The sequence below is a fragment of the Ostrinia nubilalis genome, chromosome 5 (assembly GCF_963855985.1).
Source record: "Ostrinia nubilalis chromosome 5, ilOstNubi1.1, whole genome shotgun sequence".
NCBI lineage: Eukaryota > Metazoa > Arthropoda > Insecta > Lepidoptera > Crambidae > Ostrinia > Ostrinia nubilalis.
Window position 1 is genome coordinate 4698846 of NC_087092.1, and position 576716 is coordinate 5275561.

A 576716-nucleotide genomic window follows, 5' to 3' on the forward strand; every position below is an offset into this window, starting at 1 on the left:
TTTGTATGGATGTTTGTACTCTTTCACACTAAAACTATTGAAAGGATTTCGATGAAACCTTCCAGAGTTCCAGTACGATTGTTTATACACCAGTAGGCCTAGGATATGCGCGATAAGCGTTTATCAAGCTATTTTATCGATTTTACGTGATAAGCCCATACATTGATTTGTCGTCAGATCGATAAGATTTTATCACGGCGCGCATCCTAGCCCGGCTGAACAATTAGGCTAAATAACGATCTGTAACAAACTGAATTGCACGCGGGTAAAGCCGCATTCTAAAGCCAGTCATCCTTAAAGATAGATGTGTCAGTTATTTCCTAACTGAAATGCAAAATAATACTCCAATAGGTACATAATGTTTGTCGTTTGATAAGGCATATGACGCTAGTACCAATACTAATAGCTATTTATTCCATGAGTAACAGTTTCGCAACCCCGTCCCGACATTATCATATCAGGAATTAAGCTGCGCGGTCGCAGTGATTGGCGATCTATGCCGGTAGTAGTAGGGTGTGGTGGGTCACGAAGTTACGTGGCACTCGCGGAGTTAACTCCGTAAGCGGAGGCGTAGTGCTGCCAATGTGTTGGCAATTGGTACTTGTATTGAGTATTATGGGGAGAAAAGTATCTTTGTGTTCATTAGAATAAAATAAGTATCATAGAGGGAGAATGTTAGCTAGGTACGTTCTTTCCATTAAAAAGACCCGAAGACTACAATGAAAAATTATATCAGGAGCTTTTTATTTAGTTGTTCTTTATGGGCTTCCCAAGAAGAATTTAGTAAGATAATTAATTACGATAAGTACGAACGAACTCTACCATCATCGACCAAATTCATACGACACCCAAGTTAGGTAGAACAAATCCTATTACCAATATAATCTACAAACTTAGTAAAATTGTTTGAGAAAATGATTTACTTACTTGACTTAAGGTCCTATGTCCCCTAGATGGGGCAGAGGGCGTCCACAACAGTCCTCCATCGCGTTCGGTCTTGAGCTGCGCGTTTGATCTTGCTCCAGGTCTTGCCAATTTTCTTCGCCTCGTCTGCTTGAGAAAATACTTGAGTTCTTATTTAGGGTCACGCATGGGCGCAGTGCACGTCGACCCATTGGGATCTTTTGTGCTTAAATACTTGAGTTAATAATTATCCTTTTTGATTTCTGGAATTGGCATGATTTTATAATGGAAAAAATAGTTTTTCAAAAACACGCTTTAACTACCATGCTTCAAAAACTTGCATATTAATGCTAAATTAATTAATTTGTATTTGATTTTATTTAGACTAGTTATTAGTACTAATACGTGCCCAACACTAGCTACCCTTGAGCACGCGCACGCCTCGTTGTCCGGTATCTTGGTGAAAGGAAACAAATGATTTAGATTATAAGTTTATTTATGCAGTTATACGTTCTAATTTAACCGGTAATTGGCTCAGTCCATGCAAATCGAGTTGTTGGTTAGGTAGGCTGATAGTGGTGCAAGAAAACGTAGAGAGAAGAAATTAAAAATGCATGTACGAGTTGGTAAGGCTTCAGTATCATTATTTTTTGTAGGAAATTAATCTATTAGGAAATTAGAATCAATACTTTAATGATAAAGAAGTGCCATACGAATTTGTGTCAAAAATATGCTTTTTGAAACACACTACCTAACTTTAACCTCAACTATAACGTAATAAGCGGTGTTTTTTTATATGGAGTTTGACCGATTTTTGACATTTGTAACAGTCAAAGTAAGATGGTGCAACCCAGCCTAAGTATCGGCAAACATCTTGATGATGTTGTGCTTCATAAAAACACGTTACTCAAACAGAACTAAATATCTAAAAAGTTTGGGAGTTCATTTCTACAGATCAATACTTTAAAAGATTGACTCTACCTACAGGTATGTAGATAAATAAACAATAAATAAATAAATATCTTTGGACAATCTCACACAGCGCCATCTAGCCCCAAAGTAAGCAATTAATATGCTTGTGTTATGGGTGCTAGCTTAACGGATATACCTATTACTTATATACTTTTTTTTAATACATACATATTATACATAGTAACACCCAGACCCGTCACAGAAATTAAAATTCATCATTTCAATTTCTGCCCGGCCGGGAATCGAACCCGGGACCTCTCGGCATAGTAGTCCGTTCTGAACCACTACACCAAACGGTCGTCACGTAGTAGTAGATGAACTTTAATCTTAGAATAATATAGCCCTTTAAATCAAAATGTCATTCTATGGCCAGACTCTCGTCACATTCTAAAGGTCTCATTGTGGGGTCGTAACTCTTTGAATCAGCTTGCGCCGGCGCAGCCCAGCCCAGTGCTAACAACAGCTCGTTGCATTACTACGGATGTGGGTGTGACACGTTAATTTAACAGACCTGTTAAATCTAGGATCAAAAGGGTTTTATGCTAATGTTGAGTTGGTAAATGAAGCTTGAATTTAGACGTGGAGATTTCGTCATTTGTTTTTTCAAATTGCCTTGAATGTGCATGAAAAGTTTTAAAATACCTAAAGGAAACTTTGTAGTTCAATAGTAACTAAGCTTAATTGCAGTAATGTGGGATAGTACTAGACTTTGATTGGTAAACCTTTACGAGGCTTATTACAAAAAAGTTAAACCCGGGGTAATCACTGGTTTAAAATAAAATTTCCAGTACTAAATGACAATTTAAAGTAGAGTTTAACTTTTTGTAAAAGGAGGTAAATGTAGCAACAGTCGACTTAAATTTCACTCCAATCTATACTAATATTATAAAGCTGAAGAGTTTGTTTGTTTGTTTGTTTACTTGAACGCGCTAATCTCAGGAACTAGCTATACCGGTCCGATTTGATAAATTATTTCAGTGTTAGATAGCCCATTTATCGAGGAAGGCTATAGGCTATATACCTACCATCACGCTACGAGTAATAGGTGCAGAGCAAAAATGATTTTCACGTGTACGAAGTCGCGGGCACTGCTATAGTTATAATATTGCAAATTAACCTTAACAACATAAATATTGGTCACTTATCCCCACAATCGGGTAAAGCAACCTGTCACAAGCCGCCGTAGACCGTAACTCAGCAAGCATTGTGCGGGCGCAGCGCCGCTGAATACTAACGATCAAGCATGCGCGTGACACGGGCGTTTTGAATGTCACAGAGATTTCGTTACGTGGTCTGAAAACATTATTTGTTATAATAATGATAGTCAGTTTTTTGGTGACTTGACCTTATTATTTGTACTAAGTTAAAGGATATGTGAAGCTTTCTTTAATCAATATTACCTATTATCTTTGGTCATTTTTTTCACTGCACCTTATAGTCCCAATCTAAACAAAGCGTGTACTATGAATAACAAATAACGAATTAAAATATACTTTTTTTTTAAACATAGAAAATATAAACCGCTAGGTAGGTATATGTGTATAAACACAAACATTTGTGTCAGGTGGCCATCGTGTCGTACCCCGAGATTCTTGCAATTATTAGTACCCACTATAATCACCCAATACAAGCGTTATAGGTACTTGTAGATAAGTACTGGTCATAATTTTCATTTACCTGAGACTAACAAGATGGATTATAAATGCAGAAAACGCCGTAGCTTGTGCACTTAATATAATGGACCGCAATTATGAAACATAGAGCTGATTTCAAAACTGGTAGATAATTGCGTGATTAATTTACATGTCTAGATTTATAATAGGCAGTTCCCTTATAGCTTGGCTAAGATAAAACTGCTGATAAAAACTTTTAAGTCAACTTTTCAGTTTGAAACGCAAGTACGAGTAACATTATTACTATTAAGCAATTCAATTGTATCGGTATTTGTGTTTTCAGCAACTTTACACAAATTAGTAATAGACTGGCAGGTCAACTTAATTGATGAATAAGTTTCAATTTAAAACGTTACATTGGCATTTTGTGAGAGTTTAGATAAGCTGATGACTATACTTACAATACATACTTAGTTGGTTTCAAAATAATACAGTGTCTGTACAGAAATTTTAATTACTTGACCATGAATACCCTCACGCTGTGGGCAATATCATCATCTTAATTATAATCTTACGGTGACCGCCTTAACACACCGAGCAGCTGGTCACTGGACTACAAAATGCAATAACGATAATTTGCCATTGGCAACACAAAATAATGGTAATTCACCTCTGGCAATACTGTCAGGTGCAGAAAATGGCGATAGCGCGGTAATGCGAAAGCGAAAATGTTTAAAGGGTCATTCTAGCGTCGGGCCGTTGATTACGGCTGGCTTGCTCTCGTTTTAGATCTAGAGTCAGCAAAATCAGCATCAAAGATATCTTTTTTGATGCTCAGTCAGCGATACATATGACAAATTACAAAATAGGTACCTACGTAATGCCTACATAGCATAATTTATGTTATTTTTTAAATATTCTTCAGCTCTATCAATGACAAAGAAAAAGATTTCTAAAGATTCTCTATAATTTTATTCTATTTTATTTTGCTAAAATTAATAACTTACATCACCTTAATATTATAAACAGAGTTTTACTGCCACTTAAATAGTGTTTATAAAATGTCTGTACTCAAATTGTAATGATAATGTGTCAGTCATTTCTTCACACTCATGAATTTTAAAGTATTTTATTCAGTTGATGTGTAAAACGGCCTCGTATCGAAATATTTTACGTGCTTGTTAACTACAAAGTGGATGTTATGTGTAAATGCACCTCATAAAACGAGAAGAAATTTTAGTTCTTGATATAAAAAATATTGTTACGTTCAACAATTCATCGGTAAATAAAATGTAAATAGAATACAAAGATAGGTTTTCGTTCCCACGCGTAAAATACTGTAGTAGTATTAAAATACATACTACGGGAACTTTATTGCTTCCAGGATTTAAATTTTACTAGTCATTTTTACTCAAAATCATTGTCATCAAAACAGTAATAAAAATAACATAAAAATAAGAACTGATACACATTTACCCCTTTTTATGGAAACATTACAAGATGACGATTAAATATTATTATTTACAATTTTTTAATAATGTCTAGCTCTAACTATGTATTTTTACGTGTCACTTACATTATACGAGTTACTAATATAATTTTTTAAGAATTGGATGCAAGCTAAAAGTTGAATGTAAAATATGGCCGTGAAACGATGTCGTCGATATCCATTATCCACTAGTTGTTACATAATGGTTCTAATATTGAATTACCTTGGGATACAGCTGTAAGATATCAATTTTAAAATTGTAGTCTTACCTCACAATCGCCGCCTTTGAAATTGAAATTTCGCAATCTTTGGGCCGCAAGCTACAATCACAGAAAGCTCTACTTTGTGCAGCAACGCGCATCAAACTATACGGTTTCGTCGCAAAATAGCACTTACTCCCTCGACATAAGATACCACATTGCTAAGCTTGATGGACTTGTGCATGCAAACGCGAATTTCACGCAACCTAGGCGTGGTCCATTACTCACTACACTCGTCCAATTAAGACCGCTATCGAACGACAAGCCGTTTTCAAACTGGATTAAGGAAGCAGTTTAATTAACCGTGACTACAAAATTGCGGGTATCAGTACTGCTTTCATTAAAGTGTAGACCGACACCATGTTATGCTACAATTTTAATCTTGGCATTTTTTAAATTCGCATAGTTTTATTTGTTGTCGATTTCTGTACGTATTGTATTTCAAAAATACGCCTCCAGCTGTCACTTAGTCAAGTTCTACGATTCCAATTAGCCAAAATACTGGTATCAAGCTTCATAAAATTAAATATCAATCGCTGTTAAATATCAAATTTGCCTAATTTATGCTACGAGTTTTATTATAAAATTTCTCACAGTCATGTGTTACGACTACAAATGGCTGTCAAATTATTTCTCATCAATAAATCTAATAAATTGCCGAAACTGCTTAATAAATATTCGGCTATAAATAATCAAGAATTTTGCAAGAAATCTCATGTCGCCCGCTGGGAATTATCATGTTCTCTAATAACATAAATAGATTTAATTGCCCATGACAAATGGTATGCAAATTAATACCTACATAGTTTCAATTTGCATAGATGCCGATAACGCTTGTTTACTTAAGGATAATATCAGTCAATCTGTACCAATGATAAAGCATTATTTATGCATATTTCACTAACTTCAACTAATGCGACGATTTTTACCAACGTCAAATTTTGTTGAAAACTAGCAGTGCCGGTAACTTCGTACGAGTAAAAATTATGATTTTTTCCGTTTTTGCATAATTTTTCATTGATTTTCCGCCCCTATTGGTCGTAACGTCACATTACATAGCATAAAATCTTCCTCGATAAATGGACTATCCACCACAAAAATTAAGAATTGTTTAGTTCGAACCAGAAGCTCCTGTAATTAGCGCGTGGATAGAGATACTATAGAATTACAGGTTTGTAAGAAGTTTGGTTACAGGATTGCATCATGTTCCTTATTCCTTTAAGCATAGGTAACGTATCAAACAAGTTTATATTTAGTTATTAGATATTCTCTAGGAAAATATCTATTTACGGGATAAACATGAGACGCACTCAATCCGCTTATATGCAAAGCCTTGTATGTGAATAAGCAGACATCTTTTCTCTCCTGAATATCTTATGGGATAGAATATTTTATCCTTCAGTAGATTGTGAGGCATTCTTTCCTGCATTATAAGAAAAATTTTGCTGGCGTTAAGAGTCGCCTCTCGATCTAAATATTTTTAAAATAACTTGAAAAAAAGCGAAAGGTCGTGGGTTCGATTCTCACCTTAGGCAGTTCGATTTTTTCAGGTTATTTTAAAAATATTTATTGCAAGCAAGCAATATGATGTACACTCAGCGTCAAATGGTTCGTGACACCCAAAGTGGCCTAAACTGTTTGGCTACATAATAATAATAATATAATATTTTAATTTGTGAGAATAGTTGGAAATAACATAAGTGATACCTTTTACCTCTAGCTCTACCTCTAGCCTGTTTACAATAAACACTTAAAGCAAATCAATATTTTTTTTTGTTCGTATTTAGATTGTGTGCATTAATTCATATTAAAGCATGTTAATTTGTTAGTTTACATCGATATTTATTTAAAAATTAATCGATACTAGATACTACATAGATTCCCCCGAATCCTCCACTTCTCTAAAAAATAAATTCCGAAATGGTAACCATAGACAACAGCAGCACATCAAGCAGAAGACTGCGACCTCTTATGCCAGTTGTTATAAGAGCGAAAATGTAAAGTCTGAAAAATGTAAGTCCTCATGCATTACGTAACTGGATCTTGTAAATCTGCAGTTTTATGCTGGATTTCTATATTCAATCTTAATCCAAATTGGACGGATTTGGATTGTCAACTGTCAAATTTTAAACTGTTTTTGGCCAAAATATCTACGGTTTTTGATGTTTTTACATTTTTATATTGTTTATAAGACTATTTAAACAATATTAAAGTGTAAATGCATCGAACATTTTGGAAATATAATCTGAAACTGAATTCAATTTGACAGTTGTAATCCGGATTTGGACAAGGATTGAATATAGGAATCGGGCGTTAAACTACTTACCCGGTTATCTGCGGTAATAGCCGCGGAAATTATACAATGCGTTAGTTTTAACGCGACACGAGCCGAAGGCGCTTGGGTAGGGCTCGGCAACCTTTGAAAGACAACTTTCATTGCAAAATAGCGTCTACTAACAAAAGATGCCACAGTGATTAGTTTGATGCGACGTCGTTTGTACCGAAATTGTAATTTTTTGATATTTCTACATTTTGTAGAGCCAGAAACTAGAACCTTTGGTAATTTAACACCTTTGGAAATTTTCTAGTTTTTGTAGAGCCTAAAACTAGGACCTTTGGTAATTATGTGGTGAGCAAAAGCTAGAACCTTTGGTAATTATTTGGTGACTCACAGGTTTTAACGACGTCACCAACTCTGAGGATTTTTTATTTATAAGTATGGGTTTTGAAACAAAAATATTACATTTTCCAGCCGAACTGATGAGCTGTAACTTTTCATCGAAAAAGCCGCATCCGAGCCACTGGTTGCCGATCCCTGCTCTAGGAAAATGCTTTGAAGATTAAAGCTGGTATAAAGGAATCCTGTTTAAGATTTTAAAAAGATTTATCTATTTTATTTTCTTGCCCGCGGCTTTGTTAACAGAAAGAATATTGTCCATATCATGTTCAATTGAGTTGACGCTGTTTTGCATTAAAAATATAGTCAGTGGGTCTAGACAAAGTGCAAATTACAATCGCAAAACAGTCGAAAAGTGGTCGAAAAGCCCCTTTTTTGTATGGAGTTTTGACAGATTCGATTTTCGATTCGATCAAAAAGTGCGTTTTGTCTAGGGGGGCAGATGTAGGTACGAGTATCTATTGACACTATCGAAAACCCATAGAGAAATGTATCTTTTTTTCAGCCATTTACCTCACAAATGCCTACTATACTCGTATGAATAATTCAGCATTTCTTAATTTTAATTGTTGTTAAATTACAACTTAACCATAAAATCTAGAGTCAACTCTTAAAACCATTCGACAATGCCAGGTTTCTTTTTTTACTAGACCTTATTGTTATAAAATTAGAGTTGAATTTCCAAAAGCAACACGCTAAATAATACGCCATCTCAAAGCGTTTAATAGCGCAATAGAATCAAATGACCGTCACTTACTCCAGTAAACGTTTCACCTTAACATTGTTCATTGAACAAAAAACTCCAAAGCTCATTGAGACGCACAATAGTCTCGATATCTGACCCTCGATCTTTGTCCTTATCCGTCACGTATTGATTTAATAAACAGAGACGGCGATATTCAATTGGTTATTTTATTATGCCTTTCCAGCGTTCAAAAACCACAGAACTTGCCCGTTTGAGTCTCTTTCATTTAAACTTTTTATCGGTGACCGCATCTTTGAAAGTTTCCCTATAAAACCACTAATAGCCGGTGCGGTGCAGTAGTGTTGTAACGATAGTCCGCTATCGATAGACTATCGATTAAAGGCAAAAATAAATAGGCAAGAACTGTCAGAGAAAAAACTTCCGTTAGAGTCAATTGTTTTGGTAAAAAATGCCATTAGAAATCTCAATACTGTCGATAGTATCGAAGTATTTCCGTTATCCATGGTCTTGCATAAAGTGCTCTATCGATGTGTGCCCATGGTGATGCTGTCGGTAGCACAGTACTTATTATTATTCTGTGGTAGCACTTACAGGATAAATATTTACTACCCTGTACTGCATCTCACTTAACATCAGGTGTGATTACAGTCCTTTAAATACCTGCCTTGTTCTGCATAAGAAAGCTATCGATATCCTGAATATTTTTCGCAGTCGACTATCGATACTGAAAATCTCGATGGTTCCGCAACCCTACGGTGCGGTTCTAAAGTTGGGTTATTCGCTCAGCATTACTGTTGGTGCGATTCGGTTGATGTGGTTCTTCGTTAGGTACGACGAAATTATGTTTATGGTTGCCAATATAGCAGCGCTCTTTATGATTCATATCAGCCAGAATTCAACGCAATTTTGACCAAGTTTTCAAACGACTTCAAAAAAGGAGTAACTTCTCATTTCGAGTTTTAGTAGAACAGCACCTGCACAGTGGTTTTAGTTGGCTTTTGCTTTAATAGTAACTCTTACTCAAAAAAAGAAAATTATCAATTCTGCACGCTTTCTAAAATTATCTCATTATTTTGTTGACACAATAATATCAATCAAATTCTAGTAAATTCTAGTAAACCTACTCTTAACACAAGAAGAAGAGTATATTGAACTTAGCAATAAGGGTTAAAAATGGATTGTAGTATAAGTTTAAAAATTATAAATAAAGATGTTGCTTTCTCTACGTATAAAATCTTCATTGCTTTCTTCCGCACTCTAATATTATGATAATAAACTTACACAGTATAATAATATCACTTTAGAGCAATTTACAACCATTAACCTTTCCAAAGTTGCTCAAACACACTTTTAATGAGTAATCAAAGATAAGAATGCTAAACAGAATTCTTAGGGAATAACAGTGCTGGCAAGTGTAGATAACTACGCCGTGTGGGGCCGGACATATTGGATGTTTACTTAACCTGCCGCCTTCGATCAACTAAACAGAAGGGTACCGCACACTTAGCCACTGATTGTTACTAGTACAGTTACAGAACACTGATAAACGTGGCCAATCGTTTTTAAATAGGACTCTTTATTAGAGAGCGTTTAGATTTATTGGCAAAGAGGTAAAATAGGCTCTCTCTGTCTCTCTCACTCAACATACCTACAGAAAGATGCCGCACACAAACCATTGGTAATGAGGAACACTGGCTTATAGAAGATTCTTTGCTAGGACTGTGTTTTGGGAATAGAAAACTCTCTTAATATAGAGAGGAATGCCGCATACTAAGCCATTGGTAAGTAACAGAACACTGAAGTGGACTATGGAATTTGTTATTAGGAGCATTTTAAATCAGTGGTCAGCATTTTATAACATTTATTTTGGTCCTTTAACTTTTGTGTATAGTCCTAGTGATTGTAATACTTACGAATTTTATTCGCATCACAAGCATTATTTCACAGGCAAAAGCGCCGTCGTATTTTTTTCCAGTCATTCCCAAAAAATTGTTTGAATATTTTGATCCACTCCTAGCCACTCGCTTTGACGTGGCAGCGACTAGTTAGTTGCTTTGCTGTGGCTACTACGAGTGGCTCAGTGTGCGGTTATCTGTTTGAAAACCAGTGCACTACTTTACATAAACCAGATAGTAGAGGACTCAACAATGTGGATCTAGGTGTGGGCATTGTTACACGAACGGCAATAAATGCTCTGGGATTGGCAATTTGTGTTGTCGTGTCTTAACACGGTACCTACTCTAAAGTGCGATATATAAAATTAAACTACATTTTAGCTTTAAAGATTGCGTAGGTTTTCAGTATAATGTCGTTTAAAGATTTCGTTCGGATCGTAGGTACCTAATTTAGAATCTACTTCGTTTATTAAAAGGCGTACCTACCTAAACAAGGGACAAAAATGTAGTAGGTAAAATAACCCAAAATTTTGTAAATGATCGATATTATGTATTATTAGGTTTTGGTACATTCAGCAAACTTATATGTTATTCAATGATTGGATGTACTGACTTACAACGAAGCTAGTATAAAATTAAAACATAATTAATCACCTACCGCAATATCGAAATTGAATTAAATCCTCCTTTCTTTGATTCAATTAAATTTCTCATACAATAACGTCATTGTTTATAGCATTCGACGTACATGGAGGTAAGAAATAAAATTAATTTCAAATTCAATAGCAACAATTAATCAGTTGATACCACGCTGGGTCGGGTAATGATAACTGATGATGAAAGCGACGAATTAGTACGTTCCATCATTAAGATCATTAAAGCTAATGTGAAAGGCAAGAATTGTTAACAATGAGTAATGGCGTACAATGATTTGAACAAGCAATGTTTCCATGGGGTTCGGTGTATTTTGTGATTCGTGTGTCCATTTCAAGAGAGCTGTTTGTTTTGGACTTCGTTTGTTGATACTTTTAGCATTTGAGATCGATTTCACAATCACATGTGCGCTGAAATAAATAGGGAACAAATGGTTCTCGAATGGGTTCTTATTCTAAGGTAAGGTTAGGTAAGGTTGTAATAGCGTGGTAGTGAAATCCTAGACGACTATTTTATATTTTCCAGCTCATTCAGATAATACCTATCCCTTTTTCATGAACGCCACTGAAGCCACTGCCCTTACATTGGGTTGTTTGGAAGAGATCGTTTTTTAGCGGTAAGACTACCCAAATTGTTTTATTTCAACTTGTGTTTCCGTCCACAATGATGACAGGTGCTAATACAGTACCAACTTTTCGATTACAGTGCCCCGATTACGCTAATTTTTAACGTCTCCAATACAGACGCGCTTCTTCGATTTCTTCGATTCTGCGACACGGATTTGTCAAAACAGTTGACGTCCGGGCACGTTGAAGATGAAAATGTTTAGCGTAATCGGGGCCCTGGATGAGCAAGAAGTAGCATTTTCTATAAAGTGATATAAAAATGTACAGTACTACAGGAAACAAGAGGAAAATGTCAATGCCCCGCTCTACAACACGCTTAGCTTTACGTCTATTTATCCGACTGCACCATAAGGAGGGTTATTTATCTCCCATTTTCAAACTCCAGCAAACTATCAGTTAAAGCATCTTATCATGAACGATGTTGCCTGATTTTAGAGTAAACTAGGTTCCGAGTTTAAGCTAAGTGTGTACTCGTACTTAGTTCCGACGGATCATGCAGCATACTGTTTCGGAGAGCTAGCGGAAAACTAACTTGGTACAGAACCATCGTTATAATGTAAATAAGTATTCTGCAGTTCAAAATGTAGAAACTTAAAGTACCTAAGTTTCTCTCAACTTATGTGCTTGCAAAGTAGACTACACCGTTTTGACAAGTGTTTTTATTTTGTCGTTAATGTCATCGGAGTGAAGATTATATTATTGTGTAGGCATGTAGATAAGAATATAAAATACCTAACTACCTATATAAAAAATATATTCAAGCAAAAGTTGCTTCTTCTTCTTCGTCGCTACACTCTTGCCAGAGTGGTCGTGGTCGTCACACCCGGCCCGGTGGCAAGCAAAAATAGATAGAGGTTACATGGGGATCCTCCTACTAGGTGGACCGACGATCTGGTGAAGGTCGCGGGAAAAGCCTGGATGCGGGCAGCGCAGGACCGTGCATTGTGGAAAACCTTGGAGGAGGCCTTTGTCCAGCAGTGGATGTCATTTGGCTGAAACGAACGAACGAACGAACGAACATGGGGATACGAGTAGCAGCTATAATTAAGTAGAAGTTAAATATACTTAGTTAAATATACTGCGTGTTTAAATAAATTAAATAAACGACGAAATAATTACGGAAGCGTTTAGTTCACCACCGACAGGTGTGGTGTCAGCCATTGATTGGCATCTACAACGTTGTATCTCTCGAACCAAGCCTTACCATTCCAATTGACATACCCATAAAATATATACCTCAGTTATTTAAGACTCAGCCGCTTCTCCTACGGTTTCCAATTACTAATTTATGTCTAATTACGTTTCCATGTAACTCTATAAATTATGACAACATAATGACCGTGAAAATGGAATAAACACCGTTTTATATGTCTTAAATGACGCTTAGTCTTAAGTTACTTTGTCTAATAGGCAATTAAGTTCTCCTCACACGATTTAGTGTGGCCACGTCAAATACTGTGAAATAATGCTTGTGGGCGTCAGACATTCGGAGATATTTCTTAATAATGTATTAGTATAGTTAAACGTCTCATTATAATGCGATTTTCTTTTATAGTCTTATTTATATGTAGTACATAAGATTTTTATTGAATTAAATTTTATGAAGAACCTATTTATTCATAAGTTTTTTTTTTCACCGAAGAGTAAGTATAGAATTATTGTGGTTGAATCATGAAATATACCACAAGAAGAAGGCGATAAAGACATTGTATGTCAGACGTACACACCTACTAAAGCTAGTCAGCTAGTTAGGCTGACTTTCACCAACTGTGGAAAACCTTGGGGGAGGCCTTTGTCCAGCAGTGGACGTCATTTGACTGAAACGAACGAACGAACGAACTTTAGCTTTAACAAACGTCAAAAATTTGTCAAACTCTATACAAAAAGCACCGGTTATTGTCATAGTTACCGTTAAAGTTAGTTGGTGCAACTCAGCCTTAGCGTTTTGAAAAAGATCGCTTACAAAAATCATTATGAAACAAATCGGAGTTGCGGATGTAAAAAATAATACACATTTATATTTAACTCCTGTGTTTTGTTTTTGTTTTTCCCTACACAATTACAGGATTATCATTAAAATGCCTGCGGTTTAATGAAAACGAAACATCGCTACACAGCCTGGCCAAACCGCACTGGGGCAATTACGCACAAATCGAGGGTAGAGCGAGTGCGGCGGAACAAACTCCATGATCGGTGGGTACTTTTAATCAGAAGCTCGATTAAAATTACCCACCAATTGTGGGTAGCCACATTTTCTTTTTTTTCTGCAGGTAGGTGATTATGTATCATATTTCATGCCTACTTTTCTAAAGCTGTCAATATACAATTCTTCCATTCTGTTCACCCACTAAAATATGTATTTATTTAGCTATTTATCTATAGAATTTGAAAGCTTTATTAGAAAACTTGTTTCTTGGAATTATTGGTTAGGCGGTTAACAACTTATCCAATTAATTGCGTGAAATCAAATAAATCATCACAAGTTTGGGATTGATGTAAAAGTCCCTTAAGAATGCTCTATAATTTAATTAAGGCCTATTCATATCATATTCAAATACATCTACAACACTCATCACTATCATCTTTCAGCGAATACATGACGTCAAGTCATGATTAAATAATATTACCAAGCGCTTATGAATCAGGCATTAATTTGCTAGCGATTTTGTAACGTTCGCTTAAATTAGACTAAGTATACAGAGTATAGAGCGCTTTAATTTAATCGCAAATGATAAATCTATACGGTCTTTCATTAGAGCACGAATGAATTGAACGTTTCGGCGTTGCTAAAGTGTATTTAATGAAAATTAATTCCGCTTCTCAAATTCGAAATTCCACGAAATGCCACAATTCAAAGTGCCACTGCAATGCTTTAATTGAAGGCATTATTCCTCCAGTAATTTATGTAAGTACGTGATGCTGAATGGCCGCAAGGGCCTGTAGATATAACGTTTGTGACAGATACGATTTAGTGATCGCTATGTCCCAGTTACACAAAACAGTAGATAACGAATGTTACATTGTCTAATGGGCTAGTGGTTTCACGTTCTAATACATTTAAAACTGATAGTATCTGGACTTAAAAACACAATTTTATAGTACTTACACACTTCGACGTTTCGGCTGTGTTCTACAGACGTCGTTAAGTAGACTCTATCTGAGTTTTCTAGCTGAATTTAATACTCTAAACTCTACCTAGAGTATGACTCAATGTGGAAACCCAGATAGAAGAAGTATATTTTGTCCAGCAGTGGACGTCTTTCGGTTAAGAAGAATCAAGCTTCTAATATGCCGTTGAAACAGTGATATTTATCTGTATATTTTAATTTAACATCAGTGTACCTACCATGAGTTTACGTTAGGTGTGCTCGCTTGCGAGTACGTCAAAAATCTCTATGAAGATTTTGTTTCTTGAAAGTAGCCGCTAGGGGCGCTGCAGAATATGTCATACAAATTAATGTCATTTTTTTGCGCAGTCGCTAGCGAGCTCACCTAACGTAAACTCATGGTAAGCCTACAGGCTAATAATCTCTAACATAAAAAGACACCTAATAAATTCACAGTAATTAAAATACGACCTAGTAACAAATTATGGTTTCATAAACACAACCATAGTTACATTCACCAATCACAACCAATCTACTTTAACGGTTACACTGTTCATTTAAACCACAAATGATACCATTAACAGTAATAGATCGTTGATAACTAAATTAATCTTTTCCGTCTCAGTGGTTATCCGCAGTCGCTTTAGTGGGGCATTAAGCTCAATAAGGGAACAGCGTATTGTCATTAATCAAGTACTCTATTTCCAGGGTATTGGGTTTAATTTTGAACGTCAAAGATTGAAGACCAAAAACTATAAAAGCGTGGCCATAAAGGAACAGTATTAAGAACCCCATGATTTCGGTCTTGTCATTTCCTGCGTGTAAACGCTAAAGGGATTGAGGGTGTTAAACCTGAGTTAAACTTAAACTCAAAAATGAAAGATCGGTGTCAATTAAGTGTAGTTTTTATCCCACATGTAGTATGTGGGATAAAAACTGGGAAGGAGTAATGTTTATCAGCCTAATTAATACGCGTAGACCGATTTTCATGATTTTTTTAGTCCTTAATCTTGCGAGTTTCATCAGATACATGACAGCAGTCAAAACTCTATATGGGGACTTTCAGACCTTTTTGAAACAGTGTTTTTTAATATATTGTTTGCGGGCTACAATTTATTACATTATAGTTATTTCCGTACCGCGCGGGAATAACTTGACATGTCATTTTTGCGTACTTTTCAGGGGAGCGATTTTAAAGTTTAGAGTTCCCTGGTAAATCGGAATTAATGATAATTGATATTTTTATGATTGAAATAAGCTAATTTGATGCATATATTCTTTCGATTGGCGTAAGAATTTGATTAAATTATCTTCTTAATCTATTAAAAAAAAGACTTGTCAAGTTGTGTACCGACGACTTGTCAAGTTATTCACCAAAGAAAATCAAATGTTTAAGGTGTAAAAATTGGATTTAAGTTAATTATTTTGAATGTAGTTTAAGTAAAAAAACAAAACATAAAAATAGAACATATTTTTATCACTTTTGCAATGAAAAATAGTAACAAATTTATTAGAAAAATCAAATATAATCGCAGATTATGATCGCTTTTGATCAGGTAATTAAAAAAATTGTACGTTTACTTAAAATTAAAAAAAAGACAAATAAAAGAACAAAAGCCATGCTTCATAACAAGCACAATTAATTTTAATTATTTTAAGCTTACCATTAAGCTTAAAATAATTAAAATTAGCCGGATACATTTTTGCGTAAGGTCGACACGCCCTTTCGCGTCCACCGTCCAGTTCACGTCCAAATAACGGATCACTCTAGAACGAAAGCTATTGCTATGATTACCTGAATGTATGACACGTAAACCCACATTAAAAAAATCTTATAGCATACTACCGTTTTTGCCAAAAATAAATCCCACTGAGCAGGTGCGCGTTTCAAGGTAAGTTTTTAATATATTTAGGTCTAGTTTGGGATTTACCGCAGTCTATAAGCCTTAACCATGAACCATACAATACGGATAATGATATCGGTGATTGTACTTTATTAAATGACACTTAAAATAATGTGGATGCGAATTTACTACAATGCAATTTCCACTTTGCGTCAGAAGTGATCGCGGTCTGGTCTAACTGGGTCTAAGATATTAAAATATACAAAACAATGCATGTTTTATATCATGTAAAATGTTATTTACATGACGTATCCAACACAAAGATTTTTTCAGTACTTAGGCCTTTTCCTGGACGCTAATACATGTGATAGCCAATTTGCGTCCACATTATCACGACTATTTTTCTAAATACAGACGTTGTAAATAATATTAAAAAGCAAACTGTGTCTAGAGAGGATACCATATTGCAAATATATTGAAGCCATACTATTGAAATTTCTAAAAATGAAATAAACTAAAATTGTATGCTTATAATTATTAAGTGTGATACCTAAATATTTTGAATATCAATTAGTAAGATTTTATTTATATTTTTTTATTTCCATGCTGTTATTAATTATTAGTGATTTTGAATGCATTTTTTCTATAATATTTTATTAATATTACAAAGATAATATTAAAACTTCTAATGGTTTAGAGCAAGTTTAATACTATACTTATAAAGACTAAAGGGAGCATAATGACAACAATTTTTCGTTCAAAATGATTACGAAAAATTGTATATTATTTTTATTCCTCAAATCTACCAACTCACTAAATGGACGAGATCTGGCGTATCGACCCTACTTACTTTTACCTCATCATTATTCCTAAATAATGTCATTGAAGTCAAATAGACTATAAAAATAAAATTATCCGGAACTTAAAATTGACCTAAAAGTTTATTATTAGATTTTTTACTTAAATTCTGTTGTCAAACGAAATATTAGTCTGTTATGAAAAAACATTAGTAGATAGTACCTACCTATTGACTAAACTTATCCTTCTTCTTTCAACATGCTATTTAAACGTTAATTTAGTTTTAAACTATTGAAATAGTAATAAAAGTAATAATTAACGCTTAAATATATTAAAAAAATATTTTCAGGGGTTGGTAAGTAAAAAATATTTAAAGGCGCTCGAAATCCTGACAATGTTATATTTTAACAACTGCTAATGACACATATAAAAATATGATTATACGAAGGTAATAGCTGGATAACTCCAAATATCCAAACTCTTGACTGCGTGCATAACAAGACAACTGCACATATCATGGATGTGTTTAGTACTCAGAGGGGATCATAACTTGATAACTGTTTTTGTCAAATTAAAAACGAAAATCCATAAATGTATTAATAAGTCGAGATATTAATAAATACATGTTCTGACATACATTGATAAATCGAAATATAAATGTTTGTAAGAATAATATTAATTGGATATATCGTTATGTCAAATATTTATTGCCTAAATTAGAGATATTTACTTATGTACAAGAGCTGTATTTCAAGTATTTTTGGGTATTTCGACTTGAGTTTTTTATACCAGTAGGGTATAAGGTAGAGGAAGCGCTTAAGCTAATAAAAAAAAAAGTGCAGGTCGAGATGTCAAGTTATTCCCGCGCGGTACGGATTTATTCATTGATAGTAGTCATCATTTTAGCAAACAAAAGTCTACTCGTACTGCTGAAGTTAAACCTTCCCCAAGGAACATACACACATTTGAAATTCTATTCGCGCTATTACACAATTTTTACTCCGAAAAGCTTGCCTATTAGTACACTTGGAAGTCTTTGGGCGTTTCCAAAGTACCCTCATTACAATTCCCACAATAGCTCATCTTGGAACTCATTAGAATCTTAATTATTGCCCCACATCGGCTGTAAGACAAAGACGGCAATTGTATAGATGCTATCGCAGTCCCAATTGAGTTTTAATCAAGACAATGATTTGCGAAATTCGTAGAGCGAATGTGAACACTGGGATAGTTAAATTAGAACAGCCATCGAAGTTTGAGTTCTCTAGACTGATACAAACTTAAGATACAGATCTTACGTAGGTAGCTAAAATTAGTTTCAGTTGCCATTGTAATACAATGCTTCGACCACAAAGTCATATTCTAATTTAAATATGCACATTATTTCGTTGCTTTTGGCTGAATAAAATCCACTTCTGACCTGACGTTATTGCACTAAGGGTGGATTCGACCAAACAAGAGTAAATATTATTCTCAGAATAAATCGTCATTTATTCGACATTTTGACTCATATTTCCCATACTGAAACTGTCAATGTGCCAGTCATACCAAGAGTTATTCTCGGTAAAAGTTTGGTCGAATCGGGCCTAAGTGTAAGTGTAATACATGCAAAACTATATTACAAATGAAATAACCTAGATTTCTTCTTCAAAATGAATGAATGAAACTTCTTTGAGCTATGGATAAAGACAAAATGAGTCGTGCACAGTCACAACTCTTTAGAGACGTCCTTTATGTAATTGAATTAACAAAGACTTAGGAGTAGATGGTATTTACCATCTTGATCCACATTATATTGAAAATGTAAAGAGCCAAGTCATTTCATTATTACTTGAGCTTTTGTTTATAATGATCGAACTTTTTTTAAATAATACCGGCCGATGGGGCAGCAAGATTCTGGAGTGAAGGTCACGTAACGAAAAAGTCAGCATGGGACATCCACCCACAAGGTGAACCGACGACCTCATAAAGGTAGCAGGAAGGCGCTGGATGCAGGCCGCTACTTACCAACCGCGCGATATGGAAATCATTGGGGGAGACCTATGTTCAGCAGTGGACGTCCTGTGGCTGAAATGATGATTGTACGTAACAAATTACTCGTAATAAGCTAAGCAAGTTTGTTTTTCGACTTATGCCGAACAAGACTTACTTTGCTTAGAAAAGATGTTTTTGCATACAATGGGTATGATTCGTTAGTTCTCAGGGGATCTCTCTCTTGTTTATCTTTAGGATCCTTAATTCATAGTAATCATAGATCAGATAAACCTCTCTGTCTCTAGAGAACTCCCTTGCAGAATAGTGAGAAATGTCGAGTCATTAACCGCATGTGCTGCATTTCACTTAAATATACCTCTTGTGTACAGCGACAGCATATCAAGCTAAATATAGTGTCTTATGTACTTTTGATAAGAGCTATATTGCAACAAAAATAAACTCTGATTTTCTGTAACAAAGAGGTTATTCCCACGCCAGGCAAGTGTGACCATCGGCTGGGCGATCGCAGAAAATAATGAATATTAATTAGAGACATTGAATATAATATGCCTTATTGTTACTGGGAATAGGCGTCATAAATTGAACATGGAAACACGCTAACAAGCACGTTTGAATTTATGTCTGTCGACTCGTAATAAAGTGGCCCTTCTCTGTATTCGCCAGAGGGCAAGGACCGACTAGATGAGTTCACATTAATAATTAAAAATTTAAAAGTCACCGTTGTAGGTATGTACAATTACATACCAACAAACTCATACTGTGACCTTTTCACCTTGGAGTATTTGTAGATAAAAGCAGAAAAATATTGAAGCAGAATTACTTAGAGTAAACTTAGCTTGGGTTGCACCATCTGACTTTAACTTTAACAAACGTCAAAAATCTGTCAAACTCCATACAAAAGGCACCAGCTATCACATAGTTACCGTTAAAATTAGGTGGTGCAACTCAGCCTTAGTCTCTGCCGTAAAAGCTAAAATTTAACTCTATAATTTAACATCCTATTTCCCTTAAACTTATACACTTAAAAACTCATACTTTAACTAGGTATAAATAACTCAGCTTACCTTATGAGAAAACTTTTTAATTATTATTCAGTTCGCGCATCAGTTTTTTGCTCACATGCAGACTTCTAAATTTCTCATCCTCTTTTTTCCCCCAACAAACATTTGGCAAGTACCGAGAAGAAACGCCGCAACAAACCCAGAAGCATGGTAATTTATCCTCATGGGATCTTAAAACTCAAAAAGAGTAGTTAAACACAACAGCAGTGTAGTAGAGAAAATATTGGCTCTACACTCAAAAAACCATCAAACCAATCGACCGTTTTTCAAGCTGTTTAAAATATGTTTATCTTTACATATTTAAGTGGGATGGAGTTTGTGGTTAACCGAGTAAATAGACGGGCTTTATTAAATATATGCTTTTCCGGTTAAAAACGCTCGCGCCTTGATATAATTTTGTTACGGATCTATCGCGCATCACTATGAAAATTTTAAAATCTGGTTTTTAAAAGTTGTAATTTAATTTGATTGAAAGTTAACATGTTTTTTGAAATTTTACGTCACTCTATTTTTGTCCACTTGATTTTAGAGTGCAAATCGTGTACAATAAGTGTACATTGTAAAAGGTGCAAATTTTCAAGCAAATAAATGGATTTTGATTTGATTTGATTTGTGATATAAGTAGTACTTATTGCATTTAAATGTTTCATTTCTTTTTTCACGTGTGACATGCATTTTAGTGTTATGATAGAAATTTTAGCTATAAGACCGTTTTGTATTTTATCGATAGCTTTGAAAATCGTTAAAATGTAAATGGGCCTAAGCATTGGATATCGGTTTTTGTGTCATAAAAGATATTAAAGCCTTAAAGCATGGAAACAGGCGAGAGCGATAGCGAGAGCTTCTTCCATGGCATAGGTATTTTTGTGAAACGAATAAATTAGTAATGTCGATTTAAGAGTTACAAAATTAACAATAATTTTTGCGGCAAAAGGTTGTATATTTTTATTTATTCTACTAAGATTATATAAGCTGAAGAGTTTGTTTATTTATTTGAACTCGCTAATCTCAGGAACTACCGGTCCATTTTGAAAAAATATTATTTTTGTTTTAGATAGCCCATTTATTCAAGAAGGCTTTCAGATATTTAACATCACACTACAGCCAATACGGGCGGAGCAGTAAGGATAAATGTTGAAAAAACGGGAAATATTATTATAAATATTTTCACGCTTACGAAGTCGCGGGCACAGCTAGTTTTTACTAAAGAATAATCTTCTTAAAGTGTCTGTTATGCATGTTAACAAATATTTTTTCATTTATAGTGGTAAAGTAGATCATTGTCAATCGCTTTCTTCTTATACAGTGCACACACCCTTACAAAAGCACGACTACCGCCCACTCGTGCGGACATCAGCCGAAGTCACGCCTTCGCTCCTATAAATTAGCATATTTAGCTAGATTTCTCAGCTTTTTACTATTGTCACCTATTAACGGACGATATTTTATAGTCATACGGCGCCCATTGTGGAATTTGAGATATCATAATAGGTGCGACAGTGAGCATCGACCTTAACTGTTGACAAATTGGCTGAGAATGTGACTAGTTTTGGAATATTGGTACTTAATTTACATTTAAATTGTCATTTTAGCTTGAGTTAGGTTTTGGGATAAAAAAGAGATTATTAGGTGGTAACAAATATACCTACACATTATAGATGTCTTACCGGATTTTGAAACGTTTCCACTAAGCACATAGCCTAAACTAAATATTTTCAATCATCATCATCTAACCTCCATTGCAAAAGGACGATCCTCTCTAATGAGGCAAATGGAGGATTTGGTCCACCTTGGTCGCCTTTGACAACATTCTCGGGAAGAGTGGGAGTGGTCTTATTCAACTCTGCGGGAAACACGCGACTATCTCACCATTTCTGGATTTTTCAAGACGTTTTCTTTCATCAACACAGCTAATAAGCTCTTAGCTTAAAGCCTCTCCTCTCTTAGTCATAATCCTACTCATACTATCAAAAGTCGATTCAAAATCTCTGCCTCACAAAATACGAAAAGCCTATAACATAACATCAAATGCCCCATAGCAATATACAAGAATCTATTAACAATGCCTCAAACTTCTTCACCAAATGCCATTCAAACTACCAAAACATATCAACAGCGCCCGTTCCGGGCAATTTGATTCGTACGTCCATCACAAAGGCGAATAAAAAGTTAATGAATAGACCAAACGTCTTGCCGCTAGAGGGCACAACGTATTGAAATCTTATCCAAGCTCTCATAGTGTGTAATTTACTGGATTTATGATCGAACTATGAGCATGCGCGTAATAACACATAATTGTCATTCAGAGGCCACTATATCTCAGACATAGTAACTTTATGTCAGCGTTCTATATGTTAATAATTAACTACGGATGTACGGATCACCCGCAAATGATCGATCATTATTCAAAGTGAATGATACAAAAGTCCGTGTCATTAAAAATAACACGGCTGCATCCCACGCGAGCGATCACGGCTGCTGAAATATTAAGCTTTCATCTAGGTAATTGTTAACGTTAAATTACAATTAAGTTTAATTTCTGATGCATCATTACATCAGATTAAAAGTTTTAATGGGTTTATTGTTTTTTTAATATTTATGTTTAATCACTTAATGGTTTTTATTAATTAACTATCGTAATAATTCAAGTATGTTTGTTGACTTAATATTCTAACATTAAATAAAATGTTTCGAATCTCTATCCTCGTTTCTGTTTTTATTACGAAGTAAGCTTGCAATTTCATTACTTTCATATCAAGAAAGTGGTAGCAGCTAATTTAATTTGCATAAAACATACATACAAAAGCATTTTTGATCATTTGATTTGTAATTATTAAAGCAAATTAAACCACAAACATTATTTCGTTGTAGCGCAGTATTTCATAACTATAATTATTTTTTATTTAAACAACTTACTTATTATTTAACTACTACTACTACAACTTACTTAACTTAATTATTTTGTAGAAAGCTGAAAAATTCATTTATATAAAACAATGCTGTATGAGCGTCAATTTTTCATCCAAAGCGGCGACCAAAAGGCAACATTCCACTTCCAACCTCCCAATATTGCTCTGAACTTCGATTTTGAGATTTCAATTTGGTGCATTCCATCATTTTTTTTTATTCGGATCTTATTGGAATTCGTTCGTTCGACAGTTTATTAAATTCGGCGAATTCTGTTACAGCTACAACGTAGAATAGTGTGTGTTCGTCTTGGACTAAGGTATTCGTTGTATCTGATCCTGAAAACTGTCCAGTGGAGTCCCGCAATAATTATTTTTAAAATTTTTAGTAGGGGAACCTGTTGAACCTTGGACAGAGTTGTACCTAAAACAATTGTATATATTTTTTAAATTATGCGGTTTTATGAAAAGTTGTCTAGGGTATTACATACGTTATTTGTCAACATTAACGTGAAGTTAGCTAAGATTCGCCGACGCCGTGCAAGTACAAGAAAAAATGGTAATTTAATATTTTACACTGACGCAGTAAGATTTTGGAGGTTTACTTCATGTCAATTTATGAAAAATGTTGCATGTTTGACAAAACGGTTATAGTTAGAACATAATCTTTATATATCTAGCTACTGGACGATATGAGTTTCATATCTTAAGCTCAAATGGAAGTGGGTTTATTATGCTTATTAAGTGAAGTAGTCGTAATGTTGTACCTTGACCACCCAACTAGCGATGTACCTTGGTCACTGATTTTCATTACGTTTTAATGAGAATTTTATTATAATAACAAAAACATATTATACTGTTATAGAAACAATGCCCCGAAGACCTCAAAATAGCAATTTAAAATCTGTTTTCGTATTATTTTTTTTTAATTTCTAATGTTTTTTAAATTTACGTTTAATGTATCTTCATATGACTTTTTTAACTGTATTTTTGTTGATAAAGCGGTTTTAATGGATATTTTGCTAGAATTTATGTTAAATGATAAGAAATAAAAAAAACTAGATTGCAAGTTAAAGCCACTCCAGCGCGTATTTTGTCCTACACGACATAACATATCAACATTCAACAAAATTTTCTAGAAAAAATGTTGAATATTGTTATATTTTTGTTGACTGTGTAAGGCTAAACATGGACTGGAGAGCCGGCTTAAACTTAAGTGATTTGTTGCCAAAAAAATGTGAAAAATAATTAGTACAAAAAATATGGATTAGGATCCTTTTTAAAAATTACTTTTACTTAGATATTGTTGCTAATAACTGTAATAATTGGCATTTCAAATAATAATTTAACAGAAAATTAACAAATTGAAGCGAATATAAGCATTTATTTCAATTTAAATAGGTACAACGTACACGGTCCAAGGTACATCTGGTTTGTTGTACCTAGGACAGTTTTCCCTTTTTTTTTCTAGCAGCTAGTATGCCCAAATTTTTAAAACTATACACAATTTTATGAATGAATTATGTAGTTAAATAAATGATCTTTAAATATAACTGCACTAGACAAGTTTAACTATCACCATTATTTTTCAAAAAATCAAAATTCGAAAAACTGGCCTAAGTACAACAGGTTCCCCTACCTATTCAGAGATTCGTTGTGAATTTTACCTAAGGCCTTAAAAAGCGATGAGCATATCTTTAGTGTGTTCATAATTTTGCCGCAGCACATTCTAAGCAAGTCACAAGGTGGACCGACGACCTCATAAAGGTAGCGGGAAGGCGCTGTATGCAGGCCGCCACCAATCAGCCATTGTGGAAATCATTGGGGGAGGCCTATGTTCAGCAGTGGACGTCCTATGGCTGAAATAATGATGATGATGATAATGACATTCATTCTAAGCAGGTGACTTCATTAGGCCTCCCCAACTCTACTTCACAACGTGAAGGAGAGCGTAGACCAAATCCTCCATTTGCAACTGGTTCATTCTTCTACAATGGCGACTAAAATATCCTGATGATGATGACCTTAATTTTACTTAAATAAGAAAAGGTCATTTAAAATGTAGCTTGAACCAAATAATTCAAGAAAGGTCTTTGTTGTCTGGAAGATCTGAAAAACGATTCCTACGCGTACAATACCAACACGTTTAACCATCCCAAAACGACTCAGAAATTAAATACTGCACTGCAGATTGCGATAAAGTGCACCAGTAGAAACAGTCGTCCATAAATCATGCGTTGAGCGCAGCTGCGAGCCCTGGGCTGCGCGCGCGCCGTTTATTCACGTGTATAGGCGGGGCCGCTCACGACGGGGCCCCTGGCGGCTACCATTCCATGGTTACTGGTAATCTGCAGATAAAGGGTTAAGACACAGCAAGTATGCAGTGCACTTTGTAACGTTGCCGTTTGCTGTTTTTCACAAATTGATATTTCTTCTCGATATTTAGATTTAGGATACCACTAGCGACATCTATTGGCGTGATTTAGAATTAATTTGCAATAGATGGCGCTTTTTGCTCAGTTAATTGAAATATATTTTATTGAAACATTTCCTAATGTTTTTATATTGATTATTCTATTTTTTAAATAGAATATTTTCAGTGTTCTGGAAATTGTTTTCATCATGGTTTTTATTAGTGTTTGCTTTTTATCTAAGCGGCGAAACGAAACGTCTTGCGATGTCAATGACTCGCGGCTGTCAGTTGAGCTGTCAAATCACTTTGGAATTTTGGTCGATCTTGCGCAACCGCAATTTTATTATTTTCGGGAATGTAATTCCTTGTATTTCAAATCGGGTGATGCAAAATGCATCCACGATAATTTCTTGATGAATAAATAAAAATAACACACATGAGGTAAGTTCCCGTCGGAGAATTTATTTATTTTTCGTGATTGATATTTTTCGTATTCCAGTACGTGGTATTTCATGTCGATGGGTGCCTGGAACAAAGCCGCAATAGCCATAGCAGCAGTTTTCCGATTAAGTGATTTTAGTAAACTGCGGGTCCCTATACAACTTTTGAATTTTTTTCAGAATTTTATCTTTGAAACTGCCTGATTTACCAAAATCACTATGGATATTGAATCGTTATTCCCATTCACCATTTAAAATTTGTTGACCGGAATAATCGTGCCATATACAATGTTAAAACTTTTATTTAAATCTTCTACAAGCAAACGGCTATTACTGTATCCTTCAGATCAGTGCCTGAGGCTGCAATACACTATTGCTGTTTGATTAATTGCACACTTTTTACCGGAATAAAACCACAATGGACTCTTACGGAACCGACTTTCAATGTATGAAGCGGCAATATGTATTTCTACCTTTTTTAAAGTATATTCTAAGCGCTATAACCTTATGCACATTCAATGTTACTCCAGAAAAAATAACGCATCGTTTGATATACAAACCGTTTTGATACGCCTCGTAGTTTAGAATTAATTATTCAAAATTGACACTAAATCTCTTCTCCTGTAAAATTGTGTTTTGTCGATTGCGGCTTTGTTCCAGGCACCCATCGATGTGATCGTTTCTTTCAGAAATTCCCTAAATCCTATTCGGATGAGGGTATTGGGTTGCTGAAGACTGCGAGTGAAGTTCGAATTAGCGAGCGGTCTTTGTATTTGTTTCCCATTGCGGGTTTTTTCATAACCTAATGCCACGTTCCACATGTGGTGCTGACACTCGTATTTTTCGTTTCAGATGCGGGATTTCATATTTTACATTATTTTATAGACATTTCATATTCGAGATATTTCAATATTTCATATTGATTTCTTATCATTTCGTATAAATTATTTCTCCTTTCTAAACTGCTGATCTCTTCGCATTTCCTCCTTGTCATCAAACCTCTGTCTCTGCAAGAGTGTGAACGCTTTCCTGCCGAGGAGATGCAAGAGCTATATCTGGCACTGTGCGCTTGAGGCCGTGGAGGACGCTGCTTGTATCCTAAAAGTGTGCGAGACCCGTTGGACCCCGGAAGAAGAGAGGAACGTTCAGGGTAACGGCTTATAACCGCATGGCTTCCAAGGTACCCACTTTTCCATCCTTCAAGTAGGAGTCCTTCCGACCTGACATCGCGCAGTTATCTTAACTAGTAGAGTCTTTTAATATTTAGGCTGAGTTTTAAGAAATGGCAATGCCAGATTTTGTATGGAAAGTGGCGTCTTTTTTTTTTCGCGCGGCCATCGACCAAACTTTGTTTTTTGATTACAAAATAGTGTAATAAACCAATCTTACTATGGCATGTATACCTCTAAACTCAGTCTGAACTGAGTTACGAGCAATAGAAGTTTGATTATTTTCATACTAGATTTGCTTTTTGTGCGCAAGTTTTGTAAGAAATTGCAACAAAATATTGCGCTATTTTTTATTGCGCTGATTCTGCTCCATACTGATGTCTGGAGCCTTTAATGGATGATATTGTTTGTTTACACATACAATCTCACTATTTTGTTGCAATTTCTTACAAAACTTTGCGCGCAAAAAGCAAATCTAGTATGAAAATCATCAAACTTCTAATGCTCGTAACTCAGTTCAGACTGAGTTTAGAGGTATACATGTCATAGTAAGTTTGGTTTATTACACTATTTTGTAATCAAAAAACAAAGTTTGGTCGATGGCCGCGCGAAAAAAAAAGACGCCAATTTCCGGCATTGTCTTTTGTAGTGGCAATAATATTCACCAAACCGAACCTAATTAACGACCCTGAATCCCTTGAGATTGGCACTATCTATTACAGTAGTTATAATATCTTAATTGTTAACTGTATAAGAGTTTACTAGATAAAATAAATTGTGTCAATTGAGAGGGAGCTGTTTTATTTACATTTTTTTAATCTCATACAAGTAACGGTAACTTTTATAAATTTCTGCAAGCCAGACAACCTCTTTTCACGTACAGACAACTCACCATCTTCTCAGTCTGCACCGGTGGCGGTTCAATTCCAGTCACCAAGCCGCCAGGAAAAAATCCAACCTTGCACACTTTTAGGATACAAGCAGCGTCCTCCACGGCCTCAAGCGCACAGTGCCAGATATAGCTCTTGCATCTCCTCGGCAGGAAAGCGTTCACACTCTTGCAGAGACAGAGGTTTGATGACAAGGAGGAAATGCGAAGAGATCAGCAGTTTAGAAAGGAGAAATAATTTATACGAAATGATAAGAAATCAATATGAAATATTGAAATATCTCGAATATGAAATGTCTATAAAATAATGTAAAATATGAAATCCCGCATCTGAAACGAAAAATACGAGTGTCAGCATCACATGTGGAACGTGGCATTAGGTTATGAAAAAACCCGCAATGGGAAACAAATACTTACAAAGACCGCTCGCTAATTCGAACTTCACTCGCAGTCTTCAGCAACCCAATACCCTCATCCGAATAGGATTTAGGGAATTTCTGAAAGAAACGATCACATGAAATACCACGTACTGTAATACGAAAAATATCAATCACGAAAAATAAATAAATTCTCCGACGGGAACTTACCTCATGTGTGTTATTTTTATTTATTCATCAAGAAATTATCGTGGATGCATTTTGCATCACCCGATTTGAAATACAAGGAATTACATTCCCGAAAATAATAAAATTGCGGTTGCGCAAGATCGACCAAAATTCCAAAGTGATTTGACAGCTCAACTGACAGCCGCGAGTCATTGACATCGCAAGACGTTTCGTTTCGCCGCTTAGATAAAAAGCAAACACTAATAAAAACCATGATGAAAACAATTTCCAGAACACTGAAAATATTCTATTTAAAAAATAGAATAATCAATATAAAAACATTAGGAAATGTTTCAATAAAATATATTTCAATTAACTGAGCAAAATTAAATATTGATAGCACATTAGAACTTCTGAAGATTAAACTCGAGAGTATAATTTTTTGCTCTTGACAACATTTTTTTCCGATTTATTAACCCTTTGGTATATGGTGTGAGCCGTGAATGGTATGAAAAATAAGACAGCATCCTCAGGCTTTATCAATCTTTAGTCAGCACTAGCTCAGCGAAAGGATGAAGTTATGCCATGATGTATTGTTAATTACTGATATGATTTTTTACAAAACATTTTTCTAGAACACCAAATTCTCATTCTTAAATAGACAATCATGAATGGAAGAATAAATGAATAGACGTATTTTCATGTAGGTACCTACTCTTTTCTTTTACAGACAGACATGGGTGCAGTAAACATGCGTTACATTAAACGCCATCAGTAAACAAATCACCCTCGAACATCAGCAGCGAGCTTTATGACCTTGTACATTGAATATAACAACTAAATTCCCTTATCATTGAATGGGGCAGACGACGCGCAGTATAATAAAAAGACAAACGGAGGTTGTTCAAGGAAATATTGTCCATCTTACTGTATCTTACGGCACAGAATGGCGCGTAATCTTGTTATAGGTCGCTCCAGCCATCTGCTCAGTTACTGGACGAATCTGGGAGAAAAAGCTTTTAGCAAGCTGCGGCTGCTTTGCTTTATTCTTTAAATTTTAATACAACGAGCACTGGTTGAAAGTTTGCAAAATACTTGAGAAAAGAACGCAAAAATGCTTCATTTCGGTGAGCTATTTCAACGTCGCATGCTCGTCAATTTGTTTATATCTTATTAATCAATCACTACCACGTTCCACATCACATTTTAATCAAGAACACATCGATTGCACGTCCGATTTTAACTCTGTTATTTTAACAGTCGTTTTTATTAATGAAGAACGACAGTCTAAACGAGCGAGCGAGCCCCCCGCCGGCGGGTCGGAGGTCAGATCAACTCGCTAATCGATACAATAATCGCTCTTATTTCATCCGACACCAGATTTATGATCAGTCAAAAGCACGGCCCGCCAATTAATATCGATACGAACATCAAAGTCGGTTACACGGGCTCGAGAATCTAAAATGATCGATGCGGACGCGAGTAATCTCTCGGAACCAAATTAAGTTTGGATTTATCGGATATTTCGGGACGGGAGTCATTACGATTCGATCCGATGGTGCAAGGGTCACGTGGGTGGTGGATATCGATTCTTATTTAATAAGAACGCTCTATCTAATCACTTAATGGCCTGAAGATTGATGAGCCCGGCAGGACAATAACGTTATTATTTTATTTGTTCAAAGAATGGAGAAGGGAGATGGGAAATGGAGCGTAAATAAAAGTTTGTCTTTGTCGAGATAATTTCTTTCAGCGAATCGCTAACCCGACTTGTTCGGCTGTAAAAAATAAGGTATATCATGAAATTGCAAAGGAAATTTCGTTTTCGAAGTTTGTGCTCAGCAACATATTTTACGATTCAGTTATTTTTACGGGTGATTAATTGATAAATCATTTCCCAAAAAACTTTTTATTTAAACTACGTACGTTGACGTACTATCACGTACGTACTTTTCACATCATTCCATCAAAAAAAAAAAAAAAAAAAAAAACAAATTGTCAAGGTGAGAAACAAAAGTAAATTACATTTCCTTCAAACATGGACTCAAACTCACCATAGGATAAGAGTAAAACACGTACAAAGGTAGACTACTACAATTTTTTAGCAACATAATACCTACAGGTGATGCTGGCCGAAAATAAAATTCGAAAAATAGTAAAAAGAAATAAAAATTAATACAGAAAAATAAAAGGCTTTTTAGCAAAACAGCACTAAGGTACTATTATGATGCTGGCTGAAAATTGAATTCGAAAAAATGTAAAAAGAAAAAAAGAGAATCGAGTATGTGTGTAACTATTCTTTACTTAAGAGCGTTGTAGCAAAAAGTTGGCGTTCGAATTTTAGGTTTTTATTGCTTGACGTCGCGTAGTGAGTGCGCAAACTGCATTTATCTGTACAATTTCAACGCTGCGTCGACTAAACGATCTTAATCCGTAGTTGTATCGTACCTAAGACAGTACATCATACATAATAATAAAGAAATAATGTATAATTTACCTATTTGATTTTTTGTCAGATCAGACTTTTAGCAAAATCAAGTTACGTAATTAATGTATTTTTTACACTAGTAAATCAAGTTTTTAATCTTTAAATTGAGTAAAGTAATAAGTTGATGGGTTTGAAAGAATTTATGTTTTATTTTATTCTTTTTACAGCATCAAAAGCTTGTTTATGAAAAATATTTACTATTTAAATTTTACGTTTGACTTTTTAGTTTTTATGATGCGGGATGGAAAAATTAAAATTTATTCTGATTTTGTGCCGTTTCCGCACATAAATATGGATAGGTTAAATAAATAGAATGAAATGTATGAAAACGAGCGTGCCATTTTTTAAACGTTATCTATAATATCTGTGTCCATCAAAGAGCTCGTAACTAAACATCGTAAGCGCCATTCAAATTATTATCTAAAAGTTAATAATAAATAAGTATTTAGTTTTTGTAAATCTAAACAAGTCAGGAAATCAAAGAGGTAAATACTGATATCATTGTGATATTATAGAATTTATTATTATAAACCACGGTCGTATAATGCTAAAAAATCAGAGGTAACTTTAAGATTTTTATCCATAGAGCAAAATTTATCTAATCGTGTTTTTAAACAGTTATCCCATTAGGTACACATGCGTTCTGTAATACAAACCCATCAAAAACAATACTTTTTAAAAAACCAAGTCTCACTACTCAGTTGTTCTACGGTAAAAAGTTGTGAGATCCATGTAATACCAAGTCCAGTCCAGGAAATCATTAACGTTTTACATAAATATATTGACTTGGCCATCGCATGAAAACACGTGTAAATTAAATTATTTAGTGCGAAATGAAACGAAATTTTGCATGCCTGTGTAGACATGCAAAATTTCAGCTCAATGGGAAAACGGGAAGTAAGTAAATTTTAAGTTGCAAGATTTTACAACTCCAGATGTCAAAGAAAATAAAAGCTTGTAGATAGCTTTACAAAGAAAAGAAAGATTTATGAAGAAAATAAAAAGTGCTGTCTACGATACATTTGTTAGGCCTTGTTGCACCGTCTTACTTTAACATTGACATCAAAATTTTGGATGTCAAAAATCTGTCTAACATAAAACACCGGTTATTGTCAGTTAGGGTCAAAGTTAGGTGGTGCATCTCAGCCTTAGTGTATTTTAATTAAATTTAACACTAGAAGTGCCGAAGATTACGACCCCCCTAAAAGCGCCGCTGGGTCAATTTTGTCCCAGCATGTATTTTGTAACATTTTTTAATTTCAGGCATGAATATTATGGTTAAAACTATTTGTAGTATCCTTAAAAAAGGTTTATCTATGTAGTTAAATCAATAATGTACTTATTTCTTTAAAAATATAAATGTATTCAATTTTAATTTTGAATGATTAAAAGTCATATATTTTTGGTTTTATTTAAAAATAGTCACATATTACGTGGTGTTATACTGTATTAAAATAATGAAATTACTACTTTAACTAGTCATTATTATTTTTAAAGAAAAAATAAATATCTTACAAATACTAGTGCATATTTTGCATAAAGGTTTTTTGTATGATTTTTTGTCTCTCTGGTGTACTATGTGTTTAGGAATTTCTATAGGTATGGTTATTTTTCTGTTATCTGTACACAAAAAATGAAGTTTTTTACCAATTACAATGAAAAGTATGTACGTTTAATCTTCAAAATTTTATAAGTCACACATTTTAAAAATGTATCAAATCATACAATGTATGAACTGGCTTATGTATAGAAGCCACCTTCCTACTAATATTATAAATGTTAAAGTTAACAAATATTGATGAATTGAAGGATGGATGGACTGATGAATGGATAGGAAGGATGCATGGGTGGATATGGGCACTTCTTCGAAATCGCATTCTTCGGCTGATTCATATGGACAAATTTCAAATTCAATTTTAGGTTTGTAACATAGACTCAAATGAAAATATGTACACCCAATAACATATATTTGGATAAGGGACTCGTTTTTGTAAAGTAGTTTTCAAGATATCGACGTTCAAATATTTTGTGCCCATATGAATCAGAATTTGTTACATATTAATCAAAAATAGAAATAAAAATTATGATATTTTATGTACAATTGGCTCTAAATTAAGAAAATAATCATATTATAACAAAACAATGATCTGTTGTTATGAAAAAATGCAACGATTCCACAATAATTCGTGAAAAAACATTTTTTTGAAACTTTAGTATACATCCATAACATTTTGTCATCATCATAATCATTTCAACTGAACATAAGCCTCTTCCAATGATTTCCATAATGACCGGTTGGTAGCGGCCTGCATCCTGCGCCTTCCTGTGGGAGGACGTTCTACACTGAGCTTTCCGGCACGTAGCTTCCACTCCAGAAACGTGCTATCCCATCGGCCATAATTTCTGTATACTATGTGTCCTGCCCATTATCACTTCAGCTTGCTAAAACATCGGACTATGCCACCATGCGACTTTAGATCGTGTACGGATCTCCTCATTTCAGATTCGATTGCATAAAAAAAACCAAGCACAGTCCACTCCATAGTACACTATGCAACTTTGTGGTTCGTAAGCCTACAGTGAGAGGCCGCTTTTCAGTACAATTTGTCATCACTGATAAACACACACTGGATGTAGACTTTCATCTTATGGCACTAAGGTATTTTAGATGACTCTACCGAGCTGTATCACTTATCCAAGCTATTGTTGTTAAGACGTCCACCTACAAGGTGGAGAAGGTGAGATGAGCTTATAGAGGTTGTGGCAATGGCAATCAGTTAATCTCGAAATCATTGGAGGCCTATGCTCAGCAGTATATTATTATGTGCTATGGACGCCATAAGTGTAGCTGAAATAATAATAAAAATAAATAAATCGTTGGGCAATTTCATACAGCACCATTTAGCTACAAAATAAGCAACAAATATGCTTGTGTTATGGTTACTAGCTTAACGGATATACTATTTATTTACTGTTTAAACACAAATTATTCTTAGCATAAAAATGATAATTTTTTTTTATTCATAACAAGACCGCAATCGCACCTAGTCTTAAGTGAGATGCAGTCTAGGATGTCATTCTTAGTCAAAAAACCCTTTTTTGGTGCTTGAAAGACCAAAAACTACTTTATTTTATGATTCATATAGGGCCCTGACCATATGAATCACGCACAGATAAATCAGTTTTTTGCCTAAAATCGAGCAAAACTCGTCATACATACAGACTACAGTGTTGTCATTTTTCTACATGAATCTATAACCCAAAAGCATCACAAGAAAGACAGATTAGATTTTTAATGCAATAATGTAATTTTATAAAGTAGGCATTGTAATCAGCATGCCACCTGAACCAAGCACAGATGAATCAAGTATTTGCCTTCGTCACACCGGGTTCTAAGCCAACCAGCTCCACGTCTGCCTTCTAGCTCATCCGTTGCAAGATGGGGTTGCCTCCACGCCAGAAACCAGACTTTGATGATTAAAACCTGACCAGTTATTGTCAAGAACAGCTCACGCCATATGAATCAGTATTTTATGCCGGACACTGCTTATTTATTTTTTTGCGAACAAACTAATGTAATTAAAATTATGACACATTTTTTTTGTAGAAGGACAACTCATTAGCTTTCGAAATAATTTTAATTTATATTGATATATCAAATGGAAAATGCTACATCAACCATTTTGTTCCGGAAAATGGCTAACGGACACACCATATGAATCAGAGAATCACACTTCAAATATTTTTATTTTGTATAAAGACAACAATTATGTCAAAAATTTAATTTGCGCCAGATAGGGCTATAGCTAAGCTATACGAAAAAAAATATTGCATGCCATTTTGTTAGTTGGTTACAGAACTATACCCAAAGACATCGAAAATTTTGCCTCCGAAGAAATACCCATATATGCCTGGAACTTGAACTAAGTGAGTATGGATTCATGGTTAGATCGATGGATGTTTTTTCACTCTTTTACGCAAAAAAATACTAAGCCGATCTTAATAAAACTTTGCAGTTTTATTATTAATACTTCAGAATAACATAATATAGGCTATAATTTAGAATAATATTCAGTTATTTCGTCAAAAAGCAACGATAAGTGTCAAGAAATTAGGTCTTTCTATGATAAACATAATTTCTCACGGGTGAAGTCACAGGCAAAAACTAGTACAATAAATTTACATTTCTGCATTGTCACGAGTCACCTAAATTCTCCTCACCTCTCCACTTTCGTATCTCCTCGAAAAAAGGACTCTTCATCGAATTATTGTTGTAAATACCAGGGTGGGACAAAATTGACCCAGTGGCGCTTCTAGGTAAAACCGATTTTTTAAATTTTTCTATTAATGTTATATTATCAAAAACATAAAAAAAAATATAAAATTCAATAAATCAGAAAAAGTCAAAAAAATTCATGGACTCGTTGAAAAATAAAAAAGTTAGAGACGATCAAACTCGCGAGTGGGACAAAAATGGGACGGCGGCCTTTCTAGTGTTAATACAAATAAGGATGACGAAAATAATCGATAATTGATCTCACACGAATATTTCTTATAGTAGGTATACAAGATGTCGAACAAATGGTTACTTACTGAAAAAGTGCTTCATGAGACCTAGCAAACGGCATCAATAATATGTTTAAGAACGAACTGAATCTATTCAAAAAACCTAGATTTCCAGCTTTCATACATTTAATACAGTTACAAACAAACACGAAATCAATGGTTTCTGAGAATTCTGAGTGCCTTAATGCCGTCCCCTTTATCTGTTTATTTAGTATTTATTAATAAGTATCTCTTGATGATATTATAGCAAGTTAAACCTAAAATCATGTTTTCCGTAAATAATTTAAATAAGAATGCAATTTACGAGTTTGTTGTTTGATTATTATATATTACTCAATTAAAAATTTAAATTTAAAAAATTAACACTTCTAATATGGTAGGTATGGCTGGCGGCATACATTTAGTATGAAATTCGGAAACATTGAATTTTCGCATAGATCCAATTTATTCTATAACCTATTTATTGTTATTGTTTTAAAGAGCTCGTGAAGCACTTACAGGAACAGTAAACAGTTTCTCGATATCTTGTATAATTAAAAATCAAGTGAAATCACTTATCGTTTCCACCCTGTACCTATACTTTTAAAAATAAACTCATTTTATACGTTCATTTGTATAAGTATCTACAATACAAATACCTAACCAACTTAGTTGACGTTTTATAAAACTATTTAATTTTGTCTAAGTGGCATCGAGCGACCGCTGGTGGATTTGCCATTTACCTGACCTACCCCTTTATTACTAAACGTTTAATATCAGATGAATAGTTACGCACCAATTTCTTTCATTCAGTCGTCAGTAATTGAACTTTCGGAAAAACATGACGAAGCGTTGTGTGACCATACAGACGCTATTCAACTTTTATTAGTAAGGAAGAGTATATTTTATGTTGGTAGAAACACAATAGCATAGACTAATGTTTTGACACCCTGTTAAAATTTTTATTAGTAATTTATTTTTTCCTGACCAAACAGATACCATAATAATATCTTTTATCTATTCTACCCATATTCTGTAAGTAAAATAATAAAAAGTTTGAAAAGAAAGAAATTACAAGTCCGATTTACCTAAACAAATAAATTAAAAATACTTGCGGATCAAAAGTACTCAATCATACTACAATTTACGAAAAAATCACGCGTGACGCATATACGTCAGTGGGCAGTCAACTGACATAGACCCGGCGTCTACGAGTGCCAAAGCACGACTGATTTATGCCATTTGATGCACCCGATTTTATAGTATTTTCAAATTAATTTTTCATTTGAAGATTGAAGATAGATATTTTTTCTTTTTCACACAATAATAGTACTATGTTTCTTCTTAAGTATAAAGTAGTTTATGTTGCCAAATGACTTTTAGATTATGAGATGTGACCTGTTTTCTTGCAGTAATTTTCTCGAATTTTGACTATCTTAGACATGATAAAAATGCATTTTAATGAATTAAACATCAAAATTTTCTCAATACACTTTCTTCTTCAGGGTATGCTTATTCTAATGAATACATTCTATCTTCTCACTTAGAAATAAATTTGTTGTAATATTAGTTCAAAGTTGTGCCTTCGCGAGTTACATGGAAATCGGGCTTTCGAAATTCGCTGTTTTCGTAGGCAAAAATCCAATTTGAACGATATTTTGTCAATAGACATTCCGTAAAAACGTATGATAATTACGATGATATAAGTCAAAAGAAGCTATAACAATAAATTATATGACTAAAATCATTTCGAAATCTGCCAAATTCTCGATTTCTGCATGAAAAATGTGACAACGCTCTTAATTTATTTCATGTCTTGCTTTAATCCTATCAAATTGCGAGGCTTTTATGTGTCTATTGCTGGCTTACGATAGATTTAGTTAATAAATTGAATAGGCTTATTTTCACGTACTTATTAGGCGATGTCTTTATTTTCAGGCCTTCAGATAATCTCAAATACATGAGTCAATGCTTCCATAAAAGTTACAAGTAGTTTGTGAAGATGAAAAGGTATTTTATGTAGAAGGTTTGTACGATAATACTGCCGATGTTGATGAAGCACATTAGGCTGTATGTACAGCCTTATTTGGTTTGCCTATCTAATAATAGTCTTGGCTACTTAAAATATCAAAATCTACTACGAGCTTTGAACTTATCTTATTAATTTCCTCACCATCTTTATGTAAAATATTTTAATAGGCGCTATTTTCCAACGAAAATGTACTTTATTCAGTGTTGCCGACGGTAGGTACTTACTTACATACAAACTTGTTAAGACGTCAACATTTCTTTAATCAAACAATTTTATTATTATCAGTATGAATCCTTATTCAAGAAACTACACTCAGTATTTAAATGTATTAAAATCTCCGATATATTAAGCATTTAAACAGTCGATAGCAACATCCATACTGCCCACATGAACGTTAAATATGAATTGTAAAAAGCTCAACCGAGTAATTTGATCAATTCCCGTCGTTTTAAAGTTCACGAGTTATATCGATACTTACAAATTTGTCGACGTTTATAGTCATTGTGGCGTAGAATTACCTCAGTAGAGATAGAGTTAACACACGTCGGGACCACCGGCTTAACTTGATTGGTATGTATAAACCGATCTCTGTTTTAGCGACCGGGCAGACTTTTAGTCGGCCGATAGTTTGGTCAGTTTCTAATTTTGATGAGGAATCAGCCGATAAGAAATTGGTTTTATATGAGGAACCAATAGCAAGTCGGTGTAATGTGCGCACTGTCATAAATGCACATGTAACAGCCCGAGCAAACTATTGACCAACAAAAAGTCTGTAGTCTGTGGTGTGTTACGCTTTCAATTTTAACTTTCAGAAAACTAGCAAAATAAAACAATGTTGGTTCTATAGTGGTAAATATAAAAGTGCAATAAGCTCTACAACTAGTCTATGCTGCAAAATCTCTATAGTTGTCATGATTTTTCAAAAAAAATGCTAAAATATTTACTTATCTAAAAATAATTCAACTTACTCTACTCAATACTATTCGATTATAAATGGTAAAATTGTACCTTTTTAACACACATCGTCTGTCTACTTCGTTCTTGTCTTTCTACCTCTCTTGGCTGCATAGTCTATCCACACAGTTTTCAACAGCAAAATATCATCGAGGCTATATTTAAAAAAAACAGTGTTTACGTACTCAAGTTCCAGATTATCTATCAAACTGTAGTTTCAATAAAAAAGTACCTGAATTAAGGTCGTCCACAATTTCAGGATTGCTTATTAATAAGTGTTTGAAACTTAATCGGCTCAAAGTATCGACAGAAGTGTGCGCGGCTGTAAGCGTTTAGCGCAAGCCTCAACCAACTTCGGTCGGTTTATTTTTAACTACAGTTCTCCTTCAGGGATTAATAAGGGTTTCGTAGTTAGCATTTAATAAGCCCGTGCTAGATGTTACAAGACTTTAGGATATATATTTCAGTAAGAAATTATTGTTACTTAAACTAAAATTGAGTTAAATATGCTATCTTTTTAGTTCATTAATATCCATTAACTAAAAGAAGCTACAGACGACGTCATTTCAGTCTAAGCATTGTAGCGTCTTGGACAGTTATATTAGAAGCGATTTTGCTATATTTATGGTACGTCAATTGCTCTATGTATAGTTAAAATTTTAGTAATTACCTATTTATCAAATTATAATCAAACAATCAACTAAGTATGCATCAATTTCCACGCCATGCCATATCTGTTTGAACACAAGTCTACAAGCTTTCGTCATAACCAAAAGATATTACCCATTTTACTGTCAGTTGTCAATTTCCCACTTCGCACTCCTTATCAAGTAACTTATGGCAAATTGTACGCAATATCCTTACAACCATTCGTAATTACAGGATAAACCTCCATCTAACAATTTGGGTACATTCAGCGGCAGCGTTTATCAACCGTAGTACAGTCGCGCATACTGCAATACTTCGGACATGTCTCGAGGCGGGATGACAACTCCATAGAACGACTGGTCGTCCAGGGCAAAGTCGAAGGAACCCGATCGCGTGGCAGGTCACCAATGCGCTGGACCGACCAAGTGAAAGCAGCAGTAGGAGACGGCTTATGTGACTGCACCAGAAAGTCTGCCAATAGAGAGAGATGGAGGGAGATCGTGCGGAGAGTTGTATCCGCCTCTACAACCGATGTAAACAACGCCTCAACGTGACCACGACCGCTCTGCCAAGAGCGTAACGACTAAGAAGAAGAAGAAGCGGTAGCAATAGAGTTGGCTCTCCCTCTTTAGTGTGTAATTCTGGTATTAATGACAAAGATAGGTAGAGATAAGATCTCACAATCTTAGTAGTAGTTAAACATCGACTACTAGACTTTCTTAATGTCCTAAGAGTTGTAACAATTGAGTTAAATCAGACTAGTGTCTGACCAAAACTGCTATAGACAGACATTAGACATCTGCTTAGGCCTGAACCTGACCTCCGAAGCAAATAACGTTACTTATTTTTCGCATAGTTAGGTTGATTCAAGCCTGCAATGTCTGCACCCCATACTTACTGACACGTGGAAAAAAAACCCAGAACCTCTCATACAATAGAGCACTGCATCACAGAAGCGACAAATAATAGCATTTAATTGATGGATACTATTCAGTAATTTGGTCCCGTCTGAAAACCAAAATAAGGGCCTCTAAAACAAATCTCACTCTTTCAGCATTGGACCACAGAGGCGTCAAATTAGACCCGATTAACGGGTAATAGCTCCCCTGTCCCATTAGATGTCAAGCGTTACCCTCTATTACCGGTATAAAACATCCGGGCACTCTACGCGTCTGAATTACGGGTTGCACCGTCGCATAGCGCTTTGGTGTTTAGATGTGATTACTCGAGCGCGTGATCAGATATTCGCAGCTTCAATGTACCTATTGTCCAATATAGTTTTAATCATGACTATAATACTGATGAATATTGCTTCATATCGCGTCATCTTAAGAACAATATATTAAAGCAACTATACTATAAATTCATATTGCTTTATTGCGAACAGCTTTCTTGATGTGATAATGATTCACTGGATGATGGAAAGGAATGGACTAACCATTTTGTTATTTAATTTTCCGTAAAACAGATTTACATTAAAGGAGAACTTCTACTTATTGTAATCTTCTAATAATACTAGCGGCCGCCCGCGACTTCGTACGCGTGGATCCTGTTTTACCCCCTTTTCCCGAATTTTCTTTGCTATAAACCTCACGGAGCCCGAGACCTTTCCAACGAATGCAAAACCGTGGAAATCGGTTCGTGCGTTCTGGAGTTATAGCGTCAGGGAGGAAAACCCGACTTATTTATTAACAGTATCTTCTTATTAATATATCTAGAAAATAGTCTCCCAACGCTGTGAGGTAAAGGATTCTACAATTATGTACATAGGCATTGCTCTATATTTCAATACATCCACGAGGGCTGTGACATATTACCACCTGTTTCCTTGACATCGTGCTTGATGTTAGACATAGTTACCTAACCCTGTGATTAAATTTCCGAAGATTTAATAAATAAATTACTGCATTGTTATAATCATTTATAATACAGATCCTATAATAAAATATTTACGAGTTTTACATAAAATACACATGAAAGGGACTCCTAACTAATGTAACTCCATCTCTATGGTAAGGTTTAAGGTTTATTTTGTTAGCTTAATGAAAGAGAAGTCGCCCTGTTAGCAAAATTATCTTGGTCCTAGATCTTTTGGCAGCAGAACTATAATTCTATTCTCAATTTCAATGCATGCTCTCAATCTTGATAGAGATGACACGTTTTTTCCAAAAAATATATGTATATGTATATTGTATTGTACCTATATCTGTAATTAAAATTTATGAAATAAACAAACCATATCGAAACAGCAATATTCCCTCAACTAATTCCAGCATTTCACACCGACTGAAAATTACATAGAAAAGTCGATTCCATTCCGTTGCTTCAACATTCAAAGAAAAAGGGCGACTTTCAATACGGCATTGCGAATTTAATTTTCCTTGTTCCAGGATCTTAGCGATGTGACGGACGGAGGTTAAGCAGGTGGAAGTATTGGACTTCTATAGAACCACAGCATATCAAACTATACATTTTTCTTGTAAATAGGGACTCTATTTCAACTACATAAGATCCTAGTGCTAAACTTGACGTGCTGTTGGTACAAGATAGCTTTGAGCAGGGCTCGGAAATATTGATGCCATTATATTAAGTGACTACGAAGGAGATCGATGGACTTAATATTTTATTCTGCATTTCAATACTGGGACTAAGCTGATTGAGTTAGTGAGACCTTACATTTTTCTTTAGGTATTTTATGGTATTTTACACTTTTAGCACTGTCTGTCTGCCAAAGCCACGATGACCCAAACTTCATGTTTGGCCATGGTTCTTAGCTATGTTAGGAGCATGCGTTGACAAACTTTCTGCCTTTATAAAATAACGTAGGTCTGGCGTTCACTAGCTCTTAGTATATTAGATACTTTAAAAAATATATTTTTCTGTAGAGAAACTCTCTCTACAGAAAATAATGTATTAAGGCCATATTTTGTCGAGCCGATCTTTTTCTTATTACGCATGTAATTAATATAGTGCATTTATATAGTATGGATGACCATTAACAATACTTTTACGATTTTGCCAAGAATAAACCCCATGTTTTAAATTACTTATTTCCGATCTAAATAAAATAAAAAAAACGATAATAAGCTCTTCTGATTACTAATTAAAATTACTTAAAGTAGGGTGATTGCTATAGTAATTGGCCTGTACATAGTTATTGGCCACCTTGGCTAAAATAAAAATAAACAAGCATATGTACGTTATTAAGAGTGGAAAAGAGACACAAATACTTTCTCTGAGCAATACGCTGTCCAATGTAGTATGTCAGAGTAAGAACAGATGGCACTCTAAACAGCAGAAGCTTTCTTTCGACAACGAGTCGTCCGAGTAGCCGCATGCTTGTCAAAATTTTAAGGTAAATATTTATGAATATTGTTCGTAATTTAATTGTTTTTGCTTGTTATAGTAATTTTACTGTTTTTTTGTAAAGAGATAAATGGTAGCTTATGTAGATAGATTAAGTTACTTTGTTTTAAAATAAAATAACTTTAAAATTAGACCGGCCAATAACTATACCACGTTTCAATTTATTTCAGTTATTGGCCATAGGTGGCCAATAATTAAATTTTACTTTTATTGTATTTTTATTCAAGATTAAGTTAATTTAACCCTTAAATATTTCCTATTAAAATACTAACGTCCTAACCTATTAGGATCAGTAATTAGCCGGGGGGCCAATTACTGACACTTATGCACGGCCAATAACTATTTTTATTGATTTACTTTACCTAGATTGTTACAAGATGCCGTAGGTAACACAGTATACTAAGGTTGGTATAAGTAGTTGGAACAGAAACACTTAATCAGTTTAAAAAAATAAAACAAATAATACCTGAAATGCAAAACAATGATTTTTTTTAAATTCTCTATCGTTTGTGGGACTATATTATAAGCAAAATGGATTGGAAGCGGAAGTTACGGATGAACCTGAACCTATAAGTCGGGAGAAAGAATCAACATTTAGTGAAATAGGAGAACTTCAAACTAGAGATAAAGAAAGAGAGACAAAAGACCCTAAAACTCGGCGTTTACCCGTGGTCCCCCCAACATGTCCCCCTGGTGGGTCCACGGGTAATTTTTTTTACCCGTTGTCCCACCGTTCTGAACAGTTTTTGCCAGTGGGTCTACGGGTAATTTATTTTAACCATAGTCCCACCGCACAGTGGTAAACGTTGCATGTCACCTAGGTATAATTATAAAAAAATCTTTAATTATTAATTAACCATAGATTTATAAGACTTATAAGTACATACTCGTATACATGGATGATTGTGTGATACTTTCATTATAATACTTAGTGGTATTACTGCTTTCAAAACGTGAATTAGAACTGGCCCCATAGCAGACATTTTCCTACATCTAAAGGCCTTTTGAAATATATATTGGTTATAGCTATTGGAGCGGGTACCACTTTCCATACATTTGTGCCCATCATCCTTTACTTTCAATTTTATTCCAAGAAGAAAATTTATTTTATTTTATTTTATTTCCAATTATTTTTTAATTAAACTTGATGTAAAAAAGAATAGACTTTCTATTTTATTTTATCGATTTTTGTGACATGCAACGTTTACCACTGTGCGGTGGGACTATGGTTAAAATAAATTACCCGTAGACCCACTGGCAAAAACTGTTCAGAACGGTGGGACAACGGGTAAAAAAAATTACCCGTGGACCCACCAGGGGGACATGTTGGGGGGACCACGGGTAAACGCCGCTAAAACTGGGACCCAAGAAGATGAGATAGTACTTGTAGACGAACGAGAACGACGAGATGAACCGTTACCGTAACCAGAATATCAGAGGATTCTGGAAGAAAAAGCTAAAGAAAAAGAAATCCTCGAGAAAGAAAAAAGGTAACGGAAAATTGAAAGAGAACATAAAAGAGAGGACAGAAAACTGAAAGCTGAAGAAAAGAAAACTGCTAAAATAAAAAAAGTAAGAATAATGTATCTGTATCCAATCCCTATCCAAACCCTATCGGTTTTCTACAGGCTACACTTCGGAGAATGTGCGAAAGAAATACACGAATTAATTCCACCAGCCCCCTTCCATCATCGGGGAACCAGACGCAGGTTAGCGTACCATCCCTATATTGTTGACATTTCACCAGCTCGCACTAAGCGTTTCGATGACTCTTTTATAATGCGAACAGCTAGGGACTGGAATTCGTTGCCTGCTGCTGTCTTTCCCGAAAACTATAATCCGGGCCTCTTCAAGGCGAGAGTGAATAAGCACTTACAGGGCAGATATGTACCATCCTAGACTGCATCCCACTTAACATCAGGTGCGATTGTGGTCAAATACCTGCCTTTTTATGCATAAAAAAATAAATAATCAAATCTGTAATATTTGCAAAAAGCTTATAAAAAATAGACTTTTAGTATGCTCTGAGTGTCACCGTGTCTTTCATAAATCTTGTGCAACAGCATATTCCTGAAGAAGAAGGAGACAGTTATCTTTGTCACAATTGTTACAATGTAACTGAATGTACTGACGATGATGAGATAGATGAAGAAATCGATAAGAGCGATACTGATGACGAATTCTTAGCTAATCTTAAGGAAAGACAAAATGAGTTAGGATTACAAAGCGTGAAGTTTCAGTGATTTTTATGGGTTTTTTTCGGTGGCTAATAACTGTACTTATAGGAGCCAATTACTGTGATTTTGGGGCCAATAGCTAAATTTAATGTGATCTCTGATATTTTTAAAATTATTATTGTAATTCTTATCGTATAACACCAAATAGGTACTAGCTTAAATAGCAGCAATATTGTTTTCTCATAATAAAATATAAAAAGTAAACAAAAGTCGAGTTTTTGTTACATTTTACACAAGTTAACTTACACAACGCTCTTAAAGGGCCAATAACTGTAGCAATCACCCTAGTTGTCTTCAAAAGGGTTCTCATTAAAAAAATATAATAAACCTTGTTTTCATTTACAATAGCTGTAAGAATAACCAATTTAATAACCATACTGATTAATAAATTCACAATTAACATTCTTATTCGCCCTGTCATAATAGATACAGTCGGTAGCACATTTCATTACATTTTAGGTGCAAAAATCATACTTATTACAATACAGTAAGGTATAGTGATTAATTTGATGTGTCTGACTCTGTTCATACCGATGGAAAATATGGTCGCCATAAAATTAATCTCGCAGCGGCTTTCCAAACAAAAAGAGTTTTTTTCAATCGTCGATTTTACGACTATTTTATTACGTTCACAGAATAAAAACTACTTCGTGATCATAAAACTATGGGAATATGAGATAATATTTCAAACTTATATTGGTGATTACGAAATCAATTAGATATTTTAATAACTCATCACTAATTGGTCAACATTAATTTGATAAGTTAAGAGGAGTTGTGGGCGTTTCGGGATGAACCAGTTGGTAAAACTAAGTTATTGCATTACGAACTAGAAATTAGTTAACTAAGTTTTAAGATACACCCACATCATCAATATAAGTGGGTGATTCTTGCTATTTTGGACAATGACTGTGACAAGTTTTTCGATCACCGGGCTCGAACCCACAAAAGCACAAAATGTCGTTGTAGTGCAAATACGCGATGCTAATAATCACTCTTATTTTAAATGTTTTTTAAATCTTTTATCGACATCGCAAGTTCAAAGAGTAATAAAATAGTAAAGAAAATGGAAAAACCTTAGAAATAATTGTATTTATGTATTTAATTTGACGCTATCTCAATACTGAGCAAAACAACTGAGAAACTTCTAATACTAAAAAGTTGCTTGGTCAAGCAACTTCGTATTTGCCTCGTCTGGGGCAAACACATTCTGTTTCTCTAGATAACGCACAGTGATCCTCAAAGCTGCTCCAAATTCAATCAACTTTAAACCTTATTCCAGTAACCTAAAGAATCATTATGTCTTCACGTGTTTACTGAGGTGTTCGTATTGAACAAAGGTGCTAAAACATAAAACAAACCCGTCCGTTATCTACAGTGACATAACTTTTGTTTTTCCTTTTTTATCTGTGCCTTTCGCGTTTTGTTCAACACAGTTTTATTGGGGTCCCGAGGACAGACCAATGAACCTCAAACAATTACCCGTGAAAATAGCCGTCTGTTACGTGAATCCAAGTTCTAATTTTAAAATTCCAGCAAAAAGGATTCGACCTAAAAGCACAGATAACGTCATTTTGAGGCTTACCTTTTTTGAGCAGACTAATAAGTTTTAATATCGCTTGTTATTTTATCAGAATAACCCAGGTTGTTAGTAAGATTGAATCCACTTTAATCAGCTGAATTAAGCATAAATTTATTTATTGGCTCAGGCTTATGTTAGTGCAAAGTAGAGTGGTTTATGGGAAATCATAAAAGCTGTGTTTCTGCAGCAAATAATGTATTGTATAAATGGAAAATATTATTAAAAATTTTTAGACATTATTAAATTCTTCAAATATATTAAAAAGAGTCCAAGCCTGCCGTGACAAATGAATTTCTACGTCGTATTTTTCAATTTCAGCTACCCAGGTCGCAACAGAAAGTGGTGTAAGTCAAAATTGGCAATTTATCCTGCGAGCGAACCGGGCTAGATAATGCTACCGGAATAACTCCCATAAATTGAGTTACTCTACTGCCCCAGTCGGCCGATCAGTGAGTTTTCGTCCTGTTTTGTACAACGTTGTATGTACTAGTTTCGACAGTTTCCTTTGAACGTTACGACTTTTGTAGTGGAAAACGACAGGTAATTTCCCGTTTCTGTTTCAGACTCGGAGAGAGATTCGTTGGACCATTATGAACAATGTGAGCACATTACCTTAATACAGTTTTTGTTTTAGGAATATTGTTTGATGTATTTGTTGGAAGAATTTTACTTATTAGATAAAGAGAAAAACGCACGAAGTTCTATGTTGAACTATGTATTTGTGAAAATACTGATATAGAAAAAGAAGTGACCGATCCTTATTTTTGTGGTGAACTGATTCTAACAAAATAAGTATAATACGAAGTGCAGTTGTGACGACATTCATGTTCTTATTCAAAGTAAACATTATTAAAAGGGAACGTTTTAATTTTAAACTTTTACTTTTACAATTTAACATACCAAACATGGCATTCACATACATATTCAAAAATGCTATGAATTATCTTGTCCTGAATAAATTACGAGGACAACTCAGCTTCATAATCACCAGCTGTAAAGTTGATTAAAATTAATAAGAAGCCAAGTAACAAAAGACCTTATTGTTTGTTATTTAAGGAGAAAACTGCTCTGGTTTCGCACTAAAAGTGTTCGGTTAGTATGAAGTATGTTCCAGAAGTTACAGAAGTAACAAATGCTCATGCAGAGAGCTCACTGAATGATTGGTTACTGTTTACTTACACAAAAAAATTACTTGTGAACTGTGTCTTAACCTATAACCAAATAACAAAATAGTTTGAATAATTTACACAACATTTTGTTCCTCATTACCAAGTAAGTACCTAGTTAATAATAACCTCCAGTTCACTAGTCACTTTTTTGTGTAAGCAGTATCCAAACCATTTTTTTAGTGTTCTTGCAAACCGAATTTGTAAAGATAATACTTAAAAATTGGTTTCATCTAGTCGTATATGACGTTAATTCAGAGTGCATCTAATTCTGAAACCTTTTCCCTTTGATATTAAGTAGAAGCTTTTTCTGTACTCTCGGTCCCGTTAAAGAGCTTCAACTATTTCCTGTGCAAAGATCTTGTAGAGCTGCCAATCGGTAGTGATTACTGGAGTTAATCAGCTAATGCTTAGGGTGCGTTTCCATTACAGTAGATAGAGGTCTTTGTGTACGTTAATAAGTTGTACTTGGTTTTTATATAACAAGTCCTACATCTTTTCATTTATTACTATCTTTTTCTGTCTGCATCCAGCTTCATATCCATGACAAGGATACGCTGGGTGGGTGACCCTTTATTCGGTAAGTCCAAATATTAATTTCTTTGTAAAGTTTTGAAAGTATCGTATTCTATATTTTTTTACTGATTGATATTCTCTATCTCTTACTCTCTCTAATTTAATTAGTCTCTTGGTTTATACGTACATTTTAGTTAACTTGCATAGTACTGAACAGTACCTAAGCATAATAATATTCTACGTTACCATTTCGAAATCCTCGTCATATCCAATAACTACGCCCTCAGTGGCACGTGTGCAAGTTTTTTATTTTCTTTACTACAATCGAAAAAGTCACAGCAGCGATTGTATAGACGACAGCATATCAGACTATAAATTTTTGTTGCAAAATAACATGTATTCCAACTACATAAGAACCTACAGTGTTCAGCCTGTCGTGCTTTCGTCTGTACATCGACTAAGCGCTAACTGTGACACGCGTTCTACATATTAAACTGAAAGTCAAAGGACGATGGTACGGATGCAATCAACGATTCGACGTTCGTAACATTGCTGCAAGCGCTGAAATAGCGCTGGCCTCCAATATCATCGAGGTAGATTCAAATGGGATTTAAATTACTTTGTTTAGAACTAGAAATAAGCTGATTAGATACATAACTCTTCCTTCTTCAGACAGCCGTAAATCTAGGAGCTTATAGCACAAAGTTAAACGTGAGTTGAGCACTTGTTTAACGTCTGTGTAAGTTTATTGTAATAACATCACTAGAGTTCAAATATTTTACAGAACATTAAAGAGACTTTAAGCATGCAGTGATTTAAGTAAGTAAATTAGTACTAGAGTGTAAATTATAGAGATAGGTATGAAAAAGTACGATTACCTATTGCTAATTTATTATTGGGAACTAAAAAAACTCATCCAGATTGAAATATGTCGGTTGACAGGGAAGTTTGGATTAGGATTGATTAAATATCACCACAGTCACAGTGTTATTATGAAAATTAGAATAAATATTACTTTTTTTTGTTCGTAGCAAACTTAGAATAAAATATAACTTCATATTCGTAGCATCTTGTTTCATCTTACCAATTACGGCCAATCATTTTGATCGAACTTGACAAATAAGCCCTCGTCTACCCTTATTCCGATTTATTTGTGTCAATTGGAACCTACGACAACCGATAACAAGCGAGTAACTCGAGTGTCATGACAGGCTTTGGTGCGACATTTCTTGTGGAAAATATGTACCTTTGCTTCAATGTCAGTACACATATTGACAAGGTGAGAAGGAGGAGAGGCTTTGAACTTTGAAAAATCTTCTAGCCTTTTCTAAGAAATGATAAGTGTAGAATTTTTGGTCAGTGAAAAGGAACAAAACTTAGGATAAATCGGATAGAAGTACTTAGTTTCCTGTGAAGTAGCTAGAAAATAATCTCTAAGTAATTATGGTTCTATGTCAATAAAGTACCTATGAAATAACGGTAAATATTCTGAATGCTTAATTCCTGTATTCCAATAGGTAATAATTAATAGATCTTTAATAATAATATGTTTTTGTTTCAAATTTGACTTTTATTTGGCTTTTATTTTTTTTTTAAAAGAATCAAAAATTCTACTGAAAAAGAATCGGTAAACGTTCTCAATTTGCAATCGAAGTATGCTAATGTGTGCCCTAATCCATTCCACATTCGAATGGTAACAGATACATCAGCTGTCGATCATCTGACCAATTTGGCGGAACAAAACCTCAATCCCCTGAAACCCGACGCCGATGCTAATCAGACATACGAACTGTGTCAAAGAGCAGCGTCCATTCACCAATACAACCTTTGAGCACGTGGACATAAAGACCAATTTAGTGTGACGCTTGACGTTGTACGAGTACAGTACCTAAAGCACGAAAAACTTTCGTATACGAATCGCCGTCGAAAGATTTAGTAAGAATTTTAAACTGCGCCTCTACTGTCGTAACGAGAACTAAAAACAATAGCACGAACAAATGTGACATTTTTTTTCGTATCGAGATCGAATAGTAAACATGAGAAATGGTAGGTAGCACAAATCGTGATCGTCACGTTATCGTTGAATTCGAAGGCTTAGTATCGAATTTTGTTTCACCGTCAATGTTGTAGTAAGAAGGTTGAATACGCAAACAATGGCTGAGTTACACCATCTTACTTTAACAAACGTCAAAAATCTGACCAATTCCATATAAAAAATACTGGTTATCATTATAGTTATGGTTCAAGTCAGGTGGTGCAACTCAGCCTTAAAGTTTTTCGTGCTAAAGGTATAAAAAAGAATAGATCACTCCACATACGCACTGTGTCAGCGAGCAGCGTATTTCACCAATCCAGCCTCTATAGCTCTTTGACATAAATACCAATTTAGCGTGACAGTAGAGAGGAGAATAGTCCCGCATCGGACGTCAGTCGGTGGGAACACGGGACACGTGGGTCCCTCGTGTGAACGAGATGCAGGAAGGCGCATTGTTTAGAATAACCCTTGCATGTGGGCTCGTAGTTATGCGGTTAATAAACTGTACAATGGTTTACTACTTTTTTATCCAAAATAAACATTCACTGGTGTTTTAAAATCTTACAGCCCGTAGTTAATTTTCGTCAGAGGAATATAATTAAAACAGAATAAAATCCTTCTGTAGCATAGCATGGAGCTGTCTACTGATTAAAACAAATTGTTTTTAAATCAAACTTTTCTTGTACTAATTTTCTGAAGGTAGGTATAACATGCATGTGCAATTTATACAATGTAATATCATCCAGTCTAATTTACTCAACGATGCTAAATTACAATCCATACACAGACAGACGGTCTGTGTATGGATCTCTCTCTGAAGCTAAAGTCTGTAAATCAACAATCCTTACTAAAACGTTAGAAAGTGTAAGTTCTTGTTTCCTTCTCTACATTTGAACTCTCCCTTCATCTACAGTGATTTTTTTTTAAAGAAAAACTGATACCTAACTCGTCAATAACTGTCCCACTTTTCAGTCTGACTCTATCAGTTAAACATTAAACTCCGTTAAGTATATCACTTAACTATTACACGCCTGTCGTAAAGATACAGCGGTTAGCTCCGCCCGTGCGCTGCATCACATGCTTCCTGGCAGCAAAATACGCCGTTACGATAAAATAGCACTCGATAAATACCAGCCGTAAGTATCGAATACCACACAGCACTAGAGTATGCCATAATACTTATCATCGAAGTGGAAATGTTTTTCATGGAACAGCAGAGCAGTTTCTTCAACTATTTAGAGCATCAACGTTACAGAAAAACTTAAGCTCTGAAAATAAAAACAACTTTGCCAATGAAAATCTGGTGGAAAAAAAAAGGTAAAAGAAAGTATAAATTGTCACTTACAAAAGTTATTACTTTCATAAATATTTATTTTCTTTGAACAATAGTAACTACGTCAGCATTAATTTCTAAGAGCTAAAAGAAATCATTCGTGGTACAATGCATTCATTTTATTTAACAGAAGAAAATCTGCGTAGAAAAGTGTCTGGTAAATCTACAAAACTTAAAAGGGAACATAAATAATTCCGCACAAAACAAAGCAATAAACCGTTTTCCCCAGGCCAGTTGTTTCATATTTTTCTTTTCTTCCCTTTTTTAGTAAACTTCCACAATATTTCAGGACTGAAACTGGTTGAAACTTAGTTAATTTGTGCTAACGCGTTCGGGGAACTTCCACTGTTCCAATTATTGTCGCTACTTGAGAAATACCCGATCGGAAACTTGGCAGAAACATTAATGTTATTAGAATTTGAACGTTCTGATCTGAACGGAGCGATAGGCGCGATGGAACAACTTAAAGAACGTGATATTGTTTAAGGCTGAAATTTCGCTGAATTTTCAGCAACTATTTGATCAAATAGTTTTAATTCATGCAAAGTTATAATTTTGGCACAGTCAGCGTCAAATATTTCGTCGTCAACACGTCTTTGTTACAATAAGGTTGTGCTGACAACTTTTTGGCCACTTTGGGTGTTACGAACTATTTGACGCTAACTGTACGTCTATGGCTGAACTATACCGTGATTCGTGTGCTATTCTCGTGGAACTCTAAGGCTGAGTTGCACCACCTAACTTTGACCGTAACTTTGACGATAACCGGTGTTTTTGTATGGAGTTTGACAGATTTTTGACGTTTGTCAAAGTAAAAGTAAGATGGTGCAACCCAGACTGAGTGGTCCCATGAGACCGCGGTTACAAAACACTTCAAGGGCTACACTCTATAATCACTTAAACAGTTTCTAAATAACTGTAATAGCTAGCAAAACCAAATTATAACCATTTCAAACATGTATTAAACACAACCAAAGTTTAAAAAATAATACTTACACTAAACATTAACCCTTAACTGGTATCGTGGGGGCCGCGCGGCCCCCACGCATGACGTTTTCTTTGATTTCTATGAAGCTACGCATCGTGGGCAGCCAAAATTTTTGGTATTCTCATTTCGGCGCTACTCGCATCTGGTGCAGGCGTTTCAGCACTGTATCATTCACCAGGACGAAGATATGCACGTGTTGGGGTCCGCGCGGCCCCCACAATACCAGTTACGTTAGTTTTTTTTTCATGGCAATTTTTATTTGTTTTTTATTTTCTTGCAGTATTGATGGCTTATTAGTGATAAAACAATACAAGATACCTAGAACGAAGTTTTTGATTCCAAATTAGTGATTAGTAGCATGTCAGAAGAAGGATATAGTGATAATAAAATTATAGGTCATTGTGAAGAGCCAATAACCAATATTTGGTCGATAATGAGGATATTGATTCTGATTTTCAAGTTTTTTCTTCAGAGAGTGAAAATGAAGATGTTGTAGGACCTAGTCAATCCAGCTACTATAAAAAAATAAATACAAGTGGTCTGAAAATCCACCAGCACCTGCTAATGTTTGTCAACACAATATTTATGTATTTATTTTTATAAAATGCTTTTTATTTTTGTTTAACATTACATTAAAACTCTATTTATTATTAAGTTCACATTATTATGGATTAATTAAAATAATAATATTTTTGATTATAACTTTCTGAACGTAGGTTTCATAGATATTTGTAACGTTAAAAAAATATTACGTAAAAAGTTGTTGCTATTATGTAATGTCTTGAAGTATATAAGTAAGAAGATTAATTACAATAAAAACTAAATGATTACATAGAAAAAGCCTGATATATATCATTTATGAGCATTTGTTCAAGTATATAGGTAAAACATGCTTGCTAGAAGCAAACATAGTATGGGGGCCGCGCGGCCCCCACGATACCAGTTACGTATGTCCAATTTACGATACCAGTTAAGGGTTAAATACATTACTCGTACATATTATTATTTTGCAGCATCCCAGCTTGCTACGGGATTATTAACAATTAATTCAAAGTTAATTGCACAAGAAGTTTATTTTAATAATATTTCGAATGTAAAACAAAAGGATGCTTTCCCCGGATGGATTCGGTATTGGCAATGGACATCGATACAATCTTAATTCTCCTTCGCCTTATGGCACGCATACGATATTATGAATTCCAAAGTATTTTTATTAAAATATTATTATGATGTAGCATTCTTGCATCTTGTACGCGGTTCCGATTCTGAGATATTAATTTTGCTTAAATAAACGCATGTTTTATTAAAACCTTCGTAAAACTTTACAAAGATTTTAAAATATGACATGCGTTTGTTTGGGGTTCATGGGCTAGAACATTTTAAAGTGTAAAAGTAATTTTATTGTGATTTTCCTTGTAATAATCAACGGTATAACGAACAAAGAAAAAGATAATAAAAATAGTTTATGACAAAAATGCAGTGAAAATAAGAAAAAAAAAATAATTGGCCACAACTCAAGTAATAAGCTGACATATTTTATCAGTATCGTTTTCTTCTTCCCATTTCAGGAGGCTGTCCTCTTTTTCGTTGTTTTCAATAGTATGTAGTTTAAAATAGCACTGCTAATCTGCAATACTAATGTCTACTCTGAGAATCGGACCCTCAGTTTGCTTTACAAGACAAAGTATCGGTTTTTGTTTTTGTCAAACATTTTGAGGAGCCAATTTGGATTGAATGCTATCAGATAAGTGCTTTCTGCAGACGAAGCTCTTTAATGGGTACTTATATTTTTCTTATGCAATAACACTTTTCGTTTTAGCGAATCATATTTTAACATTCGGTATTAATCAGTCTAAAATTATGTAAACGTAAAGGTCATTAATAAATCTTTATTCCCTTTATTTTAGATGTCACAAAACATTGATTAGGTACAAGAACAAACAAGCTACTTGAACACTACAATAATTCAAGCATTTATTATCAAGAAAGTATATTTTATTATTCGGCATGTGACGATGCACAGCATCTGGTGAGAGAGATACGTCTACTTCCGGTGTAGTTTTTTACCATTTTATACCTTAAATGACGTCATTTCCGCAATTATTTAATAGGAATTGATTTGACTTACTTCCGTTTGCCGCCATTTTAGTCACCTGGGGGCGAGCTTGCTCGGAGTTCTTCATAGCGTCTTTAACTTCCAAACTAGCAACATCGTAAGCAGAAACTCTGCTCAGATTTTTACTGAAATAATTTATTTCTCAACGTTCTTATACTAAGTTTAAAATTAAAAAGTGCAATTGACCGCTCGTGTGTGACCGCGAACGACATGTACGTGATGGTGGTTGGCGCCAAAGGGGACGAGTGTCTTCCGGACGACGAGCGGGTGTACCCGGAGCGTCGGATATCGGAGAAACTCGGACCCCGGCGAGATTCAAAACGGATGAAACGAGGTACGTGGGATTCTAATAGTTTTAACACTCTTTTCGATCAAATGAGCATTCTCGCGAATCTCGATATTGTATAAATAGATTGAATAACGTACCCACAACCATCTTATACAATTTTAACGGCGGCCCCGTCGGCCCCAATCGCAAACATTACCAATCAAAATACGTTGTTAGTATCACCACAATCGAACGATAACTCTTTCTGGTACGAGTTTCTTAATAAATACCCCTTTAAAAAGACTCACTATGCTCATAAAATGAACCTACAAATGCTTTACCACATCAACAAAGCACTTTAAACTACAACTATTAGTAGACTGGGCGGCCACCCCCAACACTGAGCCAGCTTACAGCTTGAATTATTAAATTCTAATGTTTTTTGCAATTCAAGAAGCTTAATAAGTATGACAAAATGTGCTGAGTGCATCGAACATGTATACCTCTATTTTGCAACAAACGTGACATGCAATAAACGTTTTTGAATTTGAATATGTCACGAGCGTATCCTGGCTAAAATTCCTAATAAGCATTGTGCGAGGAGCACCCTCCCAGTGCTGTATTTTTGTTCGGAAAAATCACCCTGTGCTCGTACTGGTGATATCTAAAAAATAATCCGACCTTGGTTCTCTAGCCGGTCACTTCAAGCAAAATCAAAACATAATAATATCTTTATTTGCTTAGACTGATTAAATTAGTTCTTACAAATCGTCAAATACTAATAAGTAAGTAACCTTTACCTACACATCTTATTATCTTTAAAGCAAATAAAGCAAATACATAAACCTCAAAATAACTCCCTTCGATTTAGAACAAAAAGCCAAGGATTCCAAATCAGTCCCTTCAGGTCCCCTTGACGACCAATAAATCAATAATTATAAAATTCATTAGAAATGAAGGGCAGGGCAGCGTAATAAGAACAACAAAGTCAAATGACCATCCACTCAGCAAATTCTATGGAAGCTGCCTTTGAACGTATCTTGGGCATTGGCAGGCGTCATCATTCTGCGGAGGTCAACTTGTTACCTGACAATGGTTCCAGGGATGCGTCTGCCATTCACCTCCAAGCCGGTGCTTGCCCCTGCAACGCCGTGCTTTATTCAGCGTCTTAACACTCTTTGACTGTCTAGCGCTGACCAAATAAGAATAGCAAAGTCAAGTGACTTTCCACTCAGCAAATTCTACGGAGGCTGCCTTTGAGCGTATCTTAGGCAGTGGCAGGCGTCATCAGACTGCGGAGGTCAACCTGTTACCTGACAATGGTTCCAGGGATGCGTCTGCCATTCACCTCCAAGCCGGTGCTTGCCCCTGCAACGCCGTGCTTTATTCAGCGTCTTAACACTCTTTGACTGTCTAGCGCTGACCAAATAAGAATAGCAAAGTCAAGTGACTTTCCATTCACCTCCAAGCCGGTGCTTGTCCCTGCAACGCCGTGCTTTATTCAGCGTTTTAACACTCTTGACTGTCTAACGCTGACCAAATAAACCAAAATCCTGTTAAAACAGGTGCTGAAATTACCAGATAAGGCACCGCTCAGCATGAGCCTGCCCCCCACAATATTCCTTCTCAAGAAGGACAGACCAAACAACCTATTCTATTAAACGTCCTAATCAGTACATACAATTATGTAAGTATTGATCCGATCTGAAGTAGTTGAATGCTAAATTCTAAATCTGGATGCAGATACCGATCACAGAGACACCGCCGGCCTCTCTTCGCATGTCTTGTCAAGGTACCCTAAAATTATCAATCTCTCGTTCTCTACTGCATACCGAAAAACATTGATACAATCACAAACTACTTACTAAACCTCGTCACCTTTGACAAACCAGACGAGACAGCAACTACTAGAACGGAAGGTTTGTGTGTAACATTTTATCTTCTGGAACACTTTAAACCTTGTCAATTACGTGAACTCAGGTTCAACAAGTCGTCATCTCTAAGGGTTTTGTCGGTAAATACGAAATCTATACGACTCAACAAGTGCCTATAATGGTAAGCTTGATCTCCAGTGAGGGCTCATCACAACTCGACCCCACACAACCGATCCAATACACAAGACTCCAGCTCAGCATCTCTTAACAACCATCTGGATGTCTACAAAATATCAGAAATCATAATCAGCGATGGGGGATTTCTCATTCTTTCACTCATTTCATGTGCGTTCACTAATTTGGCTATCGGACAATCAAAGCATAGCCTATACTCGAAACTAAGGGAGGAAGGGGCACATTTAGAGCCTCTATTGGAACTATCTCTCAAACTTTTCAACTTGAAAAACATCACCTCCTTCCGGTTCAGTCGGGAAAAATAGCTCTGACAGCGCAAAATATTATCTCCCAGGTCAATTCAATCAAATTTATCTGACGATCTAGCTAGGTCGATTTACGGGAAAAACAACCTACTTAGTGGCATCTCCTGGGTTCAGATCCAAAGGTAAATATTCCAAAAAGTTCGGGAAACTGGATATCCAGAGACCCCACAGAGATTCACCAGAAGCCTTTGCAACGACTTCAGCCAGGGTGGCTACGGTGGTAAACTAGGCTAAATCTTTGCTGTCCCGTTTCTCACCACGGCAAAAGGTACCTGCTTAGCACCTCGAAGTGACCTTTCTGGCTTTTCTTAGCAGGGCTCGAGGCCGACCCTCAAAATACAGAATCTCCACCATGTTCTTACCACATGGTGACCTCCACGTCAGGATCAGGTAACATGTAATTTTTTAGAATGTTGAGTTGGGGGTAATAAGGTATCGTTCCTAAAACATACCTGGCATAAATCCACTTTAAAAACTTATAAAATAACCTGGCCTTGGTGGTTAAACTAATGGCCTAAGGCCTAAGGAAAACAGTCGTAGCTATATACTTACCTCTTGAAGCTCGACAGCAAGATTTATTTGCTAGATTAAATCGTTTATCTACTCTTCTACTACCTTTATGCTCTGTGGGTCTAGACAAAATTCACTTTAAAATCGCAAACCAGTCGAAGGATGGTCGATTAGCCTTCTTTTTTCTATATGAAGTTATAACGTATCCAATTTTCGATTCGATCAAAAAGTGCTACTTGTCTAGGGGGGCTGGTATTACTAATCTAAAACTATATTAAAGATAACTTTAATTTTCTTACTAAGCATAAAGGCTTACCAATTTCACTTCCTGATAAAGGCCTTAAACCCAACAGTAGGTATCTAAAATGTGATCTTTACGAGGCTTCTCGCAGACTAGCTTATGTATATTTTTCTCCTACCATCTACATCAGCTGCTGACATGACAAAACATAGTCTCACCTGAATAATTTCAAGATTAAGTTAATAAACCTTGACCTACGAGTATGTTCGGCACCGTTACGGCATCATACAAACAACTGGGAAAAATGACAGCAAATCCCAAAAAACAACATAGGTACGCCCTTGTTACGGTTGCGTAAGTTACTGGAATCAGGCGAGCAGAGGCGAACAGCGGAATATAATAACACACTATTTATTTATTATTTCAACACCATGTGATACTAGGAATCTACATGGATAAAAACAGTATAAAAGTTGTTGGATATAAAACCTCTCCTGGCATTGTTGACTTCGTTGTGGCATCTTTAATTTGGGTTAATATTTAGCTATAGATGAAATTATTTGATGAGATATTGGCGCAGGCAGAGCTTAAATAGCAATATTATAAGGCAGACACTTTTATTAACTGATCTACGACCGATACGCCAAATAACATATTATTTAATTAATAACTTTCAATTAACAGATCTAAAGCATGTTGGATGCTCTTCAATCACATCGTACGCCTGTAATATAAACTTATGTTGATGACTCGCATGAATCTCACTGCCATGCGGGCAAATTATATCAATACACACTCAATCTGCATTTTAATGAGGAAAGAATTTCTGAATTCAGTTCAGTAGCTTTCCAGTTTATTCATTTCAAACATACAAAAGTACAAACCCTCCTACTTTGTGATATTAGTGCTGCTCTCACTGGGCATTTAGAACAAAACATGTTAATACCCTGAAATTAATCATGTTCTAATCTAGTTCTGTTACAGAAACTCGAAAACTTTCATCACATAGCGCCATTGGTCACCAGGAGCTAATAAACAAGTCTCTCACCAGATGCTGTGCATCGTCACATGCCGAATAATAGTACAAGTTTTACAAAACAATAAAACTTGTATTATTGAGCAGAGACGATGCACAGCATCCCAAGAAGGCCTCCTGGTGAGCTCTCTATGAAGAACTCCGAGCAAGCTCGCCCCCAGGTGACTAAAATGGCGGCAAACGGAAGTAAGTCAAATCAATTCCTATTAAATAATTGCGGAAATGACGTCATTTAAGGTATAAAATGGTAAAAAACTACACCGGAAGTAGACGTATCTCTCTCACCAGATGCTGTGCATCGTCTCTGCTCAATAATACAAGTTTTATTGTTTTGTAAAACTTGTACTATTATAAACAAAACTCTTAGGCTGGGTTGCACCGACTAACTTTAACTTTTACAAACGTCAAAAATCTGTCAAAATCCATACAAAAAACACCGTTTATCGTTATAGTTACGGTCAAAGTTAGCTGGAGCAACTCAGCCTTAGAAGCAAAAGTTCCACATAGATGTTAAAATCCTTACTGAATTAACTTAAATCTCCTAACACTTTTTTCATCTGCCAAAAAAATGTTTGTATAGCCTGGAAAAGGTCGCAAAAAGTATAAATAGCAGGCATGTGACACTCGTAAATAAGGTCACAGGCGTAAACATTTGCGCAGGCGCCACATGGGCGTTAATCACGGCATTCTAAACTGGATCTATACCGCAAAGCTGCGCGTGAGCATTCTTTGGCGCGTCCTTCGAGAGCAGATGGCCTAAATGAGTGTTCGTTATAACGCCTTGACACTAATAGTAGATCAGCCAGATAGATGACAGGATCAGAAAGAATATTTGAATTTAAATGAAGGAAAAACAAGAACAAAATTCTACAAAAGCCTTGTATGGCAAAAATAGTAAACGAACACTAGAATTTTAAAAAATTTAACATTAGATTTATGTTTAGGTACACATTCCGAGTCCGATTAAGATTTAAAAGAATGTCACTAGTGTAAAAATCTTGTAAACATTTTAAAACTTCTTCAATGGTGTTGGTAGAGCTAACTCCCTATTGAAAAGGAATTCAAGCAAGGACTGATCAGCTCCACACTTATTTGCAAGCAACAGAATCTGTGCCATTTCTGTTGCAAAGCGAATCATCGATATCCAGTACAATGCTTAATCACGTGAACCCACATAGGCAGCTGCATCACGATATGGTTATCTCGCACGTTAACGGTATTGCATTTCGATTGCAGGACGAGGTCAATGACCGATATCCACCGCACTGCATTCAAATCTACCTCTATTCTGATAAAACCTTTTAATCATCAAGAGGATACTGTCCTATTCGATTAGTATTAGTGCGAAAGAGATAGAATTCAAACGTGTTGTTAGCTGCCAGAATTGGGGCCCGCTCGCGTGTTTGCGGTGTTTTCTTATCAACAACGTAGATCAAGTCGAACGGGGAACTTTGCTATCGCTAGACAGTTCCGAGTTTCGATATCGATTGCGAAGTTTACAGGTGTTAACGGCGATTTACCTGGGTAGCGCCCAATAAAGCTTTGAAGTCGACAGCACAAAGTAGAGACAAACAAATATACAGGGTGTCCCAAAAACAATGGATAACCTTACAACTGTAATTGTCGATTGGCCTCCTCAAGATCTCAATAATATCAAAATTTTAACTATAGTAAAAATATCACAGGTTTATAGATTTTCATTTTTATTCTAAGAAAATTGCCATTTGTAATTAGGGTTTCTCATGCATTGAACAAACTAGTTCCAAGTATTTAAAAAAATGTAAATGAAGAAAAGGAAAATTTAATTCGTAATCTCGCATCGCAATCGCATGTAACAATTTTCTAAAAATACAAAAAACTTAAATATCTCGAAAAATATGTCGTTTTTACCTGGTCAAAATTTATAGAGAGACCATAGTGCGGCGTATCGATAGTTACAAGGTTATCCATTGTTTTTGGGAAATCCTGTACATATACTTATATGGTCAAAAAGCATCTTTTACCCACAACTACTAACATGCCACAGTATTTAGCTTGATGTACCGTCGCCTCTACTACGCTGTATTTGCATTGAGGATACTAGCTTTGACGTAATTAGCCTGTGAGGCTTACCAGGATTCATTAACTAAGATCAGTCCCTAATTCTATGTCATTACACAATAGCTATTTACTCAGTCAATTTATGCTTTATTGTTGTAGCTATAATAGCCTATTTGAATAAATTACGAGTGTGTTTGTTTATACGTAATATTGATGACGGCATGTAAAAATAGGCTCGTTGCATTATTCTAGGTTTTGTACATTTTTAATCCACATTTCCAAAACTTTAAAAATAACCAACAAATTAAACGTCATGTTGGATTTAAGTAAAAAATTGCCCATTTTCTGCCCACGTTAACCCATTCGCAACCCACTCGCCACCAAACGAAAAAGTAGGTGTCAAATCTTTAGACCCGAATTACGTGCTCTAAAATTCCGACAGATCTATAAGACCGAAGGGTCGGCCGTACAAATAAATTTATTGCCCATCCATTGGCATTAAATTCCTAGATTATACGCTGATGAGATTTGATACCGCGTCATTTACATCCAAATGTGCTAATGTCGAGGCAACACCTATTTAATGCTCCCCTAATTTATGAGATTAGAACGTATTAATGGAAGGGCACAACCTCAACGTCGAAGACGTTTATGGAAGGCGAAAGGATCTTATAACTTAATCCTGTTCACACTTCTTTAGACGTTCTATACTTTGAATATCTAATCGAGATTTTGAAGCTCGGTATGTAATATTTTTACATTACATTATACATAGTAAATAAGCCTAGAAGTAGCTTTGTTTGTCATTCGTCATCCGCATGACACTGAAGGGAAGACGATAAGCTCGAGGCAACCCTCCAATTTTCTCCTGATTAATTTCGATACTGGTCTCATGACAGCTCATCTCGAGGAAGCCGGAACAAACTTATCCTTCACTGGTTGGACATATTGGGGCTCAAGCTGATACTGCTGCATACAAGTTGCCACTTCTAAGATGAACGACGTAAAAACGGGTGATAACGAAAAGGCCGAAACGTTGAAAAAAACTATAAACAGATAGAACCACACAAGACAAGAATAGAAAAAAAAGAAATATACAAAAGAAACGGCACAGTTTAGGCGATCTAGACTATAATTATTTCTAAGCTTCAGCTTTACATGTATTTTATTTACATTTTGACTATTTGTAATATTTCTATCATATACAAAGTCTTGAAAAACATATCCCAATTTGCAGCCACCATTGCACAAGTAAACATCCAATTTTACTTTATGAGTCCAAATCCTCATTCATACATTTGATGTCGTTCAAATCTCGTCACCGAATTCGTCACGTAAAGTGAATCCCTTTCGGAAAATCTCTTAATAATGAAAATGGATGTTTCAGTTGAACTTCTCTGGATCGATTTGGATTTATCAATGCGCCGAATTTTAGCCAATTTTGATTCAGGATTTGAAATTGGAATAAGTTATAGCATTCTAAATTCAGGTCTAAATTATTAAGGGTGGATTCGACCAAACAAGAGTAAATATTAATCTCAGAATAAATCGTCAGTTTTCACATATTTCCCATACTGAAACTGTCAATGTGCCAGTTATACCAGGAGTTATTTTCGGATAAAAGTTAAGCTATGTACGAGTATACTTCTAAAAAGTTCTTAATTTAGGGGTATTATTATTATGTTGACTGTCATAAAATAGAGAGGCTGGCTGACAAGAATGACTGAGTTTCTTGCGCTGAGTTTTTTTCAACACTGGTCCATTTTATTGTCCCGAAGCAGTGGTAGGGTTAAACTTATACTGGGACGTGTTACAGCGCTTAAAAGCCTTTATTTTATTTTTTTCAAAATAAATGACTTTTTGACATAAATTGTAGTTCCAACCCTAACAATAAACTCAGGAATTTATCATCCTCTTTGATATTAGTACAGATAGAGTTGGGTGCTCGATTCTGAATTTTTAACGAGTGCAACTCGACACATCCCTAGAAAGTTTTTGCAGTCTACGTGCGTTCGGGCAAATCGTTCAAGCGTCATTGCTGGGAAACGTGTGGCGAATTCAGATCTGTGTGCTGACAGGAATTTGACAGGCTACAGGGATACGTTTGACAGGACTTTTAATGGATGGTGCATTTTGAAAGATTTTCGGGTGCAATTTGTTGAAGCTAGTAAGAGTAGAGAGAGTTCACTTCTCTGGTGAAATGGTTTTTAGGATAACTATGTTTTTCAACCTATAAAGCTCTATTCTCTATTTGATCAATTGTACTTTAGAAAAACTTTAGTTTTAGTCAGTCAGTGCCTAATTAGGCACAAATTAAAGTTTAATAAATTATACCTTGATGTGAGTAGACGAAATTATACCCCTAATAATGAATTATGAGGAAAAATTTTAGAACATTTCAGAATATCAATTGCCTTATTCCTACCCCTACATAAGCGCCCAAGATTATACCTAGTAGGTATGAATATGTATGTTGAAAAGTAATATTGAATACATCCAAAGCTTACGAAACTCCAACTTTTCACTCCGTCGTTATTGAGACAAAATTATCAATTTCATCGCCATCCATCAACTTTCTTCTATGAGCCGACGAAATTCGACGCTTTCGTATCTCCTCTGGTAATGAGTTGAGTAGATACTGGGTAGGTTTTAGGAGAATATTTGAAAGGAAACAGGGAATAATCAGCATTTTGAAAGTAATTTTCAATGACAGCGACGTAATAAAAAGTATTAAAGAACAAGAATACCTATGCTAATGAATTTTTTCATGTTCTGTTTTTTACTTGGCTTTAGGATATGGGTAGTTCTACAAATCAGGGAATTTTACGGGGCTCAACTTGCAGCTCCTTAAATTACCAATTAATAGTTTTCGTTTTAGGGTATTAATAAAGTTTAACTCACATAGTACTTGGTCACTGAATTTCAACACGTTTTAATAAAAACATCCCAGACAAAAATGGCTTCAAATGGGAAAAATTCTCATTTCCCTGTGGGGTGACATTCCAGAATTCATGATGTAAATCACAATAAAAAATATATAATAATATAATCAGTCAAAAATAACATTGTATTGAAAGTAACCATTAGTGTATCTTTCATTTAACCTATATAAATTATGTTTGAATTCCCTATTTACATATTTTTTTGATTGCTGAACAAAGGCGACACGAATTAAATATCACTTCCCTGCCACCTATAAACACGTTAAAATCTGTAACAAAACAAAGGGTAAGCCACGTTTTCGTTCTTATGTATTTAAGTATGCAGTTAAGTTCGCCTAGTGAAACGTTTATTTCGCCCAAATCGTCAGTCAGTTAGACGCAGCTACGCTGTTATCATCGTCTGTCGTGTCTGGGCCAGACAATTTCTCACTCATCTGTTACGTATTTATAACAGTATTTTATATTATTTTAGGGCAATTATGAAACAATATTGTCAAACTCGCTTGCGTCCATTGACTGATAATATTAAATTTGATATGAAGTTTATATAATTCATGATTTTGACAAAATACATCAAAAATCTCACTTCCCTGTGTATCATTTCCCTGGGTTTACGAAGAAAATGGAAAAGTTAGTATAGACTAACCAGCAAAACTTACTGCCATATAAAGGCATTTTACAAATACACTAAGTGCAGGCAAATGCATACACTCCATTGAAACTGGATACTCCATTTTGACTTGCTTGACTCTATATAAACTTTTAGATGTTTTTGCAGTAACGTGTGCGAGCACTTCCAAATAGGCATCGTAAAATATTCTTCCATGAAATCAAATATTGATGACGCTTAAACTGAATCTGAAACTGAGACCAGTAATGCCTGCAACACCAGTATTTTAATTCATCAGACTTGGTTGACCTTACGAGTGTACTGGGACTGAATGAACATTGATGATCCTGATGGAATGCTGGAGATGCGGAAAATAGATACTAACGAATTGTTTCCAGTCGAAGAAAAGCGTCGAGGAAAGAAGAGGAAGATAATAGAAGGAGATACAAATAGTAGGGAAAAGTCAAAGAGATCAGGTGACGGAAAATGAAGCAACCTAAATGAGTTCCATGTTCAATTGATAGTGGACCTTTATGATGCACATAAAAGTATTTTTTATTATTTTTAGAATAAAGACTATAAACTCAAATGTATCTTTCAGTTAAATTTTCACTATCCTGTATATATTCTCACTTCCCTGTCCATCGAAAATAGAAAAACCGCTATAAAATCAATATTTATCATAATTTTGTCTGGCCCGTTAAAAATTGGATATGTTGTAGTATATTCTCGGTCTTTAGTCTCTGTTTATACTGATTAATAACAAAAACTGGAGATTCATTTTATGGTCCTAAATAATTCCACCGTGAGTAGAACTACCCATATTCGGTTACATTTAAATTCAGCTTACATATTAAATGATCGATTAACGAAATGAAACGTGAGCGAGTTCCAAACAATATTTTACAGTAAACGCCCCAAATGTAAATCCTAAGCTACTTTGGAACCATTTGTTACATAAATCAGTTTACACATTTCATTATTTTTAAATTAATTAATCCCCCAGGCTACTGCCTGCCTACGCGCCGAAATTTAATGAAAGTGTTTAATAACAATACCAGCCCAGTTGCTTTTGTAATATGATATTAAAGGCGCCGAGATTAACCTCCGGTAACCGCACTTGCCCCATTCTAGCGTTTCATTTGAAACAAGTTGATATTATGAAAGAAGGTTTCCGTCGACTAGGAATTGAAACTTGGTTTAATTAGTGCGAAAAGTAGTTGTTACTTTTTAGGAAAAATAAATTTCAATTTTGCGCAGTTGACGCCGAAGTAAAAAAGTTCACTCTACTTTTTTATACGATATCTCATACTCCTGTTTTATATTCATTCTTTTAAACATTTTGCTTGTTAGGTGTCAATTTATTTTGCAAATAAACGTAGATTTTTCTATTTGGTACAATTTGAAAGACTCTTAATTTTGCTGAGCCTTTTCTTAGTTTGTTTCTTACAAACAATCCTGAAAATAAATTTAACAATATGACTTACATCTACTCCGTCGTGTGACTTGCAATCTGATATCTCTTTGATATCTGGAATGAGACCAAAGCAAAACATTTCAATTCATCCAGCGGGGCTCATGCCGTATTGTAAATCATCCAGCTACGTGATTTCGAGAATCTCAAAAAATGCTGCGCAATAAACAAAAAACGCTCGTCCCTACGGGTCGGTCGGCTACAAAAATTGTGGCACGAGACACATTGACCGTTCCATTTTGTCGTTTTATTGCCGAGAGTAAAGCGCCCGATCATTTCGTTACGCCAAAACAAATCCTTAAACTTTGAACGTATTGGAAAATGGGATCTAACGTTAAGGGGATAAGGGTAGAACTGTGTGCGTCGGAGCCGATTTAAGTTTGATGTCTCTTTGGAGATAGTGCAAGGTGATTGGATCTTTGTTTCTTGCGGTTTGGGTCTTTATTTGTTTGTTTTTTTGTGAAGTAGTTTTTACCTTCATTGGTAGTTTGGTGTAGATAGGCGCAAAGCGCACCCGCGAGCTGTCACGCGCCGCGCATTGTCGACCGCCGGCAAAAACGGTGCACCGACAAAAAGATGATTCGTCTCTAGAAGACACGTACTTTATTATGTGTATCCTATTGTGTGAGCAGCGATGTCCCGCTCCAGTCGCGCTGGATGATGAATCTTTTTATTGACAGTTCTTTGAATGGTCCGAATAAATGCGCAACAATTTTGAAATCTTATCAAAATAACCTTTTTTAAACGCTTTGATTGTGTAAACTTAGACGACATAGATTTTTTATATAACTTATTGATAATGAAGTTGCTCATTGAAAGACGTAGGTAAGTACCTAACTAAATTAACTTTTCCAACGTGTAGCGAAGAATACAACGTTTTATTTGCGCTAGAAAAGCCAAAGAAAAGTTTCAGATTAAATACAAAGGAGTTCCTTAATCACATCAAAGCTACTAAGCGTGCTAAATACCGCTGTGCTACTAATAAATAAGAATATCTTTTTTGGCCTTCTAAAGCTAATGAAAATAACGGAGTGGAGTTTCAAAGGAACCTTTTTAATAAAGGTCTTCGTAATTGACGCACCTTAAACAAACCCCTTTAACTTGTTACCTGTTTATATTTAATTTACAAAGGTTATTCTGTTTCAGTTTAAGTTTCGGAAATATCTTTTATGGTCCTCGTTTCCCTACCTAAAACTGAAGTGCATTTGAAATAACATATGAAGAATAGAAAAAAATATTCTTGTTAAATGCCTTCATAAACCTAAACATTTTATCCATAAAAAAACTCCCAGATTAACAAAAATGATAATAATCTCGAAATATCATTTTATCGATATTCGGTAATAAATACATTAGAAATAAAGCTATCAATTTTATAAGAGTGATAATTAAATATTAATAGAGAAATGATGTTCACCCTGCCCACTGCTACTGTGCTATCATCTGTAGATAGAGTCTAAGCCACAATAGGGCAAGAAGAAGTGAGTTCTCTTCATTGAGTTTGACCCTTTTGTACCCGTTGCACCACCGGCCTGCACCACTGGTGGTGCAACGGGTACAAAAGGGAGTTTGACGTAGTCATCAAATGTAAGGAACAGTCAGATTGTCAAAAGAATTACTGTAATGTAAATCGTCTCGTGCGTCCATACGCACTACGATCTACATTACAGTAAAAAGCATTCAACATTACAGTACATTACAGTACATTTCAGCACATTACAGTACATAACAGTACATTACAGTACATTACAGTACATTACAGTAAAAAGCATTCAACATTACAGTACATTACAGTACATTTCAGCACATTACAGTACATAACAGTACATTACAGTACATTACAGTACATTACAGTAAAAAGTAATCAACACACCACCGTTGTTTTGTTGAAAGCTTTTTAACCATTTTCCAAATACAGTATTTTCTTCTTCTCTACTTTGATTTTCACGACAATATTAGAGAAGAAGTTTTCCGAGCTACTACTCTGCAAGTTCCCACAATGAATAACGTACTCGTAATATTAAAATCAGTGAATGAAAATGGCTAATGCTTGGTAGAGTCCAAAATGGCAGAACTACTTTTTGTTTAAACATGAGCTTGTGCCTAATTGGTAACAAAATTGTCGTAGTTTAATGAGTTGCTAGTTGACTATTTGCTGATTAACACAGTACCTGCCACAAATTTGACATTTCATGAAACTTAAACGATAAACATTTTGAAACGCATTTGGGAAATTAAGTGTGAGCCTTCCACGTTTCATTCCATTATGTCTAAATACACAACGGTATTTTTATAGCGCCATCTTGGTAGTTTCAGATTAATGTAATTAACGCCTACGATTCTAACGTGGGTGGATGCGTTTGTCCGGTTTATGGGTTAAAATAAAATTGACTGTAATTTGAGTTGCGACTTTAAACCATTTATGAGTGAATGGTGAACAATTTGTAATAAACTATAACTATAAACTTTAAATTACGCTATACGCTTTTTGTAACAAAATGATTGAACCATAAAAAGTGCTTCAAAACACATGAAAATATCTACCATTAATTTTTAGAGTAGACATTAGGTACAAACACAATGACTCGTATTAATTGAGCGTGCAAAACTTTCAATCTTATTACATTTTTATTGGTCCCAAAGTGAAGAAGGTAAAAGACTCTATTAAGTCCTAAAAAATATTAATTTGGACAACTATTTGCATTTAAAATTTCTAAAAAAAAACATTTCATCAATTTTTTATCTCACATTGACACTCAGATAATTAATTAATGATTAAAAAGGCAACTTTAACATTTAATTGAATCAGTCCGTTTCAGTAAAGAGCTAAAACACTCGCCTATAACTGATATCATTTGAAGTTACGGCGTTCATTAAAATTCTTATAATGATTTTAACGTATTTTTAAAAGCACGAAATTGGAATGGTCCGGCCGGTTCTGGACCTAATTAAGAAAGCAATTTGCAAGTTATTTATGGCCTATAAAATAATACAGACTCGCTTATTGGCTGGTCAGGTGGGCAACCTGCGGTTTAAATGGGATCCATGTTCGCAGCTTCTGATGCTATCTATAAGTATTCGTGATTACGTCTGTGAATATACGAGGCTGGGAGGGATATCTGATAATTAAATAGTGATGTCTCGAGAAAATTGGTTGCGTGGTCGCGTCATATTGGTGTGGTTGCGAAAAATTACACACTCATGTGATTAATGCAAGGTATTTGCAAGATCGGCTGGTGAGGGTTGTATTTTTCCCCCTTTTCCTTATTATTATTATTCTTATGGTGCTGAAAAATGTTAATTGTCTTTTTTCTTGTTCTGTTCTTATAACCTTCCGTTTGCTCATGGACTTACAAGTACTAGACTACTATAAAGAAGAAATCTAAGCTATTAAAATACGATAATTTTATCAATTCCTTATTATAACTGCGCAACAGAAACAATCTTTCTCAATATTATTTTTTATAATGCTCATAACACAGATATCACTCTACATATAAGTTGGCCGTATCATAGCCGCTACAGTTACTAAATTGATATTGGATACTATTGTTCTTGCTCTCAGCATTAAGTGGGAGTATCAAATCTACGAGCGTATAGATAATCATCTGACCGTCTCAACATTGCAAGCTCAGCTATAATTACAGCATAAATCCAACACTATAATAAATCCGAGCCATACCTACGCGACACCATATCTAGACTAAGAGATAGTGTACGCCAGACCTACGTTATTTTATAAAAGCTGAAAGTTTGTCAGCGCATTCAACCAACATAGGTAACAACGTTGGTGCATCATGGTCATCGTGACTTTGCCAGCTACCCTAAAATGATTTCTGACAAGAGGTTGGAACGGTCAAAAATGTCTCACTGAAGTGGAAACAACTTGTAATTATGGCCCAAATATTATATGTATAAAACATCTACTTTTATGGTGTAACGTAAGCCTAACTTTTACGGTATATTCATTACACTGTAATTCTACTTACGTACCTACTAATGAATATACCTACTTACCTACCTATATTGGGAGCATACGCTGGCAAACTTTCAGCTTTTATAAAATAAGGTCTGGCGTTTACTAGCTCTTAGTCTAAACGTATTGACGGTTCAATGCGAATAGATTTCAACAGTAATATATTATCAGCTATACGAAACAATAGGACCACTGAAACAATGAGAAATTATTATACTTACAATGTATTGTATGACACTCTACCATTATAAAACAATATAAGCTAGCTGAGATCAGAAAGCGGATTGAGACATGCCACGTCATGTCGATGAAAAGTTTATCGATATAAAAGCCTCTAGATAATTTAAAGTTTTGACTTCGTGATCGCTTCGCTAAGATAGAAAAAGTTGACGAAGATAACTTTGGCGAAAAAATTGTGAAAACAATGTTAGGTATATTATTATCTAACACATAGTTCAGCTTTACGTTTCAGTCAAGATTTCTTTGTTGTGCTTAAGCTTTGGTTATGCTCTACGCACTTAATAATACTAAGTACTTATAATAAAATTAACCTACTTTTAGTGATGACCTTTAGCAATGTGATGTGGTATCACATCAGGTAAGGAACAGCTTTTAAAATCTGAAATGTTTCGTCGAACAACAAGGAAAGCAAATTCATTCATAAAATATCAAGATATTTATATTAACCTGTGCACTGATCTTACGTTCATTATACAGTGTGAGTCACGTTAAAGTGTACATATGAAAATAGATGAAACTAGACCTATTTTTATCGACAAAAAAGAGGTCAAAAAATTTTTGATATATATATTTTTTTTTTTTTTTATAGAATTTATTTTCTTCCAATTACTTATTGCAAAGAAAACGTAATAACTTTTAAACTAAGCGGTATATCCTGATAAAATAAAAATCAGTAATAATGCTTAATAACAGGCGATACTAAAAAAATACATAAAATACACAAAAAAGGCCAACAAATAATAAAAAATGATACTTTTTGAAAAAAAACTGCTTTTAAATTCGTGTTTTTTTGGTTATTTGATAAATTTTTCCAAAAAATGCCCCTATAACCGGTGGTTTTTATTACTTCGTATTATTCTGTATCGTATTACCTTCGTAAAACCAAAAATCGCATGTCTCTATCACAACGTTTGCAATGATCGTTTTTTGTCGATAAAAATAGGTCTAGTTTCATCTATTTTCATATGTACACTTTAACGTGACTCACACTGTATAGAGCCGAACCTGTCGATAACCTGGTACATCACTCGGAACAAGATCGCAAATGATTTATTGGATTCCTGTGGCACCACAATGGTATCGACAGGCGCCGACGCTATCATTGAATATTTCATGATCTTGTCTGACCCAACTTTCACCGAGGTGATAATAGACAGTAAACAATTGCTGCTTCTTGTGTGGGTTTTAGCTAGACAGATTGACAATAGATGTTGGTAGTTGGATATGTAACCGTCGCAAAACATTGTTGTTGTTTTTTTCCCGGTTAATAAAAGTATTCTTTAATCCATGCCTTTAACAGTTTTATTAACAAATCCTATTTAATTTCCTCTCAAATTTTCGCAATAGGGACGTTAATGAGTTGTCAAAACCCGACTCTACTATTACTCGTAGATTGTGTAGTAAGGAAAAGGGGTAACTTCCTAACTCAGTTGCTTTAATTCATTATTACAATTTTATCTGGACTTTCAGAACTAGAATGACATGATCCTTTAAAAAAGTGCCTTGGAATTATGAGCTACCCAATATAAATGCCTAACTTTAACTTTTTTGTAACTTTTTATCTAGTAATGGTGCTTGTCCCATCTCTATTAAAGCACAGATTGATAATATAAACAATAGAGTCAATCCTAAAATAGATTTGTTAATCTGTTACGTCCATAAATCTCTGCTGACAGTCGTATTGCGGCCAAAGCTGGCTCCGGAAGTTATCAGCCACGCGACTGATAAATTTAATTTCAATGTGATTTGTGAGAAACAATTTGAGATTTGTTTATTCTTAAAAAATAATTGACGTGAATCTTAAAGTAGATTTATTTCTACACCTTATCTAATGTAGCACTAGATGGTTTGTTCAAACATACCTCACAGGCTTAAGTTTGCAATTTTTATTTTTATTAGCTTGTAATAAGTTCTCTTCTAGGTTTCCCGCGTCGGAAAGTATTTTTAACGCGAAGTAGAGCTACATTGTTTGTATTTTGTCTTTTTATGTAAAACAAAAAATTTTCCTCTTCTTTATAAAGTAATTTCTACTTCCTGTATCAACATGAAATGGAAATATCTTTTCCTTGCTAGCTGTCATTCAAAAATATAATTATTGGTCACGTCGGAGATTCGACTCTGAGAAAACTTGACCACAGAAATGTAGAGAAATAACTAAACGAAAACAGAGAGTACTAAAAAAAGATAAGATTAAAAAATAAGATGTTTCTTTATTGATAGAAGCGATGAAAGGTTTTTACGAGCCCATAATTCACGTCAAACACATAAAACCTGTGAAGTATATAATTTAAAGTTGACACGTAATGTCTGAACGTGTCCGTAGTAACTAAAGTTTTTAATTAAATTAACTAGACCTTTGTGATATCATTTTTATCTTACAATAAATTAAATTCCCAGCCTTTTGGGTTTTATAATAAAAGCAATTTACTGTCTTTTTATTTAAGTACTCTGTATGAATAATTGAAACTTAATTTTTATTTAAACTCACGTTTCTTAGGTACATAATTTTATTTACAGTTATACATTGTACTCTATTATTATGTATTTATTAGGACATAATTATGTACAGCTCTTTGCTTGTATTTTGTGTTTGTTCTAAATAAAATATGAATGTTAAAATTTACACACTTTGATATTATAACAACTTCTCTGAATTCTGGCATACCTACTCGTACCTATCATAAATACATTTTGTTCATTTACGTAGGTACGCTATAAAATATGCACCATTCATTTGAATTAATAAAATTCCAGAACATTCTCCACATATTTGGAATATAAGCATTTGAATAGTGGAATACCTTCATGCTAATCAGGGCCAAATTATCAATGCATTTTGATGGGTCCGCTACTGGGCACCGGCCTGATTCGAATACCATAAACTTTGTATGATGGTATCTGTAATTCTGTATAATACAGTTAAGAACAGCAAGCCCGTCTTTGAATATGCATACACTTCAGTCAGAGTATCCCTGGGGTCTTGAGACTGCTCTAGTAATGTCTGTAATTACATTAAATTAAAGTTTAAAATATAGGGACACATCAAGTGTGAAAAGAAAAATAAATTATATATTTATTAAAGGACTCTTCCTCTTAACATTCTACTCCTTATTCCTCATCTCGTCAGGCATTAACGGGAAATCTAACGTGACCGCTGTGCCATCAGAATCTTAAATTCAGATAAGTGTAAGTATGATGAACATGAAAAATGCATACAAAACAATGGCAAACCCCCATGGTCGTCTCAGTAAAAAAAAAACAGTTTGGGAAGCCTTGAGTTGGATGATGTGATGCCTATGTCAAAACAACTCTAGCAGTTCTTCTGACTGCTCCCACATTGTGACAGGTCTTCGTCAGATATTATCAGATGGACAGGGACGAGTCGGCGCAATCGGCAGCTAGCCAAGGAATGTACGTCTACAGTCTTTAATGTTTATCGACAGAGTGACGTTTAACGAAAAGCAATTTGAGGCATTCGACAGTGCTGAAGTGATGGCACATAAACTGACTTACTCGTAAATCCGATTGATTGGTATTTTTGATAACTTTGAATTTTTGGTAAACCCACACCTACACTAACATTGGGAAGTAGAATAATAGTAGGTACAGTCAGCTTCGAATAGTTCGTGACACCCAAAGTACCTAGCTAAAAAGTTCGCAACGCGTCTTTGTTACATTTGGAATAAGGTTGTGTTGTCAACTTTTTGGCCACTTTGAGTGTCACGAACTACATATTTGACGCTGGCTGTACAATATCATGACCTAAAAATTACACATAGGAGATGTCCTTGCAATTTCACCCAAGGCTAGAGTCCTTAATTAATAATAGACTTAGGATAGGAGTCCAATCATTTAAGTATATTTAAAGCATTCTTCTTTCATATAAATTACACACAAAGCAGGCAGTAAGTCGAAGTAAATAAAACAAGACAAAATGAAACAGATGATGTAAAACGCTGAAATCATTGTAGGAAACCTATGTTCAGCAGTGAACGTCCTGTAGCTAAAATGATGATAATAAGACAAATAAAATGAGTAGCATAAAAATAAGTAAGTACGCCTTAAACAGAAATAAGTACGTAATTCAACGGTGAGTACGAAACCACGTCCAATAATTACTTTTTTTTCCAAAAGTAATATGACTTATCACAATAATCAATTTGCCGGTTTATAGCTGTCCATTTGTTTAATGGTTCGGTATAGACGAAGTAGCAGCTAAATGTTATCAGCGGTTGTCAATCTGTGAATGTCTAACGTAACCACTTGAAGTGAAGAGGATGGGTGCCACAGAGATGCATCTTGCTACCTTCAAAAGCACATCGCGTCAGAACGATTCTAATGGCTCCCATTAAAAATTATTATCTCTCATTATATTAATTATCGTTTTCTCGTTAAAACATTTTAGCCACATGGCTTGGTCATTTCGTTACTACATGACCTATTGAAAAGAAAGTAATGAACATTGAATAAAATTCACCCTACTTATACTAAATTCGCCCATGATTGTGACGATAGCGAAACGGTGGGCGTGACTAAGGCGTAGAGTTTGTTTAGGTACAGTTAAAATCTTGACTCTACACGAGATCTGATAACTTTTTCACAATGCAAGCCATTATGTTCTCATCTTAGTAAGTAATAATATGTACTAACTTAAATTACATGAAAATGTTTTTGGTGGGATCGATACTATTATTCTGATTAAAGTAAGCCCAATTGATCTTTACAACCGTGGTTGCTCTTGTCTTAAAGACGTTTCAAGTCGAAAGTTTGTGGCGTAATTACATTGCGGCTGTAAAATTACTGTAGCTTTTAATATACGCCATACCGTTTGTAACACGGAATTGGAACTAAGAGATCAAATGGTACGATTGCTCCCGAGACTAATGTATCGGACAGAATAAATGTTTTGACGCGGCATTGCTTTGTTGCTTTTTGTACATAGATGTCACAGATTTATTCAACGATAAAAAGTAATAAACGAGTAGAACTGAGATGAATTCCACCTTCAGGAAATTAAATGCGTCATTTAGAAAGTATCTACCTACACTTATATTTGTTAAAAGTCTTTTTGCTGATGTCTCTGATAAAAGATTAGTTTTATTTGTATCTCGACGTTTTTTAAAGATGAAAACTTATTTCTACTGTGGAGGATATAGGAGTAACAAAGGATTACTTTAAACACGGTATTTATAAAATGTACTAAACTTAACTATGTATTAGGGCTAGGCAAATATTTGCCAAAATCTGATGTTCATCGACAAAGTAAGAGGTATACATTACTGCCATACTAGGTAGGTACTGGATCAATAAAATATAATATAAAATTCTTATCGCTCTACAGGTAACAAACAACAAGCTCTTTCCCACCTAAAACTCCTTAGCGTTTTAATTCACCGCAACACCACCGCATAACAGCACAACTCAATTACTTACAGGCAAGATAAGGGCTAAGAAAACACAAGGGTGGCCCGAGTTAGATGTTATTGACTCGGGCGCGCGGACCAATCGTGCGCGGCGCACGCGCAGGTGTGTGGAAGCGCAGGAGTCGAGCAAAAAATGTTAAGCGGACCGCTTATAAATAGCTCCAACGATGCATGTTACCCTTTCAAGAGCCTCGTCCAACAAGCAAAATAAACAATTACAATTTTCGTTTTTGTACAGGTGAAATAACATGTTTTTTGGCCAAATGACTCAATTTTCTTGTTAAGCTTATTTTTGGGAGACAGTGTTGCAATAAATTATTTGTTTTCTTTATCAAACCGTCAAAAGTAGGAGCTAGAATATAGTGCATTATGGAAATGATTAGCTGTATCCCTCTGTATTTTTATCCAGCTACTACTAGCAATCTTCTGTTATCTGCTTCTCGAGGTCGTAGGTCCGTTGAGCAAACAACATCTTAAATTAAAAACTAGACAGCACCACCGTTTACAGGTATTACCAGGCCTGTTCATCTCCGCGAGTTCACATCGAAAACAAAACACGCACGATAGCCCACCTACAGGAGGCGATTCGACAAGGCGTCACATACGAGATACGAGCGAGCATTGACACACGCACGCGTACTCTTGTATTATGGAAAAAAATAAAAAAATACTGTGTAAAAAATACTGTGCAGTATTTAACTGCCTAAATAATAATAAAAACACACAATGTACTTTTTTTAAGTTGCCTGAAGACACTGAGAGCTAAATAAGTGGTTATTATTATTCATGATAATTCATGCAAATTCATGTATTTCTTCCGACATTTTCCGCGATTTGGCACTTCACGTCACACATTAGTTTGCCGAAGCTCGCCGAGCCAGCTATTGTCAATTATTATAGGTGTCAAACAGGATAGGGTCTTTGCGCTGGTTTTCGTCCAACTATCGGAGTTGCCAACTTTGTGATCTTAAAATACCCTTACATAAATGTATCATATTATTTTATGTCGTTCGAGTGCTCATAAGAAAACAACATGGCCGCAATATAGGCAATCAGCTGACAGGTATTTGTGTGTGTGTGTGTGCGTGTAGTTGTCAGCTGATTGCCTATAAATATGTTGTTTTCTTAAATCTTGTATGTAGGTACCTACTCGGCACAAGTCAGGTAGTTAGTGACGTCACATGAAAATGTTGCCAGAATGAGTACTGACCAAACATTATCAATTTTTTTTTTTATACATCACCAGGGGTAAGTTAGAAAGAGATAAACAGCTGTTTGTCATTAATTTGTCGAATTTTTGTATAGATCTATATTTCCTCTCCACTATTACCTCCATGTCACAAAAGGCGATACGTTGTTGATCCCTTTCCGAGTTGATTTGCCTGCTATATGACCTGAGCTATGCTTTAAAAAAATGACCCTTAGTCATCTAAGATTTAATTTTGTATGAAGAAGTTTAATAAACACTTAAAATTGTGTTTATAATGCTATCAATTAGACATACGTGCCAAAAACTTTTCCTGTCAGCACGTTTTTTTTCTAGCGCGATGATTTCTGCAATGTACCGGTGACCGGTGTATGGCCGCGCATTTACGTAATTTTTTGGAACTCACTACTTTTTAAATTACATTTTCATTTAGGTAGAACTGTTGCTTAGGCATTATAGATTGCAACAAAACTAGCGCGGGATGGCTACTGCCTTCTGTGAATACAATACTTTGTATTCAAATTTTACGCATGTGTTTATGGCAGCTCAGTGAAATGGACGAAAACCGAAGTTAGATAGAAAACCAGCACAATGACCCTACTTTCAAAAATTAATATTGCGATTTTATAAATCACTTAAACAACTTTATATTAATTTGCGGTACGAAGTACGCCGGGACAGCTCGTAAAACAAATTCATTATTTACATATTACTAATTTATCAACTTTGTTCATTGTTAGTTCATTAGTTGTTCGTGTTTCGTTTGGGTTAGACCAAGAGCCGAATGCAAAAAATAAATGTTACTTAATTATATTAATCCTACAAAAAACGGACGGACGTGTGCAAGTCTAATAGCCATAAACTTGGTTAACTCATTTTAAAAAGTGCACAAAAACGTTCTATGTTTTCATTTCGTATGCGATGCTACTTAGGTATAGTAGATTTTTTAATTTTATGTTTGAAAGCTTTTCAGCGTATTTTTTTTAATAATGAATGTGGAAGGGTTCTCGGTCAATGTACACATTTTTAAATCTGTCGAATGAGCTATGTTGCTTTAAAAGTGAACCTTGATAATATATTTTCAAAAATAAAAATTCTAACCTAGAGTAACTTAGAATGCTTAAATGTAATGGAATATGATTTCAAGGTCAAATATATAATTTATTTAAAACCTTACCTCCACAAACTCCGTGCTCTTGTTTTCCGGTAGAATATTTGTTAAAATTGATTACCAGGCTACGCATATACGCAACAATAAAATTCAATAACAGATGTTTTAAAGATTCTAAAAAAGAAATAAAAAAATATCTAAAAATTAGATTAGATTATAAAAAAATCTGCTTACAAGATCTCGTTCAAACCAATTTTCGTTGGAAGTTTTCATGATGTACAATGTATGTACATACATATAAAATGATGTTAGAAACCTTAATATTATCATTTTTAAAGACCTATCCATAGATACCCCACACGTATGGGTTTAATGAAAACCAAAATGTATTGCTTTTTTCTATATTAATTTGTGTGAAAATCTTAATGCTGTTCACAGAATACATCTACATACCAAGTTTCATCAGTATTTTTCTTATAGTTTCGGAAAAAAATGGCTGTTTCATACGGACGGACAGACAGACTATATGACGTATCTATAAGGGTTCCGTTTTTGCCATTTGGCTACGGAACCCTAAATACCGTATCAAAATCTGTTGCATAGTTTTAAAGATCTAAGCATACATAGGGACAGACAGACAGGAAAGCGACTTTTTTTTATAATTATTACGTAGTGATGATGGGCATATAGACCAAATAAAGACATTTTGATTTAAGGGGGGGACATCGTAAGAGCCATTCACATTTTTATCAGAAAGTTAATAAATTAATATATTTAGGTTTTTGAAATCTAAAACAGCCAGGAAATCAAAGAGGCAAACATGATACCTTTGTGATTTTATAGGAATTTTATTGTAAAACACGGTCATATTAAACTTTTATTAAAAAATCCAGAGGTAACTAAATGTTTTTTTTGAGAAAAATTTTTTCTAATCGTGTTTTCGAAAATATCATCCCATCACACATACGTTCTGTAATACATAATATTGAAAACAGTGCGAAATATCGTCAATTGCAGTTTTCACATACTAAGGGCCCATAATGAAATTAGTATAATGTTTGTTTATGTAATAAAATTGGGTTTGAAATACCTACTGAATTGAATTTTTATTTCTTACTAGCTTTTTGGCTTCGCCCACGTGAAATAAATTGTCACAGTTGTGTGTTATAAAATATTTAGGTGCTAGCTCTTACACTATATGACTGGCGGCCGCATGTAGCTGCGCGTTGCCGCGAAGAGCAGTGAATGCAAGTGTGGTGCGCTAGATGGCGACACAGTAGCTTCTTGTAGCAGTCAGCCCTATGGCATCAAGACAGTACCGATCACTGACGTATGTCAACAAAACGGTGCTCGACTCTTAGACAAGCTAAATTACACCATATTGTTGATGACATTGAGCATACATTTTTTTGAATACCTTCGCGAAGAAAAACTTCTGTACGTAGTACTTATTATTATTCTGTGGTATTACCGAACTACTACTGCCTCCTAACCTAGGAAAATATTTGGACTATGTCCAATATTATAGCTAATTTATCCTAAAGGTTCTGTACCTATTATTTACTCGAGCAGGACTAAGGTTAGACCAGACCAACGCGTGCAGCCGGCGTGCACGATGACGATGGCGATGGCGACCAGACAGCGTGTATGAATTTGTAGCGATGTGTTCACATCAACGCGTTCTGTCATTGGTCGCGGCGATCTATGCAGCGTCTGCACGCAGCGATCAGCGATCATCGCGACATTTGTCACTGTGACGTTTCTGTTTTTTAAAATCGATGTAATAAATAGTAAGTAGGATCTGTTAAAAAGTTTTTACACAATTAAAAATGAATTAATCATAACAAACCACTAGTCTGACCTACTTGAATAATAAAAAAGGTTTTAGAATAAAGTATCAATATCAGAATTTATTTTTATGTAATAAAAAAATTATTCTAGTTTTCTCGAGAACCTGCTTCTTCAACTTCATAAATAAAATTGGGATATTTAATATCTGCAGAACAAAATAATTGAGAATGTACATGTCTGCAGCTTTCTCAAAGGCCCTAGAGCAATTCTAAGTATGCCATAAATAAAAACCTAACTAGAGTCATCAAACGTCTCAGTCATTAATTTAGAGCCACTAGAAATACCTAGTTGACCAAAACTGATGTCTTTTTGTATTTTTGAGTTATTATTAAAGACAAAAAGGATATTTGGACTATTATGTACCTACTCTGTAGTTTGGGTGCATAATGTAATTCCTTTGCCTTAAGAAAAGTAAATGTCAAGATGACTGTTGCACCAAAAATGAAAATTGATTTTGATAGATGTTTTGTTGAGTTCTGTGTAGTTTTGTGCGATTTAACGATAAGAACGACAATGGTAAAAGGAAATGGGGGCAAATTTTTTCCCTCAAGGAAAAAGATGAATTGGTTATAATCTTACTTGCCCACAAGGATACTGTACGAGCACGTCAGCATCGACCGCGACTAGCCGACTGGCCCATGAACCCTGAACGAACGTGCACCGTAGGCACTCTACACCGACGGCACATTGGACTGGACACATTGTGTACATTATGTAAATCTTGTATATAGCAATAGCATAACAGTAATAAACCAGATATCAACCGTCCGTGTTGTGTTTCATTTCCCCCTACTGAGGCCAAGAAAGCCTTAGTGCAGTCCTCCTTCCTATCAAACCTTTCTTTAAATCTAATTAAAAGGCCTTTGTTAGGGCTCTAGGGACTACAAACGAAGCGAGCAATATAGCTTGGTTATGAGTAACCAATACCTACTACCTATACCGCATGTAGGTAATCCTGTCTCACTCTATATATTATAATATAATGGCCGCCTGAATAAACTTGAGTGTAAAAAAGTGTTTCCACTGTCTCAATTGCATGAAAAGCTTCAAACAAATCATTTAATTCAGTTTCCATTTTGCCGAATATAGGCGTGGTGATTGACAATAAGCGAAAGTGACAGTTGTGGTGACAGTGACAATCTGCACGCGCAGTGATCGCCATCGCGGTCGCGGCAGTGTGAAACAACTTTTGCACGCGCAGTGGTCGCCATCGCCATCGCCATCGCTGCACGCGTTGGTTTGTCCGAACCTGACTGCAATGCTTACACAGGAAAGATACTTATTGAGAGCAAATTTCCTAAACCAGATGGCAAATAAAAAGACGGCGGCTTTCTCACGAGCTCTCTGCGGATGTGCCGATTCGCTCCAACACTGCAATTAAGAATAATTATCAGCAATTGACTTTTTGCGTTAGAAGAACATTCGATCACAAATGAACAATAATTACGACCACTGATAATCACGCACCGCGAAGCTAATGGGTGTCATTTGGGAATAGTACAAATAAAAGACCCATAGATTTCTATGGACGTACGCTTTAAAATCTTAAAGATAGATAATGGCTCAAAATAGACAACGAAATGGATAACAATTTGGACACGCATTTCAATATTGAAGATGAAACAAAATCGATAATATAACGTCACTAGACTAGACTCCAATGTTGATACAACATTAGATCCTCCAGCTACATCAACACCTTTCACTCATCTTCAAAACATAATTTTAAAGGTGGTGTTGATAGTTTCCCACACTTCCGTGATGAGCCAGGCTTCTGGCCGTATGCAATTTAATAAGTCGCCATAATGACCGTTTTTATTGAATTCGTGACCGGTGATAATCACCGTGACTGATTTGGAGGTGATGATGTCCCATGACCACACACGGTTTGACGCAGATGATGTTAATAAATTCAATTCCGTCAGAATCGACCTAAATACATAGGAGATAAGAAAGGAAAAAGTCCAGAGTTTCTAAACGTAAATAAGCACACAATACATCCTCAACACAAATTGAATGTGTAATATAAACTCCCACAAAACAGATTAGAATCCTCCATCGCAAACTCCCAACACAATTTCCTAGCAGGGTATTCCCACAGGTTGTGCAAATAAGAAGCAAAGGCGCTTGCATAAAAAATCAAGTGTCTTCAAGACTCCGGCCTCTTTAGTGGCGGCGCGGGGGACAATATAACTCAAAACGGTAGCGCAGCACGCTGACACCGTGTTTCCCCTAGCCCTAATCCAACTACTTACTCCATTGTCCTGTAAAAACCTCATCTCCCATCATCCCGAAACACGCCTTATCATTAAGACGCCATGATCCAAATTCACTCAACCAAGTCAAGCTCCAAATTATCTCTCTATTTAAGCGGAACTTAAATTGTAATTTCACGTTGCTCAGCGATTTGAAATCTTGCTGACCAGGGATACAGTTTGTTTTTGTTTGGACCCCTTTAACGACAGGTGATCTTATTTTTTGGGTAAAAATGTGCCGACACCCTGCTGCATTTAAATATAATGATACAATGAAAAGGTTAAATTTGTCGCTGTGCTTACGGGATTTCGGCTTTCCCCATTTTCGTTTTATTTTGGTTAAAAGGCAGTGACGTGACGCGCTGTTGGGTACGTGATGAAAATAAACGTTCCGACGTCGCTATAAACAAAGGTAGGCGCCGGACCATTGCAAACAAAGCAATTCTCTAGATTAAAAAATAGATGGACGATGCTGTTGTTCACGTATAAGATTTATTAGACGTGCTCCGACAACTTTGTAATCTGGACAAATGAAAGATTCTTCTAACAACTATGCTATTCAATAACAACTCTATGATACTTGCTTTTTAATACCTAAACCTAATATCAATGCAGTGCCTAACACTTATAATGTTCTGAGCAAACTTTAAACATCAATGACGCCGTGCGTCGAATATTTATGACATTATTATGATATCAGTCTCATCAAAGATATTCATTTCAGTATTAGCACGTACACCTACGGCCTCTGTGTCAATGCACCTCGACCTGGGTGTCCTTCTAACTCGTGTCTAGACTTCACGCCCTTCAGACAACTTCTAGCTTGCACTCTCGAATTTGATAATCGGGCAGTTATAACCCAGTCGAGCTAAGTGCGCACCTTGCTGGAAGCTGGAATGCGACTCTCCCTCGCATTCACCTGTACATCTCCCCGCGTTCGCCCCGTTCGTACCAGAGCGTCGATGTGACGTTACGGCAGCCAGATGCGCAGTTAACTCAACGTTGTAGCTCGCAATCCGTCGCATTTGACAATCGGGCAGTTACTACTAAAAACCGTAGCTTTCTCCGTAAACGAAACAATCAGGAAGAGAAAGAGCAGTTCCAGCATTTCGCAAACACGGTATGCAAAGCGTGGGAACCCTCCACTGTTATTGGAGTTCCCTTACAAGTGATTCACGGTAGTTTTGCGGTGTACAATGACAGGAACCATCTAGTTCGTTCCGACGATTTGTCACGCCATGTATGCGTTGTAAGGGGCAGAACACATTGTGCTGTGCAAATTCATCATATCATTGTATTGCACTTTTTTTTAAATAATGGTGCTTAATGCGTTTCTGAAATTGTCAGTGACATTGTCAAAGCATTAGTTAAAAAAGTATTTCCCGGATTTAGAACTTAGAAAACGTAAAATAAGTAAATTACAGGCGCTTAAAAAGTTACGCGCTCTAAGTCAGATTTGACCACGTCAAACGAACACCTAGATAATTTTATTGCAAAAATATTACATGAATAGAAATTAAGTTAAAACTGAGTTTTTGAGACTCCAGCCGCAAAAAGGCGCATCGAGAGAAACGAAGTTGCAATATTAAGCCAATTTATTAATCAAAATGCTGGTCACACCTTGCGGCCAGTGTGTAGTGGTCTTAACATCGTTGTTCGCCTAACCCCAGACGTTTTTGTCTCATCATTGTCCCGCACAATGGAGGTGAACCGTAAACAGGGGGAATAAGTTGCCCGTGAAATCGGAGAATTTGAGACATTAGAAGATTAGGACGTACGGAGATGGCGAAAGCGGAACGTTTTAGCCCTAATGGATCCAATTCAATTTGCGTTTTGCCACTTTAGAGTAAGTAAAATTCTACTTAATATCTAAATTAGTAATTACTTTTGTTTCAGAGGTCCTCGATTCGATTCCTAGTTAACAACAGCTAACAGCAGCAGCTAGTTAGAGACAGCTCCAACAGCCTCTTGGCGGCGATAGGGAGTCTCTATTGCTGTCCTATCCTGAGACACTGGAACAGCGTCCATGTCGGCTCGAGACCTGCTCGAGTAAATATGAAGTAGGTTATATATTTTTTTCCATTCCATTCTCTCTGTTTTAATCACTAACACTAGCTTATAAGTACTTCTGTACCTACTAATCCACTATGGAAAGAAATTTCTGAAATAAACATTTATTTATTTATTTAACAATTGTGCCATTACAATGCAGGTTCAAAAATAATGTGCGCCAATAGGCATGTCTCCGGCCTCATGAAGTTACAAATTGCTTGTGATAGCAGCTAATGTGACCTTTTCTAATGGGAATTCATCAAATCAATAGATAGGCATTTAATTCTTTTTTTCATTCCATCGGTCATCAAAGTCATACTCATAATGTCCTACACATTGAGACTCAGCACTAAAACAAATTGTAATGATACCCATCGCCACCATTTTCAAAAGTGTTATTGTCATGTTTATCCATTTCCAGCCATTAAGCAATAATTATATTAATAACTTAACTGTATTCAGATCACTCAATCGATACATATCGATATCATGACGCGAATCGGAAACAATACCCTTTCACCATTATTAAGGCCGTAATAGATGGAATGTCTTTCAAGCTGTATCAGATGCCCCGGATCTACCGATTTGATACATTAGGCACGTGTGTCGAAAAGTTTTTGAATTGACCAGCATAATTTGAGCCGTAATCCGACTTTTAATTGGTATTATCAAAACAGGGCATGAGCTTATTTTATACTGTGAATAAACTCGGATGTTAGGGATGACCGAATAAGTATCGATTTTTCGGCGATACATTTTGACTTTAAGTAAACTGAAAAGTGTACTGCAATCCGAACCTTGCTTGAGAAGGTAGTGAGATAAATTTTGTTCAATAGAGTGTGTTTTTAAAGATTTATAAGTATCAAAGGGTAACTCAAGGAACGTATCTCCACACGTACTGTAATACTAACTTTATGCAACCCATAATACTAATGCAAAAAAAATACAAGTAAGCAAAGCTACCCACAGAAAAACTTTATTGAATAGGTACTAACTTTTCATAAATAAGTAGAGACGTAGAGGGCGTTGTGGTGGTGTCACCTGCAATCGTAATTTGACATTGACTGGTCATAAGCTATATCGAGTTTACTGATAAAGAATATCGACATCGATACTACCGCATCAATCGATATGATGAATCTCTATTTTAATGTCTACACTGACTATGATGCAACGCGTGCGCACCAATGTGATACAGGGCTTAGTTGTCCAAACAAACGTTTTGATTTCGTGTGGGTGTGTCGGGACACCCGCTCTGTCCCGACGGGAGCAAACAAAACTTCGAGCATAAACAAAGGCCGGTATTAACGGGTAAACACATTTGGACACTTGGGTTCTGCTGATGGGTCAGTAGAAATTGTGAAATTGACTGACACGGCTTTTATTCAAAACAATGTAACTACATGATTATCTCTAGCATATTGGTAAGAGAGAATAAGATGTTATTCCCCAAAAGGGATTTACTAGATTGTAAGCCAATTTATCATCATAATTTCACCCACAAGACTTCCACTGCTGTACATAGGTCACCCCGAATAAGTAATTTCCAGATTAGCCGGTAGTACCTATTACGTTATCTGTGCTTTGATAAAGTTAAAATGGCCATGAATATTAGATCGAATGAACGAGGAAAACTTACAACGCTAATCCTAAGCCATTCTGGAAAAAAAAGCAGGAAAACGCTGATAATGAAAACGAAGTTCATCCAACTAATTAAACAACCAACCAATGTGTGAAATGGAAGGTTAAAATGTAGACTGATAACCGTAAAAAATCCTGCAAAAGATTTGTTGACATTACCTCAATAATTGGGGTGCCACTTAAGGAACACACCTGTGCCCGCACGGTGACGCGCGTCATATTTTTTGCAGAACCCATTTTTGGGGAGCCCATTTCGGAACAGTTGTTTAGTCAATGGCACAGAAAATTTCACGTCACTTTGTTCAAAGTACGAGTAATAAATATAATGTAGTACTAAATGAGAATTGTCTCTAGATTCGAGTACCTACCTACTAATTAATGGTCTTCTTGAGTTATACAGCAGCACGCTAATAATTAAAAGTCAGTTTTGTTTTTAAGCCTAAACCAATGACACCATTTTGACAAATCTTTTTATTGGATAAAATTGCCAAATATATGGGTTTCTTCACTCTGTACATGATAAAATCATTGCTTCATTCTTTTGAGTGGTCTCCCTCAATTTTAAAAAGTTAAGTAAGTATTTCTTAAATCTCTAAGAAACTCTTAACTACACTCGTACGCTCAAGGTCGATCTCATTGATAAACTCAATAGCTGTTCGCGTCTGTTTTCCATTACTGGTACCCAAAGTAAGACTAAAAGGGGTGCTGTAGAAAAAGATGACCGTGGGAAATCACATACTGGCGCCACGTCAAGGGTAAGATGGACCAGATGTTGGTACAATCCTTTGCATTCAGATATGAGCATTTCCATTTAGAGTATCTTAAAGCTTACCACTTTTGTGTAGTAATTAATTATAAATGATCCAATTATGTAACTGTGTAACAGTACAGTATAATTTCAACCAGAGAAATCAAATTATATGTTGGATTGAATACACCTACTCGTATGGGCTATGACAGCCGCCTACAGGTTTGCGAAACGTAAAATTATTATGGTAGTTTTCTCTATTAAATTAGCCAAGTAGCACACTAGACTACGCAAAATCTATTGTATAATGACCCCTGTAACGTAAGCTATAATATGTTACAAAGTAAGTCATTTAATTAATGGATGGTCACTTTCTCTAACTCCATCTATTTACCTGCCCTGTAATTAGTCCTCAATCCCAATTATTACATAAAATCAATAACACGATGCAGTCTTGTTCCATTATTTATTCAGTGCATTTATTTCTGATGCTAGTTCTAGGACACTATTGATTCTAGTCGTTTTTCAAGGCATTGGACGTTGAAGGTCTGCCTAACCGGTAGCGCAGGTTGCATTCAAGTTTTAACCTGTATTTATTTTCTAGATAGCACATTATTAGGTCTAGTTTTTAATTCCAGTTTAATAAAGGGAATTTCATTTATGACTGATGCATATTTATTTTTCGAACTTTGCCGTTCCTCGCAAAAGTGCAGTAGTTATGCGGTGTTCCATTAACGTAACGAGATAAAAAGTTGATAAGTTTTGGCGTATGTGGAAAAATATGCTTGTTAATGTGTTGTATTTATATTTAGGTGATGTTTGTTGACTCTACCATGAATATTGGAACACAAATAATAACAATAGTGTCATTAAAAAGAATATTAAGCTTACACAATTTAATGTGACATTTGGGATTTGCATAAATACCAGATATAAATATAACATTTTCCTTTCTCAAATCGTATGGTTTGATTCAATTAAAATTCCGTCTCCGTCGTCGGCTCCAAAACAAAAAGGGTGGAGCAAATATTTTAAGAATGTTTCAGTAAAGTATCAAAATCTATGGGAACATCGTTCGGAATGCCTTAATTAAATTAATGGCTCGCGATTTTGATAAAGCAAATAAAAACGCCGATATATTCTGACGTTAATGAGAATATATTGCCATCGCTTTGATACTCTCTGTAGCGACCGAATCCGAACACTAAAATGTTTAATTGATTGTTAAAGTTTCGGCGTAGAGATAATCAGCGGTTTTGATTTTATCAACGCCGACTTAAGAGCTAAAGTCGTAAGATAAATACTCACAATACCTAAATGGGCGTACGAACTCATTAGATTGCCAAAGCTGTATTTTTTGTTATAAATTAATAACCGAGAAATGCTATTAGCGATCTTTTTATCCACGTGAAGTTGTCAGATAAAAACGTGAGCAATACCAAGTTTGGCGCGCAATCTCGTTAGTTTGGCTAATCAATCTTTATTTAAAACAATTCCATTGTCAGTAACGGTTATGCAGTTCTTTTAATTTCATTGTCTCCTGTTGATAGTCCCACCCACAGATTAAAGCAAAAGCAGTAGCACATTTGATCCTAAGATTATAATGAATCGAGTATGACTGTGCAAGTGAGAGTAGAAACACGTCATCACATTACGTTTATCGAAATCTTGAAAGAAAACTTGTAACATATTCGTAACATTTATTTAGGTACAGCTATCTTTTTTTTACTAAAATATACTCACAAGCGAAAAACCAGTCTAAGAATTACATAAAAGCATACAAAAAATACATTCTAGCAGAACTGTTTAACAGGTCCCACCCGTTACAATAACAAAAGGGATTATTCAGGGAGCAAGAACGCCGAAGTTTCCTCGGAGCTGTCACCACCAGCGCTGGCGGCCACTCCGCCTAATTACGTAACTGCAGATACAAAGATATTTCAGATTCAGCTCGGGTCCAATGCAAAGTGCTGATAGTGTTAGCGAGACATTAGCAGCCGCCTTGTTACGGCTGGCCCGTCGCCAGGGAGTTTTAACGGACCGCTTCATTCTGAGTTACATCAGTCTTGCATGCAGCCGTGATCTGTAGAAACTTGGAGGTAAGTATGAGGATGATGAAAATTTTTGATAATGTAATTTTATTTTGTTTTTGGGACATCTAGAAGTATGTGAAATTATAACTACGAGTATATACATTATCTGTTACGTGTACACAGTGAAACGCTTTCGTAGATTAGGGATCATTTTAGAGTCTTTTAGATTTACATCGAACGTGTACCATCGATTAAGTTCAAGATCATAAAAACTAACTAGGATTGATTCGAATTGACCTTATTAAATTATTATAAGAAATATTTTCCCGTGAAAACATTCTTAAATCTATGCTTGAATTCGACTCTACATATTTAAATAACCGGCCATAATTATTTAACAAAAAATACCCATAATCATGGACGCCAACCCAAACTCATTCCTCTTCCAAAGTAATGCGCTGATGCAAAACGAATGCAAATGCTAACAAGTCGCATAAAAAGGCATTGTTTATTAACCAGACGGCATTGATGCTACAGAACTAATACGAAACGAAAACTAATCCGCTTCTTCTTCTTACCACTTCATTCCTAATTCGTTTCTTGTTCCAATCCAATATCAAATAACAAATTAGTGTTGAGTTCTTGTTGCTACTTGCTACCGATCTTGTTTTGAGTGAAGAGTCATAAACTTGACAGGTTTTATTAAGTTTTTATAGGCTTCCATAAAGAGCTTCGAATTATTAATAATGAACCGTTGCATTAGAACTAAGGATGATTTGTAATTAAACATGTTTTGGTTATGATTACTTGTGGAGATAAGTTTAATAGCGTACGTATTTATGTTATAAAACAAAGCATGCCACAAATTAGAAATTAAAGATTTTATAGCGACTCCTAAGTTTTCGTTGTTTAGCTACTATCTAATAAAACTATGATTATTAATTATATTATTTTCTAATTTTAATTGCCCATGAACAAAATTCAACAGCATTGTGGAAATCATTGGGGGAGGCCTATATTCATGTTCAGCATTGGACATCTTATGACTGAAATGATGATGATGATGAACAAAATTAGCTTTTAAGCCATTTAAGTACAATTATAAAAACAGCATCTTAAGAACAAAGAACGACTTTTTTTCGTTCTTTTAACACTTCTAATGGTGCCAAAAAGTTTCATCGCATTGAAAGTGTCAGTAGTAATTGTAGTACCCAATCGAGTTCACAATTAACCCGTTCGTCGCCCTCAGCTAGTCAGCAATTAAAAATTTCGCATCCAGTTTGGGCATGAGCAATCCCACAGCAATCCCTGTATTAAGAGCAATTGGCCTGATAGGCTCAATTGGATACGGTTTATTAGTTAAGACGCTTCATATAGGTCGTGTGACGATGACGGGATTGTATGTTTTGGGAAGTCACTCCTCTGGTTAAGAAAAAACCTATTGTAAATATTATAAAAAATCATGCCAGTTAAGGGTTAAGCCGTGTTTGTGTTAGGAGCACTATATTATACCGAGATGACTTGTAGGGAGGATTAGATCCAAGTAGAATTATGAGTGTTAGTACGAATTTTATACTGTCTCAAGTTTAAATTATTATTTTTGTATTGGAATGGGATTGCGATCCTTTGTAAATTTTAGGTTAAAGAGAAAGATAAATAATCCTAAGCTATTATTTATTACACACTAAATTGGGTTTTCATGGCATTTAATAATTGAGCAGGTACCTAAGTGGTATCAAACATTTACTACTTACTTTACCTCCCAACCCTATGCAGTTGAAGTAGCCTGTAGCAGTTGCTAGAAAGTTCTACATTTCATTTAGAAAGGACGCTATATATCAATAAGTTCGACCACCGGACCGGCGAAGCTGGAAATGTTGTGGGGACAGTTTCACTCCGGATCGAGATAAAATTTGCATTTGCGTGCCCGAGTCGGCGGGGCACGCTGATTTAAATAGGGCGCACTGACTTCTATCGGGATTGGGGCAAGGGAAAGGCGATAGCGTCGGCTAATTGTTTTTATCATCATCATCATTTCAGCCATAGGACGTCCACTGCTGAACATAGGCCTCCCCCAATGATTTCCACAATGGCCGGTTGGTGGCGCCTACCTTTATGAGGTCGTCGGTCCACGTTGTGGGTGGCGTCCTACGCTGCGCTTTCTGGTACGTGGCCTCCACTCCAGAACCTTGCTGCCCCATCGGCCGTCAATTTTGCCCACTATATGCCCTGCCCATTGCCACTTCAGCTTTCTTTTGGAATGTTGTGGGGACAGTTTTACTCCAGATCGAGTGTTTTGGGGACAGTTTCACTCCCTATCAATGTACTTAAAATTAACATTTGCGTGCCCGTATCTGCGGGAGTTCTAAAAACGCTGCACATTTTCAATCGAGCCACCGCAAACTGAATCTTATGACTCAGACCATACCCAACACTGTAACAGCTGCTCAACCTCTCGCTATCAACCACCTTTCTAATGCTAATAGAAACTCGGACAGCACCGGACCAAACAATAGATGTAAACGATAACTGGCAACACGGGCAAAGATCATGGTGTTGCCAATATATTTGCATAAGAGACACAAAAGGGTTTATTGTAGAGACAGCACATCAGATTTTGTTGCAAAGTAACTTTTATTAGTGACTGTTTAAGATACCACATCGTTTGCCTTGAAGTATCGTGGTCTGTGCCTCATTTTGTATACAGGTTGGAATTTTGTAATGCCACCTGGAGGAAAAGTACTCTTAATACTGTAGATAGAAAATTTTTCTGAAAGAAAACATTATTTTTAAAAAGAAAGAGAATTGTATTCAAAGATTTTCGATTTTTTTTCGAAAATTCCCTACCATACCATACAATTTTCTGTACCTACATAATTAAAATAATTTAAGATTTCATGGTTTTCCTTTCATTTGTTTTATCAAAGTTTGTTAGAGAGATTTCATCCTTATACCTAACCCTAACGATCGATGTAATAAAAATACAGGGTGTAATTTTTAACAGATTTTAGTTGGTTCGATTCCCGGGTGTGGCAAGCAATTTTTTGGAAATCTTTGAATGCAGTTCTATTACTTTTCAAAAATAAAGGAATGTTGTCTTTGAGAAAAGTTTTCTATCTACAATATTAAGAGTACTTTCCCTCCAGGTGGCATTACAAAATTCCACCCTGTATAGTACGATTATTAAGTACCCAAATATCATATTAACCCGTGAAACCCTACTCTAAACGGGTTATTATTATAATTATTATTGGTTTCCATTGTATTTCGATTCCCTGTTAAGTACTTGAAGTAGGCCTCATATTCCTTTATGATAAGTATGTACATAATTGTCAGTGTCATCTAAAAATATCGGGAATAGGATGAAATGGACGAAAATATTTCAACTGCACCACGATTTTGAATAAACTGATTTTCATCAATAAAATAATGTCTGCCAGGTACGTAGGTGCTTCCGTTTCTCATAATACACTGCACACCTCTGCTATAGAGGCAAAAAAATCACAGACATGTTCAAATAAAACGGTCATTGCTTTACTAATTTACATAAAATGGCGACTACCTATAATATCCTGTATTGATATTCAATACATCAATTAAATCGCAAAATTAATCAGTCGTAAACAAAAAGTACAAGTGAGTAATATAATTAAGGAAGTCATATTTTATGTTGAACTTGATTTAATCATAATCAAACCAGTTCATGGCAAATTGATGGTAATGTGAAAGTGTTTGTCGTCGGGTTTAATTAACTAGATAATATAAACAACTCTAGTAAAGTATTCCCTGTTGGAAACAGGAAACTTTAAAGTCAATTATAAAAACAACTCTCACTTATTCTATTTATTAAGACAATAATAATTATAAAGCTCACTGCCTAGGAAATGTACGCAATTCGAAAATTAGGTCCTAAGTATATCTAAAAAAAACATTAAGTAATGGGTTAGCAGCAGCATGGTTTGTACGAGGATAATATTTTAACTTGTTTCTTGTAAGTATTTTAATACCATTGGAAAGTTAATTTTAATTTATATCGTAGTAAGTGTATCAAGGTATAGTATTTATAAAATTTTGATTGTTGAGACACAATCATTTTTAAAATTCCATGTAGGTAACACATTCATCTACAGTATTTTAAAACTAAAAGTTCATTTTTATTACGTTATCAAAAGAAGATACCTAGTGACCAAGCTGTAAAACGATAAGGCTGAGGCTTAAATTGGGGGCGCCATATTGACCATTAAGCTTTCCAGATAGCTGTTGTGAAAATATCTTGACCTGCGAACCTGCGATCGAATTTTCTTGACTGTCATGCCACCATGGCGTTTTGTTATACTAATTCGTAAGCAATTTCTGTGTGAATAGACGATAGAATATTGTTGAAAATATCACTACATTACAAGAGCAACACATTGTATCATTTTGCCGATCCTATATGAAAGAATATACCAATTTATATTGTAACTACCATACACAAACACAAGGTTTGGTCGGCACTTACTCTCCCGCTGTTTTAATTAGACCCCCGTCGCCATAAATCATCCATAATCGAACTTATAACTGCAGCTCTACAAACAAACTATTCCTTCCGGTACACCCTGCTTGCGGTCGATGAAGCTGTTTTGTCAGTTGTACAGTCATTGACAGCAGGACAGTCTAAATAACTTAAGATTTTTTATTTTTTTTATTTATTTCGTTCGTTTCAGCCAAACGCGCCTTTGTCCATTTCTGGACAAAGTCCTCCCCCAAGAATTTCCACAACGATCGGTCCTGCGACCTTTACCAGATCGTAGGTCCATCTAGCTTTTTCTTTTAGGGAATGAATTATTAAATTATTTTAAAATAGTAATTTTTTTAAACTTACAGCTAAATTCTTACAACCCTAAGAGCCACGAGCTAACAGATCTACGTAATAGAGAGTAATCATAAGAATTCGTGTACATTTAACTAAGAACGAAATTTCATATTTAAAAGCTTATATGTTAATAATTTATTGTTAACGAGCACGTTTATTTCACAAAAGGACAAAAGTCCTTAAAATTGTTTGAAAATAAAACTTACTAGCTGCAGGCGTAGTTTTGAATTAAATCTATAAAATAATTTTACATTTATCGATTTACAAGACCAATTTCGATTTTTAATAACTCTGAAAGTAAATGTAGAGCATATTTTAATTTTACTACGCCGTGTCCCCAGGCGATGGCTTAGTTTTTTGTGCCGGTCTACTGGCGAGGTTTTAATATCCTGTACAGAATATTTATTATGGTAATTATACAATTTCTTTAATAGTGCTATTAATTACGTTACGCATGAGATATTTTAGCCGGTCTTAAAATTAAAAATAGGATAAGTTAAGTTGAAGGTAAGAGTTTTATTTGGTGGTGGTGAAAATAAATAGACTAGAGTAAAGATGATTAAATTCATACTCGTATTTTATAACAAAATGTCGATAATGTAAAAAAATCAAAACTATGAGAAAAAACTACATATAGGTCCTCATTTTGTTTTCATAAAAAGTTATTTAAACAAATGAACCCACACGATCTACTTTAATATCGCTACCACATTAACTAATAGTGTCGTAATATTTATCTTATCAAAGTAAATGGCCAACTATATTTAAGCGAGATCATTAATAACCAGCCGACCAACACGTAAGGGATAAACGATATAAACGTGTGGACATTCTTTTTTTATGAAATTTATTAACCTTACTATATTAAAAAATATTTATTAATTGTAATTGTAAAAGTTGCTTTCGGTCACACATACTTGTATTATGTTTAGCCAACTACTTATAATTATTGCTACGAAAAAATTGTGTCGGCGTCTATAAAATTATATAATGTAGAGAAAAAACTTTACCAGTCTTTTGGATACAGTCTCTTACGAGAGGTAGGTATTGATTTATCAATTATTTATTAACTGAAATACATTTTGAAATATAATGTTCCTAATTAAAAATTAGGCTAGAAACAACAATACAATATTGTCTAAAGGACTCTACACAGCAAGCCCGCGACAGCATTTTTTCATTCAGCATTAGTTTAATAATACATTTATTATTAAACACTCTACATAAAATATTGTTTTAATTTCTAAATGCATATCCCATTAAAATGTACCAACACCCGTTCAATTCATTAACAAAAACTGTGATAACTGATTGTGTATATAAACCGCTGAAAATTCATTTTCCTGTAAGTAGTATATCATATACCACATTGCACACTCACAGTGCAAAATGTGGTTACCACATATTTTGTTTTTATCTGTCCTGCTGGCGGTCCACGGAAAATGTGGTAAGTTTTTAAAATTATTTTTACAATGCAGATTGCGCTAATTGTTTAAAAAATAAATCATCACATACACTAAAAATATTAGCTGTGACATGCGTTTATGCACACGTGGTGTCATATTTTAATGTCAAATTTTTCTCTTAAAAAATACACCGTGTTACTTTGCATTCTTGCCATATTCACAGGGATAAGAGTAGGGAACAATACCTATTATTTAAGATAAACAAGAGACTCCCATAAAGAAAGTACACTAAGATTTTAGTAAATTTGGTTTTTCAGTACAAATTGGAATAAACCAATTTTGTCTCGCACGTTCTACAGGTGCAAGTGGAATAAACCTAGTGGGCGTGGCCTAGTTCTTAATAATCTGATGTTTTATGGCTCTGGGTACCAGCCTTTTTATAGAGTTATAATAATTATTTTAAAATACTCTTCAGTTGATTTCAGATTTTCCTTTCTACTTTACGGGCTTAGGGCCGTCAAAAATACGCACCTAATTATTAGGGTTTTAATTAATTTATAACATTGTACCCTATTTTTACAAATTAATAAATTAAGTATGAAATGAAATCACCTTATTCACAATTAATCATTTATTTATAAGTTCCTACTTACAAAGTTTACGTACTGCGAAGCAAGTGTTCAAAGTGTCCTCCGTTCTGATGAAGGCACAGTCTAGCACGGCGAAGCGTAGGTTTTTCGCTTTAGTTTTCGCAACACATAAACGTTTTGACTCACAGTTTCACTAAAACAATTCTTTTATGTAACGCGTTTACACTGTTTATCTCTTCTGCGCATACCAGTCGTTTCAAGTCACTCCAAAAATCCATTGGTGTCAGGTCCGAGGATCGTGGTGGCCAAGCTACCGGTCCCCTCGTCCAATCCACTGTTCACCAAACGTATTATTCGCGCACTTGACGTCCTTTTTGTGGGGGAGCACCATCCTGCTGGTAGTAGAGCATTTGGTGTAACGCTAAGGGTACGTTATCAAGCATTTCGTCTAAGACGTCTTGCAGACACTCCAAGCACCATTTTGATTAAATTATTCGTTGTTTGAATACACTTCAGTCATTTTGTATTATTTAAAACGTGATATTTTGTGATTGATGGATTTCTCAGTTTTTTACAAGTGTCAAAAATACATTTTAAAGACAATAGATTGCAATAGATATTTAAAAATACAATAAAAAGTAAAAAAGTCTCCATCGCCATCGCCAACAAGTGATGTGCATGCGTTACGATAATTAGTGGTGTGCTTAACAGATTGTCGATAAAATAAAACACTCAAGATTAAAAAAAAAATTTTTCGGGCATTTTTTTTTACGGATTTGTGTTCAGTATCAGTAATATAGTAACCTCTGTAAATATGGCAAGAATGCAAAGTAACACCCTGTATAGACTTAATCGTAGGTATTTTCCAAAAATGAAATAGAAAATACTTCATTGACACTTTACAATCATGGTACAAGACAAAAAACAGTAGGATACTGTGCCAACAGCTCAGGGTTAATTATTGTGCCTTCAGCTCGTAATTTTATTTTTAAGTTATTGTATTTTTATTTTAGTGGTAAAAGAAGACGACAATGCTGATATTCCTGAACTCGAATGGCCAGCAAACTACACTTTTGAAGCTACTCGAGTTTACCTTCTGGCTGGATTTTCAGAACAATATCAGATGTGGTAATGTTTATTATTATACAGGGTGTAATGTTTAAACTTGATCAAACAAAAAGAGTTTACTCTACTTTTCGTATAGAACCAATATCAACCTACAGTGAGATGCAGTCTAGGATGGTAGGTATATATCTGTACTCTCGCCTTGAATAGACCCGGAATATACAGGGTGTTAGGTAAATGGGGTTATAAGCTGACACTAGCCCATGTGCATATAAATGGTATGGTAAAGTCAGAAAATTGATATCATCATTTTAACTATTTTAATTTTCATACAAATCTGATTTTATTTTGTGTATTTATTTATACCTTATAGCAAAACTCTTCTATTTTTAGGAGAACACCCAAGTGCTCAAGGATAGATTACAATGACGGAGCTTTTAAATCCATAATAACGACGAAGAATAGCAAATATGGTGTGAAATACGAGGTAATACAGTCAAAACCGTTTTTTACTAAAGGCATTAGTCAAGACTAGACTGCAAAATTGGAAAAATTGGGTTTGCCTGATTTGAAATTTAGGCATCGGTCAAAATTCATAACAGAGTAAACTGTGCCAATAAAAATACTATCTACCTTAGGTAGTAGGTACTGAAGTATTTCTCTTTCGCTTCTTTTTCGTTCGTTTCTTTCGTTTTGTAGTGTGTTTTGACCAATGTTCTTACTCAAAAACAGTTTGAACTGCAAAAAACATTCTTACATATACATTATCTTTGATTTTATCCACAGATTTTTCCGAAAACTGATAAAGATGCAAACACTGAGATTGTATGCCACAAAATCAAAGGAACCGTCTACGTTAGACAAACGCTTGAAGATATTTTACCGAACATACGATACAGAGATTTCAAAAAAGTTGGTAAGAAAAAAATAATATAACTACTGGTAAAACTTTTATGGTTTTGAGATTACTTCATGGATTTTAAACTCTGTGTTTTCAGGCAATGAACTCATGTATGACCAAGATACTACAAAATTCTGGTACCAAGATGATGATACAAATGTTGAGTATCAGTACATTATTTGGGCATTCTATAAAACTGATATCAAGGCATGGGTGCCAGTAAGGTAAATAGTTAATAAAACCACTTAACTAAATATAGTAAGCCAGATTTTGTTAAATGATACTAACTCGATTTAATTTTCAAATCTTTTATTTAAAAACCCGATTTAAGTATGACAAAATAAATATATAATATTTTAAACTATTATGTTGCATTTTTACTATAAAATTAATACCCTCCTCGGGAGGGTAAATATTTTATTTACCGTTAAAATAGATATTGTTGCAATAAATCCCGTGAAGTGATAATTTTAAAATAAATATATTTTTAGGTATGAAGAAAAAGAATACAACACGTGGCTTGGGACGCTGGATAAGCACGAAATATGGGAATTTAGAAATTTCAATACTGATGAAATTGAATACGATGTCTTTGACGCCGAAGAAGGTAAATAATGTTAGACGAAAAAAGGTTACAACATTTTTTTGCCTAAGGTGGGAAAATCGAACACACGACCTTTCGCTTCCCAGCGACTGCTCTCTTTGAGACTTTGAGAAGCGACTCTTAACGCTAGAAAATTTGATTAACTATAATAATATATTAGGTATAACATTCTATTCGTATAACTTAGTTGCTAACTTGTGTTGGTTTTAGATTGCGAAGAGGAGGGAATTTATTCAATGGACGACGAAGCTGTCACAGAAGGTCTCCTCTTTTTAGATCCCGAGAATAATGATCATGTTGAACACGCTTTTCGAGCGTAAGTATTTTAAAAAGAAAATGTTTTATTGTGTATAAAGCCGGCAATACACGGACCGCTTGAAGCAGTCAAGCTGCGACTGCACAGTGAACTGCATTACTGCAGAGTTCTATGGACACACTGATACTGATTCGGGCGGTCGACAGCACGGTGAATTTTCATCGTGCGGTCAAGCAGTCGCCAGCCATACACTGACTGCTCGAGCTGTCGACAGCTCTCGCGCAGTTACCTCCGCCCACTTTCTTCATTCCACGGCGCGCGCGCTTGTGATTTGTTGAGCAGTTAATACCAACTGCTCGAGCAGTTATCACCGGCAGCTTCAAGCTATTGACTCTTGACTGCAAGAGCGGTCCGTGTATGTTGATCACTGACTAACTGCTCGAACTGCCCGTGTATTGCCGGCCTAAGACTCAGACACTCAGTAAAATAAACACTTATATTTTGCAGGTTCAAGAAGAAGCACAACAAAAATTACTTTGAAGGCGAACACGAAATGAGAAAAACTATCTTCAGGAAGAATATGAGGTAATTTATTAAAACAATCTCGCCGAAAATATTAACGTGTACCTTCATAACACATGCAGGGAGTTGTCACCACTGTGAGTATACTACGGTGGATATAGCACAGCGGTGTTGTGAAATTATGGATGTCTATTTATTTATTAATAACCATAAAAGTAGAATAAATAACTTGTGTCAGCATCCCATTGAAATTGATGTTAAAAGGAGAAGTAGACATAAAATATTAACTTCCTATTCACAGACTTGTATCTCATACCAATCGCAAGAACCTCGGCTACAAACTGGCCATCAACCAGTTCGCAGACCGCACTGAAGCCGAGATGGTCAGGCACAAGGGCCTGCAGGCCAGGCCAAAGGGCAAAGTTGGAACAGTTCCGTTCCCTTACACAGAGGCCGAGTTGGAAGAACTGGCCCAGAACTTACCTAAGGAATACGACACGAGAATGTACGGCCTTGTCACGCCAGTCAAGAGTGAGTATACATTTTTTCCGTAGTCCTGACAAGGAACCCTTATTTAATTATAGGATAAGTTCAGAAGCATTATTTCATTAGAAGATATTTTCAATACAGTGATCCTAATCGAACTGAAAATATTTTTGAGGATACGTTTTAGCAATGGTCACGTAGATGAAAGTAACTGGATATCATAGTATTAGCTGGATGAAAAAAAACGGAAAATGTGCTATTGACCCTCCTAGGGTAAGGCTACATCATACAGCGGACGTCAATTTCGTGTAATGATGATGAACGTGTTGCAACGAGACTACTCGTAGCCTGATGATGAATGGGTGCTAAACTAATATTATTTACAGATCAAGAATCCTGTGGATCTTGCTGGACCTTCGGCACCACTGCCTCCATGGAAGGCGCTGTTGCCCGCAGCACCGGCAAGCTGGTGACCCTCAGTAACCAGGCTCTCGTGGACTGTGCCTGGGCGTGAGTACAAACCCCTACCTAATAAGCAGTAGTCAGAGCTTAGATATTTAAAAAAAATAGAAGGTGAAGAAAGCAAAAAATATCTCAGCAGTCCTCTAAAAGTATTTTTTCGTGAAGCATAAAAGTAAAGGCCTGCAACTTACGTAACTCCTCCGAGGCTGCGGGTGTCTATAGGCGGCGGTAATCACTTACCATCTGCTCGTTTGCCTCCTGTCCCATAAAAAACAACCCTTTAAATAAATCCATCACATTTATTTGGAAGAGAAGAGATGCTATTTTGCAAAAATGAATAAGTCTCTAGTGCCGTTGACTGTACTTTAACGTTTCGTTTTTAGCTTTGGTGCGGCTGGTTGTGATGGTGGCACGGACAATGCTGCGTACGAGTGGATGATGAGTTTCGGCTTGCCCACTGAAGCGGAGTACGGCCAGTACACTAACACGGTATTTATTTTACAACGAACATAAATGAAATATAGACTAAGAGCTGGTGAACGCCAGACGTACCTACACACGGCCACAGTGTTAACTATCCATTTCCGTTTTTGCTCTCGCTCTCATCAAATGGTGATTCTTTGCAATAGAACGAGACGACATGACTGGCAATGGGCAGTTAACACTGTTGCCAATCTACGTTATTTTATAAAAGCTAAAAGTTTGTCAGTGCATGCTCCCAACATAGCTAAGAATATCGATGCATCATGAAGTTATCGTGGCTTTGGTAGCTACTCGTATCTTAAAACGATGGCAAGTAACGTAAGTCTGGGCTCTGGCCATCACTAGCTCTAAGCCTATCTTGAGTGTTGTATGTTTTAAATCATGTTTGCTTACTTTATTTCCAGGATGGTTTTTGTCACATCGAAAACATGACTACAACTTTCCCAATTCGTGGCTTCACTGACGTAAGCCCGTACAGCATCAATGCTTTGAAAGTAAGTAAGAAAATGCATAGTTATCGAACTTTAAACAAAGATTTGTAAAAAAATAAAAAACCAATCAAAATTAATATATGAAAATTAGATGCTTGGTCCGTTGAAGTTTATTTGACCTGTAAAATCACCCGGTAATGGAAGTTGACGAAAAAGTATTAATTTAGAGGAAAATTTAAACTAGACAGTATGATTTCAGGTGGCCGTAATTAACCACGGACCTTTATCAGTGTCAGTCAATGCTAATGACGCCTTCTCCTTATATTCATCTGGTATCTTCTACGATGCATCGTGGTAAGTCAAATCGTTTTAATCATAATCATCATCATCATCATTTCAGCCATAGGACATCCACTGCTGAACATAGACCTCCCCCAATGCTTTCCATGTTGATCGATTGATAGTGGCCTGCGTCCAGCGCGTTTTAATACAAAACTCAAATACCCTATACGTCAGGTACTTATGGGTACGGGACTATTCCCACCTCTCATTCCCACCGCTGCAACTCTTGTGTAGCTAGGATCTATAGCTCACTGCAGTCAGTATCTATGTACTCAAGTAAGTACTTGAGTTGAAAGTCTTGAGTTCTTTTGCTCTTGTCCTGTGTTAGTAGTTCCCAGTTAGAAAATGTCAAGACTCATGTTCTCCAAAACGCGTTGTCTTGTTAAGAATATTTTTTGCTTCAATAGGCACCGTATGTGTATCATCTCATTAAAACCTGAAACCAGGATTATCATGCTTCATCCTTAAAATACAAGAACAGTTTCATTTGTGTGTGTTCTTGAGGCACAGCAGTCTAATTAGTAATGGCGATGATTCTTTACAGCAGTCCTTCGGTCCTCAACCACGAGGTGACCCTCGTCGGCTACGGTGAAGAGAACGGCCAGACCTTCTGGATTCTGAAGAACTCCTGGGGCAGGAAGTGGGGAGTCGATGGCTACATGCAGATCTCTGCTCTGGACAACACCTGTGGGGTCACAGCAGAACCCACTTATGTAGTCATATAAAATGTGAGCAAACTAAATAATAATTATAAAGGACGTGATAATTGGCTGTTAAAAAAAGGAATCTCATGAATCTTGAGCAGATAGGGAAAAGAAGCACACGGATTTTGCGACCAAAAATTGGAATCGTTTAACACATGATTCGTTTTTCTATAGTTGTGTTGGTCCATAGAAGTATGTGAATATATTTGTAATAGAAACAATATAAAAACATTCTGCGCGTTTTTTTCAGCGCTTAAGATCCGTGCCAGGAACTCTACTCTTAACTGTAAACTTTAATAGTATAGAATACATATTATTATCTAATGTTTGAGATAGTTAATTACAGTAACTCTGCATGTCAAAACTTTTGATATGGTGAAGACTAAAGATTAATTGTCGTAATTATACCACTTGAGATTGATCGCCTTTCAGAGCAGTGTGACCGGCATTTATCATGTCTTACGTAATTATTGTTAGTTCTAAAACGTTTATAAAGAAAAAGACTTCATGCTTAAATTGTATATTTAGTTTTAAGAATACTGTTTGCACGTGGAAATAAATATAAGCAGAATTTTCACAAGCCTTTCACTTACTACATATTTTGGTCTGATTGAAAAGGACTGAACATTGAAAAGTGTTCCTTGAGCTTTAAATTGTTTATTAATTTTATGGCTGATGGATCGAATGGAGTGGATGAAGTCCATAAAAGAAAATCGTGCTGAAAAAAAATTGTCTGCAATGAGTCAATAAAGAGTTTTGCTCGTTTTCTAAGTACAGAATAACAGCATCCTAACCTAGTATGTAGTTCAAACTATCGTAATAGATTACAGTAGTAGTAGGTCTTACTGATTACATTTTCATCAGATGGTTCCAGAAATATTATTTTAACAGCTAAGTGCATTTCTTTATGCAACGCACGCTAAAGCGCTCGCCGCAAGGATTTGAAGCTCGACAAGCGCGCGTTTGAAAATGAAACTGGAAGTGGAAGCATTTTGTGCATTCCCTGAACTAGTTTTAAGCCTTACAGTTGTGAACTGCTAACAATTCATTAGCTAGAGAACACTTACGAAAACCTGGAGCTGGTGTTTATTTTCGTAGTAAAATCCAAGCTGCGCTCACCGCAAGAATTTCGTTACCAAAATACACTTTAGTTTTAGTTGCAAAATAACACGTATTACGGCTGTATAAGATGCCATACTATTTAGCTTGAAGTGCCGTCGTTTGTAGAACAAAAGGAATATTGTAACTTCTGCACTGCAGCAGACTAAGTTTAAGCGGTTCCGTTTATTACAAATTATTTGTGCTCTGCCAACTATTAACACGAGAAAAACATTTCTTTATAAAAGTGCTTATTCTTCTTCTTTCCGCGGATTCTGTCACAATTAACTGATATAATTACCTACAGCTTAAGTTTTAAGACACCCAGCAGAGGACTTTTTGTCGGCCGATAGTTTGGTCGTGCTGTTAATTATTATGAACATGTATGGAAGTGCACACATTGTAAACCTATTTTGCATCATCTAATTCTTCATACTAATTGGAAGTCGACCAAACTATCGGCCGAATAAAAGTCTGTATTCTGCGTTGACTGTAAAAGAATTAAGAGAAAACCTAGTGAGACAGATTCTCTCAAAGATTGCAAAGAAATACTCGAACACATTTTATGCTCCGTAAATGAGAAACAAAACATCGCATGCTTGTGGCAATAAAACGGCGTGGAACGCTGTAAGGAGCGTGTAATAAGATAGGGGGTAGCACCTAGTACAAACGACAGCACGTCAAGCTAAAGCACTAGGATCTTATGTAGCTTGCAATAAGAGCTATTTTGGAACAAAAATAGGCTGGTCTGTACCTATCTAGAGACTGGTCCGATCTGGTTTCGTGTTGACGACCTGCGCACGCGACGGCGCACGTCTATACGTAGGTCTAGTTTAGTAAATTATACTACTTAAAGGAGCTAGGTCTAGTTTGGTACCTATGTGTTATAGTCAGCTTTCACGGTCTTTAAGGTGAAAGATATTACGTACGTAGGTACTTTAACACTTGTGATAGATTATTCATTTATCTGTAGGAACTGTACATCTACCTGCCTTTATCGTGCAATAATTTGGCTTAAGTTATAAATTATTGTGTTATTTTTTAAGTTTCTTAGCAAATACTACAAAATTTATGCTGCTGCAGCTGTGACAATCAGACAACGGATGTGACAATCAAGAAAAGCTCTCAAAATATAAATTATTTAATGTGACGCTCACACGCTGACAATCATCATTAATGAAATAAATATCAAGACTTTGAGAAAGAAAAAGCATGAAATCAAAAATGGAGACACTGAAATATACGCTACATTCGTATTAGTAAATATTTATGAAATTCCAAATACACCACTTTTGTACAAGATATCCCTATCTCCAGTCCCATAACTCCACCGTGTTTACTCCGCTTAGTGCCAAAATGTAGATTTTATAGTTCATTTTGAACCCAATGTTTGAACCCAGTTTGTTACCTGCATACACGTCGCCTCCTTTGTGTTCTCTCTCTTATCTCTTAATAACTTAAACCATAGCGACCCTTTATACAAAGGAGTATTATAGATGGAATTATTCCGATGTGCGATATTAGGTACAAACTGAACGTACAGTTGGGACTGAAATTGCAGTTTATTTTGAACTGTATTTTTATTGACTTAAGAGTGCTAAGAATGTAACGTCTGACTGTAAAGAGAGATAATGAATTGGCAAAGTTAGTGGCACAAAAGAGAATAAACAAATTGCGCTCGGTGTACAACGTTGTAATATTGGACTTTTTACTACGAATATTTATTGAAATAACTTGCAAATTGTCTGCATAATATGTACCTTCTGCAGCACGAGATGCAATTTTACAATTTATCCAGTATCTAGAATACTTGGGTGGAGAAAACATTAATTTATAGAAGCAGAATCGAGGCTAATAAATGAAACGTTTATCTTATCTTTATGCTTATTTTCTCTACAAGTTAGTATCGAAAACAAGTAACAAGGCATAAACAATACCTACTTATACGGATTATCTAGAAGAATCTCTAAGGCTCTAAGCTAATGACGGGAATACGTTAATGCAAATAAATATTTAAAAATAAGGAAACGACTCTACATAGTTATCTGGCCATGATAAATGAAAATGAAATGTTTTATTCAACGACACAAAACACATCAAGAAAATTATAACAAAACTAAAACTAGATAAAGGTAGGCGATAGGCGTCTCTGCGGCCATAGCGCAAAAAGTACTTCATTATTTTTTAAAGAAGGAGAAAATTACGTAGTTGTTGCCCTTTGAACTCATAATCCCGACCAGACCGTGAAAAATGTAGGGCAAACCCTTCTTTTGTATTTGGTAAATTAGAGTAGAGAGGATCACTATACATACAGTGGAGATTAAATGACCTCGTTTCCATTAAGATTTAAACTGGAAAAGTATAACTTCAATTTAGTAGTTTTTTTTTTCGCACAAGTAGACCTATCTAAGTAGACCCCACCGTGGGCCACGGCATATGCTGAGTGGAGTCCCATTGCGATGGGCATCGCTGTTGCAACAGGGTGACACTGCTCAGTTCATTTTTTATTTCCTTGTAATATTTATGTGCTATTTCTGTCTTTTTTCGTATACTTTCTTTGTTCTCTAAGTGATGTTAAATATTTCTTTCTTTCTTTCTCTCTCTCTATCTCTCTCTCTCTATCTCTCTCTCTCTCTCTCTCTTTATTTATTTATTTCTTTCTTTCTTTCTTTCTAATTTTTATTAAAACATAAAACATAGGTGCGGCCTTTATTCATCGAGACCGCAGAACTAACGACGTGAATTAACACTGCCAACTGACAATGACTCCCACAACGGCGATTAGGTATTGCAAATCGAGCCGTATAAATTGGCCATTTTACACTTACCCGAGAACATTCATGTGTAACCCACACTGCCCGGGTTCCCATGTCGGTAGCTGGCATTTTTCCACTGCATTAATTAGCAAGCTGGTAAAAACTCGTCAGTTTTACCATACCTACCAGGTAATAGTTAATCGGGAGCCATTTATGTGAAGTTACAATGTTCTTAATGAGCAGAATGATGTTATACGACTCATAAAATTATGCAAATGTAGAAATTAATCGCTTGCCCTGACAAGTTGCTTGAATGTGAAAAAACTGAAAAATCCTAAAAAAGTAACGTTTTATACACTCCAAAAGCAGTTAATGTATTTTTTGATTCAAATAAAATAGTCAATGGAAAATTTTATACCAAAGGATTATAAACTCAAAACAAAATTCAACAGAGCAGATTAGAGAATCGCAAATGAAATTTTTGATGCGATCAAAAAAGAAAATCCTATTTTACTCGAAACACGTGCTTTATTTTAAGTTTTAGTTTGTATTGAATATCAATTTTAATTATTTTATGATTAAAACAAAACAACAAGCCAATTACTATCGGTACATGGAACGAACAAACGAAAACTAATTACTTCGGCCGAAAGTTTGTTTTTGCTAACGACTATATGAAATTCGATATGAACGAGTTCGCGAAAACAACTATGTACCTATCGATTTTTTAAGTACCTAAACTATCGGGAAAGAGCAAAGTTCATGTTGAATATAATTTCATGTAGGAATAATATTTTGACTGAACTAACTGGAGATAAGTACTTTTAATCATCTTAAGATGAGTTGCACCATCTTATTTTGACTTTAACAATCGTCAAAAATCTGTCAAACTCCATACAAAAAAAAAACACCGGTCATCGTTAAAGTTACGGCCAAAGTAAGTTGGTGCAACTAAGCGTTAGAGTATTTTATTAGGTGACATATTAATTAAATTTAAATCTAATTAAATGATATTATGGACTTGATAAAACACGACGAAACCCTTTAATTTTCTTTCAAAAATATTTGGTCAAGGATTAAATTAAATTAACCCACAGATCCCTAACAACATTAATTAACAATAATCCGTGGAATTTTCATATCCAAGCAGTCGCTTTAGCTACTTATTCGTGAATCCACGATTTAATTAAACCCAATCTGATTACGTTAAATGTGACATGATGAGCGCAACTGTCTGTTTAGCTAATCTGAGGTAAGTTGATTAATGTCAATATGAAGGCACGGGTGTGCCCCCATCAAGATGAACCAAGCAAAGCTGTTTTCGCGATTAATTTCGTTACTACAACAAAAGTTATGAACCGTGAATACTACTTTACACATAAATGTGACGTAAACGAAATATTTCAACTCAAGTCTCTTTGTTGCGTAAAGAAAATTAGAGATTTTAATAAGTTATACGAATTCCAAGTAGAGTGGATAGAGCAAGTCGGACGACTCAGAATGAAACGGTTAAATCGAAAATAATTGTATCATGTAATTATTCTAATTATTATAAAGCCATTGTGTGAAATAATTAAAATAATTTCATTATCATCATCATCATCATTTCAGCCATAGGACGTCACTGCGAACATAGGCCTCCCCTAATGACTTCCACATCCACGGTTGGTAGCGGCCTGCATCCAGCGCCTTCCTGTGTCAAATAATTTAAAGTTCGCTAAATTTTAGAAGTAGGTATTATTTAAACAACATGCTTCACTAATCAAAGAGTCCTTTAAGTAAGGTACTTCTATCGTTTATATAGTTTCGTAAAATACCTCGTTGTCCCATTTTTCCGCTGACATAATAATTTAAAAGCTATTGACTTCACGGCGTTCCCAAAAAGCAACCCTCGGAATCAACATTATGATTGAGCAATAACAATAGAGGCGCGTGCCACGTCCTTTGTAGGTCCGGGATACGGTTCCCACAGGAAGCGTGGGGACGGCGGGATCGCAAACGTCTGTTGTTACTTGGAAGTTAAAAATAATTACAGTGTGTTATCTAGTTTCAATTTAAATTTCTAACTTGTTAGTACCGCAGGTACCTATATTATTAACAAGTTAGAGAATCGCTAAAATGTCTGTAAACTTTAGGTCCTTTCTACTACTGTACTACTCTATTCTTAGGCTGAGTTGCACCATCTTACTTTAACTTTGACAAACGTCAAAAATCTGTCAAACTCCATACAAAAAGCACCGGTTATTGTTGTTACGGTTAAAATAAGGTGGCGCAACTCAGCCTAAGTTAAAACCTTTTTTTTAATATGGACATGTTTTGGTACATACCTACGTTTTTTTGTATCCACAACGAAGAAGCTCTTGGCCTGTAAGTATTTTGATTAAAATCAGTTTTTATAAACTCATTTTGTTACTACTGTATTTAAATACCTACATACAAATAATGAAATCGTCAGCTAAAATTGAACTTGTAGTCGTTTTGGAGTGATAAATAAATACTAATCACTTAAGAGCTAATTAATCCCTAAGAATAGATCAAATATCGTTGGTGGTATACCCCCGTTGAATACCAAAGTGACCACTAACACGTCTGTTTCAAGGCAACCTTGTCATGGAATTTACAGCTTTATGCTGGACTACACAAAGACACCACAAGGAGAATACATACATAATGTAAAATGTAAAGTTATTCTAAACAGCCCCGATGGTGTGTGCCACACCGTATTCTAATTTAATGTGCATTCAACTCCAAAGATAGAATTTCAAGAACCTATGTTTACATAATTACTTACCAACAGCTTATTATCTTAAAGTTTCAATTATAATTAGGATTGTTTATTTCAAAATAATAAAAATTAGCTTTCCAATTTGAAGTCACTGAGATAGTTTTTAAGCCACTTGTTAGTATTTTATTCCTTTAAAACTTTTGGACATTATAATGTTTTTCGATTCTTTTTATTAGATACTTGTCACAGAGAGCAAATTATATTATCTCTACTAGCTTATCTCTCCCTTTTCAACCGACTTCAAAAAAGGAGGAGGTTCTCAATTCGACCCGTATGTTCTTTTTTTTTTTTTCTATGTTTGTTACGCGATAACTCCGGCAATTATGAACCGATTTGAACAAATCTTTTTTCAGCGTATAGGTAATACCTCAAGGGTGGTCCCATTTAAATATAATAATAAAAAAAACAACCCCCAAGGGTGGAAAATTGGGGATGAACTTTTTTATACGCAATATCTCCGCCGATTATAAACCAATTTGAACGATTATTTTTTTGTTGAATAGGTATTATCAAAAGGGTGGTTTCATGCGAATTTGAAGAAAATATTTCACCCCCAAGGGTGGAAAATTGGGGATGAACTTTTTTATACGCAATATCTCCGTCGATTATGAACCAATTTGAACGATTATTTTTTTGTTGAATAGGTATTATCAAAAGGGTGGTTTCATGCTAATTTGAAGAAAAACTGGTCATGGTAGGTACAACTCCTTAATGCTTAGGAGTTGTAGGATAATTCTTTAAATATTATAAGTACAAATAGACCAACAATTGTATTCTTTCATGTTTTTAAGGTGGGCTGACGGTTTAAGGTCTTTTTAGGTTTCCTATATGGTAACCTGTATTTTGTAGGGAATATTATTTTACACTAGACATTAAGAATATGGTCTCAATGTACTGCCTACCTTCAGTGGTAACATCAAGGTAATAATTAGTTAACTAAAAAGCAAGAAATAAGTAAAATTTTATTAAAAAAAATAAAACCGACTCCAAAAAACCTACACTAAAAAGTAGAAAAATAATTACTAATTACCTACTTATTTATTAAGACGAATTATTAATATTTATGTAGGTATACTATGATTGATACTTTTGGAGTCGGTGCAGGCAAACTTTACATGTTTCATAATCTTGGCACCGACTCCAGAAGTATCAATCATGGTATACCTACATAAATATTAATAATTCGTCCTAATAAATAAGTAGGTAATTAGTAATATTATTTTTCTACTTTTTAGTGTAGGTTTTTTGGAGTCGGTTTTATTTTTTTTTATAAAATTTTCTCTCGTATACTTATTTTAGGACTTCAAAACGACGTAAAATTGGAGTGTTTATAATAATAATAATTGCGTTTACCAGATAAAATCTTAGTTTTCCCACATCTCGCAATAAATGAGCGTAGGCCGCGGGCCCAAATGAACAAAGCGGGCATTGTCCGCCGCACCCTTCCGTCCTCGCGTACAGTCGAGTATAAAATGTTATAATGCTATTGTCCTCACTTTGTTGATTGAAAATTAATACTTAGGGATAAGGCTATCCACATAGTTCAAGTATTGGCACTACTACAAATTCTAAATAATTATTATATGAAAAAAATTTAGTTCTTTATATTTTGAACTACTAAAAATGCTACAAAAGGAAAAGAAAAGAGGTTAGAGCCTAATGTTAAGAGTCCTTTTGTTAAGACTTTTATTACATAGCCAGGTACCTAATAGGTAATTTTAAAAAAGCTCCAGAACATTCATTTCTCTCTGTACAAACCTTTATTTTAACTGTGGTGCATCCAAATTAATGTTACAATAATGTAAAGCACGCAATTTGAGGGCTGGGAGAGAGAAAGCTTACTCTATTAACAATATGTAAAACGGGTTAACATTTATTGTTCCGACTACGCACACCAACTTCAATTCGATTGTGTATTGTGTTGTGTCTATTGTTCGACCTTGTGATCCAATTTATTAAGTGTTTGTGCTAAGTATAGACGAAGTGAGTTTCGGACAGTATAAACGTAGGCAATTTTAAGCAAAATATGTTATTATTGTGTTGAAGATAAACATATGAAGCGCAGTTCTCAAGTGACTTAGAAAAAAGCTGATAAAAAACAATATCTGTGTTTCAATATAGTTATTCAAAAGAAAAAATGTTTATTTAATACCAAGTATGTAATACTAAAACGCTTGAACTTGAACTAAAATCATGTAAAAATTCTCTCAAAGAACTATGTTTTTCAGTTTGTAGTTGTAGTTTTCTTTTTGGCAAGCAGCAAGTGTCTTACAAAAGAAGTTACTTACTTTAGTATTATCTAGGTACTCCACTAATGTAATCATTACTCCAAATAAATCTGCATGGTTAATAATCCGAATTCAGTACTTACATCAATATCGTTCCTTTTAAATGCCATTCATTCCACAATTAATTATTGATATCAATGATTGCCTCATATTAAATCGCCCGCTTTGTGTGGAAACGATACAATAGCTTTAATTAAAGCTCCAGCCTTTGAAGCGGCACATAAAGCAAGATTTAACCAATTTCACTGTGCATTTGGCTCTACAGAGCAATCTCCAGTCCCTCTGGCGACCATTATTGCGCTTCTGGCTTGACTGACGGAGACCACGTTCGCCTTAGATAGCACGAAGACGCGCCCCACCATTCTCCCGCTAATGTTTGAGTGTTATCGGTACACGCTAAATCATCCATGAGTGCACACGCAGACACACTACAATCATTATTATTGACGCTCGGATTGTTCGGATCAAACTCCCAGCACCCCACGCTTCCTTCGATCAAAAATTGGTGGGGCGCGTCTTCAACCCACCCCACTATGGAGCGAAATTGCGATTTATGGACATAGCGATTTTTTTCACAATTTCTATTTGAAAAAAATACCTATCGATAGGTTACGTTATTCTGATGAATAAATGCTGCACAAGTTTTTCTCTAAAACCAATAGTTTGACTGGAAAAAAATATTTTCCATTTTCGTTGTATGGAATGAAACATAAAGTGGTCGATTTCGACTAAGCCTTGACAGATCTTGCTTTGAAACTACTTGAGCCTTGTTCTATGGCTTGTTGACTATAATCCTAGACTAACAGCGCGCGCACAAAGTTGCCCGTTCAGAAGTTATGAGGTTCCGAAAAATGAAAAGTAAAGTAAGTAAAATTGACTTTTCTTTAGATAAGACGACAAGAGAAAGGTTAATTACATTACTAAAGTATATAATTTTCATGTTTTAGTTGAATCTTTAAAGATTTATACCCAAAAAAAGATACTTTTACTTAATTTAATTTTCATTTTTTGGAACCTCATAACTTCTGAACGGGCAACTTTGGGCGCGCGCTGTTAGTGCAGGATTATAGTCAACAAGCCATAGAACAAGGCTCAAGTAGTTTCAAAGCAAAATCGGTTAAGGCTTAGTCGAAATCGACCACTTTATGTTTCATTCCATACAACGAAAATGTAAAATATTTTTTTCCAGCCAAACTATTGGTTTTAGAGAAAAACGTTCATAATATTTATTCATCAGAATAACATACCCTATCGATAGGTATTTTTTTTAAACAGAAATTGTGAAAAAAAAATCGCTGATTTAATTCCTTTTAAGTTTATTAAAATGTGTTTTTAGCAGTAATTTAAGGTTAATTTACATTATTAACGTATAAAATCTTTATATTTTTGTTAAATCTTTAAAGATATTCCAAAAAAAAGTCACTTTTACTTACTTTTTTTTAATTTTTCAGAACCTCATAACTTGTGAACGGGCAACTTTGGATGCGCGCTGATAGCGTAGGATTACAGTCAACAAGCCATAGAACAAGGCTCAAGTAGTTTCAAAGCAAGATCTGTCAAGGCTTAGTCGAAATCGACCACTTTGTTTCATTCCATACAACGAAAATGGAAAATATTTTTTTCCAGTCAAACTATTGGTTTTAAAGAAAAACTTGTGCAGCATTTATTCATCAGAATAACGTAACCTATCGATAGGTATTTTTTTCAAATAGAAATTGTGAAAAAAATCGCTATGTCCATAAATCGCAATTTCGCTCCATAGTGCACCCTCGTGAAACGAACTATAGATGGTATTTAGTCAGCAATTTTTTATGTAGTCTATTTCCAGTAATTTTTATTTAAACTGCACCTATTTTAGGATTATAATTTTCATGTATTAATCCCAAAAAAAATAATGAAAATGTGACACGACATTTAAAATACTATTTTCATTTCAATTCTGAACCTTTACTTGTAATTTAAATACTGAGTCAGTGCACTTTAGAACAAACTAGCGCTAGACTGCCCACTGTGGCCTGCAAGGCTGCAATCCTGCGATATGAACAAAGGTTTAAGCAAATATCTAAGCCTCTACTCTGCACAACTATTTCGATAAATCCACAACTCTACAATGCAGTTGTATCTCTATTAATAAAGAAACAACGGTCTCAACGCGACATTTTTCTTACAGGAGTTCAAAATGGCAACCAGTACCTACTTTCAGGTGTTTTTGTTTTTCGTTTAAATGCTACAAGTAATATTTTAGTAGAACTTCTTTTATTTAATTACGAGTATCTATAGACAGACATTATTACTACACTATAGCTGGATAGACGCAATCACAAAGGCTGCTGAGTCCACCGTGGTCCAGTGTAAGCGACGCCTCTAACCGTCAGAAATGTAAGAACATCGCCAGGAGAGCTACCCTCGAAGATGACATCGAACACACCACCGTGTACCTCGTTTGTGCAACCACTCTGACAAGAGTGCCCGACTAAGAAGAAGGTCGTTAAAGCACGTTAATACAATAGGGGATGTGGGGAGCCTGAAGAGTTGGTGCTCAGGTATTGGAGCCAATCATTTTAAGAGTAGTAACTATATTTCTTACAAAGTATCCAAAGTTTAAGCCAATGCGTCGTCAATGCGTAGACAATCTATTTTATTTTATAAATCATCATCATTTCAGGCATAGGACGTCCACTGCTGAACATAGGCCTCCCCCAATAATTTCCACAATGGCCGGTTTATAAATATTTTACTAGAATACAAATAAACTTGGGTAGAAATCTTTCTCAGGGTCGACCCCTGCAGCATTATCTCCGCAGCTCAGTCCGCAGAGCTGCCCACACAGACTAGTCTGGATTTAGGGGGTTCTATTGTTTTCTAATGTTTCATTTGTGACTCAAGCATAGTGCTGTTTCTGTACGTTTGAAATCCTAAAAGTGGTTAAAAATAATAAATTATTAGCCATTACCAATGCAGTAATACAAACCAAAATATTAAGGCTGAGTTGCACCATCTAACTTAAACGGTAAGTAGGTATAACCAGGCCTGTTCATCTCTGCGAGTTTACATCGAAAACAAAACACGCACGATTATCCACCTACAGGATACTATACGTATTCTTGTGTATGATGGAAGAAAATAAAGAAAATGGTGTACTAAATACTGTGCAGTATTTAACTGCCTAAATAATAATAAAAACACAGAATGTACTTTTTTAAGTTGCCTCAAGACACTGAGAGGTAAATAAGTAGTTAATATTATTCATGATAATTCATGCTAAATCATGTATTTCCTCCGCCATTTTCCGCAGTTTGGCACCTCACGTCACATCATTTTACCGAAGTCAGCCCTATAGCTTCGGCGCAGTGCCGATCACTGGCGTTTGTCAACAAAATGGTGCTTGACTCTTGAGACAGGACAGGCTAAATTACACCATATTGTTAATGACATTGAGCATACATTTTTTTAAATACCTTCGCGAAGTAAAACTTCTGTACGTAGTACTTATTATTACTCTGTGGTATAACATTAACCGGTGCTTTCATATGGAGTTTAACAAAATTTTGACGTTTGTTAAAGTTAAAGCAAGACGGGGCTCAAAAGTACATTCAATTTCAACCGAGGCTTTTAGTTGAATTTTAATTTAGTAGACTTTTTGATTAAAGTTATACAATACTCAAAAGAAACTTAAAAGTTACATATTTAGCTACAACACGAATTTGAAAATCTTTTAGTATCATAACAGAATATGAAAATTATTTTCATGAGGATGTTTTCCTGAAACAATATTTGCTCAACATAAAAAGTATTTGTTTTTCGCCTATGTACGTGTAGCCTTATAAAACCCCACCTCATCACAATAATTGCAGCATAAATCTGCAACTGTATTGTTTTTAACACGTACCGTATTTAATCTGCGAAGTAATTTCGCTAAAATGTTCGCATTAATTTCATTTGGCATCGCCCTCCACCGCGGCGGGATAACGTGTGAATAGGTGAATTTAATTCTACGGTGTATGTAATAAGTACAGAAATACTTTTTAACGTTTTGAGGACATTTAATTAAGAAATTGAAACTGTGAAATTTTCTTATTACTTTTAGAGAGGTATAAAGAAAGAAACCTCTTTACAAAGCTAAAAAAAAATATTTTTAATAATATAGAGCATTTTCCTGCTTAACAGCAATTTTAAAGAGATTATAATAACCGCCTTGTAAACTTTTTTTCCTTAAAAACTCCAGGTTGAACATACCAGAAGAACCTGTAGAATAGAATAGAAAGAGCTGTAGCCTGATCAACACTTTTCATAAGGTGTGATACAGGCCAAGAGCGTCTCCGTTGAATATAGCTTGGTGCAGGGCATGGAAACATAAAAACTTTATAAAAATGTCATCAAAAAATCAACGTTGATATTTACCTAATATCCTAAATATTCGTAATTTTCCTGTTGCAAAACATGTAAAAACGTTTGCCAAAATCCACAACCGCTGTGAATAAAAAGCGAGCATTGCTCAACCGCATCACGTCACCACGTGTCGCTTGTGCACCGCCATGCATTCCGAATAAGGACTGCAGCTTGACATTTGTAAGGCAGTTTTGTGTTGCAGTCAGCTTGACGCCGCAGTACCATAGGCCGTGCAAACAGAAACAGGTAATCTTTCTAAAAAGTAATATGCAAATCCTCCATTTGCCTCTAGTGGGTAAATTAGAGAGTCGTGCTCCTGCAGTGGGGACATGGCTTCATGATGATGAAAGCCGATTGACATTAATACCGAACTGTCTATTTATTTGATTGTAAATTATGTAAGGATACTGAGACAATTCATCAACCACTGAAGAGAGTCGATTTTTATCAAACTTTATTTTCAAAATAGAAGCCAGTTTCTATTTGCGTCAACGCAACGTGTTTGAAAAGAGAGCAATTCATTGAATTTTCTGCAAAACTGCCAGTAGAAACCAATTACAGTAAAATGGTTATTTTTGCTATACTGCGTGCTATAATTGAATGTTTATCTAGAAGATACTGCGTTCCGTGCTCTCAGCCCCGCAGTTGAATGTTGATTTTTTGCGATGGCTTCCCGCTGGAGAATAGTTATTGTTTACAGAATAAATCAGAAGTCTCGAGAAACCTTCTTGTTGAATAAATGCTAGATTGAAACAGTGTATCCCTCAGCAACCGAGTATTTGCGACGATAAAAATATTTGCAGGTCATAAAATTCAAAAATTCACCTTAGAAGTCACAAACGGTAAAGTTTCAAAATTTTATAACCAAGTATCAACGTACCCTGGTTTTGGTCCACCCATACACACGCCCTTCATTAGTTTGCAACTTGAGGATCCTAAGAGAACAGTAGACAGAACGTTTTGTATTTTTACTCAGTTGCAAGGACCAACCACTTTCTCTTGGCCCTTTGGTACAGTAAGCTTACTCCGCTGCAACCCGCATTTTGAAGAATAAAAAGGGGGACGGAGACCAGGTTAAAGTGGTTCAGTTAAACTAATGATGCTTGTGAAAGATGAGTGTCATTTGTTCACGGACCGGTGCTGGTATTACGTAGGATACGATGTCAACTGATATTTACATGCGTAGGGACTGTATTTTCTAGAGAAATGTCCGTCTGAATAATAAATCTAAAGGGCGCGGATCAAGTTTTAGAGATGGTTATCATCAGTCTTTTGCAAACGGAGTTAGGTGTTTCGTGTTTTATTCACCATCAGCTCACTCCACTGGATATAGACCTCCCTAATTCCCTGACATCTCTTTCAACTGTTACGAACTTCTGCTCCAAATTGTAAGTCGTTAGTACCAATCCTTTTCTGTTAGTATTTCGTTTTAAACGATCATTGTTACACAATCAAAAACACAATGACACTATGGTTAGAAGAATGTCATGTTCTGCAATCAGAATCTTCTAAAATTTAGAAGTTGCTAATTCTCCTGTTTAGAATCTAAACAGTCAACAGGACATTAGACGATGCATTTTCGTTGCAAAACATCACCTATTACAATAGTATAAGATGCCACAATATTTAGCTTGATGTACTGTACCGCTTCACGCCATCATACACGCTGTGATTCCAATTCAGAGTCCGGTCGATGCATTATATCCCAATTGTACGACAACTCGCATCAATAACAGTTTAGTTATTATTACTTTCACAGGGACAAATCCATTTCTGAGATATCAAACACACGCAGTGCATAGCGGCTGCTCTTAGTCGCATTATGGTAGCGCGCAGTGAGAAGCTGAGCGTAAGGGGAAAAATGTAAAGACTAATGATTATTGTATACCTATTTAATGAAATCAAACCCATATTTTTTATTAACAATTCTAAAAATTTAAAAAAAAGATTTATTTAAGAACCTGATGGAAAGTGGTGATCAGGCTAAAGGGAGAAGTGAACTTCACTCGGATTCAGAGGAATACTGAAACGTAAAATGAAATTGTTGACTTTATGCTCATGTGTTCCAAATACCTGTTATTTTAGGTGAGATACCAAAATACTCGTTACTCACCTTGTCCCTTTGCTGCCATTTTGAAGTAAAGTCCTTCTGCACTAAAAACAGTATCTCGCCCGCTCTAAGCGCGGCTCGTTCATGAACACAGCCTTACATGTGTCTTAATGTAGAATAAAATATTTGATATTAACACAGCAGGGTGACATTCATAGGTGTCAAGCTTTTATAGTAAAAGTAACAAAAACATTTTCTTACACGTTGATCTCTGAATAATTCAACAGCTGTAGATATTAGGTATTTTATTACTACAAGTGTGCCATGAAACAATACTATGCATACTAAATTTACTTCTGTAACAAATTTTACGATAATCGTTTCACACAATTTTATCTTACCATAAAAGCCTTGTTTTGTCATAAATTTTATTAAAGTAACTACTTAGGCCCAGAACAGACGGTGAAACGCAACTGCAACGAAACTGCAACTGCTAGGTAGTTACTTTTGAGTTGCATCTAAGTTTCTGCCATAGCGTCCGTTGAGAGACCACACATGACGCGACGCGACCTTTCAGCTTCAGTTTTATTCATCAGAATCATCAGAAAGTTGCAGTTTCGTTGCAGTTGCGTTTCACCGTCTGTTCTGGGCCTTAGTTGTTTGAGTAGTAAAATAAATAATTACCAGGCTGGCACTAACGCTTTGGCATGGAATTCTATCTACTTTGAAAATGCACCAAAGAACAGATAGAAAACGAGATGCAATCCCGATATAATAAGAAAGCAGTATAGTTTTTCATTTTTTAATATAGTAATGAAAATTCACGTCAATTTTTTAATTTCACAATAAAAGCCTTTTAAGGGCCGTTTTCCGCGAAGGGAAATGTGCAAAGAGCAAGTATATATCGGACAGTTAAGTGGAGCAGAACTCTTCTCAAGTCATCGTCTCTACTAAAGCTGAGCGAAGACAAGACGTGAAACCACGAAATTCTATTCGTTGCTTAAAACTGTGAGAGTGAATGGGCACTTACAAGATTGGGGTCATATACCTGCATTGTTCCGGAAAAAAAGTCTATTTTGGTGTCATCTCCGCTATGGTGGAAAACAACTATACAAGCAGACACTAGACAAGTACTGTTACTCAACTTGAACCGATTAACGAATCGTTAAAAGCGTTTAATACATCACCGCGCATACCTTTTGACGCTTCTCAGTTATTGCGCCTAGAGGCAGCAATTATAACCAAATGCGCATGTTAGCATCGCCCACCAAATGATTCCTCCTGGCGACGAGTGAAGTGAACTATGCATTTTTTATTTCAGTCAATTACCTACGTTAGACACGCTTTGTGTGGTCAAAGTTTAGGAAACATTTGTCGATTGCGACAAACAAAATTACGGAGTTCTCGCGTAAAATAAAACTGTCGCGACGACTCTACAATACGCAACACGGAATTAGGTAGTTATTTTCTATGACATGTCGCAACCCTAGCAGACAAAGTCACAGGATAAGCTAGTTGTTTTACATGACATTTGTCAAAATATTTACACTTTAATAAGTAACCTAGGTAGGTAACTCGTAAAAATCCAAATTCGCAACAGCTTCATTGAATTTTTAATACAAAACTATTGGCGGGATAAAAACAAAAGAATTTAAAAAGAAATGTTGTCGACTGCTTTTTATTTTTTTCAAATATGGAATGAAAATAAAAAAGTATTTACAGCCAGTTTTTACCTAAATATGTTTTTTAAACCGCTTCATGAATGTGTGTAGATTGTAAAGCACAAACACACTCAACAACTCAACTCAATACTCCCAAAATAGACTAGATGCCACAGCTTTTAACTTAGCCGTACCTCAAAACAAAAGACAACTGTTAGAAACAAACCGCTTTCATACCCGACTGCAACTAATGTAACTAATTGCAGCCTTATCTGATCCCCGTGGAAAGTGGTAGCGGTTACTGTGCACTTTCACCGCTATGAGCAATGGTGGTCAGTGCCGAGAAATAATGCAAGAAAGCTAGACGGGATAGGGATAACTGGTTGAACGAGATATTGTGTTCTTCAACAATATACAACTAAATATAATAAACTGCTTTAAATAAGTATACGAAACATACCGTTGATTTTACGTTTAAAGATTATTATTTATATTTGGATTACAACAGACGTTTTCAGTGAAGAGCGTATAAATTCAGATCCAGCGAAATTATTAAATTTAATTTACTAGAAATACTTCCACAAACAATGAATAAAATTCCGCACATTTTCATGGATTGAAGCGCAGTATGAATTCCAGATTTAAGTTTTATTCTTAATAATAGGTACTTTACATAAATAAAAGTCATATTTAAACTTCTGGGATGCTGTAGGTAATACCTACTGATTAAATACGTATCCGTCTTAGATTCAATTCACGAAACCTGGTTCTGTTTATATGGTTTCCAAGACAACAAACAAACGTTTGCTCTATTTGTTCCGCGTGTAGAACACGTTCAACACCAATTCTCACCTATCTACAAGTACAGTCGGCAACACATTACACAAAAGTTTGCTGCAAACTAGCCTCTATTAAAACTACACAAGGTACAGCAGGTTAGCTTGATGTGCGACTCTACAATCGACATCTAACAAACAGTCGACTAATGAACACTCGTCTCATCGAAAGCGTAAGCCACATGTGCCGCGCCCTGATTGTCACTTGAGTAGGGTGACCATAATAAAACTAGAAAAGTCCCAACAAAATGCCGGAAATTCCGTAAATTGAACACAAATCAACGGTGAATAAAATGCCGCAGCATTCATTTGTTTACGCGCGAATTTTTTTCGTGCCAGAAGTCCGGAAAAATAACAAAGTCGGATAAAATCGAACTGATGGTCACCCTACACGAGGGTAGTACACCACATGGCTTAATTATGTGTCTAATGAGTTCTATGGGAACGGATTTGTGTATATTGTTACTAAATACACGCAAGCCCTTCTCGTCACTTGTTAAGTATGTATCATAAACAAGATTTTTATTCATGCTAGTAGATTTAACATTATTTTATTATTATTGTTTCGATATATTCAAGACGTGTTCAAGAAAAGTTGCAGTTCTAGTTTCAAGGGAGAAGAGGATAAGAAAATAAGAAAAAAGCAAAACTACACCCAGCCTCAAGAATCAAGACATACCACCTGCTCAGAAAAAACACGTAGCCGGTTCCACAGTAGTCACTTCAGATAATTGATTCGATCTCTATAATATAGGTACATCTATACAGAGTGGAAACTATAAGTGATCTCACTCGATTATTTCTAAACTAGGTATAACAGACATCGAAAAACGGTTTACTGATCCTGAAAGTGCTTCACGTGCTCTATCAATAAAATAGATTACAGAATAAAGTAGATCTATCAGAAAATTCAATATGGAACACTCACGTTTCCACCCTGTATAGCTCTACCATAGAGATAATAATAACTTTTTATTACGAAGATATTTCTTAACAGAAAGAGCGCATTCAATGGAAATACATCTCTACAATACAAGAGTTCTGTCATAAAAATAAAATAATATTTATTTAGATATATTCTTTAAGTGGTAGTTAAAGTAGATATCCAACGGAAATAGAACTGTAGTAACAAAAATTCAATTCCAGAAGATATCCTTGTTTTGTTATATTTCTTTGACTTGTTGTGATAGTAAATTGCGATTTTGAAACAAAAATGTACATTACATTCTTAATTATAAAGTAGCCAGTGAATATTTTTATGTAAGTTAGACTGTGTATAACCCAAACAGAAATAAAAGAATATTAACCAATTAATTTTTACTACAGTCGCGCCCAGAGGCGTTAAGTCATAATTTTCATAAACTTATGAATTTTTTCGATGTTGAGGTATAGACTGCTGGCCGAAAGAAAGAATCAGCTGACTTTTAGCTTAGAAACCTTTGTTAACTTGTTTTTATGATTACACATACGGTAAGGCTCAAACTAAACAAAAGTTCCTATGTCACTGACACGAATAGATATCTGAACCACCTTCAGTGCTTCAAAAATATCTTCTCTCTATCTCTAACTTTTTACGTAATTAAAAATAAAATGTGACGTTAAGTCTGAAAGAAAATGGCACTTTCTGATAACTAAATCTGTCAATTCCAGGTCAAGAATTTGGTTCAATATTAATGTGCTCGCAACGTTACATTCAGTTGTAGCTGCTGGGTTCAGCAGCTGCCCAGAAAAAACCCATGAGTCACTCGTAGTCACTCTCGTTAATTGGACGATACACTCATTAAACAGGGCCTTAATCATAAACGTACCTTATTGTGGCCTTGTAATCCTTTACGGGCCCGTCAGACCACAATGAGCGTAAAATAATTTATTGAGGCTCAGTGAGCCGCATTTTATTGGAGTCTTTTCTGAACGGCGAAATTTCCATTGGGATTTTAGAATTTAAAATTTCGTTACAATTTATCTTCTTTTCATTGTACTATAGCTCTGAATAAAAGGCTAAGGTTGACCGGTTCCTCGTACAGTTTCAGGCTGTTATCTGACATTAAGTACTGTGCAAAAAGTTTAGCTGACAGATAGGTACGTTCTATTTCTATAGGCTTCTTCAAAGCGTCGCATCTGAGGGAGTAGAGTTTGTCACCAAAATTAGAATTAAAGTTTATTCCTAAAAAGACAAAGGCTTTTGAAGATTTTAGCCAAAGTCTTAAGCTGAGTTGCACCACCTAACTTTAACGGTAACTATGACGAACCGGTGCTTTTTGTATGGATTTGACAGATTTTTGACGTTTTTCAAAGTTAAAGTAAAATGGTGCAACCCAGCCTTAGATGCAAACAGAATCCAAACTTGATGATTGAGACTTTTTGGTTGAATTTCCACCTTCAGATCAATCACAGAACAAAACCTAATAGCTGAGAGTTAAATCGAACTTAAGAGTTTTTCTTAAAATGTGAACCATAGATGACTAAGTCCCAGTCCCTCAGTTAGGTACTTATAAATTAAAGCTACTTATTCAGCGTCGTTTCGTTCTCAATCATTAAGATTGTCTTTGGATCCACCTGCCAGGCGAATCCGTCTCGCCCGACGCTAATCGCCACAGGATACGGTGGTTAATGCACGCTGGCAAAGAAAGGATAAGTATTTATTTAATGCAGTTTATTTAATAATAAATAACATATTATTTTAAAGCGCGGAGGTCGGAGAACACTGCACTCTCCCGGTGCTGTGGATTTTTTCTAATTGCACACCGAAAGAAGTAAAGGAACAAAAAAAACCTTTTATAGTTTATTAATCATGACTAACACCCGTATTCACAAACGATACTTCTTTTTTTTAATCTACAACGCGGAAGCTCTTGGCCTGTATCTCACCTGATGGTAAGTGATGATCAGGCCGAAGGTGGAAGCAGAAAATCGAACGCACTGCGTTGAATAGAGCTCTGTGATTGGTTCGTGTGTGACCCTGTGCATCCACGTGCACTGTGAGACCTTATAGTAATGTTTTTGAATACGGAAATGTGAATGGGATTGCGAATGTTCGTAAGACAAGAAAAAAAAACTAACTCTCTACCATTTCGTTTCTTTTTTTAGCGAACAACAGAGTATGAATAAAATGGATCATGCTTTGGTATAATCTGTTCAACATACTCTTCTTCCTTTTCCCCCATTTCCTACGAGCATTAAAATTAAAAATTAATATCCTCATAAATGTAACAGGAAAGAAGCCTGATTAATCAAAGTCGGCTCCTGAACGCAATAATTACTGAAGGAATATCTAATCTACATTTTCTCTAAACCCTTTACCTGAATGATGCAAAAATAGTCCTTAAATCATGCGTATCTACGTTATTTCTTCCTTACTCTATATTTCGTATATGTTGCGTGCTATGCTCGGAGTTTCCCTGCGTGATCGAATCAGAAATGAGGAGATCCGTAGGAGAACCAGAGTGACTGACATAGCCCGCAGAATCGCTAAAATCAAGTGGCAGTGGGCGGGGCACATAGCTCGAAGAGCTGATGGCCGCTGGGGCAGAAAAGTTCTTGAGTGGCGACCACGAGCTGGAAGACGTAGCGTGGGCAGGCCTCCCACTAGGTGGACCGACGATCTGGTGAAGGTCGCGGGAAGTACCTGGATGCAAGCGGCGCAGGACCGGTCTTTGTGGAAATCCTTGGGGGAGGCCTTTGTCCAGCAGTGGACGTCTTTCGGCTGAAACGACGACTCTATATTTATTGCTCTATGATACCTTAACGTTGCAAAAATAGCCCTTAAAGTGAGCGTATCTACGTTAATTCTTCTATTCCATATAGTAAATATTAAACACTATAGCTAATGCATGTGTCTCCGCCCAGCCTGGATACAGGTAATAAGGGAATACTTTAAGCTATGAAGAGGATTAAATTGCAGTCACTTTTGTAATAAAAAGGAGAGATTGAAATGGAAATATCTTTAAGGTTGTTGGGTGGAAAAATTACAAGGTTCCTATCGTAGGACTAATAAATTGTGACTAATAAGCTTTTATAGAGTTTCATAGCATAGTTAGCACATTATACTTTCTTACTTATGTTATTAAAAATACTTTATAGTCCTTGAGAAACTTTCTTTAAAATAATTATTCAATATTGATTGCTTGATATACTTAATTATTTTTGAAATTCTACAAAATTTTCATTTTAGTTTCCAAACAACATAATTATTGTCTTCTATGATGACATGCTTTTGATTCTAATAGATTCAAAACGATAAATACATACCTACCTATAGACGTATGGATGGACTCGTATTACCTACTCTTGTATTAAAATAGAGAGAGAGCTTTTATGTTCCTACAAAACTTAAATCTGGATAAGGTTACAAATTCCAACATTCTGGTAGTAATAAGTGTTCGGAGGTAATCTCCTGGATCTGAAGAGACGGGAATGAATCGAACACTAGGGACGGCGCGGATTAGATGCAACTTAACTTGCCCTGGAATAATACGTTCCTTCAGGAATAGCGGCACTTTGTTCGCAATGTATTTCTTTTTTAAGGGCGACTGCAGTAATTTAAACGTTTTAATCTTTATGATCAAATGTTATTTTGTTAATCTTTCTCTGTTACTGTTATAATTCTAAAGTTTTTCCTTGTAGAGTACAAATTCAAAAAGAAACTAATGCCCGTTTTCACCATCAATCCCTAATTTTTAAATGACCCCTATAGTAACAAATAACAGGAATTTTGTTGACATAGGGGTCACTTAAAAATTAGGGATTAATGGTGAAAATGGGCATAAGGGAATTTGGTAGTTTGTAAGGTACGTTAATACAGTAAAGTACTAGCTGGCCTTTGTGGTTTTAATACTAAATCACTAAAGTCGCGGGCAATATAAGTCCTATGCTTGTTATTTTTTATAGAGACACCTTGCTATACTCGTAGATTTTGCCTACATGTCTCATCAGGCGTCATAACGTCACACTATACGCTTTCTCATAGCAAACTCACCGAGACACACAAATTTATTCCGTCAGGCGTCGTATCTCCCTCCAATTGCTTTGGAAATGTTTCAAACGATACAAATACAATCCAAAGTACCCGATAGATTTGCTTCCATTATTTCTTTGACATGTAAATCGGTACAAATCAACCATACGATAACGTAACTTATTTTGCGTCCACAATACGAAGGAACGACGAATTTTTGAACGTAAAAAAATAACACTGAAGAAAAATTGTCAGATCTCACTTCGTTCTCTATTACACTCTTATTTTATGTGACTTTTACTGTGGCTATCCACCAAGCAGAAATTCATAGAATACTCAAAAGTTTAGAGCTTTGGTCCACCCGCCAATTAAAATACCGGCCAACCGCAACATAGCGAGCGAAGCCACGGGATAATAAAGATATATAAAAAGAAAAAATATAAACACGGCTAAAGATATATGTATAAAACAAAAAAATGAACAAGGCTTTAGCACTCATTGGGGTAAAGCCACGAGGAGGTATGCAATCGGCGAACTAAAAGGACAAGAATATGCTAAGTTAAATTATAAATTAGTCCATTATTATCGATACCACTTGATACTCGTAGGTACTAATTACAGCCATGGTAAGGTGATTAAAATGCTATTAATTAAAAATAGAGAAGTAAAGTTAATTTGCCATCGCAAATTACCTCAAATTACTAATAATTATCCCACTTTGGAACACAAGCACCCAACATCCTTTAAATCTAAGATCTATTTTCAACAAATTTTAATCAACTAGCTAAAATCTATTTTAAACTGATTTTAATCAACCTAAGATTACGTTACTTCTATTTACATTTACTCAGTTCGTTTACATAAAACATTTTCTAATCTTCAAATTAATTAAGTAGACGAAGCCCTTCTGAACTATCAAAAGAAGTCTGCAGACTTTAATAACTGACCTTTCCAAGTCCCCCGAGTCCTTCGGGAAAATAACTAAATAACTGGAACCCGTATATTCTCATTAACGTCACCATAGTTTTGCTGTTCTTTTCTCCTTGTCAAACTGAACCCAATTAATTCTTCCCTTCCTTTGGGTCAGCCTCAGCTCCCGATTCGTCGCCACGTCGCCACTGTAACGGAATGTGCACTAAAAGATGGGGACGCCCATATGCTTAGGTATTTTGACTTTTTGTTTTGGACTCGTCTACTTTGGACTGTGGGAAAGCTCTATAAGTTTTCGACCGCAATTTCAACCTTGTAGACTTTAATTTTAATCATATTATTATTATAACGACCTATGATAATGAAAAATATTGTGATAAAACTAAGTTGTTTAGAAATAATGGGTAGTTGAAGCAATACAATTATTTCAGACCGGAAAAGCTTCATTATATTTTTTTGTTTAACTGTCATGTATTAAGTACTTTTGTTATTTATAAGATTTTAAACTTTCGCGTTCCATTTCAATTAAAATAGTAAAACGTCAAGCCGTGAGTACATAATGTAACTCATTAATAAACGTCGCGTTAAGACCCGTGTCTTACTACTTTTATTATTTGTTTTTTATTTCTTATTGCTACTTTTGGCTATATGAAAAAGCTATCATTGTACAAAATAACGAAAATAATAGACATCAGCTAACACAGCACCCAAGCACAGCACATATTAATTCAAAACGTGCTGACTCAGCACTGCTGAGGAAAGTTTCAGACTAGCTAAAAGCTTCTAGCCATTCCAACTTTTCAATCATAACCATTAAAAGATAAGCCGACGTTGCTAATCTAAAATATCCTGTAAACAGTCTGTAGAGATAAGAGCTTAATGCAAACACTGGCGGACGCGGAAAATCTTTATCCTATTTTCTAGAATATTTTTCTTTCAACTTCAGAAGTTTTTCATTTTATCCTTCATACATTAAAATACTATTAGTATACTCTAAAAGACTCTACTCCCACTCCAAGCCCGCCGACAGCTCGGCGACTTGGTGTCGGCGGCTTTATTTCAATTTAATCATGTTGACTATTGACCACATGTCAAAAGTCGACTACTCATGTCGGCGAGAATCATGTGTGGACTGCATTAGTAATACCAAAACATTCATTACACAACTCTATTATCCCAAAAAGGAAAGTCTTTTACCTACTTATAATTCAGCAATTACTCATAGAGAACCAGTGACGTAATCTCTACTCATAAACGAATTATTATACAATGATCCAATTACTGAATTAGGTGCACTCATTTCAACAAGGATTACATTCAAATCCAACCTACTGCCAAGCACGTGCTCGAAATATAGCACAAACTGTGATCGGACTGAACAAATTCCACTCAACCTTCAATTTCCTCGGAATCGAAATGCACTCTAATTTATCCCTAACGCATGCGCAGGATTCACATCACGTAGCGCCAATGTCAGAGACGCTGTCTTTGGACGGAGTTGCGACACACTCTCGATTGCAGCTATATAACGTCCAGACGCATCAGTGGACAGCATGAGTCCTGTGCTTGATTCGAGACAAACCAGCAAAATGTTCAAAATCGTAAGTGTTTTTTACCGAACAATTTTCACAATTATTTTTATTTGCAAACAAATTCATTTATTCTCAATAATGTTTCTAATAAAGTCACAAGGAGCTAAAAAAATATTTTACTGATTTTTTCATCTCTACATTCTATTCAGTTGCTTGTGAAAATTTTTGTGTAACACATTGCAGTTCTGAATATTGGGTCAAAAAATCCCAAAGACCGAAACAAATAACTTTTATAATTTACCTATCTCTACATTTTGTTTACTTACTAGAAATAAGTGGTTGTTTTAAACCATTTTTAAAATTCCAGATCGCCCTCCTCGCTGCCCTCATCGTCGTCTCCGCCGCCAAACCCCTGGTGGTGAGCGCACCTTTAGTCGCAGCCCCCGCTCCAGTCGTCACGGCGTCCAGCTCGCAATACTACCACCGCTTCCACAACGGTCTAGCGGCGTACGTTGCCGCACCCGCTGCGTACGTTGCCGCACCAGCCTCGTATGTTGCGCCCGCCGCTTCTTACGTCGCCGCTCCGTACGTTGCCGCCCCAGCCGCTCCTATTGTTGCCGTCTAAGCTTAAATTATCTGATACTGGCCGACTTGTGATATTATGAATAAACGTTTCGATTGATCGTCAATTATTTTGCTTTATTTATTAACTAGCAACCCGCCTCGGCTTTGCACGGGTGCTGAGTATACCTATACACCTTCCCCTAGAATCACTCTTATCTATTTAAAAAAACTGCATCAAAATCCGTTGGTACTTTTAAATAAAGATCTAAGCATACTTACATAGGGACAGACTGTTGACAGCGGAAAGCGACTTTGTTTTATACTAATGTAGTGATGATGATTTTTGGTATCCGTCATTGCTCTTGTGTATCATCATGAGGGTCTTGTACTACGACTTCTTGGTAAATTATAATGGTCTACTAATGAGTAGATTACTGCTGGTAATGACCAGCAGTATTTCACACAAAACGCGACTTTAAAAATACTTTACTGTAGTTAAAAATTAATGGGGAAACTCCAGTGTATTTTTACGTACCCGCTCCCGCGTGTTGTATGATTGTATCCTCACAATGTGGCAACGTTTCGTTTAACGTTAGTACCCAGCCTGGCTTTATACGAAGCTGCATATTGAATGAGCTTGCAAAGAGGATCTCTGCTGTTAAACACTACAAATCTTTGCTAGAGAAATCTGCTCTACATCCACAATAAAACTAGTAAGTAGCCATTTGGTAAAAATAGCGGAAAAATTATTACATGGTTGGTTTCTTTAATCACGTAACTAAATTATCGTGTGACTAATTTTCTTCTAAAAAAACATACTTAAATTGTCTTCAAAATTGTAGAGAAACAAAAGCAACTAAATCATACCTACTGATTGGTAAAAAGTACCGGATAATTTCAACAAGGCTCTAATTACGTTATCAACTCAGATCTGAATAACAAGTCGTGGGACTTGTTATTCAGTAATAAATCAAACTCAAAATATCGCATAATTATTGTACTTTTTGTTAATTATTGCGTCAAAGAAGAAATTTGGAGGCATCAATGTTCATAATTATCTTCTAACACTAATTACCCAAAGCCAAAGTGAACTCAGTCCTTATAACGATGTCAACCAAGACGAACTGGCTCCGAAGATTGGAAACTTGCTTTATTTTCATTTTAACTTCGGCATCATTCATAAAAAGTCAAGAATTAAACACCAGTCTTTTTACAGGCTTGAGTGAAAATCACGTATTGGAAAAATGTGTATCAAATGTAATCAAGCAAGACTTTCCATGCGACGCATTTATAACATTTGCGTCTTCAAAGAGTGATATAAATGATTTAATTGAGAGTATAAGTCAGGGAACCTGTTATACTATGAACGTCAGATCCTTCGACAGCAGAAATTGGTTCATCAGGAATGCGATCTACGTTATCATAACTGAAGACTTCACGGAACTCACTGAAGGCTTGATCCAATTAAAAAATGAAATGTCCTGGAATCCTCGAGCACAATTTCTTATTTCTACGAAAAATGTTTGCGACACTGAAATCCAATTATTGTTTGAGCAATTTTTAACAATGAAAATCTACGAAGTTGTTTTTATAAACTATAAAAATATGGAAGCAAACGTACACACATACCGGCCTTTCCATGATGGTAACTGCGGGGAGTACATTGAAGAGATAGAAAACCTCGGAAGCTGTTCAGAAAATAATGCCCGTGGCTATTTCCCAAAAAATATCACCGAAGGTTTAAAAAATTGTAAATTCAGAGCACTTAAATATAAATACAATAGTAGTTTTACATATGCGCATCACGACAAATTACCGATGGTAGAGCAGTTTATTATAGACACTTTCGCTGAATTTACAAACTACACTATACAGTATAAAATAGTTATAGTAAACACGCAAATCAACTATGGCATTGTCTTACCACACGGTAATGTCACAGGTTTGCTGGGTGAACTGTACAACAATGTTGCTGATATTGCCGTGGGGTCGACCGTCATCATCAAGAATAGAGCAGACCTCTTCGATTACGTATGTGGTTTCAAAGTAGCTACTTTCAAATTATTCACTTCTGCCTTAGGTAAAGAAATATGGAAAACAGTATATACAGAGTTTGATACTAAAACTTGGCTGCTGATTTTGTTATTCTACGTGATTATCGTAGTGGCATGTATAATGCTGCTGAATATGCATCCGAAAATACCTTACAGTCACACATACCTAATCGTCAAATTATGGGGATTTTTCTACCTAGGAAATGGTGCTGAACCGTATTCGAAAACTCGAAGGTTGAGATCAGTAACAGCTTTTTGGATCTGGTTCACATTTTTCATCAGCAGTTTCTACAATTCTGATATGTACGGTTTAATTACTGGACATGTGCAGCGCAAGCGACATATAGAACCTGAACAACTTGCTTCAATACCCTACCAACCATGCATCAGCACTGTGATCTCTACATTTTTCATTTTCGCTTACAATGAAAAGCTCCCCGAGAGCTTGGATATACCTGCGTGTCGTACAATTGACGGAGCATTTGACACAGTCGCTAATGCTTATGATCTGTACACAGTTCAACTTAAAGAATCTTATGTAGAAAGACAAAAAGATTTTATTGATAAAGAAGGTAACCGTAAATTGGATATTTGGGATTTTTTCAGCGACATCGTTCTTGGTTTTTATGTGACTAAAGGATTTCCTGTAAGGGATAAGCTACAAAGTTACGCGCAGCGCATGTATGAGACAGGCTTGGTTGAAAATTACCTCAGAATTTTGAATCCTCTAAGAGGAGTAGTGGACCACCGCAAAAAAAGATTAGCGACACCATTCGTTCTAGATGATTTCATAGTACACTTTGCGGTACTTTTTGTGGGCTCGATTCTATCAACGATTGCTTTTGTAGCCGAAATTATTTATTATAGGAAACAGATGAATAACTCGCGTAACGTTTACTAGAAGAACGCACTAGAAGTACCGTCAAACAAATTTCTTTTATGCTCAACCCAAAGGTAAACTGGTCGAGAATGCTTTAGTGCATTAAGTTCGCCTTATGTACAAAGGACATCATCCATTTTGGTCCAAAATCAAAAGTGCCGGCCAAAAAATAAAAGTGCTATATTCTGATAGAATACGTCCGCCTTAGCATTTATTACTATGGCACCTGAGCTGTAGCACCACTGTGCATCGTAGTATTTGAGTTCTAAAAGTATATGAAACGACTGACTTTGATCTCAAATACTACGACGCACAGTGGTGCTACAGCTTTGGTGTCATAGTAACAAATGCTAAGGCGGACGTATTCTGTCAGAATACAGCACTTTTTATTTTATTGGCCGACATTTTTGATTTTGAACAAAAAATGTATGAATCGTCGATGAATTTTAGATCTCAAATACTCGACGCACAGTGGAGCTACGGCTTTGGTGCCATAGTAACAAATGCTAAGGCAGACGTATTCTGTCAGAATACAGCACTTTTTTTTGTTGGCCGGCACTTTTGATTTTGGACCAAAAATATATGAAACGTGGATGATGTCCTTTATTTTGGCATTAAAGTTTAAATAAATAAACGTTTTAGTAACTAACTAGGTTTACAACTTATCTACGTAGGTACCAAGTATATTATCAACGAAGTGTTTACCAAATTATTAGATGATTATACCAAATATATTTTTATCCCTTAGACTACTTTAAACACCCACTCAATGACATGACAATGACAATGAAAAGATGTACAGCTAAATAAGTAGGTACTTAAAGTGCCTACTAATTTGATGGTCAATTTATCAAAGAAAACTATAATAGTATGAACTGCCTCAGCGATCAATAGGGCTTTGGGCTTATATTTCATTTGTAATAATGTTGCTGAGAAAGTCGGTATTTAAAGACATTATTTTCTTCTGTTTTACTTTAGGTTTAACTGTGAATTTGTGTTCTGCTGTGACAAACACGTTGTTATTCGAAAGTAACTTGATTAATGTCCACCCTCAAAAATGCATCATGAAAATAGTTTCCAAATATTTTCCCTGTAAAACTTTAGTGAATATTGTTTCTAATTATACTAGTGATATCAGTTACCTTATTAATAATATTAATACTCGTAATAAAACGTGCTTCAATGTTATTTTATCCCAAGTAAACGTCGAATTCCTGTATGGGACGAATCAGTACATGCTTGTATTTCAGGAGCTATCTGAACTTCGAAAATTTATGGCGCATTTATCAAGAAAAGAATATTGGAACCCTAGAGCAAAATTTATTGTATACGTTGAAAAAATCAAAGACGCCGAAATCAATGACGTTTTTGAAACGTTTTTGAAATACAAAACTTACAATGTCGTCGTATTAGTGAGCTCAGAAGTTACTTCGATCTATACATATTTTCCCTTTGATGGTCGGAGTTGCGGGAAAACAATCGGTGACGTAAGACTTCTCGGAAACTGCGAAAACTTTGCTGATGCTCGAAACTGTTTTCCAAACAAGTTCATCAATGGACTCAGGAACTGTACCGTAACTGTGGCATTGTTGGAAGAAGTTCCCAATGTTATTTTTAGATCGAGCAATTACACGGTTGATGAGAGACATAAACTGGGTATAGAGCAATATTTTTTTGAAAACATGGCAGCGAAAGAAGGGTTCTATCTCGACTATATCAACAGTAATGAGCAATCTAGTGGTGTGGTGCTTGACAATGGAACTGCAACAGGGTTGTTGCACTATATTGATACTGGAAAAGCTGACACTGTAGCAGGAGCTGTTCGCTTAATGAAAAACCGAGCTGATAAGTTTGATTATATTTGGAGTGCAAATTATGCCACATACTGTTTATTCACTTCGGTACAGACGAACGATGACTGGAACAAGTTCTATAAAGAGTTCGACAGTGAAACTTGGATACTTATTTTCATAAGCTATGCTGCTATTACAATCTTATGCGTGTTCACTTTAGATTTATCAATGCGAAAAGCGCATAACTATTTTCAGATCTTTTTTCAACTGTATGGATTTTTCTTTATGGGAAACAGCAGTGCGATTTTGCTAGCTAAGAAGAGATTAAGACTTGTTTTAGTGTGTTGGATTTGGTTGACCTTTTTTGTCAGCAGCTTTTATAGCACAAATTTGTACAGTTCGATGACTACGCGCAAAAAACACACTGTGCACGTGAGCAGGGAAAATTTAAGTTATCTTCCCTTCAAACCTTGTATTAGTGAGAATCTGAGGAATATCTACAAGTACAGCTACAATCTGAGTTTACCCGAAAATGAATTTTCCGATTGTCTTCTGCCGGGTAGAGCGATAGATTTAGTTGCGACAAATGTTGATTTGTATACTATAGAAAGAAAGGCAATGTATGTCATCGATAAGTATAAGTTCTTTGATAAGGAGGGAAACCGCAAGATAGACGTATTGGATCTTCCAGGGGACCATATGATTGTGGCCTATATGGCCCGGGGATTTCCACTGAGAGACACACTGGCAGCCAACGCACAACGTTTCTTTGAAAATGGCCTTTTGCAAAGACACCTGAACACTCTGAGCGCTCATGGTCGATCATTGTTATATAAGAATTCAAAGGCGTATAAAGTATTTCGATTACATGACTTAAGAGTTCATTTCATTGTCCTCAGTTTCGGTATATTTGTTGCAACTTTTGTGCTGGTTATAGAAATATTATTAAGCAAGTCAAAATTAGATCGTCATTGATTGAAAACTTTTTAGAGATATTTTATTACACCTATCTATCTAAAGTGAATTCTAAAATAATGTTTCATTAACTATCACTGCGTATTGTTATTACGAGTACTTACACTAACCTATTTGATAAGTAGAGTTTTGGCGTGGTGTTGTGATTGTATAGCAATTTTATATTTTTCAACCACACTTTTCATAAATGTTGTTTAAGTATGTTGTCTTTCAATATATTGTGTCAATTAGTAGTAAAACTCATTTAAATGTAGTGTGCAATGTTAGGAAGAATTAAACGTCCTATTTAACGAAGTATCTGGTGTTTTATTTAAATGAAAATGATCGTCAAAGTTGACACTAGGCACTTTAGTTTTTTTACCAATCAACACCGCGGTTCAGGACCCTGACAACGTCCTCTATCGGAGATTTTGTGCCAAGTTTAAACGATTAAGGTGCTCGATCTTGATATCTATGAATAATACTAGCAATACATAATACACTCGACGTCAAATAAATCGCACCTCCCGCGACAAGCATTTTCAAACGTATGCATCCCCTCTTCCCACCAATATTGGTACCATTAAAAAGCCTAGTTCTAACCTTCATTTCATTAAAGGAAAGGTTTTTACCCCAAAAATGTGTCTTTAGAAGGATCCAGAGTCACTTCTTCAAAAAATAGGTAGTTACGCTAGAGCCAACTTTTATGGCTATAAAACTGTTAAGTTGGGTTTAATTGCTATCCATCTGTTAAAGAGGACACGTGAAATCATTATTTGGTTTTATAACCATAAAAATTGGTCTAATTGATCCCATAGGTGGGCCCAAAGTGAGGTATTTTTTCAAGTCACATTTATGGTATATGTTAATCATTTATTAAGGCGATTAGAGTCCTCAATCCGCGCCAAATGGGCATTTTGTAAAGCCTACTCCTCTTTTACTGCTGGACAGAAATAGTTGAAAAAAATATATGTTATACAACAATTCAAGGACTACATTTGTGACGTTTGAATTTTCGCTAAGTCTCTTTGTTTTGGATTAAAAAAATAAATACGGGACATCGATTTTTTACTTAAATTCCCTACTCCTCCAAAACGGCTATGTTAATTTAAAAGATTTTTGCACGAATAGATTGGGAATTCTTTAATCTTTAAATGACACGTTGCGTTTTTCAATCGAACATTACTTTCATTCATAAATTTTACTTTTGATAAATTCCGAACGTTTTGCTGTTGAGGGGGCCTTCGCGGGGTGCGGGCGGCAGTCGGCCGCTGGCCTTCAGACGGGGAGGTTGTGTCACTCGCTGCAAACTGACATTAGCGATCAAAATGAATTTTTTCTTTGGCTGAGTTGCACCACCTGACGTGACCTAACTTTGACCGTAGCTTTGGCGATAACCAGTGTTTTTTGTATGGAGTTAGACAGACTTTTGACGCTTGTCAAAGTTGAAGTAAGATGGTGCAACCCAGCTTTTGTTCGACAATAGATTTTATGTCAGAATTGTTCATAGAGTACGTGCAGTCAGACGATACAATTGAATTATGACGCGCTCAGACGCTATTTTCTACCTAAATAGAATCTATTAGTGTAAAAAAACTATAATTGACTCCAAAACAACTGCACTAGATAAATAGAAGTAGAAAAATTATTACGTTATTTATTTACTAGGCCTTTGCAATCAGTATCCAAATTAGGAGCTAGTCAGAATCTGTAACTAAATCGATTTACGTGAAGAAAACAATTTATATTTTTTATACTTATTAGAATTAGATTTTCAATATGTTTCTTCGCGAAAATACCACTGACCACAATTAAAAATAACACCTGTAACGCCCCTGGGTCTGCGGGTGTCTATGGGCGACGGTAATCATTTACCAACAGGTGATCCGTTTGCATTAAGATAACGTGGTATTAGTTTGTTCTATAGAGCTTATTAAAAAATTTGGATACTGATTACAAAATTAGCCATTTTCGGAGTCGGTGGCAGCCTACCTTTTGGTGATTCGTTTTGGAGTTGGTTTTAATTTTTAGTGAAATTAATCTATTTCATGCCTTTAGTAGACTATAGGTACTCAGTAGACCTTGTTGTTGCCACTGAAGGTGCATAGGTACTCAGTACATTGATACCATATTTTTCATGTTAAGTGCAAATAAACTTCCCTAAATTACCAAACCATGAAACGTACCTATATTATTAAAAAGTTTCGCAGATAAAAACTGAAATCCTCTTATAAGGTGATGAATTTTAGGAGCATGTCATGAAACCAAAATTATTAGCATACAAGAGCTTGTTTTAAAAAAAATCTTTTTATTTATGATGAGGAATTTACTGCGGCGTAGTAGCAGAGATTTTCCGTTTGTAGATCGTAATAATTTCGAAGAATAGGGATGTTTCGTGGATAAAGCAAGAAAGTAGCAAGAGTTTGAATTAGTCCGTCGGTGAACTTACCAAAAAAAAACTCCAATTTAGACCCCAGTAAAAATATCACCGTTTTCAAGATTTTTAAGTTTTTGTGCATTTTTAGAAAATTGTAATGAAATTATTTAGATATAATAATAAATAAATACAAATCAAACGAGCCTAAACTCGATGGAATCGTTTAATCCCGGAGTTGCTATGGGGCCACTGGCATTCCAGCTCTACCATCAGATCAGCTCCATGTCATCACAATATTGCATTGTCACCCGAATTACATGTATATCCGAAATTTTAACTCAATCAATTGATGAAGGATTTCTAATAAAAAGACAAATACATTTTCAGTTTATTCTTCATAAGTGACACAGAGAGAATGACAATAGACAAAAGCAGAAACATTTGCTTTTTTAGGCCATAGACAATACTAGGTACTAATGCGTTCCAATAGGGATGATGACTGGGTAATGAAATCGAAATTCTATTTAGTCCGTCAGACAGATATTAATTAGAAAATATTAGACTCATATTTTTTAATTTTTTCCATAATCGAATAATTACAGTATTATATTGAGTTGAAATGTCGCGTGACGTCACATTTGAGTAAAAATTCTACTCAAGACTATTCCTTATTCTGTGCTCAAGCGTGGCGTATCGCGCCATTTCAACTCGATGTAGCACTGTTATTATTTAATTATGAAAGAAAATAAAAAATATGAGTCTAATATTTTCTAATTATCTATCTGGCGGACAAATAATTGAAATTTTGTCATCTAGCCTAGTTGTCGTCAGGAAGTTGGTCTAACTAATTCAGCTTGCAAGATTCCACCCGAACAAACATTTATGTAATTACCTACATATATCATAAATTGCAAGCTAAATAAAAGCTTGTAATAAAGTCGGGTTTGTTCAAATTTCGAGAACGACTGAACCGACAAAAGCATTAGAAAATTTACGAAAAATAAAATAAAATTTTATCCCGTACAAAATGTTCATGGATTTTGTTATTTTTATTAAATACCTTTACGCCTGAGTTAAATGACACCGACATCAAGGTTCATCAATTTAAGTTTAAAATAATAGGCAGTAATGTATGAAGAAAGAGCTTCTATTCTGTATCTACCTATGCCCGTGTATTTTTGATCGGTGTCAAATCGGAGTTTTTGGTGCGGGGTACGCGGGTGTTGCTCGCGGCGTGAAGGTCAAATGCCCAAGGTCATTGAGGACTCTAATCGCCTTAAGAAATTAAATGTGTTTTTCTTTAAGGATATTTATTGGGCTTTCAAATAACACCAATATTATTGGGGTACCATGATTTTGTCAGAAGAAAATCGTTAAAGTTCGCGTCGCGGAAGGTGCGGTTTATTTGATGTTGAGTATATTAACTTGGGCAAAATTGTAGAATAATAAAATTCATACTCTACATTGTAGACCTTTATGAAGAATAATAATAATAATTATTTATTTATTTATTTCTTTCACAACATATTAGGAAAAACATTTCGTATAATATCTGTTAAACTATAGATTTATGAAGAATGGATTCGTAGGTTTTCACGATTTTAAAAATAAAATAAAGTTCAGGGTTTCAGCACACACTTCATTGTTTTGCAATATACTTAGATATACAGTGTGAGTCACGTTAAAGTGTACATATGAAAATAGATGAAACTAGACCTATTTTTATCGACAAAAAAGAGGGCAAAAAATTTTTGAGATTTTTTTTTAATTTTTTATAGAATTTTTTTTCTTCCAATTACTTATTGTAAAGAAAACGTAATAACTTTTAAACTAAGCGGTATATCCTCATAAAATAAAAACAGTAATAATGCTAAATAACAGGCAATACTAAAAAAATACATAAAATACACAAAAAAGGCCAACAAATAATAAAAAATGATACTTTTTGAAAAAAATCTGCTTTTAAATTCGTGTTTTTTTGGTTATTTGATAAATTTCTCCAAAAAATGCCCCTATAACCAGTGGTTTTTACTACTTTGTACTATTTTCTATCGTATTACCTTCGTAAAACCAAAAATCGCATGTCTCTATCCCTATCACAACGTTTGCAATGATCGTTTGAACTAAGCCTCTCCGGGCGCGTCATTCAACGCTTCGTTAACAACGAAACTGAAAATGGCTCTAGATTTGTAATTTTGATAAAGACAAGTTAGATTTCAAATAAAAACAAAAGATTTCGAAGTAAAATAAGCATTTTAGTTAAAAATTAAAATTGTCTCTACCTGTAGCGGAGAATAATGTTGTGGCAGGCCTTTGTTCAAACGATCATAGCAAATGTTGTGATAGGGATAGAGACATGCGATTTTTGGTTTTACGAAGGTAATACGATAGAGAATAATACAAAGTAATAAAAACCACCAGTTATAGGGGCATTTTTTGGAGAAATTTGTCAAATAACAAAAAAAACACGAATTTTTAAGCAGATTTCTTTCAAAAAGTATCATTTTTTATTATTTGTTGGCCTTTTTTGTGTATTTTATGTATTTTTTTAGTATTGCCTGTTATTTAGCATTATTACTGTTTTTATTTTAACAGGATATACCGCTTAGTTTAAAAGTTATTACGTTTTCTTTACAATAAGTAATTGGAAGAAAAAAAATTCTATAAAAAATTTAAAAAAAATCTCAAAAATTTTTTGCCCTCTTTTTTGTCGATAAAAATAGGTCTAGTTTCATCTATTTTCATATGTACACTTTAACGTGACTCACACTGTATAATGTACTTAGATAAGTGTTAAATCACAATCAATCAGATCACTGCCCCTTATAAGAAATTTAAAATACAATGCAATATTTAGTAAAAGACGAAGACGACAAAACGAATAATACTATAATTTAAAATAGTAGTGTACCTAGTCAAGTTGTGGCCTGCCCGGAGTGTCTTTTAAAAAATACAATTTTTATTTAAAGAGACGTTTATTCGTCTAGAGATGCGGCTTAAGACTAAATGTTCTGAGGGAACTTTCGCGGCTCGCAGGCCAGCGGGATGTTTAGTCTACAAATGATTCTGTTAACTCTTCAAAACAATTCCTAGAATATAGGTTGCTGATCATGCAGCATTGAAGAGTTGGCAGATGTAACTCCTCCCTCCTTAAGTTCGAAGTTCTCGGCTTGAAGAGCTGGAGAACTTCGATTACATGTTTTAGTAATCTTTACACGATATTTAATTATGAAGTAAATTACAATTCCAATGATTATAAGGTAAATTACTAGAGTCCAGACACTAACACTATGCACTTCAATAAAGGCCTTTTCACTTTCATTTTCACTGTTATCACTTTTCTTGAGGGCTACCGTTAGAAGCTTCAAGTCCGTGAGGTCCACTCCCTGAAGGTCTACCGGCTTTCGTGTTCCGTTTCTTGGATGTAGAGCAGGTAAGTTTACTAATGGTAATTTCTCGTAGCTGATGTTATCTGTGTTCATTTGATGCATTTTCAGGGTTATTTCCAGGATTTTTACTTCGCAGGGATCATCCAGGGTAAGTATGAAGGTTCCTTTAACTTTCTGCCGGAATATCTCGCTGGTGCAGGTTCTGGTAAGTACTTCTTCATTCTTGCTGAACAGGATCCATCTGTTTGGTTGTAACGGCTGAACTTTGGTGTCTTCAATTTCTACAGGTATACGCTGACATGACGTCACGTTCTCTACGTACGTCATCAGGTCGGTGATGCACGGGTCACGTACATACTGCAGCATCTCGTGATGATTGCAGAGGAAGCTGGATTCTTCAAGTTCTTCGCAGGGCTGGTCGAGCAGTTTGATCTTCAACCCTTTCACTAATAGGTAGGGATATTTGGGTAAAATGACGACGGTGGATTCATGGGATAATACAGGTAAGGGAATCAGTTTGTAATAGATATAAGTGTCGCCGTCTATAATTGGTATTTCCAGTAGGTAAGTAATTTGATTTTCCTTGGAAAATGCTTTAATACTAATTGTTTGCTCTATTTTAACTAAGTTCTCTATCTTAGGTTTATAAACTAATTTTTCTGTAGAATGAATGCTTTTCAATAATTTTAATAGCTTACTGGATTCTATAATTGATTGATGTAATATCCCTAATCTACTTAATGCGAAACTTGTTTCGATTTCACTTAATTTAGCGTAAATCGTTTGAAAGTTATGATAAAATAAATTGTAAGTATTGATAATTTGTACTTCAAAATGTTCTTTCTTAATGCTTGAACTTAAATTACTGCTTAATTCTGAAATTTCCTTATTTAATTGTTTCAATCTATCATTTAATTGAAATGTAGAGTTAGCCAAGACTTGAACAGTTTCCGTTATTAAAGTTAATCGGTCGTTAGCGGAATTTTGTTTCTTTTGAATATTTTTAATCAAACTATCATATTTAATTGCGTCATCATTGTCCAGATTTCCTGTAATTACTTTAATTAATGAACCAAGGGGATTAATAACGCCACGTTTAGTTCTGACATTCGGGGAAATTTGGCTCAGTTTACTTATGGTTAAGTTTTTCATATAATCTACTTGTTTACCTATTTCTACGAAATTAAAAAGAAAATGTTCACTAAATTTACTGTGGATTAATTTGTTTAATTGGGAAAGTTTATCAATGTTAATTTTTAAATCTTCTTTTGTGGGTTCTAAATCTAATACTTTGGCTATAACCCATTGGTATTTGGTAATTTTGGCTAATCCATTTTTCAGGGGCAGGATACCTGGGTTTTTATTCAGGTCTTGCAGCTGAAGTGCTTGGAGTTGGGTCGTCAGGATCGCCGCCAAGAGGGCGCCGACGTGCATGCGGAGGGCGTTTAACATTTTTAATCGGTACTTTGGTTGTTCGGTCCCTAATGGTTACAGGTAAGACATTTCTAACTGCCTCATCTGTTACTGTTGCTTTTTGGTAACGCGGTTTATCTTTGCTTATTCTTTTGTTAACGTTTTTAGCGAATACTGTGTCTCCAGGTTTAATAGGGAAATCTGTTTCTCCTCCACGCTTTTCAATTATGTTTTGCTTTCTCTTTATTGCTTGCTCTACTATGTGCTGGTATAATACTTTAGTTCGTTTAGCATGTTCTTTAACTAACTGTTGCATGTACTGTTTTTCAAAGTTTAGGTCGAACGCGTACTTGGAATCGGTGTGTCCAAATAAAACTTCAAACGGAGTCATTTCTGTTGTAGAGTGAATTGAGTTATTATATGCCATAATAGCATATGTCATTATGGAAGAAGCATCTGTGTACTTCTGTTCGTATTTGGCTAACCTGTAAATCTCTATGATGGTGGAATGGAATCTCTCTATGAGTCCCATGGAATTTGGATTATTGGGTGTACCAATGTGAAGATCAATTTTGTATAAGGAGAGCATTTCTTTTAATAGAGCGTTGTTAAACTCAGAACCAGGGTCGGAGCTGATCTTGACCGGGATTCCGTAAAATGAAAAGTACTTGATGAGAGCTCGCACTACTTCCGGTGTAGAGCGGTTTGGCAGCTCGAAGGCTTGTCCAACTTTACTAAATGCATCTATCAACGTCAGGTAATAGCGACCCTCTATGGAAAAGAGGTCCATGAAAACTTCTTCGAAGGGTTTGGATTGAGTTGCTGTCAACTGAAGTTTTGGCTTTATGGGTTTACGGTCGTACTTGTTTTGTCTACAGGCTTCGCAGGAATTTATAATGGTAGCAATAGTCTGTTCCATGTTATGCCAGAAGAATGTTCGCTTGATGTGTGATAGAGTTTCGCGTATTCCTCTATGACATGTTTTACCAGAATGATATTTTTCTATAATTTCTTTTTGCTCATTTTCGTCTTCTACGAACACAACTCTTTTAGTGCATTCATAGAACTGTACGAGTTCCTTTTTAAACAGAAATATGATCGCTTCGGTAAATTCTCTACGGTGTTGTTCGTTTTCAAAGTAAATAAAATATTTTACGTTATTCCTGATGTATTCTTTAAGAAACTGTTTTACTAAATCTGGTCTATTGAGAGGTAAATGAACTTCTAATATTTTTTGTTTTTCTCGTGAAAGGTTTTTTACTGATAATTCACCTAATTGCCAGTGATAAATCAAGATCTGATTGGGTTTGGTGTCAATGGCTTCCTGCAATATTGGAATGCCTTGAGATTCGGTATCACGTCCAGAATGAACGGTTTCGGTTCCAGTTTTACTGGATGCTGTTAATGTTGAACTGGATGGACTTGGTACGGGATAAGAGGATCTAGAATGTATGGGTAGAGTCCTATCTGAGTCGGTATCGGAAATTACTACGGGTTTTTCCGATTCGCTGTCCGAAATTGACATTGGCTGTTCTAATTTCTTTTGTTCTGATGCTAATCTTTCTATTTCTTTTGTAAGCTGTGCTATGTATTTATTACGGTCTTCGTCTTTGTCCACGTTGGCTTTGGTAGAGCGGTCATCCTTATCACCTAGTGCATTTGTGCGGATTCGCGATAGTGCATCGGCGTTTTTATTAAGTTTTCCGCTTTTGTGGATAATCTCGAATGTATATTCGGAAAGACGTAAGCGCCATCGGGTGAGTCTACTATTTGTTTCTTTAAGGCTGTTTAACCAAGCAAGAGGTTTATGATCAGTTACTATTGTGAATTTCTTACCATATAAGTAAGGACGGAAATGTTTAACTGCCCAAACTACGGCAAGAAGTTCTTTTTCAGTAACACTGTAACGGGTTTCTGCATCATTGAGAGTACGGCTTGCATAAGCGACAGGTTTGTCACTGCCTATAGGGCCTTGTGATAGAACGGCTCCTAGCGCAAACTCTGAAGCGTCTGTAGTCAGTACATAAGGTTTATCGGGATCTGGATATTGAAGGATGGGTGCATTGACGAGCAATTTTTTACATTTCTCGAATGCATTAATGTAATTTGGATCATTAGTTGGCATTAAACTTTTCTTTTTCAAGCGTGCTGTCATTGGTTGGGTGACTTTTGCGAAGTCTTTGATAAATCGGCGGTAATAACCAATAAGTCCAAGAAAGTTTTTTAATTCGGTTGTAGTACGGGGTAATGGATAATTTAGTACGTTGGTGTAATTTAGGTCTGATTTATTTACGTGATTTAATTGGTCTAATTGTTTTTTGGAAATATTTTCTGTAAGGATTTGGTTGGTTTCAACGTTGGTCGGAAGTTGTACATGTTGTTCACAACGCGGGGCCAAATTAATAACGTTATTTGGATTACATACTATAGGTATGTTTGCGGTATCAGTGTATAATATTTGATCTTTCATATCGATTTTTGCATTTAATTGCAGAAGAAGGTCTGTGCCAATGAGACCGTCGTATCGACCATCAACGTCGTATACGTAAAATTTGTGTAAGATTGGACTGTTAAAAGTCGGAAAAAGGGGAACTACTATGACTTGGTCGTGTTTACTTGAAGCATGTGTGCTGATCACTTGAAAGGGCTCGTACTGTTTATGACAGGCGAAAAATTCGTCTGCTTTACGCGGACTAATAAATGATCGTGCACTACCAGTGTCAATCATCAGGCGTGCGTCGATTTCTGGTATTTTAATGTAAGGCAAAGTTAAAATGTGCTTTATTTCTGAATTTAAATGTATTACGTTTTGTCCTGTAACGAGGCTGGTATTGGAAAATTTTCACATTCGTTTATTGGTTCATTTTGTTCTATGGCTGGATGCTCGTATTCTTGATCATCGCAAGTTTCTGGGTATTCGGAATAATTTGGTTGCTCAAGATCATATTGGTCTTGAGGGAAATACTCAGGGTATTCCTGGTATTCGGAAATTTCGGGTTCATCTAGGTAATAAAGCTCGTTAAGCTTGAAGCCTTGAGGTCTCTGGGGTAATGTACGCATGGTTACATCAGTGGGCTGATGTGTAGGGGGTTTATATCCGAATTGCTGGTTATTAAGCTGTGGTCTATAGCCAAATTGCTGAGGTTGGTTTAGTTGGGGTCGGTAACCGAATTGCTGCTGGTTGAGTTGCGGTCGGTATCCGAATTGTTGGTTATTTAGTTGGGGTCGGTATCCGAATTGTTGGTTGTTTAGTTGGGGTCGGTATCCGAATTGTTGGTTCACTTGTGGTCGGTATCCGAACTGTTGGTTTTGTTGGGGTTTGTAACCGAACTGCGGTTGATTTTGCTGTGGTGGTATTTTATGCTGTTTGCTAGGGGTAATTCCAAATTTAAATTGTTGTTGCGTATTGTTATTTGGTTGTAGGCCAAATTTAAATTGTGGTTGTGGATTAAAGAACTGTTTTAATCCCATAGTGTTTGGATTGGGCGTAAACGGGTTGTTGACCATTGGTTGTGGTCTTGGTTGGAATAAATTTGATTTGAGCATTTTGTTTCGTGAGTTATATTGGTGAAGGAAATTTACTTCCTCCAGCACAATACTGAGGGCACTCTTTAATGAGCTGCAACCTTTTAGACGGACTATCCTAAGAAGGTCCTCGGGCAAATTGTATAAAAAGACATTCATAGCTAAGTTGTCGTAAATTATTGCTTTACTTCGTTTCAAATTTTCATCTGCTATTAAGTTAACTTTTGCAATTAAAGTACTTTTTACGTGCTGGATTCTGTTACAGAAATCTAGGTATGATTCGCTATTGGTAATTTTCAACGTTTCTAGTTCTATGGCTATGCATTCTTCGGATCGCGGGTCACCGAAGTGCTGTTCAAGTGCTAGCTTTAACTCTGTCCATGTTGAAATATCTTGGCGCTCGCTAATGAGCGTTGCTGCTTTTCCGGTTAGTCTTGATGTAATTACGTGGTATACGTATAGGTCTTGGTCCGGGTTTCCATCTACTCTACATGTTCTGATTACATATTCGCACTTTTGAATAAACAAGTTGAGTAATTTTTCATCGCCGTTGAAGACGGGGATGACAGAACTCATTTCACGCGGTATCTGAACGATGCGGTCCATGGTTTGTTTATTTATTCGCGTTGGTGTCAATGGATGTGATCGATTTTTGTATCACTTCTATAAACAGGAACGCGATTAAATTCTAAGTAACTAATATGTACAATGTTACAAACTATTAAACTAAACTTAACACTTAATAAACACAATTGGAAATTAATTATATGTTTTACTTTAATTAATTTATTTTAACTTCAATTTATTTCTTTTTAACTTCAATTTATTTTTTTCACTTTATGATCGGGATTTCCTTTTCATAAATTAATACTTTTATTTTATTACCTATATAAGTGATTAGGATCGCTCTTTCACAAATACGGGTTTTCACACAAAATTTTCACATAAACTTAAACTAACAAAGAAAATAAAATTACTTACTTTTGATGTTTGAAAAATACGCAATTTTAGATTCAGACACTTATCTAGGATCGAATATGACAGGATAGAAAGGAATAGCGATTTTGGTCTACTCACAAACTGCCCATCACTCGAAGTTGAGTCTGCCGACGAATAATCTCCAGGTGCGGTCGTAGAGGCTTTTCCAAGTTGACAAATTTGTTTGTTCGGTGGATTTCCGTTTAAGGCAACAAGAAAGTGCCCGGCGCGCACTGAAGTTAAGTGTTTTCGCGTCGCGGAAATCCTACCGGCTGCGCCAGTCAAGTTGTGGCCTGCCCGGAGTGTCTTTTAAAAAATACAATTTTTATTTAAAGAGACGTTTATTCGTCTAGAGATGCGGCTTAAGACTAAATGTTCTGAGGGAACTTTCGCGGCTCGCAGGCCAGCGGGATGTTTAGTCTACAAATGATTCTGTTAACTCTTCAAAACAATTCCTAGAATATAGGTTGCTGATCATGCAGCATTGAAGAGTTGGCAGATGTAACTACCTACGTTCCTTACTTGAATGCATAGAAAATCATAATAAATACCATTAACACGATTAGAGAGAAAAGAATCTGAAACAAAAGGAAAAAAATTACGTTAGAACATAATCTTGCAGTATTGAATCCTACTAATATTATATTAATGCGAAATTTTGTATGAATTTCTGGATGTCTGGATGTTTGTTACTCTTGCACGCAAAAACTACTGAACGGATTTTGATGAAACTTCACAGTATTATTATTTATAACCCAGAATAACATATAGGCTATAATTTATGACGATCTGTGACAAACTAAATATCACGCGGGTGAAGCCGCGGGCAAAAGCTAGTTTAATATAATTAGCATACCTACATGAACCACTGGGAATACAAAAAGATAGGTTTCAATTGAACTATAAAATAAATTGCTGCAAATGCTACTAGGTACTAAAAACATTACCTTATTCTGCCACCGACGGTTTTCAACGCACTGGCTGTAAGGCATCGTGGAAAAGGTTACTGAATTGTAGAGGGGTACCCAGAGATTTGGGAACATCCAAAACATCAGGTCATCAAATGCCTTTCGGAGACGATACGAAGGCCTTGTGACTAGGTCTCGCATCTGTAACAAAATAATAGGTTATTAACAACAGTGATAAACAATAACAAAAAATAATTAGTAAACATAAACAACTAAAAACACAAGCTGTGTATAAATAGATACATGTTGACCAGACACTCTAGATTTTAACTACATGACTGTCTTTTACGAAGATAGAGCTTACAAAAAACATTACTGTAGGTAAAGTAACAGTAGCTATTTTTTTTAACTTACCTCTATGTAATTATACATAGCTAAGTCGCTGATTGCATAAGTATCCGGCCATCTTGTAACTGAAAACTCGCTCAAGATATCAGCCAAATTATCGTTATACTTCTGGAAGAGCTGATCTAGGATAGTGCAGTCCTCAAAACCGGCATTCATGCCTTGACCATAGAAAGGCACGACTGCGTGAGCGGCGTCTCCAATGATGAGCGCTTTATCATCGACATTGTATGGACGGCACTGAAAAAACAATACATCAGATAAGTCAAAGGTCTCATCCAAACTACCATTTCAAAGTCATATACCTAAGTAGTCATATGAAATTACCTTGATTGCAACCAAAGGCGACGGTGATCCACCAAAGAAATCTTCAATCAACCTTTTTCTACCGATCAATGGTATCGAATCAGGGAAGTATTTCTCGAAGAAAGCTAACAATTTTTCTTCTGTATCCAAATCCTTAAATTTTTCGAAGGGCATGAACAACGTCACGGTCCACGAGCAGTCTTGGTTGGGCAGGGCGATCATCATAAACGTGCCCCTCGGCCAAATGTGCAAATAATTGGCTGCCATCTGAAACTATCAATCATCCACCCGTTTCACACCGCCCTACCATAATTTAAAAAAGAAATTCACAACCATTACTGTCACCTCCAGGATATTAAATGGTAGTAAATCACCACTAAATGTAAATCACGTTAAATTGCCCTTATGACCCATTTCAATTTTTTAGTTAAAACTTAAAAAATACGTATTTGTTTACAGTTTCAGCACGGTAATACTCGTGGTTTCAGTGAGCTCGACTATGAAGAAGGTAAAAGAAATGGTTGTTTTCTATCTTGCTCTGTTTTTCCATTCATGTGAGAGTTTTTCCGATGCTGGATACTTTTCGGCTATAACTGAAGAAATTGAAAATAACGCTACAGCAGCAAAATGTATTTCGAACATCATGGAATATAAACTATTGCTACATTCAGCTGTTGTATCGTTCGTGCATTCCCATGATGACGTTGACTACCTCATAGAAATGATTAACAACTTAGAATACTACAGCATTGCAGTAAGGTCATTCAGCAATATCAACTTGATGATAGATACAGATATTTACGTCATGGTAACTGAAAATCTACGGCAGTTGCAATTTGGAATGTCGCAGATAACTTACGATTCATTTTGGGACCCAAGAGCGAAAATTATTGTTCATATAAATAATTTAACAATCTATGAAATTAATGAAGTTTTCAATACATTCTTAAAATACAATACACACGACGTGATTCTGATAACCAAAGCGGACAATGATCATGATAATGCAAAAATATTTACATATCACCCTTTCGAAGACGGATGTTGTGGAAGGAAGTTTAACGATGCCATTTTAGTAACAAATTGCAATGATTATGAAAGTGTAGAAAAATATTTCCCCGAAAAACCTAAAAACCGGTTAAGAAATTGTAATGCTAAAGTTTTGATACGAGAAGACGCTCCTAACATCATTATCAAAGATGAGAAACACATTGGTTTGGAACAATATCTATTAAAAACTATAGCGGAAGTTACAGGCATGACTTTAGAATTCAAACCAACTACCATAGCTTTAGGGATTGTTTTACCAAATCGTACAGCAACAGGATTATTAAAATTCTTACAGAATAATGAAGCAGACATTGTAGCGGGTGGATTCATCTTGATTAAAAATCGGTATGATATTTTTGACTGTGTATATGGCTATAACTTCGCAACTTTGGATGTATATACCCCTGATGCAGAACATGCCGTTTGGAAGAAACTATACGAAGAATTTGACACGGAAACATGGATACTGGTAATCCTGTGCTTTATAGTGATCTCAATAATATCCACTATTGTCCTCAGATTGACGCCAAAATTGTATCATAGCCTTTCAGGTTTGTTACTGAAGCTTTGGGGATTTTTCTATTTGGGAAACACCAATGAACATTTATTAAAGGTTAAACGGTTAAGGTTAATTCTGACATGCTGGATTTGGTTTACATTTTTTGTAAGCAATTTTTACACAACTGCCTTGTACAGTTTGGTAACTGCTCAAGTAAAAAATTCAATAGATTATCTCACACCCGAAGATTTGCATTCCCTAAGTCCGTTACAACCATGTATCAGCGATGAGATTCGTACTTACTACAAATATGCTTTCCAGCATGACTTGCCACAAAATTATCCATTACCTAAATGTAATGATGATTCGCCACTAGATATAATCAGAACTAGAGAAGATTTATATTCCATTGAAATGACATACAGATACGAAATGGACGAAGACAAATATATTGATGATGAAGGGAACAGGGAACTCGATTTCTGGCGTTTCTCTGCAGATACGATAATCACGATGTACCTTCCTAGAGGTTACCCTATGACAAGGAAATTCCAAATAGTGGCTCAGCATATATTTGAAAGTGGTATGTTGCAGTATCATAAAAACACTATAGAATTCAAGACACAAGCTGCTGTTTTGAAAATACCCAAAACCTTTAAAAAGTTTAGGATAGCGGATTTTGAGAATCATTTCCTTGTGTTGATCATAGGTTATGTCGCTTCGGGGATTTGTTTTTGCATAGAGCTATGCTTGAAGAGACACAATCATTTTAGAACTAGAAGAAATATTCCCAAGGAATCAAAAAACTTTAAAGAACCAAATAAGCCAATACGTTACCGTGGTCATACACAAAATCAAATCATGGGAAAGAAAAATTTGAGATGGGCACATTAGCCATTTTGTGCTTATATTATTATACTTACGCCACCATTTTCGTCAGCTGGTATGCAAAGCTCCAAATATCCGTGCTCTATATATTTCTGACTGTAATCGAAGAGTGGCTGCTTCATCATCGCTTTGCGGACTGCTGAGAAGGCACCATCAGCTCCGATGACTAAGTCTGCGTTTATGCTAACCTCTTCTTTAGTTGAAGTACTGAAATGTATGACTCAATTAGCTTAAAAGTTTCGATAGGGTTTTGTTTTTGCTCTATCATTGAGACATTTCAATTCTGTAATTTTTTAAATTGTTATAATGTATTTGTAAGAAAAAATATTTGTAACTTACTTGAGCAAAGTCAGAGAACCCTTTTTAAGGTTTGCTTCGATTAGTTTATGATTGAAGTTCCTTTCGACGTTTTGATAATTCTCTGATTCTGTAAAATTATTTAAATAGTTAGTAACATAGTGACCGTAACTTGATTACGTTTAATGAAGTTGCTTTGTAACCTTACAAATAAGGCAGAAAACATTGACATAAAATAAGTGCCCTTCGTAAAGTGCAAAGGAAATCATAATTATTATTAATCAACTCTGTTTTATAGATCTTATTTATTAATATGCTAAGGATAATTGATAAAGGACGGTCTTAAGTTCGACCCTAGAGATAAGGTAAGTAGGGAACTAGGGTAACATTGGAATACTAAATAGCACTAGATTACAAAAACTAAGTTAAATCATAGTCATATATCAAGTTTTTTAAATGTTAACGTACCTTTTAGTAGTAAACTGTTCAGATAGTTACGTCCCACTGAGTAGATGCACTGTAAAATATAATTTAGGAATATTTAGCATATAAAATGAGATATGATCCTATTAATAAATGATCTACGTTTCTTTCATTACGGGATAGAGTTTTCAAACATTTTACATTACCCTTCTGAGGCCTTCTGTGAACATTATTTCACTTTGCGTAGGTACTAACATATTTTTTCGCAACAAAAAAGTGTACGATCAAAGAGTGTCTATGAAATAATAAAATGTAAAACCTCAACTAAATATCAAAGAAACATACTTATAAAGTAGCGTTAGAGATAAACAAATAATAAATGTAAGCATAGTACTTGTATATCACATATAAATAAACCACTAATTTAATACGTATTTTGTATTATTTAGCAATTACGACAGTCAATATTAAATAGTATAGGTACCTATGTGAAAACATGTTCACAAATATTTAGATAGGTACACAAATGTTATATAACAAACTAGCTTTCCGCCCGCGGCTTCGCCCGCGTGGAATTTTGTCTGTCACAGAAAAACTTTATCGCGCGCGTCCCTGTTTCAAAAACCGGGATAAAAACTATCCTATGTTCTTTCCCGGGACTCAAACTATCTCTATGCCAAATTTCATCAAAATCGGTTGCGAGGTTTAAGCGGGAAAGCGTAACAGACAGACAGACAGACAGAGTTACTTTCGCATTTATAATATTAGTTGGGATACATTTAGGCACCACAAACTCGCCTCAATATGAAAAACAAATACTTTATGAAACTATGGTAGGTACTCGTATAACAGATACCTAAGTACTTAGTTACCGGCGTATTTTCCATATTGTATGAACAGTGAATTGGTTACCTATCACCTGGTTAATTCAAGCATGGTAGGATATGCGAGCAGCGTAGGACCGGTCGTTGCCTTTGTCCAGGTGGAAGACATGTGGCTGAAACGAACGATTCGTTCTAGCATCGTAGGGATGCCAGGCCTTTGTCCAGCAGTGGGCGTCATTTGGCTGAAACGAACGAATGTGTTAACTCACCTGATTGGTCCTAGCATCGTAAGGTATGCTGTAGGTAGAGCCATCAAGCCGGTGGATCATCCTAGCCGCCATGGGTATCCCATGTTCCTTGATCATGTGTTCTTCAAGGCCTACATCCTTCAGAGCCCTCCTGCCTCGGATAGAGAGAGCCAGATTGATCGATCTGCCTCTTATTTGAGGAGTTTTTCTTATATCTGAAAATCACAGGTTTTTTGTGCAATACAAATAATTTATAGTAGCATGTTATCTGTGTTTATAGTAGAACCCTCAAGGTAAGCTATTATGCTAATATATTAAGAGTTGTTAGTGGCTTTACAAAGTGGCCCTGCGAAACCTAAGGTGAAACTGAGGGGCTCTTGATATAGGTACATCGTCGTCTAATCAATCAATTTATTCTTTTAAACCATTGCCAAAAATTTGACAAAGAGAATTATTTTTAGGAATGGTGATAAGTTGAAGGTCTTCTTATTTACCAATTTAAATAAATGAACAGCAGATTAAGCGACTGTGCGAAAAACAACGGAATTGATCAAAGCAACAGTATGGGCAATTGGGTACTCAATCTACATTAATAGATTCCAATCAATCCAATAAAGCCTATTGTTCGACATCTGATTAATGTCTGACTTCCAATTACTTAAGTTTCAAGATCACAAAAGTAAGTAGGTACATTTTTTTAAAGTAAACATGAGTACCTAAACATCACTAAAATTGGAATGATTCTAATCTTTTTTCCAGAATTTTAAAGAAGCGTCCAAAAATGTGGACGTGACTAGAGCATACTCTACTACTACTACTACTATCATCTCTACGTACATTAAGACCTACTGGATTTTTTATCTACAATAATGAGTACTTTCACTAGTGAGTATAACCAGTATAACGATCAATGGTCCACTCCACGAGTGTCCAAGAAAGGCTGCAATGCGGGAGGAATGGCGACGGATTGTGAAGCTTGCCACCAAACCAGGTGTGACGACCACGACCACTCTGCCAAGAGTGTAGCAATGAAGAAGAGAAGAAGAGTAAGTTATATTTTATCTAAACATAAAATTTTAGAGGTCCGTAGGTTATTTGAGAAATATAGCTCAATATCACAAAATGAACCCGGACGTGCTTTTTTCCGTTGGTCAAAGTGTCAATCATACCAGAAGTGGGTGCTATGAACTTATGTAAATGAGAATCTAATTTTATCACTAAATAAAACTAGTATTCTATAAATAACTCGCTCACCTTCACGATACTCGTAGACTGTGACATGGTGTCCCCTTTTGGCTAGATACAAGGCTTCTAACGAACCTACCTAAAATCAATAACAAAAAATTAAATCAGAATTAAAACAAACGCATAGTATAGTAACTAATCTTTCTACGCTATATTATTTTTAGTACCTATTTTACTTATCTAATACTTTTAGACGATAAAGTACATCACTGTTGTGTTTTTAATTATTTATTAAAAACTCAAACAAAAAAAGAAATATTATTGTTCCAAATTCAAGATAAAAATTAGCGTTCTTTCTACTGAACCATTTTTTTAAATTGATTTCTTTTATTATAACTTTTTCTCAAGTCTCAGGGGTCATCCATAAAGTACGTCACACGTAAAGAGGGGGGGAGGGGGTCGACAAAGTGTGACATGGTGTGACAAGGGGTGGGAGGGGTCCTAAGTTTCGTGACATCACAATTCAAAATCTAATATATCTAGAGGTACTAATCGCGTAATTTGAAATATAAATTAAACTAAAAATACCCCCACCACTTAAGCACAACTCCGTCGAAGTCGAAAACCTAGGAGAGTCTTAATGGGCAACCAATGAAGCCATTAAATCAATAAACTCTTTTGTAGGAATTATTTCAGATTTAAAATCTAATTCTACTGGTCTATAATGCCGCCAAACGCACCGTACCTCGCGCGTGATTTTATTGTTTCTATTTGTTGCTATTTTTTTGTTAATTTAATAATTTTTCGATGTGAAATTGCAAAACATGTGACGTCACACTAGGGAGGGGGGGGTCTTAGAAATGTGACCACCTGTGACAAGGACGGGGGAGGGGTAAAAAAATCATGAAATTCGTGTGACGTACTTTATGGATGGCCCCCTACAATCATTTAAAGTTGATCGCGTGTGATCGCTTTGGTTTGGCTGAACCTTTAAGCCGGTTGCAGAACTTGCAGACCAAGAGCTAAGCTAAGTTAGTTTCGTTTAGCTCGCATAGCCGACGCAGTTTCCCATAGTCGTGTGTAGACTGAAAACTATGCCAATTATATGGTTTCCACTAGGGATGTTATGGATATAAAAAACTCAATAAAACTCATTTATTTCTGTAAGTACTTAGGCTTTAAAAAAGCACTTTTACACGTCCCAGTATTAACCCTACCACTGCTTCAGGACAATAAATGGGCGTATGTAGTTTCGGTTATGGATACGGTTACGGATGTAGGAATATTATTATACCAGTTTCGGTTACGGTTACGGATATCCATAACATCCCTGGTTTCCACTAAGGCGGAACAAAAATTTGACGGCTCGTCACTTCTCTCTCAGTGCTCCGCTCCGCTCTGCCTAGGTGGGAACCTATAAAATGGTGTTATTTCAAGAACCGCTGAACCGATTTAGAAGAAATTTAGTAGCAACACAATTAATTTGTGATTATGGCAAGGACATGGTGAGGGGGGACTTGGAGTCGCAGTTTGGGGATGGTTGCAAAATTAGGGGGTTTGCATGTTGGGGAGGTGCAGGAGACTTCATACCAGGAGGTAAAAGGGGGGGGGTGGGTAAATCTCCCTCTTTGTGGACATTACGGTATAAAGTTACAACAAATAACAACACTGACTACAATGTACTTGGAATCGAACCCCCTTCCCCCCTGTAATGCATCGTAACGTTTTACTCCCCCCAACACTAGAACGCCCCCTTAGCAACGAATACAACTTCTCACTATTAAAAAATGTAATTTTTATTTTCACCCACTAGAGGTGATAATGGGAAAAACCGGGTTTTCCCAAATCATCCAGTTTTAACGAAATCGGGTGGAATGGGTTTTTACCCATCTATAACACGATAGCGGATCACGAGATTTGGTTTTTCTGGAACGTGATTTTACAATCTGCAGATAGTGATAAGTAGGTATGCGTAGATTATCTAAAAAAATAATATGTACCAATTATTATTTTTTTATTAATTGGCTCATACAATATCACGAAAACCTAAAGAAGACTAGGTACCTAAGTTGTACAATCGTGAAACATAAAATTTTTATATTAAGTACCTAAATACCTAAGGTGGTTTCGTGCGCAGATAAAGTTTTTCTAAGTATACCTATTTTACCACTACATAATCACGTAACTGATAAAACTGTCTACAGTATTTTTGCGCACGGGTTATGCATAGCTTATTTTTATTGCTTTAATACCTAGAAATAAGAATAACAACAAAAAATTGTTCTGAATTTGCTTTTATGTGTAAAAAATTGAAAAATTCATATCAATGAATGTATGAAACATGGACGTAGAGATGATTTAATTTGTTGCCAAATATATTTTTTTCTTCCTTTTTTCCTTTTTTTCTAATTATTAAAATATACCAAACAGCCATTTAAGATTCATTCTCACATGAAAAGTTTTAAAATAGAGTCCAAATATTTATTTAAAACTAGCGGCCGCCCGCGACTTCGTACGCGTGGATCCCGTTTTACCCCCTTCATCTATCTATCTTACGCGGTTTAGATTTTTTCATACAAATGTTTTTTCCCGCTAACTCCGTGGGAATTTTGCAATATCCTGTTGTAACTAAGCTTTAAGTTTACTAAGATACCTGCATGCCAAATTTCAAGCGTCTAACTTAAGCGGTTTAGATGTTTCATACAAAAGGATTTTCCCGCTAATTCCCGTTCCCTGATAGTTATTTTGAAAACATATTTCATGTACAGAATTGACCTCTCTACAGATTTATTATAAGTAGGTATAGATGAAATGTTCTACTTTCCCATAAAAACCTAACCCTATCATGCTTTCAGTATACTAGCCTAGGTAACATCGCCTCTCAAATCCCACTATATTTTTATGGAAGCGTGCCCCTTGTTCTTGCGAATAAGCCCCCATAATTATTTATAAATGTATCCCAATGAGAATTTGACGTGCATATAAAGACATTCTACTATGAAGATGGAAAATTATAATCGCTATAACTTCTTAAAAAGCAAATATTTTCGATTTGTAATTGCACTTTTTTATATAAAGGACAATGGGCAAAATGGTACCCGGCTCCAATAGATATGAGTCTAGTATCGTTTGAAAGGTCTTACCAAGATGAACAACTTTTACTATGACCACCAGCCTCAGATCTGGTTGTGTACGAAGATATTCATACTTTTTTGCAGAATGGTACCCGGCTCCAATAGTTATGTTTGTAGTGTCATTTGAAAGGTCTTACCAAGACGAACAACATTTACTATGGCCACCAGCCTCAGATCTGGTTGCGTTCGAAGATAAAGATACTTTTTGTGTAACCTAAGTATCATACAGTATGAAGGGGGACGCGCTCGGGGCAGGGCACCGACGAGATGGTCGGATGCGGTGAGGAAGACGGTGGGCGGGAGTTTGCATCGTGCGGTCCACACAGCTTATGACCGCAGTCTGTGGAGGAACACTATCTGTGGTCGCGATCCTCATCAGTGAGGGACCGAGGAAGAAGAAGAAGAAGTATCATACGTGTCCATCGTATGGTACTTAGGTTATGCGAGGCAGGAAGGGTTTACTGCTCCAGCATCCTTCCTTAACTCTATAATTATTGATGGGGATAATTGTGAAATAAATATTTTTATTTAAAGAAGTACTACCCCCATTAATAAAAAGTTACACCTAGGAAGAACCTTGGATTAAAATGACATTTCCATACCAAATGACAATTTAAGCCAGAGTTCAACTAGGGTGTAACTTTTATTAATAAAGGGGTTAAAGTTTTATTACTTCTTAAGGGTTTTATGATGGGTTGCTAAAGCGAATGAACCCACAAGACCCAATAAGTCCACCCACAAGATGGACCGACGACCTCAAAAAGGTAGCGGGAAGGCGCTGGATGCAGGCCGCCACCAAGCGGCCATTGTGGAAATCATTGGGGGAGGCCTATGTTCAACTGGACGTCCTATGGCTAAAATGATCATGATGATGATGATGAAAGCGAATAAAGGGCTAATAGCTTGGGTAGTTCATCGTAGGTATAATCCTTTCCTTTTCAATGCTTCTTTTAGTTATATTAATAGATTGTAGTCATAATACATACTCGTATACATGGATGATTGTGTTATACTTTCATTATAATACTTAGTGGAATTACTGCTTTCAAAACGTGAATTAGAACTGGCCCCATAGCAGACATTTTCCTACATCTAAAGGCCTTTTAAAATATATATATTGGTTATGGCTATTGGAGCGGGTACCACTTTCCATACATTTGTGCCCATCATCCTTTGCTTATAGTATAGTTAGAATATAATAAGTAAAATCCGTGCGCAAAAAAAAAATATTTTTGTTGACCGGTGTAATGAACATAATCAAAAGGACACCTAGATTTAAAAAAAAATATATTTTTGAAATACGCAGTTTAGCACGTAGCCATCCTATATGTCAACGATGTTGAGTTGCAAGACGAGTTGAATTCCAAATATGGCGCTAACAAGGCTAAACTCTACAAATGTACTGACGTCACGGATGAGGACCAGCTCTTCAGCATGTAAAAATTGGTGGTGGACTCGCAAGGAGGCCTAGACGTGGTCGTGAACAATGCAGGCATCATGAACGACAGTCCGCAGACTTATAAAAAATTGGCCAAGTGCGTGTCGTGCCACGCGCAGTGTAGGGTTCCGTAGTTGTCCGTCGTTAATACAATATATTTCAGAAGCAAGCAATTACTTCATCAAAGTCACTTTTAATATTTTCTTCTAAGGAATTTTTACTAGTTAAGAAATGTTATAATACATGAGTTAAATGCCTATTACTCTTAAACTAACTGATGTATGTTAACCGCTATAGTTTTCCTTGAAAGTTCATGAAAAGCAGTATTATTACGAATTTTTCCAGATTTTTCAAGCTAACAGTTTAATTTTTAGAGGGTGGGGGACGCCCTACTCGAACAAAAATTGGCACTTTAAACTTTAATAATATAATTTGCAAACAGATCCCTAAATAGAAAAATAGTCTTCGAAACCCCTAAGCCATTTTAAAAGACCTATCCAACGATACTCGACTCGATGGGGTAAAAGATGAAAAAAATATCATCCCCACTTTACATGTAGGGGAGATACCCCAATTTTTTTTTTTTTTTTTTCAAAATTTTATTTTACCGTTTTGTCGGCGTGATATATATACCTCCACAAAATTACAGCTCTCTAGTAGTGCCAATAGTTTCCAAGCAAAACCTCGGACAGACAGACAGACAGACAAACGGACATATCGAAACTATAAGGGTTCCTTGTCAGGACTACGGAACCCTAAAAAAGAAATAGCTATTATTATGGTAAGTTTAATTTGGACGTTTCAATTTTTTTAAGTCTAATGTCCCTCTGAGGCCGTTCGTACTGCGAAAATCGCGAGGCAGCTGGGCAGTTTTCATAAATTTGCAACAACCCGTAACCGCATTACCGTCCCAGTGCCTCGCCAGTGAGAACCACCCAGTATTACAGAGTACCACAAATTAAAATATAATATTCGGCTTTGTTACAATTAATTAAAAAAACATAACTTACCAATCCACCTCCAACGATGGCGACGTTCAATGGCTTCTTCGAGTGTCCATTCTGTAGAGTCGTCATTTTCTGAACTAATTTATTTTAACTGAAAAGTTTGTATTCTCTAAAAACTTTTTAAATATTTTAAATTTAAAAAAAATGGTCAATATTTTTTCTTAAAAAAAATCGTCACTATATTCGGACTATATTCGTCCACGACCGCCTAGCTGGGCTTCCTCTCAAATAAAACTGAATGGTGTACTACGAGCTACGAGAGCGTACTACGAGCGATGTTAAGTAGGTAACTTGATCTATACCTACGAGCGAGTTCGTTAGGAAAACATACTTTATAATTTACTTATTTTTTGCGAATGATAAGGGCGGAAACATTTGTGTACTTAAGTTCTTTAATACGTCATTTCCTTTATCAATGGTTTTTTACGGGTCAATTTAAAACATTTGATTTCAAATATCAGATCAGATTAGAGCTTTTGACGTTTTAGTATTAAGAACCTCGATTAATCTAACTAAACATATTTTTATTTTGTTGGGGGTCCAATGACAGTTTAAATTTCCTCCGGGACAAACTTGACCTTCACTGGTTGGGTTTTTATTGACGGTCAAGCTGTAGATCCTGGCTACACAGGAGTTGCAGCGGTGGAAACGAGAAGTGTGAATAGTCACGTAACTAAACATATTGCTATATTTTAATGTTTTTTTCTTTTTTATTTTTTAAATAAAGAATGAAGCTTGTTTGTTTTGTTTTCTAATATTGGAAAATGAGTCAGATCAATAAATACTTAGTTAAAAAAATATATCTCCTAACACAGTTATATTACCTATAGCTACCTGTCCATAATTTTATCGTTATTATCAAATAGTCAAAACCCAAACACGTCTGGTCGGCGTGTGCTCAATTAGTTGCGTAATATTGTATAATAATGGGCAATATAAGATAGTTGATATAATTTACCGATTTATCATTTGGTAGTTATTTACGATATTTCTTTCCACGGCTAAATTATTTTTTACGATTGTTCATACATAAGTAATACTACGGACTTGGAACATTTATTTTATACACCGGTTTATAGATTTTTTTTGCCTATTTAGGTAATTTTAATCAAAAATGTAAATTATAATTTGATAAATTATACCCATTTATTATAAATAACATAAATGTACCTTTATTATAGGCACAGTAAAAAAAATAGACTAAACCGGTCTATAAAATAAATGGAGCAAGTCAACTCATAAATTAAAAATAATCATCAAAGACAATTTAACTGTGGAGGTGTCGTAAAAGTCCATCAAATTATAATTTGATAAATTATACCAAATATTCAAAATTACCTTTTATAATTTATCTGGCTCCACCTAAACAGTGTTTTTGTTTTTCTTTCCTGCACTTCAAGTACCGCAAATTTCTTTTCTGCTCAACCCAAAGGTAAACTGCTCGAGAATGCTTTAGCGCATTAAGTTCGCCTTATGTACAAATTTATTTTGGCATAAAGTTTAAATAAATAAATAAACAGAACTTGTACAAACCATGATTATCATAATCAAGCTTTACACTGTAGAATATTTTTGTAAGTGAACTCGGACACCTAGAAAATCGATAAAAACTTAAATTCTCATCAACAATACTTATAATAAACAATTTAAGATCATAAGTCAGTTGTTTAGACCTCTGCCTATTTAGATAACTGTCATCTTCACGGACGCAACATTATCATAGGTCGCAGATATACTATTAACGTATCGATTATTCGGGACAATAGTAATTCGATCTCTACTCGCCATTTGAGCCAAAGCCGCAGTGTCGGGTTACGGTCGTGTCAAGTACAGTCAAGGTAAAAAGCTATGAGATTAGAAAGTAGGGTAGAGTCTTGAATAATTTCTGATCCCATTATACATATTATTATAAGCAACGAATATAGTCACCTCACTATCAATAGGTTAGTTGACATCATCTAACAATAATCACAACTTTTTGTAAAATAAAGTTTAGGGACGTCAATTTATTGCTGAACACTTCAGGTAGGGCCGTCTATGTGCAGTAACGTACAAAATAATTACAAAATATGTAATATAGTACTTGCATTCGTGGCTACGTTTGCTGGCCAATTAATAACATTAGATCCAGGCAAAATTTTAGAAAGTATAGTTTACTCTTTAGTTTGTGACTGTACTCACAAATACGGTATCAATTTCCAATACCGTCTACTAAGTAGACTTCCTAAATCGATACTCTTGTTTTATTTAAAAAATATGTGTTACGAAATAAACAAGTACTTATAATTACATTATTTCATAACAAGTTCGACGTTCGATAGTCTATTATCTACTATACATATAAAAATAAGTCGGGTTTTCCTTCCTGACGCTATAACTCCAGAACGCACGAACCGATTTCCACGGTTTTGCATTTGTTGGAAAGGTCTCGGGCTCCGTAACGTTTATAGCAAAGAAAATTCAGGAAAATTTAACAAACGAAATTCCACGCGGGCGAATCAGCGGGCGGAAAGCTAGTCTTAAATGAATATTAATTAGAATGAAATCAAAGACGTAGTTTGTTACATTAAGATTTAATTAAGAACTTTGATAACTTTGCTTACGATCTAATTTATACAGTCTGAGTGGAGTTTAGAAGCTCATATTGCTTGGCATAGTCGAGATATCTTCTGAAGGACTCTGGCTGGAGCTGAATGAACTAAGAGTCTCCCTCGTCTCCTCTTTGATCTTGAGGTGTTCTGTGCTGGAAGGAGGGCGGGGCAACATCGGCCGATCCTTGTCTTTGTGCTCCTTGTCTTTGGACGACTTGTCTTTGCTGCTGTGCTTGTGTTTATGCTTATGTTTGTGCTTCTTTTTGTCTTTCTTCTTCTTCTTGGCCTGGAACAAGTTTAGTTGTTAATTAATTTGAAACTTTCGCGTTGCAGAATTGAATTAATTATTACCTAGCAGCGTATCGCGTTAAAACCATAACTTAAATTTAAACCTTAAGTTTATATTAATTCAAGTTTAGTTGTTATTTTGTTGTAAGAGTACCGAAGGCCTAGAGACTAACGACCGAAGATTTGTCCAGAGTTGAAGAGGTCGAGTCGAGGAAGTATAAATAAATAAAAAATAAAAGTTTTTGGAAATACATTACGAAACCGGAATTAATAAAATAAATGGACCCTTCCTTTACAGCTAGATCAGGTTCAATGACATATCATGTCAAACACTCTGACATCGTATGTAGTCATAATAGGTACGGTAAGCTATTTTAATCAATATTAATCTGTTTTTTTTTCGTATCGTAAACCGTGCTTTTTTGTGCGTTAAAAGACGCCGTGTTCGCGAGTAGGAATGCGAATTATGTATTTTTTTTTGTATTGAAGTCACAAAAAGGCCAAAGGTTTCGATGTCCGATTGCTGATCTAAGTTAAGCTAAGTATCACTAGTAACACAAGCATTACATTTATAAATCATAAATAACTTTTTTTTATATTTGTCACAGTATTGCCGCAACAATAGATTTATTGTGTAAATTGTGTGTTTTAAAAACTAAAATCAATTCAGTAGTCAAACGCTTAACACACGTTTTAAGCACGCGCTAAGCTCCACGTGTAGATAAACGTGATAATTAAAAACAATAGTAAAAAGTATTTAATGGTTTCATCCATTATCATAAAAAAGAATGAGAATATAACCACGCCAATATCTTTTATGTAAATAAAATGGAAACTAGTTCGAGAACTGGATCGTGAACCGATTATAATAACAAAGTTAATTAATGTATACAATCAAAGCATTATCTGATTGTTTCAAAAGTTGTGAAATAGTATGTATACAGGGTGTAACTGACAGTTTGGAAAATTTTTGATCACGGTCCTGAACATAATATCGTTTTTGCGGAATAAAATACGAACTCTTTTTATTATCTTCTCAATGCACAGTGTTTTAGAAACCCTCAAAATCGGACATGATTAAGTTAATGCCATGAGTCGATAGCGTCTTATGTTTCAATTACAAGAGTGAAACTCACGTGTGCTCATTTTACTTGGTTTTTGAGAAAAAAATTGTGAAAGTTGGCCGTTTTTAAAATTCTTAAAAATGAAAAAAAATTTTTTTTAATAATTAAGAGGGTTTGTAAACTTGTGATAAAGCTGATTCGATTGATCATTAAAAGACGCATGTATTGTACTTTATTTCATTTCTACAAGTCAAGTAGTTCCAGAGATTTTAATTATTTTTCATTATTTAGACTTTATTTTTTTTCTTCCATCCTAAATGGAATCCGCAATTTTATTTCATACTGAACAATACTTTGGTATAGCCTCTATGTAGAAATATTTTTATCTTTTGTGGATCGTGTCTTGTACCAGAGATATGTATATGAATTTCTTTTTTTTTATTTTCGCCTATACAATTTTTTATAGCAATGTTTCATCGACGCATTGGAATATGATAGGGCGTTTTAAAGAATAATTACAAGGGGACTTCGTCGTCAAAAATACGTGTCTCCCGTGCCAAATACATTGTGTCGTTCGTATTATTATGGACTTTTCATCCTCTGTACTGTGTTCGGTATCTCCAGTATCTTCGGTGTCTTGGTGTTTGTGTTGGCAAGGTTGAAGTAAAATGAAAGTACTGCTTTAGAGAAAGGTATTCTTTTCAATTTAATTTGCTAAATGGGTTTTAGCAATCGCTCTACGAGTGTGGACCCCTTCCCGTGCCACACACAACCCTTCATCGGAGTATAGTTAACGTCAGATTATATTTCAATGCGTAGATGAAACATTGCTATAAAAAATTGTATAGGCGAAAATAAAAATAATAAAAATTCATACATCTCTGGTACAAGACACGATCCACAGAAGATAAAAATATTTCTACATAGAGGCTATACCAAAGTATTGTTCAGTATGAAATAAAATTGCGGATTCCGTTTAGGATGGAAGAAAAAAAATAAAGTCTAAATAATGAAAAATAATTAAAATCTCTAGAACTACTTGACTTGTAGAAATGAAATAAAGTACAATACATGCGTCTTTTAATGATCAATCGAATCAGCTTTATCACAAGTTTACAAACCCTCTTAATTATTAAAAAAATTTTTTTTTCATTTTTAGGAATTTTAAAAACGGCCAACTTTCACAATTTTTTTCTCAAAAACCAAGTAAAATGAGCACACGTGAGTTTCACTCTTGTAATTGAAACATAAGAAGCTATCGACTCATGGCATTAACTTAATCATGTCCGATTTTGAGGGTTTCTAAAACACTGTGCAATGTACTAAGTTATGGATACTTTATTGAAAACGTCGTGAGGAAAAAAGAGAAGATTTCCTACGATTCTCCTTTTTTTGTCACGATTTTTAAAATTATTGAATGTCAAAACATATTTTAACTATCCTCTACTACTCAACTACACTCTGTATTTTACGGATATAAACTTGTTACCTACAGTTTATAATGTTTTGTCTAGAATTTTAATATCAAATACACTGTTTTATAGCTGATTTGACTTACTGATACGGAGTGACGTACTATTTAAAAAAACAAAAGTATTTTTATTTATTGGTTCATTCTAAGATAACATAATTAGTGACGGTTCCTGGTTTAGTAAGTAATATAAGTAGCTCGTTTTTTCACGCGGCACGCAACAATTTTTTAACATAGCAGGAATTTTCTTAGTTCTTAACAGTGAGCAGGGTCTTATCCAAGTTTAGAATAAATATTTTGTGGCAGCATAAAGTTCCAATTGATCGTCTATTTTACGACTTCCTGAAACACAGAATCGCGATCTGGGCGCGCAGACGCCTATTAAGGCTAGTCCCTAAAGATAAAAAGTTCTTCTGATTAAATTCGTTGGGGATTCCAAGACCGTTAGCTATCCCTGGGACCTCTCAACCTTCACTAGTTGGGTTTCTTTGGAGGCCAAACTATAGATCCTGGCTATACAAAAGTTTTATTTTTATTTTTATTTATTTATTTCACAGAATAATACAAAACTATAACAAAAATGCAGAAAGTTTGACAATAATACCATAAAGCAATTTACATTCGCGTCGTGAATGTTTCCACTAAAGCAGTGGGAACGAGAGGTGGGAAAACTGTAAATCGCGGCTATACAGAGTTGGAAAGTGGTGGGATAAGTCCCGTAGTCCCAAAAGGACTTACCTTGGGAGCGCCCATGTCGTCTTTAATGTCATGTCGGAACATTCCCGGCTCGAACCCGATGGGGCCTGAAGTACCGGGTATACCAGGCAACGGCACCGCGTTGTCCGAAAACTCGCGTTTTGTTTCATCCTGAGAGAAAAAATAAACATTCATCATCATATCAGCCATAGGACGTCCATTGCTGAACGTAGGCTTCCCCCAATTAAGTTTCATAATGAGCGCTTGGTAGCAGCCTGCATCCAGCGCCTTCCTGCTACCTTTATGAGGTCGTCGGACCACCTCGTGGGTGGACGTTCTACGCTGCTAAAAATAAACATTATCACTACATTTTATTGATAAGGCATTATTAGAATTATTTTCACATAAAATCGTCATCAAATGCTTTTGATTTGCATTTATTACTTTGTAGAGATTGAAGATGATGAAACTAGACGGAAACATTGCGAATGATGCAATGTGGACGACTAATTATATTATTGGTTCAAATATTTAATTAAATCTCACACACATAATTTATGTCGCCTATTGATAAGAGTAAGAGGCCTGTAAGCTGAAAAACGGCTGTTATGATATAGAGTATAATTTTAATAACAATAAAAATATATTGGGTCAGTTGGTGCCGATATAATGGAAAGTTGTGGATAGAATTTCGGTTCGAAATGGCAGTGGTACCAGGCCTGTTCATCTCCGCGAGTTTACATCGAAAACAAAACACGCACGATGGCCCACCTACAGGATACTATTCGACAAGGCCTCACATACGAGCGAACATTGACTCACGCACGCGTATTCTTGTGTATGATGCAAGAAAATAAAGAAAATGGTGTACTAAATACTGTGCAGTATTTAACTGCCTAAAATAATAATAAAAACACAGAATGTAATTTTTTAAGTTGCCTCAAGACACTGAGAGGTAAATAAGTAGTTAATATTATTCGTGATAATTCATGCTAAATCATGTATTTCCTCCGCCATTTTCCGCAGTTTGGCACCTCACGTCACATCATTTTACCGAAGTCAGCCCTATAGCTTCGGCCCAGTGCCGATCACTGACGTTTGTCAACAAAATGGTGCTTGACTCTTGAGACAGGCTAAATTACACCATATTGTTAATGACATTGAGCATACATTTCTTTAAATACCTTCGCGAAGTAAAACTTCTGTACGTAGTACTTATTATTATTCTGTGGTGGTACTGACATGGAAAATTCCTAGGTTGAATGACGTTAGACATCACGTCATGGAAATTCTTTAGCTAGGCCAGGTTAAACGCGCGGGCAAACATATGAATTCTTTCAAGTTAGTGGCGCATGCGCGGTTAACTGCGCACCTGGCAGCCGTGACGTCATATCGACGCTCTGGTATGGACGGGGCGAACTCGGAGAGATGTGCGGGTGAGTGCGTGGAATTCGCATTCCAGCGGGGTGCGTAGCAACCTTTGAAGAGAAGTATCTAGGATGTCTGTATCGAGTCATAGTCACCAGAGAGACAGTGCAAAATGGTTGAGGAGCATCTATAAGCTACTCCATGGTAGTGAAATGGTACTCACATAAAACTTCTTAACAGTAATCACGAAGAGCGTGACGTCATAACTTAGTCACGTTGAGCTTGGACCAAATAGGACTCCTAGAGACTCCTAGAGACACTGCACCAATGTTAATGAGCATTTATCTACTCGAATAAACCACTCCTATGTAGTGGTACCACACTCACATTGAAGTCCATGGGCGTGTCGTGCACGGTGGTCACGTCGAGCTTGACGTCCTCCTCCTTGATGGCGGACAGTGGTACCGGTAGCAGTTCATCTGTCTTGACCGGCTCCAGCGGCGGCAGTAGAGATGAAGATTCAAGCATCGGAATGTCCGTCTCGATTTTTAACTGGCAATAAAAAATAACACGAATAATTGAAGGGGTGAGTGGACAAAGGTGTTATCTGACAAAAAGAATCGACTTTTTTTTCATGAACATAGGTTTTAAGTGATGATAAAACCGACTACTGAGCTCAAAACACGCAATTTTGTTACGTGTCAAACCTTAACAAAGGTGTTATCTGACAACCATTCATACATTTCAGGATTCAAATGTAGTATGAGCAGATTAACATTTTCAAACACTCATAACTCATTTTGTTAGTTAAAACCTTTGTCCACTCACCGCTTCAATTATTAGTATAGTAACGCACATTGGGTCGAATCATGCTAAGAGAAAATTTTGTGTGATGACAGGTTTAGTTCGAAAGGTGACCAATATATGGCGATATCTCGATATACCTACATCGCGGTATTATTGTTGCGGTGTTTTTGCTAGATACTAGAAACTTGGAGTGAATACAAAAAACATTCAAAGACTCGGCTCGGACTTCAGACTTCAGAGTAATGTACACGCGAGGATACATTAAGCCAAATATCTTACTAACTTGTAAATAGTGTTATTATACAACATTTACAATACTGCTAGTTTATACAAGCTTTGTATTATGATGTATATTAAAAGATAAAATAAAATACAAATTACATATACTCACATCTTCAACCACCTCCTGTTTGATAACGGGCTTCAATTCCAACTCCTTCTGTCTCTCTTTCTCCCTATTTTCCCTTTCCCTCTCCCGTTCTAGCCTCTCGCGTTCTTTATGGTGCATTTGCTTCATCATAGCCTGTATTTCGGGTAAGGGCACACATATCGGCCGTTTTGGCCCGTACAGTGTGTAGTAAAGGTCAACTAGGTCGCATCGGAGGCGGGCGTCGTTTGATAGGTGGCTGTTTATGTTGTTCCATAGCCTGGAAATTGATTCTTGGTTAAGTTGTGTTATTGTAACGCTTGTAAAATTTTCATATTCTAAAAGGGCGAAAATATGCTTTACATGATTTGATTAAAATATTAATAAAGTGGTATGGGAGCGGCACGGGAAGGGTGACATTGATATATTATAACGTGACAGAGCATATAAATCTGAAGTATCACTGACATTTGATGTTACAAAACACCCTCCCGTGACGCTCCCATAGGCAATGACTAGCAATTATAGATCCGAAAATAAGTTGCACCGAATCTTAACTCTTATCTTGGAATAAAAAAAACGAGTGACAAAAACTGGTCAAATATTCTGGTCACACAAAGACCGAGACCATTTTTCACTGCTGTTAAGAGTAAAGAAAAGTCTAGTCGTACCTATGAACCACCGCGTCTGTATCCAAGCGATGTCTCTGCGCTCGCTCGAAGGGCGGATTACTGATCATCAGTCTAGCGAGCCCGTGCTTCACGCAAGGGTCTGGGTCATTCTCCACTGCTGTCAGAACCGATGACAAGTCTACTCTAGCTGCACAAATATGTCAAATGTCACCTGTGGACCACCGCGTCTGTGTCCAAACGATGTCTCTGCGCTCGCTCGAAGGGCGGGTTACTGATCATTAGTCTAGCGAGCCCGTGTTTGACGCAAGGGTCGGGGTCGTTCTCCACTGCTGTCAGAACCGATGACAAGTCTACTCTAGCTGCACAAATATGTCAAATGTCACCTGTGAACCACCGCGTCTGTGTGCAAGCGATGTCTCTGCGCTCGCTCGAAGGGCGGGTTGCTGATCATCAATCTAGCGAGCCCGTGCTTCACGCAAGGGTCTGGGTCATTCTCCACTGCTGTCAGAACTGATGACAAGTCTACTCTAACTGCACAAATATGTCAAATGTCACCTGTGAACCACCGCGTCTGTATCCAAACGATGTCTCTGCGCTCGCTCGAAGGGCGGGTTGCTGATCATCAGTCCAGCGAGCCCGTGCTTCACGCAAGGGTCGGGGTCGTTCTCCACTGCTGTCAGAACCGATGACAAGTCTACTCTAGCTGCACAAATATGTCAAATGTCACCTGTGAACCACCGCGTCTGTGTCCAAGCGATGTCTCTGCGCTCGTTCGAAGGGCGGGTTGCTGATCATCAGTCTAGCGAGCCCGTGTTTGACGCAAGGGTCGGGGTCGTTCTCCACTGCTGTCAGAATCGATGACAAGTCTACTCTAGCTGCACAAATATGTCAAATGTCACCTGTGGACCACCGCATCTGTGTCCAAACGATGTCTCTGCGCTCGCTCGAAGGGCGGATTACTGATCATCAGTCTAGCGAGCCCGTGTTTGACGCAAGGGTCGGGGTCGTTTTCCACTGCAGTCAGGAGTGAAGACAAGTCTTCAGGCTTGCCGTCCACTCGGACGAAGTCCACTAGACACTCGAATGCGGCGAGTCGCACGTCTGTGATTTAAAAACACGTCATAAATACACGAAAATATTTCGTATATTTTCGTGTATTTATCCGTCTGAACAAAAAAGAGAATTTGGCACACAGTATGACACTTATGAAGTTCATAATGTTTCATACTGTGTGTCGAATTCTCTTCAGGTTCATATTATATGAACAAGATTATGAACTTTAAAAACCACAAAAGTTGTAATTCATAAAATAAAAAAAAGATGATCAAGATATTGGATAGAATAATGTTACTTTAAAGTTAGCAGTGTTTAGTTTTTTTTTTTTGTGATCTAACTTTAATGGGCAAGATAGTTTTTGTTCTATTGTTGTGGGTGGAGCTGTAAACAGAACATGTTAAATACTGTTTTTCTTATAACTGACCAATATATTGTCCATACTGCGCATACGCTCGGAATATCGTAGGTATGCTGGGCAAATGTCCACATTGTTGCAGCCTCCGTATCGCGCGTAGGCAACTCACTGTCACCGTGTTTTTGTAGCATGGCAACACTTTTTCTAAGTTTAGCACCCTGGTGATCTCTTCGAGAACTAATTTTGTGTCTGCTGAGAGCGAGTCGACGGTTATTGGTGCTCCCTGCATCAATAAATTTAAACTCAATGAAATTATAATTTAATTAGACAATACAAGATAATATGTCCGGGTGATGTTTCTTCTAAGTATCTCAACGTATTAAACGACGATGAAATATGAACATACAAGCAAGTTTGAACTTTATTGCTTAATAGCAAAAGTACTCTATTGCATAAGTAAGTAATACGATAACTATTGTTTAGTCAAAGTAAATAAATAAAGTAGTTACTTACGGGTTGCAACACAGATATAACCGGAGTAATGGTCGCCGCCAGGGCATCTACTAGCGCCGCTTTGTAATAGTTGTCGGAGAAATGGTTCTTGGAGTTGTCGTTATACTTGAAGAGATCTAAGAGGAATCTGACTACCTCTGGTGGGCAGATACCGTGGATGTTTCGGAGGCCTGAAAAAGAGGTATAAGTTAGAATGTTTCGTCAACCTACAAAAAAAGAACCTGAGTTGCACCATCTTACTTTAATTTTGACAAACGTCAAAAATTTGTCAAACTCCATACGAAAAGCATTACATTAACAGCCGGTTATTATTATTGTTATTGTAAAATAAGGTGGTCCAACCCAGCCTTAAGAACTTTCTCAGAATCAGTACATAATACAGATAATTTTTTAAAGTTACTGCAACCCCTCTATTAGCTAGTAGTCAGATCACCTGTCTCAGATCGAGCAGGTATCGCGTGTTTGACTCCCAGCGGGTTCAAAATTTTCTACTCAGTTTCATAAATTAATAATACTGATTTAACCACTGACCTGCCATCGCAACCGGTATGGTCTTCTGCAGGAAATAATGCTGTAGGTTGTCGAAGTTGTTCTGCTTTATGATGTGCGGCGCGGAGAATGAGCCGAACATCTTGCGGAAGATCGTCAACATGGCCGGCGGGCCTGCCCACGTGCTTATCATCGCGTTTGCCACCTGAAAAGAGGCTTTATTAACAGATACAGGGAAAGAATAAGTCTACCTTCAGAAAAAGAAAACTATGACGAACGGATACTCCGTGAACAACAACGACCGGAATCAAAAAGAATAACATATTACAGTAATTCCAAAACTCAAATTTTCCAAAAAAATGGATTGTTAAACATTGTTAAAACGAAAACACCTTAGGGTGGGTTGCACCATCTTACTTTAACTTAAATCTGTCAAACTCCATAAAAAAAGCACCGGTTATCGTCATAGTTACCATTAAAGTTAGGTGGTGCAACTCAGCCTTAGTGTCATAATCTCAGATTTCTATGAATCGAGTTCAAGCGGATTTGTTGATCAACTAAACAACTTATAAATGGACATGAACAGTTGATTTTAAATCTATACTTTATTATGTTGAAATCTCAGAATACGGAACAAACCAGAAACCGTCAACGGGCGTAAATGTGTATTCATATAAATTACTCCAAATCGCACTAATTTGACTTTAGAGCAATTAGTCAATGGCCGGCGCGCGCATTGTTTACATATCCGTCAGATTGACACTTTATAATTAAATTATGCCGTCTTGTGCCTTTCCAACATGTAAGAATGCTACTGGAATTACGAAGAAAGTGCATGGGATCATGTTTTATCCGTAAGTAGCACATTTCCAATTCATTTTAATTAAATAATAATTTTCAAAAAAAATCACGGTTGTATTTTGTAAGTGTTGCCACAGGTCAACGGAATATTTTACCCTACTTTTTTATATTGAACTAGCTGACCCGGCGAACTTTGTTCCGCCTTAATGACAATAAATAAGCAGACTTTTTTTTTAATTTCGAACGGGATAAAAAGTATCCTATGTCCTTCTCCTGGCTCTAAACTACCTCCCTGACAATTTTCAGCTAAATCGGTTCAGCCGTTCTTGAGTTATAAGTGGAGTAACTAACACGACTTTCTTTTATATATATAGATTACATTTGTCTATAAAAAATTCACGCGTTAATTTTGTTAGCGTTACCACAGAATAATGGAATATTTTCCCCATCCTTTTTGTTTTAATTAGTTTTTAGTGTAATTTCATCCATGACATGACAACCTGATTAATTAAATTATAAGTGCCACTTGTGGTCTAAACTGAATAAATATTTTTGATTTTGATTTGATTTTAATATTTGAATTAATTTATAATATTACTCCCTAAATAATGAGGAGATAATAAATTACTATCGTGAATTTCATACTTTCCCATTTATTCAAAAGTAAGGCATTGGCGCAGGACCGTTCATTGTGGAAAACCTTGGGGGAGGCCTTTGTCCAGCAGTGGACGTCATTTGGCTGAAAAGAAGAAGAAGAAGAAGAAGGCATTGGTATCAACAGATCAGCAGCAGCAATATTTGTATAGCCTGACCAGGAACATAAAAACCCTCGCCATGTTGCGGAAAATTAATGGTACTAATTTCTTTTAATGGCAACAGTAACTGAAAACTTCATTGACATGTCACCTTGCATGTCAGTCTATTGCTGTCAAAGTGTAAACAAACTTTATTTTAAATGTGCGCAATTGATTTTGTGAATTAAATTGCTAAAATCTCTTTATAGTCGTGAAAGAAAAGTGGTTCACAATGTGTTAAAGTATTTGTCGAAGAGAAATACTAAGGGTTCGGACAATATTTTCATTGAATAATGTTTCCGACAAAGGTTGTCAAATTGACTGACATGTTTATCGTATAGTACAGTCAACTATGAAAATTAGCTGTGGTTTGTTTCAACTACCTATTTTAAAGTTTTTTGTCACTTTGTAAGTATTGAATTTTATGGAATTGGGAAAGAAGTACAGAGTTTGAAGCGTTCATGAGCAGACATTGTAGTTGAATATTCAAGTTCAGAATTTGATTATTGATGAATAATAATAAAATCCTACTTGCTCGATTGATGGTTTCATTTAATTTATTTAAACCAGTTTACCTATAATATAATATTTTTTGTTAATTTATAAAAATATTAAATTAGCCTATAATCCTGAATCCTGATACATAAAGTTAGCCTATTAATTTAATACAGGTACGACTGTACCCAGTGTTGCACTATCAAATGCAATTGAAGCGCCTCTATGCCAGGGTTTTTATGTTCCTGGTCAGGCTATATATTTGTTACGGTCAAAGTGATAAATGTGAAAATTATGAATAATCGCCGGTTATTATGAATAATTACCGCATGATTTGGTAAATGTGATTAATATGAGGTCATTTATGTGTGTATAAAACTAAATAGGCGGCTTAGGGGTGGCCCAAGGGCCACCCCCGCCGCACCTTAACCTATTTTTCACTTTAAATCAAAACATTATGTTATAGGCATCATGGAAAAGTAATATTATGCAAGAAACATTCCAAACTCATTATGCCAAATTATATTTAATATATGATATCAAAACGTTCAAAAGTTTGGCTGTACACGAGCACGTACACAAGATGTTGTTCTCTTTTATGAAATTTGTTAGTACTAAGGTTGAATTATTAAATAATCACTGTTAAATGTGATTAATTTATCACTTTTACCGCGACTGTCGGTAATTATTCATAATAACCGGTTATTATTAATAATTTTCAATTTATCACATTAACCGTAACATATTTAATAATAATTTTAAGTAATTAATTATTGCTTACATACTTACTCTGATTTTCTTTCAGGATACACAGCCAGAGTTGCCTCGCAATCAAATTCAAGTATTGGTGATGTTTTTGATTTGGATTCTGTTTTTGACTCCAAGAAAAGTTAAACTAAAAGCACTACTGCGCCGTAAACAAATGTTTTGTTGTCGATATGTTTACATAATAAAGAACCTTAAGTTTCTTTTTTGTTTTACTTGGCATTCTAAAATTTATATTCGACTTTTGTAATTGACTTTTAAATAACATATTATACCTACATGTAGTATATTACACTATTTAATAGAAATAAATAATCATCTACACTTAGTTACTTCGGAGTCAAAATTACATTCATAGGTAGGTAGGTACTATCTATGCCTATGGCCAGTCATGTCGTCTCGTTCTATCGCAAAGAATCACCATTTGATGAGAGCGAGAGCAAAAACGGAAATGGATAGTTAACACTGTGGCCGTGTGTACCTACTTATTTCACTTACTTATTTTTTACTTGTTTAACATCTCTTTAAAAAATTACATAATTTTACCCCAAAAATGGGGGTGTCACACGGCGCTAGTAACACTAAAGGGGGTAGAGGGGCGCGGGAGGGGAAGTATTTTGGACACAAGTTGCCGCGTAGAAATGTTATCGAACACTCCTTCTGGTTTGTTCTGTATTCTGAGGTTGAAATACATTTTTGAAATTCATTTGCTGAAATGGTGTTTGTTTTCAAATCACACTACCTTCGTCAAACAATGCGCAGCCCTACACCTTATCTTGTAAAACGCCTGCTCATTCTCTATGGTATCCGTCAGCGCTTTCCTCGTCGCCACTTCAGGGTAGTTGTGCAATGCGTCAATGGCCTCGCTCTGCGCGGTGACGTCACGCTCGTGACGCAGCTGGTACTGCCACTGGTAGTCAGGCTGGGATATCACCGTGCTCCGCAAGAGAGACATCTCTGGGTCTAGACGAATCCATAGGACGGGTGAGTCGCTGTGTAGGAAAATTGAGAATGGTAATTACGAAAATTATTTATTTACAGTTTACTTCAGGAAGATCTCAGGTCTAACCTCTTAAGGCACAGAATATACTATAGGATCTTTGTTGCTCGATACATTAGAAATCGTAAGATCAGACAAAGATACGTAATGCCTGTAAAGATTTTCTGTAGCTTTCGGTGAATTCCACGTCTAATGCAAATCGTGTTCGTCATAAAACTGACAATAGACGGAGCACAGTCGAGCACGAGCCAAACGCTAGCGGTCCACATTACACAAACATTTGTGTAGTCTAGCGTAGACTCACCTTTACATGCAACGAGTGCCGTCCCATTCCTAGATTCGGACTATGAGTATACCATATGTATCGTAGTCTAAAAGGAGTGGAACGGTGCTGTATACTTAGAGACTATTCAAAGACTCACTCCATAGCCGACAGATCCATATCGACCTCCTCGCCGGTGCACAGCGGAATTTTCTTCTTCTTGTTCCTTCTGCTCTTGCTGTGGCAGGTGATGTCCGCTTCACGACCGTGTTCTATCTTACTGTACCATAGACAAAGACTGTTCAAAGACTCACTCCATAGCCGACAGATCCATGTCGACCTCCTCGCCGGTGCACAGCGGAATTTTTTTCTTCTTGTTCCTTCTGCTCTTGCTGTGGCAGGTGATGTCCGCTTCACGACCGTGTTCTATCTTACTGTACCATAGACAACTGTTCAAAGACTCACTCCATAGCCGACAGATCCATGTCGACCTCCTCGCCGGTGCACAGCGGAATTTTTTTCTTCTTGTTCCTTCTGCTCTTGCTGTGGCAGGTGATGTCCGCTTTCACGACCGTATTTTCTATTTGGAGAGTATGCTTGAAGGTGCCATCTAACTCCTGGAGCTGGACTAGGAGTGGACCGACGTATTTGCGAATGCCACGGTCGTGGACGCAGTCTTGACGGATTTCTAGCTCCACTGTGTTTCTAAAAGAAAAATGATGGGTTTTGTTTGATTGGATATGTGAATAAAAAGGTTGGTCATCATTTCAGCTTGTAATAACTTTATGTTTTGGCTATGTATGTTCCTTAATTCAAGGTGAAATTCGCTCAAGGGGGACAAATGAGGCCTATAGTCATAGTCAAGTGTCAAGTCGAAAACAGGACAATTTATTTACAAACAAAAAAAAATCTGCTGTCTGATGGCTTGTGATGAATATTATAAGTATTATGGTATACTTTTATAAGCATTTCTTACGATAATCAAGTGTAGAATGTCCAAATAAGTTTATTTTATATCTTTTTACTTTTCCTAGCACAACCAAAAAAGGGGCTATCGTACGAGTGTTATTATCTGCCATTTATAACATCAGTACATAAAATATAGAGCTTACCTCTTCCTATTGAACACGGACGTGAGTTGAAACTTAGCGTGACCACCAGTCCGCACCCACTGGTCAACGAACACCGCCATATGCTTGCCAGTCACAGTGAATATGGCCTTCACAAACGAATTAGTGGACAAGAGCAGTTGGCCCCACAGGCCGCTGCCGATTTTGGTGTTGGCAGCAGTTGTGGCCAATGAGAGTTGTTTGTTGAAGACTTGGAGAAGCAACTCTTGGCCAATGCGTTGCTCCAACATTCGGAGAACTAGGTGGGATTTCTTGCGCATGATCTGTGGGTGACATAATTTTTTTTTGGGTGACCTTTAAGGTAGCCTTACGAACTAAGCGTCACAGACGCAGTGTCTTTAGCTTTGGTCTTAAGGTAGCCTTTCGAACTAAGCGTCACAGACGCAGCGTCTTTAGCTTTGGTCTTAAAGGTAGCCTTTGGAAGCGAGTTAGTGACGCGGCGTTGCACAAGACCAAAGCTAAAGACGCTGCGTCTGTGACGCTTAGTTCGAAAGGCTATACCTTAAGGGAGGATGGAGAAATGGTTGTTACTTCTCCAAACAACTATAGAAGGATTTTGAAAGACTTTACAATGCTTTACATTAGAATAGCAAATACAAATAAAATAATGTAAATAATTCAAAGACTGCGCTTTTACCTCGATGTATCTCGGCGACATGGTGTGCACATTGCGTACGGGAAAGTAGAACATGTCTTTGGGTTCGACTCTCGCGCCGCTGGCTGGTGGCTGCCAAGGATCTAGCACCATCCCACCGTACTGCTCTTCATAGCTTACCACCTACAAAAAAAAAACAAACGAATTCAGTACCTCCTCCTTTTGTTCAAGTTGGATAAAAAAGTTAGATATTGCTAGCAAAGAAAGCATCATGCTTCTACTGCGTGAGCATCTAGTTCGGATACACAAATGTAGATGACGTTACAGTTTTTTAAGAAATGATGGCGCAATAAACTATGTTGCGAAAAATACAGATTCTTTTTAAAAAAGTTTTACTAAACGAATTTGATTGTTGGAATATTTACCTCTTGCAACTCTTGATGAATCCAATACCTATATTCGTTGTTTCCGAAACACTTCTTCGAGTACAGTCCACACATGTAATCTGGTATACCTTTGGCCAACCAGAGATCTGACCAGTTCTGCATAGTAATGAAACAGCCAAAGAACTGCTCTGCTACCGCCTGGGCCATGGCTTTTCTGCTTTGATACGTCTGATCAATGATGGCAATCGAGTGAAGCAAGTGGGTGCTTAGTATTGACATAGTTGTATATGCTGTGACGTCATCTTCGGTCTGAAATGAAGGCAGATGATGGTAATACAATATGCATTACCAAAAATTCTAATAAATCCGGTCGCCGAACAGATAGAATTTCGTCCAATGACCCCAAGCAACCCATACTTTTCGCTCGCGTGTAATTATATTGCTGTCGCGCTCGCACACTCACTGCGGCCGCCCATCGCACAGTCGCGACAACAATTTATAATTACGTGCTCAGCGACCGGACTTTAGACATTAAAATTTACATTTGTAAGGAGACTTTAAATTTTTAATAAAAAAAGCCAAGTGATTATTACCTCATCAACAAAGACTTGCTTGTAGCAGGGATATGGATATCTGGTGCTCAAAGTCTCTTCATAGAACTCGAAGGCCTCATGCAGATATCGGACAGTATTCTTCAAGATCTGCATCAAATGAGGTAGGCAGTAGTGTGTCACTTCATTCATGTGTGGATCTACATAGGTTTCAAAAGGCCTGCAAAGAAATGTGTGATTATTAATTTTAATGTTTTGATTTTTGGAAAATAGTGTAGTCAGCATTAAATAGTTTGTGACACCCTCATCATCATCATCTCAGCCATAGGACGTCCAGACTGCTGAACATAGGTCTCCCCCAATGCTTTCCATGTTGCCCGGTTGGTAGCGGCCTGTGACACCCTAAGGCCCGGTTTTTTGATTCATAGTTAAAATAACCAATGGTCAAATTTGACAGATGTCAAATGACAAGTGGTTAAATATCAGAAAAAAATGTTTTTCGAACAATGGTTAGCTTGACTTTTAGTACATTTTTTAACTATTTGTTTACATTTTGTTAATATTTAACCATTAGTAGCAAAATTTAACAATTAGTTATTTTAACTATGAATCAAAAAACTGGGCCTAAGTAGCCAAAAAGTACACGTCTTTGTTACAGTACTGGAATAAGGTTGTGTTGTCACCTTTTTGGCCACTTTGTGTGTCAAGAACTATTTGACGCTGCCTGTACAAAACGGTATTATTACATACCCAATGGCTAAAGCGATATTCGGCGCGCACGCAGGAGTATTAACAACATAGTGGAAGGTCTTCCTCCTATGATCAGGGGTGTAAACCACATCTATCAACTCCCCGCATGATACTGCAGTTAAGCTTTCGTCAACAGTAAATTCTAGCTTCCATGTGCAGGGTTCAGCATAACTGTCCACACAGGGGAACCATAGACGAGCAGAGTGGCCATAAGTGAACATGTGGGCTGATTTCTGGAAAAAAATATTATAATTAATTATTGGATTAGGTTAGCCATAATACATGTTTATCATAACATTGCTAAGTTCTAATGCCACATAAGTAATTTTGATGCTGATGATTGGGCTAATAAGAGACAAAATAGAGCTACTAGATAGTACTACTAATAACACAATGCAACAGTATAATGCATGGATTTTTTTTTTGCTTTTCTTAGTTTTAATTTTGATTTAATCCATGTCTTTTTATTTTTTTTTCATTACTCAGTATTTGAACTTAACCAACAATATGCAAATTATAATCAGTCATCAAAGACTCAGAACAATAGACCAAAATTAAAAATTTAAATCAATTGGCTGCAGGGTTCGAGGATATATATCAAAGGATATACAACGTGTCCCAAAATTCAAGGATAAGCCGGCGCCGCAGGCTGGACATAGTCATGACTACTTTAGGAAAAATAAGAAAAAAAATCTTACTTAATTATTTTTTAAGTTACACAATAAATTATGAAATTCGTCGAAAATTGACACCCCTTATGATATTTTACATTACCACGACCACTGTTTTTAAAATATTTCTGTTTTTTTGTTTGTATCGGCAACTTAAGTAGTGTTGCTGTCCACCCCAACTCTTAAAACCCCCAGAATCCTTGCAGTTTTTACACAAAAGTTAATCAAAATATGTTATTTCCTTAAATTTTTCAACGATTTTTCCTTTCACTCCACTTTGACTCGTCGTTTTGTAAAAAAAAAGTATGAACACTACTGCGGCAAGTTTTTTATAAAGTTGACGCAACTATTCAAGATTCCAAAATGGTATAATACTCTAAGAAAACTAGTCACAAAAAAGATATCCGTGCCATTTTTACAAGCACTTCGCTTGTTAGTATGGGACAAATCTTCCAACTGAATTTAAGACCAGTTCTCCTCAACCGATTGAGCTGAAAGGATGATGGGCACAAATGTATGGAAAGTGGTACCCGCTCCAATAGCCATAACCAATATATATTTTAAAAGGCCTTTAGATGTAGGAAAATGTCTGCTATGGGGCCAGTTCTAATTCACGTTTTGAAAGCAGTAATTCCACTAAGTATTATAATGAAAGTATAACACAATCATCCATGTATACGAGTATGTATTATGACTACATACACATTATAACTAAAAGAAGCATTGAAAAGGAAAGGATTATCCCACCAAAAACATTCTGTAAAAAACTAGCCAAGTCTCGATGGAGCTGCTTGTTTATCTCTAAAAAGTAATGAAATCTAGACAAAGTCGTGCCAAGTCTATGGTTCCTTACTGCGATTTCTTTATTATTATAGTTAATGTTGTGTGACTTGGCCGTTGAAGGGTGACAAAACCAGGTGCTCCATGACATCATTGCACCAATCTGTCGCCAGAACCGCTACCCATTGACGATGGAAAATTGCCACTTGGAAAACGTTGATTTAACAATAACCAGTCAATTGTAGGTTAAGTAAAGCTGCGTATTTATAATACTTATGTATGATTATCTTAATAAAGATTGTTCAACGGCCAAGTCACACAACATTAACTATAATAATAAAGAAATCGCAATAAGGAACCATAGACTTGGCACGACTTTGTCTAGATTTCATTACTTTTTAGAGATAAACAAGCAGCTCCATCGAGACTTGGCTAGTTTTTTACAGAATGTTTTTGGTGGGATTTCACTTCTTTTTGTAGAACGTGGCAAAATTATTTAACGTCGTCGTTTTATCGACATTTTTTACGATATTAAACACAAATAAACTCAACGACCTTTAAAATGGACAATGAATCAGAATTGTTTTAATAACATAACCTTAGCGAACCTTACAATATAATAAACGAAATCAACGAAATGCAAATTACACAACATTCAACTTAATCGACGACTTTCTCTAGAAAGGAAAAAAATCTGGACACCGCTTGCTAGTGCTAGCGCCATCTAGCGGTGAGCGATACAGGCGAACACCACGGTGCCGGAGTAGTATTGATTATGAATGTGGTGTTACTCCAGATCTTCGATTTTCCTAGTTTTTATAGTTTTCCCTTTATGTGGCCATTAAACCCTAACTCTGTACCAAATTTCAGCTCTCTGAGTTTATGGGAAGTACTAGTTCTATTTTGATGATCATCAGTGAGTGAGTGAGTGAGTGTCGTAAATGCGAAACTTTGCTTTCGCTTAACTTCGGAACTAAATGACCTACAGACTTGAAATTTTGGATTTTAAGTATGTGATTATAGCTTACTAGATGACGAAAATGTCTGTGTTCTGGTCTTATCCAGAGGTTCTCAAATAGAGGCCTGAAAATGCGGCGAAATGGTTCCAGTAAAGGATGGTACGGCAGTGTTTGCTTCGCGCTCGACTTGGCGGGGGCACTACCGTGCCCCCAGATACCTACGATGAACTACCCAAGCTATTAGCCCTTTATTCGCTTTCATCATCATCATCATGATCATTTTAGCCATAGGACGTCCAGTTGAACATAGGCCTCCCCCAATGATTTCCACAATGGCCGGTTGGTGGCGGCCTGCATCTAGCGCCTTCCCGCTACCTTTATGAGGTCGTCGGTCCATCTTGTGGGTGGACTTATTGGGTCTTGTGGGTTTATTCGCTTTAGCAACCCATAATAAAACCCTTAACAAGTAATAAAACTTTAACCCCTTTATTAATAAAAGTTACACCCTAGTTGAACTGTGGCTTAAATTGTAATTTGGTATGGAAATGTCATTTTAATCCAAGGTTCTAGGTGTAACTTTTTATTAATAAGGGGGTAGTACTTCTTTAAAGGTAAAGGCAGGCCGGTACCAACCGTGCGATGTGGAAGTCATTGGGGGAGGCCTATGTTCAGCAGTGGACGTCCTGTGGCTGAAATGATGATGATGATGATGATGACTTCTTTAAATAAAAATATTTATTTCACAATTATTATCCCCATCAATAATTATAGAGTTAAGGAAGCATGCTGGATCAGTAAACCTTTCCTGCCTGGCATAACCTAAGTACCATACGATGGACACGTATGATACTTCTTCTTCTTCTTCCTCGGTCCCTCACTGATGAGGATCGCGACCACATATAGTGTTCCTCCGCAGACTGCGGTCATAGGCTGTGTGGACCGCACGATGCAAACTCCCGCCCACCGTTTGCCTCACCGCGTCCGACCATCTCATCGGTGCCCTGCCCCGAGCGCGTCTGCCTTCCATACTGTATGATACTTAGGTTACACAAAAAGTATCTTTATCTTCGAACGCAACCAGATCTGAGGCTGGTGGCCATAGTAAATGTTGTTCGTCTTGGTAAGACCTTTCAAATGACACTACAAACATAACTATTGGAGCCGGGTACCATTCTGCTAAAAGTATGTATATCTTCGTACACAACCAGATCTGAGGCTGGTGGTCATAGTAAAAGTTGTTCATCTTGGTAAGACCTTTCAAACGATACTAGACACATATCTATTGGAGCCGGGTACCATTTTGCCCATTGTCCTTTGGTATTTATTTATTTATTTATTTATTAATGCAAAACACTTGTAAGCTTACAGAGCAGGTCCAAAGCTTATGTAAGTACGATGTGTTACAAAAATACCGTTGTGTTACACAATACCGTTGCAAATTACTATTAATATTACAAATACCTCTATTCGTTTATTTTACAAGCAACTATTACAAAATAGCGTTATGAAATATTTATAATAACGATAACGTTACAGTTATCGTTATTTCACCACTGGCAACACTTTCTCCCCTCCAATAACGTTGCCTAACTAATTTACCGATCTCTCGCTGCTCGGGCCTCGGGCATTCGATCACTGGCGGTCGAACAGTACAGTTGTAAATACTGTGAAGTACAATTACTGTGAAATATAGTGTGTAACAGTGTATGATTCTGTTGGAATAAAAGGTGTGGTATAACCGACTGAAGTTTCTCTCTTCGATGCCCCTTCACATCTCAGAAGTGGGATAGCGGTAACAAGGTACGTAAACAGTTTTTTTCTTTCCTTTTTTCTAACTTTAAATTGCTTTGTTATCGCCCATTTGCCCACTGATTATTTAAAATTATATTAATGCATGAGAAATGCGTATCCTTTAAGTGACCTAAGATCTTTTCTGCATTTGGCCGGGGCACTCCCCGGTAATGTAGCAAAAGTGACTCGATCATTTGTGCAAGTAGAAAAATTAGTTTATTCTTTCCCATCTCTATTAATTATTAAAGTAATCTACGACTACAAATAATTAGTATGCCAGTAATGCTAGTATACAATGAGTGCACTCCCTTGAAGTGTCATCAGAACATTGCTTTAACGGGCACTCGGTATCTATGTGATGGCATAATTATCAATCTTCTCTTTTACTTATTTTAAAATGCTTAGTAATAAATCTCATTTGTATTATTCATAATTATTGAAGGTATAAGACAATGAAACCACGTAGTATAAAGTAATTTTATTAAACCATACATATAAGAGCACTCATGCGTGGTACGTTTCACAGCTTAGTGATGGAACGTGAACGATCACGTACACCTCGGCGCAGCAGAGGCGGCACTCACGACGGCAGCCGTGATGATGAGAGCAGGCGCAGCAGGCGCAGCACGGAGCGTCGCAGCGAGCGGCCAAGTGAGCCACGCAATCGCAGTCGGAGCCCACTGCTTCAGCGCATCGGGAAGCGTCGCAGTGAACAATGCAGCCGTAGCCGTAGCCGGGATCCGTCACCGCGCCATAGCAGGCGCAGTACTGCGCGTCGCAGCGCACGACAAGGCGAGCCACGGAGCCGGAGTCGGAGTCAGCCTCGCAGCCATCGCAGAAGCAGATTGAACAGTGAATTTGAACTGGACCGGCGCCGGGAGTACGCCGGGGACAGGAGTCGAGAGCGAAATCATCAGCGCGATTCACAACGTGGAAAACATGTGAGTGACGAATATTGTAATCCCTTTATAGATTCGTTTCTCAATGTATTTAAGTCAATGAAATCTGGCATGGGGGAGAGGCTTCCATCCTTACATCAAGTAGTACCTGAATTCGATCCAATGATTAAAGAACAAACTATTGATGCTTGGCTCACAAAGGTTGAGGAATGTAGGCAAATTTACGAATGGTCTGAAAGGGAAGTCATCCATTTTGCCCTACCTAAACTCACAGGCGTTGCAAAAACGTGGTATCTTAGTTTACCAACACTCATGTATTCTTGGGAAGAATGGAAGAACAAATTAATGGAAACGTTTCCATCTAGTCAAAATTATGGTGAACTACTTACAGAAATGCTAAATAAGAAACTACGTTATGGCGACTCCCCTGAACTGTACTACTATTCTAAAATTAATTTGCTCAATCGTTGTAAAATTTACAATAAAAATGCCGTTGACTGTCTGATCTTTGGAATAGAAGATAGGGGTGTGAGGTTAGGAGCTCAGGCTGCTCAGTTTTCTGAGCCAGAACAATTGCTCAAGTTCTTCAAGACCATAAAACCAGGTGTTGTTAGGGAAACTGATAAGCTCACAAAAGATAAAGAAAGACTTCCTATAAATAATCAAAGTAAGGGAGTCAGAATAGATAAGCCCGAAAATAATAGAAATATTACGTGTTTTAATTGCAAGCAAATAGGACATCCCAGCTACCGGTGTAACAAACCAATATTAAAATGCAACCATTGCAATTTATTAGGCCATTTATCAAATGCGTGCCCAAAAGCCGACACATCCCAAAAATCTGACAAAGAAAAGAACGTTCTTAACATTGCCAGTCAGGCGTTACCTAATCTTTACACTTTTCCAGTAAGTGTTAATGGAAAAAAGGTGCAATGCCATTTAGACCTGGGTAGCGAATGCACTTTAGTGCGTCAATCGGATGCTTTGGAACTAGGAATTAAATGGGCTGCAGGCAATAATTTACCACTTTTAAGGGGACTTGGCAACATACCATATCAACCTATTGGTGTAGCTAATATAGATATCGAGATACAAGACGTTAATGAAAACAATGTTGAAGTGTTAATTGTTACAGATAACTTAATAAATTACCCAATTCTCCTGGGTCACACATTTTCGGAACGCCCTGGGGTAAAAATTATTAAAACTGCGGACAATTTAACTATTACTAGAAATTATAACGACGATATAAAATTACGTCTGATATGTAGTACTGATACATGCATCAAGGCTTGCGAAATAAAACCTATTCAGGTTAAATGTACGTCCAAATTTACTGGCAGCATATTTATTACTGGTGGAATTCGAGGACAAATTGGTTCCGAGTTCTATATGTTTCCAGGAGAATATAATTTGAATGAAGGTGAAGGATGTATCCTTATATTTAATTTAGGTAACAATGACCTTCATTTTAAAAGTCAACAATTACTTACTCGTAGTAGGATCACTGATGGTTGTAAATATGTGTATGATGTCAAGTCGAATCGGGTACACGATAAGTTTGAGCCAATTATTGGAGAAAATGCTACTAACGAGCAAAAACAAGCTTTAGAGGCTGTTTTGCTTAAATATAAAGAATGTTTCTCATCCTGCCTTAAAGATCTTGGCTTCACCAATGTTGTTGAAATGAATATAAATTTGAAGGATGAAGAGCCTGTGGTCTATAGGCCTTACAGGCTCTCTCATTCTGAAAGAGAGGATGTAAGACATATGATAGCTGAAATGTTAGATTGTGGCATAGTAAAAGAGTCTTCATCACCCTACGCTAGTCCCATTGTAATCGTAAAAAAGAAGAGCGGAGAGAAGCGCTTGTGTGTAGATTACCGGGCATTAAATAATAAGACCAAACGTGACCATTATCCTCTACCCAGAGTGGAAGATCTTTTAGATCAACTCGCTGGCCATAGCATTTTTATATCTCTTGACTTAGCATCGGGGTATTACCAGATCCCTATATCTGAGGAATCTCAAGAAAGGACCGCGTTCGTCACGCCAGACGGCCAATTTGAATATACCAGAATGCCGTTTGGCCTGGCGAATGCACCATCGGTCTTTCAGAGAGCGATGCATAAACTCCTTGACAAGTCGAAAGTAGGCTACGTAATAGTATATATGGATGATGTCTTAATACCCGCGCGATCCTTCGATGAGGCTCTACAAAGATTAGATGAGGTCTTGTGTCTCTTGAAGGCAGGGGGCTTAACCCTTAAACTAAACAAATGCAAATTTATGTTCGATAAATTAGACTTCCTGGGTTTTGAGATAAGCGGTGATGGGATCAGGCCAGGCTCATTAAAAACTGAAGCAGTGTCCAGATTTCCCACTCCAAAAAGTGTGCATGACGTTAGGCGTTTCCTGGGATTAGCCAGTTTCTTCCGAAGATTTATCAAAAACTTCGCGTTGATAGCCAGGCCAATAACCGCTCTGTTGAAGAAGGATGCAAGCTGGAAATGGGGTAGTGATGAGGAGGTAGCATTTACCGAAATTAAAAGACTTTTAGCATGTAGACCAGTCCTTGCTTTGTACGACAAAACTTTAGAGACTCAACTGCACACCGATGCTTCTAAACTCGGAATAGCTGGCATCCTTCTTCAAAAGGACAAAGAGGGATCCTGGAGGGCTGTGGCATATTATAGCCGCCAAACATCAATCGACGAGCAAAAACTCCACTCGTTTGAGCTTGAAACTTTAGCTGTTATAGCTGCATTGGCCAAGTTTAGAGTTTATCTCCTGGGTATTCGATTTAAAATCGTGACTGACTGCAATTCCCTGCGCACTACCTTGACAAAGAGAGATTTGGTCCCAAAAATTGCAAGGTGGTGGGTACAATTGCAGGAGTTTGATTGCGAGTTTGAATACCGTCCAGGAGACAAGATGGCACACGTTGATGCTTTAAGCCGGGCGCCTGTAGATCCTCCTCTTGAAGAATGCTATGTCGTTGATATCCTAACAGTAACCGCCGACGATTGGATTGCTACTGTCCAATCGGCTGATGATGAAATAAAACACATAAAAAGCATTATTTCCGACCCGGACACAGCAAAATTGGTAGAAATACACCAAAATTACAAATTAAAGAATGGGCGCGTTTATAGGGTGTTAGCGGAAGGTACACTCAGATGGGTAGTACCCAAAGGTTGTCGATGGCAAGTAGTTAAGGCAAACCATGACGATGTCGGACACTTCGGGTTTGACAAAACGCTTGACCGAATTCGAGCACTTTATTGGTTCCCCAAAATGAGGTCATTCGTAAAAAAGTACACCTCCGCGTGTTTAGAATGCGCTCACCACAAAATTCCGGCTGGTAAGCTTAGCGGTTTCCTACATCCTATGGAGAAAGTGGCTATTCCATTTCACACCATTCACGCCGATCACCTAGGACCTTTTAATAAAAGTAAAAAGAGAAACTCGTATATTTTAGTACTGATTGACGCGTTTACAAAATTTATCACACTAGCAGCAGTCAAGAGTACAAAATCGTCCGAAACAATAAAAGTAATTAAAAACTTAATTGGTAACTTTGGGACGCCAACACGCTTAATAACTGACAGGGGCACGTGCTTTACAAGCAAAAAGTTCAAAACTTTTACTCAATCCCTCGGTATAAAACATATACTTAACGCAGTATCGACGCCCCGAGCGAACGGGCAAGTGGAGAGGTCAAATCGGACTATCTTGGCATCGTTGGGTGCGATGACCCACGGTAAGGACCCTCGCACCTGGGACCAATACCTCCCAGATGTACAATTAGGCATCAATACCACAATCCACGCCGTTACAAAGAAAACCCCCAGCGAGTTATTATTTGGCCGCAGAGTAACTAATCCTTCGCAGGGTATTTTAAATGACGTAGTTTCTGACGTCGGCAATGGTTTGCCTGAAGGAAGTTTAGAGGATATTAGGACTGAAGCCAGTTGCTTGATGCAAGAGCAAAGCAAAACTAGCAAAAACAGATACGATTCTCGCAAAAAGAAAGCAAAATGCTACCAAGTCGGAGACTTAGTTAGAATAGTACGAGCAATTGCATCAGGCAGCGGGCAGTCTAAGAAGTTAGAACCAAAACTACAGGGTCCATACAAAGTTATAAAGGTATTACCCAACGATCGGTACGTAGTGGAAGATACCCCAATATCGCGGAAGGGACGTCGATACGAAGCCATTATTGCAGTAGACAAAATGTATCCCTGGTTGTCTTTCAAATCAATTTCCGATAGTGATGTAGGTTCGGACTCGGATTCAGGTGATTAAGAAAAATTGGTAACCTTGCCGACAAATTAACATAATTTGTCACATGGAAGCTCCTCTCACCATGCTGATCTTTAGAGAGCTGAGAAGTAGAGTAAAAATGTTTTTGTCTATCTGTGAATATTTAAAAAGTCCATGTGTTTATAGTGGGCCCGAAAGGATTCGAGCTTAATATAAACACAATGGCATTATTGTAGGCTGGTTATTGTGGGCATGCCGGGCACTATGATGTGCCGCCTAAGGAAAATCAATGGCCAGTCCTTAGGGCAGTGATAAACGTGGGATCGAGTCCCTAAACTATTGATTTACCTACATCGGACACAATGATAAATGTCCCCTATTTTTGATTTTTGAGATTATGGGCATGATTGGGACAAGGATGTCCCGCCTAAGGATGAATTCATCATTCATATAGTGAATAGTATGATATTATGATTGTAATAGTATATTATTATGATAATAAGAGCTAGTTAATGTAATAACGTGTAAATTCTATAATTAGCAATCAAATAAGTAAATTGATTGATTGTATGAAATTAGTTACACTTTTATATTTGTAATAATGTTAATAATGTTATTTACATGATTACTGTCACATTCTAGTGATGACTACAGCAAATCAAGTTAGCAGTTGTAGCATAGTACCTGATGTGCTGATGACATACATGTTTTTAATAATCATTGAATGTTTTCATTTTGAGCTATGGTTTTCAAATTAGTTAGCATTTTATAAGTTAAAGTAAAGTTATAGATTAATATTGTTTATTTTTTATTTAATTAAAGATATATAACCAACGAAGGGACTTGTTGGTGATCGGATGGCCGAGTTGTTACAAAAATACCGTTGTGTTACACAATACCGTTGCAAATTACTATTAATATTACAAATACCTCTATTCGTTTATTTTACAAGCAACTATTACAAAATAGCGTTATGAAATATTTATAATAACGATAACGTTACAGTTATCGTTATTTCACCACTGGCAACACTTTCTCCCCTCCAATAACGTTGCCTAACTAATTTACCGATCTCTCGCTGCTCGGGCCTCGGGCATTCGATCACTGGCGGTCGAACAGTACAGTTGTAAATACTGTGAAGTACAATTACTGTGAAATATAGTGTGTAACAGTGTATGATTCTGTTGGAATAAAAGGTGTGGTATAACCGACTGAAGTTTCTCTCTTCGATGCCCCTTCACAGATGACAATGCAATATTATGGTACCATTGAGCTGGATGGAGTCTGGTGGTGGCCATAGGAACTTCTAAACGAAACGGCGGAATCGCATCAAGTTTGGGTTCGTTAGATTTGTATTTTCGAGCACTAGTGCTAGATGATGTCCAGGGTCCTGATGATTTAGTCAAGAGCTGGCCTGGAGCTGGCCATGGGAACTCCTAAATGAAATGGCGGAAGCTTATCGAGTTTGGGTTCGTTGGATTTGTCTTCCCGAGTACTTGGACCATGAGATTGAGAAACAACTAAAAAGTTTAAAATAAAGTTATAATCGCGCATGGAATTTATTCCTCTTTTTTTCTGTTTGCGCTACAAGCTTTCGAAATTATTTGAACCTTGCATACCTACAATTATTTTTATCGTTAAATTCTTTCGTAAAATTTCGCATTAAAACTTGTTTTTAAAAAAGTTTGTTTTGTTTTATCATAACTTTATTTTAAACTTTTTAGTTGTTTCTCAATCTCATGGTCCAAGTACTCGGGAAGACAAATCCAACGAACCCAAACTTGATAAGCTTCCGCTATTTCATTTAGGAGTTCCCATGGCCAGCTCCTGGCCAGCTCTTGACTTAATCATCAGGACCCTGGACATCATCTAGCATTAAAGTGCTCGAAAATACAAATCTAACGAACCCAAACTTGATGCGATTCCGCCGTTTCGTTTAGAAGTTCCTATGGCCACCTCCAGACTCCATCCAGCTCAATGGTACCATAATATTGCATTGTCATCGTACTTACATAAGTATACCAAATTTCAGCTCAATCGGTTGAGGAGAACTGGTCTTAAATTCAGTTGGAAGATTTGTCCCATACTAACTAACAAGCGAAGTGCTTGTAAAAATGGTACGGATATCTTTTTTGTGACTAGTTTTCTTAGAGTATTATACCATTTTGGAATCTTGAATAGTTGCGTCAACTTTATAAAAAACTTGCCGCAGTAGTGTTCATACTTTTTTTTTACAAAACGACGAGTCAAAGTGAAGTGAAAGTAAAAATCGTTGAAAATTTTAAGGAAATAACATATTTTGATTAACTTTTGTGTAAAAACTGCAAGGATTCTGGGGGTTTTAAGAGTTGGGGTGGATAGCAACACTACTTAAGTTGCCGATACAAACAAAAAAACAGAAATGTTTTAAAAATTGTGGTCGTGGTAATGTAAAATATCATAAGGGGTGTCAATTTTCGACGAATTTCATAATTTATTGTGTAACTTAAAAAAAAATTAAGTTAGATTTTTTTTCTTATTTTTCCTAAAGTAGTAATGACTATGCCCACCCTGCGGCGCCGGCTTATCGTTGAATTTTGGGACACGTTGTATATCAAGATATACAGTGTGAGTCACGTTAAAGTGTACATATGAAAATAGATGAAACTAGACCTATTTTTATCGACAAAAAAGAGGTCAAAAAATTTTTGAGATTTTTTTTAAATTTTTTATAGAATTTTTTTTCTTCCAATTACTTATTGTAAAGAAAACGTAATAACTTTTAAACTAAGCGGTATATCCTGATAAAATAAAAACAGTAATAATGATAAATAAGAGGCAATACTAAAAAAATACATAAAATACACAAAAAAGGCCAACAAATAATAAAAAATGATACTTTTTGAAAAATATCTGCTTTAAAATTCGTGTTTTTTTTGGTTATTTGATAAATTTCTCCAAAAAATGCCCCTATAACCGGTGGTTTTTATTACTTTGTATTATTCTCTATCGTATTACCTTCGTAAAACCAAAAATCGCATGTCTCTATCCCTATCACAACGTTTGCAATGATCGTTTGAACTAAGCCTCTCTGGGCGCGCCATTCAAAGCTTCGTTATCAACGAAACTGAAAATGGCTCTCGATTTGTAATTTTGATAAAGACAAGTTAGATTTCAAATAAAAACAAAAGATTTCGAAGAAAAATAAGCATTTTAGTTAAAATTAAAATTGTCTCTACCTGTAGCGGAGAATAATGTTGTGGCAGGCCTTTGTTCAAACGTTCATAGCAAATGTTGTGATAGGGATAGAGACATGCGATTTTTGCTTTTACAAAGATAATACGATAGAGAATAATAAAAAGTAATAAAAACCACCTGTTATAGGGGCATTTTTTGGAGACATTTATCAAATAACCAAAAAAACACGAATTTTAAAGCAGATTTTTTTCGAAAAGTATCATTTTTTATTATTTGTTGGCATTTTTTGTGTATTTTATGTATTTTTTTAGTATCGCCTGTTATTTAGCATTATTACTGTTTTTATTTTATCGGGATATACTGCTTAGTTTAAAAGTTATTACGTTTTCTTGACCAAAAGTAATTGGAAGAAAAAAAATTCTATAAAAAATTTAAAAAAAATCTCAAAAAATTTTTGACCTCTTTTTTGTCGATAAAAATAGGTCTAGTTTCATCTATTTTCATATGTACACTTTAACGTGACTCACACTGTATATCGGATATATATCCGATATATCGCACCCTTAATAATGAATGGGCACAACTCCAAAATTCAGTTTTTTGGGAAAAGCCAAAAAACCAATCGGCGGATCGCGGTTTTTTACATAATTGGCTCTAAAATCTTTATTTTATCAGCTACAACTTTCAAATTAAGCATACTTCATCACTGGTATCTGTTATATAATTTGACATGAGACATTTTTGAAAATATTGATTATGAGTATGTAAAAAAATTGTTTAAAAAAATATTTCAAAGTTAGGCCTTTATTTTACTATTTCTGTTGTTGTGATTTTGGGTATTACTTGTACTTGTGCCCAGATAATTCTTAGGCTGAATTGTTTTACATGGCATATTCCCTAATATTGCTCTCTAATATTTAAAAATAAGTGTATTATTCGATTTTTATATTGATTTACGCCCAATAACATTGGGGACAGTTATTGTGCGGTATAGTAGCTTATAGCCAATTCAGTATAAGAGTAGGGTGCTGAATACTAGAAAATTATTAGATATGTCGAATTAGATTAAAATAAAGACTATTAGCTATTTCTCTGAGAAAACCGACATGAAAATACTAATTTTATGCATTCAAAATATTTTTATTTAGATAGATAGGGACTCTAACCCTATAAAAAATATGCTTTTTATCAAATAAAGAAAAAACCTACAAAAACTTTTTCTGTAAGGTTTTCTGTTATGGATTTGTTCAGGATAATCACTTATTAAAGTCCAACAGCCAGTACCTTGGTATCTTTTTTCCACTATCCTGCTGTCCTGGTGGAAGGAACCGTTCTCCTTATCCCTTACTATAATCACCCACATTATGTGGGAATCAGTTCAAATGGCTACTGTAAAAAATACAATTTAATACTCAAATTGGCGTGTGTAAGTTTTGAAGGATTTTAGCAACCAATTTTGAACACAAGAATATCTATTCTGGTGTTCTAACATTCCCCAAAAAATATTTTACTACTAAAGCACCTTAGCCATGCTTCAGATTCAATTTGTGTTATATGGTTTACAAATACAGTCTTTTATAAGAGCACGGATTTGCAGTCCATCGAAGATAGCTGCTTTTAATTTTTCCGTACTCATCATCATTTTGCTTTTGATCATTTTAGTGATTAGAAAGCTCAATACATATCTTTGGCCCTCCAAATAGAAGCCCTTTACGTCCTGCTTGACTTCAGTATTGCAAAGAGTCTAGGTACACAAGGTTTACGACGATATTGGACACCCAATATTTATTATTTTGTACAATTTTTATCCCAGAGTATGCTTGGTTTGTTATCACAAACTCCGTGATCTTTTTTCTTTGCTTTTGTGTACAATATTTGCCACATATTAATAAAAACTGGTTTTAACACAAGATTACATTACGAACTCATATTTTTAAGACAAAAAGCACTTTAGAACTTAAATTTAGATAAACTGAAAATTTCAAGGTCTAATAGCTGATCAGTAAAATTGTAGTAACTTAATACGTGAAAAGATAATTTTAAAATAAATTCGATGTATCCTCAGTCCTCAGAATCTGAGTGATTAATTAGCATCAATTTATGTGACCGTAATAAATTAAAGAATATAATTATAAATTATAACACTAACATATTAAAGTAATTCACCTTTTGGCTGACTAGTGCGTTTATTCATGAAATAAACAAAGAAAAAAGCCAACCCGAGCCCCGAGTGAACGTTATTAGCCTTAACACGTAGGTATGTCTCTTATTTTATAAATCATTAGTTTATTTGTCGGGAAGTATTTCATAACCACCGCTTTATTTCTTAGCATCGCGATAAAACATTCTATAGGCTCCTAATCAACCAATAGGTATGAAAATTAATACCCAGAAGCAAATTACTTTTATAGGAGAGTTGTAAATTTAACTACAAACACCCATCCATGGTCCGCCTAACTAAAGTTAAAGTTATATTTTATAATTTTCTATGATTAACGGGACTTTATCAATGTAATAAAAATGAAAATGTAACATATTATTAGAAATATATGGAATTAATTAGACTTAGCTCACTAACACTTACTTAAAAGTTTGTCACACAAAGGCACAACTCCAAATTGGACCACAGTCGCGGGGGCCGGATTCGACAAATATCGGCATGTCTCTGATTCAGCCCTTCTAGCGGGAAGATAGATGAAAGTATGGAAGGGGCACAAAATGTAGAACTCTTTTATCTGATCATTGTTTTCGATTTCTGTGAAAGCCATCTTGTAGAACTGACGAAAATATGCCTCTCTAGTACAAAAAGTAAAAAACCAAAAATTTTGAGTTGTGCCCCTATATTATTAAGGGTGCGATATATCAAGCCGGTTTTGATGATATTATCAACTTTTAAAATTTCTTACTGTATTTGTACTTTTTGACATAAGATTTTTATTTTTTTAGGTGATTTTGCCGTATTTCAAAGATATTTTATGTTTTTGCCTTATTTGTCTGATTTTAAGTTTTAAAAACATTAAAAACATGTTTATGTAACACATATGCAATAGTATTCATGAATAATTCAATAAAATAATACTATGGCTTTCATACAAAATTGATATATATCAAAGTTGATATATATCGGATATATATCATAAATATCCGATATTTTGATATTTATAATAAATATCGGATATTTTCGAACCTTGATTGGCTGACTGTTGAACTTATTCTTATTATTCATACAGTAAAATAATTACCTCAACCAAACTACCCTCTCCCTCAGGCACAACAAAGTGCAAGCCCCCTTGCGGGGACTCCAACGAGAACTCAATGCCGATGCGGAGGCCTCGGCCTTCCCCGACCAGGTGGGTGGCATCCTCTGGCACTTGTATGTGGAGCTCTCCGGAGTTGTGGTCAGGGTCAATCTTCTGAGCAGCCGCCAAGTGATACTGGGAAAATACTTCCAGAGATCTCCTGGAATTTTGATAGGATTATAAAATAAATGACTCATTTTGTTTGGAGACAGAGGAATATTAGATTGTGAATTATTGAGACATCTATTACACTTGTTTGCAATCTTTTATGGAAAAGATTGTTTTATAGTATAAAACTTTCAAGTATTTTTTAATGTAACCAATTTTACTTTATAGATAAAACTTTCAAGTGTTTTTTTAATGTTACCAATAATTTTACTCACGTATTTGGGTCAGCCTGGCAAATGTCTAAAAATGGATCACAATACTGAAAATTAGCCTCATATTGGTCGTTCAGGCAAACACGGTAGATCCGGCATTGTTTGGCGTTGAGTCTGATGTACCGCAAGTTATCTTTCAGTGGCACAATCGTCAGCTCCACGAAACCCTGCCAACATAACACCAGTTAAACAACACTAACCACAAAAATAAAAAGCAGTACCATTAGGTCTTGCCGACTTACTATAATACTCCTTCTTTCAAAGCTGATACCAGTCAAGCTAAGAATTTGATGGGCTGTAAAGAAATAAAAGTAAAGTTATAAAATTATTTCACTTTACAAAACTTGTAAGACACGTTCTAACAAAATACTTATAATTTAAAGGGACGACAATTGTCGCCAGTCCGTTCTTTCTTCATTGTGTCGAATGATTTATTGTATTTATTTCCAAGCTTCTCAGCGACCCATATTTAATTATTTTATCAGAAAAGCAACATAAACAAAAATATTGCAGTCACTTTGAGATTTTGGTTGAAAACAGTTTGTATGTGCCCACGGATTTGAAAATGTATCACTGTTTCTCTCATTTCATTGGTTGAAATAACAATACAGTACTTTTTATTGGTTCTCTAGCCAGCTCCTAAAATATCCGTAGGCAAGACAACCAGTGTTGCCAGTCGGGTCTTGTCAGAAATTACCAGAAATATAAAAAAATGTAACCTTTTTGAATAAAAAGTAACCTTCATACGGGGGGGGGGGGGTGTGCGAAGCGATTGTGTAAGGTTGTTCATGGATGGTTCATGTTTACCTAAATTCGAAATTTTGACCATTCCATGAAGACCGAAAAGTGACCGGTCGTATAAAACCGTTTCATGGATTTGCGTTTTATTATCAAAAAAACATTTGCTAAAACTCATTGTCTTTAACAAATAATAAATCAAATTCATGTTTAAATGCAGTTTATGACATAATTTTTAAATTGTCACTATTAATATTTTTACTGAATAACCTGTAAAAGTTAATTCTACAATTTCTGAAAAATCACCTAAAAGTAACCTTTTCATTAGTGTAACCTAAAAGTTACCAATGCAGTTCAAAAGTAACCTAAAAGGTTACAAAAGTAACCTTCTGGCAACACTGAAGACAACACTCGTTGCATAAGCGCGTCAAGCAGTGACATTTTGTTTTTTAATCTACGTTTTTAATTTTGTTACAGCTTTGAGAATACTACTTTGTTTTAACTAAACATTATAACAATTAATTAACTAGTAGATTAAAACTTTATTTAACCTTTATCAGTCTCAGTCTCAGTGGTCAGTCTTTTTCTTAATTATTAGTCCATTTAACTTAAATAAAACAATTTTTTTCTAATATTTTACGTAGTATCTAAAATAACACATGATATAAAAATCACAACATCACTACACTACACTATTTATGTCAAGTCGTACGAAAGGGAAAGGGAAGTAAAGAAGAGCAAAGAAACATCCATTGCGATTATTTTATTGTAAATTTCTTGCTGCTGGATCGGTGTTTCAATAATATTTGTGTGAAACTTTGAAGCAAAATTTATGAAAAAACTGTTTTCATGTTTAATCTTACTTTAACTGTTCAAAATGAGGGACTCTCCTTACTTGACTTGTTTGATTCTGTATATATTTTCTTTCCAAATTATTGTTACAAATTCTCGTACATCCAATATTTGGAAACTAAATGCCGATGAAGATTTAATTGTTGATGGATCCGGCTTACCACAGGTTAGTCGATATTCGTTAATGCTCTTTCTAAACATTTATATAATCAGGACACTATACATATTGTTATACTTTCCTTTCTATTTTATTCTGACATGTTTTAACCATGATTGCCTTGATTTGGCACTAAAAATCAGGTTGATTTCTGACTTAATTGTACTTTATTATACAAGAAACTACTATTATTTATTTAGAGTATCTAATTACCATTTTTATTTTAGGATGACTCTGACAAGTCTAAAATGACTGAAGAAGACTCTATTTTCAATATCATAACATCAACTGTTTACTATGGGAATACTTGGACTAGGCATGGCTTTGATATGTTCTGCACAGACTGTCAGATGTACGAACAACAAAGGTACCTTCATACATTTTGTACAAAACTTATCTACTTCTATTTATGTGTGAATTGCTATCTTTATGGCTGTACTCAGATATAGTGAAACAATATTTTATGACCTGCATGATAATATTGTCTTTAAATTGTATATAACGTTTCTTTAATCATAAATATGGCTTTTATATTCTTTGTTGTGGAAAGAAAAAAAGTAACAACACATACATTTTCATATTTTATTACTTTCGTTGACTCAGATCTGACTGCTAGGTTTAAAAAAATAAGAGAGGGAGTATGTTTTTAAAAATATAATCCTTTTATAGAGCTGGAAGTGAGAACAATGAAGAAAGCACCCCCACTGAGACAAATGGTGACTTGGACGATGAATATTTAGACTGTGGGAAAGCTGTAAACTTCACTTACTATGATAACTTAGTCGGAGTGGCTAGACGTCACAGACACCCTAATGTACCTGAGCCACAAGTAAGTGAAAACTGATAGAGCCTTCGTTCGTTCGTTTCAGCCAAATGACGTCCACTGCTGGACAGAGACCTCCCCCTAGATAGACTGATAGAGCCTTATTACAAATAAATTACATATTAAAGTAATGTTAAATATGTTGAAGAAAAGGCTGTCAAAGGTGACTGAGTTTCTTACGCCACTTCTTCTCACACCAGCCCATATTATGTTGTCCCGAAGTGGTGGTAGGGCAAGCTATATTTGTTACATGTAAAAGTGCCCTAGAAAGAGCCTATGTACTGAATAAACTATTTTATTTCATTTCATGCATTCAACTTTTTGTAATAAGTTCCATAAGGTCTAGACATAAAAATCTTATAATGTTAGCTGCAGGTGTAGTGCAAGTGTGCAGGTAATCAGACATCATACATCAAATTACCATTACCTAGATGACCTATTAACTTACTTACCTGTTCTCCATTTTCTGATTGAGTCAGCAAATAGTTTTATAGTATGTTTGCATGTTTTAATAAATTGTATTCCGTATAAAATTACTTACCATTGTTTATTATTACAGGTTGCGCTTATATTTACTAAGAAAAAGTCATACAAAAATGGTGTAACAGAACTAGACATAAATGCGTTGGAGAAACGCTTGAAGAAAGCGAAAAGAGAGAAACCAAAGTCAGTTCAGCTTTACAACCAGATTGGTAACTTCTGGAGAATCAAAGGGGACACCAGACAATCTATAGAGTGCTTCAGACGCGCGTTAGCTGTCTCCCCATACAATGCCGAGGTAATTATCACTATTATTATGGTAATTTACTCATTCCCCAGTGCCACTTATTTTTATGGATATTATGCTTCGACGCTCATTAGTACGAGTACAATACAAAGACACTACAGCATAATAAAAAACTAATCAATCATGTCAGTGTCAATTTATACAATTTACAAAAACTCTTGCATAGACCTATTTTCTATTGTTTCCTTGATTTTTCCTTGAAAGGTAAGAAATAGCTCATTGTGTGCTAAATAGCAAAATTATTGATAAAAGAATAAATCATTGCTGATAACTGCCATGGAATGGATTGACATGGATTTTTAGTTGGTGGGTATTAATTAAAAATAATAACAATATCATTAATCTTTGCCTAACCCTGTCTGATTTTCTGACTGTACATAAAATGTTTTTAGTATTCTAGTAGCAAGCACTTTATGAATTGTAATGGCTTTAAAACAGTTTTATTTAGCTTGTGGAACCCTGTGGTCCATGAGACCGCAGTAACAATTGATGTTTATTGTGTTTCGATTCACTGGTACTGAGGGGCTAAACCTCTATCATACAGCTAAATCCTAACAGAGCATTTTCTGTAGACTCATAACCCAAAAACTTGCAGGTTCTCCTAAACCTGGCGCGGGTACTCTTCACCCTGCAGTACTTAGACGACGCGATCTACCTAACGCGCCGTTCCTTGGAGGTCCAGCCGCCGGATCGCAGCGCGTGGCAACAGTACTTCACGCTTGGGGAGATATTCAAGGCATATGGGCACTATCAGGTGAGATATAGTGGCTAACTCGTCGATAGTTCACACCCTGCAGTACTTAGACGATGATATCTACCTGACGCGCCGTTCCTTGGAGGTCCAGCCGCCGGACCGCAGCGCGTGGCAACAGTACTTCACGCTTGGGGAGATATTCAAGGCATATGGGCACTATCAGGTGAGATATAGTGGCTAACTCGTCGATAGTTCACCCTGCAGTACTTGGACGATGATATCTATCTGACGCGCCGTTCCTTGGGAGTCCAGCCGCAGGACCGCAGCGCGTGGCAACAGTACTTCACGCTTGGGGAGATATTCAAGGCATATGGGCACTATCAGGTGAGATATAGTGGCTAACTCGTCGGTAGTTCACCCTGCAGTACTTAGATGATACTATCTACTTGACGCGCCGTTCCTTGGAGGTCCAGACGCCGGATCGCAGCGCGTGGCAACAGTACTTCACGCTTGGGGAGATATTCAAGGCATATGGACACTATCAGGTGAGTTATAGTGGCTAACTCGTCGATAGTTCACCCTGCAGTACTTAGACGATGATACTATCTACTTGACTCGCCGTTCCTTGGAGGTCCAGACGCCGGATCGCAGCGCGTGGCAACAGTACTTCACGCTTGGGGAGATATTCAAGGCATATTATGGACATTATCAGTGAGTTATTTGCTAATTGTTTCATATCAAATGCAAACCTAGTAGGTGCAGCTAAATGCCTGCTATCTCATTCACTACTCAATGTCTAATATGGTGTGCAAGGTTAGTTACTATTTAATGTTTTCTGTAAAAACTAAAAAAATATGTACATATTTGAAGTTCAATTAGACCAGAAACTGAATACCTATAACACTTGAAGAGTATCTGTAAAAAGTTTGATTTTCTCCGCTATCAATTTATTACATAACTAGCTGACCCGGCGATAAATAAGCAGACTTTTTTTTTTAATTTCGAACGGGATAAAAACTATCCTATGTCCTTCTCCTGGCTCTAAACTACCTCCCTGACAATTTTCAGCTAAATCGGTTCAGCCGTTCTTGAGTTATAAGTGGAGTAACTAACACGACTTTCTTTTATAATATATATAGATATTCTACATTCATAGAAGCATTTATTAGTATTTTTTAAATAAAGGTCAAGATGATGTAATCGAACAATAGTTTTACAACAATAAACATGTCGTATGATATTATTTTTGTATAAGTTTAACCGCATTCAGACATTCAGTATCGATTGTCACAATCGATAACAATAACACCACACCCACATGCGGTTTGTTTACGCAAACGAATACGACGAAAATATTTGAAATATTTTCAACCTTATTCATATCGTCGTAAGCAAAAGAAAAACAATCGTCATTTACATTGAATGACAACCACCGAGGCCGACTACCGTAATTAATATCATTTGAATTATCGTCATTTGATATTGATATTACCGCTATTCAGTCTCATTTTATGGATTGCATAATTTGTTATGATATCTAATTATAACATCTGATAACAGAAATCAGTATTGTGCGTCTGCCTGTACATATCCTGAAAACATAAATGTTTTAGCGAAACTGCAATAGCCGTTTTCGTATTATTTCCTCTATATGTTGCGATTATCGCTTTCCCAGGTTCGGTTGTTCTCTGGGTTATGATGATACAAAAAATGTTGTAAAATTATCTGTCCGTCAGTAATTTAAAATAAGTAATTAACTAAATTGCTACGAGGCGTGAGGAGAATTCTTGCACCCTTTTCATGTCTCACGTACGTATTACCTACGTGCGTTACGGGCGTACGCAGTCAATGTTGGTGATGTCTCCTTTTGACGAATATGCGATTATTAATAGCACGAACGTGCGCTTCAGAACCATACATGTTTGTACCTAATATGCATTTTCTAATGATACTAGGAGATTATAGCACGTACGTGCGCTTCAGAATGATATATTTATTTATTATTTCCTAATATTTCAGGAAGCAGCAGTACACTTGCGGCACGCGTTGGACTTGAGGCCAGACTTCGAGCCAGCGCTGGCCGCGCTGAAAGACATCGAGAACATACCGGAGGCGACGGTGCATGTTTACACGCTGCTTATCATCGTCTGTTTGGTAAGGAAAAATTTGTACTTCTTCGATGATTTGCTTCTTAAATAAGACAATCCGTATGGAAACATCAACTTCCCTCAACTCCCTCCCTTTTCTTTATAAATGAAAACCTGTGGTTGGATTGAAAATATTTCTATGATTTTTCTGATCTATGATAAGCCCCGAAAAGGGGAGCCTTTGAAATTTTCATCGCCAATGTTACTTACAAAACTAATCTAAATGAAAATTTACTATCAAATCGTTCTTCTTTCGGCATTGCGAGCTATCAACATGACTAGGAATCAAATCTGGGCCCAACGGAACGCCGTTTAGAGCCTGTTATTAACGCTACCATCATTAACGTTCGATCCCGTCATGAACAGGTGATGGGAGTGCTCCTAGTCATCCTATCGTCAGTCGACAACAACAGCGATGTCGAGGAACACAAAACGCAACGGCACTTCAACCGGGCGATGGCGATGCGGTCGCTGCGAGGCGTCGCGTTGCCTGGATCCCGCGGCCGCAAGAAAGGCGGCAACTGAACGCTCCAAGCCGCCTGAGTTTTCGATCTCTGCAAGTACCTAAACTGTTCTAAATTCGAAACGGGAACGCTTGAATGGGAATGTGACTGTCAAATTTTTTCGAACTGGCCATTTTAGTTTTTCAAAATTGAGTGGGGTGTTGCGTTGTAATTTGTTTTTTTTTTTTCTATTAATTTCGATGTGGCCAAACTCACAAAAATCAGGAGTGGACCGGACCTACTTGAACGCACAATCACCTATTTATTTTCATCAGTTTTTAAAACCTTGGATTCTTCTCAGGACAGTCAGACAGGTTTGAGTGTTTAGCATTTTTTGTCATATCAAATATTTTCATTTCTAATTTAACCTACCGAATATTTTTTTTTAATTGATTGCAAGAAATTCGTTCACCATTCAAGCAGTTTCACTTAAAACATGATTTTCTTCGAGTGTAGTTTAACGTAAATCTAGGCGCTAACAATGACTCAGGTTTGTTTTTATTAAAACTTATTTTGTTTATTTATAAGATGTTAACGTAAACATTATTGTTTATCGTAAGAGATTTTAAACTCAGGCACGATAGATATGAACAACAAACTTTATCGCTTGAAAATGCAAATTACGCGTACCAAATACATCTGAAGGTTTTCGTGTATTCGCTATTGATGCCTGTGGATTAAGTTGTGGTACTGTTCCGATATTTTTTATTTTATTGTAATCAAAATTTTTATATTAATTCAGTTGTAATTTCAGTGAGTAGCTTAATGCCAAATTTTGGATATTTGACAGCTGTCAAAATTAACACAGATAAGAAAATACAAACTGTCAACTTTTATACCTACATAACTTTTGATTCAAGCTGTAGTATGAATTCTTCTCCACTTCTTAAAAACATCGCATATTGCAGCATGCCTATAACCGATTATGACGCAATCATGTTGGTTTTTGTAGTACCTTGAATAGAATTATTGATTCACATCCGTGTGCCACTTCACAAACGCATTAATACCTGTCACATTCGCTTTGACTTGAATGTATTTTGTATTGAGCTGTGGCTTTCATGAATAAAAACGTTTATCAACCTTCCGTAAAACTATACTCGTATTGTTTGTAAAATGTGTGTATGTGCTTTTAAACTTTTTACTGATACATTTTAAAATAGTCAAGTTTTATCTATGCGGGCGAAGCAGCCAGTAACCGCTAGTTATTAATTATTCCGTCCTAATTTATTTAAAGATTTGCCTGATTAGGGAGTAATGTCAAATATGCTCAATCCTTTTTCTTTTGACATTTCCAAGCTATGGACAAATCTTGCCCCCCTTGACAAGTGGCAAAACGTGACAGTTTTAATATCGAAAGGCCTCAGCTCCGGCGTTTGTTTGTATGAAGTTACATCGCTCCGTGAATGGATTCGATCAAAAAGGGCCGCTTGTCTAGACCTACTGGTTGTGTTGGAAAATTCAAAAATATCGGAACGGTACCACCTATATGAGGCTAATGTACAAATATTGTTTGTGTAAAAGTGACCACATTCGGTCTTGCCATGTCTTATTTGATCTCCGCTTTGTAGTCTTCTTCACCTCGATCGTGATAGTCGTAAATGTATGTGGTTCCTTTAGCAGTTGAGAAATTAAAAAAAGGCTTTCAAATATATTTACAATTTTAAAAATGATCTACAATAAAAGTAATTCATTCCGTTCCTGTTTTGTGTATTCGTAGTTAGATAAGATTTATCTAATTTTAACTGAAAGTGCTTCTTAAGAAATTAGAAGGGAAACACAGAGATTAATACTACGTATGTCGGTAGTGTCATAGTAAAATTATAATAGTACTATGCCAAAAGCCGTTTGAGACAAATTAAATCATCAAGGTTGACATCATTACTTCTGCGTAGATTACTACGGTTCACGCCAGTGATAGGGAGGCCGAGACCGCCTGAACCATTACCACAGTAGATATATGAGCTAAAGCAGTACGGAAACTTAGCCCTTTCGGCGAGTTAAATACCTACACTTCAACTGAGTGTTAGGGTTGGCACTCTTAATCTTTATAAAATTAATAAGGTTCTGAGTTCCTTATTTATTAAAACGTTTATTTAGGTTTTTTAATTATCAAATACCTAATGGAATAAATTAATTGACTGAGTAGTTAACAAAAAAATAAAACGTTAATTAGGTTCTATAATGATCGAATACATAATCGAATAAAGTGATTAAGTACTATTAGAGGCCGGTAGAAGATATTCTATTCTCATAAATAAAATACCGGATACTTACTTTCACATAGCTATTGCCTCATTTTAAATACAGTTCATCACTTAGTACAAAAGCGCGCGGAGCAAATTACTTTATCAAATAGAACACATAAATTGTTAAAAAGCGTAGTTACGTAATTTAAAAAGAACTATTACAAAATCAGATGTAAGCACTTTATTTAAAAAGTAATATTTAATCATTTTTACAATTTAGAATTATTACGAAGTTTAAAAAATGAAAGTTCTGGTTTTGAAGATGCCGAGTTCAAGCAGCCGTATACTACGCAATACACTCGTGGCATGTTTTTTAAAAATACAGCGGACAGTGCATGCAATAAAATTATTATTAAAAACACAACGCGCGCGACACTCGCGACGGATGGACTGCGAGGTTCGCTTAGAGCTCGTGTAAAGCGTGCGTCTGTGTGCGTGAGTCTGATTTCGAGCGTTTGTATGAAGCTTCCGTACTGTTTGATTTATCTACTGTGCCATTACCATTGAATCTTGCTCGAAAAAAACGGTGCGAGTTTCTGAAAGAAAAAGGTTTCGGCAAACACTACATCAGTGAAGACTGAGACATGTGTCTCGGTCCCTGTGCTGCCCCATCCAGTCATCTATCTCTCTCTATCGCCTTTTGAATGGTCAAGACATCGCGACTTCTGTGCATTTTACTATTATTGTTTTACTATGGTAGTGTTAAGTCAATGAATATGAGCTCGAATCAATTTACAATTTTAAATGTGGATTAGGAATGTAAGGTATACTCAAGCTATGCTGTGTCCAATGAGGTTAACATACTAATGAATATTAACTGTAGTTTTCAAAAGTTATCTGAGCACCGTTAATAAATGTTTAAAATATTAAATAACATATTTTACTCCACAAAATCAACTTTAATTACATCTATCCAAGACAAGCCGGGAAGCAGTATAGCTTGAACATGCCTTAAAGCTGCTAAATGTAAGAGAGGTGGACACAAAGCCTGTCAGGGAAGACTCGAGTCGGTTACGTGCCAGCCTCGCAGTAACTTTTGCAACCTAGTCATTCACTTCGACAAGTGGGCCGCTAAGGCCCGGTGTGTATTTCGTATTGTAGTGCATGCAGTAAACTTGTTAAGTGTTCGTAGCGTCTAAGGATTTAAAGGGAGGCAAGTCTTAAATTTCGAGATTGGTAAAAAATGTACCTGTTTTCAGTGGTTCTTTTGTTAATTTTTGACTATTTATAACTTAATACATGATTGTCTTAGCATCTATTTTTGTGTATTTTTTTCCCTTTTTCATACAAGCTTAGCGTTTATGGTTGGATGATAAGTCAGTGACAAAACAAGTATTTAAAAAATTATATGTATTTATTTATAAAATGTATACATGTAACTGAAAAGTCTGCTGTTACTTGACTAAAGCCTTCCATACTTGACTAAGCCAAACACGATGCCAATATTTGGATCCCTAGCACAACATATTAGTTCGTTAACAGGTAATTATTAAAGATTATTTCATTTCAAAATTAATCTAGCAAAACTTATCATGACTGCTAATCTATCCTCGTTGTGCCAGGCTCCTTAATATTAATTTATTTTTGAATTTTCAAATAGACAATAGATTGCATTGATAACTTATACCTAGATAACCAAAACGTGATACAGTATGTTAACTGACTGCGGTAGCAATTATTATGATCTTGTTCGATTGTCTCGAAGTTAATTTACTTGGGATTTAAGCTGAATCATGGATACCGAGGCGGAATATGTCGTGCTGAACAAAGAATGTGTCTGCGAGCGGCTTCAGGACGAAGGTCTGCATGTACGGGTGTGGAGGGTCATCGTCGCACTGGAAATACAAATAAGTTAATTTAAGTATACATTCGTGAAAACATTAATTTTATTGCAATCAGTAGGCCTAGGCCTAGGATGCGCGCCGTGATAAGCGGTTATCACGCCATTTTATCGATTTTGCCTATACATTTTGACGTCGATAAAGTATAATATCACGGCGCGCATACTAGCCCGGCTGTTACTGTATGCCTAAGATGCGCGCCGAGAAAAACGGCAATCGCGACTTTTATCGATTTTATGCGACGATTTCGACGTCTAAAATCATCGATAACAGTATATCACGGCGCGCATCTTAGTCCGGCTGATTTGAAATAAGTGTAAAGAACAACAAAGGTGATCAATGAGTTTACGCAGCTGTGTGACGCTTATTATTATTTACCATCGGCTGATGTGAAGACTTATACAAGATCGGCATAGTATGTTCAAAAGACCTGTGTGATAAGTGCGTCTCTTACAAATGTCACAAGCTATGTTGCAATATGTAACTTTTGTATCACTCGGCTGACATTGGCAATGCTTTGTTGTATCATCAAAACAGGGTATGTCATTGACTATTGTTTTTCCCTATATTACATTCATACATCAAATTGTTCATTTTTTTTTAAATGAGTAATATTGTTCTTTCCACTTGATAATGTTATTAAGTTTATTAACATTAATTGGTATATGAATGTAGATTATTATCATTACAAGTTATATTTTCAGTTTGCAAGCACTATTGGCACTTCAGTTAACACATAATATCATTCTGGCAAAGAAAAAGAATACAGAAAAGCTATAATACAATTTCCAGTTAACACATTGAAAGGGATATCTAACTATCATGCACTTGGATAAACTAATTTTATATATTTTCTTAATGCAAACAATAATAATTTAAGACAATGAACAGGTCAATAGCGTTCTTATCTTATCACTTTGTTTGGTTTTATGAAAACACAAACTTTTCTTTCTATATCAGTTTAACATATTCATTTGCTCATGCAGTGAACAGAGGTCATGTATCAACATGAACTAGTGCCTGTTTAGTAAGATTAGAAGTTAAGGTATTAGTCATAACCTGAATACATAGAGAAATTGAGTTAAAGAAATGTGTAGGGGTAAAAAGAACAGAAAATATCTGTAAAAACTTGAAGGAAAGGGTTGTCTAATAACTTTTCTTCCTAGTCAACAAAAAAACAGTCATTCTAAGTCTATTTGCTTTATCAAATCATTCTCAACTAAGGATTAGATGCTAAACCCAACAAAAATAAAGGGATATTAGCAACCCAAAGTGAAAGCTCGATTATTTACAGTGCATAAGTGTACACATGTCTAATGCTTTCTTACTCTGTCTTTGTAGATAGTAGATAAAATAACTCTTAAACGTCATGAAGTGCCAGCCTGAATATGTCGTGTTCTACATAGAATGAGTTCCCTATTGGCTTCAACACAAACGTTTGGAGGTATGCGTGTGGTTGATCATCGTCCGTCTGTTACAAATGTAACAATAAATAATTAATCAAGTAAAATTTGCTCAAATGTTTATCGAATTTATGAGGAAGAGTAAAAAACATACCTGCAATCTTCCAAGAACATTTATTAGAACTCCACCATCGAACATTGGTTGTGAGTCGACTGATGTTATTAGTCTACCAATTTTTTGAAATGTCAAGCTCTGAAACAAGATTTATCAGATTCATACAGATGAATTGCATCATATAATTGCAAAGTTGAGTCAGCAGTTTGTCACTGCTGAATTTTAAGCTATTGCATAGACTTACATTTAATTTTTCCATAATTTTAACAGCACCCTGGATTTGAACTCCTTCGAAAGTCATAAATGATGTTTCGACCTGGAATAAGCAAATTATGTTTCATTGAAGCATGCTATTGTTATAGATGAATGGATAGATAAATAAAATATGAACATGTAGACTAGACTAGTAACATGGGAATTTCTGCACAATACACATACATAATGCACTTTAAGGGTAGTTGCATCTCTAGTCTCTACAACTTAAGGCTTGGTGCAAAGTAACAACCTACAATAGATTAAAAAAAACATTGTTTACAAGGATTAATAATGTGACTGGATGTGACCAAATATGATACTCTTACAAGTACCTGCATTTGAATTGCACCTAGAGGTATGAAATAGACATGTGGTGACAATGAATGGCCCATAAGCCCATGGATGATGGGAAATGGTCAACATTTTGTAAAGGGGGGGAAAGTGAAAAGCTAACCTATAAAATATATAACGGTAGTCAAAAGGAATTTACAGTGGTCGAGTTTTACGGGCCCCCATGTTCTCCAAAACCACTTAAAAACTATAAAGCACTCACATTATACATATTAGCGAGTGTTGCTCGTTGTGCCGGATCGTCGAACAATGTGTAATATTGTTGAACAAAACCCTTCCCGATAGCATCGTACTGGGGATTAAGCGCCATTTAGACAATTAAAGTCTGAAATATCACTAAAATGACCAGAAAACACTGATAATACAAAATAATTTGGCCTTTTCGGGCCCCTGTAAAACCATTCACGGTGAATAATGGCAAGCTAGTGTTGTGCGTTATAAAAATGACAGCAAGGAAACTAGCTATCAAATAATCGAATCAGATCGATATAAGAGCTATTGATTTAAAAACTCACCACGCGTGTGATATGAACCTCCTCTGTTGCAAATTGTCTATGGTACTTTAAGAATGATACAAGTGACATCTTTGTGGAAAATATCTTGATCTTAAAATAACAGAAATGTAGCTCATTTATTAAGTTGAATAAAGCCTAGCAAAACATCTCAACATTTAACATTTTTTGTAGGCAATTTTGTTGAAGACATGCTTTTGTTCCCCAACTCAAACTGCATTAATAAATTACTTTTATTTAATTTTATCGTTTTAATTGTTTGTCAATTTTACATAAATTATTATTTACATTGATATTATAAATTATTTATTTATTTTATTATTTATTTATTCACAACAACAACACTTCAGGGTATTTCGCCAAAAATGGTCAATTTTGCCTAATTTCCTTGGCACGAATTTTATTTTTGTTTTTAACTATTTTTAGATTCCCATTGCATTAAGTAGTAAAAACTAAGCTAATATATCTAGAAGGGGTGTCATAATTCGTTTTGGAAACAAAGTTATGAGGTCATAAATTTATGGTAGCCAAGGAAATTATTATAAATATTTTTTTCTCTAAGTTTTCTTCTGTGGTTTGCTTTTTTTTTGTTCGACCTATTTTTGTGTACTTTCGCAAGCAAACATGCCAATGAATATTATATCATTACGACCTTTTTACACAACTAAGGAAGATTAGACTAGTAATAATAGACTGCAGTAGATTGAGTTAAAAGTCAAAAACAAGTTTTTCTATATCTATTCTGATACCTATTTCTTAAAATGTAAATTTTAAACTTATTCCAATAAAGAAATACTCAGAATTTGACTTTACGCCGAATTATTAATGGTCTTTTATAATTTCCTAGGTCATTTTATGCCACGGAAAACAAGGAAATTAGGACCAAAGAAATTAGATTTATGCCTAAAAGACGCCACAGACAAAAACCTATTTACCCTATGCATTTACTATTTAAATCATGGGTTTACCCCCACAGACACTACATTTGTGTAAATAAACAATAAAATTAATCCATTGTTTAGTTGCAAAAAACCGTCCAAAGAAATTGACTTTTTAGTAAACAAAAACCCAAGGAGGGACCTATTTATGCGATTTGTCGCGAAACTGATCAACGACGTACTGTCCTGCCTCAATGGCCTCTTGGGACGAAATGGCCGAGTGTAGTGGTGCAGTGCATTACATTCTAAGTTTTTTCGTTTCGTTATAACAATGGTCGAAACGAAGACCCAGGGAAATTATACTTTGGACCTGGACAAGAACTTAACTTCACTTTATTTTCTTCCTATAAGTATTTGACATTTAAAGTTTTTATTTTCCGATAGCCAAACGTTTCTCAAATGTAAAGAGAGTGCTATTAGAATTAAATTACTCTTCAATTTGTTATAATGAGCCTTCATTTTGGCAAACAACAGTAATGGACATAACAAGGAAATTAGAAAAACGACTTTTGATTAAGTTTTTCTACGGTATTATTTGTAGTTTCTGCTATTGTAATAGCAAAAAGAAATAAAACTTTTGATAAACTTTCCCATAAAAATAGTTTTATACAGATAGATATAAAAAAACATGTGTTCGCCTGCCTGGACACAGAAAATTTAGTGTTTCGGCGAAATACCCTTCACTGTCATCACAGGACATCCCACTGCGACAGCGAAGACAACACATCAACATACACCACGTCAAATACACAACTAGTAACACCTACATACAAACTTACACATAACATAAATAACAAATAATGATGCCTTTGTAAATTCACTCAGAGTACAAAAAAAAACAATTTTATCCGAAATTAGATTGAGAGTGGAAATGGCGTGCGTCAACGGCGCTTTATTGAGCAGAGCCCCGATTACGGTAACTTTTAACGTCTACAATCCAGACGCGTTTCTGATTCTGCAATACGATTGGTCAAAACAGCTGACGTACGCTGTTGAACGACAAATCGTATCGCAGAATCGAGAAGCGTGTCTGGATTGTTGACGTTAAAAATTACCGTAATCGGGGCTCAGGTTAGTCCTCCCGCGCGCACCGCCAGCAGCGCCGGGCGGCGCCGCCGCCACACGTACCGGTCCGGGGCTCGCAGCGCGACCCACGCCAGAATGTCCGCATCGCATACCTTTCCTCGGATAATCTTAAAAATATACAGTGCCAGCGCATGTTCTCTCCATTATCTGTATTGTATAACTTGTTGGCGTATTGGACTTTCTGTGAGCCTTCAAGCAGATTATAAATAAATAAATAAATAAATAAATAAATAATAATAATAAACATCCTTGGACATTTTACACTGCGCCTCTAGTTCCAAACTAAGCAAAGCTTGTACTTATGGGTACTAAACAACGGATATAAACATATACATAGTAACACTCAAGTCTCAGACCCATCACAGAAATTAAAATTCATCATTTCAATTTCTGCCCGACCGGGAATCGAACCCGGGGCCTCTCAGCATAGTAGTAGTAGTCCGTTCTAAACCACTACACCAAACAGCTGACATTTACTAAAGAAGAAAATAGCTAAATAATCTCAGTCTTCAACTGGTTCCCGAGTCTTTCGGACTTTAGCTTATTTCGTTAATTCCTTCGGCATACTCCTGGGCGTTCTACAACTCGGCTGCCGAGTCTCGCCAAGCCTGTCGGGCAACCCGTAACCCACAATTGAGTGGGCCCGGGGGTAGTCGTGACATTTTCCTGGGCCGCGATGTAGGGCATGTTTGGCTGGGCCCATTCTATAAAAACAATAGCCTAGGGCATTGGTTCGCAAACTTATTTGAGATGCGCCCCCTTTCGACCATACAAAAATTTCGCGCCCCCCCGTGGGACGAATGTCCAAGTTAGGACAATAATAACTCGCGGCTCTGTTTCATTGGGCCCCGGTGGACACCGTCAGATTTTAGTAGGTAGGTAAGGTAGGCCCCACCTAGTGCGTAGGCGGGGAGAGTCCTGAGCCCCGATTACGGTAACTTTTAACGTCTACAATCCAGACGCGTTTCTGATTCTGCAATACGATTGGTCAAAACAGCTGACGTACGCTGTTGAACGACCAATCGTATCGCAGAATCGAGAAGCGTGTCTGGATTGTTGACGTTAAAAATTACCGTAATCGGGGCTCTGTCCTACATACATATGTGACATAACCCACTAGCTGTCCCCATTGACCAGTGGCCCAGTGGGAGTTCGCAGAGCATTTTCTGACGTTGAAAATGGATTAGACTGGTATGGTTGACTAAGCTCATGATTTTTCCAATTCTTCTGTAAAATGTGTCGTAGCATTCTTTCAAATACAAGTGAACTATTCAAATACATCGATATTATTATTTGCATCGATTGAACTAATTGTCACTCAACGGAAAACACTATACAAAAATGAATGTTGCCATGCCATTCATTGCCAAATTGATGAAGTATTTTTATCTAGAGTTACCAGTTTTTAGACAAAAATCATATTGTGATATTTGTGGTCACTGCGACTAGATAACTCTTTCTAAAATATTCGCATGCAACAAGATTCTTGTTCGTTTGATTGATTGATTGTTGTCACCATATTACTTTTCTCTATGGTTGTCACTTGTCACTGCTGTCAGGCCCCCAATTTTTTTGTGTTCTTTCAACTTCTTTCTCTTGTGTCCATCTCTGTGATCTTTGTTGATGAAATTACTGGATTTTTTATCAAATTATTACGCGTGGTAGAAATAGTTACACAAAACAATGTCTCTTGCCGACGAACTGTTGGCTGATTTAGAGGAAAACGATGATGGTGAGCTTGAAGCTGCGATTGAAAGTAAAACATCGAATGATGTAGCCAATGATTTTGCGGTTCCATTCCCTGTAATTCCCAAAGAAGAAGAAATTAAGAACGTTTCTATTCGAGAGCTAGCGAAATTAAGGGATTCTGAGCGATTGAAGCGGGTAAGTAAAGTAGAAAAATTATATTTGTAGGTTATGTTTAGTCTTCAATCTCTATCGCAAAGTATTGCATTTTGTGATGAAAATTGTATAGCTTATAAAACACTGAGAACCTTTTCAACTACACTACACACTTAGTTTATTTTGAAACATATTTTACAGGTGATGATTGAAGTGGAACAAAATGTTGGAAATAACAGAAAGAAAATTGAAGTTACTGGACTCATGGAGTCAGACCCTGAGTACCAACTTATTGTTGAAGCCAACAACATTGCTGCTGAAGTCGATGGAGAAATTGGTAAGTTTCTGATCTTGTTTTCAGTAAATCAACTCTAGTTTTAAACTAATAAGTGTTAGGGCTGTTTTAATAATGCAGAAGATAACACTTATCTCAATTGACTTATAGACTACGAACTATTGTTGTCTAAAAGATAGCTGAGATACCCCTCTGTATAAAAATTTGAAGTAATAAACTTAAAATAATGGACCACAACATGGAAGCTTCAGATCATAGCATAAATTCCTTATCACATAATATCACTTTAGTCACTGGTTGAAAGGGATCTAATAATATGTTTCAGTAGTTTTCCTAATATTTGATAGAAGTTTTATAGCAAGGGTCATTTATCTGCAATAGTTTTTTCAATGAGTTTGAGATTCAAGCAGATAGGTAAGTTGTAAACATATACTTTAATTATCACTTTCCAGCTATTATCCACAGATTCGTTCGAGACAAATATCAGAAGAGATTCCCGGAGCTTGATTCTCTTATCGTCACTCCACTTGAGTACATCCGGACTGTGAAAGAACTTGGCAATGACTTGGACAAGGCTAAAAACAATGAGATATTACAGAGCTTCTTGACACAAGCTACTATTATGATTGTGTCAGTTACCGCATCAACTACTCAAGGGTAAGTAAATTCTATTTCCAAATTATCTGGGTGAAGAACTAAATGAATATTACATTTCTGCATTAGTTTCTGTAGTCCTTCCATTTAACCCTCTTTGTACACATGAGAAAGAATAGTTTAAGTTATTTAATTTTGTTTCAGAAAACTGTTAACAGAACACGAATTAGCTGAAATATATGAGGCATGTGACATGGCAGCAGAGCTGAATCATTTCAAGTCGAAAATCTATGAATATGTTGAAAGCAGAATGACATTTATTGCACCAAATATAACTGCTATTGTTGGTAAGTATTTTTGTTGATATTGAGAAAAATATTGTATAAAGTAAGCATAATGACCTTTATTCAAAAATTAACAAAATGATTGTTACATTTTCTCAATTTGACTCTATACACTCAAAAATCTGTGAAAAATTAAAGCATCAAAAAGTCACTGTATCACAATCCTTGGTTAAGAAATGTAACTACTAAACCTAATTTATCTAAACTTCATTTCTTTTTTCCTTTATAACAGGGGCTTCAACTGCTGCAAAAATCCTTGGTGTGGCTGGTGGACTTTCAAAGCTGTCCAAAATGCCAGCATGCAATGTGTTGCCTCTTGGCCAGCAGAAGAAGACACTGTCTGGGTTCTCACAAGCGGCTTCCCTGCCCCACACTGGTTTTATTTACTTTTCTCAAATTGTACAGGACACTCCACCAGTAAGTATCATGAATTATTATGTACCCTGCTTGAAATAGTATCCGTGAATAAATAAAATTGTGTGTTTTAGATTTAGACAATTATCAATAAAAAAAGTTTTAAGTTGAGAATTCTAAGGACCTCCGCTAAAACAGGCGCGGGCGCCGCCTACCACTATTTCAGGTCTAAATATCGGCTAGTGATAAGAAGTGTCTGAAGAAACTTAGTCACCATTGTCTATTGATGCTGTGACATGCATGATGTATAAATTACGTGCGTGCATAATCGCACACAATGTAAAGGCCCCAAAAAGTAAACGATGATCCACACAATGTAAAAGCAACAAATAACTCCCAAACTGTTTTAGGAACTGCGTTACAAAGCCGCCAAGCTGGTGTCCACCAAGTTGACTCTCGCTGCTCGGGTGGATGCGTGCCACGACTCGACAGACGGACGCATCGGCCGGCAACTGCGAGAGGGCATTGAGAAGAAACTGGACAAGTTGCAGGTCATTTGTCATTGTTATTATTAGTTAAGACGCAAGTAAACACGCATTGCAGTTTCGCCATGCGTCGCCCATACCTACATTGGTGTGCGTGTTCGCATGTAGTGATAGTTATTGAGTTAAGAGACATTTAAGCTATCGAAATAAGTGAATTTTATGCTATCTAGAGTACATAAGCCAGGATACTCAGCAGTTAGCAGGCAAGTGAAAGGTTGGTTCAAGTTCCACCAATTTTTTTTAGAAAAATAGTCACTTCCAATAACATTTCTTTTGCGATTCACAATGATCATAGAACCAATGTTGGGTTAATGACTCATCAGAGGCTCATTGACATCAGCCGTCGATCCATCGAGACAGCACACACTCTTAATCCTAAAATCTTTTATCCTCACAGGAGCCTCCGCCAGTGAAATTCGTCAAGCCCCTACCGAAGCCAATCGAGCAAAGCCGCAAGAAGCGAGGCGGGAAGCGCGTGCGCAAGATGAAGGAGCGATACGCCATGACCGAGTTCAGGAAGAACGCGAATAGACTGAACTTCGCTGACGTGAGTGTAACGTTGAACACCAACATATTTATATGTCGGCGCGCGGGGCGCAATAAATTAAATAACTTAATGTTATAGTTCTCACAACACTTTCAATGTGTTAGCTAGTTTATTGCTATGGAATTTTAAGCAGCGCCAAAGCTCTTATGCCAGAGTTAAGTGCGCGCCTGGGAACGAAGGTGACATAAATCTCCATGTTGCCTGACGTAGTTGTGGACCCGTTCAAGTGCAGTATTGATGGATTAATAGCTTTACAAAAACTTCAGGTACAGAGCCCTGGAACGTAGAGATTTTGGGACTCAGTGTTAGAGTCATTGCACATTCGGGTTTTGGACGTGGTGGTGACTGGGCGTGGTTCACAAATTCGTCAATCGCTCCCAATCTATTAAGTCTAGGCGTCTCTAGCTTTGTTAAAGTAATTCAGTAACTTTGATCTTTCTGTTAAATTTAACTGTGGACAATATTGATTAAATTGCGAACCAGTCTTTACATTCTAGTCTATAGTAAAGTTAGTTGTTTATAATCAGTGATTATAATTAGTGTTAGTATCCACTCGCACGTGTTCCCTATACGCCCACATAGGTAGATAGTATGAATTCAATGAGAGACCCTTCTGGTAACGTCCGAGAGCCCGACGCTCCGACATCAGAAGTGGGATTCCGCGTCGCGAGTGCGAAATGGCGTGGACTGTCCGCGTGTCCAGGTGAAGACAGCTTCTGGTAAAGTATGATCATCAGGAGCTGAGTAGCATCACCGGGCCTGCACGGTGGTGGAGATTGCTGCATACGGTCAGTCGTTCCATTTTTATTTTGACTTTGAGACTGCTTTTTCTTTGAATAGAGAAAATGTTGTTTTAATACAATTTCTGGATGACACATAACGTATGTGGTCACTTGCATGTGTAGTCTCAAGTCTGTTTTGATACTTATGTGATCGATTGTTGATTTGATACGTTGTTTTGTGATTTTCGTGTGATTGCTGAAAATAGGTACTATGTGGTGGTAACTTATTATTTATTGATCGTAATTTTTCGTACATTGAGACGGTTCGTAAGATTTAGATTGTAACTCAATAATATGGCTTTGACACGATACGTGGTTAGGCAATAATAAAATAATTATTACCATTTTTTGCCTGACTTTGCTCGAGTTGCACCAGCTGTTGTAAACTCGAAAGATGTTAAAAAAATAACGAATGATTAATTTGTGTGAAGTAGGCACACCATCTGATCGTGCTAAAGTTAATGAAACAGATATACTATGAAAATTTAAATAAAATGTATACTGATTACTGTGTCAAAATTACATGATGGATAAAATTGATTAATAAAAAAAATCCTACTTTAGAATAGACAAGTATTCTAAGTAATGGTAAAATTGAAAGTTGATATTTTCAGTAAACTGAATCTTCTTGGATCGGCCATACAGATCATTTAATTTGACTTATTTAAAGAAATAATGATAATCCTACCAGTAATACTTGGTACTACCAGGCCTGTTCATCTCCGCGAGTTCACATCGAAAACAAAACACGCACGATAGCCCACCTACAGGAGGCGATTCGACAAGGCGTCACATACGAGATACGAGCGAGCATTGACACACGCACGCGTACTCTTGTATTATGGAAAAAAATAAAAAAATACTGTGTAAAAAATACTGTGCAGTATTTAACTGCCTAAATAATAATAAAAACACACAATGTACTTTTTTTAAGTTGCCTGAAGACACTGAGAGGTAAATAAGTGGTTATTGTTATTCATGATAATTCATGCAAATTCATGTATTTCTTCCGACATTTTCCGCGATTTGGCACTTCACGTCACACATTAGTTTGCCGAAGTTCGCCGAGCCAGCTATTGTCAATTATTATAGGTGTCAAACAGGATAGGGACTTTGCGCTGGTTTTCGTCCAACTATCGGAGTTGCCAACTTTGTGATCTTAAAATACCCTTACATAAATGTATCATATTATTTTATGTCGTTCGAGTGCTCATAAAGGCAGTCAACTAAAGTCCATACTGCAACGCACACACAATCCGCACCGTAACGTAAACGCCTTGCCTCGCCGATGACAGTGCGCGAAGGGCAATGACAGCTCGCAAAACACTGACGTATATCAATGTCTCATGGACTTGGCGTAACTTTAAAATAAACGTACTCGGTACATTACGCACACATTTACACGCATTATAAATACATACACGATTTAAGAAAACAACATGGCCGCAATATAGGCAATCAGCTGACAGGTATTTGTGTGTGTGTGTGTGTGCGTGTAGTTGTCAGCTGATTGCCTATAAATATGTTGTTTTCTTAAATCTTGTATGTAGGTACCTACTCGGCACAAGTCAGGTAGTTAGTGACGTCACATGAAAATGTTGCCAGAATGAGTACTGACCAAACATTATCTATTTCTTTTTTTTATACATCACCAGGGGTAAGTTAGAAAGAGATAAACAGCTGTTTGTCATTAATTTGTCGAATTTTTGTATAGATCTATATTTCCTCTCCACTATTACCTCCATGCCACAAAAGGCGATACGTTGTTGATCCCTTTCCGAGTTGATTTGCCTGCATTATGACCTGAGCTTTGCTTTAAAAAAATGACCCTTAGTCATCTAAGATTTAATTTTGTATGAAGAAGTTTAATAAACACTTAAAATTGTGTTTATAATGCTATCAATTAGACATACGTGCCAAAAACTTTTCCTGTCAGCACGTTTTTTTTCTAGCGCGATGATTTCTGCAATGTACCGGTGACCGGTGTATGGCCGCGCATTTACGTAATTTTTTGGAACTCACTACTTTTTAAATTACATTTTCATTTAGGTAGAACTGTTGCTTAGGCAACAAAACTAGCGCGGGATGGCTACTGCCTTCTGTGAATACAATACTTTGTATTCAAATTTTACGCATGTGTTTATGGCAGCTCAGTGAAATGGACGAAAACCGAAGTTAGATAGAAAACCAGCACAATGACCCTACTTTCAAAAATTAATATTGCGATTTTATAAATCACTTAAACAACTTTATATTAATTTGCGGGTACGCCGGGACAGCTCGTAAAACAAATTCATTATTTACATATTACTAATTTATCTACTTTGTTCATTGTTAGTTCATTAGTTGTTCGTGTTTCGTTTGGGTTAGACCAAGAGCCGAATGCAAAAAATAAATGTTACTTAATTATATTAATCCTACAAAAAACGGACGGACGTGTGCAAGTCTAATAGCCAAATACTTGGTTAACTCATTTTAAAAAGTGCACAAAAACGTTCTATGTTCAGACAGACTGTATGACAAATCTATAAGGGTTCCGTTTTTGCCATTTGGCTACGGAACCCTAAATACCGTATCAAAATCTGTTGCATAGTTTTAAATATCTAAGCATACATAGGGACAGACAGACAGGAAAGCGACTTTTTTTTATAATTATTACGTAGTGATGATGGGCATATAGACCAAATAAAGACATTTTGATTTAAGGGGGGGACATCGTAAGAGCCATTCACATTTTTATCAGAAAGTTAATAAATTAATATATTTAGGTTTTTGAAATCTAAAACAGCCAGGAAATCAAAGAGGCAAACATGATACCTTTGTGATTTTATAGGAATTTTATTGTAAAACACGGTCATATTAAACTTTTATAAAAAAATCCAGAGGTAAATGTTTTTTTTTCGAGAAAAATTTTTTCTAATCGTGTTTTCGAAAATATCATCCCATCACACATACGTTCTGTAATACATAATATTGAAAACAGTGCGAAATATCGTCAATTGCAGTTTTCACATACTAAGGGCCCATAATGAAATTAGTATAATGTTTGTTTATGTAATAAAATTTGGTTTGAAATACCTACTGAATTGAATTTTTATTTCTTACTAGCTTTTTGGCTTCGCCCACGTGAAATAAATTGTCACAGTTATGTGTGTTATAAAATATTTAGGTGCTAGCTCTTACACTATATAACTGGCGGCCGCATGTATCTGCGCGTTGCCGCGAAGAGCAGTGAATGCAAGTGTGGTGCGCTAGATGGCGACACAGTAGCTTCTTGTAGCAGTCAGCCCTATGGCATCAAGACAGTACCGATCACTGACGTATGTCAACAAAACGGTGCTCGACTCTTAAGACAAGCTAAATTACACCATATTGTTGATGACATTGAGCATACATTTTTTTGAATACCTTCGCGAAGAAAAACTTCTGTACGTAGTACTTATTATTATTCTGTGGTCGTCGTTTCAGCCAAATGACGTCCACTGCTGGACAAAGGCCTCCCCCAAGGTTTTCCACAATGAACGGTCCTGCGCTGCCCGCATCCAGGCTCTTCCCGCGACCCTTACCAGATCGTCGGTCCACCTAGTAGTAGGAGGCCTGCCCACGCTACGTTTTCCAGCCCGTGGTCGCCACTCGAGAACTTTCCTTCTATATTATTAGTATTCTGTGGTACTACCACTGAAAGTTATAAACTATTAAAAGGATTACTTTTCCGCCTTCCAAATTTTTGGTTCTATTACTTATTGTTGTGCAATTACCTGAATTTAAGGACCCAATCTAAAAGCGCTGGTGTGGTGGAGCGGTGAATGAATAAAATTTGTGTTTTATCATCATAAAACGTGTATCACAAATTCGATAATCTCAAATAGAATTGTGACTCATGTGTCTCCTGAAGAGGCGCTCTCCTAATGCTTAAAGGGTGAACAACCACCACTGTTGTTTTATTGCTAGTTTAAATAAGGAAATTGTTCATCTATCTAGCTATACATTTGTTGTTTGCCACACTAATGATGAAAAGATAAGACGGATTTAACACTTTCGTGGACAGTAGCATCCACAGATGTTAGGTGTTAACTCAGACCTTCTATGATCTGAGGGTGTTAAGATTGATTTGCTGAATTAGTCACAGTGCACGTATAAATTCAGTACGCCTTACATTTGATTTTTTATACTGTTAGGTACAAGGAAAGTCATGTTTTAGTGTCAACGCAAAAGTAATACGCTAATAGTACTGTCATCTAGCGAATATTTTTCGTGATGCATTTTAACACCTTATGCAAAAAAAATATGGGCAGCGTATGAAATATTTTGGTGTCACATTAGACGTCATTACTAAACGTGTACCTACTGTTTGCCTGTATATTGGCTATTATGACTTTAATGAAAATCGCAATACAGTTTCCAATCCTTTGAGAAGTTCACTTTCTGTATTTTTACAAATCTCTAGGAAATGTAAATAACTACATTCCATTTTATAATAATTATGCTGACATACTGATGTCATACTTCTTATGGAATCCATCGAACAAGGGATTTTTTGTAAGGAGACCTTGTTTGAAACACTAAAGCTTTGAAACCAAAAATCAATAAAAAAGGGATCGTTTAAAAAGAATCTTAAGTGAAGTACTTGAGTTTTGGGGTCTCATCTGGAGGAATTCAATCGTTAAGTACCTACCTACCTACTTAACCATAAACATTTTCGATATTTTTTTACTAGCTACGATTTTACACTTGTTTCTGACTGCAACTTTTTAACAAATTACTCGCAATAAAGTTGACTTCACTTAATTTGATAATAATCAAATTACTGAATTTCTGGTATTATGCACCGAAAAGATGCTATTTTAGAACATTTCTAGTGCTATCAGATTGTTTCTAATTAGTTATGCCATATTTTCAAGTCTGTTCCAATCCAAACATTGAATAAATAAACAATGACTATGGTATAATTCGTATTTAGGTAAAAATAAAAAGAGATTTGAGAAAACCAAGGATGCATTTCAAAATTAATGTTGGTGATTTTGTTTAATAAAAAAAATCATGATAACTGGATTCATGTAGGACCCAAGCTATCGTAACTATTTAGGGTCGTTAAATTCTAGTTGTTATAACGAATTTGCATAGAAGCAATGTAAAAATGAAAATGCATGAGTATTCTCAAAATTATGAACATTGTTATTACACTCGGTTTATTCTTGATGGTGTAGTTCAACAATATTATTGATTCAATTAAATTATTATCAGTTGTCGCTCTCAGAAAACTGATAGGTTTTTATGAGCAGTACCTATCTAAAGTTTGTGTGCAAGTACTAAACTTTCCGATTTCTTTCTTTTTAATTTTGGTTTGGATTGAATTTAAATTTTAATTAAATTTTGATTTTGTTTAAAGTTTGATTTTAATTAAATTTTACATTTTGATTTTATTTTAAATTTTGATTTTTGATTAAATTTAAATTTTATTTAAATTTGAATTTTGATATTTTTTTAAATTAGAGTATGTTTTAATTAGATTTTATGGACTGGTCGTGTTTGAATTATTTTTAATGACAACATACCACACGGTTAGTGACGCCTTACAACCTATGTAAGTAATGTGTGATCTTTATGTACGAGTACTTATATTATGTCATAAAATTATTTAATTTGTTTTGATTTGAGGTAATGACCGATGTGATTTTAAAATCATTAGTCAGTTGTTCATTGCTATCGAGTGATGCTGAAATGTTACGTCTCCACAGAACGAGAAATAGTCAGGTTTAGCCGTTGTCGGCGCTAATGAGATTGAAAGAGAGCTAATGAGTTTAAAAACGAATAGTGGCAATAATGATGATATTGTTGTAGTATCTTTTGTAGAAAATTATGGCTGGTTAACATGACTAAGAGTACTCAGGGCCTTGTCTTGTTGTCGATCGTAGGTCATATTCCTAACCCAGTTTAGCTGGTCGGAGACTGCGCGGTGATGATGAGTAATGAGGTCATGGGTTTGGCAGTTGATTGAATTTGTTTCGATAGCTGCTGATCGGTCGTGAGTACCGATGGTGGGGCCATGAGAGTGCCTTTGTGATCGGCCATGAGAGTGCCGTTGTGTTCGGTCATCTATACCGATGGTGAGGCCATGGGAGTGCCTTTGTGATCGGCCATGAGAGTGCCGTTGTGATCGGTCGTGAGTACCGATGATGAGGCCATGGGAGTGCCTTTGTGATCGGCCATGAGAGTGCCGTTGTGTTCGGTCATCTATACCGATGGTGAGGCCATGGGAGTGCCTTTGTGAACGGCTATGAGAGTGCCGTTGAGATCGGTCATCAATACCGATGGTGAGGCCATGAGAGTGCCTTTGTGTTCGGTCGTGAGTACCGATGGTGATTGGCCGTGAGTGCCATTGTGACTGGCCGTGAGTGCTGGTGGTATCGGATGGTGATTCCGATGGTCGGATGCGTTCCGATAGTGCGTGACAGTGTGTCGCGGGTATTAGTTACGTTAACCTTGGCCTTAGTTTTGGTTGAAATAACTTTAAGATTCTAGTTGAAACTAGATTTGTTCTTGACTGAGTTGAAAACTTTGTAGTTTTGATTTGAATCTGTGGAGACCTGACATTTTACTGACATGCACCTTCCTACTCATAGTGGTATTGTAGGATAGCCGAACGGTACTTTAAGTTACATGAGTGAGGTTGTCATATTACATGACGACTTAAATGCTGATCCACACGAGGACGTGTGAGAGTCAGGATCGCCGTGTCGGCGCGCGGGGCGCAATAAATTAAATAACTTAATGTTATAGTTCTCACAACACTTTCAATGTGTTAGCTAGTTTATTGCTATGGAATTTTAAGCAGCGCCAAAGCTCTTATGCCAGAGTTAAGTGCGCGCCTGGGAACGAAGGTGACATAAATCTCCATGTTGCCTGACGTAGTTGTGGACCCGTTCAAGTGCAGTATTGATGGATTAATAGCTTTACAAAAACTTCAGGTACAGAGCCCTGGAACGTAGAGATTTTGGGACTCAGTGTTAGAGTCATTGCACATTCGGGTTTTGGACGTGGTGGTGACTGGGCGTGGTTCACAAATTCGTCAATCGCTCCCAATCTATTAAGTCTAGGCGTCTCTAGCTTTGTTAAAGTAATTCAGTAACTTTGATCTTTCTGTTAAATTTAACTGTGGACAATATTGATTAAATTGCGAACCAGTCTTTACATTCTAGTCTATAGTAAAGTTAGTTGTTTATAATCAGTGATTATAATTAGTGTTAGTATCCACTCGCACGTGTTCCCTATACGCCCACATAGGTAGATAGTATGAATTCAATGAGAGACCCTTCTGGTAACGTCCGAGAGCCCGACGCTCCGACATATATTTTATTTACCTTTGATCTTAGCTCCTTTTACCTTATGGCTGGTTTACACGTATTGAGAAGTTAAGGCGGTTATCACACTGCGCCGCGCTCCGCCGCGGAGCGCGTGATTTTCATATAAAAAATCACGCGCGCAGACGTGTTGTCAGTGTGAAGTGCCGCGCGTGTTTTCTATACAAACTGAGGTACTTGCATACAATAATTAAATCTATCGCCCCGCGCTCCGCGGCGGAGTGCGGCGCAGTGTGATAACCGCCTAAGTAGGTAACTAAATTTTCACTTAATTTCAAAACGTCAAGCTCTTGTTTGCTATGAAACTGCTTGTCAAAACGTGTCAAGTGACAAGCCCCGCCCACCAACATGGCAGAAAAATCAAGTAAAAAAGTTACCTACTTATCTACTTAACACGTGTAAATCAGCCTTTAGACTTCATCATCATCATGATCAGGTGATTTAGTCTCCGCTGAAGGAACAGAACTGATGTTGAGGATTTGATCTACATTCACCACGCCAGATGGGTGGGGTAGGCTTGATTATGTATTAGCTTATTTTCTCCCTTAGTCACCTTTTACGGCGTCCATGCTATCCATCATCGACCATCCATCTAAACTAACCTTTATCTGTGTCCTAGAATTAACGAGTTTTATTTTAACCGGAGTTTAATTTAATTAGAAATAAGGCAAAGAAACAAACTGGAACGGATTGTAGTAACGTAACAATATCGAATCATTTTTTATTATTATAACTTTTTTATTTCTATTTAATCATAAAATTAATCAATTCAATTTTATTTATTTTGTTAATTGGTAGAATTAACTCATATAAAACTTAATATAATCAGTTTACATAACGCCGAAAGTAAAGTAGGTTTTGAATTAACCCATTTAGACCGATAATTATTTTTGTAAATAATATGTGATTTCTCAGCAAGAACTTACAAAGGGAAGCATAAAAATCATGAAAAAAATATTTTAAAAAATAACCCATAAAAAGGGGGCCGTGGGGAGCCCGTACCATATAGGGTACAGTAGGTCTATATGCATGCAAAACATAGTAGTTGTTCAAAGCAGGTTTTTATTTATTTTTGTATGATATAAAATAAAAATAAAATCACATAATCACCAGTATTACTCTTGGCATAGCTTGTAAGACGTTTTATGTGGCACTAATCACATTTGGTTCTTTTTTCCTACCTTCTCCAAAGTTAGTGAGGATAGCTGAAGAAGACCTGGCTTCTTCTGACTTGTTACGTTTATTGCTATCATTAACCGCATTTAACAATACGATGACGGAAATTTAGCAAATCCATCGAAGAAAACTCTGAGGATAATTATTTACATTGACACTATCTTTATCGCCTGAATCTTCGTCAGTCTGATCACCATTAGCGGCCATCTGATAAGAAAGCAGTAAAAAATACCAAAATTGCTTTGTTTGCTGAAATTATAATTTTTTTCTAGAGTTGTGGCAATCAAGTAAAGCATCAATAGCCTAAAACAATGAAAAATAATAAAAATTAAATTACATTTTCTCGCATGATTTTACTTATGCATAGACCTACTGTACCTTATAGGGTACACCTATTTTAGACTAGAAAAAATGGTATAAAAATAATCTCAATAATATTTTTTTCGTAGTTATGATATCTATTGTACTTTATTCTTGAAATAAAATTGATAAATATTATAATTTACCATGAATAATATGAAATATACCTTCTTGAATACATTGTAAATATTTTTTTTGTTTTCTGTCGAGGAATTTTAAAAATATTTCCGAAACCACCTGTTAAAACGCATTTTTAAATATTTTTATGTAAAATAATAACTTTAAGCTTACTGTCACAATCATTTTTACAAAATAACAACAAACTGTTACTTCAAAATATTTTCAATGATATACCGTACCACATAGGGTACGGTAGGTCTAAATGGGTTAAGCCGTTCATAAAAAGAGCTATTAAAAATACATTGCTGACTTAACTGCAAAATAATCTCCCATCCAAACAAAAAGCGCAAAAATTCGTTACATATTAACGTTTGTTTATTTAACCACTAACTCGGCGAGTTATTGCTTGTAATTACTACTCGATTACAGATGTTCGGATCTCTTTAATGAAAGTTCCTGCTCGCTCGCGATTGAAATAGTTGTAATTGACTGTTTTGTACGAGAGATCAGCGTTAACGAGCTACATTCGTAAGACAAACTCGCGATATTCCGCGATTTACGACTTCAATAACTGATATGATAATGGACTTTATTGTAAGTGGGTAAGGTGCATGAATATGTAAAATTGTCCCGTTGTATTCGAGGTATCCCATAAATGTGACGTGATCTTCTATACGCCGTTTTTAGGGTTACCAAAATTAAATGTTTTTCGTTTGTATCCTAAAATTTTGGATAGAAAAATATTATTTATAAGTCATTAAAGCTGGTTTTAGATGCTTTGACTAATCGAGGTTTTGAAATAATATATCTTAGCATTTTAAAAATGAGGTCAAGACTCACTTTGGGTCGCTGCGCCAGCTTATAGTTAGTTATTTTAAAAATAAATATTTAGTTAGATACCTACATACATTACATGCCTACATTTGTAACAATACAAACAATATAAACAAATTAGTTTGGGACTGGAAGCGCAGTGTAAAATGTCCAAGGATATTGATTAAAATAAAAAATAAAAATATGCATGTTGTAGTGAAACTAATTTAGAGTACACCTTTCAATATAAATATCGTCAACATCTCTAGCAGATTCCCCAGATTCTGCAGACTTTTAACTTCAAAAAACACGCTAACTCCTTTACCAACCCTAGCAACGGCAGATGCGATGCGATTATTTTCAAATCGCTCGCCAGAATAAGTGGCGCGCGTTTTTTCGTTCGTTCAAATAGACCGGAACTCGACCCGCGGACGTCCGTGCCGGCGCCGTTGGACGCGTGCGGATTACGCTGGGCTGGCGACATACGGATGGTGATTTGAGCGAGCAACTCGTCAAATGTTTTAGAGATTATGACAGGGAGATAGGGTGCAGTGCGTAACTGAGGTAAATAAAAATAAATATCCTTGGACTTTTTTGTCTGTTTTGTAATTTTGGGTAAATAGAGCGATTCAAATACAAATAGGCACAATAAACTGTTCTAGTTGAAACTTGGGTCTCCAAAATTTCCGAATACTTAAATTTTTTTTTCTATTTAATTACAAAAAATAAAAGAAATGCCAAACCCATTATATCCCATTACTAAAAACCGAGTGCGAGTCGGACTCGCGCACCGAGGGTTCCGTACAAACCTGCAAGGTTTACAAAGTTCGTTCATTACGACAATCGAGTCATAACTATGGTATTTTTATTGCAAAATGAAATTCATAACATTACAATGGGAAAAGATGGAGGAGCATAAATTTAAGACAAAGATCTCTTTATCGTTTAAGTAATCCTTTATTTTATAGTATTTGATATGAATTTCAACTTGATAGCTCTACGCGTTCATGAGGAAAAAAGTAATAAGTTTGTAATAATAATAATAATAAATACACTTTATTGCACACCAAAGATAAGAACAGAAATTATTTATTAAAAAATTACAGATATATTTATTAAAAAATATATATTTTGTAATGTAACTAAAAATTTAAGGTTTTTGGAATTTTTCCTTTATGTGTGCTATAAAACGTTGCTTCATGCCAAATTTCGAGATTCTAGGTCGACTGGAAGTACCCTTTAGGTTTTGATTCCCTTGCGAGTACTTGCGAGTTTCAAAATATGCAGCTTAAATTGCTGTTTCTTTTGATTGCGTTGACATAGAAGTTTGATTTTGTTACAGCTTAAAGGTATTATAGACCTGAGTATTTGGTATGAATTTCAATTAAATACCTCTACGCGTTTATGAGGAAATGGGTAGTAAGTTTAAAATTATTAAAAAAATATATATTTTGTGATGTAACTAAAAATTTATGGTTTTCGTAATTTTTCCTTTATCTATGCTATAAGACGTTGCTTCGTACCAAATTTCAAGATTCTGAGTTCACGGGAAGTACCCTGTAGGTTTTGATTCCCTTGCAAGTGTCGAAAATTTGCGGCATAAACGGCTGTATCTTTTGATTGCGTTGGCTTAAAAGTTTGATTTTTTCACAGCTTCAAGGGACAGTAGACCTGAGTAATTGATATAAATTTCAGCTTCATACCTCCACGCGTTCCTGAGAAAAAGGGTCTTGACAGACGGACGGACGGACAACAAAGTGATCCTATAAGGGTTCCGTTTTTTCCTTTTGAGGTACGGAACCCTAAAAATGCTAAATCCATTAAAATATTTAGGAAATCAGGGATAAAGGACAAAATCATTTTTATGAAGTAAAAAAATGTATTCATTTAGCATTCATTAGTGATTTGATGAAATAAACAAATTAGCAGCGATTAGGTAACTAAATAAAGATTAAGGAACTACTCCTTTACATTAATCCTGTGCTAAATGTGCATTGTGTTACTGTTACTATAAATAACCAAGTAAAAAAATAAATGATTTCGAGCATGCTCGCCACAAAATCCGCCCGTATGTTTTCTTTAACAACAACGCCGCTAATTGAATCCAGTGCCAGCGTAGTTAATCGGCAGATATTCCAAATGTTAATCAAACACATAAACCATCTTGTTATACTTAATCCCAGAGGCGGAAAAATAATAGTTTACCTCTTCATCTCACGAACAATTTTGTTTAATGTGAAGATTCTCATTACCTGTTACACTAATAGAACGTCTTCATAATTCGTTATTGACTGTGCGTTAATATAATTAATCGTTTGTTGCTAACTTTTCTTTTTAACTAGATCTATTTCATTGATATAATATGCTCGATCCGCCGCTTTGCGTGGTTGAATTATGTTTTTTGATTTTTTTTTGTTCCCAAAAAAATGCATAGGGATATACTTACCGAATATTTCCTCAAACCTCCTTCCAAAGTTCCTGTGCCCTAACTGGGTCCATATTGTAAAACTGTCTGAATTGTAAGACCTAATTTGAATGTGTCCTAATTTGGTAAAGCAAGCAATAAATGAATGAGTATTGAATATTTTCGTGTTATGACGAATGAGGCCACGAGGAACCAAAACATAGACCAAAGTACAAACATATTTAGGTTGTATATCATATGTTGACGGTTAATTATACTATACTAATGTGACCGTTTAAACACATGAGGAAGTATCTAAGTATTGTTGTAGTTTTGGTCACGTTGATTGAAAAATGTTTGTTATTAACGAATATTAATTAATTAGTTATTATTATTATTATTTATTTATTATTCATTATTGAGCAATTACATATTTGATCCAAATAGCGTCCTAAATCCTTTTTAGGTTTGTCTAGACACTATTGTTCTCTATACAAATAAAAACAAACGTTTTAGTATAAGCATTCACAACACTTTCAGATATACAAAATATTATTTTAGCGAGTGCGCACTACGATGACGAAAGACTCGACGTTCGATCGCGATCGCAGACCGGTTGGGTACGCATTGTCGTTGTGTTACTATAATATTAGTCAAATTAATCAAGCGACCTGTGCTGACAAGCACGAAATCTTACTAAAATAATAAACCTCGTACGACAAAACTAAAATTAAATATAAAATTTAGAATTCAACATGTTTTGAATCAAGGGGTCCTAAGGGCCTATGCTCACGACGTTTTTAAGCGCCGTTTTCAGTTTTACATAAGTATGCGATACACAAGAAAATAAAATCCCAACACCGCCGGCACGTTTAAAGCTGTGTGTGTGTAGAGACCCTAAAGCTAGGAGAGTGTGTTTTTGTTACATCAAAAGTTAGCGACTTCAGATGTGCTTCAGTCGTGAATACTGTTGCATTAATTCTGTCTTATCATGTGTCATCCCTCCAGCACTGCTCTATTACCACAGAAACCTATTTAAGTGCTGTGCCTATTATGTATTAACTTATTTCATAAAAATATTAAACGAATTTTCCTTACACAGATTGAAGACGACGCGTACCAAGAAGACCTGGGCTACACGCGCGGCACCATCGGCAAGTCGAGCACCGGCCGCGTGCGCCTTCCGCAAATAGACGAGAAGACCAAAGTGCGGATCAGCAAGACCCTTCAGAAGAATCTGCAGAAGCAGCAGCAGTATGGGGGCGCCACCAGTATTAGGAGGCAGGTGTCGGGCACCGCGTCTTCGGTGGCGTTCACACCTTTGCAGGTTGGTATACCATTATTTAGATTTTTATTTAGAGTAGTTGGTAGAAGACCAAAGTGCAGATCAGCAAGACTCTCCAGAAGAATCTGCAGAAGCAGCAGCAGTATGGGGGCGCCACCAGTATTAGGAGGCAGGTGTCGGGGACCGCGTCTTCGGTGGCGTTCACGCCTTTGCAGGTTGGTATTCCATTATTTTATGCAGTTGGTAGAAGACCAAAGTGCGGATCAGCAAGACTCCAGAAAAATCTGCAGAAGCAGCAGCAGTATGGGGGCGCCACCAGTATTAGGCGGCAGGTGTCGGGCACCGCGTCTTCGGTGGCGTTCACGCCTTTGCAGGTTAGTATTCGATTGTTTAGATTTAGATTATGCAGTTGATAGAAGACCAAAGTGCGGATCAGCAAGATTCTCCAGAAAAATCTGCAGAAGCAGCAGCAGTATGGGGGCGCCATCAGTATTAGGAGGCAGGTGTCGGCGACCGCGTCTTCGGTGACGTTTACGCCTTTGCAGGTTGGTATTCCATTCTTTTGATTTAGATTATGTGGTTGGTCTAAGACCAAAGATAGGGCAGCAAGACCTTTCAAAAGAATCTGCAGAAGCAGCAGCAGTATGGGGGCGCCACCAGTATTAGGAGGCAGGTGTCGGGTACCGCGTCATCGGTGGCATTCACACCTTTGCAGGTTGGTTTTCCATTATTTTGATTTTAATTATGTAGTTGGTAGAAGACCAAAGTGCGGATCAGCAAGACTCTCCAGAAACAGCAGCAGTATGGAGGTGCCACCAGTATTAGGAGGCAGGTGTCGGACATCGGTGGCATTCACGCCTTTGCAGGTTAGTATTCCATATTTTGATTTAGATTATGTTGTTGGTAGAAGACCAAAGTGTAGACCCAGATAGTTCTAAATGTTTAGGACATTTTTAGGACCCATGATATACTGAAATAAGCCAAATAGAACATTTTATTTACTTCAAGTCACCCCGCAGACAACAGAGTTTTGGTCGGCTGATAGTTGTATCGCGCTGTTAATATGAACATGTATGAAGTACGCACATTACACCGATTTGGTATCGTCCTATTTCTCATTCAAATTGAAAACTGACCATACTGTCGGCCGACTAAAAGTCTGAAATCGGCGGGGAGTCTTAAACCGAACATTTACAGTATAGACTGTTGTGGTTCCAAATGTCTAATTTATTAACAGACAGACAGAAGATAGACAGAAACATCGTATCAATTAGGGTCATAGTTATATGCCGCACCGAACAATGTTATCTGAAGTGCATAATTTCCGTTACAATTTCTCGCATGTTGATACCCGTGGCATATTAATGAAGTAGTGCATCTAATTCAAACTGACAGGTTGTGGGACCGATCGTAACGAGCACTTTGCTAGCCCATTGAATCCCACGCGGTTAATACTAGTTGTGCGTATGTGTTAAATTGTATAAGATTACATAAGTACACGTTATGCGGCGCCGTGAAAAAATTGTGTCGGTACTCGGTGTACACAGTTGACTCGCGTGCATTTCGTTTGTTTGTACAATCGACTCAAAGAAAACTGCTCCACATTGTCTCCTTATGTCAATAGAGATAAGACTCAAAAGGGGTCATCTACAGAGACCATAAAGCCAATTATTCACGCCCTAAACTTCAACGTTTAAGGGTTATTACCGCCTGGCATTTGTAAAGTTGACTGAACCCAAATTGACCATTTTAGAAAACGTTCGGCTTCACATTATACGTGATGATGGCAACTTTTTGGTCGTATCTTATCTGTGTAATTACGACGGACAATAGATACATGTAGTCTCTTGTCGGCCCCAAACGTAGACAATGGGAAATTGCATGTGTTTATACATATCAGTTTTTATAGTATCTTGCTGATAGAGGATGTAATCAACTGTACGTACAGTTACAAAATAGGACTCAAAAAATAAAGAGCTTGACTCTACACTGAAATTATTTACGTGTACTACACGTCAAAATCTATCAATCAATTACAAACAATTGAGTTATGAGCTTCCAATGCTAGAAAAATATCGAAGAGTAATAGTACTGAAGAAGCATTTGATATGTTTTATTCTGGTTTTGTTTAGTCTTTAATCCAAATCCGTCCGTCAACTGTCAAATTTGTTTTTGGTCAAAATATCCTCTGTTTTCGATGGTTTCACATTTTTTAAAGAAAGAAAATTGTGGATATTTGATCGAAAACAGATTTGAATTTGACGGATGAATTTGGATAGGGATTGAAGAAAACGGGCATTAATCCTGCTCCTGTGTCTGGGTACAAATAATGTGACGATCGATTTCGATTCGTGAGTGATTGCTTCACTACACCTACAAGTTTCGCATTCGATGCGACTTAATCGCTCCCAGATCTAAGATTAATCTAATTAGTCAGGCGTTGATCTTATAGTTGGTATAATAAGTGACTACGATTTGTACTGTGTCATTGTTGTTTCACGAACTCCACAAATCTGGGGTTGCAAATACCAAAAGGTTAGGGTTGCCATAGCACAAAATAGACTTGTTTCGTGCAAGAACAACAAGTAACAAGTTGTTCCTATGACGGCCAGGTTCAATAACTTTATTCATCACACTGCCTGGTATAGTTCGCTATATTCGATGGAAGTTATCTCGCTCGTTACAGCTCGATCGCAAACATTGTGATGCTAACGGGTAGGGCTGTCTTTAGCTGTATTGTAATCCCACTTCAGTGGATAAAAGTAAAGGATCACCGCTGTATTTTCTTCGCATAATAAAACTGTCATAAACAGTGCTGTTTTTGAGGTAAAAAGTCGGTTAAAATTCTCTCAAATACACCCGACTAAGTATTGTAACAACATAGGTAAAATTACATGCAGGTAATACTTATTGGGATCGGCAGTTTTAGTGACAGTTTTACAACTTAAATCCCGAGGCAAAGTTGAAACTAAAATATTTTTTAAATCATAATTTTACGAGCTTGTTCAGCGAGTGAACATGTCGCATAATGAATTACATTTATTAGAATTAATAAAACTGGCTTATTGATATATTAACAACGAAATATGTTTTTATTATTTTTTTTACTAGTCGCACGCCTCAAAAATAATTCTAAAAAGAATTGGGGACGAGGAACTCTGTAGTGGGTGGTGAAAAGATGAAGTGATTTCGTTATACGTGAGGAGATGAAATGAACCCTGTCACCAGCGTAGGCGGCTTATGGTATTCAAATGAGTCTGCCCAATCTGCCCGTATCATTCAAGCTTCATTCATATTCAAAGACAGGTTTCATTGTCTACAAAAGACCTTGTAACACCATTGGCTTAAATTGGGCAACTCTCATGACTTCAATAGAACCAGTGTCTAGTTAAGCCAGCTTAATGTTTGACCTGGTAGCCCTACCAGAGGCATCATTACCACGTTATCTCACGTCTATCTCGCCCTTGAGCCGCCGCCTTCAATGGCCGTTATTTAGCGTTTTAACCCTACCTTTACTCTGTGCCCTAGCACGGTACCTTTAATGTTTTCATCGTGACCACACTTACAGCTTATCGCTGCATAACGGTTGATACTCCGCTAATAGCGATTTAATTTAGCTGCTTGCCGGTTCACAGCTTTATATTAGTGAAATGATAGATGCTGTAATGGATGATTACACCTGCTTTCAAACTTTATTTAAATTGCCTTGACATCGGTAATTGACCGGTAGTTCTTTTTCAATTATAATGTGATGTATTGAACATTCTCAAACCTAATTGCAAAAGTCGGTAAATGTTAAATATATGTATCTAATATGTTGTTATGATATTATTTTATTGCTTTTATTACGACTTTAGCCACTAATAATTGTAGTTTTGTAAAAATTAATAACTTCCAATTATTTGCTTTTTATGACTTTCTGGGGCCATGGAATAACAATAATCTTTCCACATGCATTTTTATAATTAATGTAAACTTATTTATGTCCAAAGTGCAGTGTAGCGTTGTTAATTGAATATACTTTTATGGCTTTCAAAGCATGAGTGAGTTGGATAACTAGATTCATGACCGACATTGTTTAAATGGAGGTGTCCAGGAAGGAATGTTATGACACTATCACTCAGCCTTGTTCTACAATTACGTGGGAGATATCTTGAGAATTCCCTTTCCTTGCCCATAAATCCATAGACATTCGGATCGTTAAATTAATAAAGATTCAGACTCGTAAATAGCTAGCGGTTGACTGCTGAAATATACAACTGTCGTGGGACGAAGGGAAAGTAGAAACTGCGTCAGGTGTATCTATCCCTATGGTGCGTTTATTTTTAGTGCAACAGCGTCTGTCGGCACATAATGCGGTGGTCATTTACAAGTTTTGCATGCAGGCAGCGGGCACCGAGTAAATTGTCCGATGGTATTTCAGAGGGAACTTTCACCGCTTAGATAGGACATTTCGCGATTGGTATTTGTGCTATGAGAGTACTAACCCTTTAATGCCATGTTAACGTTTAGATTGCAGATAGCGTCTGCAAGATACGCTTGTTATTAAAACATTCCGTTGCACTTCCATCTGGTTGCTACATCGGGATTCTATGTCGATGACATGCTAATTTTTTGCAAGACCCAAAATGTCACTTTCGTTCCAGTTTAGAATTTTGTCACGTTTCAAATCTAGAGATAAAGTCGTAAGCGGTTTTTGCAGCATGCTTAAATTCACCTAGCTTACAATTTTAAGCCACGAATGTAACCTGAATAATGCCCTCAATATCTTCTTTATCTTCATCTACATTTCTTTTCTATCTTCGGCATCAAAGTATTTAGGACTGCAGATACAAATTTTTGCTTATCAAAGACCTTGTTAATGATTTGGTATTTCTTGTTAAATCATCGTTACCTGCAAAACAATTACAGGCTAGTTTCATGGGCCTCTGATGAAATTTCAGATAGATAGATAAAGACATGTGACATAAATTCCTAATTAATAGGGACTTTATCAGCAAGTGGTAAACCAGTCAGGCTCTTACCTTTAGAATCAAGCCACCAACAACCAAAAACATTGTCAGCTCCACGTCCAAATTACAGGCCTTACAAAGTTGCAAAACCTGTCAGTGTCACCTTAAAATCCCTAGAATGTTGTTCTCGCAAGCGTGTTTAACAACACGGCCGGGTGGGAAATGGGGGTTATTAGTGGCGCCCTCCCAGCGATCGGCGTTAAGGCACATCCAGACCCGTTACCTTAGATAGCAATCAGCGAGATTGCGCCCCGCCCCACGCTGGTTCAAGAAATGATAAAAATGGAATTAGCGATTTATTCACTTTTTTCGATGGTATCATGTGTAGAATGTCATAAAAAACGTTTTGTTTAAGTTATATTTTTCTGAGAAATGCGTAGTTTTTGCTATATTTCATGTTTTGTGTTTTATTTGTATGAAACGTTTCCTTCACGAGGCTCTTATTCAAAATGTTAAAGTTTGTTAGATATGACTACTTATAGGTTTTAAAGAGTCATACTAATAGAAGCTAATACAGTAACAACTTTGTCCCAGTGCGTCCCCGTTTAGGATATAAGTGATATTTTCTAAGGTACTAAAAAGTAAACAAAATATATGGATTTATGGCAATTTTATGATAATTTATTGATTTTCTAAAATAAAAAGAAGCTATCAATCATTCCAATCTTAATCATTTATTATTCAACATCATCGTCAACATCTATAAATTCAAAAGTTTCATCATTATTTGAAGCTAGTAAATTTTTAACTTCATTAGGAGGAGGAGATTTTGACTCACATTCATTTTTGGTCTAATTGTTGACAAAAAAGGATCCGAAGAAATAAGTAAATTATTTAAAATATCACGATTGGTCACTTTTCGGTTAAATTTACGCGTATGATTCTCTCTGATCTTTCTAAAATCTTTATTCCGCGATTCTGTAGCTTCTTCCGATAGTGCACCTATTGGCATAATATCTAAGTGCAAAGGAAATACTGCGCGTAGATTTTTTGCAGATCCAGAAAAAATATCCAACATCACTGGAGTTAGTCAAGAGCTGATTCCTAGGTTGTCTGTATTATTAAGGGCTATGGCTTCCGGTGAGCAAATAAACCCCTAAAACTTCACTCAATTTACTTAGATATTATGCCAATAGGAGCACTATCGGAAGAGAAGAAGCTGCAGAATCGCGGAATAAAGATCAGAGAGAATCATACGCGTAAATTTAACCGAAAAGTGACCAATCGTGATATTTTAAATAATTTACTTATTTCTTTGGATCCTTTTTTGTCAACAATAAGACCAAAAATGAGTGTGAGTCAAAATCTCCTCTTCCTAATGAAGTTAAAAATTTACTAGCTTCAAATAATGATGAAACTTTTGAATTTATAGATGTTGACGATGATGTTGAATAATAAGTGATTAAGATTGGAATGATTGTTAGCTTCTTTTTATTTTAGAAAATCAATAAATTATCATAAAATTGCCATAAATCCATATATTTTGTTTACTTTTTCGTACCTTAGAAAATATCACTTATATCCTAAACGGGGACGCACTGGGACAAAGTTGTTACTGTATTAGCTTCTATTAGTATGACTCTTTAAAACCTATAAGTAGTCATATCTAACAAACTTTAACATTTTGAATAAGAGCCTCGTGAAGGAAACGTTTCATACAAATAAAACACAAAACATGAAATATAGCAAAAACTACGCATTTCTCAGAAAAATATAACTTAAACAAAACGTTTTTTATGACATTCTACACATGATACCATCGAAAAAAGTGAATAAATCGCTAATTCCATTTAATCATTTCTTGAACCAGTGTGCGCCCGTAGCTCAGCCGTACCTAATGGCCCGTTCCGGGGAGTTCTAATATCTTAAACGCTCATCTGACATGAAACCGCGTGGTGTTCGATTCGATTGAATAAGGCGACCGTCATTTGTTATTGTGTAGCATTAACAAATGGTGGCAGCCATTATGTAGAAGGTCTCTGTGTTGGTCCACAAAAAAATCGAGACAAAATGTTGAAAAATTGGAATTGCACAAAATTAGCTATGAATATCTTGCAGAAATCTCGATAAGAGCGTTTGAAATAAAAAGAGGAAGCCTGATTTTATTATTGAAATCCCATTAATTTAATCAAATTAAATCTTTCCATAAATTCTCATCATCAACATTCATCAGTTCCGTAGAAAAAACGTCGTATTTTTCATTCCGTTTAATCATAAATTCTATAATTACAATCTCGAGTTGCTTCTTCCATCCACATAATTCAACTGTTGAAATTAATTTACTATCTGCACCGTGATAGCAATATTTTACAAGAAACAATTAAGGCAGCAGGTGGATAGCTTTTGTTTATTCTATTCTTGGCATTTTCAGTTGTTATAGCGTTTTCTCTTATTTAATTGACTATTGTTGCGCCATGCCCTTGCTTGCGATAGAGATGAATCACTATTACTATTGGCTTCGTAATTAATTGACCGTTAGATAATTTTCTTTAGGAATTAATAATCGACCCTTTGGCATCGATTCTCACGCCCATACACAAATTTATTGCATTGACATTATTCTGTGGTTCGGCTCTTTTGTTTACATTCGTTTTTGTGTTCAATGTGTAATACAATAATTGGTTTTCTTTCAAATCGAAATCATGATGCAAAAATATGATCGATGTTAACAATCGAATCGAACCGATTTGTAATTCATTCACCGTGTTCTCTAAATAGTCTCAATAAAGAGATAATAAAGCAGTTCACTGGATGTCAAGTATATTTTGGCATTTATAGTTCTATCTTAGGATCAAAGTTTTACTGTTGTTTGTTGAAAGTTTATATTTGAACGCGTTGGACAAGACAGACTTAAAAATATTAATGAACAGCTGTACTAACTTCTCAGATCATTCATATTCCTGAATCGACACGAGTAGAAGGAAATCAAAAGTCCTTGCCTTAATCGGGAAACCTGTCGGTTATATCATACGTTTATATGGAACTGGTTAAGCGGAGTTGCGTCCATTTTCATAATGACGTTTAATTAGTAGACTACATTGTGGGCGAATTAAAGAATGGCCATTGCTTGGAATTGCCTTACTTGTCTACCTGAGTATGACGATGAAGACAGCGTGGATTATATTTGTGAAAAATGTGGCAAATAAGGACTCGCGCACACGGTAACTTTTGGTGACAAAAAAGTTTCTGTCACTGTCACGTGTCGCTGCGTACGCGCACCTATACATCTCCATGGACTTTGTAATTGGTATGAGTGACAAAACAGTTACGGCGACAAAAGTCGCCCGTGTGTGCGTACCCTAATTATTGCTATCATCCAGAACTTCACTTGTTTCAATTTTCCTTTTTGTGATCTCAATCATGAACTGTCATTCTACTGAGTGATATCCAATGTCAACTGTCACCTTCCATTTGTCCATTTGGAATTTGGCAGCTATATTAGCAGCGACAGCTATTTTTCCGCTGATAATGTTTCTTTTATTTAGCGGCATGAATTAAACGAATACAAGACTCATATTTTATCGCCTTTGATTAATATGTGCTTTGTCGATTGGTTTAATAAATACAGCTATTATTTCTTCGCCTTTATGCCCATTTATGTATCGCAAGAATGCGACCCTGCCATAATAAACTATGATAATTTATTTCTACAATCTATGTATTTGGTTTCCATCCGCGTTTTCCCACAGTAATATCACAAAATATAACAACTTTTCATCATGTAGTTAGGTACTAGAGGAAAAGTAAAAGTCCCTGTTCGTGATGCATTTCCATTCCAAGTATTGTATAATGGTGAATGTTCTGACTGGTTCAGTTCAGAGTCAGACCTATTTTCAACCGACTTCAAAAAAGGAGGAGGTTCTCAATTCGACCCGTATGTTTTTTTTTTTCTATGTTTGTTACGCGATAGCTCCGCCAATTATGAACCGATTTGAACAAATCTTTTTTCGGCGTATAGGTAATACCTCAAGGGTGGTCCCATTTAAATTTAATAATAGAAAAAACAACCCCCAAGGGTGGAAAATTGGGGATGAACTTTTTTATACGCAATATCTCCGCCGATTATAAATCAATTTGAACGATTATTTTTTTGTTGAATAGGTATTATCAAAAGGGTGGTTTCATGCGAATTTGAAGAAAATATTTCACCCCCAAGGGTGGAAAATTGGGGATGAACTTTTTTATACGCAATATTTTTAATTTTTAGTTTTTTTTTGTGTTCACGCATTTGAAGTCGGTTTTATTTTTTGTTTCCCATTAATGCAATAAAACAAACTCCACGCTGTCACGATTTGTGTAGACAACTTTATTATGCATTAAGGAATGCAGAGGCCTAATGCCTTTAGGTACAAGTACCTATAGGTCTAGCCCTTATGAGTCAGTACTACCTGACGTATGGAAGCGACACGGGGAAGGTGTCTTTGAGACGTCAAGACGTTTTAGATTTGTATGCTCTGTCACGTCATATTATGTCAATGTCACCCCTCTCGTCGTCGTCGTTTCAGCCAAATGACGTCCACTGCTGGACAAAGGCCTCCCCCAAGGTTTTCCATAATGGACGGTCCTGCGCTACCCGCATCCAGGCTCCTCCCGCTACCTTCACCAGATCGTCGGTCCACCTAGTAGGAGGCCTGCCCACGCTACGTCTTCCAGCCCGTGGTCGCCACTCGCGAACTTTTCTGCCCCAACGGCCATCGTCTCTACGAGCCTTCCCGTACCGCTCCCATATCTGAGCTCAGTCGATGACTGAGTTAAGCGTTAAGAAAGAAAAAAAGAAAGAAAGAAAGAAAAAATGTTTATTTGGCACCAAATTACATGCACTTCTTAAATATACCTATACTTACGTACTTTGATTCCAAGATAAAACAGAATGCATATATCGCGCGTAATAACTCGTCTGATGATTGAACACATGTATTTCATGTAACGGTTTGTGTTCAGATTTAATCTGAGCTTCAGTTTGACAAAGAGGAAAGCATAAATTATTTTACAGTTATTCAAATCAGTAAGTATTAAAGAACAAAAACAGCGTGTATTTCTAGAAGCTTCGCCGGGAAAATGTTCGCTAATTAATTAATGGGTAGTTCCCGCGCATCCGTCCGGTTCAATTTTGATTTGCTATAGGAAGCTAGATGTACTTGTACTAGGACATGGACTAACGGTTTGAATTCACATAACAAGGATAGCTGTTTTCAGACTACACTTACAATAGTGTGAAAATAAGACGCGTGCGTGTGCGTTGCCGGCCTTACAATCATACCAGATCTAATACCTAATCAAGCTGAGTGACAAGCGAAAGACCAACCGGCCACCAGTGTTATCAAGTTAGTCCGGAAAGCCACGCACATTATTTAGTGTCATTTACCTCTTTCCTAGGCTTGCCACCCGTAAATTGGCTCCGATGTAGTTATGAAATACTGATTTCTCTATAATTAGTCCAATCAACGAGGCGTTTGTAACCCGAATAATTCGTCTGTCAATGAAACTTGGCACATGGTGAAAGTAGGTAATATAGATCATAGATATGCAAAAATCCAACAAAATTTTTTTTGGGAAGTTATGTTTTTTGACCTAAACATGAAAATCGTTAATAACTCTCTGTGTAAAAATTCTCAGCCTGAAATTCTTTCTGTATACGTACCTATGTACTACTTAGAATATGTATGTAAAAGAATCCAACACTTTTTCGATTTCAGAGATACCTGAAATTTAACTTTTAACATTTTGCACTATAACTTCTACTGAAAAATTGCTCTGCTGATTTTTATTTTTTAATACGCTTTTATATGTTCAAATACATAGCTTTTCACAGTAATCCAATAGATTTTCCTTTACTATGTTATAGTTCTTATTTTTACGCAATTACGTCGTGTGAATAATTGCTCCGTCCATTTTTATACATCTGTTGACCATTTGATAATATATTAAAACAGATTTATCAATAATCCAACAAATTTTCGAACGTTAACTATACTTTTGAGGATATACTGCACGCGGGCAATGTAGTTCGCGGGCTAAAGTCAGCGATACGCTCTTATTACTACTGCCGTAAGGTTGACATTTCAAGTAACAGAAGGTAGACGCGAATCCATAGCGAGTTTTTCACCATACGCCTTAATTTTAAGTATTTGGTTTAATTATGTAATTTATGTACTAACATAGCGACTGTAGTACCTAGATAATCGACATACCTACTTATTAAACAAGCTTATTATTTTCACGTAATTATAAACGTAAATTCTATTTACACTTATTTACCTGTCTTAAAAATAACACTGGGTTATTAAATTTTATCAAAATTACAAACTAAACATGCATTGTCAAAAGTTACATAAAAACATAAAGTTATTATTCCTTCCTCGCAAAAAACGGTTCTGTTTGACGTGAAGGTGACGGCATCACGCATCTCTTTTTATTACACAAAGTTGCTGCTAGTGACATCTCGCTCGCTCAGTCATTTGTTGCTCTATTCTAAAGCCTGGTCCGTGAGCACGTAGAATTTTGTCCAATGACCCCTAGCTACCCATCCTTATCGCTCGCGCGTAATTATATTGCTATCGCGACTGTGCGACGGTCGCACGCAGTGAGTGTGCGAGCGCGACAGCAACAGAATTACGGGCGAGCGATAAGGATGGGTAGCTTGGGGTCATTGGACAAAATTCTACGTGCTCACGGACCAGGCTTTAGCTAGGTAGGTGTAATAAAAAACCTAAACTTTATGCATGCATAAATACAATGAAATAAAAACTTATCTTAACAAAACACACATAGGTATTCAAAAACCATTTTATGGCCGATATTCAATGAATTTAGTTTCGTATCGCTGAGTATTGCAATTTGAGGGTTCGATTGCCTGAAAAAATCGAACTGACTAAGGTGGACATCGAACCCACGACCTTTTGCGCGGTAATTAGATTAGAAAAATAAATTTTTTCCCAAAAAAGCTCCTTAAATCAAACGATATCCTTAACCCTATACTTGGCAACGACGGTTTTGGTTAATATTTGTGATTTACATTTTACACTATAAATATTGGATTTATGACGACTAAAAATCATGTAATAAATACGAAAAAAAATCTTAGGTATGTAGTTTTGGAAATATAGTATGTATCTTTAAGTGCACATTGCCAGCTTTGTAGTAAATTAAAACATGGTTTATTTGTTACTAGAAATTAGTTATTTAAATGAAAATTACTACAAAACCTTAAGCTATTCACTATTTTATAAATAAAAAATAAATATCTTTTACAAAAAACTGAAAACAAAGTAAAAAAAACACTTCAAAGTCTGTAACGCCTTGCAAGTATAGCTGCATTTGGATGTATGACCACCACTCCATAAGCGTCGTTGGAGTACCTCCTGAAACTCAGACCCCTCTTACCATCCAGGAGAAGCAAATGCAGATAGAACACATGGGAATCTTGCAAGACCATTAAAGAAATACGAGGGGTATTGATGCCAACTGGTACCGAACTGTGTTCACGTCTTTGATTGAAGATAATTAGATGTCCAACGTACAGTGGAAACGCAAGATAGCGGAAATTGATTTCTGGAACTCTCGGGGAAACTATGCAGCAGTCGAACTGGCTAAAATTCTTCAATCACCAGCTTTATAACCAGAAGCATGCAGCAGCCTGGACAGACTGATCGCTTTTTGGGGTGATTTGGGTTGGTTGGAGTAGGAAGAAAACCACCCAAGAGAATCAGGAGGCTAAGTGCGGCTTCTAATTCATCAGCTGAAGTGTCACCGCTACTGACTTTCGACCTGGTTCGAGATTTTGGAGCCATAAGCAGCATTTTGCGCGCCTGATTTTGTTGCTGCAGCACTAAGTTGTCCAAAACACAACGATTGTTTAGTAAATGAATTAAAACTCACATCAGCATATTTTATTTTAGAGCTTTAAATATTAATAACTAATAACATATCCCTTTTTTATGCGATAAAATCTATGAAAAAGTAATAAAATAAAGTCAACGAGAACCTGGCAATGTGTCTTTAAAGATACATTCAAAATTGAAAGTAAATTATTACGTATCTGACGATGTGCATTTGGAGATACATTCGGACAATCCGCAAAGTACAAGAATAATTATACAAGTTTTGGGATGAAAAAACAGCACTATCATCAAGAAACATTTATTTATTATCCATATTACTAAAAATAATCACCAATATTGGTTTAAAAAAAACCACCGAAAATAATAAAAATTATCAGCCGGTGCGTAGACGCCTGTCAACGGTCTGACTTTTTGCATATTACTGTTCAATCCGTGCAGCATGTAGCGATTCTATACTGTGTAACACAATCTGTAGTATTTGGGCTAACGCTATATTAAAAAAACATTTGAAAATAGTTTTTGGTTTCTCTCCCAAATTTTTGTTTTGGTCAACGTATCTTTAAATGCACAATGCCAAGAAAAGGGTTAAATAAATCCACGTAAGTAAGTACCTAATTTAGTCTAGAATTCATTTTCTTAAAGTTATTTTTTCCAGAAATAAATGTTACTTAATACAAAATGGTTTTAATCACTTTTATTTAAAAAGAGGCTAAATGATTCAAGCGCCATAAACTGAAAATATTAGGTCCAGGAAAGAGGATTGAAGCGACACACAGGCGGTTATTTACTGTAAGGCTAATTGTATTAACAACCATCGCTATATTAAAATTATTCAGGCTAGTCAGTTCGTTTCTCGAGATTATTGACATGTATGTATTGGACCAAAGATTCAACTAGGTAGGTCCAATTTGGAGAAAGAGGTCAATCATCGAATCCACGTTGGCTCGGCTGGGCAGCGTTCGGGAAGCTACATAACATCTTTTCGTCCAAAATACCTCAATGCCTAAAGACGAAAGTCTTAGACTTGACTTACTTCAGTGTATGTTAATAGTGATGACATAAATGGCTCCAAAACGTGGCCATTTATTATAGACCTCACAAAGAAGATAAAAGTTTTACAGAATGGTGGCTAAAACAAAAATATTTTATAGTATTTTAAAATATTATGACGGAATAATATCAGGACAATCAAATAGGACACAAAATAGCTTTTTAAAGTATTTTATATTATTTGGTCCTAAAAGGTGATACAGTGCGCATTCCCAGGCATGCATAAGTTTTAGGTGCCAAGCAACTGCGAAATTTTAGTTTATTTTTACTTCCTGCTCTACAAGTTAAACAAGTTAACGCAAACGTGGTCGCCCCAAGCAAACTTGGCGGCGCACTGTGGCAGACGAGGCGAAAAAGATCGGCTCAAGACCGAACGCGATGGTAAGTCAAGTCTACAAGCTATAAAAAGGCTAACTTCATTGTAGTTCTATATTACTTATAGGGACCTGAATGGAGCTCTTAGAAGATTAACCATTTTTATTGAAAATTTTAGTCTTACTTCCGCTTGGATTGAGATATTGGCCAAACCGATCGTCCTATATTCTTCTTCTGTTAAACCAGTGTCTAGTGCGCTTTTGGCGGTCAACTTGAGATCCACCTTTCCCTTCGAAGCACTCAAGAGTGAGCTTGAGCCGAGGACGAATGTCCAATTTGAGAACACTGTCGGGTAGGTCAATAACCGTTCCCATCCGCCAAAACAGTAGGAAACTGCGTATCTGACTACGCCTCCACAAGCAACGTCAACGCCTCAACGTGACCACGCGCTCTACATTATTGTAACGAAGAAGAAGAAAGGACATTCTGGTGCAATGCAAAAGTGTCGGCCTTATGGCCCTCTCTTCTGCAGTGGAAGCAGAATCTGTTACGTTTGATGCTAGCAATGTAAATAAAGGCTTTTAAAAGCGCTTCTAAACGTCCCAGTATTAACCCTACCACTGCTTCAGGACAATAAATGGGCCAGTGCTGAGAAGAAGCAGCGCAAGAAACTCAGTCACTATAGTCGTACATAAACATTAATGCGAGCTAGGCAGTTTAAAGAATCTAAACAGTTTTATTTTATATTATAATCATCAATTTTATAGTAGCCCTTTTTCATTAAGCTGTTTTAATATGTACTTTAAATTTATGAATGGGCAATTCTACAACAGTTTATGGTAATTTATTAAAATGTTTAATACCATTTTTCCATAAATCAATTACCAATCTTATTTGGTACTAGGCGGAGGACCCGTTACTCAGTACCGAATACATACGGTTTGCTACAGCTCTTAATTTTGAATATTAATTTGAAACCTTGGCTCAAGCCGTATCTTGAGGACGGGTTTGGGAGAAACGGTACATATCTGTTTTGTCCAAAACGGATGACTTCAGCGACACAGGGGGCACGTGTGGCCAAAATGCATTATCTTATCCGACAATTTACACAAAATATTGCCTATTATTATTTAGAACTCACTTGCACAGAATACTGTACAGAAGGCGGACTTAATGCCAGTTATCTATCTTAACGAACTAGTTTTCCTAATTTCGGTAAAAGTTACATTTTTAATAATTTATGTCTGATTCGGTGCGACAGATGGTTGTTAAATTAGTTCGAGAAAAAAAGTCTATCCATCCACCAAGTAACAAAAATTTCCTTTAAATATCAAAATATTTTAAGCGCATCGTATTAAAATAAGTTGCAGAATAAATGTTTTAAGTGACAATAATGTATGTATTTCACTACTACACACAACTATTAATTTGTGAATTATGATCATAATTAAAAGCAGTGCGTTAATTTCTTATGTTTTTCATAGAGATTTTTATAAAATTTTGTTTATAACATATTGCTGAGCTTCGTGGAATTGTTAAACGTAAAATTATTAGTTACCTACTCATGTTAGAAATTTTAAACATTGTGAAGAGCAGCCTTATCCTAGGACAAGTTTTTTAAAAACTTAAATGGATAAGGCTAATTTGTAATTACAATGTGTTTCATAATAAAATATTTGTATTTGTATTTTGTATTTCAAGTGCAGGCTAAAATGTTTTAAGCGAAATCCAGTATGAATTTCAAGTGCAGGCTGCATGTTTAAAGCGACACCAATAATAAATTTCAGATTCAGGCATAACGATTCAAATGCCTTTTGTTGCGTAGTTTTCAAGCAAAATCACTTATGTCAATTTCATAATCATTTTATGAAGTCCTATTTTTCTACAATTTATGTCGTATCAGACAAACTAGATTCGGACTAGACCTAAAACTGATGTTTCAAGCGACAATAAAGTGTTCAGATCGCTACAAACCGAGCTCAAACAACGCAGAAAATTCTCGCAATTCCGAATATAACTCAATATCGCCCAAGATGTCGCTTAATGCAAATATAGCCTGTGAACCCTCGAATTGCACCACTCAGCGATACGCAAATAAATTAATTAGATATCGATCATATAATGGATTTTGTCCTGACCATGAATACGTGTGTTTTGTTTTGAAGAGGTTATTTTTCGTTTTTATTTAACTTTTGACAATGCATGTTTAGTTTGTGATTTTAGTTTTAATCACGTCACAGTGTTTTTAATTTATTATTCAGAAGCGTAAATTAGTGTGGATTACAATTATGTATTTGAAGAATAATATGTTATTTATTTTTAATCGATTTTATAAATGTACAGTCAAAGAATTATTTCATCATAAGAGCTATCATTTGCGCATGTCATAGATTATGTTCCCTGTCTGCAACAATTAGTAACTACTACAAACAACTAAAGCCCGGTCGCCGAGTACGTAGATTTTGTCCAATGACCCATCTTTAATCAACTGTGCATCATGCGGCCGCAGTGAGTGTGCGAGTGCGACAGCAATACAATTACGCGCGAGTGATAAGGATGGGTTTGTTACTTGAAATGTCAACCTTACGGCAGTAGTAATAAGAGCGTATCGCTGACTTTAGCCCGCGAACTACATTACCCGCGTGCAGTATATCCTTAAAAGTATAGTTAACGTTCGAAAATTTGTTGGATTATTGATAAATCTGTTTTAATATATTATCAAATGGTCAACAGATGTATAAAAATGGACGGAGCAATTATTCACACGACGTAATTACGTAAAAATAAGAACTATAACATAGTAAAGGAAAATCTATTGGATTACTGTGAAAAGCTATGTATTTGAACATATAAAAGCGTACTAAAAAATAAAAATCAGCAGAGCAATTTTTCAGTAGAAGTTATAGTGCAAAATGTTAAAAGTTAAATTTCAGGTATCTCTGAAATCGAAAAAGTGTTGGATTCTTTTACATACATATTCTAAGTAGTACATAGGTACGTATACAGAAAGAATTTCAGGCTGAGAATTTTTACACAGAGAGTTATTAACGATTTTCATGTTTAGGTCAAAAAACATAACTTCCCAAAAAAAAATTTTTTGGATTTTTGCATATCTATGATCTATATTACCTACTTTCACCATGTGCCAAGTTTCATTGACGGACGAATTATTCGGATGTCTCCATACAACGAATCTCCTCGTTGATTGGACTAAATTTGCATTTCGCTGACCTGGGAACGGTCGAGATCGAAGTAAATCTGATTGCCACTTCCTATGATAATTTATTTTATTTAGACTACATATTTTTTGCTTTAACATAATCTACATTTAAAGGTCATCATGTAATAGTCACATGCAGTTATGCAAGGCAGCACATTCCGTTATATTTAAATTTTGCTGCTGCAGTAGCGGCAGTTACATGTTTGTCGCCTGGAGCGGTTTATAAAATTCTCACACCCGGAATGAGGATGATGCATATGAGATTAGAGCATTATAGATCATTATTAATAATATCAGGAATGACTGGCAACCCTAACTTTCCCGCCGTTTAAACATATTAACTTTCACTTTTCAATACTGCACAAATTCCTTATTAGTCCTTTTGGAATAGATAAGAAAATGCCAGTAAGTCGGAAATTGAGCTGATCACGTAACTGTTATCACGAATCGGGTATTCGGTAAATCAGGAGCCCTGTTGTACGCCTACTATCAGTGCACTGTGAAAGTTATTTGGTAATAGGGTGCATAACCAACAGATACTATGCTTAGAAAACTACAACATAAATTAAATTAAAATATGGTTGTCCAATGTCCATACTCAGGAGTAGCGGTATTTTATGGCTCTTGAATTTATGTATGATTTAGTTTTCGTATGCTATTTTCCATTTCATTTATCATTATGTATATTTAGAGCATATTAAGACGGCCGATGGAGCAGAAAGGTTCTGGAATGGAGGCCGCGTACCGGAAAACGCAGCGTGGGACGTCCACCTACAAGGTGGACCGACGACATCGTAAAGGTAGCAGGGAAGCGCTGGACGCAGGCCGCTACCAACTGATCAACATGGAAAGCATTGGGGGAGGCCTATGTTCAGCAGTGGACGTCCTATGGCTGAAATGATGATGATAATGATGATGATGAGAGCATATTATTATGTTGCCTTTTACATAGGGTCAGCGGCGGCAAAATAGTGTCATCTACTGTATTCTTTATATCTTTTGTATCATTGAAAGACATTACTATAAAGTGATAAAAAAAAAAAAAAATAATAAGTTTTTTCTATTTGTTTCAGGGCCTGGAAATAGTCAATCCTCAGGCAGCAGAGACGCGGGTGAACGAAGCAAACGCCAAATACTTTTCAAATACCTCGGGCTTTTTGTCAGTTGGGAAGAAAACCACATAAAATGTATTGAATTAGTAATTAGGATTAATGACACTCAATACTTGATTCCAAAATTCAAGAATGTGATTCACTTTTTTGATTAATCACAGTTCTGAAACGTTTTTGAGTGTCGTTCAATAATATGGACCTTAGATTGAATTTTGTAGGGTTAATTTTGATTATCGCGATTTATTTGCAATAAATTAGATTCTAAGATTAACTGTTTTGTTATTAGTATCACAAAAATCATCCCATCATAAAAGCTTAGTAACTCTTTTTATAACAAAGTTTAGATAGTCCCATCTTAGGCTGAATTGCACCACCTAACTTTGACCGTAACTATAACGTTAACCGGTGTTTTGTATGGAATTTGACAGATTCTTGACGTTTGTTAAGTAAAAGTAAGATGGTGCAACCCTTACAGTAGCCAATGTTCACAAGATGCATTTAAAGAAGACCACTCACTACACTATGCAATTTGTTGCAAAAAAAAGACGATCGAGGACGTTAACCTCAGTCGCGTTTCTGCTCTATCATGAGCAGAAATAATAACAAACAACCGAGAGCGCAACACTGCAATAAGTTGGCCAAGAAAAACTTGCTCATGTCCACATGGGGCGATTTCACCGAGATAGCCACCTGAATTGACGCGCTCCAGTTTATGGAGGAAAGGAAAATGTAAAAATGATCTAGATCATGCTGTGACATTACTTATAGTAAGTAGGTACACTTCTTTACAAGCTTATTGGTTTATTTGAACCATTCGATCCAATCTACCTGTAGTTTGATTGAATTGGAATTTCACATACTTGTACGCAAGTTATGATGATAAACACATTTTTGTACACCACAGAAAACAAGAATAAAAAATTCATAAAAGAGATGGCACAATTCTGGCGGTCTTAACTAACACTTAGGCTGAGTTGCACCACCTAAAACTTTGACGGCAACTATAACGATAACTGATGTTTAACGTATGGAGTTTGACAGATTATTGTTAAAGTTAAAGTAAGATGCTGCAATCCAGCCTTAGACAACCTAGAGGGCAGTTGTAATAATGTCATACAAAAGCTTTCAAGATTGTAGAGCTGAAATTTTCATATCTTATTTTGTGGCCTGCAGCACGCACAAACTTGGCGTTTTTAAGATGTGACTTATAAAAAAAATTGGATGGATCCTTTTCTGATTCTCTGCAATTGTTTATTCATATTGCAATTAATTATGACATGGCTTAATCGTGTCTCGTAATCAGCAACGTTCAGAGCATTTTTAAATTATGTCAGGGATCTTGTAAAATATAAAAGGCGTGTAAATTATATAACAATTAAGCAACGGTGATGTGTATCAGAGGTAATTTATTTGAGTATCGAAGTGTGAACTCCGGCGACTGAAGTCGTTGGGCGGAACAATTATTATAAAAGTATTTTTGTAAAGCCCCTCGGAATAATAACTTGTGAATAGCAGTAAAAAGTAACCAATTAGTTCCTACGCTTGTTGTGGTGTTAATGAATATTGCTGTTAAATGTTACATAGGTGGGCATGTTATATTAAATGTTAGGCATGTGTTAGGTACATAATGTTGGCCTAAGTAAACGGCTTGCCTCGAGGCTGGCTCGTATGTTGCGAGACAAGCGGTGATGGATTTGGCCTACTAACATATTTTCTAGATTTCTATACTATGAACATTTTATCAAGTATGCCCTGTTATTTAATATCCAATAAATGACTTTCGTGGCTGGTTGCTCATTTACAACGAAAGCTAGTTGCGGTTGCGTGTTCGAATCCCGCCTGGGGCAAATGATGAGCACGGAATCATGGGTGTTGGGCATGTAACGTAAAAACGAGATTAATCCAAAATGCAGGTATTGTGAAATATGGTTGACGTATTATAGCATTTTTAAATACGCCCATTAATCTTGAAATAATTATGTAGGTAGCCTATTAACTTGGTTTTTAAAATTTTATTATTTATAATCCAGTATCTAGTCGCCAAGTACAAGCTTTGCTTAGTTTGCAGCAATTAATTGGCTTAATTATTAAAAAATACAATTATTATAAGTGATAAAGTAAAGTAAATTATTATTGATTTTTACTACTTACTTAATTAGAGCTACAAGTGATAAAACATAACGATCGCTTCCAACTTTGCAAATTACAACCACCGTAATATTGCTGGAATTGCATGAGCTCTTCAATTCCATTAATCTCCAACATTTGATTAACATTCCAATATTGGAGAAGCTGTTTACCGTTCCACTCGTGGCACTTCCTTGTATTTCAATCTGGATTGCGCAAATTGAGATGCACCGCCACGTGTTGCTAAACATTGGCACACGCTAAGTTGGCAACATTTCACAGGTTTTTTCTATTGCACCAAATGCTATAACATTATTTTAGCATTAGTAATGTTTTCGCGGAGCGGCCACACAGCTTATGACCGCAGTCTGTGGAGGAACACATATACATATTAAGTATGTGGTCGCGAACCTCATCAGTGAGGGACCGAGGAAGAAGAATGTTTTATTTAATCCACAACGTATGTTTTGATCTGCATCTTACCTTATGGAAAGTGATGAACAGACCGAATGTGGAAGCGAGCTTCTCTACATTTTCATAACATTGTTGTTATGGTGACAGGCTTAGTTAAGGAGGGTGCGGTGTAGCCGAGCTACCACCAACCTAACCGAGCAGAAAATGCTCCCACTGGGAATCGAACCCGGGACCACTGGGTCTGAGTCAGGTGGTCTTACCACTAGACCCTAGAGGTAAGATAGTCTGTCTATTATATTGACCGATGAAAGTAATAAACAATAATGCGTATACTCGCTTGTTTCGTTGCTCAATAGCGCTCGAATGATTAATCTGCTATCATAGAACAATATTTGTTGGTTAACATTACTACCACCCACCGCTTCCTTGGCAGTCTAACAAATGATTGAAATAAAGCGATATTAAAATTTAATTTGCTGTAACCAGTTCCCTTTGCTTGCCAACACGGCAGATAGGAAATTAATGGTAGCAATCACCATAACTATTATTTTGCGTCTTCGCAATTTAACGTTAGCATTTAGAAACAATTTATGTTCATTTTAGTGCAGTTGTACAAATACAAGTAGTTATAAAGAGAAACAGTTAAGACTAATACCACAGAATAATAATATGTACTACGTACAGAAGTTTTACTTCGCGAAGGTATTTAAAAAAATGTATGCTCAATGTCATTAACAATACGGTGTAATTTAGCCTGTCTCAAGAGTTAAGCACCATTTTGTTGACAAACGTCAGTGATCGGCACTGCGCCGAAGCTATAGGGCTGACTTCGGTAAAATGATGTGACGTGAGGTGCCAAACTGCGGAAAATGGCGGAGGAAATACATGATTTAGCATGAATTATCATGAATAATATTAACTACTTATTTACCTCTCAGTGTCTTGAGGCAACTTAAAAAAGTACATTCTGTTTTTTTATTATTATTTAGGCAGTTAAATACTGCACAGTATTTAGTACACCATTTTCTTTATTTTCTTCCATCATACACAAGAATACGCGTGCGTGAGTCAATGTTCGCTCGTATGTGAGGCCTTGTCGAATAGTATCCTGTAGGTGGGCCATCGTGCGTGTTTTGTTTTCGATGTAAACTCGCGGAGATGAACAGGCCTGCTAATACTTAGTATTGGTGCTGGTAGGCTCTTTCACATTTGTAGGTTAAAACTAGAATTTTAACCATTAAAAATGCAATTTTGCATTGTACCAATATGAGAGAAGAAAATTGAAGATTATGAACCAATTTGAACGATTATTTTTTTGTTGAATAGGTATTATCAAAAAAGCAAGAAATAAGTAAAATTTTATAAAAAAAAATAAAACCGGTGCAGGCAAACTTTACATGTTTCATAATCTTGGCACCGACTCCAGAAGTATCAATCATGGTATACCTACATAAATATTAATAATTCGTCCTAATAAATAAGTAGGTAATTAGTAATTATTTTTCTACCTTTTAGTGTAGGTTTTTTGGAGTCGGTTTTTTTTTTATAAAATTTTACTTATTTCTTGCTTTTTTGATAATACCTATTCAACAAAAAAATAATCGTTCAAATTGGTTCATAATCGGCGGAGATATTGCGTATAAAAAAGTTCATCCCCAATTTTCCACCCTTGGGGGTAAAATATTTTCTTCAAATTCGCATGAAACCACCCTTTTGATAATACCAAAAAAATAATCGTTCAAATTGGTTTATAATCGGCGGAGATATTGCGTATAAAAAAGTTCATCCCCAATTTTCCACCCTTGGGGGTTGTTTTTTTATTATTTAATTTAAATGGGACCACCCTTGAGGTATTACCTATACGCCGAAAAAAGATTTGTTCAAATCGGTTCATAATTGGCGGAGTTATCGCGTAACAAACATAGAAAAAAAAAACATACGGGTCGAATTGAGAACCTCCTCCTTTTTTTGAAGTCGGTTGAAAATAAGTAGGTAGTCTTTTCGCTTGCACAACAAGGACTAACTAACATTGACGGTTATAATATGTTCCTTGACGTCATGCTCTCCCTATTAGGTGTTGTTGTGAACGATTATAACAAGATTAGTGACTGCAAGTTGCAACTTGGACTTTTCCACGACTTTTGCAACAAAACTTGCCTGAAATCCAAAGATGCGTGTATTCAGATTATTTTAATGGGATGAACACTATTTGACACCTAAAGCATAGCGATAGTCATAAATGATGATTCTTCTTGATTTATGCATTCTTGGGGATAAGACCCTACACGTGGGGTAATTTTGTGAATTAGGCCAGACAAACCGTGCCGTGCAGTAATTCTGAAAATTAATGTCTAAAATTTCGCGTGCAAGATTCTTATCCAATTAATAGGCTATTTCAGCTTTTATCGCTAAACAATGCAGTTGTGATATTACAGATAGTACAATCTTTATTAAACCCATAATATATTGTAAACTGAAACACGAGCTAGCATGCCCTACTTATTTCCCTTGATGTGAGTGTACCTGCCCTTACGTTTAAAACTGGCTTGACTTAGACCTGCGTTACTACAGTTCAAGGACGCTTACGTTGAATTTTTAACTGCTTCGTAACACTACGGATTATAAAGTTTTAATTTCGAGTGGGCAAAGCACGTAACGGTTTGTTTTTGTATCGTCAAGGGCGTACGAGTTGAGGCAACCGCTTTTAGACATTTCACAGATTGTTTTGTAAACTATTTGGCGTGCACATACACTGTAATATGTAAGTAAGTAGGTATAACAATTTAGTTGTGATATTTTTACCTTGCCAGGGAAATTCCGCAGTCAATACTATTTCTTACCCAATCGCTAAAATGGATTTCTGTTAGTGTTTGCTGATTTAATTTTGTTTCCATAAAATACGTGACTGTAACTTTGAATTATTTATTTCATTGTGATCTTACTAAATATTCGGGTTACTGTATTTCTAACTAAAATTGTTAATCTTTTTAGGCTTGCAATAAAACACCGCTAGACGCTAGAATCTACTTTTTCAAAAAACGAGAGAATATTCTATACAAATTCTAATGTAATGGGCACCAAACACGAGCACTCTTGCCGCTTTCTGCTTTAATAACTATAAAAAGACGAGACCGCTGCAATTATGCCAATTTTATGCGAAAGAGACTAAAGTTAGCATTAAGTTAGAAGGTTCATTTTAATTTAATGTAGTTTCTATTTAATTAGTCAATTCTACACATTCGGACAGCGTCTTGATCTTCGTGACACACTAATTAGGCATTAGCAACGAGTAAATTACGCGAGATTCTCATTTGTTATAAAAAACGAGAGTAACAAAATGATTTACTCTCCAATCGGCTATGTTCGCTCGCATGTCTCACGCGGTAACAAGTTCATTTCCTTTTCAAAATGGACCCATCATTACGCACACTACTTTTACCAACGCACATGGAATTATCGAGTTTTTGTGTAAATATGCCTTTACGCAAGACCGTGCCTACCCTTGGTTCAGACCGAGGATCATACATAACGTCGCCGTACAAGGCGCGAGCGCAGTAGACGGGAGTATTTTACGACATTCCTCTCGCTAAAGTCGCAAACCACTCGACCGTACGAAGTAAATTCGCAGGAAAACGCGCGGAATATGTATGATACAATAAATCGAGAATCGAATCATAACGTATCTTCAAAGGCTGTGCACTTGAATTGTGCGTGGGCTTGCATAACGACGGTGTTAACGGCCACACTACGTGCCTCGAATGCTGTTCACGGCGAATGTTTATGCAAACTAGACGAAAAGAATTCGTCATGTCTCTTGCGTTTGGCAATAGAATGGCCAGCTGCGTTAGTAGTTGAAAGCTCGCGGGCAACAATGTGCCATTGTACACAGATGCAGCTAGATTACGTGATGTCGTGTGATAAGGCATTAACAAGAAAAGAGCGTTAACGGTTCATTGAAATCGAAAGAGTGAACCCGCTGAGTGAACGCTAGAGGAACAGGTTCCGGCCCATCCCGCGCACACGGCGCAGGCGCAGGTCGCGGCGCAGTGCCTCGCCGGTCGCTTACCTGCGCGCGCGCCTTCTGTCCTCTCGAACGCGCGAAACATCTGCCGCGGTTGTTTATGTATGACACCAGTGACTTCCAGCTTTGATTAACTAAGTTTTGGTGATAGTGTGGTGGTGCCTGAACCTTTAATAGCATGGTGCGCATTGGACTGGCCCTCTGAGTGGGTGTAGCCATGGCGAGCTTCGAGGACCTCGCCTTCGACTGGGGAACGCTCTGCCAGGAGTGTCCCGAGTGCTGGACCCAGTCAGGTTAGTGACCTTGCCGTGTCCTTTTTTATGGCGGTCAGCGTAACTGACGTATATTATAACGTCCAAGAATTCAACGTTAAACCAGATTCAAATTTGGCGACAAGGTTTTTTAGCTACCCACATATTTACCTATTCAGTATACGCAGGTGTAAAAAATACTCTCGACTGACTAAATAGTGGTGTATGTAATTGACCAACATTTATGACTCGCTTTAAATTTATATTATTGCAGGCACGACCTTGTCCCACCTCATGTTTACGTTGCCACCTACGTGCATCAAATTATTCCAGTTAAAAAGTAAATTGTCTTCGAATAATAACGTAGGTTTATAGGTAGGTGCCTATGTACCTGCTAATTAAAAATCATAATTACCTATCTGAAATTCGAAGTGATTGTAATAACAGCCGATAATCGAAGATTTTCAGCAAGGTAATCTTCATCTTCGTAAAGGTAATTGAAGAAATTAATTATTGTATGTTTTTTAAATTAATTGTTCTCTTTTCTGTTACTGAATATGCATTAGTTATTATGAGCATGTAATGCGATGATATCTAGTCTTTACTAATTGTTCTTCTACTAAATTATCAATTTATTTCAATTGATTAGAGAAGATTGAACGATAATTATTAATCTCTATCGTCCGACTGATAAATTTATTTATTTATTCCGGTTATTTCATCATCATGATACTCACATATTATTATTAGATGCACATTTATTAGTCGACTTTACCGCCATCTCCAACTACTTCCTGATTCCTCCTATTGATAATAATATGCCTCAACTTCTTACTTAGTTCTCACATAATGTTTACTAACTTACGATAATGAATAACTGAAGGTAAACCAGTTTACAATATTCCAATATGATATCCTTGGACTGTTTACATTATTTTCAAACCTAACTAATGTGGATTAAGTAAATCCGCATTCAGAGTAAGTATGGAAAAATGGAGTAAATGACTCGAATATCAATGTTAAAGTTGATAAATTGAAAGCAACAGAAAATAAATACTAATAATTCAAACTGACAAAACCTGGAAAAAATCAGGTACAAATGTTGTTAATTTTTTTAGTTAGTTGAACTCAAATGTTTTACTTTGAAATGTTTCATTTCAAATTTATGTAAGGATTCTGCCCGTATTTTTGTTTTTTATTTAAGAAATAAACAAAAATATTATTGTTTTGTTTCTATGTAATAAAGTTTATAATAAATAACAGTTATCGGTAGTTCTGTTAGCACGGAAATCGCATTGAAACAATTAACTTATATCACAAATTAACGTTTGATTTTTGTTGTAAATAATACGTTTTGCTTTTTAAATTAATCAATTAATTGATCAGTTACAATTAATATCTAACATTCACATCACAAGAAGAATTAACTTCATCACTATTAAGTTTACTATTATAAATAAGGCAATTGCCATAAAAACAATATTATTAAACTATGAAAACAAGTTTGTTGTGTTTCGGCAGTTAGAGGTACCTATAAGACCAGTAAGACAACCAGTTCCTCTGTGGTTGAGGATTCCAAGTGAAGCTCGTTTCCACCCTCGGCCTGTTCATAATTTTCCATCGTGAGATGCAAGCGAAGAGTAACCCCGCACCTATTCAGTAAAATACACGACCACAATTAAAAAGTGTGGTTGTGGCGTAAAATACACAACCACACTTAAGTGTGGTTGTGTATTCTGTTTTCAGCATTTTTTAAATTGCTAGAAGATAGGTACTTCATTAAAGAATTTTACGAAAGAGCTAAAGACAAGTATTTCGCCCAATTACATGGCCAAGATTCTTGAAACGTGATATTGAATTTGAAATCTTACAGATCTACTTTCAAGATATTTAGGCGTGGGTGTGACGACGCTAATTGATCATTGATATTGACTTTAATATAATGTTAATGTTAAACTGCTTAGTAAGTATGACAACGTTTGTATGATGATAGCAAAATTGTGTTGGTTGCGTGAGGCATGATGACTGGCGTCCAGCGTATTGCCTTATTTAATGTTTGCGTTTCTTGTTAGCGCTGTTACGCTTTCCGCCATTGCAATATTTGACATCAGGTAGGTAATAGGCATAGTTGTGGTCTTATTTTCATTAGACAGACTAACGCCCGCATTCACAAACATTACTATGAGATCTCACAGTGCGCGTGGACGCACAGGGTAGCAGATGAACCAATCATAGAGTTCTATTCAACGCTGTGTGTTCAATTTGCTGCTTCACCTAAGCAAGCATCGTTTGTGAATACAGGTCTAAAGTTGTTTTATAAATCAGATTTCGTTAATTCCACCTCTTTACTCAGCTTCGTTTCGAAAATCTTATGGGTTATTCAAACACATCTCCTCTCCTCTTCGCTTTAGTGCAAATCGGGGCTTACATAGCAGGATATCAAAGAGGGATTTCAATTTGGAAGTAATGCCTACGAATTCCTGAATAAAATTGGGAAATTTCTTTCAGTTCATGTGAGTGTTTACGTTTCTTTTCAGTAACTGTAGTTTGTTTGAGCAAAGCTCATGTTAGTCACTAAATCTTTTTAAATGAAACATAATCTAAACCTTAATAACAAATGAGTACCTTACCTATCATTTTTTCTCGGGAGCCAAAAAAAGGCTAGGAAAATTAAAAAAAAATTCAAAGATTTTTATGTGTAAGTATAATTAACTGAGACGTTTGGTTGGACGTTTACTTTTGTGGTTAGCTAAAGTAGACTACTCAGTTACTCAGCTTAACAGGTTACTGTAATTTGACACTAAACCTGAGTATTTTTGAATGTGGTTCGCCAAAAACAAAAAAAAAACTTAAGACATACACTGAAATCGAACGAGGCAGATGGCAAACCATTGTTGTGGTCTTAAAGCACTTCACAAACGACATCCTGGAGCATTTCCTAATAACTACAAGGCAACGGATTTGGTACTAATTCCAAATATACTTAGTCAGACTCTAGTTCTCTTAAAACGAAGAATGTAAAGTACCTACTTACCTTTGTACGATTTTTATGCGAAATGGAAATGTTAGCAAGTTTCATTAATCAGTTCTTGCAAAGTCCCATAGCATAGGTCTCTACCTGAAATCTAAGTTGATGTTCATCCACATAATGGTCCACACATCGGTCAGATAACTTCTTATCAGGGTATCAGAGACTTTAGTTTTTTCCTCGAAATACCTATTCGACTTTGAATAATTCGTTTCTGGCATTTTGAATTCGAAGTGGGTTCCTTGCAAACCGTCTGAACCATACAATTACTCGAACTCATTACCCTCCATGTTGCGGTCGGGTAAAAACAAGCTTCGACAACTGCCTATTGCGATTTCTTAACGCACTTCTGATGTAAATACGTCGACAGTGAACCGCAGAAGTAGAACTAGTTCTTCTATTAATTAAAACAGCTCAAGAGAAATCTCTGAGACTGCTTTATGATTATAATGAGAAAATTATACTTTTATCACTGGTTTAAACAGACTTGGTAAAGCAATTATAGGTACCCTCCCTTAAATGGCATTTGCAGTCATTCATAACTGATACCTACTACATCGATTGTCCTACATAAGCATATGAAAATATTAGCTTACTGAGATGGTAAGTGTTTCCTTAAGTATATGAAAATATTAGTTTACTGGGATGATATTTCCTCATTCACTTTTTACAGAAGGTACAAAATCATTTACACGTCTTCTATTAGACGCTATGTAGTTAATGTGCAAGGTACAAAATCATTAACACTTCTTCTGTTACACTATGTTACGATGAGGTATCTTTTGAATTTGTATGTGTTTTTTGTGACATTACTTTTAGGTAGCTTATTCTAAGAGTTGTATTACATACTTATGAAACAAAAACTTAAGAAAACCCTTTTTTCCAAAAGAAAGGTTTTGGAATATTTCAAAATCAATTCTACATTTCGCAATTTTTCACACTAAGAGAACAATAATTATAGTTCACACCTAATTTAGGTAAACGCGAAGCCGAGGTGATAGTTAGCTGTGATTAATGCATCTTCCATCAATTATCAAAAGTGATTCAGTTTCACTTTCAATTCACAAAGGTACAATTAAAATGCAACAAACGCCTTTATCTCTATTCTTATTTAATTGCATAAATGACGTAGTAAAGGTTTCGGTACACTAGTGGTTCTCACGGATTTACTTGTGTGTGTGGCTGTCATTGACCCTCGATTGCGCAGGATTACCTCATTGATAATTCGTTCTGGTCCTCTTTATTGGTTATGCTCATACGTGTACAGACGACAGAATATCAAACTTAATACATTGGCGTCTTATTTCATTGTAATACAGGCTATTTTATGACAAAAATGGTTAGTCTGATGTGTTCTAGACTGTACCTATCACAAATGCAGAAGCTATGCATAATTTATGGCTGAAGATAAACTACGTTTACAATAGAACATAATTTTGCACGATAAGATTTTAAATAGGTAGTTTTAACTGAAACTCCTTCGAATTATAGGCCAATGTAAGCACGAATATGCCTTCACATAGGTACCACATAGGTACCATGCGTGTAAACCCACGAACAATTTAATTTAATTATCTCTAAAATTAATTTAAAATAACATACATTAATGCTCACGTTTTCGTAATATCTCTAATAAGTACTCTACAAGTTCTCTGTATCAAGGTTAATAAAACCTATAATTTAGGATTGTTTGTTTCTCTGTAAACAAACGGTTCTAAAATTGTTATTGAAAGTTAACGGCAGTTCAGCAGACTGGTATAAAATAACGACGTGATTTGCCAAGAAAAAGTAGTTTTTTACGTCAAATTAGAGTGATAACTATTAATAAAACCATAGCTCGTGACTGTTTTTTGAAAATAGTTTTGTTGGAAGGTTATTTTTATTGGTAGTACTTAATGCCAATATGAAATGCTCGGAAGGGACAAATAGTGTCACCCGAATAACCGATGTGGTCGAAGCGACATACTACCGTTACGAATTTCCAAATTCCTTAAGCGTTTGGCCCAGTAGTAGAGACTCTACTACGCTGCCTGGTTTTAGGGTTTGTAGGCAAATATTTACATATAAGTAATACAATAACTATGACTAGGTAACTTATGTTTTTAAGACTAACAATGGTGGTAACTTCTTTGGAGGAATCCTTCACCCAATAATGGGGTTCCTTCAAATTAAGATACCTATTCAAAACCAAATTATGTAAGCTAACTAACAGTTAATAAATATTAAGTTATATTAAATTAAATTAGCAGTGTCCAAATATATTTTAGTTAATAAACCTAAAATCATTGTAAAAGTTGATTTGTAGGAAATAAAAGGCTTTTTTATTTTATTACGATATCTAACTTCAATTTCTGTTAGATAAGCAGATGTTTCAAAATAAGTTAGATTAGTCAATTAATACTTATCGTGGTTACTTTGACTTTCTCTTAGAAAATCTGATGTTTATTGCATCGGTCATTGACTAATTGATATTTTTTTATTTAAAAATAACTTAATTTTGAACGTCTAATATTATTATAACGCATTATGAATATTTATATGTTTAGAAAAGTTACTTTTGCTCTGTAATAATTACTTTAGTTTACTCAGTTTCTAATAAAAGATAATTGAACTATTTTAACTGAAATCTAGGAGTCTCCGATCCTCCTTGAATTTTGCTGTAAGTAGTCAGGATCTGAAATTTTTTAGAAGTTCTGAAGTTCGTGCAAAAAAAAGGTAGAGTAGATATATAAATAATTTAATGAAATAGCAAGAGTTCAAAGTTAAAAAAAACTAAACTTTGTCTACAAGCTACAAAATATTTATCTCCCGAGTATTATTCGTACATATACTTAATACTCATGCATATTTTGTGACGTAATAGTTGAAATGGATGTTCTTATTTTATAACAGCAGATGCTTGGTCTATATGGACTTATTTTGCAATATACCACTATCCAAATGTGGCTATCGGGTAAGTTGCAACATGCAACATGAATGCTTACTAATGATTTGGATTAGCAAACTTGTCTAAACGTTGTGACTCCTAATCCTAACTTAAGATTTGATCAGAATGACTTGCGTTCTTTCTATATTTAGATAAGTCTGAAAGCGTTAATAAACAACTATTTAGACTGTATGTAACCGCAAAATATCATTAAATTGACTCCAGTTCTTTAAATCTTATTTCAAAGCGGTATTTTAAGTGTCTCTATCACATGATGTTCAGTTTGCTTTATTCTCATCCTATGAAGTCTTTCTTCATATCATAGACTCTACTGTTCTCATATGGAACATAATGAAAACGGCGTTTATCCAAGTCAGACATGTGCGTTCACCGTAACGTCAAGTGTAATGTATCATCGCAAAAAGGTGGTGGTCACACTCTCGAGTATTGTTTGTGTATTGTTCTGGAAGCCCCGTGGGCCAAAGGTCCACTCCCATGAAGGGTTTTCGTAACGTGAGATGCATACGCGTGAGATCCAGGGTTGGGTTCGCGTGCCGTCAACCGAAGAGTGGGTAGGGACACCAAGTCGTTTTGTTTTGCGGGAAAAGTCGGGACTGAAAGGATATAAGTACCTTGTCATGACTTGATTCCACAGTCACAGCCCGATCCCATGATCGGATCCATGATCTTATGAATAATCTTAACTATCTCTTGAGCAATGAATTCGAGGAATAACTCGTGTAGCTTATTATGATTTAATCAAAGTCTCCATTTAAACAAGGCATGGTTATACTTCTATAGATCCTAATTTATCCTATGACTCATTCTTATCCTCAGACGGGTAAAGTTCGTTGTTAAATTCAAAAACCTGTTTTCATCACAATAATGATCAACACACTGGAAAAGTTCGTTATTAAATTCACAAACTAAAAACCTGTTTTTTTACACAAAGATGATGCCTTTTGGTGTCCCTAGTGAGTGGTCTGCTGGTGTGAAACCGCGCGCATGTCAATGGCCACGCGAGATCTGAGATCTCGTTTTGCTACTTCGTTACTCGATAGTAGTTATCTCGATTCCCTTGCTTCCGATTCCTACAGTCGTTATTACTAACTTCATTATTTTCGTTACGTGTCATGTCATGACTTCCCATAACCTATGGAAATGTTACTGTAGATTGGGCATTAGAGAATCTCATCTTCCATAACCACATGGGTATAATCTCATCATAGTGACCGCATCTATGACCTCAAAGTGTCAGTAAAATAACGTAGTTAGGTACTGGTACTTCTTCAAGATTGATATGTATGTCTTTTCTTAAGATAATCATGGTGCCTCTTTCTTCCGATTTCGTTGACTTAGATTGATCCATCTAAGAACCATTTTAGAACTAGGCATATAAGGGTTTTTTACGTACTATTGATTTGCCTCGCCTTAGTTCAAAAAGGAAACTGCTGTCGCATCTTGTAAAACCCCAAGGTCCAACCTGAAGCGAATCGTAAAATCGGAAGCATGCAAGTCACACCTTTTTGTCAGGTGAAACATGATATAAATAGTGGTATATCTAATCGACAATCACTGCAATGCAGGATGCGAGCGCACGCGCAGCGAGACACCTCGCTAATCGTGGACCACATTCCATCGCTCCCCTTTACTTCTGTACCTATGAGCAACACTAATATATGGATCTGTGACGCTATGAAATATGATCTTATACTAACGCCAGTGTAAAAGGTTTTATAAGTGACCGTCTTGTGGTTAGAGCGTTAAACACCCTTGCGCTTTGATTGGAAGATCCGGAGTTGGATTTTCGTAATGGGAGTTACAAGTATGATTGAGCTTAGAAGATGTCAGATCCAGTCAGAAGCTATTGGCATCTAGTAAAGTCTAAATAATAGTGTTGTTACAGAAGATACGATAGGCAGATAAATTGAAGGTAGTTTCAGTTATTCTTCAAGGCATACAACTGCTACAAATACTGAAGATATTAAAATATCAACCATTATGAATCAGATACAGGAAGTCCTTATATCGAAAGTAAATCGATAAATAGTAATAAATACGGAATACGAAGGACAGTATTTATCAGTTAGATATTGATAGGGCTATTATATCTACATCTACACTTCTACAGTAATAGAATAATAGCTCAAAGTGATAATGGACTGCTCACATTTTGCCGCTGATGGTCGGCCATACATTTTAGTCTAAAATGAAAACGCTAGCTAGCAAATGCGTAGGATGCTTTGTAGATCTAGATCTAGAACAATGATTGTACACCAAAGTTGCGCAGTAGGAGGTACCAGCTGTAGCACGTAAGCTAATCATGATTACATAATAATCATCATGAACCCCTCATCAATGATAAATGAGACAATTTTATGGTACCTACTTTGTTTTGCCATCGACTCTTCCTTGTTTTTTAACTACAGTTCCTTCAAATTGTTATCTAACAACAGCCTTTAGTTTTAATGCCGGCGATTATCCACAAGTGTTATTAATGATGACCGTTGGCAATCGTCTTTATTGCTTGGATAGCGTGAAAAAGTATTCACAATTCAATCTAACTAACAGTTACAATGTTTTTGTTTACGCCTTGATGATTGCGCAAACCGCCAGTGGGACTGGACGATTAGTTTCTGTATTGTGTGGGCAGCCAATCTATCTAATTAGTATCTATTGATAATAATTAATCCGAAGAGCTCGACAAAAGAGTTAATATTATTATATTAATACGTCGCTCACACATTACACTCAGGAATAGATTCAAGCAAATAATTAGTTTTAAAATGTAAGTTTCACTACCGATTTTAAACTTTAAATTGAATTGAGAAACTTTTAGATTAAGAGCACTGAATTCACTATACAAATTATTCCCAGTTGATTCCAAAGGAACATTGTATCTACTCCGTAAAATTGATATTAAATTAAATTCTCTTCATCATCAACAGCCCTTTGCAGTCCACTGCTGGACTATGAGTTTCCTCCACTATAGTGGAGGGTTTTGCCATAATCCCCACGCTTGGCAGGTGGGTTGGAGATCGCAGTTTAAAAGATTGATGTTTTTCAGAGAGCGCTGCTGCCCTTTCTCTGAAAAAATATCTTATTTTGTTATAATTCAGACGAAAGATTATCAACTAGAGATCATCATAGATGCAATCACATCTTATCGCCTCGACAATCTTCGCCCTATGATCAGCAGACGTGTCTGCGAAATCTAATTTCCTAATCATTACCATTTGATGCCTTCCCATGTCAGAGTTCGCGGAATTATCACGTAATCGTGAATTATTGTTGCAGATAAACTCTGTGGGAAAAACAGGAACCACGACAGTTTAGTGCTTGACTGCCGTAAACATTGCGATGCAACAAAGTTGAAGTTAAATGTAGAGCGATATTATGATTTTGCAATATGCTCTACCTACAGCCTTATTATTTAACTTTGTTTTAAAATTTCTAGTTAATAGATCAAGTAACTGTTCTATGAAATCTCCCTCGCAAAAAACATCGATTCATAGGCTGAATTTCGTATGAAATTTGACTGTATAAGGTTGGTAAGGATGCTCTACATTATTAGGAACTTTATAATTATTGTTTTGCCAACTACAAATTATTATGTAATAAACGCGGTAACATCAAAGAATAATAACATGTGTATGTATTTGCTATAATTATATCACATGGCCAACGTTGCTACATGTTGTCGTAGTTTGGTGTGGGCAGGGCCGCGCCGACCGCCGGCAGCGCCTGTGTGCGGAACCTATGAAGCGCCTCTTTTCTAATGAATCGTCATAAAAAAACGAATTTAAATTATTTTTAACGAATATTTTAATTGTTAATTTTGACTAAAATAAATGTTCTTCAGTTTTACAGTAGGTACTTAGATAATATTATCATAAGTGTATTAAAACTGAAAACCACTTAGGAATTACTACGAAAAAGAAAACTCGAACTAAATTTTTACATGCTTAATACAAAGAATTGTATATTTAAATATTAATAACAAAGAAGCTTACTTGTTTCTAATCATAATAATACTAATATGACTATTACGTGCCTACCTATGCTATGTAAAAACAGCAAGAGTCTAACTTTTTTTTTATATTAGTGCTACTGAAATGCACTTGCAACTGGTGCTAACAAGAATATTTTAATCATACTTAAATTATAATACAGGGTGTTTGGCGGAAGATTAGACATACTTCGTGGGTGTATAGGTAAGGTCATTTTAAGAATACAAGTTCGCCCATTTTACCCTAAGTGGGCTATTTTTTTAAATTTACATTTTTGTTTTAATTTAATTTTTTTCCGAAATTTGACCTAAAAACTGCTTTTTTTTTCTCGCGTGTTTTGAATCGCTTTTATTATTTCAAATTAATATCGAATATGTCTTAAGTCAAGTAAAATAAATTTCAGATCCAGATAATGATTGGATAGCTAGTTACGAGCCGCCAAAGTTTAACAAAAGTACGAACCATGATAAAAAAAACTACTTGGAATTCTATTTAAAAAAAAATTAAAGATGACAGTGAATTGCCAATGATCTTAAAAACATCTCTAGCTTCTCTTCTTTCCAATGATATTATGTCACACATGTAGCCTAATCAGATGTTGAAATTCGTCAAAAATTCAAAGTTTAGGGAAGAAAATGGAACAGTAATACAAAAGTTATCCATGCAAAGTAAATTAAGAATTTTTTTACTGTTTCTTTTGTCTTCATAATGTGGTTATTATTTTTAAATTAATTTTGAAATAAAACACAAAAAAAGTAATGAAAATGAGTATAGCAGAAAATATAACGATGTTGGAAGAAGCTTTGTATGGATAACTTTTGTATTATTGTTCCATAGTAACGGCAAGTTTATTTTTGTTTAAAATAAATTTGCCGTTCCAAAGTAAAGTTATGCAAATCGCTATTTTTCGTTAATTTATTTTTGCGAACATAACTATTTACTTACTTCAGTAGTTACTTACGTACTTAGTAGCTCACTGGGTAAAATGGGCGAACTTGTATTCTTATAATGACCTTACCTATATACCCACGAAGTTTGTCTAACCTTCCGCCAAACACCCTGTATACTGTGGTTTTGGCTTGGCTATCTCGTTCGTTAAAATCCCCGTGGCGGGGAATCCCCGGGACCCCATCCCGTTTGTGTCGCAACTCGCACGCATCGCATCGGGTTGCGTTCATAAACTCACTCATAGTCATAAAAAAATTGTATTACAAACTCGGCGCCTCTACGGTTCAAAATATGTAACTAGTACTTTATGGTTCAAAAGAACTGCCGCCGTTTTAACGTTGAGCTCGTAAGTAATCTATACTTATAATAAATCTGTAGAGAGGTCAATTCTGTACATGAAATATATTTTCAAAATAACTACCAGGGGGTGATTAGTGATCGATACTGATGCCAAAAATGCAATCAGTAAAATTTTTGTCTGTCTGTCTGTATGTTCCTTATAGAAACAAAAACTACTCGACGGATTTTAACGAACTTTGGTACAATTATTCTTCATACTCCTGGGCAGGTTATAGTATACTTAGGAATTCCCACGGAAACGGCAATTAGCGGGAAAATCCTTTTGTATAAAAAATCAAAACCGCTTAAGTTAGACGCTTTTTGGCAAGCAGGTACCTTAGTAAACTTAAAGCTTAGTTACAACAGGATATTGCAAAATTCCCACGGGAACGGGAGTTAGCGGGAAAAAACATATGTATGAAAAAATCTAAACCGCGTAAGATAGATGAAGGGGGTAAAACGGGATCCACGCGTACGAAGTCGCGGGCGGCCGCTAGTGTAAACTAAACTAAAACCCTAAGCGTAAAATGAAACCATAAACGTGAATCATAATAAACATATAAATATTGAGAGACTTGTTTAATAAGCGTAATATTTGTTTTGTTGCGCTTGCGCATACTGTACCTACTTACTTATCAATATGTACTCCATTTAAAAAAAAATAGGTGGCAGTAGCGGCGCGGCGCCCCTATTGTCTTGGCGCCTGTGTGCGCCGCACACATCGCACACAGGGGCGGCGCGGCCCTGGGTGTGGGTGGATATTATACTTACCCTTAGGCAATGAAATCTACAGTTTGTACATGCATATCTACAGCAATCTTTGTAGATGTTATGTCAGGATTACCAGCTCTACAATTTGCGGATGTTCTGTAAACTTACCATCCTTTGGCGATTCATGTTGGATAAATGTAGATAGGAATTTTGTCGGCTGAATGTTTAGTTGGGCTGTTATTCAGTCTCTTATGAAAGTGCGCACATTACACTGGGTATCGGCCGATTTCTCATACAAATTAGAAGCCAACCAAACTATTCTAAAATACCGAATATTTTAAGCCTATATTACCAAGGTAGGCAAATTGAATCCAAGGCTGTCTTGTAAGCAGACAATGTATATCTAAAAAGTTTCAGAAACTTTGAGAATGAAGTTAATTATACTAAATGCCGCATTTTGCTCTCATACGCCTTAATCACCTTCAAAGTCGATCAATTAGCTCGAACACTGAACGACTCATTTAACGTGATAGATACGACCATTAGTCGTGAGCGTGTGAATTGAAGCCGGCATTCAATTCGTATACGAATATAGTCTATAGTCTAGTAGGTATCTACTAGGAGAATTACGATCGAGGTTTGCACCTCGTTACCTTATCAGCTGTTACGATCAAGGTTGTTGGAAATAAAACATGATCCCCGGATCTAACATTGTGTAGCTGTCAACTGTTTTATATTAATCAGTTATACCTACTTACTTATCTACTAAAACGATCGTCTCTATAAGACCTTTGACATGATCTAATCGAACCAATATTTTAAAACAATTATGGTTATCTCTTCCAGTGTAACTATTAGACTCTATATCTTTATTTTTTAAACATTCAGGATAATTTAACTCTGCTATATCCTACCTACTATTGTAATACTACGACCAACTTGTAGCTAACTTGGTCATGTTTGTTTGTTTACATTTTATTAAAACGAGACACGCCAAGCAGTATTCGCCACTGTTATAAGATTAAAAAAGTTTAATGCTTTTCTCGTTTTAATTTCGTACGCTTAAAACGTTTAATTTCCTTTTAAATTTCCACTTTCGACCATTAGAGTTTTATTACGAGCCACATTGCCAATCTCAACTGGTTGTCATAGTATCAAAAAGAGAGCGGACATTTAATTTTCGCCCGAGACTTTCCTGTAAAATTGCATTCACTTGCAGTAAAAATTACCACTGAATTGTACGCTGATTTGCCGGTAATGACCACCTACTGACCCACTAAAGATCAGCACTTCAATTGTTTTTATGAGGTATTATTTGGTACGTAATTTGATAGTTGTGGATGTGGTAGAAGTATGAAGTTACTAGCTTTCCGCCCGCGGTTTCGCCCGCGTGGAATTTTGTCTGTCACAGAAAAACTTTATCGCGCGCGTCCCTGTTTCAAAAACCGGGATAAAAACTATCCTATGTTCTTTCCCGGGACTCAAACTATCTCTATGCCAAATTTCATCAAAATCGGTTGCGAGGTTTAAGCGGGAAAGCGTAACAGACAGACAGAGTTACTTTCGCATTTATAATATTAGTTGGGATTAGTTGGGATTACTCTGCACTATACCTACTTCTCTGGGAGAAAGAGTCTTAATAAATGTCTTCTGTTAGTAAAAGACAATGTTAGTAGTGCCTTTTTCCTGTGATGCGGATTTCGGCACGCGGGCTACACGCACGGGGATATCAAATCAATACAATAAAAAATAAATAAGTACATAATATAGGAATAGGATAGGAAAAACATGTATGAAAAATGCTTGCGAATCAAAACCTGCATGCGAATCAGATCCGCGCATGTCGAAATCCGTATCACAGGAAAAAGGCACATATGTACGAGTACTCCCACTATTTTTCTTATTCTGTAAGTTGTAAGGACTGAGAGCTTGTGTCAGACTTGGCGGCCTTAGTCGTCTGATTTGCCTATAGTCCGGTCACGGCTTCTTAGTGTGCTTTCTGAATCTCAGAAAAGAGTTATCCTTTCGGCCAATCAGGTCATTTCAAGGCTATGTACGAACCGAACTGAGAAGAATTTCGTGTACATCTTACGTAAAATTCGATTAATTTTTTTGATTCGAATTTTGGACCTTCGCATTGAATCCAACTGTAAATTTTAAATTGCGAAAAACATTGAGTTGACAAAAATAAAATTGTAGAGCCCCATTGGAAATTCTACATGTAACGTTTAAGTTATGGAGGGATATTATGCAGACAGCTGCTCATAGTGCTCATATGTAAGTATTATTATGCTATCATTTCATCACGTAGTCGGAAGTATTACTATAATATTTTTTTAATTAAAAATGTCTGTGTTTGCCTAGCTAATGAGTTATATGAATATTAATAGAAATTAGTTAGTATTATTTTCATTATTAGGAAGCAATTTATGTGACAATCCGTTGACTGGCCGGGACGATATCATTTTGCGACAGTCGGTCATGAATTTTGTGTTACTAGCTTAACATTAATTAATAAATTATTAACTACCTACATAAATAATCCGGTCATATTTCTTTTAAGGATACATGTAACCTATACGTTGACTATTATCTATTATTATCTAGGAAAATACTGTTGAATGCTAAGTTTCGGCAAAATTGCGAAGAGGGCACAAGTTTTCCTTTGAAGATCGGTATAATAGACAGGTCGCTTTTTCGAGATAAATCTGTAAGCTAGATTGAATTAAGCAAAATATCACGTCCATGTTTCAAAAGATTACACCCACGCGATATGGTGGGCAGATTAGTATGGAAAACGCGAGTAAGTATAGCGTTATTTGTAGATGAAACGGTACGGTCGAGTAGTTCCCGTCTCGTTTCACTGAGTGTCTATGATTACTTCTCATTAATTTATGAATTGTATCCAACTACGTGAAACACTGCCGAGTTTTGTTATTTTTTACTTCATGTTGTTAGAAAATTGTTTTGTTTTAAAATTGTTAAAAGAAAACATTATTTTATTTATTGGTTATCCACTTATCTGTGTAAACAAAAGTTATTTCACCTGTAGCTTGACCTTCACTCGCACTAATTACAATACCGCAAAGGAAAATGAAATTATTAGCAAAATTAATGTAATTATTAAATAGTAATACATGGCCCGATTCGGCTATAAATACGCAATACTGCTTGGATAATGTATTTTAATTACTAACTGTATCAGTATATTCTCGTAATTATTATCAAATTGAAATCGTTTCTTGTAAGCATGTGGTAATTGTGTCGTTGATTGTAGTAATTTATTGATAGTTCAACGTTTGAACCCTGTTAATGATTGAGTTATTTGCAATTATTTACTACCGTGGACCGACGACCTCAGAAGATAACAGAAGGTGCTGGATGCAGGCCGTTACCAACCGGCCTTTGTAGAAATCATTGGAGGAGGCCTATATTCAGCAGTGCGCAGTGGACGTCCTATGGCTGAATGATGATGATGATTTACTGTACAGACGACAGCATGTCAGCATAACTATACAAATTCGCACAGTAGCCTCTATTGCAACTGAATAAGGTGCCATTATGTTTAGTGATGTGCTGTTGTCTGTACTATTTATTTAATTTAAGTAAGAGATCGAAGAAATACTATCTAATCGTCCGTACTAAATAAAACTGGTCACAGCACTTTGTCTAGCGTGGTCAGGGTCCCGTTAGCGACCATCTTCGCAATGAGTCGACACTTCGACTGCAGTCATTACAGTGACATCATTACCACAAAGGTGTCTACAATTTTGAGGTTAACAACACAAATACAATTCGAACCGCTGCTTCTAAGTCAAGCTGACTAATGATGATAACGACCAGTTAATTCTCTCTCTCTAAAACTAAGATGAGTGAAACTTTGTAAGCTTTCAGTTTTCCAGCCTATATTACTGGATGGAAATTAACTTTTTTCGTTTAGGGAATAGGTACATTTTTATAAATAAGTGGATTAAATTGGTAGTTAATAGTAAACAATATTTTATTTTCGTTATTAGTGAACAAACCATCGTAAATATTTAATACAACAGATAAAATATATTTATTTATAAAACGATTACAAAATAATTTTACTGAAAGTTGGAAATTGAAACGACGTTACAATTTAGCACCTACTAGATTTTGTCCTGAAAAAAACTGGATTGTTATATAAATAAATAATGAACAGTAATTAGACTTGCACAGTCTGTATTTACTTGTTCAGTAATTCTAAAGATCACCGTACTCGTACAGTAGTACACATTTAATAAGGCGCGTCGTGAATCTTCGGCCACGCAGACAAGGACAAAATTTTTCCGATTATGTTCCCCGTCGCACTTGCGCAAGCCCCGCCCATTTCATAATTACACTGCAGGCCAATTGTAACGGAATTACGGGGAATAAAATATTTATCTTTTTGCCAAAAAAAGTTTAATAGAGTATTAATAGTTCCCGATTTCCATAACACAAGTGCTTTTGCTACATACTTTGGGATCGATCGGAGCAATGTACGCGTCTAGTCTAATATGTATTTATTTATTTACTAGCTTTTGCCCGCAGTTTCACCCGCGTGAGATTTAGTTTGTCATAGATCGTCATAAATCTGGGGGCACGGCAGTGCCCCCGCCAAGTCGAGCGCGAAGCAAACACTGCCGTACCATCCTTTTTCGCCGCATTTTCGGGCCCCTATTTGAGAACCTCTGGATAAGACCAGAACGCAGAAATTTTCGTCATCTAGTAAGCTATAATCACATACTTAAAATCCAAAATTTCAAGTCTGTAGGTCATTTAGTTCCGAAGTTAAGCGAAAGCAAAGTTTCGCATTTACGACACTCACTCACTCACTGATGATCATCAAAATAGAACTAGTACTTCCCATAAACTCAGAGAGCTGAAATTTGGTACAGAGTTAGGGTTTAATGGCCACAAAAAGGGAAAACTATAAAAACTAGGAAAATCGAAGATCTGGAGTAACACCACATTCTTAATCAATACTACTCCGGCACCGTGGTGTTCGCATGTATCGCTCACCGCTAGATGGCGCTAGCACTAGCAAGCGGTGTCCAGATTTTTTTCCTTTCTAGAGTCCCCCGTCGATTAAGTTGAATGTTGTGTAATTTGCATTTCGTTAATTTCGTTTATTATATTATAAGGTTCGCTAAGGTTATGTTATTTAAATAATTGTTTATTCGTTGTTCGTTGTCCATTTTAAAGGTCGTTGAGTTTATTTGTGTTTAATATCGTAAAAAAAATCGATAAAACGACGACGTTAAATAATTTTGCCACTTTCTACAAAAAGAAGTGAAATCCCACCAAAAACATTCTGTAAAAAACTAGCCAAGTCTCGATGGAGCTGCTTGTTTATCTCTAAAAAGTAATGAAATCTAGACAAAGTCGTGCCAAGTCTATGGTTCCTTACTGCGATTTCTTTATTATTATAGTTAATGTTGTGTGACTTGGCCGTTGAACAATCTTTATTAAGATAATCATACATAAGTATTATTGAAATACGCAGCTTTATTAAACCTACAATTGACTGGTTATTGTTGAATCAACGTTTTCCAAGTGGCAATTTTCCATCGTCAATGGGTAGCGGTTCTGGCGACAGATTGGTGCAATGGTGTCATGGAGCACCTGGTTTTGTCACCCTTCAACGGCCAAGTCACACAACATTAACTATAATAATAAAGAAATCGCAGTAAGGAACCATAGACTTGGCACGACTTTGTCTAGATTTCATTACTTTTTAGAGATAAACAAGCAGCTCCATCGAGACTTGGCTAGTTTTTTACAGAATGTTTTTGGTGGGATTATAGTCTATATTATGTTATTCTGGGTTATAAACAATATACAACAATATACAATGTAAAGTTTCATCAAAATCGTTCAGTAGTTTTTGCGTGAAAGAGTAACAAACATCCAGACATCCAAACTTTCGCATTTATAATATTAGTAGGATTATTTTTGTGGGATGTATTTAATCCATAATTTAGAAATGTTAATATTTGCATGCTACATATAACTGTAGCGAATTACGATAATGCACTTTATTTTATTTATCATAACATCTTTAATATACTGTACTCTACTAAATGGCAAATAAATATTTGAATATCCGAATGTGAGAAGAGTGAATGCTGAATCTATGAATGAATTGTGATTGTGTAGATGTACGGAGATTGGAGGCTCACAAAAATAAAACACTTTTTTTGCCACTAAGTGTACTTTTGTCTGCAACGCGTCTACGCACTCTAGACTATGGCGGCTGACTAACATGTGTCACAGCGCGCGCAAACATGACGCGGCGACGGACCAATACCGGCACAGGAAGAAGACGCGCCGTGCGTGGAGTATCCCGATTGGTCAATAGCATTTCCCGCGCTACTTAAATTCGTCTTCTGCGCAGGTACATCGGTGAGCCTTATTAATTGTGTACTACTGTACATATTAGTACTTTTCACATGTCCACGACTGAGAATACGTTCTGAAGCTTCAAAAAGCCCGACAGCTACGTGTAAAGAGCTATTAACAAATTAAATTAATTACACTAAGCTACTGCCAGTGACATAATTCAGAAAATGACTCAATTGTTTAGCTGAGACATTGTCTTGCTGCTTTCCCATCATTGTGTGGTGCTAATCGTTACGATTATCTATGATGTAATTAACATTCTGGAGTTATAAGAAACGAATATTCTAATTTTTACTGGGTTGGTTGCATTATGATATACCATTCTTAGTTTTTTGTGAGATTAAAATCTGTCATAGATATATTTTCAATTGCGCATAATTTGATATTATCTTTATTGTTCTACTTCGCTTCTGTTCATTTAAAAAAAGACAGCTTTAACATATATTTTTATTTTGTTAGAGGACTGTGAAAAGAATAATATATGCAATTTTCATAGCTACATAATTCAATTTGGAATACTAATACATAGTTACATCTTTACATACTTTTTCTTTAGAGGAATGATAACGGACGCCTGCCGCCCAATGTCAATATTGTTATTATTATTTGCTTTGTTTTCACCTTTAAAAACAATTTTACCCTTTTCTTTTTTGTTGCCTTTGATTTTAATGTTGTTGGTATTTGTAGCGTCGTTGTTAAGATTGAAGTCAATGTGAGAGTTTCCATGTTTTGGTGGTTTAGTGGCTTCGGAAATGATTAGTTCTAGAGAGTAATCATCTTCTTCAGAGTATCTGGGTGTAGTAGTTCGCCTGCGTCGTGGTCTTGTTGTTGGTACTTCGAAGCTGTCATACTCTTCTGAATATCGAGGTGTAGTTTTTTTGTATTTGTTTGGAGTGTGATCTTCATCTGAATGCACATGTGGTTTTTGATGTGGCGGTTTGTGGTGTGGTGGTTTGTGATGTGGTTTGTGATGTGGCGGTTCGTGATATGACGGTTCATGATGTGACGGTTCGTGATGCGACGGTTCATAATGTGACGGTTCGTGATGCGACGGTTCGTGATGCGGCGGTTCGTGATGTTGTGGTTTGTGATGTGGTGCAAAGTCAATGTAACCCTCTTGGGAACGATCGGATTCTGGTTCATTGCTTCCAAAGTAACCATGGTCCTCCTCTGAATATCTAGGTGGTTTCACTGGTTTTTCTTGTAAATCGTAATTATTTTCGTCTGAATTTCCTGGTCTAGGATATTTTTGATGTGGTATAGAGAAGGCATCATCCTCTTCCGTGTGCCTTGGTGGAGTTCGCTTCAGTTTTATCTGTCCATCTTCCTCCGATTGAAAATCTATAGGTAAGTTTCCTTTAAGTGGTTTATGTTTTTCTTCGTGGTCATGATCAGCTGAGGTTTCAGCGGTCAGAGGTTTCCTACAAGGTCCAGGGTGAACGATATGAAGCGAAGTGTAAATGCTTTGCACCTGTTTAAAATCGCAGAGTGAACTGTACGTTTCCCCATCGCTTCCGCATATTCTTGGGTCCGAGGGACTTGTATCTTTGTACGGGCAGTTTGAGTACCAAAAAGTGCAGTGGGTTCCGGAAATATAGGCTAAGAGCAGAGCAGCTGAAAAAAGACCATTAATTCTTTAAATGCGAGAAAATTTAAAAGGAAAATTGTGACAAGCGCGTGGTGGTGACTAAAACTATTTATATAATGATGATTATTTTCAGAAAATATTTTTCCTTACCTCCAACTCGTATATTTACACCCATCGCGATAGTGTAAATGAATCGTGTACCTATAATTTTATACTTTCAAACTTAATTTATCATTAATAAGTCATTAATGTTCAACTATATTGAAGAAAATTGATTTCTCGCTACTTCTTAATGGAAGTAAATTACATAGTCAAATTACAGTAATTGAAAGAACGTACTATCAGTCTTAGGCTGAGTTGCACCACCTAACTTTAACGGTAACTATGACGATAACCGGTGGTTTTTGCATGGAGTTTGACAGATTTTTGACGTTTGGCAAAGTTAACATAAGATGGTGCCGTGCAACCCAGCCTTATTTTTTCTTTATCATCAGGTCATTGAGTCACACTGTTTAATTTGCGATGTAGACCTTAGTTTGTTTAAATAAGAACTCAGTCTGTTCTGAATGGATCTAACTCTTACGCATGGAAGTTCCCATAGCTAGCTCTATTAGTTACTCAATAATTTATTACAAAGCCACAGTAGAATTAGTTTTAAAACATTCTTTAATTTTACCGCATAAATTACTGCAGCATCAGCTAGAATGAGGCCAAGTTCCACTCGTACAACTTTTTTGAGTGAGAAGTTTTTCCTCACTTTATCAAGTAACATGTTAAGAAATGTTATGTTTGCAAATCATTGCTTTAATAAGGGTTTGTCATTACTAACCCTCGAAGAACTACTTGTCTTTATTTTTAATAACTTAAAATATAAAATTGCCTATGGTGGGAATCGAACCCACGATCCTTCGTTCGTTTACCATGCGACTGGTCTGACCTCTGACCCAGCATCCATAGAGCTAGACTAGCTAGACATTGAGTAAGCCCGTCGAAATATTCAAGTTTAATATGCTGTTATTATTATTTCCCCAATGCTGGGTAAGTTACCCTTCAACATCTAACAGAAATATTATTTATAATATTTGACAATCGGTTAAGATGAAACAGCTCATTTCATAGCTATCAATTTAGTTGAAGATGCAACTCAATGCTAAAATTTTAATAACTACTAGGATTTATATCAAAATAACAGTAAGAAAATCCTTCTAATGAAATGACACTTCAGTTCAATAATTTTAATTGTTTTAGACTTACTACCAATAGATATTTATTATAATTAACAAAGTGTAAAATGTAGGTTGTAGGTATGTCCTGAAATAACAAAGCTAACAAAGTGACTGAGTTTCTGGCATCACTATAGGATAATTAATTATGTTACCTGGGATGAAAAAAAATCTTCATAGTGTTAATGTTATCTTTATTATACATTGTGGTGAATAGTTATATAATATTAAACATATACAATTTTATTTAAACGCTTTGGTGGTTGTGGAATTGAAGGGTTACAAGGGTTGGATAATACTGCACGCGCTGACGATTTGTTTCTAAAACTGCAGTATCACTGTCAAAACAGATTTGATCGAAACACGCTGTAGTTTAGTGTCATATAAAAAGATATCTGCCAAATTGTATTTTGTTTTTATTCCCCGCCTTGTTATCCAATTTCATATCTATCTTGGTTTGTCCTTTTTTTATTTTGATATTGTTGTCATTATTTGCGTTGTTGTTTAGACCAACATTAATTTCAGAGTACTCATCACTGGCTTGAACATCGTTAACATTTTCAGCGGCGTTATTCATGTCAAGATTTACGTGAGGCTTGCCATGTTTTGGTGGTTTGGAGGGTTTGGCGGGTTTTGGTGGTTCGTCAATCACTTCCTCTGAATAATAATAAGAATCGTCATTGGGTTTTCTTGGTGTCGTAGTCCTTCTTCGTCGAGGTTTCGTTGGTGCAGGATAGTCATCTTCGTACGAGTATATAGGATAAGGCGTAGTGCGTTTTATTGGTCTTCGATTTGATTGATTTTCGTAAGCCTTATTAGGTTGCCAATAGCTTGGTCCGACATCTACGAATGGGGTCTCGCAAGGTCCTCGGTGGAGAATTTTGAGCCAGGTTAATAGAACCTGGACCTTTTTGAAAGCGCAAAGTGACGAGTACGTTACTCCATCGTTACCACATATTCGGGGTTCCTGAGGGGCTTTTGAACAGCTGAATATTTTTGGGAACCATAATGTGCAGTCAGATCCAGCAATAAATGCCAAGAGCAGAGCGGCTAGAAAGAAAGACATTCCGTTAGAATTAAACATTTATAATAAGAATAAACCTTTTAATTTGGCTGGAACTATCTTTTACTGCGTGAAATGAGTCATACTTATAATTTCATAGCAAACCGGGTGATAAATAATGTACTATTTGTCGAGTTAATTAATAATCCTACGATGATAGTTAGGTACTGAACTTGTAATCGTCTTATTAATCAGTAAAATGAACCAAAATTTATCTTTTTCTTACCTCCTATACACACGCGCATCACGATCAAAAATGATTATGTGACTATTGATACTTAAATCTTACAATTCAAAAGTGTTTCGATATTTATCTGAACATGAGCAATTAATGTTTCAATAAAATGCATAAAATTGAATGCGTCGTTATTCACTAACTGCGAAATAGTAATAATTGGGGAATTAGAATTGAAATTAGTATTAATAACATTCAAATTGTACACAGTCAATACTTTTAACACATAATGTTTAATGAAATTATAATCATGTCAACTCAATAGCGTGAATGTGACCTGGATGGTAGTCTGCTAGTCGTAGGTCCTTAGAAATTGCCCTATCCACCAGATTGTTTGATCAGAAAAATTGTTCTGTACTTCAAAGGGCAGGGTTAAGCCGTTGAGGAAATTTTTCATTTAATTTCTGTATTGTTCGTTTTTCTATCTACAAAATATTTTATTTATTAATTTTGCGCAAATTAAAAGAAATTTCCGTTGCTCGCATACGTTAGTTAGTAGATTTTTTTATAGTAAAAAAAACCAATTTCGACCAGAATTGAACAGTCCATGTCTCCATGGTACAAAATGATTGTGCTCCGGTTATACAATCATTGCATTTTCGTAATACCAAATCCACTAGCAATTCCTTACCAAATTACGAAAATAGGACACTTTCCTTCGACACCAATCTTAGAACATCCGATTAGGTATAGATATTATTTGATAGATATAGCTGCATAACCACTGGACCACGGAGACGTTTGAATTTATGGATGAAGGAAAATGGCGAAAGAAACAATTTGTGGATTATAAATAAATATCGCTTCTGTTGAATCATTTAATCGTGAAATACTTTAGTTAAATATTGCGTGTGACTGGATGTTGAGGCTGACGAGCGTGTCCGTGTTATGTTTTTTAATATTATCTACATCGTTTTCAGCTATAAAAATAATCTTAAAACCTATGTTTACTCAGTGTTTTGTTTTCTTGATCTGGTAATCGTTCGCCATTTCTGTATTTACGGTTTTATTTTTTTGTCACCGCTCTATAGTCTGTGTGGGATCTACTTGATCTTCAGATTCATCATATTCACAGTCCAAATCATGGAAAGGAAAGGCATAGTTGGTTAGATAATCGTCACCAAGATAAGTATCAGATTGTGGACTCTTACTCAGAAGATCTCCAGCTTAAAGTGATATTGCATGTGAATGTGACCCACATACTCTTATATCTATCTGATACATAACAGACCCCTTGGAAATTTTATCATTGAACTCGACGATAAATGCCAGGAGCAATGCTAGGTTACTAAAAGGAAAAACAACACCGATGATTCTTTATTAGATCTAGGCAATAATATAAAAAAAGAATAACACGCCAACATTGTTGTAAATAATATAAAAATAAAAGTAATATAATATTGTTATGATATGACATTAATTTTGTCACTTATTATTATTTAGTCGCATCGGCAACGTTGAGCTTGTTAACATTTTAGTTAAGTGTTGCGATAAATTAGCTGAATGAACGATCTACAAATAGTTCGCAAGAAAAAGAAATAAATTTATTAAAATCTATGTTTTTATACTTACTTCCTTTATAAACGTTTATTACGTACGATCAAATAAGTACCATGTTGTAATATTTTTTCTAAATTTATGTATACTCCTGATGAAATTTGACATCATTATTGTAGAAGTAAACAATTACTTAAATTGAGAAAGCATTAAATTGATTTTGTCACCAAATTACATCCTAATTAAATTCAAGTATGGTTTTCATTTTCGTTGTATTTTTCTAAGGTTTGATCCCTTTGCAATTTTGTTATGTATTTAGAGCCTACTGTATAATGTAGAAGTACCCCGACTAGTAACTATAAAAGATGTGAATTGTGAATGATTGTATGAGCAATAAAATAAATCAACGACATTAGTATTGATCATAACTATTTATTGTTTATTATATTATTACCTACACTTCATTTTGAAATTGATATCACACTAATTTATTTTTTAAAGTTATTTTTTTAAAATCGTAACAAATTTTCATTCTATTATAAAACGAATTCTTTATTTTGAATTTCGAATTCTCGCTATCATGGCCGTTAATTTTCACCATATTGCTGGATTCACTATGCGACTTTATTTCTATGTAATCAACGTCGGTTCCCACACGGTACATTATCTCTGGATAGTACATGATGATACATTTCCTTCTGACTTCTTTACCTCCGTTTTCGTTTATACCCATCTCCAAATAAACGACGACATCCTTATGTTTCTGCTGCTTTTCACAGTCGCATTGCAGTGCCATCAACCACAGTAATATCGCTGAAAAAACAAAATAATGTTACTTCTTTTTAAAATTAAATTAAAAACAACCACTCCTACACCTACTGCAACTGGGTTAGGTAATGCTTGATACGTGTTCGTCAGGTTGTCAATTTACAGAACATCCTTATTATGCTCAACACAATGATAACATGGCATTTTGATATCTACCAGTTTCCATGAGATAATTTCGCACCTTATACCCAAATTAATACGCACGCAGGAATTTTGGACCTTTCGTGTTCAACAAATTGTAGTAAAAATTCGTATTGATGGACAAAGGACAGAAGTAGTATGAACATTTTGATACCAATGTGGTGCATGCTTCGATATATTAATTGGCTTTTCTTAGGAAAGTTTGGAGTTTGGACTTAATTAGAAAAATGTGGAAACGTGTTATAACAGACAGTACTCATAAAGCAAGGGGAAATACATTGATCCTAGTATAGTTAACCAAGTAAGGTACATACGTAACACTTTATAAGCTCCTCTCATGTCTTGTTGATTTCTCGAATAACCACGCAGCCGTGCCCACAGCTGTTTGATGATAGCTACATAATTTTAATTTGCACAATCCACAGTAACATATAGTTGGTCATAGTTAATTGAACACGATTTATGTAAGCGCTTTAAGCCGCAGAGTAATTTGCTGTACCATTTACAGGATATCCGCGAGAAAATATACAATAAAATAGAAATGTTCGACATTATTCAATTTGCAATATGGCGATGATTAGGATTAAAGTACCTACCTATTTAGGTTTACAACGGGTTGGTTAGATGATTGGTTGATGTTGTTTGACTTGCTTCAGCAATAACTTTTATTTGAGTTTATGCCGGGTAAATAATATTAAAAATAATAAAATTTAAATTCAAATTCAAAACGTTTATTGCATGTCACATTACAATTTATGAAATAAGTAGATCTGGAACCTGTTCATCAGTTTTTTCAGTCTGGGCTCCAGATTTATGTTTTTGACAGCACATCGAGCTAAATATCGTCTTATCTTATTATAATACAGGATAGTTTGCAACAAAACACAGTTGATTGTGCAATACTTTCTGTGACAGACAAAAAATAAATCCTGGCATATGAAAAAAATAAATAAAGGAATATAATTTCAAAAATGTATTACATTAGGAATTTGAATGACTTCAAAGCTTTCGATAATGAAGAGATAGAAAAAATCATAACTACACATTTTTTTATTAGGTATATTAGAATTTTTGATGAATATCTTGCTTAACTTCACAGACGAATATCCACGTAAATGCTCTTGCGTTCACTGCCGTTTTTCTCATCGTCGACACTAGTTTTAGGGCGTTTACCGAGATACCGAGCAGCTATGTCTTCTTCTAAAGAATCAACTTGCTCATGCAATGCCTTCTCCTCGCCATTGTCTTCGCATCTACCGTCATGTTTTATCTTTAGGTTGGGATTGTCATATGCATGGGACAGTAAGGAGCACTTATTCCCGTACGTCTGCCCATCTGTTCCACACACAGGCAAGAAGAGTAAGTTGCACCGAAATTGTGTTTTAAGAGCCTTTATTGCTTCTTCGGATTCGTCTTTTTCCGCTGCTGATGCTAATTTTAATTGCCGAATTCTTTTGCAAGGCCCTTTAAAAAGCACATCTAAGTCAGGGTCGTACAGTTTGGCCTCATTTAGTTGGCAGATGTTCTTGTATGTTCTGCCATCGTTGCCGCAAACTTGCACGTTCCCTTTTTTGCAACGTGTGGCTTCGACGTTTAGGGAAATCGCGATGCACAGGAGAAGTAATGCTGTAAGATAGATACCATTATAGTTAGATCTACAGGTAAATTCGGAACCAGACAGGAAAAATTACAAAGTTACTTATTCCTTTTAACAAAATGGGCAATAAATACTTAAATGATGATTAGTGGAATCTAAAATGAAGTAACAAATAATCATCGTATTTTTAAATGATAAATTATTTATACCAATAAAGTTACATCAGTTTGTAATCAATACTATTTATGATGTTAACTTACGTAAGAAATTCATGACTCGTGCCGATGGTGCTAAGGAGAAGAAATGAAACTTACCGTGAAATAATTTGCTCGTGGACGCTCTACGTCAACAGTAATTATAAATGAACATGAAATCACTTGTTCGATTATCGAACTTAGAGAGAAAACATGAAGACAGAGATTATATTAATTCAGAAGAACGTGTATATACTACCAACTATGCGTCACTCATTTTTTGCGTCAATAATGTTCTACCGCAATATTCGTCGTGAAATTATAATTTCCTTAGATGAATAATTGGGTTTAATTACCTACTTTCATAATTAAATTGAAGAGATGATTGACTACATGCCTATTTAATAGTCTGTAATCGCATTATGACAATTAGCACTGTCTTTTGTTTCCGTTTAAAGAATTGGTTCCTCGTGAACGGTTCGTAGCCCTCGCCCGGCGTTGTAAATTAGTTCATTTCCGTCAGGAGTTTGACACCACCGATCAATTGACATAGTTTTTATGTTTGTCGGCCGTTTGGTGTAGCGGTTCTAAAACGGACTACTATGCCGAGAGGTCCCGGGTTCGATTCCCGGCCGGGCAGAAATTGAAATGATGAATTTTAATTTCTGTGGCGGGTCTGGGTGTTCCTATGTATAATATGTATGTATTTAAAAAGTATATATGTAGTATATCCGTTAGCTAGCACCCATAACGCAACCATATTAATTGCTTACTTTGAGGCTAGATAAGTAGCGCTGTGTGAAATTGTCCAAAGATATTTATTTATTTATTTATTTATGAGCTGTGAAAACGTGATTGACGTGAGCGATCCCGAAGGAATTATTACAGTTTTTATAGAGAATTTATGCAGCTGTGCCTTTAATGGATCTAATAGATGCTATCGGCCATGCCTCACTGTGAGCTTACATAGATACATGTAGGCTCACAGTCAAATAACCTACTCGTATATTCTTATTTTATTTACTAAAGACATAATCAGTACAGTAACACATTACTTACATTAGATTTAATTTCCACAGAAAAAGTTACTGTTGAAAATTACCTACATTAATCCATATAGTAAAAGATATCACTATCACTACATTATAAAAAAAAGTCGCTTTCCTGTTGGTCTGTCCCTATGTACCTACCTATGCTTAGATATTTAAAATTACGCAACAGATTTTGATGCGGTTTTTTTTTAATAGAGAGTGATTCAAGTAGAAGGTTTTTAAGTAAACTAAGCATCCGTGAAATGTCGGGGCGGGTCGCTAGTTGAAAAATAAATTACAAAAGTTGTTAATAAATCAATATTATTATTTTCTTATCCATCGAAGATCGATATCAATGTCTTTACGGTTTGCTTTGGTTTTAACATCCACATTCGCTTCAAAATTCTTACGCCTGCTTGTCGTTTCAACTTTATTTGGAATATTTTTAAAGTATTTTTGTCGTCTGCATTGACCAAAATGTTTGAGGTGTAATGAAGGGTCATGGACAGTGTTGTGCGATAAGGAGCATACATCATCGTAGGTTCTGTTGTCGCTACCGCACACTGGTCCAATTACAGGGCACTGCGACTCTCTCACTACATTAGGATCTTCCACTTCAGTTGAACGCGTTAAGTCAATCTTAACCTTGCCATTCTTAAATTCCAAACTGCGTTCTCGAAAGCAGCGTCCGTAATACAGAACTTGGAGGTCGGCGTCGTATAGCTTTTGTCGTCGTTCAAGGTGGCAGATCGATTTGTAAGTCTTGCCGTCGGTGCCGCAGACAGGCGTTTTGTCATCGCATGGCACAGCTTCTACCGCGTTTAGAAAATACGCGGCTCCCAGGAGACATAATGCTGAAGAAGTAATAGGATGATTAGTTGATATTGTGAGTACGATTGTTATAATAACTCAAAACTAAACGTTACAAAGAGCTCGTCATGTAGTTCAAGAACATTCAGGCTATTAAGAACATAATACAATTAAAATGGGACTCTAGTTTTAAGACATCTAGGTCAATTTATGAAGCTCAAATTAGCAAAATTTTGAAGCCTGAACTAATGAATGACTGAATTTTAATATTTGGACCAAGCTTTTAAATGCTTCTACAGTTTCTTAATATTTTTTTATTGATTCATATGTGTAGAATATTTATTTTGCAACTTACATAACCTCATCATGCGTCTTGTATGACGTTTGAATACGGCGGACTGGACCGTACGTGCGTACGTAGTACAAAAATATTTTGCAATGCCAAACTAACGCTCTACGTAAACCGACTGAAGTTAAATTATGTTTGACATGAAATTACTTACGCGATAATTATAATGAGTTAAGGCCAAATAACGATCAAAAAATTTCTTACATTTAAAAGTATTTTATGACTATTATTTTTGTATTTATTTTATTCCTCCCATAGCTAGAAAAGTATTTCAGGCATCATGTTGAATTTTTTTAAAATCACGGTTTGAGAAAAGATTACATTGGTTATCCAGCCATTTTATTAACAACGACTTTACTAAAAGTTTAAGTAACTCTATCATTGCCGCTCGATCAAAAACTTAGAAAGTTACTTATCTATCTGAATTTTTTGAATAAACTTCCCCTTAATATTAAAGTCGTGTTTTTCATAAAAGGATAAATTGAATGGTTATGTTAACTTTTACCTATTTAATGTAAATTTAGGTAATTGATTAAGTTTTACTACGATTTAAGCCCCCTAAATTTCCTTTTAATAATGATCAATCAATCATTGCTCAATTTGGTGTAATCGACTAACAAAACAAATCGATTTCCGAAACTGCATTCTATTAAAGTATACAACAATTTAGATGTACATTATTATTATTGAGAAAGTGCATAATAATAATAATGCACATGTGGAGCCATTAGGCTCTACTAGGCAATGCATAAATAAGCATTGACTAGGTCAAAATCAAAACAAATACAATGTAGTATTCGAGATCGTACAAGTTTTATTTATTTTAGGCCTACATGTCAATGTTACTGATAATAAGATAATATTTATCCAAATAAAGTTAATTTAGATTTGGCACGGCCAGTGAAGGTGAGATTGAATCAGAAATGAGGAGATCCGTAAACGAACTAAAGTCGCTAATATAGCCCAACGGATTAACAAGTTGAAGTGACAATGGGCAGGGCACATAGTACGCAGAACTGACGGCCGATAGGGCAGCAATGTTCTGGAGTGGAAGCCACGTACCGGAAAGCACAGCGTAGAACGTCCACCCACAAGGTGGTTATGAGGTCGTCTCATAAAGAAAGGCACTGTATGCAAGCCGCCACCAACTGGCCATTGTGGAAATCATCGGAGGAGGCCTATGTTCAGCAGTGGGTGTCCTATGGCTGAAATGATGATGATGATGAGTGAAGGTGAAACTGTCCCAGGAGATAGCAGGATAGGATCTGCAACAAAATAACTATCTATATTGATAGATCGTTATAATTGAACTTCATCATTGAACGTTAACAATCTAATTCCACCTACTATCAGATCTTGGATCGGTCACCTTGACATAATCTCGTTCGAACAGTGACAGATATGTATACCATTAAATAATTACAATACTTGTTTTGTTGCTGTTATACTTTGAAACAATTGAAACGTTACGGTGATTAATCACCATGTACCGGACTAGTTTGATTCCATGTTGTATTGTGACACTGTTTTAATTTTAATGTTGCGCAAATTGTAAACAAAGCTGATATAATTAGTTATCAGTTCGGATTTCAGATCATTCATTCTGACTGTTGAAAAAGTAATAATAAATGTCCTTGGACATTTTACACTGCGCTTCTAGTCCCAAACTAAGCAAAGCTTGTACTATAGGTACTAGACAACGGATATAAACATACTTAATATAAAGTAATTTACTATCTTATTATATTATATCTGAGTAGGTACCCATTATAAAATACATAAAATAGGCGGTCATTGTGTACCTACCTATCATGTACTTAGGTAATAGATGCTTATTTTGGTAAAAGATTAAAGTATTTCTTACAATTTGCACATTAAATAAATAAGACTGTAAATTGTAAAGCTTAAAACAACCTATGCCGTACATAGTAATAAGATTCTATTGTTTCAAATTCAAATCAAAATAATTAACTAGATAACATCTACAATTTAAGGAACTTAAACCGACCAATTTAGTTAATACAATAGCTTTATTGATGTTATCGTGTAATTCGTTACACTTTGGGTGTCCTTTTGTAAGGTGCATTGAGTTTAAGATTAAAGAGCACTTGCGAAAACATCGTTCAGGTCAAGCCAAAAGGCGTTTATTATACAACTATAGACCTTTATAGACCACGGTGGGACGGTACCTGTTATCAATACTGAACGTTAATAAGAAACGTTGCAATGTTTTGTACAGGCGTGCTATCAAAGTGCAGGGGTGTGCAGAGACCGTTTAATTGAGGATATTAATTGTTACGGGATAAAAACGCCTTAAAGCAGGTAATTAAAAATCGAGACCCCAAGAAACTGTTGGATCTGGGTAATAAGGGACGAGGTAAAAAAATAACATGTGTTAATGTTTCCAATTAGGACACATATTGCAAGCTTGAACGAACCTAGTTGTCCGAAAAGAAAAATGACTGAGCTTAGGAAAGAGGGCGCAATAAAAGCTTTGTTTTTGTTTGGGCTTGGCCGTGCATATTTCAGAACGAAGTTTTAAGCTCGATTTAGTTCCAAGCATAGGTCTATTCAGGCTTTTGATTAAACACAATCACACCCTATTTAAGTTTCTTGGACAAGGAATAAAATAATGTGGTACTGAAGACTCAGGCCCAGAACAGACGGTGAAACGAAACTGCAACTGCTAGTTACTTTTGAGTTGCATCTAAGTTTCTGCCATAGCGTCCGTTGAGAGACCACACATGACGCGACCAGTTTGAAACTTTCAGTTTCAGTTTCATTTATAAGAATCATCAGAAAGTTGCAGTTTCGTTGCAGTTGCGTTTCACCGTCTGTTCTGGGCCTTAATCAACTTTTTTCATTCAGGCAGATCTAGGACCAAGGTCTCACGAAAGTTTCGTCCGAATTATCTGTTATGAACTTTTATTCAGCCATCTTCCATATTATTAGCATTGCTTGATTGACGTAATTCCATAATTTATTCATAAACCACACTCGACATTCCCCACGGCGCAATCACAATCATAACCCTACAATGCAATGTAATAACTGACATTTACTGCATAATCTCAGATGATTTTATTACACGTCACTTTAATAGATGTTCCAGAAGTTCTGGTTTCGCCTCGTGACGGTGGAAAGGGAGTTGATCTGGTTGGTCACGAATAGTCACGATGCGCCTAACGAGCTGCGCCCGCGCAACGAAAGTGAGCGATGCCATTGTGCAGGTGCAGGGTCCGCCGTATCTGCGGTATCAATGATACGGGGCCCCGGAATACAGGGGCCCCAGTGCCGGACTTTTTCGAATAGAGAACGTAGGCATTCGCCAAGGAAAGTTCTATAATTTTGCATTGACCCTTTTTCGATTAAAGGGGTTTGTTACCCATGATGTCGTGCCCTGAGTGCCCGAGCAACTGCACGCAGGAGGATTTAATTAATGCTGCTAACAACGCCACTCTTGTAGCGGAGTTTTGGGCTGACTGCTGCCTGCTCTGTAGGTTTGTTGTCGACACGATAAGAAGAAGAAGGGCTTCATGATTAAAATTACCTTTTTTGATGAGGCCCCCAACAGATTTTGTTAGAGGGCCCACCTAAGGCATGCTGCGCCTCTGAGCAGGTGCTATCGATGGGAGATACTGGCCGTGATCCGTTATAGTTTAATGTTACGTAACTGTAAATCAAGTTAGGAAATGCGGTGAACTTTAGAAATACTTACACGTTACTGACAGGACCGTTCTTAAAAGGTTAGTGTTACAATTGATTGGTTACCATTGCTGTTTAGGAAACGTGAAGATAAATAAAGGGATCTTAATAAAATACTTAATTAGATTGTTATAAAATATTGTAGGTAGAGACATTTAAAGCTTCAACGGAAAATGCATTTACAAATAATTTTACGTAGATTCTAACAGTAGCGTACGGACGGAGTTGGGTTGTAGGATTATAATCTTTATTGTGTTTGCACGCCTTCCAGGGTTTGTTTTGTTCGAATAGTTGATGATAATAACATTTCGCTTAAAATTTTCAACTTTTTCTAACAATGATCACCTTGATAAACTGTTACTTGTTATGTAAAGGTCAAATAACTGAGGAAGAAAGTTGCACTGTCTTTGATTACGATTGTCCATAAAATCGTTAATTGTTTTCAATTCAAATTCACGATCATTCATCAATAAAGGAGTTACATAGTAGACCTTTTATCACCCAATAAAACTAAAATCTTACGGCTTCTATTACTCTGTAACACAATCTGTCTGGACAGTGTTATTTTAATTTGTGAAAGGCTCTGTATTGAAGTGTCAACCGTTTCGAAACTGTGTCTTAGGAACGATAATATGACCCGAATTACCTTTAATGATTACCTAATTTGACTTTTAAAGCTTTACGATAAAACGTTTTTATTGAATGGCATTTATATTGCGGTATCAAAAAGTTATGCCCATTTTTGTAACCCTACATGGTGACTGGTGGGTGAGGTTAAATGCAGTTTAGCAGCAATTCTAACCCAATCTAAGTCCCAGATAAATACATAATATATCGAACTAAGGCTGAGTTGCACCGTCTTACTTTAACTTTGACAAACGTCAAAAATCTGTTAAACTCCATACAAAAAGCACCGGTTATTCATTTCATTCATTGTTACAGTTAAAATAAGGTGGTGCAACTCAGCCTAAGTAGGTACAACTTGAAACAAAAACGAATCAAAAATAGTAAGTAGAGTTCGAGCCTCTAGGTTTATATTTATGTTCGATTTTTCTTTAATGGACACAGTAGGAGACAGGTTAAGTGACCTTCACGTTTGTCACTTTATTTTTAAACAAATAACGTCTACTGTATACCCGACACCTAAAACAATAGATGAAGCAAAAAACATCTCAGTACCTGGAATTTTATTAATCAGAATTTAATAAACAAGTTTGTTGAACTGTTCAGAGTCAGAGAGCAGCGACGTTCCCAACACTTACCAATTTGATATGCCTTCACCTTGCCTTTTACATTTGACTTCTGATGATTATGATGTGCTTTGAAGTGTACTTGAGATTATTTTCGAATTTAATTCAATATTCAATTCAATCTCTGCATTATGGGTGCTGGTTATTCTATAAAATTACAGACTCATACATCAGCAATCAAAATTATTTTATGTAGAGTTTCTTCCGCCACTTTTTCTTAGCTAGCCTTTAGTCCCGATGTAACTATTAATATAGATGTAAATAGACTTAACACCAGGTGCGATTGCGGTCAAATACCTGCCTTGTCTAGCATAAAAAAAATAGTAGAACAAGCTAGCTATGCTTGGGATATATTTAAGTGCCCCTGAAAAGGGTCTACAGTAGTCTACATGCTTAAATGTATTTGAATTTATGTTTCCAAGTGGCCTTTTGTTGACCTTCGAAAATATTACTTGATACACTCGATGAGAAAAGGAATGTTTTGTGTACGTAACCCCAAGACGGTTAATGAAGAGATATACCTATATTCTCCTGATTTCAAGATTCTACAAACGTAGCAGAGATTTTCTAGATACCGTACAGTAGCTTTAATGCCCATAAGAGGGAATCAAGCGGAAAAATTTGCATATTGATCAGACGCATAATATCTTACAATGTGCGAATGTATGTATTAGCAATATGTATAGTTATAAATCAGCCATGCTTGGTCACCCATTAGTGATATTTTGCATATTGAACATACAACCTATAATTTATGCATGTTATAGATTATGTGTTACCTACCTGTGTTACTTCACAGATCTAGTAATTCCTGATAAGATAGATAGCCACGCTTTGATAGTTCTCCAAAACTTTCGAAGTAATGATCAGCAAGATTACGACATAGACACGATTTGTTTTTTCTATCTATAATACTATAGAACAGTTAACTATTAAAGCATGTTAATTAATGGAAGCTATAATAGGTATGTAATAAATTAAATCCCGTTTTCATAAAACAATTTTTTGGATGATTATGTAAATAATTATTCTTATGATTTACGATCGCCAATGTAACATACACACAAAACATTAGTGACAACAACTTCTTTAATCTAGACCAGTCTTTCCCAAAGTGGGCGATAACGCCCCCTTGTGGGCGCTGCAGGCTTAAAGGGGGGCGGTAAGAGACCCAGAAAAAAAAACGGGACGTTGTGTACAGGCTTGGGAGGCGTCATCTACTAGGAGGACTCTTAGACACCGACTGAGCTCGGCTCTTGACTACAAAAATGGGGGGCGCTAAAAAATAATTTATTCTCAAAGTGGGCAGTAGACTAAATAAGTTTGGGAACCACTGATCTAGACCATTTGTTTAGTCATTTGTCTTAAATAATACATAATAATTGACTTCCTGCCAGTTGCATCTGTAAAGTCCCACGCGACGTGACGGGGCCGCGCCCAGTTTAGATCCCGCACAAAGCTGCCTTCCGCTTCTCAAACTAAACCGGAATCCGAATCTGTAACAACGCGCGCGCATAAATACAATTAGATGGTAATGCTAGACCAAAATAAACGACAATGTGTTTGGTCAACGTATTATTCCGGCCGAGTAGAATAGTCAAAGATTACTCATACTCCAAGTGTCACCCCAGTCTTTCGAGGATGCATAGTAGAGTAGCCACTACCCCTCTTTTCGTGGAAGTCGTAAAATATGCAACAGGCTTTCCTAACGCAATCTGAACTATTTTTCAGAAGAGAAAAATGAAATCGAGAACGTTATTCTAAACTTTCATGACTTCGACTATTAATATACTAAACCTTCGGAGACTTTGTCTATGGAGAAAGGAGAAAATGATGTCATGTAAATATACATCTACGGAAAACAATTGCTCCTTGTTATCCTAAGTCTATGTAAAGAGCCTGTATTTGTCTTTTCTTACATCTCTAGAAATCTCTAGAAATCTAAGTGACCTGTTAAAAGAAAGATCTACCAATATACTAGTTGAAGAGATCGTTAAGGATTCAATTTGTAGTTACACAATCCTTAAAATGTTTGTTGTCAAATTGATAGATGATCAATCGATGTTCAATTTAGATCAATTTTCTGTTTAGGTAACTGTTTCGGCAAATAGCATAGTACATAATGCGACGATTACATAAAACCTTAATACAGTTAAGTGTTGAGACTGAAAACGATGTGTCATCTAAACACACGTGAAATTACGTCATGCGTCGAACAAGAAACACCAAGATTCATACATGAGAGTGTAATGCTAATGTTCTAAAACGAGGCTGAAATGTACGTATTAGAGAACGAAGAGATTCAATTTCTCGGATAGATTGATTGAATTCCAATATTTAGGCCAATCACAGGAGACAATCCATAGATAACTGAGTTATTGAGATTATGTAGAGTTTTGAGCATAGTTTTGTAATAGAATATTTCTGTGCTGTACCGAAGTAAATTATATTATCACTAGCGGCCGCCCGCGACTTCGTACGCGTGGATCCCGTTTTACCTCCTTAGGGGTTGAACTTTGCAAAATCCCGTCTTAGTGAGCACCTACGTTCTAAAAGCAACCCCCATGAAAATTTTGAGACTCCTACACTTGTAGTTTCTGAGATTTCGTGATGAGTGAGTCAGTCAGTCAGTGACCTTTCGCTTTTATAGATATATAGATTCTGCGGCTGTACCGCATCATGAGTCCGGGTCCCTACTCACTATAGAGATTTAAGTACTTTAGATTTTTTTGAGAACTGTCGTAGTGTTTTGATGCGGTCTGTGGTTTCAAATTCAATCTACAGTCGCCATCCAACATGCACATAAAAAATTAATGTGGACATGTTCTTTTATCAAATTAATATTCATTGTTATCATATTCACACTGAATCAAGCAACATCACTCTAATATTTTAATACAGCGTTGAAATTATAGAATCCAATTAATTCTAAACTTATTTAGAAAATAATAAACCTTCTACTGGCAAGCCGAATAAGTGATTTGGTTAATTTATTCATACGCTATGTTATTCAAAAGCCATTCAAGGCATGAGGCATTTCACCGGTACATAATTTCGAGCATTTGCATTCTCAAAATTTCACTTTCCTATGCATTAACAGAATATGACCGCATTATTTTGCTATTAAAGGCATATAAACACCCTTTCGACTTGTAATTGCTAATTAAAGTAAGGTTTATAACTAACTAGCTATAAAACCTTCCATCTTGTAATGATTACCGATTTCCCCTGAAGAATTGATTCTAAATAGAACTTTGAACAGTGAATTAATGAACAACCTTTATTATAGAAACAAGAAATCAAAAGCTATGAAATTCATTGACTCTGAAAACTTACAGTATACTTAAACGTACCTACCTACTAGGTAGTACGTACAGTTATTATTTTAAATTATTGACATCATTAGGTATAATATTTCAGTAATCGTTTTTTTTTATAATTGGTACATGGTTATTCCTGAAGGATCAACGTAGGATCGTTGGACTAATTAACTTAGTTATATTATTTTTTTGCTATTTCAAAAACTCTCAAGAAAAAAATTTTTAGTTAAAACTTGATTTAGTCGCCTTGGAGTAAAGTCCCTCAGTCGTGACCGGCATGTGCCTAAAATTAACAGTTGCATAATATTTAAAAGCATAGTTTTCGCTAAACTTCACTTTAAAATATTTGACCTTTTTGCCAATTTTACTCCCAACTAAGTGTTGAAGTTAAACGTGTATTAAAACAGACAAAAAACAAGTTTTGAGTGTGTTGAACTTTGATGTTGACTTTTTTAATTCGTACCTAAGTGACGACACCACTATGTCTGTAAATTGTATAAAAGTTTTGTTCTTTAAACATTGGAAATATCTTGCCCAAATAATTTAAAGAATTATTAAATTAACTAAAGTATTGCTATAATCTATGCTTAATAACGGAAATGTATCGCAAGAGAAAAAAAATCCCGTTAGATTTGATTCCGTCCAAAACAAACAGAAGCTACAGGAAGCAACGACGAAATCGTCATGTCATTAAAATGGATTACTAATGTTTGGCCAAAAAACGTTTCCCAAATTATCGCATCGCAAACAACGTTTCGCAAATTTTCATTTGGCAAATTCTCATTTGGCAAAGCAACTTATTGCAAACTTTTAATTCGCAAATGTTTTTTTTGGCATATTATTGTTTAGCAAATTATTGTTTGGCAAAGTATGGTTTGCCAAATGTTTCATTAGGCAAAAATATTTCACGTTAAACTATTTACAAAATAATTTGATTGGTGCATAGAATGGTACACAAATTAGCTTGTGGTTATTATTTTGTTTAGTGGGGATTTAATATAAAATTTGTTCTACATTAATTTCCTTATTTCATTCTTTATATCGAAATTTCCAAATGATTCATTAACAATAGAGGTGATTCTAGGGTATCCTTCCGTTTGGCCAAATAACTTTACGCCAAATTTCACTTCGCAAACAACTTATCGCCAAAGTTTCATTTCCCAAATGAACTTTTAGCAACTGTACTTTTCGCAACTAATTCATTTGGTCAAATTATCATTTGGCCAAATTTTACTTGGCAAATGTTTATATAGCAAATGTTTTATGTTGCCAAATATTATATCCCAAATAATTTGTTTGGTCAAATTGACACTTCACATACTTACCCACCGTTACCCACAAATCAAAGCATAAGGCACATGATCATGGTTTTCACAATAGTTTTATGTAAAACATTGCAGAAAATAGTATGGTTGCAAAAAATAGGTATTGCAGAAAATAGTAGGTTAGGTTAGGTTAGAACAGTGACCCTTAATGCGCGAAGGCGAGCGAAGCGTGCCGCGGCAGCGGCCGCCGAGCGCTAGAATCACCTCTATTGTTAATGAATCATTTGGAAATTTCGATACAAAGAATGAAATAAGGAAATTAATGTAGAACAAATTTTATATTAACTCCCCACTAAACTAAATAATAACCACAAGCTAATTTGTATACCATTCTATGCACCAATCAAATTATTTTGTAAATAGTTTATCGTGAAATATTTTTGCCTAATGAAACATTTGGCAAACCATACTTTGCCAAACAATAATTTGCTAAACAATAATATGCCAAAAAAAACATTTGCGAATTAAAAGTTTGCAATAAGTTGCTTTGCCAAATGAGAATTTGCCAAATGAAAATTTGCGAAACGTTGTTTGCGATGTGATAATTTGGGAAACGTTTTTTGGCCAAACATTAGTAATCCGATTCTAGCGCTCGGCGGCCGCTGCCGCGGCAGGCTTCGCTCGCCTTCGCGCATTAAGGGTCACTGTTCTAACCTAACCTAACCTAACCTACTATTTTCTGCAATACCTACTTTTTGCAACCATACTATTTTCTGCAATGTTTTACATAAAATTATTGTGAAAACCATGATCATGTGCCTTATGCTTTGATTTGTGGGTAACGGTGGGTAAGTATGTGAAGTGTCAATTTGACCAAACAAATTATTTGGGATATAATATTTGGCAACATAAAACATTTGCTATATAAACATTTGCCAAGTAAAATTTGGCCAAATGATAATTTGACCAAATGAATTAGTTGCGAAAAGTACAGTTGCTAAAAGTTCATTTGGGAAATGAAACTTTGGCGATAAGTTGTTTGCGAAGTGAAATTTGGCGAAAAGTAATTTGGCCAAACGGAAGGATACCCATTAAAATATTTATCTCTATTTCCTTTGGGAAGAACAGTTAACAGTATTTAGAGGTTAAATACTTAATCGTTGGAAAAAAGCACTTAATGATAAACGTTTAGACTGTGTTTAGCTCCATCAATAACAGAACCTAGATTATAAATTAATTGTTAGAAGGAAAATAGCACTTTTGACAATGTTTTGACATGGCAAACACGATGATACTACGAGTATGTCTAGTTTAGCTTGCTGTCGTTGCCACATTACTGCGCTTAAACTGCTTGAAGCTTGTGTCACAGCTCTATAACCACTACTCAGCGGTCGTGGCCGACCTGTCAGTGAAGCATGTTAGATCTTAGATCACCGTCTTCGACCCGACACTCCATCGGGAATGTTGACAAGTTATTATGACCCGTGCAGCTGTCACGGGCTTTGAAACATTACTGCAACGCCTTCTGTAGGGACACTATCTCTTTGATAGAAATTCTTTTCATTAGCATTTCAGAGAGAGAGAGAGAGAAGAGAAAACGAAAACTTGAAGACCATGTTCTCTCTTCTAGCACAATTGGTTGTTACAACAATGCAGTAATAAAACTTTATTTTGTTTATTTTATAGCTAGGAAACTTAACAAATCAAGCCGACTATCTACAATTCCTATATTTTACCTACCAATTCAATTAGAAATTACCATTAAGACCTGACATACTTGTACAAATTTATAGTAGGTAAATATAAATAATAATGATCATTATTATCGCTCGTCATTATAGCCCTGCCACTCTTAGTATACCGTTATCAGCCAGCAGCCTATAAATTAAAGGGTTATTCCGTATTCTACCCATGACAACTCAACCCATTTCTTCACTCATCCCAAATTAGTATTCCTAGCTCAACCCATTACATAATTTCGTTATTCTACCCAAATGCATTCCTTACTCAACCCAAAGTAAATATACCAAAAATAAGTATGGATAACAAAACAACGTTTACTGTTTTTTCAGAAATTTAATAATGATAAATACATACTAGTATGTACATTGATTTATAATTAAATAAAAAACATCACCTACATGAAAAAATGATAGATATGAATATGTTGATTAACTAAAATATATAAATAGATTTTATTTTATTTTAAGGTAAATACATAAACTAATGAAGAGGCTGAAAACTTTTACCGCGGGATTAGCAGTCCACATGAATACTTTTATTATTTTTCTTTTGTCATCTCATACAGCTTGAAAAAAAAGATGAAATACATTGTATTATTTGAAATTAAAAAAAAATTATACGCCATCGCTTGGTTATACTGATTTAATAAAAAATCACAGTCGTTTGATTTATAGTAGATTTATAGTGGATTTATAGTAGATTCTAATTAGTCATTATTTGATTTGTGTCCTTTTGTGAAAAACATTTTTCGAATATATTATTGTATCAGAATTCCTGCAGTTTTATTTAATAGAACGATCTTAACACAAAAGTTAACTGAGCTTAAATTTCTAAAAAATATATTTTTATTCTGACCGTATATAAAAATCTTATATTTTTAAGTGGTTTAAAATGGGTTGAGCTAGGAATGTTTTTGGGGTGAATAAGGAACACAAAATTAAAAATTTGTTGTGAGTAGAGTGAGGAACAAAATTGGGTTGAGTAAGGAAAAAATAATGAGTGGGTTGAGTAGTCGTGGGTCGAATACGGAATAACCCAAATTAAAGCAATGTTACTTTCAGTTAAAATGTGTCAATATTGTTGAACACTTACTTCTGACCCTCAACATTTACAGCCTTGCGTGCATTATGCATGCGTGTGCTTCCATAGTGTCTCCAATCTTGAGTTTTTATGGTCACATTAGCTTAGAACTATGCCGGGAAAGCTACGGCACAAATGCCGGTGATGAGTAAGTACCTATGTGCTTTTGTGCCTTTTCTGTGTGGCAATGAATCTTCAATGACACCTATTTCCATGTCATTAGCGTGATAATAGGAGAAAGAAATTTAGTTATTGTAAACAAAGACTTCTCTTTTATGCTGTTTAAGTTAGCTATAGTTAAAGAAAATGCAGCATTTACTTTTATTATTTTAACCGTAACAGTATTTGTTTTAACCTTTTCACGACCTGGTTTAATGATTCAATCCACATACATACCTTTATTTGGTATTTGGTCAAATGCAACGTAAAGAGTATTATCAGGAAATATTCTACCGTTCTTAAAAACTCACGAAGTCTTAAAAAACTTACGATTTGCATAATGAGCTCTTGATTTGCCTCTAAGAAAGCACTTGCAGCATTTACTTAATTGGTTCTAAACTAAATCGAATCTACACTTATATGGAAACGATTGAGGTGACTCTAGATTTCATTATCATTGCAAATTATAGGCAAAGAGGGTGATTATGCGTGTGAAACGCCCGCTTGATGGCGTAGGTAAAATTATCATAGATGCTACTGTAGATATCGCAATTAATGTGATTAAGTTAATACACACTGCAAGCATAGGGTTATACGAGTGAGTATGTATGATATATTTAAGGAAAACATTGGGTCGGTTAAACAAGAATCTGCATCCATCCTGTCTGTACATCGCTAAAATCATAACAACTGAGACCACAATCGTGGTGTCAGAGCCAACCGCCATAAGCTTTTTAGGTACATGACTGAATGTAACTAAAGGCTTATTTCTTTTTCTCTGAAGCGTAGAATCAATATATTAATAAATATTTCATATCTATGATATTGAACTATAAAGTGATGATAAGATCCTCCATCTATCAGATAACTCTAGCCAACTTTCTTCTTAGCATCGAATAGTATGCAGTGTGACTTTAGCCTTATACTTAAAGATATTATCATGGTAGAGAGAGATGCAGCTTTTTATTGATCATTCAAGCAAGTTATGTTTTGTAAAATTGCGTTGTGCATGCACTTGAGCCTTACCTATGTCACAGAATAAGTAATAGTACAGGTACAGAAGGATTACTCCGCAAGACGATTTAAATAAATGCGAGTCTTGCTACGACGCGATACAGTGGAATTCAGCTCGCACAGCACTACGTACCTACAATTTTATTCACCTACAAGTTTTGTCTCTTTCTATCGCGTGCCTCTGAACTCTTCTTACGCTGTTAGGGTTGCTGTCTAGTGAAAAAATAATTAATCTACTTATTTGTAATGAGGTACGTATGTAGGTAAGTATGCGTTCATTATGGAAAACCTTGGGAGAGGCCTTTGTCCAGCAGTGGACGTCATTTGGCTGAAACGAACGAACGAATTCTGAGCAGTAGTCATGGTAGGTTAGGTTCCTATACTATCCTAAGAATTATTGATTACCTACATGGCCAACATACCTTTCAGCATCTTTGGGAAGCGAAAAAAAAAGATAAATCCGGTAGATTTCTTTTCGAATTTTAACACCCGAACGCCGCACAATATTTCTTTCTCTTTATGTCCATTTTTAAATAATACTTCGATCATAGAATTATAATCATACTACAACGCACGCCAGCGTCCTGACGGGCGCGCGCGTGACACTCGACTGATATAATACCCGCCGGCGGGGCGCTTCGCTGTAGGTAATTATCGGATGTACCGCGCGGAGTGAGCCAGGCCTGCCTATGTGATTAAATCCGTCATCATTTGCTTTCTACACCATAGAAATATGTCAGGTCGCTATTGATGCCAAAATGCTTGTTAAACATTATTATAAACACAAAAAATTGTCGAAAATGGAGTTATTTAATTAATTTTAAACTTGATATTAGTGATCTACTTTATAGTCAGTTAGAATCGTGTGAAATAACAAATCAGAATAAAATAACAAGTTATTAACTCTTAGACGTCTCATGATCATTCGTTGGGTTCATACTGTTCATAGCACTATTTAGTGATCACACAAAGGATATCTATGTAAGTGCAGATTTACGAAAGCTGGATATCCTTAGTGGTTGTGACCAAACTGGGAGAATTTAGGTAAATGTGTGATTTACGACCGGATCCTATTTCGATTCGCTGCCCACCGGGTAATAACGTTTCACAATGCTGTGGTCTGTCTTGATTTAAATCGTCCTTTATGCTAGAACAGATTTTATAAATCTCTAGACTCTACTTGAAATAATATTGTAGTTTATTTATTCTACATCATTGTGTGAAGATTAATATTGTAGAGTTTCATAATATCTAAGTTAATATTATCTGATAATACAACTGTTACTTTAATTAATGAGTTGGTACGTACATAGATATTTTTATTAGATTACCTATTAAAATGAATAAGTAATTTTTCTTTTTACAAGATTTTTATTTAAAGACACAAGCAATTATTAAAAACCATGTCACATCGCAGGAAGCGTCTGTTCAAACAAGAGAAGTTCAAACAACGAAGACCGTCTGAGAAAAATATTCAAATAGGACAACACTCACGAAACATAAGTTCTTTGACCCCGAGGCGAGTGCAGTGACGGTGTAGCCTTCAATTTGACGCAAAAACACCCTAACGATGATTCTCATTAGGATTCCGGGACACCACAGAAGTTAAGCACGTGTTGTTTGTTAGACTCTATTACAAGCGAACAAAGTTCAACATCTGCCAGTTTTCGTATTACATTCCTGTGCACCTAACTGTAAAGTATCATTCACTTTACTCAGACAATTGGGTGAAATAACATCACGCAACCGCGATTGCGTTTTGTTTTGTTTATTTTTTCGTTGATAGCATACAAAATAAATGCTACATTCAATTGTTTTAATTTAACAAAATCGGTCGACTTCAAAAAAGGAGGAGGTTTTCAATTCTATTCATCTGTAAATAATGTACATGTTATCTTATTCTTATTTTATTATAAGAAAAAATCCTCTTAACTATACAATATACATTCGTTTGTCTTGTCTAACAATCTTGTTTCATCATCTCGTACGAAAACGGACACGTAATTCCATCATTTAACACCATGCTGTCAAAAATTTAACAATGAAAACTTTCCATTTCGTCTGACATGGGCCAAATAAAAGAAAGTTAAATGTAATTTTGATGGTTAGACTTTTGACCATGTGTAGTTTTTTTTTCAGACTTTCTTTCCTGTGATTTTCCAACATATTGTCATTTATTTACACTATACATATACACTTTTTATTATGTAACAGGAGGCAAACGAGCAGACGAAAATATTATAAAGAGGAAAGATTGTTTTTGTTTATCCGAATAGGCTCCGAAACTACTGGACTAATTTGGAAAATTCTTTCACCATTGGAATCCTATCTTACATTATTTCTGATGAACGGTCTACGTAGTTTGCCGGGTTAGCTAATTCATGATAAAATTTATTATAAAGTTCACAACAGAGGGGCCTACTATACAGGGTGACTTTTAAATCGTTGGCATCCTTTTAAACTAAGACTACTCATGATACATAGTAAATTCCCTGAATATGAGACAAATTCAATGAGTTTTTTTTGTCCTAATTTTACTATTTATTTGTATTACTGTGCTCTTATAAAGAGTTTAAAACGATTGTACAGTTAACAGCAAATCAGACTATACATTTTTGGTGCATATTACACCTACTACATCGAAATAAGATGCCACAGTGTTAAGTTTGATGTGCTGTCGTCTGACAAGGTTTTAATTTTTTTTAAACTCGTCGGATTGGTCTCATATTCAGGGAATGTAGGATTGGTCTCATATTCAGGGAATGTAATATGTACCATGAGTAGAGACAGTTTAAAAGGATGCCAACGATTTAAAAGTCATTCTGTAGATGAATCTTACCTCAGCAATAATTTGCTCCAACTCTACCATCCTTTCCCAACAAAATCTTAATTACAAAATTATATTATCTCATCTTTGACAACATTGTATCTCCTTTCCCCAATTACTTTCTAAATCGAATAAAGGGCAGTAAACGGTCGATTGTCTGGATAGGTCTTTGACCATCGCCTAAAATGGTTAGGAAAGTAGATAGGAAACGAGTCAGGCGCGCCTGGCCGTAACTCAAAGATCTCAAATCGACGGGACGATTTATAGTGCACGAGTGGCCAAGTAAAAGTTATTTCTAACATTTGTAGGGCTGTTGCATTAAACTGAACACCTGAAAACAAACAGGGATAAGTTATTGTTCCTTTTGTATTCTATTCTATTCATGGATTACTACGGTAATTTATGCAATGAGTAGGTACCTTCGTCGGTGTTAGCAATTTATAGCTAATATTCAGGTAGAGATCAAGTTTAGTTCGCTAATTTTATTCAATAATTGTTGAACTTCTGGTTGAAATGTTGTCATAATCAAAGATATAGCTAATGATAAGTCAACAGTTCTACTATAAATTATTTTTTAGTCATAATAATTATCAATCAGTCTTTTGACCGTAGGACTCTCCTCGTTCCATTGACAATCAATCATTGATAGATAACAATCCTGCAGTCAAAAACAAAACTTATTGTATAATTAAGATATAAACATAAACACTAATTAACCTTTTTATTGTTACAGGTAAATAATTGTTATACAATCAAGATGGACGCAGCCGCACCTTTTGTCTGCCGTGTCGGCTGATTGAACACGTCTTCACCTCTGTCTTGATCAGTCATAATTGGCAAGTACCTACCTATTAAAATAATTAAAAATAATTTTGAAATATCACGCGTACCGGACTGTAAGATACAGCAATCCTATTTTTTGCATTATTTTGAAATCATTTTAATTAATTTCGACGTTAATATAAATCCTAGTTATTGGGTAAGTATACCTAATATAGATCCAATAGAGTATTTTACTAATTCAATTAAGAATTTAAATATTATGACAAATTAATTAATTTTAATTTAGATCCTCTAATAACTTTGGAAAATTAAACCAACATTTCGGCAGGGCATAATTTTAATAGCAAATATCAATAAATTATTTAAATAAAATAAATAATTATTATATTCCTAATTACTTTTAATAAATGGTACAGTATAAAAATTTCACAACCTCACTAAGTAAGTGCGTTCAAATACCTGCTAATAATTAGTTTTTAACTCAAATATTGCATTAAAATTTTCAGCAGGTAATTAAAGGTTTATGTAATTTATACTGCTTAAATATTATAGCATTAATGTAATACATTTATCAGTGTAGCAGCATATGATTTGGCTTACATGCACCGTTTAGTCTCCATGAGCTGGTACCTCCGTCGGTTCCTCCTCAACTATTGTTCGGTATGAGCTATAGCCTATTGTTGTGTTGACGCGAAAAAATTAATCGCTTATGTAATATTCCGTTGCTATAACATTGTTACTCGTAATGGGTCTGAAACAATACCTAAGAACTATACAAGGTAAGAACAAATTGTTAGGATGAACGGTTGTCTAATGCATTTTTAAATATGCAATATGCGAACAATTTTATGCGTCTTAGGGTATCTGCATTCTCATAATTGCTTATCATACTACATTGTTTAGTAGTTAGGAATATTATAATATGCATAAATAATATTTTTAGTAGACAAGGGTAACTCAGCAGTTTTTACGTTAATTTAGTATTGCCCTCTCCCTGAAAGGATTAAATAATGATTAAGAATAAAATTAAATCCAAAATGCAGGTAACGCATCGGTAGCTTCAGATAATTGCATATTGTATTTATTTGAATATTTTATATTCATAGACGGCGATCACGCCCGTTTGAACTCTCTCCTATAAAACACTGGCATTTTATAAAGATTCTTAAAAGTGTAAAACAGAAAAGCCATTACACAGTAACTACCGCAAATAACTTGCGTGTTACATAAATTCTTACATAAAATGTATGTCATTAACTGTCAAGTTCAGTCGGCTTTTACGAACGTCGACTGCGGAAACAATCGGACACAGTCGGACAATACCGATTTGCTGAGTACCGATACAGATATTAAAGTACAGAAAGGCAACTTTCACCTATCGCTATGTGCAGAATAGGTGAGCAATAACACGTCTGCATGCTGTGACGGATTACCAGATGCCATAGACTAGCTAGAGGGCGAAGGTGAGCGTTGAGAGGTCTGGTTCAATCAATATGATGAATCGCATGTCTTCTAAGTATTTAAGCTCACTTACGAACTAATGAGAGTGTTATATGTTGTGAGTATCTAGTATTTTAAACTATGTAGGTAACTCATTTCTTATGCAGACTTTAAAAATACAAGAGACACAACCCGAAATTACAGCGACATACCTAACTCGATAACAGTGCCCTCTAGAAAAATAGTAGGTGGCTATTTACCTACTTAAAGACGTTGACAATTAAATAAAAGAATATTTCTGTAAAACACTCCAGTCTCAGACAAATATCTTCACAATATCAAAAACGTGACGTTCACATTTTTCAATTTCAAGCGAGCTTTTGAAGCGCTCATGCATGACACGACCTATCCTCGAATACAAAAGCCTCTGCCTTTCAAAAGCTATCGATTTCTGACACAATGTCCTTTCGTATAGAGCCTTCGGAGAATAAAGAATGTTATCCAAATTAAACTGTAATAGCAAAAATTTCAGTCTTAAAACCTCAAGAAAAACTTTGTAAACTTTACAATCTACCTTTTTCCCAGAGCTCATATTGGTTAACCCTTTTCTGTTCTGTGGTTCACCCTGTCCTCAAATATCAAAGCCTCCTTTCAACCCATCGATTGCAGACAGCATCGTGACAGCCGTTGACCGGTTCACACCTGGCACAATGGCTGGCCTTTGGTACACAATTGAGTTATCCAACTGGATTCTCAAGTGAATCTTCGAATGTTACACAACGTATACATACATTCGCTCGTACGCATTGCACAGATTGTTTTGCAGCCTGGTTGTTTGCATTGAGAAATAAAATAAAAAGAAAATAATTTAATCAACAACAATTCAATCAACTACGACCTTCTTCTCATAAAAGTTTGATACTGCTAGGAGAATATCTACAAATCTTGTATTACGAGTGTATAGCCAATGGCGACTTGTAAAATCACGTTAAATTTAGCATAATATTGTTAACATTATCTGTAAGTAATGGTTTAATTAATACGTTTTCTATCAGAATATCAAGAAGCATGTAACTTCAACGGAAAATAGTTTTAACATGATCGCATCACTGCTATCGCTAGATCAAAGATAAATTGTTTCTAGCTTATTCTAACGCGCTAGATCTCACAAAAAATACTAAAGCTGTATAGGTTATAAATAACATTTATTTCTGGAAGCTTGTTCCAACTGAATAAACCTGTAGCGTTTAATTTCTAATAAAATACGAGCTTAGTCATGATAACGCGGCGCGTGCCGCCGGGGCGCAGTCGTGCGGAAGGAAACCATACAACGCGGCAGATGCAGTTTGTTGCGGTTTGGGGCTACTCCATGAAGCGATATTATATTTCGGTCCATCTGTTCCTTTAGCACGTGTACCTAAAGACTCTTGTAGAATCTAGTCCTAAAATAAGCAAAGCTTTTGAACTCTCAGTAGCAGTCGCATTTGAAAAACTTGCAGCAATACTAAAGCAGTATTTTATAGCGTGCTATCAACAGCACAGCTTGCGTGACGTTATCGCGTGACCCGCTATCAAGACCTAAAAGAACCACTAAAACACCTTTTTCTTGCGCAGTCGGGTAAAAAAGCGTCTAAGATACGTTTATTAGTATGGTAGAGTTCTGGACAGATAGTTTTGATGAAGAATCGTCTAAATATTAGATGCCTAATAGTCGTGGACCCAAAGACTGAATAGAACAACAGTTAAGTTTCTCACGCCATTAAAAATAATGAAGAGGTTCAGATGAATTATCTGTACTTGTAGACAATTTTCTTACACCACTGCCTTAAGTCTGGTCATTGAGGAAAACACATGTTAAACTCTTTTTTTTAATTTTACATATGAAACTAGACACTTAATGGTCAAGTACCTGCTACTCGACTACCAGACTACATTTGGCACAAAATAGCAGTATTACAAGTACATAAACATAATGCATGCCATGACACATGCCAGGTTTTCGCATTAATGTGCTGTTGGTCAACTACTTAACCATTCATCATCAGCTTTTATCAGAAAGATAATTTGAACGCTTGTTTAACTTCGAGTAAATCTTAGTTCCTAGTTTATCTATTACAAAGTCTTGTAGTGGCTTTCACTTAATTATTCCAACGCACTGGTCAAAGGGGTCAAACCAATATCTTGAATGCGCTGTATCGTTTAGGAACAGTTACTTTAATCAGATAATAATAGGCCGTCTAATTGAAACAACTCCACTGTGCCACTAGAAGTACATACCTATTCTAAAGACAAACTACCTAGTGTACTATTTTCGTTAAAAGCATTTCCTTGCAGTCCTGGCAGAAGTACAGCTAAGTACTTACTACCCAAATTGGCTACACTTTTTGGTGAATACGCAGAAAACTAACAACTGCTAAAGTGAGAAAAATTAACAAATTAATACGGACACTTCGTAGTCATGAAATTGGATGAGAAACCGCTTTTATGTATGAAATTCAAATGCACACTTACCTTACTATTTAGGGGTCAATTGGACAATTTTTATGTAAATAACATTCAGCTCTATGTAAGTAGCTACTAGTACGCCAGTTAACATTCTTTCACCGAGCTAAAATACATAGGTACATTATGTTCATCCTCTCTTCGACTCTTTGTAATGCGAACAGCTAGGGACTGGAACTCGCTTCCTGCTGCTGTATTTCCTGAACACTATAATCCGAGCCTTTTCAAGGCGAGAGTGAATAGGCACTTACAGAGCAGATATTATGTACCATCCTAGACTGCATCTCACTTAACACCAGGTGCGATTGCGGTCAAATACCTGCCTAGTCTTGCATAAAAAAAATCCTATACACAACATTGCACGATTTTGTATTTTCGTTTATTATGACGTACAAATCACTAAGAAGTTGCCATAGAAAAGTTTGTCAAATACCTTAAGCACTCAAAAGCTTATCTTTCAGATAAATAATTCAGAACTTATCTGTCAGATAGACTACAACTTATGGTTTCATAGGTCTTAGATAGAGAAATCGGGTTGACCATCATAGTCGTACTTATTCTTGAGTACATAACTTCATGAGTTCATTGTCGACGTTTGTAAAAACAGACGCACGTTTACGTAATCTTTTCGAGTGACATAGACTTTTAGAAAGGGTGCGTTTCCAAAAGATTAGTTTACCATGTAAACATGTAGTTACATAGCAAGTTAGTAGGTAAGACTCGAGGTTCACATAATAGCAAAGTGTTCCCAACAACCAGTTGAGTGGAAAAGTGGACGTATGTTTATCTCTACCACCATTTTTCCAAAACCGTCTCAAGAAGATAGATTGTCAGCATTAATCAATCGATGAATGACTATGATGATACATCATCATCGTCAATCAATCATGCGTGTTCGATCACTTCACACTCCATGATTTCATATGCGTGAGACACCATATCACCGTTTTAGCTTTTATAACTGTTCAAACTTTTTACTATCTTACAAAAATGACAAGAATTTCTATCAAAGTCAAAATCAAGGCTTTTATTCAGTACTTAAGTAGGCCCACGTCCCAAATGGCTTGCCTTACCGCCACTTCGGGACAACTACTAAATTAATAAGTGCTGAGAAAATGTTAAGTATATATTAAACATGTAAAGCATTGATGGCCTACATAAATACGAAAATGCGAAGTTCCTCTACAAATGTTTACTTTAAAGATGTTAGTTGCGAAGATAAGCAGCTTAGCATTCAGTACAAGTGGTAGGTATCCGCTTCGCATACCGATAGCAAGGGAAAGTCCAATTGGAATATCAGATTGACCTTAGATGCACTAAGACCATTACAACTCGGTGTTTCGTGACTCTAACTTTTAAAAGCTTGTAAAGTTCTGCTGACCTGACGACCTGATAAAGGTAGCAGGAAGGCGCTGCATGCGTGGAATATATTATTTTACCTATTTTTATCTGGAAGAGATCGTTTCCTATGCTTCCGTAGTCGATAAGGCCGCCTAAATTGTGTTTTTCTTTTACTAGTAAGTTGTAATGTGCAATAGTTAAATTGTATGTATCTATCTATTTATACTTGTTCATCGTTTATGTTACTGTTATCTAGGTATCTTTAACTTTTAAATCAATGCTGTTAATATAAAATATTTTATTACTGATTAGATAATACTATCTTTGCATGCGCATGTTCCTACAAGAAGATTAATAATAAATCCAGACGGTATACTGCGTGATTTTATCACTATAGAGAACTTGGATTACACGATTTAAAATAACAAACGAGCTATAATCATACAGTTAACATAAGAATACATTAATTACAGCATGCTGTAAAACATATTGGAATTTATTCAAATGAATTAAAACGCACATCTGATATTTATTTTCTTGTTTACGCGAAGAAAATTTATTTTCTCTTTTATTATCTAATTAATATTAAACTGCCAAGACGAACGCGTCTGAAGATGCTATAACCATTTAGCGTCTGATTTATTTAAAATGTGGTCGTATTTCAGTAAACTTTCAAATACATATTATATCTTTTTAATGTAACTAAGTGAATGTTATACCTAAAATTACCTTTCCTACGCCATTCTTAACGTCTCTATGCTAATAAGCGAGACCCTTAACGACAAATCTGTCGCCCGTTAAATTTAATTGAAGCAAACCACAACTATCTAAGTTATTTATCGTACAGTTTGCGACTAAAACTAGCACGCGACTCTACACCTTAACCCTTCTATTCAAGGGTTATAATACATACGTCTATTTGCTAACAAATAGCACGGATTACTGCCTTAATATGAACTAAGTCGAAAGTTTCCCACGCAGGGCCACCTTATCTTACATCGTAATCGAGCAAAAGCAACATAATTGAGTTAAAAACAATTTAATTCTATTTATTTTTATGGTTGTGTGATTTTAGCTGTCTACGCTTTATTTTAAAGGAGAGTATACAGTCTATTGTGTAACTATATACATTAAGCTCTACATGCTTTAGTACTTATGGTACTTATACGGCTTAAACATAGTTTACCGCTCTCTTATTGAACTTTTATTCTCTCTTTTTTTGCGGTAAATTCATTGCAACAGTTTCACTATATTATTATACTGTTTTGTTATTCCATCTCTGTATCTTCTTATACTCTGTAGAAAAGCTAACGGAAAAATGCGTTTAGGTGGTTTTATTTTATTTAAGTATCTGGTAGAGTCGCTCGCCTATGTAAAATACTAGAATTAATGACATAACTCTTAAAATAAACTAACTTACTGCTATTGGAAATATTTAATATACTTAACACTTGCACCTAAACCATAAATAAGACAGCCGCGGAATATTGTTAGCGCTTTCCTATTTAAAATATGCCAGAGAAACAACGTGAGAAAAGTGGTTACAGAGAAATGGAAATAGTGAGTAAACACAAAGTGAAATAGTACTTATTTACATGAATTATTTATTACGTGAATGCAATTTACACATTGGAATTGATTCAAGGACACCTGCTGGTAATCTTTATGCAAATAAGAAGGCAATGATCACTTTTTAACGACACACTCCGTAAATCGTCGAATTTGCTTGACTTTAGTTGGTTTACTTTGTGTTATTCTGCTCTACCGTGCTCCTTCATTTAATGTCTTGAAATAAGTTAACGATATCGTCGAAACTATGTATACTCGATAATTCGCTATATAGAGTTTACACAACATTTGCTCTAGACACGCATTGATAGCATACCAGAAGACATGTATACTCGTACCATCAAGTACAAATAAATGGGCAAGAGTAAGAAAAAACTAAGTAAGACATTGTACTGTTTATGATAGTGAACTACTTGCTTGCTATTACGTTTTTTCAGAGCTTGAATTGAAAGATCATAATTTCTTTCTGTTGAATGCAGACAGATTAATTGATGCTTTCTAGACATGAACACGAGTTTATAAAGTGAACAAACATTTACTTTATTAAACACTGCATCAAGTACGATTTATGATACAAAATATGTTCCAACTAACCAACTTAGTTTCATAGTCAAGCCAAAAAAGAACTAATCTTTATACACCAGCAAAGTTCAATGCCCGATTATGGTAACATTAGGCAATATTATGTTTTAAGCTTCGGCCTTAATTCTGAGTGCAGTTATAGGTCTTCTACCAGTTCAAATCACAACACTATTTAGGGTAATGATAATTTATTTAAATTATCCATGAAAGCTTACATTTTAAACGCAGCATTCACCTCAATTTACCTGTATTTTTATTTGAAAACGTGAGCCACACTACGTGCAGGACTGGAAATTATCCCGAGTGTGTCGAATCGATTCCTCCAGTCGCGTAGTTGTCTCGATTCTCGATGTCGGGGATCGTGACCGATTTCCAAACCGCGCCTTGGCTAGAAGCCTCGATAACAGTGGAAAGTTGTGGGAACGGACTGATCGCATACTAAATGATATTTATAACTTTCTTGTTTGTTTTTGCTTAGCACCGAGTTGATGGGTGAAGTTACTATGAGCAAGTAAAGTGACCGTAGCTGGTATTGTTTTAAGCTCATATCGATTAACACTGAATTAGCCGAGCAGTGGGCTGAGTGTGAGTTTTTCATAGTGAGCGCGTTTAAAAAATGTATGACAATTTTAGTTTTTGAAAGTTTCCCGCTAGGGGCGCTGTACAATCCGTCTTTGACTGAAAAGTATGAAAAAAACTCACACTTAGCCCTCAGCCTGGCCTAGAGGATCGCGTATCGAACTACTGAGTATATGTCAGAGTTCGCGGGTTCGATCTCAGCACAATTAGATATTTGGGTTACTAGTAATTTTGCACGAATGTGTGAGTCTCAATAATATTTTTTTTAGTTGGCGTTTCGCCCGGTGTTAAAAGTATTAAAATCGCGTGCGAATCGACCCCTTCGAGAACTACATAGTAATCGCATACTACTAGTTCAATAATTAAATTATCTGTTATTTTATTAGTCTGGGTGTTTTCTATGTAATAATGCAAAGATGAGTCAATGGCGGGTTTAAGCTTGGTTGCGTTATCTAGAAAATGATGATTTCAATGTTTTCCGTTTTCCGTTAGGTATGTAACATAGGCCTAGTAACTTGTTAATTAAACAATAAGATATTATGGAGCAAACATCGTAATCGTGAAAGAACATTTTTAAGACAACACAGCAGCCATCATTTTTGTTGATTGTAACAAGTGCACATAAGAAGACGCAGTGTTTGTCTATGTGTGTCGTTCATATACCGGATTTACAGAATACATTATGTAAAACTTGTAAAAGACAATAATAACATCGCTACACGTTTGTCGTTGAGCCACTGACATTTATCTGCATCGTTAGCGTAACATGCGCTGCGTAATTCGGTCGTTTATCAACATTCGGACGCTGCATTCGCATTCAATTAAAACCCATACATCCTCGACCCATTCTTGCTAATATAGGTACCACATAATGTCCGCACATACGATTCAAATTGGCCTGGTGCTTAGTGCTTACGACATTCACAATAGATTAAAACTAAATCTACCCACACACCCTGTAGGCTAACGCGATAGTCAAACAAGTGATTTCACTTTCACGAGGACCCATAAATCAGGGCTGGCTGTGATTCAGATCATTTGTTCACGATTAGCGTGAGCTCCGAACGATAAATCTACATAAATATTACTTGTAAGAACATTGGCTTGTTTGTACCTACGTAACTGAAATATTGTGCGGCACGTAGGTGAAATGTTTTTAAAATACACCTATTTATTCAACCTAAAAGACTTACCTATGTTTCCGTTTTCATGTTTTTTATTTATGAACATCTGAGGGCATAGGTGTTCCTCCGCCAAGAAGAGCCAAGTGAAGAGGGCACTACCAACCTTGTTCCGAAGCTTTTTTGAACCCTCAAAACTTAGGGTTTCTTTATGTTCATTAGTTGCCGCAGACTTTTTTAAATATGCGCTGTATTGCACCAGATTACTGTCGATATAATAATTTCAATCCATAGGCAGATAATAATAATGAAATTATGTAACTCGCCATGGAAACCCATATAAAACCTATGAATACAAAGCCATGATTATAACTAAATCAAATCAAAAGTTCTGTCATATTTCTTCTCAGCAAGTTACCTTACCTTACCCCTCTGGTATGGTATCCATAATGTTTAAGATTTATTGTATCGTTTATTCTACTCGTATAAGTTTAGTTGATGAGTGCTAGAGTTACTCTATTAGATTCTACCCTTCTACCTCTCTCTATTAATCAATAAATAATAAATCGTCCATGGCCCTGTACAAACGAACGTACAAATCGCTTACCTTTCGAACGCAGTCCGATTTGTCTTGTTACGTCGCTCGACGTGGAAAGCTCCGGCCCTTGAATGGACGCTTCCATTCGATTTACGATTTATTATTATTACATTGTTACGAATGCGGTGTCGACGCGTAGTAACGATATTGATGAATGGTTTCATTCAGAGATAGCTTCGTGTGGAAAATATTATTAGTGATGTGTCTTGTGTTCTACACATAAGCATGTGGAAACTTGCTTTTTTATCCTTATCATCCTTAAAAACCCATAAAACCCATAAAAAACCCATAAGAATAATTTATTTTTTGCAAGCAAGCTTTTTAAGACCTTTTTTATACGTCTCAAACAGTCTCAAACATAACTTGCTCTACCACCACATCAGGACAACATAATAATATGGTCTGGTGCCATGTTTACTTTTTTATGTTGTTTTTATGTATTTTTATTATTTTGTTCAAAAAACCTTGACAATATTTTATGGCTCTACCAAAGAAATAGTTTCATAATAAAACTCAAAACAGTCCATCCCACGCTCATAAATTTTTCTTTCCTTTCCTTCTATCGGTTTCAAAACTTTGCAAGACGATGGAGGAATGTTTGATTGGTTCTATAAGATTTCCACGGCCTTCCAGAACTTTTCCGAACATTTAACGAGATTCAATTTCGTTAAGCTCGTTAATTCGGGAATGTAACGGTAACAGTTAAATCTATGTAATAAACAAATAAAAAAAAAAATTTTAATGATTTATTATGCAGACATAACATATGACTTGTATAACTAAACACCAAATTAAATCGCTATACACGATATCAATAATGAAATCTATTTGCTGTAATTGAGAAAATAAAAGAACGTGATTTACGACTACAAACATAAAACACGGTTGCGAAAACAAGTGTGACAATAGGTATAAAATTAATACATAAGAGTATAACTAGTTACCTATTAATAACCATTAAACTTCTGCAGTCGGGTAAACTGGAGTGCGGTTTTGACGGACCTGCGGTTTATTTAGCAATCAACTGCAATATGCACGACACGCTACAGCTTAACTATTAAAAGTGTGGGACGTGGGTAGTATGATATTATGTGCTTATTACAGCTTGACATATTTTTCTGAAGCCATATAATCTAAGGGTATCGAATTTTGTCTAACAAACATATTTACGAGTTTGAACTAGTTTTGCTATGGAATGACCTAGTTTCAGAGGCTTGCATTATATTTGGGCAATTAAGTAGGTATGCATAGTTCATCGTCCTTCCTTCCTGGTATTTTACTGATAAATAACAGTGGGTTGCTTCTATTGTCTACCATAAAATACAACTAATGCCCGCCGCAATCACTGCTTAACATCAAAATAATAGAAAATACAAACATTTTGTTGAAGAAGATCTTCTAAAACAGACACGAGAAATGTAAGAGTAATTCGTATTAGCAAACACTACGCTCCGCGTGCGATTGTGGTCAATTGAATTTTCTCTCTCATTACTTTCCATCCTTCGGATGAGACGATTGTGGCAGGCTCGTTGCAAATAACTCGACAATGGAACGTCGTAACAAGGTACAAAATTCTAATAAGTATTTGCAATACAAGTATATTCTTCGTTGTCTGCAATCGCTTAGGTGTTTTGTATGCCTACACCATTCCACCAACTGTGTGCTTACCATAAGTTTACGTTTCTTACTTTATCTTTAACAAACATCAAAAATCTGTCAAACTCCAAAAAGCACCGGTTATCGCTATAGTTACTGTCAAAGTTAGGTGATGCAACTCACCCTTAGTGCTTGCTCGAGTGCGTCAAAAAATCTGTGAAGATTTTAGTTCTTGAAAGTAGCCTTTAGGGACGCTGTACCATCTAAATTTTAATGTCATTTTTTACGCAGTGGCTAGTGAGCACACATCATAAACTCATGGTATTCATACTGGAACCGATAAAACACATAAATTGACTCTAACGATAATAAATAAAATAAATGCTTTATTGTAGAAATAAGAAATGCAATAAACAAACTAATTGCTTATACAGTTATTGCAATATAAGTAAATTCTTGTAAAATCTTCCCATACATATCTTAGTATAATATTAACTTAACGTCTCATTAAAGTTATTAGATTGTTATGGAGTTTTTATTTGTAATGTAAACAGCTTGTTCTAAATCGCTGCGCAGGCGTGCCATTGTGAGCAATTGAATTTCCACCTCTCATTATTTTACGGTGCGGGTAGGGTTGCCAGGAGTCCGGACATATTTGGCTTTTTACGGACTTGTCCAACCTGTCCGGCTTTTGTTAGGCTTTTTATGTGGCTGCCGCGCCAGTCGAAGGTCCCGCCACAGAATAATATTGAGCACTCATGCGCGTATCAGGATGTTGGGCTACAGGTCGAAGATTGATAGATGATAGTACTTACTCATGAGCTATGATACTTGCCGGTGGTGTTGCGGTAGTCTCGCGACACCCCACTCGGGTGATGACGGAACGCCGCGGAGGTTTTAGTGGTATACCCCGTCCTTTTCAGGATGGAGCAGCGCCTTTTTCAAAGCGCCGGGAGATCCACACACATTGGGTGACAGTGCGCAAAGTATTTCCTCCGCGACAAAAAAAGAGCTATGATACTTATTGCACTCCCCTCTCCCCCAACCCCCGCCAGACACTCACTTCGGGCGCCCGCCGCACAGTCGCGACTGCAATATAATTACGCGCGAGCGATAAGGATGGGTAGCTTGGGGTCATAGGACAAAATTCTACGTGCTCGCAGACCAGACTATATTAAAAAAACTATGTTCATATTTTGTGTTTTTGGACCTGACAACCCTAGGCGCGAACGCACCGCTGCGGGTGATCACGCAGTTATCTCTGCATAACCAAATCGCTTCTTCCGCTACTATTATCATTGTATTTGAAATATATTAACGAGTTGCTGTGACGTGAATGTATGTTACGAGCTTAGAATTAAAGGCATAAAGTGTTTTAATGGATTTTTAATTGTGGCTTCTGTCGATTGTTATAACTGCGCTAACTGGAACAATCGGACCTAGATATTACATTTTAGAAGTAGTTTTGTTAGGTTCTCAATTTTACTTTTATCTCTTCAATAAACTCTCTCAAAATTAAATGCCAAGTGCAATTTTACCCACGACCCAGCTTTTTCTATCGCTTGATTGACACATGACTTATCATGATAGAGTTTCTCTTAACTCTAATGACATCTGATTAATAGTATTTTACAATATCTTACTTTTACCGACGATAATTTTAATGGCTATCCGAAACTCAAGCTCTTTTCTATGAAATATCAAATGTTTTAAGAAGAACATTATTCCGCGTCAACTTGTTGACTGTATACAAGATCGTAGGTCACTCCTTTCACAGACTGATTTATTAGATGTGCATTGACTTTTGTTTTACATAATTAATTATCAAAACATTTACATATTACGTTGCCTCATCTTCTTTTAAGTTTACTTTCCATTTTGATAATTAAAGACTAGATCTGAAACGAAACAAAAAGTTTTCTCACAGGCTGGCTCAATAAATCAAATTATAATATCAATTTAGATTGAACCATTTTTTCCTGACGTTAGTCAATAATAACTATTCGGGCTATAATTATAGTCTAGTTAATGAACTGTTTTCTTTCGTAATTCATATAATATGTATCTTTCGTAATAGTCCCCTGATTATGAAGACCGAGCTTTTAATCTTGTGTCAACTTCAATTTTCTTCCACTACAAATAACTCTTAGGTTGACGGCACATCAGACTATACATTGTTAATGCAAAATTGAATTTATTACAACTACATAAGACACCACAAAGTTAAGCTTGATTTGCCGTCGTCGTACCTAACGGAATATGTGGCATGCCAAGAATTTCCCCAGTCATTCTCAGTGTAGACGGCATTTCTAGCAAACTACCCAGTTTAATATTTTTCCTTGGGTGCTTATTACGCAAGCCACTTAAACCCTTAAGTATTATACTAGATTTAGATCTGAAACAGGAATCGCTTAATTCTAATTAACCTTTGTCGATAGATGCTATCGGAACTGCTATAAGTGCTGTTTGAGATAGCAATAATCGGTGTTTATTGGGGCTAGGCATGGTTCGAACGGTACGGTGCTTTCCTTAATTACGTGTAGTTACTTATGTATACATAATATTATCAGTTAGTAGAGAAAGATAAGAAAATAAATGTTAAATTTATTAAATGTTGTTCGCACCTGACGCGTTGAAGTCTTTTTAATGATAGACCTATCTTCACGAAAATATGTTTTTTTTTATTTAATCTTGGAGTGCTAGAAGGCATAAGTGACGTACTATACACTCAATAACAGATTCAATCTTGAATCTATGCAAATAAAATTATATTAAGCTTTACTGAATTTAAATATTTTAGTACCTACAATTTATGGTAGTTGAAAATTTTGTAATTAGAAATGTGCATTCCTTATCCTTCGATAGCTGTACTAAACCCAATAAATATAGCAACATAACTACACTAACTACTTTGGCAACTCTAGTACACCGTTTGCCGGATAGGAAGTGGCATGTCTACTTGAGCCGTAAAACAAATTCCATAGACAACTGGATTCCCATTGAAGAATACCGGAACATTAAAAAATACAGTAATCTGTCAATACCGTTGAGTGCGCGTGCGACTTCCGCATAAGTGCTCACATTATCGGAATTTAATAAGGCAAACGAAACCGGGTTAATTATGCAAGCGAGCGGTCACAAAAAATCCTCCGGCACAATATGGTGTGGTATGGCCACTGTTGACTTTTGACAACTCTTATTAACCTAATTATGAGAAACCAACATTCTTTCTGTGCATTCGCTTGTTTTACACAGTTGGGTAATATGAGAAATACTTGTGAACAGCTTTTTGATGGATGAAATTTACAAGTTTTTCAGTCAGGTTTACCATTGTTTACCGTGAGTATACAATGGGATATTTACACAATTTTCGATAGTAATTACCAATATCATTAAATTAACACATTAAAAACCGTCGTATTTACTTTAAAAGGGTTTTTTGTCTTGGTAATACGAAATTAAATTTTACAATGAGGTAAAAAAAATATCTCAGCCTATTTTGAACTTTCGACATAAGTAAATACCGTTACCAATGCTAAGTACATTCACACTGTTAACCCTTTGCGACCGTACAAACACAACATAGAAGTACAAGCGACATCTTTTAGTGGTAAGTCGTTTTATACCGTTTACCTCGACCTCTTTAACCCCGCGCCAAAATGCAGTTTTCCAATCGGTATACAATTACGCTTCCTGCACATATAATGTTACTTTAACTGCGCCCGCGTCCGTTATGTCACCACCATAAGCGACAGGTGACACGGTTGCGTCATCGAATTACCGAGTCCATTCGATTAAAGATACTCGTATCCATTTCGGAATCGCACTCGATACTAATTTCTTCGTTTTTTCGATTTGACACGAGCGAACGAACGAATTTTCAAAGAATTAGAAGATCATAATCAACGAATCACGAGTTTTTATCGTTATTTTCCACACTATTAAAGTAACAATCCATAAAACATAACGCTTCTTTCATGGCTTGTAGTTCGGAACAGTAAATTATTATTTCAATCCAATTCCGGTGTTAAATTATTATTTCAATTTAGTTCAGGTGCTAAAACTACAGTTATATACAATTTAATCATAAATCAATAACAATACACTTGCAATGGAACACTAAACTTATGGAGTAGGAAGTAATTATACGATCTCCAGTAGTCAGATAATGACTGGTTTAGACATAAATGAATTATTAAGTTGGGAATGCTCAATTTTGTGCTTCCACCGTATAAACATTAAAAGTGCTTCTACTGAAAATTGCTTTTAATCATCATAATCATCATCATCATTTCAGCCATAGTATGTCCACTGCTAATCATAGGCTTCCCCCTATTATTTCCATGTTGACCGGTTGATTGCTTTCAATACAATTAATGTAGTTTTAAAAGAGTAGGTATTTTAAAGTTTTATGTAGAGCTAAGAGACTTTTGTGATCATTATTCTATACTTACCTAAAATTATAAATACATAGATAAGCAAACATTAAGAATTTTCTTCGTTATTAAAAAAAACTAAATATTTTGGTTAAAAGTAGTTCTAGTCTACACCCCAAAAGGTCAAAAACCTATCAATAAATTACGCAACGTCTGAGATATCAATAACATCATTATAAAACTATAAAATCTACTTTTTGAATTGCCGTTTGTTATAAAATGTTCATTCAAAATCTGTTTATTGCTGATACTCTCCAACATAAAATGTCTAAATCACCGGAAATTATATGCTCATCAAATGTCAACGATAGTTTCAACGACTTGATTATACTATTTTCTATGTATAATCTTAATGTAACACTCTCGTTTAGTCTAAAATAATAGTTCGAGACAAATTAGTGTCATAAAGATTTGCCTTTTATATATATTTTTTTATCAATTTAAAGTATGCCGATAGCTACGCTTTATTAATTAGTATGTATCCAATATGCAAGACAGTAAAAAGTGCTAAGTTGGTAATTACTGTCAAAGTAACCGAGCAGAAGACGTAGATGAGTCTACCTACTTATTAGAAAATGTCAGTATGATCACTATGATTAAGAACTTTGTCTCATCTTATAACACACTGAGCTTCAGATATCGGAAGACTTGCGACAAATCAAAAGCTCTTAGATGGACTTTGAACCGACTTCAAGAAAAGAAGGAGGTTGTAATAAGAGAACTTTGTCCCACCTTATGATACACTGCCCACGATAACGGAAGGCTTGCGTCAAATCAAAAGCTCTTAGTTGGACTTTTAACCGACTTCAAGAAAAGGAGGAGGTTCTTTGTATGTTCTGATTTGTCAAATAAAGATATACTTCAACTCCATTATCTTCATCAATCTCGTGAGAATTTAGCAACTTTTAAATTTTATTTGTTCACCGCTGGCGCCTTACCTTCGTTAAAAGGTGTAAATTAATATCATACTATACGATACTAATATATTTGACAGCTGTATCACTTACCATATGAGGAAATCAATGTCTTTGGCAAAAAATAAACGACTGTTGTTCCGAAAATAACCAAAGAACGTGTCTTAAAAAATTTTGACTACTTAAAGAAACGCCACTTCTTATTAATGGTTTTAATTTCAAAGGAAGTATTGTGGCGTTTCGGAACATTAATCTTGCAAGTTCATCTTTGATCTATAAACATCCAAATTAGGAAATACGCGTACACGAATGGTTGCCAGATTTGTAGCGCCAGATCCGAATATTATTTGAATGGTCGAAAATATGTTTGGGTCGGATCAATACTCACGGATCGCAGTTATCAAAAGCAATATTATGTATTGGACTCGCATCATTCGCACAGCAATAAAATTTTGATAAATCTGATCAGTGAAAATTAAAAACAATCCCAACATAGCTACCTCAGTAAAAATTAGGTTTTTAATTAAGTTTTAGAATGTAAGAAAAAATATTTTGCCAATATTTTATATTGGTAAGCGTTTGTAATGATTACAGACAAATGTAGGCTGAATAAAATCGTTAAAACCCAAACAATCAATCAATACTATCATAGGAATGGTATCTCCGAATGCGCTTCCGGTTAGCTCCTCCCAAACTCGATCGATTAATCGACCGACACGACAGATCAGTTCGATCGCTATCGGAGTCACGCCGAATCGATTTAGTTACGTTACTAACTACATACCTAATCGGTTACTGTTCGATGCTGTGCATGTCATTTTAATTACTGCCACAAATATTATAACATGTAGAAGGTATGGAACCTTTACAAAGCTAATGCACTGTGCGTTAGCATAGAATAACCCATTATAGCTTTTTTTCTGCATTGTGTTCCAACATGCGACAAAAGGTATTTGGGCACGGATGAACTTCCTCATTATTACCTGATCACTAAAAGGTGCTTCAAAAAGTTGAGAGACTATGTGGGAGTATGTATAGGTAGAGTCGTTTGGGTTGCATACCATGTCAGACGTCTAAAAACCTTAAAAAGCCCTAAAATTTTTACTGATTAAACTTTATATGCCACTAAAATATCCGTCATGAACTCATGAAAACCCTTAAACATTTAAAAACAATGTTAAACATGAACCTACTGAATATTTCTGTTTTATGTGTAAAAGCTCAGTTGGAATTAAGAAGCACTTAAAGTAATACTTAACCTCAGATGTGGATAGATATTATTTCCTTGGTTGATATGACAGCAAAGATCACTCAATGACTTAATACATTATGTTTACTTAACATTTTAATCGAGATTAATTACTCTGATATTTCTGTCAAAATATTGATTAAGCTACCAATGTAAGCTTCACTGTAAGATGTAATGGTTACCACACAAAGAGTCATTGTTAGGTTCGCCTTAATCTCGAGTAGGAAATTGTTCTTTTTCGATGAAGAACAAAGTTATTATTGTATTGTCCATAATTATTTTAAAAATTGAAAGGGATAGTAATCATTTGAAAGTTACATTACCTACTGTGTTGAAGCCATATGACTTCTAAACTAGTGGTACCTACTGAATTTTAAGACCCAGTAAATGAAAACAAACGACTTTCGACATATAAAAAGTACTTTTTAAAAATTTAGTTTCATTTTTGATTCCAAACAAAATAAAAGTAGGTTAACAAAGTCGACGACATCATAAAGGAATCAGGAAGGGGCTGGACGCAGGCCGCTACCAACCGGGCAACATGGAAAGTATTTAATCTTTTTTGGGGGAGGCCTATGTTCAGCAGTGGACGTCATATGGCTATATGATGATGATGATGATGATGATGATGATGATGATGTTAACAAAGTGAATGGTAAGAGTCAATTCATAAAAGTTTCATGGTCTTCAAATTATGTCGTAATATATCTGATCTGAGCGACTAAATAGAAACATTCTCCATCGCGGTATTCGAATAAATCTATTTTAGTAAATTTTTATCATTATTATTTGGTAATAATCCGGTTCATTGCTTATCGGCGCGACTACTTGGACTAGATTAGTCTATTTTTTATGCTTCAATGTAGCTCATTCATCGGCGCGAACTAGATTATTCTATTCTCTATGCTCCTAATGTAGCTTATGCACTGCACCCATTAACCACAGGTCAAACGGACATTGTTCTATTACATAACTGCGGTAATTAGGCGCTTTCTCTTACAGTTATTAACAGGAACGATTACATACTTGTTATTATTCTTGCATACCCCCAGCATCAATCATTACAACGAAATGACCAATGACTTCAGTAACCTACTTAGCTCGGTTAACTTGTTGAAGTTTAATTAAGACAGCTCAGTAAATATTACTGACTAATTTTAAAGGCCAGTTTATTGAGAACTCTTGAAACAATTAATCTAATTTTCGTATTTGCGTAGGTACTTGAGACAAAGTTCATAAAGTACCCACTGAAACGGAATAATTTTCAATTACATCTTGTTAAATTCTTTGAATTAATAATGGTTCAGTTAGTTCAACTTCGGAATAATTATTATGGCACAAACAACACTGAAATGCAAAATTTGAGAAAATGTAAAGAAACACTATTGATACTAGTAGATGAAATTACAAAAAAAATATTTAGGCTGCCTTGCAATAGAAAGAGGCATGACTATGTCTATACTACCCAATAATAAATGAAATATTCAATTAGTTATATTAATTAATAAACTCGGTATATCGTAATACTTATCCGATTGGACAGTGATGAAAATGACTTCTCATGAAACCTGACGTATCATCCGGTTACAATATTTGATCACATCCGGTGGATGCATTACGTCACACATCCCTCAGGAAATGTAGCGTTTGATTGACATGATATTTTCAAAAGTGAACAAACTGAGCATTTAGCTTCCGGCTCAGTGTTAGAAATAATTCAGTCAATAGCACGAGACCTGAATAGACAGGTATTATGATTGAATTACATCAGAAACTGTAGTCATACTCACTCAAATAAGCAGCTGAATCGTAATCTCAGGTTCGCCACAAAAGCATCTTTGGCCTAAATCTTTTCTAAACAGAAGAAGAGCAGAGTTGCAAAACTCAAGTGGCACTGGGCAGGACACATAGCTTGCAGAGCTGATGGCCATCCACGACCATGGGCCGGAAGACGTAGCGTGAGCGGACCTTACACTAGGTGGACCGACGATCGATCTCATAAAGGTCGCGGGAAGTACCTGCTGGATACAGGCAGCGCAGGACTGGTGGTTGCAGAAATCCTTGAGGGAGAGCTTTGTCGAAACGAACGAAAGGTCTTCTAACTATAGAAAAACGTATCTATTCCTTATTGTGTAGTAGTATAGCGTGAGAAACACAAGTATTAAACCAAGCCCCATCGATCCGTTGCATGCATATTTAATCACTGTTAGCAATTTCATTCACATACAAGAACATGCGACGCGACTCGGCCTCGACTATAGAAAACCCAAGGCAAAGTCTTTATTATTTGCTTACCCTATTTTTATTATAATATTATGTATAGACAGCAGCACAATAAGATGCGCACTGCGGCAGCTTAATAGCAGTTTTAGGTCTGATTGTGCACCAAAAATGTATTCTTACGAGTACATAATCTGACATGCGTCGACTGTAGCACAAAATATGTAGCCTGTTACAAGCCTTTTATAAGTTAAAAAGACTAATGAAATGTAGACCGACCATAGGTCACGTCTCATAATCATTGGGCTACCAGCGCTTCTAAACAATCAACGTCTCTTAAATACTTTTACGCCCGTATTCACAAACGATACTTGCTTAAGTAAAGCAGCAAATCGAACGCACAACGTTGAATAGAGCTCTGTAATTGGTTTGTGTGTCACCCTGTGCGTCCACGCGCACTGTGAGACCTCATAGTAATGTTTGTGAATACGCATTAGTAACGTACTTAGGTGTGTACTTATGTAGAGTCATAAGCTACATTGACATACCAAAACAAGATTATTGTGACATTATGTTGTTATCATAGATTATTGTAATACTTACTTACTATTATTGCTACCCAAAGAGTAGGTACCTGCTGGCCTTCTAACCTCATGATTAATACGCTGTGTCCATCAAAATTCAATGCACCCAGTGTCATTCACTTACGTCGATTAGGTTTGGTTATTGATTGTTTAAATGTTAGCCAACAGCTATTTATTTAAACCATGCATGACTAATGCCAAATTATATTTAGTTCCATTACAAAGCTATTAATATTATTGAATGTATTTGTTTGTTATATTGACAGCTTTAATGTAGGTAGTAGTATTAGAGACATGCAAAAATGTTGACCAAAGTTTGGTAATTTGACACAGCTGAAAATTTTCCCAGCGGAAAATTGGAAGATCCTTTACGGAATAAAAAGGGCAATTTAATTTTCTTTTCAATAAGTAATCTCGTCATCTAATACTTTTGTGATAAATGACAATTATGGTAAAGCAGTGTGGTTAATCTTTAAACTTGTAAACTTACATACTTTTTCCTACAAAAATGTGTGACTCTACCGCCATAGGTACCTAAAAGCAACCTGTTACCTGTCTACCTAGAAACCTTGCAAAGCTACAATTTTATTGTTCTCAAAGAAACACTTTTGACTGTTATAAGGAAACTACTTACTAAAATTCGTGATAACTTATATCACGTACGACATAAGATTTCTTATATTTTTTATTTACCGTTTTATTGTTTAACATTTTAACTAAACATCAACAATCTTACTACATACTTGAGCTATAAATGTTATTTACAATACCTATTCTGGATATAAGTATTATGTTTCTGTTGAGGTTAGTGTTATTTATTATTATACATATTAAATAGTGACAAAATAGATTAAATAGATTATTTTCAAGAAAACGCAATGTAAATGCATTAATACTTTCTTATTCTTTTAACTCATCATACAACACTTGCGTGTGAATTTGCTACTGAACATTTTGAAGGAACTACTTACTCGTAAGTTTTAATGATAACAGCAAACTTAGAAACAAATAATAAGTTAATACCAGTCTAATAAATAAATAATTGACATTTGCGCGAGTCGATTACAGCTCAAGAAAGATGTTCAATTGTTTTTAAATATTTTGTTGTAAATCTAAAAATAAGACCCATTTATGAAAGCATGCAAGTTTCAGCAACAAAATAGATTCATTGTAGTAAATTTTAATGCGAAATAACTGTAAAAAGCAAACAAACTACCAATTAAGTAATTTAATTAAAAATCATCTCACAATCACAATTACTAAACGGCTACAAAACGACTTACTTCCTCAATGCTTGAATGCTTAACATGTCTTAAGATTAATAATTAACTTTCCATTTGAAAAACTAGCTTTTCTTCTAAGAGGCAATTTACATGTCAAAGAAATTCCCAGGAGCCTGAAAGACCTCAAAAGTGGAACAATGGGTTTTCTAGACAGACCGGCACGCGACGGGGATAAAAAGTCTAGATTTTGTATCTCCATTCCCAAGCTGAGTGTTTTATGAGGTTTTATGGCAGTTATCAAAGCCATTATGATTCTCATAGTGGTAAGACGATGTCACAAATGCAAGGATGTTTCTAAAGATATTGTTTTAGTGTAACGACGCTTCAGTCTGTTAGTTTTTTATCTACTAATTTACGAAAGAATGAAGCTCTAATGATCAGGAAAAGTCGCAGAAAATTGTCAATATACATACCTACTTATTACTTACTGATCTTTCAGACTCTACATTTCCACACAGTATTCGAACCCCTGAAAGTTTGCTTTACCGGACATAAAACTCCATCAGTAAATATTTAACTATCATTATTTATTTATTTATTTATTATTCATTATTGAGCAATTACATATTTGATCCAAATAGCGTCCTAAATCCTCTTTAGGATTAGAACCAAGTGTTAAAAGATGTCGACTTCACTTCAGTGCAAATCGTATTAAAGATTACAAACGAGTCTCGTCTCGTGTCTAGATAAACGATCATCTCGCAACAAATTAGTAACACATAACAAAATCATCAATAGTGCAATGAAATCAATTTACATAATTCAAAACAGTTTTTTCCTATTGACCTAGTCCGCAGTCGACCATCTGATGACCTATTCGTTTATCGATTTGTTAATTCATTTCATTCGATTTTGTGCTAGAGGTCATGCAAGCGATTTCATTGCGGCGGACTTTAGTTTGATTTAGAGCAGGTGTTTATTATTCGTAGTGGCGATAATAGCCCATCGTCCGTAATATCTATTAGACTCCGGTAGTTCGATTCTCGTTTCGACAGCTAAACTATTCTTGGTGGCCACCACTTCTAATACAATTTAGCTTAGCTGGAAGGGTTATTTTAAAATCGAATATGACTAGTTTGTGCAAAACAAATTAAAACTCTATTCTAAAATCTAGCCACTTTTTTTCATCAAAAAACTTTATTTGCCAAGTAGGTAGGTACTGTCTAACTGCAACTGCAAAAGCCTCTACAAAACCTAGGTACCTACTACTTCTATAATATCAAACGATGTTATATTAAGCTTTATCCTTTTAAGGAATTAGCGTGAGATAACGAATTTCATCTTAACATTGCATGTTGCAAAAATCTAGGTAGGTTTGAAATATGTAACTTAAAACCATGAGCTATGTAATGCATGATCCAAAATGGCAACACAGACGTGACTGTCCAATTCGTGAGGAGATGAGATTAAAACTAGGTCTTAAGCCTAACTAAAGACATAAGGTATGTACTTATGTAATTTACATAAATAAGTTGTTCAAAACATGCACTACTAATGATCAAGACAGAACTTCTCTAACTAAACACTTAATTTGAATTGAATCCTGAAAACCTGAAAACTCACGAAGGCAAGTGAACTTTACTTGTGTTTGTAAGTACGTGTACATGCATATAACGATAGAGTGATTTCTATCAAAACTTTTGAAAAACGAACAGTAGCAAGCCTCCAAACATGTAAAGCTCACTCGCCTTCGTGAATTGCAACAACTATGTTAATTACGATGTCAATTTGTATTGTAGAGTCAACTAGGTACGAACGACAGCACATCAAGCTGAACACAGTGGCGTCTTATTTCGTTGTAATAGAGTGTATTATTTTGCCATGTGGTGACGGCAGAGTAGAATACATTTGTCACCAACCCCTATTCTTCCCACGGGTGTCGTAAGAGGCGACTCAGGGACTACACATCAAACAGAGAACGGACAGCAGCGCTCTCTGAAAAACATCAAACTTTTAAACTGCGATCTCCAACCCGCCTGCCAACCGTGGGGATTATGGCAAAACCCTCCACTATAGTGGAGGAGGCTCATAGTCCAGCAGTGGACTGTAAAGGGCTGTTGATGATGATGATGATGAGTGTATTTTGTAAAAAAATATATAGTCTGGTGTACTGTCGACTGTACCTACGTTAACTAAAGTCAAATAGTCATGTTCCAACTTGCAAAATTAAAACCGGTGCGGCTGCAAATTAGTATTCCCCCTTAGGAAAGACCTAGAAATACTTTGAGTGCTTGCAACTAGAGGTAGCATTTGAATGCTAATGGATAGTTGTTAAAGTAATCTTGTAGAAATACTTTATAACTAGTTAAGATATCGAGGGTCCCTGCAAAGTAGCTAACAAGCGTGTGACAGCACTAATAAGAGGAAATAGGCAATTTATATAAAAGTGTATTTAAAATAAACCTAGGAATATTATAAAGAGAGAGTGGACTTACTAAGTACGTGTACCTAACAACTTTCCCATTTCCATGAAATCTATAGTGGAGCCCCTACTAAGTGTAGTACACCTACACTTAGTAGGGGCTCCATATATATAGATTAGTTACAAACCAAAAGACGTCCACAGCTGGACTAAGTCCTATCCCAAAGATTCCCACCACAAAAACAGTCCTGCGTTTCTCGCATCCAGGTGCCAGGTTCACCTAGTGGGAGGCCTACCTATACTCCGACTTCCGGTCCGTGGTCGCCACTGAAGAGCTTTTCTATCCCAACAGCCATAACTTAAGCTACCCAGCTTACAGCATATACCTATATGTGCTCTGCCTAATTCTGGTAAAAAAGGGAGCAATTTCTTCAACAAAAACCTTTTTTGTGGCTTAGTTACTCGTAGTTCTTCTTACCGCATGAACTGCACACACAAAATAGTCGGCTTGAGAATAAGATATCCGTAACATCAGTCGTTTAATCTCTTATTAACGTGACGATTTTAACAAACGGGGCATTGTTAGTACTGGCCTGCTTCAATTATGTGACGTAATCTAGGGCTGCCAATTTTTGAAGTAAAGGACTTTAGTTAGACTAAAATACATTTATAACTGTAATTTGGACTTTTTGTGCACGCTATTGAAGGATAAATAAACTGCCTTTAATCTTGACACTAGCTTTCTGTTTGGATAATCTTAGCACGTATTAAAAAACGACACTTAAAACTCAAGCCAATCTCAGTCTTAGATTCTAAGCTGTAATTAATTTAAATAATTCAACCATGCCTGAAACTGAATTGGGCTTGAGTAAAAATCTGTTGTAACTTGTAAGTTATTTTATTACGCGTCTCCGGCAATTTACGGGTTATTGGTAACAAATTTGGACCCATTTGTCAGGAATTCGGGATGCATCCGGTAATTACGACCGCGTCCACTTTAATCCTGTTTTGGTGCCCATAGTTCATTATAACAGAGGTGGGTTGGAACGTTGGAACAAAGTCAATTTCTTTGAACCTAAGACTGTTTATCGAGATAGCAACGTCGCGAATTCGTTGCTCTTTTGACACTCCACAGTTTTGCGTGTAATTTTCTGCTCGCTAATTTATTGTCATAGGGCTTTGTAACAACTCCCCTCTGCTACAACTCTTCTCGGACTCCCCTACGTGTTAAAAAGTACAAGCACCGGAACTGTCTGTTAATAACTACACGTATAATTAATACCTAATAGTTGACAACAATTATATACCACCGGTCAGCGATTACCTAATTGGCAACCCTGTTATAAGTCATTAGGTGTACCCATTAATTATTTTAATCGTCGTTTACATGCGCGTGCTGTAATGCTTTCGCTGGCAATAAAATAATGTAACCATTGTTACATTCTGAGCTCTGAATGAAGCTTTATCGTGGGATGTAACAAATAGTTCGGCGAGTAAAAGGCGGTCAAGAAGTTCAGCTGTGAAATGAGAAAGGGTTCCGCATAGTATCTTATCTTGTTTTGGCAAACAGTCGTTTGGTATTAAAAGTCACAACATGGCTGGCGGTATTGCCATTGCATACAAATAATGTCGATGTTTCCCGGTAGAGTCAAGTGAAAAATGCAACTCTTGCTTGAAAGTTTGTGTATCATAGAAGTAGGTACCTATAGCAGTCAAGGGACATCGGTCAAGCAAATGTTTTTGTTGGGCAGCTTTTCTCAGATAAATATTTAGTTTATCGATTTCCATAAGAAACGGTACTATTGCTATAAGATGCGTTGGATGCAGGCCGGCCGCTACCAATCGGGTGATGTGGAATCATTGGGGGCCTATGTTCAGCAGTCGACGTCCTGTGGCTGATGTGATGATGACGATTGCTATAAGGAAATGTATTCTGTGGTATCGTGTGGTTTTGGTCTTTATGTCATTTTTATCTTTTGAATACAATGGTTGCATCCGTTGAATGAAAAGCCTCCAATAGTAGGAGGTACGTCTCTCATAATTGAGGAACTCTAAAAACATTCGTACATTAATTCTATATCGGGTTACTTACGCAATGCTTAATCTATTATTTTCCATCTGACATTTTATTACCTTTTATGAACTACATAGATCTAATAATTTATTACAAGATTAGATAAAACCATTTAAGAATCCAAACACAGTTTATAAAAGCTTCTACGACGAACTCTAGGGAGGGAAAACTTGTAGTATAGAACAAAATTTCCTCTCGTAGCTAGCCGTAGCATTTATTCAAGATTTTACTTTCCTATGTACGTAGCTATTACTATGTATTATTCGAGATTTATGTAAGTAGGCTACCATCTACACCAGTGATTCTTAACCGGTGGTCCGCGGGCCACTGGTGGTCCCTGGAGGCATTCCAAGTGGTCCACGAAGACATCGTAATAAACAAGTGACGTGACGTGATGAGTCGAGTCAACACAACGCAAACGGCGCACAGTGGGCGAGAAATCGACCTCTCCTTTCATTGGATTTTGAATAAAAATAAGTGGTCCCCGAGAAGACAGTTTGGTAAAATGGTCCCTCGTGACTTAAAGGTTAAGAACCACTGATCTACACGATATCCTATCTCATAGAGATGGGTTATACTAGGTAAATTTGATACTAGGTGCACCTATTCCTAGTATTTATTAATACTCGATCCAAATACCTATTCCACCTAGTACGTAGTAATTTAGCATACTTGACGCGACTAGTGCGGACTAATCCACGTAATATGACTTTAAAATACAATTTTCTTTGAAAAGATACAACCGTAGTATGAATAATGCAATTTGAAATTGAATAATAATTGCTCCCTTCATACTTCAACAGGCTTAGGACTGTCAACTTAAAAGTTGGGGTATTTAAAAGATATCAATTTCATAAAAATATTTACATATTTTTTCTTATTTACATGAATATGGTTTGACTACGTTTGTGTGCGTTTGCTTCGTCGCGCTTAAATTTCTACGTTCGCACATAAGCTTAGCGAGAAATACTAGGTGCGCGTAATACACGTCTACGGATTACGCAATAATAACCTCTATTACTTTGACGGTAGGGTCGGAAATCGTGTAATTTATAAAATACTAGGTGGATCAAGTATTTAAGAAATTGGAATAGGTGCCGCCTAGTACTGTAAAATACCTAGTGTGTGGATCTGTTCTAGTAAATACGTCTCATCTCTACTATCTCATTTGTCAACATGCCCATTGATGCGCTTAGCACATACCTAATGTATTGGAAAAATATATGTATTTACGTGGTAGAATGTTTTTAGGTGAAATAATGTAGGAGCCACGTTTTTTAGCAATCGCAATAACGCCCAAAATATTAAACTAATTTTGCATCGAATAAAGAACCTCCTCCTTTTTCAAAGTCGGTTAAAAAAGAAGTCGACATGTCAACTAATAACTTGTTTCATTGTTATTTTAGTAACTTAATATAAAGATGACCTAAGTAAGTAATGGTAATATGTGTGTCTGACATCATCTAAGCAAAGTGTAACCAAAATGATGTCATATAAGGTGATATTTCAATTTTAGAGTCGTGTTTGTCTTGTCGTGGAAAATTACAAAAATCTTGATCGATAATTCAAATATGTTATGTTAAAAACAAACTTGTTGTAAATTTTCCAACTGCATTTGCTGTTATTACAGACAAATACTTAACTGCTAGATTTACTAATTTCATATATTATTGTGTGTAATTACTCAATAAAACGCTCTACGTACGTAAATAAATTAACGTGTACTTATCTTATCTTGTTTTGTTCCAGGTAATAACATTAATTAAAATTACATCCTACATTGGCTCGTACACCTTCTACACACTTTTAAGGGATTAAGCACCAGGTAAGTTCATGGTAATACCTAATAATGAAATAAATTATGGCGTAAGTAAATCTAGAGTAATCTAGACAAATAACTTTTAACAATATCACATGCTACGGAATGTCTACGAACCAAGTGGAAACTTAAATCTAAACGCCTGTGGCTACGAGCAGAGCAATAAACGCTAACGTAGAATGCAGTTATTGGCTTTACAGCAGGCACTTTCACAGTTTGTTTAAACTACTGTTGATTTCTAGAATGGATGGTTGTTAAGTTACGACTGAATTAAAGTAATTAAGAATTGTTCATTCAAATATTATTAAACTTAAAATAGTAAACTACAACCACTGCATTTTCTGCATCCACACCGGTTGCATTGCTCTAACTGGCATAATAACTAAAATAATACCTACTTTGGTAGGTACAATAAGAACCTTAAAAATGGAAATCTAGGGGAAATAAGAATACATTATTCTTATGAAGAGAGATAGCGAGCTAAATAATCACGACTCCATTAATCTCAGCAGGCAGATTTTCCTGCTCAATTATTTATTTATTCGTCTTAGAGCCTCATTATCATCCATCAGCCTGGATTTCACGGGAGCAATCTCGCGGCGCCCCGCCGTCGCGTCACGGGCGTCGCGTCGATATCGCCATGTGTCCGCGCACCCTTCGCGCATGCGTCCTGCGCGCAGTATCGACACCACGCATGTGCGCAACCCGCGAGACCGAGGCGCCTGGCTTGCGACACACGACTCGTCTTTACGTGGCGGTGTCGCATAATTGATTGTCCATTCGATACTGACATTGAACGGCCGGTGCACGACGGCCGACCGGTCGATTACAGCCAGTTATTTGCTTACGGCTACCGGGGCAACGCGTTTCCGACGCTAATCGACACACGCCCCGATCAGCTGTCCGAGTGTCTACCTGCATCGCGACATGGCCGTGTTGTGTGCGAATCGTGGATCGATTTTGTGATGTAAATTGTGGAAGCAGTGATCTGAGTGCAAGCCATGGATGTGGTGAAGGATAAACTGAGTGGCCGGGAGGAGTTCGAGGAGGAGGAGATCACGTCGCGGCGCTGTATGCTCGATGGTACGTCACATGACTCATGCACGCAAAAATGCATTTTGAATGTCTTAGGAAATCAAACGGTTCAAAGATCGTTTTCGCATACACTGACGCTATGCGACGAATACGTAGCTATACTTACCTACGTGTAGAGCTGTATTGATTTTCGCAGATGAGACGGGGCTGTTTACAAACCGAGATTAATAGGCGCCTCTACTATTGTTAGAGAAATGTTATGATTATCAAATCAGATCAAGTCATGAGTCATAAAGTAATTACAGGTAATGAGTGTAATGACTAAATTACTCTTCCATTTTTTGCGTCTCGCATGACAATGGGATCGTTTAACGCTAAGCGCAGCAATCAACTTAATAGAAGCATGTGATTAACAACCAAAGTCAAATAAGCAGTATCAATACTTAATTTGTTTACAAAATAACTTACGAACTGCCAGTAAGTGGTACCTAAGTAGGTATATTGAGTAGAGTTAATTAGCAATAGCGTTTTTGTTTGCACGACGTGGTTCAAAATCCGCTTACGAAATTAGATGTTTTTGTTAATTCTATATTGAGTTAGGTACCTACCTGCTAACTTCGTATAATCTAAAAGATACAAGCTATGGCTTTTTTAGATTCAAATTTACTTTATTTTAACCTAAAATATGAATTATCTAAAATTTTTAAGTGATAAATAAATAACAAAACATTTCGAAGGACCAAAAAAGTAAAAAATCATCATAAAATTGCCGCTCTAGCATCATAATCCGGCTTAAAGTTGTTAAAAAAACATTTCGAAGGGCCAAAAAATTCAAAATCGTCATAAAATTGCCACTCTTGCATCAAAATCCGGCTCGAAAGTTCTTAAAAAAACAAAAACCGATCTAGTTCTACTTTTCGAAGCAAGTCAGGGTTGCACTTGGCAGACACATGGTGTCCCGGTTTGGCAACATTGTGCCCGTGGCGTGCCGACGCGAGCGTTCACCCCTGCCTCCCCTCACAGAACTTTTGTACGGCTTTTAAATCGATACAGACAGACCCCTTTCGATTAAAGTCCGCGATTGCCTATTGTTTAGCCGTCATTTTTGAGCGTACGTTTTTTATTTTATTTTTTAAATGAGTCAAAAATATATTTTGCCTTTTATCTCATCAATTTTAACCAATATCGTAAGATAAACTGCGAAGTGTGAAAAGTTTTCAAGAATATTTTCAAGGATGTATCAATTCTTAAAAAACACACTCAAAGATGTGCACAAACAGTCTGTTTTTGCATAAATCAGGATGCAATCTTGTTGTCAGTTACGTCAGTTTAATCCTTGAAATATCAGCTAATTATCAGAGCTAAGTACATTAGCTAATATTGTGCATAAAGTCAACAAATCTTATCTGTAATTAATCGTTTAATCTTCTCTAGGAATTTCATCAAGAAACCAACGCAACGTTATGAAAATTATATATAAAACAATTTTCTTGCTCTACATGATTCAATCTCTACACTAAATTTTATCTAAGTTTGCATAAAATCTTTCAGTTCTTAATTTGTTCAATGTCATCATCATCATCATCTCAGCCACTGCTGAACATAGGCCTCCCCCAATGCTTTCCATGTTACCCGGTTGGTAGCAGCTTGCGTCCAGCGCTTTCCTGCTACCTTTATGATGTCGTCAATGTACTTAATGTAAAAGTATGTAGTGAGTAGATACTAGGTTACACCCTCTACTTCTTAGTAGAACCGGCAGCAAATTTTCTCATAGTTTTGGTGTTTCGTGCGGTCAGTTTGTCTTCGCAACAACGATTGTTTAACAATACAACTGATGCATAGCATAACACTATGTAATTATCACGTGTGTATCATTATGTACAGCATGCAGATGTACTTTGTTGTTCTTACTATTTTCACGGTATGATTCGCGGCATTCTTTCATAATCATTCTGTGAGTTTCATATTTACAAGAAAAAAATAGAAACACTATTTTCCGTGACTCTACCTGCGTGAATTTTGGTCTGTCACAGAATAACTTTATCATGCCCTACTTTCTAAAAACGGGAATAACACTATCCTATGTTTTTTACCCTGGGTCTCAAACTATCTCCATAGGTACCAAATTTCATCTAAATCTATTCCATGGGTGAAGCGTTTCCTACTTTCGTACGGATTTCATTATGTGTATCTTTCAAATCAATTCAAATCTTTCTCAATCAGTCAAGGTACAGATGCGATAGTTAATTAGATTATTTCAATTGAAGATAATTTAAAAGCATGCAATCAAAGTATTGGAATCAGCAAGTGAGTCATCCCCGATGACGCTCGTAAATATAAAATGTAAAGTATCAGTCGACCAAAGGCTCACAACAACGTGATTTGAATAAATTATTGACCAATTAAATTCGAAAGAAGACACAATAATATCATTGGAAATAACTGCATCGTATTACTTATGTATTATAAATAAGTAAATAAGAAAAGCACCTATGTAATTTTTGTGGTCTAGGAATTATAAGAATTGTACTTACTGTAAATTATTGTAGAGAAAAGGCTCTATGAATAGAAGTAGGTACCTATCTCTGCATTTCATCAAGATTATGCTAAAATTAACTTATTCTTAACTAGTGATAGTCCCCTTCCAATATCTGTAGAAATAACATCTGACATAATGTAGTTCTAATAAACGTTTCACTTACATTTCCAAAGCTTAGTAAAGGACTGAGTAATGCCAGAATGAAAAGGGTAATATTGAAAGGATCAAAAGAACGAGTTCGTTCGAAGTTTCGGAAGTTAAAGTTGTAAATGCCACAACACTGAGTCACTTTAAAAGATATGGAGACAGTCAAGAGCCCCTTAGGGACTACCTTTTGTTTGTTGATGCTCTTAAGTGCCAAACGTCGGTTGAAATTAAGAATTATGGACATTTTTAATACTCTCAATGTTAAAAATAAGTTTAATGTTGTGAATAAAACAGTTTAATTTTAAATAAAATTATAAATTTAGTTGTAGGCACTATTAATAGTTCGGAAATTAATTTTATTAAAAGTAATTTAGAAATAATGTGACATGAATTTATAAAATTTCCGTATAAAATCTATAGAGAATTATAATAACTAAAATTGACATGATGAAATGCGGAACGCAACTGTATATCACTGAATATGTAGGTAATAATTAAATGTTACAATTTGTAACTTTACCGAATGAAATTGAAACAGTTTAATTAAAATATAAAGCTAGTTTTACTACGAGAGCTCTAGCTATTCTACATAGGTATTCCTATTTAATTCACAATATCATGGCCATGACTTATATGCTAATTTACAGAAATTTTACCTAGTTAGCCTTGACAGGCAGGCAGACAGAAATCTAAGACCGTTAAAACAGCGGAAACTAATGGTTCCCATTTTTAGAAGCTCTTAGTTCTGTGTCATTTTCCTCTATTTTCGTATGCTGAGTATTGTTTTCTTTTGTTTGTGTTTTGGTTGTCTTTTAGTTAACGTACATTTCGAGGCTGAAGCTTGGTGACCGATCCACCGCCCTTGAACTCTCAGTTCTCAAGCAACCGGTATCGTCCGCGATTACAGTTTCCTGTCTTGCTAACTTTGGGTACGGCATTTAACAAAAAAACTTAAAGAGGACGTTGGAAATTAAAAATTATCTTGGTCAGCCATTTCGCTCATTACAATTTTTTTTACAAAGTGGGAAGATCGTGAAATTCGTGATCAGTCAACTTGAATAACTTTGGTTGGTAACTGTAATCTCTATTTGTCTAATGTAAATAACTTGTCGTGGTTATTTTGAACAATGTCATTAGTCTCTGATAACACAGCAGATAACAATACAATTTATTACTTCGACTATTTCAAAATAATTTTAGACATTAATAATTAACTGAAATGACAAAGTGGATCTATTAATAAACGAATACTTGGTGCATTACACTCGTTTCGCAATGGCCTCCAGTGTAACGTTACAAGGATTCCGTCATTGAAGATTGAGCTTTATACGATCAGGATTAAGTTTTATTATGAGTTATCTGCTGATAAATTGTCTGTCCCTACGTGTTAGATAAATGAACATTAATTCGGCATTAGTACAAGTGTGCCCTAGTTGCTCTAGTTACACTCATTGACGTCATTAGTACCTACCTACCAGTACATTCTACATGGAATTTTAAGCAAACATTCTTAATACGTTCATTCCTGAACATCATCATCATCAATTCGTACAATCCTAGACGTTATCACATCATTTCAGTCATAGGACATCCAAATTATTTCCAGTTTGGTCAGTTATTGGTAGCGGCCTGCAAATGCCTTCCTGCTGGCTTTATGAGGCTCTGTCCACCTGAATTAGATCGGTAAATTCTCCTATGTGTCCTATGATGGTCTTCGCTTATAAATTAGAAGAATATGTACCTACATCAAAATAATAACGCTTTTGTAGGTTCACAAAAAACATGAATGAAAATGGGCTACGTAAATTCTTGGATTTTTTTCCTAACCTTAACCCAAGTAAAGTTTCAACAAATTAATCTTTATTATAAAAATATCTAAATAATGGATAATTAGAAGTTCCAAATAGCACCATTAGACAGAATGTTGTAAGTGATTCACACCATTTGAGACGACCTCGGGCCCCACATGGCCCTTTGGTAAACAAACTGAGTCTACCACGCTACTGAGTGTGCTTTATTTTTTTAGGTCATCGCATAATACAATACAGTTACGGATTTCACAACTACTAATACACCATGCGAAGAATTTAGGAATAATATGGAACGCAGCTGATCCACTGAGCGTTTAATTTCTTTTGAATAAGCTGTCAATCAATGCTTAGATTTGGAAAACTTTTTGCAAGATATATTATGTACTAGTATTGTTAACAATTAATTAACTCGAAACTGATTGACTTTCGCACATCTACGGATCAATTTATTGCGTTAGCGGTTGTCCATCTCCTGCAAGAATCGGTTGAGATATCAATAAATCTGTTTATTTTTTAATAAAAATTAGATTTAATTTCTCTTTAATAATTCGCACGAAAACCTTTGTGCTATATTGTACCTAGTTAAAAATTTCGCAGCGACTTCGGCTCGCGAATTTGCCATAGAATAATCTACTTTCTAAAACAAATTGATTCGACTTTCAACAAATTGCGGCGAGGTGCGCTCGCGCAACGCCTGGCATTTGCGGTGGCGACGACGCTCTTCCTGTTTCTTGCGCTTGCGACGCTTTGTGGGGCAGATGCTTTCTCGTTTAACATTCAATGCTTATACTTATCCATAGTTTAAATCAGGCAGTCAAAACATCAAATCGGCAATGATTTATCGTTATTTAACCTTAGTATTCTCTGTCGCTTGGTAAGTGAAGGTGAAATCAAAAGCTGCTGGAAGTAAATACTTATCTAAGTAATGCTTAAGAATGTTTGAAAAATTGCAAAGATCAAGCAATTTAAAACGATAAGGTTTTAGGTAAATAGACAATGTTGATAGATATGACCTGTTTCTGAAAGAGAACAAAAAATTTTCAGGCGCTACGCGGATGAAAATCGATTCTAATTTTCAAATAAGTATGAAATATGTAACAATTGTGCTTTATTAATCTCATAAATTGCTCAGATACCTATAGCTATACTACTTCTGTTTATGAATTGATATTAAAAATAATTAAAAAAGAAAGTGGTTACGACTCATGTGTAATAGGAACATAAAGAACATAAAGCTATTATTTTGCACGTTTCTAATTAATATGCGTATTTCTATACCAGTTTCCTATTACATTAATGATTAGTCGATAGGTTAGGCTTTATTTAAAACACATTATGCGTCAAGCCTTTATGCTTTCATAATACTAGCTAGGTAATGTTTTGTTAAACTACAAGAAAAATTATTTTTTAAATACAATAACAACTTATGACCTACTCGTACAAGTGATTCTCATCAGTCATCGACGTCATAAATGTAGAGGACATTCGAACTTATAGTCAAGCGGCATATTATCTTGATAAAGCTAAGTATACTTTGTAGTAAGTTATACAGGGTGTAACACAATGCAATGGGATGCCAATTTTTTGCAATAAAAACCACCAATATCAATTTTGATGCCATCTTATTTATTAAAAAGCTTTATTACACACACAAAAAAGAAGCGGTACAAAAGGCGAACTTAATGCCATGTGGCATTATTTACCAGCTAACTTTAGGCAAAACAGAGATTTTTCATCCAACACATATGAAATATACAAATAAAGTTAGGTGCTGCCTTTCTGGTGATTGTTTACGCCTGCAGAAAGACAATAGGCATTCGTGAATGCTAGTAAAAATAGAAAAAACATCTATTCACGTAGGTGTTTGATATTGCATGAATGTAATGCAGAAAGTTATAATTATTTTAATAAACTCTACATGAAACAAACCTGAAATAAAACTTAAAAAGGGAAGCCTGAAACATCGTGAAGACCCATAGTTCTCAATAACTATTTGTTTGTTACAGGAATAATAAGAATAACAATAACTTTACAAGTAAATACACTGTAACATTTTATATTGAAGCCCTGACTCCTAAACTTTTTATAAGACCTTACTATACATACATACATAGGTATGTGATGCAATAAATAAATGAATATGAATACGAATATGAATAAACTAGTGTAAACTGTATTTCAGGAGCCAGTGGCTTCCCAGTAGGTAAATACAGACAGTTGACTGATACAATATTTAACACTACTTGTATTACCACCAAAATATATCCTTATCTTTCAAATAATAATTGTGGTCATAGGTGCAAATAACAACAGTGGTTTATCATCAACATTTGTTAATACCTCACATCATTATAAGAATTAAGATATTTTTATTGAGATATTTTTTTCTTTTATAACGAGTTAATTTAAAGAATTATACGCTCTACATACTTTAATTATTATTATCTCCCAATCACATGTATGTGTGTATCTACTTAAAAGTAAATACGAGTATATGCTCAACGAATCTATCTGCAATCAGCAGAAAGAAACCGAACATAAATATTTAAAAAAAAATTAGTCGCTGAAAATATAAGCCATTCGGTCAATAACTTATTTGAATACAAGAAGAATGATTAATAAAGTTTGTTTTCTACTGCGAATATTGATATTTCTTGACGTGTAGTATAAATATATAGAGTGTCTTCATTCGGTCACTAAATAATTCAAAGACAAAAATTATCCGTTCAATTTTAACATTCAGTCAATTTAGTTTAATTAAAAATATAGTTCAAAAGAGACACATCTCTCAGGGAGGGTGATCTTCACGAGAAACTTTCAATGCAATTTGTACTGGTTTCACAACTTCAAATTCAAATTCAGTGATTGATATTGTATTGAGCAAAATATTTTGAAAGTGCTTTATGTAATAGAGCTGATGCTTTGGCCCTCCAGCTGTGAGGAGGCTGAATTATTAGGGTCACTGTCTAGAAATTAGGATGCTCTGCCAAAAGATGTTATAGTTCTTGCAACTCACGAAGGCGAGTGAGCTTCACTTGTGTGTGTACGTGTACATGCACATAACGATAGTGTAATAGTAATAGCCTGTCAAAACTTTTGAAAAACGAACAGTAGCGAGCCACCACACATGTAAAGCTCACTCGACTTCGTGAATTGCAACAACTATAACTCAAAACATGAGCTAACAAATCAGAGGTATGATAATGAGGCATATAAGGCCATAAACCTTCTTTAGTCTGTTAAACACGAATATTATTCGTTACAACGACTAATTAAACTGCTATTACAATTGAGTAAGTTAATTACTTATTAAAGCGTAATCTAACAGATTCCGATAGTTAATAAGTTTCACAATTCTACAATAAAATATAATTTTTTTTTTTTTTTTTTATCCACAACGAGGAAGCTCTTGGCCTGTATCTCACCTGATGGTAAGTGACGATCAGGCCGAAGGTGATTATTATTATTACTATCATATAAATTAGCTATATTATAAATGCGAAAGTATCTAACTGTTTCGATATTTTCACGCCTAAATCGCTAAAATGTATCTGGATTAACTGGATTACAATAGAATTGGGTCTGGCTGAAAAAAATACGAGTATTAGTCCTGAAAAGCGTTTCATTTACAGTGCAGTAAATTACTCTCTAAAAGTATGAATAGTTAGTTAAAAAAAAATTGACTCTTTTAATGCGAACAGCTAGGGACTGGAATTCGCTGCCTGCTGCTGTCTTTCCTGAACACTATAATCCGGGCCTTATTCAAGGCGAGAGAGAATACGTACCATCCTAGACTGCATCTCACTTAACACTAGGTGCGATTGCGGTCAAATACCTGCATTGTCTTGCATAAAAAAAACATAGTCATAAAACAAACGAATTACAAAACACAATTAGTTCTACATACGTAGTCACATGCATAGCTGAGATTAGTGGGTAACAACTAATGTTATCCGTTCGTCAGCGCGATAATCGCCGCTGTAATCGATAGCTAGATAGAGCGTAGATGCGTAATGCTCTCTATGAGCAGTCTTAATATTCACAACAGAAAATTATGTATTATTACTAACATTAACACAAAAGCCAACACCACTGTAAAACCTTCCGGCGGTATTGGTATAGGACAAACAAAAAGTTAGAAGAAGCCATAGATTCCCAAACTAAGTGAAATAAGCGTTGAAACGCAACGAAATGGAGCTGCCTTACCGGCGGCGTTTATTGCATAAACGAACCGCCAGCATAACATTTCGACTTGATACTAGTAATTGAGACGAATCAATGTGTCAACGACATCATGTGTGTACAATCATCAAAGTTAATGGCATTTTTTTCCTTTTGCATACGGTAATAGGGCTCAAAATGTAACTTGAGTTGCTGCTAGCGTGGAGAAACCATTGAGCAACCTTTTGGCAGTTGTCTATGGTCTATGGGTGATGACTGTGAGTGGATACGGATGAGTAATGCTTTTTATTATTGTGAGAGAGTCGCTTGACACGTTTTCTAAACGGTGGAGAGATAAATATACAGGGTGTTTCTTGTAAGGTGTCAAGCCGAAGGCAGGTGATAGGTGAGGACTAGACCTATCGATTTCACCCCCATGTATGTTCTACGATTTTTCATAGTTTAGAAATTATCGTCAATTTTGTGATTTTTTCAAATTGTATGACCCAGTAGGCTTTAAATTTTTTTATCTTTTTTTTGGGTCGACTTTTCTCAGATTTCTTTTTTTTTGACAGATTCCCTATTAATTGCAGATTTTTGAAAAAAATAATCAACTTCCTATCTTTGATGCAAGATACAAAATTTTTGCTAGAAACATAAAAAATATGCTATTAGCGGAACATTCTAAAATTTTCAACTTAAAAGTTAAAAAAAAAGAAGAAATTCCATAGGTACAAAATAATTTTAAAAACTGCGCAGTTTTCTCAACTTTCATAATAACACAAAAAAACATGTACTTAATAGGCCATTATTTTCTGTAATCGCTCCACTAATGTGGTAAGTCGGAGATTCCGTTACATCTTTTTGACTTTCTTAGGACTAACTAATGATTGCAATTCTCTAAGTTTACGTTACTTAGAACACATTTAAAGACAATAACTGAACAGAACATTTTTTTATCCACAACGAGGAATCTCTTGCCCTTCATCTGACCTGATGAAAACTGATGGATGATCAGCGAGCTTCACTCGGAATCCTAAACCACAGAGGAATTGGCTGTCCTAAATAGGTGGCCTTACCACTAGACCACAGTGGTGGTTGTTACTTTACGATTAAATTCGATATAACTACCTACATATTAGAGTGTGAGAGAAAGGGAAAGAGTTTGTGTGTGTGTGTGTGTGTGTGTGTGTGTGTGTGTGTGTGCAGTGCCGTTACTAGCCTTTTATGCGCCCGGTGCGAGAAATATAAAAAATGTAACCTTCTGTTATGTTTAAATGCAGTTTATGACATAATTTTTTAAATTGTCACTATTAATTTTTTTTACTGAATAACCTGTAAAAGTTAATTCTACAATTTCTGAAAAATCACCTAAAAGTAACCTTTTCATTAGTGTAACCTAAAAGTAACCAATGCAGTTCAAAAGTAACCTTCTGGCAACACTGCGGCTATCTGAATGCGTGATTCTCGATAATCTCGATGTATCGGGGAATCCCCGAACATTGGGTGGGAAGGCGCGGCAGAATGGAACGTTTGTGAATCGTTTAGTTTTGTAAGTCATCCTTTTCACTCTTGTCAAACGATGAATTTTCTATCTATCTCTCGCACGCTAGTGCGTCAGTAACGCCGCACGTAGTTAATGAATAAAATCAAAGATAAAGGGAGGACCAATGAATGTGGCTGACAGCAATGACAGCGTAACGTGAACTATATTATGTACATCTCGTCAGCTAGATTGACAGATTTGCTTAGAACTTCTAAGTTAGAAGTGGCGCCCTCCAAATGAATATAGACAGAAATTGTCTCATAGTTACGGTATAGGTACTTTTGTTTGTGTATGTAATGTTGCGAGCAAGACAAGGTGGATTTATATTTGTCTGATGTGTCGTGACGTGACGCGTCAGAACTGTATCGGTTCCATACATAAGCCATCACAACACAACACGTTACGCACTAGTGTGAACGTTACCATCCTACTAATATTATAAACGCGAAAGTTTGTATGGATGATGGATGGATGTTTGTTACTCTTTCACGCAAAAACTACTGAATGGATTTTAATGAAACTTTACAATAATATAGCTTATACATCAGAATAACACATAGGCTACAATTTATAAACATATTGTTCGAAATACTAATCTTGCGCAGACGAAGTCGCGGGCACCAGCTAGTACTAAATGTATGAAACCGATACCGTTCTGACGCGTCACGTCACGACACATCAGACAAATATAAAACCACCTTTACAAGTGTTGTTGTTTCAAGATCGCTTGAAAAATGCCATATAGATATAGATAGTACAGAGGGCGCGTCTACACCATATTCGCAATAAAACAAAATGTACCTACTAACTACCATGCATGAAACAAAACTAGATACTGGTCTGGTCATTTCTGCGCCCCTCCAGGGTCTGCGCCCTGTGCCTGGGCACCGCTGGCACCGCCCTAGTTACGGCACTGTGTGTGTGTGTGTGTGTGAGAGAGAGAGAGAGATAAAGAGAGAGAGAGAGAGAGAGCAAAAATGGGTGTAATGATTTATTTTAAAGTAAATGTTCATAATGTCCGCCGTTGACCTGAATGCACATTCGACAACGACGCAAAAAAAATCTTCGTAAAACCTTCTTCTTCATTTTAATTTGGTTTTGTGCTTCAGTCAGCTTTGTCCGCAGTTCATCAATATTTTCATATTCCCTATTGTATACCAGATGAAGGGCAAGAGCTTCCTCGTTGTGGATAAAACAATGTTCTGTTTGTCTCTAAATGTGTTCTACATAACGTAAACTTAAGGGATTGCAAACATTACTTAGTCCTAAGAAAGTCAAAAACATGTAACGGAATCTCCGACTTACCACTTTAGTGGAGCGATTACAGAAAATAATGGCCTATTAAGTACATGTTTTTTTGTGTTATTATGAAAGTTCAGAAAACTGCGCAGTTTTTAAAATTATTTTGGACCTATGGAATTTTGTTTTTTTTTTTTTAACTTTTAAGTTGAAAATTTTAGAATGTTCCGCTAAAAGCATATTTTTTATGTTTCTAGCAAAAATTTTGTATCTTGCATCAAAGATAGGAAGTTGATAATTTTTTTCAAAAATCTGCAATTAATAGGGAATCTGTCAAAAAAAAGAAATCTGAGAAAAGTCGACCCAAAAAAAAGATAAAAAAATTTAAAGCCTACTAGGTCATACAATTTGAAAAAATCACAAAATTAACGATAACTTCTAAACTATGAAAAATCGTAAAACATACATGGGGGTGAAATCGATAGGTCTAGTCCTCACCTATCACCTGCCTTCGGCTTGACACCTTACAAGAAACACCCTGTATACATGGTATACACCTGCTTGATTATGCAAATGCAGAAGTGGAAACGTCAGTGCCTGATGACGCTAAAGGAAGCCTGATAGTGATGACCTGTAACACAAGTATTTCATACTAAGTTCCTGAAGTTATTAAGAAATTGATTCCCACAACAGTCTCACACAAACTTAAATTATTTAATGGACTTGTGTGTAAAATAAATTATGTGATTTAGATAAATGTCTTATTTTTATAGATTAGTTATTGTTTTGGATTAACGCTGTTTAGATTGATATCCTTCAAATAATGTTCTGTGTGGCCGATAAGATAATTTAAAACCCACTTGCTACGTATTCTTAGATATTATTGTTCACGTAAAACATTAGTTTTAAAATTAACTAAAGTTGCGCAAAATAATTTCGTTGTAGACCTTGTCGCAGAAAGTAGCGCTTTGGAAATCAATAATTAGCTGTTCAATAAAGCTTAAATGACCCTGAAGTAATTTTATTAATGATCGATGGAAACATTTTCGAAGATATGATAAGTAATATTGATTAGGTATATGAACTGACTGACTGATATTTCAGTTTTCAATTTCCACATTTTTCAGGAAGAAAATTTTGCCACTTTTTCAATTATTTATTGTTATAAGTCTATGTTAAAGCAAACCATGATGAAATTTTTTTAACTCTACATAATTTTAACGCCTTATGTTTTGTACCTTTTATAGCAAATATTTTAAGTTTTATTTATATTAATTAACAAACTCAGAGTACAAATTGGCTCTTTCACAAATGAATGCATTATAACAGGTGCTGTTCATACGCCCCTTCGTTACATCCACCTGCTGGGCTGCTGTTAATCCGTTAGACAGATGTTTCATGCAAATTATTCCTTACTCATTTTATAAAATGGCCTTAAGATATAGTTTAGTCAAGTAGGAAGCTTGGAAGGTCAAAATTTTTACTTATGGTACTCTGAAACTTTTGGCGACACAAAAGAATGCAATTAAGTACTTATTTGCCCTTGAATTTTCGATATTAGCTCTCTCTGTTTCTCCTTTATAATTAAAGAAACCAACAGATAGAGCCGGGACAGGCTAGTAAAAGTCAGCGAATTTTAATTATTTCAAAATCATAATATTATTAGTAAAACTACTTATGTATATCCCAGCGCTGTAATAACACTGGCACATCGTAAGCAGTTGTGCTCGATGTGAAAATAGGAAAGGAAAACAAAAATGTTCAAGGATTGTCCTTGTAGAGTTTTTGAAAATCTGTGTACTGAAAACGAATCTATACATTACATGGAATACGACCAATTAAAACAAACACCACTTTATTTATTTGTAATAGATGCTATTTTTCGACAAAATTGTAAGCAGTCTGATGTGCTTTTTCTGTACTAATTAATTATCACTAGCCTACAATGAAATGTACGAAATCAATTGAACCTTGAACGTTGGAATAAGATACAACGTACCCGTCGTGTAATTATAATTCTTTGGTCCCAGGAAATAAGACCGAAACAGAGAACTCAAATTAATAATTATGCCCATATTTGGGTAAATTGTTAGTGGAGCGAGCAGTCTCGCTCTACTGCAGACTTGAATCAACCGTGAAGATCTAGCGATAGGCAACTATTGTTGGATTCAATTTATTTTGTATAAAAGCTTTTGTTGGTCAAATCTGTAATTTATTTACGAGGAATAACCGCATCCTTTCCATGTTGCCCGGTTGGTAGCGGCCTGCGTCCAGCGTTTTCCTGCCGCTACCAACCGGGCAACATGGAAAGCATTGGGGGACGCCTTTGTTCAGCAGTGGACGTCCTATGGCTGAAATGATGATGATGATGAACCTCATCCTGTTATTTAAGGAATGCAGTTACATTATGTGACATTAATTTTATTGTATACATTACCCACTTACATAAAAGATATGAATGCGTAATAGACTCGTAAATAAAAACAATTACATACTTCCGAAGCAAGCTAAACGTTAGGCATGGTTATTTAACAAATTAATTTAATTTATTTAGTGCGTAAAACGTTAGCGTTACCATGTCATAACAATTTTTTTCCCTTTACGATTTTTTTTCCTCCTTTCAACTTAAGTATTGAACAATTCCTTCAGCTAGGGTAGAGCGTAGTCTCTACTAAAGGAGGACTAAGTACGTATTTAAAATGTAGAGAAGAGACTCAAAGTAGGTTTTACAGTTAACCCAAAACTTTTAGCACTAGATCCGTTCAGACAAGCTGTACCATATTTGCCTGTAGTGCCTTTGTCACGATCGGCATATACTTTTTATGTAGATAGAGTCTTAGAGCAGACGACCAAATTTGATTATTTACAAAGCGTTGCGAAAACCATACAATAGACCTCAAGGCTCAATGGCACTTTCGCTGTGATATAACTTTGCATTCAGAAAAGATCATAGGTTATTTTTCATAGTGCACTAACTTTTCAATGGTTCCCACATAAAAATTGAGACTGATTTCTCTTACCCATTTTTCAAAATGACAAGGCTGATTATACGTAGATGAAGTTAATATAAATTGCCCCTGTTTCAGGCTAACCAAAATGTTATACACCTATATTTATAAGTACTCGTATGTAGAAGGTTACAAGTCCGGTAATTGAAGTTAATAAAATACTTTGAGTGTCGTAACAATAGGAAGAACAATGGAAGGCTTATAAATTGCACTGTGCAATGTCTAGAGGATAGCTCGTTATGTATCACTTTTATTGTGCCTATTTCAGATCCTGATGATAAAATCTAAAGGTCTTACTTCCGCAAAGTTTTGATTCGTGAAAAATGTAGGTACATACTTGGAAACGTAATTGATCTGCAATGTCTTTGGAAGAAACAATTTTATTGCTGACCTTCAGACACTCGTGAATACCCGAAAGTACGATTGATTTACAGCTAATTATCATGCAAGATAAAATCACTTTCTTTGCAAAATTAATCTTCGTACAAAAAGTGCGAGCCAAAACTTGATTGATTGCCAATGGCAGCGACCGGTCGAAGCACTTTCTCCTGGCTGGAACATTTTGATTTTTTTGTACAATTAGACATGTTACATCTGCAGCGATAACATTAGTTAATTTGGTCTGCTATCGGTGAGTAATCGAAAGAAATGAGATTGAAATTATTTAGATTGTTGTGGACGGCGGTGCATGGCGCGCCGGTGACTGCCGCGGTGGTGCGAGCGAGCGTCAGTCCGCATTCAACAGCCGCAGGGGCGGCCACGCGCATCGAAACACCTTCCAATACCAATAAAGTATGACAATCATGGAATAGAAACGACGCCGCCGTCGTCAGTGACTGTGCCGCCATGAGCGAGGATCAGGAACAGTGCGACTCTTTCAACTCCTGGGAGCTGAACGGCTTGAACTCTCTGGACCTTTGGGACTACACCGTCGAGCTGGAGTGCCTGCAAGGAACCGAAGGTTAGTTTCGCAAGGCTGTGTGAGAGGCGTCGATTCGCAATGCACAAAAATAAATGGAGTTTCAACCATGGAGGATTGCGCTGGTTTTGTTACGCAGCGGTTTATAGTTTTTTTCCCGTTGGGGCCCGTTGCTGGCCGGATCGCTTCATTAATGTAAGTTTTAATTGGTTCCATTGAATCATGCTGTTGTTCATTAAAGTACGTAATTATAAGGCAAAGCCAACTTTTAAAGAACCTTTGGAAGTCAGAGTCACGTGCAATGAAGGTCGTGGATTTCGTTGCAAAAAGTAATAATCTCCAGTTGGTAAACTTTTTAATGCATTCATTAACGAATAGGCACTAAAATAGTTGAATAACTTAATTACAAACTTGAACATTTACAAGTTAATTACTTCGTATGCTTCATTACTTTCAAACTATTCCATACAATCACGGATGCATTTAGGTTAGCTAAAGAGAGTAAATATTGGCACTGTCAGAGATAACGCATGCACTTTGCCTTTATCACGTATACCCAACTGATAGCAATGTAATTACTTACTCAAGACAGATAAGCAGACAACCAAAATTGCAAACGCTGTTAATACAGCACATTCATAAGTGATATATTGAAGTTTAGACAACAATTAGCTAATTAATTTGTAAGTAGCTAAAATTAGTTGTTTATTGTGTAGTTAGTTATAATTTTATTGTTATGAGCACGTAGGAAAGCAAATCTACTTAAGCGATAATCTCAAGTGCACGCAAAAATAAAGACACAAAAAGTTTAAACAGTGTCTCTGAAATTAAATAAAGAATCCGAAATATTAATGTTACAAATCTCAGACAAAGCTACGGAGTGAGTAACTTGACGTAACCAAATAAAAATGCAAAAACTTCGACATTAAAACGTTAATTGCAACATTTTAATTTTCATTTAGCACTACTCTTGCCAGTTTAGTGCCTGCAAACATCTACTTATTATACAGCTATGAGCCTATGAGTATAAAACCTCTAATGCTAGAAAACGCAGTAGGCATGATCTCTACTATAAATTGATTTTTTCGAGTCTTTAATTCTAAAGTTAACTCCACATTTCCAAAAAGTTATTGGTAAATAATCTTTTGGCAGATCAGTACCTATCGTAGAAAGTGACGGTACCTGATAACGTATTGCACTAAGAAGTCGTGACTAAGTTTTGATCGTGAAAGCAGACGATTGAAGCGATTATGCTGTGTCTCTATACCCTGTAAGTCTTTGGTTAAAGCAACTCAGAATGTTAAGAACATATTCCTGTTTAATTTTAAGAGTAGAGCTAAACAAATTATTTCTAGTCTTAGTTGCGAGAGTTTTCAATGTAGTCATAGCTGGATTGCAACATCTTACTTTAACTTTAACAAACGTCAAAAGTCTGTCAAACTCCATACAAAAATCACCGGTTATCGTCATAGTTACGGTCAAAGTTAGGTGGTGCAACTCAGCATTAGCGTTGGCCGCATAACCGCTCGTAATGTGACTTTTTACTGCACCAATCTCAGTGAGTATTATTTCTTACGTACTACGCATAATTGAAGTTAAGTGAAGTTAACACAGACGCGGCACATCAAGCTTACAATTGCGGTATCTTATGTAGCTGGAATAAGTGCCATTTTGTACACATGTATAAAGTTGTGCACTGTCTGTACCTACTAAACAAAGGACAGTAAATTTAATTTCTGCAGTTGTAACAATTGTATATTAGTTAGTAGGTACTACATAATTGGAAACGCACTTTCTCGTCTGACATTTAGCTGATAGAAAATGAAATTAAATTCAATATTTTTATATTGGTATCATACAAACTAACATTTATTTTACTCTATGTTTCCATTTCATTTAATCTTTTTTTTTTGGTTGTCATGTAAACGTACGGTATGTGAGCAAACACGACGTTATTCCAGAACCAGTAATCTTAGATTATAATTAGAGCCAGTAAAATTATACTTAGCTATACAATAAAACGTATTATTGTCTAGCTTTTTAATTACTCGGTGAACAAACTTCATAGAATGTCGTAGTAATGTTGTTGAGTAATATACTCTTGATGCGAATGTCCAGTTTGATCTCAGGTAGGCAAATTTTTAAATATTCATTTGATTTAATGTTTCCTGTTTGTTTTTAACTACATATTAGAACAATATTGTTGAACAGCCGTCATTATCAATGTAATTAAGCCATGTCAGACGTCTAGGGCACCATCAGGACTGTGCGTAGTTGTATTCCACACACCCACACGATAGAAGAAACGCTCAAGGGGACTATGCCTCGACAATCAGCCATTCGAATCCTTATAGATGGCACTGATTAGCTGATAAAAGTCCCCAAAGCTACTACACAAACAGAAATGTTTTCTGTGTATAAACGGGCTGCAACGGCGCACCAAGTCTTTACATTGAGAGCAAGATCAGTCAATTACTAAATTAATAAAGTTACTGGACTAGAAACTACGCTTCTTGTTACTGTTATTATTGGTCATTATTAAGTATAACTTTGTTGAGTACAGATTCCATATTTTCTAACTGGAAATTTGATGTTGATCTATTTATTGTTTCTGCACCATTAAGACACCTACACTAGGGTAGGAATTATTTCTCGAAATGCTTATTAATGTACAGTACGCCTAGCACGAAAAACTTTCCGAGTTCGAATCGTTTGCGTTATTCGAATCGCCATCAAAAGATTTAGTACGAAAACTACAACAGCGCCCTTGTGAACGTGTCGTAAAGTGAACTTAGTATGAGAAATGGTTGCACGAAACTTAGGCATTTTGAGAATCAAAATTGTCACGTTATCGTTTAATTCGAAGGTTGAGTATCGAATTTTGTCGAATACGTAATCGATTCGAAGACGAAAGTTGTTGATGCTAGAGGTACAGCAGATGATAAGAACGAAGTTACGTTAATAAGAATTGGTTAAATAGATAGGTATATTTTAGAGCCTACAAGGACAGTTTTGCCAATCATAGGCCATAAAATAGTCAAAAACGAGTTTACTAATGCTGTGCAAAAATTGATACGCGTACTTTGTCCAGGCAACCATTGGCATTCAAGGCCTCCTATTTTCGTACATAATAACCCTTGTTTATTACAAATTGAATGTACCTTGAACCTCTGTCATTGTAATGATTTACTAAGTTAGGTATTCGAGTCATCAAATCAGCAAAAATGGTGCGAGAAAGTTCCGCGCGTCCGTGAGCTTAGGTACTTTTCTCAAATCGGTACCGAGTAATTGGTAGGTAAGACGCATTGTTGTAGCTAATACATCATAGATAGTGCTTGTTAAATATAAACTTAGAATAAAACAAAACTGCCGACAGGAGAAAATTTATAAAATGCGTGAAAATTGTTAGCTGAATAAAAAGATAAGTTAACCATTACGAGAAGTTTAATTGTTATTTGTAAACTTCAAAACTTTGTTTCAAGAGTCGGTGACCTATAATTAATACGCTATCAAACAATTGTATACTAATGTGTCCCGTTTAGCCGATACCAGACAGGTTAAGTGTTTTTTTTTCATAATATACAAGTCATAATTAACACGTCCAGTTACGATTTTTTATCGATACAGAATACATAATACTCGTAAACTAGTGCTGTCTTCACTGGCGCATAACCAATTTAAATATTTTTTAACTTCATCAAGCAGCTTTTTATATGAGAATCAGTTATGTTTTATGACAGCAATTCACGCAATTTTGGACGTGTTAATAATAATTCATTTAATTACGCTATTTTTAGCTAATTTCTTTGCATACCTAATTGTTAAATTAGTTGTAAAAAAAATCAAAAATAGGTAATATTATTTCATAGCGTCATAGCTAATTGCAGCAATACATACACGACCTTGTGTAATAATACCTTTATGTGCTCATAAAATATTATTTAAAACAAATATTTGAGTCCTACAAACATGCACAACTGCGACCTCAGATGGCAAGCATGCTTTTAATAATATGTCTGTAATTTCCAATGCGCCTCAATGTCGAGGTATTTACAATGCAACTGAAACAATAAATTAATTGTAACACACAACCGCAAAACATTGAGTGAAGCCTGTTTTTTGGAGCGAGAAATATTTCCCCAGTAACATCTTCTGTTACAATTCATCTCGTTACAAATAACACGTTTCTTGCAATCTGTTTAATTACGCTCGGCAACACCAAATATTTAACAATGGCTGCGGATATTGTCCACGGTTTGAATGAATTTGCATTACTTTTATAGTAACGCACTTTTCGATTGATTACAGTCTTGCACTTTCCTATAACTCTCCGTTCATTATGGTCGCAATTTCACTTTAATAGACGGAACTTTCATCTTATAAAACGCCTGTAGTACGGCATACGTTGGTTCATTCATTGACCTCAATATTACAATAAATAATTTTGACGTTTTGTTCTGTCGGCAAGGTTAGTGGTCTGTGTGCCTTTCACGGGGCAATCGGTGTGTTGCTGATGCAATGCTCCTCGAGATCGATGGAGAAGTTGATGGAGCGGTGTTGAGCTAGCAATGTGTCGCGTGCTGTCGAGATATATCTATGCTCGTGTATTGTCTTAGTCCGAGGCATAGCGTTGCGCCAGCTAGTGGTCAATTACTGTCCATGGCTGTTGCAACGTCGGAACTCTCAAGCGGTGGTATTTCGAGTAATTACCCAGTTTTTGTTCTATCTCTGTCACGTCAGCGCTTTTACCTCGTCTTCTGGTAACGGTTCGAGGCTGTTACGTGGACGTCATAATAATAACTTTGTCGCATGAATATTTACGACCTACCGTTATGAATCAGTACCTACACAATAGAATTGAACTGCGAAAACATACCTAAGACAATCTGACCGTAGAGATTCTTTAAGCTATGCTATTTTAATTTAAAATTTCTTTGATGTTCTTCTGATGTCATGAAAGAGAAAAGGATGTTGATGATGTTTCTTTCAGTAACAATGTCGTTTTCATGGTCGTTTTATTGTCCACAGATTTGCAGTTAGCAGCAGAACTCGGAAAAACGTTGTTGGAACGAAATAAAGAACTCGAGACAGCCCTACGTCAACATCAAAATGTCATCGAGGATCAAGCACAGGAAATCGAAGTAAGATATTTGACTCAACAGTCCATATGTAGGCTTGATCCTCCATTTGCCTATAAGTAGTACCTAAGTACCCCTTCAAAGGTAGAAAACACGACCCTTTATCAATATTAGATTATTTATTGCCCCGAAGCAGTGGCAGGGTTAATACTGGGACGTGTAAAAGTGCTTTTAAAAGCCTACTTACAAAAATAAATAAGTTTTATGAGAGAGATTTTCATGAGTATTTTAGAGGGTCATGTTTTCTGCAGTGGAGACCAAAACAACTGATGATGTTTATGATTTAAATTTCACTTCACATCATTTCTTCGAGCATGCTCAATTAGGGATTATGCCCTCCATCTAAGGTACCTATTACAACGACTTCCGTACCAATTAACATAGTCGACGCAATAGTTTAACTTGGTTGAAGTAATTAAAGAGCATCATGTACAGTTTATTGCCCTACCCACGTAATAAACGCTCATAAAAGCAAAACAAAAGAGCCGTAACTTGTAACATGGAAAACCGTGAATAAATAGCCCTAATAAGACGTATAAAACACATCCAAAGGGCAGTTAAAGGTAAGTAGAGTCGTAGGTCGCAATCTACATTAACTAAATGACGTCCAGTCAAAAAAAAATTCAAAATTTCTTTATTTTCTTATAAGACACATTTACAGGGGTTGGGTGTCTCCTTTTAAGTTTAGAAAACCTGTATTAGGAGACGCCCGCTCTTTCGATCAGTTTTATACAGGGTGTTAGGTAAATGGGTATATGAGCCGACACTAGCCTATGTTAACATGGGCATATAAATGGTATGGTGAAGTCAGAAAATTGATATCTCCATTTTAATTATTTTAATTTTCATACAAATCAGATTTTATAAAATTTATTTTGTATGAAAATTAAAAAAATTAAAATGATGATATCAAATTTCAGACTTCACCATACCATTTATATGCCCATGTTAACATGGGCTAGTGTCGGCTCATATACCCATTTACCTAACACCCTGTATATTAAGAAAATAAAATAAAAATTTTTGACATGATTTTTTACTTAACACCAAATTAATTAGTAGCAAAAGTTGTTTGAGTATGAGATATTGTGTGTGTGGGTTTGTGTGAATGTGTATGTGTGAAAGGGCCTTAGCCCAATTAATCTTCATTGAAAAGCTTTATACGAAGTTGAAAAAATCTATTTAGGCCCGATTCGACCTAACTTTTATCCGAGAATAACTGCTGGTATAACTGGCACATTGATTACACACAATATTTACTGTTGTTTGGTCGAATCCACCCTCAAATGATTAATAGATGTGCTGATGACTGTAAGTCTTATTGACTACTTTGAAGAACTCACAAAGTGATATTAAACAACTCACAAAGCATTTTTTGCATTATATTTGGGCTCTATTTCTCCACTTGGTAAATTAACTAGGTTTCATAGATCTCAAGAAATATTTGGCAGGTACAGTCACCATTTAGAAACCATTTACTCGTACGTTTCATCTACGTGACTCTACCTTCAACTGACACTATTTCAGTAACCGCTGAAACTGGCCCTATCCTTAACAAAACTTGTATCTCATTACAGTACTTAACGAAACAAACAGTCGCACTGCGCGAGGTGAATGACTCAAGACTGAGGATCTACGAACAGCTGGAGGTGAGCATCCAGGACTTGGAGCGCGCGAACCACCGGCTCGCCGTCGACCATGCAGGAGACAAGAAGCATATTAAAACGTGAGTTTACCATTAAAACATAACACCGGTCAACAAAAAAAATTTTTTTTTTGCGCATGGATTTTACTTATTATATTCTGATTATATAAGCAAATGTATATAAAAAGTGCGATTACAAATCGAAAATATTTGCTTTTTAAGAAGTTATAGCGATTTGAATTTTCCATCTTCATAGTAGAATGACTCTCAAGATGCACGTCACATTCTCATTGGGATGTATTTATAAATAATTATAGGGGCTTATTCGCAAGAACAAGGGGCACGCTTTCATCAAAATATAGTGGGATTTGAGAAACGATATTACCAAGGCCAGTATACTAAAAGCATGATAGGGTTAGATTTTTATGAAAAAAATCCTTTATGGAACACGACAGGAAATTAGAACTTTTCATTTTTAATAAATATTTGGACTCTATTTTATTTTTTCTCTTGTGAGAATGAATCTTAAATGGATGTTTGTTATGTTTTAATAATTAGAAAGAATGAAAGAAAGAAAGAAAAAAATATATTTGGCAACAAATTACATCATCTCTATGTTCATGTTTCATACATTCATTGATATGAATTTTTCTATTTTTTACACATAAAAGCAAATTCAGAACAATTTTTTTTTGTTATTCTTGTTTCTAGGTCATAAAGCAATAAAAATAAGCTATGCATAACCCGTGCGCAAAAATCCTGTAGACAGTTGTAATTAATTATGTATCCTTGTTTTTTAAATAAACAACTTGAAAAATCGAACTGCCTAAGGCGGGAATCGAACCCACGACCTTTCGCTGGGCGAATGCTCTTCCAACTGAGCTAGCTACTTATACTGGCTGAAACCGTTCAATCATAATTTCATAGCGATTAGAGTCGCTTCTCAAACTAAATTTTAAGTAAACAACTGAAACGCACAAACGCATGAAAGAGTCAAAACTGAATCGTTTACTCTACAATTTGTATCTGTATGTGTACTAAAATACTCAAAACTGGGGTTCTGTTTAGTTATATTATTGGAAATGCGAAGAAAAATTAAAAGAAGAGTTTTTTCAACAACTTTTAACTAGGTAAATTAGCGTCAGCAAGTTACTTTTTTTTCTTATTTTTGAATTTAAAATCAAGGCAGTAAGTAAGATTCAAAATAACGCGTTAAGTTTGAGGATCTGAATTGCTGACAAATGAGCAAAAAAAAAACAAATCTAAAGAATCTACAATACTCGTAGTACATACATACAACCTGCACTATGCATTAAGGATGTGCATAAAATATGGTACCATTATACTTAAATACGTGACAATGAGCAAAAAACGCAATGTAAACCTCACTTAAAAGGTAGGAACCGAGGAATGTCAGTGTTACTATCTCATCAAGTTTTTACCACTACGCGCACCGCAGTCCATCCACGTTTTTCACTTCCCGTGCATTGTTCAGTCACATTTCTCATAACGCGGCTAAATTATTCCACAAATGAACCTCCATTGTGTACACTTTTGGCCGGTATAATTAGGCCGCTTGGGAAAACTTAAAACGTAGTGTTCTATGGCTTTAATACCCAGAACGTTCATTACTTTCACCGAAATTACCGATGGAAGCTATGTAACCATTAATCATTGTGTAAATTATAATTATGTCCTTTCTATTTCCCAGATTGTGCGCCAACATCGAAACGTTGGAGGGCAAATGCGAGGAGCTACAAAAGTCTGTCGACGACCTGAACGCTCAGTTAGAAATCGCCAGGCGGCGAGCCGAGCGCAAACCTGAAAGCGAGAAACCCAAAGAGAAAGAAACAAAGCCTGAACCGGCTACGCCCAATTCAAAGAAGCTAGAAGTGAGCAGTACGCCGTTAAAGGCTGTGGCACCTATCCCAGAACTGACGAAAGAGGATGAGGACTTGCTAAGGCTAAGCGATGAGCTGCGAGAAAGCAAAGTCGCGTTCGCACAAGAGCAGAGGAGGGTCACGGAGCTTGAGGAGCAGCTGGCTTCCATGGTCCAGGAGAACAACAGACTCACGGACCAGCTGAGGAACTGGCACCAGAGAGAGGATGAGCCCAAGTCGATGCATGAGGAATTCTCGATCCTTGAAGAAGTTAGGTGAGTTAGACCAACTAACTTGTTGATACAGTAGTACCTATGTCATAGAGGCTGTGATATACCTCTAGCAAATCTACAGGGTGTTTCTTGTAAGGTGTCAAGCCGAAGGCAGGTGATAGGTGAGGAATAGACCTATCGATTTCACCCCCATGTATGTTCTACGATTTTTCGTAGTTTAGAAGTTATCGTTAATTTTGTGATTTTTTCAAATTTCATGACCTAGTGGCTTAATTTTTTTTTATCTTTTTTTTGGGTTGACTTTTCTCAGATTTCTTTTTTTTGACAGATTCCCTATTAGTTGCAGATATTTGAAAAAAATAACCACCTTCCTATCTTTGATGCAAGATACAAAATTTTTGCTAGAAACATAAAAAATATGCTTTTAGCAGAACATTCTAAAATTTTCAATTGAAAAATATGAGAAAAAAAAAGAATTTCCATAGGTCCAAAATAATTTTAAAAACTGCGCAGTTTTCTAAACTTTCATAATAACACAAAAAAACATGTACTTAATAGGCCATTATTTTCTGTAATCGCTCCACTAAAGTGGTAAGTCGGAGATTCCGTTACATGTTTTTGACTATCTTAGGACTAACTAATGTTTGCAATCCCCTAAGTTTACGTTATGTAGAACACATTTAGAGACAATAACTGAAAGGATTTTTTTTATCCACAACGTGGAAGCTCTTGCTCTTCATGTGGTATACAAAAGGGAATATGAAAATTTTGATGATAAACCATATTAGAATGCAAGAAGCTTTTGTAAATTTACGAATAATTTATTGTTTTGCGTCGTTGTCGAATGTGCATTCAGGTCAGCGACGGACATTTTGAACATTTACTTTAAATTAAATCATTACACCCTTTTTTGCTCTCTCTCTCTCTCTCTCTCACACAGACACACACACACACACGCACACACACACACACACACACACACACACACACACACACACTCACACACACACTCATACACAAACTCTTTCTCTTTCCTTTCACACTCTAATAGGTAGGTATATCAAATTTAATCGTAAAGTAACAATCACCACTGTGGGCTAGTGGTAAGACTACCTATTTAGGACAGCCAATTCCTCTGTGGTTTAGGATTCCGGGTGAAGCTCGCTGATCATCCAGCAGTTTCCAACTTTCCATCAGGTCAGATGAAGGGCAAGAGCTTCCTCGTTGTGGATAAAAAATGTTCTGTTCAGTTATTGTCTCTAAACGTGTTCTACGTAACGTACACTTAGTGGATTGCAAACATTAGTTAGTCCTAAGAAAGTCAAAAACATGTAACGGAATCTCCGACTTACTACTTTAGTAGAGCGATTACAGAAAATAATGACCTGTTAAGTACATGTTTTTTTGTGTTGTTATGAAAGTTCAGAAAACTGCGCAGTTTTAAAAATTATTTTGGACCTATGGAAATTCTTTTTTTTTCTCATACATTTCAGTTGAAAATTTTAGAATGTTCTGCTAAAAGCATATTTTTTATGTTTCTAGCAAAAATTTTGTATCTTGCATCAAAGATAGGAAGGTGATTATTTTTTTCAAATATCTGCAACTAATAGGGAATCTGTCAAAAAAAAGAAATCTGAGAAGAGTCAACCCAAAAAAAAGATTAAAAAAAAATTAAGCCACTAGGTCATGAAATTTGAAAAAATCACAAAATTAACGATAACTTCTAAACTACGAAAAATCGTAGAACATACATGGGGGTGAAATCGATAGGTCTAGACCTCACCTATCACCTGCCTTCGGCTTGACACCTTACAAGAAACACCCTGTATAACAATTCAACGATTGGTTTTCTTTTCATCTCTTTCTCTCTCTGTCCCAAGCTGAAGAACTGTTTCCGGAATTTTTCCATATTTCCGTGACATCACAATTTTGCACAAATCCTATCATCATCATCATCATCATCATGTCAGCCATAGGACGTCCACTGCTGAACATAGGCCTCCCCTAATGCTTTCCACGTTGATCGATTGGTAGCGGCCTGCATCCAGCGCTTCCCTGCTACCTTTACGATGTCGTCGGTCCACCTTGTAGGTGGACGTCCCACAACAAATCCTATAAATATTTTAATTGCCCGTGCCAGTCAACAATTTATATTCTTACCGTGTTAATCATAGAAATCAATCATCGAAATGAAGTCGCTTTAACGGATCGAGAATTAAATCCTAATTAGATTAATTTGAAAACAATTGCATGAACTTTTCGTATAACACCTAATGCTCATTATAATAGTTAATTAACAATAATTCGATTAATTAATGGAAAATTACATGAATGTTTTCTACTTTCCAGACAAGGTCAACTTTGCATCAGATGTCTGAGGGGCGTCGAGCGGGGCGATGATATGTCCTCGATGCTAGATGGTGACGACGACGACCGGAGTGCCATCAGTTCCCTCATCCTCACGCCCTCAGGGCAGCACAGCCCTCGCGAGGATCTCGTATCCAACAAACTTGTCAAATTCGACGTTAGTATTGCCCCAACCTTACTATTACCCCTCTAGCTTACCTTTCTACTTATGTACATCTGTCTGTTCTTCTAACTTCTCACTTTGTAAGATAAATTAACTGCATTAACTCACAGCTCCGCAATATTTGCAACATGATTAACATACTAATCCTGCCGAACTAATCTTTGTATTTACGTTGATGATCTCAGTACAATCCCACAAGTCATAAGTGACAATTTGAATGGCCAATAATTGAAAGAAAAGGCAAACATTTGTTCAAATCTCATGGGTATGTTTCACTCGTTTCTAGGCGACAATGCTTTTACAACTGCCCCTGATGTTGATCATCACGCTTTGCATATGCATTATGAAGCGCATTTGCAGTAGTTTTCTTTGGATATATCGAATGTAGTCGAAGGTACGTCCATTACGCCACGTTTTGTTATCGCGTTCAGGCACGCTGAGTCACTGGTGGCGGTCACCGGTTCATTCAGATATCTATCCTATATATTGGTGTAAGACCAATCATATCATTCATAATAGCATGTATTATCGGTTTTGGTCTAAAATAGAACATAAATTATTATACAAGTTACTAACAGATTCGTGACTAACTCAAAATAATTGTATGTACGTGTTCCGATGTATTATTTATATTCTAACATAATAAGTTTATTATCTTGTGTGTATTATATCATAATTATTCATAATAATATCGTAATTTATGTACAGTGGAGTAATGGGTGTATTTTGACTAATATTACTACAACGTTAACTACCATTCTTTCAAAAGTTATTTAAATCCATTTAATGTATTTAATAAATTGTCGTACACTTGATTCGCCCAGAATAATGCATCCACAAATCTTTTCTTTAATATTTATCCATAGTACATGACATTCTTACGAATCACTGCATTTAACTTCACATACATTATTAAAGAATCACGCATGCATCAACCTTTACATGATTTTAATATCTAACTTAAATCGCTTTACAGAATGCTAAGGAGAAACTACTCCAGGGTATATGGGCAAACAAAGAAGACGGCCACGATAACCCTTACAGAGAGCTGGTGCAGAAGTACGAGGCTCTGCTGGAAGTCCAGCTGTCGCAGGTGAAGAATATAAGGAAGAACAAGCAGACAGCGCAGAACCCCTCCGGGCCGTTGTCCCTCCAAGACGAGCTCCAGACCTCGGGCGACTTCTCCCAGTTCAGCGTAAAGGACACCGACGAAGAAAGCGGCCACGGGGAAGAAGCCCAGAAGGACACTCAGCAGAAGAAGGCCGAACCCACCTCGCGGAAGAAGATCATACAAACCCCAGACTTCTCCGAAGCGGAGACCTCTAGCTCTGGCTTCTCCGACGAGACCAGCAACAAGGCCACGCAGACCGAACGCGAGCGGCCCGGCTCCTTCCTCTGCACCATCGCTGACGGCGAGGACTACCGCTTCAGCATCTACGATGACGTCAGCCCCATGGACAGCCGCTTCCGTAACAGGCCCGAATACCGCGAATTATTCAAGGAGATCTTCACGATCCTCAAGAAGGCGGCCGAGAACAAGGACGAAGGGGAACAGTTGCCCCTTCTTGACGACACCACAGCGGGCAAAGTCCCACCTGTCACACCCGCTACGGAAGAAGCCCCCGGCAACTTCACCGATGACACCCAGAGCGTATTTTCGTCTGTGATGTCTGAACAGTCGATTCCAGTGTCCGATATCACGGCCCCGGAGACCCCCACGTTGATGGAGAAGGAAGTGAAAGAGACCCCGGCCCCTGAGCCCGTCAAGAAACAGGCGGTCGAAAGCAAAAAGAACAACAAAGAGAACAAACCAGTGGAAAAGGTCGCGCCCAAAGTTTCCCAAACCGAGAAACCGAAAGAGGAGTCTAAGAAAGAAAAAGAGGAGGATAAGGACAAAGAATCGGATAAGGATAAGGAGCGCGTCCTGACCCCGCTGGTGCGACAGCCGCTGGAGTATATCGCGGCCACTAGAAAGAAGTCCAGGCATCGCAACCGCAAGCACAGCCAGGACCGCCAGGGCGCCGACTCCCCGGTGTTCCCGTCGCCGCCCAAGATCACCTACCAGAAGTCCTCGAATAAGAAGCGAAGGGACTACAGACCCATCGAAGCGAGCCCCCTTGTTAGGGCAGCAGAGAGCGAGTGGAATGGATCCACGATGCAATTTTACAACAGGAATTTGAACTCTCCCACACCCAGTGCGAGCGGCCGGACCGGAAAAATATACCAAGGGTGGAACGCAGAGACCGATTCCTGGGATATAAAGCAGAGCACTGCGTCCCAGGAGATCCACAAACTGAGGAAACTAGAGCTTTCTTACGCTGAAGTGTTAAGAAACGCCGATAAAACTAAAACGAGGCGCAAGAAGCATCAATAAATTATTTTATTAAATCGACCCCTCTTGTAGACAGCAAGAGACGTGATTCAAACGCCATTTGTCTTTGCCAACTGGACATAAGTACTTTAGATTAGTATGTATTTGTGATCTGCTAGCGATACTTTTAATTTGTACCTATATTATTCAGAATAATAAATTGCCATAATATTAGCAGGTATAGTTATTGTATACCGCATAATACAATACATATTATCTATGTATCAATCAACGAACGACAATCCATAATACAAACTTAATTATTTCACACTTCCCTCCGATTACAGTACACATATTATTTCTCAATAACAATAGAGATTGCATTTATGAACATTGTATGTCCCAGAAGGCATCAGTTGAGTACTGCAATAGCTTGATTTGGCAACAACTGAATGATTTTATTAATTAACTTCGTTCTGTCATTATTTAGTCACTATTATAATTGTATATTATGTATTTTGAATTTTAATGTGTAAATATCATTTTTTAAGTTAATTATATTTTTTTAAATTGCCATGGATATTTGCGAGTACTCAACGTTTTGTATGGAATTGTATGCTAAAATTATTTAATGCAGACAGAGAAAGGTTGAAGGTATAAATAAAAATTTGCATCAATAACAGTCTTTCATTTCCTGCTTACGAAATGATTTTGTTTATTGGCTTAGAAAATTACAAATTGAAAGCAATACATATCGATACTATTGTTTTGAAGTTTAATTTGATTACGAATACAATAAGAAACTAGTATTAATAAGAGAGGTCAATACACAGTTCATGGTTTGGTCATGATAAATACAGTCCTACTAAAATGCATTATGCTACGTTGAAATCAATTTCAGATACGACAGCGAGACATTTTCATAAATTGATCCAACTATCACACTTATAACCTAGCCCCAAGATAAATAAAGCTAATATGACGGCTAGATAACAAATAAACATAAATAAATAAATTCATATAAATGCTAAAACGTCCTCGACTTCGGATCTAACGTTATTTAACGTTCGAGCTCATCGCATTGCACCCGTCGGGATTCGAACCTACAATCCCGACTACCCAGACGTTCAATCTAGTTGCGTAACTGGTCAAAGAGACGATTTTTGAATGTCATCAATATGTTTTTGAATTCTCATATAATTTTCTCCTACGTATGCTTTTTTTGTCAAAAAATTTACTCTAAATCGTGTAAGTATTTCCTATTCGCATTACATTCACAAACCGAATCGACGACTCCCAAACAGAACTAATAAAACGCCGCATTTATATATTACAACAATATAATTTAGGATTACTTTATACATATAATATTAATGGTTATCATGTCCCACATTGATAAGAAGACTCTCACTGAAATTATTTGTTTTGGATAATAGTGTCATCTTACGAGCACGGGGACGTAATACGCTCTTACTGTGGAATAAGTAAATAAATACAGACGACAGCACATCAAGCAATACTCTCATCTTGTCATTGATCCGTTTTCTTAGGTGAACGACAAACGTGACAACACCACGCGATGCGACAACGTCAAGTATGAACAAAAGCCTACTTATCCAGAAGATATTTTACCTACGCAGGGTGTGCGTATGCCACTGGCCGCGCGCCCTTAAGTGTTACTAGAGAAATAAAGAAAGAAAAATGTTTAGAGGGCGCTAGGTTAATGACTGCACATGGATGCTACATGGGCTAGAGACGCCACGGCGTAAGAAACATGTCACAAAAAGTATTGGTCGCATTATGTCGCGGATCGTCGCTTCATGTCACGTTCCGTCGCTTACCTAAGACAACGGGTGAAATGGATGCTATTTTGGAACGTAAATGCATAGCCTGATGTTCTGTAGCTGTACAAAATTGTTATAGATGCTATTTTCGATGTTCTGTTATACAATTTTGCCTAGTGACAGTCTTCCCATCAATATGCGATGTGTATTGCCTATTTGTTCTGGGCGTCCAGTAGTTCCCGCTCGACGATCTTGCGGTACTCGTCGAAGCCGCCTTCTATGCTGGTGACGGAGCCGTTTCCGCAGATCCACAGCTCTTTGCACACCATACGGATGAGCCGCTCGTCGTGAGACACGAGAATCACTCCGCCCTGGAGAATATTCGTGAATGAATATCTTTAACGCGCGAGCCGCTGGTTAGGTGACAATACGAATTTTGTAATTTACTATTACATTTTTGAAAACCTAACTTTCCGAAAATCCAACTAGAGTGAAATTCGATATGCAATTCGTTGAATTTGATGAGTAATTTCAGTTTAAGTAACAATAAACAAAAAACAATGGCATGCCACTAGGTCTCAATCTCAACGCACAAAATCCTCTGGCACAAAATGTCTGACAGGTTCCCTTTTCCGTACAAACGGTACAAAATCTATGGGAGAGTCGCATATTGACAGCTCACAAAAATAATTATGTTAAATTGATAGGTGGTGTCAACGACCCTATTTATTAACTGTGACGACGTCACATGCCTGTCATCAACTGCCACACATCTCATTAACCTTTGTAACGCTATAAAAATATAGTGCAACTTACCGTATACTTATTGATCGCCTTCCCCAACGCCTCAATGGTCTCAATATCCAAGTGGTTGGTCGGCTCGTCGAGTACCAAGAAGTTGGGGTTGCCCATACACATCCTGGCGAAGGCAACCCGGGACTTCTGGCCTCCTGAGAGGCTGGCGATGGTCTGGAGCGCCAGGTCGCCGCTCACACCAAAACTGCCTAGTTGCCGCCGGTATTCTTCGATTGTTTTGCCTGGAGAAGGAAATAGGAATGTAAGTTTCTACTCTAAGTTGAAAAAGGTAAGGAAGAACTTGTACCTAATAGTTGTAGCCTAAACCTAAATTGCAAACACAGACCTGAATGTTTATAAATTTTTTTAATGAGATCTGCAACTTGGCAATCTGTGTCAACACAATAAGCCATTCAGATGAGGTATCTCGATCCTTGTCTTTTAAACAGAAGGAATTCCTATGAATCTCTTTCATCTGGTATCACCAAATCTCACTGTAAGTGTAGGGACACTATATGCCGTTTCAATCTGGAGTGTATGATACTTCCTGTTGTTGTCTTTTTCATGTTTTTAATAAATAAAGTTATTTCGTTACATTTTGAACGCTGTTACAATAAGCGAATTGCACATTGGCATGTCAGCTTCTCTAGGACTTTGTCGAAACAAAAAGTTGTAGCTGAGGGATAAACATTTTTATTTTTATTTTACCTGGATAGCTCCTTTGAAGTAGCTCCACAGAGTTGACGTTCATTTCGAGCTGGTCCACGTGATGCTGCGAGAAGTAGCCGAACTTGAGCCCGCGGTGCACGTTGCGAATCCCACTAGTGGGCGACAGGATGCCCATTATTATCTTGAGAAGCGTCGTCTTGCCGGCGCCGTTGTCTCCCACCTGGGAAATGTATAAAGAGTCAAAAATCATTTCGTTAAAAAAATCCATTCAATTAATGCATGTGGGATAGCTAGGAAAAAATTGTGTCTGCTTGGGGTCGCTAAGATTAATGTTGATATCAAATGCATGACTGTTTTATTATCTTAAAGGGCAAACGCAGCATACTACATATAATACTGCCGCACTTAAAAATGACATACTTAGAAATTAGCTGTGCTGATTACCTGTGGTTAAAATCATCCATTGGCTACAGACAGAAATCATTCAAAACGTCATTCATCTTCAAACACGGATCTTACCAAATAAACTTATTATTTTAACGACGCCGCGCCGTTATAAAATGCGCCGCAAAACAGTGTACAGTTTTGTTTTAATTGAACAATATTTCGAGTGAAATGAGTCACGCGAGCGTTTGAAGGCATTTCAATGTCGCTGATTCATTGTAAATGCTTTCTCACGGTCTACAAACCGCGGTCCCGATATTGATACGTACTCGTAAGTGTAACACCGATTAATAATCGCAGGACACGCGAGTTTATAATCGATTTATTGTCTCGGTTAAACGATTTGATTGGACTCATCGTTTTTTATCAACTAGTGTTTTGGATGCGCGAATTAAAAGTAAAAATATAGCTGCTCTATATTTTATTATTTTGTCTATCATAAATGTACTGTCAGACGCGTGAGACCTCGATTGCGTGAAAAACAACTTAATTCTTAATCGTTCATCATTATAAATTATAGTTCACGCAACGAACGTGTTTTTCGTCCAAATCCGTTCTGTAGTAATACTAATACAATCATCGATCTTAATGTTCTAACAGCTTAGCTAGAACCGTAACATCGTTGCAGCGAAGATACAAAATGTAACGAATAAAAAAAGTCCTTCACTTTCAGAAAAAAAATAAGGAGAAATTTATCATTCATACTAATATTTATTATAAAGTATAAGAAGATGAATGGCTGCTTGCTACCGCTACCGCACAAAAACTACAAGCTACGACGTTTTATCGAAAACAATGCTTATAATGCGCGTATTTACAAACGATGCACAGCGTTAAATAGAGCTCTGTGATTGGTTCGTGTGTCACCCTGTGCGTCCGCGCACCTTATAGTAATGTTTGTAAATACGGGTGTTAGCTACTTCTTGAAGTCAACAAGTCAAGGAATTTTAATCATTCAATCAAATTTTTATTCATTCATCAATTAAAAGAAAAGATCATTTATTCACCGAGACAAGGTAATACAACAAGGTAGATGTTACAATAGTTATACAGTTCAGCTTATCTCACCAGCAAGCTAGTGTGTGATTATTACATTTTTTTTATTGACCCATGCATAGTTAAAAAAAAAATCAGAACTTTCCAACTACAAACAAAGAACAGAAATTATTTGAATTACAATCTATATACAGGGTGTTAGGTAAATGGGTATATGAGCCGACACTAGCCCATGTTAACATGGGCATATAAATGGTATGGTGAAGTCAGAAAATTGATATCTTCATTTTAATTATTTTAATTTTCATACAAATCGGATTTTATAAAATTTATTTTGTATGAAAATTAAAAAAAAAAAAATTATGATATCAAATTTCTGACTTCACCATACCATTTATATGCCCATGTTAATATGGGCTAGTGTCGGCTCATATACCCATTTACCTAACACCCTGTATATAAAAATGAAACCCGTTTTCCGTTGTCACGACATAACATGAAAACGGCTTGACCGATTTGGCTGATTTTTTTGTTGTAGTTTTCTAATACTCTGTACAAGGTTTTTACGGAAAAAAATATAAAGAAAATCTCTACGCTAAGGCGGTACGAAGTTCGCCGGGTCAGCTAGTAAGTCAATAAAGATAATGTCAGTAAATATACGTCAGTTATTCGAATACAGTCAAAATTTATTTTAATTAATGTCAGATTCATATTAGTACCACAGAATACATACGACAAACAATAGGTATTAACCACTAGAATTTATATGTCAGATAATCTTTTACTGAGTAAAAACAATTACTATGTACTAGTTTGTACTAGAATATTACTTACAATACATATCCTGGAGTCGAGTGTAGCGCCGAGGTTGACATCGGTAAATATGACCTTATCCTTTGAGTAGTAAAATCCAACTTCGTTCAGCTGCAGGATCGGCGGCGACAGTGGCTCCGTCTCGGGAAACCGGAGAACCACTTCTATCTCTTTCTCCACAGGCTTCAGTTCAGGGCTGGGAAATGAAAAAGAAAGAGTAATGTAATGTAACGTTGCGTACCGCCTGTGGTTAGGCACCGGGAATCTACTACGTAAGCCCCAGTTTCCACCAGATCAGACACATCAGATTTCATTCTGTGTAATTTCAATCAATATGAATGACATCTGATATTGGCTGTTCAAAACATTCGTCCGCCTTGGTGGAAATCGGGCCTACTACAACAAAATCAATAGAACCAAATCAGTAAGGCCTTCTGTAAAAAGTCGCAGTGCATAAAGAAAGGGCCTAAAGTTGGATACTGCACATGCATCTTTTATGTATTTGTAGAAATATACAGGTTGTCCTAAAATCTCCAGATCTATGGATCTACCTCTGGAGACAGTGTACTCTGATAATTTTGAGATGTCTTGTATAAATGAAGCGACGACAGCCGAACGGAGCAAGTGTCGGACTGGCCGACTCGTGATCCGAGGGTCGCGGGTTCGATACCCGCCGCCGCTCGACTATTGTGGTGAACCCACTCGTAACACAAGCATATTTAGCTTACCACGAGTGGATATTAGTATTTTGTATTTACAAATTGCTAATATTCTTTAAAAAAAAAAGCGTAAATAGGTCATCTACCTCGACACGATGTTTGGGACACCCTGTACACTACAATTATGATTTTACGTGAGGTGAGACACTCACAGCTTGTCCAGCATCTTGATCTTGCTCTGCACGGAGGAGGCGCGGTTGGCGTTGTACCGGAAGCGGTCGATGAACTCCTGCGTGTGCGCGCGGTGCTGTTGTTGCGCCTCGTACTCGCGCTGTTGGTTCTTGTGTTTCTCAGTCTTCGTCTTGTGGAATTGCTCGTAGTTGCCTCTGCGAAATTAAATCATATTATTATTTACTAGCGGCCGCCTGCGACTTCGTACGCGTGGATCCCGTTTTACCCCCTTCATCTATCTTACGTGGTTTAGATTTTTTCATACAAACGTTTTTTCCCGCTAACTCCCGTTCCCGTGGAAATTTTGCAATATCCTGTTCTTTAAGTTTACTAAGGTACCTGCATGCCAAATTTCAAGCGTCTAACTTAAGCGGTTTAGATTTTTCATACAAAAGGATTTTCCCGCTAATTCCCGTTCCCGTGGGAGTTTTGCAATATCCTGTTGTAACTAAGCTTCAAGTTTACTAAGGTACCTGCATGCCAAATTTCAAGCAACTAACTTAAGCGGTTTAGATTTTCCATACAAAAGGATTTTCCCTCTTCTCCTGCCCAGGAGTATGAAGAATAATTGTACCAAGTTTCGTTATTAAAATCCGTCGAGTAGTTTTTGTTTCTATAAGGAACATACAGACAGACAGACAGACAGACAAAAATTTTACTGATTGCATTATTGGCATCAGTATCGATCACTAATCACCCCCTGATAGTTATTTTGAAAATATATTTCATGTACAGAATTGACCTCTCTACAGATTTATTATAAGTATATAGATGTGAAGTCAAGTGGCGTTGAGTGAATGTCCAATAACTCGCAGCTCCGTTTCATTGGGCTCCGGAGGACAACGTCAGGTTTCATTGGGTAAGCCCCGCCAGAAGGGCGCCCAGAAGAGAGCCCCAGATAACCTACTGTAGCCATTGGTATGCGTAAGGAGGTAGAGTAGATATTATTCTAATGGGGTAAGTGAGGTCAAATTAAGGAAACAGAAGTGTTAGCTTTCTAGAACAGACTTGACCAGCCCTTTAGATAAATCAACATTCCTGACAATTTTATTTCCAAAATCAGTATTTTTCAACTCCGGCTTTTTTTCGTAGTTTTTCTAGAATTTTACTTTTTTAGGCGCTGAAGCTTCATTTAACACAGTTTTTATCTGATGATATTGTAATCATGTGATGTGGTGCAATAACGTCAGTTCGTTATCAGAATTACAATCCTGCATAAATTTCAAATTATTTTCTATATTCTAATCTGTAACTCACCTGTACGTGTCTATCCTCTGCGTATGCAGATGCATGATATCAGTGGGCACTGTGTCCAGGAAATTCCTGTCGTGAGACACTACGAGGAGCGTGGTGGGCCAGCTCTGTAGGTAGTTCTCCAGCCAGATGATGGCTTTGATGTCCAACATGTTGGTCGGCTCGTCCAGTAGCAGCAGATCTGGTCTGGAGACAAGGTTATTATGGTTAGACTGGTTCAAGACTATCTAGAGTTAGAGTCAAGGCACTGACTGAATGTAATATCCAGTCAATGCCTAGAGGTCATCAAGTATTAGGCTGAGTTGCACAACCTAACTTTGACCGTAACTTTAACGATAACCGGTGTTTTTGTATGGAGTTGGACAGCTTTTTGACGCTTGTCAAAGTTAAAGAAAGATGGTGCTTTCAGCCTTACATTTCAATCCAACTTTAGCCTTGGTTAGAAAGTTGCATAAATGTCGTGTAAATACCAGAGATTTATAAAGGCGAAAGGGTGGATTGGATGATACTCCTCGCGCATGGCAGTGAGGTTCGGAAGGTCTGATGTTTACATATTTCTCCTTTAGTCGCATCCTACGACATCCACGGGAATTGGGAATGGTCTTATTCTACTCTGCTGGAATCACACGTCTAAGCACACGTGCTCTACCGAAATTACCGAATATCCAAGTAGTAGAATAACTACTGTATTGGCGTGAACCCCAGCCCGCTGAGGATGATGGAAGCTCGCGGGAGCCTCGTCTGCCTCGATGTTCCCAGCTGAACTACCACCCTGTTAACTACTTCGATAGCTTGTCCGAATATGAGTTCCCCAGTGTCGTCCAGGCACAACACAATCAACAAAACACAGAAACAATCGAACAGGTACCTTGTCTGCCGCCGCGCTGCTGGTAGGTACTCTTTTCACACGTCCCGGTTGCCGGCTAACCGGCGCCGGGTATCCGCGCTCGCCGTGTAAGTTTTGGCGGGACGGAGTTGGAGGCAGATTTAAATAGGTCCCGCGCAATCGTACCGTGCTCATTGAAAGTATGTGTGCCTGAACACACCCTGTATAACTCACTTTGAGAACAGCGCCCTGGCCAGCGCGAGCCTCATGCGCCAGCCTCCGGAGAAGGTCTTGGTAGCTCGCGCCTGCATCTCTGGCGTGAAACCCAAACCGCTGAGGATGATGGAAGCTCGCGCGGGAGCCTTGTCAGACTCGATGTTCTCTAGTTGAGCGTACACTTCGCTTAGCTCGTTCGAGAGACTCGGGTCGGTTGAGCTGGAAAGATTTTTCTATATTAAACCTATTGTTCTATTGTTAAAACTCAACAAGTTGTGCTAGGGTTCATTTTTAATAACACCAGCAAGCCTAAGATGCGCGCTGTGATAACTTTTATCGACGTCAAAATGTATGGGCAAAATTTTAAAATAAAATTCATAAATTTCATTTATTTTTGCAAATAGGCTTTAAAAAAGCACTTTTACACGTCCCAATATTATCAAAATCGATAAAATGACGTGATAACCGCTTATCGCGGCGTGCATTTTAGACCTACATCACTGTAAATAGGAAAGATGACATTTTTATAATTTCCAATAAGAATTATAATATTTGGCATTACAAAATAAATGTGATAGTGCCCTACTGGCAACAGCTGATGAAATAAATCATGAATAAAAGACACTTACCCGTTATTGATAGCATTTGTGATTTCCTTTTCCCTCCTCAACAAATTTTCTCTAACCGTGTCACATTCTAAAACGCTCTGTAACGCTATTGTATCGTCTCCCACTACTTCTTGCTCGACATGTAGGATTGAGATATGGGAAGGTATTTTTAATTGTTTAGCTGAAATCATTCTGAGGAGAGTCGTCTTCCCGAGTCCGTTCCTGCCTACGAGGCCGTAGCGACGTCCGCAGGCTAGAACCAGGTCAGCTCCTTGTAATAGCACTCTGGAAAAATAAAGATTTTTTTAGAATACCAATTTTGTGATAAGCCTGTTAAGCTATGAGCAAATGTGTTGCAGATGTTATAGTGAATTATTTTATTTTATTTTATTTGTTTAACAATGTTTCAATAGCATTAAATTTTACATAAATGTGCAGGAAGATACAACTTTTGTAATAATCACTGGCAGAAGCATGCTGCAACAAGCCAAGACTGTGACTAGTAATCATATCAAATAGTTTAGGCCCTTCCCAGCAGGGCTACTCCGAAACGCCGTTTCCGTAGTTTCGGGTCTATCTCTCACTGTCCCTAATGTTGGCATGCCACTTTGCGTAAGGGAGATGGCAACATCCGAAACTTCGGAAAACGTTTTTCGGAGTAACCCCACAGGGCACTTATCTTCTTCTTCTTCCTCGGTTCCTCACTGATGAGGATCGCGACCACATATAGTGTTCCACAACAGAAAGCGGTCATAAGATACACGTCCCAAATACAGCTTGCCCTACTACCACTTTGGGACAACATGGGCTGGTGCTGAGAAGTAAATCATATGAACTCACCTATCCCCATATGCAATGTCAAAGTTTTCTATCCTAATGTCCTGTGTGCGGTTGGTTCCCTTTGCTTCTAGCTTGCTGTCCTTTTTAGACGTAACCTGTGACGCTGTAGCCGTTTGCAACACAGGCGCAGCAGTGGGAGCTTTAGAATCTTTCTGTTTTTGCTGTTTCTGTTGCAATTTCGCCTCAGCCTTTTCTAATTTCTTTGCGTCTACTTTCTGAAAATCAATACATAAAATATTTAATAACATACTCCAACCACTTTTTTAACAGTATTTCAAATCCTTTAATAAATGTTTTTTTGTATTTAAACCATAATTAAGACCATGAGGATTACATATAGGGATTGCAATCCGGTATCATTTTCAATCCGGCCGGATTTTACCGGATTGACGCTAATCCGGCCGGATCCGGCCGGATTGCAAAGTTACTTGGTCTAGTATTTAGTGATTTTTAGTTTTGATAATAATACATAAAAAGCAAAATAAAATACGTATTTATGGAAAATAAAGTCACTTTTATTTATATTTTTCGGTATGAATTATAATTTTTGGTAAGTACGTACTATTTGTACTAAAATAATGAAAATTCTAAATAATAAAGTTAGTAATCAGTCTGACTCTCACTTATTGCTGTATGTAAGTATCTGAAAGTACTTAAGTAATAATACTATTAAACTCTTATTAATAATTTACACAGACTTAAATCAACAACAGTCTTTTAAATTTGTACTTATAAATTCAACTTCAGTTCTTTTTAAGAAATATTCTGACTCCTAAGAAACAATAAAACAAGAAGCATTTATTTTTTGCAAAGGAAAATGCAATGTAGTGTCGCGGCACGTCTAGCGATCTGGCAAATACGCGCGCGCTCGACTTTCCCAGTTCACGTTCGAGTATTTTTTGCTTTACCGGATCCGCCACCGGATCCGGTGCCGACTTACCGGATCCGGTAGGTCCAAAAACACACCGGATCCGCCGGATTACCGGATCCGCCGGACCGGATTGCAATCCCTAATTACATAATGATATAACCTCGTAAGCCCGGATGTGCCTCAGAAGGAACTGAAACTTTTTAGTCAGTAACGCCGAGACATTTTCGGAGGTGATTTCGAAGTATCGCCGGATGTGCCTTCAGAGGAACTAAAACTTTAGCGATAAATTTAAGTTCAAAAATTCGCGCCTATCGAAAAAAAAGATTGATAGTCTATGGCTCAAAGTATTCAAAATCAGGTATCCGAACTTTATAAAATAAAAAAAACAAAATGTCACTGTCAAATTATCATTTTTCTTTGACAAGGTGGTTCGTCCGAGAAGACGTGATGTGCGATAATTTTTTTTTCTTCACGTAAACGTAGTTTAATTGCAAAACTGAGCAGTATAATTTAAGTTAAAATACTGCTAAACAAGCAAAAAAATTATTTTTCCCAATTTGAAGTACTTTTGTAAGATTTTTTCTCGTTTAAAAATAATAGTTCTTTGCAAGGAACATTCGGTCTTGATGGTGAAAGTTTTATTTTTGTATATTTTTTCTATTGAGATGGGATTGAGTATTGGACTTTTAAAATTATGATATGATTGAGAAAATTTACCATGAGAACGTTCTGATTTTTAGTTTAGTAAATATTATAATTAACATGAATATTCACTTTACTTCTTATACATTCTATTCTATCATTAGTGTATGTTATTAATCCGATAGTACTTTTAAAAGTACTAATTATGAAACATAAAATAAAATTAAAACCGTTGTACCTTTTCAGTTACATTAATTAATATCATTATTGTATCTTTATGTAGTATTAATTTATTAAGAATGTTACATTTATGTTTTACTTTAAAGTATAAAATACAATTTATTTACTTTTCCTTTTTAAATTCTGTAATACCGAATGTTCTTTTAAGAGAAAACATTTTTTTTATTATTTTTCACCTAAAATAAACTCTATGCACTATTATATAGGGCCCCTGAAAATATGAATGCAAAAGAAAATCTCTAACATAGAAATTTTTTTACTCGAAGTGCTCAGCGTTTACTACTACAAATTATTCGTTCTTCTGAAAGCACATTCGGCGATACTTAGAAGTCGACAAAATTTACTCTTCGGTCTTACGAGGATAATATATTGTACACCTATCTTGAAGTTTGTGTTCTTTTTTGCTTTAACATTCTTCAAAGCAAGTTTTAAGCGTTTAGTGATTACTTACTAAGCTATCGTCCCTAGTTTGCAGCCAGATGCTTTTGAGATCATCGGTTTCAGTGTGAGTTGTTGTCATCGATGCCAAGTGAATAGGCGCGTCCAATACTTTAGTTAACCCGTTACTGTTTCCAGTTTTTTCTGGCTGTAGCATATGTAAAAGCTTTTCACATATTTCCCTGAAAACAAAATTGAACAACCTTTTTTTCCAGAATGCTTATAAAATTGAAGTTGCTAATTATCAGAACATAACTGGAACTGTAAAAAAGACATTCTATAAAATTATAATGACATAAATTGCAGAAACAATTATAAAAAGGACATTGATAATCATGAAATAAATATTAAGACAATGACATTATCGCTGGTTTATTAAACTCAATTGGATAGTAGCAAGCAAAGTCTAATTGGGTATGATAAAACAGCGATATTATTATAATAGTAATCGGTTCACTACATAGTATAAAACAAAGTTGCTTTCCATTGTCTGTCTCTATGTATTCTTAGATCTTTGAAACTATGCAACGGATTTTGATGTGGTTTTTTAACAGATTGAGATCAAGAGATCAAGAGGAAAGTTTTTAAGTATACTTAGCACCCGTGAGAAGCCGGGGCGGATCGCTAGTGTATAATAAAGAGAAAAGTAAAGGTGTTATGATAGATACCTTATATCTGCTTCTGATTTCTGTGAAATGCTTTGCAAGACCTCTCCTACAGCTTCGAAAACCTCTTCAGTGTCTTCAAATTCACCCGCACTATTGTCGAGAATATCTGAAGCAGATTTTGAGAAAATGTACAACATACAACAATAACAGAAAAAGGGAGGTTCCAAAATCAGTCCTAAAAAAATTTAAGTAGACACAGTGTATTTTGACTGCGGCTACTTATAGGCGTGTAACAGATCATGTTAATTAAAGCCGCTCATAAGGCTTATCTACTCTACAAATCAAATCGAATATTGTTTTAAGATCTTTATTCCGTGAAGAATTTATAACCTTACATACCTTCAACATATTGTTTCAGCTCGTCGTCGATCAGCGGAAATTGGCTTTTGATATAGTCACCACAACGGGCCATATTTTTAAGCTTTTCAAACTTGGTTTAGAACCAAGTTGCTCAATTACTTAAAGTTTTAACATTTATTTTCATACGCAGCACAAGATTTTCTCATTGATTTGTGAATTGTGTGAATGAATGAGCGAATGGAATGAACAAATTGATTCGTGGTGTTAAATTGTCACAATGACATTTGGTGTCATTTTGCCAATGCATGCAACCTAAAAATATGAAAAATAATCATAGACTAATACCGTCTTCTACGATTAATGTAACGGTTATGCTCCAGACTTTACAAAAACGCATATTTGTGGCACAACAGCTACTTTTATGAGAAATTATTGACACAGTGGTCCAATACCAATATTATTTTTCCTAAAATTATTAAATAATTATATTAGAAATATATAAAAAAGCTTAGAGCTAAAGAAATGTATTTGTTTAATAATTTTTGGAATGACGTTTCTAAACGTTCAAAATGTTGTCAAAGTGACAGATCTTTGGACTTCATTAGACAAAAAAATAAAGTGATTGTGTGCATGAAAAATCACTTTTATGTTAAGCAAAGCAATTTAATTAAATCTTTTGTTTTTTTTTCTTAAACAGTAAAAAGCACATGATAATGATAATATTTTATCTGCCAGTGCGTGCATAGTGTGTCACATTTAACACAGTAAAACATCACAAATTCTATTGTGTGTTTTGTTGGAAAACACCTTACACAAAATGGATGATAACATTGTCGCTAACAATGTTTCTGTTTTGGCAATATTGGATAGCCAATGTTAGTAAACATAACAAATAAATCTGATGTCGTTAATTAATAAGAAATTAATATTTTAAAACATAAAATTGTATTTAAAATGGAAACAGTAACTACTTATTCGCTTTAATTATTTTTATTCCAAAACTGATTTTTAATATGGTGTTTTTAGCGGCTGAAGCATACAAACCTTCTTTGAGTATGACTGAATATCATACTCATAATCATGAACACAGCACTATCAACCACAGCCAAACTCACAGCCATACTTTTAACCAAGAAGAAATCGATGGTATAGAAAACAATAAGCAAAGTAAGTAAACAAAATAATTTAGATCGGTTAGTTAACCACTGCTTATCATAAATAACTAATTCTACTCTTTAGATCTTTATGCAACGTATTTTTCTTCTAGGTATTGTGTGGACAAAAAACTCAACCATTACACTTTTAAGCTTATATGAAACCAAAATGTCTATGTTAGATAATCCGAAAAAGAAATCCAAAATGTGGACATCTATAGCTGAAGAGTTAAAGGCTATGGGTATAGAGGTAATAGCATAAATTATAAATATTGATAACAAGTTCTAATTTTAATAAGATTAGGTAAAAAAATACATTGATTTATTTTATTTCATTATTCTCTGATTTTTTTAGGTAACGCCAGACCAAGTTAGGTGGAAAATAAATGCCCTTACCAAGAAATATAAAGATTGCATTGATAATGGCCAAGGATCATCTGCATTCAAATACTTCAATGAAATGAATCAAATTCTTGGACTACACAGTGACGCTAGTGGAACTTATCGACTGGCATCAGGAGTAATGCATGGTCCAGAAAGTTCAAATAAAGAGAGGTGTTTTAAAAATATGTCCATGAAAAACTCTGTGCCATACAGAAAACTCAGAGCTGAGCGAAAAGCTAAAATAGAATTAGATAAACAATGGATTGAATACATACAAAAACAAGACGAGCAACGAAATATAAGAGACGAAAGATTCGAAAGGAATTTAAGGTTAAGAGAAGAAGAGTTGCAGTTACGAAAAAAGGAGTTGGAAATGAAACATTCACTAGCTTTGAAAAAGTTACAACTAAGAGAAAGGAAACAAGAAGAAATGCTTAAAATTGAAAGGGAGAAATGCGCATTACTCAGAAAATTACTGGCTAATCAATCATAATCTTCTTATTGTTATATTTATAATAATTATATTTATTTTGTAGTGTTGTTAATAATTTGTGGTGTTGTTTATCAGTTGTTGATAAAACCGGCAATACCTTTTACCCTACTGCTACAAAATATAACAATTCCAATATTTTTTGAGAAATATTATAGCAATAATCATAAATAGAATAGAAAAATATATTTTATTCAATATCATCATCACACAGTGTAATATTATTAAACAAAATTTAAAAAAAATGTAGGTTACGTACCTGCTACAATGATATTGGAAAGGTACTCTTACTTAACATGGAAATTCATCTTCACTATCACAATAAATTTATTATCTATTATCGTTATCGTCACTCTCACTTATACAATAATTGTGTAATATACAAGCTGCTACCACAGTATCTGTTATAAATGTTATATTTCTATATATTGTAAACACTTTTACGCGCTTAAATCTTCCTTTCAATAGATTAAAAGCTTTTTCACTAATTTTTCTGGTGGATGTGTGTAAAGTATTGAATTCTCTTTGTTGTGCCGTAAGTTTCTTGTTCTCTCTAAACGGTGGGATTAACCATGGCAGTGATGGGTAACTCGAATGACCTACTAGAAACGTATTATGTGGAAACAAGGCATTTCGGTTTTGCATTGCAGTATTGTACAAAGGAGATTTTTTCAACACGCGAGAACAATTAGAAGAGCCAGGTTCTCCACAAAATATGTTTGTGAATTTCATATTTGAATCTACGGTGGCTTGTAGGATTATTGAATAATATCCCTTTTTATTGCAATAGTCCCGAGCATTTTTTGGTTTCTCGATTTTTATATGAGACGCGTCAATGACTCCTATTATATTTGAAATTCCTGTTTTTATTTGAAAGGTATCACATACCGATTTTATTTCATTGAATTCTTGAGGCCATTTTACAGCATCATCTAATTTAGTCAATATCCATGCAATAACTCTCCTTAATACACGAAAGGTTGACGATATAGATATATCAAATCTGCTTGCTATAGGTGTTAATGGTTCGGTGGTACCAATAAATGATAAAAATATGTAAAAACATAGTTTGGGTTCCAGTGGTTTCAGTCCAAATTTGTGAGATGCTATGAATCCAGATTTCCCAAGATCATCTGAAATATCAAATTACAGTTATTAAATCCTTTCCATTTTATAGAAAGTAGTGAATAATTATTTGTCGGAAAATATCAATAAAATAAATAAGTAGATGAATGAAGCATTTGTCAAAATTACCAATAAGCTTTAGAGCAGTTTTTCTTGATATCCTCATGCGACTTTTAAATTCTGTATCACTCCATGAATCTATAATATGCAAATAATCATCTGCTCTTTTTCTTCTTCGTCTTATCAAATATTGCATTAAAGGAAAAAATAGCTGATCATCGTTATAATCTTCTTGATCCTCTTCTGATTCAACCCCAACAATGCTACCATCACTCCAGCTACTAGATTCACTTTCATCACTACTGCTGAATTTTGATTCACTTAACCAAATGAGAAGCTTAGGATCTTGCATACTTATTAACTTATTAGCAATATTTCTAACACAAACAGTAATCTGATAATTCACATCTCATTATCAACATTTTCTCCCCTAACACACAATCCATAAAAAATAATTAAATTTTACTATCATAAGAACTTTTGATAACTAGGATTCCGTTTGTTTGTTTAAACAACCAAACCAATTAAATATAATTTTGCCAGTGAAAAAGTGAGACAAATAGTGAGCTTTTCAGGAAATTAAATGATGACAGTGACGGACGTAGTAAAACATTACTTTGTAATCTGTGGTAGAAAAACTATTAGGCTGTCAAAAAACTGTCTGTCTTGGCCTGCTGCTGGCTGCTGAGCACAAAAATATCTAGCTAATTATTATGTGGTGAGTTAATAGGTTAATGTTAACATTTCATTCCTATCATAATATACAATGTCATTCTTGAACTTGATAATTACACTGTTATGTATTATTAGTAATCCCAGCTAAGGAGATTATAAAGTAATTAATATTGTAATCTCAGAATAGGTAGTTCTAAAATTATTGATGTAAAATAATTATGTTTTTAACATTCTAGTTACTTCACATCGAATTGTCAGTATTAAGTTTTGTGCTTTAGATATTATAAGATGTAAAAAATGTTTTGTTCCAGGTTATTTCAGGCCAACAGCTTACTTACATGTAAAATGATGAATTGAAAGTGGATCTAGTTAGACATATACATTTTTAAAATTAGGTTTTTTTTTTTAATATACATAATTATATTATTTGATATTTTGGGCTATAAAATAATAGTTATGGTATATCCATCAATCACATCCAGTAAGCTAGAAAGTAAGGCCATAATAGAATTAAGGAAAATGCGCTTGGCAAACAGATTGGAATCTGATCGAACTCAAACCAAAATACAAATTGAGAAACAGTGGCTCGAATATTTGAACAGACAAGAAGAATGTAGGCAAAAAAGAGACAACATAATTGATAGACAGATAAATCTTAAAGAGCAGGAGCTGGAGTTGAAGAAAAGAAAGCTTGAATTGAGACAGTCACTGGAATCTGAAAACATGCATTTGCTTGAAAAAGATTTGACGGAAATCTTACAGTGCCAAAAAGAAAAATATGATCTATTATATACAGTTTTTGACAAGTATTTATTGTTTTTTTTTTAATAAATTGTTGTATAGTAACGTTGAAATTGATTGTATAAATTAATACGTTATTTTTTCTATATCACTATATACATATGCAATAAAAACAACTCATACTGGTTGCCACAGACATGCTACTTAAATTTTTTTTTAAATTGTCGTAGTGTTAATAATAGCATTATTAATAATACGTTGCATGATTTGTCTATGGTGGATTGAAATTATTTTAATCTGTTTCAAACAATACTGCCAACACTCTTTTATGCTCTTTGCTGCCAACATTAGATCCCGCCGCGACGCAAATTTTTGTTCATCAACAGTAACAAATTAATTTTTTCTTTACTAAATATTCATTCTAAAATGACCGATATTTACAAGAGATATGAAAAATCACTGGGCTTATTAACTATAAGATTTGTGTCACTGCTGCAAAAGGCTAAAGACGGTGTTTTAGATTTAAAATTCGTGAGTTTGTTGTATTGACATTTCAAGTGCATTCGTTCAAGAAAATAAACATTACTGATTTTGAATGAAACTTACAGTGAAACTTTTATCGTATAATTACAGGCTACTGACTTGCTCGCTGTGAGGCAAAAGAGGCGAATATACGACATAACCAATGTGTTAGAAGGCATTGGGCTGATAGAAAAGAAGAGTAAAAATAGCATTCAATGGAAGTGAGTCGCTTTACACTGTTTTTTCATTTAAATGGTAATTGATTACAATGGTTCATTAAAGCCATGAATCTAAATAAATTCACACAACATATTGTTTTCTGGCCAACAGGTCTGTCTAAGAAAACATGCAGGTTTCCAAAATGCTAAAGAGCTTGATGTTATTTTATACTTACCAATTATTCCAGAGGTGCAGGTCCTGATGGTAATGCATCAAGTATAACTGAAAAGGTGACATTGCTCCGAAAGCAGATAGGCCGTCTAGAGGAACATGAGCAATTATTAGACAAGTAAGTAATTGTTACAGACATTTTTATTTTATTGTGTATTTGTATTGACAACAGCATTCAGACTATATATTTTTATTGAAAACTCACCTTTATTACAACTACATTAGCTTCATGTGCTGTCGTCTGTACTAATAAGCTTACGTTTGTAGAAAGTACCACTAAGTTTATTAATTTGTTGTTGCTTCAGGCAATTACATTGGATTGAACAGAGCATCAAAAATGTAACGGACGACATCGACAATCAGGCGAAGATGTATGTGAACCCAGAAGAAGTTAAAGACTGCTTCGAAGACAGTCAAGTGCTTGTTATTGAGGCACCGTTTGGCACAGACTTGGCAGCTAGCGCATTGCCTGGTAAAGCATTGGTGAGTTTTATTGAAATTACGTAATAACTGTGTAAAATATCCGCAGTCAAAAAGACAATTATTTTGTAGTGTATTAACACTGTTATTATTTGTTACATATTTTAATTTCTGATAATAAGGATGTAATTTCTTGTCCTATGGGACAAGGCTTATGAGCCTAGTTTTATCTATGTTTATGAATCACACAGCCTAAGAAGTCAGAGTCAAATTTTAGTAAATACTTGCCTGTGACTTCACTTCATAGAAATAATAAATTGTTACTTGAATTACTAATTTTCACCATTTTAATTCTTCCCTGAAAATAAATTATTCCCACCAATATGTTTCTAGTAGCAAAAACATGAAACTCAAATTACCTAAAAATTTGTGAACGTCAGAATGGCGGGTGTATGGTCACAGAATTGAATAATATAAATATGAATTTTCAATACCTGAGATGTACCTTGGTGTACCTTTAGTTATTAATTTTGTACCTCCCTAAAACGGGAACAATTACAATTACAAAATGAGCCGCCAACCTGATATCAGGTTGGCGGGTGTATGCTGAAATTGGACGAAACAGGTAAGTTATGGTTTTCTTATATTTATCATTATTTAGTACCTCAGATGTACCTCACAAATATATTATTATACAGCAAATGCGACGAATAATTACTGAGAAAATCGATACGAAAAATTTGATGTCCACCATTTTTTTGATGGCCACCATTTCTTATAACAAGTTAGAAAGTTGATACTGACACAGATAATACATACCGTAGTATTTTTTAAGTCTGTTTTTTATGGCACGCATACTTTTGCATTTGCCAATGCCATTAATTTGCTAAAATCAAAAAGTTTGTATTGATAGTAGCGCCCTGCTGTAAATGTCATAAATAAGGTTGTCCAACGTGCCAACAATCGGAACTAATAATCGGGACATAGTCTTCTTTTTCTAATATTATTATTTTCTTCTTTTCATCTCTTCTTCTTCTTCTTCTCATCTTCTTTTGTTTCTCTTCTTTGTTTCTTCCACTTCTTCTTCGACTCTTCATCTTCTCACGTTCTTTTTCTTATTATTATCTTTTTATTTTTTTGCCTTATATCTTTTTTTTCTTTTCTCATCTTTTTATTTTTTCGTCTTATTTCTTCTTATTTTACAAATCAGAGAAACAGAAGAAGGACAGGAGAGGAAAAAAAGAAGAGAATAAAATTTGAAGAAGAGGAGGACGATGTCTCGATTATTAGTTCCGATTGTTGCCACGTTGGACATCCTTATTTATGACATTTACAGGAGGGCGCTACTATCAATACTAACTTTTTGATTTTAGCAAATTAATGGCATTGGCATATGCAAAAGTGTGCGTGCCATAAAAAACAGACTTTAAAAATACTACGGTATGTATTATCTGTGTCGGTATCAACTTTCTAACTTCTTATAAAAAATGGTGGCCATAAAAAAAAGGTGGACATCAAATTTTTCGTATCGATTTTCTCCTTAATTATTCGTCGCATTTGGTTCATATTCATTATTTGTGAGGTACATCTCAGGTACTAAATAATGATAAATATTAGAAAACCATAACTTACCTGTTTCGTCCAATTTCAGCATACACCCGCCAACCTGATATCAGGTTGGCGGCTCATTTTGCAATCGTAATTGCTCCCATCTTAGAGAAGTACAAAATAAATAACTAAAGGTACACCAAGGTACACCTCAGGTATTAATTAATCGTATTTATTTTGTTAATTTCTATGATCATACACCCGCCATTCTGACGTTCACAAAAATTTCAATTTGTAGCAGATCTTGAGATTACCTATTTATTGGCCAGGCCAGTGAGTCACTGTCATATTTCTGTTACTTTGAAATGAAATATAACTTCCTATGAAATTATGCAATCTTCAGGGTGCAGATCCCCAGTATCTTCTGCACATGAAGGCGGCAAACCCAATTGGTGTTATACTGTTATGTGACAAAGAGGATGCTAAGGTATGCCTTCAAAATTGAAATTGTTTTCTTATTAAGAAATTATCGTAAGGATTTTCTACATTATGTAAGCTGCATTCAGTGTAGCAAATGCTATAAAGTAACATAGAGTAACAATTATTCCATTGTGTATCTGCTGCAAATATTTTGCATTAATTATTCCATTTCTCTAATTACAGACAATAGATGAAGATATGGATAGTGAAGTGGAAAGGCTCTCAGAATCTAGAGTTATGATGGAGAATGACAGTAAGTAACTTTATTTGCTAAGATCAATTTATTCCTAGTCACCTAACAGTTTTGTTGCTACTGAAAATTCACAGAGGCACATGGGGTAATTTTATTTAACTAGGCTTTAAAACACTACAGTGCTTTTTTGGATTATTTTTATCCCTAATAGAGTATTGAATGAAGTTTGTAGCACTTCATTGAATATTTTTTATAATGTTAGAAAATATTATGGTAAGTCCCAATACAAATAAATGAATTTAAACATTTTTACTTTTTATCCCTTTAACATAATTATGAACTAGATCTGAGGTGGAATTGTGTAAAGCAATCGTTATCATTTGACAATTCATAACGTACGATTATTCTGTCAAACCCTTTGTTTAACTGACTTTATCGTACGTTATGAACTGTCAAATAATAACGATTGCTTTACACAATTCCACCTCTGAACCACAATCTGGAATATGTCTGTTAATGTTTACATAACACTATCCAGGTAAACACTTGCATTAATTTACTAACAATATCTTGTTGTATTTCCAGATTATTTGCTACGGTTAAGTCCACCACCTACTAAGAGCGACTTCTCCTTTTCACTGCGCGACTCAGAAGGATTATGTGATTTATTCGATATACCGTGTTAAGCATTGTTGGATTTTTTATACTTTTCAAAGACATTTTTATTACATATTGTATTTTTGATCATTTTAGAAGTTTATTTGGAATGTAAATAGGACAAATCATGTAAATATCAGTTAAACCTAAGCTAGGTACTGAATGTGGACGAAAATAAATAGAATGTAAGTCAATAAAATAGTTTTTTATTTCTTAGTTTTAGGTTTTGGTACAAAGCGATCTAATACTCCAAAAGACTTCTTAGGCGCACTTGGTTGACTTGGTAAATCCAGCAATTTCTTGGCCTCCTTAGCTTGTTCAATGAATTCCTAAAAAATAAGTAATAATTATGTAACAATTTACTCTTCAGCTAAGAAAAATAAATCATAAATGTAAAAACTACAACGTTTACCTTTCTAGCGGCATCCTTTATGATCTTCTTTCTTGCAATGTTTGTTTTTCCCTTGTTTTTCAACCTTGGTGTATAATCTACCTTTTTGGGTTTGATGTACTGGAAGTAAAATACAAAATTATAGTAAAAAAATGCTAAACTATAGACTCACTAGATCTACCTTAGAATCATTCAATAGAACAAGAGGGAACTATAGAACGCGCGAATAAGGTCTATAATAATAGAATATAGTAATGATAGATTGAATTATAACCAGTGGCCTTGATTTATATTAGACCACCAGACAATTCAGTGTCAATATAATTTGGCCATGTTTCCAGACTACTGAAATCTATTGGCGCGAACCATATTTTTATAACTAAAATTAACACATACCAGAAGTTTCTTCTTGGCTTCCATCTGTTCCTGCATAGTAGGCACATCAACTTCTGTAATCTCGAATGGATTGAGCGTGATAAGTTCTGCAGGAATCTTCTCCAACAAGGCCTTGACTTCAGCTTCTTTCCGTTGCTTCTTAGTTTGGAAGGGATTGCTCTCCAAAGCATCAAAGTTAGGCTCACCACTTCCTGTAAAAGATTTTTGTATGAATAAAATCCTATTCTATACTAAATTCCATATTACCATCAAGAAATTGGCTATTATTCAGGATAATTACCTGGTACAATAATACTACTGAACCCATGTGAGGTTCCAATGCCCAGCACATCTTCATATGGGCAGAATTTAAAGTTATTGATTGTTTTTCCCATTCTATGCCTCAAGTATGGCCTATCTACAGACTGTGTGCAGCAGTTGCTGAAATAAATAAATAAGTTAAAAGTTAAAAACAATTATCAAATTATTTTTATCAACATAGGTTCCAATCAAATACTGAATGTGATTTATAGAGAAAATAAACCTACTTGTATATTTCTACAACATCACCTAATCCAACAGCTAGCATATCTTTTTGTGAGAATTCCAAATCCACAGGAGCTGTTCTCAGCTTGTAATGTTGTACAGGCCCATCCAAATTTCTGATGTCCCAAACCTTCATGCTGCGGTCTACACCTGCTGTGGCCATGTACCTGTAATGTCACAAAAGTTGTACTGAGATATTTCTGAAAGAACATAATTTCTTGACAAAAAAAGACCACAAGACTTGTAATTTTTCAATGAGACTCCTTATAACATCAATGAACACCAAACATAACTACTAAACAGACTAATCATCATCATCATCATCAGCAGGACTGCAGGAACACTATCTACTCCAATTTATCAGCAGCAAATGAAGAATTTGGCTCTTTAATTTTAGTAAACATCAATTCAATATCTACTTACATTCCTCTGTTGTCAACTGCTATAGCAGTTAGTGGAGTTACATGACACAATATCTTGGCCAAAGGATCTCTGACTGTCGGAGACCAAAGTGACACCACACCTTTAGAGTTTCCCAGACATACTGTAGCATTGTACGGATTCTGAGTCATGACAGCAGTTCTTCCCAGACGGTTGTTATAGTGCCCTACTATTTCTCCTATTGATATGTCAAGCCATGTCATAAAACCAAATTCATTCTGTAACAAAAAAATATATGTATGATACAGGTTTAACATTAATTACTAAATCACACATCCTTTGAAATGAGTTTATTAAAAAGTAATACGAAGTTTGAAAAACACACTATTTTAAAGGTTTATAAAACAAATAAGAAAATAATGGTCTTATAAAATACTTACAACAGCAGCTAGTAGAAAATGATAGGGCAGAAACTCCATGCGTAAAATCTTGTCCATTCTTTTTATACAATGCAATTCTATGCCTGTGTTGTCGTAAATGTACAACCATTCCTTCTGGGCTGCTGCTATCATGGTCTCCACATGAAGCCAACTGTAAATATAGAACAAAAAGTATTTAATACAGATATAGAAAGTAGATAAAGTGTGTTATCCTGAACCAGAATAATAAGATTAAAAAGGGTTATTTTAAAGAAATGGGTACTTTAATAACACAAACGAAAACTTACTTTTTTTTACCACAATAGCTTAGTTTTTTAGTCATTACACAAGCATTTTTTGTATAATATGTTGTTTCTACAATAAATAAACTTTGATTTACCTTATGTCGTGTATAGATTCCATGACATTCATTTCACAGTGTAGCCTTTTAGTCACCCAGTCAAAAGCAGCGAGATGTCCTCTCTTGCTTCCGAGAAGTAGATGTCTGCCGTTCCTCGAATACTTTGCACGGTACGGACCAAAATCAAGGTTCAGCTCAAATATCTTTGTGGCTGCTGCTATGTCAACATTCTCTGCTATCACCTTTTGGGATATAGCTGTTGTTTTATAACCTTCATCTACTTCAAGCAACCTGTAAATTGAAAATGGTAGTTTTAGGTACTAAATATTTCTAAAAGTAACTTTATCTTATTTCTAAAGTTATTTTAAAATTATATCTCACCCTTGTTCTTCTGTCAATAATATTTCAGCTCTAGCTGCCTGTTTCTGAGCATAATTTAACTTGTTTTCCTTTTTCTTCAACTTAGCAGCATGTAATGGATGTTTGACCTTTTTAGGATTTAATCCTTCACCACGGGAATGGTTTTCTAATTTCTTTGGGTCTACGGGAGCTTTGCCAGGGTATTTTTGTGGTTTAACTTCATCTTTCTTTTTGATGATTTTCTGTAAAAGATTATGTAGCATGACGATAGGTATGATTCTTGTAGATATATTTATCTTTCGCAAAAAGAGGAGGCTAGTTTGAGCCATTATCTTATGGCCAAATAAAATTTATCAATGGAAAACCTGTGGTTCTAAAATACCATTGAGACATTCCCTAAAAGTAGTTGATTTGGAATAATACTTACGTTTTTTGTTTTCTTATGCTTACGAGCAGTTTGTTTAGTATTGATGGTGTATACTTCAACATTATCTTTATTTATTACGGGCTTCTTCTCGTCTTCACTTTGGAAATAACGTTTCTGTAAAGGTTATTAAAAATTAACACTGGTCTATAGAAATTTTTATATGTTCAATGATTTAAGAATAATTTACCTTCTTTTCAACCTTCATTTTAACGTAAATAATGTTATAAATTAAATTGTTTTATTAAAATTAATCTGTAAAAACACACGTGTAATGCTTGTTTACACTTTGCTTTTGACATTGACAGAACTGACAGAGACGAACTCAGGGTCGCACCATTGACATTACTTTTTTTAAGACATCACAATCACGACAAGGAAACATCATGAAAACCAAATTTACCTTATTTTACTTTTTGAACATTAATTTCATGTGTTCAAACCTAAATGAATCATTAATGCAGGCAGAGTTTGTTTAGCATCTTTTTTTTCAATGTTTTAGTTGTTATTATAACAAAATGGTATTTGAGAAGTCCTACTATCCATTATGGTAATTTATACCATGTCAATATTGAAGCATAAAATCACCATCATCATTTCAGACACAAAATGTCCACTGCTGAACATAGGATGGGTCTCCCATAATAATTTCCTAGCATGCATCCAGTTAATGACGTCCAAATAGGCGTATCGTTTACCTTTTTATTAATTTATGACTTTCTTTCTTTCTTTTAACAAAGTCAAAAGAATTTTTATTAATTTTTAATTAATACTTATCGGGGAAAGAAGTAAACAGAATGCGACAAATTCGGTATTTATTATTTTTATTCTCTTTAACAACACATACTCAATATTTTACAGAAACGGATATGACAATCAGAGTAGTAACATAGTAATAGGTTTTAGTATTTTAATGTGAATATGTTATTCGTCTCTGTGTACCAATGTGATTCGTAAGAGTGAAAAAAGAGTAAAATTACAACAAAAAGCATCATTCTCAACATAATTGCACACTGTATAAGCTCGTAACTAAGGTATGCAAAGTAACACTAACCGAGTTTAATAAGCTATCACATTCCGTAAAGGTAACAATAAATAAGTAACACGTCATAACATAATCACAGCAAGTGAACATTGGCTAACAAAGAAATCATCAATTTATTCCCTAAAATTGGTTATTAATTAATGAGTGAATTATTAACTTACTCGATCTAATGAGATCTCGTTATTTCCTAATACAAATAAAAACGTCCCTATGACGTGACAACTATTTATTCACAATTATTTACAAAAACTGACTAGAGTGTCCTAGGAGTTTAATCTTGTTTACACCGTTTATTATTTCTATGTCAATATTTTAGTCTTAAATATCAGCGAATGGGAGCTGCTGTGATTCGAAGCATTTGGCACAATCCCAGTATAAGAACTTAGACAGATTAACAGTTTCCACTTAAAACTATGTATTTTTGGTTGATACACTTCAGGGCCTGTTTTAGAATTCCACTAATACTGACCGATTTTGGCCGTAGCCAGAATTTTTCCATAATCGTTTATTATATCGATATTTAGGTACAATATTTACATAATCGAACATTTAATGCGTCTGTGGGGCTAAAATCACTTACATACAGTAGTATAAACTTTCCCTAACAATTACTTACATTAATTTTAAGCATACGAGTAACAATATTAAAAATTTATTTAGGTCTTAATTTAATAAGTCCATCTTATCGATAAAAAGTCGAATGAATCTTCAGTTGCTGACGTGACGTCATAAACAAGTCACACATCGTATACAACGGTTTACAAAACAGACATCGTTTAGCTAATAGTAGAACACATAAATGTCTGTAGGCTAAAGTTCAGCACTGTACAGTCATGTAAAGAAATTATTCAGTATCTCGTCTGTTCTTTGGTATAACGTATAATCACTTTCACGAGTCTTATTTATTTCACTGATTAAGCTCCGCTGTTCGTCACGTTAGATTCACTGTCGTTCGGAATCAGCGGCGCTTTGTGAACCTTAAATGGGCGTAGGGAGCACTGTAAAGTCTTGAAGCGCGTTCTTAACAGTTTCGTAGATGGGCCGGTTCTCGTCGGGACAGTAGCCATCAGGGGAGCAGAGTGTTTGTAGCTTGGTGAGGTAAGAATCGAAGTTGTCGTGGGCTGGCTTTTCGCCGGGTCCGGGCGGCGGTGGCGCTCCGGGCGTGCCCCCAGCAGCGCTTACCGGCGCCGTGCCCCCTCCGGGGATACGCACGTGCTCAAGCAGAGTGATCACATTGTTGCGCAAGCTCTCGTAGTACTCGTTCAAGTTGTTATTCCGCTGAAGAATGGCCTGATTTTCCTGCAAAGATACATTTTCATCATTTAATTAGAAGGATAACTTCGACGCTTATTACAGTTATCTACTGAACGAAAAATAATTATCGGCTTCAATTAGCGGTACCATAAAGTAAGGAACAAATTAATGGTACTCACTAGGTGGTGTGTTAGGAGCACTCAAGGTTGGATGTTTGAAGCCATGACAGTACCATCTAAGTTGACGGACAAAAATATCGAATTACAAAATAAGATATTTTAGACTAAGTAGGTATTTAGACATATCCATTTTAAAAAATGGAATCGGGATTATCGGGATTATTTATTTCGACTTTCATTAATGATTAGGGAATTTCAATTAAAAGTACCTATAAATAAATACTTAACAAAGAAATGGCAAACAAAGAGGTAAAAGGTCATTGAAGTATGGACTTTGACAATAACTTTGAAAACGAATGTTTTCAATTTTCGGGGACCTCGCCGCCCTTAATACAGCCCCGTCCTGTCAATGACCTTTCACCACATTATCATTCAAGAGCCCTCACCCTTTCTCCGTGGCTGAGATGCGTCTCCATGGCGTTGATGTCTGACTTCAGACGCATCATCTGCGACTCGACGCGCGCGTTCTCACGCTGGAGCTCCGTGATCTCCTGCTCGAGGGTCATCAGGTCTTCCCCGTTGCCGGTCTGCATATTCATGTCCATACCTGAAGTTAGCGATAGTGTTTTTTTAATATCAGATGTGTGTATGAAAATAAAAGCTAATCTTGCAGCCCTGGGAGCCCCTGTAGCCTGGGGGCCCTGTAGTAGGAGAGGCTATTATGGCTAATACTGTGGATAGTTTTGTTAAAACGTGTGGCACTGGCTAGGTTTAAGCAATATGGAAATTATGTTTAAAAACAATAAAGAAGTACTAAAAATTGCTGTTGGAGAAGTTTTGTAAACATTCTGCAAACAGTCACTAGACTGCTCGATATATTAGTGCAAATTGGGGTCTATTAAATCAACATTATGAGAACCAGAACAGAGTCAATTACAATCTACAGTAGTCACAGCACAGTAGACAACAGCACCGCATAACTAACTACTTACCTACCTTAGGAATAATAATTATGATAAATATTTTTGACCCACTTCTAAATATTTCAAGTACTCGCGTATGTTTTCGATTAAGTTACTCAATAGTTTTATAACTGACAACCTATCTACGTAACTTTCTATTTTTTGTTGTAGTACTGCTGCATTTCTTGTATTTTAACAATTATTTCTCTACCCTGTTGACTCGGTATTAATGTTGAAATATAATATTTACCTGAATAAGGTTTGGGGTAGAGCGGCGTGATGTCATCTGGGTACTTCGGTTTCTTCGGCTGCGGCGTGGGAGTCGCCGCGCCCGCTATGGGGCAGCCAGACAGCGACCGATGGGTCAAAAAAGACCCGTTCAGGTGCCCCGACCCATCGCAGCCGGGGGTGGGGCAGTTGACTCCATCGAACTTGATGGCCGAAGCCGCCGCAGCCACGGCTGCTTTGTGCTGCTCCACGGTGCCGCCGCTTTCAAGCACTCGCATCTTGTTTCGGTTGGCGATCGGGCAGCCAGAGGCACTGGAGAGTTCAATCGGAAATATTAGGGAACTGCAGGTTTAAGTTTGGAACTATCAACCCGCATTCAGAACCTTATCGGAATGTGATGGGATGAAGACAATATAGGCCATAGGAAATTTACTTTCATATTATCATCCTTACTCCTGACAACAACTTTGTTGATAGAGTAAGGAACTAGTAATCCTTTTCTGATAATAGTTGATAGCACGGCAAAGGTCCGATTACTCCTCATAATTAAGGATTTCACCAGCCTTCTGATTTGTAAACATCCCAACAAATAATTAACAAGGCTCGAATGCCTCCACCAAAACTTACAAATACTCTACTTTACATACAGTTTCAGATATTGAACCCTTACCTTCGATGCGATAAGAATTTCCCTGTAGCGTGTCCAGACCCGTCACAGCCCGGTATAGGGCATCTAAGCAGCGTGCAAATAACCAAGAAACTCATTGTAAAGGATCGCAAAAGCAGGCAACATAATTATATTACAGTATTATAAGATTCTATTAGAAATGTAGGTAAACTATAATGACGTGCGTGTTAGAATATTACATGTAAATATGTTACATAATAAATTTGACAGTGTTTGGTTACGTATAGTATGTAAATGTGAAAATGATGCTCTACCGAGTATCATATTCATCATTCAACCGACACCGAGAAACAATACTGATACTTTGCCCATAAAAAACAGATAGCCCCACAGTGATACAGAGAAGACAATGAAGAACAAGGTAGACAGAACCTATTGTAATGCTTTTATAGTATGTATGAGAAATATTCTGCTTTACTTATTATGACACTGTCTTGTCTCTTGTGAACCCTACAAATCATCCACCACCTTTATACCAAAGTACGATTAGCTTCAAAATTGATGCTCACTTTACCAGCTGAAACTGTCAAATGTGAACATCTAATTTTAAAACTGTATCTGTACTGCATCTACAACCCAAATACCACCGATCTATACCCATATCCCAAAAAGCAATGTTACCTGAGCGGTTCAGAATCCTGTCCATCTCGCGGCTTACTCTTGGGCTTGTTCGCTCTCGGACAGCCGGACAGCGAGCGGTGGGAGGAGTAGTTCCCGGTGACGTGTCCAGAACCGTCGCAGCCGGGCGTCGGACACTTCAGCTCCTGGGAGTGCGGCTGCAGCTGCGAGCGGTCGGCGCGCGGACACCCGGACAGGCTGCACATATACAAACTGCTTACAATGGCGTGGCGGGGTACCTTGTTGCAGCTTACGGTTCAAGAGGAAACATGTCACAAATCAATGGAAGAAAAACAGTAAAGGCATTTATTTAGCACAAAAAGAACAAATGATTAGGGTAAACAAAATCATAAGTTCATATTGTTACAGGATTAGTAGCATGCAATATATAATAGTAGTGGTAGGCAGTTTTCATGGTAGATACTAAAAATGACACTTCCTTATTTCATTTGGCTAAACTTACCCTACATACTTTGAAATAAACAAAATCACTTGGATTTTTAACACCCTATAGGTCTCATAGTGTACTTATATCAAAGCGTTATTTCTTTTAATCTTAAAAAATATATAAAACTTCAAAAAAAATAACTTCATGATTAAAATACACTACTTACCTACCCGTATGCACTTTGTTAAATGTAAAATTTTGCATTATATGCAGATGTACGTACTTAGCTAGGTATGGTTACAAAATGAATGAATATGCATACCGAACTACTTTCCTTTCATATCTTATCATATTGTTGATAGTAAGCAATACCTAAATACATATACTTATAGTAGGTACTTATATTTAGTAAATCTAACAGGTGAACATTATTTTGTTGAAATAAAAAACAGGAAATTGCATAATTATTTTTACAGGCAAATTGACAAGTAGCTAGTGTGCATTTTCCACACCAAGGTTTTTTCAGCTTGCTGACAATATTTTATTGTTTCATAATTTTTAAAATACCTAAATAGAGAATTATATTGCATCATCAAAGCAATTTAGAAAATTGTTTAAAAAAAGTCATACATAGGTAACTAAGAAACTTTAAAACATTGAAGGCAATATTAGTTAAACGTGAAGGATAAATGAGCTAATAATGTATTATCGCACAGCACGTTGTTTTATAATGATTACATTGACGCGGTAAAACAGAAGGAAAAATGGTTTAATTTTAGTATTGAAATGATGAAATTGGAGCATTTAACTCTTTGCTTAACTACAATTGTTTGCAAAGGTAAAAATAAGTAAGTACTTAGTTGATGAATTAAAATTTATTAATGAGATTTCACATTAATTTTTTTTTATAGTTAGCGATTTCTTAAAAACATTTAATTATGGGAATTAAGACTACAGTCCACGACAATTAGGTATCGATCACAAGTTTTACTTGTGTCTAGCCTTGGTGACCCCCTAAGTTCGACTCTGGGGTGACTTACAATTTGAAAAAATGTAATTCTGTGTGGCTTTATTTATTTATCTAGTCCTGGTGGTACCCTAAGTTCGGCCCTGGGATGCCACAAAACTTTGAATTTGAAAAATTATTATCTGTAACCAAGTTTGAAAGTTTGGAACATGCCAAACCATACTTGGCAAATACTCAAATCGAGTTATACTTACACTACACGTTTGATATTATTACACATCGTTCCCTAATGCGTGCCCTACGTACCCACGGGACGAGTGACGGGTCCTGTCGCGATATGCGCAGCTCGGAAATGCGCAAATTGCCAACAGGGGCGAGATTGCCCCTAATATGGCGGCATAAATGTACTGCATATAGGTTAACATTCTAGGGTTGTCAAATAATTAAAATAAATAGTTTTTTTTAAACTAAAAGACTGGCAAAGTTTAAAATGTTTTAAAAGAAGCGACCTCATAATATTATAGTGAGTTATCTACAAGAACTAAATTGATTAGACAATTAAGGTTGAAAGGAACATTAACAACCAATGCTATATAAAAATCAGTCAACCACGCAAATAGAAAGTGTAAATAAATACGTCAAATACTGATAATAACACGCTCAAAGTAACATAATTAATTGTTAACCTACATAATGTTTTACAGTAGGAAACGTTAATTATTATTAAGCATGAAAAATCATCATCAGCTAAACATTTTTGTTCCAAAATAGAATCTATTATAACTAAGTAGGTAAGTACATAAGATGAATCAGTGTTTAGCTTGATAAGACCAAGACTACATCTGTAAGTATTTTACACTTCCGGTCTTTTGTTTATTAAAATAAAATACCACGCGTCCAATAAGGATAAGTAAATGCTTAAAAGTTGCTACTAGACAAATTCATGAAGTAGGTAGGTTTACCTACCTATGTTTTATTTTTAAGGTTAGCAGGTCCATTCATAAAATGTACTAATTCAAACAAAAGTTTCAATAAAATTAGGCCCTTTAAGTAGTGTTAAATCCCACAAGTTTATTTACTTTAAAAAACTTTTGAAAATATACCACGCATCATACTTAATTTCTTATTACCTGCCCAAGTCAGATGTTTATGAACTTAAAAACATGTTCCAGATGTTAATAATGGTAGAAAGTAAAAATTTCAAGGTTAGGTATAGCCGTTTCAACTTTTGGAGTAGGTAACTTTAAAAAGTTTCATAAATAAGTGTTCAAAAGTAATTGTAAAAACTTTGTTCAGCCCTGAATCTCGGAGAACGGTTAGTAAGTCGAACAGATGATGTTCGGCGTGCGCTTGCCTGCGATGCGAGGAGAAGTTGCCCGAGATGTGTCCCGAGCCGTCGCAGTTCTCCACCGGACAATGCAACGCCTTCGGCGGCAGCTCACCACGGGACTCTTGAATCCGGCAAATCAGTCTAAGCATGTGCTCGCGTTCCAAACTATGCCAAAACAAAAAACAATCAAACAAAACGCCAAAACAAAAGATACAATAGCGAAAGAAAAAAAAACAAACCCGAACGGCCGCCGAACGCTCAACGCATTCGTTGGCTTCAAGAACATTAAAAAAAGTTACGCCAACTCATGCAAACTCGACCTTAATGACAGACATTAAACTATTTTCGTTAAAAAATTAACCTAACGTGTTTACACAACGGAATTTTTGATCAAACTTTTAAAAGGTCGATATCTACTAATGTTAAAACTACTAGCAAAGTGTTTACAAAAGTTATTCGTATTTTATGTCATTGTTGTTTACGTCTCGAATAATCGATCTAAACGAAAAGTTTTGCAAAGTTATAAAAGTTTTGAATCTTACCTGTTTCGCATCATGTCGGTGTTTCCAATGGTCGTAGAACTCACAAAACACGCACTGATATTGTAATATGTGTATATCTTATCGTACAAAAACTTTTATCTGGCGTTTTCGTTCACCATTCGGCGTGGAGCGCGCCTGCGCGGGCGCATGTATATTTAGACTGATCCACAGACTGTGACAGCACGTTCGAAAACTCACACAAAATGACGCACCGGCCACAACTTTTGTTAATCTTTTCAACTGTCAAATTAGAAAACGATTGTATATAATTGTCGTTTATGTATTAATAACTTCCATACTAACTAATAAATTCTTTAGTTTAGAAAAATAAATAATACAGTGTTTATAGTTTTAGTAACGAATAAAAATAAAAATGAAGTTTAGGCAGGTATTCGAACGTACGCGTCTTGAGAAGCACAGTGGAGGGGTGCCATGGCATTTTACCAAGGGTTATTTGAATGGGTGCTCCATTTCTTTTCATTCTTAACTGTCAGAAAGAGACGGTTGCAACTTACCTGCCCAACTAACACCTTGTGCTGTGCCCTTCATTGAAACGACGCGCGGTTAAATCTGACATTATAAAAACTCGTTTGCGAATTGTATTGCGCTTATTTTGATTTATTGATAAACTTGGTTGAAAGTTTAAAAAATTTGAACGTTAGGTTAGTAAGAAGTATTTGTTTTCTTTGTTTTTTTTTTTATCAATATTTAGACATAATAATTCATAATATAAACAGATATTTTTATTATGATGAAATAACATATTAGTTTACCGCGATTACGCGGTTGCTAAGTAAGCGAAAACCTTTCTCGGCGCGTATCCAAATACGCTGGCAACGGCAAGTTCCATCCAATCAAATGCAAACAAAATGGCGCGCGCGTCCGAACTAATTCAAAAGTATAATAAGTGACGTCATCGCGTCGGTTCGTTGTTCGGTTACGCACCGGTTTATTCTTATTAAAAGAAATCGTTACGGTATAAATTGCTTTATGGACGTTTCATTTGATTTGTTGTATATTTTATGAGCATAATATTCGCATTAAAAAACATAATATTATAAATAAATTGTTACAATAAAAGCGGTTATTGGTTTAGCCAATCTTATGCAGATAGGAAGTAATTTTGTTCGATGGATGATTATTATACAGTGTGAGTCACGTTAAAGTGTACATATGAAAATATGTGAAACTAGACCTGTTTTTATCGACATAAAAGAGGTCAAAAAATTTTTGGGATTTTTTTAAATTTTTTATAGAATTTTATTTCTTCCAATTACTTCTCGTAAAGAAAACGTAATAACTTTTAAACTAAGAGGTATATCCTGATAAAATAAAAACAGTAATAATGCTAAATAACAGGCGATACTAAAAAATACATAAAATACCCAGAAAATGCCAACAAATAATAAAAAATGATACTTTTTGAAAAAAATCTGCTTAAAAATTCGTATTTTTTTGGTTATTTGATAAATTTCTCAAAAAAATGCCCCTATAATAGGTGGTTTTTATTACTTTGTATTATTCTCTATCGTATTATCTTTGTAAAACCAAAAATCGCATGTCTCTATCCCTATTACAACATTTGCTATGATCGTTTGAACTAAGCCTCTCCGGGCGCGCCATTCAACGCTTCGTTAACAACGAAACTGAAAATGGCTCTAGATTTGTAATTCTGATAAAGACAAGTTAGATTTCAAATAAAAACCAAAGATTTCGAAGTAAAATTAAGCATTTTAGTTAAAATTAAAATTGTCTCTACCTATAGCGGAGAATAATATTGTGGCCTTTGTTCAAACGATCATAGAAAATGTTGTGATAGGGATAGAGACATGCGATTTTTGGTTTTACGAAGGTAATACGATAGAGAATAATACAAAGTAATAAAAACCACCAGTTATAGGGGCATTTTTTGGAGAAATTTATCAAATAACCAAAAAAAAACCGGCCAAGTGCGAGTCGGACTCGCGCACCGAGGGTTCCGTACAAACCTGCAAGGTTTACAAAGTTCGTTCATTACGACAATCGAGTCATAACTATGGTATTTTTATTGCAAAATGAAATTCATAACATTACAATGGGGAAAGATGGAGGAGCATAAATTTAAGACAAAGATCTCTTTATCGTTTAAGTAATCCTTTATTTTATATTAACATATATCATTTATCTATAATATAACTGAAACACTTATACTAGCCTTGCAGCAGACTTGCGAAAGTTCTTTTATTAAAGTTAAAGATCACCACCTATGTACACTTATGAAGCAATAAATAAATGATTATGATTATGATTATGATTATTTATTTACTAAGTTTTTTAGTCACTATTTAGAAATCTGGTTCAAAAATATTAATTAAGTATTAAAGGACATCATCCATTTTGGTCCAAAATCAAAAGTGCCGGCCAAAAAATAAAAGTGCTGTATTCGGATAGAATACGTCCGCCTTAGCATTTATTACTATGGCACCAAAACTGTAGCACCACTGTGCATCGTAGTATTTGAGTTCTAAAAATATATGAAACGACTGACTTTGATCTCAAATACTACGACGCACAGTGGTGCTACAGCTTTGGTGTCATAGTAACAAATGCTAAGGCGGACGTATTCTGTCAGAATACAGCACGTTTTTTTTTAATTGGCCGACATTTTTGATTTTGAACAAAAAATGTATGAATCGTCGATGAATTTTAGATCTCAAATACTCGACGCACAGTGGTGCTACAGCTTTGGTGCCATAGTAACAAATGCTAAGGCGGACGTATTCTGTCAGAAGACAGCACTTTTTTTTATTGGCCGACACTTTTGATTTTGAACAAAAAATGTATGAATAGTCGATGACTTTTAGATCTCAAATACTCGACGCACAGTGGAGCTACGGCTTTGGTGCCATAGTAACAAATGCTAAGGCGGACGTATTCTGTCAGAATACAGCACTTTTTTTTTAATTGGCCGACACTTTTGATTTTGAACAAAAAATGTATGAATAGTCGATGACTTTTAGATCTCAAATACTCGACGCACAGTGGAGCTACGGCTTTGGTGCCATAGTAACAAATGCTAAGGCAGACGTATTCTGTCAGAATACAGCACTTTTTTTTGTTGGCCGGCACTTTTGATTTTGGACCAAAAATATATGAAACGTGGATGATGTCCTTTGAACCAGACCTGTAAATGGTGACTGAAAAAGGTATGAATAGTACCACATTGAACATTGAAGTTCGAAAAAACGTTATCAATAGTTGTACAACTTCGTGTAGTGCTACTGTTTATTAACGGAAACATGTTTATGGATGAAAAATATTGCCCTCCCCATACATAGTATAATAACTCGCGGTCATTGCTGTAACTAAAATTATGTTTACAATCACAATTTTTTTGGTGGTATAACTACTTAAAAGGAGAATGCCCAAAAGTGGTATCGCTCGAAATCTAATTGTACATTGAGGGTACCACACCGTAAATTCCTTTCTTCATTTGTAATGATTTGCGAAAGTAGTAAGAAATTGTAAAACCTCCGGAATAAAATCCGATTTTAATAAAAAGTATTGTAACAATGAGCTGCAATCAGCAACACCTATCACCGAGCAACGACACTACGTAGTTCGCACGGTTGTCAATAGATGGCGCTGTTCGTAGTTAGCTCGCGGTATCATTTGATTTTTTCCTGTCCTTAAGTAGTCAGGGCTAACCACAAATACCTTTCCCCTTGCAAAATGGTATAAATAACATTGGTATGCACGCAAGATTATTTTGTGTTTATATCTGATCCTTATCAAATAACGCTAGCTTTGGCGTAGCTAGGGTTTTTTTTTAGGCAGGGTAACTATCTACAAATATAAAACAAGTATTCTAAGGTAAAACCTGTAGCTATGCCAATGGACACCATTCATTTCACTTAAACCAAAATTACGTCAAAGTCCGGAGTTTTATAAAAAAAAAATATGCGGTATGATTATTTTTTATTTATTTATTTTTCCTATATTTGCATTATAGGTAGGTACCTACCTCAGCGTTTTGAATTTTTGCGTTGATTTAGAATTTCTCACAGTTTAGAGGCAATTAGATTTAAGAAGTGTTTGATATGAATTTCAACTTTAATATCTCTACGCGTTCATGTGAAAAAGGGTAGGTAGTAAGTTTATAATTATTAAAAAAATATTTTTTGTCATGTAAGCAAAAATAATATTTTAAATTTTATATAACTTCAAATTTATCATTTTCGCAATTTTTCCTTTATCTGTACTATATAACGTTGCTTCGTGCCGAATTTCAAGATTCTGAGTTCACAGGTGACGGAAATTCGTCTAAGGTGTCGGTATAAACTGCTGTATCTTTTGATCGCGTTAACTTAGAAGTTTGATTTTTTTACTTCTTAAAGGGACAATAGATCTAGGTATTTGGTATAAATTTCAATTTGATACCTTTATTCGTTCGTGAGAAATAAGGTAGTAAGTTTCATTTTATTAAAATATTTTTATTATATTATATAACTAAAAAAATGAAATTTTCGCAATTTTTCCTATATTTGCATTATATGACAATGCTTTATGCCAAATTTCAAGATTCTGAGTTTACGGGAAGTATACTGTAGGTTTTGATTCCTTTGCGAGTGTCGAAAATTTGTTGAAAATATCGACATAATCGGCTGTATCTTTTGATTGGCTTGGCTTAGAAGTTTGATATTTTCACAGCTTAAAGGGACAATAGACCTGAGTATTTCATGTGAATTTCAGCTTGATACGTTCACGCGTTCTTGAGATAAAGGGTCTTGACAGACGGACGGACGGACAACAAAGTGATCCTATAAGGGTTCCGTTTTTTCCTTTTGAGGTACGGAACCCTAAAAACACGAATTTAAAAGCAGATTTTTTTCAAAAAGTATCATTTTTTTATTATTTGTTGGCCTTTTTTGTGTATTTTTTTAGTATCGCCTGTTATTTAGCATTATTACTGTTTTCATTTTATCAGGATATACCGCTTGGTTTAAAAGTTATTAAGTTTTCTTTACAATAAGTAATTGGAAGAAAAAAAATTCTATAAAAAATTTAAAAAAATCTCAAAAAATTATTGACCTCTTTTTTGTCGATAAAAATAGGTCTAGTTTCATCTATTTTCATATGTACACTTTAACGTGACTCACACTGTATTTAGTGTTTTCGTTAATAGTTTAGTCTGTAATAGCAGTAAATTGCTTAGTTGTTTAATGGATAAAATGTGAGATGATACCTAAATATAGAAAAAGAGATTTTTAGACTGTGTATATCTTTCGCCTATAAAAGAACTGTATAAATAAGTTTCATGATACTGCCCACCACATCAGATAAGAAAACACTTAAAATTAAACATATAATACACTGTACTAACCTCAATTAAGTGCATATAAAATTTAAAAAAAATGTGACATTTTTGACCAATGAACCCTGCTGCAGTGAACCCCTTTGCTTACCTGAGTAAACTTTATTCTTATCGTCCACAAATATATGGGCTTATTGTCTAAAATTGATAAAATACCCTAAATAGACGATAAAATAGACCACATACCGAGGCTAGCTGGTAAATAAAATAAGGAAAACTCAAATACGGCTATTACGGGATTAACCCACCTCTCTTTCCCACCGCTGTAGCCAGGATCTACAGATTGACCGCCAATAAAAACCCAACCAGTGAAGGTCAAGTTTATCCCGGGGGAAATAAACTGTCCTTAGACCCGCAACGAAAGTAATCAGAAGAGCATAGGACATAATATTTTTGGATTCGTAACATACTTATCAAAAATTAAGTAAGATTTAATTAAGGCTACGGCTACTGACAACGCCATTCTTGTGGCGGAGTTTTGGGCTGCCAGCCACTGTGTATAGACCAAGAAGAAGATTATCACTCTTGTATACCTTTATACCTTGTGTACCTTTCTTTCAAATAAAATCTATTCTATTCTATTCTATATCTAATACGGCTAGCATATTCACCTGCTGTCTTTAGGTTTGTCGTGCGGCGCGTGCGGCGGTGGCATGTAGCAGGGCGGCGAGTAGGGCGGCGCGTGCGGCGGGTAGGCAGGCGGTGGGGGGTATGCGCCGCACTGGTACTGGTAACCGCCGTAGCCTGCCGCTGCGGCTGCTGCTGCGTAGTCCGGCTGGGCTAGGCCGTACCCAGCCACTGGGTGTGGACTGACACCTCCGTAACCTGGAGAAGATTTACAATGAGTTCTTGATGCTTGAGTTTTGTACAGACTATTGCTGCAGGTTTCGCAGCATCACCGGGCAATGGTGACCATATGCCTCCAATTTCAGGTAGGATCATGGATTGATCAAAGGCCGTTGGGGCAGAAAAGTTCTCGAGTGGCGATGAAGTGTGGGCAGGCCTCCCACTAGGTGGATCGACGATCTGGTAAAGGTCACGGGAAGCCTATCTGAATGCGGGCAGAGTTTAGAATCGCTTTTGCGGTAGTAAAAAGAAAGAGTCTTAAACAATGTCAAATCATGTCATGGACGCTCTATAGACAGATATAACAGTAAGTTTGTTTCGTCAAATGTAACTAGGTACCACCCTAAAGCCCTAACGTTATTAATATTCTTATTATAGGACTGTATAAACCGGTTTTCATACAATAAGGCATCTTTAAGGACATGCCATTGTAACTTGTGCTAACCTTGAGACTCTCTTGAATGCGGAATGAGAACGTGACCTAGTTATTAAACTAAGTACCTAGTCAGTATGTAAGGTAATTTGTTTTAATTTAGAATGAAGTATAGCATATTTTTGTTTTGGCAAGAGACATAAATTATGTAAGTGTTATGTAGAGACGAGGTAGGTATTGTCAGATAGGGTGCGTCTGAAATTCTGAATGCGTAATTAACTCAATGGAGACAGATTTTAATTTGATTCTGCATGATAATAAAGACATTTTATTGGCTATAACAATTCTCAAATTATGAGTCATGGCTCCGTATCCTCGGCCAAGTACATAAAATACAAGTGGCTGGAATATTTTGACTCTTATTCGTAAATGCTTATTCATACAAATATTTGGAAAAGCTGGGCTATTGGCTGGCTATTAGCCAATTCATCTGGTAATGTTTCATTGCATTAGTAATAGTTTCCACTCATTCGTTCGTTCGTTTCAGCCGAAAGACGTCCACAGTTGGACAAAGGCCTCCTCCAAGGATTTAGATCTGCGCCGCTCGCATGCAATCGATAAGGCTCCAATTGAAAACCGAACTCGGTTGTCTTTCTCTACACTACTAAATAATCTACAATATTTTCATAAACCTACTTATCAAGAAGATTAAAACAGCTACGTTTTAGTTCACATTTAAAATGTTAATGCTGTGATGTCGCTACCATAAAAATATTCACGAGTAAACTGAAATATGAAATGCAAATTCAAAATTTGACGACAGACTCGACCTTCGCATTACAACTCAAGATATTTCCTACAATTCTAATTAAGCGTCGGTGACTCCGTGTGCGATGCGAGTGTGGGGGCACAAAAACCGCGCAATCCCTAGATACAGGGCCGGAACCAGGGTGGTTGGAGGGGCCCAAATTAATACGGGTTCTCATTTCTAAGCTGTAAGATATTTATTGTTTCTTTCTTCTTTTTATCTTTGACTACCAGTATTTTGTCACTAAATTCAACATTTCAAGATAGTTAAAAGTAGAAAAGAATCACTGTCTGTTACATAACAAAACAAGGCGTTTTTCAGCTCTATTATAGCTGATCGAATGCATATAATTACATTGCATGTTAATCTAAACCTAATATAAAACATGTAGTTAATATTTTTTAAATTAGGTAAGTAACAACAGATAAATGTTAGTCCTAAATACAGCTCTGGCTCCCTTTTCCCGCACTTGCTCAGCGGATTACGTCCGCATTGTCGGTTTGCGGCAACGCAGCGGCGCCGCTGCGGCGATAAATGCGGTCTCGTTTTAATTTGTAGCGTCGTGTTTTGCGAAATACCGAGGCATATGTGTGTCAGTCTTTACAGGGAGTATGTTTGACGAAAACGGGGCTCTGGATGGTAATAAGGCACTAACAGCTTGCTACGAAATAGGGTTTGTCTCTACGCATTGAAATTTTTGTTAATTAACGCTGTAAAGATTTGTTACGACACATTTATTATTTCTAAAAGTAACGTTATTGGTTTATTATTAGGTATATTTTGGTATAAATATACAAGGAACTCACCAGCAGTGTCTCGATGGTATGCTTCTAAGTACGGATGACTACCACCACTGTCTGGCGTTGACTCTCGACTGTACGAGACGCCACCAGGGAAACTGCGACTATGGACAAGAAAAGTGTTGTTTAGTGCATTTGCACTTGATAGTTCTAACTAGGAAAAGTCAACAAAGGCGGAGCATTAAAGTTTTTCTTTAAAAATAATACTTCTGGTGTAAAAATAATACTTGGAACTAGAATCAGGGAGTATTAATAAACTCACAATGATAAAATTTACATCTGAAACTTCGCGACTGCTGTTCAAAATCATAAAGATAAATCTCAACATTATTAAGTGGTGAACTGTAGACTGCTGTCTTTGCTGTCTTGAAGAGCAGAGAAGATAAGTTGTAGCTAGTAAAAACAGCCCTGAAAACATCCTAAAGCCTCACCTATGTGGTAAACGTGACACGCTAAGATCGAGGGTCTGCCCCTGCGGGCTGGGCACCTGGGGGCTGGCGGTGAGCTGGGGCGAAGCCCCCGGCTGGGGGCTGCCCCTCGCGCCGCCGCTGCCGCCGCCCGCGCTCGTATACACCGGCGACGCGTATGGACCCTGTCAACAGAGTTTAGTAAGGTTTTTTGATACTCGTTTAGTTAGTAAGTTTGCAAGAGTGATTGCCGGGACTGAATAGTTCAACAGTTATTTGGAGATATTTTTCTTCTATTGCAAAATACCCCGTTTCATTCTTTAGAGAACTCATGGTTTGCTAAGCTACTTTCAGCAACTCCGTCACATGTGGAAGCTGAATTGAGTGTACAGGGTAAAGAGTTAAAGTTGGAAACGACGTCAAGTAGTCAAGAGATTAATAACTCATTTTCTTTTATATGGAATCTTTCACTCTATGTTCTTTTAATGTTCAGTCCCATCTACCAAGCAATCGCCTCTACCGCCTCACCTGTGGACTCCCACTGGACGTGGACAGATCTATGACTGGACGCGGGTCCCTGGGGTCCCGGGGCGTGGGGCTCCGCGGCCGCTGCGCCTGCGCCGCCGCTATCTTCACGGACAGGTTGATGGCCGAGAACCCGGGGGGCACGCCGGGGCCCATCGCAGCCACGCCACCCACGCCCCCTACGCCGCTACTCGTTTCGTAGTGGTACATTGGTCTGGATAGAGGAGTCACCGTTCAAGTCAATCAATTGGATTCTATCCTTACTAAAGATCCTACAGCAAGTCTGAGGCTCGTTTACCACATAAGATAAGGCATCAATAGAGAAGGTATGTGACTCACCTAGGGTATATAGGGCCGGAGCTGGTCTCCTCGGACTGGTCGGTTTTCATAGGCGTGGGGAGATGGGGGTCGTGGTACCGTTCCTCCTCCCAGCCGTACGGCCGCTGCGGACATTGTGCAGGGTCGTATCGCTCGAAGGCAGGGGCGCCCTCGTAGCACCGGGATTCGTAGCCGTACCGTGTTTCGTTCATTTGGCTAAGGAAAGAGATATCATTAGGTATAGTATTCAGTCGTCGTTCGAACGCGATCGGGGGAATACGCGCTCGCTGTTCTATCGGTCATCCAGTGATACTCAACCGCGGGGCCGCACTACTGCACTACGTATATTATAATCCTCATAATATAATTTTTAGTGAAAATGTTCACATGTGCAAGGTGTGGAAGTAACGTGTCGGATGGTCCGGCGTGTAGTTCATGCAAACGCCAATTCGACTTTCCCTGTGCTGGCATCACGGAGACCAATTTTCGCAAACTCGGCGATCGGAAGGCCGCCTGGCGCTGCAACGATTGTAAGAATACCCAGTCTCCTGCAACTGCGTCAAAAATCAATCCTGATATTGCAGTGCAAATTGGCGAAATACGGATTGCTCTTGCGAACATCACGAAGCAACTTACCCCTTTAGCGGCACTTGTTGAAGATGTGAAGACCATAAAGTTGGAAATGTCAAACCTCAAGAGCTCAATTGAATTCGCTCATGAAACGGCAGATCAGCTATCTGCGACAGCAAAATCGTTGGAGGGCAGAATTGTGCAAGTTGAGGAGCATACTAACTTGATTCATACTATGGCAGCGGACTTGAACAAATTCAAGGAAGACCTTCAGGACAAAGAGCAATGGGCACGGGCTAATAATGTTGAAATAAGAGGGGTTCCACTTAAAAAGACTGAGAACCTCTATGATATCGTGGGCCTAATCGGCAATATCATAAAATGCCCCGTACGTAAAGAGGACATCAATTACATTGCCCGGGTCCCGAGCCTCAAGTCGGACTCTGAGAAGTCCATTATTATGTCACTTCATAACCGGTACAGTAAGGAGGAGTTTATATCAGCGGCACGGCAACACAGGGAACTCCCTGCTTCTCAGCTGGGGTACAGCGGCGGTGGCAATGTTTACATTAACGACCATCTTACGTTATATAACAAAGGTCTCCTTAAGAAAGCAAAAAATCTTGCCAAAGAAAAAAACTACAAATACGTTTGGATAAAACATTGAAAGATTTTAGTCAGAAAATCCGATACATCGCCGACGTTCCGGATAAAATCAGAGAAGGACCTTTTAAAATTCACATAATAATAATTGTTTGCTTGAAATTTCCCTCTCTGTATACCATGGTTAAATATTTCTTAAGATTATTTTTTAAGTGTGAATATTATAGTTGTTGCGCCCGCGGTGTGGGAGGCCCTGACTCTTTTGTATTGCTTATCGGAACTCGCTACCTGCTCACGGCGGTCGTTAGTGAATGTTCCTATGCTATTAATAACTGCCGTAAACGTATGTATTTAAAGTCTATGTTTCATTGTAACTCACACGAGATGGCACGAAATATTTTTCTCACAAGTAAAATGATGTACTATTTTGTTTATCTGCTGTTGATGCTCGCAATATATCGGTTATTTATTTTACCTCAGTTGATTTTAACCGTCATAATACTAATAGATTGGCTTGTATCTCACTTTAGAGAGACTTATCACCCGTTTTCCATGTGTAAATATTGTACATTCCGGACCAAATACATAACCACCATTAAATCCAACGCAGTTATTGTTTATGATACATTTCGCTATTAATATTTTTTATCAGAATGCCCGGGGGCTGCGCACGAAGGTCAATTTGTTTAAAAGAAACGTGGCTTTGAATTGTTTTGACATAATATCAATAACGGAAACTTGGTTATTGGATGGCATCGCTGACAGTGAGCTTTTTGACGAGCGGTACTTAGTATGGCGGCGCGACCGCGACTACCAGTCCACAGGGCAGCGGCTCGGCGGCGGCGTGCTCCTGGCCGTGCGCCGGGAGCTCGCCGCCGCCGGGCAGCCAGCCTGGCACTCCTCTGCAGAGGATGTATGGGTTACCGTCTCGTTCCGCACTGGAGGCGGTTTGTTGACATTGCATTTGTGTACAGTATATTTATGTAATCAGAAGGGTGGCAATTCAATGAATACTCAGCTCAATAATTTTACGAGTAAACTCGGGGACTGCTTTCTCTCCGCCCCGACCGATCTTTTTATGGTCCTAGGAGATTTCAATATGCCAAATATTACTTGGAATCCACAGGATAATGGACTCCTGGAGCCTCAAGGCACATTAAATGAATGTCAGGTTAGTTTTTTGGACACAATTGTTGAATGTAACCTTGACCAATACAATAATGTACTGAATATCCATGATAGGCTATTGGACCTTGTATTCTGTAACAAACATGTAATAGTGCAGCCTAGTGACCATCCTCTTGTTCCAGAAGATTCCCATCACAGATCAATCTGCATAGAATTGACTCTTGACATACCTAGTTTTTTAACTGTAAACAAGCGTACTCTGTTTGACTATAAAAAGGGAAATTATGATGAAATTAACTCAAAACTGTCAAAAATAGACTGGAATGAAATTCTATTGAGTGGTTCTATGGATGACTGTGTTAGTAATTTTTATAGCATTCTAACTGATCTTCGTGACACATTTATACCCCATAAAATTGTTTCCAGCTGCACTTTCCCCGTTTGGTACGACTCCGCGCTTAAAAAGGTTCTCAAAGAGAAATTTAAATATTTTAAGAAATTTAAAAAATATGGGAATCTATATGATTATGAAACTTACGCATTTCTTAGAGATCGAGCAATAAAATTAGAAAGTCAATGTTATCAATCGTATTTAAGTAAAGTGGAAGAGTCTGTTGTAGATAACCCCCGTTTGTTCTGGTCTTACACTAAGTCGCTAAACCGACCCTCTCACGCGCTACCTTCAGTGATGAAATACGAGGATCGGACCGGAGATACGGGGGTGTCTGTATGCAACCTATTCGCTGAATATTTCCAATCGACTTTTCTTGCCCCTAATTTAGCCAACTGCTCTCCAAATCTCATAAATCAGTATAATGAGATTTCCCATTTAAGTAATATAATTATAAGTCCAAATGAGATCGAAATATTGTTGAAAACCATTAATCTGAATAAGGGTGCTGGACCCGACAGCATAACCCCCTCTTTTATTAGACAGTGTGCAAGTAATTTAGTTTCTCCGTTGTGTATTATTTTTAAACGATCCTTAAGTGAAGGCACAGTTCCAGTTTCCTGGAAGACTGCGTTTGTAACGCCTGTGCATAAAAGTGGTGACCGATCTAATATAAAAAATTATAGACCTATATCCAAACTGTGTATCTTTGCCAAAATATTTGAAAGGATTGTTTATCGTCAGGTCTATGCTGCTTTAAAGTCGTCTTTTTCTCCGGAACAACACGGATATTTGTGTCGGCGATCCACGGTATCCAATCTTTTGGTCTTTAACGATTATACCTCATCAACTATGGACTCAGGGTCTCAGGTAGACTGCATATTTACCGATTTTAGTAAAGCATTTGATCGGATAGACCACCTACTGCTCTTGGAGAAACTGTACAAAGCTGGTATTCACGGTAACTTATTCAGATGGTTCTCGTCGTATATTAGTAATAGATCCCAGGCAGTTGCAATAAATGGGTTCACGTCAGCTTGGATGTCAATACCCTCTGGAGTGCCACAAGGGTCTTTACTAGGACCCTTACTCTTTATCGTATTTATTAATGATATTGCCTCCTGTTTCCAGCATGCTAAGGTATTGTTGTATGCTGATGACACAAAAATATTTATGCCTGTTAACCCTTACACGCTTATAACTAATCCAAACCATAAAATTACTTTTTCTTTAGTGTTATCTATTTATTTTAGTCTAATTTAACATAAAAGTAGTACAGAAAATATAAATGCTATGTATTTCAGTATTTTTCAGTCGGGGACACATATGTCCCTATATGCGTTAAGGTATACTTTGCCTCATATATTGGAAATAAAATACTTTGACGCTTTTGTTGCAAAATAAATACAAATCACACTAAAAATACAAATGAAATTTCATCAATAAGGATAATATTAATATTTATAATAAGAAATTTAAAATAGATAGCGTCTTATTTTACGTATTTTTATGATTGATCCTCATCTCATCATAGACCTCTTTCTTGAAGTTAGACCTACCTAACTTGACTGTTTGTTCCAAGAACAACTTTGAGTCTAGAGTCTCCAACCTTCAAAGGAGTGCTGTAACACGGATATTTGACATAATTTTTTCGTCTTGTCTTATTTATTTTGAATCCCATTTATTGAGAGCCTCTACTGAGGCCATTGAGCATTGATTCTAGGTCTTCCAAGGTCTCAGCCGTGACTACAATCGTTGAATCTTACTCGGGGGGACAACATCCGTGAAGCTTCGCGACATCTTCTTATCAAGAATACCGCAGTGTCTCAAGACCTTTGATAGAAAGTCTTTGACCAATGTGTGTTGGCGGTGATGGCGTACGTAACAGAGACGTGTTCCTTCACTATGGGCCTCATGAGAAGGCTCAAAGTCACCCAAAGTCTGATGAGGAGATACGCAGGAGAGCCAAAGTAACAGACATAGCCCGCAGAATTGTCAAACTTTCGCGGCAGTGGGTAGGGCACTTAGCTCGCAGAAGTGAGGGCAGCAAATTTCTCAAGTAGTGCCCACGGATGGGAAGACTCAGTGTAGCAAATCTCATGTTCCTGTGCTTCTCGTATACATTCATGTATTACGAGTAGCAAAGAAACGATCGTTGTGGAAGTCCATAGGGGAGGCCTCTGTACAGCAGTAGACGCCCTTTTATCCAGGAGGAAACCAACCTCATTTTCGGTATCATCAGTCATCATGACTTTATGACTTCCAAAATTTCGTCTCTCTTGAGCGAATTTTTTTATGTCGATTTGAAGACAAATGATTTACAAAAAAATGTATGAATATTATAATAAAACATCGATATAAACATACAAATTATAACAACGCAAACAATATCCCTAGTAAGAACCAAGTTTCCCTTGACGCATATAGGGACACCCGTGTCCCAATTAGATTTTTACATAATATTCCTAACTCGGTCGAAGATAAACGAAAATATGCAATGAAACGATAATTATACTTACCATTGAATGTAAAATTGGAAGAAACACAGTGGCTGAAAGCCGATAAGTAATAAAAAAATAATTTTCAATTTTGACGTCTAACAAATTTTTTTTTCACATGTTGTGCCAGTATTTTTTTACACATGTAATCGAGTTTTTTATTATTTCTAGCGCATAATCATAAAAGGTAATAATAAAATTTAAGAATATTAAACTACAAATGGTTTAACTTAACCAGTATTACTGTAAATCGTGAAAACTATGTGGGGACAAATGTGTCCCATATGCGTGAAAGGGTTAAAAGCAATTCTGACTGTGACCGCTTGCAGTGCGACTTGAACCATTTCGTGGAATACTGTGCTCAGAACAAGCTTGATTTGAACGTCTCGAAGTGTTATGCAATGACTTTTTCGCGCAAACCTAACCCTATGAACTATCAATACACCATGCATAGTAAATTGCTCACCAAAGTTACGTCTATGAAAGATCTTGGACTAATCCAGGACTCTAAGCTTATATTTGATAAACATATCGATTATGCGATTAAAAAAGCGTCAAGGTCTCTTGGGTTCGTTATTCGCTCTACAAATAAATTTAAATCCATCAAGCCAATAAAAGTTATTTATTGTGCCTTCGTGCGCAGCATCCTCGAATATGCCTCCGTGGTCTGGAGTCCGCAATACAATGTTTATATCTCCCGCATAGAATCCATACAAAAAAGATTTTTGCGGTATCTACAATTTAAGAGTAAAGTTATTGATCATGGCTATGAAACGAGATGTAGAAGATATCATTTCCTACCTTTAGAAAAAAGACGGCAAGTATCCGATATTTCTTATCTGTTGAAAATTGTTAGTGGCGATGTCGACTGTCCAGATCTATTACAAAAAATAGATATCTGGGTTCCAAGAAAACTACCAGTAAGACGTACTCAGCCGCTAGCAATTCCCAAAGTTAACACAAATTATCGCCTCAACTCTTTTTTTATTCGTGCGAGTAAATGTTTTAACGATATATCAAAAAATTATAGTGATCTAGAATTATTTCGAACGAAACCCACTACCATAAATAAATTATTCAATTCAAACTTTTTCGACTCCCACTCCAGCGGCGCTTAAAAAGCATTGTTTACTGTTAAGTTTTCACTTGTAAATTCTTTTAATGTCTGCTATGGCATATGGTCTATTTGCATCTTAACTTCCATTTGCGATTACCTATAAATGGCTAAGCAGATACATAATTTAAGGTCCCATTATTTGTATTGTATTGCTGTTGGTTATCCGAATAAATTAAAATAAATAAAATAAAATTTATTTCCTAGTCATACGATCGTGGCATATTATGGCAAACAATAAGTGTTATGTACAACTTATAGCTACAGCATTTTTTATTGAATCAGACGAACTAAAATACCAATGTTGTGGGGTAGCTCGGCGGTCTCGCGCTTTGGGGTCATTGGAGTCGTTTCTCGCTTTTTCCATATTGCTTACCTATATCATCAAACGTGGTCATCAGGCGGCTAGTCGTACGGCGATCACTGGTCGGGCTTAGGCTCGGCGACCTCGCGCATCGGGACGAGCAGCTCGGTCGCTTCTCGCTTTATAGTGTTCGAAGTCACATCAAGCGTGGTAGCTACGTTATCGTTGCTGTATAAGACACTTCTTTCGCGTCCCGTATTTTGTCATGCTTACCTATAGAATCGAACGTGGTCATCGGGCGGTCGCTCGTACGGCGATCGCTGGTCGGGCGGCGCGCCGTACCCGGCGTGGCGCGTCTCCATGCCGGGGGAGTCGCGCTCGGGCTCGGCGGCCTCGCGCTTCGGGACGAGCAGCTCGGCCGCTTGTCGCTTTATAGTGTTCGAAGTCACGTCAAGCGTCGTAGCTACGTTACCGTTGCTGTATAAGACAGTTCTTTCGCGTCTTGTATTTTGTCTTGCTTACCTATACGATCGAACGTGGTCATCGGGCGGTCGCTCGTACGGCGATCGCTGGTCGGGCGGCGCGCCGTACCCGGCGTGGCGCGTCTCCATGCCGGGGGAGTCGCGCTCGGGCTCGGCGGCCTCGCGCTTCGGGACGAGCAGCTCGGCCGCTTCTCGCTTCACGGCGGGACTGCGCGGCGACGCCGCTTCGCGCTCGCGCTCGCGTTGCGCGCTCGCAACGCTTACAACGCTCACGGTTTCGCTCGTCGCGGTGATTGAGGTTTGTATTGGCACTGTATAACACACTGCACATTAAGTAGAAGTCAGTAAATCGGGAAGTGATTTGTTGTAGAGTAAACTTAATCTAAAATATTAGAATTTAACTATCTAACACTAAAGTTTAATCAAATCGTAACTTCTATAAAATTGTAATACAGTGTTGATTTTTATTGCATTCTATCATCTTAGAATCTGTAATTAGTCAGTTTAATTGACATAATATGATCACCATGTAAAATGTTAGTAAGATATGAGATGTGATTTCAGATGTGCTTCAGATTGTATATCGAGATAGCTCTGTTACATCACATGTCACCCTTCCTATCGCACGACTCTACCACGACTCTACTCAGTTATGCACAATGTTTACCATGTTACGAATTAAAGTGCCACGACAAAATGATCCTGAAAATAACCTGTGACTTCACGTTGATCCGACTGTAACTGCCTTGTTTCCATGAAGATACGTAGAATTGAAACCATGCACCATTGTGCTGGAACTGTCTACAGAGTACAAATAAGACTGCTACGCCTATACCAAGTTGGTAGTACAGTTGGTTGGTACCTGCAGGTCTAACTCGCTGCGATCTTGCTGCGGCTTTCCTCGCCGCGGCCGTGGGGCACCCTGAGAGGGACCTGTGCGTGCTGCGGTTGGAGCTGACGTGACCCCTGCCGTTGCACCCCGGTGTGGGGCACTTCAAGATTGTCTCGTGCAACGCCAAGACTGGTGGAAAATAAGGCTTTTATTTACGATAAATGGTCTCAAATTTCAATGAGAGTAAACTGACATAAATCTAGTAACTAACAAATAAGTAGATCTAATTTAGGCTGGGTTGCACCAACTTAACTAAGAAACGTCAAGTCTGTCAAACTCCATACAAAAACACCGATTTATGGTTAAGTTTAAAGTTAAGGTGGTGCAACTGAGGATACTTTTCTAAGTGCTAACAAAAAAAATCTAATTATGAGCTAAAAATAATAAAATTGACAACTGTACGAATACATTACATCCATTACGTAACTAAACGTCTAGTGTAAATTATAAACTGAAATACACAACCAAATCAACAGCTAAAACACCTCCGTCGTATAAAAACGAAAACGAAATGAAACAAATGAAAAACGAAGGAAAACAAATGACAACAGCAAACGTCCAAACTGTTTTACTCACTCTCAGGTGTAACTTTATCCTTTCTTGGGCATCCTGACAGACTAAAGGGAAAAACCATAGAGTTGCATTAATTTATGAGTAATTGTTTCAGATTTGCAGCTACTTTGTATATGGGGTCATATTCATGAGAGGATTTTGCATTAGCTTTAATGATCCTGTTTGTTTTCAACTTTATTGATGATGTTACGGCAAGTTTTGAGTCCCTACGATGATCGCTGTAAAGCATGGAGGTCATCATCGTACTCACCTTCTATGGTGCGTGTAAAGGCCGGTGACGTGGCCCTGCCCATTGCAGCCGGGAGTGGGACACTTGTTGCCTTCTGCGAACAAATCGACCGGTGCACAAATTAGTATTTTCCTAATCATCGCGGGGCGTACGCGATCGATAGCGGGCGTGCCGGCGGGCGGGGCCGCGCAGGTACGCCCCCCGACACTCCCCCCTGCAACTTCAAAGAAAAAATAAAGAACCCCAGGCGGCTGCGCGCCTCACAATTTTTCTTTCAGCACACGCCCCGCCCACCGCCCGCTCTGACCCGTTTTTATTGCGCATCGCCTCACATAAACCCAGCTATCGCCCGGCAATACGAGGAAAATTCCACATTATATACGACATCCACGTAGGTGGAGCCAACCTAGTCCACCGACTAAATCATGTGAGACAACTTACAAATGTGCAATGATTTGTTACCAGATTTTACGAGCTGGAAGCCACTCGCACGAATTAGGATAATTCAGATTGATCACTCTAACTTCGGAGACGCTTTCAATGTTATGCTAATGTCACAAACATACTTCCTAGTTCAATAGTAACAGCTTTATTTAAAGTAAAACAGTATTACAACTCGATAACAACGGTCGGAATCAGCCGGGAATCGACCCGACTCGGGTGAGATATCGCGGGCCGACCTTGAAACAAACTTTGACTTAGTTCATAGCACGAAGCAGAGTTCTGTTATGGCCATGTCGTTAAGAAAGTTTGACTATCGTTGTTTGAGGTGAGTGAGACCGGTACCTCTGACGACCGGCGGGGAGAGCGCGGCGAGCGGCCGGGAGTCCCGCGCGGGCTGCGCCGAGGGCACGGTCCGCGCCTCCTGCAGCGCCGTGGCCGCGCGCGACCCAGCTCCAGCCGGCTGCAGAACCGTGTACTGCTTCGGCCCTTTATTACTCTTCTCGTGGTCGTTAGAATAACCCCCGAAAGGCTCACTCGGAATCGACCCGTGCAATCTGTGCTTCACCTCCGCAGGCGGCTTGAACGCAGACTGCGTCGAGTACGGCAGCCCAGCCGTAGCTGCCTTATACGCATTATACAGGGACTGCTTATTTAGGGAAACTATTTCTTTACGTCTCGGTTTTTCGTCGTCGTATTTATCGTCGTTTCTATCTGACATGTCTATCTCTAACTCGTTGGAAGACGAATCGCCCAGCTCGTCGAAACCCGGTGCGTCATAGTTGTTAGAGTACTTGGCGTGTTTACTGTCTTCGTAGCTCCTCTCTCTATCTGACCGCTGCGACTTTCTCGTGCTCTCCTCGTTTTCGCTGGCACCGTTTATCTGGTCATCGACTTGATGGTAAGTCGGGAAACTTTTTTGCGAGGCGTCAGCGCTTTCCGAGGAGGGGGACGGGGAGGACGGTAGCGTTTTTTCTCGTTTGTCGTTAAATAAATTTTCGAAGCCATTCGCGTCTTCATTATCGTCACCGCTGTGGGCGGGCGATTGGTCTCGCGGCCAGCTGCCTGAGAGAGATTTGAGGGCTGCTTGTGTTTTTCTAATTAGTGATTCGTCGTCTTCGTCTGGCTGCCGAATAGCGTAAGGTCTGTGGGCGGGTAGAAGGCGACGTTGGAGGTCGACTTCGTCTCGGCGCTCGTCGTCGAGGAGTCTCCGCCGCCGCTTGCCCACGACCTCGTCCTCGTCCATGGAGCTTGCGCTGACCGGTCTCTCCAATCGTCGATCGTTTACCCTGAACGTCTCCACATCCACGCCGAACTCAAGCCTTCGTTTGCTAATCTGCGTCAAGGACGACTGTGCGTTCAGAGGGACCGTCCTGAAACAAACAGCCCCATGAGACGCATTGTCGACAAACATCGAATCTAAATGGAAACAAACAATGACATCAAAAAAATAGAAAGGAGTACTTGCGATTTTCCATCCACAATCAGAATATTTTTACGCGGAAATGATTCTCGTCGTTTCCAATCCACGTGGACACATTTAAAGCACTTGTTTGTTATTTTATTAGCACAAAAATCGTTCCCACGTAAAAACCATTTCACTCAAAGAGCTTTCAGACAAGTAATTTGGACAATGCTAGAGTAAATGTTAACAATACGGGTAGGTAATGTTTTAAACAAAATGGAAACGAAGTTCTAAGTTATGTGTTACTTTGTCTAGGTCACGAAGCAAAAGTTTTTAGTAAAATTTCCAACAGAACATGTTATAACTTTAGGTAGAAACGATACGATACATTATAAAGGAGTGCCGATTTTAAAAAGTAATTTTAAAGTCTATCTGTACCACGGTCACCAAGCAGCTTCGCACCACGCATTTCCTAAACCGTTCTACGTTTCACCAAACAAGAATATACTCTTCACATTTAATATTTTGGTTAATTGAGCGAAGAAATAAGTTTCCACAAAACTTCGATCAAAACTTTTCCGGAAGTTTTTAATGTCAAAGTGACTACTCTAAAGTTTTTTTGTCTTTTTAGGTCAAGTTCAGAAAGGAGGTGACATTATTTCAAACTTATCTTAAACTTTTTTGGCGTATGATATATTTTGAGAAGTACAGTTTTCACGAGTATTTATTTATAGCATTTAATATAATTACCGTTTTACAATATGAACTAATGTAGAGTTCATTTTTGAGAATATTTTAAAACGTAAGCCTTTGGCAATATTTAAGTAATTTATCACTACACATTTCTTTCAAAATACAGTTTCTTGACGTTTTTGCGACTATTATTAGCCTATTTGATTTAATTGGATTACTGTAGAAACTAAAATTAGGATTTTACACGTAGTCGGTTTATTTATACAGGGAGTACAAAAAGAAGTACGTAATCAGATTCTAAAAAACTAGATATTTTACTGTAGGAGTAACAAACAATTTATATATTTTTTCCCACAAAACAACAAGATTATGTATAAGCTTCAGATTTTTTAGCATTATGCGCTTAAGTTGCTTTATTAGTTTCTGATTACGTAGTTATCATGAAACGTTTTGTTTTCCTGTATAATTTACATCCGTAGGACACTAGGGGCCAGAGGATGGTAGTTAGTTTAATTAGTAAAGTTTTGATAAATAATTACTAAAATGTATTAAATGGCATTTTAAAAGATAACAAGCACTCAGAATATCACACACAATGCAACCAACACGAGCACACAGAAAATCAATCTCAAAATCCGAAAACATTCGTTTTACACCAATCCTTTAATACGAGTATTTTACCATCATAATGTTAATTTATACCATTTAGAAAATATTTTTCTGTCAAGTATTTTGACGAAAACACACCACACAAAGGAACACAGATACACACAGAACTCAACAACTCACACACACAGAATTGAAGCGATTTCAATTGTTGTTTTTATAAAATTATTAACATCGGTTCTTTTACGACTCTACTTTTAAGTTGATTATTTATTATTATTGAAAACAAAAAGCAGATCATTGGCAAAAATATATCACAACTTATTTGCGCAAGTAACTTAATAAGTTATAAAATACTATTATTAGAGCTAAAGAAAATCTATATGCCTCCTCTTCACAAATGAAATGTTTCAACATCTTTCAAAAGTAACTAAAGTAGGTACGTAAGTTATTTTCAGTGCTCTTAAAAGTTTCTAGGTTTGAGTTATTTTCAGACGCGAGTCACAAGACAAATACAGGTAGAGCTATATTTATTTTATCAGCAACCAAAATAACTTTACCATTGCAAAATTATTCCGCTAATAACGGTTTCATTAAGGGTCTATTTGGCTATTCAGGAGGATGCCCCGAGCAATCGAGTCGGATTTATCGATCCATACTTACTCGGAAAGTTGTGCAATATGCGCCCAGAACGACTTAGATGGTAATCGATGGTCCTTGACGGAGGTACTCAGCCCACCGGAAGGCCCGAATACCGATAGAACGCAAACATTTACGTACGTGACTAGGGGGGCGAGTCACAATCGTTGTAAACACGGTTAACTGAAACGTGCGCGGTTTCGGTATGAGGTTTGTCCGCGAAGTATCCAATCGGTATGTTAGGGTTGTAACGGAGAAAGTTGAAAGGGCATTAATAGTGGAGCTAAAAGTATAAATAGAATTCAGGTTCAGAAAATATTACGTAGTTTTTGAGTTTATATGATCTAATACCCAAATTGAAATGAACATAAGATCCTGACAAAACTAACGAAACATAGATTTAACTGCATTGGCTCTATCACCCTTAGAAACCAGAAGGATCTTTGGAAGAGCTGCGCTCTCAATCAACGGCTGAAGAGATTACAGTTTTCGAACAAGGAAGCAGTCAAAAAAGATCTTTTCACTAATAATGTTAATGTTATGTATGAGTGACTTCTGAAACGACGTTGAAAACAAGAAATAAACACAAGTATACATGTAGGTGGGTAAGACTACAGGTTTAGTTCTTTTATCTAGTGTAGATTAACAAATTAAGAGAGATTTTTTATATTTTAAGGTTAATCAGGTAAAGCTTTTAGGAAAAAGTTAGTGGTATTGAGTAGTAGAGCATTACTAACCCTTGTTATGGGTCATATGCCCGAAATATTTTACTATGTAGAAAATAAGTTCCTGGCCTTCATCTTAGTAGGTTTCCACATAACTTTCCCCAAATATTACACACTCACTGCATATAGCTCAGAATCACCACAAGCCGGATACTTTCCCCCAGCTGTGCGTCGAAACGCGCGTTTTCGCGTTACGTTCACCTCGGTAGGGTAATTAGATAAACCCGGAGGGCGGAGGATCCTTAACCGGTTTAAACTAGTGCTCATGCGGACCTCTATCAGCGGGTGGCGAGTGCCGGGTTATCTGGGGTGCGTTAATTGTAATGCCCGAGATTAGGGCGCGACATGAGGTCTTCCGCGAACACCCAGACCGCCGGATTATGGGAAGACGCTACGTGACTGCTTTGTATTCCTCGCATCTATTTGTGGGTACGACGCTAGTTTACAGCTCCCAAAATCTACCTTCTAATCTGCCTTTGAATCGCTCTATTAGCACAATCAGAAGCAGAAGTATGAGCAAAGTTAAACTCAAATACAAATCATAACTTCTAATAATTGCCGTAGACCGCGTAATTCCTTAGAAAATGAAAGGTAAGCCGTAAAACCTTGGACCCTTTCGGCGAGGGCAATAACAAACACGCGTCGGCCTCCCGCGGGCCCCTCAGACATCGCAAATTCAAATTGCACCTTAGAATTCTTAATTATTGAAATCATAAATCAAAACGTGCCGTCTGGGCGCGGTCGTAAAATTTGGAGACGGCGCGGGCTCGAGTGTGGTGGGATTAAGACATTATCACTTTTCTTTCGAGCAGTCGTGCCCTCTCTCGGCTGTAAATCAGAGGCTAAATCCAGTGGATTAGATTCATAGAGTTGCTGCGGCCTGCGGGGCGTGCCTGCGAGATAATGGCATCGTGTGCTCGCGTGATTTTGCTTTTAAATCGACTCTCAAGATAAATACTCGTCCAATTTGGGATGGGATCGAGTTTAAACGGCTTTGGGGAAGTTGGAGTTTGTAGCTGACGGGGAACGATAGCCGGACAGCGCCGCGGGTGCCAACTTGGGAACTTAGTGTTTGTCTTATCTCGACGGAAAGGTGCCACATTTTGTTGCGATAACTACCATGTAATTTTTGATAGGAATGAAATAATTTTGAAGAAAATTAAAAAAAAACTTATTACTTAGTCACCAGCAAATCATGTAAGGTTTATATGGTTTGCTATGAAAAATTAAACATAGGATTAAAGAGGTTTTCTCTGATTTTCCTATTTCAGTTAATTTTTCTCAAATCGCTTTTGAATCAAACAGTCTTCTCTGTGAACAATGTGAAAACTAACAAAATCGTTGTTACGAATAAATACTTGTATCACATTTTTACTGAGTTTAGCTATTTTTATAAATAAGTGACACGATCTGACTTAAAGTTAAACTTTTTTTGTGTACATTTTTTAACAAAGGGACGAATATTTCAGATATACGAGTTAGTACTAATAGCCAACGAGTAGAGTGAAAAACAGTTAAGAGTAACAGTAAGTCGTAGAAAATTCATTGGTAACAGTCAGTCGTAAAAAAATTCATTGTATTTTATTACGATTCTATTCTTCTCTATTCTGAACAATTGTTTCGATTTTCAACAGTCACTATTATAATCAACCATAGTACCTACCGTTTAACCCACGACACGGCATTACCTCGAGACGCTTTTCACCCCAGTGGGTTTGAAGTATATGAGATACGGGATATTATGATCCAATGATGTCTTTAATAAACGTCATAGTTATTGTAATATTTATATCCTAAAATGTGACCGTAAAAATATAGTTCTGACTCAAACCATTAATTTTAAACAGTCATTATTAGAGTCACGCATCGCGCTGTTCGACCCACGATATTACCTCGAGGCGCTTTTCACCCCAGTGGGTAGGAAGTATTTAGGAGCCGGGTACGGGATATTGTGAACCAGTGATGTGTTAAATAAACGTGATTAACCACTTTTCAGCCTGTTTTCAGGATGAAAGATAATATGAACATTGTTAGTATAGCAGGTTGTATATTTGTAGGTATATTGCGCACTTTGGGTTAGAAAAGTTAGAATTTATGATTCTATTTTCAGTTTTTTAAGATTTTAGACAAAGTTTATGTCAATTCTACTGCCATTTAGAGAAGATTATCTCATTGACATCAAATGAAAAAAAAAATCATTTTATACAAGCATAAGGATATCAATTATGAGCTAAATATCCAAAATAAAATATATTTATACATTCAAAAATCAGTCAATTACTTACTGGTTGATAAAGAATTTACAACACGTACGAAAAGTTTTACGTATAGAGCTATTATACCATAAGACCATAAGAAGCCACGTAAAATAACTATCATAATTAAAAGGACTTTAAAAATTTGACATAATCCACTGATGTTATCTACACAGGTAACATCAAACTAAAATCAAATTACAGCCACCTTCATAAAAAAAAATTGATTTGATACCAAAGCTTTTGTGACTCTATCAAAGTTTGGTACTCTACATAATACATTTTCACATGCAGGCGCATCTATTCACCATAATAAAAATAGGTGAGGGGTGGCATTTCCCGCTCAAAAATCGATAGTTTCGCATACTTTAGCGAGTTTGTGGGGCAATGGTACTAATATAATTGTAGATGGCGAGCACCCTTGCCTTGCGAGACGTAGGGTTGTACTATTGGGCCTTTAAAAATAAATTCATTATACTTTCTTAGCAAATAAATACAAAAAGTTATTGTTCTGAAGCAGTGGTAGGGTTAATACTGGGACGTGTAAAAGTGCTTTTTAAAAGCCTAGTTGCCATAATAAAATGAATTTAATGAGTTTTTTTAATTATTTCCATTAGGGAAACATGTTTAATTTACTTATTAGTCAAGGTCAATGTCAAAAAGCATAATTAAAAAAATTAGAGCGCGTAGTTTTCTAGGTTGGCATTTCCTAAATTACAATAGGCATAGCCTGTCAAGAAATACTCGGTTACGTCTCATATTTCTTTTACACAGTATAATTAATGATATTAAACTTTATTAAAAAAAACATGTTTGTTCAATCCTTAAAACGTAGACTCTACCTTCCCGCTAAGAATTATTACAGGTATTTTCGCTACTTAATGTAAGTAACTAAGATATCACAGTATTTATCGTGACGTGCAAACATCTTTATTGTACAAGTTATAATATTTTTTGCAATCAGGCCTATAAAGCCATTACACGTTCCGATATACCTAACGTTAATCCTACCATTAGAACATAAACGGCTCCCCAAAAGTGGCTTATTTGAATTTAACCAAACTAACTTGTGTGTCGTTAAAAATTAAAACAATACAGCACGTGAATGTGAAAATCAATATTAGTCTAACCAAGCTGTAATAAGTGGGGTAAATGGTATCGTTGCATTGTAACGTCAGCGGACGGTGACGGGCTGTACCCCTCGAGTAACATAGGGCTGGCAGATAATACTTGAGAAATACTTTAATCTATACTAATATTATAAATGCTGTCTTGTTTTCACGCCTAAACAACTGAACCATAGAGACAGGTTAAGTCCCGGGAAAGGACATAGGATAGTTTTTATCCCGGTTTTTGAAACAGGGACGCGCGCGATAAAGTTTTTCTGTGACAGACAAAATTACACGCTGGCGAAGCGACGGGTGGAAAGCTAGTTGAAGAATAAGCAATCTTTTTTTTCTTAATAACATGATCAGGTGCTGTTACAGTACTATCTTGACTTTCGTCAAAAAGGACAGTGCCAGGGTCTGGACCAAGTGTTGCCCAGAATCAACCCATAGTGCATTTTGTTCCTCAGGTCTATACTAATGTGTAAACCGAAGCGCACTGAAATCTATCCCTGGAGTTAAGAGAAAAAAAGAGTTTTGTTTCGAATTTTATTTATATACAAAATATCATCGATTTATACTTTCTACGCATAAGATTTCGCGATTTTGGCATTAAATAACACTCGCTATGTTGAACTTAACCATACTGCATCCGTACACGTTACTTTAGTGCGATTTAGACATTCTTTATAAACGATCTAGCGCTGTTTTAATTGTTTGGTAAGTTGACAGAAATTCATTATTTCCAAAATGAAGCAAGAAGTTTGATATGACTTTTGCACCTTATGCTTTAGTCCTAGGCTATTAAATACAGAGTTTAGTCATTAAGTACGGAGGACTCCAAGTGACGACTGTTCAAATACACACAAAGAATGAATTTACTCTGTGACAGATTGTTGAACAAAAGTTTTATTTTGTTTTGACCTACTGGGTTATATTTTGGAGTAAAGCAGTAATATCATATTAGAAGGGAAATTACATTACGTATATTTCAAATTACACATAGAATAACTTTAATTTATTTACAGATTATCATCATCTATTCTTGTACAGATTCATCTACCATTCTATACAGTTTCTAGATACAATGCAGTAAGATATGAAGCTTGTCACAAACAAACTCTCTTGAGTTTTATTATACCTATTATACGCTGCAAAAAGCTTGCGTTTGTTTCGTGAAATGGAAGACAACAACTTTTAATTTTCTCGCTTTATTGTTAAAACTTGCATGTTTTGAAATTTGGAATATTTTGCACTTCGATCACCAGTCCGAACTAAAATAACACAATCCACGCAAACCTGAATCATCTCTTCTTTATGAAAAAAAAAAAGCAAGAAAAACCCTTTAAAATAGACTCAATAAAAATAGCGTGTGTGTCAACCCTATTCATGGAGTTATCACGCAATGTATCAATGAAGGGACGCGTGCGAAACGCGTGATACTATGGTCTACGAGTTTTATACAATCCCTAAATGCAATTGCACTAAATAATAAAAGGACATGTAACACACATACGCTGTAATGCAAAAAGCTTGCGTTGTTTTTCGTAAAATAGAAGACAAAGAAAAAAAAGAAAACCTTTAAAATTAAATTCAAAATCATGTTGTGGAGGCATTTTTAACTTTAAAATCACCAGTCCGCCGAACTAAAAGTAACGCTTCACGCAAATCTTCTTTATAAAAAAAGTTACAAAATAGATCTTGGATAAAAAATGGTGTGTGTATGAACCCCAGAGGTTCATGCAATGTTTCGCAGCGAGAGACGAGGACTACATCATTTGCATGTTATATTGATTATTTAAAACTAAATCCATCACCAGTCTGAACGCAATCCACGCAGACCTGAATCATCTCATATTAAAAAAAGAAAATAATTAAAAACCGATAAAATAGACTCTTTAAAAGTGTGAACCCTATTTACAGGGGTTATCACGCAATGTATCGCAGGAGGGACGCAGGCTACACGCGTGATACTGCAACTTACTAATTCTAAACAGTTTTAAGGTGCAATGCAGTTTATTATACTACGAGCCACTGTCTCAAAAAGGTCTCAAATCTCAAGGTTTTTATAAAATACGAGTAAGTAACGCTCTAATGCAAAAATCTTGCCTTATTTTTCGTGAAGTAGAAGGCAACGAAAAAAAATTCTCGTTTTATTTTTGAAACTTGTATGTTTTTAAATTCAAAGAATTTTGCACTTTCTTTATCACCCGGCTGAACTAAAACTAACGCAATCCACGCAAACCTTTATTTTCAAAAAGTCACGAAATAGACTACAAAAATGGCGTGTGACAAAAGCTTTAAAAAATTACTATATAAAAATGGCGTGTGTGTGAACCCTATTCACGGGGGTTATCACACCATGTATCGCAGAAGGGACGCGGGTGCACACGTGATACCGCGACCTTCCTTACCCTTCGGGGCTCGGATTTCTTGCATGACTTTTAAATTATAGCTGACAGTCTGTTAGGATATGTCTGTTAAGATTTTTATTATAATATTAGCAGGCTTTTTATTAGTATTATAAGTCTAGACCACTCAAAGTATAGTTCACCGTTATTGTAATTTTTTATAATAGCACGTAACGTTAAATTAAATGTCTGATTGGTATATTTACTCAATAATATACCATTAAATATTTCAATTAACGAAGAAGTAAGCTTAATACTTATTGGAATTTTCTCTTATACATCAAAATCAATTGCTAAATACGATGGCATTACACAAATCACAGTTGGAGAACAGCTGGATAAATACGTGGATTTTTTTCGCACTTCGTTGTAGGCCGTGGATTATGGAATAAGAGAAAATGGAAGAATTTAATTTAATTGTATGACAGAACACACACCCGAAAGAACGAATAGAACTCGTATTTTGGAGAGAATAAAATAACAATAAGAACTACCTGTAGTAAGTATACTTTATGTATGTATAGTAACTTATTAGCACTGAAACACTGGTTAAATGTTAATGTTATTGTTAGGCTGAGTTGCACCACCTAATTTTGACAGTAACTATCGCGATAACCGGTGTATTTTGTATGGGATTTGACAGATTTTTGACGTTAGTCAAAGTTAAAGTAAGATGGTGCAACCCAGCCTTAGAGTTTGTAATTTACACTCATTTTGAGATAGTCTTCTATACTTACTAAATACTGTCTTTTATTGTCAATAAAAACTATTAGTAATGAACTATTGCCTAAAATATTCTAGAAAAGCGGAACGCAAGCTATAATAACTCATAGGTATTTTCCGTTAAGGCAGAGGGAACAACAAAACAAAATACGTTTAATGTGTTAAATATACTTCTACAAATTGCTCATTAACACCACATTAAGCCCTTATGTATAATAAGTAATAATTATTATGGTATTATAATTATGAGACTTTTTCAGGTGATTTATTGATACGACTCAATTATTAAGCGTGGCTTAGTGTTTTACGTGTCATTTATCACAATTTTTTAGACTGTTGATTCACGTAAACAGCGTTTGATACTCATAAATTAACTAACAGGTAAAATACACCAACTAATTTATTGCAACGAAAGCTTACTTATTAAATTAATTGTCAACAAATTATATCATTCAAAATCACGCATAATTTCAGATAAATTCAATAGGTAAATAACCGCGTATCTACGAAGTCGAGCCTAAACCCTTCAACACCTGTAAATCACTTCATCGTTCAGTAAAATCACTGGCTACTATTTAACCGTTAACTACTCGCGGTGGAACGCAAACCACAATAAATAATTCAGTCCCATCAGATACGGCGGTGGTTGAGTGGAAACAATTTGAAGCGTTTATCAGATGGGCACGCCCGCAGAGGCGTTACGTGGAAAACGGCTCACCTGGATTACGTTTGTTAAACATTTAAGGGTTAATTTTGGTTGTTTCGGAAAATAAGCGATGCCTGTTGCCTGGCGTAGCTTTAGTAGAGTTTGAGTGAGATTACTGCCGTTTTTTCATATAGAAGAAAGTCTTTATTAACTAATTGTGCAGGATCACCTGGATTACGTTTGAAAACATTTAAGGGTTAATTTTGGTTGTTTGTTCGGATGTGATTTGGAAAACAAGCGATGCCTGGTTAGGCTTTAGTAGAGTTCGAGTGAGATTGCTGCAGTTTTTTATATTGAGGAAAGTTTTGTTGCTAACTTAGCAGTTTGTATAGGCTCACCTGAATTTCATATTCTAAACAATAAAGGGTTAGTTTTGGATGTTTGTACGGATGCGAATTGGAAAACAAGCGATGGCTGTTGCTCGGTTAAGTTTAAGTAAAGTTCAAGTGAGATTGCTGTGGTTTTTTTATTAGTATATTGAGGGAGCTTTTGTTGCTTACTTAACAGTTTCCTAAAGGCTCACCTGGATTACCGTAAGTTATACACTTAAGGGTTAATTTTGGTTATTTGTGAGGAAGCGATTTGGAAAACCACCGATGCCTGTTGCCTGGCTTTGCTTTAGTAGAGTTCGAGTTTTTGTTAACTGATTGTGTAAGATCATCTGGATAATGGATGTTAAACATTTAAGGGTTAATTTTGGTTGTTTTGGAAAAGAACCGATGGCTGTTGAATGATTAGCTTTAGTAGACTTCGAGTGACATTGCTTGTACTTTTTATATTGAAAAAACCTACGATTGCTTACTTGATAGTTTCCTGAAGGCTCACCTGGATTACCGTAAGTAATACCCACATCGAGGGTTAATATCGGTTGTTTGTGCACACGATTTGGAAAATAAGAGATGTTTGTGAGGTTGCTGTGTTTTTTTTAAATAAAGGAAGCTTTTGTTGCTAATTGTGTAGGAGTAGGATCACCTGGGTAATGGATGTGAAACGTTTAAGGGTTAAATTTGGTTGTTAATTAAGTTCGAGTAACCATGCTATAGTCATGCTATAGTCTTAAAATAAGTCGCAGTTAGATAACAGTTAAGTAATAACTTTTGAATTAGTTTCATCATTGTAAGCGATTTAGGGCAAGTCTGTTAGATAAGTATTCGAGTTTTTCCATTTGTATTAGGACATGTAGCAAATAAAGATGGTAGGACTAATCCCGTATCAAGAATGTCATCAGCTGTTCAGTCGAACATAAAATAAAATATGTTATTTTGTATTTTATAATTCATCAGAAACTATGTTTTTTTAATTGCATTTGTTATTGAAAGTCATCTATTATTTCATTTAATTTCATTTATTCATTCCAAAATAAAATACATTGTATAGGACTATAGGAAACGGTGTTTTTTATTATGCCTTGCATTTCGCATTAGCAAGTTATCACGACAAAAGAAAATGTAGCTCCATATGACAGCCTACCAGGCAATAATTAATTGAAATTCCTATGCACCAACTACCTACCTCGAAATGAAATACATGCCTGCCTTTAGGGTAGGAATATGCTAGGTAGGAATAAGCTAAAACGTTATGGTCCTATAAGTTTATCGCATTTCTAAAAATTTTCTTTGAAAATAATATTATAATAATACAAGTACATATAGTTGTCAAACTTCAAAGTTATAAAAGTATGTTTAACTTTATAAAGTCGACAATATAATTTACACTGTTTCATACCTGATAACCTACATTTTCTGAGATTTGAAATGATCATTTAACTCTATGATCTATGTTACACGCATTATTTTAACAGTTCACGTTAGAATATTTCCCGAAGAAAAATTGAAGAAGTTAAAATAATAGTAACCATAAAAAAGTAATGTTTCTTGAAGTTGAAAAGTTTACGAAATATTTTTGTTCGTCATTTTTAAGTACTAACCTATTTTTTTTATTTATGAATTTAGTACAAATGTAGTACAAAGTGTTGAGGAAAATGATGAGTCGAAACAATAAGTAGGCTTGCTTTTTAGATTAAAGCAACCGATTGGTTATTTTATTTTAAAATATTTCTTTTTTACAACGCGGTTTTTATTTTACTATAAAATTTTATAAAAAAAAAACGTTTTCAGTAAACATAAAAAATCTCGTATAAGGATCTATTTACATGATTTTGTATCTTGTGGTTAGAATACAGTGAAGAAAAAAAGCCCTAAAATCATTATAATAATGACGCACAACTTTTCATTCATTCAGAGATCCACAAATACACTCAACACAACCTATTTTTTCTCCAGCATACATTTCACTTAAAAAATCACAGTTATTGTTATTATTACTTATAACAAATCGTCGAAAGCATTTCGTGAAATGGTTTTACGAGCGTGGGATTTGTGCGTAAACGTTTTATATTTATTTTATTGTCTTGACACTTCTTGAATATTGCACGTCGAATACACCGCTGAAATAAACCGCATTCTAATCATAAAACGTGTTGCACTAATAGCGTATTCGGTACGCACGACGAAAATTCGTTCAAAAAAATAGTTGTCGAAAAAGTTGTATTAAAAGCGTGGACTTACCACACAGGGCGGACTAGTGCCGACATCGCTATAACACGGCGCGAAGCATCGCACTAAATGTTAGTTAAAAAAATCACGCTCGCACTAAATTGATCACTGCACTGAACTAGCTTTGCATTTGTTTGGTAGCGGCGTAGGGTCTACGGCGTAGCACTGGCTACGGTGGGAAAGTTTGTCCTTGTTCCGTAGCGGCCGCGGGTGGGTCGGGTCGGACGCGGCGCGGAGCGAGCGACTCGCGGGGCGCGCTGCGCGGACTATGCGGAGCCGCGGCCGCGCGCCAGCGGCGGAGCCTGCGCGCGCACGCCCTGCCCACCGCCCCGCCCCACTCACCCGCAACCTATTTATTTCTAGTTACGTAAAATTTACGCGCAATAACCGATACTGCATCTAGCTTATGTTACCAGCAATGCACACTAGATATATTTATTTTGAATCTGCTCAGACTCTATCAAAAGCATATTTGTATCGATCTCTCAAAGTCTCAATCGCTATAAACCGCATGACAATCTCATGGGGCGGCTAAGGAAAAAGTTTAAAGAGCTCCATCGATCACACAAATAGGGAAAAGCAGAAGGCCGGCGTTAAATGCCAATCAGTGTTTTCACGCGAGCCACTCCTGCCCCGGGCAGGTGAGGCGTGAACCGAAAAAAGAAGTCGCCGCCGGCCGCCGGGGGCGGATGTCAAATTTGGCAGACGAGTTTTTTCGACCGCAGCCGATGCTATCGATGTCACTTAAGCGAATTGAATAAACGCGTCGGAGGGCGCCTGCTGTCTGTCGCCCTCCCATTTAGACGTTGACTCAACGTCGCCCAAAAAAACGTCTCGCTCCCGATGCGGTCGCACAGCTGAGGCGACGCCGCATCCGCGATACGCATTGCGCGATTAAAGCACAACCCCGATAAAGTGTGTCGTCACAATCAGCTGTTCGCGCCGCGAGCGCAACAGACAATGCGATTAAGATCTACGCAGGACAACTTTCGCCGGCGCGCCGAGCGGCAGTTAGTTGTTATGAAAGAGAGAAATTTGTAAATTGTTGGCGCCCGAGTTCGCGAACTCCGTCGAACCGGAGTTTGTTTTAAGAGTCCAACCTTGAAACAAGAAGAAAAGTAGTCCTGTAAAACAAAGTTTTGCGGCCGCCGTCGCCGGCGCAAGCGGTTCAAGGATTGTGCCCGAACTGTCTGTCTGTACAACTTTACCGATTAAAAGCTCAAAAGCTTCCAAAGTCATTTTAAAAGTTTATCTGCACGCGGGCTGGCGCGGCGTGGCGGGCCGGGGGGCGCGGCGTAGCGTAGGCGCCGGGTTCGTTATCATGCCGGCACAATACTGTAGTTAAAACCTAGTTTGTCTTATTTATAGATCGAGGAGCGATGGCGGGTCGCGGCGTCCCGCGCGGAACTGTCAAAGTTGGGCCGGGCGGCCGCGGCGGCCTCGCAGCGGACATATGCTCCATCGCCGAATAGTTGCCGACGTACACACTAAGTTCCTAGACCCTTCGCTACTTTGTTTTACAGCTGTTCCACTTAGCGAACTATGCCTCGAGTTGGGCGCGAGTTCTTGCATGTATATCGGCACACACCCGCATCCGAATAGTTTCATAAACATAACCCAACTTAGTTTTGGACGACTTTTCAAAGTCAATGCATACTAACTTTCGATGTCTGCGAGTGCGATATTACGATTGGATCAGTTCGCGGTGACTTTAATGCATTCGTTTGTTCGGAACTTTGTTTTATTGGCCCAAAGTTCGCAACAAGGTTAAGTGTCTTCATTTACTTTGCGTTATTAAGTACTGTTGCCGTGACTCAGTTTGGGGCTGTGCCGTGTCGCGATTATGAAGTGTATAGATGTAATAAAAATTATAGTATTTTAAGGTTTGAAGAGAAAAGTTCGACTAAGGAAAACTTCAAACTTACGAAGTAACTACCTACTTTATTTATATACTGAAATTGCAGGTACGAGTATCTAAGTAGGTACTACGCTTTTTTTATTATGATACCCCATTTTTTGAATGTCTTATTTAATTAGCCTAAAGCTCAAGTTCAAAACCTTGTCTTTTGAGAAATTAATTCAGATGGAATCTTAGAAGTTCCAACGCCTCTTAGGTATTCGTAGAATATTAGTAGCGTAGGTCGTGCTATCTGTCACGAAGATATTGTACTACTGAGCTAAGTTAATTTAGGCGCTTAACTTAATGTTTAAAAGATAAAAAAATAATTAGAAGTACCTAAGTTTTAATTTCTAGTAATTTGTATTTTGTTTCGGTATGTTTTTGTTTAAATACCTACCATGTTAATTTTATTACGATAAAAATACTCTTTTAAATAGTCTTTATATGTAGTATTTGAGATAAGCATTTACTAATGAGGATATAATCAAAATAATAACTAAATAAAAGATGCAATCAGATGTAGAGGTCTCAGCTAGACAGATTTTTTATTTATAACTAGCTTTTGCCTGCGGCTTCACCTGTGTTAAATTTAGTTTGTCACAGATCGTCATAAATTATAGCCTATATGTTATTCTGGGTTATAAACAATAATACTGTAAAGTTTCATGAAACTCCGTTCAGCAGTTTTTGCGTGAAAGAGTAACAAACATCCAGACATCCAGACATCCATACAAACTTTCGCATTTATAATATTATAGTAGGATATTAGTAGGATGTCTAGAACTTTCTAGATATCATTTAGTCGCATAATAAATAACTTTGACGTGTATTAAAATAAATAAACAATATACCTACCTTGTAACATTGTATCGTATTCACAACTGTTAACTATTAATTTGCCAGTAGATGGCGTTACGAGTCTCATAAAGGCTTCGACGTGAATATTAAAGGTTCATTTATAATAGGCACCATCCATTACGGTTCCGCGCATCACATGAAAGAATATTAAAAAAGTTTCGGGATACATTCCTAGAATCATTCTCGCGAATGTATGAATTCACTTTATTCAGGGAACGACTGAGGTCCTATCATGTACAGTTTATTAATGTAGAGCTTTGAAAAAGCAAATTTTGACAAAGTTACTTTAACCGACTTCAAAAAGGAGGATTTTTAATTCTGTACTGTATTTTTTATGTATTTAGGTAGGTAGATATAATATATTTTTACTGGAAAATATATAGAGTCTACAGCACATCAGCCGCAAACCTCAGTTGGCGTTAGTCCACGATAGCAAAAGCAATATGACGTATCCTAAACGAAAAATAAATTGGACATTACTCGTAGAATTACGTCATAGCGTTTCCTTTCTCACTCAATTCCGATTCCATTGCTATTGCTTATTTATTTCTCTCCAGGGAGCCTTCAGAAAACGTTGAAGCACGATTCGTCCTCATAATCAGCGTAATTACCGAAATCTCCGTCGGAAAGTCACGATCAACAGCCTGGCAGATAAAGCTGCCGCAACCCCACAGCTGTACACGTCACCACCAGTTAATCCTGACCTACCCTGCCCCCTTCAAATTTAAGAGAAAAGGAAAGTCACTGCTACGTTTGCTCACGAACAAGAGCTCAAGGTATTCTGGCCGCGAAGTACGTGCTATCTTGGTTCGCCAATAAGTCACAATAATTACCACAAGCTGGGATCACGCTCCCCCGCACATATTTATGCACGTTACATAAATATAAATATCGCATGCGACAATTGCAGCGTTTTATGGTATTAGTAATTGCCGCCGCAGGCTCGCGACTTTATAAATTGACGACGGACGAATGTAACCTTTTCGTGGATTTCGCTGGAATATAGAGCTCAAATGAAATACACATTTTGATCAAAGCTTTGAGCTCCTAAAAGCGTAGTAGTTCCGACTAATTTCAAATAACTAGAAGTGCTGATCGCACTTTTTCTTACTAGCTTAGCCTAACTTATATTACACTAATTCAGAAATATTTATTTCTAACTCAATCTGAAAAGATGTTTCAGCCTATACACGTGTGTGCGAAAGTATTTAATCAATAGAACAAAATATATACCGGATTCTTTCATGTACGAATCCTATCCTAAACGTACCTACGTAGTCCTAGAAATACTCAGTCGTTTTTAATTTTCATTTTCATTTGCCTATTGAGTGTAACTTTCAAATTCTGATCGTGGATGGAAATCGAGTTATTGAAAATAAGTGATGTTTAAAAGACGATGTGGTACTTACGTTTTTGAAGTAGACGGCCGAAAAAGTTTATGTGTTATCTCCCCATTTGCATGGTCTTGTGCCTGTAACAAAAGAAAACATTGTGTTATAAACACATAAATCATTTGATTCTTGTTATAATCAGAGGTTTACTTCGTAGGACTTATGAGACAAACTTATTTTTTTTATGCAGAACAAGGCAGGTATAGTATTTGAGCGCAATCGCACATGATGTTATGTAGAGTCTTAACCTTGAAACGGCCCGGATTATAGTGTTCGGGAAAGAAAGTTCCATGTGCTCTATCCTAATATCCGGACATTATTGAATATTCATGTTTATACAAAAAGTTTAGAAAATGATTTCAGAAATACAGATCCCGTCTTTAGATAGGCATAAGCGTGCGTACAAACAAAATTATAGTTTTAACAATTTAAACACGGGGTAGTTATTCAATATTGACGCAAAAGGACAACAAAAGCCTAAGCATTGGTTTAGTGTTGGGAAATTACGGGTTGACGTGTTTACAAACGTTCAAATGTGGTTTTAATTGATCTAACCGAGCGGTCACAAATCTATTTAAAGTACGGTTGGTAAAACATTTTTTTGTGTAGTTTTTAGACTAGTTTAAAATTGTGTTACTGCATTATTTAATTTATAATTGACAACAAAAAATATTATTAAAAGAGTTCAATAAAATAAATAAGAGTCTCAACAGACTTTAAATTAATTTTACATAAAATAATCCTGTCCAAAGTTCATTAAAAATGATTTGAGGCTACTGATAGAGTTATGTCTTACACTTAACCTCATAAAGTTTGTCATCATCATAAGGCGATTTGTAGAATCGACAAAAATAAGACTCCCCAAAAAAATTTACGCCCGTATTCACAAACGATGCTTGCTTAAGTGAAGCAGCTAATCAAATGCACAGCGTTGAAGAGAACTTTGTGATTGGTTCGTGTGTAACCCTGTGCGTCCACGCACACTGTGAGACCTCATAATAATGTTTGTGAATTCGGGCGTAAAAGACACACTTTAAACTAAACTGGCAATATTTTTGAAATAAATCCTTGTCTTGCTATCGGTCCGCAACCAGCATGTCAACACATGTTACTGCTCCGTACCGAAACCGTAAATTTCATTTTAATATAGCACGTAATGCCTCCGTAATTGATACGGCCCTTCGTCTAATGCCCTTCATTATTTTCCGATTCATCGGCTCTGCCTTTCAAATGGTGGATTAAAATCTTCCCTTGAAATCCAGGAATTAAGTTAGGGTTACAGATTTTACGGTGATGTAAGGTGGCCGTAGAGCTTTGGGAATTGGCTTTACCTCAATAATACCTTGGTAATTTTAATCACTTTTTAATAGTTATAGAATTATTACACTAGAACTTTTCTCAGCGTTTTTAAAGTATCTCTTTAATTGGTTAATAATGTGATTTTTCTTTCATAATATGAAATTCACTATGACTGTTTAATAAATATTCAATTATTGCTAGCGTAGATGCTGCAGTAGCCCAATAAACAAATTAATTTCGTAAGCTTAATAACGTAGATAGGTTCTTGTCGTTACCAAACTGTCTATATGCTATAACTTACATTTGTCTGTATCATTACTTACACACCCCAGTTAAACCTCTGGAATCTGCCACACGCGAGCATTCGAAGAAGCACTCAAGATAATCTCCGTAAGACGAATTCCCTCCGACATAAGTTAACAGCAATTCATATCCAATACAGGTTAAGTGCGGGCCCGCCGCACAGATTATGGCGGCGCCATCAAATATGCATAAAAGCCGTAAAATGCCACACTTAACCACTCCCTCTCGGTGTTGTCACCTGTGAGGGGGTGGCCAAGCGTCTGGGTCGTGTCAGGATAGTCTACAGCACCGGATCAAACCAGTTCAAAGCAGTTCTTTTATTAGGACAATACTCAATGGTCACAATTTATTAATCATTTTATATTAATGTCGTTGAATATACTCATAAAGTAAGAGTATGTTCATTTTTATGTAGTCAATGCCCCATAACTTCATCATCATCAACAGCCCTTTACAGTCCACTGCTGGACTATGAGCCTCCTCCACTATAGTGGAGGGTTTTGCCCCATAACTAAATATCTTTCATTTGCATGAGACGCGATAAATTGGAAGTGTTTTTATCAGTATTGTTGGCGTTTGATTTTGAAAGATAAAAAACATTCACCAATGCTACGACGTAGCACTGCTTGGTACACGTAGCACACAATGCGTTGAAATAATTTCGCTGCGACGACGCAGCACAACGTTAATGCCCGTGTGGCATCTCTGTTACAGTATGACCTGGTTTTTTCTTTTGATATTGTGCCTGACTACACATATCAAAACATATAATAAGGGGGGGGGGGAAGCCGGGGCATGGTCTTGGTGGTAATCGCTGACGTAGTGAGGTCAGCATTGCCTACAAAATGCCAAGAAGCCCTCTGCTGTGTTAAGTAGTGGAACACCGATGTAGCAGAACCCCGGCCAGTCCGCGTCATCCACGTCCTCGTCGTCCACCCTGGGACCTGCTGCAGCCACGCTCTGCGTGCCCACTACCTAGACTTGCAGCTGAGCTGAGGATGCAGGGCGAAAGGCGAGTATTCTGCGCCTGAAAACAGAATCTCATCACTAGGGAGGATACCCGAAAAAAACCGAGCTAGCCCAGAAGCTCTGAGGTGGCAGCCCCACCACCGGACTAGGGTACAGCGGGTTAATCACCCACTTGCCCGAAAATACTCGATTAACGAAACGTACACAACAAAACATATAATACAAACTTTAAAACCATCAAAACTTGCCACATGTCCCGCCCTGTCTCACCGACCTGGTCGCCTCATTTACACGGTTTTGTTCTCAGCCGAGTCACTCAGGCTAACCGACGTTGTCTCAGACGCCGCTCAGACGCTGCGGTAATTAAAAATTGCCACCGTTACCGCATTTGCATGAGACGCGGTAAATTGGCAGTGTTTTTATTAGTATTGTTGGAGTTTGATTTTGAAAGATTAAGACCATTCACCAATGCTACGACGTAGCACTGCTTGGTACACGTAGCACACAATGCGTTGAAATAATTTCGCTGCGACGATGCAGCGCGACGTTTATGTCTGTGTAGCATCTCTGTTACAGTATGAGCTGGCTTTTGCTTTTTATAATATCAAAATTTAAAATACATCGAAAATACAAAAACCTCAACTTCTCACATGTCCCGCCCTGCCCTACAGACTGGTCGCCTCACTTACACGGTTTTGTTCTCAGCCGAGTCACTCAGGCTAACCGACGTCGTCTCAGACGCCGCTCAGACGCTGCGGTAATTAAAAATTGCCACCGTTACCGCATTTGCATGAGGGGAAATGGGTACTGTCTTTATTTTATAAGTATACTTACTACTGGCAGATATGCGATCCAATCAAATTATTGGACGATTTAAAAAAGATAGTTGTCTAGTATGTAACTAATAACTCTGTTCTCTTTGCAGCAAACTTTTACATATAAAATGAACAGAATTTAAAAACAAAAAAAGTACCAAAAATCGATTTTACGGGAGGGTTTTCAAATATGAAGTTTTTATTCTTTCTTCTATCTTTCCTACATAGTCTGTGAGAAACTTAACTAAACTTAGAGTAAATTAACCATGTAGGTACGCATTGTGCCTAACTACACGATTTTTCTTTTGCGTAAACTTCAACTGTTTTTACATACAGCAAAAACAGGTAACTTAACAACATACATGTACCGCATTGTGCTACTAACACAATATTCAATTCCTTTGCTTCAACAAACAACTTAGAAGTTGCTTCGCCACCATAATATTTAAAGATCAATACACGCCTCCAGCTTCTAATGAAGTCGCTATCTCGCACATAACACTGCGACTGCATCCAATTCCATTATAACAATCATCTTCCCGTTCATTACGCGCTCTAAGATACTAAATTTAAATTAACAGCCCCTCGTTAGTTCAACTATAGCACCTCCATCTGGAATGTTCATTTAAGGAATAGAGATTGTCGTACGATTCTTGTCTTTGTTGGTAGATTCAGTTTTCATTCCAACGATCGTAAATGGTTGTTACAAAGTTTTTATTTCGGAATTCATAAAATAGTTTTTATTTTACTGTAAAAAAATGCTTTGTGTAGAAAACTTAGCTACTATTCCTCGTAGCTTCTACAACATGTATTTCGTACTGTCAATCTGTTATTAAAAATTAATCTAATCTAGTTTTATTTCTGTTACTGTAGTAAGTATTTCGATTAATTTCATTGACTATTAACAATTATTATTTATGTTTGAAAAACAGAAAAGTGGAATGAAAATGTGTGTTGGAGGAAAATTATTAATCAGCATCATCATTTCATCTAAGTTTCGAACACTGCTGAACATATGGAAAAATGATTTCCAGATTGTTCACTCAATGTAAAAAAATAATTTCTCAAAAATATGGCTAACTAAGGATTATCTCATAATAGATTTTAACTACTACTCCAGCGGTTTCAGCTTCAGCGCCGCGAAAACAGCCAATTTAACCGCCGTCCGCCGTCTTTATCGTATCTTTAATGAACACTCGAAAGCGCTAACGTATTGTACTAGTCGCAGTGGTGACGTCACAGCGATAAGGCAGCGTACACACGTTACATAAAGGTACATTTACTTTATTATGGAATCAAGTTGCTGTGTTAAAAAGAGAAGTACCTAATAAAGACAAAGATCTGGCATTGATTGTTATATTTAAGTAAGTAGGTACTACATATTGGCAGTCTGAGTGACTGGCCGCCTCAATAGGCCATTCTATAGAAAGTGGGAAAAAAATTGGCGACTGACATTTTGTAACTAAAATTAATTACCTATTAAAAAACTAAAACTTTCATGTGTACTAGTCCTAAACTCTTCCTTTTCGAGTCTAGCTAAGGATTAGCATCAGAAGCGCATAGTGCTTCTTTAAATTAAGTCGCTGAGTCAAAAGTGAATTCGTGGAACTATATTGCTTTGGTACGGGCACATTAAGCTAAACACAGTGGCATCTTACCTCGTTGTAATACAGGCTATTTTTGACAAAATTTTTTAGTTTCATGTGCGACTCTACAATATTAAATAATTCGCCTTTACATTAACTTTTCCAAAGCTAGAGATGGAATCCCACACATTTCAATCTTGCGTGGGATGAAAACAAGTGGGATGATGGGTGACTTTAGAAATTATTTATTGTTGAATTACCTATTTATTTATTTTCGTTTGACATTTATTCACTGAAAGGTGACTGATACTTGTGCAAAAAATATGAGAGTTAGAGTTGTTGTTAATATTTTAATAGATAGATATTTTGGCAACATGTTGATAAATTGAATCGATATGATTTTTACTTTGATATAGTGTTGAACTATAAATTAGCTTACAGTCACGACAATAACTTTATTTAACAGGCATAAGAAAAAAATTAGGACCGAAATCCAAATTAATAACATTCATAATAATGATAGCAAAAAGCACTGACTTGAAAAAGGTTAAGATTGATAAATCATTTACAGAAAACTTAAGGGACATTTCAAAAAACACTCACCGTATTTTAAATGGAAAGTATTTATTACAATGTAGAATGAAATCTATTTATTTATACAAGACACAATGTATAAAAAACCAATATGCATAAATGTAGAATCAGTGCGTCAATAAAAAAGTTCCAGTAGTAAAATTCACTGGAGTCAAAAGGAGGAAAAATCCCTCCCTGGAAGGTAGTAAAACAATGTAGGCCTCACACGGGAAATGCTAATACGGGTGTTCGGTACAAATTGATACTCGATCGTCGCTCATATAAAACACTCTGGAGCAAGATCGCCCCATGAATAATAAAGAATTGCCGAACGGCGACGCCGCTCTGCGTAGCCGTCTTGCTACGACGAATCTTGCATTTTTGAACAGGTTGACGACGTTTTTTGTGGTGAAAGGTATTGAAATAAGACTTACTGCTTTTCAATGACAATGATGACAAAGGTTTTATTGAATTGTGTACTCTTTAAAAATAAAGTTAGTGATTAAGTTATTTTACCAGATCTGATTGTTAAGACATATTTGACAGCTTGATAGAATAATCGGCACCTATTTCGTTGTAGGTATGTTAAACGTTTAGTCACTATTTTGTCTAAAAAATACTAAAAGATTTTTCAATAAGCAGCAAACATGTTTTCATTAAGTTCAGTTGGTATAACGTTCAATAAGATGATGCTACGAAATGCTACGACAATTTACTACGAAAACCGTAGCGTTTTGAGCTTTTCGTAGCATATGCTAATGAGAAATCATTGCTTTTACATTTTATTTCATTATGATATACCTACGAAATGCTATGACCATGACTACGAAAACCGTAGTAACTATTTAGAGCTTTTCGTAGCATAAGTTACTGTAATAAACTAAACTCTAAATAAAATAAATATATAAAATCCTTGCTTTTACATTTTATTTCAGTACAGTAGTATTTTTCTCGTGTTGTTTTTCGTGTTTCATCTCAATTCGACGTAGGTAGCCCGCACGCTAAGCAAACCGCCCTTCATTCCACACTTATTCCTCCCACGTCCACTATAAAACATAACTCGGATTTTAATACTGCCTTGTAGTCCTGTTCTCGCTCGCTAAGCATCTCCCCTTTGCCACATAAAAATGCCCGAACGCCTGTAAAACATTATGTTGGAATAACTGCTTTACTTCGAACATTATTGAAATGTCTTATTTATGGTGCCATGGTGCAATCTGGAGAACTCACAAATCGTTTGGTTTAAAGTTATGTTGCTTTTTGTGGAGGAATGAACGACCGTCTTTTGTTGTGGAAACGACTTCATGGTGTAGTCATAGACTGTGTGTTCTCCTGGATTTAATTTTCAAGTTTTTTGGTGATAGTTCTTATGGATTTGTATGAATATTTTCTGCTAAAATTAACTTTATTGCTTAGATAGATACTCCTAGATATGAAGATTATCCAAATTGTCAATTAAATAAAACAATGGAATGGTACAAGTTTACACTACCCAGAGAGAGTTCCACAAAAAGATAAGCAAGTTACAACTTAACCGGTAAAAATATAAACACATAAAAAAGTTTGCAAAAACCTAAAATTAGAAGACAATATTGTCTCTACATTAAGACTGTTTGTACTATTATCTGAACATGCCCACAATCCTTATAAATTCCCTCAGTATTAGTAGAGCTAAAATAATAACTGTCACCGTGAACGTTACGCTCGAACGCCCGCATTTTCCGCCGTAACATTTAACGTATAATTATAATTTTAATATGAGGTTAGAATGTAAATTAAGCAAATCACATGTCATCGGAGCCCTCAAGGCAATTAGTGAGGATTGTCGTGAAGTGCGCGCGCATAATAAATACAAGTGGAATTAAATCAGTCGGTGTGTACACGTTAGACGGTTAGCGACTTAGCGTAATCGGGCACGTGTAATAGTGTGCACGTGGATTTATGAACAGACAGATGGGTGGAGGTGGTAATTATTTTTATTTTAAATCGATAACGATAGAAACTCAATGTGCAATGATTCTGTACAATATTCTCTCCATTTAAGGTCATGTTTACAATTGAAGTAGTGCTGAAGTAGAAATAAAAACTTTAAAAGGAAAAATGATAATATAGTAGAAAACATCTATGACTAATTATAGTTTTGATTTATGGATACGAACGTCTGAAGAACTTAATGTTTGTTTCAAGATTGTGATCGATTGGCTACGTTAAATTACTTACAACACAGTGCATTTAGCTACTATATTAAACTGAAATTGATCGCAAATGTAACGTTGATTTCAACAGTCTTTCAAAGCCAAGTCATTTACCAATAAAACGTACACTATACCTATGATACTTTCATATACATTAGTCAAAACTAATTGGCTACGAAAGTACCTCATCCACTACAGTTGTACATTCACGGTTGGAGGGGATGTGTGGCAGTGTGTAAATGGTGGCGGGTAGTGTTTACCTGCGCAATCCGCACAGACAATTAGCTGTTTATGCGATTACACAGCCGCACTCGGATCCGCAGGTGGCGACGCACATCACCAGTTCACTACGTTTGGTACGTACATTCGTGTTTTGGTTAGAGGGCAATGGGAATTCTATATGGGTCGTTGACTTAGGCAAATTGATTCTTCTGAGTAATTTTTCAAAAGTTTGCGAGGGGAAAACGTTACTTTGATAAGATGTTTAAGTTCATATAATACGAGCACTGTACCGTGTTCCATTCAATCAATTACACGTATTCTATTATATGTTTTTAACTTCATCTCATTTCATGTCAAATTAAATGTTTTATCATAAAGGTAATTGTACATTTGCTAGGTACTGCGATACAAGCATACGCTTAGTGCAGAGTTCGCAAGTCTCTGAAAGCGTGACACCTTTTGCTAAAATAAATACTTTTTAAATGACATAAACCATAAATACACGCAAGAATACAAAGGAAAAAACCTAATTTAAGCTTGAATGATTAAGTTTGGAAAAGTATATCCTACTTATATGTATCCTACCTATTTTATGCAAATTATTTTCTTTTAAGATATTCCTGACTGTTCCACGTCAGTGCTTCTATCCGTTGAAAACAGCTAGTTTCCTAGCGTGTAAAGACGTGCACACATTAGCGGAACAAAGCCTTTATTGCATCCCGCTATCTCGCAGTGTGTGGCGTCAAATGTGCATTCAGCATTCAGCGGGACGAGAGGAAGTGGATCTCAAAGCCGGCCCTGACGGGACTTGAGGTGTCTCGAGCGGCAGAGAGTAAGCAAGGAGATAGTAGGTACAGAGCTTTGATGTTATGTTTAAGTAGGTACTTATTTCCGGAGGCCTATTTTCAGCAGTGGACGTCATATGGCTGAAATAATGATGATGATGAGGTACCTATTACATGTCTAAATGAAAGAAGAGCTAAAACTATTTTGGTTTTTGGTGTACTTGTAGTTAGGTGTATAATTGTGTAGATAACAAAGTTAGATCAGTTGGGACTTGAGATGAACGAGGCAAGAAGTAGGTACGTAGCTTTGAAGGTAAAAAAGTACAAACCTACATCTTTTTTTTAATAGGCTGTTAAAATCTAAAATGTATGTATTAAAAGACGCGTCTGCATTTAGATATTCTGTTAACAAAAAGGTACGTTACCTCAAACGTAACCAAGAAAGCTGAATCAACGTCGGTGCATCGGCCTCCGGCGGCGAGAGCATAAAGATATTGGGCGTGCATTGTCGCGCGCGCTTTGTTCGCGCGCTATCGTCCGCCGTCTAATTGTTATAGCCCCAACAAAGAGCCGCAGAAACAAACGACAGCTTGTTAGCTCCTACGCTAAACGCTCGTGTAATAACATGTCTTCCAACAATTGTTCAACGCTTCCAATACGTTAGGAAATTGGCTATACGCGATTCCAATACGACTCGCCCCGTCGCAACAATAGAACCAAGCGCTGTTATGTTAAATCTCGCCTTGATTGACGACCAATAAAAATGAGGGGTCGCCAAAAATGAGGATTTCGACTAATAATGAAAGGAGAGTCAGAGGAGAGCGATATAGCGCTAATGATCTGCGCCGCGGCGTTCGACGCGATCGACGTTTATTCGTTTTAAAACGCTCGGGCGTGAGCGATCGACCGCAAGCCGCATCAATCATTTTTAGAGGGTTTCGCTTATCCGTTTTCTTCCCGGCCCGGTCTGAGCCAACTTTTACGTCGAATGATCTCAGAACCAACGCAGCGTTCTCCGTAACCGCGTCTTGTATTATTTTTTGTGAATAAATAATATTATTCCTCGAGGGAAAGGGGGATTGGATTTCGTTAAATATGGTTTAGTAATTGAATTGAAATCTCTCAATGTCGGCGTTCAATTAAGCTTTAGATTTCGTGCTTGATGAAGGTATTTCCTTTGTTTCTTGAGAAATAATAATTTAATTTGTTTGAAGTCCTTTATTCGCTCTGGATTGGAACGACTCAATCTAATGTAATTACGCGTTTTAAAATTAGACGCAGGCTTTGGATGTTGTTTGTTTCTATTGACTTTTTGAGTACTTACAGTTAACTAATTCTACAGTCCTTATAATTACGAACTAAATAACGTACCCAATTTTAATCTTTGTGCATTCAATTTTATTACTAACTACTAGGTAATTTTCCACCAGCTGCAATTCAAGCCAAAGCTAATCATAATCACAACCGCAGACATTAATTACTATATCCATTACAAAGGCTGTCACGAGTGATTAATGTTAATGTCGGACGCAAGATTTTTAACTAAGTTAAGATTAAAATAGCTTACGGTATAAATTTCGCCGCGGGGATCAGTCATCCCTCTGCGAAATTATAATGACACATTCGCCCGGGGTCTTAGCCAATCTAACTCAGGCTGATTATCGGGAATGCTTGGAGAATTTTCAGAAATAATAACAGTATAGAAATCTTGGCGGTGTTTTTGTCATGTAATTAATTTTGAGATGATCTTTTGTTGCGGTTGGGTTGTTGTGTATCTGTTTTTACCTGTGCAAAATAATTTTAGAGTTTCTTCGTTATTTTATTTTATCTTAGGAATTGTGTAGAGTCAAAGGTCTGTGGGAACTGCGATCTTCTGTCGACTCTACATTGGCAGCGTGAAGGATGAAAGGTTTTTGTAACATTCATGGAAAAGTGTAGTATTCTCACTACAGCAGGTAAGAATCTGTACTTTCTTAAGTCATACATGATAGCGCGAATGCGAAATTATACACAAATAATGATAGATCGCCCGGAGTCCTGCCAGCAGGACTTAAAGTACTTCCGGTAGGACGCAAAATTAAAAGATCACAGTTTCGTAAGTATGCATTGTACAAATTTCAAATTTACACGAAAAAATAGAGTGTTTCTCTCTCTTTCACCCAATAGTGCCCAAGATCGAAAAACGCGACTAACGTTAGTCGGAGCCCGATGGCGCACGAGTATACACGGGGGCAGCGCGTTCGCGCTCGCGCGACACATTTTGACGCGCCGGGCGTGGAGTCGGCAACATTTTGGCGATAATATTATAATGAATGTGAAGTATTCCAGCCTAATCAAACATTTATAATTTATTTCTTGTTTTTGTTTTTAATTTGTAGTGTATTTGTAAGTGATAGGTGTAATTTCTAATACAAAGTGACGTACCAAAGTAATTAATTTAAAGTTCCTTATTATAGTTCCTATTAGTTAAGTTGAAAGAAGATAAACAAGTTTATAATATATTAAGAAAAGTAAAATACTGGTTAAACAAAATGATTCTACGACATGACTTTTTATTTAATAAACACTAACCAAGTGTTTACTACTTCTGGTGAGGATGAGTTCAAATTTGAAGGTCACCGTACTGCTGGAAGGACCAGCAAGCAAACACGTACAAATTGCGTACTGCGGGCAGGACTTGCGATAATCTTCTGGCAGGACGTTTAGAACAAAAGACCAGTCCTTCCAGAAGAGCTTCCAGCAGGACAAAGCACCGGGCGATCTATCAATAAAGAAATATAATAAGTAGTTATTTGTTATAATAATAATTAATTTATAATATTTTCTATTATTACATTAAATTCATTTACTGTAATTAATTATTCACAGTATTGTTGATTTGTGAGTCTTAAAACACTACGTAATATTGTAAAGAGAAACAAGACGAGCGGCTTGCTGCAAAACAACACCTGCACTAAAACAAGTTTACGTTGCACGTGCAAGCCCCACCTTGCGGGGAGACTCGTTATAAAAGCGGCAAGCCGGCCGAATTGATTCATTCTTATTACGGACACCGAACTGTGAACATCTAATAAAAGTATCAAAATGAGTCATCGTTTTACTGGCGCCCTACGTCGTTCACGATCTCAGTCACCTTCAGATGGACTTCCATGTACAACCCTCACCAGCTCCTTCTGGTTGGGCGGATACCCGTCCAGCTCTAACATCAGAAGAGAGGAGTGAAGAACCTACTACCCGCCCATATGCTGAAGTAGGAAACCCTGACCGACGCACACCTGTTCTGATGAAAAATCCAAGTTCCAAGAACTGTAATCAAGTGTCACTTCTCCGGACACAAGTGGAATTGCCAGACTGCCGACATACGCAAGATTTTCAAGAGCTCTTCAGAGCGGTCTTCAGCAGCAATATTTCCTCGGGAACCTGACAGGTCTCATCCCTGGTGAAGAATTCACGCATCACAGCTACTCAAGTTCAAGAAAAGAAGCTTTTTACCGATCGACCAGCAAGTTGGACTTTGGACCCGTCGATTGTTCAAGGCGAGGAAACGAACTTGGATCGGAAACCGGTTTGAGTATTTTGTGAGTTCGTTCCAATTTATTTCCTTTTCTTTTCGCTACAGAATTGCTAATATTAGTGCATAATTTTCATTTCCTTGCAATTTAATTCTTTTATTTTTTATTTTATCATTACATAAAAAGCTTATGAACGTCAAAGTGCATCTTCTGAATAAAATACTAAATGTGGCCCAATCAAAGGAACACTAACGATTACCCAAAAAACGTAGCTGTTTAAAATCTAAATTAACCATTTTCAATAACTTTATTACACTTCTTAAGATTTGGACTAAACTTAGTCAGGAACAATACCTGGAAGGGCGTTTAAACAAATTTGATGCCATATACCCTATTTTTGACGATTTACAGATTGACATCGAGATGCTTACGGACGATTCCGACGCTGAGATGAAGGAACGCGAGCTGTTTGAAGACCAGTAGCACTACAAGCTGACTGCGGCCGCGCGGGGCTTGCTCAGCGCGCCTCGCTGCCAGCAGCGGGATAACGGTTCCGTTTCGAGCAACAATAATGTTCAGCCACCACCAATTAATTTTAAAACTGTCAAAGCGAGACTCTTCCATAGATTTTGTATGGCAATATTAGACTGTAACGTCACTATTTTGTCCACTCAATCAAACTTGTTTTTCAATTGCAATTCAACCCAAAATCTTATTTAATCTTATAATGCAACCTAAAACTTACAAGATAATTTAAGATTAGTTAAGTTTTTAAGACCAGAATTAAGTTTACCTACTTATTTTTTGAAAATGTTGAACTTTAGAATTGTTGGTAAATGGTGTCAAATACCCAATTAGCAATTGACAATATTCATACAAAATGTCATTATCAGAATGACCGAACAGTCTTCTGAAGCATAAAAAACGTTTCGGTTCCTTTGCTAAAGTTAAATTATTTTACACAGTGGTCTGGTAATAATTTGAGTCCTAAATACTTAGAGCCGTATCAATCAAATCTTAAAAATTATTGACAATGAAAATGATCGATATTTAAATAAATAAATAAATCATTTATTTCCTCAGAAACATGGTAACAAAATGGTCGATAGAAAATGTCAAATCCAACATGTTTTGTCCGGGATAGGCATGCAACTTTTACAAAATTAGAATCTATTAATATTGCATAAATTTAGTCTTGGATACATTAATAAAGAGGTTATTACAACTCAGCCATTTTGCAACTTTATCTACCGTATTATTAATGTCAAATTCATAATTAGTAATGTCATTACAAGTGATAATAATCGAAATATCATCAGCAAATAATATTGTTTGAAAATCATTTTGATTATCTTTTATAACGTGGTGCTTTTGCAAAAAGTCTCTTTAAACTGTTATATCTCATGAGCATGTTAGGATAGTACCGAATCCGAATCTTGAATGAGCCGTGATAGCAAAATAATAAAATGACCATCACAATAATTACTTGTTAAAACAAGCCACAGAATAGCCTCTGAGTTCAGCAGACATTCCTGGAGCGGGAATTTGTCAATCCAAGCCAAGGGCCTCTGAGTTTGACAAAAGTTCCGTATTCCTTAGTGCAGTTGAAACAAGCGATGTGTTTGGCCGCTGAGTTTGACAAACCTTTAGGATAGCAAATTACCTGTCAAAACAAGTCACGGAATAGCCTCTGAGTTCAACAGACATTCCAGGAACGGAAATTTGCCAATCCAAGCCAAGGGCCTCTGAGTTTGACAAAAGTTCCGTATTCCTTAGTGCAGTTGAAACAAGCGATGTGTTTGACCGCTGAGTTTGACAAACCTTTAGAATAGCCTCTGAGTTCAACAGACATTCCTGGAACGGGAATTTGCCAATCCAAGTCAAAGAGCCTCTGAGTTTGACAAAAGTTCCGTTTTCCTTAATGCAGTTGAAACAAGCTATAGCAAATTACCTGTCAAAACAAGTCACGGAATAGCCTCTGAGTTCAAAAGACATTCCTGGAACGGGAATTTGCCAATCCAAGCCAAGAGCCTCTGAGTTTGACAAAAGTTCCGTTTTTCCTTAGTGCAGTTGAAACAAGCTATGTCTTTGACCGCTGAGTTTGACAAACCTTTAGTCAGAAAAAGCTTATGTTAAAACCTCTGAGTCTGGATAAAAATAAATAAAAAATGTTGTCCTTTTAGATTAACGAGACCGCTAGCTCGAGCACGAGCTGCTTGTCAGCATGGCCGTGATAGCGCGAATGCGAAATTATACACAAATAAAGAAATATAATAAGTAGTTATTTGTTATAATAATAATTAATTTATAATATTTTCTATTATTACATTAAATTCATTTACTGTAATTAATTATTCACAGTATTGTTGATTTGTGAGTCTTAAAACACTACGTAATATTGTAAAGAGAAACAAGACGAGCGGCTTGCTGCAAAACAACACCTGCACTAAAACAAGTTTACGTTGCACGTGCAAGCCCCACCTTGCGGGGAGACTCGTTATAAAAGCGGCAAGCCGGCCGAATTGATTCATGAGGATTCGCTTCGCATCGCTCGCACGGTACGGACGTGCGCTCCGCCTCGCCCGCCCGCTCGCATGCGCTGCGCTCCGAGTTCCTCGAGCTTATCGCCCTCGCTCTGCGAGTCTTGTTTCTGTGGTGTTTTGTCACAATTACGTGGCTTGCCCGCGGCTGCGCTTGGGATACCTAACGGTGATAACGAACAAGCGTAGTTAAACGCCTTTCTAAAGGCGGTTCGGTTCGATTGGGAGCGACCGACAGTGCCTTTTTCAAGGCGCTGAAATTTCCTGCCGCCGCCGGTATATTAGGCTGTGAACCTTGGCCTCCTGGAAGGCACGTTTGAGAGGGTGAGGCGTTCCTCCTCGCCCTTGAGACACTCGGTTTCACAGTCTTTTCACTGCCGGGCGTGACCCCCCCTACCCCTCCCTACTTTCCATCCCTGAAGGAGCGTATCCCTGGTTGTTTTTGCAACCGGGGCCCTCCTGAAGGACTGATAGGAGTAGGTACTCACCCTACGTCGCGGCGTTGCTACGTTGCGGCGTAGTTACATTGGTTAGGGCACACTTTTCCCACTCACCCCGCACGGTTTACACCGACTGTGCGGGACTTACACACCGCTATAACCACCGAGTTTCTTGCCGGCTCTTCTCGGTGGTTGCGACTTGCGAACCGGCGTAGATTCACGCGTCGCGAATACACCCTCCATGCCATGGACACGGAGGAACTCTTAAAGTTCCTCCGGGCCACTCACCCGGAGGTCCTCTCCGGGTTTAAAGCCCACATACGGGCAAAGACCCTCGCAAGCTCTGTGTATGAGGAGCCTGCTTCCCCTTCATGTCCCGAGGACGCCATGTGCGATCCGAACTCGGCCCCTCTACCAATCCCGCTCACGAACGAGCACTCTATTGTGATAGATCACCAATCCCATGCCCCCAGTAGGGACATGGAATGTGACTCTGTCTCAGACGCCGATGACGGTGGCTTCACCACCGTCAGTCGTCCGAAGAGGACCCGCAAATCCGCGGCCTCTCCCCCTCCTTCCCCCCCTGCGAAGGCGCTGAAGGCCAACTCGGGCCTCTCTCAGCCCTCGCAATCTTCCCAGCCCTCCGGCTCGCAGTCGAGCACCGGGCGGACTGCCAGAGTCCCCCCAGTCTTTGTCCAGGACAAGGCGTCCTGGAACAAGATTTCCGGCGCGCTCAAGGAGCGCCACATCAATTTCTCGCACGCTAAGTCGTGCAACGTAGGCATTAAGGTGTCCTTGTCCACCTCGGACGAGCACCGAGCCCTAACACGTTTCCTCGATGAAAACCGTATCGGTTATCATACCTTCCCTCGCGAGGAGGAAAGGGAGCTGCGGGTTGTTATCCGTGGCCTTCCCAAGGAGCTAGACTCCGCCTCCATCTTGGCCGACCTCAAGGCACAAAACTTTCCCGTCAAACAGGTTCACCGTCTGTACAGGACTCGTACACGTGAACCATTTGACCTTGTCCAAGTAGTCTTGGACTATTCCAACGAAGCGAAATCGATTTTCAATTTGAAAACGGTTTGCTTCATCTCCGGGCTCAAAGTTGAGCCACCCCGAAAGCGCGGCGCTCCCGGCCAGTGCCACCGCTGTCAACATTACGGGCACGCTGCCCGTAATTGTCACGCCCGTCCTAGGTGCGTCAAGTGCCTAGGCGATCACGGCACAGCCGACTGTGTCCGTGACAAGGCCACAGCCACCGAACCACCGAGCTGCATACTGTGTGGTAGCCAGGGTCATCCTGCGAATTATCGCGGTTGTCCCCGGGCTCCACGCACTCAGCCGCGTGCCCCCATCCCCTCTGCCCCCAGGCAGATCAATGCTACTCGCAACTTTGCGGTAGCAAGTGAGGCTCCTAGCCTCCGCCCCAACAGGCCCAATGCTTGGGCTAGGCCTCTGGCCTACACCCAGGCTGCCAGCCTTACTCCCACACCCACCCAAACAGCTGTGGCCCCACCCGCGCTCCAGCAGGCTCCTCAACCCCACCCAGCCCCTAAGGCTACGCCAAAGGCACCTACCCAACAGGCGCCTAACCCAAGTCCCCCTGCCCCTAAGGCACCAGCCCACAAAGTCCCGGCCCCTCAGGCCATGCCCCAGCCTTCACATTCACCTGCGGCTGACATTAAGTTGGTCAGAGACTTCTTTGGCCAAATTAATGTCGGCGAGATGTTTGTGATCGCCGCAAAACTGCGCGCGACTAATGGCGAAGGCAACATCATGGATAGGTTATCTATCCTCGCCGAACACGTAGACTTTTGCTACGCTATCTCCTCTTTCCACGCTCCGTAATGGCTAATCCCACCGCTAGGATCAAACCCCGGTCAATCACCTTAGCATTTTTCAACGCTAACGGTCTTAGACAGCAGAAGGACGAGGTTACTCAGTTCCTTACCGACCACCAGGTCGACATCTTTCTGGTTCAAGAGACCCTCCTAACACCCTCTATTCGCAATCCTAGGATAGCGAACTACAATATCATTAGACACGATAGGCCCACACGTGGCGGCGGCACGCTTATTTATTATAAGCGTTCTCTGCACTGTGCTTTAGTCGATCCCCCTTCTCTCTCTAACCTAGAAGTCTCACTCTGTCGGCTAGCCATGACTGGACACGAGCCCATCCTCATCGGCTCGGTTTACCTCTCCCCGAACAAGACTCCCTTAAGGAGCGACTTTCAGGCCCTCTTTGCTATGAATAGTGCAGTCATTCTTGGCGGCGACTTTAATAGCAAACACACTCATTGGGGTTGCGTAACATCCACTGCCAATGGCAACATGTTAAGCGAACTCTCTGAGGAACTCATCTTTGACATCTTAGTCCCTATGACGCCCACTCACTATCCTTACAATGTCGAGCATCGGCCCGACATTCTGGACATGGCAATTCTAAAGAATATAGGCCTCCGCCTACACTCTATAGAAACCATGCACGCGCTCACTTCTGACCATCGCCCGGTCGTACTACAACTAGGCTCTCCTGAGTCTACACCCACTATGAAGACAATTGTGGACTGGGACAAACTCAAGGTAAAACTTGGGAACTGTCAGAGCCCACAACTGTCCTCAATCCCCGACGATATAGTTTCGCCTCACGAAACTATTCACGCGATCGATGCGCTCACTAGTCACATCTCGGTCGCCATCGGCGACTCGTCTAGGCAAGTGCCTGCGATGGCTAACCACCGTCTCAGGTTGCCGGACGATGCGCGAGAACTATTGAGGGCAAAGAACGCAGCCACTCGCGATTATGACGCTTATCCAACCGAGGAAAACAGAGCCCGCCTACGTTCCTTACAGCGCGCTGTCAAGGCTCGTATCGCGGAACTCCGTAACAATCAGTGGGATGATCTACTTAAAGAAATCTCGCCATCTCACCAAGCCTATTGGAAGTTGACGAGAGCCTTTAAGTCCGACACCGTAGCGTCCACGCCACCGCTTTTACGTCCCGATCAAACGCTTGCGTTTGACGACGACGCCAAAGCCGAATGTCTAGCCGACAGTCTAGAAGCACAGTGCTCCCCCAGTACCCTCCCAGTAGACTCTGCCCACCTCCGCATGGTGGACAGCGAAGTCGAACGTAGAGCCGCCCTCCCTCCGACCACAACCCTAGACCCGACCAACGTCGACGAGGTGCGAACGATAATCAAAGGTTTCCGTCCCAACAAAGCCCCCGGCCCGGACCGTATCTCTAATAGAGTCTTACGCGCCCTGCCCGCCCCCCTAGTATACCTCTTGGTTGCTATTTTCAACGCGGCCATGTCTCACTGCATCTTTCCCGACGCGTGGAAAGAGGCAGAAGTCATTGGCATCCCGAAGCCCGGTAAGAAACTGGCTGACCCCACAAGCTACAGACCCATCAGTCTCTTAAAGACCATGGGTAAGTTATACGAACGTATAATTGTCTCTCGATTAAGAGATTATGTTTTTTCTAATAATCTCTTAATAAACGAACAGTTTGGCTTCCGCGCCTCACATTCCTGCGTACAACAGGTGCACCGCTTAACGGAGCACATACTTAGCGGCCTCACTGCTAAGCCACCCGTAGGGACAGGAGTGCTATTCTTCGACGTAGCGAAGGCATTCGATAAAGTCTGGCACAATGGCTTGATTTACAAGCTTTACGAACTCGGTGTGCCGGACAGTCTCGTGCACATCTTACGTGACTTTTTATCGAATCGCACCTTTCGTTACCGAGTAGATGGCTCCCTCTCCTCCCCCCGCCCCATAAGAGCCGGAGTCCCCCAGGGCTCCGTGCTCTCGCCCATCCTCTTTTCATTGTACGTCAATGACATCCCCAAATATCCGAATACGGATTTAGCCCTCTTTGCGGACGACACCGCACTCTACAAGTCCGGACGTAATCGGAATTACGTCATCTTGGCGCTCCAACGCGCAGTCACGCAATTAGGCGAATGGTTCAGGAAGTGGCGTATCGAGGTAAATCCCGAAAAAAGTGCAGCAGTGTACTTTTCTAGGGCTTTGTCTGCGAAACGTCCTCCGGTTCGCACTCGTCCTAATGTCCCCACCCATCTCACCTTATTTGACCAAACTATTCCTTGGAAAAGTGAGGCCAAGTACTTAGGTGTCACCCTCGACCAGAGATTATCGTTCGCTCCGCACCTCAGACGCGTCTTGAGCCGTGCGAACCACTACATCCACCGACTGTACCACCTAGTTGGAAGGAAAAGTAAATTGTCACTTAGAAATAAGTTGACAATTTACAAAACCTGCATCCGTCCAGTGTTGACTTACGCCAGTCCGGTGTTTGCTCACACTTCCTGCACAGACCTTAAGAAATTCCAGACCCTCCAAAACAAATTCTTACGCCGAGCCGCGGATGCCCCGTGGTTCGTGCGTAACACGAATCTCCATAGAGATTTCGAGATCCCATCGATTGATCACTTTATGAAAGAAGCCTCTCGCCGCTACTTTGATAAAGCGATCAACCACAAGAACCCTCTTATCGTTAGCGCCGCCACGTATACACCCCAGAAAGATGTCGCTGCCCAATACCGACGACCTAGGCATGTCCTAGACGACCCGGACGATCCTATTACCGAATTTCTTAACACAGACATCACTGCCTTAAGCACGCCAACTACTCCACAACACAGTAGCTCGTTACACCGTACTCGCCGGCGAGTACGAGGCCCTGCTTTCCATTTCGGACGGTACAGACATGTACCGGGCCGGTTCTCCCCTATCCGTCCCCCGGACACGGCCTGAGCCGAGGTCCGAGCCTACCGTGGCGCCCTCAGGCCGCGTCCGTAGTCCCCTCGATCGGGCCCACTAGAGTGAGCCTGCCGTAGGCTGGACTTGGGTCCAACACCGCGGTGGGCAACCCTCTAGTTGGGTTCGCCACTGATCGGGCGCCTTATGCGCTCGATACGGCCCGATCGCGAACGTCGATCTGCGACCGACGCGGACGAGCCTGGGCTTCGCTACGCGAAGCCCACACTCGGCCTCGTCGGCACGCGCACCGACGATCGCCAAACGGCTAGAGTACCTTCTGTACTCGCCACTCTGCCCGGTGAAGCTGGAAAAGCTCCTCAAGCTACCAGCGCGCGTCCCTTCAAAAAAAAAAAAAAAAAAAAAAAATTGATTCATTCTTATTACGGACACCGAACTGTGAACATCTAATAAAAGTATCAAAATGAGTCATCGTTTTACTGGCGCCCTACGTCGTTCACGATCTCAGTCACCTTCAGATGGACTTCCATGTACAACCCTCACCAGCTCCTTCTGGTTGGGCGGATACCCGTCCAGCTCTAACATACATTTGACTACATAGGTAAGTACCTATATTATGTAGGTAGGACTTAGGATGACAGGTTAGATAGACAGCGTGAGTTGAAATATTATGGAATCAAGTCTGACACTAATATTTCAATGTCATGAACCTAAGACTAACTTACTTAATTTGTGACATTTAAAAATGAGACCCAATAAAACCAGTTTAATATTTCTCCCCAATTAGGCACTCGGCTTGAAATTTTAAATCATTTACACAAACGCGTGGCAAGTGTGCACCGAATGGTTCGTAATCCAATTTTTCCAATGCGATAGCAATAATAACTTCCAATTCCAATCCAAACAATATCGATTCGAGGGCTCCGTAGGAAACAATTTGCGGTGGAAATAGCTGCGTTACGCGATACGAGCAACGACGGTGATTTTTTTATTTTTTACTTCCCGCGGGGGAGCGTAGGGTTCCCAGACGAGTTCTTGAGATGAGAAAGGTAAACAAATTGTTGACAAATAATGGTGGTCTAGTAGAGCATTTTTCTAGTCATTATGGTAAAATTAGAATCGACGCTACACGTACATTGAAAGTTATTATAAATTAAAGACTGTGTATTAATATCAAATACTTATGTTAATCTTTATTATGAGTAGTTAATACCAATTTAGATTTCAACATTGAGTTAAAACGATAAATATACCCACGGACGCGCCTGAAAAAAGAGTCCCTTTAATGAATCCTAAACTAATAGCTATTTAAAGATACAACGTTTTTTACCTTTCCTGTCTTTATTTACAGAACGGTAACCTTGACTGTTCATCCACAAGCAATCAGTACACGCTCCGCCAATTTTATAAAGGAGCAATTTTTCCCCGCCAACCCTACATCGCTCTGATCTTTGTTTTATGAGAACGATTAAGAAAAGCATATTTGAAGTGTGTACTCCGCTTTATTTGCGCCCCGGAGGGAACTCGCCTCATTGGTCCGCGATCGCTTTTTATTGCGCGCTGCTGAGCCGGCCGTGTGTCGTCAAATTAGTCCAATTAATTCGATTTTCTTTGATTTTTATGAAATATTTTAACAGCAGAAGGATGTTTCATTCATGACACCAACGATTGGCAAGTAAGGATTTGGATACATATTTTCTTCGCCTTGGTGAATTGAGAATGTTACTAGGTATGCAAAATCACTTGAAACCTATGTTACAGTTAGGCTTTTACATTTACAAATACATTAGTTTTTATTTCATTCAAAAATACCCAGTAGTTATGATTTTATAGGCATTCAAAGTTCGTTAAATATTGAGTGCCGCCGACGGTCACGTGACCCCGCGTGACGTACATTCACAGCGTATCCGCTCACTAGAAAACGGATATAAACATACTTAAATACATTTTTTTTTGTAAATACAAACTTATTATACATATTAACACCCAGACCCATCACAGAAATTAAAATTGAACCAAACCCAAACTTGATGCGATTGTGTCGTTTTATTGCGAATTACCTTCCAGCTCCATCATTAGACCCTGATTACTATATAGAATTAAAGTACTCGTCAATACAAAACGAACGAACCCAAACTCGATGGATTTAAGTCGTTTTATTATAGAGTTCCTATGGCCACCTTCCAGCTCCATCATCAGATCAGCTCCATGTCATCATAATATTGCATGGTCATCCAAATCACATGTGTTTGCGAAATTTCAGCTTAATCGGTTGCCTGGAAGCTTGCAAGATTCCACCCATACAAATAGGTATGAGCCAGTCACTGTAATATGACGTCACGCGCATAAAATGGCGGGCCGGCCGCCGCCCGCACTTTTAAAATTCAATATCTTGGAAACTAATTGACGTATCGAAATAATTCTTTCACGTGTATTTTTTATTTTTAACAGAGAATACAGAAAGCTAAAAAACAAAATTAGTGAACATTCTTCATTGTTGAATTTGAAAGTAGTGTAAGTCTTATGTTTTGACACGAAATTTTAGGCAGACTGCTAAACTTGTAAAACCATGCCATTTTTAGTGAGCCAATGAAATAAGTATACATTTTGATATTATAGTCTACACTAGGTAGCTGCATTTGCAGTGTATATTCTGCATTATTTTCGCCCTGAAGGAAGCGTGACTTATTAGTTTACGATTTGTTTTTACTGAACGTTGTAGAGCCAGTTCTGAGTGCGGGATCGTGTGTCGTGTCGCGGAAATTAACTCAATTAATTGGACTGACAGTTGTTTTTTTCTTTTTGTGATATGTCCCAACTTGGCACAACTTGATTAAGCAACAATGAGGTTTTTAATCTTTTATAGATCTTTTTAAGCGTCGTGAAACTTACTGGGATCTACAATTAGGAATTTAATCTCCCTTCACAAGGTAATATATTTCATTGACCATTTCTAAGACACTGTGTTATTAAAATTAAAATTTTCTTGATGACTTCATGTTTCCATTTCGCTTGACCGCTAGTAAAGCTCATTCAGTAAAAGTCCTTAGATGAATAATTTTCCAAAGAGCAAACACGAGTGCCAGTTCTCACGTACTCGTAATACACGCAGTATAGCAGAATATTGCTGTCATACACCGCTATTTTCATAGCTTACAATTCTTACCCTTTCGTATCTTGTCGCATGTTTGGCGGCACAAGAGAGCCACAATTAAGGCACCCTCCGCCGCGAATTTAGCATTCTAATCGCCAAAGCAGACGGTGCCGCAACACAACCCTTAACGCCGCGAAATTAAGTGCCAAAATAACTGCTGAGGTTTCAATGATTTATGTCGCGGACAACGGTACATCCAGTCGCGAAAAGTAATAAAATAAAAATTAAAAAGAGTTATCTAAAAAGAGTCGCAAAAAAAGAAACGATCAAAATGCGTTCCTTCACATTTAAAATAATTAGGTAGTTGAAAATCTTGAAATTACTTACCAATGCAGTACGTAATTGCTCTAATTGTAATTTCAATTTAGTTTTGTTATATTGTTATGTTAAGCAGATAGTCCCATAGTATAAAAAATCGCGTAATAATTCCAACAGCATTGTGGTATTTATCTCGCGCATTTTTAACTTCTGACGAGCGTACCAAAATGAAATACGGCGCGATTCATAAATAACAGCGTCGGTCCTTTTGTTTTCCCTCATAACGCAAAATAAAGGCGTATTAATTATTCAGCCCACACTCGACGCAATCAGAATAAGTGCTGATGTTTCTGTCACTGCGGCTGTGCATGATTAGAATTCTTAAGCCGCGCCTTCGGCTCTTGATTAGAGGAAATTAAAATCATTATACTCCACCGCGCACGGCACAATGCCGCCGCGCCCGCCGCCTGACGGAAAAATAGGGAAACGCACATAAAGAAAGGCAGCGGAAACGGAAGCGGCACCATCTTGGAGCCGCCGGGCGGGAAAACAATGGATTCGTTAATTAACATTTTCTTACGCCTCGCGGCTGTCGAACGAACGGTTTATCGGACAAAATATTTATGACGCCATGGAAATTCCACCATGAAATTGCAAGTGGATTCGCCGTTAAGATTATGATGGTGCGCGCGCGCCCTTTCTAATGGATCTGATGTTACGATTCGGGGATGCTGAGATTGGATTTTGTGAATTATTGAGCGAGTGTTTCCTAAGTAAATACCTACATTAATTTTCAATTAGCAATCACTGCATCTGAAATTAATGATTATTTCAATATTTTTGCAATCTCTACGATACAAAAGCAAAACTATTTCATAAATGGACGTAGGTGCTATAACGATGTTGCAAATATTTTTAACCTTATTTTTTGTTTCACAGACGATTTTTATACTGCGTTAAGTAGGTACGTCTCATCGTTAATAGTAAATTGTAAAAGCAAACTACTCTTACACTAACAACTACATTCCCATCCTTCATTTAGGTACCTTTTCAAAGCCCCTTTTCATACCATACCTACAGTGTTAGCAATGCCTGGAGCGTCAGACCGTGTGCCTCGCATATCGTCCATCAATATGAGCCGATAGTGGGGGCCGTCATATCGATGGATAATTGTCATTCATCAATCTTATCTACAGTGGGTGATTAATTAAGGATCCTATTTGGGTTGTGAATTACCGGTAATTGAATACCGCGGCTTAATTAAGAGAAAAAAGTTAATTCTGATTATTATTTGTTCTATTACATGTTTTTGCTTTTAACAAATTGTTGATAATACCTACAATTTTAACTGATACATAAAGTGTTTAGTAATAAAGAGTAAACTAATCAAGAGTCTATTTCTAATCTCATTAAATGAATGTCAAGAGTGTTATTGCTATTAATGTAATTGCAGAATGCCTAATAGAATACAATAATATCATTTTAGACAGAAGACGTCCACAACCGAACATAGGCCGTCTAGATTTATTACAATGTATTAATAAAGTACTCTGCTTTAATTACTCAAACAATTAACAAACTGCTATAAATTAATGGATTGAATTGTCTGTCGATATCGACTGGCATGACAAAGCACAGCACTACCGTATCGGACATTCATGGACTAACATTTGCCTCTTGACAGATCGGCTTCATTTGTCAATGAGTGGCCTGCACTCGGCTGCCCCTGGATATGCGTGATTCATTGGCCGATTTACCATCAACCATGCATGCGAAGCGTGGGAAACTGGATCCGATTGCAGTTTCAAACGACGGTGTAATCGATTTTGTAGTGCATTGGCAGTTTTGGCTGTGTTATTGTTTAATGATTACAGGTTTTGAATAGTTTATTTTGCATCAGATATCACAAGCCAACTAATATGTAATGACAAGTTATCAATACCTCAAGAGATGTATGTACCATAAAACTATAATTGATCGAAAACAGAGATCATTTTCAGATCACTGAGAAAGTTCATTGTTTAGTTAAGTTACCTATGTAAAATTGTTTAAGCTTATTGACGTTGACATCTATAGATACGTTCTTCACCATGTTTATGCGTGACTATATCCCATATGGTCACGCATTTCACTAAATCACGCTATTTCTTAGTTAAATGTTGTCACGCCAGGTTGTATGCAATCACTTCCCTGACTTTATTATTAAGAGCTGAGATTAAGAGAAGCCAATTCCACCATAGACCTAAAACGGTTAATCAAATAAATCAGGATACAAAACGGCCACGTGCGTATTTATTAGAGCCGAATGGTAACTATGTAATCGCTTCCTGAACTTTATTTTTAAGAGGAGCCAATTCCACCATAGTCCTAAAACCGTTAATCAAACAAAAGTAGTCTGTCAGTATACAAAACGGCAAGAAGGGTACATGTGTATTAGTAGCCGTAAACCGGAGTTAGCGGCGGATCACCGCCATTAACCGGCCGTCAGCTGTAAACCGTGATCGATGCACCGGCTCCCGGCTCCGCGGGGAGATTTGTTTATTGGTTTATAGCAGTAGATAAGCCCTATCTTGACCAATTATGATATTACGGTGCGGTTTTAGTAGCTTTAAAGTTTTATTGCTTGACAAGTGTATTTGTAGAGATGTAGACATTTTGTAGAGCATTTAGAAACAAATAAGTGAGAAAGTTGTATTTAGGCATTCTACATGTTTTAACATTGATATTTCATAAATAGATTGTAGTTACAATAAAATTGATGAACCAATAGTCATTAATGCTGATGTTTTTTTGTTTTTCCAGGATTGCGACAAGACTTTCTCGTCCTATCAACACATTAAAGCCAATGCCTTGCTGCACCCCACCAGCGCAGCCGCAGCCGCCACTGTCTCAATTATTAATTGTAATTTTTGACAGGCACCTGTCAATTTCGCAGCGCAACCCTTCCTAATCTCCCCAAGACGTCCTCCTTGCGTCCCCCGAATAAATTAGCCCCCTCAACCACATTGGGATATAAAATTTTGAATATGAATGGAAAATTTTGCATTCGTAATAAACTGTCTTTACTCCAATGCAGATGCGTGCTCGAGAGCTGGATAAAAATGGAATCCGAGCTCCTCAGGTGGCGTCATAAATATTTATTAATTATTTTTTCAATAATCTCTCCTCCCGTATCCTCCGAGGAGGGATATCTCCTCCGTTAATTGCTTTTTGTTTCATTTGAATAAGTATTGTTTTTGACTGCTCGAGCGTGACGGAGTTTTAAAATCTCGGCGATGAATAATTTTGTTGAAACAAAGTTAATTGAATTTGAATTATAATTTAAGTTAATTTTCAATAGAAAAGGCTGACGGTGATGTTAGTTGAGGCTCGTTAAATTTTTGTTTATGTTATACAAGCTATAAGTTATTTAATTAATGCAATTCAACGTTAATCAAGTATGTAGGTAAGTGAGACTGATCAAAATACTTGATTTTCTAATGATTTTATTAATTGGTAATATTTTGCGACTAAATAATTTATCTTTCATTCTTGGACACCCGATGCAATTATTTTAAGCTTCCGATTTGTGCGTTGGAGTAAGGAAACATTGAAGTATTCTTAAAGCACAATATTTATTCAGTATAAAAAGGCAAAAGGCAAGCAGAAAAGAAATAATAGACAAACCCCTCTATCCAAATCATAATAAGCTCGGCGACATTAAAAAATATCTATCAACCAAACCCGAAGGAGGCTAATTGATTTTATAATTCGAGGGAAACTCCAATTTCCATTCGTTCGACACGTAGCGAGTGATGTTACGATCATAACCACAAATGCCATTCTAAAAACTATAGTTGCTCAATCCCTATGACTTACAAAATAAGATTCACATTCCGATGACAAGCATGTCCGAGAAGGCAAAGTAACTGGCAGTCGGCCGATCCGTTTTTATTTTCATAGACTTGTATAATTTTATTGAAATGGCTAAATCGGCGCCAGAGGCGATCATCATAAATTATGCGGAGTGCAATTGTAAAAAATATTGTCTTCAGAGGAAATATTTTTACATTTTGAGGTAAGTTCCATTTTAATTTTGTTAAGAAAGTCTGTAGAGTTATTGGGATTATGTAAATAGTGTTTACGTTGCGAACTTGCGACACTTTCTTAGTCTTGTCGATTACAGTAAAAGCAAAAGCTTAGGTCCTACTAAACAGGTTTGTGACTCTATTTACGTTAATGCCCTACGCATTACCTAAATATACGTAAAATCTCTATCCAACTGCAGTCAATAATACTGAATCTAGATTACCCGTTTGATCTGAACATTACAATTAGGCCTCGGCCGTAATGTATGCGTTCCCACAGTTAAACACACAACCGTTTACTGCGCAATTGATATAACTGTACGTCATCAATCCGCCGTCAAGCAGAGCGGTTTATTACCCGATAAAAACGTCAGTATCGAATTAATAGCTCAGGGCCGTGTATGATTCAGCCTCGGGCACCCTGTCACAGGTCAAGAATAACAGCCAGTCCATTTTTCCTGATGCATTCACGTTACGTTATCACATCTGCTGAAAATAGAATTCCTACCGGCTTCCTGCAACAATTAACAGATTATAGAAAATAAAATATCAAAGTGTGCACGTTCCAAATATTTTTATACTAAACTTTACGCAAACAACTAAACAACCCAGGTAGTTTTTTCTTTTCTCCAATATGAAGAACTTCTAAGTACCTTCCAGTATTTCAGCAACAACCTGCACTACATAGCATGTTGACCTCTATTAGCTGCATAGGCGTCTGAAATGACAGTTAAGATACTCTTTTAAGCCTACTTGCTGGTTTACTGTTCTATTCAGGGTTTGGTCCAGTTGAGCAATCGCTTCAATTTGTCCGCGTAACGGTCACCCTCGGCGCATGTAAATTTTTTATTCGATCACGGCACTTATTCGATAGTTACTAACCATTCGATAATGGAGCCAATTTTTTGTTAATACCATACCTGCTGCTAGAGTGCAGACGTATCATTTGGCAGTAATTTTAGGACCATTTGATACCAATTTATCTCATTTTCCTGTTATACTGTTTATTTATTTAAGGAATAACAGCTCCTTTCCTGGTCAGTCTGAGTTTCCAGGACATTTTTCAAAATACCCTTCAATTAGGTAATAAGATGGTTTGTAAAATTTTAGCCTCAATTCGCTAGAATTGAAATTTCAACTTTACCTTTTTACCTTTACGGAGCCATTTGACTGGGTTACACACATACAGTAATCTAGCAATAAATAAATTAAAGGTTGCAAACTTAAAACATGTCACTCACATTAGACTCATAAGAAATGTTTGGGCTACATTTAAAAACTCAAACTGTTATAGTTCATATACCTAGATGATCTTATCAAATTTCTTTCAGATTACACTCGTCAAACCCAACGACAATTTGGAGGAATCCTCAAGCCGCTGAAATTGAATACCTTGGCTACAATGGCCGCTAACGAGCGCCACTATCAATCTTCGGCCGCGCGACAAGGTCACGCGGACAAAGGGCCGCTAATATCGGCCGTCACTGTCGATGACGTCACGTTTCGTTCAGTTTTTGAAATGATTATTAAGAAGGTGGATTTTCAATCACTCAAATGTTTATTAATAAAATGCTGTTTTTCATTTTAATGCCTTTATGAAACATTAAAATAATCCTACTTTAGGCTGAGATGCACCACCTAACTTTGAGCGTAAGTTACGTAACTTTTTAACGATAACCGGCATCTTAGATAACCGGCGTATTTTGTATGGGGCGTGACATATTTTTGACGTTTGTTAAAGTCAAAGTAAAATGGTGCAATCAACCCTTAAAAAGGTTCGATTAAAGTCCCTGTGTATCCAACAGTCACATACAAATGTGAATAGAGAACACACATGAATTTTCAGATGAGAAAGAGTACACTTGTACAAAAAAGTACTACCTACCACAATTTCCAAACACGCGACCCTACTCGTGTATCAGAAACACATCGACAATGACTAAATTAAACGCACCCGTCATTCGCGTATCAAGCCGGCTTGTCGGACAAATGTATTCGATTCCACCGATAAACATCGAGTAACAAATTAACCGCTGCGACCCGCCCGCACCTATCGCGACATCGGCCATAACGACATTGATTAAACTCCCGAACGTGTGTAGTTTTGATGGGAGGATATTAGGGCCATTTTCGTAAATCCAGTTTTTGGGACTAGAGCAACGGCTAGATAGAATTTTCCTTAAAACAAATGTCGAATTATTACTGAGAGAAAACGAGAAGAAAAAAAATTGTAGACGCATTTCGTAACAGTAATTCGTAGTGCTACGAAGCTACGACGTAGCTACGAGTAGTGTTCGTAGCGTGGTGATGTTTTAAATTGAATCGAGCTTAGATCTTTAACTGGAATATCTTCACAATTATTGAATAATAAGATTGAGTAACGTTTATTTAATTACCCTTAAAGCTAGATTTGGCTACATTCTTTTTGAAGATGCTACGTAAACTTCGTAACGACTACGCCGTAGCATCTCAGTAAAAGTTTTTGTAGCATCAATCTCTTATCATTATCGCATAACTGGTATTTACCATTTTGATGTTTAAATAGAAAAATGAAAGTAATTTCATTTATTTTTCCTCACAACTTTTGACACTTGTTCCTGCCTACAGATAATTTCGCGTGAACGAAACCCAAAAACCAAAAGTGGCTTACGGGCTCAGGTTACAAATGTGTTCAGATACCGCGGTGGTTCCACGGTATCCGGCATAATGCTCGGATCGCGTGAAATTGAACAATATCTGCCGCCGATTGACTCGACTCAAAGGAAATGAATAGATTTCATTTTAGTGTCATTTGTGTGGCTAATGGCGCCGCGACTGGTGGAACACGTGTAAACACGGGGTGAGGACATAGTAAAATGGAAAAGTATAATATTTTCATGACAGTATAATCAACAGAACATCAGTTTTTTTAAACACACTGCCATATTTTACACTAATTTATTAGGAGGTAAAGTTTGTTAGTGCTAGTGAAATGATTTTAAAAATTGTTTTAATGTATACAGCTACATTATATCTGAATGAATAAGGTAAGCTATATTTTTCAGATAAAAATAATCGTGGCAATGCTGCAGTCACCAAATTGTAAAGCATTGACATATAGTCTTGTGTACGTACACAACGATGACAGGTAAGTGTGGTCGAATTTTGCATCGTGGTTGAATTTTTAGTTTAACGACTAGTTGTCATTTATAGCTCGTTTCCATCTTGAAATTAGGACATTCGTTTGGAGGCATATTACTAGGTGTTCCCTTGAACTGTGGTGGGATCCCCGACTTGCCGACAGATGTTAATGATACTCGGAATTGATTTAGGAGATTATTTTGGTATCAGGCGAACATTGGAATGTTGAGACACCTCTACTATACTCGGAAATTGAGACACGATTTTAGGTCGACATAATAAATCGACATAAAGTCAGAAGGGCTCCATTTACTTTTCCTAACAAAGAATGGATCTTTTTATTATGGTTTTCGTAGTTGAGTATTCATTCATTGTTAAACGGAGGTACTCGATATAAGAAATAGACCCAAAAGTCTATTATTCATATTCCAAGATAATAACAGTATTTGCTACACGATTTAACAAAACGTGAGGTAAAATAAAATAGTTTTTCCCCAATCGTAGAAAATTGCTTCAAAATGGCGTGCCCCAATAAAGCAGGCTCAATTACATCACAATGTCTTCTTTGTGTTTTTTCCGAAAATGTGTACGTAGGTAATAAATAATACCGTATGTCAGTTCTCAGCACGTATGAAATTTATATCGGGCCGGCATCGGAGGGTAATTTATTTGTAATAGGCGTGGGGCCGGCCAGGAGAATTGGAGTGCTAACAGTCGGCGTACCATGTCGATTAAATAGAGAATTGATTTATTGTTTTGAAAGAATTTTATGCTGCAATAAACTGGGATACTATACATATTTTTATTAAAAATCTTACTTTATTTATGTTTGGTTCCTCGTTTTGTTTATTATTCCACTAGTTGAGCCATACATTGCCAGAGCAAGAGCTCAATGTGTTAAAATTACTAAAGTCTAGGCTAGTAGATTCGAGGGATAAATTACTTGACTCTATACCTAAGTATAGAGACGAACTTGTATTTGAAAAACCTTTTTTTCTCTAATTTTCAACAGCAGGACCATTCTCAGAATGTAAAGACTAAAAAGACTGTTCCAAAGTCTGCTTAAAAAATACAGCAAAACACCTCACCACTGCACTTGCCAAAAAGTTATAAAATCCGTCGGCCAAAAAAACGAAACAAATAAAAAAATAAATTAGAAAGCGATCGGGGGCCCCGGTATATCACGGGTGTTGCCGCGATTTGTGACTTAATCACTTTATTGGCAGCGAGGGAGCCTTATCGAAGAAACCGAGTTGATGTATGAGTCAACACGCCTGCACTTTGGGAGGCGGACTGCCACTGAATTGATGGTATTTGTTGACAAAAACGTAAAGAGATTTGACCAGGTTTAAGAAAATTGCCTGCTATCTATAGTATTTAGATAATGCATACCTAGATAATCTAAAAAAAATAAGTAAAAAATAAGTTCGTACGACTTCGAAGAGCAGCGGAAATCTGATCTTGACTCGAAGCGCGATGCTCTTAAAGCCAGACCAGCAGCGGCTATCACCTACAACTACATCAGCGGTGTCCTAACGTGTCGACATTGTTTGCGCACGTTTACCAACAAGATTGGCTACTGTAGCCATGTGAGGGCACATGATAGGGCAGCCCAGCGTAGCCCTCTTATTGCGGACTAAAGGAATTTTGTCGCAGTTACCGTAGCCGAAAGCGGCTTGGGAGTATTATATATATATATATATATATACCTAGATAATCACTATGTATTTGAATTTTAGTACTGGGCATTCAGAATTGTTGAGTCAACACGCCTGCACTTTGGGAGGTGGACTGCCACTGAATTGGCGGCGTTTGTCCGTGTATCAATGTGTTACATTTGTTGACAAAAAAGTAAAGATTTGACCAGGTTTAAGCAGATGGAGACTGTCAATTAATTCACTATCTTACTTTGACTTTAACAAACGTCAGAAATATGTCAAACTCGATACAAAACACACCAGTTATCGTTATAGTTACTGTTATAGTAAGGCTGTGCAACTCAGCCTAAGAATTGAATTTTTGTAATAGTGGGAATAACTAAAATAGATTCTCTCTGGTAACAAAATAGACACTCCTAACACTCATAAGGAGCAGTATAACTATAGTCACAAAACTGTTTTTATATTTTTCTTCTTCTTCGGCCCCTCATGATGAGGATCGCGACCACATATAGTGTTCCTCCACAGACTGCGGTCATAAGCAGTGTGGACAGCACTTCTGCCCACCGTTTTTTATATGGGTAACTAATTTATCTTACAAGAAATAAACGATTCGTAACGCGATCCCAACTTTTTGGTAGAGCGCTTATATGACTAGTTAAAGTATTTGTAAGTTTAGACGTGCTGCAAATTCCTTTAAAGCAGCCTATCTACGTACCACATTCAAAAGAAATCACAGTGATAAAAGAGTAAGCAAGCTTGCATCAGGCGACTTTTGGCGGTCGCCGGGGCCATAAACTCGTCGCTAAAGTTTAGAACTGCTTTAATGTATAGACGGCACATCAAGCTTAACACTGTGGTATCTTATTTACTACATAATAAGAGTTATTTTGCGACAAAAATGTAGAGTCTGATGTGCTTTCGCTGTACGTTTTTTGGCTAGTGTTACCTTGTTAGGGTCCCCGTCGCAGTCGCGTGCATCTGAAACAAATAGCGCAGTCTTAGTATATTGTGGTAATGGGTTTAGTTTGGCTTTTTATTTGGTATTTTTTACTATTATTTATTTAAAATGGGAGAATGCTGGAAATGGTATTTTTTCATGTAAAAGGAGAAAGTACTGAAAAGTTTCACTTTTGCCAATTCGGGAAATTATAGACGGTATAATAATATGAAGACAGTCAAAATAAATTATACATACAACGTTATTACCTGTGTCTCAAAATATCTTCTTTATCAAACTACTTTATACCGGTTTAGGCCCGATTCGACCAAACTTATATCCGAGAATAACTCCTGGTATAACTGACGCATTGACAGTTTCAGTATAGGAAATATGTCAAAACTGACGATTTATTCTGAGATTAATCCTTACTTTTAGAGGTACAGGTAACAAAAGAGTTACTTTCAAATGTATAATATTAGAAGATATTGTTGAATATTTTATTTTTAGCAACCCAATATTAGTAGCAAGAAAGGGGTATAAGGCGTTGCGTACACAATCCCGGACAGTGATTAGCCACAGCGCACACTACCGTGCGTACCGGACCTAAATATGTTTGTGCTTCGGCTCCGTACACACCCAATACCGCCCCCGAGGATCAGTCCGCAGCCTCTTAACGGCGGACGGTTTTAATTAAAAACTTCTTGCATTAGCATGTGTCTGCCCAATCATGACGCTAATCCCTTCAAAATATTATTTAATTTCGGTACCTCTTATCCTTGCCTAATTTCAGTTTCGGAAATTTAATATCATTTTCATTTTTACAATGGTAACGGCTTTTGCACAAGGGTGGAGCAATGACGTGCATGACACTGAAAAATATCAATTTTTGAATTAAAAAAGCTCTACTACGAGTAAAGAGACTGTACCTACACTATGAGACACTCTGGCTTATGAGAAGTAAAAAAAGCTCACTGGTTAATATTTTGCCAACTTCTGTCACCATTTGCCTTATAAGTTTCTGTGTGCGTGTTGCAAGAGTTACAGTCCGAAATATCCCCAAACTGCTGAACTATTAGAAATATGCGGGGGAAATCTATTTATTGGTTGTTATTAATGTATTATAAGTAGGTCAGGCGGGTTCAATGAGGACCTAAACAAACAACGGCGTGGAGGGGACTGACAGCGCAATCTTATGTTATAAACGCGCAGGTGTACCCGCCTCAACCGCTGTCCGGGCAACTTGGAAAGTATTCGCGAGCGTTCAAACATACCGGGCTCGTTATGCATGCCTCGCTGGGTTTAATCACGGGCTACCCCGCCCCAGGCGGAGCTAATGTTTTTACTATGTATTTTTTAAGTGCCCTAACTTCCCGGCATTCGGTGCTTGCGACCAACACTCTTCTTATTGCATCAGATCGCGCGCAAGTTTCTAATTAGTACACCAAATACGTAGGTACACATATCACGAGCGTGTTTACGGAAGACTATTGAAATTGCCACGTCAAAGTACGGGTATCGAGTCGAAGGTCCTCAAACATCTATTAGCAGTGTTGTATCCGACGTTCGCCCACATCCGAATCTTGGTTTCCATTATGTGACGTGTCCAATATTGACACAGTGTCCCGCCGATTGTGCACAGCTGCCAAGATCCCTTGTCAGTCCCCTGAATACAGGCGAGTGTCGCTCGATATGATCTCGACTATTGAACTCGGCGCAGGTAAACGGCGATCCATTAGACTTATTCCAGAATTCGATGGACGAGATAAATCCAAAAATGTTATTAATCACCCATCGCTGAGTGGAGCTAACGCCAGATTTTGTTTGACTTGCCGAAACTTGTGCGGAGTCTTATTTATTTTTTATCAATTTCACCCGAGCGAGCCTAAAAGCGTCGCCCGTTTTATTACAGGGCCGTGAATTAGCAAAAAGAGAATGGATTTTGGTTGTGATTATGTCAAAAATAATTAATTATTATCGATTCGGTGGCGCAGGGGTGGATTGATGGCGGAGCGTGGAGCGCTCTTTAAAATTGGAAAGCTAATTACTCGACTCCGAGGAACCGCGGGGACACGACAAAGATTAGTGGAAGATTGGCTTATTTTAATTCTTTTTACATACATCAATTTCCATAAATCAGTCCGTTGTGCTTTGCCATACATAAGAAATTTTTAGATCCAAATGACATATAAAAGTACCTCCATCACATCAAATTTGATGGCAAAATAAATAAATAGTAATTTGACGTTACTTTGACTTCGGTTAATCGAGGCGGCTATCCCGGGTTTACAATCTATGCGAGGGCGGGCGGCCGCGGACGTGTGGGGGGTCGCAAAACTCTTCATTCATTAACCGGCGCTCGTGAGCGGCCTGCCGATCCGGCTGTGTTGTGATTGACAGGAGAATAGTGGCATAACGTATTAAATTTGGTTTTTAAGTCATTCTATAAACCCTAAAGTTACTGCAGGTTAATAAAAACTTAAATTCGTACTGAAAACGAGCGGAAGAACGAACTTTTGATACAAGCATTGCAATGTAGTTTCACTGTTGATGTATTGACTGATTAAAGGAAAGAAAATCTTCGTAGCATTCAATAAGTTACGTCAAAAGTAGAGTAACTATACTATCGAAATCTCCTAAAATAGGTTTAAACAAACAAATTATTCGAAATTGCGAAATGTTGAGTTGGCCCCCTGTTGCTTGTGCACGGGATGAGCAAAACTTTAATTCAGGCCACTGTACCTGCGGCCACTCGACCCATTCATAATGAATCGCATCCTCTGTTTAGTTTCCAGACCTCTAGTGTGTGACTGACATTTTATAGTGACGCCCTCGTTGGGAAACGTAAATAAAATAGCAACGATTAGTATCGTGTGTTGCTGAAATGAAAGCAAAAAGTATCTATTCAGTATTAGCTATGCTACAGAAACTTCATCCCCTTTTCAGTCATTAACTTTTGACGCGGGATGGATTTCTTTTCAGCATGCACAATATAAGCTTAAGCTAAATATGCCTGTTAGCGATGAAACCCAGCCATCAATAAATCACAAGTCAAAAAGTTGGAAAGAAAAATCACAGTCATTGGCCTTTTTAAATTAACGCCATTAGCCCGAGATTTTCCTCTTCAGAATAGAGTGCAAAAATTACCTCTCTTCGTTTGAGCCGAGTAATTAGTAACGCTCGAGTTTTATTTGTTGACGTTCATTATTCGTTGATTTTGAGACGTGCGAGCGGGAGGGGTGGTTTCTTGAGGGGGTTGGAGAGAGAGGTAGAATGCGAGGTTGCACCTGCCACCGCAGGAATTAGCAATTTAAATTCCGAACGAATTTGGAGAGGACCTCCTTAACAGGACATCTGTTTAAATCGTTGACGATGGAGTGACTGCCAACTCTTTGTGATTGCGGCTTAATTGAAATAAAACAAAACCCTTTTGATGGCCGGGGTGATTCGCAACCGCAACCAATCCGTGGTTATTTTCATTTGGGATTGTTTTATTTTAATGCGTATAGAAATAGACAAAGCGTGGGGATTTCTCTAACCAACTGTGGTGAAAACTCATTTGAATAAAATCATGGGTATTAATTTTATTTATGCAATTATGCTAACATAAAACGTGGCTTAAATATTAATTTCAAAATGATTATTCTAATAAGGATTCTATTTTTCTTTTGAGAATGAGATGTTTATAATCATTACCTCTACTAGTTAATTGAATAATAAAGATTAACATTATGGCGTCCGGAATTCGTTCATATCATGAAACGACATTGGGTCCACAACCATGAAACATCCATTCAGCTCCAAAATAACTACTCACATTTCCGCAGTCGGGAAAAAGAAGGAACACCTCGACCGTGTCAATAGCAAGGGAAGGGTTGCACCGTATCGTTACAAGCCGGTTAATTGATTGATATGCCGTGTATATTTGACGTATCGCCATCGTATCGTATCGTGTATTGCATGAGCAAAGAATTGTGGTCACATTTACCTGCTAGTGTTGTGCGAATTTAAGGTTTGAGTTCTAAAAGCATTATTTTTCAGCTAACTCTATTTTATAAAAATCCTCTTTTCGTAGTCTTGAATTTGCATTATAACTGTTTGACAAAAAAATGTTTTGAAATTAATTAATTTATTTTCTACTCAATTAAATAATTAATTTGATGTCTATTGTCACACATTAATACAGACTAATTATGTCAAAGCAAGCAAGTTTAGTAAATAAGTAATAACCGAAGGAGGCAGTTTAATTGGCATCTGACATACTAATTAATACATACGAAACTGAAAATTGCTTTAAGAAAAAAGAAAGAAAGAAGAAAAATTAAGTCACATAGAATAAAAGGAGAAAATAAAAAGTAATCATTATAAAAAAATTCTATACTTACATGTGTAAAAAAAAAATCGGTTTTTGCAACACTATTATACTTCACTTATGGGGATACCATCATTAATAACTATCAGGCACTTCATTAACCATCCATCACACGTACACTCCTATGGTGGTGACAGCGTTTTTAGATGTTTGATTAATATTTGTGGGCAGTTTCCATGGGGTCCATAAGTCCCGTCTAATATGGATCTTTTTCTTTTGTTTAGTCATGGTCATTAATACCACCGTTAATAATTTTGCTTAATCATAAAATAATATACAATATACCAACCAACTTTCGTAGGTTACCGATATTACCAAAATGCAAAATTGTTTTCGAAGCTACGACTCGTAGCAGTGCTACGAAATCGGTGGAGCACGAAGCGCTACGAAATTGGTCGCGATAAGGACACGTGGGTATTATTGTAATTTCAAGATTGTGATGTTGATATTGTGCATGTGATAAGTTCATTGTTATGAGAAAGTTAATATAAGTTATTAAATTAAGTTAATTCAGAGAAATACATTTATGAAACACGTATTTTAAATCGTCACGGTAGATCATTAATTGATTGTAATCTTCACTCTTTATGATACAAATAAGTTATTTTGAAATGCTATTTCAGTAATGTGTTCGGTTCACGTACTAGGCTCATGCCAAAAAGTTTTGTTAATCTTCATAAATCTCTCTTAAGTTTTATTTTTGTCGCGTCCTCTTAATTAAGTCCCCATTATGAACTTATCCCTCGCAAATTGTCCCAGTCTCTAGAGAAAATCCACGTACCGCGTATGCGAAAGAATAACTTGTCGGAAGGAGTTAATAATCTTATTAATTTGTTAGCAGTTACCCGCGGCGAGCGCGCTGGTCCCGACGTTCTTTGTAATTAATGTGAACACCTCATCTATTAAATTAGCTGAGGGCGTGAATACACGTGAGTACATATTCAGCCTAACCTGACCCCTTACTTGCCTGTTGTAGTAAAGAAACAGTTCAGAGTTCACAGGTCTAATAAAACTGGGCGCACGCCACACGGACTTAACACAATAAATTGCGCGTAAAGAAAACGAAGCAAGAAAATTCATTTATCATAACCGTATGTAACGCGTTGCGACGTGTTGTATGAATGGCTTGGTATAACAGGGTTAAGTAGATCTTAATTATTCAGGTTAAGAAGGGCGAATATCTATTAAATTACTGAGAATTAATCTCGCTCCTTGTTTATGATTCGATTGAAATTAAAATTAATTATGTTTTTATATTTATTAACAACTTGAATTTACTATTTTATTTGTTTGTGACATAATCTAAGTTTCATTTAATTAGGTACTTCTAAATCACAACTAGTTCTGCTAAAGATGTGTGACCCCTTTACATACAAATATCTAGGTAATTCTGTTATTATAATATTTGGACTTTATGGAAATTACCTGAAGTTGATGAAAACGTTAATTAATTAGAAAATACGTCTAAAATTCTCTACATCTTGGAAATTGAGCTCGAGTCGTTAACTAGTTTCAATTCCAGGAATATCTTTAGTTAATGAAGATAACAAGATAACAAAAATAAAACTGTAAGTAAGAAAACTTCGTATATTTTTTTTATCAGAGCCTTCTCCTTTCATTTAGGACCAATTTCAAAACTTAAATGTAACAAACATTTAACATTTGAAAGTGTTACATTTTAGTCATATGGTGTCTATCTCATATTATCTCTCTCATCGTACTTCAACTTTCACAAACGTCAAAAATCTGTCAAATTCCATACAAAAAGCACTGGTTATCGTTATACATAGTTACGGTCAAAGTTAGGTGGTGCAACCGTGCAACTCAGCCTTAGATTATGTTAAGTTTAATAACTTCAATGTCAAAACAGGTTTGTTTATAATCAAACCTACGAATTATTGGTACTAAGACAGAGCCCGTAGTAATAACTACTGCGACCGTCAATCGCCCTAATATATCAGGCTACAAACTACGCTTTGATCAATTAAATTTTATTACACGCGTTAATTAAAGGGCGGGTAAGTGAAAGATTTATCGGAGGTTTATCCTCATAACTGGGCTTAAAGGGCATTACTCAATGGCTGCCCTTCTTGGGATGAAGCATGGGTTCGCAATCATAACACTTGATGTTCTAAACTGGTATGTTTTCTCTCACTAAAGTAAAAGAGAACGGTTTTAGGGTTTGTCTAAAACAAAAAGTTCGATGATTTCATTTAATATTTTATTCACTTGTAGTTTTTCTTCTTCTTAATCATGTAGGTATGTCACAGTAAATCCTAAGGGCTTTGTTGTCCTTACTGTAAAAAAATGTCTGACTCCTTTACTAAATAAAAAAAAATAGGCACTACAAAATCCCTATAGAGCATACGTACATACATTTTATCACACTATTTTTATGCTTGACAACATTCGATTGAAAACTAGACATGACTAGCATAGAATTTAATGTATTTTTTCACAATAACTATGACGATTGTGTTTCAAATATTTAACTGAGTTCTGTTGCCAATTTGTCATTTTGAAAAGTGCATATTTTGCGGTAGTTGCCTAAGTAGTCATGTTACTATAATAATAGTACTTAGCGTCATTATTTTAAGCTTCTTTTGGAAACAAACGGTGTTTCTAGGCTAATTATGGTCACACAACAAGCTTTCGTTTTCTGCAAACGACTGTACTTAGTATAATTGCAGTGCAAATAATGAACAACAGCGAGTATTGCATTGCAGATAGGCGCTTTTAAGTGTTTTGAGTTCGCTTATCTAAAGTCCGATCATAGACCATGGGCTTACCTTAGCCATAAAATAGTAACTACCGAATCCGTCAAAACTCTATACAAAAAAAGACCTTTCGACCATTTTTCGACTGATTTGCGATTATAATATGCACTTTGTCTAGACCCACTGGTAACTGTGGCCGACTGGTACTTAAATGCAGCAGAAATGACACATGTTATCGTGACTTTAAATCGTTTGTCTGTTATGTACTTCTTAAGGCTGAGTTGCACCAACTTACTTTAACTGTAACTATTAGTACAATAACCGGTGTTTGAATTTTTGACGTCTGTCAAAGTTAAAGTAAGATGGTGCAACCCAGCCTTAGTCTACTGAAGGTTCTGTACCTCGTTTTTATACTCACTCCATTGATTTGTCTATGAAGACTCTCAAAAGATGACTAACAGCACAATGGAAAGGAAAATCAGATATATCTTTAAACACAGACTAATATAATAATAAATAAATAATAAATGTCCTTGGACATTTTACACTGCGCTTCTAGTCCCAAACTAAGCAAAGCTTGTACTATGGGTACTAGACAACGGATATAAACATACTTAAATACTTTTTTTTTTGTAAATACATACTTATTATACATAGAAAACACCCAGTCCAATACAAGCAAATATGTTCATGCACACAAATGTTTGTACTGTGCGGGAATCGAACCCGCTACCTCCGGAATAGTAGTCCATTTCGAACTACTACATCAAACGGCCGATATATACATAGGGTAGTGTTTACGCCGCGTGAGATTAAGCTGCACAGTGGACCCTTAATATCCATGCGTTTATGTTCGTATTAATTTTACTCCGACGGCCGCGAGTGTAATGAAATGCCCTTAGGTGCCCGGAGTTGTAGCGCACAAATATTAGCCCCACTCAAGTTAAATAGTTGTTGGGATTGAAGGATCCGAGTGGCTATCTTGTTGACAGAAGCTGGAGAATTGGCATAAGCAAAATGAGTTTCTTTAAGATTTTTTTATAAGTAATTAAAATATGAACTAATTTGATAATGTATCATTTAAGACTTAATTTACTTTTCACGTCTAAAAGTCTGATTGGGTTTTGAAGATGGACTACGTAGCTAAAAGGCTTCATTTTGTTGCGAAAACAAAAATCATGAAGGGCAAGTTTGTATGGGGAATCAATCAGTTAGGTATTATGTACCTACTTCACTCGTCAAATTCTGCTTATGACACGAAATTAAGAATGTTTCCAAAATAGTTTTGATTTTAGTAAATTAAAGAATCTTCGTTTTTAATCCTTAGAGTAATAATAGCTGTTGCGTATTCTCTATAAAAAATAAAACTTCAGTCATCAAAAATATCGAGTTACGAAACTTATCTCCGCGCCGCGGCCGCGACCCTGTAACAAAGCTAATTACGCTCGACAATGGCACCGAGATACGCCGTAAATCGTAACTACCGACGTCATAATAAAGCATGATTCCTTGGTCGGGACGCGCGTAATCACTCCTCCGGCGTTCCCATATAATTCCTTAGTGCATAATGAAAGTTGATTAACATAAGCGCGTGTGTGCGTGAGTCCGCCACAGATTCCTAGCCCTAATTAAGAGGGGAGGCGGTCGGCCGGCGGCGGAGGCGGTATCGATCATCGCCCGCTAAGGAATCGAAGGGCTCTCAAAAAGGGGAACTCATCCGAAACAGGGTAAGCCGGCACAGCACATGTGTTTTGATTCAGATGCAAGGGTCAGTGCGTGGAGCGCTCCGGGCACAATTCGCAAATCCGATGTGAATAATTACACGGCTTACGAACGCTTACTGACTGCCTTACGGCATTTGCATATTTTCTTGCGGGCACAGTCCGAGGTGTAACCCGAATATGCCATAATGGTACGGGATAAACGCTTTCTGACGGACTTCCGGTTCATAACATTGTTTTGACAGCTTTTCATCTGCAAAATCTGCCGCAGGCTAATTGTTTTGAATAAGTCTTACAAATGTGGCTACCTCACATGCTACCAAAAATAGGAATTTTGTACATGTACCTCAATCTTATTTTTTCATTACCTATAGGCAAAGAAAGCAGAAAAACAATAAGAAGTGGGCGAAATAAAAATAAACCTACGATAAAATCTCTAGAGCTTTCAACGTTACTTCGACTGAGTCATCGAAAACAAATAATTGATGTCCATCTTGTCAACTAAACAAACAAAAAGGTCAGAAGAACGCGGAGCACTAACAAAGCTGCTTATAAAAAACGTTGGAAAACACTTATCGCGCTCGAGTGCAAATCGTCGACTGTCACTTCAAATCCCGACGCTCCCGGGAAAATGGGAAAGAAGCAACAAAAATAACAATCAAATAGAGCATCCACGGAAATGAGATCTGAAGGAATGATCACGCCCGACCCCGGGGACCGGTTGCCTCTTCAAAGAGGTCTTAATCTCTCAATTCACTAAGGAGTTAAGCTTTAAAAAATATTACGATAGGCAACAAAAAGAGCCCCTCGGCTCGTCGCGGTGTCTTTGACACGTCGCCGGCTTTTTTTCGCGGGATCTCTTTAGAGGCGGGATGTCACTCACTTTGTATCGGCTTTGTCGCGGAGGCTAAGCGCCGGTTTATTAGGCTCGACTTCCGATTTGCAAACAGAGGGGCCGTTACCGGATTCGTTTTCGATGTTCGATTCGGAAAAATAAAAAAGTGAGTGGCAATTGTTCATACGCATATGCACTTGCGTCGCTATAGTGACGGGGGGCCCGGTCCTTAATTAAGAATACGTGACAAAAGACGAGCGGCGCACACAAATGCCGAAAAAGGTTCCGGATTACGTAACCCTTTGCGCTTTTGATTTTAAACGTCGCGTGAAGTGCGAGTGGCCGGTGGCGTCTAATTTGAAAGGCGACTTGTCAAATCTGGCTTCGCCCCTCGTTTAATCGAGCCGTCGTTACACGTGACGTTGGTACGAATGTTAGTACAATGGAGAGATGGTGGCGGTCTCTATGGCGACGCGGGAGTTGGTGTGGAGAGGCTTTTAGCGTCGTTTGACCATTCGGGTCAGCGTTTTGGCCGCTGAGTCGACTGCGGGATAATTAGCCGGCAAACAAGGAGCCTGCCCGCACAACTTTCGACCGTTCAGGTGCTCGGCAAACAGCGCTGCAAGAAGTTTAACAGCAGTTTAATTGCGGAACGAAAACAGAAGCGCACTGAACACAGTTCAGTTTCATGAAAAGAACCTGTTCGCTATTGAGGTGAACGAGCGTAAGCAAAGCGGAGCCCGAGTTGGGAGTTTATTGAAAATATTATGTTGTGCTGCGGCTAATTAAAATAATTTTACTAGGGGAAATGGAACTCTATTTATTTTATTTGTTGATGAGTTTCCCGAGCTACATGTTTTATGCTTGTTATTGCAACATAATTACGGTTGGGTACTTCGGTATTTCAGGTATGCTGAGTTGCTGAAAAGGGTAGATGTATACCTTGAGGGTAGTCCATAAATCGGTGACGTCAACAACAGGAAAGGTGCGGACACACGGGGCGATAAATCTACGTTTAACCCGCCCGTGTGTGGGACCCTTCCTTGTCAGGGTTGAACCTGGCGATTTCGACCCTTAGTCACTTCATCAGAAGCAGTTAACCTGTCTGACCAACTTTAATTTATTTTTACTTATCTTGTCATAAAATGAAATAAAAACAATCAAATTATATTTTTCATAGAAATAACAAATTAATTTGAGAAAGTCTTCATGAAATGTTTGTGAATTGTTTTGAGTAAAACATTTGAATAGGTAATAAAAAAAGAATTCAATTATTTTTTTGTAAAAATATGCAAAAGTGCGTGTACTTACGCCCGTATTCACAAACGATGCTTGCTTATGTGAAGCAGCAAATCGAACGCACAGGGTTGAATAGAGGTCTATGATTGGTTCGTGTGTCACCATGTGCGTCCACGCGCACTGTGAGACCTCATAGTATTGTTTGTGAATACGGGCGTTACTTATACTTTTATTCCGGAGTATGCAGTAGGTATATATTTATGAATTTACAGCGGCTGATTTTCAACGATTTAACAATGAGTATTCGGCCTAATACTTTTCTCAGGTAGGCTCTACTAAGTGACCTATACCTATAGTCTACACACCATCACTCGCCCCAGGTACAAAGGTCCATAATCCACAGACTCACGCGACTCTACCAAGTTTCGCTAATACATAATTGGGACCAAATCCCTATTGGAGCCGAGAGGGCAGCACTGTGGGGTAAATTAATGAAATTAACCGATACAAGGTAAACTGAATGAGCGAATATACCGGAATAAGGGAGATGCATGTCAAGATTAATAAAATGTCGCGTGCGCGAGGTAGCCGCGTTTCTTACGTGCTGAGACACGTAGAGTCAATATTTATACCGACTTAGGGGAGAACCTTGAGTTGGGTGATGGTAGAGTAATCTAGAGAAACGTTTAACTAGTGTTAAATATTACAATCACCTAAATTGTTGTAACAAATAAGTAAGTTATTAATACGTTTGACCTTAATTTTTTTATCAAAAGAAAAGTAAGTTTTTGCCTTCGTCTTCGATACTACACTCGCGTTGAGTCCTTATAAAATAATAATGAATACCAACAATCACAATAGTTGATATCTATTTACTACAGTTAAATATTTAATAAAAGACATCACTTTCATAGAATATGTAATCCTTAAAAAAACTCAGTTTACAATATTATGTCAAATTACTTATGTAAGTATTATTTTTCTAATTTGCCCCTGCTGGTTACGATCCCGCAATCACAAGCGTTATTGTCGAATAACCGAATCACTAGGCCAAACCTCGTCAAAACCCACTAGCATTCATAAAAACCCAAATTAACCTGTACACCGCCGCGTTGATTACCGCGTTGTAATTGCGCGCACCTCGCCTCTATCGATCGCGCGGAGCGACAGAAAACTTTCGAGACAGATTTTATATGCAGCGACTCTTAGTATAGTGCCTCGATCGCCGCACCTAGCGATCGTACCGTAATTTGTTTACTGGAAACGTTATAAGTTCGATTTTTGACGTGTTATTTAAAGAAAATTTTGGGATTTGTAAGCTATTTTACATTTTCGGATTATTTACTCCCCACTTTTCTAGACAGATTTTATTTGTACCGACTCTATAGTGCCTCGATCGCCGCATCGAGCGATCGCAGCGTAATTTGTTTACGAAACGTTTTGTATTCGATTTTTTATGTGTTATTTGGAGAAAAATATAATAATAAGCGATTTAACATTGTCGGATTATTTACTCGAGACCTTGGCATTAATAAATGTCAATCACTAATATAATTTTTGACTTGAATAATTTGTGAGTCGTTATACTAATATTCTTTAGTTAAGACAATCTGGTATTGTTAGAATTTCTGAGAACTCTTACAACCCGTATCAAAAGATGTTACTTATGCGTACAAAATGTTAAATGATATCTTACTACACGATCTTGATGTAAGATAACAGATAGTGAAAAAACTAAATTCAATAGAAATGGGGTAAAAATAAAAGTATATTTCATAAGTCTTAAGTGCTATGATAATAATAGGTATATCCTAAATTATGCATAAATTAGCTGAGATATTAAAGAGCCTTAAGCTGACTGTAAGGGGATTAGATTAAATATGAGTGGGAAAGGATTTTTCATGTTTGCTTTTCATCAGTAAGATGACTTTGACGCGTCTGCGCTTGACAGTTGATATTATAGCTTTAGGGTAATTTATGTAATATTTAACAAGTAAATATATTCATAGTAATAACATTACCTTTAAGTAGAATGACTTATTGTAGATTAATGGAAACAAAATCGATCGATTCGCATACAACATGGTGCGTAAGTTCCAGGTGATAAAAATTGAGTATTTTTGTGTTTTAAACAACTTTTCAGGCGTTCGATTCGATTTAATCCTTCAAGCTCTAAAATCAATGTAGAGGTTACAGCCAGTTGCTAACAAGAACACTAGAGTCTAGAACTCTAGAAATAGAGCTTAAGCAAATTGAAACCCTCTGTCCTACATAAAAATACCTAGATAAATAAAAAAAATCAAAAAAAGTACATATCTCATTAAGCTTTCGGTATCAAAGAGCAAGTGATGTGTATCACTTTCGGCTTGTTATTTTAAACCGTTTGACGTTGAATCGTACTTGATGACGCGAATGAGGAGGTAATCACATGATCCCATGTGGGGCGGGTCTAATCAGCTATGAAAATTAGGTTCCGCCGCGTATCTTCTGCTTTGTGCCGCTAATGTAGAATTTAATTACTATTGCGAAATATTGCCTCTGATGAAACGTTATTGATGTTTAATTTGCGTGGGGTTGATCGGGCTTTCGGTGAACTTAGATTATTAAATATTTAGGTGTGGTAGGTGTTTTATTGGTAAGTTATAAATTCTGTCTACAATCTTCTCTTTCAAGAAAATGGTTTACTTCTTTTAGCATGATTATCTCTTTCCATCAGGTGAGATGTAGGCTAAGAGGATCTCAATGATATGTAAAAAGTGACTTTAGTTTTTTTTATGCGACAGATGGCAAACGAGCAGATGTTACATGTTATTCTCGTGTAAATTGGACGCCAAATATAACATTTATTATTATGATTAAAAATAATACCATCTCATCAAATTGCGTCACAATTATGACGTCCCGCAAACTTCTGACCGGATGATGGAGCAATAACATTCCCCTATAATCGACTCGGTATCGAGTTGCAAGTGATATTTTACAGCGTCTTGGGCCGCCATCCATCAGCCAATTAGCGCTGTGATCAATCATCGGCCCGATCACTCCCCTGGCCACGCACCTACATGATTTTTTCCCACTCTCCTCTCAAACCGCTGGGGACGTGTTAATCACGAAGACGCGGTGATGTATCGCGTCGTTTTGTTTATTGAATACGCCATGTGAATTCAGGCTGTCAAAGGGTTAACGGGGAAACAGGAAAAAAACCTGATCACTGTAAAAATATTTCCTCCAAAAATGTTCCTGAAATTTATACCACTTTACATAAGGATCACAAAATATGTAACATACAGTTCGAAAACTTTGATTCAAGTTTCTTTACGTACAGATATATACCTATTTTTATACAAGAAAATACAAGGAAACACAGTTCACTACTAAGTGCCAATCTCAAATCGGCACTCATTAAATCACGATTATGAAGACGCAACAAAACGGCGCGCTGTAAAAAGATGAACAATAATTCTTTTTTATTACGAGCCAAAGTGGGAATCTCATTGTCGGCACGGAAATAAATAATATGAGGAAGGAAAAAGAAAAGGGAAATAACACAACATAAAATATTAAGATTCACCCTGGATTGGCATCATTCTGCGGTCGCCACGGATTTCTTTCAAGGGGGCGAAATACCTACGTCTTTGTATCTTAATGTTATTTGCATATCCGAAAAGTCATGAAATAAATCAGCCACGACGGACCGTGGGGACGGCTATTCATTATGCCTTCTTTGTCTACGCAAGTAGCAATTAATGTTTAAAAGATACCGCTTGTTATTCGAATAAAGATTTGTTTTCTTTTGTGCTTTATCTTTCATAAAAATTCAATTCGTTCCGATGCGCGCATTTACCGCCAGGAACAAAATAGAGTCAATAATATTCAACACATTTCCTGCTTGATCCCCGAAATAAAGTCTAAATCACTGTTTCCATTTGGATATCCGTGCGAGTCGAGGTGAGCCCCCGTGCGGATAATGTTCGGATCTGCCTTCAAATTGCCTGCATTGTGCTTCAAACGCGAGAAAAACGGAGAAAGTGTTAGGGCAGCATTTACATAAGTTGAGACAGAGGGGCACAATGCATGCGAAAATATTCAGGGCCGAGGTGATGAGGGCCCTCCGGCGACTCCATGCGTGGCCTTATGATGGGGAAAATATTTACAGTCGGCGCGAAAACGCCATATTTATGAAGCAGCTGAAAATAGCGCAGCTATTCATGCGGGGGCTTTACGCGCACGGAGATGATGCGCTTTATTATTTTACATAGGGCTACAATAAATTGTGAGTTAGTGTCAAGATTTATGTCTTATAAAGTTACACTTTTATGTGCGTTGCTGACGTCATATCGCACTCCGCTTTGATTCATGATTCACACTGATAGTGAACGGCTGATGGTGGCCTTTGTTTACAGACAGACCACGCGATCGTTATCGATTGCAGGCGGGAAAGTTTTTATGAATTAACCGTCAAACAAGTAAAGAAGAACAATGAAAAAACAAACTCTTCAAACAAAAATCGATGACAATCTGGGCCAAAAACTTCGTGGAACTCCGCCGGCAAAAAGATTTATATACTTATAAAAAAGTGAGTGGGTAAGGAAGTTTTCGAAAAACTTTAAATTGCGACCTTGAACCGTGCGAAGTTTGTTTCTGATTACTATTAGTGCAGTTGGGAGTTTTTAACGGGGAAGGGGTAGCGTGTTGGAAGATGGGGATATTTTTAAGGGGGCTATTTTGCTATGGGGCTGGCCCCTTGGTAATGAGTGCGAGGCATCGATCGCGCGTGCCGCGAAACTTTTGGGTCCGCTTTAATGAAACAATTCGCCGGGCTAGTCCGCCGAATTTGGGTCATTGCATCACATATACGCTGTGGCTAGTATAGCTGGAGCCTGGAGCAGTTTGTATTGTTATACTGGTAGCAATATCCCCACAAAATTCTCAACCAAACCGCTTAATTCAAAAAATATCATTCCACAGACTTATTTACATTATATTGTAAAATAAGAGTTCGATGAAAAAAGCACTCTTTTAGAAGTAGGTAGGTCTTGTTTATTTTCTACGATAATATCTAGGTTTGTGATTCTAGTAGCAAATACATATCTTTTTCAACCTAAAGATGCTCGTGACAGTGATAGTTATCATTATTAATTTATTGTTCATGTGAATAATTCTTCTCTACCTGATGGTGGCTGCATCAGCAGATTGCTGTAAGTAAAACAGTTGTTATGTTACTGAAAGCTCATTTGTTTCCTTCTGACGCAGTTAGTATAAATACAATGAAATCTCTCTGAATAATAACCATAAAAATAAAGATCCAATTCGGACTCAAACAATTGCCTTGTAAAACAATACGTCTTTAGCATTTCCATCTAAAAGACTTTAAAAAGGCTCCGTCAATTGCGACATCGTTTCCTTTATTAACTGTTAACTAGGGCCGGGTATTTATGTAAATTGTTATAGCTTTTTTAAGAAAAAACTCGTTTGACACGTCGAGAGGCAGTTATTGCGATGGGATCACTCTTGCCCCGCGCGGCACAATGGGATTTTGAAGGTAAATAAGTCTTTAAAAGAGGAATAAGTAAATTAGAAGCGACAAGATAGGAATCTCCCCTATTTTTTCGAAGGTTAGGGCGAAAAAAGACGATCGCCTTAGCCATGGAGACGGTATCAGCTCGATAAGTATTGAAACGGCTTTCAATAATGGATGATGTCACCGTTCAAAATCCGTTTAAAATTTCTCGAAAAAAATGTCACGCAGTGCATACCTAGATATAATACCTACATGGTTTTTGTTTGATTTTGAACTTTGGTTCTAGGCTCGCAGTATCTTAAAGCCATGTTAATAAATAAATACCTAAATTGAATAACTTTAAATTCTTACGGATTTTTGCTATTTAATTTTTCTGTAAAAAGCAATGTTTGGATGCTTTCTAAAGCTCTTATAAGTTAGTATTAGCTTATAGGTTTATTCTTAGTTGTATTCCTATATGTTCTCTGTATGCTTAAAGAAAATTTATCCGAATTTAAACGATGGGTTTCTTTCCATACTAATTTGATCCTTAAAAATCTCTTTAAGGGTGAGTGCGGCGACACTCTCGGCCGGTATCATAACAGCTGCTCACGATACCTACTTATTAAGCCATCGGCCACCTACCTAGATATATAACGCGACATCCAATTTAAACCTTACAGCTTTCATCTTAAAAGCTATTCTAATGCATCGCCGCTAAAATGCTGTTTTCAGTCATTACACCTGTCCATGTTTTTAAATTATAATCTGATGGATTGTAGCGGAGTACGAAAAGTAATTACGGGAGAAGATAAAAAAACATTTTCAAAGTTCACTCTGGATAGAGTTTTTATATAATTTTATCGTACAAACCCATCTTCATAGAGAATTTTCATAAGTCACGTCTTCAGTTATTAGAAAATGGGTTAAAATATTAGTTGTCGCTTCGAATATTCGGGAAAATTCGTTTATTTACTGTTACCACAAATAACTAAACTTTAAACAATAACTGTTCATTTTTAACCTTTAAAATACCGACTGATATCTTTATTAAATCTCAGACGTTTCGGTCCGAATTAGCTTCGTTTGCCGAAGGGCGTTTCTGACACTGACAGCTGTCAAAATGTACTCACCCAGCCCAAATTAATTTAGAGAAAATTTTGGGATTATATGTTAAATATTGTGTATGTTTTAATATGAATAGGTACGGTTTGAATTCTGCAATCAACTTTGAATTAGATGTGGTCGGTTTTATATCAGTTTATTCATCTTTATGTGTTGCAAAAGTTGTTCGGAAAGCACATTATATGTTTACATCCTATGTACACCGCTCGAAGGGAAATGTTACCTGCCGAGTTTAAAGATTCCATAAACACGATAAAACAAAGCACCCTTGCATGAGCCATTAAGGGTAATTCTCGAATTTCCCAGCGTTCCCAGCAGGCGACAGTTTTGAAAATGATCTTACGAAGTAAAGTAGGTACCAGATTCCCCGCGGCCGCCTGAAGGCACCGAGGCGCGCGGTGCGAGTCTATGCAAATGTTATGGACAACAAAAAAGTTAATGTCGATGATAAGTGCGCGCCCCCGGGACCGATCAAGCCGTGGATCTTTGCCGACTCTACCATTTTTCTTATTTGCCTCGTAGCCCCCTTAATTTACTCCGGTTGTTTATAGATAGCAGTTTGTGAACCAATTGTAGGAGCTGTGCTAACTATTTTTTGGGTTGATTGCGTTTTGCGCAGTCAAGAAAATTAAGAAAAAAGCCATTTTGAACTCGCAAGCGATGTTTGGGGACTCATAGTTGAGATATTTTACTGTGCCATGTTTGCTCTAAGATTTTTATTTTTATATTCACAAACAAATACATTTAATTCAACTTTTGACAGACTCTACCATCATGTGCGCATCTAAATCTTCGTAACTGCTTGGCGTGGTTGAAAATTATGACACGAGAGCCGAATAGTATTGGCTTACAGTTAGGTGTAAAACTTATACCAAAACATGAATGTCTGCACTGAAAACCTAGATAATGAAGTAAACCTATTTTCATTAATATCACAACAAATATCAATTCAATGTTAACAACATTATAGTTTTGAGCATATTAAAACCGTCTGCCCAAGACAACCAAGTTCACTGACTTGCAGCGGAGACACCTGCATCCGTGTAATGGGTTCCGTGCACCCCTGTAATCTGCTCTAATTCGTACCTCGAGGACCACTTTTTGCATTTCGCGCCTCTTGAGGACCTGAGAGGTTGCTTCAATTTGCCGAGGATCCTCTTGATTGAGAGGACAGGTGATTTGAATTGTTGAAGGATTTTTTGATACACTTTGAAATAAATTAATGGTTTAAGGGCTATGTATGTAATGAAAAGTCAAAATATTTGACTGCATTATACCGATTAGAATGTTCTAAGAAATGTGTAAAACGTTATGTCTTAATAACTATTAATCTATTTATTTTAATGTATGTTGAAGACAGCCAGTTTTTTTAAATGAAGTTGAATATGAATATTTTTTTTTATTGAAATGCTCTCAATCAGAAGATATCTAAATATACCTAGTTGAATTTCAAAACTGAATTTAGACAGTTAGATTCGCTCTTTAGCTTTGTTACAATTACAGTATCAAATTGGTTCTTAACCCAACATTAGAAGGTTAGGTATCTTTCACATCGTTGTAAACACTTCAAAGGGGATTTAAAAGTAAGGGTAATAGACAATTTTGACACCATTACTCTCGCTATTTCAAACATAATATCCCAGCAGCTACTATACAGCCGTTATCCAGCGTAACTCAGTGTGATGTACGGCGAGCAGAATTGAGCGAGTTCTTAGCTGACACCGCGGCCGCTCGTTTGCACTTTTTACTGCACCCCCAGCTCGCACGTCGTGTGACAGGTACTGGCTGCAAAACAGTCGTTTATTTTATGCAAATAAGCGTTTAAAAAGCGCTTTTATACGTCGCAGTTCGGCCGGCTGCTTCGCAAGAAACTCACCAAGCGGGAATGTGTTGTCTAAAGATGCTCATATACAGCTTTTATGCTTCAGTTCTGCCAAAATGGTGTGGAAACTGTCTAAAATAACTGAAATCAATTTGTAAGATAAATATTTAGACGTTATTAGTATGAGGATAATTATGGTAATACTCGTATGTATGTATAGTATACTTATTTAGAGCAAACCGAAATTAAGGCACGACAGGACAAAAAGACAGATGTAAATTAAATATTTTATTAGATGCGCTAATTATGTGATTCTATTGTAAAATAATGATGCATCAGCGCCACTTCATACGTATAGAATTTTCTTCATAAATAAGGCCGACTGATCACAATGTAGCATTTAACCTTTAAATTCGTAAAAGAAAACAGCACATTTTGCTAACGGTACAATTTTCCGCTCGTTTTACCTCACACATCATACGCGATATGGTCTGAAAAATGCCGCGGCCGTCAGAGGAACGTATCAATTCAATTTGGCGCCCGTGAAATACGTCACAGGGGCGGCCGACGATAAACATATCGGAAGGGTTTATGTTTTATTGGCTGTGACAGCGCGTTACGTCCCCAAGATTTTGAAAATAAATCCTTTAAGGATACTCTCGACCCCTTGTTTTTAAACGCCTTTAGTATCCGTGACTTTTTCGTCGGGCTGTTTAGTTTCAAGGCCCTAAACAAGGTGAAGTGAAATAAAATTAGCTCTATAACTTACTCTGATGTACTAAATGAGGTCTATAGAGCCTTATAATACACTAAAAAAGAAATCGCTAATTTAACAACGATACGCTACGTTTACTCGTATTTAGAAGATTGTTGGTTAGGTACATAAAATAGACAGATTAATGTAGCAAGTATTTGGTTTTGATCAGCAAAGCCTATCTGTGTTCATACAATATTTTGTTTGAGTAGGTCATTAGGATCTCTCAAAATTCCTTCAAAACTTAAATATTTAGGCTGGGTTGCACCATCTTACTTTAACTTTGACAAACGTCAAAAATCTGTCACATTCCATACAAAAAACACCGGTTATCGTTATTTATAGTTACGCTCAAAGTTAGGTGGTGCAACTCAGTCTTAATATCTTGCTGTTACCACTTTCTAAGAATTTTTTTTTTATTTGATTTGATTTGATTTAGTTCTAACTCAACTGGAGCCATACACATACCGCTATTATCTATACACCGGTCCACTACAAGTGCACAACTTAAAAAGAGGGAAACATTCCGGTGTCTTTTCGGTAGTTTCGTACCCTCGACCTGTAAGGCTGCAAGTACAGTTGACAGCATGAGGCTACATTTTTATTTGAAAATAGCACCTATTTACAACTCGATAAGATTTCACAGAGTTTAGTTGTCTGTACACTAGAGACGCCCCTCGGCTGGCGAGATTATGAAAGATTTGTGAGTGCTCGCGGCCGCTCGCTCAGCTTAAGAGATTTAAATCGCTCGCTGGGCCGGAATCCAAGATACAAACAGATTTCTTACGGGCGAGATATGATATCTTGCGGCCGGCATCGGTGTGCGACGGATAATAAAGTGCCATTGGAATATATTGCTTTCCGGGTGGAAGTTGCAACTTTTTAAAGTAGAACATGAGTTACTAAGCTTAACTTCCGTTTATTGTTATAAAGAATAGACTAACCTATATTAACAAGAATAAGCTACATAATACAGTTGTGTAAAGAATGATGAATGATACTGAGATAACAATTAGAGCTTCAAGCTGATCAGTGGCTTTTCGGTATCTATAGTTTCTATTACTATGAATTCTTGTAAATTTTCATCCAGCAAATTGCGATGTAGTCTAAGGCCTTAGTAGGTATTATTTGAAACTGCCATGTAACTTTTTTCATATTGAAAACTATACAATAATTAAGGATAGTAGCAGTGCAGTTAAAAAATAGCCCAAAGACCATTTTCAATATCTCTTTAAAATACACATTAAAAGGCTTGGCCTGAATTGCTTTATAGAAAGTCAACAAATTATTATCTACTTTCTCACTTTAGCACTTTGGTATTTCTTTACAATCTCCAAAATGACTGTATAAGCGAAGCTGCTATCACCACTATAACTTAACCTTCGCTAAAGGCGCCACAAGCCGGCAAATCTTGCGATATCTCCACGGGACCTGTAAATCTTCCAGGCATTTTTATATTCCCGCCCCACAGGCTAAGCAGTCGCTAGCGAGCCCCAGATTATATCTCGACACGTGATGGATGAATGGTTATTGGATCTCAAGGTTTTTATCATTTTGATACAGTGGCAAGGTGCGCCGCGGGGCGTATAGTTCGGAATGTTTAAAGTTAGTTGTCGTGTCGCAAGATAAACTGCCGGAATTTTTGGTGGCAGGAGTTTTATTTTTGTTGAAAGTAAAATAAACCAAAAATATATCAGCTAATACAGCGGTTCCCGAATGGTGGTCCGCGGAACCCTGGGGTTCCGTGGAAAGGCCGCAAGGGTTCCGTAAAAAATATTATCCCACATTTCGTGACCGACGTTGTTCGCTCGCACCGATTTGTTTACGCACAAGGGAGGGGCAGGGCGTGCGGGCGGAGTAGTACGGGGGTTCCGCTAGGAAAAGTATAATTAATTAGGGTTCCTTGGCAAAAAAAATTGGGAAACCCTGAGCTAATACTTAACCTTCATGACCTGATTTAAAAGAAACATTTTTCAAACTGACCTAACCAGTAACAAATTCTGAAAAATTGAAATTTACCTGAGAAAAGTAATAGATAACTGTTAGAATTTAACACAGAACCCAAAATAAAATATGAGAGTTTAAAGGTACCTACCTAATCTATTGAAAAGTGATTGTTCTTCTACTGAGAGAGTTAAATGCTTATGTCTCAATTCTGTAGTCATAGTCATTACTAAACACTAAAGACACCACTCCAGCCTTTTTAAGCACTATTTCGTAGCTATGAAATTTTATGCACGCAGCTAATGCACGTTGGTTTTAGCATATAAATAAGAAGTAGAGCGGTAAAGGAAGCTAGTTTAATGGAACCCAGTAAACTAATTAAGAGGCGGAGTCACCTTCCTAAACATCAAACTAAGCACGCATAAACCTCTTAGAGGGTGAGTAACGAGTGCTAGTGACTGCCGACGTTTTTATACACCTAGTTTCTTAACCCATTTAGACCGATAATTATTTTTGTAAATAAAAATTGACTTTTCAGCAAAAACTTACAAAGGGAAGCCTAAAAATCATGAAAAAAATATTTAAAAAAATAATCCATAAATAGGGGGCCGTGGGGAGCCCGTACCATATAGGGTACAGTAGGTCTATAAGCAAGCAAAACATAGTCGTTGTTCAAAGAAGATTTTTATTAATTTTTGTATGATATAAAATAAAAATAAAATCACATAATCACTAGTATCACACGTGGCATATCTTGTAAGACGTTTTCTGTGATACTAACCACATTTGGTTCTTTTTTCCTACCTTCTCCGAAGTTAGTGAGGATAGCTGAAGAAGACCTGGCTTCTTCTGATTTGTTACGTTTAGTGCTATCCATAATCGCATTTAGCAACACGACGATGGAAATTTAGCAAATTCATCAAAGAAAACTCTGAGGGTTGTTATTTACATTGACACTATCTTTATCGTCTAAATCTTCGTCAGTCTGATCATCATTAGCGGTCATCTGACAAGACAGCAGTAGAAAAGTACCAAGATTGCTTTATGTTTACTGAAATTATCAAATTTTTCATGAGTTGTGGCAATATAGTGAAGCATCAATAGCCTAAAACAAATAAAAATAATAAAAAATTAAAATTTAAATTGCATGATTTGCTCATGCATAGACCTACTGTACCTTATACGGTACACCTATTTTAGTCTGGAATAAACCGTATAAAAATAATATCAATAATATTTTTTTTTGTAGTCGTGATATCCATTGTACTCTATTTTTAAAATAAAATTGATAAATAACCAAATTTACCATAAATAATAAGAAATTATACCTTCTTAAAAACATTGTAAATATTTTTTGTTTTCTATCGAGGATTTTCATAAATATTTCCGAAACCACTTGTTAAAACATATTTTTAAATATTTTTATGTAAAATATTCACTTTAAGCTTACTGTCATAATCATTTTTACAAATTAACAACAGTTTGGTACTTCGAAATATTTTCAAAAAGATACCGTACCACATAGGGTACGGTAGGGCTAAATGGGTTAAGGAAGTAAGTATTTTAAAACCACCTTGATTAAACTTTAACTGGCGTTAGTAGAAGAAATATCTTTTACCCGTCTGCTTAGTGAAAATAAATGTTAAATGTTATTAAGTATCACAAATGGGTTTGCCATAAAACTAGTCCAGATTTTTTTTTATAAAAAAAACTTATGTAAAGGAATGATCATTACTACTGAATCCTGAGGACCGGGTCGTAGGTATTATTTTGCTATGAACCTCAAAATAAAAACTTTAACAGGTATGAGTCTGCATTTAGAAAAAAGTTGCGCAATAAATAAGTCAACATTTTAACCTTACACTGGCTGCATGCGCTCAAAAAACAAAACACGCAGGCCATAAAAAAAGAAAACAAACAAATTACACAAATTCTAAATTCAAACGAAGAAAATCACACGCTGACGTCACTACGTCTATCTTTCAGCTACCTATTATCTCGCTGCCTAATCCCAGGGAGCGTCGTAGGTGAAGTTTTACATGCAAATGAATTAATTCTTCGCGACGGAGCGTGTTCGCGGTGCATCGGCGGCGATGCCTCGTTGCATTCATAATGCGGGTTCATTACCCAGCCTAGTCTACGTAATGGCTTCGGAAGAAGCGCTTCAATTATGACTGGGGTATTAAGCTGGGTATCCGTTGATGGTATGATAGGTTTAATAAAGATATGGCTGGATATGGTGTATAAATCGTTAAGTATACTGCCATTTCTTTGTAACTTGGTACCCCTTATTTCAGTTTTAAAAACAATAAAACTCATAGTTTTTTAATTTTTAGTGTTAAGAGTCGCATCTCAAACTAAACGCTGGCCGTAACAGTGTATTACACTTGACAATTTCGACGGGTTCATCCAGTGTCTAAGTAGCTCAGTTGGAAGAGCAGTCGCCCGGCAAGCGGAAGGTCGTGGATTCAATTCCCGCCTTAGGCAGTTCGGTTTTTTCAAGTAATTTATAATTTTCAAAATAAAACTCATACCTTAAGAACTATGAATGTTCCTTGAATGTAATTTTGAAGGATGTAGCTTCCCATAATAGATCGGGCTCAGTTGAGATCCATGGCCAGTAGTGGACTGTTTAGACTGACTTCTGACTTTAATGGTTTATGACACCTGTAACCACTTAATAAGTGTTTAAGTTGACGTATCGTCTAAACTTACAACATTTTTTATTGAAGGACTTTAAACGTGTACTAAACAACAAGGCGCTCGGTGTCTCGTTCGTCTGGTCATATCGGAACAACAACAGTGATCGGTTTGTGGTGGCTTACCCGCGCCGCAAATTTTATATTAGAAATAAATTACTCATCTCCGCAACAAAGTGTGTGACAATTTAAACAGTGAGGGCTCCATGGTGAACACCATGGGGCCCGAAACCTCGGACATGGAGACGCTATCGTCTCAAGAAAGTGATATCGGACGGAAAAGTGAGTCCCACAACTGGGATTGCCCTGGGTTTCTGCAGTTTCAACAGACACCATTAAAAGAAATAGTATACGACGAAGGGGCTCCTGCCAGTGTGTGCCCTAAGGGAATCTATAAATGTGTAATCAGTACCATGACGGTCCTACAAGGCACTAAAAAGACTAAGACTATATGTAATTCGTGCAATGATCCGCTCGAAATCAAAGGAATCTCGTGGAATGGACACCAGTCAGGGATCCGAAATGGATTCTGCAGAAAATGCAATGCCTCAGTAAGTGTAAAAATTTTCTTAGTCGGCGTAAACACAGGGCCTAGCTCATTTGCCCTACAATATGAAATGTACCAGTGCCGTTTCGAGCTGACGAAACGTGAAGAATTTGCATGTAATACGTGCTGTCACAAAATGTTTGCCAGGTTTATCCCTCAGATAGATCATGACTCAATTGAGACCCTGAACTGCACACAATGCGGGGATTCGAGAAATGTCTACGTCGAAAAACGCACCTACAAACAACACTTCCCGAAAATCCTTGACGAGAAACACACGGTAGGCAATATCACGACCTCACAACAAGTCACACGTATGAACCCCGCCGCGGGTAAACCTGCGCATTTTCGAGGCTCGCAGAAAACGCGTCAAGTAAACGAAGCGCGAACGAAACGAAGCAAAGCACAAGAAAAACAGGGCGCGACGCTGACCCAAGTGCCAGTAGGTGCGATCAAATCATCTGTGACCACCGCAAACCGTTTCGCGCCGCTCTTATCAACACTCGAAATGACGACTCATTCAGAAAACACAACCGAGCAAGTGCCAAGTGCGCCTAGCCAAACTGAACAACCTACACGATCGTCAAAACGACCCGCTTCGGCATCACCCTGTAAGCAAACATCACCCTCAGAAACAAGAACAAATAAGCGACCGAAAAAGTCTTCAATTTTACCCCCGCTAGTGATGCAAGCCAAGGCAACTAACCCCACGTTACCCAAGGAAGCAATTCCTCCAATAAAAATCATTAACAAGGAAATAATGAAAGACGCAGCTAGAGCCATAGCCATAGTGAAAAACTTGGCCAAACTGTCTCAAGACATTAATGTGGCGGTCTTTCAAGCCCCGCGTTCCAAAATAATATTCATGAAACCTGCCACCAAGGAGGACAGGCTGAAAATGCTAAAGATAGTCAGTACACACTACGGAGATCTAAGAATAATAGCCCCGACCCCACGAGAAGATCGCAATCGTACCACGAGAGTGGTCTTCAGAAACTTTGGCCCGGATCCAGCAGATGAGGGTCCAACGATAGAAGAACTACTAGAACAAGCAATTGGCGTTCGACCACTAAAGGCAGTGGAAGTAAAAGGCCGTTTAATAATAGCCTCCTTTACCTCCACATCAACGTACGAGGAAATAGCTGACCTGGCTAAGGGGAAGCGATTTTACTCCCAGATCCTTAGACCTGAACGTTACAGAGAACGGGATGACCGCGTTATCCAATGTAAGAAATGCTTCGCTTTTACGCACGCCACAAACTCGTGCATAGGAACCACACTCTCACCCACTGTACTGAAAACAGACAGTACCAACACAAAAGTGGAAGTATGTACAAATTGCAGTCGCCCGGGTCACAAGGCAACGGAACGAGTCTGCCCAAAATTCGCAGCCCACCTGATAAGAAAAGCGAAGGCGAAAACCTCGAGAGCACAACCACAACAAACAAAGCAATCCAACCGCCAGTCGAGGATGCAAATCCCCCTTCAAGACGAAGCACATTTCCCGAGCATAAAATGCCCAATAGACCAAACCCCGCCTACTATAGCAGCGTCTGCGCAACAAAACGCATGGACATCGAACGCAACATCGCGATCGGCACCAGTTAATGACCTGATGCTCTTCGCAGAGAAACTAATAGATGCAATGGACCGTCGTCTTTTATGGATGGCAGAACAGTCACGAGTTCAAATAGACGCAATCACGAAGGCTATACTTCAGAAATGAATCCACAACTACCCACTAGTAACTGGCTTCGACTCCTCCACTGCAATGTGCAAGGGATTCGAGGTAAATTTATAGAACTCAAGGAATTATCTAGGAAATACACACCGGACATACTCATCATTAACGAAGCGAAAACAGATTTGACCACTCAGAAATTCAACATCGACAACTACGACCGATTGGTTGATCAGACAGCACCGCATCTCGGAACGATAACGTACGTCCGGAGAGGTCTTCGCTGGACCCAGACTCAACTTACCGACGAACTCTCGCCTGAACACCGGCGAATCGAAGGAACAGCCGTACGCTTCTTTCCGCACCACAACGGAGATGAAGTAATCACCATTAAATCTGTATATATACCACCAGGTCACACACAGGACGCTGAATTAGAGGAAGAATACGAGGAAATGCTGTACGAACAAGGAGCACTGATCATAGGCGACCAGAACCTGCAAATGAAAGCTCTGAACCATCCAAGAAACTCGGGACTGGGCACATGGGTAAGTAAAGAACTTGCCGCTGAAAACATACGCCTAATACATGCCAATGCCCCCTCGCGACCCTGTCATCAGGGGGATGGTATTCTTGACGTGGCCATCCTCACTGGCGACCACAAATCGCTCGCCATAGAGAAAATTAGACAACTAGAAGACATAGGCTCAGACCACCTGCCTTGGCTGCTTACCTTACACCTACCTCACGTATACCAGCCGCCTAAATATCGCGAAATGCGAGCACTCTGCTCCGATAAGAATACTAGGCTAGAGTACCGTATGAAGATTGCATCTCTCACAAGGGACATGAAATATCCTGAGTCGGAAGAAGACTGCGATAAACAAGTCCATCTTCTCACGAACGCCATACAGCAGGCTCTGGACCACGTGGCACCGCTCAAATTACTTGACCGCAAAGAGTTCTTGCCGCAAGGGCTGCAGGAGATGATCAAACATCGATCAGACACACGCCGCAAAGCATGGAATGCTCGCAGCCAACCGAACGCCATGCAAAAGAAAGCCCAATACAATCGGGCCAAACATGATCTAGCAAAGGCGCTGGCTCTCTATCGCGAGGAAGTCTGGACCAAGCTGGTTGATAACGGAGCAAATAATTTCTCGAAAATGTGGCGAATCCAACGGGCCATGAAACAGCCACCACAACTTCTGCCAACTCTAGTGGGATGCCGAACAGAGTTAGAAACCATCGACCGCCTGGTGGAAACTGCCATAGTTACCGATGCCCATATCTCGCCAGAAGACGAGGGGCATGAAAAATTCACCCCCTTTCAACCGCTCCGTCCTACCTCACTGAGTGAAATACGTCGAGCACTTATGATGTTCAAGAACAAGAAGAAAGAAGGACCTGACGGGATACGAGCCGACCACCTGAAACTGGGCGGCCAGGTTGTCGTTCACAAATTCCACTTGATAATGGATTATGTCCTTAAAACAGGCTACTTCCCTACCGCCTGGAAAGAGAGTATTTGTATCTTCTTACACAAGAGCGGAAAAGATCATACCAAACCCGAATCATACCGCCCCATCTCGCTACTTAACATCATGGGCAAATGGGCCGAGAGACTTATACAACAACGCATATTGGAAGAATGCTCTAACCTCATTCCCGACCACCAACACGGGTTTGTCAAATATCGAGGCACCCACACGCAGATCCTTCGCACTGCAAAGAAGATCACCGACTCGCTTGAGAAAGGCCAGAGTGTAGCCATGATATCAACGGACTTGTCGAAAGCCTTCGACTCCATCAACCATAAAGGACTCGTGAAGAAACTGCAAAACGCCGGAACGCCAAATAATATAATAAAGATTATCGAAAACTACCTAGATGGGCGCACTACCCAGGGTAGCTTCAGAACAACGCGAGGCACCGCTAAAGAAATACCGCACGGCGTGCCACAGGGATCCATATTGGGCCCCCTAATCTTTAACTTATATGTTTCAGATATACCTCGCAATGGATACCGCGGGCAACTTCTCTCGCAGTATGCCGACGACCTGTGCATCCTAAATGCTGCCCACAAACCAGACGACGCTACCATCCGCGCTGAATGGATGGCCACCGAAGTCGTGGATTACTACCACCGGTGGGGACTCAAATGCAACGTCGCAAAGACGGAATGCGTGATGTTCACACACAAGAGACCGGCGAGCGATGCGCCCAACAGTCGTGGCTACCGCAATTATGTCAAACTAAAAGACGAAAAAATTGTCTACAAGAATCACACCAAGTACCTGGGTGTGATCTTCGATAAACAACTCTCCATGAACCTACATACCAAACTGAACGTTGATAAAGCTAAGAAGGTGAGAGCTTGTCTCTACGGCATCATCGGCTACCGGGCAAATGTGTCGCTAGAAACCAAACTCAAGGTGATTAACGCCTGCCTGCTGCCTGTCCTGGACTACGGGGTAGTGCCGCTGCTACCGTTGTTCAGTCGAACCAACCTACTCACGCTCGAGCGCCAACACCGAATGGCTCTTAAGGCAGCTGCCCAATTCAGTCGTAGACTGGAGACTGAAACCCTCTACGACATGCTTCAACAAGACCCGTGGCATATACGAATTCACGACCTGAACAAGGACCTCATAGACACCGTGAAACGCCTCGACATCCCGGATCTTCGAGACCCTGGCGAGCGCTACACTCGACACAACAAATACAACCCCCTCCTCTACGCAGATAGAATTGGCACGGTTGAATTTGTGAACAAGCGCGAGCGCAGCAAACCACTTGACGAGCGAAAGGCTCCCACCCGCCCAGGCCTACTAGGGTCCTGCATTCACACCACCACGCCTGACACGTAAATGCTCACTTACGGAATGTGCGAACACATTGTCCTCATTGCCCCTGATAGGGGAACTAAAACTGCGCAATTTGCGAGAAAAATATCACAGAAACAGTTCCACCAACCAAATGATCCCTCTCCCAAGGACCGGTACTCGGATACGAACTATACCCCTAGTGTAATTACTTGCAAACTGTAATAATTTATAAGTAGCTTGTAAGTACACACTCATGAACATGTACCATTAATTAGACGAATAAAAATAATTCTATTCTATTCTATTCTATTCTATTCTATAAACAACAAGGAAAATGGGGTGACTTTTTAGAACCTTCAACAGATTCGCAGAATTTCCGCAAGATGAAACATTGCTTGTTTGCCATAGGCAAGCAAGCCAAAAATTACAACTCCAAGGCAAGCAAGCCAAAAATTATGACGTTTAAAAACTCCGTGTAGTTTACAGCGACTCAAGCCCCTCACATGAAACCCTCATCAGGTTTTTAATTTTATTTTTCCGCGGCGTATATTATATTTATACCTGACAATACCGGGCCGTGTTAGCACGATATTCATAAGCAAATACAACGCGAGGGTCCCCATAATTTTCGGTTTGCATTTTTCCATCGCGACCGCGAACTCGATTCCTCTCCCAAGGGCTCGGCCGGTCGGCCTCAAAATATTAATGAAAATTTTTACATAAATTTATTCGACAGAGGGGCCACGTCGCTCCGATGGGGCCTCGCTTCTGTTTTTTATTTATTAATTTAATGGTATTTTCGGTCTAATTACCTACCTGAGGTATAATTCATTGGCTGGGTAACGAGTATTTGTGGGCATCCATGTGTGGAGTTTGGGTATATTTATTGGAGGTGATACGGCTGATTCATAAAATACCCAATTTTCCGATTGAGTAGAGCTGAATGACGTAGAAGGTTGTTGTGGCGATGATACGATAATTATTAAAGTCAATTGAAATGGACAAAATTCGCGAGTATGATTAATGCTTTATTTGCTATGTTTTGAAGATTATCTAATTAGTGTTTTTACCTAAAGTAAAATCAAAAACATTCAATTTGTCAAAAAAGATTTAACTACTCACTTTCTAGAGCCAGAGTATAATCCACTGAAACAATCGAATATCATTTTAATTAAAGCAAAGACGATCGATGCCGCGTTCCGACTTACCGCGAAATCGTCAGATAGCTATAGCGAACCGATTACAAATATGTACCCACCCTCGCCCCAACATATTGGACTTGCTATAAAAAGCGAAGCATTCTTGGTTTAACCCTTCACTTGGGCTTCAAAAGAACAAACGCAATATATCGGGGCCCGGCTTAATTTGCCCCTGCCTAACTTCGGTGCCCAAATGCTCAGGATTACTTCACGATATTTTTAACGCGCGGAATGCAACCGTTTTGGGTTACAAGCGATATTAACCGGATTGTTCGATGGACTGTTCACGGGTTAAGACTATGAAGTCGCGAATTAATTTGTTATTTTAAACTTAATAACGGTGGTGATTGAGAACAAAATAATTTCGTTAAATTATGATTTTCTTGATATAGAAATTGATGTACTGTCAAGTGCGTAGTGTAATTATTGAAACTATTCAATAATGTTACGGTCTAACATTTTTACTGTTGGCATAGATAGGTATTTCTATTGGTATTTCAAGTAACTATGTCATGAATGTAGATATAAAAACATTACGTTTTCACTTATGAATAAATTACGATCCCAAATTGATCAAAAGGTTTCAGGAGCACACAATAAATTTTAATTACATTTTGTAATTTAAAATTACTGTCTCGAGTCGCAGTGTTTTGTAAATCAAATGCACAAACAAGCGGGGGGCGATTCTTAATTTGCCGCTCGATACTGCGACTTGAAATTTTTTCTCCAAATGAATCTCTTTTTTTCCAAATGAATCTCCCATCTTAGGGGACATTGGCTTCTTGCCGTGTTTGCGAAGTCGGCCCACTTTGTTGCTTAATGAAATTATCGGTTTACCGAGTAAATGAACAAAGCCAGATTTCGCCTTTTACCGAGGCTCGGTCAAAAAAGGGAGGGAGAGGCTTGTTTTTGTTTTCTCCGAGGTGGTCGAATGGACTCCTTTGTGGTTCTGCCTCGGAGTAGTACTTAATCAATTATGATCGATTCGTTAATCCGACGCAAAGGGGATTTAATGAGAGCTCTCATTGTAATAAAACGTGGAATACAAGCTGAACAGTGTTTTGTTTATTGGCTGTAATTAATTATGTTCTTACTCCACTTTCAAATTGACAGGCAAAATCAATAAAATAAGATATCTGATATAATTTCAACCTGAAATTGGGTAGTTCATTATATAAGCAATTTACAAAGTCAAAGTCACTGAAAGAACGCTTTATTCTAGGCTTGAAAATTTAGATTTTAATTACATAATTGTGAAATTACATTTTGATGACATCAATAAATAGTTAATTGAGTTGTCAAGCAAGTAACGTCACAGTATTCTATGGCCATAGAAAATCTATAAGATGAATCGTGTTTTGATAGCTCATAAAATACGTATTGGTTAAAAAGGAACTTCATACAAAAACACGAAGGCTCCAACTCAAAGCTCATGTTACGTAACGCACAAGAAAATAACAGTCCAACTCCGCCCTACACTCGCAATTAGGGACCATGAAAAGAATATGGCGACCGTCTGCGACACTAATGGCCGTTCCGCTTAATTATATAAAGTGCTTAAGTAAATGATAGCTAATTCGGTGCTCGCCGCCCGTAAACAAGAGGTGTGACTTTCCACCATTGTCGGTGATCTGTCACCTCCACTTCCGAGCGCGCGCTTTGTTGCCCTTTCCTTTGAAAAGAATACTTTCTTTTCATTCTTTCCTCTTTTTTTCACCATCCGCCTGCAATTGTCACCCTACTGTTTGTTGTGAGAGGCGTTGATTAAATACCCCTGTCAAATTTCGTTAATTTTTCCTTCCCGAGTGAAAAGTTTTGATGTTTTTATTGCCTGAGCTTTTGGACTGAGACTAATTTCCATTCAGGAGTAATAATTATTTATTTAAATTTTCATCCTTTCTGTAACCTACATAAAATATTTAAAACACCTGAGATTTTTTATGCTAATTATATGGAAATTATTAATTTTGTGACTCTATCCCTGGTTCGTCAACATGCTTCATATTTTATATTGACGGGGCGTCAAATATTTGGATTCTAAATTATTTTTTTCATTCGTGTCGTCAGCGTGTCGGGAAAATTTACATTTAAATAGAACATCTGCGAGCAGGTCACCCTCTTAAGGACGCCGCAGCGTTTTTCTTACGCGCTAATTTGTAAATCGTCTCGTAATATCGAAAAATTAAAATGCTGACGTCATATTTTACCCGCCATTTATATGCAAATAGTGATGTCCCGAATGCTTGGCAGGGCCGGCTTGATTAAAATATCAATGGGTAATTTGCTAGGTGGTGATTTAAGGCGTTTTTGAGTAAATTGTTGGTGCGAATCTCGCGGATCTAATGCCGGTTATTACAATGCAACATTTTGTTCAGTATAACCGTCGTGATGAGCCTTAATCTTGACGATTATCCCATTCCTCAAGGCGTGCTGCGCGCAATTATTTGTGAGGAAGGGTTGAAGACTGCGCGAGTAATGTGGCCGGATCCGTAAATGAAGAGTCGGAGGGTTCCGTAAATATTATTTTTTTATGTTAATGGCCGGCCGATAGCGTTAATAAAGCTTTACATCTCGTAATTAGTGAGCTTTGTCTGCGGAGGCGGGAGAGCGTGACTTCACGAATGAATTGCGATTTTACGCAAAGGATTTTCTTTGAGTGTGAATAAGTGTTTTAAAGCAAAAAGGGGTTTGGCGTTTTTGCATAATTTTCAGCGATGCTGGAATCCGTATAAACAATTGAGTTTATCTTTTGAGGAGGAGATCAGACGATCAAAAAGTTACATTACGTTTTATTACGTCTACTATTGATTAATTAATATGTAAGGAATAAACTGTATCATCTTTGCTATTACATATTTTAAATGTTTGGAATTATTGAGAAATAAAGTCATTCAAAAATAAATATTACCTAATACTTTTTTTTCTTAAACAAACACTTAACAATGTATTTGCTTACGCCACTCAATGCAAAATCCATCACAAAGGGCTAATCTGTGTAGCGTGACGTCATCACAGTCCACGCTACAACGAGCCCATTAATTAATAAATTAAGCAACGCCATAAGAACACCGCGGGCAAATATTTGCCATGTATAAAACCCACGATGAAGACAACCCTTCTGGGTACTTTATAGCTCTATTTGTGTATTTTAATTACTGTCATTATATGTTAATGACTACCATCCCTTTTTCTTATCCTCTAAATGGGTTATTCCCGACTTATATCTATACAGCGCAGTTTTGTCGAGTCGTTATGGAGATTTAAATAATAATAATAAAGAAGGAAGGATTGCTTAATTTTTTTCTTAGGATATGATTAATTGTCTCGTGCCGTCTGGAGATTTCGTTGGCAATTTGTTTTGCGTTATTAACTTGACGAGCCAGTCGTTTAGCGGGACGGAAAATTTGACTCGTTTCATTTGGAAGGCACAGATCATAGGCGGTTTGATGGATATTTTGACGTTTCCTTTCGTTTGTGCCGTTTTTTGCTGGATGAAAGAAGATTAAAATCAGATTAGATGGATATAGATAATTACTATTAATTGGTGGCACTGTTTAGTTTAGACAATTCATCATATAATATTGCATGGATTATGGGTATAATGCAGGGCTACTCACAAAAAAAAACATAAATTTTCTTCTATCATAACAATCGAATACAGACAATGTCTGTGTACCACAAACGCATTGTATGATGTAACCCCGACGTCTAAACTTTATCTTACAGACTCTATGATCCTATAGGCGTTTATTATCGTTAATACAAAGCATTACTACACTAGGTACACATCTATTGAATTGTTCTGCCTGTATAAAATGAAAATCCCCAAACATTTCTTCCAGGTTACCCGATGCGGACAGCCGGTAAGCACGCGCCGACTGTCGCCTGTCGACCGCCGACGTCGCAGCTGGCAGTTCGTCAAGCGAGAAGGGTCTATCAAATGGCATGCCGATGTCTCATTTTAAATTATAAAAGTTAAAAATTATGATTGAAATGTTTGTGTACTGTTTAATAAACAGCTGGCATTAATGGAACTTAGCAAACTTGAACTGGGTAAATGTAATATTAAATCAAACTGAAAGTAGGTCGTTCTCATCCCTAGGAATTAATATAACTAAAGTCTTTTCAATGTCAAAGTCAAGGACTTAAAAATTTATTTTCAAGATTATTAAGTTTATTCTATTAAAACGACTTTTCTTGGATTACTGGAAAATTCAATAAGAACACAGTGAAAAATTAAAAGGAAATTTTACTTTTCCCATTTCTACGAACTCTTACTACAAATTTCACTCCTAACAAAATTCCCAGAAACAATGCCACATAAACAATAACACAAATGTCGTATCGTGAGAAAATACACCCCATGGAAGAGTGTAAAGATGCAAATCGGAACGTTAACGACACACATTTTCTTTCCCTCGCACGCAGAAATCTCCGAATTCTTTAACATAATCATGTGTTGAAAATATAACAGCTTTTTAGCGAGGGGCATGATCAACTAAGTGCCAAGCACACGATCAGTTGCGGCGCCGCACTGCAACGATTTCGCCGTATCGTGGGTATTTATATGTAAGTAAAGCCGGGTACAGACGGGTGTAATGTGTAATGTAACACGAATTCTACGTGTGGACGGCACTACGAGCATTACATGTAAAGTGCTGTCTATACTCTTTCCATTACATTACACGATATATTCCATTACACGTTACACTCGTCTGTACCCGGCATAAGACGACGCAGCGACACCGCTCTGGCGTCGCATCGCCACCGCAACGCATCGTGTGCTTTGGCTCTAATTCTTTAACATAATCATGTGTTGAAATATAACAGCTTTTTAGGGGCATGATAAACTTACGTATGCGACACTCGTCCCGCAAATAATACCTACAGGTATTTAGCATAATCTTTGCCAAATTTGCTTGCAGTCTGTGAGATGAGATATTGCATGGAAATGTGCTCGAGTTCATACGTCGGTTTCATGGTTATTGGAATGTATTGTCGGTTCAATTTGCATTCCATTTAAGGGTGGTCTAATGAATGTTCGTCTTGTCGAAATGTAACTGAAGGCTCGCCTCGGAAAAATTTGGGATGTGTAAAAGCGCTTTTTAAAAGCTTGTTTGCAGAAAGTAGATAGATGACTTTAATGACAATTAAAATAAAGTTTTTTTTTAATTCTTGACTAAATTTTGGTTTAATAAAGGAAACTTTTACACATTATTAAGCTATTTAAAGCTTAATGTTTACTTAATAACTTAATAGCTGTTCCAGATTCTATATTTTAGTGCCAGGTTATCCAACGTAACTCAGCTCACAACTTTGTTTTGAAAACAATTTAAAACTGGAGTTAATAAGAAACCATTTTTCCAAGAATTATTTTTTCATTTGTTTACCAGAGAACTCCCTTCAACCCAGTAAAAATAGGTGGAATAAAAAACAGTAGATTAGACTTAATTCCACACGTCGATTTCCATAATTCACGCACAGAAACGTACCTTAACACTTTGTTGAAACAACAGAGCTGTCAGAGGCATTTTAAAATTGACGCCCCTGCGTCGGTGAGGCGCTGTGCGTTGTATTGTATTAATAAAGAATTAGCCTTGCACCTCCCTCTAAAAGCACCTCGGTTTTTATGCTGTCAAGACATCGTCTGTCCATATTTAAAGGCATCGTTCGTTTTTATGGATGTCGTTTGGGCGTGTTTACGGTGTCACAGTTCAATTTGACGGTAAAAAGGGGTTAATGTTGCACTTTTGTATCGGTGCAGGTGTATTGAAAGAGCCAAATTGGGACAATCTTTTAAGTTTGGTAAACCCCATGAGTCTAATGCTTTGATAAGTGTTCTGGGTGGACTTTGAGACCTTCTAGGTTATATTCGTAACTTTTGGATTGTTTTTAACCGACTTCAAAAAAGGAGGAGGTTATATGTTCGACTGTATGTATTTTTTTTTTCTATGTATGTTCACCGATTACTCCGTCAATTGTAGACCGATTTTCAAAATTCTTTTTTTGTTCGATAGGGTATACTTCTGAGGTGGTCCCATTGTCACCAAGTCAGGATCTGATGATGGGATCCTAGGGAAATCGAGGGCAACCCTCAAATTTTATAGGCACGTATATCGTTTTTCAAACTTTTTCTTAAGTTATTCAAGTATTTGCTCCTGGAAATCATCATCTCATATTGATGAGCTGATGATAGAAGGTAAAACTCCTTAATGCTTAGGAGTTGGAGGATAATTCTTTTAATTTTATAGATAAGTATAGTTTCTAAAGTTATTCAAGTGTTTACATCAGATATTCATCATCTCATCATGATGAACTGGTCATGGTAGGTACAACTCCTTAATGCTTAGGAGTCGGAGGATAATTCTTTAAATATTATAAGTACAAATAGACCAACAGTTGTATTCTTTCATGTTTTTAAGGTGGGCTGACGGTTTAAGGTCTTTTTAGGTTTCCTATATGGTAACCTGTATTTTGTAGGGAATATTATTTTACACTAGACATGAAGAATATGGTCTCAATGTACTGCCTATCTTCAGTGGTAACATCAAGGTAATAATTAGTTAACTAAAAACCAAGAAATAAGTAAAATTTTATTTAAAAAAAATAAAACCGACTCCAAAAAACCTACACTAAAAAGTAGAAAAATAATTACTAATTACCTACTTATTTATTAGGACGAATTAATATTTATGTAGGTATACCATGATTGATACTTTTGGAGTCGGTGCAGGCAAACTTTACATGTTTCATAATCTTGGCACCGACTCCAGAAGTATCAATCATGGTATACCTACATAAATATTAATTCGTCCTAATAAATAAGTAGGTAATTAGTAATTATTTTTCTACTTTTTAGTGTAGGTTTTTTGGAGTCGGTTTTTTTTTTTTTTTAATAATTGGAATATCATCTTCAACCTAGTCCTTTTGATTTTAAAATAATTAACTACTCGTAGATATCTACTACCGATAGTTTTATTTCTCTCATAACTTTACAACAAAGAGAAACATTATACATAATATATTAGCGTACAGAGTACAGTAAATGGGTACGTATAAAGTGCTCATATGAATGTAGAGTGGGGGATATATTCATAACTATCATATAATAAAAATATAATTCGAGATCACCATTAGACACCGACTCATAAAAAGTCTCAAACTACCACAACATACCTATCAGAAGCCTGAATAATGCATCGATGTTTTTACCTTACATACATTTGGCTCGGCTCGTTGCTCCCGTATTATAGCCATTGGAACGCAGTTCGGATGTGCTCGGATGTGTTCGTGCGTACGGGGCATGTTTCCTTGTCGCATTAGGCATAAGTAGTGCTCTCTCCTTGGCCTATTAAGTGTGATATATGCGACAATTCTTTTAAACCCGGCGAACAGAGGGAGCTTGCCATATCGCGGTTGGGTTACGCTTGATTTGTCGCGGTGGAGATGGCTTGAGGAGAACGAGGGAATTGTGGATGCAGAATGAGGTAGGATTAGCAGTTACAAAATGTATTTAAGAAGTGCAATTTGCTTAATATAAGAAACAGGTATATCACACTTTATTAAAGAGTCCTCATTTCATCAGTATCCAGCATCATCATCATCATCATTTCAGCCATAGGACGTCCACTGCTGAACATAGGCCTCCCCCAATGACTTCCACATCGCACGGTTGGTAGCGGCCTGCATCCAGCGACTTCCTGCTACCTTTATCAGGTCGTCATCAGTATCCATTTATCTTTATTTAAACTGAAGTTTGTAGTGAGTTTAAATTTTCCTTTTATTGTTTTGCGAGAAAGGGTAAAAAGTTACATCCTCGGAAATTATCGTTTTGTAGAAAATTAACTGATCGACGTAATTCTTTTACCAAATACCAACTACATTTCATTCATTTAAAAAACCAAAAGCACCCTGAAAAACGTTTTAAATATGCACCTGTCTTTAACGTGACATGTGCGTCAATTCTTCTCACAAATCCTCAAATGCAAAGCAGAGGGTGGCGTGTCATATGATAGCGCAGACAGATGCGAATCGCTAATTCCGATCTGATAAATGATTCTAGCGGAATGTGGAATTGGAAATTTCCTAGTGATATGTCTTCGGAATGCAGGTGTAAGGGGTACCTACTCGTATAGTGATGGTAAATACAAAAACCCTAAAAAATAATTGGGAAAGTAGACTTTATATGTGGTTTATTGATTAAGTTCAGATCATCATTATAAATGTAAAAATCCATTAGGCTTTTTCATTTTATTCCAGCCAAACAAATTTCCAGAATAATAAATTGTTGTTGTTTTACTTCAGTGCTCTTTTTTTACTGTAAATGTAAGTTGCAGCCTTGTTTCTTCCAGTAAATTTGCTACATACTGATTCGTTAAAGTAAAATCTATAGGAAAAGGTACAAGCTTTCCTTTTAGACGAAGAATGTTTAGCAGGGAAACATCGGCACATTACAGCACCTTAACATCTCCATGTTTCCCAAACTCCGATGGATTGAGAGAAAAACGAAGCTGAAGAAAGCTGTCTACCGCACACCCGCGAGCGTTTCAACCTCACCCAATCCAGACTAATAAGACGAGAACACGCGTCCCAAACGCGTTTCACGTGTTCTCCCGCGCCCCTATGTGATGTATGCAAAAAGGGAATTGAATAAGGTGATTTCCCCGCTCCCGTAGGAAAAGAATCCGCGGTAATGGCGAATACAATAAATTTTCATAAACAAATTGCAATTTGATGGTGGTATATCGGGGCGGCGCGTGCGCTAACTCCCAATATGGATTGATAGGGAAACAATGTCGGCACGCTGATTGAATGTCAATTTGGCGGGATGTCGCGGGAATAATTTGTCGTAATGGCTTACAAGTCGGTTTAACGATATGAGGAGAGGACGCGTGTGGAATGAGAAGGCGGTGGTGTGGCTGAAGATGCCAATATGGGAAAATCTGTTTGATAAATGATGAATGTCAGATATTGTTTTGCAGTTTGGTAAAGAAACGTCTGCTTACTTTAATTTCACACATGATAAAATATCATAAAACGTTATACATATTTACAGGTAAGTAAGATTTAGGAATGTTTGCTGAAGCCTACTTACTGGGGAAGTCAGCGTAAATATCAATGACGTCACTTTACTCATTTTCGATTTTACATTTTAAACATAGGTAGGTACTCGTATTTATCCTTATTGAATTATTGAGAGAGATGCATAAAAATGACTGTAATAACGAAAAAAATACCATTCTATTTCAAAAAATATATTTTAAGGTATCAAAAATCAAAATACTCCTTTCCTTGGTGTCACTTCGCGCTCAATTTGCTGCATCACAGATGATTTAGTCCTTCGTGAAGGTAGCGCCATGTGCGTACGGGCACAGTGGAAGCATCTAGATTTGACTTGCAAAGCAGGCTGGGATTCTTTCAGGAGTGAGGAGGGTAATCATTGTGTGGTGAATTCCTGGTTAGGTATTAAGTAATGTGGAGCAGCCAAGCTACATATTTTAACTAAGGTGTAGAGTTAGGGCGTGTAGAGTTAGAAGCTTGGCTCTAGATGAGATCTCAGCACTGGCCCATTTATTGTCCTGAAGGAGTGGTAGGGTTAATACTGGGACGTGTAAAAGAGCTTTTTAAAAGCCTACTTGCAAAAATAAAATATAAGTTTTATGAGTTTTTTATCTTTTTCAGAGCGCGAATCATGGTGACAATGTATTATTTTATTTTATCAAATTGAGAACTAATAAATCAAAACACCTGGTGACATTTTATATGAAAATGTTTTCGGTGAGATTAGTATTTTTCACTGAATATACATAAAGCTGGGAAAAAATGACTTATGTTTAAAACCTGCCAGTTTTCAATAAAGTTCTATAAATCATTCTAAAACAATAAAACTCTGATAAATCATAACTAAAGGTATCAAACTCATAAAAATACTATTTAATTCTTAAATTGTTATATCACATTGTTCAAACGCATTTAGTAGGAGCGTAGAGCAACCGTGATGTATGGGTATACGGTATACGGGCAAAGTTGCTTAAAGTTTTGACTTGCAAAGCAGGTCGCTGAGATTTTTCAGAAGGGCGGTAATGATTGCTTGATGTTTTCAGAGCTAGTATATTGTGGCGTCGCAGTTTGGGTATTTATATTTACGATTAAAATATTTCAAGTAAAAGGTCCTGAAAACTGGCACATCCCTTTCATGCTTAAAGATAACTAAATACAATGAAATGTTATCTCCAAGAATACTCGTCTCAGCAGAGTAAAACTCAATTGGCAGCGGCTCATATCGCTAAAACGACGTCAGATGTAAAGTCATATTGTGATACAAACCAGGGCTTCTCATTAAGCATTCAAATACCATTTCCTCGCGAGAAGGAAACGGGATTGTCACAATCCGCATTGTTTCGGATCTCATAACGCGGCCCTTTGACTCGACATCTCCATACGTGGCTAATACAAAACGAATCGACTAAAGGCGCCTCCACACTTACCTACCGTCACCTCTGACGCGCGTATGATTGCCGCCGCGACACATTGGATCTATATTGTTGTCTTTTTCAAGTTTCGTAATAAGGGATGAGGGTGTATTAAAGCCTTTTATCCGGCTCGTCACGCCGCACGTGGGGTCGGGAAGGGTTTAAGGTGAGCAAACATTAGCTCTTTTACATTTTTGCAATTTCATCTACAGAGACGCTGTTTACTGTAGAGTTCGCGGGATTGTTGAAGAAGGTTCGGGGGTGTTACAAGTTTAACTCTTTTTAAAAGGGTTCGGGGAAGTAAACGAGTTTTTAATGTTCACTCGGTTATTTTGGTATTCCGCTTAGCGGAGCCGAGAGCGGGTGTGAGGTTAAGCCCGATATTAAGCCGCCCTAGGCCCGAGGCCAAGTCGCGCACCGCAGTCTGCAAATCTTGGCTGCATTCTCGAACATTCCAGAAGATGTAGCGTGGATTAAACGAGGCAGTACACGCGACAATTACACTATATTCCGGCAGCTTTCGCAGGTGAGCCTGAATATTTAAGGCAGACAATATTAGCTGTGGCGTTCCCTGGGGTATGGGACCGTTTTTGGTGCCTAATTTAGAGCGTGTAGTGTACCAGAGAGGGACGGTTAGCAAATATGAGGAAACAATGCGGTAAGCGGATGTATGAGATTGAAGTGTTATAATGCCACTGGCACACTATTGTTTTGTTGTTTTAAATGAATTTCGCTGAATGCAGTCTTATTTGTCGGATTACAATTAGGATTCAGCTTGTAAATTTTCAAAGCTTGAATTGTAATTGGGTCAATTAAATGTGGCATTAATGTAAATTAATGAAGCTGAATAACATTGACAACAAACTCTTTGGCTCTAGCTACCGACAAGGGTTAAACTTAAGAAGTGGGAAAGAAATATGTGAAATTATTTACTGGGACAGAAATACGATTTTAGCTGACTTGCACCACCTAATTTTGACTGTAACTATAACGATAACCGGTGTTTTTTGTATGGAGTTTGACAGATTTTTGACGTTTGTCAAAGTTAAAGTAAGATGGTGCAACCCAGCTTTATTGTATCAGATTCTGACATAATTTCGTGTTTTCAAGCATTAGCTCTCTACATTAGGAGAATCCATTTAATATTATTATTTTTATGTACAAGTACTTACATAAAAGTAAGCTTTCCGTGTTATTCCTTTCTTGAAATACTACAACGTTTGTCACCGACAGCGCGACAACGACAGCATCATAACTCAGCGCAATCGGCGACAGGTGGCGCATTCTGCGGCTGATACCACTCTGTTACGAATTACAGCTGATGTTTTGTAGTGAGCTTAGAATAAATGCTGAAGATATAAGCAGTGATAGCTAATCGATTAATTCGGGTAAGAAATCAGTTAAGAAGTCCACGTTGCACTTGCTAAAGGGGAATAAGGCTGAAACGAAATTTATTTTATTTAATTTATTTTTCTTTATTAGGAAAACATACAGCTTATATTATGATACATGTAGAATAAAAATTTGAAGAATTTATAAGCTTATTTTGATAGAAAGGTGTAAAAACGCCATAATGTACAGTGAACTCCACAGTTTTATTAAATAGAAACCACTCTTATTATGGGTATGTAAGATGCCACTGCATTTACCTTGTAATCTAAAGCAAGTAAATAACTGGTACTGGTGCACTGACCTGTGATATCTAGAGCACAACCAACATCGTGATATAAACCCACTCGCGGCTTCAAGCGTATGTCTTTGCCTGCACTACAGAAATATGACGTCACATCGCCGGGGGGTAATTCTGGAGTCGCTCATAATTCACGCGTATCAGGCGCGCTGCATCCTGCGATAGCGGTGAGTCGGTGCACTCGACGTGGGTAATTAACTGTTTCCAGATAATAGATCTTATTTAAATTACTGCGTGATTACTCCCGCGGAGTCGCGCAATCGTGTTTTGGAGTCGGGTGGTTCTTGAACCAAGACAATGATGATAAAATTAAATTAACCTTACTATTGTAACAGAAGGTATTTATATAACTAAAGTACAAATGGGCTAATTTTATATCAAGCTTGTGGACTTCGCTCCAAGAGTCATTGTTATCGAAACAATCGCTCAAATCACAATGAAAGTGCTGTTTTGTGTAAAAACATTTTCCTTACCAACAATGGTTTATTTCTCGCCGAACACAAGACGCGTTAAAATGTATATCAAAACAAATGCGTCATTAAAGTCGCTCCGCATTTGGCACATTATTCAAAAAGCACGTGAGGCAGGAAACCCTTAAAATTACGTACGAAACACTGCTCTTTACCAAGTTTCCCATAAGAGCCCATTATTTACGGGGGCACCGTACCATTAAGATTCTCCACATATCTTCGAAAGGCGCGCTATGCTAATTACGGGTCGCCATTTTATCTCGCGACTTCGCGATTAGACGCTCGCTCGGGTGCACGTAGAAATAACAAGTTAGTTCGTTTCTGAGCTCCGAAATTAATTCGGATGGAAGATATCGACAGGACTGGAATAGAACGGTCTGCACAATCATGTAATGTCGAGTTTGAGGAAAAAAGCGGAAACAACGAGAGTGTCGCAATAAGCCCACGAAGCCTTACAAAGTAGAGTGGGTTTGAAAGTAAAGAGTTTATAAGGTTAAGCAATTTTTTTTGTGTTATAATTAGCAGAAGCCAGTTACAAACTCACGAAGTATATAAATTGTTGATGTATTAACTTCTCAAAATCGTCAATTATATTATGGCTTGAAATTCGTTCAATGTTACGCAATAAATTAAGGCTTTTGATTGGTCGAATTTAAATACTTAGACCGATACAGAAGGACATAATTATCACTGAAATTGAATGAAGTTTTTTTTTGCAACATCTAATTATTGCGTCCATAAAATATCCGACGCCTTTGTATAGTGTAGCAACGTACACTCAGCGTCAAATAGTTAGTGACACCCAAAGTAGCAAAAAAGTTCGCACCACATCTTTGTTACAATCGGAATAAGATTATGTTGTCAACTTTTTAGCCAGTTTTGGGCTAGGTTGCACCATCTTACTTTAACTTTGACAAACGTCAAAAATCTGTCAAACTCCATACAAAAACCGGTTATCGTCATAGTTACGTTCAAAGTTAGGTTGTGCAACTCAGCCTTAATGTCACAACTATTTGGCGCTGAATGTACTAGCTGTTTAACCTTTACTACGATATCGGGCCTCGCGATAGCGGCTCCTTCCGCGCCATTTATTGCTCGTGTGCGAGTATCGGCAAGGCAAGGGTAAAGAATATCAAGATGTAACGAACGCCAGCCGGAAGGCTCGCAAATGAGCTCGACTTATCTCTTAATGTTCGGGTTAATTTCGCCCCACATGAACATTTTAAGAGCCCCAGTTGTTTGTTAAGATTCTATAAGATTTTGTTTCTCGGTAATAACAGAACGAAAACTTAATTAGTGGTTACCGGGATTTTAGGTTTCTTTTACACGCGGTGTTTTGAAATCAGAAGCGAAAATTTTGCGTGATATTTTACTCAATAGTAAATTCATTACGAAATAACTAAAGCTCTTTCAATTAAGTTATTCTAGTAAACATTCTGTCTAATAAAAACCTGACTTAGCTTTCAAACTACGTTGGGTTAAAACTGAATTTTTATCTCTCCATCAAAGCGTAGCTTGTAACACGCTTACGTGCATATTTCATTAAAATAACGAGAGAACACCCTTAAGTCATACTACTTAAATATTCGTTAAGATTTCGTCTAGACAAAAGGAAAATATGGCAACGTCTGTGGCGTAAAATGAATGCAGTGGAGTGCAAACGTGGATGTATGGCGAGCAAATACGAGCGTGTATTAGGGAATGAAATTAAGTCTCAAGTGCGATTGGATATGGCAAGAACTATACATCGGGAACACAAAGCGAATGCTCGTTGAGCGCTCGCGGGGATAGTCTGCGGTGAGACTGTGTGCTACAATTATACTTGCATGATATTGAATAAAGACGTCCATTCCAGTTTCTGAACTTTGTTCTGTACAAATTGGAAAACGACGATGCTAACACCCGTTCTTAGAACGGGTAGAGCGATACGAGACTGCCAAACCTAACACAAAAGGATACGTATTTGAGTTAGCCTCTTGTGATATTGTTATCTGACTTTGAAAGCTTATTACACTCTCGCAAAGTACATTGATATAATAATACTGAAACTTACACAGAAAGCCACTGGTATTAGAATTCTGGAAGTGGGCGTACAACTTATTTACCAGGTACGTTCAGAATTTGCAGCGCTAAATTTTTTGGATTTCCCACGCTTAAAATATTGAAGAAATCGGGTAAAGTTGGCCTCATGTAATATGCAGAGAGGCGGGGTTTGTTCAAAAACCACGCCACGTCGGCACTTGCATATTCTGTGAGATCCGCGATCCAAACAAGCCAACTTTCAGCACTCGTCTGCGCTTACTTATATTCAAATGCTTTACATATTTTTTGGCCTTTGTTTCAATTTAGGGAATGCGTAATTCTCGTAAAAACAAGTTGGGCAACAATGTGGCTTTGATGAATGAATATTCTTACACGAATCTCAGGGATACTTGCGACTTTCTTCCAACGAGGTTTATTCAGTTAGACTATGTCTTAGTCATAGCTAATTAGAAAATTGTCAAGAGTCATGATTGACCAATGTTCTCCGAATGATCCTTGATCATTTGTAAACGTTCCTTATCGTGGCCGACGATCTCTTGATCTACCACAAACTGATGATCTTTACTTTGTTGGACACGTCTGCAAAATCATTGCAATAAGGTAATAGAAGGTTTTAGCTATATGTATAGCATAGGTTGTATTAAAGTCGGTTCAAGATTTCCAGTATTATCATTAGTTGTATAGTCAAATTGGTTTGCACTGATTCAGCATTCAAGATCTCCCCAAAACTGCGTTTAGGTAAACCACCGTACCGGAACTGGTATTCAGCAAAAACGATTCTCACCAAAATTGGGGTTGGCTAGGGAACCAACTGGCATAAAGCAGCGTGCACAAAACGTTTGCGGTCATAGGTGCGAGCTCAAAGGGCGTGTTCACACGGCGTCAAAGGCTTGACCGGCACCGCAATACAGTGGCGCCAACACGCAGTCGGATACCGAACCCGGAATTATTAATGGAACTTTATTTTGATGGGAAGGGAAGGGAAACTATCTTGTTTAGTTTTGAATTGTTTGGCTGTTTTTAATTGGCTATTCTTTCTCATTTCAGGAGATGACTTTTAATGAAGATTCTGGTATTTTGACTACGTAATTATTGATTGCTACTTAGCTTTTTGAAATAGACAGCTCTGCGTAGTTTGAAGTGGTAAATGATCACAAGAACGTAAACAAAATGTACGTTTAGAGTAGGCGCACACCGTTGATTTTTCGTCTGCCGATAGTTTAATCGGGCAGTTGATCAGTATGGGCATGTATGGGAGTGCGCACACTACGCCGATTCGATTTGGCCGATTTTTCATACATACAACTATCGGCCAACTAAAAATCAACGGTGTGCGCCTACTCTTATCGTCAGCTTTAATTTTCAAAATACAATTTTAGAAAATCCCAACGTTTAACACGTTTTAATAGTATGATGCAAACGATTCCAAATTACCTCTCATATTTCGTATCAATGTAGCCAAATGAATAAAATTAATTCCTCTACAACCGAAATACTAACCAAATACTCGGTTCAAAGCGTTCGCAGAGCATAGCAAGGAGGTCGGCGCTAACTACGTGTTTACGTGAGGGCAGTCGGCAAACACCTGTAAACGCCTTCTGTTTGCCGGACTGTACAATTATCCTCAGATGCTAGTCGAATACCACTTCCCCTGTACCATGATACGAGCCACTTTCAACACTATGACCTTGATAATAAAATACCCAAAGGCAGCGAGAACGTACCAAACGATCGCTACGCCTGAATGCCTGGACCGTTCTTTGAGTGTCGTGACTACAGATACTTAATGTGCTTTGCAATTATCGCATGCTGCTTTCCTTCGAAGTAAATGTTTGGAAAGTATAAGTACCTTGCCTCATTCAAATTATTGCTGGAAACTTTATTCAGACTGCATCAAGCAGAAACGGAAAATTTATTGGTAAGGAAAGCTACCCTTTATTCAACGAATGGAGGTTGTAATAAAACATCAGATTGCAAGCAGAATTCATATTTTCGTCCCTCAAAAGCCCTCGATCATTCCCGCAATGTTGACTTCTGGAGACGATACGACCTCTCGACTCGACATGATCATAATACCCTGTATCCAACCCTTCTACATCCATAAACCGGCTACAAATCTTGCCGAGCGTTCGGCATCTTTATAACTCGAGTTGGACGATCCTTTAACCCAACATAATGGGCAGGTTTACTGGGAGGACCGTCGTAAAGTGTTCCGCGACCTCCTGCTACGGGACCCTTCGAAATTTCACGTACTATTTGCCTCGCACTAGCCCTCTCTTTTTTGCCGGGCTTTATTGTCCGGATTTTCTGCTCACCTTTATCGTTATTGTGTTCGGTCGGCTTCATAAAGGACCCTGGTTCACTATTAAGACCTCATAAGCGTGGGAAAATTCTTGAGTGCTGTTTGCGGGATTCTTTGGTTTGTTTTTGAGTGGTATATGAAAATGGGAAATATTGGGTACGTTTTAGTTCGGAAAATTTATTTTCATTTACTATTTCCTTTCTTGTGATTGAGAGTTAAGGAGTCGAATCCTCTGATTTTCAAATGAAAAATACAGTCCTTATTACAACGCTTTACTTTTTATCCTTTAACCAGTGACACGTAGTCTCACAGGCGTCTCATGTTTTTCAAATTCTTAGAATTGACCACTTCCCCTCGCTTGCAGCGACCCAGCGTCTTAGTAGCTTTTGTTTTAGTGCTAAAACGACCACAGAAGAAGGCAGACGTGTTATCGGTTGTTTTGCACGTAAGTTATACGAATTAGAAAATCGATCGTAGCCTGTGAGGCTACATGTCCCTAGTTGTCATACAAAAACTTTTACACTCTATTTTTTATTTTAAGTGCAAAATGGCAGAAAAGACTAGGAAATGATAACTCCAGCCCACGAATTCATCAAAGAATAAAATATTACGAACGGTCAGTCAATCGTTTGAACCTTTTGAACCTCGTCAAGGTTCAAACGATGGACCGTCTGTTCCATCCTGAAACAAGTCAAGCCAAGCAAAGGGCATGCAGTATTTGTCTGCCTAAACTACACAAAATGACAGTGTACACAGCGGACAGTGGCGGAGTAAAGGGGGGGGGGGGGGGGGGTGTCCGCCCAGGGTGCCAAGCATCAGGGGGTGACAACGGAGTGACAACTCAGTCGCGAAGATTAGTGCCCACAGGTGCATCTGCATGACAAGGACGTCGCGCATCTGATATGTCATGATAAGGGGGTGCATGCGATTGGTATCATCTCATCATAATAATATAGCTCATGACTTAGTACTAAAATCTTTCGGCTTCAAATCGGTAACCCGAAAATTCTGGGGGACACCAGACTATTCTGGGGTGCCTTAGCCCCCCGCAATATGAACATCCAACTTATGGTCTTATGAGGGGTGAGGAGGGGGGGGAGGGGTCGCCCCGGGTGCCAGGCGACATAGAATTTATATAACGTCTATTAAAATGCTAAAAAAGGACCTCATATCAATTGAGGCTGAAAATTACCACTAATTGGTAATTATAGTTTTTTTCTATGTAATTATAAAAAAAATGATTGAATTCATTTACATTTGTTTTATTGACATACCAATAGTTAAATACAAATACAATTTTAAAGTAATCCACATGCAATTTTGTCATTTTTTTGATTTCGAAGTAGTAGCCTATGAGACGTCATGTCCCTTATAGTGTTATAAAATAGTCATGTCACTGGTTAAAGGTTATCGTAGAGTGTAGTCAGCTCAATTTATTGTAATCGACCTCTAATTCCCAAAGCTGTAATCAGTTTTAATATCAATGTAATCTGTGGTTACTATCAAAAGCTACTCTCGTGAAAACAGCGTTACTACGGCTACAAATCCTCTCGTACAATTTCACTTCACGTTAAGTCCTCAGCATTCGCTCCATGGTATCAATACGATACCCTATCGATATAAATCGTCGAGCAGGCGTGTTAATTGAGTGGGTGCGGTGTATCGCGACGAGTGGACACTCGCTGGATGATAATTGCTAGGACGCCGCACGGATTCCGGCTATCGGCGTGGAATTGAATGGATGCATGCACAGCCCGTACGTGATGTCCTGGATCTAGGTGGTTTACTGGATGTGAAAATTTATGGAAAACTGGACTTTGCTGGTTTATTGGCCGTTCAAACTGATTATGGTTATATTTATTATTTATTTATTATATATTTATGTTATTTTTATAATGTTGAGAAGATCAGAAAGGCAATTAGGATGTACTCGCATGTACTATATCTAAATATATAAAAGGAGAAACTGACTGACTGACTGACAGATCAACGCACAGCCTAAACGGCTAAACGTAGGCACTTGAAATTTGGAAGGGACGTAGCTTAGGTACCGTAGAGGTGCACTAAGAAAGGAATTCCCGAAATTCCCACGGGAACGGGAATTAGCGGGAAAAACGGGATTCACGCGTACGAAGTCGCGGGCGGCCGCTAGTAGTCTATAGAGTAGAATATACTCCCTAATTTGATTGATAAGATTAGGTTTTGAATTTGTAAAGTTTTTCTGGTACAAATACTACATTCCACTACACGTGCGATCGGCAGCTACGTCTTGCAGGTTTTGAAATAACACCTTAAAGTTAAGCTTCCCTTTCAAAAAATCTTAATCTGCAGAACGAGGATAGGAAGGGATACTTACCTACTATTTACATACAAATAAAGACTGACTTTTCACGTTACCTATATCCCTGTCCCAGCCCGAGCGGCCAGTGCATACGGGCAGAGATAAACGCATACGATTACACCGCTCCACAGGTGGCGCATAACATTTTTCAGCCGTGCTCACCCGGCTTAATTCCACCTCTTCTGGCCGATTTGCGCAGTTTGTTTTTATTGAAAACCGTGGGAACGTGTGGAATAAGCTTTATTTAGATAGCGGGTTTGGTTAGCGAGGTAGGTATGATTTTTTGAGTGAGCAGTCAACGTGAATTATTTAGTTGGTTACGGCATTGTTTGATGTAATGGTTTTTTGCTTTAATTTTTTGGAATTTTTATTTGAATGGCGGTGAAATAGAGCTTGGTTCAGCTGAAAATCTTAACTGAAAAATGTTGTCGTCGCTTATATTGTTTCACTAACGAAATGATTTTAGTAGTTGTCCTGGCAGAATCTAGGTATATCTCGAATAAGATAAGTGGTTATTTAATAGGTTTGTTTAACAATATCGTGAAATGTGGCAAATATTTAAATTTTCCATGTCAAAGCTCAGTCCCAAATGACTTCATTCTCCCACAGTGTACAGGCGAAGTGGGACCTCAAAATAATTATTGCTTGACAAATTGCCGCACCCACGTGTCGCAATTTGATACAATTTTCGACGCCTTTCCTCGCACGGGACGCGAATTTGCATTCTCTATAGCGGGGTTTATGCAAATATTTTTTTACGTGCTGTTTACGTACGGAAAAGCGTAGGGCGCGTTTTAAAAAGATTTACGCGCGTTGTCGGATCATTAAGTGCGGAACTAATTCGCTTACCTTTGAAATGTGTTGGCATTGTCCCGGGTAATTATGGGGGTGGCCGTTCCCGGGACGTGATATGCAGATTTCCTATGCGGCCCGTTGGTTTTTCCTGGTGCCGTTTACGGTGTGCACCCTTTGCTTGAAGCGAATTATTTCGCAATTTATTAAGTTAATTAGTTTTATCTGATCTTTTTGTAAGTGTTTGCTTTACAATTAAGCCCGTATTCACATGTTGAAGAAAGAACCCCGCTGTTAGGTTGTTTGTTTTGTGTGAGCTTATTCCTGTAGCTTTTTAACTGATATGCAGTACTTAGGTAAGTACTCTTTATTTTTTTTTGGTACTTCATATAACAAATTGATTACTTATGTGAGTAAACTAAGCAGTACCTATGATCTAAAAAAGTTACAAATTAGCTCACTACAAGTAGTAGATCTTTTTTCCAAAAATAATTTAGCATAATCCGGCGTTATTCATCAACGCAGCGTCAATAAAAACGTAACTTCTTAGCAATATTGAGCATGTGGGAATCGTGAAAATTAAATTTTCTTTGTTTTCCTCCGGCTGGCTGGCGTTATTAAATTTCCCTGTGTTTTTTAACACAGCCGTATCATTAGATTGAGGGTTTCCGTCAAGAGGAAATTGTGGCTAGGGGAGCGCTGAGCACATAAACATATTGAAAAAATAAAAATCCTAGCTACTTACTGTGAGCACGCGTCTAAAGAGGCTCTACTAGTGAATATTTGATTTAAAAATTTGGTGCAAGATGTCATCGTTATTTTTTTCATAAAAAATCATTTTTAAATCCTAATTTAGGATGCTTTGCACTGCCTTAGAATCAATCGTGAAAAGAAAAGGAAAAAGCTATTACTGTCCATTTATATCTAAAGTTTGGGAGAATATCCTTTTGCTGTAGTAGTTGAAACCACCTTAAAACTACTTAATATTCTTAAAAAACCTTTTTAGACCGCAAAATTGTGAAGGTACCTTAATCTGACCTAACGACAACCTGATGAACCTGATCTGACAAAAACAACGTAGTTTATTCATACAACAGAGAGCAGGTATCCTTTTTTCAACCTCAGAAGCAACTCTGAATGCGAATCTAAAAGTCTAAGTCCTTCTAACCGCAACTAAGTAGAGTCACTTTCCCCGCAAGCTAAAGACGTTTGAAGTGGCTCGTAATAAGCACCGCGACAGACCCGGTTTCGGAAATACCACCTTAAATATACATATTACATTACGTGAAATTGCCCATTTTTTCCACTCTCCACCCCAGCGATTAGGTCGTGTATAAATATTGCAAGCGTTCATTAATGTGCGTGTTCGGTTTAGTATATTTTTATGCGGCTAGGAGCGTTGTTGTGATGAATAATTAAGAGCACAAGTCGCTTTGGAGATACGGTGTAAAAGTCTTAACACACTTTGTTGTCCTGAAGAATTTAATCTGTTTTAGGTACGGTGCCTATTTTAGTGACGTTCCATTAATTTGGGGAACAATGACTACTTTGAATACAAATAGCATTGAATGGTTCTTGGTTATTTTAACTCAAAAAAGTAAAAATGTGACACTGATTCTTGGAAAAATGTAGTAGTTAATTGATTAACTTTACATAACAAATATGATGTACTTACTTCAGTTTATTTTTAATTTCTTGCTTGTGTTAATTTTTTTAAATGTCTACCTACTATTTCCTGAAAATATACGGGCCCCTACATCAGAAGCAAGTCTACACCCTTGGCAATATCTTAATTGGCTCTAAGACGAAGGACTTGTAGATGGTTGATGTTTTACGGCTTACCTTGGTCTGATGATGGCATCCGCTGCCGTAATGAGGTCTGAAACAAACAAGATGTGGTTTTAATATACAGTGGATTTAATTAAAAAGAGTGTGCATGGATTTAAAAGATAAAAGAAAGAAAGACATAATTTCCTTTAAAAACGTTAATATGTGGAAAACGTATAAATAATTACAATCTTTGGGGATATTTTTATACATAAAATCACTTAATAAACTAGAAATTAAACCTAGACCCTATTGACATCCGCAAAATCAAAAGAATTGTTGTAAAGGTAGTTTATTTTGACGTTTTTCATAAGCCACTATAAAATGTAAGTAAATGTTTTTTTTTAAAGATATTTTGTAATTTTTGCATTTGAAATTTTAGTAAATAAGTCGAGTCTAACTACCTTTTTGGTATTTTCATTAATTTATTTCAAACAAACCTTTTTGTTTCTAATGAAAACTGACAAAGGCGTCTATTCCCTAAACGTAGACGGCATCTTATTGAAATTCATTAATCAGCCCCCAAAAAATCTTAGCACCTCCAAATTAAAATATGACGCATTTGATAGATTAAAAAGGCCCTCGCCGAGATTGCATTTCGACAATTAACGCATTAAGACTCCGCTCCAATAAAGATCTGCTCTGTTAATTAACGGTCCTGTTAAAAATTGAGTACAAATTCGAGTTGCGGATCTCCCCCAAGGATTTAGTGAATGGCCTGTAATATTTTAGTTTGGTCGAGACAAAAACTGGGAAGGAGGGTTAGGTGGGAGCTGTCACGTCGACACAGTAAGCCTTTTAATTCGATCAGGCAGCCGGAGACAAAGAGCGGCGTTATCATTCAATGGGGCACTCCTGCCTTTCTTATTACTTCACTACGGTTTTCTTGGGAGCTGGACTGTGACCGCTGGGCGAGAGACGCTTCTGAGGATAGATCTTGGGATAGTATGAACTTTGAAACATAGAGACACAAGATTCATTTATTCATATTCATTTATTTGCTCACTAAGTGCAGGTACATAAGGTCTTATAACTAAATACAGTGCTTAAAACTTAGTAACCTAGATCTGCAATGATACTGACATGAATTGATTGCTTATAACACAGCCTCATGTTCTTCTGTGGATATTTATTAATTTATGATTAGAAAAGTTTTGATATTAAAAAAGGTATTTGTTGTGATATATTTAATCTTCAGTTTATATAGGTAATTACGAATTATATTATAAAAATTTAACGAATTTGTTTGTGATTTTTGACTACACCTGGTACTATAATTAATCCTCTTCCAAAAATATATTTCTTCAAAAACTATTCTTTCTTCCGAAAGATTCCAAAATGCATGGCGCAAAATATCTCCACACGTGTCGTCTCGTGTGCACCGGCCACTGCACTTGATCCGCTCCGTGACCCGACTGCCGATCGGGAGCTAACAGCTTTATTTGTTGCCGCCACTCTTTAAAACTAGCTATCGCGTGTCACTTTGGATTTTATTACTGGAAAACAAATGACGGCTTGGAAAATAAATTGAAAGTCCGTTTCACAGTAAGACATACAAAATGTTGGGTACTTACACTAATCACTATTGAAAATGTAAAAGTTTGTGAGGATGGACATGGATTATCGGCAAAAGCTAGTTAGTACAATACAATAAAACCGTTTAAGCCGTCTACACACATGTCATCAACATGATTCTTTTAAAATAAAGCCGCCGACACCAAGCCTCCGGGCTTGGTGTGTAAGTCCTTACGCTAACATTTTGGCAATATAAAATTAACTATCTTTTAAGTCAATTTTAATTACTTCTATGAATATTTTAATGTATGCATCTGCCCTTCTTATAACATCATCATCACCAATTCAGCCATGGATGATCCTACTGATGGACCATAATATGCCTCCCTCCCAAAAATTTCCAGTTGGAAGCTTTTATGTACCAAAAATATTTCGCTTCTGACTGACAGTCAGTGACTGTAAAGTACATTTCGGATTTATGAAACAATCAGCCGTGTTAATCATAAATAAGTGTGTCTGTTAAAAGATAACACTTTAATTACACTAATGGCATGCTGTTAATTTCTTGATAGGCCGATCCCAAGTAGCATTTTACTCCATTTAAGAGTTCACATTTAGTTCCAATGTGTACTTAAAGCATTAGTACAGTTCACTCGTGATGTATAAGCTGTATTATTGCAATTAATTACACCTATACCTGTCTAAGGGACTTATAGGAGTGTAGACTAGTGTAGAGTTATACTTTTATACGATTGTTGGTGTTATAATACTCTAACAACTATCCTTTAGTCAGCCGTCTGACTAAGAGCATTATAGGATGGTAGAGATACGGCAATCGCTGTTTAACGGCCTACTTGTACGATGTTATAGAGCTAGCATTTTAATAGAACACACGTGGTCATTTATAAAGCCAAAGGCTGTTATGTTTACTTGTTTTAGACTGTTATACAGCTAGTAGCTGTAGTAGGACTTGTTTGTGATAATTAAATAACCTTTTTTACTATCTGTACAAAAGTGTTTCAATGGTTCGCATGTGCACTGTAGGCTGTTAAAAGGACTATATGTGTTGTCCATTAACATCAATAGCAGTTTATTTGTCCACAAGTACTACTCTTATTTGCTTTAAGCTGAACATGAATGTGAATGTGATATTCTATTACACTTTTCCCCAAGCCTGTTTTTAGTTGTTCATGGTGGTTCTGTACATGATGCAGAGGAAAATATTATGCCTGAACCTCAAAGTTCCCTTCAAAATATACAGATATCAGAGTGTGATGATTGCAGTTCTAGTGATAGTGAATACAATTTTGATTTGGACAATTATTTATTTAACCTTTCGCAAAAAAATAAGAACATGGGCTATTGAAAATTGTATTCCTCATTCCGCTTTGAATAAATTGTCAGGCATAATAAACGAATTTAAACCGGGAACACTACCGTCTGATGCTTTAGGTATTCATACTTGACTATTAGTAGCTGGGCTAGGCGATTTAACGGACATTAATAATTTTTATTGCGGATCTCTAAAATTTCAGTATTTGAAAGAATTAAAGATACACAATTGACCTGAACTAGGTACATCTTAAAGCTGTACATAAGTTCACATTAGAATAAATTTATAGACATTAGCGCTGTAGTGGTACAAATGTGGAACTTCATATAGATAACAGCATTCTAACAGAACACATGTGAACCTAATATACGCTCACCGCATTAAATCGGAGTTATAACAGTTCACATAGCCGTATTTCATTTCCACCATTTTGTTCTACATAACCTAAAATATTTACCAAATAAATCTCCAAAATTAATGCAGATTTATTACAAAATTCGCAGATAGAGCGATTGAGTTTTGGTTTCATGTTATAATTAATTACCGTAATATAATTATAATGCCAATACTATATCAAAAACTGAAAATTGTAGATTTCCTCTCAGCCAGATTTAAATATTTTAAAATGAATATCGCGTTTTTACAGAGGCGCGTAAATATTTTAGCTGTAAATATGTATACATTTCACGATAAAGTTGCATTCCCAATGGCATTAACATTATTAAGTATTTAAAACCCGTGTTATTATTTGCATAAATGATTATCCGCCCGAGTTGTTTCCCTCTTGGCACTCACGTACAAATACCAAACTAATATTAAAATGTGGAAATAATTTAGGACACACGTGAACTTTATGTAGCATTGGAGTACTTTTGTCGGACTTTATAACTTTGAAAGCTGTGCATTTAGCCACTTGTTACTCTTTATTACACTCACGTACGTTGTATGGTTCACACTGCGTCCCATATAGTGCCGTAAGTCAGCCTTAAGTCCGATGTTACTACTTAAACTGCTATTATAATGCTATTATACTGCTAATGTACAGCCATAGTGAACTTAAAGCTGTCTAATTTGTGCCCAAACTGGTTCTATAAAAGCATTATAGCAAGCTATACAGCTCGTATACAGCTGACATACACAGCTTGTGGAGTACATGTGAACGACTAGTGAACTCTTAAATGGAGTAAAATGTTACTTGGGATGACTGCGCAGCCAAGTAATATTGTCACAGTTTTAGCTCATTCGAAACCTCTAATTATACTAAAAACAAATACAGATTAATACAATTACAAAAGTATTTTTTGTTAGTTCTTTAGGTAGTTCGTTTGAGTTATTTGTTTATCAATTTTTTTATATTGTTTTAATAAGATTTGTTTCTTGATGCTAATGGATTAGTGTTTTGGAAGCTATTCTAATTATCTTGATCAAAATTATAGTACCTAACCTAAACTTTTAATTTAAAAATTTAACTGCCTGAGTTGAGACTACGGTTCGCCGGGCAATTTAAATATTACTAAGTTACAAAATATATTTAGTTTTATTAATTTTGTGGTAATCGACTCTCTTACAACTAATGACAATCTAAATAAAATTTGTGGTCATCGACTCTCTTACAACTAATGACAATCTAAATAAAATGTTTTAAACAGTAATCTTACACCAAACAATGTTATGACCTACATAAAACAAATGACAATCTGTCATTAAAATGGTTGTCCCTAAATAATTTCGCAAACAAAGCGTGTCATCTTGAAAATTATCGCGTTAATTATTACATAAAAAATATTAAACGGCCATTAAATCACACTAATTGCGCCTCGTGGCTTTGTTTTTATTTCGGCCATTTTTTGTCGTGGCAAAGGCTTGTTTTGAATGGAATTCCTTTATTTTCAAACAGCCTGTTGGTAAACAGGCGACAAAGGAGGTTTAAAAATTATGAACGCAATAAATTTGACAAAATTAATGGTGAATACTTTGGATGAACAAAAAGGTTATCATAGATTTTGAAGCTGTGATGGAATTAGAAATAATTATCGTATTAGAGTAGAGATATTAATCAATAAACCCGAGTCCAATGTGTCCCTTGACATTTTATGTTTCTGTTACTGAGGGCCCATACAAGGAGATAAAAATAAATTAACTACCTCTGATGTACCTAGACCTTCATTGTTATTTTTTTTTTTTTTTTTTTTTATCCTTAGACATCCAACATTTATACTGCGCATTTAATCTTTAAATAGCTCTTTGATCGCGCCGCACCGGAAGCTGTCTCCTGCCCACTGTGCCGTGACGTCACGCGTCACCCTACTCATCTTCTTAATTGTTTTCTTTGACGCACTCACCGCACAGTGGGCAGCTTTGATCTGCGAATAGCTGGTGAGACATGTATGTGACAATGGACGCAATTGAGACATGTGGATTAACTCTAGAATGGGAAACAAAAGACGAGAGCTGCTCTTTTGGGGAAAAATAGAGGAAAAACTAAAGAGAGGTATTTTTTGGAGACAATATTGTGATTATATTTCAATAGGTCTTGCTAACCATTTTATTGATGCTCATAATACACAATTAAGGTATAATAGTCACGATTCTATTCAGCAAAGCCTTTGTAACTTATCCAGGCACGTAGGTCGAGGACACGTGACATTTCGAGAACATCGGGCACAAAACAAAACACGAATTACGAGCGCGGTGTGTGGGTGGCGCGCGAGTGTGTGCGTGCGCCTGAATTAGACGCGAAACTTTCAAAGTTTTCCCAAATTTGTGCCCCTCCCGGCTCCCCCCACGATCGATAGCGGGCGCGCACCGAGCGCCGACTCGCATCTCATGAAAATACCGGACAACACTTCGCCTCAGTATTTACCATGACGTGTTTTGCGGCTAGGATTTCGGTCTTTGCCAGGATTTTAGTGAGCACCCGTGTGATTTGATACCCGTGTGTTTGTAGCTTTGAATTTAGTTGGCGAATTACGTGCTCCTGGATACATTATTAAACCACTCAAATGTTACCCATGCATTGTTGCTTTGCCTTTCTACTTTATGACTTGTTCTGTATGTACCTAGAATATGTGGATTTTTGTATTAAAACTTTGTAGTTAGATCATCGAAGAGGAAACGAAGCCGCCTCCGGATTGCCTTCGTTACCGAAGTTAACTCCGGCAGCTCTGGGAATACGATAAGAACGTTGCGTGAGGCCGACCCGTGCCAACTGTCACCGCGCAAAACGGGAGCGACAACTGAAAATTGGGCGCGTGAAGGGCATTGTTTGTCATTAATTGAGGGCTTTGCGATGATCTTCGAGCTGGCCCTCTAGCCAAGGGCGCACTCCAGGGAGGCCCGCGCTGACAGCGACCCTCGCTCGAGTGGACGAGGTGGGAAAAACTACCGGCTGACACTACTTAACGAACGGGTCACCGCTCGGGAATTTTCTTGAGTGCTTGTTAATGTTTTATGGGCGGAACTTTTCTAAGTAGTGCGTAGATTGACGCGCTAAGTGTACCTACATAATTCAACGTCCCTCAGCTGTCAATGAATCGATGCAGTCGGTTTTTTATCGGAGCGCCGCGGCGGGCTAATTCCGTCGTAATAAAAATCCAATTTCGAGAGCCGGTATAAAAGCGTGCCGGGAAAGTTTTCTGATTTATAACAATTAATATTTGAAATATTGACAATATTAAGGGAAATGGCGGACAGCCGACAAATCATATGAAACCGCCCCGGAAGGAGGAAGCTGGCCGGTCGCTGAGGGACTTTATTTGGAAATGGAAAGTCTGAAAAAAATAAACGACAGCGAGTGCGGGGGCTTGATTTATACGGAGCGGCTAGTGCGCTCGATTATCGGAATGATATTTCTCGATATTAAAGTGTTGCCAAGAGGACTGCGGACAATATGACCCGAGGAAGATTTATCGGGTAATTCGATGTGACGTCGACGGCCGTTACGATTATTTCATTATATTGTCGGCGCCGTAAAAACGGTTAGCTTTTTATTTTATTGCCTGTTCGCTGGTGAATTTTTATTTGAATATTTTATTGCGCTGTAAAACGGCTGCAGTTGGTTTTGCTTTGACAAATTCGAGCATCGCCGCTGGAGGCGAAAGTTGGGCCGCACTGCTGATAATAAACGACATGGAATTTGTGGGAAATTGTAATTAGTGATGTTAATGCAGGTTTTAGATTAGAATTAGATGTGATGAAATTCCTCTAAACGTATATTCTTATCATAAAATATGTTTATATTAATGTAAAAAGCTACTACTTACGGTAATAATTACTATTATAATAGTAACTAAAATAATAATCGACGAGTCAGGCACTACAGTTCCAAAGAATTAAAAAATCGTTTTAGTCAGACTTTTTTTTTGTTTCGAAAAGTTATTGTTTGATTGGTAACTAATAATACTGACTCTAAATCAATAAAGAACACCTACGTAAAGGTCCCAAAGTAAAAGGAACTGTAAGTCCATGATTTGTGCGCGCCGCGACCCGCGTCGAACCCACGTGCGGTGTCGCACGCCCCAGGAGAGTCAAGTAGCCGATGGAAAAATGTATTTGTTACTTAAAAGGAAATGATACAAAAGAAAAAGCTATCTCAACAATAGTTCTTAAAAGTTACAACAAAATAATATGCGCTGCAATTAGTTTTCATTGATTGATTGAATTTCAATATTTTTTTTAAATTCATGTTTTTTGTGAATAGATTTGTATCTTGTAAATAATATCAGAATTCAAGTTTTTATTTATTTTTCCTTTTCCAATAGGGACAATGGGACATACTTTTTATAAACTTTCAAAACCGGACTCTACTTAAATAAATAAATAAAGTCCTTTATTGCTTCCACAACTTACTTAGCTAGTACATAATGTTGATTGATTGACATAGTATAAGAACGCAATTGTATTGCAATTACTTGGACCTTGTATTGCAAAATGACTACTATCTTGGTAACTCAATTAATGTATTTTTGTGCCTTGAAATTATGAGCATGTACGAGTATAGACTAGCTAGAGCATTTCTGTGTAATGTAACATTCTTACTAATGGTACAGGTAAAATGTACGGTGCAGTCCTGTTGTCCCCCCTGCTTGGCCCCCCTGGGGGAGCCAACAGGATTTCGAAATCCTGTTGTCCCCCCTGGCTAGGGGAGACAACAGGACTAGATTTTTAATCAATGATTTGAGGACTGTTGTCCCCCCTGGCAAACATTGGGTATTTAGAAGCCATATATTTTTGTAATATATATTATTTAAAAGCAAGTAAAGCAGATTTTGGAATAGTCAGAAATATTACCGGTACCAACAACTTATATTTTTTTCGTTAAGAAAATGTTAATTATTATTTAACAAACGTTTAGGTATTCACTCAGTTTGGGAATTTGGCATTCAGTCAAGTACTTTAGTATTTTACAATATGTTATAAAAATACAGGGCTTTTAAATAACAACTGTCTACAGCATTTTTGCGCACGGGTTATGCATAGCTTATTTTTATTGCTTTATGACCTAGAATTAAGAATAACAACAAAAAATTGTTCTGAATTTGCTTTTATGAGTAAAAAATAGAAAAATTCATATCAATGAATGTATGAAACATGAACATAGAGATGATTCAATTTGTTGCCAAATATATTTTTTTCTTTCTTTCTTTCATTCTTTCTAACTATTAAAACATACCAAACATCCATTTAAGATTCATTCTCACAAGAGAAAATTTAAAATAGAATCCAAATATTTATTAAAAATGAAAAGTTCTAATTTCCTGTCACGTTCCATAGAAGATTTTTCGCATAAAAATCTAACCCTATCATGCTTTCAGTATACTGGCCTTGGTAACGTCGTCTCTCAAATCTCACTATATTTTGATGAAAGCGTGCCCCTTGTTCTTGCGAATAAGCCCCCATAATTATTTATAAATATATCCCAATGAGAATGGGACGTGCATCTTTAGAGACATTCTACTATGAAGATGGAAAATTCAAATCGCTATAACTTCTTAAAAAGCAAATATTTTCGATTTGTAATCGCACTTTTTTATATAAATTTGCTTATATAATCAGAATATAATAAGTAAAATCCATGCGCAAAAAAAATTTTTTTTTTGTTGACCGGTGTAATGTTTGCCAGGGGGGACAACAGTCCTTAAATCATTGATTAAAAATCCAGTCCGAGATTTTGGAATAGTCAGAAATATTACCGGTACCAACAACTTATATTTTTTCGTTAACAAAATGTTAATTATTATTTGACATACGTTAAGGTATTTAGTTTGGCAATATGGCATTTAGTCAGGTACTCCAGAACTTCTTAAATGTTACAAAAATATATGGCTTCTAAATACTCAATGTTTGCCAGGGGGGACAACAGTCCTCAAATCATTGATTGAAAATCAAGTCCTGTTGTCTCCCCTAGCCAGGGGGGACAACAGGATTTCGAAATCCTGTTGGCTCCCCCAGGGGGGCCAAGCAGGGGGGACAACAGGACTGCATCAAACGTTTGGTTCATGAAACGTTTCACTTAAACATTTTCATAGAGCGGCTCGTTGCTTTGTTACAAGTAAATCCTCTTTTAAATTGTATCTATAAGCTGACTTCATTTATATTAGCTAAAAGCCAAGGGAACATCCCTTAGTTTGGTGTTTCACGGTGCCGAACTTACTGAATACGGCATGAATCACCCGCCACGCTCCGATGCGCGTGCGTTCCGCGAACGCGGAGTCTTCAATACTTTTCCGGTGACGGTTTTAGTGATCCGTACGAAAATCCGGACAATAAAATCTGGGGGAAATAAGGTTTGCTTGTGAAGGGTGAATTGTAAAGATTGTGAAACTGGATATCTTTTGTGCTCTTGGTTAAATGTAATTTATCTAGCAATTTACTGATATTTGCTCTTTATAAAAACAACAAAATAATAACAAGTACAAATGGTAAAAGGCAAACAATACGATGTATTCATAGCATTTTGTGATGAAGTAGTTGTTAATTTTGTTTCATGCAAATAAAATTAAAAAGAAACAGCCACTAAAATGTACGGAATTCTTATGTACGAATGACGACACGTGGAGCAGTATTTTACTTTATCACTAACAGGAATACGTATGATTTTCCTACAAATGTGTGCAACTGTATATTAAATTCCGGATATATTTCTGTAAAGCTATCTCTATCACTAATGCGACTGGCGACGTCTTTTCGAGCTTTGTTATGATTATGACTCGAACGCTGCACGGGCAGTGATTCCGATGCACCAATAGTTCGCTTTAGCGTTCAAAGTGCATTAGTGGCTAGCCATTGGAAAACGGAGATAGTTTCCAAGCGTTTTAGCTTATTTACTATTCAATATTTGTGTTTACCCAAAAGCTATTCAAAATTTTATGTACTTATACTTCACACTAATGACCTCTTCTATTAATCATCCCACGCTATCCCAAACAAATGAAGCTCGTTTTAGACAAAATACCGCCTGAACTTCACACAAAAACGAAATAGAATGCTCAGGATGATTAAGAATTCGCTCACGTGCCGCGTAACAAAAAGTAACAACTAAATATTTCGGAGACGACCGATCGAGCCCGGGTGCGGATAACAAAAAGAGGTCCGACCCACCCACACCCGCGCAGATATGATAATCCCAAGTATGTAAAATAGTGAAATTTAAGGTCTCTCCATGTGAAGAATTGTGCTCGTTCGGCAGGCAAATTATTCAAATTCAAGCCCTTTTATTCGAGGCACACACGGGTCGCCGCGCGCGCCTCTCACTCATTTGTATTTTAATAAAATTCCCGAACTAGCCCTATCTAAACACGGCTCGCCATTATAACATCGCACGAAACAACGCCTAAAATTAATAGATTGTTATTACAACGTTTTCAGTCCGAGTATTTTCACAAGCCATCCATCAATCGGTTCTCGATGAATCAATTTGAATACATTTTGCCGAGCGAACATTCGTCGAAGTTTACATAAAGTTGGCTATAAATACCTACCGAGCGCAAACAAAAAACAGAGCTGGTTCGATTACAATGACTCCCCCGATTCGTGGATTCGATTGTGGCTCGTGGATGACGTGGTATCGGAATCTGCAGGGGATCCGGCGTCCGATTTGCATGGCGTCCAAAAGTTCACAATCGCATTTTCCTCATCAGCCCGCGGGAACGTCATCCATCCATCTGCCGTCTTCCTGTGTCCCTACCTCTTTTTGCCGGTCCAGCCGCCGGCGCTGTTCGCGATACATAAATTTTCACGATCGGTCATCCCTTAAAAACAAGTTTAGCTCTTTATCCGTGGGAGTAAGTTAAAGAATGGCACGACCGTACGTTACCCTCCGATTCGTTACGTATTCAAATTATTTCGCCGTCCTGTTTTTAGGTCCGTTTGTGTTGCTTTGTGTACCTACGCATTTCGTTCTTTTCAGAAACTCGGCCATTGAATTCGATTGATTAATGTCGTTTCAATATTTAGATTTAAGCCTTTTGTTTCGGTTTTGGGGACGATTTTATTTTGGAATGGCTGTTCATTCTATAAAGCTAATTATGCTATATCCCCGGCTAGCCTCCAGGAACAATATCCTATTTAGGTGCCCGGCGAAGTTGGCCTATGCGTAATTAATTGGCACGTCATGCGGGGGCCCAAGGAGCCCTAGCGTCGTAGCACAATGAGAAACGCCAGATTACCTAGCTCTATTATTAAAAATTCTAATCTTCACTGACTTCTAGAACAAGTTTATAAATCTCCGGCAACTAGAGCAATGTGACCAGGATATCGGTGACTGTAAAATACTCAACTATTCGTACATACTTCTTTCTACATCTTAAACGTATCTGAAAATCTCTTAAAGAACACTCACTGTTTCGTGATATTTGCAGGAATTTTATGTCGATTCAAACTCTGTCATGTTTAAGCTGAACAGCTAGCTTTTCTCCACTTTTCTCTCGGAATATATGAATCAGAATCAAGGTTCTCAGTCAGCCTAGTTTGATATGGATTGTCTGCTATCCTTGTTCTGTGGCTGACGGCCGCAGACTACCGGCTAGGAGCGACTTGCGACGCCGCGTCAGGCCGCGTGTGCTCCTCGGGGATAATTCAATAATGAGCGGCTTAAATCCATTCTGCGACCACGTACCTACCTAAAACTATTTAGTGGCTGTATTGTGTGTGAATTTTGGCATCTATTATGCAAAAAGAAAATACTACTTCAAAAATCCCTTTAGAAGGTAGGTATTATTTGGAACAGACTTGTGATAAAACTCCGAAAATAACGCCAAAATGTAATGTGTCATTTTTCATATTGATCTTAAATAATATTCTAATTGAAGACAAGCTGTTGTGCTTAAAATATAACAAACTTAAAGTGGTCTGGTGAAGTAAAGCTTACTTGAACCACGATCTAGTAAAGGTCGCGGAGAGCCATATGTAGTGTGGTAGGTCTGCCTTCACTACATCTTCCAGTCCGTGCTCGCTAAAGAACTATTCTACTACAACTTTATACGAGAAAATTGGCAAATACGATAAAACAAAGACGCATCTAGAGTTCCTCAGAATATTATTGAATCTGAAAGACCAAGCGGATAAGATATTGAAGTAACAAGAAAGTTTGAGGCACGTTCCTTTCGAATCCACATGACATCGGGATGTGCGATTTCCATAATCATCTTCGTGTAGTATTCAGTGGTCCATAGTGGAAACTTGCGAGATAAAGGCGGCCGCATACGTGCGTCTTTACAAATCGCCTCGGTGGGCGGTGGAGTGGTACAAAGTTTCTTGGAGAATAAAGCACTTATGAGTAGATTGGGTACAGTCACCAGCACATTAAATTGTGTAACACGTTTTGTGTTACTTATTAACTAATGTCTACAACTTCATAAAGAACTTAGAATATTTAGCTTAATTATCACTCATAGAACAAGTTATTAATACTACGCAGTTATGTAGAAGATTTTTTAGTTTGTGTTTTTAAAATACTGTTTTTATCTGACAATGTTCTAATGAACATTTTCAATTTTTCTCAAATCAAAAGCTGTTAATTTATGAAAGAAAGTATTTCTGGTTTAAAAAATCCAGAAAGACGTTTGTTCATACGTTTATGTTGATTAGATGAGTTGATAATGTCCTTAGCGTTAGCCCTAGCATCTAAAATAAACCCTCATGTCCACATTGAGCCGGTATTCACCGGTCGAAACCAACTTGACGCAAGATAAAGCCAGTCTCCCACGTACGACACACTGCTTTACAAAAGCGGTGACGTGCACATTCACACGGATAAGTTTCACCGCTAGACGGACTGAGCGTTGATAAGTCGCGACAATGAGACCGTGATTTCGAAATGCGCTCGTGTGTGGTACGACTATTCTTTTGGAGTATAAGTGATAATATGGTAAATGAAGTAAATGAAATTAAATGACAAAGCCTTATTAAGATTAAAGTACTTTAGACGAGTAGGTAATTAATTGGAGATTTAAACTATGACACGTATAGGTACTAAATTAATAAATAAAGCTGGTTTATTTTGTGTAGGTTTTCTCTCAGCACTAACCCCACCTTATCTCTCAAATCAGTGGTAGGGTTATATTATAGGGATGCGTAAAAGCGCTATTAAAAGCTTCTTTGCAGTAATTAAATTACTTTTATTTATGACTATGACTTTAACTAATGAAGTACAGATTTCGGCATTTTTTTGAGACACAAACATACTAATGTTTTCATAACAGGTAGGCAACGAATGTAAAATTTTGTAATTAAATATGTAGTAACAAAAGCTCGTAACTCATTAACATCCGTCATTAAACCATTGATGTGCTACAAAAACACAGAGGGTGCTTTATTTACATTAATACGCACATGAAATCGCGTCTCTGTGTACACATTTCCGCACTTAGAGCGTGTTAATTTGGCAATGACTGTGACGCCATCCGTCATGCCCCAGGCCCGTGACGTCTAATTGTGTGATCATCCTGTAAAGGGGTGACTGATTATGCGAAGATGACGCGCGTTTTCGACTCAAAAGTGGCAACTTGACAGAAGTGCCACTTTTATGCAAAAATGAGCCAGCGGAATTTTTGGGTGTTCATCAATCGGCGTTAAGTCGAACTTGGAAAATACTCCCTCACTCTTTTTATGATAGCTAGTGTAGGTACTATTTTTAGTGCCCGAGGTAATAACACGGTATTATAATAAAAATGATTTATGTATTTTCTTAAATCTTTATAAAGTCTATCTACGTAAGGATCAATACATACATATTATTATTTATTTATTAATTAATAAAACTGTGGTATAATAAGAAATGTAAACAACGTGGTAAACAAAGAATAATATTGTAACATAAGTAAGTAAGTAAGTAAGTAAGCATTTATTTGCTGCACACAAAGTCATATACATAGTTTAACACGATTACATAATTCAATATTTAACATGCACATTCAAAATAAAAAACAAAATAAATAACAATGAAAAATGAAATAATGTGAGCAGAGTTGCGGCAGCAAAAGGTCTCCGTCTCAGCATGTGTCACAAGCTAATGCCTGGACGCTGATTTTCAGACGGCGGCCGACGAAAGTGGAGAGCGGCGGTAATCGCCTATACACAACATAATAATAAAACACGTTCATAGCGTTTGTTTCCAGGAAGAACTAATCCCATCAAAACCAATACTTGTCAAAAAAACCAAGTCTCGCAACTCAGTTGTTCTACGGTAAAAAGTTGTGAGATCCATGTAATACCAAGTCCAGGCCAGGAAATCTTTAACGTTTTACATAAATATATTGACTTGGCCATCGCACTAAATAATTTAATTTACACGTGTTTTCATGCGATGGCCAAGTCAATATATTTATGTAAAACGTTAAAGATTTCCTGGCCTGGACTTGGTATTACATGGATCTCACAACTTTTTACCGTAGAACAACTGAGTTGCGAGACTTGGTTTTTTTGACAAGTATTGTTTTTGATGGGATCTCATTTCTTTTTGTATTTTGTAGACAGCAGTTATGTATCTAGAAAACTGGACCGAAATTGAAAAAATTTACTCGACTTGGCGGTTGCACTACCGTGCCCCCAAATATTTTAGTTTTTCCTTGATTCATACACCAAACACTACTTATATTCCAAATTTGAAGCTTCTAGGTCTGCTAGAAGTGCCTTAGAGTTTTGATGATCGGTGAGTCAGTGAGTCAGTGAGTCAGTGAGTCAGTGAGTCAGTCAGTGAGTGACAAAATTAAGTAACTTTGACCCGTTATAATTCTTAAACTACTAGTTCAAATTGAATGAAATTTTAAATATACCGTGTCTTTACAATGCCTGCATAGCTAATGAAAATTCAGCCTTCTAGTTTTATCCACAACGAAGTTACAGGCGGTCGAAAATGGCCTGAATTGCTTCGAGAAAAGGATGGTACGGCCGTGCCGCTTTTTTGCTCGACTTGGTGGGGGCACTGCCGTGCCCCCAGATAATATTGAGTTCGGAATAGTTACCTACAACCTGTACTCTATCTAAAACATTCCGAGCAAAACCTTGAAGTTCAAACATTTCACTTTCAACCCTCTATTCAATACTAGACTTAATTAAATATCACATTTCACAATATACACTATCTAGAACAAAGCATTTTCAATTTAACGTGGAACAATGTATTTATTAATTAATTCTCTTCACTATTGAAAGGACGAAGAGTCAAATGTCTTTATCCATAGAATACTATTAAAATGCATTTCAGCTGAAGCGGCCAGAACAGAAATAAGCTGTAAAGATCTTTACCAAATCCAGGAACTTGGAAAGCGAAGCCTGCCAACGTGATACAATTTATAGTACAGGGGTGGCAACCTTTATCTATCTAAATATATATAACTCAAACGTGACTGACTGACTGACTGACATAGTGATCTATCAACGCACAGCCCAAACCACTGGACGGATCGGGCTGAAATTTGGCCATCGTGATGGCGATCTGCACGCGTTGGAGTGGTTGAAGTTTAAGCCATTTACTCTAAAAGATGTTTCAAGTAGACATACACCGTCTTTTGCTATTTTATCAATACCTTTTGCTATCAATTCAATCTTCATATCCTAAAAAAATAATTCGTAGTGAACTTTATGATTGGTGGCGTGCCCAAAATCTTGTGTCACATGCCACCATAGGCCATGCCATTGGTTCGCCATCCCTGCTAGTACCAGTATATCGGTGGGCGCAGAAACAAAGCTACCCGCGATAATTGGATGTGGCCGCCGTGAATACGCTAGACGAGACTTAATTGAGGTTTTCGAGTCGGGTCTAATTCGCCCACCTTCGATCTGCCCTCGTGGGGCTTCGTCTCGACAATGCGCGGGTTAACTGAGGTCTACCGCGACCCGTTTGCCGTGTTACAGCCATAATTCGTTTGGGTTTTCTTATTATTTTGATTGATAATCTTTTTGGAATTATGGTCTGGGGACAAATTGACCCTTAGTGAGTTTTTGGAATGTCGCTTATTGGGTTACGTATGTCTAATACATAGAGTGAGAGGGTTAATTGAGCTTTATCACAGACAAATTAGATTTTAAATTGGGCTCAATTATAACTTTAAGTACCTAGTCTTATTTTGTTTAAAGATTTTGTTAATAGCCCTTGTGCGTGCTCATTTAAGCTTGTAGAGTTAGGACTATTTATTATGTAAGATTCGATCGGTCATTCATTTGTTCGATTTCAGTGTCCAGGTAGAGTATATAGATTATTTAATATTTTGTATACTTTGTTACCAATAAGTACTACAAATCCAAATACCACTAGGCCAACTCTACAAAAGCCAGTTTGGCCAAAAGTTTTCGTTAATAATTATACCGTTCTTTCACAAGACGCCTGTACATTACCTACCTATTGTCTAGGCATCCAGCCATCCAAATACCGGTATTAACCGAGGCACGTGGGTAATTGTGCCTTAATGTGGCTCCTTTCACGCCGCGCTGTCTAGAGAGCAAATTATCTTCACCATAATATTGCTATTTATCTAAATTGACTGCGCGAAGAATAAATCAAGCTGAGCCAGAGACGTTAATCAAATTTGGCGGTTGCCGCATTGCATTTTGCGGGCTAATGATGAATGGTATTGTTCGAGGACCTATAGATATAAATGTTGCTAATAAATAAAGTTATAATTACTGGCTAGACAGACGTTGAAGGGTGTTTGTGTTTTGTTTTCAGTCGTCTTCTAGTCTTAAAACTCCTAAAATCTATATTTATAAAAGCAAAACGTCACTGATTGACTGACTCACTCATCACAAAATCTTAGAAACTACAAGTGCTAGGTGTCTTAAATTTTGCATGGGGGGTTCCTTTTAGAACGTAGGCTCACTAAGAACGGATTTTACGAAACTCCACACCGGGTAAAACGGGTACGAAGTCGCGGGCGGCCGCTAGTAATCTAATTAGATATTATGTACGTGGTACGTACTTACCTACTTTTGATTTTTTCAATAGTAATAAGCTTTTTTCACTATCTATGATTAGCTTTTGCGTAACTAATGTAACTATACTTAAACTTTAACTATTATTAAATTATATAAGTATTATAATGGTTGTTTAATCGATGCCTTCAACTCTAGTATTAAATAAAGTAGGCATTACTTACGAAATGGAGGCTAAATTCGAAAACAACACTTACACCTATTACCGTAATGGCCGTACCTTACTAACCTTTTATAAACATGAACCCCGCTGTAATGCTAAGTAATTAGGTGTTCTTGTCTAATTCGCGATGTTGCCAGTGATTAATTTTATTTTCCCCGCCTCCGGTGTTGCCAGCGCGGAATTTCTCCCAGTAATTGGGAAATTTATGGCGAGGTGCACACTACGCCGTGATGTTTCACTTTCCCACCAATGATTTATTGTCTTCCGAAACAATTTTAATTGCTCTCAGTGACACAATGTAAACAACTATTCGATTAAGTTAATTCCATTATTCCGCGGGGCTGGCAATTAATTTAAAAGCGCCCGGAAAACTGTAGGTAAAGCGGGTTTATGTTTACATTTAGATCTAATTAATCAACTTTTAGCTGATTAGTGTTTTAAGCACAAATATACATAATAGAAACGCGCTGATCTATTTATGGGTTACCCAAAGTGGGTGCCCTCTCAGACGCATAAAATTTTTCATCATAATTTAGTTTGGCATAACAGTATTTGCATAAAGTTTTTTCGCATAAACTTTGATATGCATAGTTTTCTAAATGCATAATGGTTTCTTAGGCATAATAATACATTTCTCTAATTTTCAATACCATAATTTAAATAATCATAAATGTAAAGAACATAATTTTTATATACATAAAGTTTGTTTTTAATAAAATACTATAAACATAATGTAATTATTTATAACATTTAAAGTCATAAATATTGTCTATAAGAGCAACAACATTGAAGAGTAAATAATTATGTATTTGTGATGTTGCGAACGATCCTCCTTCCACCTTTTTATACTCTTTCGGCCTATAGATTTGCAAAAACTAAATTATCTGTATCATTGTCATTTTTGTTCTTAATTTTTGACCTGTCTCTTAGAAAACTTAAGCTCGTGAAAATACATTCTGTTTGATCTCGAATCCCTCTTATCTATCATAACGCACATATTATACAGTCCACATTTCTTTTACAACATTAAGCTTGCCTGGTCTGAAATTATGTTGATCCCGACTGGCCGTGGTCTCTTCCACGTGGTACTAGTCTGCCCTATACTAGAGTGTAATTTAAAAGCCGGAGGCGCGGAGGGAGTGCGGTCCTCGCTCGCTGTAACATATATCCGGCAGCCGTGCGAGCTGGAGCGGCTGAGGCTGGTCGCCGACGGCGACGCCAGAGCGGAAGGACCGCTTCCCGCAGCGCCGGAGATAAGGCAATCCTAATGCTTGCTTGCATGCTTGCTTGCTTGCATCCTTGCTTGCATGCATGCTTCCTTGCTGCTTGCTTGCATGCTTGCTTGCTGCTTGCTTGCATGCTTGCGTGCTTGCTGCTTGATTGCATGCTTGCTGCTTGCTTGCAGGCTTGCTTGTTTGCATCCTTGCTTGCATGCATGCTTACATGCTACCTTGCAGCTTGCTTGCATGCTTGCATGCTTGCTGTTTGATTGCATGCTTGTTGCTTGCTTGCATGCTTGTTTGCATGCTTGCTTGTCTATTTATATTTGTTAACTTATATTTTATATGTTTAACATTTTTATATTTCATATTTGTTATAATTATGGTATTTTGTATAATTATGAATGGTAATATTTATGGCATTGGTTTAGATGCCAATAAATGTTATGCCTAGAAATCGTTATTAAAAAAACAAGAATACAGAAAAAATATATACTAAAATATTATTATAATAAAAGTGGTTATGGCAAAAAAATATATGCCTTATGATTTATTCTGTATGAACGTTATGCGAAATGATGAGTATGCCAAAAAACTTTATGCACTCTTAAATTATGACAATATTTTTTATACAACCGAATATGGACCCACTTAAAGTTGCCTGTAGCTTCTCTTGGGTGATCAAAGAAATTCATACGGAATAACAACATAATTATGTGTAATTCTGATATGTCATTGCAAAGTTGTAATAGTGATATGCAGGAGTGGCATAGAACAAGAATAGATGTAGGTACTTACGTGTAAACGTTTAACGAACTCTATTTTTTTCACGATAAAGACAGCATCCCGTCACACGGACTAAATAGGTAACCTTTGTGATAGAAATATGTGAATAGTTACTAAAATTAAACAAAATCACACATCACATGAGTGCTTAAGAGCATTTCACATGAGTTGCAAAGCGCGCGCTTATAAGTAGACCTAGATCGCATGCTCACATATCTTCAAAAAGTCGTAGCATGTAAACGGTCTTCTTCCTAAAAATGCTTACCAGAGACGTTTCGCTTAGTGCAAAACCGCAAAAACAGCTTAGAGCTCGCATTAGTAGTTAACATCGCGAGCTGAGGCCATAAGGTGTGCCGCGGAGCGTGAAATTAGAAATAAGGCTCTACGCATCTCATGATCGTATTGAACTGTGCGATCATGGCGCTTGACAATCGACTTCATCGCTGCAAAAAATCGTATAGTGAAAACGGTTTTCCACCTAAAAATGCTTACCAGCGATGTTTCGCTTAGCGCAAAACCGCAAAAACAGCTTAGAGCTCGCATTAGTAGTTAACATCGCGACCTGAGGCCATAAGATGTGCCGTGGAGCGTGAAATAAGGCTCTACACATCTCGTATGAGGTCGAGCCCGCTCATGCGGATACGCTTTGCGTAGTCCTTGAGCCAGCGGAGTATAATTTTTGACGGGATTAGGATTAAGAGCCATCTCCTTAATGTAATTTCATCCTGCCTTTTTAGTCTGATGATATTTTTATAAAGAAGCGACTAGCATCTATTTGGTTTAAACTTCATCTATGTACTATATTAATACCTTGAGTACTCCTACCTACATCTTGAGTACCTATCTATATATGAACAAAATATCGTATTTGCATCTCACTTAACATCAGGTGCGATTGCGGTCAAATACCTGCTTTGTTCAGCATAATAAAACTTTGTGAGTAACATAGTTATGGTTTTCTTTCAAATAAAATGTAAATAAATAATAAATAAATCTTTATTAATTTCTTCACAAGTAAGTTTTCAATTACATGTATATTGTTATATGACGCATTTTTAAACAATATTACTTATGGTGAAGACTGGTGCTTGATATGGGTTGAGACAACCTGTAATACAAGACACCAGGTCTCCACCTCTTAAACCGAAAATAACGCAATAGAAAGAATGCTTCTAAACTAAAATAACATGGCAGTGCAAGAATTAATATAGGGATGAAATTGAACTACACCAATTCAGATTGAGCAAAGCCGAAACTTATGTATAGCAAAAGTATTTTGTAGATTAAGGACTGTACTGAAGTACCTAATATTAATATTTTTAAAAACAGAAATTACAAATTCAGTCAAGGCCGCTCATGCGAACTGCTTTATGCTTTGGCTTAAGGTCCTTGAGTGATCCAAGGCTACTCAGACTTACCCGAATTCAGACGTGATGCTCAAGAGGGCTCTGTGTTTGTTTAACGTACCTTAACGGACAGGATTAGGTCCAACTTCTTGATTTTATGAGATTCAAAAACGTGCGGTGCTTGGGTATGTTTAGCTAATTACTAATTCTGGTCATTCGACAAGTGGTTTAGAAGTGGAAATAGGAAAAGCCTTTTTAAGTATTTTTAAGAAATAATATTTTTGTTCATTTTAAAAGGGTGCTAGTAACTGTTGAGCTAATTGGACATACGAATTAAACAATCTAACTAAAACACGAACTCTTAATTTCAACCCGAAGGTCGAGTGGAAGAATACCATAGCTCATGAAATTCGCCTTTTTATGTAAAGAACGAAGATGAGTTCGATATTATCTGACAATAAAAATGGCCATCTTTCACCTACTACCTCTTTCAGTTTATAGCCGAAACCTGTACCCTTAATTTCGGCCCAAAGGTGGAGTGGAAAAATACCATAATTCATGAAGTTCGCCTTTATTTTTAAGAACGAGAGAGGTATCCTCTGACAATAAAAATTACCATACCTACTACCTCTCGCTTAGTTCATAAGCCCGTATACTGCAAGCACGATATGCCATTAGCATGGCATAAGTACGTAATGTGTCGCGTTGTGTTTGTCGTTGACGTAGGACAACGCGTAAGCTAAACGGCCGAGTGGATAATGAACTCGTGATTGCTCATCTCTGTGATCTGACCGTACATAACGTGTCGGTAACGTACTACATCTCAAAGCGACGTGCTCAGTAATTTCGCCGGCAAAATTCATGCGCGCGGCACTAATGCCTCAACGGATATGAGATAGTTTGTCAGTCCGTGGCCTGAACGCACAAAGGCTTTGCTTGTACGATCGTAAAGGAGTTTAAATTACGTTTTATATAAAACTATTAATTTTCTTGTAATGTCTACTAAATATTTAGAATTTTAGGAGTCGGTCAACTCTCGGTATACTTTAGTGTTACAGTTTACCAATATCCTGTGGTATTCAGTGCAAGCAATTTTCTAAGCATACTTTGCTAAGTAGGTACAGTTCACAGCTATGTTTATTAAACTGCTATTCAATAACTGATCTTATTGCGACTAGAAGAAACTTTCAGCTTTTGTACCAAAATATTAATGGCAGGTCATGAATATAATATTATTTATTTATGTATTTATTAAATCACTTTTATAAAACTTTCATTCATAACATTATGGAAATCAATAGTAGTGGTAGAGAATCTGCCTTTACATTAAATCGTCTCTATACTTAAAATAAAATAATAATATTCATAAATAGAACAGTATGCCAAACAGTATAATACCTATCTCCTTTGTATTCTGTCTGCCCTCAGAAACCTATTACGAGAAAACGGATCAAATAAGTGAAATTAATATACTAGCGATGTTGAAAACACGAAATCGTAGACATATTTTAACGAGGTAGTCTCGTCTCATTACCGCGATCGCTTAGAATGGAATTAATTTCCAAGCCAGTCTAGATTTTCGTGTTGCAGCCCGCTTTGATATTCAGACTATTGTTAATCGATTGTTGTATTCGATTTTAGGTATCGAGTTTCGAAATCCGAATGTTTGAATTCGGATCGGTTTACAATCTTTGCATTGGGAGTCTTTGTGCCTTTGAAGATTATACTTGAACTGAAAGCAAATGATATTTTGTTGAGAACGTTGAATGTTAGAATTGTTTGTTTAGATTGGGACTGAAGATGACATGTGAACTCATTTTATTACTATATGATTGTTTTTTGTAGTAAGAATAAGTTTTTGACGCGTTTATAAGATGATTGCAATATTTATTTGTGTGGTGGAGCGTAATGATTATGGTGTCTTAATTTAAAGTGAAAAATTACAAGAATAATATCTTGAAAATAAGGAATATTCGTCTCTAAGAAACGCCTACGATTCCAGCAGATTTCAACCAATCGAAAACGGGTTCAATAAGGCGGAAAATTCTAGCTATCGTGTTACCGTTTTGGATTCTGATTTATTCCTTGGCTGGGGTGGACGAGACCTTTCCGATTTGGATGTGAACCACCATCTTAAGTTGGTCTCCCCAACTTTTCTTAGTGTACTTAAAATAGGACGCATCTTGGTGGTTGAGGGGTCAGGGAAACCTGGTCGTATTGTAGCCTTAGGAAACAAAGATTGTTCGGTTCGGCCGATTGGGCGCACCTCGTGTACTAACTTCCCCCCCATTTAACGCGGATCTATGCAACAAAGGATCTTCGCGTGAAATAACTATAGTATCGTATGAGTGAGTAACGATTTATCTCTATTTACAGTTTATAGGGGGAAGAAGACTGCTGGGTTATTGGTGAGCAACATGGGCGAATTCGTACAAAAAATAAAACAATTTCACCTTTTCAATCTTGAGATTAGTAGGTAAGCTTCAATGACATGAATTCTTGTCACTTAGAATAAAAGAAGAGTTACTTCATTAATATCGACGTCTTTATTTTGTAGCCGCGCATGTAACATACAAGACACTAATAATTTCTTACGAAATCCTGAAGTAAGTAGAGTCAAATAAGCAGTCTTTTGCTATACTCAATCATATTCAACGCAATAAACATTCAACTCAAGCCCACAATATATCAGACTATTTATTAAGTACTCTCGAAATATCCAGTGAAATTGCCCAAGGCCCTCTATTTGCTGTATTCTTAATAATTACTTCTTCCGATTTGTTTGCGAGCGAGGGGCGAAGTGAAAAGTGAATCCGGGGTCGACGGAGTCAATAAATAATAATACTAAACGGCCTGCTGACCGGGGGAGGCCGGTGCGTTCCCAAACGCCACCGTCCGATCGGGAACAATGGATGTAGCTGTAGAATGTTTAGTGGAATGGAGAATTAATGTCTAGTTTGCAACGAGGGCCTATCTATATTCACTGGAATTTATTTTTTAGATAAAAAAAAATGTAAATCAATGATTCTGATATTTTAAAAGAGAGTTACCTACCTACATTGAAGCAATAAATGAAATCACAAATCCATTGCCACGTTCCATTTCGATGGTTAATCGATGATAATCATTGTATTGAGTCGTGTTCGCAGCTGTTGCACATATTAAACTATGACATGTTTTATAAGTTTTCCTAATTGTTTCTGGGGCAGAAAGTTGTAGTACCCTGTCGTAATTGTTAGTTTTCCCAAACTGAGCTATTCAAAGCAAGACTAACCCCACAAGGCTAATTATTTAGGATATATTTTGTTAGGACACTGGACCCTCTGGACGAACTGGTTTTCGCTCCATTCGCTCCGCCATTCTCGCTTTAATAACCAACGTACAGCGTTCAAAGGGTGACTTGATTTTGGGTTAGAATTAAAAGTATAGACGATTTGCATTCTTAATTGTCATGACGTTGAAGCGAGACTTTAAGGCCAATAATTGTTGCAGTACTTTGTACTGATTAAAACCCTGGCCAATAGAGTTTATGTCTTGTTTTTACGTAATTAAGATGTGTAGATTGTGTGTTTTGTTTTCAGAGTTAAGAAGTATTAATTAAGTGGTAGAGCTCTTTCATAGGATGTTTTGAGCATTACGTTAGTCTTCCCTTTTGCAGGACCGCACGCGGAAAATTCTGTGACAACTACTTTGGAATAAAAATGACAGTAACCAACAGCTAATAGAATAGAATTAGATCTTCTTGCGACTCTCCTTCAACTCAATTCTTTTCCCTCTAAAATTGAAAGACAAATGTCTATTAAAAGGTGTTCCCTTTCAATTCAGTGTTGGCTCGTAAAATACGGCGTGTATATCTTTTGCCCGCGAATGACGCGATCGTTACGCCTTATCCAGTGCCATCTCTAAATGGCTCCTTGGAACCCATGGTGCCCACGGCACACGGGTGCCGTGGAGCGTATGCAAATTTGACAATACGAAACACTGGCGATTGAGTTTTAGTTTTGTTTTCTTAATTTAGAAACCGTGTTTTGATTTATAACTATCAAAAATCAATTAAGGGCACTCCCTTCCCTACGACACATTGTATGGAAAGTATTCTTGAGATATGTTGTGTCATAGAGGTTTTAATAATGAAATATCAATATTTTATGCAAGTCTCCTTCATTCTTTTTCTTTACACTCTGAAATTGAAAGACAAATGTCTATTAAAAGGTGCCCGCGAATTACGCGCTCGTTCCGCCTTATCCAGTGCCATCTCTAAATGGCTCCTTGGAACCCACGGCGCACACGGCACACGGGTGCCGTAGAGCGTATGCAAATGGCACGAGTTTTGTGCAAGGTGTGGCTGTCGTTTTAAGCAGCTCTATTTAATGTGTCTGACTAGGAGATCACCTTTGCATGGGTAATTTAGTGGCGGTTGAAAGTGAGTTAATAAGTAGGTATGTTGGTTATTTTGTAAGAAATGAAAGTAAGATTAGCTAAACGAAAATTTAATAATACGAGTATTTCCCTAAATATTTGGTACCAAATGTGGCTAAATTTTTTAGACTTGAAGTTTTTAAAATATAAAATACAAAAGCAATCACAACAGACTGCTGAATATACGTATACTCTTAGAAGTTCTTAGTGCTATTACAATGCTATGAAAGGTTGCGACATCTAGCTGAGCTGTTGAAAAATAGCAATAGCTATCACTTTCAAATTCAGCCACTACTAAATTATACATTTCCTTCATCTAGAGCCTATTTGACATAAAACGTTTCCAAAAAAACTTTAAAACGTCATCTCCACCGCACCCCTGTGCCAGTCCGGCGCCGTTTGTCTCAGGCGCACCTCCGCGCGTCCGATTTATAGCACAGTTTTGTGAACTCTTAACCGTTACGTGATCTGCTTCCGAATCCAATTTATGCCCTCCATGGGAAAAGTTGGCCCGCGCCGCCTATTCTTTACGACTCATCGGCATGTCTTGCGCGATTCAATTGTTTTATACGAGTACAGGCTGCACTGTCGCTGTAAATACGCTCGCTGTAAAGCTGAAGTATGTATAGAGGTTATAAGAAAACCAGATGTGTTGCAAGTACTCGTATCAGTAATGAATATTTTTAACGCAATTGTGATACAGGGCGATTTGAGTAGAGTTCACCACAGATAGTAAACAAAACACTTGTAAGTATTCTGCATCTCCAACTCCCATAATACGTGTGTTGGTTAGGCTCTGGACTGGTCATGTTTTGATGCGATCTATTTTTTTTAATTTTACATAGACCGACGTAAACATTGATATTGATGGAAACATACATACCTACTTGCCGGTTTTCGGGGTCCAGTAAAGCAAATTTTCTCAAGAAGTCGTCCTTTAGAGAATTACGTAAGACAGAGCTGCTGAATACGTCATTTCCCCACAGGGCTACGTTTAAAAACGACTTCCAAGTTTCAGTACGCCAGCTACCAATAAATAGGTACAAGTTACAAAGGCCACGAAGGCGGTGGAGCGAGAAACGAGCGCATAATTCTCCGCCAGGTGGCGCGGCGACGCTGTGGTTTGTCTCGGCGGGGGCATAAACGTCGGTTAATTCATGTAAATAGCTTCTTCGGTGTGGCCTTCGATTTTTGAACTCGAAATTATGATCGGGTTTTTTTAATGACTGCGATGGCATTTGTTTTATTTGCAACTAAGCAGACGTTGCACTGGCTGAAAAACAAAACTAAAAAAAAAGCAATTTATTTTAATTTTAGGTAACTTTTGCAGGCACTGGTCGAAAATAATGCCAATGTTCTTTTTTTACATGGTAAAAAAAATAAAAATAAAATATGTATGTTAATAGATTGCATTGAGAAAGAATGCTTTAAAATGCTAGTTATAGAGTAGTATAGTGCCAAATTTTCCTTTTCATTTTATCAACAATTTATTGATACCCTCGTCAAAACTGCTTGTTCCATGCACATTATCGACGTATTTACCACCGTCCAAATCAAAAGGCGTCTATACAAACATCTTAATTATCAAGACGCCCTTCCGTCATAGCTGAGCTGCCGAATTCTATTAATACCGAGTCAGCACATTCATGCCTATGTGCGCAGACCGCAGCCCTAGGAAATCCTATTTGCCACGTCTAATGCAAGCCCTTGTTTGGCTATATTTGGAGGTCGGGGGCAATCTAAGAGGCATTCAACCTAGCTGAGACAAGTCGCCGGTGCCCCACGGTTTTGGTTTCCCAAGGGGTTGGGGAGGTGAGAAGGATCATTTGGAAGTGGATGAGGTATTTTTGGTGCATGGAACCTGTAATGTACAATTTTAGAAGAAGTCGTCAAAGAATTCATTAAAAAAATGAAGTGCGATAATGTATATTTTAAAAGTAAGAAAAACACACATGTAGGGAATGAAATAAAAAACTTTTTTTAATGAAAGTATCTAAGAAAAAGTAAATAATTATTATTTATGTACGTTACCGTGTTGTGAAATTAAGAATCTATAATGAATGTCAGATACAAGCCAGTGATTTGATATTGAAATCCTCAATCAATCATGGACTATGTTTGCATTTGAATCAAGTTTTATAATGTGGGCCTTAAGTCATTGAACGCCGAGACGCTAGACACAATGGAAATTGTATTATTCGAGGCTCACCGGTGAGCCGCGTGGCGTCCAACGTGTTAATCCCATGTCAATAAAAACCTGTATGTATATTCTTCACTAATCCCTGTTCCGCACATCCTTACCACCAAGGGCTGCCCTCTCATTATTTACGAAGGGCCGATAGCTGAAGTGTGGGACAGGGCACGTACGGCCTCTAACGAGACGCTTTGTGACCATCTTCACTGCGGTCAACGGCTGTTGATTTTTTTAATGGACAAATTATATTTGGCCAGTATCCCCAAGAGTGCATTGTGGCCTTTTAAAGTCAGGGGACACGCGAGAGTTGCATGCGAACTGTTGAAATGGCACGAAGTGCTTTTTATTTGTAGTCACGTGTTTGGAACTCGAATAGGGCTGGGGAAGCTATGAGCCTCACCTTTTTAAAGTGGATTTATAGTTATTTATTTGTAGACAGGGGTCCTTTACTGCAGGCAAGTGACGTCTTAGTACAATTAAAGCTAGCCTTAACTCTATATTCTAAAATCAATTTCCTATATTCAAAAAATACTAGTTTAAGCTACCAATTCATTTACATTAAATAATATACGTACCTACTTCTAACTACGTAACATTCATAATATGAATAAAGCTAGCCAATCTCACTTGCAAGAAGTTTTGGATTTTAATCACAAACTGCGCTCCTTCGCAAAATTCTGTAATATAGTAATCCCAGATGAATCACAAATAACTAGCGTAACCATTTTGCAAACTAATAATTCCATCTCCGAAATCCCGGCGCAAACATAAAATCACATTCCGACCTTTCCACGCCGCGACTATAAAACCGAGTAGACACTGCTAAAAGCGTTTTCCTCCGATTTGCTCTACAATAGCTCATTTGTTATAACCTGATAGCGTAGCGGTATTACGCCAAACAAATTGAGTCGAGCCTTCGCCACCTCAGACTAATGTAATTCCGGAGTGCGCCCAAGAACAGATATTTAGAGTGGATTGTTTTCGACAGAGCGTAATGAAACTCTGATGCCGGGCCGAAATCAGTTTCGGAGGTGAGCGCGCCGCAGGGGAGCGGCTACATTGTAATAAGACGGAATAACCTAAAATAAACCGCGTACGCACAAGATGGACACGGGCGGGGGCCACTGCGGCCCCTTACTGCTTAATTTGCCTACCGTAATTACTGTCCTCTCGGGTTGGGGAAAGACCCGGGGGCTCGACCCAGCCGTCTTCAGGTTATATTGCTCGTGCGGGCGCGTGTGTACTTCGCAAATACTATACCCCCAGTCGTTAAGTATGAATACGAATACGGGTGTGGACAAAATGTATTAGCTTAGGCTGAGATTCGGACCGTGTTTGCTCAGCGATGATAGATTTATAGTAATTGTGTTATTAACGTTATGGGATAAGGGTTTTACGGACTTAAGTAATGAAGGCTTTTACCTAATGCCGGGATTTATAGTGAGTTTGCACACGTGGTGCACTGAGTAATCAAGTTAGTTTCGGGCTGCCGTAAACGGAGTTCGTTTATTAGTAGGTATAACCTGGACTGAGGTATACGTATTAGTTTAAGGCCGGGTAGCAGAGAAAATGGCGAAAATGAGGTTTTCATTTTTCATTTTTGAGGTACTAAACAGTAAAATTAAAGGCTAAGATTTTTATTGGGCATAGTTGAGGATATTTTCTAGGGCTATTAACGGATAGAAACACGATTTGATGAAGTTGACTCGATAGAATAAATTCCCAAAGTTACCTCTATTCGTTTTCTATTTATGGTTTTATTTTTAAAATAAGCGATTTGAGATTCCAAATCTTTTACTAAACTAAAGTTCAGAAATAACTTGAGGGCTTTTAACGGATGAATTTTTTATATTGCGTCTTATTTAGTTACTATGTTAAAAAATGTGGAAAAAATCGTCCATAACGGCTTGGACAATCTCAATCAGTCGCGCGGTGGCGCTTACGGAGGACGGACGCGTGTCAGTTTTTTGGCCGTGACAGTTCGCGATTTGTCAATATTTTTGACAATGATGACTTTGATGAGTCACAGTATAATAATATCAGTGTTACTGGAGAAAGCTTAAATTTTTGATAATTAAGAATTATCAATTTTGTCTACCTATTGAAATTTAAATCGTTCGCATCCTTTTAAACGAAGACTCTACTCATGATACATAGTAAATTCCTCAAATATGAGACAAAACCAATGAGTTAAAATTACATTTTCATATTACCTACATACAATCGTCTTACACTCTTTAGAAGAGCACACTGACACAAATAAATAATAAAAAATACTGTCTAAGGTCTGTAGCTAAAGGTCTAAGCTGTAAGATAGAAGAATCTTCTAGCCAAAAAGATGGCAGATGCAACAGATGTCAACGGATTTAAAACTGGAGTTCATATGACTCCTTGTAGAATTGAGTCTCTAGAGCGTCCCTTCCTCCACCATGCGTAAGAATGTTTCAAAAATACTGTCTAAGGTCTGTAGCTAAAGGTCTAAGCTGCAAGATAGAAGATCTTCTAGCCAAAAAGATGGCAGATGCAGCAAATGTCAACGGATTTAAAACTGGAGTTCATGTGACTCCTTGTAGACTTGAGTGTCTAGAGCGTCCCTTCCTCCACCATGCGTAAGAATTTTCATAAAAATACTGTCTAAGGTCTGTAGCTAAAGGTCTACGCTGCAAGATGGAAGAATCTTCTAACCGAAAAGATGGCAGATGCAGCAGATGTCAACGGATTTAAAACTGGAGTTGATGTGACTCCTTGTAGACTTGAGTGTCTAGAGCGTCCCTTCCTCCACCATGCGTAAGAATTTTCACAAAAATACTGTCTAAGGTCTGTAGCTAAAGGTCTAAGCCGTAAGATAGAAGAATCTTTTAGCCAAAAACATGCCAGATGCAGCATATATGAACGGATTTAAGACTGGACTGGCACCACCTTGCAATGTCATCCTCTCATTGTTATCTGTAATGTAAATTATTTTTAAAATGTATTTAAAAAATAAAATTTTAATGTTCGTTTTATTATTTCAATAATCTGACCTCTCAACTCAACTACACTACACAAACACCTTTGTTCGCAACTGTACTGACGAAACCTCGATATTATACCGTTCATTTAAGATGGCAAGCCTAATGTATGGAACGGTCGCTTTTTTGTAACCTTTATAATTTGGTCGGCTTATAGAAGAATTAACAGTTCGATAACTTTTTTATAAGTCGTAATATGAAGCTGAAATTAACAGGATAGCTTATTCAAGGAACATTTTAATTTGTCCATTGTATGCCATGTTCCCTTGTTATAAGGGAATCGCGTATTCGGCCACGAAAGTAAGACTGTTAAAATAAATTCGATTTCTTGAAATCTCTCCTTTGCGCAAAGCCACATCATTTATATTTACTGTGGTTATAAAGGTGTACCAGGGGTACATGCTACATCTTTTTATTCGATTGTAAGAGTACTGGTTTACTCACAAATCCGTTTTATCTGATTTTCGAAATCTTTTAATTACACTGGTGTTTATCATTCAAATCAATGATTAATGTTTGAACTAATTTGGACATATCAAGGTCTATCATTGGTATTTTTTTAAAACTTCTGCGTTGAGCAATTTACGAGATCTGGGGCATCACAAAACATTACCCCAGCAAAATTCTAAATAACTTGAGAACCGGAACACGAAAAAATTTTGCTATTCGTGGACAAATTACTACGCAACAAGAGCTATCTATCCATGTATTTGGTTCCGGGATAAACGACTTTCAAAAAAAAAATTTGCCAGGATAATGTTTGAAACGTTACCCCAGCAAAATCTGTTTTTTCCTAATAACTTTAAAACTATAATTTGAACGAATTTTGCTATTAGTGGACAAATTTCTGCTCACGATGGACTAATTATTATCTGCTATACTCTCGACTCTCTAAAGCACAACATTTATAAAAATTTTGCTGCGGTAATGCACTCCAGGTATCCGTGTGTGATGCTCATTGCTCATAGTGATTTTCGATACAGAGCCCCGTACATACGTTATACATAAATTATGGAAAGAAAACACCCAGACCACAAACAAATATGTATGCAATTTTAGTATGATATTTTTATTTATTAATAAACAAAAAGACTGAACAAAATTGATGCGTGTACTGATTAATGTAATTAACCTCATGCAAAGTTTCGTGAATTGCAACAACTATAATTTATTATCCAAGCTCTAAATAATCGCTACTACGAGTAACTGATCATAAAATGTTTTTCCAATCGCTCAAGCTCCCGAGGATCTACCGATAGGTCGAGTGACGTAATCTTGAAATTCTTTTAGCCGGCGCGGAACTTCCGGAAGGTCGGGTGTTTACTTTGGCAGTTATATTCTATATTTATTCGATTCTAAAATATATTCCCAAAAATTTTGAAAGTTGTTTTAATTTGTATCACTTGGATATGATTTGTATTAGAAAGTGCTGTGAGTGTGACGCTTGAACGGAAGGAAGTCAACCTAACCTAACCAACTGCGTTTTCTATACTGTGTAGCCGCGAGAGCTCTTTGGCGCGCTGTCTTCGGCGAAGTATTGCGCGCGCAGATTTTGACAGCGCGAAATACCTACTTTAGCAGAAATACCAAGCCTTAAGCTTTTGCATCGTACGCGAGTTTATTGGAATTGCTTGGACTGTACGAATCGAGGTTTAATTTAAATTGTTGAGCAATTTGAAATACATTTCCAACTGTATAGCGTAGAGCCATAATTAAATTACGATGTGTCACTTTCTGCAAATGTTTTTTAAACGATAGGCTAAGACTAGAAACAAGAGAGAGAAGAGACACCTTCCAGAATGTCATATTTACTGTAGTTTGTTAAACATACACTTACCAAACATCTAAAGAGATTGCATTTAAATAAAAAAAATATAGAACCTATGTCAGTAAAATTTAATGATCATTTAATGATCGTATTGCATCTTTAACATTTTGTTTACGATCAAAAGGTTTGTTATATCTTTTCGTTTTTGCATAATTAGTTAAATGTAGGTATACTTATTTTTAAGTCTCTTCGTAACGAGTGGCATGCAAAATCTTTTCCAAGTCATAATGATGAGGACACTTTCTTTTGTTTTGGCGGGAGAGGCAATTGAATAAAACATTTATGTCAATGGAGTCCATTAGGAATCGGCGAAGTTAGACTTTCAGCTATGTGTATAGCCTGAGTTTGTCTGGTAAACAAAGCTAATTATTTTAGCACAAACTAAACTAAAAATTGGTTTAAAACCTGAAACTTTGCTCGGTGTAATTAACTTTAAAACTATGAAGGAATAAGTAGCATAAAAAAAATATGCTTCATGTAATCTAAATGAAGAATGAGCTGATAATTAAGAAAACTATGGGAAAATTTTAGGTTTCGAAATATGTATAAGTAAATTGTTTTAAAATAACTTTTGCAACTTGTTCCTGACACTTTAACCCTGTTGACCTTTTATTACACCTTATGTGCGTAATGACAGTAGTAGATAATAAATTATGATATCTGCGTGCGTATTTAAATCTGTGTAAAATGTTACAATTAACTTTAATCAAATAAACAGCAGTTTGAATATTTCAAATGTAGCAGAATTTGCAGCTACGAGTATAAAGTCAGAAACAAACTCTCTTCTTCGATGAGCATTTCTGAAAATCATACGAGATCGTTGCTCCCTATTAACGTTTCTGGAAAATTCCCAGTACTAAAATACCAGCAATCAGTCACACTCAACATTTTCAGAAAATGTTTACTCATCTCAGCACACACGACACATGTTCCGCTGCTTCAATTATGTCACATTCAACCGCGAATGAGCCTTAATTCGTTGACAAATCAAATTTTTGCACGGCCATACGTCACGTTAGTCCATTTTCTGTAACATAATTAACACTTTTACGGCGCGGTTACTCGGGATCATCCCATAATAACCTTGTTAACCCTGGCGCACCGGGCGAGTTGGCTAGCCTTTTAACGGGCTTGTACATGCCCATTAATCCGAAAGCTATCGCCTTTTGTCTCAGTCACACTCGTCTATTTACGTATGTTTCGTCTCGCCGGTCTCCACGGGTCCAGTTGGGGATCGTGCCTTTTAGTGTGAGGTTTTCGCTCGCCTTAACGAAAGGGAAGCAGTGCAAAGGTCGTCATTAGGCCAAGCGCGGTGTAAACAAGGTCCGAAGCGCCCGCTAATGGCCAATCGGCCTTCTAGAGGTGACCCCAGGTCTGTCTCGGTCCGTAAATGGGCTTTTAATTGCAATTTTGATAGAACGCGCCGGATTAGTTTTGCTATGTTCGCGTAAGTGTGCAGTTTGTTATAGCAGCTATATTATTTCGGGCGGGTAGTTTTGATTTAGTAACCCTTTCAGGGTTAAAATATGCTCAGTAGAGCGTGTATTTAGAATACTCAGCGTTCTGTGGGCTTACGTATTTAGTTGCGGCTTAACTACGAAATTGGCAAGGAATTACCTAGAGTTTATGCTGATTTGCTAATTTTTCAATGAATAGGGTTAAAAATATATACGCTCCCTGTAAGGAAATAAATTAAATAGTGTTACTAAGACTAGACCACAAGATTTTTCTGAGAATGTTCCCCAGGATCGAGACCCAATCAGATTGTTAGTAGATCTTTTTCTTCATTGAAATAGGGTGACCCATAGATTTTATTCCTACATTGTTAATTTCCCTCTTGTCGTTGCTGCACTGCAAGCAAATAACCAAAAACAACATATAGGTAAGTATCTAATCGCCCAGCACGTCATAGTGTTCGTATTTGCGTCCAACTTCGTAAACTTAGCGTGCATTATCCTGAAACCTCAACAACATGGTATTAGCGTAATTTGCAATCAATCTCTATCTGATATGACGCGCAACATCACCGCGAGTGTCGCGCAACGTAACGTGTAGCGTTCTTGTTCTGATGTGAAATTTAATTTCCGTTACGGGGATCCGTCGGGGGGCACGGGGGCAGAAGAAATATGCCCCGCTCTAAACTTTGTCAATTTGTTTGTGGAGTGAAATTAACTCGATCCGATCTGAGTGCGATGTCGCAGCGTCATATTTTCGCGATCGTCGCGGTGGGCACTCGTTTACGTTTGCCGATAAGATAAGAAAAGGTAGAGTGTAACCTCAATTACGCCTTTATTTAAATTTGTACTTATGATTTTGCAAGTGAGCTTTCCAAAGCACTTATTTTGATAACTTGAATTTGCAATTTAGTCTTGTTTTATTTAATTCAAAGGGTTTTTTTGTCTCTCGTCGATTAATACCTACTCTGCATATCAATAATTACAAAAAAATACAATAGTAAAGCATAGTCTATTTCAAACGTTTTTTTATGCTCAATATTCAAATGCCTACCTAAATAAAATAAACAAAAGAAACCCTACGACAGACGGTGTCGTAAAAGCACTCTTAATTTAAAAGTTTAAATGAACGAGTGCGCAACTCGTCCCGAAATCAACAGCATCTCAACAAAATGGTCAGTTAAAATAATGACCCAAAAACGTACCCTCATAATCAAGGAGGCGCGCTAACGCAAATTTATCGCTGAATTTTACTTTAAATTACAGGAGCGAAGTAAAAATACGCATTCCAACTTCGTTATCCGTATCACTGGCGTCTCCTGAGAGTGCGTTATTAAAATATATTGTACACCTACGTACCGAGTCCCGCCTAACAGCGAATAAATTAGTTATGCCCAATATTTTCACCCTAAATGTTATTCGAAGCCGAGTGAGGTAGGGATGTGATTTTGGTTGGTCTCATTCTTTGGTACCGATTAGGAAAATCCGATATCATATCGATTTGAAGACGTGAAAAACTGTCTTTTTGCGGATGGAAATACAAATATTTAAAATTAAAATTCCTCAAAAACTAACATAATATTTTGCAAATAGATGGGCTCTACTCTAACAAGACAACTAATAGAGAAAAGGAAAAAACAGCTATCAGGCGTTCAATCTAGATGTTACGGCTATTTAAACAGAATCGATTTGTTGACAGTCTTCATAAATCGATTACACCAAGTCTCGATCATCGGAAATCGGCGCACCCCTTACAAGGAAATTGGAAGGGCCTACTTATCAGATGAGACCGTATCTTGCGTACTTTAGCATTCTTATTACGAGGTGCAGAAAATTTCCGATCTAACTTGTATTTGCATAGCCTCTTTCACAGGTGACGCCCCTTAATTACATTCGAGAAGTTTCGGCAAGTTTATGGAGATTGCGCTGTCGTCGGTGCGGTACCCGGCTACTTATTCAATAACGAAATAAATGTATGGTGTGTGCTGCTGTTGTTGTTATTTAGCATTTTCTAGTAATTTTTGTAATTTTTTTTTTCTTTACAGATAGTATATTTGCGTAACAATATCTCCAGTGAGAGACAAAAGAAAGCCTGTTTAAGATTAAGTTCGAGCACAGAATGAAGTATAAGTCAATCATTGATATTTTCATTATGGCTTGAGACACCAAGGCCAAAGTAGCTGTTGTTATCTTTTTTGCAGAATCGATATTCCTTGTTATTAATAATCTCTGGTTTATGTTTACAGGAGGAAATGCTAAGTGAAAAGAGAAAACAGCACATCAGACTATCCATTTAAAATGCAAAAGCGAACTTAAGATGCCACAGTAACTTGACGTGTCGTCATTTATACAATGAAGAGTCATACTAATCATGATTATAGCAATGTAAGAGCACCCCAAGTTAATTGTGTAACGTGTCTGCGGCCGCAGCGTCTTACGGGACACGTAGCGACGCGTGCTTCCCGACCCGCGTCACGTGGTGTGATGAGCGAGGGAATGCGGTTGGATGAAACAAATGAATGTAGCGATCGGATTTCAAACTTTAAATTTAATATGGAATCTTTTTAGCCTACCAGGGACAAAATCTCAAAAAACAAATGAATGTAGCGATCGGCTCGGCATTCTTTAAATATGGAATCTTTCTAGCGTTTTCTTTTTTATTTCTGGCCAGCGCCAAATCTGAGTGTGGAAAATTGAAACAAATGAATATAGCGATAGGCTCAGCTTTTTTTAAATGTGAAATCTTTATTAACCAGCCAGCGTTAAATCTGATGAACATAAAAAATTGATAAGACAACAAAACTATTGGTAAAGTGTTACACTAACCCAAAATACGGAACCCTAAAAAATCCGATGCACAACTTTTCCTAAAAACATTATAGCCGTGACAAATAACTTTTTTTTTAACATTCTTCTTCTTTAAGCAAATAAAATCACTATGGAATCCGAGCATACCTACTATTGATCGTAGCCTGCAATGCTACTTAGAGATACCAGCGTTTCACAATTAAACAGAGCCGTACCCCAGCAAGACATCCGCTGGCGCTTCCTTGACACTTCTAGCGCGTTAAGAGTCGCGAAGTTGACAAAGACTCGAGAGGAAACCATTATGGCTCTCGACGTCGCCGCGGCTGCTTCATTAAGAAAGGGGGCTATTTTCATATCTGTAGTTGAGATTCTACGGGAACACAAGAAAATTAAATGCTAGAGCGGATTAGCGGTTGTGCGATTGAGGTAGGTACATTTTTAACCGACTTCAACAATAGGAAGAGGTTCTCAATTCGGTTGGTATGTTTTTTAATGTATCAGATTCAATGGAGATACTTTGAAGATCAGTCAATACACTGTTTCTCCATAGACCTTGCTGGAAAATTCTCATTTTTGACGACACCAACAACTAAGCCAAGGGAAGTATAATATTATTATAACTTTCATACTACATGACTAAGGAGGCTGATTATTTGAAAACGTAACTCATTTTTATACATTTCGTTGTTAACGATTCTGTTTTTTATATACAATAGTAAAAGAAAAAAGCCAAAGGCCAGTAAAGTACTTGGCCTTTGGCTTTTTTCTTTACTAAAATATAGTTTTCAGTTATTTGAAAACTAATCAGAGCTATCTTGTGCATCGATTTTTCTTAACAACCAATAATGACTCCTTTAAATGTATTCTAAAAACCAATCCTTTGCATGTAAATACATTTAAATATACCTATCCAAACGCACTCATTAACATTGAAGTGAAAAGTGTCCCAGTTTAAAACAAACGAGCCTCCTATCCACAATCCTTTACACATCTCCTCGTGCAAACAAACATTGGCTTCGTATAGTTTCTTAAGACTTCTTCCATTTCCCCACAACGAACGGCTTAAGGCACCCCTGTTTGCGTTCGAGTAATTAAGATGCGTCGCGCTCAAAAGAAACTCTGCACTTATTAATTTGTACACAAATGTTTACTTTTAATAACCGATGAGGCTTGGGTTTCAGTTGATGTTAATGATGGGTAAATATTATGGTGTGTGATTGTGGTTTGGGGTAAATAAGGCTCTTGAGTCAGTTGAGAGCAAAAAGATGTCCTATCAAACCAAGGGAATCAAATCTCAGAGAGTCTTCTTTCTACAAGTAAATAAATTAGTGAATTTGTAAATGAATATTGAAATAAACTGCACTACACATTATCTTGCTTCTAGACAGGAATATCTTTTTCATATTAGCTGTGGTATTAATTTTTAGTGCACTCAATAGCACATCAAATTGTAGGCACATTTTTTTGTTTTGGAATATAGCAACTATAACATACATTTTCTACAGTGCTTAGCTTGTGGCATGTGTTCTCGTCTATACAAGTAATATCTGTAATCTGGAAATTGTTTTACTGAAAGTACCACTTTCAAATGAATTATTTTGTATTGGTCATAACTTTCAATCAACTCTATTCCAACATCTATACCAGCGTCTTGCGCAACCGATGCATCCGTCATTAAGGTCACACAACTCGGCGTCTCACCACCGATCTGTCAAATTAGTCCGGCCTACCAAGAGCCCTCAGGTGCAAGACGGCTTCCCTAACAAAGCCAATCAGAGCATACGTCTGCCCTAACGGATAATCTATCATAATGACATCGATTTCCCATCTACCAGGGGTTACTTGACAGACGTGTCAAGAGCCCCGTCTTATGGCAGTCTGTGATCTCACGATGCTTTAATGGTGACGACAGTTATGTTATTAGTCTGATTTGAGTTGTAGTTTGGAATGAGCGCCGGATATTACGATATTATTGACACTGAAATGGAATATCACTTGCTGAAAGGTACGTTGATAATGGTTCCTCTATTAATAGTTGTAAGCAATTCATGCATCCACGTATTGAGTAACGTACTTTTGGAAACGCGTCTTAAAAATATTTTTGAGTATTACAAAATATTTCTGTTTATTATAAGTCTTTCCCTCCCTTTACAATTACGGAAAATAGCTCCATAAACTCGAATATGCGGTAACGCTTGATTGCATGCAAATTATGACACACGGAAACGTCAAATTTGTTCGCGAGCTAAGATACTTCGAATTCGGCACACCCTTCTGTTCGCCCTTATTGGCCCACAAAAGGCTGGCCGACTAATGAACGCTGGGCCTGTGGTGAATACATTTGAGTTGCCACTTCGCACATACGGGTAAGCAACAAAGACAACTAAGTGTAAGCTCGGGGATACTTTATATGCAAAGATACGTTTTATTAGACAATTCATGACTTTATTCATTGTAAAGCTATGCCAAATACGCCTTCTAATTAAGAAAAAGGCAAAAATTAGTTTTTCAGACTTCAAATTATTGTTTTAATTAACCTTAACCAAAGGCAAAATTAGTATTCTCTCTTATCAACGTAATATAAATACCTGAAAACTGTAACGCAGTGATTACGGCTCTAAATTAAATGAGACGAGTTCACGTGCCATATAAAACCGAGTTCTGTGGATACAACGTAATTTTACTGCGAAAGTTGCCTGAGTTCCAGTTGCGTATCAGTAGTTGCACAGTAAAAATTAGGAGTAATTCATCTTTATAATAGCAGCTCGATTTTGCAAAACTAAAAGCACTTTCTTTAGAATGTATCGAGTGATGTTAATGATTTTCCGCGCTATACAAAACCATTCTTTTCTTGTCGTGTCGACAACAAACCTGTGTGTGTGTACACAGTGTCAGCCCAAAACTCCGCTACGAGAGTGCTACAAGACCATTTTGATCTGTGAAAACATTTACAGCCAACTATTAAATGAATGTGGGTAAAATTGAAGCTATGAAGATGTCATACCATACGTTTACACTATGGTAGTTGCATTGCCCCACTCAGCGTTACGAGCGTGCAAATTAAACGTGTTTCATCTTGGCATTTTCACGGGAGCTTGTCACTGTCAAGCCGTACGTCTGTTTATTAACTTTTTGCTAATTAGACAGGCTGAGGCATGTCTGCGAGTGTGTTGGCATTTTTAATTACAAGCGATAATTCCGTCTGGCGAAGCGCTGCGCCACTGGGCCTGGTAACGAGTTACAAACACACAATTACCACTGCTGTCTAATTCTCGTTTGCTTAAGTGTTTTATTGAGGTAAAAAGAATGAAAGATATGAGTGAAAGGAAGACAGCCGCAAATTCAAAAGGTAAACGTAGCATCAACAAAAAAAGCTTTGCGTACTTTTTACATTCCTTGTACCTAAAACCTTATTATATTTATTGTACCTAGAGTCTAATTTTAAAATGAAAAACTTTAACGATCATGAAAATAAATTCGCGTCCTCTTCAATTTTAAAATCCACTGCAACCCCAATCGCATGTGTGAAGAAAAATGTCACAAATCAAATTACGCCGAATCAAAACAAAAGGAAGGGAACTCTACGCTATATTGTAATCACTTTGGTCTGTCAAACACACTCGCAGGTACGGCCGGAGCGTTTAAGTTAAAATTTTCACTCCCCAGTAGCTTTTTACTAATTTGCCAAGTGAAAAGGGTTCCAAGCAATACAGTTTACTGCTTATTCAGTATTTATACGATCGGGGGGCCGCTACTCGTCTCAGACGGCCGGTGTAAGGAAAATTTGTAAAATTTGCAACAATTAGCAGCGAACCCTATTAACTCGTATATCACTCATTTATGGCGGAGTTGGATTCGATTTTGTTTTTCTTATGTAGGCATTAGCATGTTGATTTATTTGGCAGGTTTAAATAATTTGTTACTTCTATTTAGCTTAATTATGATGATGATTCACGTACTACATTTCGTCAGATGAAATGATGTGTGATAATTTATTTTATCTAGAGTAACAAATATTAGGCAATTCAAGTTTTTGGAGGTAATAAAAATTTAATTCGAATGATTGAAGTAATACGAAAGCAAGATTCACATGTCTATAAATCGGTTTAATAATGTAGCAAGCACATCAAAAACAAATTGAAATTTAAGACTGGAGCTATCAACTAGAGCATAATAGAGTCGACGCAATGAACGTGAAATAATATTAAAAAGCGGAAAGTTAGATGGGGTATAAAGGGTTGAGCGCACCGTGCGTTGTTTACTACCCGGCTCACTTATCCAATCGCGCGTAATGTATTTATGATTATTGTCAAAGTAAAGGAACTGACGTACGTCCTATAATGATTCTTACGTCTATCTCATTTAGACACAAAATAGCTCCATCCAACCTGTACTTTCGTAGAGCGGATGCTACGAAGGTCTACGACGTAGCTTCGTAGCAAATATTTTCGACTAATGACAGTTGACGAAAAACAGCCACATTGTGCCAAAGGAATAAGGTTTTGGAACTTTAGTTACATATTTTTATAGAAAAATATGATATTACCATGAGTTTAGTGTAGGTACTCAATAAAATATTTTATGTGGAAATACATAAACTAAAATAACATTTTGGAAATGTTGTTTGTACTCGTTTATGAAATATTATTACGAAAATTTGGTTTTATGTCACAAAAAAAGTAATAAACTTGCCTGGGGACTGAAATTACATGTCGATATTAAATTGGGATTAGAAAAGATCGGACCGATCGGCTTACGCCTCGATTCGTCTCGGCTATACACTTTAGCGGTGTACCTCCATCGGAATACATATTTCGCCATTATTCCCGAATACTTAAGCCGTCCAACCTTACATCCGAGCCAGAACATCGGCATAATCCGCCGGTGGTTCGTTCGTAGCGTTCTTAATCCATCACGTAACGGCGTCGAGAAATCGTGTTACATCAACGAAAAATGTATTATAGGAGGGGTACCCCCCGATCGGACAAACTTTGCTAATACCACCCCCCACATAATCGGAGCCTTTACGAGGGAGGCCTCCTCGTATTTATAGCGAACGTGGCTGTTGCTAGTTAATTATGAGACGTAAAAACTCTTGATGGCTCCCGATGGCTGCTTGTTTGCGTATCTAAATATGTAATATGTTGGCTATGAGTTCTTTGAGATATTTAATATTCCTCTTAAAGGTATACAAAGATCTTGATTTCAGAAAATGAGCTTGTCTTTTACTAAGAAAGGAGCTACAAGTTACGAGTATAATACAGTTCATTCACGTCGTAAGTTATTTGTGAATTATTGAACATTTTTAATAATATCGTAAGGTTTGACTTTTGACTTTTCTTCTTATTACATGTTAACCTTAGAAGTTCAAGGTTGTGATTATGAGATTTAAAGATTATTTTACATTCCCTTTCTCAAACGATCTTTTGTACGGCCTCTTACAGCCTAATAACCACATATCTACAGATCTGTAGTAGTACGTTGTATAATTTATAAAACGTTTGTGAGTTAAGTAACCAATCTAAAAGTAGTACGGTATTATGATTATAGCATAACTGATACAAAAATCTAACTGTCCTACCCAACTCATTAATATCTAAGAAAATTTTCAATGAAAGATGTGGTTCAAGATCTTTAACTATTCTCTTTTGAAACTAAAGAGATAAGTTTATTCATATTACAAGAGACACAAGTCGCGCTTATTTATAGCACAACAGCTGTTTCAATTATTCTATACTTAGCATTAAACCTCAAGACTGCTCATAGTGCTCTACTCGCCACTTCAACAACAATAAGACATGTCACGCCAAGTTGCTGAACAAAGCCGCAACTCGTCCGCCACTCATACAAGCACACCTATTGCATTGTCGAAATCACTTATACAGCCATGATGCCGCGACACACGGCGCTTGTGGTTGAGCAACAAATTATAGCTCTAGATAGAGTCGCCGCAGGATTCACTATGTCAGTGGAAAATACTAGAAATCATAATTATTCGAAAAAGAGCGAGATTATTTTCATTTCATGAGTTGTGAACTCTTTTGAAATTGAAAATTTATATGACGTGAGCAAAAGTTTAACGTTGAGACCCGTCTCAATTTTTAAAAATATTTCGTTATATTTAACATGCATGATACATGATAATTGACAATTGGCTACAAATTAATTTGTGGTTAGTAACTAACAAACAACAGTGTCAGTTATGTAGAGCTTTAGATTGAATTATGGTGAAGGAGACAGTTATTTAGAGATCTCTATAAGATGCAATAGTCTTTTTCTCATTCATCGTTGACTTTGAATTCCTCTCTTTTATACCTGTCATGTAGTCATTTAAAAACCTGTCAGATAGTCTATCGTACACTGAAAAAAATGTTTGGTTACTGCTTACACAACAAAAGTGACCACCGAACTAAGTGTCAACTATAACCAAACTACAGAATTATTTGTTTAATTTACAGAACATTTTGTTCCTCATAACCAAAGTGTTCGGTGGTCACTTTTGTTGTGTAAACAGTAACCAAACATTTTTTTCAGAGTAGCGTTTATTTTTCGTAGTTTTCACTTCCCGCTTGTCATCCGCACCACCCGTGTGTGCTACATGTTAGCATGCAGCATTATTGGCTCGCGGGCAGCGTCTCGCTCGTCTCGCCGGTCGCTAACACATTCTCACCTGGGGCCCGGACTTGCTAAGACTTCGCAACTCTGACGGCCTCGATGCGGGCTCGAATTACCGAGACCTCACTCGATGCCTTCCGAATACTAACCACGGGGAACTACATTCACTTGTTTCTCATCGTTATTAACGTAAACAGGCCCCCAATTAAAATCGCAGCTTATACGCTCTCGTTTCAGTTTAAAGAGCTAAAAAGTTTTGTAATGTCAACATTGAAATTAACTTGCATTTAAATCGACTACCTTCATTAAAATAAGGTCTGTTCTCACAGTTTTAATCATCTAACATTTTAATGGAAAAACTATTCATAAAATAGTGAAATTTAAATGGTGTGAGAATAACGTCGCGTTTGACAATAAGCTGAGAGAAACACGAACAAAGCTTTTCCCTAATAATAAACACCTTGTTTTATCAATAATGAAAATTGTAAAATACTCTTTCAATCCCAGCATCAAAGGAACAAAACTTTCCTCCAGTTTATTTATCGAAATTAAAAATACAACGGCCCAAAATTAATTATCACTCAGAACCGAAGCCGAGTCAGCCTACACGAAATTTTCACGGCTCAATTGGTACAGTTTATGGCGAAATTAATTACTGGCTAGAGAGGATCGACTATAATAGTTTCAGAAATTATTATTGTGGACCCTCCAGGCGGGAGATTGTCCGAACAAGAAAATTACTGAGCGTAAACCGGGGTGTGAATTTTGAAATCAAAGAGATTGGGACTTGTTCGGGTCTATTGTGCAGCCATCATTTACATGGGACGGCACCTATACACAATTCGCTTTTAGGCTTTTGATTGGGCTAAAAGCGGTTGGCTTCGTAACTACGGTGATGGGAATTTGCGTATTCATATAAAGTTGTTTCGTACTTCTGTGTATTAATGCGATGTAGGGTGAACGTGTATCGTTACTTGCTTGGCTTCACTTTGCAGAAATATGGAACACTATTTATAGAAATAGTGTTCTATATTTCTACAATGTGAACGCTATACGTTAATAACGTCTTACGTTATTAATTTTTCATCACAAATCTCTTTTGAGTAAAATGTACTGATGTATGTTGTGTAGTTTTCTCTATACACAATAAATTACCAAAATCAGTGTAAATTAAAGATTTTTTTCTTTAACATTATCTTAGTGATATTCAACAATACAACTAGGCACTATTTATATTTCGCAGAATGTGCAAGCCAGACATCCTCGCAGATACGTCTGGGAGTCAAACCCGGCACCGCCGAAGCCACGATAATGCGATATATGGGTGCCAGGGGAGAGTACAGCTGAGATTCCAAAACACAAGATTTATGGTTTGCCTTCAAGAATATTAATCAAGCCGTCTACAATTTGAAATATGTGGGGAAATATCGAAGCAGTTTGAGGAAAAATCTGTCGTCGATATGGCAAATGAGATGATTTTGTGGTAAATTGATCCAATTTACCAGGATTTGGGGAACAATTGATTGTTGAGTTGGGTGATTCTCGACCTTTTGAGTATGTAGAATTAAATGAGTAAGAATAAGATGGCATTTCAAGACCAGGCAAGTGTGATTTGTATTTTGACAGATTAGTTTGTGACAAATGTGATTTTATTAATAAAAGCTAGCTTCTGCTACTGACTCTGCGTGCATAGAGTTCAATCGACCGATTGTACGTCAATTATAAGCTGTTAGAAATTTAATATTTGTTTGTGTAGAGTACCTGTACCTATACGTCATATAAACGTAAATAATACCTAACGCGTGGCAAGCAGTTCAGCAAGGTTTAGCAAAATTAAGCTAGGTAAGTTATAATTGCTCTAGGTCAGAGTAGCTTAACGGCAACTGATTAAATTCTAGTATTTACTATTATTGGCCAAAAATTATTCTTCTTTAGGTAGGTCGTCGATGATACATGAAGGTTGTATGCGATGTATTTAAGTAACGCTCTCCTTAAAAATATACGAAAGTTAAGTGATGTTTCATAAGATATAAATACAAACAAGTAACTCTGTCTGTCTGGTTACTTCAATTTTGATGAATTTTGTAATATGCACAGATAGAAGAAACTTTTACGCTTTTTGTCGCCAAAAGTAAATTATGTTGTTATTAACAAATTAGGTAGGTACGTACAAAGGAATCAACAATTTCTAAAGGTAAGCGATATAAAATTCATAAATTATTATGTATGTAAAAATCGGGCGCACGGGTCATACTGCAAGTACAAATTATAATTTTGGTATAAATTCTCGTCTCTGAATAAAAAATACCGTCCAAAAACACAAAGGGAAGACAAAATCGAATCTCAGTCAAAAACTGTGGGTTCGTAAACCAACAAGGAATCTCCATAACGCGAAAGAATTAAGTATGAAATATGCGCTCCTCAGGCGCACTGATTTATAGCGAGGCGATCTGGCTTAAATATTGTTCCCTGCGCGTTAAACACTGTTTAAGGGATGATGTTGTAAGGAACAAGATGTTGTTTTCCATTACATAAACATGGTTTGGAAGAAAAAGTAAGGTTTCGAAAAATTGTGCAATGACTGAAAAATTATTGAAATATTTTGAAAATAGCGCATATTAGGGTCATTCGTTACAAACTCTATTATTCGTTTTTGCATTCACAGTAAAAAATATGATTTTATCACTTGAAACAAGTGACTGACCCAGCTTAAAAAACTGACGCAAATGTAGGTTCGTAAAAAGTAGTACTCATACATACCACTATAAAAAGATATGTCTAGTAAAGATGAGCTCAGTATTATGTCGACTTCATTTGTTTATTTCGACTAAAACAAACATAAAATTATACAAACCCCTTAAGTCATTAAACTGGACATTATTATACGACGCACCTCATCAGCGCTCTAGTCATACATTATCCACGGGGATTAACTCCCCGTCTCTTTCCCACGCCCACACATAATATACCCCTCTCCTTCAAACTTTCACGCGAATGTGCAAAAACTACACTCGGACCAGATAAGTGATGATTCATGCTCTCTTGAATGCACTATCTGCAGTAAAGTTACGCCTTTTTAGCATACGATGATAAAAAGGTATGGCGCAAAAACATATTCCCATGCCTGAAGTGAAATTTTGACGATTACGGAACTACAAACGGTTCTCCCCGTGGGTTCACTTTGACAGGCGCTTTTTATCTGAAACTAGTTTTTGCCGACGGCTTTTCTAGTGCCGATTTGTGTGTGGCGATGTGTCCTGTGACATACACATAATGTTAGTTGGTAGATAGAAATTAACTTATCGAAGGCCTAATAAAAATTCACTACGAATTTTTTCAAGTATAAAATTAAATTCTACAACTAGAATATTCGCTCGCTACCTATCGAGTATTATGAGTACAATCCCAATAACTAAGTGCTTTTCCGGTAACTTAGTGTAAAATCTATTAAATAACTGAATAGAGCGTCCGAGCTAGATTTTAGATTGCTTTGTTGGATTATAACTGTCCAAACTCTCGTAGTCCATTATTATTATAAAATGTGACATTATTGATATCTTTACAACTTAACAACTTTAGATTTTTACCTGCAAATAGTATTAAGGTTAAGGTAAATCTAGAATCGTTACCAATGGGTTCTGAGTTAACTTTACTAAGTTCTGACGTAACGTAGAGTTAAGTAAATGCAGTTTTCGTCTTCGACTACACATCTTGAGGTACGACCGTTAAAACTGGCAACTAATTTACGCGAGCATTCGCTAAGTTAATTTGAGTATTCACTGTCTTAACTTAGTAAGGCTTGGTATGCAACAGCGATTTTTATGACTGCTCAGATATACTAATTAAGAGTAGATTCGACCCAACAGAATTGTCAGATTTGACATAATTTCCCATACTGAAACTGTCAATGTGCCAGTTATACCAGGAGTTATTCTCGAATCGGGCCTAAGTGGCTGATTTTTACTCAAAAATGTTCAGCAAAGGACTTTTTTCTTGGGCCGTGCGGCATTGGATGAGACTCGAGTCGGCGTATGGCATATCTGTATGAGTCCTATGGGAGTAGATTAATGATTTCTCGAATGTTTGTTAATAGATTCCAGCTAGGAATGCTTTGTTTCTTGCAAAATGTCGTTGTACTTCAGCCAAGCGTAATGCATGCCGTTTTGCAGTACAATGTTGAAAAATCGCGGATGCAAGCGCAGCCTATCAACTCCGTAAATCCCACCAGACAACTGCCTCACCTGCCCTCATTATATTTACGCCGCAATAATAAAACTTTCCAACTCCGAATATTGAATTCGTTGCGGCGAGAGGCGACCGCCTTACTTATTGCCGTCAGCTATGCAATATGCTGGGCTTTAATAAAAGGCCGCCATTCGGAAAGTTTTCGTTTCGAAGGCAGCCATTGCGCAATGAACGCTAAGCTGAGCGTGTTTGAGTAATGCACGCGTTCATATGACGTTGTCTTTTTGCTGAAAGTTAGAGCCCGAAATGTGGTTTTTTGGCCGTTTTGCAGGACGTTAGAGCCCAAATTCGTGGATATCAAGACTGGTAGCTACCGTATTTTGGGTTTTGTCTTTTACTAAAAAAGTTCGTGGGGTCCATACACTGAGAAAAATATCGACTGGCGATTTCATTAAAGCTTGAGGCTTTTGAATGAAGGATATAAAAATGCACTTGTTGGTGGCGGTACTATAGTTAGTAGATATTAGTGTTAGGTTTCTAGGTTTGTGTAGTTAGTGTTGGATAGTCTATTATTTATCCAGACATATAACCCTACAGCCAATATGGGGCGGAGCAGTAAAGAAAAATGTTGCAAAAATGGGAAATATTATTCAAACTACCTAGTATTGTGTATGAATTGGCGAATTTGAAAATATCAAAAAATTCCAACCTAGAACAAGTGCAATAAAAAGCTGCGTTTTTAATCTGTCTAGGAGTATCAATATCACCAACTTCCAAACCACCTAATCTGTTATTTTGTACTTCAGACACGATACACATCTAAGCCGCACAGTTGAACATGCAAACATTAGGAAGGTTATTGATTGAGACAAAGTTACGGCGTGAGTGAAAAGTTGGGAACATCCAGAAACAGGATAACTCACGATCCCGTCAGAGAAACGGGATGTGAAAGAGTGCATCTGCTAGCTAAATGCAGATAAATTCGATGCAGGTAAAATGTGCAGATACACTTTTAAGGTAGCCTCTTTCAGTTACACTCTTTCCATGTCTATTTTGTTGGTCATTGATTCTTATTCTGATGATTGGCCAGAACGGTCATGTGGCTTGTTACTTACTTAACTTAAGAACTTTTCCAAATAATTACGATATCGAATTAGAACACACTATATTGACTTATTTTTGTATAGAGGCACAATTTGGGATCGATTTTTCGAAAAACATGACTAGAGAAAGTTAACTCCATAGGTTTTTTTTTTTTTTTAGTCTGGTAGTTTATTACCAGATAATTAGAGATAAATGTAGATGTTGACTTTCTTAAATAGTTTTTTTTTTTGAGAGAGAGTGGAATAGTTTCTCGCTATTTTGTACGAGCAAACTGTAAAAGTACGTGAGTCAATAATATTTGTTATTATATCTATGGAATAATTCTAAGTCAATGTAATATTGAGTTAAAATATGTTGGTAACACTGATCGCTTCCGGTTAGGAAGCCATTACACTTTTCTAAAGCTCTGTACGCTCTCGTTTGTCCTAGTACAATAAATAAAACTACACAAGTTTATAACCTGCGTTTTACTCAAGATAACAGGTTATGGGCCCAGAACACCCAGACTCATAACGCTGGTATTGAGTAAACAACAATAGGGTCAGAAACTGCATCGTCGAAAATAATTGCCGGCGCGACGCAACGTGTTGGCGTCCATTACCGGTGGGAAGGGAAGAATATTACTTGCGAAGCAAGGAAGGGACGATCAGGAAGACAGCATGGCGATGGAGGACAATACTAAAATGCCTGGCTTACACATTAGGCTGGAAGGTGCATCCAATTGGAATATTTGGAAATTTCAATCCGCCATATTGTTACGAAGTCAAGACTTAATGGAAGTTGTCGAAGGAACTTGTGTGAAACCAGAGAATGCTGATGGCAAGGCAGCATGGGAAAGGAAGGATGCAAAAGCCCAAACATGGCTAGTAACAAGAATGTCAGAAAATGCAATGATGCATATAATAACCTGTACTACGTCTGCTGAAATGTGGAGAAAATTGGCCAGTGTTTACGAGCAGAAGTCTGAGACGAGTATTCACATCATTCAACAACGTTTCTTTCAATATGCTTACGAAGAGGGAATCGAGATGTCTACATTCTTATCTAAAATAGAAGAATTGAAGAACCAGTTGAAACAGATGGGAGAAGATATGTCAGAGAGGTTCGTCATAACAAAAGTGCTCATGTCGCTACCAGAGTGTTACAAGCACTTTGTATCTGCATGGGAGTCGGCACCGGACGATAAACAGACGTATGATAATCTCGTGGCCAGACTGATGATAGAAGAGGAGCGGCTGAAAGAGAGAGGCGAGGTGCAGCAAGCATCATCATCGGCATTTGTTATGAAGAAAGTAAACAAGAAAAATATCAAGTGTTTTAAGTGTAACAAGATGGGACATTTTCAAAGTGAATGTCATAGCAACGTAAACAAACGAAACGGAAATAATTCGGATAGTGACAGTAAACAAGTTAAAAAGTGTTACTACTGCAAAAAGGTGGGACATCTAAAAAGTGAGTGTTGGTTCAAAAAGAATAAGGACAAAGACGGTAATTGTGTTAATGCGTTCGTCATGGTGAAGTCTAGTGGACAGTTTCAACAATCGTGTTGGCTAGTGGACACTGGGGCAAGTCAACATATGTGTCGAGATCGTAGTTTATTTACAACATATTCGCCGTTGTCAAATAAATCTGTTGTAATCGGAAATGGCAGTGTCATTAGTGCGCATGGTTGCGGGCAGGTGGCGCTCGAAGTCTATGATGGCTGCAAATGGGTAAACACGACCATAGACAACGTTTTGTATGTGCCGGAATTAAAAACAAACTTATTCTCTGTCAACTCAGTGACAGTTAGAGGTTATGTCATGACTGTAAATAAGAACATTTGCAAACTTTACAAAGGGAATAAAGTGTGCGCGGTGGCAAATTGTAACGGCGGCTTATATTACATGAATGTGCGCTACAAATTTGAAGAACAAGTAAATGTAACATGTCTGAAGGAGTGGCATGAAAAACTCGCACATCAAAACGTCAATCATTGCAAAACAGTGCTGAAAAATAATAACATCTCTGTAAATGACGACTCGAGTATGACGTGTGAGAGCTGCCTGGAAGGCAAAATACATCGTCTGCCTTTCGGTGCGAGCGAAACGAAGACAACCAAGCCTTGTGAACTCATACACGCTGATGTGTGCGGCCCCATGGAGGAGCTGTCAGTCGGGGGCTCCAAATACTTCTTGCTATTGAAGGACGACTACACAAAGTATCGCGTGGTTTATTTCATCAAAAGGAAGGACGAAGTTAAAAGTTGCGTTGAGGACTTCGTGAATAAATCACAGAATGTTACTGGATACAAAGTAAAAACATTCAGGAGCGATAATGGTTTGGAATTTGTCAACAAAGAGATGAAGGAGCTGTTCCGGAAGCATGGCATTACACATCAAACAACCGTTGCTTACACCCCTGAGCAGAACGGCAAGGCAGAACGAGAGAACCGGACTTTGGTTGAAGCGGCAAGGACAATGCTGTGTGCTAAAGGATTACCTAAAAAGCTGTGGGCAGAGGCTATACATACTGCAGCATATGTGTTGAATAGAACCAGCAAGAGCACCGTGATTGGAAAGACCCCGTACGAGATATGGACAAACAAACACTTTGACATAACCGAGTTGAAAACTTTTGGTACCCCTGTTGTTGCTCATATTCCTAAAGAAAGGAGAAGAAAGTGGGACTCAAAAGGACAGAAAGGAATGATGGTTGGTTATGGAGAAGATGTCAAAGGTTATAGAATATTTTTCCCGGAGAAGAACAGCGTTGAAGTAAAGAGAGATGTGGTATTTGTAGAAAAGGAGAAAGAAAAGGTAGTTATGCTGGAATATGATACTAACACCACGGAGAAGGTCAGTGAAAGTGAGGAAAAACCCAAAGAAAATGAAGAGAAACCTAATGAAGGGGAGAGACACTCCAACGGCAGTAATGAACAAGTGAGTGAGAGGGAAGAGTTGAGCAAGGACATGGAGGATGACTCTATGGAAAGTGATGGTAGTTTATATACACCGGGCTCGAGTGATGAGGGATCGAGTGATGGAGAAGCTGATGCTACATTACCACGCCAGAGAAGTACCCGCGTGAGGAAGCAGACTTCATTCTACACCTGTCATCATGCCTATGTGGAAGGAAATGAACCTAGAACCTACAAAGAAGCAATGCAAAGCAAAGATGCTGATAAATGGCAAGAAGCTGTCGAGAAAGAGCTGGAAACCCTGAAAGAAAATAACACCTGGGAACTGTGTGAGAAACCTGAAAAGTCTGTAAGTAGTAAATGGGTATTTAAAATCAAAACTGCAAATGATGTAATTCAGTACAAAGCAAGGTTAGTAGCAAGGGGTTTTGAACAAAATGATTTGATTGATATGTGTGACATCTATGCACCTGTTGCAAAATTGGCAACTTTTAGGTTATTTGTCTCGGTAGCTACAAAATTAAATCTTCCTATTTTTCAAATGGATGTCACAGGTGCCTTTTTATATGGAAATATTGATGAAACTGTGTATTTAGAATTACCAGAAGGGGCATATAGTGGGGATAATAAATATTATGTCAAATTAAATAAATCTTTATATGGGTTGAAGAAATCTCCAAAGTATTGGAATGAAAAATTTAATTCTGTAATATTGAAACAAGGTTTTATAAGATCTCCTAATGATTCTTGCTTGTATACAAAATGTAATGGTAATTACAGAACTTATGTGTTATTGTATGTAGACGACTTGTTATTTTTTGGTAATAATGATTCAGAATTAAGTGAACTTAAATCAGCTTTGAACAAAGAATTTAAAATGAAGGATTTAGGGTTGGTGTCAACTTTTTTGGGTATACATGTAAAACAAGATTTAGAGAAGGGAATAACTGAATTAAATCAAACAAAATATCTTAAAAATGTTTTAGAAAAGTTTAAAATGCAAAATTGTAAGGAAATGTGTACTCCAATGGATGTAAATTTTAATGCTAAAATATTAGATGGAAATAATGAATCTTATGATGAAAATATTGAGAAAGAGTGTAGGAAAATAATAGGTTGTTTGTCTTATGCTGTATCAGGAACAAGACCTGATATTTGTGTAGCTTTGTCAATTTTAAGTAGATATCAAAATAAAGCAAACAGTGCCCTGTTATCAGCACTTAAAAGAGTATTGAGGTATATAAAACATACTATTGATTATAAACTAGTGTACAAGTGTAATGATGACATGTTGGTGGGCTACTGTGATGCAAATTGGGGGGGAGATTTGCAGGATAGGAAATCCACAACAGGCTATTGTTTTATGTTTGCAAATTGCTTAATATCATGGTGTTCGAAAAAGCAAACCTCTGTGAGCTTATCTTCTACAGAGTCAGAGTATATTGCAATAAGTATGGCTGCATGTGAAGCCTGCTGGCTAGTAAGTTTATTAAAGGATTTCAATATTAATAATACATGTCCTGTGAATATTTATAGTGACAATCAGAGTGCCATTATGGTTGCTAATACTGATAGCATCAAACGTCTGAAACACATAGACATTCGTTTTCATTTTATTAAGGATATAATTAAGAAAGGAAAATTGTTATTAAAGTTTATTAAAACAGAAGATCAGACAGCTGATATGTTTACAAAGGCATTAAATAGAACCTTGTTATAGCCTGACCAGGAACATAAAAACCCTGGCATAGAGGCGCGTCAATTGCATTTGATAGTGCAACACTGAGTACAGTCGTACCTGTGTTAAAATAATAGGCTAACTTTATGTATCAGGATTCAGGATTACGGGCTAATTTGATATTTTCATAAATTAACGAAAAAATATTATTATAGGTAACCTGATTTAAATAAATTAAATGAAACCATCAATCGAGCTAGTAAATTTATTTTATTATTCATCAATAATCAAATTCAGAACTTGAATATTCAACTGCAATGTCTGCTCATGAACGCTTCAAACTCGGTACTTCTTTCCCAATCCCATAAAATTCAACACTTAGAAAGTGACAAAATTTTTAAAATAGGTAGTTGAAACAAACCACAGCTAATTTTCATAGTGGACTGTACTATACGATAAACATGTCAATCAATTTGACAACCTTTGTCGGAAACATTATTCAATGAAAATATTGTCCGAACCCTTAGTATTTCTCTTCGACAAATACTTTAACACATTGTGAACCACTTTTCTTTCACGACTATAAAAATATTTTAGCAATATAATTCATAAAACCAATTGCGCACATTTAAAATAAAGTTTGTTTACACTTTGACAGCAATAGACTGACATGCAAGGTGACCTGTCAATGAAGTTTTCAGTTACTGTTGCCATTAAAAGAAATTAGTACCATTAGTTTTCCGCAACATGGCGAGGGTTTTTATGTTCCTGGTCAGGCTATACTTAGGTTTATAGATAAGTGTGGTTTACGCAAGTAAGTTTAAGTTATTTAAGTTTAAAGTAAATGGGTAGTAGAGTTATAATATTACATTGAGGGGGGGTGTTATTATATCTATGGAATAATTCTAAGTCAATGTAATATTGAGTTAAAATATGTTGGTAACACTGATCGCTTCCGGTTAGGAAGCCATTACACTTTTCTAAAGCTCTGTACGCTCTCGTTTGTCCTAGTACAATAAATAAAACTACACAAGTTTATAACCTGCGTTTTACTCAAGATAACAATATTTAAAAAAATGATGATGATAGTTATATATACAATGTTTTTTTTATACATTTTTGTTTTTATATATTTTTTTTTTGTTTTTAGTGTTATGTTTTTATTTTTTATTTACACATGTTTTGTTTTTTATAAATTTTTTTTTTACATATAACACTAAAAACAAAAAAAAAAAAAAACTCCATAGGTAGCAAGATGCATCATCACAATCAGGGGATAGTATTGGGAGTACATACTGCGTAAAATTCAAGTTTTATTTCAGTTACTTAATCTCGCACTATGTACGAGTAGATACCTATCTACGGTATGATTACAACGCATTCTAGCAACTTTGCAACCAAAGCTTTTATCGAATCTTACTTTATAATTACAAACACATTTTTTTCTGTAACCTTACTCTACAACCATGTACCTACGTCATATTAAATTAAGTGCCTTTATCGAGCCGGCTCTCGCATCGCTTGCGCCGGCACTAAAACTTTGATAAATGTACTTTAATGTTATGAGTGGTGTGCGATGACGCGCATTATCGGGGCACCTGCAGGAAATTGCATTAGCGCAGGTTGCAGCTACACTTAGGCTTTTCTAGTTATTTACACATGCGTTTAGGGGATGTAGACGAGCGGTTGAAACGCTAGTTTTATACTGTTTTCCTTTATGTTATTCATTATGATCACTTTTAAAATTTTCTTGGAATGGTTTTTTGGTTTGATGATTACCATATAATTAACTATTTTAATGACAAGAAACTCTATGCGCATACGCACTACCCTCGGAGCTTGTGGGTTGTGATCTCTTTCCACTAAAATACATCGTCAGGTCATCCCCCGGTTCTCGGTAAATTTTCATTAATTAATCACCGGGCATCGCTGCATAGAAGTGAGCGCATTGCAGTGTAGCGTAGTGCCGTTCAAATCCGACCCGAATCTAAATTGATATACCAGTGTAAAACGCGGCGTTTGCACGCTCGTCTGTATACCATTAGACGATAGCCTATTTGCTAACGGGCAAGAGCGCACAGGCGCATAGGTGCATCGGATTCCAGCGAGTTGCTTTCAAAAGTTGCGCCCGCGACGCGCGCCGGATGCTGCATCGCTCACAGGAAATTGAAGTCACCTCAACGTATTCAAAGTACGAACAATGCTTTGTGAAAGAAGCTCTAATTTATATTTGTTTTGAACCATTTAAATTGAATATTGATTTCGCTGCTCCGTTTGTTGTGATGCCCGTGTGGGTTAGGAAATGAAAACAGAATAGAATATTGGCTATTTCAACTGTTGTTCTATTTAAGAATGTGATCAAAGACAGAGATACAAGTAAACATCATCATAACTGAAGGACTTCATAAATTTTTGATGAAAATAAGTCTAGCTTCAGTGATAAATATTCACATGTTACTATAATCTCTTTTTGGGTGATTGAGATATTTGAGACTTGACCTAAGTGATTTATAAAAAGTTGATCAGAATTGGAAAAAACATCAACAAAATAAATATGTGCCAGTGCTGTAGCTGTTTGTTTTATTTCACAACCTTCTTATAATTAATCCTTCCCGGATCGAAGTATATTTACACTTGATTAAACAGCGCCTTATGAGACACGTTCCGAAAGATAATCCCGCGACCGCAGCCAGGTGGGTGCACGCCTCCATTGTAAATATTAGTTCGCGAAACTCATCAATTCCGCTCCAACTTAATAAAATACTTGGCGCTTAATTGAAAATGAATACTCGGATCGATAAAATATTCCAGTGGCTTAATCCGCGATAATGAAGCGCCCCCGCGAAGGGTTCGAGGGCCCCATAATAAATGTTGCGTCCCAAATTTAAAATCAAAGTGCGGAATAAATTTTGATTAAGCGATTAGCTGGCCTGAAGTGTAGGTGTTTGTGTTCTTGGGACGTGGTGATGCTGTATAGCGGTCGCAAGCTAAGGGTTAAGATGATTGGCTTCGGAGATTGAAAAAGTCACATGATGCTTGATTTATTAATTAAAGTAGACTTTATTGTTACAAACTTGACCTTCACTGGTTGGGTTTTTATTGGCGGTCAAGCTGTAGACCCTGGCTACACAGGAGTTGCAGCGGTGGGAACGAGAGGTGGAAATAGACCGATGTTTTGAACGTAATGAATTGAATGGCAGTCTTCGTGCTAAAGTGATTTGATGTTATGTTTTAAATGGAACTTATTTTCCTGAGAGTGAAATGTAATTTTTTCTCGATCGAGAAGAAAATATCAAGATCCTTACATCTGCGTATACGTCTCAATGATCGAAAAATAACAATACACGATCAACTAATGCGATGCATTTCTTTTGTCATTGTTCTTTCTTCAATGTTGGAAAGATAATCGGAGAAATACTTACTGGTACCTACTAACTTACTTTGTTAATCAAGAACGTACGAGAAACCTCTAATGGCCAACACGTATTTTGCGCACGTCAAACTACAGTAAATTAAACTATGCAAACACAAATCTCTTTCTAATGCATTTCGGCAGATGAAAACACATATTTATTCTGATTCCGACGGCATCTTTGCATACGCGAGTGCGCCGTAGGTAATGCATTATAATTTTATTCATGCACCCGCGTGGTTGGGTTTATTAGTCTCCAGACTATCAGCTCTAAGATCTACAATGTTATACTGTCTGTAATGAATGAGAGTTCCTTAGCGTTTTAATAAGGTAGGGGAGATCGAGGTGAGTTGTAACAAAGATTGACATTGTCGATTTTTGGAAACCTATTACTATCAGGGACCTCGTAACAGCGCGCATTTGGTAGCTCGAGAATTCGAAAACGCGCACTGTTACGAGCTCGCTAGTAGTCTAAAGCGAAAGGTCACTCTGATTCACTATTGACACTATTGACTGACTCACTCACTCATTCCGAAATCTCATAAATTACAAGTGATAAAAATCTCTAATTTTGCTTTTAGAACGTAGGTGCTCACTAAGACGGGATTTTCAAAAAATCATTTCCTAAAGGGGTAAAACGGGGTCCACGCGTTCAAAGTCGCGGTCGGCCGCTAGTAGTTAATAAGTTCTAAAAAATCGACATTGTCACAACTCTCCTTTGTTACTACAACTCACCTGGGTCTCCCCTACACGTTGAACAATGTTGGCTTTACGAGGATATGTGGTTTCACGAAGCGTTTGATGCTTCAGTGAAGTTTGGTTGTTGATTGGAGAAATGACTTCTCTTATCAACATCGCTTTTAATCTACTCTGTAATTGATTTTGATGAGGCCTGTTTGTGTTGTCTGGGTGAATGGGAGTGGGTTCGATTCTTTGGTAAAGATTAAAGAGCATTGCTATCGGCGGTAAAGCTTTTCAAAAGTTTGTTAAAGCTCAAAGTTACATTAAAGATGAAATTCTAAAGCAGTTTAACGATGCAGCAGATTTATATTTTGCTCGAAGTAGTGCTATAATTGAATCGCAAATAATACGCGTATTCAATTTTAGAAACTTTTGCTATTCCTATCAGCCAATTGAGAGTTATTTTATATTTCACTGAAGCAAAAAGCAAACAGCAAACAAAAATATATGTCATGTCAAAGTTAAACTTTACTACCTTTTACATCCAAAATACAAACAAACGATATATCTAAGGTCACTAAAAGAAATGAAAAAATCCTGTCCTACTGAATGGAGTCGGCCATAAATTCCGTTGCAATAGTTGTAGCGAAAACAAAACATTTTTCATTCAACCCGCTCTTAATCCGTGGCGGGGTCGTAACGACGTTAGCCGGTCCATTTCTCAATTTTGGCCCGGTAAATACAGGGTGTAATAAGTGAAGATATCCGGAAGGTGCAACAAATAGCAAAAAAATATTGAAGATACTACTGTATTAGGATTGTAACTCTAGATTATCTTGTGATTTTATTTTATGAAGGAATCGAAACACTAATTGGCGTCTAGAATCAACTTTAATCGTATGAATTGCATTTGATTTAAAACAAAACGTCAGTTTTATATTGCCTAAAACTCATACTTGGGTGGAAATGTACGAATCACGTCTAATAGGTATATCAAATGTAGCATTGACAAATCAGTAAAGTAAAACATGGAAATATTGTAAGAAAACAAAATCACTCTTGAAATTTGTTTACTATTGAACTATTTTTTTTTACTTTAACACGTTGATATTATGCTCAGGTATTTATCAAATGTTTAATAAAAAAACCCCTAGTCTGATTATCTCAGATCTCCAAATTTCTAATGACTCACCCTGTATATCAAGCCCCTTTATTCTTAGCGGTGGACGCAGATAACCCTTCGACAGCCCGCGGCTCTGCGTGCCACGAGTCAGAAACTGTGCTGTCTAATTTTATTGCTTTCTGAAGTATTTGAGGGTTCAATTTTATCTTAACACTGTAGCGAGACTTAAAATGGGTTATTTATACTAGAAAGATACTCAGTTGCAAGCAGGATACGTGATTGGGAACTACTTGAGAGCATTATTGGGAAGTATTGGTATTGAAATAAATAGTACGTTAAGTATAATATGTTTGTGGTACAATATTGGCTTTAAAATCTTAGTCTTAATCTTATCTTATTGAACAGACAAACTGTTCAATTTATTATTCTGATGTCTCGATTGTTATAAGTAGTCTTTCTGGGATTAAATAGACTGGTAGAGTTATTTTTGAAAATACAACTCAAATATTACTGTTTTAAACACAATAACCTCAGAATCCTTTTCTGTATGGCTATTTCGATTTATTTTTAACAGTAACTAACATTTTTTATAAGATTTTAAACTTTCGCGTTCCATTTCAACTAAAATAGAGAAACATGCGTCTCAACGCGACATTCAACGCGAAATGTCAAGCTGTGAGTACCTACATAAGTAACTCATATAAAAAATGACGCGTTGAGACCCATGGTTCTCTATTTTACTAAAATTTTCTTAAGGTCACCATCTCAAACCAGCATAAGACAAATAAACAACGCCATAACCATATAAATCACATACAAAGTAATGTAATCCACACATAAAGCGCTCGTAATCCTCTCCCGGTCCCGTCATCAACGGTAGTCGAAATTTTAATCACCCCAGCCTCGGGGATGGACGGTGCTCCTTACACGATATTCCCATTACTTAGTCCGCGGAATAATAAAATTTAATACAACCAACCGGTTTTAAAGCTGGAAGGAAAATTGTGAGAGTGCGATGGCGGGATAATTTTTGACAGTTTATTTTTTAATTCGTTACGCCTTACGTTGAAAAAAGCTAGGATAGGCTAAGAGCATAAATATGCAGTCTAGTAGTAACGTAGTCCGCAGAATAATAAAATTTCATACAACCAACCGGTTTTAAAGCTGGAAGGAAAATTGTGAGAGTGCGATAGCGGGAAAATTTTTGACAGTTTCTTTTTTAATTTGTTACGCCTTACGTTAAAAAAAGCTAGGATAGGCTAAGGGCATAAATATGCAGTCTAGTAGTAACGTAGTCCGCAGAATACTAAAATTTAATACAATCAACCGGTTTTAAAGCTGGAAGGAGAATTGTGAGAGTGCGATGGCGGGAAAATTATTGACAGTTTATTTTTTAATTTGTTACGCCTTACGTTAAAAAAAGCTAGGATAGGCTAAGGGCATAATATATGCACTCTAGTAACTTAGTCCGCGGAAAAATAAAATTTAATACAACCAACCGGTTTTAAAGCTGGAAGGAGAATTGTGAGAGTGCGATGGTGTGATAATTTTTGACAGTTTATTTTTTAATTCGTTACGCCTTACGTTGAAAAAAGCTAGGCTGAGTATAGGCTAAGGGCATAAACTCTATTATAGTCTAGTAGTAATTTGATCCGCGGAATAATATTTAAGACAACCAAACGGTTGGATTTAAAGCTGGGAGGAACATTTTGAGTGAGATTGCGGTTAAAATCTCTACTAGAATGTTTGGATGGTTTTATTTTTTATTTTTGGCAGATTTTTTGAAATTGCAGAATTCTAATTGCAAAATCTGCTACCTTATTCGATCTCAATAATTGTAGTACCCGAATATTGTAGAAAAAAGGTATAACAAAAAAAGAAGTAGGTGAAAAATAATGTCGATATGTTTATATTTTGACGACAATAAAATAAGAAAGCAACGACCTTATTTTTTTGTTTGCTTACGATTGTACAAACTTTGTAGAGCGGTTAATGTATCACTACATTTCCATTATAATGAGACTTTATTGCGCATTAGATACTTTTCGAAGGGATAACAATAGCCACATTAACAAAGAAAAACAATTTCATATTTGAGAAAAAAGGTAGAAGGACGAAGTTTCGCCTATAAAGCCAATAAGAGCCTCTAAAGGCGATGAAATAGCTGAAAACGAACGCATTAGTCGTTAAAATGGACAGACAAACTTTGCTCATAAGCAATAAACATTGTAAGACAGTTTTTTTTTATAAAATAGTGCCTTCGCGTTTTATGTGAGGTGGGTTGAGACCTAACGAATGAACGGTCATTCGTTCCCCTATCAGATTCCATTTTTGTAGAGTGATACAAAGCGTCCATATAATTTACCTTATTAACTTCTTGTTTTTCAGTTTTGTGTGGTGCGCAATTTTTATTTGTGTCAATTCACTGAAATAAGATAAACATGTTATTTCTGTATCTAAAGTTAAACTTGCCTTTTGGGGCAGGTTATCCCTTTCATAAAAAGTCATTAAGATTTATGTACCTAATTACAAAGAGTTAATTCTCAAGGCTTCTATAATTTGTTCACTTACAAAAATGCTCTTCCTAAACCGCTAACCACACAAACACTTAATTTACTTTAATTACTTCCATTAAAGGAGCTTCTTTAATTATTTCCCAATAAATCTTCAACGCGCCACTGGCCTCGAATCCTTCAAGTGTGAACCTTGTTTAAGAGGGCAACATTTTTTCCTGCTCCTCACTTAGTTATATTTATTAAAACACCGTCTGAGATTACAAAGAACACGATATTTTTTACACTGGAAGATGTGAAAACCAATTAAGGAGATAAAAAGGGAATCCAGGGAGGTGCCTGCATTAATTTCTTTTTGCGGGGATTATTTTAAAATTGCATTATATTCTTGTTAAGACGCCCGTCTCCCGGTTAATGATAGTACTACCCTTTCCTTTTTAATTGCCCCGGGCTATTGCAAAATGAGTAATCTAGAGGTGCTCGGCTCGAGATAAAACTTTTGAGACTGGCCAAATAAAAAAGTGTTTGCAAGTGTACACTAAAATTTGGCTGCGGATTTGGAGATTAAGGTCGGGGAAGTGAGGGTGGATTGAAGGCTCAATTTGGCTTGATAATACAGTTTTTTATAAATTTAATGTAACTTACTCATATAAAAATAATTGTCACATAAGTACAATGGATAAGTATCAGTTCAATAACTACCACAGTACCTACTTACAGCTACCCCAACATTGTAAAAAATAAAAAACTATTCCTTCTATTACGGTTCCGATCCTTTCAGTAAGTATTTTTTTATTTTATTTTATTTTATTTATTTGGTTCACCAACAGTTAATTACACCAATACAATTGTATAAATCTTAAAAGTATCCTAGTATTAACTCTTTTTTAAGGCCATTCTTGGTTCAATAACTTAGGCCTTAGAAAATACCTTTTTTTTTGCTACTGAAGGTAATATTACTGTGCTTATGCTAAGCAAATCAATTTCCACGGTTGATTAATATCGTATCATGTAGATAAACGCGTCACGAAACCAAAACGAAAATGAAGAAATAATGCGTCGCACGCAGAAAATATAGCGATACAATAAGCATGTAATTCCGACGCAGACCGCTCAATTCGGGGCGAAGTTCTAAAGTGTTCGCTAGAAGTGGTCGCGATTATAACAGAAACTAATCCTAAATGATGCCATTGCTTTGGGCTAAACTCACCCTTAAACTAAGAGGGTTAAGTAGAGTGCGACTACAAGGAAAAGTTTGTTGATACGCCGCGATTACGTCTAAGCAAACTTGCATTTGCGCGTGCGATAGGCTGTATGGTTTTGTAATAAGATTTATATCTGTTTGATGCGAGTGTGTGGGCGGGGGGCTTTATTAGTCATCGATGGTGGCCGATAGGCGGTGCCTGGCTCGGGCGGCGCGCACGCACGCTGTCAACACGGACCTAATGAACGGCAGTTATACAACGCACGTGATCCTAAATGTCGCTACGCTTCCTGCTGTAATTTTAACGTAATTTGTGCGTATTTGTCATGTAAAGAGAATTATGGCTCTATTACAATAAGAAATATTAATAGTTAACAATGAAGTCGTGAATTGTAGGTGGATAAAACTGGCGTTGTCTATTTTATTGAAAATATCAGGAAATTACAGTCATAGAGTCTTTCCACACATGAAATAATGTCACGAACGGAGTAATGAGTCCCATTGCAGCTTTGCAAGGCATTAAATCTTCCATTGGTACGCAGCCACTATTAAAAGCCATGCAAATTGCCTTATGGTGGATACACCTAGTTGCCCAAAAACTTTAAGGGAAATCTCGTTCTTTGTAAATAAGCACAATTAAGTGTCTGTTGTTCCGGATATGTTACGATTTCGACTCAAAAACTCTACATTATTTACAATGAAGTATTTCAATTTGTATTTATTATAGTATTTTGGTCTAAATTTAGATCCTAGCAAATCTGTATACTCAATAGACTGTACAATTATAAATTTTTATTAAGTTCAATAAATGTCTATCTAAAATTAATAAAATTCAACATAGGCCTTCTATGTCAAATACCCTAAAAAGTTATGGTAAAAGGACAAACAAAGAAATATCTTTCTTGCTTTCTTTTTGACGTCTAATTAACTATTTAATATAATTAATATTTTTATTGTTACAGGTAATTCATCACAATCAACAGAAAATCAAATTTACCAAGTAAACCAGCAACAATTTATTCAGAGCGATACATTTTAACAAC

At 36.6% G+C, this 576716-nt stretch overlaps 14 protein-coding genes and 2 long non-coding RNA genes across 19 annotated transcripts; 9 read left to right on the forward strand and 7 right to left on the reverse strand.

Moving 5' to 3' along the window:
- Positions 1-95217: 95217 nt before the first annotated feature.
- LOC135071704 (digestive cysteine proteinase 2-like) lies at positions 95218-102687 on the forward strand. The gene is made up of 14 exons (XM_063965484.1): positions 95218-95302; positions 96865-96979; positions 97310-97403; positions 97703-97832; positions 97915-98041; positions 98309-98424; positions 98632-98737; positions 99185-99262; positions 99501-99730; positions 100072-100195; positions 100531-100636; positions 101035-101124; positions 101321-101415; positions 101948-102687. The coding sequence occupies exons 1-14, from the start codon at positions 95245-95247 to the stop codon at positions 102126-102128; spliced, it is 1650 nt and encodes a 549-aa protein (XP_063821554.1). The 5' UTR covers positions 95218-95244; the 3' UTR covers positions 102129-102687.
- A 24657-nt stretch (positions 102688-127344) lies between these two features.
- Positions 127345-128075, forward strand: LOC135072220 (uncharacterized). Its single transcript, XM_063966167.1, has 2 exons — positions 127345-127455; positions 127754-128075. The coding sequence occupies exons 1-2, from the start codon at positions 127408-127410 to the stop codon at positions 128009-128011; spliced, it is 306 nt and encodes a 101-aa protein (XP_063822237.1). The 5' UTR covers positions 127345-127407; the 3' UTR covers positions 128012-128075.
- Positions 128076-138786: 10711 nt separating this feature from the next.
- LOC135071711 (kynurenine 3-monooxygenase) lies at positions 138787-158182 on the reverse strand. Its single transcript, XM_063965493.1, has 11 exons — positions 157929-158182; positions 152416-152485; positions 151183-151376; positions 150135-150183; positions 149709-149796; positions 149405-149576; positions 146954-147205; positions 146636-146866; positions 146261-146422; positions 145823-145891; positions 138787-138919 (listed from the first exon to the last, which is right to left on the reverse strand). Exons 1-10 carry the CDS (start codon positions 157992-157994, stop codon positions 145832-145834), a joined length of 1344 nt encoding a protein of 447 aa, XP_063821563.1. The 5' UTR covers positions 157995-158182; the 3' UTR covers positions 138787-138919; positions 145823-145831.
- On the forward strand, positions 147213-178509 carry LOC135071708 (uncharacterized). The gene is made up of 2 exons (XM_063965490.1): positions 147213-148595; positions 178321-178509. The coding sequence occupies exons 1-2, from the start codon at positions 147432-147434 to the stop codon at positions 178384-178386; spliced, it is 1230 nt and encodes a 409-aa protein (XP_063821560.1). The 5' UTR covers positions 147213-147431; the 3' UTR covers positions 178387-178509.
- LOC135071719 (transcription initiation factor TFIID subunit 2) lies at positions 160483-193932 on the reverse strand. The gene is made up of 19 exons (XM_063965501.1): positions 193747-193932; positions 193616-193669; positions 193377-193540; positions 192937-193153; positions 177152-177384; positions 176444-176621; positions 175890-176159; positions 175507-175647; positions 174852-175132; positions 174205-174444; positions 173220-173469; positions 169665-169827; positions 169134-169303; positions 168690-168903; positions 168109-168310; positions 166602-166857; positions 165791-165955; positions 164078-164206; positions 160483-160802 (listed from the first exon to the last, which is right to left on the reverse strand). The coding sequence occupies exons 1-19, from the start codon at positions 193789-193791 to the stop codon at positions 160557-160559; spliced, it is 3618 nt and encodes a 1205-aa protein (XP_063821571.1). The 5' UTR covers positions 193792-193932; the 3' UTR covers positions 160483-160556.
- A 901-nt stretch (positions 193933-194833) lies between these two features.
- On the forward strand, positions 194834-203581 carry LOC135071721 (uncharacterized). Its single transcript, XM_063965503.1, has 7 exons — positions 194834-195129; positions 195348-195487; positions 195790-195949; positions 196503-196721; positions 197326-197484; positions 199444-199578; positions 199938-203581. The coding sequence occupies exons 1-7, from the start codon at positions 194989-194991 to the stop codon at positions 200094-200096; spliced, it is 1113 nt and encodes a 370-aa protein (XP_063821573.1). The 5' UTR covers positions 194834-194988; the 3' UTR covers positions 200097-203581.
- A 77-nt stretch (positions 203582-203658) lies between these two features.
- Positions 203659-206725, reverse strand: LOC135071716 (probable nuclear transport factor 2). Of its 2 annotated transcripts, XM_063965497.1 has the most exons (5): positions 206491-206725; positions 205927-205998; positions 205722-205820; positions 205493-205635; positions 204068-204158 (listed from the first exon to the last, which is right to left on the reverse strand). In XM_063965497.1, the coding sequence occupies exons 1-4, from the start codon at positions 206596-206598 to the stop codon at positions 205525-205527; spliced, it is 390 nt and encodes a 129-aa protein (XP_063821567.1). In that variant the 5' UTR covers positions 206599-206725; the 3' UTR covers positions 204068-204158; positions 205493-205524. The 2 variants fall into 2 exon arrangements, with proteins under 2 accessions (XP_063821566.1, XP_063821567.1); XM_063965496.1 differs by lacking the exon at positions 205493-205635 and having other exon boundaries at positions 203659-204158; positions 206491-206724.
- Positions 206726-210410: 3685 nt separating this feature from the next.
- LOC135071710 (U4/U6 small nuclear ribonucleoprotein Prp31) lies at positions 210411-246467 on the forward strand. The gene is made up of 9 exons (XM_063965492.1): positions 210411-210708; positions 210868-211003; positions 211414-211618; positions 211760-211902; positions 212132-212316; positions 212664-212804; positions 213196-213345; positions 227464-227688; positions 246158-246467. Exons 1-9 carry the CDS (start codon positions 210508-210510, stop codon positions 246266-246268), a joined length of 1497 nt encoding a protein of 498 aa, XP_063821562.1. The 5' UTR covers positions 210411-210507; the 3' UTR covers positions 246269-246467.
- Positions 246468-252774: 6307 nt separating this feature from the next.
- Positions 252775-358172, forward strand: LOC135071706 (cerebellar degeneration-related protein 2-like). Of its 3 annotated transcripts, none has more exons than XM_063965487.1 (6): positions 252775-253051; positions 348784-348896; positions 350471-350619; positions 352250-352693; positions 355001-355175; positions 356158-358172. In XM_063965487.1, exons 1-6 carry the CDS (start codon positions 252976-252978, stop codon positions 357553-357555), a joined length of 2355 nt encoding a protein of 784 aa, XP_063821557.1. In that variant the 5' UTR covers positions 252775-252975; the 3' UTR covers positions 357556-358172. The 3 variants fall into 3 exon arrangements, with proteins under 3 accessions (XP_063821557.1, XP_063821556.1, XP_063821555.1); XM_063965486.1 differs by lacking the exon at positions 252775-253051 and adding an exon at positions 328086-328433; XM_063965485.1 differs by lacking the exon at positions 252775-253051 and adding an exon at positions 343536-343797.
- On the reverse strand, positions 277398-278363 carry LOC135072221 (uncharacterized). Its single transcript, XR_010257373.1, has 2 exons — positions 278269-278363; positions 277398-277798 (listed from the first exon to the last, which is right to left on the reverse strand). It is a non-coding gene; the product is annotated as an uncharacterized LOC135072221 (long non-coding RNA).
- LOC135071707 (ATP-binding cassette sub-family F member 3) lies at positions 358170-371044 on the reverse strand. Its single transcript, XM_063965489.1, has 12 exons — positions 370826-371044; positions 370487-370592; positions 369832-370000; positions 367628-367842; positions 366809-367072; positions 366198-366398; positions 365141-365323; positions 363865-364038; positions 363015-363189; positions 360780-360960; positions 360093-360313; positions 358170-359647 (listed from the first exon to the last, which is right to left on the reverse strand). Exons 1-12 carry the CDS (start codon positions 370896-370898, stop codon positions 359489-359491), a joined length of 2121 nt encoding a protein of 706 aa, XP_063821559.1. The 5' UTR covers positions 370899-371044; the 3' UTR covers positions 358170-359488.
- A 323-nt stretch (positions 371045-371367) lies between these two features.
- On the forward strand, positions 371368-372874 carry LOC135071713 (uncharacterized). The gene is made up of 4 exons (XM_063965495.1): positions 371368-371661; positions 371813-371953; positions 372054-372190; positions 372296-372874. Exons 1-4 carry the CDS (start codon positions 371604-371606, stop codon positions 372815-372817), a joined length of 858 nt encoding a protein of 285 aa, XP_063821565.1. The 5' UTR covers positions 371368-371603; the 3' UTR covers positions 372818-372874.
- A 1791-nt stretch (positions 372875-374665) lies between these two features.
- On the forward strand, positions 374666-375483 carry LOC135071722 (uncharacterized). Its single transcript, XR_010257313.1, has 2 exons — positions 374666-374717; positions 374986-375483. It is a non-coding gene; the product is annotated as an uncharacterized LOC135071722 (long non-coding RNA).
- Positions 375484-375746: 263 nt separating this feature from the next.
- LOC135071726 (transcription factor E2F4-like) lies at positions 375747-379818 on the forward strand. Its single transcript, XM_063965505.1, has 7 exons — positions 375747-375946; positions 376049-376158; positions 376344-376445; positions 376633-376810; positions 378699-378782; positions 378959-379028; positions 379554-379818. Exons 1-7 carry the CDS (start codon positions 375842-375844, stop codon positions 379652-379654), a joined length of 750 nt encoding a protein of 249 aa, XP_063821575.1. The 5' UTR covers positions 375747-375841; the 3' UTR covers positions 379655-379818.
- On the reverse strand, positions 379816-383184 carry LOC135071724 (WD repeat-containing protein 46). The gene is made up of 11 exons (XM_063965504.1): positions 383073-383184; positions 382886-382999; positions 382480-382700; positions 382138-382389; positions 381759-381909; positions 381361-381596; positions 380940-381104; positions 380693-380832; positions 380413-380603; positions 380038-380136; positions 379816-379954 (listed from the first exon to the last, which is right to left on the reverse strand). Exons 1-11 carry the CDS (start codon positions 383088-383090, stop codon positions 379832-379834), a joined length of 1710 nt encoding a protein of 569 aa, XP_063821574.1. The 5' UTR covers positions 383091-383184; the 3' UTR covers positions 379816-379831.
- Positions 383185-383682: 498 nt separating this feature from the next.
- LOC135072123 (uncharacterized) lies at positions 383683-460872 on the reverse strand. The gene is made up of 24 exons (XM_063966076.1): positions 460845-460872; positions 427670-427731; positions 410024-411051; positions 409259-409331; positions 409012-409052; positions 408406-408564; positions 407584-407854; positions 407335-407538; positions 402441-402564; positions 400994-401007; positions 400475-400669; positions 400139-400349; positions 399635-399795; positions 399210-399307; positions 396988-397192; positions 391539-391566; positions 391024-391115; positions 390506-390646; positions 387800-387994; positions 387161-387223; positions 386654-386802; positions 386513-386569; positions 385747-385907; positions 383683-385226 (listed from the first exon to the last, which is right to left on the reverse strand). Exons 3-24 carry the CDS (start codon positions 410922-410924, stop codon positions 384906-384908), a joined length of 3864 nt encoding a protein of 1287 aa, XP_063822146.1. The 5' UTR covers positions 410925-411051; positions 427670-427731; positions 460845-460872; the 3' UTR covers positions 383683-384905.
- Positions 460873-576716: the final 115844 nt, after the last annotated feature.

Bases quoted from the DNA above. Each gene is read 5' to 3' on its own strand.
- LOC135071704 (XM_063965484.1), top strand. From the start codon at position 95,245: ATGTGGTTACCACATATTTTGTTTTTATCTGTCCTGCTGGCGGTCCAC. The intron at 98,042-98,308 runs GTAAATAGTTAA...ATATATTTTTAG, and splicing joins AAGGCATGGGTGCCAGTAAG to GTATGAAGAAAAAGAATACA. The intron at 101,416-101,947 runs GTAAGTCAAATC...GATTCTTTACAG, and splicing joins ATCTTCTACGATGCATCGTG to CAGTCCTTCGGTCCTCAACC.
- LOC135071707 (XM_063965489.1), bottom strand. From the start codon at position 370,898: ATGGCCCGTTGTGGTGACTATATCAAAAGCCAATTTCCGCTGATCGAC. The intron at 360,961-363,014 runs GTAAGTAATATT...TACATTTCCCAG, and splicing joins TCGACTCCAGGATATGTATT to GTGGGAGACAACGGCGCCGG. The intron at 360,314-360,779 runs GTAAAATAAAAA...TTCCTTCTCCAG, and splicing joins ACTTCAAAGGAGCTATCCAG to GCAAAACAATCGAAGAATAC.
- LOC135071719 (XM_063965501.1), bottom strand. From the start codon at position 193,791: ATGAAGAAAGAACGGACTGGCGACAATTGTCGTCCCTTTAAATTA. The intron at 168,311-168,689 runs GTCAGTTATAAG...TTTAAATCACAG, and splicing joins GCAGTATGGACAATATATTG to ACGTGCGACTCGCCGCATTC. The intron at 165,956-166,601 runs GTGAGTATATGT...TTTTATTGCCAG, and splicing joins AACAGGAGGTGGTTGAAGAT to TTAAAAATCGAGACGGACAT.
- LOC135071711 (XM_063965493.1), bottom strand. From the start codon at position 157,994: ATGACGACTCTACAGAATGGACACTCGAAGAAGCCATTGAACGTCGCC. The intron at 151,377-152,415 runs GTGAGCGAGTTA...TGTGATTTTCAG, and splicing joins AGTCTACGAGTATCGTGAAG to ATATAAGAAAAACTCCTCAA. The intron at 146,423-146,635 runs GTAAGTTAAAAA...ATTTTGTTACAG, and splicing joins CTATGTATAATTACATAGAG to ATGCGAGACCTAGTCACAAG.
- LOC135071710 (XM_063965492.1), top strand. From the start codon at position 210,508: ATGTCTCTTGCCGACGAACTGTTGGCTGATTTAGAGGAAAACGATGAT. The intron at 211,903-212,131 runs GTAAGTATTTTT...CCTTTATAACAG, and splicing joins AAATATAACTGCTATTGTTG to GGGCTTCAACTGCTGCAAAA. The intron at 213,346-227,463 runs GTGAGTGTAACG...TTCCTTACACAG, and splicing joins ATAGACTGAACTTCGCTGAC to ATTGAAGACGACGCGTACCA.
- LOC135071713 (XM_063965495.1), top strand. From the start codon at position 371,604: ATGGATGATAACATTGTCGCTAACAATGTTTCTGTTTTGGCAATATTG. The intron at 371,662-371,812 runs GTTAGTAAACAT...TGGTGTTTTTAG, and splicing joins GGCAATATTGGATAGCCAAT to CGGCTGAAGCATACAAACCT. The intron at 372,191-372,295 runs GTAATAGCATAA...TGATTTTTTTAG, and splicing joins TAAAGGCTATGGGTATAGAG to GTAACGCCAGACCAAGTTAG.
- LOC135071708 (XM_063965490.1), top strand. From the start codon at position 147,432: ATGAAGAAGGTAAAAGAAATGGTTGTTTTCTATCTTGCTCTGTTTTTC. The intron at 148,596-178,320 runs GTTAAACGGTTA...TTGAGCTGAAAG, and splicing joins CCAATGAACATTTATTAAAG to GATGATGGGCACAAATGTAT.
- LOC135071724 (XM_063965504.1), bottom strand. The intron at 381,597-381,758 runs GTAAGTATTTTA...TTTTTGTTACAG, and splicing joins ATTTTCTACTAGCTGCTGTT to AATGAATTTGGTTTTATGAC. The intron at 379,955-380,037 runs GTAAACGTTGTA...CTTATTTTTTAG, and splicing joins TAAAGGATGCCGCTAGAAAG to GAATTCATTGAACAAGCTAA.
- LOC135071716 (XM_063965496.1), bottom strand. From the start codon at position 206,598: ATGGCGCTTAATCCCCAGTACGATGCTATCGGGAAGGGTTTTGTTCAA. The intron at 205,821-205,926 runs GTAAGTCTATGC...ATCTTGTTTCAG, and splicing joins AAATTATGGAAAAATTAAAT to AGCTTGACATTTCAAAAAAT. The intron at 204,159-205,721 runs GTATGTTTTTTA...TTGTATTTCCAG, and splicing joins ATGTTCTTGGAAGATTGCAG to TGCGACGATGACCCTCCACA.
- LOC135071726 (XM_063965505.1), top strand. From the start codon at position 375,842: ATGACCGATATTTACAAGAGATATGAAAAATCACTGGGCTTATTAACT. The intron at 378,783-378,958 runs GTATGCCTTCAA...CTCTAATTACAG, and splicing joins GTGACAAAGAGGATGCTAAG to ACAATAGATGAAGATATGGA. The intron at 379,029-379,553 runs GTAAGTAACTTT...TTGTATTTCCAG, and splicing joins AGTTATGATGGAGAATGACA to ATTATTTGCTACGGTTAAGT.
- LOC135071721 (XM_063965503.1), top strand. From the start codon at position 194,989: ATGAGGGACTCTCCTTACTTGACTTGTTTGATTCTGTATATATTTTCT. The intron at 195,950-196,502 runs GTAAGTGAAAAC...TTATTATTACAG, and splicing joins CTAATGTACCTGAGCCACAA to GTTGCGCTTATATTTACTAA. The intron at 197,485-199,443 runs GTGAGATATAGT...CTAATATTTCAG, and splicing joins AGGCATATGGGCACTATCAG to GAAGCAGCAGTACACTTGCG.
- LOC135072220 (XM_063966167.1), top strand. From the start codon at position 127,408: ATGAGTCCTGTGCTTGATTCGAGACAAACCAGCAAAATGTTCAAAATC. The intron at 127,456-127,753 runs GTAAGTGTTTTT...TTAAAATTCCAG, and splicing joins CCAGCAAAATGTTCAAAATC to ATCGCCCTCCTCGCTGCCCT.
- LOC135072123 (XM_063966076.1), bottom strand. From the start codon at position 410,924: ATGGACGAGGACGAGGTCGTGGGCAAGCGGCGGCGGAGACTCCTCGAC. The intron at 387,995-390,505 runs GCAAGCGCACGC...GTATATGTGCAG, and splicing joins AACTTCTCCTCGCATCGCAG to CCTGTCCGGGTGTCCGCGCG. The intron at 386,570-386,653 runs CGGGGCACCTGA...CCACGCCGCAGC, and splicing joins CACCCCCGGCTGCGATGGGT to CGAAGAAACCGAAGTACCCA.
- LOC135071706 (XM_063965485.1), top strand. From the start codon at position 343,683: ATGAGCGAGGATCAGGAACAGTGCGACTCTTTCAACTCCTGGGAGCTG. The intron at 348,897-350,470 runs GTAAGATATTTG...ATCTCATTACAG, and splicing joins ATCAAGCACAGGAAATCGAA to TACTTAACGAAACAAACAGT. The intron at 355,176-356,157 runs GTTAGTATTGCC...ATCGCTTTACAG, and splicing joins ACAAACTTGTCAAATTCGAC to AATGCTAAGGAGAAACTACT.